At 48.1% G+C, this 519,050-nt stretch overlaps 12 protein-coding genes across 27 annotated transcripts; 3 read left to right on the top strand and 9 right to left on the bottom strand.

Annotated features, from left to right (window-relative positions):
• The first annotated feature begins 13,068 nt into the window (after positions 1-13,068).
• LOC119816931 (peptidyl-prolyl cis-trans isomerase A-like) lies at positions 13,069-13,796 on the top strand. The gene has a single exon (XM_038334013.1). The coding sequence runs from the start codon at positions 13,101-13,103 to the stop codon at positions 13,593-13,595; it is 495 nt and encodes a 164-aa protein (XP_038189941.1). The 5' UTR covers positions 13,069-13,100; the 3' UTR covers positions 13,596-13,796.
• Positions 13,797-83,537: 69,741 nt separating this feature from the next.
• Positions 83,538-112,328, bottom strand: Klf17 (Kruppel like factor 17). The gene is made up of 5 exons (XM_038333603.1): positions 112,085-112,328; positions 107,823-107,950; positions 89,711-89,849; positions 87,119-87,932; positions 83,538-86,202 (listed from the first exon to the last, which is right to left on the bottom strand). The coding sequence occupies exons 2-5, from the start codon at positions 107,873-107,875 to the stop codon at positions 85,940-85,942; spliced, it is 1,269 nt and encodes a 422-aa protein (XP_038189531.1). The 5' UTR covers positions 107,876-107,950; positions 112,085-112,328; the 3' UTR covers positions 83,538-85,939.
• A 5,775-nt stretch (positions 112,329-118,103) lies between these two features.
• Positions 118,104-118,409, top strand: LOC119817910 (60S ribosomal protein L31-like). Its single transcript, XM_038335367.1, has one exon. The coding sequence runs from the start codon at positions 118,104-118,106 to the stop codon at positions 118,407-118,409; it is 306 nt and encodes a 101-aa protein (XP_038191295.1).
• Positions 118,410-154,130: 35,721 nt separating this feature from the next.
• Positions 154,131-191,462, top strand: Slc6a9 (solute carrier family 6 member 9). 3 transcript variants are annotated; one of them, XM_038333181.1, is made up of 15 exons: positions 154,131-154,274; positions 162,667-162,775; positions 175,632-175,788; positions 176,362-176,493; positions 176,873-177,143; positions 185,410-185,542; positions 185,735-185,869; positions 185,962-186,065; positions 186,437-186,674; positions 186,811-186,945; positions 187,064-187,163; positions 187,260-187,360; positions 189,941-190,111; positions 190,215-190,364; positions 191,191-191,462. In XM_038333181.1, exons 2-15 carry the CDS (start codon positions 162,746-162,748, stop codon positions 191,368-191,370), a joined length of 2,037 nt encoding a protein of 678 aa, XP_038189109.1. In that variant the 5' UTR covers positions 154,131-154,274; positions 162,667-162,745; the 3' UTR covers positions 191,371-191,462. The 3 variants fall into 3 exon arrangements, with proteins under 3 accessions (XP_038189109.1, XP_038189112.1, XP_038189110.1); XM_038333182.1 differs by lacking the exon at positions 154,131-154,274 and adding an exon at positions 155,026-155,218; XM_038333184.1 differs by lacking the exon at positions 191,191-191,462 and having other exon boundaries at positions 190,215-190,948.
• Positions 191,463-191,779: 317 nt separating this feature from the next.
• On the bottom strand, positions 191,780-194,677 carry Ccdc24 (coiled-coil domain containing 24). Its single transcript, XM_038333185.1, has 7 exons — positions 194,508-194,677; positions 194,283-194,399; positions 193,115-193,240; positions 192,626-192,680; positions 192,243-192,312; positions 192,060-192,138; positions 191,780-191,981 (listed from the first exon to the last, which is right to left on the bottom strand). The coding sequence occupies exons 1-7, from the start codon at positions 194,675-194,677 to the stop codon at positions 191,780-191,782; spliced, it is 819 nt and encodes a 272-aa protein (XP_038189113.1).
• A 1,006-nt stretch (positions 194,678-195,683) lies between these two features.
• On the bottom strand, positions 195,684-205,658 carry B4galt2 (beta-1,4-galactosyltransferase 2). 5 transcript variants are annotated; one of them, XM_038333969.1, is made up of 9 exons: positions 204,719-204,751; positions 204,347-204,509; positions 204,154-204,197; positions 203,689-204,044; positions 203,241-203,476; positions 199,604-199,794; positions 199,267-199,389; positions 199,051-199,155; positions 195,684-196,527 (listed from the first exon to the last, which is right to left on the bottom strand). In XM_038333969.1, the coding sequence occupies exons 2-9, from the start codon at positions 204,356-204,358 to the stop codon at positions 196,377-196,379; spliced, it is 1,218 nt and encodes a 405-aa protein (XP_038189897.1). In that variant the 5' UTR covers positions 204,359-204,509; positions 204,719-204,751; the 3' UTR covers positions 195,684-196,376. The 5 variants fall into 5 exon arrangements, with proteins under 5 accessions (XP_038189897.1, XP_038189896.1, XP_038189898.1 ...); XM_038333968.1 differs by lacking the exon at positions 204,719-204,751 and having other exon boundaries at positions 204,347-204,636; XM_038333971.1 differs by lacking the exon at positions 204,719-204,751 and having other exon boundaries at positions 196,409-196,527; positions 199,000-199,155; positions 204,347-204,639.
• A 1,121-nt stretch (positions 205,659-206,779) lies between these two features.
• Atp6v0b (ATPase H+ transporting V0 subunit b) lies at positions 206,780-209,779 on the bottom strand. The gene is made up of 8 exons (XM_038333974.1): positions 209,603-209,779; positions 209,085-209,133; positions 208,795-208,878; positions 208,592-208,669; positions 208,336-208,405; positions 208,193-208,244; positions 207,669-207,859; positions 206,780-207,090 (listed from the first exon to the last, which is right to left on the bottom strand). The coding sequence occupies exons 1-8, from the start codon at positions 209,667-209,669 to the stop codon at positions 207,064-207,066; spliced, it is 618 nt and encodes a 205-aa protein (XP_038189902.1). The 5' UTR covers positions 209,670-209,779; the 3' UTR covers positions 206,780-207,063.
• Positions 209,780-211,222: 1,443 nt separating this feature from the next.
• On the bottom strand, positions 211,223-214,503 carry Dph2 (diphthamide biosynthesis 2). The gene is made up of 6 exons (XM_038334009.1): positions 214,220-214,503; positions 213,867-213,979; positions 213,391-213,614; positions 212,507-213,190; positions 212,246-212,422; positions 211,223-212,166 (listed from the first exon to the last, which is right to left on the bottom strand). Exons 1-6 carry the CDS (start codon positions 214,364-214,366, stop codon positions 212,042-212,044), a joined length of 1,470 nt encoding a protein of 489 aa, XP_038189937.1. The 5' UTR covers positions 214,367-214,503; the 3' UTR covers positions 211,223-212,041.
• A 3,005-nt stretch (positions 214,504-217,508) lies between these two features.
• Positions 217,509-237,462, bottom strand: Ipo13 (importin 13). The gene is made up of 20 exons (XM_038333774.1): positions 236,725-237,462; positions 234,249-234,985; positions 228,355-228,495; positions 228,110-228,251; positions 227,841-228,007; positions 227,522-227,642; positions 227,289-227,436; positions 226,737-226,918; positions 226,637-226,663; positions 226,306-226,440; positions 226,001-226,144; positions 224,478-224,558; positions 223,865-224,002; positions 223,619-223,715; positions 220,737-220,789; positions 218,597-218,663; positions 218,455-218,513; positions 218,234-218,323; positions 217,760-217,941; positions 217,509-217,676 (listed from the first exon to the last, which is right to left on the bottom strand). The coding sequence occupies exons 1-20, from the start codon at positions 236,806-236,808 to the stop codon at positions 217,580-217,582; spliced, it is 2,892 nt and encodes a 963-aa protein (XP_038189702.1). The 5' UTR covers positions 236,809-237,462; the 3' UTR covers positions 217,509-217,579.
• A 10,497-nt stretch (positions 237,463-247,959) lies between these two features.
• Artn (artemin) lies at positions 247,960-249,070 on the bottom strand. Of its 3 annotated transcripts, none has more exons than XM_038335488.1 (3): positions 249,011-249,070; positions 248,539-248,698; positions 247,960-248,435 (listed from the first exon to the last, which is right to left on the bottom strand). In XM_038335488.1, exons 1-3 carry the CDS (start codon positions 249,068-249,070, stop codon positions 247,960-247,962), a joined length of 696 nt encoding a protein of 231 aa, XP_038191416.1. The 3 variants fall into 3 exon arrangements, with proteins under 3 accessions (XP_038191416.1, XP_038191417.1, XP_038191418.1); XM_038335489.1 differs by having other exon boundaries at positions 248,539-248,677; XM_038335490.1 differs by having other exon boundaries at positions 248,042-248,435; positions 248,535-248,677.
• A 4,230-nt stretch (positions 249,071-253,300) lies between these two features.
• On the bottom strand, positions 253,301-462,591 carry St3gal3 (ST3 beta-galactoside alpha-2,3-sialyltransferase 3). 5 transcript variants are annotated; one of them, XM_038332403.1, is made up of 12 exons: positions 462,575-462,591; positions 436,076-436,220; positions 378,090-378,137; positions 352,708-352,750; positions 335,223-335,315; positions 283,535-283,629; positions 279,313-279,376; positions 278,427-278,522; positions 277,981-278,167; positions 262,097-262,243; positions 261,778-261,924; positions 253,301-254,265 (listed from the first exon to the last, which is right to left on the bottom strand). In XM_038332403.1, exons 2-12 carry the CDS (start codon positions 436,206-436,208, stop codon positions 254,176-254,178), a joined length of 1,143 nt encoding a protein of 380 aa, XP_038188331.1. In that variant the 5' UTR covers positions 436,209-436,220; positions 462,575-462,591; the 3' UTR covers positions 253,301-254,175. The 5 variants fall into 5 exon arrangements, with proteins under 5 accessions (XP_038188331.1, XP_038188327.1, XP_038188328.1 ...); XM_038332399.1 differs by lacking the exon at positions 462,575-462,591 and adding an exon at positions 461,951-462,150; XM_038332400.1 differs by lacking the exon at positions 462,575-462,591 and adding an exon at positions 461,613-461,908.
• A 2,760-nt stretch (positions 462,592-465,351) lies between these two features.
• Kdm4a (lysine demethylase 4A) lies at positions 465,352-511,173 on the bottom strand. Of its 4 annotated transcripts, none has more exons than XM_038333749.1 (22): positions 511,037-511,173; positions 508,258-508,435; positions 506,306-506,481; positions 499,974-500,088; positions 498,541-498,734; positions 496,182-496,231; positions 495,010-495,113; positions 494,567-494,704; positions 493,734-493,978; positions 492,973-493,172; positions 490,893-491,263; positions 481,121-481,241; positions 476,485-476,666; positions 474,868-475,072; positions 474,356-474,432; positions 473,852-473,907; positions 471,953-472,061; positions 471,473-471,658; positions 468,062-468,232; positions 466,128-466,247; positions 465,761-465,853; positions 465,352-465,629 (listed from the first exon to the last, which is right to left on the bottom strand). In XM_038333749.1, exons 2-22 carry the CDS (start codon positions 508,393-508,395, stop codon positions 465,489-465,491), a joined length of 3,192 nt encoding a protein of 1,063 aa, XP_038189677.1. In that variant the 5' UTR covers positions 508,396-508,435; positions 511,037-511,173; the 3' UTR covers positions 465,352-465,488. The 4 variants fall into 4 exon arrangements, with proteins under 4 accessions (XP_038189677.1, XP_038189678.1, XP_038189676.1 ...); XM_038333750.1 differs by lacking the exon at positions 511,037-511,173 and adding an exon at positions 510,736-510,817; XM_038333748.1 differs by lacking the exon at positions 511,037-511,173 and adding an exon at positions 510,748-510,814.
• Between the last annotated feature and the right edge of the window lie 7,877 nt (positions 511,174-519,050).

The raw sequence follows: 519,050 nt of genomic DNA, 5'->3' as shown, positions 1-519,050 counted from the left end.
TGCTTCTCCAGCTTCCAAGAGAGTGAAAGTACATCTGTCTCTTCCTGTCTCTCCATCTGTCTCTCTCCCTCTCTGCCTCCCTCTTCCTGCCCGGCTTCTTTCCTTGAGCCCACAAATACATGTGCTTAGTTTGTTAATATTTAGGAGTAACCTGAGGCCCTTGTTTTGTTTTGACAAGGAAGTTTAAGTAGTAGTACTTCAACTTCCTTAACAATTGACAGACTATTCACTCGTTTTTGGGTTTTCAAGACAGGACAGCCAGGTCCTGAACTTGCTCTATAGACCAGGCTGGCCTCAAACTCACCTGCCTCTCCCTCCTGGAGTGCTGGGATTAACGGTGTGAGCTACCACCACCTGGAATAAATGAATTTTTAGAGCACATAAGATACTGAAAATTTAGACTCCTAAGTGCACCTTTAATCCCAGCCCTTAGGAGGCAGAGGCAGGCAGATCTCTGTGAGTTTGAGGCCAGCCTGGTCTACAAGAGCTAGTTCCAGGATAGCTAGGACTGTTACATGGAGAAACCCTGTCTCGAAAAACTAAAAAACAAAAAAAGAAAGAAAGAAAGAAAGAAAGAAAGAAAGAAAGAAAGAAAGAAAGAAAGGAAAGAAGGAAGGAAGGAAGGAAGGAAGGAAGGAAGGAAGGAAGAAAGAAAGAACCTAAATAAATGTGAACAAACCAAACTAAGCAGTGTATTAAAAGAGCAGCCCAACAAATCTAAAGAGGACATACTCCACCAATGCTAGGATGGGTCATCACTAAGACTCAAATCAGAACCTAACACAGGGGCCACAGCTGTAATCCTAGCACTGCAGAGGCTGAGTTCCAGGCAAACTGGGGCTACATGGTAAAACATACCACACACACACACACACACACACACACACACACACACACACGTGACCCAGGCTTGTAATCTGAGTTATTGGGAGCCTGAGGCAGAAGGTGTTCTAGCTGTGGTACCCAGCTCAAGACCAGCCCGGGCAGCATAGTGAGACCATGCCTCAAAATTTAGAACAGTGAAAAACGCGTGGGGATAAAGCAATAGTGTGTGCTGCCCAGTGTTGGCAAGGCCCTTGGCTCAATCCTCAGTAAAACAAAAATAAGTCAAAAATATTTAAGTGATGGAGGAGATGTCTTAGAAGTTAAATGTGCTTGCTATGAAACATTAGGATGTGGGTTCTAGACCCACAGAACAAATACATGTGCACCCACATACACAAATAAATTAAATAAGTATTTTTTAAATTAAAGAATATGTATTAGCCCTGTATATATATCTTGGTGACAGAACATTTGTCTAGGATGTGCATTGCTAACGGGGCTGGAAAGACGGCTCAGAGGTTAAGAGCTCTTTCAGAGGTCCTGAGTTCAATTCCCAGCAACCACATGGTGGCTCACAACCATCTGTAATGAGATCTGATGCCCTCTTCTGATGTCTAATACATGCCGGGTGTATACATAATAAATAAATAAAATCATTAAAAAATAAATAAATGGAAAATGGCAGTACAATCATTATAAAAAAAAAAGTTCCCAATAACATACACACACACATGCACACACGGCATGGATCAATGTATTATTGTATAAAGTATACATAAAAAATGACTGCCTTGATTTATTCAACTCCCAGTGATGACATAATAGAAAAAAAATCTCCCAAAAAACAAGACGGGGAACAGCTGTTGTCTGATATAAAACAGCAAGAAGGCAACAAGTCCTGAGAAAAGAGCACACGTCCTCCAGCTGGAGCTGGAGAGCAGGCAGGACTGGCCTCCGCCACCCCTACTGCTCAAAATGGCACCAGGTGCTCTGATAATTCCATCAGAGACGGGGGCTGTCAGAGGCAGGGGCATCACAGAGCAGGGAAGCTGAGGTTTGCAGGCGTTGCTTTCCCCGGTATAGAAAAGCCTAAGAAAATCAATCGACAAACTATTACCACTAATAAGAGAATTCAACAAGGTGACTACATACAAGATCAATGCACAAAAATCAATAGCTTTCCTATATACCAGCAATAGCCAATTAGAAAGTGTAATGGGAAATAAGATTCTATTCACAATAGCAACAAAAACTATTAAGGGCCTAAGAACAAACCTAAAAAGAGAATTTATGTCGGATCCTTAAGGATAGTTCAGTATTAGGAAACCCATCAATCTAATTAATCACACTGACAAAATAAAATTGAAAGCTACATAATTGTATTATGTAGCAGCAGAGAAAACACACACACACACACACACACACACACACACACAGAAAAAAATCACTGGGTAAAATGAGACCATGGGCTGAAGGAATTTTTTTCTTTCAGAACTTAAAAGGAGGCATCACATTCAATGGCTAAACATTAAAGCTGCCCACATTAACTATTTTTAAATGAAAAAGGAACAGTTATTATCCTTTGAGACTTATTTATGTAAAAATGCAATGGAGAAGAATTTGACAGTTGTCCCATCCTCTGGAAGGACCTATTCCAGAGTCTGCCAAAATCAGGAGTCCCTCTTCCCCACAAACAAGACTGCTGGATTTCATACCACAAAACAGGATGCAAATTAAAGCCTCACCAAAGACAAAGATGAATTCCAAGGGTCTTCCCTTGCTCTTCTCTTGAACAGAGTCCTGGGCAGCCTATGCCGGCCAGCAGCTCACTCGCCCTAGTTTCTGCTCCTCCCAACGTCACCTCACACACACCTGGGGTGACAGGTAGGTGCCACCACGGGAGGGTGCTGTGCAGTGCTGGGGTAGAACCCAAACCTTCATGCCTTCTAGGCAAGCATTCCTCCCACTGAGCCCCTTTCCGTTTCTTCTTTCTTGTTAAGATCATTACCAAGAAGCCAGGCGGTGGTGGCGCACGCCTTTAATCCCAGCACTCGGGAGGCAGAGGCAGGCGGATCTCTGTGAGTTCGAGGCCAGCCTGGTCTACAAGAGCTAGTTCCAGGACAGGCTCCAAAGCCACAGAGAAACTCTGTCTCGAGAAACCAAAAAAAAAAAAAAAAAAAAAAAAAAAAAAAAAAAAAAAAAAAAAAAAAGCTGCAGAGAAAACCTGTCTCGAAAAACCAAAAAAAGATCATCACCAAGAATTATCCAGACATTACTTACCCTGTACCCATCCTCAGACTGAAGAAAAATGCTTGTTTTTAATTGTCCCAATAATCAAAATCCATGAAACTGATTTTGTTCTTGTTGTGGTGGGATCTGGTGGATATCAGAAATGTAGCCTGGCGTCTGTGAGCAAAAACAGCTGCCAAACCAATGCGGACAGAACCCTGACACCTGCCTTTATTGTCTCGTGCTCAGAAACAGTACCTTATTTTAGATTCTGTGTACTAGGTTCGTTCCTGTCACAGGCACGCCTGGAGGCTTATCTCCTTGGTGATGCTAGGCCCTATCGCAGTGACAGTATTAGCCATCACAGAACCATTGGTCAATGGTTCTCAGTTTATGGGTGGAAGTAAGGAACTTTCGTGTTGCAGGGTGGGTGCTGTAGGTGATAATCTTGTAATGATAATACATATTCCAATGAGCTAGAGAAAACAGTTTTTAAACGTCTTCCAATATAAAAAATGATAAATGGCTTTTCCTAAGATGCCATCACAGTGCTCAGTTCTCCCGAGAAAGCTTCAGTACACTGGGATAAGGAGGCCCTCCCAGCAACTGTCTCCCCGTTTGCCTGTACCTACTTACTCAACCCCTTGCTGTACGGTGATGGGGTGACCCCATAGAGGATAAGGTCAATGCTCTCATTAAAGCAGAGGGTGTCAATGGCCAGCGTTTTTGGTTTGCTTGTTTGCAAAAGTCCTGGTCTATGTCACCATTGGAAGCCTCATCTGCAATGCGGGCACTGGTGGACCTGCTCCAGCTGCTGGAGTTGTGCAAGTAGACAGTCATGCCCTGTCCTCAGTGCTGCCCCAGCTGAGAAGCAGAAGCAAAAAGAAGAATCTGAGGAGTGTAATCATGATATAGGCTTTGGTCTTTTTTTTTTTTAACTAAATCTATATTGTTTGTTTGTTTATCAAGACAGGGCTTCTCTGTGTAGCTTTGGAGCCTGTCCTGTTCAATAGAAAGATGAACTCATTGGTCTGAAAAAGAAAGAAAAAATGTGTAAAAAAGTAGATGTCTAAGTTAATTGAAATGTTGTACAAAATACACAAATACAAAACATCACATACTCCAGAGATAGGCACACTTTTTCCGGATATGGTGGCACATATCTTTAATCCCAGATGTAGAGGCAGGTGGATCTCTATGAATTCAAGACCAGTGTCATCTATATAGCAAGTTCCAGCATAGGCAGCTCTCTATAGTGAGACCCTGTCTCATACACCAAACCAAACCTTCAGCAAACATTTAACAGTGGTGGTGGGCAGATAGCGTAGAAAGTCGAGCAGCGGAATGCTGATCGCTGTCGAAGCTGCGATAGGGCCAGGAGACGTATTATCCCATTCCCTCCAGGTCTGATATGTTTGCAGTTTTCCATAATAAAATTGTATGGCTTCCCCTATATGTCTTCCCATTCAAAGTCATTGAACTTTAAAGATCAAGTGTCAGATCAAATAAAATTTTATATAAATTACTTTCCCGGAGTTGCTTTCTTTGGTCTTGGAAGCCTTTTAACAGATAAAAGTTAAAATATTGTGGAAAAATAAAAGCCCGTTGTCACAGTCTGTTAATCCCACGTGCTTCCCATGAGAAGGGTAAATTGTTCTGAGACAGTTTTACGGGACCTGAGCCCCAACACAGATGCTTCCCCAAGGGCTCTCTCAACTGTTCTCACTCACAACACTTCAGACACCAGCATGGCGACTCTTTACGCAAACAGCCAGTTCTCCATCTCTCCAAACCCTAACCGGGTAACCTGCAACTCAGTCCCCGTGAACCACTTGGGGTTAGCACAGGTTCAACATGTGAAGTGCTCGGTGGGGGTCCCACCCGACTTCAGTCCCCCACTTCAGGTCACCCTCTGCGCTTGCAGTCACCCAGATCTAATCAAGGGTTCTCACGGTTCCCTCCTCGGGTTTAACAGCTGGTTTAAATGGATCATAAAACTCAGGGAAAAACTTTACCTCTGCCTATTGACTGGTTATAAAGGATACAAAGGGCAGGAGCGGCGGGCCTGAGGTCCCAGCACTCAGAAAGAAAAGACAGAGGATTAGGAGGAGTTTGGGTTGTCTTCAGCATCATTGTGAGTTCAAGGCCAGCCTGGGCTATCCGGAAGGAAAGAAGGAAGGAAGGAATGAAGGGAGGAAGGAAGGAAGGAAGGAAGAAAGAAAGAAGGAAGGAAGAGAGGGAGTGAGAAGGAAGGGAGGGAGGGAAGGAAAAAAGAAGGAAATATATATACATATATACATATATACATATATATATACATACATATACACATATACACATATACATACACACATATACACATATACACATACATATATACACACATACATACATATATACATATATGATCCCCTTCCATGCTGTCAAAGGTCCTGCCCACCCCACTGCAGCAAAACTTCAAAGTCTGGACCCTAGGCCCACATCTTAAAGCTCAAAAGGGCCTTCCAAACTCCTGAACCTGCTGGAGACTTTCAGAGAAATTTGGCCAGAAAAAGATTTTTCTGTAGTTCAGGGCGTTTCCCCAAAGGTGATGGACCAAGACTTCTGTTTTGTTTTTGTTGCATGATAGCTTTTTAAAGCTGGTATAGCAAAACGAATTGCGCTGATATCCAATCTGCCAAGGACCACTTTCCCTTTTCCGTTTCTCACTTAAGCACAATAGGCTCCTTCACTTGATATTGCCCCCTGATACACACCATAGGAGCTACAAAAAAGATTTCTCAGTAGGTTTTGTTGAGGATATGCCAAGAGTTTCAGACCGAGAAAAATGTTTTCTCTTGTCCACCACTAGATGGCGCTCGTTCCCAACTCCCACTTCTAGGGCCTTTATAGGGTCTGTGGGGGGAATTGGCTCTTCTGTTTGATTCTTGTGTTTTTGAATAGCTTCCCCAGGGGTTCAGATGAGAAGGATCCACTCTCAGAAAGGGGTGGTGGTGAAATGTGTGTTCAACATAAACACTTAATGGGACAACATGTCGCCTCGGATTTTCCCACTGAGGACTTGTCTTTGGAACTAAACTCACCTCTCCCGGGCTGTTCACAGACAGCTGTTAGCTTTTGGCTGTTACATTGCTGTTTCTTTAGATGTTGCCACCAAACACATTAAGGAAATGTCTCAAGAGAAAGGAGACTGCAGGGGCTGGAGAGATGGCTCAGTGGTTAAAAGCAGCTGCTCCTCTAAAGGACACAGATTCAATTGCCATTATCCACAAGGTAGCTCACAACTGTCTGTAACTCCGATATCTTACACTCTCACACAGATATACATACAGGCAAAACAACAATGCACATAAAAATAAATAAATTTGAAGGAGGAGGAGGATTGGCAAGGCTGCATTTTCTTATGTGTTTATTTGTTTAGCTACTTATTAATATGCTGTTGTTTTTTGGAGTCCTGGGACTCACTATGGAGAACAAGCTGGCCTCAAATTCACAGAAATCCACCTGCCTTTGCCTCCCTAGTACTGAGATCAGTTGCTGTGGGTATGGGCCACCCACAACCAACTAGATATTTTCTTTTTCTTTAATCCTTTCTTTTTTAAAAAAAATTTTTTTCTTTTCTTTTTCTTTCTTTCTTTCTTTCTTTTTTTTTTTTTTGACACAGGGTTTTATGTAGGCCAGGATGACCTCTAACTTACCTCGTAGCCAAGGATGACTTTCTGATCTTTCAGCCTCCAACTCCATAGAGCTGACATTCGAAGCACTTGGCAGCACAAAGACCGAGCTGTGCAGTGGATGTGGGGTGAGCAGCCTTTCCTCTGAGCAACACCTCAGCCCCCAACTCAGTCTTCTGGTATGGATCGCCGTGATCCCTTGTGGGGCAAAGCTTTTAGTGTAAGGGAGGGTGGCCCCTTCAGAATTGCACAGGACACACACAGACACCAAATTTTCAGCACAAAAGGAGATTTTTTTTTTTGGTTTTTCAAGACAGAGTTTCTCTGCAGCTTTAGAGCCTGTCCTGGAGCTAGCTCTTGTAGACCAGGCTGGTCTCAAACTCATAGAGATCCACCTGCCTGTGCCTCCCGAGTGCTGGGATTAAAGGCTTGCGCCACTATTGCCTGGCGAGATTTTTTTTTTTTTACTCTGGGGGTGGTGGTGGTGAAGGGCCTGCAAAGGCAGCAGCTGCAGCAGGCAGATGTTTTCTACAGGACTGAGGGAAAGTAAAGGGTGGGATGTCTGTGCTAGGGTGAACTGGTAAATTCTGATTGGACATGTTAGCCAAATTATGAAATTTTAAAATTTATTTATTTTTCTTTTTTAAGAAAAAGATTTATTTATTACGTATACAGTATTCTGTCTGCATGTCTGTCTGCAGACCAGATCTTATTACAAATGGTTGTGAGCCACCAGGTAGTTTCTGGGAACTGAACTCAGAACCTCTGGAGGAGCAGTCAGAGCTTTTAACCTCTGAGCTATCTCTCCAGCCCCCCAAATTTATTTATTTTCATTTTATGTGCACCGCTGTTTTGACTGCATGTATGTCTGTGAAGGGGTGATTTCCAGGAACTGAAATTACAACAATTGTGAGCCGCCATGTGGTTGCTGGGAAACCAACCCCAGGTCCTCTGGAAGAGCAGTCAGTGCTCTCTATCACTGAAACGTCTCTTCAGACCCCAAATAATGACTTTTGATAGCTGGATCTCGGGGTTCTGTCTCAGGAATGAGTCAGTGTCTAAAAGAGTCAATGAACGTTGGTGGCTAAATTTTTGTTTTGGTTTTTCAAGTCCTGGAACTAGCTCTTGTAGAACAGGCTGGTCTCAAACTCAAAGAGACCCACCTGTCTCCTGAGTACTGGAATTAAAGGCGTGCACCACCACCACCTGGCTAAGGCTTTGGGTTTTTGATCCAACCTGAGTATCTGGAGTGGCCGTGGAGTAAGTGTGTGTGTGTGGGGGGGGGGGGGGGGGGGCCTTAAAAGTAGACTTTGGTTTTAAATCTTTGCTTGGAGCCAGGCGGTGGTGGCGCACGCCTTTAATCCCAGCACTCGGGAGGCAGAGGCAGGCGGATCTCTGTGAGTTCGAGACCAGCCTGGTCTACAAGAGCTAGTTCCAGGACAGGCTCTAAAGCTGCAGAGAAACCCTGTCTCGAAAAAACAAACAACAAAACAAAACAAAAAAAAATCTTTGCTTGGAGGCATTTATTTTGTGACAGTCGACTAGTCGTACGCACCTCATTCCAAACTGGGCAACAGCAGTGGCAGCACAGGTGAGAGGCCAGTTCTCGACTCCCACTTTGTGGATCCACTGAGCAAACACTGGGGTGAGTGGAGAGCAACACTGGCATCCACAGAAACCTCTGTCTTGTGTTAAAATAACAACCGCAGACAAGGGAAAGTCTGAGTCGCTGAAATAACTGCAGGCGACAAGTGAGAGTCGGAGCAGCGAGCTTGGTGCCAGCGCCCTGGAGCCAGAGGCTCACACCTGCCTCAAAAACAATCAAAATGACGCCAAACAAACAAAATGGTAAACATGGTGCCGACCGCTTTTGCCTTTCCCTTTCTTCCCCTTGCTAAAAACTGTTAGATTATATTCATAAAGTTAGCCACCAAAAGCCAGGCGGTGGTGGCACATGCCTTTAATCTCAGCACTCGGAAGGGAGAGGCAGGCGGATCTCTGTGAGTTTGAGGACAGCCTGGTCTACAAGAGCTAGTTCCAGGACAAGCTCCAAAGTTACAGAGAAACCCTGTTTTGAAAAACAAAAACAAAACAAAACACCCCAAAACAAAACAAAACAAACATCAACAACAAAACAAAGCCTCTGTGAGCTTGAGTGGGTTCAAGGCCAATCTTTAAGGGTGGAAAGGTATTTTGTTTTGTTTTGAGATTTTCTTTTTCTGACTCCTTTGGTTTGGGCTCACAAGAGTCTGGTTCCCTTTCTTCTGGGCCTGTGGTAAGCAAGGCTTGGAGATACAGGGGGCAGAAAGGAATAGAGTTGCCCGTTAACTGTAATCAGGAGAGAGGGGGGGAGTGAGAAACAGATCGTCAGAGACAGAAGCACACCAAACACTCCCTCAAATACCCCCACCCCCACCCAGTGACCATCTTTCTTCAACAAGGCCAAGGGCAGCCTCTTTCAGCTACAAACTTACAAGGATTATTCCATTGGTGATGTTACACCCTCAGGCTCTCCTAATTGTGCCACCCTTTAGAGACCAGCTTTCACCTGTGAACCTTTTATTTGTTAGTCGTGGGGGTATGATGAGGCACCTGTGGGCTGGTCCATTGCATCAAGAACTTGATGCCCCCACACCCTCACCCAGAGACACTAGAGTAACCGTGCGTTCTGATCAGAGGTGTTTTCTGCTCATCCCTTCCACACCTCCCACAGCTCCATGGCCCAAGTCTTGCAAAGTCCCTTTTACAGTTATGCTTGTGAATAATGTCCATTGAAATGCAAAAAAGACCCAAAACACGTTTTATAGATACAGAATCCTATTAGTCATAGGTTTGTTTTGTTATCACACATAAAAGGGAAAGGGGAAATTTCCGGTTGTACTCAGTAACCACGGCTGCTGTGAAACTGCAGTGAGTCTGTAGTCCTTGTGGCTGGCTGCATTTTGGCAGAGGGAGGGCCGGTCCCTGCAGAGCTGAAGTCTAGGCAGAGGACCTGTGTGTCTCTTCCTCTGTAGCTTGTTTTTGTTTTCTCACGAAAGCATTGCACTCTTGTGGGCTCCAGAGGAGAAGCAGTTGTTTTTTTTTTTTTTTTTTTTTTTTTTTTTGCAGGTGTCTCCTGCAGGAATAACCAACAGCTCATCAGTGTAACAGAATGAGACCAACTAGCCAGTAACACACTAAACCCTTCTTCAACACATTAGGGAAAGCTGGCAGGTCTTGCAGCAAGGATGGCCCATCCCAAATCTCTGGGAAATATTCTGTCTTAGGCAGTGTGTCAGACAATACAGGGGGCTGGAGAGGGGCTTTGTTGCTTTATTAACATGTCGAGAATCTTGAACTTACGAAAAAAAGATATTTGCTTGCTGTTATGGCCAGGTGCAGTCTGTAGTAATCCCAGCACTGGGGAAGCAGAGGCAAGAAGATGGGCACAAGTTTGAAGCCAGTCAAATCGCCAGGCCAGTGGAGCTACACAGAGAGGCCCTGTCTCCAAAACCCGGAAAAAAAGTGAAAATTCATTTTAGAGATGAGTTATTATACCAAACAGACCATCATCTGCCTCTAGATGAAAAAAAAACCTCAGGACCTCATTTATCCTCCCAGATGCCTTAACAAAAGAAGGCGGGTGGGTGTCTTGAAGATCTGAATTTTGGTTTCTCAGAGTTCTGCAGGCAGGGTGGCCAGTCAAGGTGCTGGAAACAGCGCTGTCTCTCCCAGAGCGCTGTCTCTCCCAGAGCGCTCTCTGTGCAGATGGCCACCTTCTCCCCATGTGTGCACACCTCCTGCAATACCCACCCACACCCGCATTTCTTCTTCCAACAACACCAGACCTATTTCTTTCTTTTTAAATTTTTTTTAATCTTCTCATTCTTTTTGGTTTTTGTTTTTCGTGACAAGGTCTCACTCTATCTATCACTCGCGCTGTCTAGGAACTCCAGGAGTTCTCAATGTAGACCAGGCTGACTTCAGACTCACAGAGATCCACCTGCCTCTGCCTCTCATGGGCTGGGATTGAAGGTGTGGGCCACCAAGCCTGGCACCAGTCATTGTTTCTAAGTGGTAACTTCATTGAAGACCAGGCCTTCAAATACAGCTGTATACTTAACTACTGGGGACTGGGCTTGCAAGAGGATTTGGAAATGGGTACCATGTAACACTGTGGACAGGTACAATGTAGCACTTGCAGACGGGTACAGTGTAGCACTTGCAGACGGTACAATGTAGGCCTTGCAGATGGGTACAATATAACACTGCGGACAGGTACAATGTAGCACAGGAAGACATTCTTCAGAAGAGATTTAGTTACAATGTAGTACTCACACACCATGGGTTCCTTTTTGCCGCAGATTGTGTGTCTGTCCCTCGGCTTCTGCATACTCTGCTCAGAAGAGCTCAGACCTGCTGCCGGTCTTACCCCAAGTCCCTCAGCAGGACCAGGAGGAGTGGGGCATCCAGAACTACTTATGCATGCACACTCAGGCCGGACTTCTGGTTGCCCTGGGAGCCTTTCCTTAATAAAATACTTTCACGCCGTTAAAGGAAATGAAACCAGAGGCAGGTCTGAGGAATCTTCGCGCTGGAAGATCTAGCTATCTCAGTCTCGCTGGACAGCTCAGCTATGTGACTCTTCACTTGGGTCATTTTGTATAAAAGCTTGTGTTAGGGCTGGAGCAATGTTCAGTGGTTAAGGACACTTGCTGCTCCAGCAGAGGACCTGAGTTCAGTCTCAGTACCCACAATGAACAGCTTACAACCACCTGTAACTTCAGCTTTCGAGGATCCAATGCCCTCTTCTGACTTCTGAGGGCACCGCCATGTATATATCACATGCACACATATGCACCCACATCAAAGGATGAAAAATCTTCAGAGCTTGGTGAAGCTGGAGGCTGAGGCACTGTTAAGTTTAAGGCCAACCTGGGATAAATAGTGAGGCCCTGTCTCATAAAAACAAAACAAAAACAAAAACAAAAAACAAAACAACCAGAGTGAGCCTTGGATACGATGGCACACTTCTCCAATCCCAGCACTCAGAAGGTTGGGTAGTAGAATCACGAGTTTAGGTGAATCTAGTCAGAGTCTTAAGACTGCCTCAGAACCAAACAGACACAAGGACCCAGGTCCTACAGGAGTGGGGAGTTGGATACCCAGTTTGATTCTGGGCCCCTTGCTGGGAGATGTCAAGCTACTGTAGCCTTTCCCCCCTTCTAAATACTTCTTTGCCTACAGAACTGCAGTTTTCTCTGGGGTGTGTGGAGGGTCCCGTGTTGGAAGCATTAGAAGATTCCTCTCTTCTCTGTTTCACTATTTGTGCCCTCAGAGACCAGAGGCTTTGGATCATCAGAACTGGAGTTACAGGGGGCTTGGGAGGCAGCTGATGCGGTTGCTGGGAACCCAGCTCCAGTCCTCTGGGTTAGCAGTGTTCAGTATTCACTCCTTACCTCCGAGCCGTCTCTCTAGCCTCCTGGGCTCTTTTGACACAGGTGCCACTGTGGTTGGTGCTGTGTCAGTTTTCATCCAACTGTTTCTCTGGGACAGACATGGTGGCTAGACCATAGAATCGTGCACAGATATGGCAGATGGCAGAGTAGGATTGTTGTCCTCTGATGTCTCTAGTGGGGAAGGCTGCAATTACACAGTAGTGACCACTGGCAGCAGATCATGGGCCAGCCTGCTCCTCCTGCCCCAAACAGGCTGCCTCCTTCAGCTTCCCTGCATTCTGGGCCAAGTGTACGTTCAGCGCCTACCCCACGGTGAAGAAGAGGGTCTGACTGCTCTAGAGGTTGCCTGTAGCTTTGGTTTGAGGCATGGAGAGCTAGGTTGCCATTCTTGCTTGTTCTCAAAAGCTCTCACAAGGGTGTGTGTGACCACCCTTGAGTCCTTTCCATCCTCCATGGAAGGACAGTTTACTAAACACACTGGCACACGGAAAGAGGGCAGCAGGCAGGGCAGTAGCCACAGCGCTGTCTGCATGTGTGGCTTCTCCATCACTGCAGCGCTGAATGCATGTGTGGTTTCTCCATCACTACAGCACTGTCTGCAGCTGTGGCTTCTCCATCACTACAGCGCTGTCTGCAGCTGTGGCTTCTCCCATCTTCTCAGTGCTGGCTCAGCTGGTCCCAGCCGCCATGAGACAGAGGCAATCCTGAGGTGTGAGACCTAGAATAAATCTGCTATTTTGCAATTATAAGAGACCAAACAAATTGATTATATCAATAAATGCAGATGGGCTTAATTTATATATAAAAAAGTAAAAACAAATGCTTGAAGATGAATTGATCACAGATTCCATGCAATGCCCATCAAAATCCCAGCAAAAATTCTTCATAGAGGCTTTGCAGACGCCGCTGTCCCCTCTCGCCGCTTGCTGCAGCCATGGTCAACCCCACCGTGTTCTTCGACATCGCGGCCGATGGCGAGCCCTTGGGCCGCGTCTCCTTCGAGCTGTTTGCAGACAAAGTTCCAAAGACAGCAGAAAACTTTCGTGTTCTGAGCACTGGAGAGAAAGGATTTGGATATAAGGGTTCTTCCTTTCACAGGATTATTCCAGGATTCATGTGCCAGGGTGGTGACTTCACACGCCATAATGGCACTGGCGGCAGATCCATCTACGGAGAAAAATTTGAGGATGAGAACTTCATCCTGAAGCATACAGGTCCTGGCATCTTGTCCATGGCAAATGCTGGACCAAACACAAACGGTTCCCAGTTTTTTATCTGCACCACCAAGACTGAGTGGCTGGATGGCAAACATGTGGTCTTTGGGAAGGTGAAAGAAGGCATGAACATTGTGGAGGCCATGGAGCGTTTTGGGTCCAGGAATGGAAAGACCAGCAAGAAGATCACCATTTCCGACTGTGGACAACTCTAATTCTTTTGACTTGCGGGCTTCTTACCCACCAGACCATTCCTTCTGTAGCTCAGGAGAGCACCCCAGCCCCATCTGCTCGCAGTACCCTGTAATCTCTGCTCTCACTGAAGTTCTTTGGGTTCCATATTTTCCTCATTTCCCTTCAAGTCTAGCTGGATTGCAGAGTTAAGTTTATGATTATGAATAAAAACTAAGTAAGAACTGTAAAAAAAAAATTTCTTCATAGACCTCGAAAGAACAATACTCAACTTCATATGGAAAAACAAAAAACCAGGATAGCCAAAACAATAATGTGCAATAAAAGAACTTCTGGAGGCATCACCATCCTTGATTTCAAACTCTACTACAGAGCTACAGTACTGGAAACAGCCTGGTACTGGCATAAGAACAGACAGGAGGACCAATGGAACCGAATAGAAGACCCAGATACCAATCCACACATCTTCAAACATCTGATTTTTGACAAAGGAGCAAAAAATATCAAATGGAAAAAAGAAAGCATATTTAACAAGTGGTGCTGGCATAAGTGGATATCAACATGTAGAAGAATGAAAATAGACCATATCTATCACCATGCACAAAACTCAAGTCCAAATGGATCAAAGACCTCAACATAAAGCCAGCCACACTGAACCTCATAGAAGAGAAAGTGGGAAATACACTTGAATGCATTGGCACAGGGAACCACTTCCTAGATATAAGCCCAGTAGCACAGACACTGAGAGAAACAATTAATAAATGGGACCTCCTGAAACTGAAAAGCTTCTATAAAGCAAAGGACACAGTCAATAAGACAAAACGACAGCCTACAGAATGGGAAAAGACCTTCACTAATCCCACATCAGACAGAGGTCTGATCTCCAAAATATACAAAGAGCTCTAGAAATTGGACACCAAAAGAACACATAATCTAATCTGAAAAAAAAAATGGAGTACAGACCTAAACAGAAAACTCTCAACAGAGGAATCTAAAATGGCTGAAAGAAACTTAAGGAAATGTTCAACATCCTTAGTCATCAGAGAAATGCAAATCAAAACAACTCTGAGATTCCATCTTACACCTGTAAGAATGGCCAAGATCAAAAACACTGATGACAACTTATCCTGGAGAGGTTGTGGGGAAAAGGGAACACTCCTGCATTGCTGGTGGAAATGCAAGCTGGTACAACCCCTTTGGATGTCAGTGTGGCGATTTCTCAGAAAATTAGGAAACAACCTTCCTCAAGACCCAGTAATACCACTCTTGGGTATATATCCAAAGGATGCTCAATCGTGCCACAAGTACATGTGCTCAACTATGTTCATAGCAGCATTGTTTGTCATAGCCAAAACCTGGAAACAAACTAAATGCCCCTCTACTGAAGAATGAATAAGGAAAATGTGGTACATTTACACAATGGAGTACTACACAGAGAAAAAATAACGACATCTTGAATTTTGCAGGAAAATGGATGGAGCTAGAAAACATTATTTTGAGTGAGGGAACCCAGACACAGAAAATTCTCACTCACAGGTGGTTTTTAAACATAAAGCAAAGAAAGCCAGCCTACAAACCACAATCCCACAGAACTTAGACAACAGTGAGGACACTAAGAGAGACTAACATAGATCTAATCTACATGAGAAGCAGAAAAAGAGATCTCCTGAGTAAATTGGGAGCATGGGGACCTTGGGGGAGGGCTGAAAGGGGGAGGGAAGAAGCAGGAAGGGGAGCAGAGAAAAATGTAGAGCTCAATAAAAATCTATTTTAAGAAAAGCTTATTTACCACGAATGTGGCTCCAGTTATAGAATGTAAAAACAGTCTGACGTATGAAGATGTATAAATGTAACATATCACATAAAGGGACTCAAGGGCAAAAATCACCTGATCTTCTGAAGAGATAAAGGAAATTCTTATGACAAAATCTAATACATACTCCCAATTAAAAAGAAGAAAATAAATTGATCAAACACACAATGCAGAAACTTTAAAAAAAGTAAAAGGGGAGATTATGGAAGAAGTAAATTAATAAGTGTAAAAGTAGTAAGCATTGCAATTGTAAAATAGAGTTGAACTGGATCCAGCAATCGGGGGCAGAGACAGGAGAATAGCTTAGGTTACTGTGAGGTCAGTTCTGGTTCATGCAGTGAACTCCAGGTCACCAAAAACTACATAGTGAGATGCTGTCTCAAAATAAGTGAATAAATAGACATTAATCGATTTAAAAATCAGTTCTTTGAAAACCACCCAGGTCTTGCAGCCACAGCTCTGAGTGCAGAGTCTGAAACTCTACCAAAGGTACATTGCCTAGGCCACAGGAATCTCAAGATAGCGTACTGTAAGCAACGGGAGTGGCTTTGGGGTCAAACGCTACAAGAAAGGGTGTGGCAATTCAATCCATGAGGGCAAGTTCTTCCAGAAGATGGAGGAACAGAAGTAGCTGTGGGCACAGATGTTTTCTTATTTAGAGAGGTGGTGACGTCCCGGACAGCATGTGGATAAGATCACTGTTGAGACGACATCACGTGATGGCGCTGCACAGTGTGCTGGCCTTCTAACCCATTTCATCGTGTTTGCAATTCCCATGCCTCCCTTTTAGAATATACCGATGATTTTAAAATAAAATTACCAAGAATATAGAAGGACGATGTAGCACAATCAAGTAAGAAATTCCAACGTGGGAAATTGATGTGCACAAATGCACAACCGTTGAACACAAGAAGTCCACCCTGAACCAGGAGGAAATCTGAGACGCAAACTTTCCACCGTGGAAAATTTGCTAAAAGAAAAACTATCACAAGACACACAAACCGTAAACTTTGGCTTATCCAAATGAATGATTAGTATCAACAAAAGACATTCCTGGGGTTGAGGGTGTAGTGGTAGCCCTGAGTTAAATCCCCTAAATACAGGAAGAAGGAAAGAGGGAGGGAGAGGGAGGGATGGCAGCAAGAATTTTGAAGCTTCAAACTAACAGAGAGCCATGTAATTAGTCTAGATGTTCATTAAAAATGAGAGGCCAATGATTTTGGACACATAATGCATAAAAATTCAGTTCTGTGGCCATAAAAATAATGGGGGTTTGTGGGAGCTGATTCTCTATGCTAGTGAAGTTAAGATGCCATAAATTCAAATTAGAGTGTTACAACACTAGGGTGTCAAGTGTAATTCCCCAAGGAACACATTTTGGAGAAATAAACAAAGTATAGTGTGTGTGTGTGTGTATGTGTGTGTGTGTGTGTGTATGTGTGTGTATTCCAGATATCCATATATGGCAATAAAGCCTTTTGCCACAAAAAGCCAACTAAACACAAAAGAAAATAGGAGCATAGAAAGAGAAGCCATAGACTCATAGAAAATGTAACAAATGATAGAACTGCGATCGTTCTTGTCAGTAAATATCTAAGATGTGAATGGGTTAAATTCTTTAATCCAAAATCAGAAATTGACAGAATGGGTTTTATTTTTTTTTATTAAGTTTTAGTTTATGTTTATGGGTATTTTGCCAGCATGTCTGTACATGCCAGAGGACAAAGAGGGTGTTGGATACCCTGGGGTTGGAGTGATGAACCCACTATGTGGGTGCTGAGAATCCAAGCCAATGCCTCACGATAAGCAGCCAGCGCAATGGGGGAAAGAGACACCAAGACAGTGGTCTTCAGCCTTCCTAACGCTGTCTTCATCCTTTTCAAACAGATCCGTATGTTGTGGTGACCCCCCAACCATAAAATTGTTTTGTTTTTTTTTTCTTTTGGTTTTTCGAGACAGGGTTTCTCTACAGCTTTAGAGCCTGTCCTGGAGCTAGCTCTTGTAGACCAGGCTGGTCTCAAACTCACAGAGATCCGTCTGTCTCTGCCTCCCGAGTGCTGGGATTAAAGGCGTTTGCCACCACTGCCCGGCCTTAAAATTCTTTTTATTACTACTTCATAACTGTAATTTTGCTACTGTTATGAGTCGTAATATTTTTATTTTGTTTTTTGTTTTTCGAGACAGGGTTTCTCTGTAGCTTTTGGAACCTGTCCTGGTACAAGCTCTTGTTAGACCACGCTGGCCTTGAACTCATAGAGATCCGCCTCTGCCTCCGGAGTGCTGGGAATAAAGGCTGCGTCACCACCGCCCTGCTGAATTGTAATTTAATATCTGATATGCAACTCCAAATAGGTATAGAACCATTGGTTGCGAACCACTATGCCCCCTCCCGCATCTACCCCCATCCCAAATGCCTGATAGGTAGACCCTTGCTGAAACAGGCACCACCCAAAGGGTGTGGCCCAAAGCTAGGCCCTATAAAAGCCAATGCCAGCTCTCTTCTGTGAGTGGGTTTCTTTCTCCCAGTCCACCTTTAGCGTATCTGTCACTGTATCGCAGTGGGTACGGCCTGAGTTCTACATCCTGATTCTGCTTCGGTGAGTCTGGGCCTCGAATCTCCTTGGGAAGGGCTGTCACCTTGGGCTTGAAGTTCTGAGGCTGGGTAGGTCAGAAACGCTAGAAAGTCGGGGGCTCGGCTAATGGGTAAGGCAAAGCATTTGAAGAGGTCCTGTTATTTAGGGCTCATTGGCTGAGCATCACGGCCTGTCCAGGCGACAGTGGCGTGCCTCGCGACGACTGCCTTTCCTAGCTGTGGCCATTGCCAAACCCTTAAGCCGGATGCAAGGGCGTGTAAAATGCCAGGGCAGGCCGTTATTAGGATTAGAGTGTGTTTGCGTTCTCACGCGCCACAAGTCCCATGACCTGGAGACAGAGGCAGGCAGATCTCTGATCTCAGATTTCAAGACCAACCTGATCTACATATGGAGTTTCAGGCTAGCCAGCGCCTATCTCAAAATAGTAATAATAATTTAAAATAATAAAATAAAGTTGGGTATGGTGGCATACGCCCTTAATTCCAGCACTGGGGATCAAAACCAGCCTGATCCACACAAGAAATTCTGGGATAGGCAGGGATATGAAGAAAGGTAATATTTCAAAAAAATAAAATAAAATAAATAATAAAAATAATATTTTTTGCATGTGTGTGAGACAAGGCCTTTCTACATAGCCCTGGCTGTCCTGAAACTCACTATGACCAAACTGGAACCTACAGAAATCCACCTACCTCTGCCTCCCTTGTGCTGACATCAAAGGCCACTTTAACCATGCCCAGCCTATAAAATAATTGTTCCAATGGTCCTATGCGGGGGACCTGAACGATAGAGACCAGAGTGGGTACTGTTGCCCCAGAAATCCTCCTTGTTTTTGTTTGTTTACTTTTTCCTTTTATTCCATTTTTGGTTTTTCGGACAGGATTTGTCTGTAGCTTTGGAGCCTGTCCTGGAACTTTGTAGACCAGGCTGGCCTTGAAAACACAGAGATCTGCCTTCCTCTGAAACCTGAGTGCTAGGATTAAAGGCTTGTGGCACCACCACCCAGCAGGTACTCATTTGGATCTGGAAAGCTCCTCTTTGGAGGAAATAGCTATTGGCCTAGAGGAACTTCCGCCTAGCTGTCTGGGAAGAGGGAAGGTAAGCATGTATTAACGGGATAGCAAATACATTAAGATGCTCTTCTGGGACTATATTATAATTATTTTTTATCTTTTGATTTTAGTTTTATGTATATCTGTCCGTTTCAGAGTATGGGAATGAGAGTAACTGCCTCTGGCACCCGGAAGAGTGTGTTAGGTTTCTCTGTGTAGCCTTGGCTGTTCTGGAAATCAACTACCATAGACCAGGCTGACCTCAACTCAGAGATATGCCTGCTTCTGCCTCGCAGGTGCTGGAATTAAAGCAAGTGCACCATGCCCGGCTATTTTATTTATTATAGGGTTTCTCTGTAACTTTGGAGCCTGTCCTGGAACTCGTTCTGCAGACCAGGCTGGTCTCAAACTCAGACATCCACCTGCCTCTGCCTCCCATGTGCTGGGATTAAAGGCCTGTGTTGGGTTTTGAGACAAGGTTTCCCTGTGTAGCTCTGCTTGGCCTCATTCTAGACAAGAACTCCTCACTCCCCTTCCCCACCCCTCAGGCAGCCTCTGGTCTCCTGTGTGGCTCTGTAGAGGACCTCAAGGAAGCCAGATCTCACTGTTGTCTCTTTGAGACTGCTGTCTTGTCCTACACACAATGTCCTTGCTATCTACCCACTATACAGCATGCCTGAGCTTTTCCTTTCATTGCTGATGATCCCGCCTTCCAATTACCCATTCATCAGATGATGGACAGACTCCTAGATACAGTTCAAGTTTGGGTTACCATAATATGTACAAATGTGAACATAAAGGTACAAATAGCTTTTCAATTGTCTTGGGTATAGACCCAGAATTGGATTGCAGGGGTTGTACAGTGAGTCGATTTTGTGTTTGTTGTCTCGACTTCTACAGCTCTTGGTGCCATTTTCCATTTCTTGTGGTATGCGAGAATTCTGATTCTAGAGCTCAACAGTATCACTGCTTGGCTGGTGGGGTTTGTTTGAAAACCATCTCAATGGTCTCTCATTTTGTTTTTCTAGGTTGATATCAGGCATTTTTGTCGTGTATATTCAGTGAAAGGTTTTGGGGTCCTTGAACTCGTTGTGTATGGTGCTGGAGATTGAATCCAAAGCTGCGTGCTAGGGAAGGGCTCTCTCAATAAGGATTCTGTTCCATTCCCAGACCCCCACCCATCTTTGAAGTGCAGGGGCTTGAACGCAGGGCTCCATTTATGACACAGGCAGTGTTGTCTGGCCACTGGGCCACATTCTCCAACCTCTAGTTATTTATTATTATTACTATTATTTTGTTGGGTTTTTTTAAGACAGGGTTTTTCTGTGTAACCCTGGCAGTTCTGGAACTTACTATGTTAGCCAGGCTGGTCTCGAACTCAGATTTGCATGTCTCTGCCTCCCAAATGCTGGGACGAAAGGCATGGGACACCACCACCTGGCTATATTAATTTTCTTAACCCAATCTTTTATTTTTTCCCTTTTTATCTTTTTTTTCTTTTTATTCTTTTCTTCTCTTTTCAAGACTGAATTTCTATGTAGCTTTGGAGCCTGTCCTAAAGCTAGCTCTTGTAGACCAGGCTGGCCTTGAACTCTGACTCTGTCTCCCTATTAAAGGCATGGGTCATCACTGCCAGGTTTTTTTTTGTTTTTTGTTTTTTGTTTTTTTTTTTGTTTTTTTTTTTTTTTTGGTTTTTCGGGTTTTTGTTGTTGTTGTTTTTTTGGTTTTTCAAGACAGGGTTTCTCTGCAGCTTTAGAGCCTGTCCTGGAGCTAGCTCTTGTAGACCAGACTGGTCTCAAACTCACATAGATCCGCCTGCCTCTGCCTCCCGAGTGCTGGGATTAAAGGTGTTGCCACCACCGCCCGGCTTTTTTTTTGTTTTGTTTTTCAAGACATGTTTACTCTGTATATCTCTGACTGTCCTGGAACTCACTCTGTAGACCAGGCTAGCCTCAAACTCAGAGAGATCTGCCTGCCTCAGCCCCTCTGAGTGCTGAGATTAAAGGTGTGAATCACCATCACCCTGCTCATTTTATTATTTTGAAATTTTATTATTATTTTTGTTTTTCAAGACAGGATATCTTAGCCCTGGGTATCTGGAACTAGCTCTGTAGACCACGTTGGCCTCAAACTCAGGGATCCACTTTGCTTGGGTGTGTGCCACCACTGCCTGGCTATTTCTATATTCATCACTGCGAAATAAAATTTTTCTTTTACATTTGCTCAAAATACCTTATAAACAAGAGAACAAATGTCATAATGGAGACATTTCATACACTGAATGTAAGCTAATATAAAAAGAACATTTTAAAAAGGGCTTGCTTTTATTCTGAGGGACATTCTAAATAACCTTGGGCTGACTCTTGAATGATCTCTAGAAATTAGAGGTCGGAACTCTTTTTTTAAATTTTTTTTTAGTTTTATTCAAGGTTAGAGGTTGGAACTCTATACAAAATTCAGCTGCATTGCAGCAAAGTTCTTTTGGAAACTACTTGAAACTTTAAAAAAAAATTTTATTGATATTTGTTGAGCTCTACATTGTCTCTGCTCCCCTACCTGCCTCTCCCTTTCCCCCTTCAACTCTCCCCCAAGGTCCCCATGCTCCCAGTTTACTCAGGAGATAATCTCTTTTTATACTTTTACTTCCCATGTAGATTAGATATACTTAAGTCTCTCTTAGTGTTCGCATTGTTGTCTAAGTTCTCTGGGATTGTGGTTTGTAGGCTGACTTGCTTTGCTTTATGTTTAAAAACCACCCATGAGTGAGTACATGTGATAATTGTCTTTCTGTGTCTGGGTTACCTCACTCAAAACAATATTTTCTAGCTCCATCCATTTTCCTGCAAAATTCAAGATGTCGTTATTTTTTTCTGCTGTGTAGTACTCCATTGTATAAATGTACCACATTTTTCTTATTCATTCTTTGATCGAGGGACATTTAGATTGTTTCCAGGTTCTTGCTATGACAAACAAAGCTGCTATAAACATAGTTGAGCACATGTCCTTGTGTGGCACAATTGAGCATCCTTTGTATATATACCCAAAAGTGGTATTACTGGGTCTTGAAGAAGGTTGTTTCATAATTTCTGAGAAATCGCCACACTGACATGCAAAGGGATTGTACCAGCTTGCATTCCCACCAGCAATGCAGAAGTGTTCCCTTTTCCCCACAGCCTCTCCAGCATAAGTTGTCATCAGTGTTTTGGATCTAGGCCATTCTTACAGGTGTAAGATGGAATCTCAGATTTGTTTTGATTTGCATTTCTCTGATGACTAAGGATGACTAAGGATGTTGAGCATTTCCTTAAATGTCTTTCAGCCATTTTAGATTCCTCTGTTGAGAGTTCTCTCTTTAGGTCTATACTCCATTTTTTTTTCAAATTGGATTATGTGTTCTTTTGGTGTCCAATTTCTTGAGTTCTTTGTATATTTTGGAGATCAGACCTCTGTCTGATGTGGGATTAGTGAAGGTCTTTTCCCATTCTGTAGGCTGTCATTTTGTCTTGTTGTTGACTGTGTCCTTTGCTTTATAGAGGCTTTTCAGTTTCAGGAGGTCCCATTTAATTAATAACAATTAATGTTTCTCTCAGTGTCTACTTGAAACTTTTTAACAAGGTACGAATTGCCCCTCTGCTTTCCACTCCTTAGCATTATGTAGGCTGGTTATCTTAGGCTTTTCTTGGACATTGTTGAGATTATAAAACGTTTGTGGCTGAGCTCATAAATGGGTGACCCTGTCTTTGCCTCGCAGCACTCACAAATCTACCCACACTGCTGCTGCCAGCTGCTGTAGTTCACGTCACGACCATGTCTGCATACAGATGCTTCCCCATGAATATCTCTCTGCCGTGGCTCTAAATACAGCGCCCCCACGTGGCCGAATCCTGCCATGCTCACTGAAGTTGGTGTAAGGTGGCCCACTGCAGCTCCTGAGCCCAGCATTCTTTCTGTCATTCTCTCAACCTGTCAGAAGGACCTGGGGACTGGGGTGGGGCTAAGGATTTCAGGAATGAAGACCCAGGTCTGAGGTCACTATTTTGAGCCAGCTAGAGGCAGTAGTTAGAGTTTGGAGTTCTAAGAACAGTCTGGCCTGTTAGTCATTTTTCCCCAGTAAGACAGAAGCGTTTGAAAGTTTCATAAAAAGAAAAAGTGTCACTCAAATAATTTGCATGAAAACCTGTTTAGTTTTTGTTTCTTTCAGGGTCTTTTAGAGACAGGGCTTCACTAAATATTTACCTAGGAAGGAGGCCTCAAGCTCTATCTGTCTTCCTCAGGAATTCCTGCGCTGGGGACTCAGGAGAGGGTCACACCTTGCTAAAGCTATTGAGTTATAATCCAGAATGAGACTCAGAGGACCTGAGCTACTTCGTGATGTTTCTTTCCTGAGACAGACTCACCTCTTATTTTCTGCTTAAGGGAGAGTCAGGCTAGCTGCCCCTCCTGGTGTGTCCTGTCCTCCCCCACCTCTCTGGAATGCTGGGATTACAGTGAGACAGCCTGTCTGATACTGGTTCTACTTCGGACTTCCTCTCTGGATCAACAGGATAGCTAAGCAAACTCCACATCCCTCATCAAACAGGAAAAATGCTGCTATATGTAATACCTTTGCAGGAAGATTTAAGTTCTATGGATACAAAAAATGCTAGTAACTTAGTGTGAGTATTTGCTTTTCAGGCACTTGTGTAGCTTAACTGGACCCTTTGTGTCTAGTGCTGTGTGGGAATAGATGCTCTTCTCACCCATCCTGGAGTGCTGCAGGGCTGGAGTCATCCTGACTGCTGCAGACTTCTCCACACTAATTTAGTTCATGGAACTTCTGTCTGAAGGTGATCACCGTCAGGAAACTTGTACACACTGGCGTCCATCCAGCCTATCTGCCACTTCTTATGGTTCCTTCCGCGGAAGGAAGGGGTCATCAGGGAAGCCAAATGGTATAGGATGTAGAGGGCAGTTGGCCTTGCTGTCCTCCTGTCAGGAGGTACAGCTAAAGTACCCACTTGGACTGTTTCTTTCATCTCCCAAGTCCGTGCAGTTCCAATACAAGAGCATGTCCTGATTTGTCTCTGCATACCTCATGGTTGCCATGGCCCTGGGTCCGTGGCAGTTCTGTCTCCATGAAGGGCATCCAGATGCTCTTTGGAGCAGTAATTAGGTTAGGTATGTTTTTGGCCAAATACTGAAAACGAGGAATCTGCTCCAGCCCCTTCCTCACCCAGCCATATGGTGGGTGGCCCCATGCCTATTTCCATTCTGGGGAACAAACTGCCTTGCTAGGGAAGAGCATGAAGCTAGACACTGGAGAACCCTGGCCAGCCCAGACCCTATCTGTTTGTTTGTTGGTTTACTTATTTATTTTGGATTTTCGCATCGAGGTTTCCCTGTGTCAAGAACCTTGGCTATCCTGGGATACATTATAGACCAGGCTGGCTGGCATCAAACTCATAGAGATCTGCCTGCCATCTCCTAGCTTGCTGAGATTAAAGGCAAGTGACACCATGCCTGGCTATTCATTTTTGAAACACAATCTTTTTTGGATTTATTTGTTTCTTTCTCTGTAACCTGGCTGTCCTGGAATTTGCTCTGTAGACCAGGCTGGCCTCGAGCTCACAGAGATCCACCTGTCTCTGCCTCCCAAGTGCTGGAATGAAAGCCGTGCAACCACCACCGCCACCCGACTAGAATGAATTTTGATTTCAGCTGACTTTCCTCTATTACCTCTGCTCTCATCTTCTTCCCTTCTTCTCTGCCACCTTTGAGTTTATTGTATTCTGGGAATCACCTATTTATGTTGTGCATAAAGTCAGCTTGCGGGTTTGTCAAGTTCCAGTAAATGTTAAATGCATCTGTAGCTCTGCTTAGTGGCAGACGCCACTGCATGGAGCTGTTTTCTCCTTACAAACAGTAATGGCTGTGACTCCCACCTCCTGCGGTCATTGGTAGAAAAGTTTTAACCCCCTCGATTTGATTTTTTCGTTTCCACATATCTCTCTGAAACTGTCTGGCCTTTGCAGTTTCAGCTTAGACCTGCTGGGATTTGGGGACACTCTTGCTTCATTTAGCCTTCCACCATTGTTTGGAAGATGGCAGCAGCATAGGTGCATGCTCTAGAGGTGTCACTGTGTGTGTGCAGGCTGCAGTGGGCAGGTTGTCAGTTCCAGAGTCGGGGAGGGCATGTGAGAGGCAAGAGCACCTTTTGGAAAGAACCGGTGATTGGATGGGAATGACGTGCCGCTGGTGAGGACGAAGAATGGGGTCAGGACTGGGGTCCGAGCCGGGACTGATTGGCCTTCTCACTTTTCTTATTAGGTCCTCACGACTCAAAACCTAGTTCTACAAAGAGCTTGACTCCATCCTCTAAACATCTGAGTTTCTCTGAATCTTCTTGCCACATAAGGACCAGGCAAGAACACCAGCTCAGCTTCAGTCCTGCATACCACTCGCTCCCCCATAAAGGACAGCTGGCAGAAGCCAGCCTAGATCCATGACTTCCTGTGGTTCCACAGCAATGGCACCAAAACCTAGTATCCTCCGGATGATCCTTACCCACAAGCCAACTCACCCTGGGGAAACCCTTCCTGAGCCCCTTGCAGAGCCAAGTAAGACTTCTGCTATAACCCAGCAAGTTGGGTCTGCTGATCAGGCCACACCTGCAGCCACAGCCAGCTCTCAGGGGACAGATGTCATTGATGGCTCCAAGCCAGTATTCACTGACTGGACGACTACAGAAATCCCAGCAGGCAAAGTGACAGTCTCCAACGAGGGCAGCCAGATAAACACACTATGTGACAGAAGCCAGCCAGCTACTCTTGAAGAAGGCTGTGTGATGAGCTTCAGTGGCAATCAAACCCAACTGGAAGACTGTGCAATCACTTCCGGGGATGACCGAGCCTCCTGTTGTGGTCAGACGATGACCCCCAATGCTGACCAGACTAGCCATGGGCATCAGGAGATGGCCCTTAGTGGTGACCAGCCTCTCTGTAGGAGTCAGATGCCAAGCCCCAGTGGTGAGTTACTCACCTATGGGGCTCAGACAATGGCCCCTAATACAAACGAGACTTTCTTTGAGGGTCAGATGACTTCAACCAGTGATCCAGTGGATGGGATTGAGACGACATTCCCCATCGGTAGCCAGACTTTCTTTGGGGGTCAGATGACTGCAACCAACGACCTTACAAATGGGGTTCCGACAACATTCCCCATTGGTAGCCAGACTTTCTTTGGGGGTCAGATGACTGCAACCAACGACCTTACAAATGGGGTTCCGACAACATTCCCCAATGGTATCCAGACTTTCTTTGAGGGTCAGATGACTTCAACCAGTGATCCAGTGGATGGGATTGAGACAACATTCCCCATTGGTAGCCAGACTTTCTTTGGCCGTCAGATGACAACTCAAACCAATGATTTAATGGATGGGGTTCAGACAACTTTCCCCATTGGTAACAAGACTTTATTTGGGGGTCAGATGACTCCAACCAGTGACCTTAAAAATGATGTTCCAATGACATTCCCCAATGGTAGCCAGACTTTCTTTGGGGGTCAGATGACTCCAACCAACGACCTTACAAATGGGGTTCCGACAACATTCCCCAATGGTAGCCAGACTTTCTTTGGGGGTCAGATGACTCCAACCAACGACCTTAAAAATGATGTTCCGACGACATTCCCCAATGGTAGGCAGACTTTCTTTGGGGGTCAGATGACTGCAACCAACGACCTTACAAATGGGGTTCCGACAACATTCCCCAATGGTAGCCAGACTTTCTTTGGAGGTCAGATGACAACCCCCAGTGGTCACCAGACTTCCTATAGGAGTCCGATGATGCCCTTCGTGGGTAACCAGACTCTGTATAAAAGTCAGAAGATAACACCCAATGTTGACATGACCTTTTATGGAAACCATACTCTCTATGGGGCTCAGATGGCCATTCCAGATGGAGACCAGACCTTACATGGTTCGCAGATGACAAACCCCAATGGTGACCAGACCTACTATGACCCCCGGATAACAAACTTGAATGACCAGACCTACTATGGCCCTCAGATGTCATACTTGAACAGTGACCAGACCTACTATGACCCCTGGATAACAGACTTGTATGTTGACCACACCTACTATGACCCCCGGATAACAAACTTGAATGACCAGACTTACCATGACCCCCGGATAACAAACTTGAATGTTGACCAGACCTACTATGACCCCCAGACGTCAAACTTGAATGGTGACCAGACCTACTATGACCCCCGGATAACAGACTTGAATGGTGACCAGACCTACTATGACCCCCAGACGTCAAACTTGAATGGTGACCAGACCTTCTACTACCCTCAGATGACAAACCCCAGTGGTAGCCTGATCCATACAGAACAAGTGATGTCCCTTGTTGGTAGCCAGACGCCCTTTCAGGACAGATCCCCATATATTTCAAATTCTCCCTTGGCCCCAAAACAACTTCCAGAATGTTCTTCAAGTTTTTCTTTGGCTCCAAGAAATCATCCAGATGTGAAAGAGGACCTCAGCACTCCGGACCCTAAGTTGAAGAAGAAAAATAAGAAGCCCTACAAGTGCCAAACATGTGGACAGAAATTCCAAAAATCTTCCCACCTCCAAAGCCATATTCGCAAACACACTGGTGAGTGAGGGTCTGTGTGTACGGGGGAAGGGGAGTGGCTACAACTCTGTGCCTTTATATGGAGCTTTGATATTATTTGAGATTATTGTCACTTCCTGGAAGTCTGGGACCCCAGGAGACCCTGGGGAAGTTTGCCAAGTTTGAGGGTGGATAAAGAGGTTCTATAGGTAGCCCAGGTCCCAGTACACAAGACTGTGCCCCGGGCTCTGTGGTGTCCCTTGTACTACACGACGGGATGAGTGAGATATTAATTTGGTCCTTTGTAGAGGTTCGTGGTCTTGTTCTTTTTTATTTTTATTTTTTTATCCCTCAAGATATGAAGTCACACCATGCTGTCCACACTGGTTTTGAACAGCCTGGTTGAGGAAATGCTCCCAACCTGAGCCACCACGTCCCTAGGGCATGTGCCCTGCTCAGAGATTGCTCAGAGACTGTTGACTTGATCTCTGTAGGGACTGTCTCTGCTTGGACCTCCTCCTTTTCTGTTACTCCTTCATTAGCTGTCCTGCTCATTCCTTCCTTACCTCTTGCTGTTTTTCTTACTTCCTATCCTTCAAAGGTTTCCTCTTATCTTCCCAACTCAACTTTCTCTCCCGCAGTTTTTTGTTTGTTTGGTTGGTTGGTTGGTTTTTGGTTTTTAGAGTTGGTTTCTTATTTATTTTACATGTTTTTATTGATTTTATTGAGCTATACATTTTTCTTTTCTTTTTTTTAACTTTTTGTTTAATGTGCATTGGTGTGAAGTTGTCAGATCCCCTGCAGCTGGACCTTCAGACAGTTGTGAGCTGCCATGTGGGTGCTGGGAATTGAACCCAGGTCCTCTGGAAGAATAGTCAGTGCTCTTAACCACTGAGCCATCTCTCAGCCCCCAGTTATACATTTTTTTCTCTGCTCCCCTCCTTTTCAACTCTCTCCCGTGGTCCTCATGCTCCCAATTTACTCATGAGATCTTGGAGAGAAGGGTTTTCTCTGTAGTCTTAGTCCCTTCCTGGAACTTGCTCTGTAGACCAGACTAGCCTAAAATGCACAGGAATCCACCTGTCTGCATCCTGAGTACTGGGATTTAAGTTGTGTGCCGCCATCACCCCCAGGCAGCTATTCTTTTTCATATTTCAGTCTCTTCCTTCTTGGTTAGCCTTGTCCTTGATTACTGTCGGGTCCCCTGACCCTTCTTTCCCTGAGTGTAACAAACCTCTCTTTCTCTCTGCTTCAGGGGAGAAGCCCTACAAATGCCCGATGTCTAGATGCCAGTGGAAATTCACCCGCTCCGATGAGCTCAGCCGACACATGAAAAAGCACATTGGGGGGCAGTCCTTCAGATGTGCAGTGTGCAACAGGGACTATTCACGATCGGACAACCTAAGGCAGCATCAAAGAAGGCAGCACCCGGAACTGTTTACCCAGCAGTCCACCAGGAATCCTGTGACGCTGTTACAACATGTTCTACAAGGACCCACAGCACTAAAAAGTTAAAGTAATTTCTTCTGTGAAGACATTGTTTGAAACTTAAGTGCAGCCAAAAGGACTTTAAATTCAGCACTTAGGCAGAACAGCCCTAAGTTTGAGGTTAGCTTGGTGATGTAGTAAACCTTTCTTAGAAAAAAATACTTATTGTCTATGAATAGTAGTTTGCTTTAATTATTAAAATGTAGAAAATATACAACACATTATAATTTATGATGCTGTTGATTCTGTTTGTAGAGTTGATTCTCTTGCTTTTTTTTTTTTTTTTTTGTAGGCTCTGGAGAGCAGAGTCAAGGTTATCGTGTGTGTCTAGCTTGAGCTACTGGTTAGCTCCTGGGCTATGTTCCTATTCCTGAAAACTCTTACATAGGTCTTTCAGAAAAGCAAAATTCCTTCGCATGTACACTTCTCGTGGACATTCTGCCTGAGAGCATACAGTTGACATTTTTTACTCAGATAATGTGTGAACTTTGTTTTAATAAACAAAATTGCTAATAAAAAATTATCACCCAAGTAGCAAGCTAGGCATCGTTTCGTGTGTTCCTGTAACCCCAGCTCTATGGGGGCGGGGCTTAGAGACAAGAGAAGTGCTGGATGCCAGTCTAGCTTAAAGAAAAACCCGCTGCAGGTCCAGAGAGAGACATGGCCGCCAAGAAAAGTCCGATCATGATGGAGGACACCAGTGTCCCCCCAGGCACAGATTCACATCCACACACAAGGTTATCAAGTGGGCCAGACATGGTGGCCCCTGACTTCATGCCAGGCTGCTCACTTGCTCTCCATTCATTGTTCCAGCGGGTGTTGGGAACGGATGCTGCTTCTTTGGGCCTCTTTAATTTTATTTATTAGTGTTCTTTTGTATGTTTTTTGTTTGGTCTGGTTTTGTTGTCAGTTGATGGCATGGCATGGGTGGGAAGGACTCAGTTTTCTTTTAGGGGTGGCCCCTGGCAATCTGACCAGGCTACAGGGAATATATAGGCAACACAGAATGAACTTTATATTCTTTTATTTTTTCCTTGTTTTTGGGGGGGGCGGGGGTGGAGGGTGTCACAAGGGTGGGGGCGTGAACCTGGGAGGACTGAGAAGTGAATGTGATTGGGGTGCATTATGTGAAATTTCCAAATAAGGAAAGGTCTGCTTAAGGTCCTGTGTGATCTATTTTACGATTAATTTACCCCTCAATCCCAAACCTTTTCTCAGTGGACTGACAGGAAAACCAGTGAAGTTGAAACTCAAGTGGGGAACGGAACATAAGGGCTACCTGGTCACTGTAGACGGCCACGTGAACATGCAGCTTGCAATTATAGAATACATAGATGGTGCATTGTCTGGACATCTGGGTGAAGTTCTAATAAGCTGTAATAATGTCCTTTATATCCGAGGCATTGAAGAGGAGGAAGATAGATGGGGAAATGAGAGAATAGCTTCTCGAGGGTATATATATATATATATAACACAAAGATAAAGATTTGGGTGCTTTTACAAAAAAAAAAAGAAAGTAAAAAGAAAGAAACCAAATGAGGCAGAGAGGAGGAAGCCTCTCATTATCCCTGAATAAAATAAAAACAGGTCGAGGGTAGAGTGGGGATTAAATGTACAGGCCACCATCGCCTGGCATTTTTCTTTGTTTTTAATATCCTTTCCCCTGCAGTGATGTGGTACTGTGAGCATGTATTGTAGTAAAAGCATAACAACTGTATCTGTATACGGTAGTGGACTTTCCTTTGCCCTGTCTGAGAGTCTTGGTCAGGCCAGTCAGTTCTGCTCTCTGGGCTGGAGTACCTGGCTTCAGCCCAAATCGTAGCTCCTGCACACCTGGTTCCATCGTTCATCTTATGACAGTCATGGATGAGCACCTGCAGGCTGTCATCAGGCAAGAGGGTAGCAGAACTGATGGTGGTGGGTGTCTCGAATTGGACTCATGGATGGGCCAGGAGTAAAAGCTTGTACCGGTAACACAGCATTAGCAAGTGTTCTGGTGCTGCCCGAAAGAGAGCCTCATCTGCATCTTGGGGTGTTGTGAGTAGAAGAGCCCGACCCATAGTTAACTTGGTTTTGCTATTGTTAGACTAGTAGCAGCCGCCACAGCTCCCTTGGCTGACATGCTGTAGCCCCAGGACTGTATGCCTGGCAGCAGAGGCTCTTTTAGAGTCGATTTCCCCTGGGAACCTCTGAAGGAGGGGCAGGAGACTAGCAGTTAGTGTCTTCTCAAACAGGGTTGGAGAATTTTTAAATCCTGGGGCAACCTGGTCCAGGAATATTGCCTGCTGTCACCCTCAGTGGGCCTGTCCTTTTAAAGCAAAGATGGGTTGACTCCCCTCTGCCAATGGGAGGCTGAAGAATGCATCTTTCAGGTCCCAGACAGTGAACCCCTGTTTCCCTGGAAGAATCTGCCTCATGAGAATCAGAGGTGCCAGGTTTCTTCACAAGCAGGAGAGGTGAATTCCAGGGTGACTGGCAAGAGGATGCTCGTCTCTCCGAGCCAGGCAATGCGGAATGCAATATCCCTTTTGGTTCCCAGGGTCATCAGATATGAACATGGACAGGGGTAGCTGAACTGCTTGATTGAATAATTACAGGATCTTAGTGTTGGGCTAATCCTGGGGTCTTGCTTTTTGCTCATCCCTCTGAGAATCTTTGCTACCAATCTGAGAGATAGCCCAGCTGTATCTTTTGAGTTCATCTAGGAGATACACGTTTGACAGAAGGTAAGATATCAAGAGATACCTTACCAAGGTATCTCTTCCCCATACTCGACCATCTGACTCAACTTTCCCCACTCCTACCATATACCCTTTTTCTTTTCTTTCTTTTCTTTTCTTTTTTTAAAAAGACTTACTTATGTTCTGCCTGCATGTACACCGGAAGAGGGCACCAGATCTCATTACAGTTGGTTGTGAGCCACCATGTGGTTTCTGGGAATAGAACGCATGACCCTTGGAAGAGCAGCCAGTGCTCTTAACCTCTGAGCCATCTTTACAGCCCCTTCCCTTTCTTTCTTTCTTTCTTTCTTTCTTTCTTTCTTTCTTTCTTTCTTTATGTTTTTTTGAGACAGGGTTTCTCTGTAGCTTTTGAGCCTGTCTTGGAACTAGCTCTTGTAGGCCAGGCTGGCCTCGAACTCACAGAGATCCGCCTGCCTCTGCCTCCCGAGGGCTGGGATAAAAGGTATGGCCCACCACTGCCCGGTCCCTTTTTCATTTTATTCAGGAACAGTGAAAGGCTTTCTCTTCTCTGCCTCATTTGGCTTTTATTTTATTTGGAGAAAGAACACTGGAGATTGTACTTCGTTTTTCCCCTTACTTAACTGCATGGCACTAAGTCCAAGGCTGCTGTCCTGGAAGGCTATCTTTACACCAGATTGTCTAATCCTCGCTGATGGGATTTTATAAATGGTCATTTTTTAATTTAGTGTATGTGCGTTGGTGTTTGCCTGCATGAGTGAGTGAAAGCACCAGATTCCCTGGAACGGCCATGCGGGTGCTGGGAACCACACCCTATTCTCTGAAAGAGTAGTCAGTGCTCTTAACCACTAAGCCACCTCTCCAGTTCCAAAATGTTAATTTTTTTATACTCACAATATTTCATGCTTTAAAGAGAAGAAAATAGTGCCACGTGGTCCCCCACAGATACAACTACGATGGTTCTCTAATGACTGTGGGTTGGTCAAGATTCTCAACTCAAAAGTTGCATATGGCAACCATGGTATTTGAGATCTACAGTCTGCCCCCTTGAGGTGTGAGTGAAAAATACTTTTCAAAGCACCCCAAAACAATGGGTGAAAAAGATCACATGGGACCTTAAACCTTTTCCTGTTTGGGAATTTCACATAATGCACCCCAATCACATTCACTTCTCAGTCCTCCCAGGTTCATACCCCCACCCTTGTGACGCCCTTCCACCCCCCCAAAAAAAAGACAAGGAAAAAATAAAATACTAAGTAACTCTGTGTTGCCTATATATTCCCTGTAGCCTGGTCAGATTGCCAGGGGCCACCCCTAAAAGAAAACTGAGTCCTTCCCACCCATGCCATGCCATCAACTGACAACAAAACCAGACCAAACAAAAAACATACAAAAGAACACTAATAAATAAAATTAAAGAGGCCCAAAGAAGCAGCATCCGTTCCCAACACCCGCTGGAACAATGAATGGAGAGCAAGTGAGCAGCCTGGCATGAAGTCAGGGGCCACCATGTCTGGCCCACTTGATAACCTTGTGTGTGGATGTGAATCTGTGCCTGGGGGGACACTGGTGTCCTCCATCATGATCGGACTTTTCTTGGCGGCCATGTCTCTCTCTGGACCTGCAGCGGGTTTTTCTTTAAGCTAGACTGGCATCCAGCACTTCTCTTGTCTCTAAGCCCCGCCCCCATAGAGCTGGGGTTACAGGAACACACGAAACGATGCCTAGCTTGCTACTTGGGTGATAATTTTTTATTAGCAATTTTGTTTATTAAAACAAAGTTCACACATTATCTGAGTAAAAAATGTCAACTGTATGCTCTCAGGCAGAATGTCCACGAGAAGTGTACATGCGAAGGAATTTTGCTTTTCTGAAAGACCTATGTAAGAGTTTTCAGGAATAGCAACATAGCCCAGGAGCTAACCAGTAGCTCAAGCTAGACACACACGATAACCTTAACTCTGCTCTCCAGAGCCTACAAAAAAAGCAACAGAATCAACTCCACAAATAGAATCAACAGCATCATAAATTATAATGTGTTGTATATTTTCTACATTTTAATAATTAAAGCAAACTACTATTCATAGACAATAAGTATTTTTTTCTAAGAAAGGTTTATTTACTACATCACCAAGCTAACCTCAAACTTAGGGCTGTTCTGCCTAAGTGCTGAATTTAAAGTCCTTGTGCCGGCACCACTGATCTCAAACAATGACTTCACAGAAGAAATTTACTTTAACTTTTTAGTGCTGTGGGTCCTTGTAGAACATGTTGTAACAGCGTCACAGGATTCCTGGTGGACTGCTGGGTAAACAGTTCCGGGTGGTGCTTTCTTTGATGCTGCCTTAGGTTGTCCGATCGTGAATAGACCCTGTTGCACACTGCACATCTGAAGGACTGCCCCCCAATGTGCTTTTTCATGTGTCGGCTGAGCTCATCTGAGCGGGTGAATTTCCACTGGCATCTAGACATCGGGCATTTGTAGGGCTTTTCCCCTGAAGCAGAGAGAAAGAGAGGTTTGTTACACTCAGGGAAAGAAGGGTCAGGGGACCCGACAGTAATCAAGGACAAGGCTAACCAAGAAGGAAGAGACTGAAATATGAAAATGAATAGCTGCCTGGGGGTGATGGTGGCACACAACTTAAATCCCAGTACTCAGGATGCAGACAGGTGGATTCCTGTGCATTTTAGGCTAGTCTGGTCTACAGAGCAAGTTCCAGGAAGGGACTAAGGCTACAGAGAAAACCCTTCTCTCCAAGATCTCATGAGTAAATTGGGAGCATGAGGACCACGGGAGACAGTTGAAAAGGAGGGGGGCAGAGAAAAAAATATATAACTGGGGGCTGAGAGATGGCTCAGTGGTTAAGAGCACTGACTATTCTTCCAGAGGACCTGGGTTCAATTCCCAGCACCCACATGGTGGCTCACAACTGTCTGAAGGTCCAGCTGCAGGGGATCTGACAACTTCACACCAATGCACATTGAACAAAAAGTTAAAAAAAAGAAAAGAAAAGAAAAATGTATAGCTCAATAAAATCAATAAAAACATGTAAAATAAATAAGAAACCAACTCTAAAAACCAAAAACCAACCAAACAAACAAACAAACAAAAAACTGCGGGAGAGAAAGTTGAGTTGGGAAGATAAGAGGAAACCTTTGAAGGATAGGAAGTAAGAAAAACAGCAAGAGGTAAGGAAGGAACGAGCAAGACAGCTAATGAAGGAGTAACGGGGAAGGAGGAGGTGCAAGCAGAGACAGTCCCTACAGAGATGGAGTCAACAGTCTCTGAGCAGGGCACATGCTAATAGCCCTAGAAACATGGTGCCTCAGGTTGGGAGCGTTTCCTCAACCAGGCTGTTCAAAACCAGTGTGGACAGCATGGTGTGACCTCATATCTCGGGGGGATAAAAAAAATACAAGCCTACAAATATCTCACTCATCCTGTTGTGTAGTACAAGGGACGCCACAGAGCCTGGGGCCCAGTCTTCTGGCCTGGAACCTGAGCTACCAATAAAACCTCTTTATCCACCCTCAAACTTGGCAAGCTTCCCCAGGGTCTCCTGGGGTCCCAGACTTCCAGGAAGTGACAATAATCTCAAATAATATCAAAGCTCTATATAAAAGCACAGAATTGTAGCCACTCCCCTGCCCCCATACACACAGACCCTCACCCACCAGTGTGTTTGCGAATATGGCTTCGGAGTTGGGAAGATTTTTGGAATTTCTGTCCACATGTTTGGCACTTGTAGGGCTTCTTATTTTTCTTCTTCAACTTAGGGTCTGGAGTGCTGAGGTCCTCTTTCACATCTGGGTGATTTCTTGGAGCCAAAGAAAAACTTGAAGAACATTCTGGAAGTTGTTTTGGGGCCAAGGGAAAATTTGAAATATATGGGGATCTGTCCTGAAAGAGCGTCTGGCTACCAACAAGGGACATCACCTGTTCTGTATTGATCAGGCTACCACTGGGGTTTGTCATCTGAGGGTAGTAGAAGGACTCGTTACCGTCCAAGTTTGACATCTGGGTGTCATAGTAGGTCTGGTCACCATTCAAGTCTGTTATCCGGGAGTCATAGTAGGTCTGGTCACCGTTCAAGTATGACATCTGAGGGTCATAGTAGGTCTGGTCATTCAAGGTTGTTATCCAAGCATCATAGACTGTCTTGTCACCGTTCAAGTTTGTTATCTGGGGGTCATAGTAGGTCTGGTCACCATTGGGGTTTGTCATCTGCAAGCCATGTAAGGTCTGGTCTCCATCTGGAATGGCCATCTGAGCCCCATCGAGAGTAAGGTTTCCATAAAAGGTCATGTCAACACTGGGTGTTATCTTCTGACTTTTATACAGAGTCTGGTTACCCACGCAGGGCATCATCAGACTCCTATATGAAGTCTGGTGACCACTGGGGGTTGTCATCTGACCTCCAAAGAAAGTCTGGCTACCATTGGGGAATGATGTCGGAACCCCATTTGTAAGGTCGTTGGTTGCAGTCATCTGACCCCCAAAGAAAGTCTGCCTACCACTGGGGAATGTCGTCGGAACATCATTTTTAAGGTCGTTGGTTGGAGTCATCTGACCCCCAAAGAAAGTCTGCCTACCATTGGGGAATGTTGTCGGAACCCCATTTTTAAGGTCGTTGGTTGCAGTCATCTGACCCCCAAAGAAAGTCTGGCTACCATTGGGGAATGTTGTCGGAACCCCATTTGTAAGGTCGTTGGTTGGAGTCATCTGACCCCCAAAGAAAGTCTGGCTACCATTGGGGAATGTTGTCGGAACCCCATTTGTAAGGTCGTTGGTTGCAGTCATCTGACCCCCAAAGAAAGTCTGGCTACCATTGGGGAATGTCGTCGGAACATCATTTTTAAGGTCACTGGTTGGAGTCATCTGACCCCCAAATAAAGTCTTGTTACCAATGGGGAAAGTTGTCTGAACCCCATCCATTAAATCATTGGTTTGAGTTGTCATCTGACCGCCAAAGAAAGTCTGGCTACCAATGGGGATTGTCGTCTCAATCCCATCCACTGGATCACTGGTTGAAGTCATCTGACCCCCAAAGAAAGTCTCGTTTGTATTAGGGGCCATTGTCTGAGCCCCATAGGTGAGTAACTCACCACTGGGGCTTGGCATCTGACTCCTACAGAGAGGCTGGTCACCACTAAGGGCCATCTCCTGATGCCCATGGCTAGTCTGGTCAGCATTGGGGGTCATCGTCTGACCACAACAGGAGGCTCGGTCACCCCCGGAAGTGACTGCACAGTCTTCCAGTTGGGTTTGATCGCCACTGAAGCTCATCACACAGCCTTCTTCAAGAGTAGCTGGCTGGCTTCTGTCACATAGTGTGTTTATCTGGCTGCCCTCGTTGGAGACTGTCACTTTGCCTGCTGGGATTTCTGTAGTCGTCCAGTCAGTGAATACTGGCTTGGAGCCATCAATGACATCTGTCCCCTGAGAGCTGGCTGTGGCTGCAGGTGTGGCCTGATCAGCAGACCCAACTTGCTGGGTTATAGCAGAAGTCTTACTTGGCTCTGCAAGGGGCTCAGGAAGGGTTTCCCCAGGGTGAGTTGGCTTGTGGGTAAGGATCATCCGGAGGATACTAGGTTTTGGTGCCATTGCTGTGGAACCACAGGAAGTCATGGATCTAGGCTGGCTTCTGCCAGCTGTCCTTTATGGGGGAGCGAGTGGTATGCAGGACTGAAGCTGAGCTGGTGTTCTTGCCTGGTCCTTATGTGGCAAGAAGATTCAGAGAAACTCAGATGTTTAGAGGATGGAGTCAAGCTCTTTGTAGACCTAGGTTTTGAGTCGTGAGGACCTAATAAGAAAAGTGAGAAGGCCAATCAGTCCCGGCTCGGACCCCAGTCCTGACCCCATTCTTCGTCCTCACCAGCGGCACGTCAGTCCATCCAATCACCGGTTCTTTCCAGAAGGTGCTCTTGCCTCTCAAATGCCCTCCCCGACTCTGGAACTGACAACCTGCCCACTGCAGCCTGCACACACACAGTGACACCACTAGAGCATGAACCTATGCTGCTCCCATCTTCCAAACAATGGTGGAAGGCTAAATGAAGCAAGAGTGTCCCCAAATCCCAGCAGGTCTAAGCTGAAACTTGCAAAGGCCAGACAGTTTCAGAGAGATATGTGGAAACGACAAAATCAAATCGAGGGGGTTAAAACTTTTCTACCAATGACCGCAGGAGGTGGGAGTCACAGCCATTACTGTTTGTAAGGAGAAAACAGCTCCATGCAGTGGCGTCTGCCACTAAGCAGAGCTACAGATGCATTTAACATTTACTGGAACTTGACAAACCCGCAAGCTGACTTTATGCACAACATAAATAGGTGATTCCCAGAATACAATAAACTCAAAGGTGGCAGAGAAGAAGGGAAGAAGATGAGACCAGAGGTAATAGAGGAAAGTCAGCTGAAATCAAAATTCATTCTAGTCGGGTGGCGGTGGTGGTGCACGCCTTTCATTCCAGCACTTGTGAGGCAGAGATAGGTGGATCTTTGTGAGCGAGGCCAGCCTGGTCTACAGAGCAAATTCCAGGACAGCCAGGTTACAGAGAAAGAAACAAATAAATCCAAAAAAGATTGTGTTTCAAAAATGAATAGCCAGGCATGGTGTCACTTGCCTTTAATCTCAGCAAGCTAGGAGATGGCAGGCAGATCTCTGTGAGTTTGAGGCCAGCCAGCCTGGTCTACAATGTATCCCAGGATAGCCAAGGTTCTTGACACAGGGAAACCTCGATGCGAAAATCCAAAATAAATAAGTAAACCAACAAACAAACAGATAGGGTCTGGGCTGGCCAGGGTTCTCCAGTGTCTAGCTTCATGCTCTTCCCTAGTAAGGCAGTTTGTTCCCCGGAATGGAAATAGGAATGTGGCCGCCCACCATATGGCTGGGTGAGGAAGGGGCTGGAGCAGATTCCTCATTTTCAGTATTTGGCCAAAAACATACCTAACCTAATTACTGCTCCAAAGAGCATCTGGATGCCCTTCATGGAGACAGAACTGCCACGGACCCAGGGCCATGGCAACCATGAGGTATGCAGAGACAAATCAGGACATGCTCTTGTATTGGAACTGCACGGACTTGGGAGATGAAAGAAAGAGTCCAAGTGGGTACTTTAGCTGTGCCTCCTGACAGGAGGACAGCAAGGCCAACTGCCCTCTACATCCTATACCATTTGGCTTCCCTGATGACCCCTTCCTTCCGCGGAAGGAACCATAAGAAGTGGCAGATAGGCTGGATGGACGCCAGTGTGTACAAGTTTCCTGACGGTGATCACCTTCAGACAGAAGTTCCATGAACTAAATTAGTGTGGAGAAGTCTGCAGCAGTCAGGATGACTCCAGCCCTGCAGCACTCCAGGATGGGTGAGAAGAGCATCTATTCCCACACAGCACTAGACACAAAGGGTCCAGTTAAGCTACACAAGTGCCTGAAAAGCAAATACTCACACTAAGTTACTAGCATTTTTTTGTATCCATAGAACTTAAATCTTCCTGCAAAGGTATTACATATAGCAGCATTTTTCCTGTTCGATGAGGGATGTGGAGTTTGCTTAGCTATCCTGTTGATCCAGAGAGGAAGTCCGAAGTAGAACCAGTATCAGACAGGGTGTCTCACTGTAATCCCAGCATTCCAGAGAGGTGGGGGAGGACAGGACACACCAGGAGGGGCAGCTAGCCTGACTCTCCCTTAAGCAGAAAATAAGAGGTGAGTCTGTCTCAGGAAAGAAACATCACGAAGTAGCTCAGGTCCTCTGAGTCTCATTCTGGATTATAACTCAATAGCTTTAGCAAGGTGTGACCCTCTCCTGAGTCCCCAGCGCAGGAATTCCTGAGGAAGGCAGAAAGAGCTTGAGGCCTCCTTCCTAGGTAAATATTTAGTGAAGCCCTGTCGCTAAAAGACCCTGAAAGAAACAAAAACTAAACAGGTTTTCATGCAAATTATTTGAGTGACACTTTTTCTTTTTATGAAACTTTCAAACGCTTCTGTCTTACTGGGGAAAAATGACTAACAGGCCAGACTGTTCTTAGAACTCCAAACTCTAACTGCTGCCTCTAGCTGGCTCAAAATAGTGACCTCAGACCTGGGTCTTCATTCCTGAAATCCTTAGCCCCACCCCAGTCCCCAGGTCCTTCTGACAGGTTGAGAGAATGACAGAAAGAATGCTGGGCTCAGGAGCTGCAGTGGGCCACCTTACACCAACTTCAGTGAGCATGGCAGGATTCGGCCACGTGGGGGCGCTGTATTTAGAGCCACGGCAGAGAGATATTCATGGGGAAGCATCTGTATGCAGACATGGTCGTGACGTGAACTACAGCAGCTGGCAGCAGCAGTGTGGGTATATTTGTGAGTGCTGCGAGGCAAAGACAGGGTCACCCATTTATGAGCTCAGCCACAAACGTTTTATAATCTCAACAATGTCCAAGAAAAGCCTAAGATAACCAGCCTACATAATGCTAAGGAGTGGGGCAATTCGTACCTTGTTAAAAAGTTTCAAGTAGACACTGAGAGAAACATTAATTGTTATTAATTAAATGGGACCTCCTGAAACTGAAAAGCTTCTATAAAGCAAAGGTCACAGTCAACTACAAGACAAAATGACAGCCTACAGAATGGGAAAAGACCTTCACTAATCCCACATCAGACAGAGGTCTGATCTCCAAAATATACAAAGAACTCAAGAAATTGGACACCAAAAGAACACATAATCCAATTTGAAAAAAAATGGAGTATTGACCTAAAGAGAAAACTCTCAACAGAGGAATCTAAAATGGCTGAAAGACATTTAAGGAAATGCTCAACATCCTTAGTCATCCTTAGTCATCAGAGAAATGCAAATCAAAACAAATCTGAGATTCCATCTTACACTTGTAAGAATGGCCAAGATCCAAAACACTGATGACAACTTATGCTGGAGAGGCTGTGGGGAAAAGGGAACACTTCTGCATTGCTGGTGGGAATGCAAGCTGGTACAATCCCTTTGCATGTCAGTGTGGCGATTTCTCAGAAATTATGAAACAACCTTCTTCAAGAAACAGTAATACCACTTTTGGGTATATATACAAATGATGCTCAATTGTGCCACACAAGGACATGTGCTCAACTATGTTTATAGCAGCTTTGTTTGTCATAGCCAGAACCTGGAAACAATCTAAATGTCCCTCGATCAAAGAATGAATAAGAAAAATGTGGTACATTTACACAATGGAGTACTACACAGCAGAAAAAAATAACGACATCTTGAATTTTGCAGGAAAATGGATGGAGCTAGAAAATATTATTTTGAGTGAAGTAACCCAGACACAGAAAGACAATTATCACATGTACTCACTCATGGGTGGTTTTTAAACATAAAGCAAAGAAAGCCAGCCTACAAACCACAATCCCAGAGAACTTAGACAACAATGCGGACACTAAGAGAGACTTAAGTATATCTAATCTACATGGGAAGTAAAAGTATAAAAGGAGAAGATCTCCTGAGTAAACTGGGAGCATGGGACCTTGGGGGAGAATTGAAGGGGGAAAGGGAGAGGCAGGTAGGGGAGCAGAGACAATGTAGAGCTCAACAAATATCAATAAAAAATTTTTTTTAAAGTTTCAAGTAGTTTCCAAAAGAACTTTGCTGCAATGCAGCTGAATTTTGTATAGAGTTCCAACCTCTAACCTTGAATAAGACTAAAAAAAAATTTAAAAAAAGAGTTCCGACCTCTAATTTCTAGAGATCATTCAAGAGTCAGCCCAAGGTTATTTAGAATGTCCCTCAGAATAAAAGCAAGCCATTTTTAAAATGTTCTTTTTATATTAGCTTACATTCAGTGTATGAAATGTCTCCATTATGACATTTGTTCTCTTGTTTATAAGGTATTTTGAGCAAATGTAAAAGAAAAATAAAACTTTATTTTGCAGTGATGAATATAGAAATAGCCAGGCAGTGGTGGCACACACCCAAGCAAAGTGGATCCCTGAGTTTGAGGCCAACGTGGTCTACAGAGCTAGTTCCAGTTACCCAGGGCTAAGATATCCTGTCTTGAAAAACAAAAATAATAATAAAATTTCAAAATAATAAAATGAGCAGGGTGATGGTGATTCACACCTTTAATCTCAACACTCAGAGGGGCTGAGGCAGGCAGATCTCTCTGAGTTTGAGGCTAGCCTGGTGTACAGAGTGAGTTCCAGGACAGTCAGAGATATACAGAGTAAGCATGTCTTGAAAAACAAAAAAAAAAAAAGCCGGGCGGTGGTGGCAACGCCTTTAATCCCAGCATTCGGGAGGCAGAGGCAGGCGGATCTATGTGAGTTTGAGACCAGTCTGGTCTACAAGAGCTAGCTCCAGGACAGGCTCTAAAGCTGCAGAGAAACCCTGTCTTGAAAAACCAAAAAAACAACAACAACAAAAACCCGAAAAACCAAAAAAAAAAAAAAAAAAAAAAAAAAACCTGGCAGTGATGACCCATGCCTTTAATAGGGAGACAGAGTCAGAGTTCAAGGCCAGCCTGGTCTACAAGAGCTAGCTTAAGGACAGGCTCCAAAGCTACATAGAAATTCAGTCTTGAAAAGAGAAGAAAAGAATAAAAACAAAAAAATATAAAAAGGGAAAAAGTGAAAGATTGGGTTAAAAAAATTAATATAGCCAGGTGGTGGTGTCCCATGCCTTTCGTCCCAGCATTTGGGAGGCAGAGACATGCAAATCTGAGTTCAAGACCAGCCTGGCCAACATAGTAAGTTCCAGAACTGCCAGGGTTACACAGAAAAACCCTGTCTTAAAAAAACCCAACAAAATAATAGTAATAATAATAAATAACTAGAGGTTGGAGAATGTGGCCCAGTGGCCAGACAACACTGCCTGTGTCATAAATGGAGCCCTGCGTTCAAGCCCCTGCACTTCAAAGATGGGTGGGGGTCTGTGAATGGAACAGAATCCTTACTGAGAGAGCCCTTCCCTAGCACGCAGCTCTGGATTCAATCTCCAGCACCATACACAAAGAGTTCAAGGACCCCAAAACCTTTCACTGAATATACACGACAAAAATGCCTGATATCAACCTAGAAAAACAAAATGAGAGACCATTGAGATGGTTTTCAAACAAACCCCACCAGCCAAGCAGTGATACTGTTGAGCTCTAGAATCAGAATTCTCGCATACCACAAGAAATGGAAAATGGCACCAAGAGCTGTAGAAGTCGAGACAACAAACACAAAATCGACTCACTGTACAGCCCCTGCAATCCAATTCTGGGTCTATACCCAAGACAATTGAAAAGCTATTTGTACCTTTATGTTCACATTTGTACATATTATGGTAACCCAAACTTGAACTGTATCTAGGAGTCTGTCCATCATCTGATGAATGGGTAATTGGAAGGCGGGATCATCAGCAATGAAAGGAAAAGCTCAGGCATGCTGTATAGTGGGTAGATAGCAAGGACATTGTGTGTAGGACAAGACAGCAGTCTCAAAGAGACAACAGTGAGATCTGGCTTCCTTGAGGTCCTCTACAGAGCCACACAGGAGACCAGAGGCTGCCTGAGGGGTGGGGGAGGGGAGTGAGGAGTTCTTATCTAGAATGAGGCCAAGCAGAGCTACACAGGGAAACCTTGTCTCAAAACCCAACACAGGCCTTTAATCCCAGCACATGGGAGGCAGAGGCAGGTGGATGTCTGAGTTTGAGACCAGCCTGGTCTGCAGAACGAGTTCCAGGACAGGCTCCAAAGTTACAGAGAAACCCTATAATAAATAAAATAGCCGGGCATGGTGCACTTGCTTTAATTCCAGCACCTGGGAGGCAGAAGCAGGCATATCTCTGAGTTGAGGTCAGCCTGGTCTATGGTAGTTGATTTCCAGAACAGCCAAGGCTACACAGAGAAACCTAACACACTCTTCTGGGTGCCAGAGACAGTTACTCTCATTCCCATACTCTGAAACAGACAGATATACATAAACTAAAATCAAAAGATAAAAAATAATTATAATATAGTCCCAGAAGACCATCTTAATGTATTTGCTATCCCGTTAATACATGCTTACCTTCCCTCTTCCCAGACAGCTAGGCGGAAGTTCCTCTAGGCCGATAGCTATTTCCTCCAAAGAGGAGCTTTCCAGATCCAAATGAGTACCTGCTGGGTGGTGGTGCCACAAGCCTTTAATCCCAGCACTCAGGTTTCAGAGGAAGGCAGATCTCTGTGTTTTCAAGGCCAGCCTGGTCTACAAAGTTCCAGGACAGGCTCCAAAGCTACAGACAAATCCTGTCCGAAAAACCAAAAATGGAATAAAAGGAAAAAGTAAACAAACAAAAACAAGGAGGATTTCTGGGGCAACAGTACCCACTCTGGTCTCTATCGTTCAGGTCCCCCGCATAGGACCATTGGAACAATTATTTTATAGGCTGGGCATGGTTAAAGTGGCCTTTGATGTCAGCACAAGGGAGGCAGAGGTAGGTGGATTTCTGTAGGTTCCAGGCTAGTTTGGTCATAGTGAGTTTCAGGACAGCCAGGGCTATGTAAAGAGACCTTGTCTCACACACATGCAAAAAATATTTTTATTATTTATTTTATTTTATTTTTTGAAATATTACCTTTCTTCATATCCCTGCCTATCCCAGAATTTCTTGTGTGGATCAGGCTGGTTTTGATCCCCAGTGCTGGAATTAAGGGCGTATGCCACCATACCCAACTTTATTATTTTAAATTATTATTACTATTTTGAGATAGGCGCTGGCTAGCCTGAAACTCCATATGTAGATCAGGTTGGTCTTGAAATCTGAGATGAGAGATCTGCCTGCCTCTGTCTCCAGGTCATGGGACTTGTGGCGGGTGAGAACGCAAACACACTCTAATCCTAATAACGGCCTGCCCTGGCATTTTACACGCTCTTGCATCCGGCTTAAGGGTTTGGCAATGGCCACAGCTAGGAAAGGCAGTCGTCGCGAGGCACGCCACTGTCGCCTGGACAGGCCGTGATGCTCAGCCAATGAGCCCTAAATAACAGGACCTCTTCAAATGCTTTGCCTTACCCATTAGCCGAGTCCCCGACTTTCTAGCGTTTCTGACCTACCCAGCCTCAGAACTTCCAGCCCAAGGTGACAGCCCTTCCCAAGGAGATTCGAGGCCCAGACTCACCGAAGCAGAATCAGGATGTAGAACTCAGGCTGTACCCACTGTGATACAGTGACATACGCTAAAGGTGGACTGGGAGAAAGAAACCCACTCACAGAAGAGAGCTGGCATTGGCTTTTATAGGGCCTAGCCTTGTGCCACACCCTTTGGGTGGTGCCTGTCTCAGCAAGGGTCTACCCATCAGGCATTTGGGATAGGGGTAGGTGCGGGAGGGGGCGTAGTGGTTCGCAACCAATGGTTCTTTACCTATTTGGAGTTGCATATCAGATATTAAATTACAATTCAGCCGGGTGGTGGTGAAGCAGCCTTTATTCCCAGCACTCCGGAGGCAGAGGCGGATCTCTATGAGTTCAAGGCCAGTGTGGTCTAACAAGAGCTAGTTCCAGGACAGGTTCCAAAAGCTACAGAGAAACCCTGTCTCGAAAAACAAAAAACAAAATAAAAAATATTACGACTCATGTCAGTAGCAAAATTACAGTTATGAAGTAGTAATAAAAAAATTTTATGGTTGGGGGGTCACCACAACTTACGGAACTGTTTGAAAAAGTTGAAGACAGCGTTAGGAAGGCTGAAGACCACTGTCTTGGCGTCTCTTCCCCCCATTGCGCTGGCTGCTTATCGTGAGGCATTGGCTTGGATTCTCAGCACCCACATAGTGGGTTCATCACTCCAACCCCAGGGTATCCAACACCCTCTTTGTCCTCTGGCATGTACAGACATGCTGGCAAAATACCCATAAACATAAACTAAAACTTAATAAAAAAAATAAAACCCATTCTATCAATTTCTGATTTTGGATTAAAGAATTTAACCCATTCACATCTTAGATATTTACTGACAAGAATGATCGCAATTCTATTATTTGTTACATTTTCTATGTGTCTATGGCTTCTCTTTCTATGCTCCTATTTTCTTTTGTGTTTAGTTGGCTTTTTGTGGCAAAAGACTTTATTGCCATATATGGATATCTGGAAATTACAGACACATACACACACACACACATACACACACACACTATACTTTGTTTATTTCTCCAAAATGTGTTCCTTGGGGAATTACACTTGACACCCTAGTGTTGTAACACTCTAATTTGAATTTATGGCATCTTAAGTTCACTAGCATAGAGAATCAGCTCCCACAAACCCCCATTATTTTTATGGCCACAGAACTGAATTTTTATGCATTATGTGTCCAAAATCATTGGCCTCTCATTTTTAATGAACATCTAGACTAATTACATGGCTCTCTGTTAGTTTGAAGCTTCAAAATTCTTGCTGCCATCCCTCCCTCTCCCTCCCTCTTTCCTTCTTCCTGTATTTAGGGGATTTAACTCAGGGCTACCACTACACCCTCAACCCCAGGAATGTCTTTTGTTGATACTAATCATTCATTTGGATAAGCCAAAGTTTACGGTTTGTGTGTCTTGTGATAGTTTTTCTTTTAGCAAATTTTCCACGGTGGAAAGTTTGCGTCTCAGATTTCCTCCTGGTTCAGGGTGGACGTCTTGTGTTCAACGGTTGTGCATTTGTGCACATCAATTTCCCACGTTGGAATTTCTTACTTGATTGTGCTACATCGTCCTTCTATATTCTTGGTAATTTTATTTTAAAATCATCGGTATATTCTAAAAGGGAGGCATGGGAATTGCAAACACGATGAAATGGGTTAGAAGGCCAGCACACTGTGCAGCGCCATCACGTGATGTCGTCTCAACAGTGATCTTATCCACATGCTGTCCGGGACGTCACCACCTCTCTAAATAAGAAAACATCTGTGCCCACAGCTACTTCTGTTCCACCATCTTCTGGAAGAACTTGCCCTCGTGGATTGAATTGCCACACCCTTTCTTGTAGCGTTTGACCCCACAGCCACTCCCGTTGCTTACAGTACGCTATCTTGAGATTCCTGTGGCCTAGGCAATGTACCTTTGGTAGAGTTTCAGACTCTGCACTCAGAGCTGTGGCTGCAAGACCTGGGTGGTTTTCAAAGAACTGATTTTTAAATCGATTAATGTCTATTTATTCACTTATTTTGAGACAGCATCTCACTATGTAGTTTTTGGTGACCTGGAGTTCACTGCATGAACCAGAACTGACCTCACAGTAACCTAAGCTATTCTCCTGTCTCTGCCCCCGATTGCTGGATCCAGTTCAACTCTATTTTACAATTGCAATGCTTACTACTTTTACACTTATTAATTTACTTCTTCCACAATCTCCCCTTTTACTTTTTTAAAAAAAAATTCTGAATTGTGTGTTTGATCAATTTCATTTCCTTTTTTTAAAATTGGGATTAGGTATTTGTTTTTTGTTTTTGTTTTTGTTTTGTTTTTATGAGACAGGGCCTCACTATTTATCCCAGGTTGGCCTTAAACTTAACAGTGCCTCAGCCTCCAGCTTCACCAAGCTCTGAAGATTTTTCATTCTTTGATGTGGGTGCATATGTGTGCATGTGATATATACATGGCGGTGCCCTCAGAAGTCAGAAGAGGGCATTGGATCCTTGGAAGCTGAGGTTACAGGTGGTTGTAAGTTGTTCATTGTGGGTACTGAGACTGAACTCAGGTCCTCTGCTGGAGCAGCAAGTGTCCTTAACCACTGAACATTGCTCCAGCCCTAACACAAGCTTTTATACAAAATGACCCAAGTGAAGAGTCACATAGCTAAGTTGTCCAGCGAGACTGAGATAGCTAGATCTTCCAGCGCGAAGATTCCTCAGACCTGCCTCTGGTTTCATTTCCTTTAACAGCGTGAAAGTATTTTATTAAGGAAAGGCTCCCAGGGCAACCAGAAGTCCGGCCTGAGTGTGCCTGTATAAGTAGTTCTGGATGCCCCACTCCTCCTGGTCCTGCTGAGGGACTTGGGGTAAGACCGGCAGCAGGTCTGAGCTCTTCTGAGCAGATTATGCAGAAGCCGAGGGACAGACACACAATCTGCGACAAAAAGGCAGGCGGATCTCTGTGAGTTCGAGACCAGCCTGGTCTACAAGAGCTAGTTCCAGGACAGGCTCCAAAGCCACAGAGAAACCCTGTCTCGAAAAACCAAAAAAAAAAAAAAAAAAAAAGGAACTCAGGGTGTGTGAGTACTACACTGTAACTAAATCTCTTCTGAAGAATGTCTTCCTGTGCTACGTTGTACCTGTCCACAAGTGTTACATTGTACCCGTCTGCAAGTGTTACATAATACCTGTCCTCAAGTGCTACATTGTAGCCTTCTGCAAGTGCTACACTGTACCCGTCTACAACTGTTACATTGTACCCATTCCCAAATCCTCTTGCAGGTCAGTCTACAGTAGTTAAGTATACAGTTGTATTTGGAGGCCTGGTCTTTAATGATGTTACCACTTAGAAACAATGACTGGTGTCAGGCTTGGTGGCCCACACCTTCAATCCCAGCCCATGAGAGGCAGAGGCAGGTGGATTTCTGTGAGTCTGAAGTCAGCCTGGTCTACATTGAGAACTCCTGGAGTTCCTAGACAGCACGAGTGATAGATAGAGACCTTGTCACGAAAAACAAAAACCAAAAAGAAAGAGATGATTAAAAAAAATTTAAAAAGAAAGAAATAGGTCTGGTGTTGTTGGAAGAAGAAATGCGGGTGTGGGTGGGTATTGCAGGGAGGCTGTGCACACATGGGGAGAAGGTGGCCGTTTGCACAGAGAGTGCTCTGGGAGAGACAGCGCTGTTTCCAGCACCTTGACTGGCCACCCTGCCTGCAGAACTCTGAGAAATCAAAATTCAGATCTTCAAGACACCCACCCGCCTTCTTTTGTTAAGGCATCTGGGAGGATAAATGAGGTCCTTAGGTTTTTTTTTTTTTTTCATCTAGAGGCAGATGATGGTCTGTTTGGTATAATAACTCATCTCTAAAATGAATTTTCACTTTTTTTCCGGGTTTTGGAGACAGGGCCTCTCTGTGTAGCTCCACTGGCCTGGCGATTTGACTGGCTTCAAACTTGTGCCCATCTTCTTGCCTCTGCTTCCCCAGTGCTGGGATTACTACAGACTGCACCTGGCCATAACAGCAAGCAAATATCTTTTTTTCGTAAGTTCAAGATCCTCGACATGTTAATAAAGCAACAAAGCCCCTCTCCAGCCCCATGTATTGTCTGTCACACTGTCTAAGACAGAATATTTCCCAGAGATTTGGGATGGGCCATCCTTGCTGCAAGACCTGCCAGCTTTCCCTAATGTGTTGAAGAAGGGTTTAGTGTGTTACTGGCTAGTTGGTCTCATTCTGTTACACTGATGAGCTGTTGGTTATTCCTGCAGGAGACACCTGCAAAAAAAAAAAAAAAAAAAAATCAACTGCTTCTCCTCTGGAGCCCACAAGAGTGCAATGCTTTCGTGAGGAAAACAAAAACAAGCTACAGAGGAAGAGACACACAGGTCCTCTGCCTAGACTTCAGCTCTGCAGGGACCGGCCCTCCCTCTGCCAAAATGCAGCCAGCCACAAGGACTACAGACTCACCGCAGTTTCACAGCAGCCGTGGTTACTGAGTACAACCAGAAATTTCCCCTTTCCCTTTTATGTGTGATAACAAAACAAACCTATGACTAATAGGATTCTGTATCTATAAAACGTGTTTTGGGTCTTTTTTGCATTTCAATGGACATTATTCACAAGCATAACTGTAAAAGGGACTTTGCAAGACTTGGGCCATGGAGCTGTGGGAGGTGTGGAAGGGATGAGCAGAAAACACCTCTGATCAGAACGCACGGTTACTCTAGTGTCTCTGGGTGAGGGTGTGGGGGCATCAAGTTCTTGATGCAATGGACCAGCCCACAGGTGCCTCATCATCCCCCCCACGACTAACAAATAAAAGGTTCACAGGTGAAAGCTGGTCTCTAAAGGGTGGCACAATTAGGAGAGCCTGAGGGTGTAACATCACCAACGGAATAATCCTTGTAAGTTTGTAGCTGAAAGAGGCTGCCCTTGGCCTTGTTGAAGAAAGATGGTCACTGGGTGGGGGTGGGGGTATTTGAGGGAGTGTTTGGTGTGCTTCTGTCTCTGACGATCTGTTTCTCACTCCCCTCCTCTCTCCTGATTACAGTTAACGGGCAGCTCTATTCCTTTCTGCCCCCTGTATCTCCAAGTCTTGCTTACCACAGGCCCAGAAGAAAGGGAACCAGACTCTTGTGAGCCCAAACCAAATGAGTCAGAAAAAGAAAATCTCAAAACAAAACAAAATACCTTTCCACCCTTAAAGATTGGCCTTGAACCCACTCAAGCTCACAGAGGCTTTGTTTTGTTGTTGATGTTTGTTTTGTTTTGTTTTGTTTTGGGGTGTTTTGTTTTGTTTTTGTTTTTCGAAACAGGGTTTCTCTGTAACTTTGGAGCTTGTCCTGGAACTATCTCTTGTAGACCAGGCTGTCCTCAAACTCACAGAGATCCGCCTGCCTCTGCCTCCCGAGTGCTGAGATTAAAGGCATGTGCCACCACTGCCCGGCTTTTGGTGGCTAACTTTATGAATATAATCTAACAGTTTTTAGCAAGGGGAAGAAAGGGAAAGGCAAAAGCGGTCGGCACCATGTTTACCATTTTGTTTGCTTGGCGTCATTTTGATTGTTTTTGAGGCAGGCATGAGCCTCTGGCTTCAGGGCGCTGGCACCAAGCTCGCTGCTCCGACTCTCACTTGTCGCCTGCAGTTATTTCAGCGACTCAGACTTTCCCTTGTCTGCGGTTGTTATTTTAACACAAGACAGAGGTTTCTGTGGATGCCAGTGTTGCTCTCCACTCACCCCAGTGTTTGCTCAGTGGATCCACAAAGTGGGAGTCGAGAACTGGCCTCTCACCTGTGCTGCCACTGCTGTTGCCCAGTCTGGAACAAGGTATGGACGACTAGTCAACTGTCACAAAATAAATGCCTCTAAGCAACTTTTAAAACCAAAGTCTACTGATAAGGCCTACCCCCCCCCCCACACACACACACACTTACTCCAAGGCCACGCCAGATACTCAGGTTGGATCAAAAACCCAAAGCCTTAGCCAGGTGGTGGTGGTGCATGCCTTTAATTCCAGAACTCAGGAGACAGGTGGGTCTCTTTGAGACCAGCCTGTTCTACAAGAGCTAGTTCCAGGACTTGAAAAACCAAAACAAAAATTTAGCCACCAACGTTCATTGACTCTTTTAGACACTGACTCATTCCTGAGACAGAACCCCAAGATCCAACTATCAAAAGTCATTATTTGGGGGCTGAAGAGACGTTTCAGTGATAGAGAGCACTGACTGCTCTTCCAGAGGACCTGGGGTTGGTTTCCCAGCAACCACATGGCGGCTCACAATTGTCGTAATTTCAGTTCCTGGAAATCACCCCCTCACAGACATACATGCAGGCAAAACAGCGGTGCACGTAAAATGAAAATAAATAAATTTGGGGGGCTGGAGAGATAGTTCAGAGGTTAAAAGCTCTGACTGCTCCTCCAGAGGTTCTGAGTTCAGTTCCCAGAAACTACCTGGTGGCTCACAACCATTTGTAATAAGATCTGGTCTGCAGACAGACATGCAGACAGAATACTGTATACGTAATAAATAAATCTTTTTCTTAAAAAAGAAAAATAAATAAATTTTAAAATTTCATAATTTGGCTAACATGTCCAATCAGAATTTACCAGTTCACCCTAGCACAGACATCCCACCCTTTACTTTCCCTCAGTCCTGTAGAAAACATCTGCCTGCTGCAGCTGCTGCCTTTGCAGGCCCTTCACCACCACCACCCCCAGAGTAAAATAAAAAAATCTCTTTTTGTGCCAAAAATTTGGTGTCTGTGTGTGTCCTGTGCAATTCTGAAGGGGCCACTCTCCCTTACACTAAAAGCTTTGCCCCACAAGGGATCACGGCGATCCATACCAGAAGACTGTGTTGGGGGCTGAGTTGTTGCTCAGAGGAAAGGCTGCTCACCCCACATCCACTACACAGCTGGGTCTTTCTGCTGCCAAGTGCTTCGAATGCCAGCTCTATGGAGTTGGAGGCTGAAAGATCAGAAAGTCATCCTTGGCTATGAGGTAAGTTAGAGGTCATCCTGGCCTACATGAAACCCTGTGTCAAAAAAAAAAAAAGAAAAAAAAAAAAAAAAGAAAGGATTGAAGAAAAAGAAAATATCTAGTTGGTTGTGGGTAGCCCATACCCACAGCAACTGATCTCAGTACTAGGGAGGCAAAGGCAGGTGGATTTCTGTGAATTTGAGGCCAGCTTGTTCTCCATAGTGAGTCCCAGGACTCCAAAAAACAACAGCATATTAATAAGTAGCTAAACAAATAAACACATAAGAAAATGCAGCCTTGCCAATCCTCCTCCTCCTTCAAATTTATTTATTTTTATGTGCATTGTTGTTTTGCCTGTATGTATATCTGTGTGAGAGTGTAAGATATCGGAGTTACAGACAGTTGTGAGCTACCTTGTGGATACTGGCAATTGAACTTGTGCCCTTTAGAGGAGCAGCCGCTTTTAACCACTGAGCCATCTCTCCAGCCCCTGCAGTCTCCTTTCTCTTGAAACATTCCCTTAATGTGTTTGGTGGCAGCATCTAAAGAAACAGCAATGTAACAGCCAAAAGCTAACAGCTGTCTGTGAACAGCCCGGGAGAGGTGAGTTTAGTTCCGAAGACAAGTCCTCAGTGGGAAAATCCGAGGCGACATGTTGTCCCATTAAGTGTTTATGTTGAACACACATTTCACCACCACCCCTTTCTGAGAGTGGATCCTTCTCATCTGAACCCCTGGGGAAGCTATTCAAAAACACAAGAATCAAACAGAAGAGCCAATTCCCCCCACAGACCCTATAAAGGCCCTAGAAGTGGGAGTTGGGAACGAGCGCCATCTAGTGGTGGACAAGAGAAAACATTTTTCTCGGTCTGAAACTCTTGGCATATCCTCAACAAAACCTACTGAGAAATCTTTTTGTAGCTCCTATGGTGTGTATCAGGGGGCAATATCAAGTGAAGGAGCCTATTGTGCTTAAGTGAGAAACGGAAAAGGGAAAGTGGTCCTTGGCAGATTGGATATCAGTGCAATTCGTTTCGCTATACCAGCTTTAAAAAGCTATCATGCAACAAAAACAAAACAGAAGTCTTGGTCCATCACCTTTGGGGAAACGCCCTGAACTACAGAAAAATCTTTTTCTGGCCAAATTTCTCTGAAAGTCTCCAGCAGGTTCAGGAGTTTGGAAGGCCCTTTTGAGCTTTAAGATGTGGGCCTAGGGTCCAGACTTTGAAGTTTTGCTGCAGTGGGGTGGGCAGTGGGGTGGGCAGGACCTTTGACAGCATGGAAGGGGATCATTTTCAGAGGACTCAGTTTTTGAGTTTAGACCATGATGTGTCTCCATCCGTGGATCACAAACAGCTTTCTTTGACTGGTCCTGTAGCTCAGTTAGGAAAGTGCTTGGCTAGGGTACAGGAGACCCTCAGTTCCATCCTGGCACTGCATCAACTGGGCGTGGCCAAAAAGGTTTGCCACCGCAGCCCCCAGAAGGAGGGCTACAAGTTTAATGTCATCCTTGGAAATACAGTTCAAAGCCAGCTTAGGCTGTGTGAGACTTTATCTCAAAAAAGGAAAAACTAAACTTTATGTACTTGGAGAAGATGAATTTTAGCAACATGCGCCAAGCTTTGTTGTGTCTGCTCTTTAGATTTCAGGTGGGCAGGAAATGCTCTGTGATGAGGGGCTGTGGGGTTTGAATGAGAAATGTCCCTCATAGCCTTAAGTTGCCAGCTGGTGACCCTGTTTGGAGAGATTTAGAAGACGTGGCCTTGTAGGAGGGAGGAGGTGTGTCTGTCACTCCCAGTTGTGAGAGCCTACGGCCTCGTCTACTCTCAGGCCACTGTCTCTACCTTGTGTTTCTGGTTGAGGATGGTATCTCTGTTTCCATCTCAGGCCACTGTTCCCACCTGCCGCCAGACTGCCCCAACAGGATGGGCCCTTCTCCTGTGACGCCATGAGCCCAAATAAACTCTTCCATGGCCTTCAAGATTGGCAGTAAATGCTTTCAATCCTCCAAGCCACCGTGCTGGCCCCCACCTGAAGTTTTTATTGTTTGCCCAGAATTATGGGTTATAACAACTTGGACAATTTCAAAGCACTTGTCCCACTAACGTTTTTCAAGATTTGATCATTGGATTTGTTTCATGTGGAGTGGTGGGGTACAGAGCTATTAACAGAGGAAGGTCTGACGACTCAGGAAGGATCCAGTACCCATCTGGACCTATCTGAACCTCTTTTAGATATTAATTTTTTCTTTCAAAGTGTGATGTTTTTGTTTATTTTTGTCAATTTGACATAAACTGGGGTCATCTGGAAAGAGGAAATGTCAATTAAGAAATTGTGTTCATAACACAGACCTGTAGGCAAGCCTGTGGGACATTTTCTGGACTGGTATGGGAGGGCCCAGTGCACTATGGGTAGTGCTACCTCACACACGCGGTCCTGGATTATATAAGGAAGCGGGTTGAGTAAGCCATGGGGAGCAAGCAACATTTCTCTGAGTCTCTGCTTCAGTACCTGCCCTCATTGAGTTAAAGGGAAAAAAAATAACAGGGGGCTGGAGAGACGGCTCAGCAGTGAAGAGAGCTTACTGTTCTTACAAAGGACCCAGGTTCATTTCCCAGCACCCACAGGGCAGCTCACAACCACCCGAAACTCCAGTTCGCAGTGATGGCCTGCTCTCTTCCAGACTCTGAGGGATCCTGCACACATGCGGAGCACATAAACCCATGCAGGCACATGCGCATGGGTCTAAAAATGACAAATATTTTTTAAAAACAATAATGGAGGGAGTGGAGAGGTGGAGCAGCAGTCGCTTCTGTAAAGGACCCAGGCACGTTTGACGTAAGCGCCCACGTGACAACTTGCAACTGTCTGTAACTCAGCTCCAGGGGATCTGACACCCTCCTCTAGCCTTCATGGACACCAGGCACTGATGTAGTGCACAGATATACACGCAAGCAGCACACCCACACATAAGTAGAGTAACAGAAAGGCTAGCATGTTAGGGGGCCTGCGGTGTAAACAGAAATGTGTATCTGGTTTCCTTCTCAGTCCCTTTGTCTCTGGGCTCAGGACATCTACAACCCATGGAATTTCTGACTGACAGGAGCATTAGGAGCTCATTTCATTTGTTTTTCTTTTTTAGATTTATTTATTTATTATAAATACAACATTCCTTCCCTGTATGCTTGCATGCCAGAAGAAGGCACCAGATCTCATTATAGATGGTTGTGAGCCACCATGTGGTGGCTGGGAATTGAACTCAGGACCTCTAGAAGAGCAGTCAGTGCTCTTAACGTCTCAGTCATCACTCCGGCCCCCTCATTTCATTATTTATAAAAAAACTTCTTCTTGTGGCTGGGTGATGGCTTGGAGGTAAAGAGTGCTGGCTGCTCTTCCAGAGGTCCTGAGTTCAATTCCCAGCAGCCACATGGTGGCTCACAGCCATCTATAATGAGGTCTCATGCTCTCTTTTGACATGCAAGCAAACATGTAGGCAAAACACTGTATACACCGTAAATAATTTTTTTTAAAAAGCTTCTTCTCATTAGGCTGTGTGTGTATATATATGTGTATATGTATATATTTCCTTCTTTCTTCCTTCCCTCCCTCCCTTCCTCCTCACTCCCTCTCTTCCTTCCTTCTTTCTTCCTTCCTTCCTTCCTTCTTTCCGTCCTTCCTTCCTCCCTTCCTTCCTTCCTTCCTTCCTTCTTTCTTTCTTTCCTTCCAGATAGCCCAGGCTGGCCTTGAACTCACAATGACGCTGAAGACAACCTGAACTCCTCCTAATCCTCTGTCTTTTCTTTCTGAGTGCTGGGACCTCAGGCCCGCCGCTCCTGCCCTTTGTATCCTTTATAACCAGTCAATAGGCAGAGGTAAAGTGTTTCCCTGAGTTTTATGATCCATTTAAACCAGCTATTAAACCCGAGGAGGGAACCGTGAGAACCCTTGATTAGATCTGGGTGACTGCAAGCGCAGAGGGTGACCTGAAGTGGGGGACTGAAGTCGGGTGGGACCCCCACCGAACACTTCACATGTCGAACCTGTGCTAACCCCAAGTGGTTCACGGGGACTGAGTTGCAGGGTACCCGGTTAGGGTTTGGAGAGATGGAGAACGGGCTGTTGGCGTAAAGAGTCGCCATGCTGGTGTCTGAAGTGTTGTGAGTGAGAACAGTTGAGAGAGCCCTTGGGGATCTGTCCTGTGTTGGGGCTCAGGTCCCGTAAAACTGTCTCAGAACAATTTACCCTTCTCATGGGAAGCACGTGGGATTAACAGACTGTGACAACGGGCTTTTATTTTTCCACAATATTTTAACTTTTATCTGTTAAAAGGCTTCCAAGACCAAAGAAAGCAACTCCGGGAAAGTAATTTATATAAAATTTTATTTGATCTGACACTTGATCTTTAAAGTTCAATGACTTTGAATGGGAAGACATATAGGGGAAGCCATACAATTTTATTATGGAAAACTGCAAACATATCAGACCTGGAGGGAATGGGATAATACGTCTCCTGGCCCTATCGCAGCTTCGACAGCGATCAGCATTCCGCTGCTCGACTTTCTACGCTATCTGCCCACCACCACTGTTAAATGTGTGCTGAAGGTTTGGTTTGGTGTATGAGACAGGGTCTCACTATAGAGAACTGCCTATGCTGGAACTCGCTATATAGATGACACTGGTCTTGAATTCATAGAGATCCACCTGCCTCTACATCTGGGATTAAAGATATGTGCCACAATATCTGGAAAAAGTGTGCCTCTCTCTGGAGTATGTGATGTTTTGTATTTGTGTATTTTGTACAACATTTCAATTAACTTAGACATCTACTTTTTTACACATTTTTTTTCTTTCTTTTTCAGACCAATGAGTTCATCTTTCTATTGAACAGGACAGGCTCCAAAACTACACAGAGAAGCCCTGTCTTGATAAACAAACAAACAATATAGATTTAGTTAAAAAAAAAAAAAAAGACCAAAGCCCATATCATGATTACACTCCTCAGATTCTTCTTTTTGCTTGTGCTTCTCAGCTGGGGCAGCACTGAGGACAGGGCATGACTGTCTACTTGCACAACTCCAGCAGCTGGAGCAGGTCCACCAGTGCCCGCATTGCAAATGAGGCTTCCAATGTTGACATAGGCCAGGACTTTTACAAACAAGCAAACCTAAAAGGCTGGCCATTGACACCGCTGCTTTAATGAGAGCATTGACTTTATCCTCTATGGAGTCACCCCATCACCGTACAGCAAGGGGTTGAGTAGGTGCAGGCAAACGGGGAGACAGTTGCTGGGAGGGCCTCCTTATCCCAGTGTACTGAAGCTTTCTCGGGAGAACTGAGCACTGTGATGGCATCTTAGGAAAAGCCATCTATCATTTTTTATATTGGAAGACATTTAAAAACTGTTTTCTCTAGCTCATTGGAATATGTATTATCACTACAAGATTATCACCTACAGCACCCACCCTGCAACACGAAAGTTCCTTACTTCCACCCATAAACTGAGAACCATTGACCAATGGTTCTGTGATGGCTAATACTGTCACTGCGATAGGGCCTAGCATCACCAAGGAGATTAGCCTCCAGGCGTGCCTGTGACAGGAAGGAACCCAGTACACAGAATCTAAAATAAGGTACTGTTTCTGAGCACGAGACAATAAAGGCAGGTGTCAGGGTTCTGTCCGCATTGGTTTGGCAGCTGTTTTTTGCTCACAGACGCCAGGCTACATTTCTGATATCCACCAGATCCCACCACAACAAGAACAAAATCAGTTTCATGGGTTTTGATTATTGGGACAATTAAAAACAAGCATTTTTCTTCAGTCTGAGGACGGGTACAGGGTAAGTAATGTCTGGATAATTCTTGGTGATGATCTTAACAAGAAAGAAGAAACAGAAAGGGGCTCAGTGGGAGGAATGCTTGCCTAGAAGGCATGAAGGTTTGGGTTCTACCCCAGCACTGCACAGCGCCCTCCCGTGGTGGCACCTACCTGTCACCCCAGGTGTGTGTGAGGTGACGCTGGGAGGAGCAGAAACTAGGGCGAGTGAGCTGCTGGCCGGCATAGGCTGCCCAGGACTCTGTTCAAGAGAAGAGCAAGGGAAGACCCTTGGAATTCATCTTTGTCTTTGGTGAGGCTTTAATTGCATCCTGTTTTGTGGTATGAAATCCAGCAGTCTTGTTTGTGGGGAAGAGGGACTCCTGATTTTGGCAGACTCTGGCATAGGTCCTTCCAGAGGATGGGACAACTGTCAAATTCTTCTCCATTGCATTTTTACATAAATAAGTCTCAAAGGATAATAACTGTTCCTTTTTCATTTAAAAATAGTTAATGTGGGCGGCTTTAATGTTTAGCCATTGAATGTGATGCCTCCTTTTAAGTTCTGAAAGAAAAAAAATTCCTTCAGCCCATGGTCTCATTTTACCCAGTGATTATTTTAACCAGAAATGTTTTTTTTTTCTGTGTGTGTGTGTGTGTGTGTGTGTGTGTTTTCTCTGCTGCTACATAATACAATTATGTAGCTTTCAATTTTATTTTATCAGTGTGATTAATTAGATTGATGGGTTTCCTAATACTGAACTATCCTTAAGGATCTGACATATATTCTCTTTTTAGGTTTGTTCTTAGGCCCTTAATAGTTTTTGTTGCTATTGTGAATAGAATCTTATTTCCCATTACACTTTCTAATTGGCTTTTGCTGGTATATAGGAAACCAACTACAGTGGTTCCCTAATGACTGTGGGTTGGTCAAGATTCTCAACTCAAAAGTTGCATATGGCAACCATGGTATTTGAGATCTACAGTCGGCCTCCTTGAGGTGTGAGTGAAAAATACTTTTCAAAGCACCCCAAAACAATGGGTGAAAAAGATCACATGGGACCTTAAACCTTTTCCTGTTTGGGAATTTCACATAATGCACCCCAATCACATTCACTTCTCAGTCCTCCCAGGTTCATACCCCCACCCTTGTGACGCCCTTCCACCCCCCCCAAAAAAAAACAAGGAGAAAAATAAAATACTAAGTAACTCTGTGTTGCCTATATATTCCCTGTAGCCTGGTCAGATTGCCAGGGGCCAGCCCCTAAAAGAAAACTGAGTCCTTCCCACCCATGCCATGCCATCAACTGACAACAAAACCAGACCAAACAAAAAACATACAAAAGAACACTAATAAATAAAATTAAAGAGGCCCAAAAAAGCAGCATCCGTTCCCAACACCCGCTGGAACAATGAATGGAGAGCAAGTGAGCAGCCTGGCATGAAGTCAGGGGCCACCATGTCTGGCCCACTTGATAACCTTGTGTGTGGATGTGAATCTGTGCCTGGGGGGACACTGGTGTCCTCCATCATGATCGGCCTTTTCTTGGCGGCCATGTCTCTCTCTGGACCTGCAGCGGGTTTTTCTTTAAGCTAGACTGGCATCCAGCACTTCTCTTGTCTCTAAGCCCCGCCCCCATAGAGCTGGGGTTACAGGAACACACAAGACGATGCCTGGCTTGCTACTTGGGTGATAATTTTTATTAGCAATTTTGTTTATTAAAACAAAGTTCACACATTATCTGAGTAAAATATGCCAACTTATTGTTTTTAGGCAGAATACAGTGCCCACAAAAATGTCCTTTTGTTTTTCTGAAAGACCCATGTAAGAATTTTCAGAATTAGCAGGACGGTGGTGACGCACACCTTTAATCACAGCACTCGGGAGGCAGAGGCAGGTGGATATTTGTGAGTTCAAGGCCAGCCTTGTCTACAACAGCTAGTTCTAGGACAGGCTCCAAAGCTATAGAGAAACCCATGGCCCAGTAGCTAAAGGTAGACACACATGATAACCTTGACTTTGGTCTCCAGAGCCTACAAAAAAGGCAAAAGATCAACTCCACAAATAGAATCATCAACATCAATTTTAAAGCATTGTATATTTCCCACATTTTAATAATTAAAGCAAACTATTATTCATTGATGATAATTATTTTCTCCTGAGAGAGGGTTACTACATCCCCAGGCTAGCTTTAAACTTAGAGCTGCGCCACCTCCTAAGTGCTGAATTTAAAGTCCTTGTGCCGGCACCACTGATCTCAAACAATGTCTAATCAGAAGAAATTTATTTTTTTAGTGCTGAGAGTCCTTGCAGAACATGTATTAACAGCTTCACACGCTTCCTGGTGGACTGATGGGTTACGATGCCGGGTGCTGCCTTTTTTGATGCTGCCTTAGGTTGTCTGATCGTGAATAGACCTTGTTCCACACTGCTCAACTAGAGGACTGCCTATCACAGTGCTTTCTCATGTGTTGGCTGAGCTCAATGAAGCGGGTGAATTTCCACTGGCATCCAGGCATGGGGCATTTGTAGGGCTTCTTCCCTGAAGCAGAGAGAAAGAGAGGTTTGTTACACTCAGGGAAAGAAGGGTCAGGGGACCCGACAGTAATCAAGGACAAGGCTAACCAAGAAGGAAGAGACTGAAATATGAAAATGAATAGCTGCCTGGGGGTGATGGCGGCACACAACTTAAATCCCAGTACTCAGGATGCAGACAGGTGGATTCCTGTACATTTTAGGCTAGTCTGGTCCCTTCCAGGAAGGGTCTAAGGCTACAGAGAAAACCCTTCTCTCCAAGATCTCATGAGTAAATTGGGAGCATGAGGACCACGGGAGAGAGTTAAAAGGATGGGGAGCAGAGAAAAATGTATAACTCAATAAAATCAATAAAAAACATTTTAAAAAAACAACTCTCAAAACCCAAAAAACAACCAACCAAACAAACAAACAAAAAAAATTGCAGGAGAGTTGAGTTGGAAAGACAAGAGAAAACCTTTGAAGGAGAAGAAGAAGAAAAACAGCAAAAGAGGTAAGGAAGGAATAAGCAAGAAAGCCAATGAAGGAGTAACAGAGAAGGAGGAGGTCCAAGCAGAGACAGTCCCTACAGAGATCAAGTCAACAGTCTCTGAGCAGGGCACATGCTAATAGCCCTAGGGACTTGGTGGCTCAGGTTGGGAGCGTTTTCTCAACCAGGCTGTTCAAAACCAGTGTGGACAGCATGGTGTGACTTCATATCTTGGGGGGGGATAAAAAAAAATACAAGCCTACAAATATCTCACTCATCCTGTTGTGTAGTACAAGGGACACCACAGAGCCCGGGGCCCAGTCTTCTGGCCTGGGACCTGAGCTACCTATAGAACCTCTTTATCCACCCTCAAACTTGGCAAGCTTCCCCAGCGTCTCCTGGGGTCCCAGACTTCCAGAAAGTGACAATAATCTCAAATAATATCAAAGCTCTATAAAAACACAGAGTTGTAGCCACTCCCCTGCCCCCATACACACAGACCCTCACCCACCAGTGTGTTTGCGCATATGGTTTCGGAGGTGGGAAGTTCTTAGAAATAGCTGTTCACATTGTTTGCACTTGTATGTCTTCCAATTGTTCCTCCTTGGCAACTTAGAGGCCCAAGTCCAGAGGTCCTCTGTCACGAATGAGAGATTTCTTGGTGCCAAAGGAAAGCTTGAAGAACATTCTGGAAGCTCTTCTTGTGCCGAGGGAGAATTTGAAATAGATGGGGATCTGTCCTGAAAGTGTAGCTGGCTACCAACAAGGGCAACAAGGGACATCACCTCTCCTGTATAATGGGTCAGGCCACCTCTGGGGTTTGGCATCTGAGGGTCAGAGAAGGTCTGGTCTCCATCTAGGGTGGCCATCTGAGCCTGGACAACACTGGGTGTTATCTTCTGACTTCTATACAGAGCCTGGTTACCCTCAAAGGGCATCATCTGAGTCCCATAGGAAGTCTGGTGACCACTGGAGGTTGTCATCTGACCCCCAAAGAAAGTCTGGTTACCAATGGGGAGTGTAGTCTCAACCCCATCCATTGAGTCATTGTTTGGAGTCATCTGACCCTCACAGAAAGTCTGGCTTGTATTAGGGGTCATTGTCTGAGCCCCATGGGTGAGTAACTCACCACTGGGGCTTGTCATCTGACTCCTACAAAGAGGCTGGTCACCACTGAGGAGAGTTCTCATCTCATCTCTGTAGACATTCTGGTCCCTATTGAGGACCATCTCCTGATGCCTATGACAAGTCTGGTCAGCATTGGGGGTCATCGTCTGACCACAACAGGAGGCTTGGTCACCCCCAGAAGTGATTGGACAGTCTTCCAGTTGGGTTTGATCGCCACTATAACTCATCGCTGTCTTTTATGGGGGAGCGAGTGGTATGCAGGACTGAAGCTGAGCTGGTGTTCTTGCCTGGTCCTTATGTGGCAAGAAGATTCAGAGAAACTCAGATGTTTAGAGGATGGAGTCAAGCTCTTTGTAGACCTAGGTTTTGAGTCGTGAGGACCTAATAAGAAAAGTGAGAAGGCCAATCAGTCCCGGCTCGGACCCCAGTCCTGACCCCATTCTTCATCCTCACCAGCGGCACGCCAGTCCGTCCAATCACCGGTTCTTTCCTAAAGGTGCTCTTGCCTCTCACATGCCCTCCCCGACTCTGGAACTGACAACCTGCCCACTGCAGCCTGCACACACACAGTGACACCTCTAGAGCATGAACCTATGCTGCTGCCATCTTCCAAACAATGGTGGAAGGCTAAATGAAGCAAGAGTGTCCCCAAATCCCAGCAGGTCTAAGCTGAAACTTGCAAAGGCCAGACAGTTTCAGAGAGATATGTGGAAACGACAAAATCAAATCGAGGGGGTTAAAACTTTTCTACCAATGACCGCAGGAGGTGGGAGTCACAGCCATTACTGTTTGTAAGGAGAAAACAGCTCCATGCAGTGGCGTCTGCCACTAAGCAGAGCTACAGATGCATTTAACATTTACTGGAACTTGACAAACCCGCAAGCTGACTTTATGCACAACATAAATAGGTGATTCCCAGAATACAATAAACTCAAAGGTGGCAGAGAAGAAGGGAAGAAAATGAGAGCAGAGGTAGTAGAGAAAAGTCAGCTGACATAAAAATTCATTCTAGTCGGGTGGCGGTGGTGGTGCACGCCTTTCATCCCAGCACTTGGGAGGCAGAGACAGGTGGATCTCTGTGAGCTCGAGGCCAGCCTGGTCTCCAAGAGCTAGTTCCAGGACAGGTTGCAATGCTACAGAGAAACCCTGTCTCAAAGAAACAAAAAAAGGGGGAAAAAACCCAACCAACCAATAAACAAAAAACCTCGAAGATGGATGAAACCAAAAAAAGGAAAACAAAACAAAAAAGCAAAAAAGAAGGAGGGATTTCTGGGGCAACAGTACCCACTCTGGTCTCTATCCTTCTGGTCCCCTGCACAGCACCATTGAAACAATTATTTTATAGGCCGGGTATGGTTAAAGTGCCCTTTGATGTCAGCACTAGGGAGGCAGAGGTAGGTGGATTTCTGTAGGTTCCAGGCTAGTTTGGTCATAGTGAGTTTCAGGACAGCCAGGGCTATGGAGAGAGACCCTGTTTCACACGCATGCAAATTATATATATATATAATTTATTTATTTATTTTTAAACAGTACCTGTTTACATAGTCCTGCCTATCCTGGAATTTCTTGTGTGGATCAGGCTGGCTTTGATCCCCAGTTTCGGAATTAAGGGTGTGTGCCACCATGACAGGTTTTGTTTTATTATTTTAAATTATTATTACTGAAATAATTGCTGAAACTCCGTATGTAGATCAGGTTGGTCTTGAAATCAGAGATGTAGGGGCTGCAAAAGATGGCTTTTCGGTTAAGAGCACTGACTGCTGGGTCAATTCCCATCACCCACATGGCAACTCATAAGTTTCTGTAAATCCAGTTCCAGGGTGATCTGACACCTTCACACCACTGCACTTAAAAAAAAAAATACATCACAAAAAATTCTTAAAGAAAGAAAAGCCAAAGGTAAGAAGTAGAGATCCTATTTCCCGTGCTGCACCGCGGCCTCTCTTTCTATTCTGGTCTCAGGCCAAATTAAAAAAACCACACCACACACAACCAGTCCCGAAAATGGCACAGAAATGGCATCAAAAAACCCTGGTCACAATCTCTCAAGGGGATCGACCCCAAGTTCCTGAGGAACATGCGCTTTGCCAAGAAGCACAACAAGAAAGGCCTGAAGAAGATGCAGGCAAATAATGCAAACGCCAGGAGCGCACGCGCAGAGGCCATCAAGGCCCTGGTGAAGCCCAAGGTGCCAAAGGGCCCCAGCCGCAAACTCACCCGTCTCGCTTTCATCGCTCACCCCAAGCTTGGGAAGCGGATTAGAAGCTACATGGCCAGGGGTCATAGGCTCCAAAAAAACAAAGCCCAAGGTTCAAGCCAAGGCAGAGGCCTCAGCTGCAGCTCAGACTCCCACAGGGGCCCAGGCCCCTGTGAAGGCCTCATAAAAAAGGTCTCAGTCTGCCGATGTGAAGAGATGGACTGGTATGGATATCTATACAGTATTTGCAGATGGTCAGGACTTTGTGCTGTTTTTTCAAATGAACTTGAGGCAAGTTCTGTTAAAAAAAAAAAATCCTTCCTCTAGGCAAATAATTGATTTAAAAATGAAAGGAAAGAGCCGGGCGGTGGTGGCGCACGCCTTTAATCCCAGCACTCGGGAAGCAGAGGCAGGCGGATCTCTGTGAGTTCGAGGCCAGCCTGGTCTACAAGAGCTAGGTCCAGGACAGGCTCCAAAAAAAGCTGCAGAGAAACCCTGTCTCGAAAAACCAAAAAAAAAAAAAATGAAAGGAAAGAGAGAGAGGAGAGAGAGAGAGAGAGAGAGAGAGAGAGAGAGAGAGAGAGAGAGAGAGAGAGAAAGAAAGAGAGAAAGAAACTAGAGATCTGCCTGTCTCTGTCTCCAGGTCATGGGACTTGAGGCGCGTGGGAAAGCGAACACAAGAGTGTTACTGATAACGGCCTGCCCTGGCATTTTACACGCCCTTGCATCCCGCTTAATGGTTTGGCAATGGCCACAGCTAGGAAAGGCAGTTGTGGCGAGGCACGCCACTGTCACCTGGACAGGCCGTGTTTGTCTAGTGGAAGACAGGCCGTGATGCTCAGCAAATGAGCCCTAAATAACAGGACCTCTTCAAATGCTTCTGCCTTACTACTCCCCATTAGCGGAGTCCCCGTCTTTCTAGCGTTTCTGACCTACTCAGCCTCAGAACTTCCAGCCCAAGGTGACAACCCTTCCCAAGGAGATTCGAGGCCCAGACTCACCGAAGCAGAATCAGGACGTAGAACTCAGGCCGTACCCACTGTGATACAGTGATAGATACGCTAAAGGTGGACTGGGAGAAAGAAACCCACTCACAGAAGAGAGCTGGCATTGGCTTTTATAGGGCCTAGTTTTCGGCCACACCCTTTAGGGGAGGAGCCTGGCTCAGCAAGGGTCTACCTATCAAGCTTTTGGGGTTGGGGGAGGGAAGGAAGTGTAGTTCTCAACCTATGGATCTGGATTCAGGAAGCAGAGGCCTGCGAATCTCTGTGAGTTAGAGAGCGAGTTTTAGGACAGCCAGATGTTACTCAGAGAAATCCTCTCTGGGGAAAAAAAAATAACAAAAAAAAAAAAAAAGAAAGAAAAAGAAAAACCCTTGGCCCTCCTGAGAAGCTATTTGGTGTCCTCCACTGCTGGGCTGCTGACCTTGCTTCTGAACAAATGGCCCTAAGACCAGTGGGGCCTATTTATATTATGACATAGCCCTACCTGGTGCTACTACCTGAGACTCCCTCCACGGGAAAGAACTGGACAGCTCAAACCCAGGGGTTGTGGAGGACACCAGAGGGAATGGTCATTCTCCCAGAGACAACAGGCAGGACTCTGGGGTTCACGAAACTTTCTGAGTTACTCAGACCAAGGTATGCTTATTTCTAGACTGACCAGCCTGGGATGTCCCAGCCAGATGTCAGGTTTGTGCTCAAGTCTATTCAAAACAGGGAGCCCTTTCCCAGGAAGGAATATAAATGAGAGACCAACTCCTTAGTGAACTCTGGGGAAACTGACTTCATGGAGATCGGCTTTATCTTATAGATACTTTTTCCAGGTTTCTAGAAGTGTTCTCCACCAAGACTGGAACTGCTCGAACAGGACCTTGAAAGCTCCTCTAGAAACTGGTCCCCTGATTTGGCCTCCCCCTAGAAATGAGGTCCGACAATGGCCTGGCTTTCATAGCCAAAATTTCTCAATTAATGGGCTAAAACTTTAGACAAATAGTGGAAATTTCATTGTGCCTATAGAGGTCAGAGTTCTGGGCAGCAGGTAGAAAAAAAAAATAAACAGAACATTAAAAGGAACTCAAAACTATCCTTAGAGTCCAGCTTCGGGCCTGTTGTATCCCATGTGGGGATGTGGGGCTCATTTACCTCCTGTGACACTGTGTTTGGAAGCCCTGCCCCACTGCTTCCCTGGCTCACTGATCAACCGCTGGAAGAACTCCCGAGCCATTTCTTCCTTGAGTCCCTGCAGACCCTCCAGTCCTCCACAAATGCTGTTCACTGGACTGTCAGAGGAACCCAGCTAACCTCTGAGACCACTCAGTTTCTGCTGTTTGACTCCGGGAACCCCATTTTGTTCGAGCTGGGGCACGGGAACAAACTTGGAAAAGACCCTCCGTGGTGACTCTCCGCACTCCTATGGCTGTGAAGAGAGCAGGTATTACTCCGTGGACCCATTACAACCAGGTCAAGAAAGCTGGAGCCACGGATGTCACTGTCACAGGGACTGTCTCCCAGACTATGGGCCCATTCGTGTTAAGGTTTCATTGGAACCCCAGACCCTTCCACTCCCTGTTCCTTTACCTCCTCCTGAATCTTGTGTTTTATCCCTGGGGTATATGTATAGTGGGTCATGGTCCAACCCCCACCACCCTCAGACCTGGACTGGAAACTGAGGAAGACAGAAACAGGGAAGGTATTAGCTAGTGTGACTGCAGACCAGATCCCATATTCATCTTGGCCTTTGCTTGCTGGTGCCCACTTTAAATGTCTGATTCTCACGGAGAGAGGAGAGAGTTTGTCTCTTGAAATAGAAATACAGACCTGGGCAGTGGTGGCTCATGCCTTTAATCTCAGCAGAGGAAGGCAGATCTCTCTGAGTTCAAGGCCAGCCTGGTCTACAAGAGCTAGTTCTAGGACAGGCTCAAAGCTAAAGAGAAACCTTGTCTCAAAAAAAACCAAAAAAAAAAAAAAAAAAAAAAAAAGGAGAAAGAAAGATTCTGACATTTGGGAAATAGGAAAAACCTAGGATTCAGACCCTATATATACCACAGGAAGGCACCCTGAGGATACAGTTAATGATTCCCAGCCAGAAATCAGCTGCAGTTGCTAATTAAGCTAGGACACCAGCTTCCTATATTACATAGGAATAGGAACTAACCAAACTATCAGCCCATGGATCATCAGAATGCAGTATGACTGGGGCCAGTCCAAATCAGCCTTAAAGACTTGGAAAGGACTGAAACTTTTAACCTAAACTCCCCCTTATTCTGATGTCTGCTATTCTGCTTTGCTGGTTAACTCGTTCAGACAGCAGCAATATTACCGAGCTCCTGAGACTACTTGGTGGGTATGGTGACTAAATGCGCCTCTTCTGATGCTTTCCAAACTAAGTAGACAGGTTGATCAGGACCTAGAGGTATTAAATGTTTTCAACAGTTAGATTCCCTTACAGAAATGGTCCTACAAAGGCAGAGAGGCTCAGACTTTCTTCTCAAGAGATAAGGTGATTGCGCTGGCTTTGGGAAAAACTTGTTTCTATACTAATTGATCATGAGTAATTAGAGAAAATCTTGCCATGGTAGAGGAAAGCCTCAAACAGAAAAAGAGACAAAAGCATAATTAGATGACTAGTACCAGTCTCTGTTCTTTTGGTCCCCCCGGTTCCACTCTCAGCACTGGCTGGGCCTTTCCTTCTCATTGTGATTGGATTCATGGCCGGGCCCTGGATCTTAAACTATATGGCCAATTATGTATCAGTTCAGGAAAGTTAATGGCCCTTAGCCCCATCTACACCTCTTTTTTTTTATTGATTTTTATTGAGCTCTACATTTTTTTCTGCTCCCCTCCCTGCCTCTCCCCTCCCCTTAAGCCCTCTCCCAAGGAGATCTTGTCTTTTTCTACTTCCCCCATCTCCACCTCTTTAAAGCAGGTTGAGTCCATGATTTGAGTCATTCACTAAGAGCAGTGTGGAATGTAACAGGGCCCAGGTCTGAGCAGGCTTCTCTGGTGGATACCCCACAACAGTTTCCATGGCTCTCTGCTAGTCTAACAAGCAGCATGAGTCCAGGGTGTAAACCCCAGGGTAGGGGGCTCTGCACTTACGAGCCCATGCTATCCTCGTATGGAGGATCCAAGTTGGATTCTCAGCACTGACATTGGGCAAATCATAACTACCTATAATTCCAGCTCTGGGGACCCAGCTCCCTATTCTGGACTTGGAGAATAACTGCATTCGCACATGCATATATCCATACAGAAACATAAATACTCTCACGATTGAAAATAAATAGCCAGGGCTGGGCAGTGGTAGCACACGCCTTTAATTGCCAGCAGAGGTGGTGGTGGGGGATCTCTGTGAGTTCAAGACCAGCCTGGTCTACAAGAGCTAGTTCCAGAGCAGGTTCCAAAGCTACAGAAAAACACTGTCTCAAAAAACCAAAAAAAGAAAAAGAAAAAGAAAACAAACAAAAACAAAACCTTACAACCTTAAATGGAAAACAGCCTAAAACAGATTGCCATGTGGAACTTAAGAGGTACAGGTTTAAAACTCAGAGAGGCAGGAAGCCTACTGAGAGTCATTACAGCCCTGAGAAGTGTCAAAGTGCAAAGGCCTTTTGGGAGGACTTTGGGGTGCCAGCAAACAGTCCCTTCCATAGTAAGTCTGGAGTGGCAGTCCTCAGAGCTGGGAGAAGCTGCAGGAGTGAAGTCACCATGGCAACCCAAATGCAGAGCCACTGAGGCTGAGGGGAATAGGTGTCCCAGCTTCTGCCCTAACTGCTTAAGTTCTATAGGAGGGCTTGAGACAGCTTCCCGTCCTGCCCAGGGAGCCCCAGCCCAGGGAGCCCCTGCTAAGGTTGTCCCTGGCAAGTCTTGAAAGACAGACAATCTTCCTTCTCTCAGGAGTGAGTCTGCTGGGGATCAGACCCAGGAGTCTTCATTCAGGCTCCCTCAAATCAGCAGGAGTGTCTGGGGTAGTGGCCCAGTCAGAGACGGGAGCTGGGCCCTGAAGTCTAGTTTCTCTTCTTTGCCAGTTGTATTCTAAAATAATTCTGCTACCATCTTGTGCTTAGAAGCCTGAGTTTACAGGGTGCCAGTCGGAATGGAATGGTACCAATTGAAGAGAAAGCTGGACCAATTCGGAAAGAACTGTCAAACTTGGTTGAGGAGGAGGATCCTGAGCCCATCAAAAGTTACTAAAAGACACCACAGGTATCTGTCTCTGCAGAAGTAGGGAAACTTGTAATACAGTTTCTGTCCTTTTGATGCAGCCACGGGACCTTTGCAGGTGGCTGGGGAATTTCTGTGAGCTGATGTTTTTTGTTTGGTTGGTTTTTTTTTGTTTTTGTTTTTTTTTTTTTTTTTTTTGGCTCTGCCTCCTGAGTCCTGGAATTAAAGGTATGTGCCACCACCACCCGGCTTTTTTCCTGCTGATGCTTTTTTTTAAAAAAAATTTTTGTTGGTTTGCTTCTTATCTGCAGCTGACTTGTCCTGGAGGCATGAGCCTCAGCGGTTCAGTGAGTTCTGAACGCTCTATTGGAGAGGGGGCCACCTATCCTTGACATTTTCATCCACTCTAACACCTTCAGAAATTCTGGTTTCTTATCTCTACCTGGAGCAAGTTGATCCTTAGGGAGATGTTTTGGTGTTGGGTAACAGAATGCAGGGATGGTTTGGGTTCACAAATAATAATAAGATGACTGCCCTGGGCGTGATGGCACATTCCTATAATGCCAGAATTCAGGAGCTGAGGCAGGAGGATCTCAAGTCTAGGCCAGCCTAGAGAGACCCTGTCTCAAAAATAAAACAAAACCAAGAAGAACCCTGAAACTAACTTATAATAATTATTATTATATGTAATGTACATGTGTTATTTATAGTCTTATGTAATTTGTTAATTAATAGTATTACTACTATGACTATTAACTAATTTCTGTGTATTTGAAGCATCAGACGAGTCTTGCCAAGTAAACAATGCCTTTTCAGGAGCTTATTGGATTCAAAAGCCAAGTGTCATCTCTAGTCAGTGTCCTGCCATGAGCTCAGATTGGAGGACTGAGGGGCCGGATGACCCATTGGTAAGCTCTGGGCATCATGGGATAAACCCCATTCAAAGGTTGGTCCTTCTGGTTAATCAGGTAGATGGGTTCTATGAAGATCCTCATACGGTTTGTGTGACAGTACCAATGGACCACCACCACTTGTCATTCAGTGGGGCAGAGAAGGCCAAACACTTGGAAGTCCATCTCTGGAACGAGATACCATGCTATACCTTCATCAGAGCGCACTTAGGAACTGCCCTGGATTCTGGGTGCCTTCTGGATATTAACTGCTCAACCATGTTGTTTGTGTTCCATGGAAGAAGCTCAGTCTAACTCTTGTTTTTAGTCTGTTTTCTTCTCAATTTGTTTTTATTTTTGTCTTTTTGAGACAGACAGTGTATCCCTGGCTGTCCTCCGACTTGCTCTGTAGACCAGGCTGGCTTCGAACTCACAGAGATCTGCCTCCCTTGGCCTCCTCAGTACTGGGATAAAAGGCATGTGCTACTACTGCCCAACTATTTTTTCCAGTTTTAAACTTTTTTTTTTATTGTACGTATATGGGTGTTCTGCCTGCATGTTTGTGCACCACATCTATGCAGATGCCGGAAGAGGGTGTTGGATCCCCTAGAACTGACGATCAGACAGTTGTGAACCACACCATATGGTTGCTGGGACTGGAGCTTGGGTCCTCTGGAAGAGCAACCAGTACTCTTAACCACTGCGCCCCCTCTCCAGACCCCTTATGCCTGGTTTTAATTTATTTTTGAAACCCAAGAGGTACCGGTAAGACTGGCTGGACTCTAATTCATCTTCAGACTCCCCGGGAGGGGACCCTGGTCAGTCCTCCAGTCTTTATCGGGCAGGGCCTGTTTTCTGGACCAAACGGAAGACTGTTGTTGACATAACTGAAGATGGAAGGTTTTGTTCTTAAAGATCGTAGCTGGGCAGCTGGTAGCCGCGCGGAGACTCTCGGAACACACGGGTTAACGGCACAGACCCAGAAAATAGACATAAAGCTTTATTAAAGGAGAAAGGGAGAGGGGAGAGGGGAGAGGGGAGAGGGGAGAGGGGAGAGAGGCAGAAGCGAAGCTGCCTCTCCGAAAGGAAGATGGAAAAGAGAGCGCGCTCAGGCCGGAAGCTGAAGATCAGCCTGCCTCAGCGGATGGGGAGGGAATGGGCGTGGCTTGTCTCTTAAAGGGACAGGGACCAAAACCATAACAGAAGGCCTTTTCCAGATTGTGATGTCAAACAGCTGGATTTACGTTGCTTGTAGGGGGACAGCGGAGGTACGTTGCAGTCTGTCTACAGCAGAGGTACATTGCAGTCTATCCTACAGAAACGTCAGTTGAGCACAAACCTCTGGATGGGGGCGTGTGGGAAGGGCACGCAATACCAGTTTTGGCAAAGCACATGTTCTCAGTGTGGCTCTCTATGACAGTCACAAGGCTTACTTTCCACTAGTGTTGCTGCGACATCGAAGCCCCCCATTATCACTGGTGAGTCTTTAGATGCAAGCACTCAGCTGCTGTGTGGAGACTGTTTTACAGGCCCTATGGGCAGTGACTTCTTTCGCTTCCCTAAGCAGTCGTTTATCTACAATTGCTTGTAGTTAGATGGGTTCTCAAGTCCTTCACCTGCTCTACTAAATCCCAAGTCCTTCACCTGCTCTACTAAACCCCCTAGCCTTGCTCTGGGCAATGGCTAGGGGGCGGAGACACAGTAGACGGCTGCAGTAAGGCGGGGGTCTTGGCAGCCAAGGTTTTGCTACTTCTTGGAGCCGGGCCTTAGCAAGTCCTTCCCCAAGAGAGCTCTAAACTCAATTACTCAGGGACAAGGCCTCAACAAAACTGAGAGGAACTCATGAAAGTCAGGGGAAAGATGTGGCCGTGGGGACCCTGACTGTGACTCTCCCCACAAGCCTTGCCAAGCTCATCCCGACTTCCCGGCTTTCAAAACTAAAGGGGGCTGGAGAAATGACTCAGGGTGAAGAGTACCGTTGCTCTGGAAGACCTGTGTTCCCAGCACCCACGTCACATCTCACCACTGTCTGCAACTCAACTTGCAAAGGATTGGATAGCCTTCTCTCATCTCCAGAGGCACCAGGCATATCTGTGGGGTACATACACGCAGACAAAAGCATTCAGGCCCAGAATATAAAAGTTTTTTAAAAAAATTCCTTAAAAGCAAATAAGAAGGGAGGGCATCTAGCGCCCCCTGCCACTCCAGCGAAGATGTAGGGCATTCATGGCTTCATCTGCTCCTGTCCCCGAGGGGACCCAGGCCTGAGCGGGCTGCAGTAGACAGTGACTCCCCAGTTCCTCCCGCTGGAAACATGCCTGGTGAAGAAGAGAAACCCCCCTCCCAGTAGCATCAGCTGCGGAAGACAGGAGCCTCAGGCGGGACAAAAGCCCCCTGCTGCAGCTCCAGGCTCCTGCGCTACCAGCAGGTGTAGAAGAGTCTCAAGGGAGAAGCACCTGGCATACATATCAGCAGCACACAATAAACACATTCATGTTTTTTTAAAAAAAGAGCATATACAGGTGTTGGTGAGATGACTTAGCAGTTAAAAGTGCTTCCTACCAAATCTGATGCCTGTGTGTGCATGTGTTCACAGAGAAATGGCTCAGGGATTAAGATTGCATATTGTTCTTGCAGAGAACCCATATTCAGTGCCCAACAGCCACTTTCTAAGGTTCACAATCCAGTAACTACAGTTCCAGGGAATCTGATGACCTCTGTGGACAAGTACACTCACACCACATGCACACACTATATACAGTATATATGCAATTAATTTTTTAAAAAGAAATTCTGCTTAGTTCTTATAAAAAGAATACATATGCATATGCTTTTTTTTTTTTTTTTTTTTTGGTTTTTCGAGACAAGGTTTCCCTGTAGTTTCTAGAGCCTGTCCTGGAACTAGCTCTTGTAGACCAGGCTGGCCTCAAACTCAGAGATCCGCCTGCCTCTGCCTCCCGAGTGCTGGGATTAAAGGCGTGCGCCTCCACCGCCCGGCCTGCATATGCTTTTGTAATCTTTTTGTACACTCTAAAGATGTCGTCTGTCTAAGGTGCCTTCTGATTGGTTTAATAAAGAGCTGAGAAATCCGTAGCTAAGCAGGAGAGAGTAGGCAGGACTTCCAGGAAGACAGGAACTCAGGGCTAGAATCTAGGCATGTAGGAGATACCAGCAAGACTGAAGAAGTTGGATTACAGCATGGAGAAGAGGTAGGGAGACGTGTGGCAGAACATAGATTAATATAAGCAAGTTAATTTAAGTTATAAGAGCTAATTGGAAACAAACCTAAGCTAAGGCCAAGCTTTTATAATTAATAAGAAATCTCTGTGTTATTATTTGGGGGCTGGCAGTCCCCAAAGAAAGTCTGACAAGAAAGTGTAACTACATGCTTTGATTCCACAAGGGCTAAAGGTGTTTCTCCTCTAGCCTTGGAAAGGACAATGCTCAGTCTGGGCTAACTCTTCTGCTCAGGGGAGCACGTCACTCTTTAGTCTCTTATCAATACATGGAGCAAGCAAAGCAGTGTGTTAGGAGAAAAGATCGGGGGCCTCGGAGAAATGCAGCTGCTCTTCCGAGGACCTGGGCTCAACTCCCAGCGACCACATGGCAACTCACAACTGCATCAGATTTCAGTCTCAGGGGACCTGATGCTTTCTTAGGCACACACATGATGCATGGATGTACACGCAGGCAAAACATCCATAACTTTAATAAAAATAGTTTTCAGGTTGTTTTGCTTTTTTGTTTTTGTTTTGATTTTCGAGACAAAATTTACTCACTCTGTAGACCAGGCTGGCCTCGCATTCAAACTGCCTCTGCTCCCGAGTGCTGGGATCAAAGGCCTGTGTCATCTCTACCTAGCATAAAAATAGTTGTGTTTGTTTGTTTGTTTTGTTTTGTTTTTTTAAAAAAAGCAAAGATCCTTGGCATGCTATGTTAGAGCCCAGCAGGACAGTCCATGCCAATAAAACTAGTAACTATGAGAGACAATGCCAGACTGTTCATGAATTTGCTGAGTGGCAAAAAGTTCCTCAAACACCACGGTAGGAGACATCGTGAACAAAATGCAAATTTTCTGGTTTCTATGAATACACAAACCAGTAAATGGGGGGAGAACACATAAAGGATGTGCATTCACTTGTAAGAGTTCTCATAGAATCCCCCCTTTTTCAAAAGGAAGTTCTTTGTGAGGGCCTTGAACCACTCTTGTTCTGAGACTGAATATTGACACCTTGTTTCAAGTTGTGTTGGTTTTTTGTTTGTTTTGTCAGCCCTGGCTATCCTGGAACTACCTGTGTAGACCAGGTTAGCTTCAAATTAAAGGCATTCGCCTGTTTCTGTCTCCCTTGTGCTAGGATTAAAGGTGTGCACTACATGCCTTGCTTTGCCAATACTTTTTTTTTTTTTTTTTTTTTTTTTTTTTGGTTTTTCGAGACAGGGTTTCTCTGTAGCTTTGGAGCCTGTCCTGGAACTAGCTCTTGTAGACCAGGCTGGTCTCGAACTCACAGAGATCCGCCTGTCTCTGCCTCCCGAGTGCTGGGATTAAAGGCGTGCGCCACCGCCGCCCGGCTTGCCAATACTTTTTTATCTGTCTAGGCTCTACTCCATCACCCGTCATCCAGAATTAATGACTACCCACTACTTTACATAAATAAATTGCCTTAGTTTTCCTTTTTGTATCACAGATGTATGTATTTAAAAATAACAGGACTGGGGGTGTGGCCTACCCCCAGCATGTGCAAGACACTGGGTTCAATTCCCAGCATGATAGAAATAAATTTAAAAATAAAAATAATTTCCAGGCACGCCAGTGGTGACATACACTTATACTCCCAGCACTGGGGCGGTAGAAGCAGGTGCATCTCTGTGAGTTCAAGGCCAGCCTGGTCTACAAGAGCTAGCTCCAGGATAGCCAGGGCTACACAGAGAAACCCTGTCTTGAAAAACCTAAAATAACAACAACAACAACAACAACAACAAAAACAGTAATTTCCAATTTGAACTTTATAAATATTATGCTCTATTATATATGGGCTTCTGGAACTTGCGTATGTTCCATCTCTAACATTCCTTCATGGTGTTGATAAGACCAATGTGCTCAATTCACTCACGGTGGCCAAAGTCCTAAGTAACTCAGTGAAGAACTAGCCCTGCATTTGGTGATACACGCCTATATCCCATACTTGGGAGGCAGAGGCAGTAGGACCAGGAGTTCAAAGACATGTATGAGGCCAGCCTGATCTACAGATCATGTCAAAAAAAAAGTAAAAAGGAAAGGAAATATTTATTTATGTTGGTTCAGAGTTTGCAGTTGCCAGCCCATAATGAGTTGGCCCCATTGTCTGTGAGCTTGCGGTTGTCATGGCAGCACTCAACAGAAGAAAGAGGAGAAGCTGGGGCAGTAAAGCCTTACCTTCAGAGGTCTTCCTTCCTTCTACTGGTCCCCAATGGTCCCTTCACTTCCCAGTGTCACCTCAGGTGGGAGACAAAGTTTCCAGCACATGAGGCCATTCAAGGACGTTCGAGATTCAAAACACAAAACAGTGGAAAACATCAGTAACAAGACACTCTACGGCAGGGGTAAGAGACCAGGGAAATTTTGTGCTTGGGTCTTACATCAAATGCAACAACTACTGAAAGAAAAGATGATAGTTCTCCCTCATTATCCACATCTAATCTGTTGGATCATGAATCTTTGGAAGAAAGGAGACTATCTTCCATTAACTTAAATGGTAACATATTCCCAACCCATCCTAAAACCCCCAATCATGTCCCTCACATTTTACTAAAACTCATAACAACCCATGAAGTATTTCACATTAAAGCCCCTAATTACATTTTATTTAAAACTTAATGGACTCGTTAACAGACATGGCAGTGTGCAGAGCGCTGTCTTGGGTGATAAGCACAATCCCTATCACGCGGTGACAAGTGTGCCCTGAGACATCGTCCGTCTGAATTCAGCCAAGAAAGAGCAAGAGGCAACCTGCTGTGAACTCAACAGGGCAAGTTTTTTGTTTTTGTTTTCAATATCTGTACACACATGCAGTGAATGGTTTGCCTGTGTGTCCACTATATGTAAGCCTGGTTCCCACAGAGGTCAGAAGAGGGCATCAGATGCCCTGTAACTGGAGCTAATAGGAGGTTATGAGCGGTCGTGTGGGTGCTGGGGATTGAACCTGGGTTCTCTGCAAGGGCAGAGGTGCTCCTAACCCCTGAGCCACTTCTCCAGCCCCATGAACAGGCAAAACTTGATACACAGAGAATTTAAAATCTAGGGGACTGGGTATAGTGACACACATTTGTAACCCCAGTACTCAGGAAGGAGTGAGCGGAGGGTCTGCTGAGGTGGTTTGGGTAAGGCTGGACGTGAGCAAGGCCTGGTAGAGAGGGCTGCAGAAATGGGACAGCTTGCTGGGCAGCACTACAGCTTCAAAGTCAGTGAATGAGGTGGGACTGGTGAATGTTCAGACGAGCAGAGACGTGGAGTAAGATAAGCTGTAGGCAGACACGGAGGAAATTATACAAAATGAGAGTCAGGCATGGTGGCACATGCTTTTAATCCTAGCACTCTGGAGGCAGAGGCAGGTGGCTCTCACTGAGTTCCGACCAGCCTGGTCTACACAAGTGAGACCCTGTCGGGAAAAAAAAAAAGGAGGCTGGCTGAAGAGATGGCTCAGCAATTGAGACCTCTTGTTGTTCTTGCAAAGGACTTGGCTCCATTCCCAGCACCCACATGGCTGCTCACAACTGTCTGTAGCTCTAGGTCCTGAGGATCTGACACCTTCTTCTGACCTGCATGAAGGAGATGCACACACACACACACACACACAGACACACACATGCAGGCAAAACACTCATACACAATTTAAAAATAAAATTAGTATAAAAAATCCAACCAGGTTGTGGTGGCGCATGCTTTTAATCCCAGCACTCAGGAGGCAGAGGCAGGCCAATCTCTGTGAGTTTGAGGCCAGCCTGGTCTACAGAACAAGTTCCAGGACAGGCTCCAAAGCTACAGAGAAAGCCTGCTTTGAATCCTCCTCCCCCAACCCCCGACCCATAAGACAAATCTCTGGAGCAAATCTAAACTTTGGGAATTGGTGCTTAGAGACAACAGGTTGATCAAGTAGCCAAAGCTCAAATCCACAAACTCCAAAAGATGGAGCTCAAGGTAAATAGAGCAGATCTGTCAGTGAATGAGCCTCAGGCAACACACCTGCCAACGAGTCCACAGGTGGGCTCCATCTAGGGGTCCTGGGGACTCTGGAAGCAGCAAGAATCCCTCCACAGGGCCTGGCATGTGAAGGGGCAGAATCCTGATAAGGATTCAGAAGCTTTGCCGTGAATCTGCCACATTGCTCATCACAGAAAACACACTTCACGATCTGCATAGTTATACAGACAGACATCACCTGCCTCCTCTCTGCCCAAGCTCCCAACCACCCTCCTCCACACAAGGCAACCAGAGTAGGGCTGTAATTGTAACCACACCCCTCAGGCTTAGGCCTTCTGCCTTTAGCCCAGGAGCTGCTAAGATCTACTTGACCACAGCTGTGGTCACTACACTGAAATCCCTGAGCACCCTGGACACACATAGGAATTTAAGAAATGTATACAAAAGAATAAAACTGAGGGAACTAAAGTCAGGCAATAGTGGCGCACGCCTTTAATCCCAGCACTCAGGAGACAGAGGCAGACGGATCTCTGTGAGTTTGAGTCTAACCTGATCTACAGAGCAAGTTCCAGAAGAGGCTCCAAAGCTACAGAGAAACCCTGTCTGAAAAACAAAAACAAAAATTAAGGGTGCTAATTGTGCAGGGCGAGGGTCCTGACATCCTTTCCTTCAAATGATTCTCTAGAACTCCTGACTCACAATCTGAGAATTTCCCCGCATCCTCAGTGACTTCCAGCTCCTTCAGGGTTTGCCTTGTGGGGACCCCAAGTTCTCTCGCATCTGCCTCTGAGTTTCTCACAGATGTTGAAAAAAATATCATGACTGTCCAGTAGCCACTTGTCCAGAACATGGCTGCACTGGGCACCAACACCCTCCTTCACTCACGCCCTTTAGGGTTTACTTCTATTAAGATCTACTATTGTCTATCTCAAGTCCTCTTCTTTTAGGTTACACAGCCCTGGCTGGCCTGGAGCAGGCCGGGCTCAGACTCAGAGATCACTGCTGGGATTAAAGATAAGCATGTGAGGTATGAGTCAAGGTCTAATCTTGAGCTCTTTGAACTCTCTGTGGGGATAATAACCTTGAACTCCTGACCCCCGCCTCTACCTTTCTCTAGGGTCACAGGTGTAGGTCACACGCTTACCTTCTCCTGTCTGCTTTATTCTTTTATCACCTGGTGCTGGTACCACCCAAGGTACATTTTCAAAAACGTTTACCTCTCATTGGCTCCAGCCCCCTTCTCCTATGGCCGTATCCCGCATTCTGTCATCTGAAACTCCCACCTCCTCAGCATCCTGACCCACATGGCCTTGGTTGCCTGCCCTACTCATTCACTCCTGACCTGCCATTTTAGCGCTTCCAGCCCATGGGTAGCTCTTCTGCCCCCGTCCCTCAGCCCCTTTAGAACGTCATAAGTCCTTCCTCTCGATTCCATGGTCAACAGTTTCTTCTGCTCATCCAAATACCTTGCAGGTTGCTTGTTCCCACTCACAATTTACCTGACAGTCTTCATCCTGAGCTGAGTAACCAGCTGCTTTCTCCAACCCACACGAGTAACTGACACCACAAGAAAATGTGCGGCAGGCTAGACTCATGTGCTACAGGCTAGACCCACATGCTACAAACCCACCAAGCTCAACCTTACTAAATATTCTGTGTTCAGCATCAACTCAAGACCTATTAGTGAATCGGTAGCTACCTCTGGAAACTGGCTTGTGGCAGCTTAGCACACATGCAGTTGGAGGATGAGGTAAAGATACTTGATATTCATGGCAGCACACTTAACAGGAAAACAAGTGTATTTGATCTACTCGAACTGGCCTACTCGCCTTGGGAGTGCGTGCCTGGATCTCAGTACTCAAGATGCTAAGGGAGGAGGGTTGTGAATTTGAGGCCAGCCTGGGTTACATAGTGAAACCCTGTCTCAAAAAATAATAAAAGTTGGGGGATTGGGATGTTGGCAGAGTACTTGTACTCACAAATTCCCAGCATTGACCGAAATAGACAAGGTACTGAAGGAACAGAACAAACTCCATTTTGAGAAAGAACTCCATTTTAGACAGGACCTAACTAGGGGGTGAATGTAGTCCAGCAAAGTCATAAACATTCCCAAGAAACTGTACCAGCCCTGGTCAAAGTGACCCACCAGGGTGTCCAAGCAATGTCTGCTTGCTTCAAATGTCCTTGTAGGTATCTAACCACTATTTTGAAATTGTTGGCTGAACAGCACAGACACTGAGAGAAACAATTAATAAATGGGACCTCCTGAAACTGAAAAGTTTCTGTAAAGCAAAGGACACAGTCAACAAGACAAAACGACAGCCTACAGAATGGGAAAAGATCTTCACTAACACCACATCAGACAGAGGTCTGATCTCTAAAATATACAAAGAACTCAAGAAATTGGACACCAGGCCGGGCGGTGGTGGCGCACGCCTTTAATCCCAGCTCGGGAGGCAGAGGCAGGCGGATCTCTGTGAGTTCGAGACCAGCCTGGTCTACAAGAGCTAGTTCCAGGACAGGCTCCAAAGCCACAGAGAAACCCTGTCTCGAAAAACCAAAAAAAAAAAAAAAAAAAAGAAATTGGACACCAAAAGAACACATTATCCAGTTAAGAAAAATGGAGTACAGACCTAAACAGAGAACTCTCAACAGAGGAATCTAAAATGGCTGAAAGACATTTAAGGAAATGTTCAACATCCTTAGTCATCAGAGAAATGCAAATCAAAACAACTCTGAGATTCCATCTTACACCTGTAAGAATGGCCAAGATCAAAAACACTGATGACAACTTATGCTGGAGAGGATGTGGGGTAAAGGGAACACTTCTGCATTGCTGGTGGGAATGCAAGATGGTACAGCCCCTTTGGATGTCAGTGTGGTGATTTCTCAGAAAATTAGGAAACAACCTTCTTCAAGACCCAGTAATACCACTTTTGGGTATATATCCAAAGGATGCTCAATCGTGCCACAAGGACATGTGCTAAACTATGTTCATAGCAACTTTGTTTGTCATAGCCAAAACCTGAAAACAACCTAAATGCCCCTAGATCGAAGAATGGATAAAAAAAAATGTGGTACATTTACACAATGGAGTACTACACAACAGAAAAAATGACAGCTTGAATTTTTCAGGAAAATGGATGGAACTAGAAAACATTATTTTGAATGAGGTTGTAAGACTTTAAGACAATTCTGAAGCCATTTCTGACAATTCTGAATCCTCTCAGCCTCGTGCCATAGTGCTTCCCCTCCTCCCTTGGGAACCAAGAACCTAAAAAGCTACACATGCTCGTATGTTCTCCAGAAATTGGGGCAAGATAACCTTTAAGATGTTGACTCAGTTTCTGAACAATTACCCATACATGTATGTTTTGATTCAGTCCCCTGGGAAACGGGGTCAAAATGACCTCTTACCTCATCTGATGTATCAACAGCTCTCCAGCCAATTTTTGGTAATAGTCCTTTTAAATAAGCCAATCATAATAGTCAAAGAACACCCCCCCCCCTTGCTTCTATGGCCTTCTCCTTTAAAAGTAGCCTGTACTAGCTAGTCGGGGTCTCTCTGCTTCCCGAATGCTGAGGGACCCTGTCATGACAGAATTAATAAAATCCTCATGCTTTTGCATCAGCTATTGTATGAGAGGTGGTCTCTGGGGGCGACTCCTCCTCAGTGTTTGGATGCTAGAGTTCAACAAGGAAACCCAGACATAGAAAGACAATTATCACATGTACTCACTCATAGGTGGTTTTTAAACATAAAGCAAAGCCAGCCTACAAACCACAATCCCAGAGAATTTTAGACAACAATGCAGACACTAAGAGAGACTTACATAGATCTAATCTACATGGGAAGTAGAAAGTATAAAAAGAGAAAATCTCCTGAGTAAATGGGAGCATGGGGACCTTGGGGAAGGATTGAAAGGAAGAGGGGAAAGGCAGGGAGGGGAGCAGAGAAAAATGTAGAACTCAATAAATATCAATAAAAAAAAGAAATTCTTGTCTGGAGAGTTGGCTCAGCAAGTAAGAGTATCAGCTGCTCTTCCAGAGGTTCTGAGTTCCATTCCCAGTAACCACATGGTGGCTCACAACCATCTATAGTGGGATCTGGGTGGCATAAAGTTGTACATGCAGAGAGAATACTCATATACATAAATCTTTAAAATACAAAGAAATTCTTGTCTGCTGACAGTCACTGCTTTTGAAATTCCCCTATGCCCCAACCAACAAAATCAAAACTTGTATACTTTTATCCAATCCTGAAATGCCCAGGCTTGTGCCACCGTGCCTTGCAGTTTTCCCTTTAAAATTCCCTTCCCCTGAAGACTCAGGGCCCTTCTCCCCCACCTGCTGGGAAAGTGTGTTGAAACTCAGTCCAGACTAGTCTGAAAAATCGATAAACTTCAGTAGGTTTGCATTGGATACTGGCTCTGTGGTGGTCTTGTTTGGGGGTCCTGTGACATAGGCGTAACATTGCATGATACAGGTATATAGTCCCAGTAGCTAGGTGGTAGAGGCAGAAGGATCAGAAGTTCAAGGCCATCCTCTATTGCATAGTAAGTTAGAGGCCAGTCTAAGATACAATGAGATTTTGTCTCAAAAAAAAATTTAAGTAAAAAAAAAATGTACAAAAAGCTCACTCTGGGTCTATCCATAAAAGATTTAAGTAAACCAGGTGTGGTGGTGCACACCTTTAATCCCAGCACTTGGGAGGCACAGGCAGGCAAGTCTCTGAGAGCTGGCAACTACAAGTGAGTTCCATCTAGTACTATATTTTGTGAGACCCTGACTCAAAACAAAGATAAACTGGGTGGTGGCATACGCCTTTAATCCCAGCACTCGGGACATAGAAGCAAGCAGATGGATCTCTGTGAGTTCGAGGCCAGCCTGGTCTACAAGAGCTAGTTCCAGGACAGGCTCCAAAGCTACAGAGAAACCCTGTATTGAAAAACAAACAAACAAAGATGGGGGCTGGAGAGATGGCTCACGGTTAAGAGCACCGACTGCTCTTCCAGATGTCCTGAGTTCAATTCCCAGCAACCACGTGGTAGCTCACAACCACCTATAATGAGATGAGATCTGGTGCCCTCTTCTGGCCTACAGGCAGAATACTGTATAAATAAATAAATCAAAAAAAAAAAAAAAAGAAAAAAGAAAATGAAAGCAAGCTGGGCCTGGCAGCACAAACCTGCTTCCTAGAAGACCGAGACAGGAAAATAGAAAGTGATTGAATTCATTCCTTGAATGGCTAGCCTGGGCAACAGAAGGAGGCCCTGCTTCAAATTTAAAAAGTAAAAACCAAGGATATAGCTTGGTGGTAGAGTACTTACCTACCTTGTCCAATGCCCTTAGTTCAATACCAGTATTGAAATTCAAAAAAACAAGCAAACAAAAAACTTATAACCACACCTCAAAATCATAATAATGCCAGCCAGGTGTGGTGGTCTATGCCTGTAATCCCAGCACTCAGGAGACCGAGGCAGGAGAATTACCTCAAGTTCAAACTGCATGGCCTTCATATCAAGTTCTAGACCAAGCTGGACTACATAGTAAGACCATACCTCCCAGCTGGGCGGTGGTGATGCATGCCTTTAATCCCAGCACTTAGGAGGCAAAGGCAGGAGGATGTCTATGAGTTCGAGGCCAGCCTGGTCTACAAGAAGCACGAAAGCTACAGAGAAACCCTGTCTCCAAAAACAAAACAAAACAAAACAAAACAAAACAAAAAATGCCTGTGTCTCCTCCTGCTCAAGTCAGGGTCTCACATAGCTCAGGCTGGCTTCAAATTTATAACCAAAGATGACCTTGGACATCTGATCTTTCTGCCTTCACTTCCTCAAGGGCTGTGATTACAGGATGTGCCACCTATCCTGCTCCAAATATGATATTGTCTCTACCATTGCTGTGACAAAACGCCATGGCCAAGGCAACTTATAAAAGAAAGTATTTAATTTGGGGCTCGCAATCCAGAGAGTTCACATCCACAGGGGCGGGAGAGGGAGCACACTGGGAATGTGTGAACTTTTGACACCTCCATGCCCAGCCGAGTGACACACACATCTCCTAGTCATTCCAGGAATTCCTCCAGCTGAGCACCAAACACTCAAACTCACGAGCCGGTGGGGGCCCCTCTCATTCAGATCATAGGGTGGGGGGAAGGATAGGTGGGGAGGCGTGACAAAACAATTCAGTCAAAAAATTTCCAAACTTTTTAAGAAATCTTCATATTAAAATTTATTGAACCTCAAGACAGTAAAAACAGTAAAACCATACAAAACCAATCACTGTTTTGCTTAGCAATGGATCCATATGTGATCAATGCAACACCACCAGCCTTACCAAGATCCAAGAGGGGTTACGTCTCTGGAGGATAAAAGGAGACTCTGTACATAAATGAATGCTTTGACTCAGGTGACTAAAAAGGGCAAATATGTGTTCTTTAAATTGCATCCATGGATACAAGCTTTCCACGGCAGATGTGGTTTGGTGTCCTGTGCTTGGCTAGCATTCCTGAAGCCCTGGTCTCTCCCCAGCACCACAACAGTGCCTTTGGCACACACCTGTAATCCTGGCGCTTGGAGAAAGAATACATTATCCTTGGTGACATAGTTCAGACCCAGTTTGGGGCTACGTAAGACCTGTTCCCACAATTCCATATATGGGCCTGCAGCATGGCTCAGTGGGTAATAAAGTTGCTTGCCACCAAGCCTGAAGACCCGAGTTTAGCCCCTGGAACCTCCAGGATAGGAGGGAAACTCTGGGGAGCTGTCACCTACCTCCGTTCATGCACTGTGATACACATCCAGGCAAAATTGTCAAAGGTAAAAGACAGTTTTCATACATGGTAGACATCACAATAGGGAACGAATCTGTCTCTCATCTCCTGAGTGCCGGGTTTCCAGGCACGTACCACCACTCCAGGCTAACACATCCGCTTCTAACAGCAGCTTCCGACATCCACGGGCAGAGGCCAGTTCTGGTCTTTGCTGCTCCTTAACATCAGAGTGGCCATGCCTAACTCTTCAGTGCTCAGGACGCTCAACCAAGGGTGTCTGGGAATGAGGCAAGGCTAAGCCTCCATGGTTAAAGTCTGGCTCAGACACTGAGGCCTGTTCTTCCTGGTACATCCTTTCTCTGTGCCCGCACACCCATGTGTTGTATTGTGGAGGCTTGTGAATTAGTGAGCCCAACATGGTCCCTTAAGTGTAAGATGGAGTCACCTGGCATAGGACTGGGTCTGGGTCTATCGAACACCTATGGAAGGTGCCAGCTCTTAGGGAAGAAACCCACTTTGGGAGCAGAGATATTTGGGGTTCTGGCTCTGCCACTGGGTGGCTTGGCCAAGCTCCTTATCTTTTTTTTCAACTTATTAAACCTTTATTGAGCTCCTACAAAGAGGATGACTTAAGGCCTAGCTCCTTTCTGTTAGCTTAATGCTCAGTAAAATGGCCAACTGAATCCAGAAGACAGCCAGGGTGAACCACCAGAACACTTATTGTTCCTCAGAACCAGAGGGGAAGGGAGGGGAGGCAGCCTGAAACTGGGTGGGCACTCACACCTGCAACTCAGCCTGGGTACCACAGTGAAACCCTTTCTCAAAAGCAAAACCAAACAAAGGCCAACAAGAAAGGCGCTTGCTGCCGAGACTGACAACATGAATTCAATCCCAGGGCCACACATGCTAGAAAATCACTGGCTCCCCAAAGTTGTCTCTGACCTCCACACGAGTACACACAATAAATATACTTTTTTAAAAAAAAAATACATAAATGAAAACCTGCAACCTGATACCTGGGCCAGGTAGAGAGGATGTATTATGGTGGGATTTGTCCTGAGCCTTCCCATTCCCCACACCAATTTATAAACAGCACAAACACTGCGTTTATTGGGGACATTCAACACTAAGGTTAGGAAGAGCAAGTGGAACGGAAGGAATGGACAGTGGCCCAAGGCAGACACGTTTTCATGATGGGCACTGCTTCATGGCCAGCCTTGAAGGGCGTGTCTGCAGGCTGCTCGGGAGGTCTCCCCAGACTGCTGTCGGGGACAAGCAATACTTGCAACAATTCATGGGGATAGAGAGAATCACTACCTGTCTCTCTGAAATCTCTTTCCGGGAGTTTCCCCCATGACTATCAGTGTCCTTGAGACTGATTTTGGCTTGGTTTTGGTGGCCCCATTGAAGGCCAGATGTCACGTCCTGTAGTGGAGCACTCCGGTTAAGACCTGGGAGGAGAAACTCTGGGCATATGGATGGTGAAGGCCAGCAGGAGCCTGATGCAGGGCACAGAATGTTTTCAGTACCTTCTAATACTAAGATGTCTTTTCCATGGTCTGGCCCTGGACACTGTGGAAGACCCAGGGAGAGAACACGGTTTCAGGGAACAGGCAGGCATGAGAGTGTTCCCTGCTGTTGACAGATAAGAGAAAAGCTTTCTAATTAAGTACAGTCTGTGGCTCCGTCTTCTCATCTGGCTAAATGGCAGAAGTCACTAATTCCTGAGAGGCACCAGATTTTGAGGAATCCACGATGGTGTCAAGAGTTTCATGTGAGCTTCCCCACCACTTCCTGTCTCCATCTGAACTTTCGTCTACCCCAGAGATGACCCAGTCTCGGGCAGCAGGGTCTTAGTTTAGAGAATCCAGGAAAAGGAGCTAAAGCCCCTGACCAGGAGCAAGAGGCCCACCGAGCTGTCCGTCCATCTGTTCGCTGTTGGCCTGAGGTGTCGGGAAGTCTGGCATGCGCTGATGAGTTTTTTGGTGTTGCTTGAGATGGTCGGATCTCATGAACTGTCGGCCGCACTCCAAGCATTTATGTGGTCGGTCTCTGGTGTGGATCCGTCTATGTCGCCCGAGCTCATCAGAGCGGAAGAAAGACCACGTGCAGCCTTCCCAGTCACACACGTACGGCTTCTCACCTAGGGAGGGGCGAGAGAGTTAAACCGAGCAGAAAAAAAAAAAAAAACACACTGGGAAGGAAGAGATCTAGTTCTGGGGCAAGAGGATTTAAAGTAGAGAGATCAAAAGGGAAGACAAAGGAGCCAGTGGGAGGCGGGACCACCAGATGGATTGGCGAGCTAGTGGGACCAGAAGGGCTTGATTCCAAGCTTGGAAGAGAAAGGGCCAGTCCCAATAAATCAGTGGTCCTGCATAAATCAAAAAGAAAAAAAAAAAGATGAAAGCCGGGCGGTGGTGGCGCACGCCTTTAATCCCAGCACTCGGGAGGCAGAGGCAGGCGGATCTCTGAGTTCGAGGCCAGCCTGGTCTACAAGAGCTAGTTCCAGGACAGGCTCTAGAAACTACACGGAAACCCTGTCTCGAAAAACCAAAAAAAAAAAAAAAAAAAAAAAAAAAAAAAAAAAAAAAAAAAAAAATCCAAAAAAAAGATGAACCAGACAATTGGCTCAGTTGTTGCATTTGCTGCTCTTGCAGGACCCAGGTTCAATTCCCAGCACCTACATGGTGGCTCACAACCATCTGCTTAACTCTAGTTCTGAGGGATCCAAGCTTCTTCTGGCCTCCATACCTGGAGGGACCAGGTATGCATACAGTATACAGACATTCATGAAGGCAAAAACACTCATTCACATAATAAATCAAAAAAAAAAAAGCCGGGCGGTAGTGGCACATGCCTTTAATCCCAGCACTTGGGAGGCAGAGGCAGGTGGATCTCTGAGAGTTCGAGGCCAGCCTGGTCTACAGAGCAAGTTTCAGGACAGGCTCTAAAGCTACAGAGAAACCCTGTCTCAAAAAACCAAAACCAAAACCAAACAAAAAATTTTCCGAAAGAGCAAAGATCCTTGCATCCCTTTCTCCACCCAACACCTCACTCACCTGTGTGTTTACGCTGATGACTCACGAGGTGAGAGCGCTTGGTGTAAGCTTTCCCGCAGTTTTCATATGGGCAGACATAAGGCCTTGAAGCTGGAGGTGGCCTCCCAGATGCCTCTCCTGAAGTACTGGGGCTCTCTGAACCCTGTGGACTAGGTGTGGGCTGCTCAGATACCAAAGGTCCTTCCTGGGAATTTGACTGTGTCACAAGCGAGTCCTGGGAATCTAAAGTCAGCAATGGCTGAAGCCTCGCTGAGGGCATCCCAAGATTGTAGGGATTTAAGTGCAGCATCCGATCCATCGAGGGAGCTATGGCACAGGCCCCGCTGGGAGCCATGCTTTGAACCAGCAATATTCCATTATTTAAAGAGCCTGTGGTAGCAGGTACTGTTGAAGGGACAGAATAAGGCACTACTGGGACGCCGCTGGAAGCTGAGCCTAGCAGGCCACTGTGAGGCATCAGATTCTCACTGAAGGCTATGTTCACTCCCACCAGAGTACCTGGACTCCCTAAGGACATCATGTGGGATCCCGTGTCAATCAGTCTGCCTGGTTGGTGGACAGACGGTGGCTGATGATACATCTGGGAAGGTGTAGGAGGCAGTGGGGAGGAGTACCTCACACCATGCTCAGGTAGGGACAGAATGACCTGTGACCCCCCTTCACCCTCACTCTGCCTGGACTCCTCAGCAGATAACATATACGGCCTTGACATATTGGATACATGTGGAGTGGCGGCTGGAGTGGGCGGCTGATGAACTCCGCCGTTCCCAGAAGGCACTGATAGATGCAGCGTTGGTGCCGGCTTCTCATTATCCTGTAAGAAAGAGTCGAGTGAACCAAAGTCCGCTTTGCTCTACTCCTCGGCTCCACACACCTCTCCTCCACACCCCGAGGCAGAGGCATGAACGGACCATGGCTTATGTCCACCTCAGGCTGGCTGGAACTCGCTGTGCAACCAGGGGTGTCGCCTACTTCTATCAATCCCCCTGCCTTGTTCTATTGCTAAGTGCTAAGTTTAGACATGAACCGCTACACCTGACTTACGAATGCTATACTCATCAAGGGATCTATTTGGTTTTAATGATGTGGCCCTTGTGATATCTGAATCCACCTGGGAGAGTTCATTATTTTATTGGAATTCTGTCTGGTTATGGAGCTTGCCAAATCTCCAGTGGCAACAGGGATTGTCAGGGGTCAGTTCTCAGCTCTTCTGAACTCCAGAATGGGTACAAGATTAAGACCTGAGCTGGGTAAGGTGTTTCAGTAACTAAAGCTTTGGCACAATCTGAATTCCAATCCACAGATTCCATGGAAAGTCAGGCTCAATAACAAATGCATCTAGAATCCCAATGATACACATACAAAATTCTAAAAACTAGGCCAGGTGGTGGTGGCACACACCTTTAATCCCAGCATTCAGGAGGCAGAGACAGGTGGATCTCTGTGGGTTCCAGATCAGTCTGGTCTACAAGAGCTAGTGCCAGGACAGGCTCCAAAGCTACAGAGAAACTTTGTCTCAAAGAAACAAACAAACAAAAACTAAAAACTATGTACAGAAAACCTTTCTTCCTGCATGTGGGTTCCAGAAATTGAATAGGATCAGACTTGGCAGCGCGCACCTTTACCTGCTGAGCTACCCCAGACCTTTATGCTCAGCAAATACTGGCTATGTCTAATTGTTAAGCACTGTTTTATTAATGGTGCACAGAATGAGTCATTTTTATGCATGTGAAGTTTTTGGTTTTGATGATTCAAATACTAATGACTCAATTCTTTCTTTCTTTCTTCTTTCTTTCTTTCTTTTTCTTTGGCTTTTCTATAGTTTTGGGACCTGTCCTGGAACTAGCTCTTGTAGACCAGACTGACTTCAAACTCAGAGATCCACCTGCCTCTACCTCCTGAGTGCTGGGATTAAAGGCGTGTCGCCACTGCCTGGCGACTCAATACATTTAAATAGAGATTTTAAAAGAATTCCATTGTTGGCACAAAAACTGAGACTAGAAATATAAAAATAAACCTGAAATTTAGGGTAAATATATAAAACTATATACGGAAGATACATGGAATCTGGGTTGACACCAATTTCTATGAGAACCACAAAGAAAATAGTTACAAATTAGACACGAAATTGGTGAGCTGGATGTGTTGACACATAGGTGGCAGAGGCAGGCAGATCTCTGTCTACATAGTGAGTTCCAGGATAGTAAATCAAGTGGTGGTGGCACACGCCTTTAATCTCAGCACTCGGGAGGCTGAAGCAGGCAGATATCTGAGTTCCAGGCCTCTATAGAGCGAGTTTCAAAACAGTAGAGGATACACAGAGAACCCATCTTTAGGCTGCCCCCCCAAAAAAATTAACTCAGGCCATAATCAATAGAGTCTGACAAATTGCTCTGATAAATGTTTTTCCCTCCCCACAAAGCTGAGCCGAACCCTCCTGCCTTCACCACCCAACACAGGCTCTAATGCTTGATTGAAAACATACTTTAATGACTAAACAGGCCTCCTTTTTGCTTCGGCCCTTTTCATTCCAACCTTCATTCGGTTCTCCACCACCACCCTGCAACACCCTAGGGTGGACCACAGACTCACCTTGGGAGGCTCGTGCGCAGCCTGCCACTCCTCTTCCTGCTCCATGTCGGCCTGGGCGCAACTTTGGACCAGAGGTGAGCCTAGCGAGACTGGTGCCGTCACAGGGAAGGGTCCTAACACCACTACGCCACAATCCCAGCTGCGGGTGGACCTTCTATAAGCCTCCAAGGCTGGGCGGAGCCAAGGCCACACCCACCCAGGACCCTCCCACTTAGCGCTCAGCCAATCACACAACTTTTTAGCAGGCCTGCCGCCTGCAAGGCGGGTGGGACCCTGGCAGGGAAATCTCTGACCTTTACTCATTTTCCCTCCCCTTTGGTTTTGCTTTTTTGTTTTTGTTTTGTTTTGTTTTGTTTTGTTTTGTGGCTTTTAGAGAGAGGGTTTCTCTGTAGCTTTGGGGCCTGTCCTGGAACTAGCTCTTGTAGACCAACCAGGCTGGTCTCGAACTCACAGAGATCCTCCTGCCTCTGCCTCCCAAGTGCTGGGATTAAAGGCGTGCGCCACCACCGCCCGCCTCTACCACTTTTTAAAGACATTATGTCCGCCCTTCCACACCTACATCCTCCAACCTACAGTCTGACCCAAAGGAGTGGTAGGGAAACCGCTATCCAAGACCTCAGAGTGGAGAAAGAGAAGGGGCTTGGTGGCAGGGGCAGGGCAAGTCACAGCCTCTGTTAACAGGAGGGATGCCACCTTGCCTCCAGATCAAAACAGTAAACTTTTATAGGGCGTGACCGATGGTTCTTGCTGAGGCTGGGCACCTCTGTCCTTTCTCCAGGCGAATTGAAGCTCAGGTGTCCCAGCATACAATTTGGGCATTCCACAGTTGCCCAATACACTGTGTGTGGACTCTGATTCTCTGTAACTCCATTCCAGGAGATCAGATGCCCTCTTCTGATTTCCTAGGGTACTGGGCATGAACGTGGTACACACACATATATGCAGGCAAAGCACTCAAGAATAAAAAATAAATGTAAAAATAATTTTTAAGGGAGAAATAAACCAGGCAGACCAATCTCTAAGTTCAAGGCTATTCTGGTCTATATATTGAGTTCCTGAATGGCGAGGGCTACAACTTTGAGACTCTGTCTGAAAAATAAAATAAGTTAGTAATAAACTTTCGAATCTGGCATAATGGTACACACTTGTAAACTGTCTGAAAAATAAAATAAGTTAGTAATAGACTTTCAAATCTGGCATAGTGATACACACCTATAAACCCAGTGTTTGGGAGGCAAAGATAGGAGGATCCTGAGTGTGGGGACTGTCTGGGCTACACAGCAAGACTCTGTCCCTTCAAAAATAAGCAAACCCAAGCAAGCCACAGCATAAAATTTAGGTGTTTCCACTGGACCTATGACAGATTGGATCAAAACAAAAAGGAGTGTGTGTGTGTGTGTGTGTGAGAGAGAGAGAGAGAGAGAGAGAGAGAGACAGAGAGACAGAGAGAGAGAGAGACAGAGAGAGAGAGAGAGAGAGAGAGAGAGAGAGAGAGAGAGAGTGCTCTTGGTCAGTATGAGACATTCTGATATAACAGCTGAACCAGTTAGTGCTTCACTGGGTTGATGGTGGGAACAAGCATTTCCCTGAGTTCCCTGGAAAGTGACTGATGCCTTTCTCTTTGTCGGAAATGCCATATATAAAGGCAGCACTCTATAGGGACAGGATGTTCTAAGATTGTCTATGCAGCATCCAGTTGAGGATTCCACACAAGGGTGGTTTGGTTAGAAGCCTAGAAAGCAGATCTGGGTGGAAAGGTAGATTTCAGCCAGGTGGTGGTGGCGCACGCCTTTAATCCCAGCACTCAGAAGGCAGAGGCAGGAGGATCTCTGTGAGTTAGAGGCCAGCCTGGTCTACAAGAGCGAGTTCCAGCACAGGCTCAAAAGCTACAGAGAAACCCTGTCTCAAAACAAAACAAAACAAAACAAAAAAGAAAGGTAGATTTCAGACTTGATGCCTCAAGGGTAAGAGATCACAGGGGATTCTAACAGGGAGGGAGAGGGCTCAGGACACACCCGGGACTGGGTTGGAGGATGATCAATGAGATGACCCAAAAAGCAGACAGGAAATGTAAAGTCAAGTTTTCCTTACTAGCCCTGCTCAGGTTTGTGTTTGTTTGTTATTGTAGCTGGGTTTTTTGTTTGTTTTTTGTTTGTTTTTTTTGAGTTAGGGTTTCTCTGTGTAGCTCTGGCTGTTCTGGAGCTTGCTCTACAGTACAGGCTGGACTTGAAATTGGAGATCTGCCTGCCTCCAAGTGCTGGGATTAAAGGCGTGAGCCACCATTACCCACCTTGTTGCTTTGTTTCTCTGTGCAGCTTTGGCTGTTCTGGAACTCTACTCTATAGACCAAGCCGGCCTCGAACTCACAGAAATCTGCCTGCCTCTGGCCCCCGAGTGCTGGGATTAAAGGCATGTGCTACCACTGCCAGTCCCACCCTGATTCAGATCAATGGATTTAATCCTCAGCTATATTAAGAAAAAAAATGCTAAATGCATAAACTCAAAGAACAGAAATTGCAAAAGAGTTCAGATCATGTGATGCCATTTATGAAAAGTCATTTATTTACTTATTTATTTAGTTTTATTTTGTTTTTATTGCTGTTTTTTTTTTGGTTTTTTTTTTTGGTTTTTCGAGACAGGGTTTCCCTGTAGTTTCTAGAGCCTGTCCTGGAACTAGCTCTCTAGCTCTTGTAGAACAGGCTGGCCTCGAACTCAGAGATCCGCCTGCCTCTGCCTCCCGAGTGCTGGGATTAAAGGCGTGCGCCACCGCCGCCCGGCCTTATTGCTGTTTTTTGAGACAAGGTCTTACCGTGTAGTCCTGGCTGTCCTAGAACTCACTCTGTAGACTGACCTTAAAATCACAGAGTTCTGCCTGCCTCTGTCTCTCAAGTGCTAGGACTAAAGGCCTGCACCACCATCTTGGCCTATGAAATGTTTTAAACCATGCAAAGAAATACTAGATTTTTATGGACGTATACAACAGATTTACTAAAGATATAAATTCACTCATGGGAGTGACAAGTGGCCCACCTAAGATGGCAATAAAAATATTGAAATTATGTTCACTTAAATAAAGTATGATTTTAACAATTTTGTTTGTTTTTTCTCTGTGTAACCCTGGAACTCACTCCGTAGACTAGGTTGACTTCAGAGATCTACCTGCCTCTGCCTCCTGAGGGCTGAGATGAAATGTGTACACCAACAGGCTATAACAATTCTTTTTTACACAAACACACACACCACACACACACACACACACACACACACACACACCCCGCAATTCAGAGTCTCACTATGTAACCCAAGGCTGACTCACAAAGATCCTCCTGTGGCATGGACCACCACATGTGGTTTGAATTACTTGTCTGATCAAATTACTTAAACCTTGTTTTTGTTGTTGCTGTTGTTAATGTTGTTTCAAAGGCTTAAGCCTTTTGTTTATGCCCCTCGGCAAGAAGGAAGGCCTTTGTGTTCCAGGCCGTAGTGACTCTGTCTCACTGATTAGGGAGAGAACTGAGAAACTATAGCCTGGGGATAAATAAGCTTTAAATTTTATTGTGGACACCTGAAATATTCTGTCTTCCTAGAGTGTTAAAATCAAGGCCCTTTGTTTCCATTGATTTATGGAAACTAAAGAGCACTTACATAAATCCAATTTTCCCCTAAACAAAACAAAGAAGCTAAATTTCTAATGCTTTAAATGGGATAAACAAAAGAAAACAAAAGCATTTCTTGTAGACAACGTTAGGAAGAAATGATTTTTGAGCCAGGGCTGCAGAGGCAGGTGGATCTCTGAGTTCGAGACCAGTCTGGTCTACAGATCTAATTCCAGAACAGCCAGGAGTAGACAGAAAAATCAAACAACAACAACAATAAAAAAGTGGTTTGGACTGGGCAGTGGTGGCGCACGCCTTTAATACCAGCACTTGGGAGGCAGAGGCAGAAGGATCTCTGTGAGTTCGAGGCCAGCCTGGTCTACAAGAGCTAGTTCCAGGACAAGCAGGGCTACACAGAGAAACCCTGTCTAGACAAACAATAACAACAAAATTTATTAACTGTACCCTGTGGCCCGAGTGTCCCTGCCTACCATTCCTGCGCACACTAAATAACCAATCAATTCATTATTTTCCAAAAAGAAAGAGGCAAAGTGTAAAAAGTGTGTGCAGTGTGGTGGCGCTTGTGTAAGACAGGAAGCAAAAGGCCTGTGCCTGCCCAATGTGGACGGCCGAAGAAGGGAGCAGAAGGTGGTGCCCCTGGGGGACCACACTGCGGGAGGATGGGGTGGAAGGAATATGGGGCTGGAGGTCTGGGAGAGGGATGAGAGGGAGAGCTTCTATGAACAGATTTCCTGTACCGTCCTGAATTCTTTTGCAAAAGTACCTGACTGTGAACATCTGGACTCCCAAGCTGTGGTGAAGCTTGGCCCTTTCAATCCTGGTCTTTCTTGGTTTGCTCCTCCCAGCCTGGGATGCTGTTTCCCCCTCCTCGGGCCCCTTCTATCTCCCTGGGTTTGCTTCCCGAGGCTAAACGTCTCTGGAGCCTCTTGCTCCTGCACGCTCATGACAGACTTGGTCTTGTCTCTTTTTCGGTGGTTTTCCCAGGAATTCCTTTTCCTTTGCTTCATATTTTTCCTGAAGATTGATGGGTTCTCTGTCAGGATCACAATTAAAAAACAAACAAAAACTTTGAAAAAAGAAAGAAAGAAAAATCAAGTTAGGGCTGGAGAGAAGGCTCAGCAGTAAAGAGCACTGGCTGACCGTGCAAGGGCACGAGCCCATTTCTCGGCCCCACTCTCCTTTCTTTCTCTTATTTTTTTGCTTGTTTGGTTTTTTCTTTGTGTGTGTGTGTGTGTGTGTGTGTGTAAAACAGTAATATGCATACAAGTGCCCTCAGAGGCCAGAAGAGGGACTCTATGTGAGTGTTGAGAACTAAACCTGAGTCCTCTGAAAGATCAGTGTTCTTTTTATTTTTTCTTTTATTTTTTTTTAAAAGATATCGTTTTTTCATTTTACACACCAATCCCAGTTCCCACTGCCTCCCCTCCTCCCATTCCCTCCACCTGTCTCTCTACCCCATCTCCTTCCACTCCTCAGAGAGGGTGAGACACATTGCTCTGAGGAGGGTCCAAGGCCCTCCCTACTATATCCAGGCTGAGCAAGGTATTCATTCGAGGAAATGGGTTCCCAAAAAGCCAGTACATGCAGTAGGGATAAATCCTGGTACCATTGCCAGTGGCCCTGCAGTCTGCCCCAGCCATACAACTGTCACCCACATTCAGAGGGTCTAGTTTGGTCCTATGCTGGTTCCTTTCCTCTCTGGCCAGAGTTGGTGAGCTCCCATTAGCTCAGGTAAACTGTTTCAGTGGATGAACCCATCATGGCCTTGACCTCTTTGCTCGTATTCTCATTCTTCCCACTCTTCAACTGGACTTTGGGAGCTCAGCCCAGTGCTCCACTGTGGGTTTCTGTCTCTGTTTCCATCAGTTGCTGGATGAAGGTTGTATGGTGATATTTTTTTTTCTTTTTTTGGTTTTTCGAGACAGGGTTTCTCTGCAGCTTTTTTAGAGCCTGTCCTGGAACTAGCTCTTGTAGACCAGGCTGGCCTCGAACTCACAGAGATCCGCCTGCCTCTGCCTCCCGAGTGCTGGGATTAAAGGCATGCGCCACCACTGCCCGGCTTGTTTGGTGATATTTAAGATAGTCATCAGTCTGACTACAGGTCAAGGCTAGTTTGGGCACCCTCTCCTCTATTGCTTAGGTTCTTAGCTGGGGTCATCCTTGTGGATTCCTGGGAATTTCTCTAGTGCCAGGTTTCTTGTTAACCCCATAATGGCTCCCTCAATCAAAATATCTCTTTCCTTGCTCACATCTCTGTCCTTCCTCCATCTTGACTATCGTGTTCCCTCAAGTTCTCCTCCCTCTTCCCCTTCTTCCCTCCTCTTCCCCTTCTCCTCCCATCCCCATGCTCCCAATTTTATCAGACAATCAATCTTGTCTATTTCCCCTTTGCAGGTGGATCTATGTATTTTTCTAGGGTTCACCTTGTTACTTAGCTTCTCTAGGATCATGAACTATAGGCTTAATATCCTTTGTTTTACAGTTAGTATCCACTTATGAGTGAGTTCATCTTTCTGGGTCTGGATTACCTCATTTAAGATGGTTTTTTTCTAGGTCCATCCATTTTCATGCAAAGTTCAAGATGTCATTGTTTTTACTGCTGAGTAGTACTCTAATATGTAAATGTACCAGAGACAAGGTTTCTCTGTAGCTTTGGAACCTGTCCTAGAACTAGCTCTGTAGACCAGGCTGGCCTCAAACTAACAGAGACCCACCTGCCTCTGCCTCCCAAGTACTGGGATTAAAGGTGTGTGCCACCACTGCCCAGCAAGATCAGTGTTCTTAACCACTGAGCCAGTACCATGGTCCCCACTTCTATTTTTCAGTGCAAAATTTGCACTGGAAATTATCTCATAACTACAGAGATTCTTTCAGTCACATCCCCTCATTTCTGTGGATGAACTAACATGAATCATACCATTTTTCCTTCCGATATTTTACAGTTGCTCACCTTGTGCATAGTGTTTCTAGACATGGGATAATAACCTTACACATAGCGTGTCTTCAGGGTGACCTCCAAGGGCACCAAACATGCACACAGTATATATATATATATATATATATATATATCCATGCAAGTGAAACACTTATACACATAAAAGTAATTATTAAGTAACCAGCTCTTCACCTGCTTGACTTTTCATCTTGGTGAGTATGAGGCTGCATCTTAGAGTTATTCTAACTTAACTTTTTCCAGGTACCACTGGGTTTGTTCATTCTGTAGTGTCAGATCTCTTTTTTCCCAGGTACCAATCCTCCCTCCCTGTGGTAGTTTGAACCATAATGGGCTCATATGCTAGAATGTTTAGTGCCCAGTTGTATAACTGTCTGGGAAGGATTAGGAGGTGTTGTAGATGGAATGGCGGGCTGTGTCCTGCCACCTAGCTAGCTTTACCCAAAATAATTACACGGAAACTGTATTCATTTAAACACTGCCTGGCCCATTAGTTTCAGCCTCTTATTGGCTAACTTCTCACATCTTGCTTTAACCCATATTTAGTAATCTATATAGCACCACGAGGTGGTCGCTTACCAGGAGAGATCTTAACCTGCATCTGTCTTGGAGAGAAGCATGGCGACTGCCTGAAGCATCTGCCTTCTCTCTCCCAGAATTCTGTTCTGTCTACTCCGCCTACCTAATTTTCTGCCCTATTAAAGGGGCCAAGGCAGTTTCTTTATTAACCAATAAAAGTAACACATAGACACTCCTCCATCAAGGTGTGACCTTGTTGGAGGATGCTTCACCCAGGATGGACTTTGTGGTTCAAAAGTGGGCTCCAGGCCCAGAGTTTCTCTCTCTCTGCCTGCAACTGTTGAATCATATGTAAGCTCTCAGCTACTTCTCCAGTACTGTGTCTGCCTACCTCCATGTGGGCCTGGAATTCACATCACCCTGCCCTAGAGTCTCAAGAGTCAGAGTCCAAGTTTGAGCCATGACACCAGAGGCAACTCTTAGTCATTCCCAGTCTTTTCCTCCTTTAGTGTGTTCACCGGTCCCTTCATTTGTCGGTGCTCGTTTGTGTTTTTAATTTTCGAGTTTCTCTTTCAAGAAGGTTTCTGTGTATGTCTGTTTGTTTCTTGTTTGTTTTGAAGTAGGGTCTCTCTACATAACCCTAACTGTCCTAGAACCCACAGAGGTCCATCTGCCTCTGTCTCCTGAGTGCTGGGATTAAAAGAGTGTATGCCCAGCCTGGTTCTCTAGAGGTTTGTTTATTTATTTTTACTTTATGTGTATGAGTGCCTACGTGTGTGTGCCTGGTACCGGCAGAGGTCGGAAGAGGGTCCCCACCACACGGGTGCTAGGAACCTGATTCAGGTCCCTCAGGAAGAGGAACATGTGCTCCTAACCCCCTAAGTCATCTCCAGTCATCTCTGGAAAGTGTCTCTAACCCGACTTCAAGAGGTTTTGTTTGATTTTGCAGCAGGGTCTCATGTAGCCCAGGCTGGCCTCAAGGATCTGCTGAAGATGACCTTGAACTCTTAATTTTCCTGCTTCTGTCTTTCAAGTTCAGGTACTTCCTGTGCCCACCATACCCAGCTTCTCTTTCGCACCCTCGGATGTTTGCAGACAATTCAGGGTGGTGGCTGTGCTGTCTTTTGGCAGCGTGGCTGTGGAAATGTTCATCGCCTGAGATATTTTGAGTCTCATTTTCTGGCTTTTTTTTTTTTTGCAGAAAATTTGTTTTAATTTCATCTTATTTCACCATTTATTTATTTATTTATTTTTAAAAACAGATTTTTTTCCATACATTCTCTCTCTCTCTCTCTCTCTCTCTCTCTCTCTCTCTCTCTCTCTCTCTTTCTCTCTCTCTCGGTTTTTTGAGACAGGGTTTCTCTGTGCCTCTTCGGCTGTTCTGGAACTCACTTTTAGATCAGGCTGGCCTCAAACTCACAGAGATCTGCCTGCCAGGCCTGGCTCAAAAATTATTTGTTACTAGCACTTTCTATGAGAAATGTTTTTGTTTTGTTTATCCCATTTAAATTATTAGAAATTTGCCAGGAAGTGGTGGCGCACGCCTTTAATCTCAGCACTCAGGAGGCAAAGGCAAGCAGATCTCTGTGAGTTTGAGGCCAGCCTGGTCTACAAGAGCTAGTTCCAGGACAGGCTCCAAAAACTACAGAGACACCCTGTCTCGAAAAAACAAAAAAAAAAAACAACAAAACAAACAAACAAACAAAAGGTATTAGAAATTTAGCTTCTTGGTTTCGTTTAAGACAAAATTGAATTTGTGCTAGAATTAAAGGCGTGTGCCACCACACCTGGCCATACAATATTTCATATTTCTAATCGCAGCCTCCTCCCCAACTCCTCCCAGGTCTTCCTGATTCCCCCATCCACCCAAATTCACACCCTTTCTTACTATCATTAGAAAATAAACAGGTATCTAAAAGAAAAAAGAATAAGACAAAATAAAAGCAATCAAACTTGAATAGAGCACAACAAACAGAAAAAAAATAAAAAATAACCAAAAACCACATATAGGCACAGAGACACACAACATTCACAGAAAAATTCCATAAAAACTCAAGACCTTTGGAATTATAACATAAAAACAAAGTTTTTTGTTTTGTTTTGTTTTTAAAAAATCAAAGACAATCATTATAAGACAAACAAACAAAATCTCTAAAAATACCACGTTTGTTGTGTTGGCCGTCTCCTGCTTGGCAGGGGGCCTGCTGAGTGTGATTTGTATACCCAGTGAGACTCTGTTGAAGAGAAGAATTTTTTTCTTTGTGAGCAATTGTCAGGTGGAGGTAGCTTCTGGGTTGGGTAGGGGGGCTTGTTTCCTCTTTCTCCTCTCAGCAGTAGGCACCATCTGACTTAGACCCATGCCTTCTGGGGCTCTTGGTTTCATCAGCTTTTGGAATAAGGGTGGTTTCCAAGATTTTTAGTTCAATGGTGCCCCCTTCTGTCCATATTGTAAAGTACAGCTTTTGACTGTCAGCTGAAAGGCTTGTTTGCTTTCTATTAACTTTTGAGTGGGGGAGGGGTGGAGACAGGGTTTCTCTGTAGCTTTGGAGCTTGTCCTGGAACTAGCTCTTGAAGACCAGGCTGACCTCAAACGCCCAGAGATCCGCCTGCCTCTGCCTCCTGAGTGCTGGGATTAAAGACTTGTATGCACCACCACTGCCCGGCTGATTGCTTTCTATTTAGACTACTTTTTTTAAACAATACAAAGACCCTGTGTGCTAGCCTCACCCTCATCTCTGTCTTGCCTTTACTCTGTCTTCCTTCTTTCACTACATTCTCCTGGTTTTGTTTTTGTTTTTTTAAGACATGGTCTTTTTTTCTTAGATTTATTATTTTTTATGTGTGTGTCTGCATCTGTGTATGGTGTGTACACCACATGTGTGTGGTTGCTGGTGGAGATCAGAAGAGACCATCAGATCCAGTAATAGGCATTTTGTGAGCTACCTCAAGTGGATGCTGGAACCAACTCCGGTCCTCAGAGCAGGACGCGCTCTGTACCTCTGAGCTGTCCCCCTAGCCTCTCTGGGTCCTTTCGATCTCTGCCTGTGCTGCTCTGACTTACCGGGATTCCTTTCATTAGAGGTGGCTTCTTCTCTCAAACTGGCTCAAGACAGGATTGCTCTTTGTAGCCCTGGCTGTCCTGGAGCTCACTCTGTAGACCAAGATCCACCTGCCTCTGCCTCCAGAGTTTCGAGATTAAAGATGTGCGCCACCACACGCAGCTAGATTTTTTTTTTTAAAAAAGCATAACTTCTCACTATGTAGCTTAGTTTGGTGCTACAAGGGTGGTTGAGGCAGGGGGCCAGTCTGGGCTATCTGGTGAATTTCAGACCAACCGGGGCTGCAGAATGAGACCTTGTACCCCAGCCCTCACATGGTAAGGACTGTGTGTTTTCAAGTCAGACTGTATCTGTTGCTTTTTTGTCCCTTACTGTAGCATGGAAGCAGCCATGAAACCTTCAGAGAAAAGTGAGCTTAACATTGCTCTAATAAATCTTTCTCTGCCTTTGTTTTTATGGGGCCGAGCATCGATCCAGGGTCATTGCACATTCTAGGCAAACTCTCGAGCCCTGAGCTACACATCCTCAGCCATTTCTCCACATCTGTAAAACATGTGCTTGGCCCATGGGGCATGAGTTGTTGACCCTTGTTCTGCACTGATATTTGGAATGTGAAAAGGTTCAGATTTGGGCAGTCATTATCATTCTCAGTAACACAGAAGTTCATATTGATTTCTTGGAGTTCTTTATATATGCAAAGTAAATACCCATTGCTGTGGCAGACAGAGATGGTACCCTGCTGCAGGGGTGCACCAAGCAGACGGTGTTCAGCTTCCAGTTATTTTAGGATCCTTCTCATCTGCAGACCTGGTCATCGATCCCATCAGTCCAGTATCTGATACAGGGTGCTGTTGAGAGACAGAGGCCTCCTGATCCACACCTGATTTATCACATTCAGCATTTGTTCCAGAAGTCCTTGTTGGTGACCGAGGAGTCCTGGGGTCTTTGCATTCCAGTCCGTCATCAGCCCAGGCTGCCTCCCTCCCCTTCCTTCATAGATGTGTATCCCAGCTAAATGCCCAACATGTCCAGTTCCCAATTCTGTCTCAGCTCCTGCTTCTGGAAGAGCCAGCCTGTGACTTGAACTTGGTAACAATGCAATTTTTTCTCAGAAGAAACCTCTTTGCCCTCATCTATTTCCCCTCCCCCTCTCTCTATCTCTCTGTGTCTCTCTCTGTCTCTCTCTCTGTCTCTCTATCTCTCTCCGTCTCTCTCTCTGTCTATCTCTCTCTCTCTGTCTCTCTCTTTTTCTTTCTCTCTCTCTCTTTCTGACAGAGTCTCCTGTAGCTGAGACTGGTCTCAAACTTACCATGTAGCCAAAGATAACATTGAACATTTTAAAGATGTATTTATTGTGTGTGTGTTTCACCTACGTGTTTATCTGTGCACCATGTGCATGCCTGGCACCTGCAGAAGTCAGAAGAGGGTTGGAAGTCCTGGAAATGGAATTACAGATGGTTGTGAGCCATCTGGGTGACAAGAACCAAACTTGTGTCCTCTGCAAGAGCAACGAGTGCTTTTAACCACTGAGCCATCTCCCTGGGTCCTCATTTTAATTTTTATCCAAATGTATGCTATGAACATGCAGGCTCCTTCAGAGGTCAAAAGAGCCTGTCGGCTCCTTAGAGCTAGAATTACAGATGGTTATGAGCCTTGTGACACGGGTGCTGGGAACTAAACTCGGGTCTGCTGGAGGAACAGTCCTGTGTTTTAAATTTCTTTGCTTTTTGAGACAGGATCTTGCTACATATCTCTGGCTGACCTAGAACTCTGTAGACCAGGCTGGCTTTTAGCTAACCGAGATTTGCCTGCCTCTGCCTCCTGAGTGTTAGGATAAAGGTATATGCTGCCATGGCCAGCTCTCTTCCTTGATTTTAAAAAAAAAAAACTTTTGTTTTTATCTTGTGTATATGGATCCTTTGTCTGTGCATGGCACGTGTGCAGTACTGGCAGCAGCCAGAAGAGGGCTAAGATTCTGCCTGGGACTGAAATTGCAGCCAATTGTTAGCCGCTATGTGGGTGCTGGGAATGGACCCTGGGTCCCTCTGGAAGAGCACCCAGTGCTCCTAACTGCTGAGCCAACTCTCCCCCGTCAGCACGCACTCTTAATGGCTGAGCGGTCTCTCTAGCCCTGACTTTGAACTTCTGATCATCCTGCCTCCACCTTCAGAATTCTGGGAACATAGGTGTGGGTCACCGTGACTGGCTTTATATGGTGCTAAGGGTTGAACCCAGGGCACTGTGCATTCAAGGCAAGCTCTCTACCAGTTGACTTTTATTACCAGCCACTACCACCCCTTTTTAACTTAACACCCAGTTAACCTGATACTGTTCCTGTCATACCTTGTGTCTCAGCTTCCAAGTGCTGGGAACATAGGTATACGCTGCCAAACAAACCCACCCCTCCTCACACCCACTTTTAATAAATAAATAAATAAATAGATAAATAAATAAATAAATAAATAATTTATTGATTTTGTAAGTGTGGAGGTCAGAGGACAACTTGCAGGAGTTGGCTTTCTCCTTCTATTATGTGGATCCTAGGGGTTGAAGTATCTTTACCCTGTGACCTATTTGGCCTTTAATTTTTTATTCTTTGGTTTGTTGTTTGTGTTTTATTTGTTTTGTTTGTTTGTTTGAGACATGGTTTCTCTGTAGCTTTGGAGCCTGTCCTGGTCTTATAGACCAGGCTGGCCTCGAACTCACACGAGATCCGCCTGACTCTGACTCCCAAGTGCTGGGATTAAAGGCATGTTCCTGGCCTAATGCCTTTTTTTCAATAGCTTAAACATGAAGGTTTAGAGATAAGGAGTTGCTCAGAGGTAAATACATGAAAACAGGGTCATGGACTTCTCTAAGAGAATACCCGCCCCTGCCCCCTTCTTCCCTCTCCTCCGACTTCTCTGGCTGCCTCTCACTGAGTTACCAGTCTGACCTTGAACTCATTACGTAGCCCAGACAAACCTTGAATTACCTTTCTTCAGCCTCAGTCCTTTGTGTACATGCATGCTTTTGTGTCTGGGGCAATATATATATATATATATGTGTGTGTGTGCACATGCATGTGTAGGCTAACAAGCAACCTCACATGTCATTACCAAGAAATGATCTACTTTGCTGTACTGAGAAAGGGACTGGGGCTTGCCAGTTAAGCTAGGCTGGCTGACCAGTGAGCCCCTGGAGTCCTCAGACTCAGCCTCCCAGGAGCTGGGGGTCTTCCACTGGGCAGGCCACCACCCCCAGCTTTTTACGTGGGTATGGGGGTCAGACTCAGGTCTCCGTGCTTGTGTGCATTACTGTCTGAGCTATCCCCCACCCCGTTCCTGTAACTAGATATTGATTTCCAATTTCCAAAACTGTGAGGGAATGGATGCCTACCACTCAATCCACCCGTTCTTCACTTTCAGCCTAGTGGCCTTAACCGATCCACTATTCCCTCCACATCCCCACCATCGTCAACCATGGCAAATGCTCTCACTGCCTTGGCAGGGGCTCAATGTGCATTCCTTGCTTGGTAAAACTGAAACCCCATCCTTTCTTCCTATCTATCTGGGCAGTGGCACAGGGAAGGGGGTGTCTCTGTGACCACCACAGCCAGGAGAGGTAGACCCATAGGCAGGTAGAAAGGCAGTTTGGTTGAGCACAACTCAGTAGCCAGTGTTGGTTCGCACCTTGGGAGTTCGACCCCAGGTAGTTTATTTTAAGAATATTTCAGCCGGGCGGTGGTGGCGCACGCCTTTAATCCCAGCACTCGGGAGGCAGAGGCAGGCGGATCTCTGTGAGTTCGAGGCCAGCCTGGTCTACAAGAGCTAGTTCCAGGACAGGCTCCAAAAAAGCTGCAGAGAAACCCTGTCTCGAAAAACCAAAAAAAGAAAAAAAAAAAAAAAAGAATATTTCAGAACAGCACGGTTTTGCTGAAACCTTTTCTGGTGATAATGAACTCAATCCCGCGTGCACAGTGAAGCAGGCATGAATCTCCTTGAGGAACAAAGAAAGCTAAGTAAGGATTGAACGTTACTACAGGGAAACTCCTTGTAGAGTGTGTGCGACACCATGCATAAAGATGGGTTCTACACGATTGAGGAAAGCAAACTTACGATAAGCATCCTGGCGAGGTCTGATGTCCGGTCACTCGGAGAGTGGAAAGTCACCAGGCTAGAGAATGTGTCCACTCCCTGCCTTCTGAGTAGACAACAGCACTGCCTGCATTCCTTCCCTTGAAGAACATTCCAGGTTCCTTCTAGTGCTATCTGTGAGCGCAAGGACCTCCCAGTGCCTCTTCCATCTATGTGTCTGTCTGTCTGTTCGTCTAGATCTGTCTAGCCTTCTGTCTAGCTGCCCATTTTTTTGTATCCTGAGGCCGACTCTTATGTACCCTGGGCTAGTTTCAAACTCACTCTGTAGCAAAGAATGACCTTTTTTATTATATGTTTGTTGAATTATTTTATGCATGCATGTAGCACAGCGTGTGTGGAGGTCAGAGGACAGTTTGGGGGAGTCGGGTCTCTCCTTCCACCCTGGGTGCCCTGGGACTGAGTTCAGGTTGTCAGATTCAGTAAGAAACACCTTTACCTGCTGAGCCAGCTCACAGGTTTTAGACTCCTGATTCTCCTGCCTCCATCTCTGGAAGACCAAGTTACAGACGTGCGCCACCATGGCTGTGTCAGAAACTCTGTTCTGCCCCATCTCCATCAGCGCTACAAAACACGGCTGAAAAAAGCTGCCCCCTTGGCTGAGAAACTTTAATGGTGCTTCCCTCAGTGGGCACTTAACTTCCTATCAATGACTCTACATTTTTTCTAGTCCATTTATTCTCCTCTCAGAGTTAATTATTCCGTATCTTTTCCTCCCTCATCTGTGTTCCACCCTGACTCTCCAATGATGATCTGCGTCTCCCTTCACTAACAGGCCGCTGGAGAGTACTTCCTTCCAAAGCGTTCCCTTCCCGTGTGCCAGTCACAGGCTGCAGCTGCACACAGGCCCTCAGTCACCGGCTCTCCAGCTACATGCCTCAGCCCTCCCCTGCAGTCCTCCCCAAACTCCAACACCACTGCGATTCACTCTCTAGGGGAGAAAGATGCTGTTTGGGGCGAAGGGGTGGGATGCAGAAGGCTCTGGGTTTAATCCTCAGCACAAGTATACAATAATTATAACTTTTTAAAATGCATGTATATGGGTTTATATGTATGCTGGGTGTGTGTGTGTGTGTGTGTGTGTGTGTGTGTGTGTGTGTGTGTATGTAGAGGCCAGAGGACAACCTTGGACATCATCCTTAGCGATGCCGTCTGCCTTCTTTGTGTCAGGATCTCTCGTGGGACAGTAGCTCAACATTTAGGCTAGACTGACTAGTCCAAAAATCCCGGGGATCCTCCCGTCTCTGCTTACTGGGAGTCACAAATGTAACTCCATGCCTGTCTTTTACACGGATGCTAGGAATTGAAGTCAGGTCCTCATATAGTAGCTGAGACAGGAAGATGGCAAATTCCAGCCAGGGCTACCACAGCCAAACCTTCTCTTATCATTTTTTTCCTTTAATAGTTGAGTATTATTACTTGAACATCACACAATGGTACAAAGATCAGAATCTGGGTGTGATGGCACCAGACTGGAACCCCAGCACTTGGGGTACTAAGGCTGGAAGATCACCGGTCTGAGGCTATGCTGGCCACACACAAGTCCCAGGCCAGCCTGGGCTAAATAATGAAACCTTATGTTTAAAAAAAAATAGTGTCAGCCAGCATGGTCTACAGAATGAGTTCCTGGACAGCCAGGGCTACACAGTGAAACCCTGTCTCAAAAGACGAAGAAGAAGAATGTGAGCTCCATGAGGGAAGGAATTTTTGCTTTTTTAGCTAATGTTTAACTCAGGTACCTAGAGGATTGCCTGGTGCATAGTAAATGTTCAATAAACATTTATTAAATGAACAATTGGTAACGTCAACTTGCCCATAAATATAAATAGCTCAACTTCTACCACAAAAGATATTTGTAAATATTTAGGTCATTTCTTGGCAAGGGAAGAAATGTTCAATTGATTATGTGCTCATAATTAATGTTTACAACAGGAAACCTTATCAGGCTATCATTAATCAAAAACTTCGCTCTCTGGTTTTGGCAACTTTATTTCATTTGTGTGTTTATTTGGGATTATTTTGGGTTTGAACAGTGTCTCAGGCAGCCAAGGATAACCTTGAACCTGAACTGGTTTACAGAGTGAGTTCCAGGACAGCAAGGGCTGCACAGGGAAACCCTGTCTCAGAAAGAAAAAAAACAATAATTATTTTGCTTTGACTTATAACTTACATATCTGTGTGTGGGAGAGAATGCATGGGTGCAAGTGCCTGCAGAGGTAGTGTTGGGGATCCGGAGCCCTGGAGCTGGAGTTTCAGGAGGTTTTGAGCTGCCCATTCTTGGTGTTGGAACTGAACTTGGTGTTGGCTCCTCTGCCAAAAGAGCAAGAGCTTTTCAGCCACCGACTCATTTCTTCAGTCCCTACCTTGAATTCTTGATCTTGCGGTCTCCACCTTCCTAGGGCTAGGGTTACAAAGACGCGCCCCCATGTCCAGCAAGTGTGTGGGTCCCTCTGTGCATCGAGAAGAGCAAATGTTAAGCTCATCTCTCCCACTGGTAGCACTGTGGGTGTGCCCGTCTGGTTTGAGATCTTATTTCCAAAGCACAGCACACACGCCATGCCAAACTGAAAAAGGCTCCTCCAGAGAGAAAATGCTGGCTAAGAGATTTCAGAGAGATCTAAAATGGCTGAGGGGGCCTTTGTCTGATCAGTTCTGTGTGTCTTTTGTGAGTCAAAAAATCAGGGCTGGAACAACAGTTCCCGCAAGCTATTCCTTCTGTTCGTAAGAAATGTTGTGGCCCTGCTAGATGGATTCCCCCGACAGCAGTGTCTCTCCTCTGGGAAGATTTTTTAATCTAGGCCACAAATAGATTGTTTCTGACCTGCTCCTGGTGAAGGACCACCGCCCTCTGCTGCCCCTTCCCCAGCCCCCCACGCCTGCCCACCCCACGCCTGCTGCTCTCCCCAGTGTCATTTCCAATACCTCCCCTCTTCCCACAAATAGCCACCGCCATTAAAGGGCTTTAATGTTTCATTCCAAATGGATTAGTTCCTGTGACCAATAGCCAATGTAATTATAATGAATGTCGTGTTAATCCTTGCGATATTTCCCTGAGTTCAATACATCACTGTATCTCAATCTTTCGCTCTTCGGCTGCTCAATTACCCTATTAGGCTGTTGGTAATCTTTTATTGGGACTTATTTCATCTGTGGTACATGAGCTTGCTTTGGGCTCCAAGGAATTGGCCTGGCTTGTGTGATGATGGGGATATTATTCTGGTTGTGCACCACTTCTAGTCTCTCCCCTAAGCCACATTACAAAATCCCAGAGAATCAGCTGGAACGGCAAGCTTTGGACATTAACTTTCCCAATAGATGATGCTGCCGGGTCCATTAAGAAAACGTATCTAACGTTTTAGAACAAGGTGGTGATGTCACACAGAATAATATTCTAGAAGTTACTGCCAAAAAAAAAAAAAAAACTTCTGCCACTAGCAGTATGCCTCCCTAACTAGAAATTTCAAACAGCCCTCCTGCTTAAAAACACATTGCTGCTAAGTTTTAACACATAAATATTCATATACTTTATTAGGGCCACAAGAAACTAAAAAAAATGTCTAAGAGCCTAAAACAGAACCCAAAAAGCTGAGATCGGTGTTTCCATGTAGAAGGCAGGTGACCATGGAGGAAATGTTAGTTAGTACAGGTCCCTGTGTGTGAGAACTGACCCCCACAGGCTGTGAGACCAAAGAAAGAGGCAGACAGATCTGAGGCCACACAGAGTGCGGTGCAGTGGTGGCGCTGGGGAAGGGGTGCTACCAGTTGGATCCCCACCATCTGAACCTGAAGGAGGAGCATTCATACACACTGCCAGGAGGAAAGTAAACTTACCTACATTGGAAGGTACCTGGTTTACCTGAAGCAGATACCAAAGAGTCCAACATGTTCCTCCAGCCAGGGTCTGGGTCAGCTGCATCTACCAGTCTAATGGTTTTGTCCAGTGATGATCTGCTGAAAAACTATTCAGGACAAACAACCGGAATTACTGTGGGGTATCATGACAGTTATCACCCAAGATGGCTGCACTCATGTCAAGTTGAATCCATAAAGGCCCAAAGAAGGCAGAAGCAGCTGGAGAGATGGCCCAGCCAATGAAGAGCCTGCTGTGCAAGTCTGAGGAGCTGACCACAGGTCTCCCTCAGCCATGTGAGAAGCTGGGTGTAACGGTGGGGGGGGAGGGCGGGTAGTGAGGAGAGATTGGGCATCCTGGGGGGTCACTGACCAGACAGTCTAACCAAATTGATGAGTGCCACTTTCAGGTTGAGGTTCTGCTTCAAAAATAAGGTGGAGGGTGCCGAAGAAATGGTTCAGAGGTTAGGAGCACTGGCTGCTCTTCCAGAGGTCCTGAGTTCAATTCCCAGCAACCACATGGTGGCTGACAACCATCTACAATGAGATCTGGTGCCCTCTTCTGGCCTGCAGACATACATGCAGTATAGAACACTGTATACATAATAAATAAATTAAATCTTTTTAAAAAATTAGGTGGAGAGTAATGGAGCAAGACACTTGACGTGTCTTGACACAGGGACACAGGTGCACATCATAGGACAAGGGGCAAAGGGGATTGAAGGTTGATGGCTCAAGATTTTCTCATAAACTATAAACCCGTTAGAAAAGTGTCCGATCCAGTGCCAGTGAGGTGGTGGGTCAGTAGGAAAAGGCACTGGGCCCAGAAGCCTATTGACCGAAGTTCAATGCCCAAAACCCAGGTACCAGTGGAAGGGGTGAATGAACTCTACAAAACTGTCTTTTGACCTGTACACATGCCCTGTGGCACCACACACACACGGGGGCGGGAGGGGGAGAGAGAGAGAGAGAGAGAGAGAGAGAGAGAGAGAGAGAGAGAGAGAGAGAGAGAGAGAGGGAGGTCTTGATAGAAGCCCAGCGTCCTTGGGCTGCAGCTTGGTGGTAGAGTTGCTATCTGATGTGTGTGAGGCCACACCACAACATTTAACAAAAGAAAAAATTCCAATACGTATTTTGTTTTTGTCTCATTTTGCTTTTCTCTTCTTTCTCTCTTGTTAGGTAAGGTCTCACCAGGTAGCCCAAGCTGGCCTAGAACTCAAGGCTCTCTTTGCCTTGGCTTCCTAAGTACTAGAGGTGACGGGTGTGTGCCACCATGCCCAGCTGCCAGCATAGTGTGAAAAAAATAAAAATGGTAGAAGAATAGCCCTCAGCAGACACCAAGCTTTGTTATAAAATGGGACAATTCGGGCTGGAGAGATGGCTTGTCAGTGAGGAACACAGGCTGCAGCCTGCAGTGGTGGTGCACACCTTTAATCCCAGCACTTAGGGGGCAGAGGCAGAAAGTGCCTTGTGAGTTCGAGGCCAGCCTGGTCTGCACAGAGAAACCCTGTCTCATAAAACAAACAAACCAAAACAAAACAAGAGCACTGGCTGTTTTTCCAGAGGACCTGGTTCAGTCTTAGCATCCACATGGCAGCTCATAGCGGTCTGTGACTTCAGTTCTAGGGATCCAACTGCCTCATCTGGCCTCAGACTTTCAAGTCTCTGAGACCTCAGCACAACTGACTCCATGGTGGAAGTACCATTCAGGCTATAAAAATCAGCATGTAGACAGCACCACCTGCCAAAACTAAAACAAAAGCCTAATCCATCAAAGTCCATAGTTCTGGGGAAGTCTCTGAAAATACTAGCCTTGCTTTTCGGCTTCTGTGGTTCTGCTTCTGGCCAACTGTTCTTGTTAACTAAAGCATGTCAACCCAGAACATGGTTTTGTGCTTAAAAGCTCACCCTGAGAAAGGCTGGGGCTACACTGGGACCCCAAACACCCAGTGTGGCCAGTGGCCAGCTAATAAAGACTTTCTATTGGCTTAAGTCTGTGTCCAAGCAGTCTTCTCTCACGAGTGCCCTGTAACACAGAGTCTCTCCACATACAGAGTAGATTTTCAAAGCTAATATATGGCTAGCAAGGTAGCTCCGAGGGAAAAATATCTGTAGCCACGCTGATGAGATGAGTTTAATCCCAGGACCTGCACGATGGAAGGAGAGACCAGACTCCCACCTGCTGCCCTTGGATGTTCACACACACATTGTGGCACGTGTTCACACACACACACACACACACACACACACACACATACACACATTGTGGCACGTGTTCACACACACACACACACATTGTGGCACATGTGTTCACACACACACATTGTGGCACATGTATTCACACACACACAATTTTTAGAGAATATGAATGCTGGGTAATTTCAATTTGTTGAATGTCACTAAAGGCATATTTGGCCAAGATTAGTAAAACGTATTTCAGAAATTTTCAGGAAGTCATTTTTTTATGTGTGAAATATGTTTTATGAATCTTGCCATTGCATCAGCTTTGGGACTAAGGACTCCAAGCCTGAGAGATTGATATTATCTCTGGGATGAAATATCCTGACTTCCCCAAGTTTAGTAAAATGCGCCTTCAGTGGCACTCAACAAATTATGTAGCCCTGGCTGTCCTAGGACCCACTCTGTAGACCAGACTGGCCTCGAACTCAGAAATCTGCCTGTCTCTGCCTCCCAAGTGCTGGGATCAAATGTTTACACCACCACCACCCAGCTATGAGTGCGTTTTCTTTAACTTTTTATCTCTTTTTCTTTTCTTTTTCTTTCTTTCTTTCTTTTCTTTTTTTTGTTTTTTCGAGATAGAGTTTCTTTGTAGCTTTGGTGTCTGTCCTGGAACTAGCTCTTGTAGACCAGGCTGGCCTCGAACTCCCACAGATACGCCTGCCTGTGCCTCCCGAGTGCTGGGATTAAAGGTATGCACCACCACTGCCCGGCTTCTTTAACTTTTTAATAACACTTATTTATTTATCCATTTACTCATTTAGGGGGCATCCATGCCCTAGTGTGGAGGTCAGAGGACAACGTGCTGGGGTCAGTTCTCTCCTTCCTTCCATGTCAGTGCCAAGGATCAAACTCAAATTGTCAGACTTGGCGGCAAGTGCCTTAATTATTGAGTCACCTCACCAGCCCTATTGCCTACTGTGGTAAAAAGAAAGCTTCTCGTGGGATCAGGAGACGGTTCAGTTGGCAAAACGCCTGCTACAAATGCATGAGGACCTGAATCCAGAGACGCAGCATCAGTGCAGAGCCAGGCCTGCAGGTGCAACCCCAGCTCTGGAAAGGCAGGGACAGGAGAGTCCCCGGTTCTTCTTGGCAACCCAGTCTAGCCACAGGGAGTTCCAGGTTCTGTGAGAGACTTAGTGTCAGAAAATAAGGTGGAGGGGTGGTGAGCTGCCTCGGTGGGTAAAGGCTCCAAGACTGTTTAATCCCAGGAACTCACACGCTGGAAGATGAGAACCAAATTCCAGAAAGTTGTCCTCTGACACCCCCCCCCCCACACACACACACACACGCACACACGCACGCACGCACGCACGCACACACACATGCACGCACGCTCACGGCCTTCTTGGGACACTAACTCTCCCTCCAGCTATCCATTTTACTGCACCTTTCTCTTGCAAAACTCCTTGGAAAACACTCTACCCCCCCCCAACTCCAAATGCTCCTCTGTGCTTTGTTGGACAGTCTGCAGGCCATTTCCTGAGAGCACCTGTCAGCAGCATCAATGACCTTCCTCATATCAAATAAAGCCCCCTTCTGGGTGGCGGAGGTACTGCAGTCCTGGTTCATGTCTTTGTAGCTGGGGGTGGGCCACCGTGCTGGAAGTAGGCTCCCGGGCCAGAGTCTCAGCAGTCGCCGCTCATAAGCAGCCTGCGTCACGGCCACCTCTGCCACCTCCATTTCCAGAAACTGCTCAAAATAGACCTTGTACTCCACGAAGATCTACTAAGGGTGCCCAGATGGCTGCAGCGGGTGGAAGGGACCAAAGAGGAGCAGGAAGCAACTGAAAGACAGCAGAGACGGGAGAAGAGCTAAGTAAGGCATGCACCCCACTTTTGTAGAACCCTATGCTGTCCAAACTGCAAACCTAGCAGAAGGACCTGACCAGACTCTCCCAGCAGGTGAGCAGCGTGCCTCTGAGGCTGGTATCCACAAGGCTTAGAAAGCCTGAACCAGACGACCCAAAACCCTGAGCTTTTCATCAGATTGCCACAGAAACTGACCAAATCAGTCCAGAGTAGAAGTCGAAAGAGTCTCTGCTCAGTGTCCAGAAAAGTGACAACCAATTATCTGTTGTTTCCCACCGTCGTCCCATTGAGCTAGCCATTCCGGTCTTCCAGATCCTGTCCTAGGATGGAGAGGTAGCACACGCCTTTAAACCAAGCACTCAGGAGAGAGTGGCAGGCGAACTCTGTGAGTTCCAGTCCAACCTGGTCTACAGAGCAAGTTCCAGGACATCTAGGGCTGTTACACAGAGAAACCCAAATAAATGAGTCACTTACCAAGTAAATGCTTAGACCTCAGTTCACTTGACCTTTGGCACAGTTGTTCACCCCTCCTCCCTCAAACACCTGTTCCTCTTGGCTCTGTTGCCCAGGCTGGAGCGAATGCCTCAGCTCAAATGATCCTGACACATTAGCCTCCTGAGTGACTGTGACTGCCATCAGTCTCCAGCCACCCGGTGCTACCTTTCCTCAATCTCTTCCTGCAGGGCTGTCCTTCCCAGCTTAGGCACCTCCTCCCCCTGACTCCTTGGCTCTCCTTTGTTCTATTTGCATTTACTTCCTTAGTGCTGGCACCCAATTCTGTGGTCTTGAACTTCTTCCCACTGCTGACTCAGCTGCTCCCTCCCCCAATTCCTCGATTTTTCTCCCCTGCCATCCCGTCTTTGTTTAGACATAAGGACTATGTCCAAATTGGCTCACCTGAAACTTCCGGCAATCCTCTTACCTTCATTGCCTTTCCCTCCAAGTGCTGGGAATACCATTACAGGCCACCACACCGATCTACCTGGATTCCTCGCCCCCAAGACTAGGTCTCAGGGAGCCTGGGCTGACTTTGAACTGGCTGCATAGCTGACCCTAGCTCGGACTCCACTTGGCACAGCCACACACGGCTTAGGTGGTGCTGGGGCTTCACGCAGGCCGAGCGGGCACTCTACCAGCCAGCTCTGCTCTCAGCCCCTCTAACTAAGCATCTAGTCAATATCTCCACAAATATATCCCCAAGGGTCCCCTTAGCCTCTCACACAAACCTGCTCTTGCCAGAGGAGAAAGAGAGAGAAGGAAGAACAGGAGGCCAAAAGTTGATGAGCTGAGACTGGGAAGATTTTTTCTGTCTTCAGTTTTTTTGATTTTGGATTTTTTTGTTTGTTTGTTTGTTTTGTTTGTTTGTTTAGTTGGTTGGTTGATTGGTTTTTGAGACAGGGTCTCTAAAACTGCTAAGTAAACCAGGCTGACCTTAAACTCATAGGGACCTGCCTGCCTCTGCACCCTGAATTCTGGGATTAACCATGTGATCCACACACAAAGCAAACTTTTTTTCTTTGGTTATTCAAGACAGGGTTTCTCCATAGCTATGGAGCCAGTCCTGGAACTCGCTCTATAGACCAGGCCTCCTCAAACTCAGAGATCCGCCTGCCTCTGCCTCCCAAGTGCTGGGATTAAAGGCATGTGCCACCACTGCCTGGCTATTTCTTTTTCTTTTAATTAATGGAGACTTTAAATACACAGAGTAGGCAACTGAGATTGAGAAGTTCAAGAAAGAAGTACAGATCAGGGAATCCAGAGCCCAGGAGGCTGTGGAGCCCTGCAGTTGCCTCTCGCCTACTCTCTAAGCCTGAGAACAGCCAGGGGCCACAGTACCCACTGTGGGAGAAACACTGGGGAATAAAGTTGGGGTGGGGGGAGTAACAGACCAGGAGGTGGTGGGCGCACACCTTTAAACCCAGCATAAGGAGACAGAGGCAGGCAGAGATCTGTGAGTTCAAGGCTGGCCTGGTCTAAAGAGTGAGTTCCGGGACTGCCAGAGTTACACAGAGAAACACAATCTCAAGAAGAAGAAGGGGTAGGGGGGAGAAGGGAGAGAGGAGGGAGGAAGAAGAACTGGAAAAAAGAGCAGACATTGGCTGAAGCAGGAAGGTACCAAAGAGCAGAGCAGAGGCTGGCCAGGCAGCTGGCACCTTTGAGGTTGCAGTGTGGCTTCTTGACCAGGTCATGAGATGTCTGCCCTCCTCCGCACACACAGCTAGGAGAAACCATAGACTCTTTCCCTCAGCATCCCCTGAAGTAAGGAGTAAGGAGGGATCCCACTGAGCCTCCTGTTCCCAGGGCCTCCTCTCTGAAGAAGTTCTTGTCTTTGCTAAGTTCCTTCACTCTCAGCCAACCAAATGTCCCTACTTACTGCTGGTGGCTGTGAGACCAGGTCTGCTTCAGCCTCTTAGTTCCAGGAGTTGACTGATTTGGTTTTGACTTCGGAAGTTATCAGTGAGATAACTGCACCTAGGAGAAGGAAATGGCTGAAGGAAACACAGGCAAGGACGGAGGTGGGCACAGTGAATGGTCCCACCCTCCTGAATGGGTCCAGGCTCTTACACGTGTTAGTTACCACAGGTGTAGGGGACGGGCTTTGTCACCTCCATTGCTCACAGGCCCCGGGCGCCCTCACCATGTGATGTCTTCATGGGACCCAGAAAGAAGACCTCATCGGAGTCTACCCTTTCTTTCCATCTCATACTTCATAGGCCCCCAACAGCGAGCCTAAGACATTTCACTCCTTGTAAATGTGTATAGGCTGTATGTGAGTGTGTTGTAGGTGAGTGTGTGAAAGTGTGTGTTATATGTGTGTGTGCTGTAGGTGAGTGTGTGTTATATGTGTGCACCATGGTGTATGCGTGTGCTATACGTGAGTATGTATGTTGTGAATGTGTGTTGTATTGTGTGAGTGAGTGTGTGAGTGTATGTGTGAGTGTGTTGTACGTGTGTGAGTGTGTGTTGTATGTGTGTGAGTGTGTGCTGTGTGTGTGTGAGTGTGTGCTGTATGTGTGTGAGTGTGTTGCTATATGTGAGTGTGTGTGTTGTATGTGTGCACCATGGTGTGTGTGTGTGTGCTGTATGTGAGTGTGTATGTTGTAAGTGTGTATTGTATGTGTGTGAGTGTGTGTGTGAGTGTGTGTGCCATATGTGTGCACCATGGTGCACATGCAGAGGTCCGAGAACAGCTTGCAGAGTGAGCTCTCTCTCTCCTTCCACCATGTGGTTCCAGGGATAGGACTTAGGTCTGCAGGTGTGGTGACAGGCACCTGAACCATTTCAGTGGATTGTTTCCCAAAAGTTTGAGTGGAAAGTGGAAATCTGTGACCTCGTGTTGGTGCCTCTCTGAAGTAAACAATTGTCAAAGCCCGGATTCTGACCTTGGAAAACATTGCCAGCAGAGCAGAGATTAAAACTTTGTGGTGCGTCCTCTTGTGAGTACGGAATGTTCCACCCCATAGTGAGGCAGTTTAGGAAAATCTACCCATCGCTGAGTGAACCATGCACCCTAGGAGAGCGAGATCAAGGCCAAAGGGGAGGGGAGGAAGAAGGCGGCTACTGAGAGAGAAGCCTCAATTCCTTCTACGCAAGTAACAGGGAGGACGGTCCAGGGCACTGGCAGGTAGGCAGCTGCTGCCCCGACTCACACAGTCAGTAGAGAGCTGTGCCCAGAAGCTGCACCACTCACGGCCAGAATAAAGTGACATAAGGGGCCTCCCGATGACACAGCCAGACAGTGGAGCACGCCCCAACACTCAGGAGGGAGAAGCAGGAATAACAGGAGTTCAAGGCCAACCTCGAGGAAACTTTGAGGACAGTCAGGGCTATATAAGACCCTATCTCAAAATAAAATTAAATAAACTGTAAGCCTGGTGTGGTGGTCCATGCCTGTCACCCCAGCTCTTAGGAGAAGAGGTATAAGGATGGCTATAATGACGTCAGGCATTTTCACATAATGAGTTCTAGCTGAGTGAGCTGGGTTCTCAGCCATAGCTAAGATGAGGACTAAACCTAAAGTGCCCATTAACAAAGGTAGAATACAGCTAGGCAGTGGTGGCACACATTTTTAATCCCAACACTCAGGGGCAGAGGCGGGTGGATCTCTATGAGTTCAAGGCCACAGTGGTTAAGAGCACTGCCTGCTCTTCCAAAGGTCCTGAGTTCAATTCCCAGCAACCACATGGTGGCTGACAACCAACTGTAATGAGATCTGGTGTTCTCTTGAAGAAGAGACCTGGTCAGTCATCCTCATCACCTTAGACCATGAAACCCAATATGGACAAGTTCAACAGAGCCGCCATATACGGGCTGCACATGCATGCTTCAGTACTGCCGGGCATAGATTTCATTCATTTCATTTCTGGTCTATAAAGCAAGTTTCAGGACTGTCAGGGCTATATATCCCAAGAAATCAAAAAAATCCCAACCAAAACAAAAGATTATCACACACTGGCAAGGACATGGAAAGAGGGATTCTGCTCTGCTGGTGGAGATATAAATCACAGTCATGACCGAAAACAAGATGGAGCTTCTTCATAGACAGAGCTACCACTTGATCCAGCAGCCCCGCCGGGGGGTATTTATATAAAAGCATTGCAAGCTGTGCATTGAAGATGTCTGCACCCCCATGTTTGTTGCAGTAACATACAGACTCAACCTAAGTGTCCCCCAGCTTATGAATGGAGGAAGAAGGTGTGTGTTACATACATCATGGGATACTGTTTTGATACAAAGGAATGGTGTTGTGGCATTTTATAGCAACTTGGGTGGGGAGTGTGGAATATTATTAAATGAAACAAATTAGTCTAGAAAGAAAAATACTATGTGTTCTCACTTATACGTGGAAGCTGAAGTTGATTTCAAAGTTGAGAGTAGTGGTTACCAGAGCCTGGGAAGGAAGGCGATGGAGAGAGGATGTTCAGGGGATGGAAGAATATGTTTGGACTAGGGGAGTAACTGTGTGTGTGTGTGTGTGTACATATCCATGTGTGTGTATACATATCCGTGTGTGTATACATATCCATGTGTGTGTATACATATCCATGTGTGTGTATACATATCCATGTGTGTATATACATATCCATGTGTGTGCATGCTTGTGGGGGTCCCTATAAGCATCATAAATGGTAGGGAAATGATGATCTGGGTGATATAAGAAGAAAAATTCAGCCGGGTGATGGTGGCGCACACCTTTAATCCCAGCACTCAGGAGACAGAGGTAGATAGATCTTTGTGAGTTTGAAGCCAGCCTGGTCTACAAGAGCTAGTTCCAGGACAACCAGGGCTACACAGAGAAACCCTGACTCAAAAACAAAACAAAACCCCAAAAAAGAAAAACTCAGTTCAGCCCAACTTAGTTGGTGCTGGTTCAGATTCTAGAGTCCGACACCAAGCCAGTTTATTTTAGACATATTTAAGTACAATGTAATTTTTGAAAAAAGTTTCCTGGTAACAATGATCTCAATTCCACAGGCACTATAAAGATTAAGGTGTGACTACTTCAAAACTCACTTGCATAGAGAATGTGACCTCGGCCATGAAGCTGGGTTCTATAGCTTAAGGGCCTAGGATCTGGTGTGGCTTCCGAGATAGCAGAGGTCAGCAGACTGTACTTGTGATATCCCCCCCCCCTAAGGACAGGCTCTGATGACTCAGAAACAAAGCTAAAGATAAAGGTCTAGGGAGGGAGAGTTTGGGATGAATATGCTAGGGAATTTGGGTGGGCTCTGGCTCTACAGATAGCGAAGGTCACCAGGCAATTAACAACGTCCACTTCTAGCCTCCTGGGCAGAAAACAGGTATTCATTCCCTTCACTGAAGAGATGACCCTTCGTGATTAGCGTTCCTGCACTCCCCGGTGCTGAGCTGCGCACTCGTACCTTCTCCATATGTTCATGTGTGTTTGCATGTTCATATGTGTGTGTGTGCATGTATCCTGGCACTGGGGTTACAGACATATGCCCCTGAAACATGGGTTCTGGGGATCTTAACTCAGTTCCTCATGCTTGTGCAGGGAGCACTTTAGAGCCAGGATTGTAGCTTCTAGTGTTCTACAGCACTGAAGGGTAGCTGTGGTCGACAACTGTAGGTTCCAAACTAGCCAGTAGGGGGGTTCGAGGTGTAGCTCGGTAATAAAACATATACTGAGGCTCTGGGTTCTATCCACTCCCTAATAAAACATAAACTGCTTTCCCAACTTGGGCCCGGCAGAATGGCTCCGGCAAAGAAAGGTGGCGAGAAGAAGAAGGGCCGTTCTACCATCAACCAGGTGGTGACCCGAGAATACACCATTAACATTCACAAGCGCATCCATGGCGTGATCCTCAAGAAACATGCCCCTAGGGCACTCAAAGAAATCCAAATTTACCATGAAGATGTGTGGATTGACACCAGGCTTAATAAAGCCGTCTGGGCCAAAGGAATAAGGAATGTTCCATACTGTATCAGGGCACGTTTGTCCAGAAAACATAATGAGGATGAGGTCTCACCAAACAATCTCTACACATTGGTAATTTAATGTACCTGTTACCACATTCAAAAATCTACAGTCAATGTGCATGAGAACTAACCAGCTGAATGGAGAACTGCCTCACACACACACACACACACACACACACACACACACACACACACACTGAGGCTCTTGGTTCTATCCCAGCACCCCTACTCCCTAAAGAAAAGAGATAAAAGAGGAAGAAAAAAGTTCCAATGCAAGGAAATGGTATCTGAAGTGACAGATGTGTGGGTGCCCAATCTAATCATTATGCGGGGGATACACGCATTGAAATGTCATACTGTACCCCATATATAAGTATAATTACTATGTGTCAATTAAAAATTTTAAGATATAAGTCAGGCGGTAATGGTGCATGCCTTTAATCCCAACACTTGGGAAGCAGAGGCAGGAGGATCTCTGTGAGTTTGAGACCAGCCTAATCTATAAAGCAAGTTCCAGGACAGCCAGGGCTACACAGAGAAACCCTGCCTTGAAAAATAAAAACAAACAAACAAGAAATCACAGCTTTGAAAAGTTTATTGTTTATTTACTATTGTTATGTTTGTGAGAGAGTATGGTATAGGGGTGAAAATCACAGACAACTTTCAGGAGTTGAAACTCTCACTCCATTGTGGATCTCAGGGATCAAGCTCAGGCCATGAGACCGACATTTGCAAGCACAAACACTGAGTCTCAGGCCTTTGTTTTTATTTTGGTTTGTTTTGTTTTTGAGACAGGCTTTCTCTATATAGTCCTGACTGTCCTGGACTAAGATTTACCCATGTTGAACCTGAGTGTAGTGTCAGACCAGTATACTCCCAGGAGACTGAGGCAGGAAGATCCTGAGTTTGGAACCACCCTAGACTGCATAGTGAGACTTGTTATTCTTTTGGTCCCCGCCCCTTTCCACGCCCACTCCCAGCGACCTCTGGTCTCTTGGAGTCATCCTGAATCTTTTCTCTTCCCTCTCTCTCTTCTCACTGTCCCCCTTTTGCGTGTGCACACACGCCCCCCCCTCTCTCTCCCCCTCTCCCCCTCTCTCCCTCTCTCCTTTAATAAAGCTTTATGTCTATTTTCTGTGTCTGTGCCGTTAACCCGCCGCTGCACCGCCTGCCTGTTCACCCGCCGCCCTGGTCACACGTTTCACGAGTCTCCGCGCAGCTACGCACAGCTGCCCAGCTACTAAAGTCTTTAAGAATAAAAAGACTTACCACCAAAACAAGGGATTATTATCCATGTTAGAATGTTATTCATTGTTAAACACAGTACAGTGTTCTATTCCACACTATACCCGTTCCGTGTGGTTCCTGCTTTTGAATCCTTCCCTCTCTCTATGTGTCTCAAATTGTCTCGGTTCTCTCTCTCTCTCTCTCTCTCTCTCTCTCTCTCTCTCTCTCTCTCTCTCTCTCTCTCTCTCTCTCTCTCTCTCACACACACACACACACACACACACACACTCTCACACACACACACACACTCACACACACATACACACTCTCTGTCTCTCTCTCACACACACTCTCACACACACACACAAACTCTCTCACACACACACACTGTCTCTCTCTGTCTCTCTGTCTCTCTCTCTCTGTCTCTCTCTCTCTCTCACACACACACACACACACTGCTTCCATCAGCTGTCTTTTCACACCTTCAAGTGTACACATGTAAGAACTGGGCACTGTTAGACTTCAGTACTACTGATGGTCTAGCCCCAGGAGTCAGTGTTGTGAAGTGATTAGGTCATGGAGGCTCTAACCTAACCCACAAATTAATTTATCCTTGGATTCTATCTTGATGGCATTATTGGGAGTGGTGGGAGCTGGAAGGCGGGAGCTGGTTGGAGTAAATAGGTCACTTGAGGGTGGCTTCCTGTCTGGTTGCCTGTGTTTCCTGTCCTCCATGAAGAGAGCAGCTTTGCTGCATCAGCTCCTTCTGTGATGTTCTGCTTTACCAGGTCCTAGAAACGGTGTAGTCAAGTGACCAAGACCATGAACCAAAATCAATCTTCTGGGATTGGAGAGATGGCTCAGTGGTTAAGAGCACTGCCTGCTCTTCCAGAGGTCCTGAGTTCAATTCCCAGCAACCACATGGTGGCTCACAACCACCTGTATTGGGATCTGGTGCCCTCTTCTGGCCTTCAGGCATACATGCAGACAGAACGCTGTATACATAATAAAAAGAGCCCTGGCTATTCTTCCAGACCTGGGTCCAATTCCCAGCAGCTCTCAACTGCCTGGAACTCTACCTCCAGGAGACCTGACACCCTCACACAGACATACATGCAGGCAAAATACCAATTAAAAAATAAAAATAAATAAGTTATCCAAAATAAATCTTTCCTCTTAGTTGTTTTTCTCTGATATTTTGTCAGAATGGCAGAAAAGCTAGCTATCATAAATATACACTTGAGTGTAATTTCTGGATATGCCATCCTAATGATGCAGGATAAAGGCTGACTTGATTCCATATTGATGGTTTGATGTTCCATTAATGTACAAGAGATCTCACTCACTAGTATTGTCTTCAGAACACAAGGTCCACTAGGCACCGTGGCACACACCTTTAATCCTAGCACTCAGGAGGCAAAGGCAGATGGATCTCTGAGTTTGAAGCCAGTCTGGTCCACAAAAACTAGTTCCAGGACAGGCTCCAAAGCTGTCTCGAAAAACCAAACAAACAAAAAAATCGAGCATTTTCATTCATTTGCCAACTGGACACAGCTCTTCTTCTAAGACTGTCTTTTGTCAACTTTCTGCTGAATTCAGTTACCCTTTTCTTACTGTTTTATGGGTGTTATTCGAATCCACTAGTTATGAAGGCTTTAATGATTACAATGTAAATACCTCCTCCTTTGTGTGTAGGATATATTTTTATTTTCTTTTTTTTTTAGATTTATTTATTTATTATGTACACAGTGTTCAGCTTCCATGTATGCCCTCAGGCCAGAAGAGGGCACCAGATCTCATTACAGATGGTTGTGAGCCATCATGTGGTTGCTGGGAATCGAACTCAGGATCTCCGGAAGAGCAGTCAGTGCTCTTAACCTCTGAGCCATCTCTCCAACCCCCTATCTTCTTATATATAATTATCAGAACCAATGTAACTACCAAGACTATTTTATTAATTTTATGAATGGTATTAGACAAACAATTATTTGGCAAATGGAATTATGATATGCAATAACTCTAGTGTTTTAATTTGCATTATTCAAGTTATTGCAAACATTTCTTAGTTTTAAACAAGGATTGGAGAGATGACTCAGAGGTTAAGAGCACTGGTTGCTCTTCTAGAGGTTCTGAGTTCAATTCCCAACAACCACATGGTGGCTCACGACCATCTGTAATGAGATCTGATGCCTCTTCTGGTGTGCAAGCAAATATGCAGACAGAACACTGTATACATAATGAATAAATAAATCTTTAGATAGATAGATAGATAGATAGATAGATAGATAGATTTGATTTTTGTTGATTGTTTCTTTCTTTTCTTTTTTCAGTTTTTGGAGACAGGGTTTCTCTGTAGCTATGGAGCCTGTCCTAGAACTTGCTCTGTAGACCAGGCTGGCCTTGAACACACAGAGATCCACCTACCTCTGCCTCCCAAGTGCTGGGATTAAAGGCATGCACCACCACCGTCTGGCTCGGGTTTGGTTTTGTTGGCTTAATTTTTTTCTAGATTTACTTATTTTATTTTATGTGAACGAATGTATGAGCTCTCCTGTGGCTGCCTGTCGCATTCCCTAGAACTGGGGTTACACATAGTTGTGAGCCACCTTGTGGGTGCTGAGGAGAATGGAACCCAAGTGTTCTGAACCCCTGAGTAGTATTTCCAGGCCCTACTGCTTTGTCTTTTGGCAGTGCTGGGAATTGAACCTAGGGACTTGAGCCCACGGCCACAGTACATGCTAGACAAGCGCTCTGCTACCGAGCTCCATCCTCAACGCTAAAGTTCTCCTTTAAGAAACCTTGCTAGCCGGGCGGTGGTGGCACACGCCTTTAATCCCAGCACTCGGGAGGCAGAGGCAGGCGGATCTCTGTGAGTTCGAGGCCAGCCTGGTCTACAAGAGCTAGTTCCAGGACAGGCTCTAAAAAAGCTACAGAGAAACCCTGTCTCGAAAAACCAAAAAAAGAAAAAAGAAAGAAGAAAAAAAAGAAACCTTGCTAACACATTTTCTCTGGTAACTTGAGTTCAATACCCAGGACTTGCCCCATGGTGGAAGGAAAGAACCAGCTCAGGGGACTGACATCTGACCTCTATATGCACACCCGTCACACACACACATCATGAACACACACACAGTAATAATAAATCATGTTTAGTAGCTGGTATTCAGTACTTGTCAAGCATATTCAAGTGCCTGATTTCTCTCCAGCACAAAGAAAATTATGTGGTAAATTTTTGTCTGCTTTTATTCTTTATTTGAAGGCTGGGACAAGTCTCTAATCCCAGAGTTTGGGAACTGGAGGAAGGATGGGGAGGGATTCAAGGTCATCCTTGGCCTGAACAACCGAGGCTACATGACAACTATCTCAAGAAAATAAGATTAAATCCATATTTGAAAATCCTTACCCGTTGCTTTTGTACATGCAATTAGCAGATTTGAAATGAGCACTGTGCTAACACTTTGCTCTGAAGCATTAAACACGTTCTTTAGTGACTAAGATGCCAGAAATGAGACTGGAGAAGACTTTTGGCTACAGAACCTTCTAAGGGCTCAGGCCAAGTCACAGATGGAGCAGCAGATGTGAAGCAAATACCAAGTCTGCTAGTCAACCGCGATGCACTGGCTGCCAGACGCCGCTTCATGAGGTACTTCGTAAAAACTTAACTATCCTTATATGGAAAATAGATTTGTATAGAAAATATCTAGAATGAGAATAAAATTTCTAGCTGAGAATGGTTGCTTTGAAGGATTGACACCAGGGGAAATTTTATCATTTTATTATTTTTTAGGTTTTATTTATTTCTATTTCATGAGTATTAGTGTTGCTTTTATGTATGTCTGTGCACCGTGTCTATGCAATACCCTTGGAGGCCAGAAGAAGGCTTCAGATCCCCAGAATTGGAGTCAGAACCAGGTGTGATTTATCGTGTGGGTGCTGAGAATAGAACCTGGGTCCTCTGGAAGCTCAGTCAGTGCTCTTAGCCACTCAGTCATTTCTCCAGCCCCTGGGGCAATTTTTAAGATATGCTGTTTTCTGTTTGATGGTTATAATCAGTGTGGGGAGCAAATACCCCGTGCATGCATGAGCAACACCATGTCAAGGGCACCAGTGCCTCAGGCTCATGGGTATGGCAAGGCTTTTCCCAGGTTGGGTAGGAGTAGGGATGTTAATCAATGGGTGACCCTTAGCTAAGAACAGTATATGCAAAAAGTACTGGCAGCCCCTACAGAGACCCCACTTCCTCCTTTGGCTGGGTATAGTAAAGGGGCTGAGTCTCCCCCTGCTGGTGCCTCTCAGGGTCTCAGCAGGACCACCCAACCCCAGCTTTTCTGTATGTGTGTGTTTTTTCTCATTCCCTGATGCCCAGGCAAGTCAATCCCAAAGCTGTGTGGATTTCAGCAAATTGACATAAGTCTTTAAAAAAAAAAAAAAAAGATTTGTATGTATGGTGTTTGTCTGTGTGATTGTAAATGTACCATGTGCAGACAGTGCCCTCGGGTCAGAAGAATGTTGCATCTCCTTAAACGAGAGTCACAGACAGGTGTGACTTGCCGGGTAGATGCTGTGCCAAGAACTGAGCCTGCCCCGTCCTTGATAGTCACTGAGTCTCTCCCACCCCAACATAACTCTTTTTTTCATTACTGTGTCTGTGTGTAAATGTTCGTGTGTGTGTGTGTGTGCAGGTGCCTATGTAGAGGCCAGAGAACAACTTTGCTCACACCATGTGAGCCCCCAAAATAAAACTTGAGTTGTCAGTCATGGCAGCGAGTACCTTACCAGCTGAGCCTTCTAGATGGTTCTGCCTTCTGTCTGAGTCTCTGGCAGTGTCTTCTGAGGTGCATGCTCCAGGCTAACCAAGCTGTGAGCTTCCAGAAGATTCTTCTGGCTTACCTTCCAACTATAGAAGTACAGGGGTTACAGATGCATGCCACCACACCCATCCGGCTATATTTTTATTATTTGATTTTATTTTGAGACAAGGTCTCTCTGCAGCCCTGGCTGTCCTGGTACTTGGTCTATGAGAAATTTTTATTTCATTTTGTGTGGGTGTGGTGTGGTATGTGTGTGTGATTTATACATCCAAGAACAGCTTGCGGCAGTCAGTCCTCTCATTCTGCCCTGTGAATTCCTGGCTCGGGTTGATAGCAAACACCCTCACCTGGTAAACCATCTTCAGACCCTCATTTGCTTTTTAAAATATGTATATAATTTTTTTTTTTGGTTTTTTGAGACAGAGTTTTTCTGTGTAGCCTTGGCTGTCCTGGAGCTTGCTGTGCAAACCAGGCTAGTCTCTAACTAACAGAAATCCACCTGCCTCTGTCTCCCGAGTGCTGGGAATAAAGGTGTGTGCCACCACCGCCTGGCTAAACAGGTTCTCTCTAATGCAGACCAGACCCATAGAAATCGTCCTGCCTCTGCCTCTTGAGTGCTGGGATTAAAGATGTACACCCCTACTTCTAGTTAATTATTTCTGGTTTCAAGAGTAAAGTGATAAACGACCCACCGTTAGGTACAGTTGTCTGTTTTCCTCTTTGCCAGTGTTTCTTTACGGCTGTGAGGCTATCTGGCCATATCTATCGATTACATCTATACATACACCATTGTGGTTATTGCCCGTGGGTTAACACTAATCAGTAGAGAAGATCTTTGGTTCTATAAAATTTTTGGTTTAAATTTTTTAACACTAATCAGTATAGAAGATCTTTGGTTCTATAAAATTTTTGGTTTAAATTTTTTAACTTTTGAGGTCTATTTATTTTTTTATTTTATATATGTGTCTTACCTGCATCTATGTCTGTGCACCACAAGCGTGCAGGGACTATGGAGTTATAGACAGTTGCTAGCCACCAGGTGGATGCTGGTACTCAAACCTGATCCTCAACTCTTGTCCTAATTAGCTTTTTTATTTATTTATTTATTTATTTATTTATTTATTTATTTATTTATTTATTTATTATGTATATATTGTGTATTCAGGCGTGTATGCCTGAAGGCCAGAAGATGGCACCAGACCTCATTACAGATGGTTGTGAGCCACCATGTGGTTGCTGGGAATTGAACTCAGGACCTCTGGAAGAGCAGTCAGTGCTCTTAACCGCTGAGCCATCTCTCCAGCCCAGGGACTATCTTGATTACTGATACAATAGGGCCCAGCCCACTGCAGGTGACACCATTCCTAGGCAGGTGGTCCTGGGCTGTATAAGGAAGCTATCGCATGATCTTGTGAGTGGTTGAGCTTGCAGACAGCCCTTCTCCCTGGTTTCTGCTTCAAGTTCCCTTTTGAATTTCTGCCCTGACTTCCTCCGTTGATGGACCGTGACCTGGAAGTGTAAGCCAAATAAACTCTTTCCTCTTCTAAGTTGCTTTCAGTGAGAGTGTTTTTATCTCAGCAACAAAAAGGAAACCAGAGCAATGGTATTTCCATGCCGACACCACAATGTCAAGTAAACATCGGAAAAAGACAGGGCTGTACCTGACGTGAACAAAAATCTAACATTGGTCCGGGTAACGGCAGCTGTCAGTGATGTATGTCACTCTGAATAACTACCAGCTGTATGATTTTTTTAACATTTTATTAGGGCATAATTTAAATACAATGAAACATATAAAACAATTGTAGCTACATTCATCTTTGTGTTGCCATCACCTGGATCCAGACTGGAACAATCCCAGCATTCTAGCAGGCTCTCTCCTGGCCTCTGCCAGTTACTGCCACCTGCTAGCTCACCCCATCTGGTGTGCACCACTGTGGACTAGTGGTACCAATTCTCAAACTCTGTTCACTGTAATCAACTCTGTGTAATCGTCTGTATCTTTGCTTCTTCCTTTCTTTTCTTTTGCTTTGTTTTAGGTTTTTTTTTTGAGACAGGGTTTCTCTGTGTAGCCCTAGCTGTACTGGAACTCTCTCTCTCTCTCTGTGTAGACCAGGCTGGCCTTGAACCTCATAGAGATCCTCCTGCCTCTGCCTCCTGAGTGCTGGGATTAAAGGCATGCACCACCACCACCCGGCCTTCAAACAATTTCTTTTTAAGGGCCCAGGAATAGAAGATCTCCTCTGACATGGAAGGAGCTTTCTCCTTGCCTTTTTAGTGCTAGATGGACCCAGAGTTTACATTCCAAATTATTAGTTACAGACAGGGTTATTCTGGGTATGTTAAATTTGTTGAAATGATTAATGAATTTTCCTTTTCCCTTCTTATTTTAACACACTTGTAATTTCCATTATCAGAATCCTTTAAAAATATTTGATTAAGCTGAAGTCTGTGCTATTATGTTGGGATTAGCAGTTAGATTAGGCCATCCCAAGTATCCTCCATCCGAGTATTAGAACATCTGTTCCCTTCTTTTGTCCAAACTGTGGATCCTGATGGATAAAGGTAATCTTTTATAAGGCAAGATAATATCGGGGTGTTTCCATGGTGGGGGCCTTTTATCTCTCCTGTAAAGATGCATTTAGGTTCTGTTTGCATGGGTTAAAAACAAAACAACAAACTTGTTAGTCACAGGACAGTCATGATGCCAATTTCAACAACAAGAAGACCAAGTTATGGTAGACAGTCAAACCGTACAAAACTGATGTCTAACGGTTTCTTTTCCATCACTTTCCACCTCTGGGGGATGAGTTCCTCTTCCCGTGGGTTCCTCGGGTGCCTTCCAAAGGTGTGAGTGATGAATACAGGCAGAAATACCAACAACTTTAACAGCGGGAGGAGTTCTGAGAATCACGATGTAAGGTCCTTTCCATCTAGGTTCAAGACGAGCAGTTCTGAAGCGGCTGGAACTGTCATCAGGTGGGTGGTACCCAACAGGTTGAGCGGCCTAGACCTGGGGGAGAATCTTATCCAAATTCATCACAATCCTTTTAAAGACTCAGAGACTGGAGTGGGGAAGTCTGATAACAGCCCACACAGTCCACAAGTACCCAAGGGGTCATGGGAGGTGACTGCCCATAGACCATTTCATATGGGGTGAACTTTTCTAGGTAGGGGGTACATCGGCCTCTAAGGTCATAAGGCAAGAGATCAACCCAGTTACCACCAGTTTCAAGAGTATATTTAGTTAAAATCTCCTTTAAAGTTATATTCACCCCCTCTACCTTTCCTGAGCTCTGAGAATGATATGTACAAGGAAGTTTCTAGTTTATGCCAAGAGCCTTAGAGAGCAATCAAGATAACTTGACCATGGACGCCAAACCCCAGAAATACGGGCAGACAAAAATCTGGAAATAATTTCCATTATTTATAATTTCTTAGCCATTATTATTAATTTCTTAGCCACTTGGGCCATTTCCATTCGGGATGGGAAGGCTCTGCCCAGCCAGTGACAAAGGCCAGCAGATATCTGTAGCCCTGTAATCCATTTCCCCAAATCCACAGGGTATAGCGCCTTGACTCCGTTGGCCTGGGTCTTGCATGTTCTCCTTTGCATTTACCTGGGCACAGGTCAGGCAGCAGTCTGAAATGCTCTCAGGTTTTTCTGGATGTCCAAGTAGCCAGACATGTGTGGGGGAAGATGAGTTCTATGATCATAGGGGACAGAGAATGGCGTGATGCAAGACAGTGAACCAGTTTAAACCAGTACCTTCAGGCAAGATCCACCATCTGCTGGGGCTCCCCCGAGTCCCCAAGTCAAAACTGACTTGATCTCTTCTGGATCATGCTCAGGAACATCTTCATCAAGGCAGAGTGGAGACAGTAGGGATAACAGATAGTTCCAGGACAGTCTGGGGTTTGGCAACTTGATCTGCAGTTGTTACCTTGAGTTTGAAGGCTTTTGTCTTTTTGGTATCTTGGTCAGCGAATAATGGCCAGTTCAGTTGGTAGCCACTCTAGCAACTGGAAAATTTCATATTTATTTATTTTAAAGATTGATTTATTTATTTTGTATACAGTGTTCTGCCCACATGTATCCCGGCAGGACAGAAGAGGGCACCAGATCTCATTACAGATGGTTGTGAGCCACCATGTGGTTGTCGGGAATTGAGCTCAGGACCTTTGGAAGAGCAGACAATGCTCTTAACCTCTGAGCCATCTCTCCAGCCCCCCCCCCCTTTGGTTTTTTAAGACAGGGTTTCTCTGCATAGTTCTGGCCATCCTGGAACTCACTCTGTAGACCAGGCTGGCCTCGAACTCACAAAAATCCACCTACCTCTACCTCTTGAGTGCTGGGATTTAAAGGCATGCACTACCACCACCCGGCTGTTGCAATGGCTTTTAAACAAGGGGGCTACCCAGAGGCTACAGGGTCTAGTCTCTTTGAGATGTAAGTTACCAGTCTTTTCCAGGGACCCAAGGTCTGAGTGAGGACTCCCTTGGCAATGCCCTTTCCTTCATGGACGTAAAGATGAAAGGGCTTGGAAATATCAGGGAGAGTTAATGGGAGCCATACAGGGCCTCCTTTATGTTCTTACAGGCCTGCTCACGTTCACCAGTCCATTCCCAAGGGGTGTTCCCCCCACCCCTAGCAGAGTACAAGGGATTGGTTTGGCAATTCCAGCAATCCCAGGTATCCAAAGATGGCTCCCAGCCATTCTCTAACTTGTTTCTTGATGGTTGGAGTGGGAATTTTCAGTAAGGCTACTATGTAGGCCTGGGACAACGATCTCTTCTCTTCTCTCAGCTCACATCCCAAGTAAGTAACCTGAGGTGAGCAAATTTGAGCTTTCTTTTTAGAAACTCTATAGCCCAACTGGGCTAGAGTTTCCAACAGGTGTCTGATGGCTCTCAAACAGTCCTCATCTTCAGCAGCCAATAATAAATCATCTGCATATTGACATCAGGTTGTCTCAGGGTACTCACTCTGGAAGAGACTTAAATCCTGATTGTGTGATGCATCGAAGATGGTAGGAGAATTTTTAAACCCTTGAGACAGTCTGGTCCAGGTTAGCTACCCTGATACCCACAGTTCAGGGTCAGCCCATGCAAATGCGAAGATGAGCTGACTGAATTTTCAGAGATGGGTGGAGAAGAATGCATCTTTTAAGTGCAATACAGTGCAAACTTTACACTCTGGTGGTAATAAACTAAGTAAATACAGGAACAGCTGGGTAAATAGAGGAATCTGAAACAGTTGGATGAATGCATTCTACCCTCTTGTCACTTCCCTCAAGTCTTGGACTGGTCTATAGTCTCGAGTCCCAGGTTTCAGATAGGCAGTAAAGGGGTGACTGGCAAGAAATAAGTATGCCTGCTTCAAGGAGGCAGCTGGTGTTACTCTTAGTCTCTTCCCTGGCTTCTGAACTGATGGGGTACTGCTTGACTCTGTGGGCATTGCCCCAGACGGCAGTTGCACGACGATAGGTGGCATCTGCTTCACCAAGCCAGGAGAACTGTCCTCTGCCCAAACTGTAGGAATTTCCTGGATCAGCAACTTTTCCCATTCTCCTTCCAGGGAATGGGTTGATTTTGGAGGAGCAGATATACCTCACTTATTGGGCAGGTTATACTTAAAATTTTAGCAGGGCCTCCTAATCTCAACCTAGGAGAGTCTCCCAAGAATGGTATAGTTGCCTGGAGCTTCTTCAAGAGGTCCTGCTCCAGGAAAGCGTAGGGACATTCAGGAGTAGCCATAAAAGAAAGAGTCACAGTTTCTTGTCCTAGGTTAACAGTCCAGTCAGTAGACTATTTGTATTCTTTGACATCCCCTGTTGCCCCCTGTGTTTCCATTGTTTGGTTGGTAAGGGGTCCCAGGGGCTCCTGTAATGCTGAGTGAGTAGCCCCTATGTCCACCAGAAATTTTACAGGTTGGCCCCCTATGGTGAGGCTTCCCATAGGCCACTTGGGTCCTAGTTCAAAGGAGCTTTAGCCTCATTAATCCCCATAGCTAATATTGGTTTGGGTTTGGGGGGTTTACCTGCATAGATAGTCCTTTTTCCCATTTGCATTAGGCACATTGGTCCTCCAGAACAGAGGGGGCTCAGTCTCTGCTACAGGCCCTAACCCAAAGCAAGATTTATACAATCTGATCCGGGTGGTTGCGTTTACTGAGGGTGACATTAATCACTGACCTGGGAGGCCAAGTCATTCCCAAGTGTGGGCCCTTCAGTTTCACAGAATGCTTGAACACAACTTTTGGTGATAAGATAATCACAATCCTTAACTATAGGGGAATAGAGTTTATCAAAATTTTTTAGGACACAGGTTAGAGGGCTGTTCAACTTGCTAGTCTAAGCAGCCATACTGTTCATTAGTCACCCCAAGTCCAAAATATGCCAATTAGCATGGCGAGTACAAAAGGGAGAAGAGGACAGTAAAAATGAAGCCAAAGATAAGACAAACAGGACATAGAACCAGACCAACAACCTCAGTTGGGTACTGTGACAGCTCGCTTTTCATCCTGGATGGGAGAATATTGGGGCCCTGTCAGACCCCCTCCACGTTCCAGATGGGAGTCCCACAAAACAGAAGCAGATTATTCCTTAGCAGGAGCCTCTATAAATGCTTGCTGCTTTTCTCAACACGAAAGTTCACCCCAATAGTTCTCAAACTAAAGCCAAGCCTCAAGGAGGCTCAAGGTACGTGCCTCCTGGGGCAACCCCTCAGCTCCCCCCATGAGTTCCAGAGCAAATGTCTGTGTTTATAATGTGGGTGGGTGGTCTGAATCTCGCTGCGCCCTCCAGAAAATGTTAATCTTGAGGACAAGAATAAGACCACTACCACAGTTTGAACCAAATTTGAAGCAGGCTTGTTTTTTTTATTGGTGTGCACCCAAGAGCCGGCCAGCAAGTTCTCCTAAGTTGGGTTAAAGAGAGCAGCCCCAAATCCATATCTGGGGCCCCTTTTAAAGTCACGAGTAGTTTTACAGAAGAGAAACAACAGGGCAATAAGAAAATAATAAAAAAAAAAACTTTTAGAAAATCATGTGGTCACCATGTGATTAGGGAGGATTCACGGAGGGTTGAGGAGGATCAGGGAGGGCAAAGAAGGTTTAAGGAGGGTCAGGGTATTCTCAAAAACAAATCAAGGTCATGGGGTGGGGAAGATCAAGTTCCAGGAAATAGAGAGCAACTCAAATCTTACAGTAAATAGAAACGTATTTTTTTTTAACAATCCAGTGTGAGGACCCTCAGTTTTGAATCCATTCCATCTTGACTACAAGAGAGTTCAGATCCATTCTTGCTCCTCAAGGACGAATAACAAGATGGTTGACCAAGGGTGTGGCTACTGCGTGCCTTACTCTTCAATGCCAAGTCAATAGGATGTTTTGACAGAGGGCATGGTTACCAGGTTTTGAGATGTAAGGTGGTAATTAAGCTTGCTTGTTCTTGTGCCCTCCCCTTTTGGGTTGGGGGATATAAGGACTGAGAGTAGGAAACTTGGGGGGTGGCTTTTTTGCTTTTTGCTACACTGGAAGCCCTCCAGACTCTATCTTCTGTCTCTTGTCTATTTCTTTTCTCAATACACACTCCCTTTCTTTGGAATATGTGGACCCCTTGGGCCAGACCCAGTGATTCAACATAATGGTTCCTGCCTTCAAAATGAAGTTGTAATGGTCTGTCCTGTTCCTTTATGAGACAAACCCTGCCCACTACCCTCCCCAACCGCCAGACAGTCTGAGCTCCTTTCCTTTGCTGTCTCTCTCCCAAAGAGGTAGCTGCTGTGGTGGCTCCTTTCCTCTCCCTCCTCTTCCTTCCTCTCTTTTTCTGGTCTTCCCTCCCCCCCTCCCTCCCTCCCTCCCTCCCTCCCTCCCTCTCTCTCTCTCTCTCTCTCTCTCTCTCTCTCTCTCTCTCTCTCTCTCTCTCTCTCTGCCTCTCTCTCTGCCTCTCTCTGGTCTTCCCCCTTCTCCCCTTTCCCTTCCATAACCTACTAAATAAATATCCAACCTCACTCTGTATGGCATGCCTATCCATCTCGGTCTCTCACCTGCCATGTGGCTCCCTGCCTGGGACTGGCTGCCTTCGTGACCCGGCCATGGTCTCAGGACCTACTGCCCACTGCTGCCGCTGGGGGACCTGCAGCATTTCCGCCACTGCCGCTGCTCAGGCAACTGCAACATTTTACTTTTACCCTTACAGAAGTCGGGCAGGTTCCTCACATGTGAGGTTGGCTCATGCTTTGCTGTTAACATTTTGTTCTCCCCCCCCCCCCTTATCTTTTCGTTTGTAGTTTTGTCATTGTTGTGAGATAGAGTGTCTGTGACCCAGACTGGCCTTGGCCTTGGCTTCAGCCATAACTGAGGTTAACCTTGAATTTGTGACCCTTCTGCTGGCACTCCTGGGAGCTGAGATCCCAGGTATTTCCCACTACGGCTGGTTTTATGCACAGCTGAGTGTGACATCTTGTTTGTGAATTTGACACATGTGGGAAGCAGGATCTTCATCTGAGGATTGCTTCTCTCAGAATGTCATGTGGGCACATCTGTGGGGCATTTTCTTAATGCTAGTTATGTGAGAGGTCCCAGCCCACTGTGGTCTGGTCTGTGTAAGAATGGCAGCTGTACTGGGTATGGTGGTCTACGTGTTTAATCCCAGCACTCAGGAAGCAGAGGCAGGTGGGGCTCTGTGGGCTTGAGGCCAGCCTGAGCTACATATCAAGTTCCAGGCCAGCCAGGGCTACATACTGTTACCTAGTCTCAACCCTCACAACTGCCCCCAAGGGGAGGGGTGTGTGTGTGTGTGTGTGTGTGTGTGTGTGTGTGTGTGTGTGTGCCAGCAAGAGGAAGAAAGCCAGAATGCAGTGTCCTTCACGATTTTATTCAGCCTCTAGTCTCCAGGTTCCTATTTTGAAACCTTTCTTCCCCCAATTGTTTTTGGTCCTGAATTTTCTCACAGCAACAGAAAGCCAAACTAAAATGTTCTTTCAACAGAACCACACCCAGCCCTGCCTTTTCTTTTCTAAAGTCATGTAATAATGCATCAGAATATATTTGACCTGTGCTAGACTGCTCACCTAGTACTACAAAAATAATTTAATTAAGATTTTTGAAAGAAGACTAGAGAGATGGCTCAGCAGTTACAAGCGCTGGCTGCTCTCCCAGAAGATCCAGGTTCCATTCTCAGCACCTACACGGTGGCTCACAGCCATCTGTAACACCAGTTTCAGGGGATCTGAAGCCCCCTTTGGCCTCTTGAGGGCACCACGTATGAAAGTGGTGTACAGACATATATGCAGGCAAAATACCAATGCACATAAAATCAGTGTGAAATAAATAAATAAGAGTTGAGACCTCTCATCCGGTGAAGGCTCCTGTCCAGGCCTCATGATGACTTGAGCTTGCTCCCGGAGTGGAAAGAGAGCTGACTCCTGCAGACTGTCCTCCAACCTCCACACACAAGCACACATCAAGGAAATAAATAAATAGAATGGTTTGTAAAATTGTCATTGTGCTACTGACGGACATTTGAGTTGTTCCAGAGTGCCCTGTCCTGAGGAAGGTGACTCTGATCTCCTGTCTTCTAATAGAAGGCAGCATTTGGGAAAGTGTACTATTTCCCCTAACAGTGACATTTTTGGCTTGCAATAACGAGGTGGCAAAGGCCTTGCATAAATATTTTTGCCATCTCACGTGCGATTTCTTACAGCTCCAGTCCAGTGTGCCCTCTGGGTTCGTGCCCGATTTTGTAAGTTTTCTTATTAACCCTTCAGGGAATGGAACAATTTTGATTTTGTGTCTTGTCCCAGAATTGCTTGATCCAAAGGTTTTTTTCTCTTATTACAATTTTTTTTTCTTTCAGCGATAGAGTCTCATATATCCCAGGCTGGCCTCAAACTCAAGACATAGTTCAGGATGACTGACCACCTGATCCTCTTGCCTCGACCTCCCAGGCGCTGGGATTGCAGGCCTTCGCTGCCTGCCCTGGCTGATCCTGGGTTTCTGCAGGGGAGTCATGGTAAGGGACACAGTCTAGTACCGGCAGGGAAGGAAGGAAAGAGAGTTCAGATTTGTAAGGGTCTGAAGACAGAACGTTCTCATTTTTAAATTTGGAGGCTTGTGTATATATAGATAGATGCAGTCTATAAAATAAGAGATGTCTGACTTGAACAGTTAAGCTTGGCAAATAAAATATTTTCTCCAACTTCTGTTTTACATTAGAGTTCTAAAAATACTGAATAAAAAATTTTGAGGTGCTGGACTCCATGGTTAAAAGCACTTGCTTCTCTTGCAGAGGACCTGTGTTTGGTTCCTAGCACCCAGATGGTGGCTCACTATCTGTAACCCCTGTATCTCCAGTTCCAGGGGATCCAAGACCCTCTTCTGATCTGCAGACTCCTGGCACGCGTATGAGCACAAATACACATGCAGGCAAAACACATATATAAAAACAAACACACAATTTGTTTTTAAAGTTTGAATCAGGTGCGGTGCACGCGCCAGTGGTGCCAGCACTCAGGAGGATGGTGGCAAGCTTGAAGCTAGCCTGGTCTAATAGCAGGTTTCAGGCCAGCCAGAGCTCTGTAGCTGTGTAGCAAGGCCTTGTATAGGGGGCGGGTATGTAACTCGGTGATTAAGCACATGCCTAGCACATGTGAAACCCTCGGTGTTCCCCCCCACACATTAACTAATTACTCAAATTATTTCTCTTCAGGGAAAAAAAGAACAACTCCACTAAATGATGGGAAACTTGGGGAGTTCTGTGTGAAGGAGTGTTGGCGAAGAACTAACTATGGGCCCTCTCAGAAAAGACACCCTGGTCTATGGAAGCTGCCCATTGCAATGGTGCAAATACTTCTCCTGTGATTCAGCTGCTGATGGGACTGGAAATCAGTAAAATCACTTTGTAAAACCATTTGGAGCTGACTATCCGGGAAACAGATATGAAAGGATAGGAAGCAAATTCTACTCCTAGGTATGTGTGCCAAAAGACACACATTATTGACAATATTAAAACCTGAAAATCTTAGCTTGGCTCTTGTGGTAAGGCCTTTAATCCCAGCACTTGGAAGGCAGAAACATCACTGAGTTTGAGGTCAGCCTGGTCTACAGAGCAAGCTGCAGGACAGCCAGGGCTATACGGAGAAATCCTGTCCAGAAAACAAAAACAAACAAACAAAAATCCTAAAGCAAAACAATACAAGAAATCCTGAAAAACTAGAATGCACACATGGCAACATAGTCATGCAATAGAGAACTGTACCACGGTGAAAACGGGCAAGCTGCTACACATAACAGGACCAGGCTCATGAGAACATGCGCATGCACTGTCTAACCACACTACATGAAGCTCAAAAGTCAAGTTAAACTCCCCTAGCTTGCGGTTACCTGGGGAGGACCGGAAGGTATGATGGAAGTGCACAAGAGAGCATTTTCTAGTTGGTCACCACTAGCATCAGAACGTTGCACCCTCCAGAAGCCTGCAGAGGCACCCATTTCCATAGCCTTCGGGGCTAGAGCCATCTAGCTTGTGATCTGAAGGCCCGTGAGAAGGCAGTCGTATGTGAGCCAGAAGAAAGTCGTCACCGGAAGCCAGCCCTCCCACACCTTGGTCCTGGATGTCGCTGCCTCCCACTAAGAAACGTGTCTCTTGCTGCTGTGCTGTATTACAGCTTCCCCAGCAGACAAAGCCCAGGTTTACACAGATGTGTTCGAGTGGTAATTATGTGTAACTTATGAGTAATACACTCTTCTGCATGAATTATTTACCTCAATAAAGTTCATTAAATTAATATGTTCATGTACTATTTGTACACAAAAGCAAAAAAAAAAACCCATCATTATCAGACTCCACTTTTCAACATGTCTAATCTGTAGACAAATCTTAGTGGGATTCATAAATTAAACACATTACACCTCGGCCAAATACACAAATTTTCCCAGAGAAATTTAGGTGCATAGGAAAAGCTATTCACTTCCGCACTTAGGAGACGCCGTCCAGATGAAGCCAAAATACACAGTATTAATCAAGCAGTTATAAATCTAATCATATTAAAGAGAGGCTTGGTCTCCAAATGTACATTCTAAGACAAATAATTTCCCACTGAGGAAGAACCTTGAGTTATCTTCTCTCACACCCAGCCAACTCTCTTCCCTCCAGTGACCTCAGTCAATCCCCAAACTGCTACGTACCACCTAAATTCTGGACGCTTCCATGAGGGGGCACTACAGTCCCACTTCTAACAGGAATCGGGCGCAGGATGACTTTGCGGCGTCCTCTTTTTATCTAACCTACCACCACAATTCTAGAGCATTGTGCCTCGCCCAAGGAAGAGTTCATGGCATAAGGAAGGAAGTAGGATTCAGCTGTCCCCCAACCCCCATGACCCTGGGCTCCACAGCAGGACCCCCACAACCTGACCTGATGCAGGTCTGCTCTCCCTTAAAATGACTGACCCATGGCCAATGTGTTGTTAGTGACATTGATTTCATCACGATAGCTCGTTAACAATTTGGGAAAAGTCAAAGCGTTCAGTTGCCCTTGGGTCATCATCCAAAGAGTGATTATCCATTTATCTTGTGACCCCCACCGCCCATCTAAGCCGAGTTGTTTTGGTGCTGCCATTGCCCCCTCTCCTCCCCTTCTTCCTCCCACCCTTGGTCCCAGGACCAACCTGACTGCTTCCACACCCCCCACCTCTCTCAACTCCCCCCACTCCACCCCACCCTCACCCCACATGGTTAATATCTAAAGTCAACACAAGCTTCTTGTTTGTCCAGTGAGGAGAGTCGCAGGAACAGCTTAATGATATTAGCACAACTTGAGCTTAGGAAAACAAAACCGGGTGACTCTTTGTATTGAAAACAGTTCTGTACCTGATCCTTGCTCGCAAACACAATAGTTCCTCTTGTTATGCACATTAACATCAACCTGGCCCAATAGCTAAACAGAACCGCTGCCCTGGCTCTGTCACTTACTGGCTAGGTACGGAGTCCTCATTTCCTTAGGAGCGGGGAACACAATAGCACATCCCTCATTCCAAAAGCCTGAGACCTGGCCAGGGATGGAGCTGCACACCTGTTGCCCTGGTTCTTATGAGGCAGGAGGATCCCACACTAGAGATCAGCCTGGGCTAGAAAACAAGATTCTGCCAAATATTTATGTAATCAGGACTTTAGAAAATATTTACATATAAATAAGATATTAGGCACATAGGATTCAAGTCTAAATTCAAAATTAATTTACATTTGGGCTGGCAAGACACCTTAGCAGATATAAGTTTTTCTGCTCCAAGGCGCCCTGTGACTTCCACACATGCACCATGGTGCATAAATGGATTCAGTTTTTCAAAATTGTTTTGTGCTTCATATACAATTCACATACATAGATTGGGGTGTGTAATTTTATGTAATATTTTTAGTGCCTGCATTTTTGGCTTTTGCTTGTTTAGGTTTGGTTTGGTTTTTTGAGACAGGGTTTCTCTGTGTCCTGGCTGTTCTGGAACTCACTCTGTAGACCAGGCTGGCCTCGAACTCAGAGATCCTCCTGCCTCTGCCTCTGCCTCTCCAGTGCTGGGATTAAACGCACGTGCCACCACCACTGGTTCAGTCTGTGTTTTTATACAATGCAGGACTTCCTGCCCAGGGTGGCAGCACCCACAGTGAGCTGGACCCTCCCACATCGGTCATTAATAAAGAAGATGTTCCACGGCCATCCCTTTAGGCAGATCTGATGGAGGCATATTTCCTCAACTGAGTTTCATTTTCCCAGAAAACTCTAGCTTGCGTTGACAAAACACTAGACAGGACGGTCACACGAGACTATAAACCCACCACTTGGGTTGAAGGCAAGAAAATCAGGTGGTGTGGCACACACCTTAAAGAGAAACCTTTTATTGGAAAAAAACAAAGCAAACAAATAAACAAAAAGAATAAGAAATTATATCCATACGCCGACACCAGATAAGATGACTTGGATGGTGAACTCTGTGCCACATTAGCTGCCGTGACTCTGGGTTATAAGTGACAGACCTGAGTGATGCTGTGCTGTTGGTGACCGTCTGGAGGGCGCTGGGACCGTGGGAGATGTAGGCTGGATGAGAAGGGTCCAGGTTAATCAAACTGGAGTGACAATCATTTGGAATCACAACAGGTGATATGTAAAAGTGTGTTGAGAACTCTTTTGAATGATAGGTTCAGAGCTAGACAAGATTTAGAGAAAACCAGGTTTTCTGTGACAGTGGTGTGCTGGTCACTGCCTAACCATTATCTCAGAGGGAGGGAGGGAGGGAGGGAGGGAGGGAGGGAGGGAGGGAGGGAGGGAGGAAGGAAGGAAGGAAGGAAGGGGGTCTGATTTGTAGCATTTCCACATTTTGTGATGTCAATATTTCTACTGAGATGTCAAGCTGCTAAAAGAAATTCACAGTGAGACAGGAAGGTCTGGGAAAGAGGGTCTTGGAGGAGGGAACTAAGAGGTTTGGTGGTGGTGGTGGTGGTGGTGGTGGTGGTGGTGGTGGTGGTGGTGGTGGTGGGTTTTTTGTTTTGTTTTGTTTTTTTCTTTTTGAGACAGGGTTTCTCTACATGGTTCTGGCTGTCCTGGAACTCTCTATGTAGACCAGGGATCCACACACGTGTACTTCTCAAGTTGTGGAATTAAAGGTGTACACCATCATGCTGGTCTAGGGACCGAGTTTTGAACACATCAACATTCCCAGGCTTGGAGGATGAGCAGAAGCCAGGAAAGGAGTGTGAGAAGTCTGTGGGGGTGGGAGGTGGGGGATGGGGGTGGTGGGTGAGGGGCGGGGGGTGGGGTTGGGGGCCCTCAGAGACCTCCTTGTTAAGAACGCTAGAAAGGGGAGGGAGTGATCAGCAGGACTAGGTGTTTCTGAGATCACCCTAGTTTGGAAGGTGGTACCCCATAACCTTGATGAATCGGATGCTATGTCACCCAAGTTCCCCACATATTGCCAGCTCAACTGTCTCTAATGGAAGCAGCCTCCTCCTCCAATCTGGTGGAAACCTTGGCACCTGAGAGCTATGGGCTTTCCCACGAAGCAAGCCTAACCAATCCAGGCTGGTACTACGGGCAGTGAAGCAGGAAAGGGCTCATTGTGTTTTCTCTGATGTCACCAACAGCCTTTCACAGCGGAGGAAGCCTGTCTGAAGCACCAAAACAGCTGGAAGGAGGAGAGAAGGTACAAGCCCCTATGTCCAGGTCCACACACATTTGTTCCAGGTAGGAGCCAGCAAAAGTGTGCGCCACACGGCAGGTGCTTCATGGATCACCCCAATAACCTCAGGAAGGTATGACCCAGGGATAAAGAAACTTGCCTGTGGCCACAGGGTAGGAAGCCAGGGCTTCTCTCATCCTAGATGGATAAGTCTTTATTGTGGGGGCCTGTCCTGAGCATTGCGGGATGGTGGGCAGCACCCAAATTACTTCCTGTTAGATGTCCACACACTCTACCCCCAGGGTTCTACAACTGAAAATGTGTCTAGTTACAGGCAAGCATCCCTGGGGTGAGGGCTCAAACTGTCCCAGTTAAAACTTTCTGCTGCCCCCCAAATTCTTTTCGAATTGCTGTCATTGCATCATTGGGATAATCTTGTATTAGCTACAATTCCGAACCACCCAATCTGTGTCAAATACAAATGAGCCGAGGTTCCTCAAACTCTGGGTCAGTCACACACGTTGCTATTTAAAGTCTGTGTTGCCTAATACCCACAATGCCTGCAAGTCTGTGTCCCATGTCCTATCCCCAACCACGGTCCTTTCATGGAGACCCATGTGACTCATTACCTAATGCCTTCCATGGCCACCAACAGCTTTGCAGGCAGAGGCACAGGCCTGTTGGGGAGAGACAGGAAGAAAGAAACACAGCTGTGCACACTCAGAGGCAGGGAGAGGCAAGGCAGGAAACTCCCAAGGCCACTACTGGTGTTGGTGCTAAATGGGTTGCCGCGGACCCACCAAGCCTGCTAAACTCTGTTAGTGCCTTCAAGGCCCATCCCCCTACCTGTGGATTATATCTGGGGATGGGGAAACTAGATCGGGAGGGTAAGGAGCTTAGACCCAACGTGACAGCTAATCACCCACACAAGGCCTCTGCCTAGGTCACCAAGCCCTGCGCATCCCCACCCCCACCCCCTCAGTAAAGCCAGACATCACCAGGCCCACAGCCCAGGTGGGCAGAGGACAGGGTCCAGACCCTCCCCAAATCCTTTCTCCTTCCCATTGTGAGGAGGAGATAAGAGATGTCCACTAACAGAGTGTCGGCAGGGCCTCTGAGGGTGCAGGGACTGAGAACTCAAGTAAAGCCACCCCACCACCAAAGACACAACTCCTCCCTAACTTGAGAGATGATGTCGTAGGGACAATGATCCCTCCTCTTCTGGGCACTCCAGTTTGCTCAGGCCCTAAGAGTGAGCAAGAGAATCAGGCTGTGTTTGGGGGGAGGCAATACAAGACTTTGAAGCGCCCACCCCAGCTTGCCTGGCATGGTTGCCATGACGATGCCCCAGATACTCCAGAGGCAGCTGCTGGCCCTTGAAGTGGGGATGTCTGAGGCAGTGGATCTTCACACCGAGGCGGGTAGGGGTGAGAGGTCAGTGGTGTCTGGGAACATTCCTGCTGGGAAGATGGCTGGGGCTGAGTTCTCCCTCCCTTCAGTTCCAGATTCAAGCCCCTGTCACTGCCCCTCCCTCTCCCTCTCCCTCTAGTCCACTCTCCAGCTGCTCCCGGAGCTGGCCAGCGTCAGAGTCAAGCCCCTCTGAGGGCGACTGTGGCCCAGATGGGCAGATGCAGGTGAGGGAAACAGATGACCTCAGGAAGTTCTGATGCAGAGGACGGTGTGAAGGCTCCAAACGAAGTTCTAGAAGAATAAAAGGCCGGCAAAACATCACTGTTAAGAGGCGCACGTTTATTGGCCATAAACATGACATTTAGCTTCACTGGGGCTGGGGAGTAAGGACCAGAAGGTAGGGGCTCAGATGGAGATCCAGCTATAAAGGCCATGGTAAAAGTCAGGGAAGGTAAGGATCTAAAATGTTACTTATTTTTGTTTTATGTGTATGTGTATGGGTATTTATTTGCATATATGTCTGTGTACCATGTGCGTGAAATGCCTGATGAGGCCAGAAGAGGGCGCCAGATTCACTACAACTGAAATTACAGACACTTCTTTGTGACCATCTGGCGTGCTGGGAACAGAACCAGGGTCCTCTGCAAAACAAGTGCTCTTAACTGCTGAGCCACCAGACACAGATGAACTACTTTTCAGTGTGTGTATTTAACAGAGGTTAAGGTCATCCTTCCATTTTACATTTGCATTGATCCACAGATGTCCTCTCATTCCCTGAGGTTGGGTTTTCCTCTCCGTAAAATGGAGAGTAACAGCGTCTAGTTCACAGAGTCCATCTCAGGAGCAAACAAGGAAATGAATGTGAGGCTCTTAACAGGGCGAGTCTCCATACATAATGCATCTTTAAAAGGCGGGGCTTAGAAACAGAAGAGAGAGAATTAAGCAAGCTCGCTAGGAGCTGTGCAGATCTTGGCAGGCCAGACTGCAGCCATATCTGTCCTGGAGACAGTAGCCATGGAGAGCGCAATTCTCTTCCTCCTCAAGGAGGAAAACAGCGAACTGGACCATGTGGGGAGAAGGTGACAGCACACACATTCCGGAAGGGAGAGGGAACTCTGCCAAGCGCGCTGGGAACAAGCTAAAAATTTGGAACTCGTCTGCCTTGTAATGTAAGCAATAATTCTTGCATTAAGGAAAGCAAGGCCCAAGGATCGGGCCAACCTGGGCTACAAACCAAAACTCTCAAACACTAATTAATTAAATAAAAGAGAAATAACGAAAAAATAATTCGTTTATTTTATTTATTTTATGTATACGGGTGTTTTGCCTGTGTGTGTTTGTGCACCACATGGGTGCCTGCCCGGCGAAGGGAAGGCCAGAAGAGGGTGTCAGGTCCCCTGGGAGTAAAGTTACAGAGAGTTGTAAGCCCCCAGGTGGGTGTTGGGAATCAAACCTGGGTTCTCTGGAAAAGCATCAAGTGCTCTTAAAGGCTGAACCATCTCTCCAGTGCTGCCCCAACCCCCCATAATTCTTTAGTACTGCTCTTATAATAACAAAGTTTTAGGGCCAAACAACAAATAAATAAAATAAGGGTTTTTGTTGTTAGAGGTTATTTGTGGTGGTGGGTGTCATGTCCCAGACAAGTGATATACTCCTGAGCCCAAGATGTTTTTGGTTTGGTTTGGTTTTTCGAGACAGGGTTTTGTTTTGGTTTTTTTTTTTTTTTTCTTTGTGTAGCCCTGGCTGTCCTGGAACTCACTCTCTCTCCTGGCTTTAAGATTTGTTTTTAATTGCATGTATATGTGTGTGTGCCTGTGCCAGGCAATGTCCACATGTCAGTGCGGGTGCCCTCGGAGTCCAGAAGATGGCGTGAGATCCCCTGAACCGCATGTGACCGTGAGCGGCCTTACATGGGTGCTGAACCAAACCGGGCCCTCCAGGAGAGAAGTAAGCGCACCTTGCCGCTGAGCCATCTCTCCAGCCTTTTTCTTCGTTTTCTTCACCATTTTGAGGCAGGGTCTCTTGCAGCACAGATTGACCTAGAGTTCACTATGAAGCCAAGGACAACCTTGAACTTCTGATCCACCTCTACCTTACAAGGGCTTGGGTTACAGGCACAGGCTCTAATGCCAGGCCCTTGTTTTGTTTTTAAAGTAATTACCTAAGCCCTTCATGGTGGTTCACGCCTGTAATTCGAGTACTTGGAAGGCTGAGGGAGGAGGATTGCCATGAGGTTGAAGCCAGCCTGCACTCTACGGTTTTTGTTTGGTTTTGGTTTGCCAAGACAGGGTTTCTTCGGGTAGCTCTGGCTGTCCTGGAATCTGCTCTGTAGACCAAGCTGGCCTTGAACTCACAGAGATCCACCTGCCTCTGCCTCCCAAGAGCTGAGTTTAAAGGCCCAACTCTACCTGCACTTTAAGAATAATTAAAAATCCAAGGAGTTTTATTTAAGTAGGCTTTATCTATCCTTTCTTGATTTATTCAGAATTAAAATGGAAAGTTAAAATTCAAATTCATTCAAAATAACATCAACATTATAAACTGTTAACAAAAAAATGTCTATCTAGCTATCTGCTATGTTACGCCGTTGTAGGGATTGAACTCAGCTATGTATGTGAGTCTTCTATTGCGTCCATTGTCCTTCTATTATTTATTTGTATGCGGAGCATGTATGTATCAGGATATGCTGGTTAGTATTGTCAACTTGGCACAAACTGAGTCACTGGGAAGAGGACAGAGCCCCATTAAGGAATAGTCTTCATCAGATTGGCAGGTAGACAAGTCTGTGAGGCATCTTCTTAATTAATGATTGACGTGGGAGGGCCTAGCCCACTGTGGGTGATACCACCCCTCGGAAGGTGGTCCTAAGTTGGATACGATATCTGAGGGCCTATGAGATGGCTCAGCAGGTAAGGATGCTTGCCACCACCCCTGAGAGGACCTGAGTTCCGTTCCTGGGGCCACATGGTAGAAAGAGAGTAGAGACTTTGGAAGGTTGTCCGCAGTCACGATTCATGGCCATAAACACAATGCTGGGAAGTACTTCAATGTATAGAGAGAGCAGCGTCATATACAAAACACCGAGACCTGTGGTTTCCCGGGCACAGGCTTGTGTCTCCAGTTCCCAGTACCAGATGTGAATATCTCCCTGTGGAGTGGGCCTGAAGTCCAATCAGAAAGTTGGTTCTGGGGCTGGAGAGATGCCTCAGCAGTTAAGAGCACTGGCTGTTCTTCCTGGGGACCCAGGTTCAATTCCCAGCACCCACGTGGCAGCTCACACCTGTCTGTGATGCAGCTCCGAGTGATGTGATGCCCTCACACAGACATAAAGGCACACAAAATAAAAATGGATAAATCATTTAAGAAGTCAGTTCTATGTATAACCACTCACGCCATATTGCACTAGCTGGCACGTGTTGCCCAGCACGCCATCTGAAGCCGCAGCTGACAAGGACTCGGCCACAGTTCTCTCCAGCAGCCTTACACTTCCTTCTGGTACTACAAAAGCTAGCCACAGAGAGGGGGTTTTGGCTCAGTCCTAGCATTATTTCTTTAAGTCTTGCAACCAAAGCATGTGACAATTTTAGCAATAGGCTTCCCCCTCCCCCGGCCCCCAGACAGGGATTCTCTGTGTAGCCTTGGGTGTCTTGAAACTTGCTCTGTAGACCAGACTGGCCTCAAACTCACATAGATCTGTCTGCCTCTTCTTCCCCAATGCTGGGATTAAAGGTGTGCGCCACCAATGCTCGGTTCAGACTGCTTTCTTTCTTTCTTTCTTTTTTTCTTTCTTTCTTTCTTTCTTTCTTTCTTTCTTTCTTTCTTCCTTCCTTCCTTTCTTTCTTTTTTTTCTTTGTTTTTGTTTTGTTTTGTGATTTGTTTTTTGTTTGTTTGTTTGAGATAGGGTTTCTCCGTATTACTTTGGAACCTGCCCTGGAACTCATTCTGTAGACCAGGCTGGCCTCGAACTCACAAGAGATCTGCCTGCCTCTGCCTCCTCAGTGCTGGGATTAAAGGCATGCGCTGCCACCACCTGGTGCCTGCTTTCTTATAGTATCCAGGACCACCAGCCAGGGGTGGTACAACCCACAGTGAGCTGGGCTGTCACACATCCATCATCAGGAAAATGTATCACAGGTTTGTCCCCAGGCCAAACCAGTGGGGGCATTTTCTCTACCCTGGCTTGTGTCATGGTGTCAAAGCACTAACTGGGACAGGATATTTTATTTCTTCCACCTTGTTCTCTTACTCCCGCCTCTGAATCTTCCTGGGTTCTAAGGTTTGGGATCCCCACAAAGAGCTCTTTAGCAGAAATCTAACTTGTACTGTCTTTCCTGCATACCCTGTCAGCTGTAAGATCAGCAAGCCAGCCTCTCTATCTAGCTACTCTTACATAAGCAAATCCACAAATTCTACTACCCATAGCAGCGGCCATGCAAGCTCAGACAACTTGGTGACACCCTTGTCCCTTATGTGTTACTGTCAAGGCCTGAACATTTTGTTTTAATCACTTAACCCTTTTTAGGCTATCTCTATACTCACACACTGGACTGACCTCTTTCACCAAGCAGGCATGCTATCCCATGCCATACCACATGGAGGAAAATAACCTCACGGGGATTTCCCTCCCAGACTGCCCCTTTGGGACAACTGACACAGCACACTATCCTACACCATATAGGGAAAGGCAGTCATATCAGGATCCCCACCCCCATCTCTGCATGCCCTCGTCTCTGCTCTACCCCCAGACTGTTCAGCCTCAGTTCCGTGCCCTGCTACCCCTAGCCGGGACCATGCCATCACTCCTCCCAAACTTACCTCTGGTTCAGTCAGTCCCTGTTTGGGCACCACTGTATTGTACCACACTGTTCCTGGAGAAATGCCAAGAACCATCTACTCATCCCCAATAGAGAACCCATGACAGAACAAAATAAGGATATCACCAAATCCAACCTGTGAAACCTTCCTGATAGGAGTATGGGTGAGGGGTTCCTCCTAGGATCAGAAATGACTGAATGACCGCATCACAAAGCCCACCCCAGCACCAGTGATGTGGTCATGAACGCTCCAAACCTGGAGCTCGCTGCACTGCCTGCAGGCTGCTCAACAGGGTGGACAGTGTCTAGACTGCTCAACAGTATCTCTTTGATGAAGGATGTCTTCCTGGCAGCTCAGCTGGTCTGAGAGTATCTCTCAGAAGTCCTTACTGCTTATACAAATTTGGGAAGGGAAGAACCTCGTCAGTCAGGTCAGTTTCAGGGACTTCCTGAACCTTTTGAGTTGTTTACGTCCTGAATTTAAGGAGTTTCCCTGAGGATTTCACCACCTCCCCCTCAGAGCAGTGGTTCTCAACCTTCCTAATGCTGCAACCCTTTAATACAGCGCCTCATGCTGTGGTAGCCCCCAGCCATAAAATTATTTTCATTGCCACTTTGTAATTGTAATTTTGCTACTGCTATGAAGCTGAATGTAAATGGTTTTGCAGACAGAAGTTTGTTAAAGGGGTCGTGACCCACAGGTTGAGAACCACTGCTTTAGACTACCCTGTGTCTTAATATGTTCTGCTTCATCTCAGAGGAAATGGCTACATGACAAGTACCAGCTAACTGTGGCTATTCTTTCATGTTCCAGGAAAGCTGGAGATGGTAGCTTCCTAAAGATTGATGGCAATGAAGACTTTTCATATCTTCTTACTTTAATCAGTCTATCCTTGTGCAGTGGAAATTATGAGCTCAAGGTTAGTGTGGATAACATGCAAGACTCTGCCTCCAGAAAAGCATCCATTGATCTGCCTTGTACTTTGAACAGCTTTTACATAAGCTTGATTTTGTAAGAGGCATTAAATCACTTGATAAATACTGTATGACCGATTTATACAGCGCGCGCGCTCTCTTTCTCTCTCTTTCACACTTTGTTTACACAAAATTTCCCAGGTAGCCCAGGTCGGCCTGACATTCACTGTGAAGCTGAGGATACACTGATCTCCCTACTTCCACCTCCCAAGTGTTGGGATCACAGCCATATGCCATCAAGCTCACCACTCCACCCCACCCCCGTTTTGAGGCAGGGTCTCACAGTGTAGCCCAGGCTGGCCTAGGTCAGGCTTGAATAGAACTCATAGAAATCCTCCCGCCTCAGCCTTCCAAATGTTAGAATTACAGGCATGACTTACCATGCCTGGCCTGCAGAGCTTCTAAACATTGACACATGTCATTATACAATATCAAAAACTTGCCAGGTGGTAGTGGCACACACCTTTAATCCCAGCACTTGGGAGGCAGAAGCAGACAGATCTTTGTGAGTTCAAAGCCAGTCTGGTCTACAAGAGCTAGATCCAGGACAGCTAGGGCTATTACACAGAGAAACCCTGTCTCAAAAACAAAACAAATACAAACAATATCAAAAACTCAGCAGACATGCCCATTCATGAACCTTGCCACCAGTCTCATTGGGCTTGAGAAGCTTCAAATTGGTAGCAGTGGGTAAGACTTTTCCAATTCCAATTTTTACTTGGAAGCTCGGATTTCATCTTTGGCAACCAACACTAATACCTCATTTCATGAGCCGACATACTCATTTTGTTCATTTTAGAGAAACAGCATGACCAATACCCCGTCCGAGAATCACAGCTCATCATGCTGGGAGAATCCAGCTCATGAGCTTCCAGCCATTAGGCCCTGAGCACATCTCAGGGTCTGTCCCCCTTCACTGAGATCCCCACTCTGGTAGGCGGGCACTCTGCTTCCCTGTGGGTCAGCAGCCCACAACTTCCTGTAAATAAAGCAAACTTTCCATTTTATCATACACAAATATTAAAAAGGCACGGACTCAAGGGCTAAGAGTTAATACAGTCAATCACTGAGCCGGGTGTAGAAGCACATACCTCTCATCCCAACACTTGGGAGGTTGAGAGAGGACTACGATCCTGGTTCATAAAGCATGTTAGTTGGGGCTGGAGAGATGGCTCAATGATTGAGAGTACACAAGAGTGTAGAGGACTGTGGTGTGATTCCCAGTACCCTCATGGTGGCTCCCAACCACCTGTAACTCCAGGTCCAGGGATCTGATGCCGTCTTTCGATGACGCAGTCATCAGGCATGCGCACACATTCAGGCAAAACACTTCCACACATTAAAATCAAATAAAAGTTAAACAAAAGCCGGGCAATGGTGGTGCACGCCTTTAATCCCAGCACTCGGGAGGCAGAGGCAGGCGGATCTCTGTGAGTTCGAGGTCAGCCTGGTCTACAGAGCTACTTCCAGGACAGGCTCCAAAGCCACAGAGAAACCCCGTCTCGGGGAAAAAAAAAAAAAGTTAAACCTTAGAATTTTTTTTTAAAAAAAAAATCCCTTCCCTTCTTTTGAAAAAACAAAACAATTCAATGCCTAGTGGCAGAGGAAAATCCAAAGCCTCCCAGGTCAGTCGCCAAGGGCCTGGACCCCTGCGTCCGGCCAGGCCTTTCACCGTGACTCTTGGGTCCCAAGTGAAAATATCAGCAGGTGAAAGCGACAGGTAACACTTTATTCTTGTTAGCAAATCGCTCTTGCCTGTGGACACCCTGAGAGGATCTTTGTGCCTACAGGAATCTGTGACTGTCTCTTAAAGAACTACAATAGCTAAGCCAGACATGGAGGCACAGACCTGTAATCCCAGCACCGAGATTTTCTATCTCCACACGGTAAGTCCAAACTGAGACAGATAGTTCCATGTGAGTTTGAGGCCAGCCTGGGCTACATAGCCAGCTCCAGCCTCAGCCTGGATTATAAAAGAATCACAATAGCCATATTTACTTTTACTTTTATTTTAAAATAATTATTTTAGACGTGTGTATGATAGGTATGTATCTGTGAGGGCATGTGCACGTCAGTGTGTGTTGTGTGTGTATGTATGGTGTGTGCAGGTCAGAGAACAATCTTGGGTATTGATCCCACCCCTTCCACCTTGGTTGAGGCAGGATCTCCTGTCTGCCACAGCACTTCGTGCTGCAGGTTGGGGGCCTGCAGGCTTCTGTGGTTGTCTGTCTCTGGCTCACCATAGCCGTGCTGGGACTACAGTCTCCACCACGACTTCATGCTTTTCCATCGGTTCTGAATTCATGGCCAGGCCTGTGCAGCCGGCACTTTCACCTGCAGAGCCAGCTCTCCAACCCATTTACTGTTCTCCTTTTCTTTTTAAATGACTCTTTCATTAAAAACTTTTTTTTGAAAAGATATCACCCCAAGGCGTGTAAAATGCTTTCACAAATATCTCACGAAAAAAAAAATGAAGACCAGCTCCGTCTGTGGTACTATTTGCTTTACTTCCTCAGAAAAAATAAAAGCAGGGGGAGGAGGGAGTACGAACTCAGCCCCAGGGGAATGTATCAGGCATGTGAAGCCATTCATCTTGCGTGGCATGGTGAGCAGACTCAGTCCTGGGACTGAAAAGCCAAGCGGTGCTGGGAACTCTGGGCCCTCCGTCACCTCCTCTCCTCCCACAATCCCCACTAGCTACAGAATGTCTACATCCCACAGTCAAGTGCTCTCTCTCTCTCTGTCTCTCTCTCTCTGTCTCTCTCTCTGTCTCTCTGTCTGTTTCTGTCTCTGTCTCTCTCTCTCTCTCTCTCTCTCTCTCTCTCTCTCTCTCACACACACACACACACACACACACACCACACACTGCCATGGCTCCTCTCACACAACGTAACAAATTGAACCAGGTATATGTTACAGCCTCACAGTCACATAAAAGCCACAGAAAAGGTCTCACCAGTTAACCTCACAGTGCCTGATCCAATTCTTACTGTTTCGTAGTCACAGCCAGAGAACCTCAATGGCCAGGCTCATTCATGACACTCAGATAACCAGTATGGCCCACATGTTAAACGTCTACTGCCTCGAGTCACCGTGTACAGCAGCCCTAAGCAGTCTGAGCCTACTGGTGAAAGCAGACTTTGGAGACGTGCCAGCCTGGGCTCAAGTTCAATCTTCACCACTGACTAATTGCATAATCATTTAACCTGCATATCCTTAGTTCTAGAAAATGGAGATTACTCTTACCTTATAAAATAACAGAAAATAACCTGATAAATGACAGTAGATTGACCCAGCATGACCCGAGGAGTCACTGTAAATGCCATGTGTGGCTCTTGTCACCAGAGGGCACCAGGGTTCCAAGGTGTCTGTGAACACATCCCAGGAAGTTTGGGGATCTGTAGAGAGGAGGTGTAGTGGTGTAGTGAGGCTGCGAAGGTCCGGCTAGAGCCCCAGTGTGTTTCTGGATATGCAGGGCAAACTCTGGGGGAAGATCCTGATGTGGGAGGGAGCATGCACCATGCCCATACACCAGGCTCCCGTCTGTCACCCTCACACTGGACAAATCCTGTCATCACCAGGCTTCAGTCACTGCTCCAAGCACAGAGGAAGCCTGAGGACACGGGGCTCCAAGTCTCTCTGGGGGTGCTAGAGGACCTCGGATGCTAATGCTGGGAAGCAGGCTTCTGAGCACCAATCCACACGCCTCACAGAGACTCCCTCACTTCCCTTTCCTGGGTGGTGCCAGAACCTCCTGACCCCGGCTGTCTTCCCTGGTACTCAGCCAGCCCCAGCTGGCCTCTTCCCCTCATCCAGCTTGCTCCACACCTGCTCCCTGGGGCCAGGCCCTGGTAAGAGGGTTATCAGACATATGCGGGGAACAGATAAGACACCCCCAAAACCCCACAGGTCTTATCCGGCCCTGCCTTCCCAGCTGTTTGAACTTGTAGGAAGCCGTCAGCAGAAGGAACCCCACCCACCTACGCCACAGGCCACTGTGTCTCCAGCCCCCAAGGGCGTTCTTCCCAGTGCCATCACTCCCTGTGATGTCATCACCGCTAGTGTAGCTGTGTCCTTCATTCAAATCCAGGAGAGTTATGCAGAAAGGAGTCAGGAAAGTGGGATCAGAAAGAAGCCCTCCCCCAGGCACCAGGTCAGCAGCTGGACTGGGAGCAGGGGGTGGTGTCACAGAAGCCTCCCCCCAGGGTGGAGAGCTATTTTGGTGTTGGCTGCTTCGCATATGGCCACTCCTCTTCCTGTCCTCCCAATCCAAAGAGGCTCTGGATTCAGTGGGAGCAGGGACAGAGGGAGGGCTTTATCCCACCACAGGGACGCACTGGGTATCAGCCTCAGGTCTGGAGCCAGCCCTGTCCTTCCATCACATCTCTTGAAACAGCACCGAGGAGGGAGGGGTCCTCGGAATGGCCAGTCAGATGGACAGGGCACCACAGACTGATGGTCACACACGGAACATTGTGGGTAGGGCTCCCCGTGACACAACAGCACCACTGCAGGCCGACAGCCACTCATGCCCTCGGGCACACGTGGACTCCAGAGGGACTCGCGTACCGAACCGCACACCAACACGCCAACAAAGATACACAAGTACCCCATGTGTGGAGGTGGGAGCCCCTCCTTTCTCAGGGCCGTATTCCTGGTGGGTGACAGAATTCCCAGCGCACAGTGGATGCTCAAAAATATTTGGTTGAGTGTCCCTGCATCAAAAATATTTGGTTGAGTGTCCCTGCATTTTGCAGACCTTGTGACCAGGGTTGGGTGGGCCTGAGGAAAGGCCGTTCTTCCTGGAGTCCCTCTCCAGTACCTAGGCCGGAGCAGGAGAGAGGTGTCATGGCATCTGTCATGGCTACTTCTCAGCCCACACCAGTCCACAGGGCCACCCTTCCCCTTCTCTTTTTTAGTGAACTAGGAAGTTGGCGCTCTGCAGGTAGGATGCTGAGAACATTGGATGGCATAGTTGCTCCGCGTCATGACCACAGGTCCTCTACAGTGTTGCTGGGAATGCTGGCTTCCCTGGCACTGTAAAGCTCTGTTAAGCGTATTTAAGAATTGACGGCCCTAGAAATTTGGATGGCTACCTGGATGGATGGGGCCCAAATCCACGCTTCCTGATTTTATGCCTAATTTCGTTCAGGGCCACTGAGGTCCAGGATGAATTGACTTAAGATGGCAAGGGTGAGGGTGATACGAGCTGACCCAGGGAGCCCCAGAGAAACTCATGGATCGAAGCAGCTGTTCTGAATTGGGTCAGGGCAGGGAGGAGTCATGTAATGACAGTTGTTTCAAGTTCAAGAGAGGATGAACCTGAGAGCAAGGCCAAGGCCAGGTCCTCCTCACAAAGCTTCCCAGGCCATGAGGCTGCAACTCTAAGGAGGGAAGGACCGCTGATCAAGCCACACTCAAATTTAAGGTAAAGCCCACCTTGAATTTCACAGCTGGGTGCTCAGCACCCCTCCATTGAGGAGCCTCTAAAAGTGGCTCAAGTCTGATACCCTCTTCCTGTACCTATGCTGACTGACTAAGTCCTCTGAGACTTAATTCTGCTGGCTTGTTGGTGAAAACAAACAGGGCACCCAGACAGCACTGGGGGACCTGATGCGAGGCCCAACCCTCCCAGGAAATAACTCTGTGTATAACTAAGGTTCCTGAGACACACCTAAACCCACAGCGGGTGTGGCCCAGCACTGCCTGCCCACTTGCTGTCCTGCCCTCAGGTAGCAGGCTGTTGCGATGTGACCCCATCCTTCCTTCCTCCTGTCTATCCTCAGATCTGACCTCTCCTCTCTCCCACTGAATGGCCATGTCTTTTCTTCCTGTGGGCCAGCTGCCCAGGGTGGGGACCTCCCTGCCAGGCATGAAGGCCATCCCAACTCTGACCTGGGCTAGGCCTGGACCTGTCCCCCCTGGGACCTCATTCTGATTGGAAAAAAACAGACACTCTAGTTCCTGTCTCATGGAGACAGCTATTGACCAGGAAGTCTCTCAAACTCCACCTCAAGACCCACGGGGAGCAACCGTGTGGCTGTCTGAAGCTTTTTATGAATCAGATGGGTAACATACGCACATCCATTAATCTTGTTTACAGATATACTTTCTGCTGGGTCACTGTTAACCTAGCAAAAGCCTCACGGTCAGCATCCCCAATTTCTCCAATTGCCCCTAAGATAATATTTACCTCAGCTGCATTGCGTTGCTCCTGAAATCCCAAACTCTCTGGTCGTACCAACTCTGCCCACCTCCTTCTCCAAACCCTCTTCAAACCTCCCTCAGCCTCAGCCCTAGTCTGGTGTGTACCCTGAGTATCCAGCTCTTAGTATCCCTGCTTCAGCTGCCCTTCAATGGGCTCCTTAGAGAGACCTACTTTCATTGGGCCATTAACCAGAGAAGCAGAGGCAGAGACAAGAGGATTGTCAGGAGTTCAGGGCAGGCTGGGAGCACATAGAAAATTCCATGCCAGTCAGAGCTACATACATAGTGGTTCACTGTCCAAAAAACACACACAAAGCTCCCAACTGGTACATGCCTTTAATCCCAGCACTGGGGAGGCAGAGGCAGGTGGATCTCTGAGTTGGAGTCCAACTTGATCTACAGAGCGAGTTCCAGGACAGCCAGTGCTATATAGTGAGACCCTGTCTCAAGAAAAAAAAAATAAAAATTAAATTTTTTTCTTAGACCCCTCTCATAATTTTTTCTTAGAACCCTTTTAGGTTCATTTCATCTCTCCCTCCACCTGGTGGCTTCTCTTAACAGCCTCCAATCTGTTTGTCTTGGAATGGAGCCCTTTTTGGATAATCTAGAAAGGAAGCAGGGTAGAAGAGACCATAAGCAATTTGTAGGGGAATAACTCCTGGAAGGAAAGTTGAGAAGTGCTTGGATACTATCTGCCCAGACCCAGGACTTGAGGGCGCATGCACACACACAACTGCTCAGCTTGCTGCAAGACCCACAGCTACTTTTTCAGAGGCTTCTGCACAAGCATAGTCAAAGGCCACAGACACAACAGATTGCTTAGATAGAGCTGTGTGTGTTCCTTCCCTGCTCTAAACCCGACTTTAAACCCCACACAGGCTGTATCTGCTATGTTCAAGGGCAAACTCAAAAGGGACATTAAGCGTCTTCCCAGGTCTGATCAGATCTACAGTATGAACAGATCGTGAGTTCCACGACAATAGAGAGCAGCATGTACGAGCAGGTCCTGGCAAAGGGCGGCGGATGCAATGCGTACTAGAAAGAGGCAGAAGTGAAGGGGTCTTCTGGCTGGACACCCGCCGTCCCTGTCGGTGATTATAAATTAACACGGTGGATTCTCAACACCACTTAGTCTTGTGCAACGCTGACATGGATGCACCTGCTTTTTGGAGCCTGAACGTCAATAAACAAACAAACGTTTCCTGCCTGGACAATGAGGAGAACTCGGCGCAGAGTGGAATCCGGAGCATGTCCCTTCAGCTGAGCACAGGCCCCAGGTCCTCTGGCAGTCGGTACTGTCTGCTTTGATGGAAAGTTAGTGGTTCGCTCAAGGTAAGGAAACGTGGAAGCCCATTCCCGACACCAGGCCCCACTGCCAGTCTAGAGCAACGGGTTTCACGTGGGCATGCATTTCTTTAACCCATCCTCTCCATTTTGCCGAGGAGGAAACTGGGGCTCAGCAAAGCGCCTTTCGGCAGATACTGCAATCCAGGTTCTGTCTCCCCACCGAGGAAACAACGCCAGTAGCACTACCACCTGGGGAGGGCTGATCAAATCAGCGTTGGAAAGTTCCGGGAGAAAGGGCTCCCCGGCCTTGCAATTCCAAGGAGTGGGTCCCAGGCCTTACTCAGCTGTGCCCAGTCTCTAGCGGCACTACTCCAAAGGGAACGGAATTTGTTCTTGACTTCTCTCTAGGGGGAACGCAGGCGCAGAAAGCCAGGGGCCTGGCGGGCTAAATGCAGCCCCAGCCCCCCAAAGCGCCCCAGGCCTTTTGGCTTCGTTCCAAGCCTAGCCCGAAGGGGAGGACATCTGCTTCCTCCAAGGGTCCCAACTGAAGGGCAGAGAGTCTGGGGAGAAGAAGAGGACTCCTTCGCCGAGCCCCACTTCCAGGGGTTCGCGAGGATCAATCATCTGAAAGCTAGAGCCACTTGTAATTTTATTCTCTGGTAGGAGGAGCCAGAGTAGTCGGCACGCGGGAGGGAGGAGATGGGACCAGGGCGGGGGAGGGCGGCCAGGGGAGCCGCTCAGGGAGGGGAGGGACTTGGCTAGGTTTCTCAAGCCTTCTTCACTCTCCAAACTTTCACCAAACTCTTAGCCCCCGCCTCCCCGAAACCAAAACACAACAAGCTCTGGAGGAGCCGCAAGCAACGCGGCGGGGCGGGTGGACTGGCGGCTGCAGAGAGCCTCGGGAGGCTGATGCAACTTTCCCTTTAAGAAAGCCACCTGGGCGCACCGCGGTGCGGACCCAGCAAGCCTGGGCCGGGGGCTGCAGTATGGTAAGAGAGCTGGGGGAAGGGGGCTTTGCGGCCCGCGCCTTGGTCTGTCCTGTGATGGTTCTGGGCGTTTCTGTGAGTCTGGGAGGCTGAGCCCTAGGACCAGCGTGTGGATGTGTGTGCGGTGCGTGGATGCGACAGCGTATGTATGCTTGCGGGCATCTGTGGCTGAGTGTGAGTGCTAGCTGGCACCGGGATGTCGGTCTTGCCGCGAAGGTCGGGGTAGGTGCGCGAGTCTGTGTGTCATCGCTGTCACCAAGGAGCTAAAGCAGACGGGAGGGGGGGTGCTTTCGGAATGGGGGGGGAAGAGCTGCGTGCCGACGCCGGCTTGGTCGGGGGCGGCTGGCGCGGGGCTGTGCGCGCAGCGCCGGAACCGGAGCGTGTCTTCGGTCCGTCTGGGGCGCCAGTGGGTCTGCGGCGGGGAACCGGCGGCGGGGTCCCTGCCCCGCGTGCAGCCTCTCGCTCCACCTCCTCTCCCAGCCGTCCTGGCTACCTATCTAGCCGCCCCAGCCGGCGGCCTCCCTAATCTGCCCGCCCACTCGCCCGCCGGGTGCTGGTTCCCGCGCGTCCGTGGTTCCTGGGAAGCAGCGAGGAAGAGCCCCAGCGCCCTCCGGCTCTCTTTTGTCCACGACTCGCGTGGCTGCGGCAGTGGGAAGAGACTGCGGGCGGGGAGTGGTTTGGGGGGGCTGCTACTCGGGTGGGGGGCAAATCCGCACACTGCCACTCTGGGCGCGCCTGGGGCGAGTGCGGACGGCCACAGGTGAGGCCTGGGTTCCCGCAGCCCCAGGGCTCCCGCCCCCAGCCTGCGCCCCGCAGCAGCGGAGCCACGCACGGGCGGGAGTGGAGGCCGGCGAGCCGGGAGGGGGCTCGCCCGCAGCCCCGGGAGGGGCCGAGGACGGGCGGGGGCGGGGCAAGGGGGCGGGGACCTCGGCACCCCGGTACTTTTCCACCGCGGGGGGCGGGGCGGCCTCTTCCACGCCAGCTGAGACGCACACGTGGTGGCTGATGTAACGCCCGCCCCCCAACACACCTTGCACCCTGATTAAAGCGGATCGGTCTCATTTCGAGGAAGTGGGCACTCCGGGCGGTTCCGCGGCTCCAAAAGCGACCGCGCCCCAGGCTGCCCGCCTGCCCGGGGCCTTAGAGTCGTGGCCCAGCCGCTACTTAAAGGGGCCGCACCCCCTCTCGGGCCTGCTTTCCTCAGGCCACGCCCCTCGCGAATCACTCTTAAAGGAGCTGCAAACCCACCCAGCGCTCTGACAGCTCCCTCACAAAGCCGGTTCTATTTTTTTTTTTCATTTTTTCTTTTTTGGTTTTTCGAGACAGGGTTTCTTTATGTAGCCCTGGCTGTTCTGGAACTTGCTCTGTAGGCCAGGCTGGCCTTGAATTCAGAGATCTGCCTGCCTCGGCCTCAATGGCGAGTGCCAACGTTACCTGTTCCATTTCTTAATTGAAGCAAGTCTGACACTGTGATCGCTAGAAGATAAGATAAAGGATAAAGAGCAAAGAGTGGGCAAAAAAAAAAAAAAAGAACTTAGAGACATCCTAGATGTGAGAGTCAAAAGACGGTGGGAGTAGTGGGAGACAGGACGGGCTCTAGGGACTAGAGGAGACCGCTGAACGTGCCCAAGCGGTTTCAGAGACCTCAGAGAAAATGCCTGTTACTCGTCTTAAGTTCAGCCCAACTGCATGCAGAAGAATCGCACCTCTGCCTAGCAGAGCTCTCCAGTTGGAGGGGGGCTCACTTGGACACAAGCAAGCATGCTGCTCTTGTGACGGGCATGCTAGTCAGTACCCTGCATTCATGAGGGTTACTGTGGAAAGGCTGACAGCAGCAGCAGGTGGGGCAAGGTTTCATGAAGGCAGAGGCATGGGGACAACTGGGGACCGAGCCCACAGCGGCTCCTGAGAAGGCTGAAGAGTGTCATGTTAAGCAGATGGCAGCAAGTGGCTGGCTTGGGGGTCTCAGGCAGGATGCTTCATGCATCCAACAGTGTCCTGCCACTTCTTCCATGTGACTGAATAGGGACTATGCCTCCTCCATCCAAACTGTGAAGTAGTTGAGGTCAGGGAGACCTGTTACCTTCGATTACTAGTGAGGACTTGGTTCAGATGGACCCCTAAAATTGGTCTGCCTAGGGGCTGGAAAGATGGTTCAGTGGGTAAGAACACAGTCTGGGCCTGGAGAGATGGTTAAGAGCACTGGCTGCTCTTCCAACCTGAGCCTAGTTTCCAGAACCCATGTCAGGAGGCCTACAATCACTTGAAACTCCATCTCCAGGGAATGTGATATCCTTCATAGACACACATATCCTGTCTCTACTCCACCACCCATGTGGGTGTACTTACACACACACACACACACACACACACACACACACACATAAAAATTAAAAATAATCCTGGCAGTGGTGGCACTTGCCTTTAATCCCAGCACTTAGAAGGCAGAGGCAGGTATATCTCTGTGTTCGAGGCCAGCCAGGGCTACACAAAGAAACCTTGTCTGGAAAAACAAAACAAAAAACCCTTGTATGCTTCTATACTGCTCTTGCAGAGAACTCAAAGGTTTCCAGCACCCACGTTGTGGGGCTCACAGCCACCTGTAATCGCAGCTCCAGGGGATCCGACTCCTTCCCTGTTCTCGTGCCTATACTCACACACGTGCACATAATTAAGAATAAAAATGAACATTTTGTAATTGGTCCACCTGCCTGCTTCCTGGTCACCATGAAACCAGGAGCTTTCACATGGGCACATTGATGAGTAGATCTTTGGCTATAGCCTCTGAAACCATATGCAGAAACAGACCCTACCCTCCTTTAAAAAAAAAAAAAGTCCATTCAACAATCCCATTTGGAGAAGAGGAAAGTCCCAAGTAGCAAAGGGCTCTGTATCAGCCTTGCTCACTCACAGACAACCCAGTTAGTGTGTCTCCATTAGACCTCTCCCTTCTCCGAGCCTGCAGTATTGCCAGCGTTCTCGTCCCTGGGACCAGGACTAAGTAAGACCCTTTATTTTCTCTCAGCACCCGCAGGGAGTCAGTTCATCACCAAGTTCCGTTGTGTTTCTAACTTTCTCTCTCATCGCTGCCCTTTTGCTTGCACGGGCATCAATTTCGTGATCCACGCCCCTTCCTCACTGCCCCGGCTCATCTCATTCCTAGCTGATGACTTCTCTTCCATAAGAGCGTCAGTGTTTTCTGTACACTATGTTGAGCGATTCGTATGTTCTCTCTCTCTCTTTTTAATACTTCATTTCATGTGTAAGTGTGCATACCTAGTATGTGTATATCCACCACCTGTGTACAGTGCCCAGGGACGTGAGAAGAAGGCATCAGATCCCTGGGACTAGAGTCACAGATGGTTGTGAGCCACCTAGAACTGGGAATCGAACTCAGGACTTTTGAAAGAGCAGCCAGTGCTCTTAACCACTGAGCCAACTCTCCAGCCCTTTGGTTTATTTTTGTTGTTGCTGGGTTTTTTTTGTTTGTTTTTTTGTTTTGTTTTGTTTTTTCAAGACAGGGTTTCTCTGTAGCTTTGGAGCCTGTCCTGGAACTCACTCTGTAGACCAGGCTGGCCGCCAACTCACAGAGATCTGCCTGCCTCTGCCTACCGAGTGCTGGGATTGAAGGCATGTGCCACTACCACCCGGCTTTTGTTTCTGTTTTTGTTTTTTTGTTGTTAGATTGTTTGGGGAGGATTTGTTTGTTTTTTGTGTGTGTGTGTGTGGGCTATTTTTTTTCTTTGTTTGTTTCAGGACATGTTTTCTCTATATCCCTGTTTGTCCTGGAACTCATTCTGTAGATCAGGCTGGCTTCCACCTCACAGAGATCTGCCTGCCTCTGCCTCCTAAGTGCTGGGGTTAAAGGTCTGTGCTACCACACCCAGCTGCCCTTTCTGTTTTGTTTTGAATTAGGGTCTTCCCATGTTGCCCAGGCTCGTCTCATCCTTGTGGGTGCAGATGATCCTACCTTCTGAGCTGCCTGAGTACCCGAGGCTACAGGCAAGCAACTACATCCAAAGAGTGGAGCTTTCGCGGTGCCCCTTCCAGCAATCCATTCTTCTCCTGCTTGATCTAATGCTTAACAGCCTTTAATAGCCATCTCCGGGCTAAGATGGACATCCAGACCCCAAAGGTCCTTGCCCTGCTCATCTATTCATTTTGCCTTTCTCTTTGGTGACCAGAACTTTGCCAGTTTCATTTTCTCCGGTCACCTCTAACCTCTTCTTACGTTCCTTACCTTTGCCAATTGTCCTTTTACCCAGAGAAACCGTCCAGACTGTCACCTGCTATAGAGTGCATATAGAGAGCTTTTCTCCAGCACACTGTTTATCTCCATCTATAATTATTTAGTTTGACATCCACCCCTCAGTCCCTCCCCCACCCCATTCCTCCTGCCCCCCACCCCACAACCGTCTAGGATACAGGAAGGCAGAGAGACCTTTGTGTTCTTGGTTCCTAGCATAGGTCTGGCCTAGAGCAAACCTGCAATAACTATTTGTGAAACAAATGAAGGTAATTGTAGCCAACCTTAAAATACCTGGTAAAGAGTTCAGGCCATAGCCTGTTGGCAGTGGAAAACCCTAGGAGGAGAGTGAACCTTTAGGGTCTAGGGAAGATGAATGGACGGGAAGAGAGGAAAATATGGAGAACTTGTAATAGACACAGAAATTGGGCAGAGACCCCCTGGGCTTATCAAGGGGCTTATAACTAGCCACACCCTCCAGCTTGAGAAAAGTCAGCCACGAAGAAGTCGGATAACACTCAGGTTCGTAAGTAGTAAGTAGTGACTACTCGAGGCCAAATCTAACTCTATCAGATCCCAGAGCTGAAGTCTTCACTGTACGCCACAGTGACCGTGGCCTGCTGCTTGTTAGCGTTGCTCCGTGTATGGGTTGGAATGGGTCTGGGGTCTCGGTATTTCAGGTCTGTGGATCTAGATGAGGGCCTGGCATCCCGTGGGTACTTAATTTTTTCTCCTAGTGCCATGGATCCAACCCAGAGCCCCCAGCATGCTAGTCAAGCACCACCACTGACCTGTGCCTCTAGTGGTCCATTGGTTCCTTCTGAGTGGATGGATAGAGGCATTGCCCAGAATGGTAAAGGCAGGAGAAGCCACCAAGCTTCACACCACCTTGTTTTGGTGCAGATGCTAAGCAGTCTTGTCCTTACTAGAGCATAAGCTACTGGAGGCTGCTGCTGCAGTCTGTACTCAGAACTCCAGTGACTGCCCGGGTGTGATCAGAGATGTCTGTTGGAAAAGCTGGCCCAAGCCTTCCAGGCTAGATATCGGCCTCTCGGCAAACCGCCAGGGAAGCTTCAGTATGTCCTGGTGAGGCTACTCTGTAGGTGCAGACCTAGGATTGCTCTTAGTGTGCGGAGCTGCCCAGGGACCTGGCCTCCAGCCCGGAAGGTGGCTTAGAGTAGTATCATCTGCCATCCTTTTTGTTGTTACTGGTCCTTGACAGAAAAGAGGCAACTTTGGGAAGTCAGACCTTCCTGTGGAAGGGTTTGGTGACTAAAGAGGACGAAGGTATGATTGCCTTCCGAAGGGCACAGTCCTCTTGTGACTGCTATCAAAAGACCAAATCCACGAGCAGGGCTTCTTTAAGAGAGCACCTTCGAGAGGCAGATGCCAGCCCTAGCCACTGACCACCTACTTCCCTCTTCATCCCTGCCCAGAGAAGGGGAAACCAAGTGCCTGGGGCAAAGGCACTAATGAATCAAGGACTGATTTGAATAAGTAAACGGTGGCCTATCTTTCCTCCAGACTTTGCCTTCCTGTGGGTGAGAGGTGGCCCTTGGTTGGTGGCTGCTGGTGACACAAATGATTCTGAATAGACTTTGAAGTGGAAATTATCAGGAGCAGAGCCAAATCTTCCCTGGGACCGGGCTCCGCGAAGATTGGACCACATGGTCTGCCTAACCCCAGGTTCCCCCCCAATGACTAAGCTCTTCAAGGCCCTCTAGAGATTGCTCCCTCCCGAGATCTGTTCTGGCCACATCGAGCACTGATGTGTGCATGAGCTTTGCCATTTCCCCCTCCTCTTCAGCTCACTTGCCCACCACATGGCTCTAAGTTTCCTATACAATCCCTGGGTGACAAGAACCTCTTTCCAGGACCCCTGTCTCCTCAGTGCCCCTTCATTATAACTCAGCCTATACTCGCTAGCTGGCCAGTGTGCTAGGGCCTGAGCCCAAAGGGATAAAGAAGCCTTCAAGAAACCACTGACTTGGGGTCACAAGGCTCAGAACCAAATATGTGTGACCTGAGATGATAAGGGCACTAGGACAAGTTTGTACAAAGCAGACAGAAGAAGCTGTCGCTCATTCTGCTGGCGCAGTGTTGGGAAGGGCTACTACAGAGAGGAGGTGACATCTAGGCCCAGTCCTAAAGGACTTGCAGAATTTTACTCGGTACAACTAGAAGACCGTGTGGTAAAAGCAGGAGGTGTGACGACGTCTGGTGTGTCCTGCATGATCAGTGATAACAGCACCAAGCCCAGCCACCCCGGAGCCCAAGATGAGTGGCGCTAGGGTTGGTGGCGGGGTTGAGGGGAACACGGGGACTTGTGGTTGCCTGGCTGGGGAGTGCCCACCGATCCAAACTGACACCCCTCCCCTCCTGGGGAAAGGTTGCAGCCATTCACACAGATGATGAAGGACTTGGACCCCATCCCAGCTCTGTGTTCATTTTTTATCTTTTATAGGATTGGGCATCTGGAGAGTCAAAAATAGACCTTTGCCCATTGGGACAGGAAGCCTAGAGAATAAGGGATCTGGGGGGAGGGTTGAGAAGGCAGCTAGAAAGGGCTGGATCCCAGGGTCACTCAGAAGGGAGCAGGATGCAGAATGGCCTGGCAGAGGGAGTGGGTACAGAGAAAGGGAAGTTAGGTTCCTCTGACTGGTGGTGTGGGCTCCGTATCACAAGAATGTCATGTTGGAATCCAGTCTCTGCTCATTCCTCAATATCCGCAGTGTCCCTCCTCTCACAGATACCCACAGGCTCCATACTGGGACACTGTGAGTCCCTAGCTCGCAGACATCCTGAGGCCAGGCTCTCTCTCCTGCCATGTTCACTCTGGGGCTCGGTGCCAGATCATACTCCTTCCCCCTTCCCTGCCTTCTGCCTGAGAATGGTTTGGGTTGTGAAACCATCTCCATCCTCACAAAGGTTTACAAGGAGACTCCCTCCCGCTTCTGCTGTTCAGACTGATTCCTTCCTTCAGAGACCCTGCAGTGCTGTCAGTCTCTGGTGCCGGGACCTGAATAGTCCTTTCTTTGAGTCTGACAGGGCATTAGCAACCTTTCTGATAAACTTCCCACTCCCTATAGTCCTTCTCACCCCCCCCCCCAAAGAAAAAAATGTAAAACCTCTTACCTGTTCCTTGTTCTGGGGAGCCCAGGGAGCCTGTCTGGTCTAGAGCCTGACCTCACTCTGTTCTCCACAGCTCTTGAGGCCTGTTGTCTGAAGGGCACTGAGTCTGCAGGCGTGATCCAGGTCTCCGGGTCCACCAACCCACCGCCACCATGGTAGGAAAAGGTGCCAAAGGGATGTTGGTAAGTACAGGGGCCAGACTTTATGGAGGAAGGGGTGTCCTAAACATTACCCTGTGAGGTCTCCTGCTAGTTGCTTGTCTTGACAGGGGGGGGGGGGGGAAGGCAGCTAAGAGGTTCCACAGGGCCAGGGTTGGCACTACCATGGGTCCCATGTGCCAGGGCCGCCTCAGGTTTGAGCAGGTAACCCCCTTACCCAGCAGGTTAGATAGCACCAGGCCCTAAGCCTACAAGTGGGCTGGTTCTACCATAGGCCAGCAAAGGCCTGCCAAGGATCAGAGCGCATCTGTGCCATCCTGGTCAGAAGAGGTACTGTAGAGTGGTCATGGGTTGTCCTGTTGAGAGAACTGTAGGACACTTGTGAATATATCCCATGCCAGCCCAGTGCGGGGCATGCACAGACCTGTTCAATTTTGCCAGCTTCTCTGCGGCCTTCATACTGCAGGAAGTAATAAATGCCTTGCTAGGCTTTTCCGATAACTCCATTCCTCTATGGCCCTAGCCACAGCCCTTCCTTTGCTCTTAGAGCTCAGGAAAGGTGCGGGTGAGGCCCTTCGATAAACAAAAGCCTAGGTTAAGTCCCTCCCCACCCCTACCTTTTTGAGATAGAGTCTCACTGTACAGCTCTGGGTGTTGATGTGAGACTCCCTATGTAGATGTGATCTGCCTGCTTCTGCCTCCCAAATGCTGGGCGCAAAGGCTCAGATCTTTTCTCCAGCCCTGCCCAGAACCCCCAGCTCCCAGTCCCTGACTCAGTTCCTCATGCCCACTCCAAAGTAAACCCCTTCTTTCAGATCGGGTATGAGCATGTATAGCCATGGTTGGCCCTGGGTCACGTTCTTGAGGAGAAAGTGAGGAGGATGGAGCAGGTTGGCACTGGATGCAGGCCCAATCCTGAGTGCTAGGTTGTGTGTTTGCCCCTGAGATCTTGTGTCAGGGAGGAGCCAAAGTGGGCTGTTATTGTGGTGGAAGCCAGAGACAAAAGATAACCCCTCCTTCACTAACCCCCACCCATCTGTGCCTTCTACTGCTTTCTTTATCCAGTCAAAGGCTGGTTGGCTTGAGGTCTCTGCTGAGCCCTCTCCAAATTAATTCTGTCTCCCACCAAAGATTTCTGTGATTCACGGGCCCTGGTCCGGGGGAACAGATTGTGAGCAGCCTTTCTCTAAACACCAGCCCTTTGACCCCCCCCTCGGGCCTGTTCTAGAGTCACCTGCTCCTGTTGGGGTGGGCTTGAACGGTAAAGCTTTTCGCAGTGTACCTGAGCTGATCTGAAACCAGGGTTCTCAGGGATATACGCAGATGGGAGAGATTGTACTCCCAGCACACTGGTTAAGGTGGATTCTGTGAAGACCCGAGAGGACCTGACCTTTCCTCTGCGACGTCTTTGATTGAATGTGGTGTCTGGTTCTACCCCTTCCTGCTCTGGAGACGCCGAGTTACATGAAGCCCTCCGAACATGGCTGTTCCTTTTCTCTGGTGTGACTCTGGAAAGGCTAAACAGGCTGGAGAGAAGGGGGACCCAGGCGGGCAGGACAGTGAAGTGTGAATCACGAGGTCTCATAATCCCTGCCCCAGCTGAGCTTCCAGGACTCTGTTCTCTGCTGGCCAGCCAGGCCAGTCAGTCTGTGGGCGGGAATGCTGTCTTGGGACTCCCATTCCCAGCACTCGGATGTGCCTAAAGATAGCCGACGCTTGCTTTCTTCAGTGTCCTCTGCCCTTTAGCTTTTACCCATTGCTGTGTTTGAGGCTTGTAGCATCTGTCCCATGGGCACCCCCTGTAGATGTTCTGAAATTAATTTCTGCCTCTCCATTCCGTTCTGCTGATGACCTTGGGCTGCTCTATTCTTGAGTCTGTTTGGAGCAGATGCTGCCTCCTTCAGTGTTTGTCTCTAGGATACAGCCTCGGAGGTGTCCTGGGCAGCCGGCCCCTGCTAAACCCCAGTTCTACTCTCTGACACAGGAGCTAAGTCTCTACCTCTTGGGTGTTTGTCTCCTAAGACCAAGTAGATAAGCTGGGGAAATTCCTTGCAGACATGCTCCTTAGGGTGCCCAGAAAGGTCAGAAGAAAGGGTGATGAGGGGTGTGTATGTAAGCTGATGGCCCTTGGATCTTTCTAGTTCTCTGTGGTGGTATTGCTTTCTTGGTGTCCTGCCGTGTAGAGTTGACAGGTGATTCCCTACCACGGGATCCTTGTTTCTGTCATCCTTTGTCCCAGGTATGACTGAGGGTGAGGACCTGGGCTATTCGGGTGTCTTCGCTGTCAGTAAACACTCTGTGTTATCCTCTATACTTCTTCCTGGCCTCTGGAACAGGTGTCCCGTGGAAGAAGCAAGTCACTTTCCAGCACGTGCCCAGGCCCACATGCTTGCTGCATGTGCCCTTCTCCCCACTCTCAGCCCAGATGGTCTCTGCCAGGCCAGCTCAGCTGCCTTCCTCACGGCTCAGTGGTTCCTAGGACAGGGCCGCAAGAGAACCCAGCTGGCCAGGGTGCCTCGAAGCAGGGGAGCAGCTGGGATGCTTGGGGCCATTGGGGTTGGATGAGGTGGTCCTTCCATGAAGACCTAGAGTCTCTGTACACATGTGGGGCAGGGCTCGGTCTCCAAGGACAGGAACTGGAGGAGGACAGCCTAAAATAGGCAATGTGGGCACCCCTGCCGCCACAGTTTGAGTCCTCCCTACCCCCCCCGTCTCACACTAAGTTTCCATGTTGGCCTTCTCAGTCCCTACCTATGTGTTGAGTCTTACTTCTTCCCATGTGTGACACACTGGTTGCCTCTGCCACTGGGAAGCCTCCTAACGAATAATACCAGAGTCAGTTGACACCAGGGTCTTTGGTGCCAGAGCTTCTAACTCCCAGAAGGCTCTGCGAGTGCCACAGGCCACCTGGGGCTGCCCCACCCTGACCTGTTCCATTGTATTTTGGCATGAGGATTTTGAATACCTCCTGCCTGCAGCATCTACACAGGGCCTGGCACACAGTGGATACTGGCTCACCAAACCTAGTCTTGGCATTTAGCAAGTGCTCAACTAGTACAGGCCTGGCACACAGTGGTAGATCACCAAGCAGAAGGCTTGGCACATATTGGACACTCCCTTGGTAAAGGGCCTGACAGAGTTGACAGGGTAGGGTATAAGTCTCAACATGTAGCCAATGCCTAGCTAGTATAGACTTAGTACATGTTGGGCATACCCCTTATCGCAGGGTCCTGCTACCCAGTGGGTACTCATGGAGCATGGTGCCAGGTGCACAGTGGGTACTTAACCATGTCTACCATGTCTAGTCCTTGCCTAGAACAGGGTTTGGCATACACAGATTTTTTTTACCTAGCGCAAGACCTCCTACCCCACAATAGTTGACTCAGCAGGGACTGACACAGAGCTATGAGCATTGGACGCAGCACATAGTAGGCATTCTTCTGATAGAGCACTTTCCTAGTACACATCTGGCAAATGATATATCTTTAGATATAGCAATATGTGTGTGTGTGTGTGTGTGTGTGTGTGTATAAGCTATTGCAGGTCCTACCATACAATGAGTGCTTTCCTAACGCCCTGCACATAGTGAGTTCTTTCTTAGTACACATCTGGATCACAGTGTATTTTCAGCAGTGTGCTTAGCACTCGGTAGGTACTCGACTGTCACAGGCCATGGCACACAGTGACTGCTTCCACAGCAAAGGGTTTGACACATGCAGCGACTTTCTTAGCTCAGAAACTACACGTGCTATAGGGGAGTGCCCTGCTGGCCAGGCCAGGCTAGGCAACAACCTGCCACTGGGCCCAGATGTGCAAGAGCTATTCCTGTAAAATGGAATATTGAGATCCTGAGGGAAAAGGACTTGCCCTCCCTATGCCTGTCCCTCTCTCTTTCCTCTCCTCTTCCCTGTAGCCCACCTACTTAGGCCTACAGCCTCGCCTCCTCTCACACAGCTTCTGCTAGCTGTCCCCACACCCAGCATGCCTTAATCCAACTCAGCAGGACCTTCTCTGCAGAGCCACAGAGGACAACAAGGCCCCTAGACTCCTTGCCCCTCTGGAAGGATGCCCACTCTTATTAAGAAAAGTCAGAGGCTGGGGCTGGGGGAGTCGGCTTCCTTAAGTGGGGATGGAGCAGCTGGATCCCACTAATGAGGCCTCATTACAGCCAGGGCCCAGCTGGGCTGCTGCCTCCTGTCCCCATGGCCAGAGCCAGGGAAAGCCATCCAGCCAGGGCTGCCTGTTCTGGGCACCCAGCCCAGTGCAGGGCAGCCAGAGCCCAGAGCCCACCCTGGGTGGAAGTGAGCAGCATTTGGGCATCATGGGTGACTGGGTCTTCCTGGAGTCAATGACCCAGCCAGGACCTTGGCCCTCAATCTTTGCATGCAGGAAGTAAGGGAGTGTCTAGGGACCCATACTCCACGACACAGACCCAGTGAGCAGCTGAGTCAGTGGGGTCTGAGGCCGCTTAGGAGACTTACTCAAGCGAGGCCTCTCCAAAGTGGAGAGGAGAGTGTACTGACATCATGAGGTCCTGAGAGGCTAATGTTAGTAGGCCTGATGTGGTTAGGCAGAGCCTGGCTTATAGTAAGGACCTACTATGTATCTATCTGTTATTACTAACACTAGCTGGCTTCAGTGAGTGTCCATGCTACCCCATTTTAGAGAAGCAGAAACTGAAACCAGACAATTGAGCAAGTCACTTAAGGTTATATTTGGTGAGAGAATGACCATCTGGGCCTTGAACCTAGGCCTACTTGATTTGGTTTTTCAAGACAGGGTTTCTCTGTGTAGCTTTGGAGCTTGTCCTGGATCTCTCTTTGTAGCCCAGGCTGGCCCCGAACTCACAGAGATCCGCCTGCCTCTGCCTCCCGAGTGCTGGGGATTAAAGGTGTGCGCCACCACCGCCTGGCAGGTCTGCCTGATTTTTTGTTTTGTTTTGTTTTGTTTTAGATTTTATTTTTTATTTTTACATTTTTTTATATTTTATTTTTTAAATCATGGTGGGGGGGCATTATGTGCGTGAGAGTGCAGGAGTCTGTGGAGGCCGGACGAGAGTGTTAGATCCCCTGGAACTAGAGTTATAGGTACTTGTGAGTTATCTGATGCAGGTGCTGGGAACCAAACCCGGGCCCTCTGGCAGAGCAGTCTGCACTCTCAGCCACTGAGCCCTCCCTCCAGTCCCAGACCCTGTGCCATTTTCTTCCCCTAAACAATATTCCCCCATGAGGCCACACTTATAAACTTCCAGGAGAGCTGTCCTTACGCCAGAATTCATTCGTGCCCCTGTTTGTCAGGTGTTTGCTAAGACCCCACTGTGTGCCAGGCCTTTGCCGTCTTAGTAGGTCTCTGGTACTTACCTTTCTCAGTCTCCTGGCGTGTGGCGTCTGGGTACCAGCTAGGAACTGACCGATGAGTGTGGTCTCAGAGAAGAGCAATTGGATGGGTCACTTGACAGACTGACACACAGATCTCGCTCAGAACTGGATGTGGCACACAGTAGGCATCTTCTCTCACATAGAACATACAGGTCGGGTGTAGCCTGACATCCACCATGGCAGAATTGCCCAGCCTGCTCCTCAGATGCCAGGCAATGCAGCTCAAATCCCCACCTTATTCCACACCTGCCTCCCTTTGTGTGGACTCTGCAGTGACCACTTTCTTGGGCAGTGCTGGGTTCGTTCTTTCTCTCTTTCTTTCTTTCTTTCTTTCTTTCTTTCTTTCTTTCTTTCTTTCTTTCTTTTTTTTTTTTTTTTTTTTTTTTTGTATTTCGAGACAGGGTTTTTCTGTAGCTTTGGAGCCTGTCCTGGAACTAGCTCTTGTAGATTAAAGGCATGCACCACCATAGCCCTGCTAGTGCTGTTGTTTTTTTTTTTTTTTAGACAGGTATGGCACAGTCACTAGGCCATAGTCACATTCTTCTGTGAGGACACCCCTATCATTTTGGTTTGGGAAATCTAGAGTTCACCAGAAAGGGGTGCAGCCGTGGGACCCAGAATCTCTCAGTCTACGCCACTTGTACACTCTAAATACTGTTTGCTGCAGACTGTGCCCTCCACCTTCCTGTCCCCCCAGCATCTGCAGTGCCTATAGGAACAAAACTCATCACTCAGCTGTAGCCACCAACCATTCCAGGAGCCCACAAGCGCCCAGCCTGCAGGCTCAGCTCTGAAGCCAGTTCTTTGAAGAAATGAGCCATCCTGTTGCTCTGCCCTATGCTCGTGTGTGGTGTGTGTGTGTGTGTGTCCCTGTCCGTCCGTCTGTCCGTCCATCCATCCGTCCCTGTGCATGTGCATATGTGTCTGCATGTGTTCTAGTAACTTGCTGAAAACAAGGGAACAACACAACCCTATGCCTCATTCTCCAGCTCTGGAGCACCCGCGCTGGACTGCATAGGGACTGGCCGGAGGGGGAGGGCCAGCGAGCTGGGGGGGGTAGGCAGAGCTTCGAGAGGAGATGAGGTGAAAGTAATTGCCGCTGCCCAGCCGGCAGTGGGAGAGGCAGGGGATGTGTCGTCAGTGTCGCGCTGGAGCTGGCAGAGGTGTGAATGAGCAGTGGAGACACGCGTGCCGCAAGTGCTTGTCCCAGGATGGCTGCAGCTCACGGACCTGTGGCCACCCCTTCCCCAGAACAGGTCAGTCACCTTCCAGAAGGTCAAGGCCCCCTCCCTGATGCCAGGCAGGTTTGGTGGCTAGGCTGGTGGTGGAGCAGGGGACTGAATGGTCTGTGCCAGGAGGGGCAGGCACAGCCAGTGAGTGAGACAGACACCAGCCAAAGTGACCCAGAAAGTTGAGACTGCAAGGGAGTGCAGGAAGAGGTAGCTGCATGGTGGGGGTGAGAGGGAGGCGAGTGGGGGTGTTGGGGCTCCCCAAGCCCAAGGACCTGCTGAGAATCTGCTCTAAGTCTCAAAGCTGCATTGTCCCAGCTCCCGGGGAGACGGGCCGGAGGTGCCCAGGAATTGTACTGATCAATACAGCCTCATTGTCTGTGCCACGGCAGTTACTCCTATGGGGAGAGAGAGTGTTGGGGGGGTGCAGGGAGTGTGGTACATGGGCTCAGTAGTGAGAGTTGGGGGAAGGGGACATGCAGAAGTCTTTGCTGGGAGGAGAGAGACCCTTTGGAGCATTTGCCAATGTCCAGGGCAAGTGCCTGCACGGGGTGGGAGTGTGGATCTTCAGCCTGGGAAGCTGAGACTGAGCAAGGACGGTGTGCACAGTACAGCTGATGGCAGTGAGGGTGAGGGGACCGGGAAGGCTATCCCTCTTCCCTGTAGGACATCCTGACTTGACCTTCTGAAGGCAAGAGAAGGAATGTCCTCTGAGTCTGGGCTGATTTTGGAGGAAGCATTATGTAGGCTGTTCTCAAACTTCAGAACTGGTTAGAGCCAAGGAACCAGGGCCACTTCCCAGAGTGCCGTCCTGCTGCCAACTGATGAGGCAGAGGCCACCCCCAGCTTCCTCGGCGCAGTCTTCCAGGCTGCCAGACTTCTCCAGGAAGGAAGGTGAGGGCATGGGCAAGGCCCACCCAGCATCCTCCATCACTCCCCAGGCCCTGGAGCAGAGCCTGGCATGCCTAGGGTGCCAGTCTTCTGTCTGCTGATTGCAAAATCAGCAGGTCACTCTCTGTCAGTCAGGGTTCTGTAATGAGCCAGTACCAGGTCTATCCCTGACTCTCTTATCTGCCATATGAAGGCCTGAACGCTGCAGGCACCTAGAAAGGGTCCTGGGAGGAACCCAGCATTGTTCTGAGTGTCCCTTGAAGCCGAAGGTACTCAGAACCCAGGAGACCATGCAGAATGGGCCAGGTTCTACCATGTCTGTCCCCTCTGACTGTCTCACACCTAGATGACAGGGGCCTGTGGTTGGGTGCCTCTGGTCCTACTTGCACAGGTGCTTCTTGAGAACCACTCTGTTCCCTGAGGCCAGGAGAGCAGAGGGGTTCCTGTGGGGAGGGTCTCCTGAGACAGCTTGGACTATAATAGCTGCCCTGCCTTGGTTCCCCGCTGGGGCTCCAAGCAAGTTGCTTGCGATCTGATTTGGTTCCAAGTCAGTCTGAGATGTGAGGTCTTGCCTGCTCTCCTCCATTGAGTTTGTTTTGGACAGACTTCATCCCATGAGCAAACTCTGGGGCCAGAGAGTCCTGTACAAGAAGCCTGCTGGGTCCCAGCGGGGCCAGTCTGCCAGGGCAGCTACAGAGTTCTTCCATAGCCATGGAGGGCAGGCAGAGGGAGTTCACAATTCACAAAAATATCCACTGAATACTGGCCTGGGAGGGTGGGAGTCCCCAGCCAGAGAAGGGGCGAAGTTCGGGTTCCGGGGCTGGGCTTCTATGTCCATATGAGGAAGAAATGAGGGGCTCCTGCCTTGTGTTGGCCAGAGTTACATCAGAGCTGGGCTTGCCTGCTATTCCCTGATGCTATTCTAGATTTGCACACAAGATTTTTTGTTTGTTTGTTTGTTTTTGGCCAGGTGTGGTGGCTCACATCTATATTCCTAACACTCAAGAGACCAAGGCAAGTTCACTGTGAGTTTGAGGCTAACCTGGGATACAGAGTGAACGCTTAAAAAAAAAGCAATCTAGAAAGCTGATGGGCACTAATGGGAGGTGGGAAAACAGTCAGAAATAGTTGCATCGGGGCCTGGGAGATGGCTCAGTGCACAAAAGTACTTGCTGCACGAGTCTGACTTGAGTTTGGTCCCTGGATCCCACAGTGGAAGAGGAGAACCAACTCCTGAAAGTTCTCTGGCCTCTACATACACGCTGTGGCAGATACACACTTGCACACTTGCACACACACACACACACACATACGCATACTCACATAGTAATAAAATTTTTAAAAAGTTTTTTCGTTGTTGTTTTGTTTTAAAGTCAGAGCTGGGCTACAGGGAAGGAAGTGCTGAGGAACATTGGTAGACCGGAGGAAGCTGATTGGGTTCTGGACCACTATGCTACAGCCGCTGCCAAGTCTATCCTCTGGTTCCCTAGATAGGGATGCTGAGATACCCATGTCAGAAGGGACTGGCCCTGGGCAGCTAGAAAGCAGATTCTAGAATACCTGGTTTCTAATCTCACACTTCTCGTCTTGGCCAAGCCCAGGGCAGAGAGATCCTGATTCCGATAAACTCTTCCAGGCAAATAAGCAGGGCAGAGGTCTACGTAAGGATTTACGTAAGCCACGTGGCTCAGCGAGGCTCAGCCAGCCAGGTGCGGACAGCGTGGACAGGGGTTGTCCATCTAAGGAAGATCACAGGCCCGGTGTGAGGATGACTACATACTTAGCGTTCGTGGCAGCTCTGAGAGTGTGTGTGCACGTGCACACGCATGTGTGTATATGTAGTGGCAGTCAGATTTCCCCACTCCGCTGTGGGAAGAGAGCTCTCCGGCCTGCCCACTGCCCAGCATGAGAAAGCTTAGGTGTCCGGGTGGTATCCTTTTCTGAAGAACCACCCCCCTCGGGGCATGGCAGTGGTCTCTCAGAGAGCTGCCAGCAGGGGTGACAGGACACAGCCAGGAGAGTCAGAGGAACTGGTGTGCCACATCATCACAAGGGCATCTGCTCCGATGGTCTCATTCCCCAGAGCTATGAGCAGGTGAGAGAGGAGGGGCATGGGGGGCAGCCAGGGTGACATGTGGTGGGCAGGACAAGGCTGGAACTCAGCCCATCCAAGTTCTTAGGCAGCCAGGCAGCCAGTCTGGATCAAATCGTAAGCACAAAGGGGTTTTTTTTTTGTAGGCATTTCAAGGCCAATGGAATGGTTAATATTAGTGACAAAGCAGGTCACGGAAACAAGGGTCTTAAAATCGGGAAAATGATGCGAGGAGGATAAGAAATTCTGCGACATGGAAAACGTGGATCCGGGCTTACCCTGTCGTAAAGGGCTTGCGGAGCATTCGTGACGCCCTAGTTCAATCCACAGTAAATGAGCATGCACACACACACACACACACACACACACACACACACACGGGGTTGGGGTGCAGCTTTCCTGAAGCGACTGGTTGAGACATGGAGGGTTCTTGGAGGAGAGCTGGACAGAGGATAGACTTGGAACACTTGAGAAGCCTCTGCAGAAGGGCGGGCTTCCTCTCTCAGTTGAAGACCTAGACCATATAGCTGTCTTGAGTTAAGATCTACCCAGAATGGAGGTCCGGGGCCAGTAGTGAATGTGGTACTCCTCATCAGCACCCATGCCACTGGGTAGGCAAGGGAAGAGCACCCTGTCTTCAGGCAGCCCCGGTTTCAGCAGTACCTAGGGACAGGCCCCAGTCTGGCTCCTATCCTGGGGCATCAGCTTCCCTCGCTGTGTGCTTGACTGAATCAGTTAGCACATGGCTCACTGGAATATGGGCTCAGTGGTGTTTGTCTTGTTAGCTAAACCCTAGCTTTGGAGGATTGACTGGAGGAGCCTGTGGTACACGGCCAGGAGCTTTATCACACACACACACACACACACACACACACACACACACACACACACACACACACACACACACATACACACACACACACACACCCTGTCCCTCTTTTGTCCGCCTATGCCCAGGAAAGAGTAGAATTTAGGGATTCATATACGGCCCTGCTGTATTTGGTTGGAGAGACCAGGGGGTCTGATCCTCATGACCCTGGGCCAGGAGAGAGACTCTGAAGTTTTTTTGGAGAGATGGGTGTCTTTCAGGGTCCTTGCTTTTTTCTTGACCCTGGGGCCATCTTGGACCCTCAGTTGTCCCGTTTATAGCTGGAACTGCTGCCCTGTGACCCCACCCATGGACTCTGGAGCTGCCACAGTTCTGCATTGTGCTCCTAAGTAAACAAGCCTGGGACAGAATAAAAGTGCTATTGTCAGGCCGACAGATAGGAGCCCTATGTGGCCGATGTTTGGGTGCAGACAAATCACCCCGGGGCAGGCCCCATCCCCTTAAAACATGACCTCCTGGCCTTGCCATATAGCTACACCTGCCCCAAAGAAAGAACCCCAGAGGTGGTGATGTGAGATTCTGAAGGGTGTGTCCCACAGGGCATCTGAAGCTGGCACCACCGTTTCCCATAGCATAGTGTGCCTCCCAGCCAGCCTTGCCTGGACCCCTTTTCGTTCTCACATACTCTTAGGACTTTGAGGAAGTCCATCTTGTGACCACACTAAAGTCGCATATTGGATAATGTGTGGTCTTGTTTGTTTTGTTTTTCGAGACAGTGTTTCCCTGTGTGTAACAGCCTCGGCTGTCCTGGAACCCTTTGTAGACCAGGCTAGCCTCGAACTCACAGAGATCCACTTGCCTCTGCCCTAGTACTGGTGTGTGCCACTACACCTGGCAATGTGTGCTCTTAGTTCATTAATGTCTCCTGGCGCTGGTCTGTTTCCAGCTGGGTTACCAAAGCCTGGCATGTAGTAGCAGACCTGTAAATCTTGACAGTTTGTGGATGGATGAATGAGTGAGTGCGGATGCCTTCAGCCTGCTGGTTTTCTCTGGTGCTCTGGGAAGGAGTCTTCCTCCCTGATTCCTGATGCTATGCCTTATAGCCTCCTTTGCGGATGTGAAGGGTGGTATGTCTGAACTGAACTGGATACAAGGGACAGTCATCCCCGCCAAGAGTGCTTGTCCACCACGCAGGGTGCTGCCTAGATCTGCACTCCTCATAGGCCTTTTCAAAAGGCGCTGGGGCCCTAGTGAAGCCATTCAGGTTTGCCTGCCAATGTCAGGGTCTGATAGTGTGTCACAGTAGCCAGAATGGCTGCTCAACTTGAAGATGTCACTTTCACACGGTTAGCCGGGGCATCATGCTGCTGTCGCTTGGCCATGCTACTCCAACCGTGATCCATGTGTCCTTTAGAGGAACTCCTGTCCTCTCAGCAACATAGGTCATGTCTGGGAAGCTGTTGTTGGTGTACAAGCATTCTGTGTGTATCTCTCTGCTAGTGACTCCCAGGGTACTTATATTTCCTCGATGACTCTCTCAGTCCCTGCCAACTCTGTCTTCCAGTGGTTGATTCCCACAGGAGGGGGTTGGGAGAAGAGGGCCACGCTGAGTGACTTGTGGAGGTGGCTCTGTATCTGAAGTCGGTACTCCTCATGGATTGTCCTCAGTGGGTCCTGGGCAGCCTCACCCGGGTACTTCCCACAGGCAGGCATGGTACCCATCACCTGCAGGCCACCCTCTTGTGAGACCCTTCTCTGGAGCTACCTGTTTCCTCTAGCGGAGCCTGTCCGCATCCTGGCATGGTGCCTGTAACTCCAGTCTCTTATCCTAATGTATAGCCCAGCGTCAGCAGCTCAAGTCAGCTTCCCCAAGGCCCTCTCTGAGCTCCACAGTGTCCTGTCCAGGTCTGGAAAGCCTACCAGCACCACCCCCTCTCCTACCCAGCCCTGCTCACCCTGTGCCCCCAGGAAGAAGCCTTTACTAGGGAGAGTCTAGCCGACTATCCATGGGCAGCGTGCTTAGCCTGGCGATGTGGTAGGCAGCGGGTGGGGGGTAGCTCTCTGGACACAGGCCTCTTTGTGCCCAGCTTGACTTGGCTGCTTGGTATGAGGCTCAGCTGCTCCTAGGTCCTTAGCCTGAGAGGAAAGGCAAGGTTTTAGAGGGGTTAGGGGGCTCTTGGCTCAGGCTCCCTCCGCGGTATCCCCTTTCTTACTGGTAACAGTTTCTCAGGTGGGCTGGTATACCTGGCATAGAGAGTGCTGAGGGCTAGGCACCATCTGGCAGCTGTGCCTCTCTCTCTTCTGCCAGGCCTGCCTTCAACTCCTGCCAGCAGAAAGGAAGCCCCAGGGTATGTGGCAGTGTGACATGGTGGTCCAAAGAAAAGCCACTGGGGGAGACTCAGAGGGTCAGACATGGGGGCACAAATGCCTTCCTGATGGTAGCTTCTTTCTGTCCCCACAGAATGGTGCTGTGCCCAGTGAGGCCACCAAGAAGGACCAGAACCTCACGCGGGGCAACTGGGGCAACCAGATTGAGTTTGTGCTGACGAGCGTGGGCTACGCCGTGGGCCTGGGCAATGTCTGGCGCTTCCCATACCTCTGCTACCGCAACGGGGGAGGTACCCAGTGGGCACAGGGCAGGGACCACCCACTTGGGTAGAGCCCACCCATCAGGGCTTGGGCCATTGTCTCCCTGGCACAGACATCACTCCAGGAAGAAGCTGACCTCTAGCCCTGGTCTTTGGCCATCCCTGGCTTAGGCACATTTGCCTAAAATGCAGGCCACCCTCAGACCCTGACAGCCTGATTCTGCCAGCCTGCTCTTTAAAGTCTAGGAGAAGTAGAGGAAAAGACTCGAATTTCCTGGGCTCCTTGTCTTAGTTCCCGATGTTTCAACAGCATTCCCCCCACCCTCCAGATGGTGCAGAGATGCTTTAGGATCCCAGTGATTGTGAAATCAATTGGTTAAATCATCAAATCCTACCCCAGCATGGCAGTTTGGGGGCTGGATTTTCACCAGAGCAGACTTTCCGGGAGTCTGTCAAGTTCAAAGCCAGGCTGTGGGGATTGTACCTTAGCTCTCCTGTCTCAGTACTAGTGAAGCTCAGAGGTTTTATTGTGGGTTCTGAGAAGGACACTTGGGGAGGTGTTCCCCAAGCCCACCCTGAGCCTGGCCTCTCCCTGCATGCCAGGCGCCTTCATGTTCCCCTACTTCATCATGCTGATCTTCTGCGGGATCCCTCTCTTCTTCATGGAACTCTCCTTCGGCCAGTTTGCAAGCCAGGGCTGCCTGGGGGTCTGGAGGATCAGCCCCATGTTCAAAGGTGAGGCCTTGGTGGGGGGTGTGTACATGCACATGTGTGCATGTGCTTGTGTATGTGTGCGCACATGTACACCACACACACACAACACACACGCGCGCGCGGCCAGCTTGTCCATCTGTACAAACACGAATATCCCCTGTGGGGCATCAGTACTGACCTAATCCTGACATCAATGGCCAAGGCCGTGGCTACACACTGGGATTCACATTTATTTGACCCCCTCCTGCGGTGTATATACACAAAACTCCTTCCCCCCCCCCCCCCCCCCGCCGAGGCCCGAACCCTCCCTTCTGTGACTCTCTATCAATGACTGACTGCCCATCTTTTACCTCGATAAGCCAGGCTCCTCCTCCAATGCTTCCTGCGCTTTCCCCTCCAGGCGTGGGCTACGGCATGATGGTGGTGTCCACGTACATCGGCATCTACTACAATGTGGTCATCTGTATTGCCTTCTACTACTTCTTCTCGTCCATGACGCACGTGCTGCCCTGGGCTTACTGCAATAACCCCTGGAACACGCCTGACTGTGCCGGGGTGCTGGATGCTTCCAACCTCACCAACGGCTCCCGACCCACTGCCCTGTCCGGCAACCTCTCTCACCTGCTCAACTACACCCTGCAAAGAACCAGCCCCAGCGAGGAGTACTGGAGGTGAGGCTCCCGGTAGACACTGGATCCGAGGGACCTGATGGCAGCCCTCAGCTCTCCCTGTCCCCGTCAGGCAGCCATGCCTGGATCATCTGCACACAGTGCTTACTGCCCAGGGCATAGAGTTGGGTAAAATGGCAGACATATAGAGGGTCATGGGAGACTTGAAGGTGATCTGGGAATTCTTTCAGAGTAGCAGTGCAGGAGGGCTCTGGAAATCTTAGGCCAGTCAGGGCAAGGGGGCCGGCATGCTAGAGAGAACGGCACTAGTGAGGCTCCCAAAGGACCAGCGGTTATTCTCAAAGCTGAGGGGAGCCTGCTCCATTGAGACTAACATGGATGGAGGGCTCTTGTGGGCTTTGAGGTGGCCTTGAAGGAGCACTGTGTTCCTAGAGAACTAACACGAATTAAGCTTCTACTTCGTATTGTAGAACACAAGGAACTGTGGACGTGCACTAGGTCAGGGATGCCATGGCAGCCAGACCCACTCTGTTCAGAGGTGGCAGAGAGACTAGTGGCTCTGGGCCTGTGAAGGGAGGTTGCTGCTGGAGGTGTCGGGATCACCTTGTCCCGGCTGGCAGAGAGAGGGCACAGTTGGGTCTTCCTCCTACGTCTTACTGGAGAGTCCTGGGGCAGAGGATTTTTGGATGTGGGAGGTAGGCCTCTTCTATTCGTTATATAGACTTCTGTAGCATCTGCTCTAAAGGCCCTGTGTGCCCGTGACAGGCGTAACATGGTCCTGAGCCTCTGCCCCAAGAAATTCAGTCTGTGGGTGATGGTGACTTCCATGAGATGGGGACAAGAAGAGGTGATCATAGCTCAAGAAATGGGAAAGAGAAAAGTAAAGGAATTAGGAGGGTGTGAGTAGCTGAGCAGAGGCCAGAAGGAGGCAAATGGAAGCAGAGATTGGGAACAAGGGGAGCTGAGAAAAGAGACAAGGAGGGCGGGCGGGCCTCACATGGCATCAGCTTCTATGGAAGCCTAAAAGCTTGAAGCTTTCTCTGCTGTGTGCTGGAGGCCAAAGGCGAGGTGTACAAGGCCCCAGGCCTGCTGAAGTTGTAGCAGGGCCTCTAAGTCCAGTCCTGAAAGCGCAGACTCCAAAGAAGCAGTCGTGGGACAGGCCGGTTTCGGAGAGGACACCGGAAAGAGAGCAAGACAGAGCTCACACCCAATCAGAGGACTCTGGGTAACTGTCCATCAGGGGTGCAATGTGTACAAGACAGAAGACGAACTTCTCTGGAGCTCCTAAAAGCACAAACCCTGCCTACCCTCCTCACCCCAAGCAGATGCTACAGCGTTGCAGGCTTCAGGGACAAAGCTCTGGAGACGTTAGCCAGCGAAACCAGCGGGGAAATCGCTCAGAGAATCTGCCTAGGGAAGCGTACTGAGGGAACAGCTGGGCTCTGCTCCCCAGCTGGGGCTCTGCCAGGCTAAGCGGCTCAGTTTCTAACCCTAGTGGCTCCCTGCTGCCACCTCCTGGAAAGCCTGGAAAGACACTTCCCCCCTGCTTTAATGGTGATTGAACACCACTCCACACCCACCCTCGTGCATGCAAGGCAAGTGCCTCACCCTTGAGCTACATCCCCTTCTCTTACTTTATTTTGAGACAAGGTCTCACTAAGTTGCCCAGGTTGGTCTTGAACGTGTGGTCCTCCTGCCCAGACGCTAGAGAGGCTGGGATCATGGGCCAGCATCAACAGGTCTGTCTTGAAAATGACCCTTAATAGAGCAGTGGCTGGAAAGAGTGGGTATATGTTCAGTGGCAGAACATTTGGCTATCATGCCGGAGGTCCAGTGTTGGATTCCCCAGTCCCAGAGGAGGCTAGGACTGCCCAGGCCTCACCGATGAAAGGAGAGCAGGGAAGTGTTGCCACTTTCTGTATACCAGCACACTATCTCTGATAAGTTTTCCTAGCTCCGTTTTCCGTTTTCAGATTTAGAGACTGACATCCCAAGTAAGGATCCAGATTGCTCTGGAGGTGACTGGGCTATGTCCCAGGCCCGCCCTAGCTCTGCTCATGTCCGGTCCTAGGCCAGTGGTGTTCTGCCAGTCTTCTTAGTTCCTTTGAAAGGTGGCATGATGTAGTTACTGTTTTATTATTGAGATCAGCAGGCCAACAGAAAGATGAGAAAGGCTGGGGTGTGGACCAATAGCGGAGCTTGCCTCGCACTTGTGAAGTCCTTGATTTGATCCCTAGCACCTAAACGACAGACAGACAGACAGACAGGTGCCTTTAATGCGAGAGAATCTGGAGGGGCAGGATTCTAAGCCACTCCTCCTCTCCCTCCAGTCCCCAGACTCCTTCCAGCCCCTAAACTCATGACCAGGCTTTCTCAGCTCCAGAGCCTTCGTGGCAGCCAACACCTGGCACAGAGTGGACTCTGATCCCAGCTCCACCTCACCCACCCCAGTGTCTCATGCCAGTGTCATAGTCATACTGACATCTCCAGGCCTGGCTCTGCCACTGGCCCATTGTATGTCCATGGGAGGTCAGCGAACCTCTCCAAGTTGGATTGCTCACCCCTGGAATCTGGGTGGCTATAATTCTTCCCTCCCTGTTGCAGAGGTGAAATGTGCTATCAGGGCCTAAATCCCAGAGGTCAGTAGCAAGTGCTCAAGTGTGCCCGTGAAGCCTGGAAGAGGAGGCTCTCTTCTCAAACCAGTTACCGTCTACTCGTGGAAATAAGATCTCTGTGTAGCTAGAGTTTGGGACTTTATTTATTTTCATACTTTTGAGACAGGGTTTTATATAGCCCTAGCTGGCCTGAATGCCCTATGTAGAACCAGGCTAGCTTTGAACTGACAGAGAGCCTCCTGCCTCTGTCCCCCAAATGCTGAGATTAAAGGCATGTTTGTTTGTTTGTTTGTTTTTGAGACAGGGTCTCACTGATACCTAGAGAAGAACTGAGTGTGGTGATACACCTGTCATCCCAGCAGCTGGGAGGCTGAAGCAGGAGAATCATAATTTTAAAACCAACCTATGATACCTAGTGGACCTAGTCTCAAAAAAGAAAAAAAGCAGCGGGAAAAGGCAGAATAATTCCTGAGAGGTCATATGCCAGAAGCCAGCTTATAAATAAGTCACATTCCAGAATGCTCTGAGGTTAATTGTTTGATCTCAAAAGCACATGGTCCAAAGCAAAACAAAGAACTAAATACAGTACAACCTAAAATAAAGCTAGAATTCATTGCTTGGTTCCCAGGCTACCCATCTAAGCTCTGCACTCCTGATACAATAATACTATACTTGTGCAATAAAAAATAGCATCAAATACTGCCATTTTAGCATGTGTAATTAGGCAAAGTTTCTTTATTTTCTAAATCCTTAAATGAAAGAGGGTTTCTTGACTTGAATGTTGGCACTTGCAAAAAAGTGACTCAGTAGGAGCAGACGGAGTCTGTGGTTATTCTGAAGGACCCACCTTGCCGGCACTGGTGTCTTGCATAGGAACACCCAGGCAGGCCTGACCTGGGCTGCCAGAAGTCCTAGTCCATTGCCTTCAGCTATGAATGGCCTTGTTTGTCTAGCTCAATGGGCCAACAAAATTGTTTTCTGTGTGTGCTATGTATGAAGGGGGAGAAGGCAGGGAATCAGTCAAAGGGGACCTGGAGCCTCTGAGTCTCATGGCTCCTGAACTTTGTCTGTTGATTCCTGTATGGCTGAGCCAGAAGAGGGTAATGCCAGCTTTGGATACTGGTGTAGACAGTTGGGAGAATTGGGCAAAGGGAACGGGAGTTAGACAGCACCCTCTGCAGGTCAGGCAGTGAAGGGTGGCCTGGGAGGAAATTAGGAAACTAAAGGAGGCAGTGGAAGTCTCCTTTGGGTGGTCAGGCAAGCCGGCCAAGTTCCAGCCCTGACAGCATTGTTCTATGAAGACCAGGAATCATACCCTATCCCAAGACATTCAAAGTGTCTGCATGAGGTTGAGAGCTGCTGTGGGCACAGCTGAGGATGCTGGGACCCCCAGGGAGACAGCCTCCGGTGAGAGCTGCGCTGAGTCTCCAGCAGCAGAAGGGAGTCTGCGTTTGACCTATGTTGTGATGAGAAAGTGGAGACTCAAGATGTCTTTGTTGCTTCCTTCTCACCTCTAGCCTAGATCCTTCATCCGGGCTCCCTCCTTTCTGCCTCCCAGCCCGTTTGCCAGTGTTCATTTACTCAAGATCAAATAATTGAGTATCTCTCAGTGCCAGGCACTGGAGATGTACGGCCGTGAACAAAGTGAACAAAAGCTTCCATCTTCAGAGGACAGAGGACAAAAGCCATTAAAAGGCTCAGTTGGTAGAGTGCTTTCCTTGCATGCGTGGAGGCTTTGGCTTGACCCTCAACACCACATAAAACCTGGCAAGGTGTCATACACCTGTAATACCAGCATTCAAGAGGAGGAAGCAGTAGGATCATAAGTTCAAGGTCATCCTCAACTACAGAGTGAGTTCAAGACCAGCCTGAGTGACATGAGACCTTGTCTTATAAAAAGCAAACAAACTATTGATAGCAAAATAAACAGAATGAGAGAAGGATGTGTATGCTGTTGAGGAACATAAGAGTGGGGTAAGGCATGCTGGACTGGGGTGAAAGCTGCATTTTAAGCTATATAAAGCTATATAATCAAGAAGATCAGTTTGAGAAGTGGTCATCTGAATAAAGACTAGAGGAAGTGGGGATTACATGGACAAGCCCAGCTATATCCTGAGCAGGGATGTAGTGTGAAACACGGCATCTTGCTCACATGTGTAAAAGGTGTCAAGGTGGCACATGGCCTTATGTACACAGATCTCTGGTGGTTGTCGGGGAGAGAGAAGCCATGTCATTCAGAGACAGTAACATTTACAAAGGCCCTGGGGTAGGGGGCAGGCTAACATGTTTGCGAAAAACCAAGTCCAGTGCAGCTAAATATAGACAGAAATTTCTGGCCTGCCTGGTCCTGCAGATATTCAGTTCCAAAGAAACGCACAGAGGCTTATATTAATTATAAACTGTTTGACCTATTGCTCAGGCTTATTACTATCTCTTACAACTTAAATTTACCCATAATTCTTGTCTATGTTTAGCCACGTGACTTGGTACCTTTTCTCAGTGAGGCATTCTCATCTTGCTTCCTCTGCATCTTGCTGGTGACTGACTCTCTGCCTTTCTCCTCTTCCCAGAATTCTCTTAGTCTACTCATCCTATCTATACTTCCTGCCTGGCTACTGGCCAGTCAGCATTTTATTAAACTAAGTGACAAATCTTTACAGTGTATGAGAGCATTATCCCACAGCATTTCCCCTTTTTCTTTTCAAAACAAGAACTCTGAATCTAATCTCCTTTGTTTAGCTTTCCTGACCATTATCCATAGCAACTTGTAACCAACACACTAAACAAAGACAAACATCCATAATCCATTTTTTGGGGGAATGTGGGTGTAGTTTTCTAGGCTACTTCCTGCTGAGAACCCAAAGAAAATTTAGGGTTATGGTCAAGTCCTGACTGGAGTGTCCTGTGAGGCTGGATCATATCAGCCAGCAGTGTTGAGGCTACTCTGGCTGTAGAACTCAGAAGAAACTGTAGCAGAGCTCTGAGACATTTGGTTATCTGTGCCATCTGCTCCTATCAGAGATTTTTCAAGGGATCTTCCTCAACCAAACCTGATTTTTCTTAACCCAGAATGAATCCAAAACCTCTTATTTCCTGTGGAAATAAAAGCAGAACCTCTCTCCCAAAGTAACATATCTTTTGACTTAAAATTTGAAGTCAAGATATTTTTAAAATAGACAGGTTGGTTTAATCCAGCAGCATTTATAATCAAATGTCTTATAGCAACTGTTGCTCCTTCCTCAGCAATCAAACAATCCAAAGATAACATAATAAACTCTCCACACTCTCTCTATATTTTCCATCTTTATGTGGCTTTCTTTTTACTCTCTTTTATTTTTGTTTTTTTAATTTTTGGTACTTTTGAGACAGGGTTTCTCTGTGTATTTTTGGCTGCCCTGGAACTCAATCTGTAGACCAGGCTGGCCTTGAACTCACAGAGATCCACCTGTCTCTGCCTCCTAAGTGCTGGGATTAAAGGTGTGTGCCACCACACCTGACTACTCTATTTCTTTTAAGAACTTTATCTTTTTTCTTTTCTCTCCCAAGCCTATGTATATTTTTGAACACACTGTAAACCATTTAGGGAGTTTTTTTCATCTGAATCTGTCTTTACTGTTTACCTTTTTCTGACCACATGAGTCTTTAATCTGCTAAATGATATGCCTTGGATTAAAGCTGTAGCTTTGGCAGCTGGCTCCACCCCATTCCTTAGATTTTTGAGAGTCTAGCTTCATGGCAGAGGTCCTGGCAAGGGCCAGATTTATTGCTACAACTCTGTGGAGTTTCTAGGTCTATGCTACCACCAAGAAGCCGGATGCCAGCTGCTCATGAACGCCACTTAAGTGTTTAGTGGCAGGGCCTCTTAAAAGAGCTGTGAGGTTTTTGCCACTGATGCTGAATCAGGAAGCCTCTCGTAAAGGAGCTGCACCTCTTCTTGCTGCCAGCAGAGTACCAGAGAAAAGACAGTTATCAAGAAGATGTGCTTGACTCTGTTCTTGTCTGTCTAGAATCTTTTTATTTTTTTATTTTTTTAAAAAAAAGCTTTCTCAGGCTTTATGTGGAAATTCTTGCCAAACATTTGGGTGCCGTTTGTAGAAGGAAATTTCTGTCTCACCCAGTCCCACAGCCATTCAGTTTCAAATAAACAGATGCATACATTAATTATCAACTGTTTGGCTTATTGCTCAGGCTTATTACTAACAAACTCTTACAGCTTAAATTCACTCATAATTCTTTTTTTTTAATATTTATTTATTATGTATACAATATTCTGTGTGTATGCCTGCAGGCCAGAAGAGGGCAGCAGACCCCATTACAGATGGTTGTGAGCCACCATGTGGTTGCTGGGAATTGAACTCAGGACCTTTGGAAGAGCAGGCAATGCTCTTAACCTCTGAGCCATCTCTCCAGCCCTCACTCATAATTCTTGTCTATGTTTAGCCACAAGACTTGGTACCTTTTCTCAGTGAGGCATTCTCATCTTGCTTTCTTTGCATCTTTCTGGTGACTGACTCTCTGCCTTTCCTCTTCACAGAATTTTATACTTCCTATACTTCCTGCCTGGCCATTTAGCATTTTATTAAACTAATATGAGTGACAAATCTTTACAGTGTACAAGAGTATTATCCCACAGGAGCTAAATCTGTGAGCAAAGTGGGGGAAGGGAAATCAGAGAAATGGCAGAGCCAGGGACAGCGGATCCTGTAGGGCCTATAGCCAGTGTCGGGGGTTACTGTAGCCAGTGCAAGGCTTGGAGCCATAGAGGGTCTTGATCGTTCTAAAACAGACCAGAGCCTCAAAGCTCTCCCATTGCCCTCAGGAGGAAATGGAAATTCTTCAGTTTCACTTTCACTGCTTCTTACAATGAGGGCCTCTTCCTGATCATCGGCTCCTTCCCGTCCATCACCCTTCTGTTTCCCCTGTCTTCTCTTTCTGATGTATTCCCGTCTTTCTGAGCTAACCAACATGCCCAGGCTCGTCCTGCTAGCTCCTGGCCCCCTGCCCTGTCACAGGCCTGCCCTTCCCACCATCCCTTTCACCCACATCCTCACACCGTAATTCCAGCCTCATCTTTCCAGGGAAGCCTTCATCCTGGCTTTCCTTTCAGCTGAGACACCACCACCATCCATACCCTACACCCTTCCTGTGTCCTTCCTACCCATAGCAGCCCTGCTTGCTCTCCTCCACCCTCTTCCCCGAGGACCAGGAAGAAGCCTGTCCAATTGACCCAAAGAACGCAGCCTGCCTGGCATAGGGCTGCAGGTGGAGTTACACCCACAAGGGGAGGAGTTAGGGTGATATCATCACCCTGTCAGCTCTGCTCCTGAGAGCTGGAGCAGACTACTATGGTATAGCTCTCTGAAGGCTTTCAGGAGGAGGTGCTTCTGATAGGATGAATGGGCACTCCTGTAGTGTGGAATGCACACAAAAGGACCTGGGATGGGCTCAAGCAGATACTGGGCGGGCATCAACCCCTGTCAGAGGAGAAGAGACTAGCTCAAACTTGACTTGGTCTCTCAAAGCCCTTGAGGGTCCCAGGATGGACTGCAGGGCAGAGGGCTGGGGTCCCAAAGCACCTCCTATTCTCCCACAACAAGGCTTCTGGGACCTGGCAGCATGAGGTATAGATCATGAGTCTTGGTTGCTGGGTAGCAGAGGCTGGCCCTCAGTGACAGTCACCTTCCCCTCCCCAGGCTGTATGTGCTGAAACTGTCTGATGACATTGGAAACTTTGGGGAGGTTCGGCTTCCCCTCCTAGGCTGCCTCGGCGTTTCCTGGGTGGTCGTCTTCCTCTGCCTCATCCGAGGAGTCAAGTCTTCAGGGAAAGCAAGTACCCTCCCCAGGCAGGGTTTGTTCCCACCCTGCCTCTCCTTCCTGGGCTGATGGGAGTCTAAGGGAGGGGTAACAAAGAGCCACAGGAGAGGAAGGACCAAAGCCAATAGTGGCTGGGGTCAGAGAGGTAACAGGAGGGTTGGAAAGGGTTCTAGAGGGATCCATGGAACCTGTGTCTTGTCTCAGGTGGTGTACTTCACGGCCACGTTCCCCTATGTGGTGCTGACCATTCTGTTCGTTCGTGGAGTGACCCTGGAAGGAGCCTTCATGGGTATCATGTACTACCTGACCCCACAGTGGGACAAGATTCTGGAGGCCAAGGTGGGACGTGGAGGATTGTCCCAAAGGGACCAGGTAGGGACAATTGCTCCCCGGCCTCTGACCGCAGTGGCTCACTGCTGGCCTCTCCGCAGGTGTGGGGGGATGCTGCCTCGCAGATCTTCTATTCCCTAGGCTGCGCGTGGGGCGGTCTCATCACCATGGCCTCCTACAATAAGTTCCACAACAACTGCTACCGGTAAGTGTTCCCCTGCCAGCCTGGACACTGCCGGTTTTCTGTCCTCTCCACAGCCTGACCCTGGATCCACAGGACTACCAGACTCCCGCGCGGTCTGCTGCCTACTGGGGACCTCCTGTACTCATGACCTTGAGAATCTCGTGTCTCAAGTGGGTCATGAGAATAGACAGCAAAGGACTGGCCAGAGAGGGGGATGGGTGGACAAGGGGTCAGGACCCCTGAACTCGCTTTAAAAAGACCCAAATTGATAGGAAAAGGAGTTAGAGACACTTGTGTTTCTAGACTATCCTATCTCCATGTCTTCTTTTGGCCCAAACTGAGGAAAGGGAAGCAAGCTGGGTCTCCTAAACTGTCCTGTTTTTCTCCCTCAGGGACAGTGTCATCATCAGTATCACCAACTGTGCTACCAGTGTCTATGCTGGCTTCGTCATCTTCTCTATCCTAGGCTTCATGGCCAATCATCTGGGTGTGGATGTGTCCCGAGTGGCAGACCATGGCCCTGGGCTAGCTTTTGTAGCTTACCCTGAGGCCCTCACGCTGCTTCCCATCTCCCCACTGTGGTCCCTACTCTTTTTCTTCATGCTCATCTTGCTGGGACTGGGAACTCAGGTATGACACACATGCATGCATGCATATATGTGTATGTGTGTGTGCATGCGTGTGTAAGTGTGCATGTATCGTGGAAGCTTGGGCAGGAGGAACTGGGGCTGAGGGCAGGTCCCTATTCTGATGGCTGTGCCTGTAGTTCTGCCTCCTAGAGACCCTAGTCACTGCCATTGTGGATGAGGTGGGGAATGAGTGGATTCTGCAGAAAAAGACCTATGTGACCTTGGGAGTGGCTGTAGCTGGCTTCTTGCTGGGCATCCCCCTTACCAGCCAGGTAAGAATGGAGCCGTGGGGGGTGGGGGTAAGGCGGGGTTGCACTTGCCAGGGCACTTGCAGAATGTGTGGGTAGCTTTGTCTGGGGCACCCTGGCTCATCTGTGCGCTGGCTCACAGGCAGGCATCTACTGGCTGCTGCTGATGGACAATTATGCAGCCAGCTTCTCCTTGGTCATCATCTCCTGCATCATGTGTGTATCCATCATGTACATCTATGGTAAGTGTCCACCTGTCCATGGCCTCGAGGGTCCCAGCCTCTGACTGGCCCCACTCTGTCCTGCTGGGCTGCTGACCTCTCCCCCCATCTCTCCAGGGCACCGAAACTACTTCCAGGACATCCAGATGATGCTGGGGTTTCCGCCACCTCTCTTCTTCCAGATCTGTTGGCGCTTTGTCTCTCCGGCTATCATTTTTGTAAGTTCTCGGGGGTCCTCCCTACTCCTGCTGCCCCTTGGCCAAGTGTCCTCTTGGGAACCAAACCAGCCAGAGCTCTCCTTTGGGCATGAGAGGGCTGGACAGTCAGACGTGTGCACACTCAGAGGTGCCAGGCCCTGCCTTCACCTAGGAAGGGGATATGGAGCCCTTTGACTGACTGAAGCCAGTACTCAAGCTCAGAACTGCGACAGCTTCAGGGGCATAGTCTCACTCCTGGCATTGCTGCCCAGCTGCCTCTAAGGGGCCTCAGGAGTCGCTGATATTGGTGTGGCTTCTGTCTACCTTACTGTTCTTATCCTAGGCCCTCATGGAGACGGCTCCCAAGCAGGGAGATAGATGGCAGATACATGGGAATGTGGCAGCATCCCTGGGCCTCCCAGGACCTGTTGGTGCAGGGCTAGGAGTTAGGTCAGCTCTGAGCCGCCAAGGCTGGGAATTTGCCTGGCTTTGGAGAGAGCATCCCCATTTCCAGGAACATCCATCAGAGCGCTGCACTGGTAGTCAGGCTTCCTTCCTTCGCCCTGTTCACGTTAACTCCTGCTGTATCTCTTTGGTTATCATTGCTGTCTTTACCCTCCAGATATGGAAACTGAGGCACACGGATATTAAATAGGCCACTGCCACACACTTTACTTAATGAGGGCAAGAACCCTGATGCAGACCAAACCAACCATGCTATGGGAGGGATGGCCTGGGGGCTAAAACTTGACTCATTTTGCTGCTTGTTTGAGGTGAGAGGAGGAGGGGCTGACAGCACCGTAGTCACTATATAAGAGGGTCAGAGTGCCCACTCAGTCACTGTGTCAGAGGGCTCACTTGGTGGCAAGGCACTGCCCAGAGGTACCTGTGGCCTCCACAATTCCTCGGAATCATGGAGAGCTAGGTATCAGACTTCCACACTGGCTCATGTTTCTAAAAAGAGGCCCCTGGAGGACTGAGGCCTCTACCACATGGGGTGTAGGATGTTCCTGAGCTTGGCACAGGCTACAGTTTTGGCCATAGGCCCAGCACTGAAACAGGAGGAGCGGAAGTCTCCTTTCAAGGCTGAGAGGCCAGAGCCGCTAAAGGCACTGCCTAGCACCATGCCCTCCCTCGGTGGGTGTGGCATTGGCCCAGGCCCCACCCCTTCCATTACTTGGGGTCACCTACCAAGGGCCTTGGCCTGGCTCTTGTGGGACCTCTAGGACTAGATTGGGGTGAAGTCGGTAGAGCCTGGAGAGCCAGGCTGGAGGTACCTTGGGGACAGGAATCCAGGCTGTGCAGACATATTTATGTTCTCTTTGGGGCTTCATGTGCCCGTGAGACTCTTGACAAACCTTAGCCTTCCCTGAGTCCAATGAAGGAATTCATCCCCGCGTACATCAGGCTGGTCAAGCCAGGTGTGGTGGCACTCGCTCACCTTTAACCCTAGCCCCAGGGAGGCAAGAGGCAGAGGCAGGCTGATACCTGAATTTAAGGCCAGGCTTGTCTACACAGAGAGTTTTAAGCTAGCCAGGGTGACAAAGTGAGACCCTGTCTCAAAAATAAATAAAATAGAACAAAACAAAATAAACACACACACCAGGCTCTGCTGGGTCAGGAAACTTGTGCCCTCCCAGGAAGGACGCTCTAGGTTCAGTGTGGGCAAGGTCAGAGGGACTCGCGCTCCGGGATGTCTCAAAACTAGGAGGCATGTTGAGTCCTTCTGCAGGACCTTTTGGGTGTGGCCTGTGAGCCACCTGGCCAAGTCTGTTTCTTTTAGATCCTTTGTTTGCGGTGGCCATGGACCTCACTTCTTGTCTCACTCACCTCTGTCCTGTCTCCTACCTGACACTCAGTGTTTTAGCCTCTGGGCACTCTCGAGGCTGAATGTGGCGGTTACCACAGCCTTCACGAGACAGGACCTGGCCTGGCCTGCTCCTCAACCCCTTCCTCAATCCCCCGCATCTCCTGATACAAATCAGCTCAAATAGATAATCGAGACAGTGCAGGGCACCTTAGATCCGGAGTTGACGCCATCCTAGGCACTCGCAGGACTATGGGAAATAGGAAGTAGGGCAGCTCTAAGGAATGCAGAAGGGAAATGCCATGGAGAAGCCTTTTAGGAGGCAGAAAATCCAGAAAGGCTACCTGAAAGAGGTGGCCTGGGCTCAGGGCGTGACAGGAATGCTAAGGACAGGTCTGCAGAATGGACGGAGGAGGTAGGAGATGTTGGGTGTGCTGAGGCAGGGATGCCATGAGGTGGCCAGCAAGATAACAGGTCGTCTGGCAGAGTTGAAGCCTAAGGCCAGGAATTTGTCCTTATCACAATAGACGGTACAGAGCCGAGAGACAAAATGGCTGCTTTCCAAAGGTGGTGGCAGCTTACTTGTTCTCTGACAAAAACCCCTCTCTTCCTTTTATGGCACCTACATGCCCCAATCACTCCCGGGGCGGTGGGTTCCTCCTGCTTCTTTGGACCAGGTGTTGACAAGTTGCCTACGCTCTGACCAGAACTGAAGGGGCAGGGTTACTGCTGGGAGGGGCTCTGTCCACCTCACACCGTCCCCACCTCTCTGTCCCCAACTCTCCGCTCTGCAGTTCATTCTAATCTTCACGGTGATCCAATACCGGCCAATCACCTACAACCACTACCAGTACCCGGGCTGGGCTGTGGCCATTGGTTTCCTCATGGCCTTGTCGTCTGTCATCTGCATCCCCCTGTATGCGCTCTTCCAGCTCTGCCGCACAGAGGGGGACACACTTCTTCAGGTGAGGGGTGCAGAGGGCTGGGCAGCCAGGCCAGGTGGAAACACTTCTGAGCCTAAGAGGTCTTCTCTTCTGACTCTCTTTTTGCTACGCCCCCTGCCTGCAGCGTTTGAAAAATGCCACAAAGCCAAGCAGAGACTGGGGCCCTGCCCTCCTGGAGCATCGGACTGGGCGCTATGCCCCCACCACAGCCCCCTCTCCTGAAGATGGGTTTGAGGTCCAGCCACTGCACCCGGACAAGGCCCAGATCCCCATGGTGGGCAGTAATGGCTCCAGCCGCCTCCAGGACTCCCGGATATGAGCACAGTTGTTGCAAGGGGAGAGGCCCCACCCAACCCTTGCTCCCGCCACAGAGACTGGGGAGGCAGTGGACAGGTGTGACACGAGTCAGCTGCTGTCACCTTGGCCACCACTGCTAGTGCAGACGTTTGTGCTCATGTCCCCAGTGTTTACACGTCCTTTGGATGCCAAGACAGCAGTCGGGGGTGGGAAAGCCGTGGGAGGATTGCTGTAGGGGTGGGGGTGTCCAAAGCACTTTGGAAGAGGTCTCAGGCCAGGTCCCCAGCGGCCTGCCAGGCTTCACACGGCCTCTGATACCCTCATACTCCGCCCTGAGCTGTTTGACCAGGGGATAAGAGGTTCTGGCTCCACACCCCACTTGTTGCCCTCCAGCCTCATGACCAGTGTTCCTGACCGCAGCCTCTGCCCAGGCAAACCTGTATCTTCTTGCTTGGAACAAGGCAAGGGGCTACAGGCTCACAGTGTTACTTAGACTGTATCACCCAGCCCTGTTTGTGTAATTATTTTTGTAAAAATGGTATCATCTGTGGTTGCCCCCTTCCCTGGCCCCAGCCTTGGATCCAGTCTGTCTTCCAGGCCTGCCTACACCTCACTTGGCTGCTCCAGGGCCTCTGCCCTTTGGCCCAGCCATGGTTGTCAGGCCCAGCCAGCCGAGGCTGTGACCAAGCAGCCTGCCCAAAGCACTTATGGAGGGAAAGAGAGGGGACTTCTCTAGGAAGTTTGAGCCTGGAGCCTTGGGGAAGGGGACCCTGCACGACATTCCCTTGTCCACCCTCCACCAGGTTGAAGGCCCAGTCTTCCCAGATGTGCTACCCCGTTTAATGTGCCAAATGGCCCCAGTTCACGTGCCCACCGCCCCTCTGCAGTCAGAGCTCCGTCTCCCGATCCCTGCAGTGTTCATTTGTCCATCCTGTGCTCTCTGCAGTGACAGCCCTGGCCAAGCCACCTCTAATCCTCTGTAGCAATAACGGTGTGCCGCCCGCCACTGCCCATTGTGCACCACTAGGGTTTTAAAGTCCATAGATTTTAATGAAATTTCTATTCCTGTCTCTGAGCTGCTGCTGTGCTTTGTCCGGGTCCCTTGGGGACAAAAAGTCAGGCTGGGATGGGACCTCTGTTTGCCAAGCCTCTGTGGAGGCCTGCATAGAGGAGAAGGGCCAAAGGCTTTGATGGTTAGAACAGGTGTCCTGCCACTCGGTCCTAGATACTAGTGACCTGGGAAGGGAAGGGGCTGGGACCAGACTAACACACAGCTCTGCGGGGACTGAGTGAGCTCATCCAAGAAGGAAGCAGAAGCTGGTAGAGCTATGGCAGCTGGAGGGAACAGCAGATGGGCAAGTTACAGCAGAAGCCTCTTTTGTGACCAGCCCTTCAGGTTGGAGCCTGGGATGCTGCACTGGACACTGATGTGGAAGTTGGCTCTTCCCAATAGCTGTACCGAAGCTGCCGTCTCCAGCGGTGGGTGACTGCCTGACCTTGAGGGTGGGGGCAGCGCTCTGAAGGAGGTGTAGGCATGTAGCCATGGAGACAAGGAAAGGGTCTGCAGCCCGGAATGGACCTCAAGGGCTTCTGCCTGCACGGGATAGGCAGCTGTGAGATGACCATGACCTGACCCTTCACACGACCCCGCCCACTCTGTGTTTTGGTGTACCTGTGCTTGGCAGAGACACAGGAAAGCCCCATAGAGACCTGTAGCTCCTGTTCCATGGCCTTCTTCTGTTCCTTTATCTCTGAGCAAGGGCACAGCTGAGACAGTGCCTGACTTTTCTAGAGAACATACAGTATGGGGAAAGGTGGGGGCAGGGTATTCTGGGGGCTTGCTTGGGGTCCTTACCTGCCAGGGTGGGCTCTAGGGTGGCCTTGGAGGGCTGGCAAGCCTGCATCTGCTCCGTTTCCAGACAGTGCTGTGGAGAAAGCTGGTTCAGGGACCCCTCCTAAAGGTAGGGCTCAGGGGCAAGACCATGCAGCTTTGCATTCTGGCCCTCATGAGTGCATAGCCCGTGGAGAAGGCCACGCTTAGCAGGATGATAGCTGCACATCCAGTCCCTTAAGGAGATAGGAGGCAAGAGACCCTGGGCTGTCCAGTGGGTTAGTCTAAAACTGCTGCCCATGGCCTCTGAAACATGAGAGACGGGTGTAGGACTCACACACCTTGACATACACATAGGTCCACAGAACACAACAGAGAACCTGGGGAAGGCTCAGGGCTGTGCTCACCTGCAGGTCAGAGATCTCTTTCTGCAGCATGTGACATTCCTTCTCCAGGAGGCTCCTAGACAGGAGCATGAACAGCCAGAACCAGTGAGCAGGACCTCCCAGCTGGACCCATCACATGGTCCCAACCTCCAGAACTACCAGGAGCCACATTGTTCTGTGGATACTGCCTGGCCATAGCCTTCCAGCACCCACCATTTCCAGTCACCTCACTATTTTCACCCCCGTGGGCACCATCCTCTTCTGTACCCTGGCACTGAGCCTCTGGCTCATCCTGCTTCCATTAGCCCCACATCACAGCCTTCTTGTGCTTAGGGCCCTGGCGCGCTTGCACGCACACACACGCGCGCGCGCGCACACACACACACACACACACACACACACACAGTCTACCTACCTGCACACTCCCTTCCAGGCAGTCCCAGCCCCTTAAGGTCCACCCCTGTCTTCTTGCTCCCAATCTACATGCACTCAAGTGTCCCTAGGCCTCACCTCAGGTGTCTGACAACCTGGTCAATGTTAGACACATTCAGTTGGTCCTTGATGAAACTGAGGTCCCTGTGACAGCTGCTGACAGATGAAGTTAACATCACCCCCTCCGTGTGGCTCATTCTAGTCCTTCAGGGAACAAATGCCATTTCTAGATAATTTTGTTTTCCTTGTACAGGCAACATAATAGAGTACAAACAATAGTTCCAGAGCCTAGGCTTCCACATGGGTTCTGCCACCTTCACCATGTGACCTCAGGGAAGTCGTTTATCTTTCTGAGCTTCCTTTTTTCATCTAAAAACTGGGGACAATGCTCAGCTTATAGGATTGTAGGGAGATTTAAACAAGAGCTTGGAGCCAGGTGATGATGGTGCATGCCCTTAGTCCCAGCGCTAGGGAGGCAGAGACAGATGAATCTCTGTGAGTTTGAGGCCAGCCTGGTCTACAAAGCAAGTTTCAGGACAGGCTCCAAAGCTACAGAGAAACCCTGTCTCAAACCACCCCCACAAAAGAAACTGGTGCAGTCTACCTACTTACGAACATGAGCCCATTCACTTATTGCATTCTGTCCCTAGCTGAAAATGTCATTTGTCCCCTCCTTTCAGCTCTTTATGTACCCCAGTCCAGTCCTTAATCTTGTTCACTAAGCATGAGAAGAACTGCTCACCGGACATGGCCCCCGTCCTCTGTCTAAAAAAACTCCTCTCCCCTTTATTTGCTTGGAAAACCGCTCCTCATACTCTAGAACCAGATTGAAGCAGCCATTTCTCCTAACAAGCTTTGCCTGCTCACTGGACATGGGCAGTGAGCCCATGCTGGGCAGGTGTCCCCTCAGCACCTCAGCCCTCATGTGCCAATCAATACCTGTCACAAGTGGCTAAGTGGTTATAAAAACGTGTCCAAGTGGGAGTGTGGTGGAGCACGTTAGTAATCCCAGCACTCTGGAGGCAGAGGCGGGCGGATCTCTGTGAGTTCGAGGCCAGCCTGGTCTACAAGAGCTAGTTCCAGGACAGGCTCCAAAGCTACAGAGAAATCCTGTCTTTGGCAGGAGGGGGAGGGGGAGAAGAAGTGTCCAGCCCCAGAATGAGAACTCTTCCACAGATCAGACGGACCAATTGGCTGGACCTTCTGCCTGGCAGGGGCAGAGCCTCCCTCTTTACCATCACTTTACCTGGGCTCGACGGTTCTCATCCGGGATAGTTCCTGTTGTGTTGAGTCACACCTGGGCTCCTCCAAGGCAAAGCGAAGGACCCTGGGACTATACTGGGCCCACACCTGAGTCTGGTCCCTGAAAACGTGTGCATGAAGAGACCTCCTTTCAGGAAACCACAGGAAAAGGCCACAATGGCTCTTTGTCAGGGGCTGCCCATCTGATGTCCGGGCCAGAGACTCCCACCTGCCCTCACAGACAGCCTTAAGGCGGAGGCCTTGGAGCAACTGTCGGAGTTCTTGGCGCATGATATCCCTCAGGAGGGGTGGTGGTGCAAGAAGGGAGGGAGAGTCAGACATAGGGTGGGATCCCGAGGCTTGAGAAGACCGAGACTCTTGAAGCAGTGCCTTTAGCATCGCCACCTGCAAGGAGAGCTGGGGCACCTTGCCACTGGGGCAGAGGGGATGGGTGTGTGTTTGGGGGATTGTCAAGGATGGGGGAGTCAAACGGGAGAGAAAGGGCAGCCAGTGAAAACAAGGTGTTAGGGGGTCACCAAATAGGGCTAAGGACCTGGTGGAGGCAGGAAATCACGTGAACTGTAGGACAGGCCTGGAATGTGACCTACCCCCACCCACCGGACTCCCACCTCCTCTCGCAACTCCAGGCTCAGGTCCACCGCTGCCTCCCCCAGAATCCTCTTCACTTCAGGCCGCTCCGGGAGTGGAACATGTTCCTCCACCAGCTCCCACAGGGCTGGGGAGTCCCAGGACATGGCCTGAGTACGTCGCGGCCCCCTGGTCAGACCTATGAGACGGACTGACCGCAGGTCAAGAGTGCTAGATTTCCTGGGAGACCGCTGGTTGCTCCGGGCCAGAACCACGCCCACAGAGCCCCTCCCACAGACATCGAGGCCCCGTCTTGTTCTGCCTAAGTCCCCGCACTGGAATTGCTTGGCCTACTTGGGGCCGACCCTCCTGGGTCCGGGATCCTGACCACCTCTGGGGAAAACCAGGCTGTGGCAGCCGGGCCTGAGCCCCTTCCCTCCCAAGAGGCGGTCACCTGGGAAACCACCGAGCCCCAGGATCGCCCTCGAGAGAGGCCCCGCCCTACCCACGATAGCAGAGCCACATGCTAGTCAGCTAGCGCTTGAGCTTACCCCTGGACATCTTTCTACCTCGGAGGAAATAGAACTGAGAAATTAGGTCCCGCTGGGTTCGTTATTTCCTTACTCCTACAAGCCTAAAGGCAGCATCAAGATAAACTTTCTCCCTAGAATAGTGGCGGTATAGGGGCTTGGATGTTTATTAAGTCCCAAGATGGCCCTGGACAGGTCACCTCCCACAACACAAACTGGCTTCCGGGAACCAGATCCCATTCGCAAACAGACATGGAGCTTCTCCATTAACGTTTTTTACTAAAGCACCCACACAAGTTTCTGTGCAACATATAAACATGAGCAGGCCCTGGGGCTTCTGCCTCCTCACTAAGGGAGGGAGGCCAGAACCATTGACTGATCCAAGCCCCACCTGTCCCCCATGCAAAGGCCAATCCCATGTCCCAGGAAACACAGCACCCCTTCTGGTCCCCTCCTGGGGGCACTCCTCAGTAGGTGGCTTACCAAAGCTTGCCCCCTACAATGTTGAATGAAAAAGGTTTCCCCTCCCCTGGAAGCATGAGGGATCTCCAGATCTGAGAATTCCCCCAGGAAGAGACGCTGCCCCCTAGTCAAACCTCCCACCTTTCTAGGCCCTAGGGGACTCAAGGGAGTGGGAAACTGAGGCACGGAGAGGTGGAGTGACCTAGCCCAGGCCACTCCGCGAGGCAGTGCAGGGGCTGGCCCAACCCTAACAGTGAGGAGGTTGGGGGTCGGGGGGGGCATGTAGGACAGGAAGGATTGACCTCAGAGAGGTCCAGAAGAGGGGCTTGTCCAGAAGCCCCTCAAAGTGGGTTCTGAAACTTCAAGGTGCAGCTGGCTGTCTATTAAGACCCTCAGAAAACAGCTCTCAGTCTGTCTTGGGGACACCCCCAGAGCTGCTGTCAGCCAGGCTGTAGGTCAGTCCTCTGGCAGGTGACCCTCCACATCAGAAGGGCATGGAGGGCCTTTGTCCATTACAGTCAGCCTTGATTGAGCCATGACATGGGTCGCCCAATGTCCACTGTGATGTTGGTGAAGAGTGGTTGCCGAGACACTTCCAAGACGCGGTACCGCACTGATCCAATGCCATCCCACTTCATGCTCATCTTTGTGTTCTGGATCTTACTAAACCTAGAAAGGGAGATGAGTTCCGATCAAGGCTAACAGTCTCTGCTCAATCTTGATCTCTGGGGCCACGGCACAGGCCATTCTCTCCCTTGAGGGACAACTTGACAGAAGGCCACTGCTCTGACATCTGCTCTCCAAATGAAGACCTCACTCCCTTTGGTGGGAAAGCGGAACAACATTCTCATAGGTCTCCATTCAGACCTTGACCATATATATAATGTCTATTACTATGGGGGCATGTGTGTGGAGGGAACTTGGGCCTTTCCTTCCCCCTTTACGTGGTTCTGGGGGACTCCAGATTACCCAGGAAGCACCTTTCCTGGCTGAGTTATCTTGCTGGCTTGACTATAGTATCTGAGGCCTCCCCATGCACCCCGCGGCAGTACACATCCCATGTGCGACAGGCCATCTTTACTCTCCTAAGCCCTGCTCTGTCTCTCTTCCGCAGTCCACCAGTCGCTCCTCCACCTGCTCCTCTACGCCAGACTGCACTCTGAGCACCAGGGACACAGGCATGGACGGGACATGCAAGGGCCTTCCTCTCACAGCAGGCAGGCTTGCTTCACTAAGGGAGGCAGACACTGGGCAAAGGAAACACCAGAGAGCTAAGGGTACAAGGTGACTCTCTTGGGAGAAGTATGTGACACTAAAGCTGAAAGCAGGGGAGGAGGAAGAGCATTTTACACAGAGGCCAGAGCACACAACAAAGAGAACACGGATTAGGCCTAGCTTGTCGGTTAGAGCGTGTATGGGCAGGACTCTGTAAGTCATAATAAGCACTTCATATCCTGTGGCAAGAAGACACCAAGGGATTCTTAACCCAGTTTTGGGAGAAAGGTGGGATGGACTATGGGAAGGCAAAGAGGCAGGAAAACCTTTGTAGTTGTCAGGGCAAGATCACAGCGACCAGACTCTGGTAAACGTGGAGAAGGAGTAAAGCAGACGGACTCAAGTGCTTTGGGGGTGGCACTGACACGCTCTGCTGATGAACTGAGCATGTAGGGTGGGGAAGGAATCCTGGAGCACTCTTGAGTTTCAGAGCCACCATTCAGACTTCCTTAGTGCAGAAATTTCATGTTGTCTGGCCACAGCCATACCCAAGCAGGCATCACTAATTGATGACCAGCTAATTCTGCAATGAGACCAAAGCTCCTGGCATTTATCTGCCTGTCATCTCTTCTCTGCTGACCATGGATGGTTTCATCTGAACCACATGCTTTTCTATTGGCTCCCTGGACTCCTTGGCAGAGGGGGGGAGTGTCTCATGCTTCTGCCAAATTCCAGCCCCAAGTCAGTCCATAATCCATCTCTCCATTCCTATAGTCTTGAGTTTAGAGCAAAAAAGTCGGGGGATACAGAAGTCCCAATGGTCCTTCCCCTGCCATGTCCCCTAGTTTTATGAATTCCTTTCATAAATTCAGGCCTGATCAATTCTCCCTAGGTCTACCCAACAGCTAGACCATTCCTTCACCTTCCTTGAACTCAAAAAATAAGCCTTCCAAATAAATTCAATGGTGTCTCTCCCTGTTCAGGAACTTTCCAGGACTCTCAGATCCTGCTGGGAAAAAAGTTAAACCTCTCCGGGTACCCAGCTACACAGCACTGACGCCCCTACTGTGGCTGCCGCCTTCAGCCGTGTAACAACCAAATGGCTTTAAGGTTTCGGTATATGCCACACATGCTTACACTCAACTCTTACAAAGACAAGTCCCTACACCCACTCCGGCCTTCTCCATCAGCCAGGCAAACAGCGCGGGTGAATATACACCCAAGGGAATGTGAAGCAGATTTCAGTGAATGAGGACCTTTTCAAGCCCCAATTAGAGTCCCACTATCTCACGCCTTTCCCTGGCTTCCGTGACCTGTGGCGTAACTATTTTCCTTGCCTAGCGTGACCCTTGTAAGGGAGAGTAGGACAGGGGCCAGACGTGACTCTAGAAGGTTCGGCAGCACTCAGAGATTGTCTGGAAGCTCAAGGAGTCTTGGCCTATACTTCACATGCCTGTCAGACTTTCCTTGTCACTCAGGGACATCTAATGTGGAGATTTCAACCCCAGCAGGAGTCGGCTGCTGGGAGTGGTTGACACTATCTCAACTCTCCCTCTGCTCGACTTATGCACCTTTGTTGGGTTCCTAGGGTCTATGGCCAGCACCCGTCATCTGTCTTCTTATCTGCTCTGACAGGGCCAAGTATAAGCAGGGTCATTCAAGGTACATAAATGAGCTATTTGAGGGCGCTAATGGAAATGCAGTCTCTTCAATGACAACCCAAGCTGGAATTTAACTTCTAGTCACCTCCAGGAACCAACCCAGGAAGGCCAGGAGTCACCTTTAGTGGTCAAGGGTCAGGAGCATTGGGGTCATCTCTAAGGATCAGTTGCCTCTATCAGGCAGGCACTTCTCATGGGCCAAGGATGCTCAGAGCTTCCTCTATGGGGTTAGAGATCAAAGGCATTTGGGATACTGGGAAGTTACCTCTAGGGATCAAGGGATCAGGGGCCTTGGGGTCAGGGGTGCTGGGGTCACCTCTGAGGGTTGGGCTCGTTATGTTTGTCCCGGTCGTGCTTGATCATGCGGTAGCGGCCTATCCGGACATCTGGGCGTGAGATCTTCATCCCAGTCAGGGAGATCCTAGAAGGGGCAACGGGCAGACTGAACAGGCACCAGGAAAGGTAAGCAGCCCCGCCCAGCCTGTGACTCCTCACTCCCTGACCTGGTCTCCTCTGTCCTGTCCCTACTTACCTGTTGAAGATGTCGTCATCCTCACCGCCCCAGCCCCAATACTCGTTGGGAAAGCCGTTGATCCTCAGAAACTGGGCCTTACTCAGGCCCGACACACCTCCAAAGTAGCTAGCATAGGGCAGTCTATGACATGGGAGAGCAGATGTTAGGGTCACAGGGGAGTCAAGATGCAGAATCACAGATGGTGAGTGGGGAGAACGCATAACTAGGACCCAGGGAAGAGCTACATTACATAGAAGGATCTGAACTGGGGCCAGAGGCTAGGAGGACATGAAGCTGGGACTATGGGCCTGGGTGCAAGTGGGGGTGGGTAGGTCTGAGTCTTGCTAAGTCTCACCGGAAGCCAAACTTGTCCATGGCAATGGCAAAGTGGCGGGGCTGGTCACCACAACGGTACAGATTGCGGTCATCCATAGGGACCAGGTCCACATCACTGAAGATGAAGCAGTCATAGGTAGCATCCTCCTTCAGTGCCTCTAGGAAGCCTACGTTGAGCAGCTTGGCCCGGTTGAAGGTCTCCTCACCATGCTGGTGGGTAGGTGGGTGGATGGACACAGATCAGCTCTGGGTCTGTGACCAGCAGGTACCTGCCACTCAGTTTCCAGCATGATCCCAGGGACCCACATAATTGTCCCCCACCCTCACGACTCCCTCAGACTCTTAGGCTGATCCCCTATTCAGAGACCTTTTACAGTTTGGCTCCAATTTGGAATTGTCATATTCTGTGGCCCAACCATATTATAGTCCTTAGGCACCACAGAACATGGTGGACTTTTCTGTTACGAAACACTGGGGTTGGTTAGCACTTCCCCCTGTCTAGAATGCCTTGCTTTAGTGGTCAAATCCATGCCTGCAAAGGCTGACTTCTGCTCCGACCTCCAGGCCCCAGTACAATTCCCCTCCTCTCTGGGCTTCGTTTATGCTGGTGTCGACTGAACCACTCTGCAGAGTGTTTATCTCATCCACTCATTCAAACACGCCCCATGACTTTCTCCTTTGTGCCAGAGGCGAGTCTACAGATGAGAAGCTTCGGTCTACCTCCCCTACTGAGCTTACCGTCACATGAGACATAATGTGCCGCCCTAAATGACCAGCGCTGGCCCATTTCAATTCACTTCCAACTCCCTGAGACAACATGGGACTGTGCTGGATGATCTTGTGTTCCCAAGAGAAAAAGACAAGCAATGCACTACAGGCAGTTACACCTCTGTGAGCGGGGGACCCCAAGATATAGGACTGCTGGGTCCCTGGCCATACAGGCCCAGGCAACTCTGGACAGAGAGGGGTGGATTTGACAAGAACTGGCCCCTGGGCATCTGCTACAACCCATGCTTACGACAGAAGCCTCTGGAGCTGGCATCTGTGAGTGGGTGCCTCAGGAGGAAAGGAGAAGCAGTGGCCTCTCCCGGCCCCGGACAAACTTGCTAGGTAGGAGCCGCTCCTTGAAGACCAGGCCACCTGCTCATCGCCTTCCTGTTCTTTCCACATCTCCTCTCCCAGCCCTACTAGGACGCTTTTCTCCTAGCTTATCAGTGTTCTCCCAGCCTCTCTCACCAGCTAGGCGCCCTCGGTCTTCCCCACACGGCTTATAAACACACTCAGTTCTCTCTCGAGGGAGGAAAACACCTCCCGCTCGCCACCCCCCTACCCTTTGCCTTCTCTTCTCAGCAGAGATGTTTTTTAAGTGTTGTCTCCAATTAGTTATTTTGTCAAATCTGATTCTTCCTTCAGCCCACTGCAATCTGCTTCCGCCCCCACCATGCCCCTGAAATGGCTCTCACTGGGCCCACCTTGTTGCTAAATCCACTGGACGGACGCACTTGGTCCACATCCCTCTCCCTCCCCCGCACTACCTCACAGCTGCCATGCTTCCTTCCCGACACTGACTGCTGGGCTTCCGGGACATCCACTCGCCAGGCTCTCCTGACATTCTCTGGTCCGTCTTCTGGGCCTCCGTAGCTGCCTTCCTTTCCCCATCTAACCCTTGATGATGCCCTGCCCACCCCACCCCCTAACATTCCACGCTCTGTAGGCATGGCAGAGGTGGGTTTTAAGAATCTTCTAGCTGGTGAGATGGCTCAGCGGGTACAGTAATTCCTGAATAAGTCTGGTGACCTGGGTTTGATCCCCAGTACCTTCACAAAGTTATCCTCTGACCTCCAAAAGTGTTCTATGGTTATGTACATGTGTGTGTGCACGCGCACGAGCACACACATGCACACACACACACACACACACTAAAACTAAACCATCTCTACATTATGGGCTAGTGGTAGTTCAGTCAGTAAGGCATTTGTTGCACACACCTGACAAATGAATTTGATCTACAAAACCTTAAGCCCCAAATCTATGGCGGGGGGAGAGCGGAAAGGAGAGAACTAACCCACAAAGTTGTCCTCTGACCTCCACATAGGTGCCATGGCTTGATTATATTATACACACAAATATTATGCAATTAAAAAAAAACGAGTCGGGCACATGCCTTTAATCCCAGCACTCAGGAGGCAGAGACAGGCAGATCTCCGTGAGTTCAAGGCCAGCCTGGTCTACAAAGTGAGTTCCAGGACAGCCAGGACTGTAACACAGAGAAACCCCATGTTGAAAAACAAAAGCAAAGAAAAGAGGGGGGCAGTGGTGGCTAACGCCTTTAATCCCGGGATTCAGGAGGCAGAGCCTGGTCTACATGAGTTGAGTTAGAGGACAGCCAGGGTACATAAGTGAAAAACAAAACAAAGTCTACCTTCTAGTGTTTCCATGTCCAATCTCCCTCACAGACCCCCCTCCTAGGAACAGACACACATTCTGACTGTCTGCAGAATGTCCCTCCTCTTCCTCCCTGCAGGCTCTCAACACTCCAGGCAAGGCAGCATCCCCAGTCACTCTCCTCCAGATATGACCTAGCTCCCATGGGATGTTCTCCCATCCCACTCACAGGTGTGACTATGAACACAGCAAAGACTAAATCCCTTGCTTTGTTTTGACATCTCTTTCTACTGTTTTACAGTGACGTCTCCCTTTCACTGGACAGACTGCCCCGCCCATTAGCACTTCCACCATCTTTTCTGGCGACTGTAATCGCTTCCTAATTGGTCACACTGCTTCTAGGCCTCTCCTCCCTCTATTCTTCACACGAAATCACAGCAACATACACAGGTTACCCCCACTACAAATGTTGCCCCACCAGTTCAGGCTAGAAGTCACTGCTAAACGTACCTCTCAAGTTCTTGATGCGCACCCCCCCCCCCAAACTAGCCCTCTAGCTAACCTTTGCTACCCAGCCTGTATGTTAGACTCCACCCCTCATCCACTAGTTCCGAAACACAAGAGATGAGTTCTCTTGCTAAGCCCTGGGCTTCCAGGCCCCTCTTCCTAGAAGCTTCACCTTCTCCTGCTATTACCTGCTCATCTCTGACAACTGCATGGCTGAACCAGGCTTCTCTGTGTTCCCACCGGCCTCACTTCAATTCCAACCATATACCTTCCTCCTTATCAGGTCCTCTCTGAGTCTCAATGCCACTACTAGCCAGAGCCTAGACACTATACTTAAGGTTTTGGACTTCACGTGTTTTTCAGGGTCCCAACTCTCCCTCTCTTCAAGGCTCTTGACACTGCCTCCTAGTTGGTGTAGGCCTCTGCCACCTTGGTTTTGACATCTCTTTTTCTTTCTACTTTACAGTGATATCCCAAAGCTATGTACACACCACAAGAGTACAAGCCAGCATTTATATGTTCACATTCCCTTCCACACACACAAACTTCCTGCATTTACTGACAGACATGTACCCCCAAATCCATGTAGACTCACACAACCATCAACAGGCAAGGACCCAGACTTTTCCAGCCTTGTGTGTGCACCAACAGGCACATGTTCTGCCCCCCCCCCGCCACCCCCCGTATGCCTGAGCAGGCACATCCACAGACGCATGAGAGTTTCTTGATGGCTAGTGCTCAGCCAAGGACCACAGTGCACGCACCTGGTTGATGACATAGATACCGTAGCGGAGCCGCTGCCGCCTCAACATGGGGTGCAGATAGTGGAGCCAATAGCGTAGGTGGTGCTCCCGGTGTCTAAAGGGGATGATGACTGCCACCGTTTGGGCTGGGGTGCAGTCAGGTGGTGTATAGCGGCCTCCCAGGAGCACGCCTGGGTTCTCCCTCTGCACCCGCTCCAGAGGCATGGGTGAGGTGAACTCGATGACCACTCGGCCCACTGCAGGCAGGACAGTGTCAAGAGTCAGGGCCTTTGCCAGAATCCAGGGACACTAGCCACCTGGGAGTGGGCAACAGAGCCCCTGGAATAGCCCTCCATCAATAGATCTGGAGCCTCGGTGCCCCCATGGTTCAGCGCTCCAGCTCCCTAGGCACATTGGTAGGGTCCTCTTCCCACCCCTACAACAGGTAGGCCCTACTCTACAGGCTCACCAAGACCAGGTGGCACGTCAGGACAGGGTGGAATGACAGGAGCTGTGGGGCCAGGTCGGGCACTGGGCACTTCAGGAAGCCCAGAACTAGCGGCAGTGGCATTGGGCCGAGAGCAGTTGGTGCTGCTGCTGGCTGCAGGGTAGAGGGCATGGGCTGGGCTTCGGGTACTGAAGCGGCTGAAAAAGGCCAGGTGCTGGGCGTAGACGTCAAAGTAGAGGATGACAGCCACAAGGAAGTGCAGCAGGCAGAGAAGGAGCACAGCCTTGCAGACCCGCTCCAGCGTCCCCCCCAGCAGTCTGCTCATCCCGCAGGTGGCCAATGGCCTGCCCAGTGGGCCCAAGCATCTGGCTGCCAGCCTGAACAGGGGGGAGAGAAACAGATCCCACAGGTCAGGGCAGGACAGGTAATGCTACCCACCTGCTTCCTACTTGGCGGCTCATTCACAGACCCCCTATCCTCACTTACCTTCCGTAAACACCTTGAAACTCATGGACTTGTTTGTATTCTACCTGCGAACACACCGACAGCCACTGGCAAGTCGTTTTCTGCCATCCTAGACACACCCCAGCACTAAGTCACCCAGACATACACGTCAACCCTCACTGTACACCTCTACACACGCGTACGCACAGCAGCAAGCACAGGTGAGCTGGATTACCCGGGATTGCATCTCAGCACTGCGGCTCCACCTGCGCCCCAGAGGCCAGAGACAGACTCCTCAACCCAGGATACATGGCTTAGGGAATGGATCACTCCTGAGTGCCTATCACGTAGAATGTTCCTACTTCACACTATGGTTTCACTTAGTCCTCCCGAGGGGCCTGGTGGGGAAATTATTCAGACCCATGGCATGTTGAGGCATTCAGGGGCCAACAGCAAGCAGGCCTGACCAACCAGGACCAGGCTGAGAAGGGCCTTCAGCATCCAGGGGACCCCAAATGGAGAGGATGTTTAAAAAGATCCTCCCCCCTGGAACAAGGGTGAAGGAGGGTGAAGGTACCATGCAGTGCTAGCCACAAATAGCCCTCACCTAAATCTTAGGCTGGCTCTGGAGCCTGAGCAGCAAAGCTAGTTCTGATTCCTGAAATGGAGTATGCTTGGCCCTGGAGGAGCAAAGTTCCTAGGATGGCAGAGGTGGATGGGGTGGAGGTGGTGGTGGTGGGGTGTCTGTCTTGCTTGGGTCAGAACTCTGTTGTAGTTTCGAAAGGTCAACAAACTTCTGGCACCACTCCTGAGCAGCAGGATATCTCAAACACAGAGTCACAGACACCTTTAGTATCAGCAGTAGGCACCCACACTCTAAGGGACACACAGAGACCCACATATAGAGCCAGATACACTTGGGGTGACAGTAACATACAAGCCACATTTATCAACAAACCGCGGCTCCCAGACAAGCTTAGCCATACACCATACACCCAGACCCACGTGCAAGTATTCCCACCTCTCCCTCCAGGGCAGGGGCTCTGGGTCGGGCTAACCACCAGTCTGAGGGGTGCGTCTGGGCGGGGCTGGGAGGCTGAACACGTGGCACCCCGGGACGGGGGAGGCAGCAGAGGACAGGTGGGTGTGGAGCCCTGGGGAGGGGTGCATGCAGTGGGAGATGTGGATGTGGGGCCGGGGGCCGAGCGCCTCCGCCAGACACAAGGCCGGGGCGAGCGAGGACAATGAGGGAGGCCGGCTGGGGGCGGACGCAGGAGCCCAGGCGGCTAGCGGGATGGGGGTAGGGTGGGGTGCAGGCAGGCCAGGGGCAGCGCCAGCGCCTCGCTCACCGGGTCCTGGGCTGGGATCTGGGGCGGCGCGCGGGTGTCTCCCTAATGGGGCTGGGTCTGGAATGTCGGGGCCCTGGGTTGGGGGCCGCGCGCGCCCTCCTCCTCTCACCCAGCGCTCGGGGCTCAGCAGGGGGCGCCGCTCCAGCTCGGGTAGGGATACCGGCTCCGGCAGCTGCGGACGGCTCCGTCCCCCATGGCCCGGCCCCACCGCCCGGTCAGCGGTCCCTGCGGCCCCCAGGCCACCTCCCGCCGCCGCCGCCGCGGGCCATGGAGCCGAGCCGCCCCGGGAGGCAGGGCGGGGCCGGGCAGACCCACGGACCGTCGGACCGTCGGACCACTGCGCTGCCGCCTCCCTCCCGCGCTACGGCTCCTCGGAGGGGCAGGCCAGGCCGGCGCGCCCGCGCGCGCGCCCCCGCGGCCCCCGCCTCCAGCGCGCCCGCACGCGCCGCGCTCCGCTCCACCGCCCGCCCCTGCCGTTGGCCCTGCGCGGCCCTGCCTGCGGGGAGACGCTCATGCGGATGCCCGAGACCCAGGAGAGGCGCGGGAATCCATCAGGTTCCTCCATCCGCTTGCCTTAGAGATGGAAAGAGGCCAGAAGCCGGCTGGCTAGGCCCTTCTGGTCGTTGAAACGGGGTCTGGCTTGTGGGCCACCTGGGGTCAGGGCCTTTCCAACTCTTTCCCCGGCGCGTGATTCAAGGTCAGCCAACCAGGGCTGCCTGCTGGGTAAGACCCTTAAAGGTGTTAACTAAAAATGACTTCTGGGGTAAGAGCAGGATAACTAAGATTAGGGAAACAATCTAGAATTTGATAGGATAGGTATGGGCGGAGTTGAACAGGACCCTAAGAATTAAGACCATTGAAGAGGTTCTTAAAGATTTAGGTGTTCATACAAAACTATCGAAGCAAAAATCTTTGGATTCCAGGAAGAGAAGGTGTAGGAAGTCTCAGGAGTAGGAAAACTGAGAGAGCTAATTGGCTATAGTCAGCTTGCATCTAGTGCATACGGCTCCAAGGGCCTAGGGCTAGGAAGATCCTAGAACCCAGACTTTAAGGAAGAGGCTCCCTGCTATAAGCAGTCTAACACCCTGTCCTTGCCACCCAGCACCTTCCACAGCAGAGACGGTGCCGATAGAATATTAACAAGAGTTTACGGTGAGTGTACAGGCCCTACCCTTCCTCTGTGAAAGGTGTTCGCAAAGGGCCAGCACCTTCCACAGCAGAGACGGTGCCGATAGAATATTAACAAGAGTTTACGGTGAGTGTACAGGCCCTACCCTTCCTCTGTGAAAGGTGTCGCAAAGGGCCAACAGACGCCTCAATGACCGGGACAAATACCAAGTTTATTTCACAGACACTAGGAAGATGGGCTGGATGGGGGGTAAGGGACACAGGTGCACAGCTGTACACAGTCACCATCAGCAGCCCACTCCCCACACTGGGGTTCAGTCTGGACTGCAATGCCTCCAAAGTCAACTGGCAGCAATAGGTGAGTGCAGGAGGGCCCTGAACACCAAGCCCAGGAAAGGCTAAGGGACACAGCTCCAGCTGCCCCAGGAAAACCAGCAATAAATAACAGTGGGGCACGGCCCCACCCTCACATCATCTAGTCACCCATCTTCACTCTGGAGGTCTGCAAAAGAAGAACAGGGACAAATCAGGCAGGGACAGTGAGTGGACAGACAGACCACAGATGGATGACCATACAAGACAAACACGCTGATAGACAGACATGGACAGCAACAAAGGAGATCAGCGTACAACAAGAAAAGCATGGACAGTGCCAGTGTCCCCAGTGTCAACCTAGCCAAGCAGCCAAAGTCATGTTTAGACCTTCAGGCTGGTGGTCTTTTTGCCACAAACCCACACACTGACAAAATACAGAATCCAGACGTGCGAGTCTACTGACAGGCATGACGTACATATGCACACAGACCCTGAGAGAGGGAAGCGTGTCAAGACTGTCACAGACGTCCCTCACAGGCTGTATCACAAAGAGGACATTCCCAGAGGCAGCAGAGAGGAAACGGGTGCAAACAGGGACTAACGGAGATATATATGCATATACAGCAGCAGACAAAGGGAAACAAGAGATGGGAAGGGGTCTCACAGTTACGGTGGAGAAGGGAGGAGTCTATTCCTCTCAAAGCAGGGTAAGGCTAAGCTGAGGACAAGGACAAAGAGGCCAGTTCCCTAGGGGGGATTCAGCACCTGAAGGATTGCGACGATGACCCCAAAGAGGCCAATGGCACTGCCAAAGATCTCCACGATGAGAATCTTTACAAAGAGGCTGGGGTTCTGTGCATCAGCTAGGGCGGCCCCACTGCCCACGATGCCCACGCAGACTCCACAAAAGAGGTTGGAAAGACCAACTGTGAGGCCGGCCCCAAACATGGAGTAGCCTGGAGGATAAAAAACAGCTCAAGTGAGGCCAAGACAAGCACAGGAGATGATGAAGGATCCAAAATGGGCTAATGGGGCCAATCCCACCCCAACTCTGTAAAGCAGGCTCAAGCAGCTGAGAATATAAAAAGGAGTCTGAAGCTGGGCAGTCAGAGCTAGGAGCAAGTGTGTAGCGCCCAGACACCTACGTCTGTGTGTATGCATGTGGGTGGGGGTGCAGGGCCGTCTCACTCTAGTTCTGTAGTGCTGGCTGACTTCTTAGCTCAATGCCCGCCACTTAAAGGCCCATACCACCACGCCTGGCAAGACTGAACTTTGGGCTACCCACTCACCTGCATGGTAGTTTCGATGGCCAATGGCCTTGGGGTCAGTAGCACTGAAAGGCTGAGGAGGACAGGTCATCAGAAGCCATCCCTTAAGGCACCTACCTTCTCCAATCTTTAGGCAAAGCATAAACCACTGGGTTTTCCTTTACCTCAGCCATGTTGCTAATGACAATCGCCATGATGATGCCATAGATGGCCACAGCTTCACAGAAGATAATGCTGGAAATAGCAATGGTAAAGGTTGGGGGAGGGGTGGAGAAAAGAGAGGAGAAGGAAATCAGCCATTTGTCAGAAAATCCCCAGCCAGCTCTCCTTGACTCACGATGAGGCTGGTCACAAGCCAGTATGTCAGCAGACCTCCATCGCAGCTGGCTGGCTTTGACAACCAAAGCCTCTTCTACTCACCTAACCAAGTTCTTGGTCTTGATTCTGGGGGCCTTCACCCCACCCCCAATGATGGAAGAGCCGGTAATATAGATGCCCCTGGTAGAAGGACAAACTGATTAAAGGTGCTCAAATAGTCACACTGTCCCCAGGATGATTAAGAATCCAATGACACCACCCACCACAACTTAGAACTTCCCACTAATCCCACTGCCGACACTTACCAGGCTGCTCCAACCACAGACAGCGAAATTGCTAGGCCAATGCCCAGATTCGACCACATGAAGGGAGAAGTTTCTGTCAGGAACCTGGTGTGGGAATAGGGAAGAAAGCCAGTCGACTGTGGTCAGGTAAGGGCAGGGCTGGGGGAGAGTACATGAAACTCAGCTCCCACCCAGCCCCAGCCCCCCCAGTCCTGATATTTCCCATAGGCCCTTGTGTCTGAAGAGTTGAGCTAGGGCTCAGACTACAGAAAAAGAAGGGGCTCCTAGGAGAATCCCCGCCATGCCCTTACCATGCCACATCAAAGCGGAAGCCCAGGTCAAAAATGGTGTAGCAGATTCCTGCAGCAATGAGAAAAGGAGTTAAGGGTTGCTCTTTTGAGACACATTCCCCAACCCAACTGCCCGACACATCTAAGAAGACAAGCGTCCCGGAGCGAAACAGAACCTCCGCCCAGGCCTCCATTTTTGTTTCTTCCTGCCACTCCTTAGGTAACCCGTCTCAATGACACCAAGCCCCTCCGCGGTCAAGCGCAGCATCCAGGCCGCGCCAGATCCCGCCGGCCCAGTCGCTGTTTACCCAACAAGCTGTGAAGGGGGAAGGCAGGGAGCGAAAAGAGGAAGCAGGACGCCCAAGTCTGCGTTCGCAGACGAGAGGGGGCCGGCGGACGCGACCCTGGAAGGGCCGGTGTGGCTCTCGCTACCCCGGGTCGGCCCCCTACGTTGCAGTAGGGCACCGCGCTGGGCCGGCTCCGGCTGCCACCTGCCCCCGCCCCAGCCTGTCAGCTCAGCCAGCCCGGGTCCCGCTCACCCACGACGATCATGCAGGCCCAGAAGGCCACAAAGATCCCGGTGTAGAGCAGCGCCAGCCCCGTCATGGCAGCAGCGACGGCAGGGGTCGGATCGGTGGGACCTGAGAGAACACCGCGACCACCGTCCACCCCGCAGTCTGTTGACCCGCCCCGCAGGTCCACCTGACCGACGCATGTGACGCGCCGGCTCCACGTGACCTCCGCGCACAGCGGCTGGCTGGCTGCGGTCGGGCCGCGGTAGACGTCGAGCCGCTGAGCACTGTGGTAGTTGTAGTCTCACCCGGCGCTCTGCGCGCCAGGTGCGGCTCTACGCTCGCGCGGCTTGTTCCCTAACCTGCCCACTGGACTCCCGGTTTATTCTCCAATCACAGCAGATCCTTCCGGTCTTTTCTAGTCCTACCTAGTTCTAGGAAGGCTCTGGACTGTTCCCTCTGCTTGAAGGAGGCTTTCGTGGCCTTCGCACTGCCTAGCTAACACCTGGTGGTCATCAGAGGTCATTCTTATAGGTTGCCTTTCCTAACCCAGAGGCAGGATGGAGTACAAGCTGTGAGCTCCCTTGACGTCCAGGTGGTGCTTTCAAAGACATGTCATTCTCCTGCTCAAATGTCCCGTGGTTCCTATTTCACTGGGAACAGAAGAGAAAATCCTTAGTCTTCTATGGTACGCAAAGCTATGCTCCCAGACCCCTAACGCATTCTGCGGCATCTAGACTCCTAGCTATTTCTATCAGTGATACCCCTCCCTCTTGCATTTGTTCACCCTGTTTCTAGGTATTCGTGTGCCCCACTCTAGCTTCCAGTCCTTGCTCACCTTCCAGGCCTTTCCTACCCATTCTGTGTAACATTCCAACCCCTAACTCCCTTAAACAACCCTTTCTCTTTCACAGTTTTGTTTTCCCATAATTCTTATCACCACTTGATGTACTACGTTCTGTTTTGTTTCTGTCTGTCCATCCTCCCCAGGAGGTGGAAGCACCATGGTTGGTTGTACTCACTGTGTTTCTAGCACCTGGTATACAGGTGGGTCCTCAGAACGTGGTAGAATACATGTGTGATGCTCACTTTAACCTAGTTCCCACGTCAGTTTACAGCTCTGCCTTTATCCTTAGCCTGGACACTACGTGATCTGGACAGTGCCAATTTAAGAGTCCTGGGGAATGTGGACAATGAGTAGGTAAGTTTTGTTTTCTTCTGGGATTCAATAACCACAGACAAACACACACCCCAGTGATGGGGAATTAAACCCTAGGACCTACAATAGACAAGCACTCTACCAAGCTACACCTCCAGCCCCAGCAGCAACACTTTGGTTGAAGCACCCACCATGTTGACTGGTCTGTTTAGGCCCAAATGTGCCTTTCACTTCTTTTATTCTGACTATTTTTTTTTTCTCTTCAAGATCCAGCTCAGGACTCCCCTATATGGGACACCTCTTGAGTCTGCTATGAGGTCCAGTTGTCCCCGGGGCTCCCTTCTTCACATACAATTCTATTTCATGGGGTCACTATTTCTTCTCAACCACACTCTGAGGACAGGAACCTGATCATATATGTAACTCCTGTACCCACCCACAGCAACGGTGCAGAACCGAGATGTATTTGGTGAATAAAGAAGCAAGAGGAGAAGGATTCAGTTTATTTCAGTTTTCTTGGTGTCTCCCAGAGACGAGTCTGAGTCAGCATAGCCAGCACTGTCCTGCAGAGTTCGTGCTGCGACAGAACTGTCCCACACTGCCATGCGAGTGCCTGAACTGTGATCAGTGGAGCTGAGAAACAGGTTCCATCCACTTTAGACTGCAGGAGTCATGTGTCTCATGAATACTGTCTTGGACAGTATGAGTCTAGACCAGCGGTTCTCAATTAGAAGCAGTTACATGGTATCTGGAGATCATTTGGGTTGTCATACCTGGGGGGAGATGCTTTTGCTGAAGCTAAACACCCCACCATTTACAGAATAGCCTCCGCAGTAGAACTACTCTGCCTAGAAAGCCAGCCGTGCTGAGGGGGAAGAATCCTGGTGTGGATCATCCAACTCCTGCCCTCAACCGTGCTGAGGGGGAAGAATCCTGGTGTGGATCATCCAACTCCTGCCCTCAGCCGTGCTGAGCGGGAAGAATCCTGGTGTGGAACATCCAACTCCTGCCCCTGAACAAGGGCAGAACTATACTGCACACCAGGAACTGGAGTCAACCACAATCCCAGGCTGCTGACAGATGGGCCCAGAAAAGGCCTGAACCTTGTTTCCCCACCATGCAGATGTTTATTGCACCGAGGTATACCGAGCCAGTGCCAGGACAGGGTAGATAGGCCCTCAGGGAGAAGCTACTGGCACTCCCTCTGTCCAGGTTCCTTCAAGTATCATTGTAGAGGAGGAGACGCTGATTCAGGGAGCACAAGTCCCAGCCGATTTGTCACGCTATGACGCTGGCCTCGCATGGCATCAGCTGCATCCCTCATCCTCATAGGCAATGGCAATACCCCGTCTTCCGTGGACGGCTTCTTTCACTGGTGTCTGGCCCAGGCGGGGCTCCAGCCCCTTCCAGCTCCGGGAACTGAGGAACGAAGCTGTAGAGGGAATGAGAACAAGCTGTGTGGGCTGGACCTGGACAGGACCCTAGCAGGGGGCAGGCATTTGCGTGCTTACCTGCAGGGCTGCTCTCAGCCAGCTCCAGCTGTGGCCTTTGAGCTAGGGCAGAGCACCCAGTGTCATGTGACAATTTCCACGAAGGTGGTGCTCGGAGCTCCCCAGAAATGAGGGATACATCTGGGGTGTCCCACAGCTCTGACTCAGGTGGTGGGAGTGGCACATGGAAGGGGGAACCTGAGAAGAAAGGAGAGAGGATAGCTATCCCGGTCCTTGTCCCGTGTCCCCCGCCTCCCCCGTGCGCGCACGCTAGCCACTCACCGGGCAACAGCTCCGCATAATGTGTGAGGTGGGGAGCCAGGCCTGGGGGTGGCCAGGCAGGGTTACAGGCAGCCTCCAGTTCACATGGTGTCAATACAGGCCGCAAGAAGCCACCTGAAGGTTGGGGGGCTAGGGCTCCCAGAGGACAGGCCAAAAGCACAAAGACGTCCACCTCAGGGAAGTTGGCAAGCTTGGCAGCTGTGGGCCTCCCCAGGGCCAGTACATAGCTCCGTTTCCCAGCAGCCTCAGTCAGCTTCCGCAAGTGTGCCAGGGCCTCGCGGTGCTGAGCTACACCTAATGTGCCCGCCAGCAGCCCTACTACACGGGCGTCTCTGGCCCGCTCTACAAGATACAGTCTTCGAGCTCTTAGCCGCCCAGCCTGGGCACCCTGGTCCTGTGTCTGTCCTGTGTCTGGACAGCAGGAGATGAAAGGCCGTCCTGGTGTCCACCCCAAGAGCAGTCTGCTCAGATCTGGATCAAGGATAGGGTCAGAGCTAGCTTGAGAGCCCCCCACATAGAAGGCACCGTATTCTTCCAGACACCTTCCTGGGCTCAGGGGGAAGCGTCGTCCAAAACGTTCAAGGGGTTCAAGCTGTGAACTTGGGGACCCTGCAGGCAGGGGCAGAGCTGGAGTGGAGATGAGCAGATCTTGATACTTTGGGCGCAGGAGCGCGGCCAAAGCCTCTGAAAGAGAAGGAGGTGGCATCAGAGTTGAAGTCCCACACAGCAGAAGATGCCTCATCCCCAGGTGACTAAATGTGACCCTAAAGTACAAGCGAGGCCAAGCTGCTATCAAGAGCTCTATGGGAGCGTGTTTCATAGGGGAAATTAAGGCATGCAGCCATGGATCTACCCCTCCTTCCCTCACAGGTATAATTTCTCACCTAGGGCATGGGCACAAGCTGGCTCACTCAGCAGTACCACCGGGGCTGTGGGATCTGGGTTCTGGGCTTCAAAGGCCTTTGCACAGAGCTCTAAGGCAACAGAGCGCTGACCAAGGACGAAGGTGATGGGCAGCAAACGGGCAGGGGGGCTTAAGCAGGCAGGACCAAAGTGGACAAGGGCTTGCGCTCCAGCCTGCTCAGCACCCAGCACATCCACACAGCAGCTGCAGGGGAGAGAGAGAGAGCGCGCGCTGGTGAGAGGCCTCCCTACCTGGAAAGGGCTGTCATCAATGGGAAATGTGGCCAGTGATAAAATGGTAACATGTTAGGAATTCACTGTCACTGAGGGGCGCCGGCACCAGGAGCTTCTCATCATCATTCAAGCACAGTCACTGGAGGCAGATCCTGTCAGCAAGAAAACCCCACCGGGCCTAGATCTTCAGACCCGACCACTGACTCCCAGCACGAGTTCACACCTGCCGTAAGCCGTGTCTCCCAAAATGAACATCTTCGATCCCGTGACTTCCTCCAGCCGTGTAGCCACTGCTGCAGCGTCTCCCAGTAACTGGTCAGGGAACTGTAAGGCCACCTGTAAGCACAAATCATAAAGTCAGCAACGGTTCACTCCTCCACCAAGAGCGCCTGAAAAAGAGACACTCAAGTTTCAAAGCCCCTACTTCCAGAGGGACACTCGGCCCCACGGAGGGACGGGTGGTCCGTTCGACTCGGGCGAACTCCGATTTCCTCAACCCACATAGCTTCCAAAATCCCAATCCCGGCAAGACATCCCCAGAGGCGAGCCAACCTCGCTTTCTAAGTTGGCCCTCACCCGCTGACACCCTAAGTCGCAGACAAATTTCGTGACTCGCTCCAGCTCATACACTCGGTCGAGGTCTTCGGGAGGGGTGAGTAGTCCTGGGACTCCCGCCTCCCGCTGTAGGGCCGCCTCCGCGGGGCTGCTGAACGTAGACTCCATGGGGCACAGGTTGAGTGGGGCGAGATGCAGTTGCGCCTCTCGAAGTCACAGCAGTTTTGTTTGTGGCTTGGGACCAACCTGTCCGGGAGCCCCAGGATTCACGTCCTACGCTTCCAAACTCCCGGTTCTCCACTACACATGGTCCTACTGAGATCACTTCCGGGTTCAAGGAATGCGCACAGAGAACCAATCACCAGCCTCGTACTCAGGACCAATCGGAAGTGCCGCGAAGCCTTGTGGGCGTTGTAGTTCCACAGGTTATAGCTCCTTCCCGGATACTTTCAGGTCAGCCTGCTGGTGCCCTGTGCTTCCTAAACACTAATTCAGTGTGAGCAGGTCCTATCCGCTGGTCACATTAAGTATCTCATGTGCAATGAAATTTGCTTTTAACATTTGTATGTCTACATGTACATATGGGGAGAGCAAGGGTTCTTGAAGATCCAACTCAGGTCTTCAGATTTGGCTGCAAGCTTCCTAATCCTCCAAGCCATTCTCACAGACCCCATAATTTGAGACAGGGTCTTGCTGTGTAAACGAAGCTGGGTCTCTCTATTCTGCATAATTTCCAAATAGGTGCCCACTGCTTGGGTTTGAATATTTGTGGGTGGGCACTTACTGCTAGGCATTTTAGGAATCAATATCTTTATGCCCTTTACCTTGTCTGCCGAAGGACTGTCCCAAGGGTCAAATTATAACTATACCCGCTATCTTTAAATCTGTCAATCAAACACAGAGCCCTTTGCTAAATTAATCAGACACTACATTCTTAGGAGCAAGAATCATCCCGATTTAGAGATAAAGAAATAGATCTGAAGTAACTAACAAGAAACAGTAGGTCAGTGGGACAATCAGCATCAAAACCAGAAACTGGGCTGTAGACGCCATGTTTATTCTCCCCCCACCTCCTTGGACCTGAACCCGGGCCTTGTGCATGCTAGGCAAGAGGGCTGCTGCTGAGCTACATCCCCTGCCCTAGACTCTACACTCACCTACCTTACACACACTTTATTTTGAGGAGGGAGGGTAGGGGACAAGGGCTCTTAACATGTAGTGGGATAAGAGGACTGAAAACATGTGGGCCATCTCTGCATCCTCCAGATGAGAAATCAGAACTGTAAGGATGGGGCTGGGGAGGGGGTTGGAGAAATGGCTCAGTGGCTAAGAGCATTTGTTGTTCTTGCAGAGTACTAGGTTCATTCACCAGTACCCACATGGTGGCTCATAACCGTGTTACTCCAGTTCTAGGTGAACCCTCTTCTAATACCTGCAGGTAGCTACATTCATGTGGTGCAGACATATATTCAGGCACATATACACCTATGTTGGAGGAGGGGAGGCCACTTGTTGGTTCCTGATCACCTGGCTAGCTTAGACTCAAAATAACACAGAAACCAAATTAATTAAATCACTGCTTGGCCCATTAGTTCTAACTTCTTATTGGCTAAAATTTAACCCATTTCTATTAATCTGTGTATCGCAATTGGCTGTAGCTTACCAGCTAAAGTTCCAGTGTCTGTCTCCAGCGGGGCTACATGGTATCTCTCATTCTGCCTTCTTCCTCCCAGCATTCAGTTTAGTTCTCCCTGCCTAACTCTGTTCTACCCTATCAGGCCAAGCCAGTTTCTTTATTCATTAACCAATATAAGCAATACCTAAGATTTTCAAAAACTGGAACTGAGGACTGGGATGATAAAGGAGATAGCGTTTGAGACAGATGCTAGCTGGCTCAGGAAGACAAGGAATGAAAAAGAAAAGGGCAGAATCAATACAAAACCTAGGAAAAGAGCAGAGAAGTAGGCTGCGGTTCTCCCACCAAATGAACTCAGATATCACAGATGGGAGTGGGGAGAACTTAGCTCTGCTCTTCAGGTTTTACTGACAAGTCTGGGGCAGGCCAGACAGAACTTTAGCTCAGAAAGTAGAGGAAGCCCAGCTGCTGAGCGCTGTCCATGGTCCTGATAAGCCTGCACTTGCAGTCCTGAGAGGGCAGAGTTGGGTTCACAAGCAATACTAGGTTAGGTAACAGTTCTCTCTGTAAGGACTGAAAGGCCTTCCAGCTGCACACCCCCACCAACACACACACACTTTGCACAGCCCCCTTGACCATGTATAAGTTCAGGTGTTCTAAAACATCTTATCAGGCTGAAGGTGATCACGAGTCATAACCCAGTGCTCTATCCTCTTGCAATGTACTCAAACTATGTTAGTCTAAAATAAAAATATACGTAAATAAATGTAAATAGAAATAAAAGTCTGGAAATAAATCTCCACTCCATTTCTTCCCACACTCCACGTGGATCCTGAAGGCCCATATTTTCTCATCAGAAATGTAACTTTCTCCACTGTGTACAGTAGCTATGAAAGGGGTCAGACTTAGTGTGGGGTAGAACCAGGGACCTAGTACTCAGCATTGCTGATTAAATGTGTACATGAATCTAACAGGAGTGTGTATGGGTTGCTGATGCTGATATAGCCTCTCACCCTGGGAGAAAGGGCAGTATTTGGTTCCAGGCTAAGCAACTTAGACAAGTGCCCACTCTGGGAGCTAGGTGTCCTCACCCTAGGAGCTAGGTGTCCTCACCCTAGGAGCTAGGTGTCCCCACCCTAGGAGCTAGGTGTCCCCACCCTAGGAGCTAGGTGTCCTCACCCTAGGAGCTAGGTGTCCTCACCACTCTTTTTTGTTTTTTTTTGTTTGTTTGGTTTTTGAGACAGATCTCACTTTTTACCTCTGGCTATCCTGGAATTCATTCTATAGACAGACTCTATAGACAGACTGGCCTTGAACTTAGAGATCAGCCCTGCCTCTGCCTCTCCAAGTGCTGGAATTAAAGGGTGTGAACCCAACCTATGTCCCTACTATTGTTTTGGGTTTGTTTTTTTTTTTTTTTTTTTTTTTTTTTTTCCGAAACAAGGTTTCTCTGTAGCTTTGGTGCCTGTCCTGGAACTAGCCCTTGTAGACCAGGTTGGCCTCAAACTCGTCTGCCTGCCTCTGCCTCCCAAATGCTGGGATTAAAGGCGTGAGCCACCACCGCCCGGCCGTCCCTATTATTGTTAATCAAGGCCTGGGTCTAAGCATCCTTTGATTCTTCCATCAGGCCTGGGTCCAGTTAGGTGAAGGTGGAAGAAGAAAGGACACAGGCAGTAGTGAGGGTGCAGCTTTACTCTTTGGGAATAGGAAGGGGTAAGAAGGGGTGAGTGGGACACAGGTGTCCCTCAGTAGTCAGCTGTGTAGTCTGTGCCATGTAGTCCCCGGCACAGCAGTGTAAATTCCTTCACCATCTCCTTCACCCGCCTCTTGTTCACTCGCTCACTGGAGGAGGGAAGGGAGAGCACGTTAGCATTGTCCACCATCACCTCCAGACCCAAGCTCAGGCCCATACCAGCTCTGCTCACCGAAGGATCTGCTGGCTGAAAGTGTCCTTCTGCTCGGGGCTGAGACGGGCAGATGGGAAACCAGGTGGCTGGAGTGCCTCCTTGATCCACACGCTCAGGAGGCTAAAGCAGTGTTTGTTCAGGGCAAACAGGATATCGGCAAAGCAGTCCATGAGGCTGCGGGAGGCCTGGCCCCCAATGGCCTAAGAAAGAGGGGTTCTCAGTGCATAGCCTTTCTCCCCTATAGCAAGGAGTCTTAGGCATATTGCAGGCTCCCTGGGATCTTTAAGTAGGCACTGTCTTCTGAGAGCCAGATCCTCACAGATCATAACAGACCCTCACAGCAACCCCAACAACATTCAGATATTTAATCGCGGGAGAGACAGAATCAGAGAGCTTAGGAAACCAAAGACCCGGCCCCCCACCCCAACAATACCAGCTGCTTCAGTGGTGAAGGTCTCCCCACCTACCAGCCCACCACTAACTCCAGCTCACCTCCAGAACAGCTACGAGCAGCACACGGCCATCTTCCTGCACCACTTTCCCCACAGACTCTATTTCCCCACACCGAGGCAGGAGCTCAGTCTGCAGAAGATGAGAGGCCTGTGAACCCCATCTCCTTCCCACCTCTCCCTGAGGACAAGATCTGGACACCACACCTCCTCCCCCCCCCCAGTCCTAGGGGCACAGGGGCCAGGGGTTAGCATTGGACTCACAAAGAAGCCACAGGAGGCCTTGACAGTAGGTGCCTCAGGGAACTTGAGGGCCAGCACAGCTGTGGGAGAGGTGGAGGTAAATCAGATGGGGCCTAGAGATGCAGGGGAGCCCAAGCCCAACTCTCCACTTGGCCCCACTTACCGCACTGGAACACAGCTTTGACATCCAATCGCTCACACAGGAACAAATCTGGCTTCCGCTTCAAAGCCTGCAGAAGGTGGAGCTGGTAAGCCCAGCTCCAGGCAGCTCAAAGGATCACCCCCGCCACTCACCTGCCACCCGAGCTCCTAACTTCACACATCACATGTACTGGATGCCACCCAGACATCTCTGGGAACTCACATTACCCCAGAGTTCAGTCAAATGAGAAGCTGCCCCGGGGATGCATAATATACATGTAGGTGTACCCGAATGCCCGGGGATGGGAGAAGCTGTGGGTGGGGACCATTAATGTAGAGTATTTAGATCCCAAATCAATCCCTAATCAAAAACCTTCCCCTTTCCCCTCCCAAAGGCCCCAGGTGGCCAGTAGTGACTGTCTTTTGAATCACAGGAAGTGGAGGATCCTTGGCTTTGTGAGCAGGGTAGCAATAAGAAGAGATAACAATTGGACATGAAGCCCCAGTCCAGCACAGCCCCAACCCCAATTCCTCTCATTCTCCAAGCTCTTCCTCAAGAAGAGGAAAAGTAGAAGATCTAGATCCCTCCACCCTCCTCTCCTCCAGGATACTCTGTCCAGGCCTGCTCAACCATCCCCACCCTAGGAGCCAGTGCTGCCATGGGGTAGCAGATGGAGGGATGGGGCAGATGGCCTGCCCCAAGTGCTACCAGACACGGTTGGCACATCCTCGAGTCACAGAAGACGTTCGGCACAGCTCCAGCAGTCCTTAAACACTGCTGTTCTCCAGTGAAGTTCCCAGCGCACACCACAGAGACCTTTCCAACCCCCATACACCCTCTGCCCCCGTGTTTATCCAAGTGCAAACACCCCTACATGTACCCCGACTTGAAATGCCCTCCTTACACACCCTCACATCCACTAGTCTGCACTTATAACACTCTCACTACAGTTACACACCCAACCCCGCACATCCCCAAAATCCATACGCTCACAGCCCTCTCCCATGTACACCATCCCAACACACCCACAAATACACTCAAGCAGCCTCCTTTGCCAAAGTACACCCTCACAGATCCCCACACACATACCCACCCAGGGGCAGCACACTCCTCGTATCCCCGTGAAACTGTAGGCTCCAGGGGAGCAAGAGCCACACCTACTGTATGTGTCAGTCTGTCAGAGTACAGCTTTACCTCAAACTCAGCAAATGGGAGGAGCAAGCGAAGCGCCCCATTTACTCCAATCCACGGGATCCTCTAACATAGAACCCATCACACTACCTCCATCCACCCATAGCCTGGCACACATCTGCCGTGCCATGCTCATTCAGTGTTGGCATGGTAACAACTCACGACATTATTTCCATTAAAAGCTCACTTCACCAGCGCACACACACACACACACAGCCAACACATATTCATGTTCAGTGTCCATCAATGGTCTAACATCACACATCAACACACATATAGTGGAGAGGCCACCCTCCTCACATGTCACGTCAGTTTCACATGTCTCAATGTTCAGCATGACATGCGTCCTGCTTACAGCACATGACCTCTGCTCCCTTCCATACCCAAACTCCAAACATACAAAATAAGGTCAACACACTTAAGCACGCCCCAGGCACAAACACACCCTAGTGAGGTCTCACAGTAGAGCCCGCACCCCACTACCAGCAGCCCCACATTCTCTCCACCAAATGGGACTCTGGACTGCACATTCGCCTTGAGCTCTGCTCTTCGGAGCTGCTCCCAGCCACCTCCTGGGAGCACTGGGAGCACTGAGGCATGCAGTCCCCGGCGGGAGCACGGGGACAGGAAGCCCAGGCCCTGAACTTCAGTCCTACCCTTGATGTTTCTGGGTAAGGCAGCCACACAGGAACTGCTGGGTACAGTCACCACCCCCTCCTCTCCCAGTCCCTCCCTTCAGGACCAGCCTCTCTCTGGTCTTTGTAGGTGACTGAGCTAGTTGAGGCAAAGGGGCACTAAAGGGGGATGCTGGGTTGTCAACTTCCACGGAAACAGATGAAGAAACTCTATTCAACTGAACAGAAAAAAAAATTTGTCAACAGAAAGCTAAAAATAGGCTTAAATTGAATTTCAACATAAGAGAAAGAGAAAGAGAGAGAACAGAACGTGAATGAATAAAACTAAAACACACCTGTGCCAGGAGTTGCATAAATGAATCAACAATATCAGGATGGTCCCTGGGCCCTAAAATATAATAAAGATGGAACTTAAGAAAAAATTATACAAACAGCAACTCAACCTCATATAGTTATGTGTGACTGAGAGCCTGCAGGAGACAGCGTGGGGGCACATGAGCAGCAGGAAGCAAGATAAAGAAACAAAACATACAAAAACCATGAACTGGGAGAAGCCCAACAGAAAGAGACGGCAAAGTGAAGGACGGGCCTGCCCCAGCTCCCCCAGGGGCCTTCCACCTACTTCCCAGTCCCCCCAGCAATCCCTCGGTGCTCAGACACGTCTAGATTCCACAGAGCTGAGGAGACACGCTGCGGCTCTGATGGTCTGGGGTAGCCCTACACTGCTTCTCGACATATACTTCCCCAGCACAGCCATCTTAGGGGAGGGCAGAGCTGGCTGGGGGTTGGTCCATGGCAGCTCATTTTGAGGCTTGGCTAAAGGCCCTGGGAAGTCCAGGGCATGAGAGCCAGAGTAAGTGTCTCCTTCAGTCTGATGGTCTTAGAGCTCTTGGTCGGGCCAAGGGAAGCATTTTGTTCAGTTTGCTTCAACTAAAGAACTCTTATTTGGGTAAGGCAGGGAGGGCCCTGGGTGCTATGAGGCTGGTCAGACATCATTGGTAGGGCCAGGGGGTAAACTGCATCATAAGGCCACGACTTTGCTCCGTCCCAGCAAATTTTCTCAACATGGGAAACAGTCAAACTCAGGGCTGAGGACAGCTCCCAGTGTCTGGACATACCAAGAAAAGGAAGAAGCAGTCATTGTGCTATCCCAAGACCCACTGGGAAGGCAGAGCTTGAGGAAGCCCGAAACTGGGACAACAAAACAGGTATGGGGACCATGCTGCCCAACAAGACAACCAACAACCCCGACAGGTAATGATGCTGGCCATCCCTGCCTCAGCTTTGATAGGCACGAGCCTGCAGCTCTTGCCTGAGACACCACTGAGTAGCTGTGTGATCTTGTGTAAGCCACAGATGTTATTTCCCCACCTGGAATACGTAACCTCTCCCTCACTTCCTTCTGCAGGCTACCAGGAGCTACTACTTAAGGCTGATCCTCTCATCTCTGAAACCTGAACTGCTTGGGTCCTGGAAAGGTCCAATGGGCTATATGCCTGGGTCCCACTGTAGAAGAGTGTTCAGTGTGTAGTTCCCTTCCTGCAGTTCTGGAAAGGTCCAATGGGCTATATGCCTGGGTCCCACTGTAGAAGAGTGTTCAGTGTGTAGTTCCCTTCCTGCTTGGGCCAGAAAGTGTGGAAGGAAGGTTGTGGGGGCAAGGAATCCTCCTTGATTCAACAGTGTCTGAGCTTGGCCTCATTCTGGACACAGGGGATATAGCAGAGATGCAATCCTGCCCCCCAGGGGGCTCAGTCTAGGCAGAGAGACAGACATTTGGAGGTTACTTATTTCTTGGCCAGTGCTCATTTGCAGCGTCAGTGTGGTGCAGGGTGGCACATAGCTACAAGGACCCAGCTGTGCCTCAGAGTCACTTGTCTGAGGAGTAATGCCTGCCTCCTAACTAAGGCATGAGAGAGTAAGCGCTCACCCAGCAAGGTGAGCACTTTTCAATTGGTGGGGCAAGGCACGTGGGTGTGGCTGGACTGCTCCCTTCCCTTCATGAGAGAACATTTAGAGATACACCCGAGTTTGGTCATATGGGACTGTGACAATAACCTGAGGGCAAGGGTCAGAATTTGAGAACATGAGTTCCCTTCATGAGAGAACATTTAGAGATACACCCAAGTTTGGTCATATGGGACTGTGACAATAACCTGAGGGCAAGGGTCAGAATTTGAGGGTTTTAGGCCAGAGAGGAAATGAGGCCATATTATTATTGTGTGCTGCATGTTGGATGCACTGGAGATGGGGCAGGTGTTTATGGAGTTAATTCAGGTGAGGCTGAGCCTAAATTGAGGAGGGGCTCATGGAAGGTGAGGAGGAGTGGACCCATTGAGGGTTGAACAGATTCAAGATCACTAGGACTCATCCAGAAAAGGGGTACAAGCAGCGGAAGAGGTGGAGTTGAGGACAGTCACACCAGGTTTCTTCCTACTCTGGTCTGCTCCATGGTCCACAAAGAACCAGACACTAACAAATATGAGCTAGGAGTACCCTGTGCTCTGGATGGACCTCTAGTCGGCCTGAAAGCTCAAATCCAGGCCAGGCTTAGGGGGCTGAGGAATAGCATTGCTTCTGTACCAGGGCAGAACCTGGATCAGAGAGGAAACCAGTTTCCAACTCTCTCAGGTAGAGGGCTACAGAAAGAGGGATTTGGACCACCGTCAAAGGGACTTTGGGCTCAGAAAGGACTAAACTTTGACATGGGAAAAGGAATCAACACTCTCGAGTACTTCATATACAGAAGCCCAAGCCAGGCCCTAGGAACTAGAATGCCTGAAAGGATATGGAAAGGAGGCTCAGTGGAGGCAAGTGACTTGCCCAAGGTCACACAACTAGCTTGGTGGTGATGAGCTTAGATTCTAGGTCTCCCTGGTTTCACAGCCCATGCTCCTCCAACTTCTCATTATATCCCGAAGGCAATGAGCCAGACTAGCGCCCCAAGTCCCTCAGAGTCTGAGCCCAGCTTCCCCAGGACCAAGGCTGGCCTGGAGCACAGGCAGGTTGTAAAGATACCATTCACCATCTTATCCACCTCAAGCCCAGAGAACCAACTACTTATAGGTAACAATTGTGCGGTGCTTCATCCCCCATTTCCCATCAAGTCCCACGTGCGACCAGGGAATGGAGAACAGAGTTGGGTAGCTTTGGCTCCCCGGTGGAGGAAGCAGAGGCAGTGGCAGTGGCGGCGGCAGCAGTCACCCTGGTTGGCACTTACCTTGCTGGAAGAGCGTGAGTGTGACGGAGGTGGCCAGCAGGAAGAGGGCCTCGATTGGGGGAAAGTGGGCAGGCTCATGAGCAAAGATGTGGACCAGCTACAACAAAGCAGGGAGGGCTGGTCAGCTGAGGGTCGCCTCACCAGGGCAGATCAACACCCCTGGAACACAGGCGGGGACCCCAGCCATGGCAGCCATCTGAGTAGGGTGATATCCGGAGCACCAACTGCCCAAACCAGAAGACCTACCTGCCGAGTGAGGTCGAGAGCAGAGGCCTGGGGGATGGTGCTGTACATCCGACCCAGCATCTCACAGAGCTGTGGCACCATGGGGGCAAAGTCATCGAGCAGCGTCTTCACAGACTTCTCGAAGATGGCGCACACTGCCTGAGGAAGAAAGAAAAGAGACCCTCGCCAGCAGGTCATGGGAGGGAGGCCTAAGAAAGGACCCTTACCCAGAAGTCTGGTCAAGCCCTACAAACCAAGCAAGGCAAACAATCTACTCCTCAACCTGAAAAGAAGGGGCAAAAGACTCTCTACAGAGGAGCACAGGCTTGAACTTTGTCACTTAACTCCTGTTACTTACATCGCTACTCTTTCCTTTCAGAGGATAGTAAGAACAACTGAAATCTCAACTCAAAAGGAAAAGGCAGAGCCAGGCCTCTGGTGCTTCAGTGGGCACCTGCTACTTGGCCCCAAGGTCGCTCTCGTTTCACCCAGCACTTCTGTGAGTCTGGGGTGGCGGCAGGGGTAGGGGTGCCTTCCCAAAAGACGTTTCTTCTTGTGTCAGTGTTGCAGCAGATCCTTTACTCTGGCACTTTCGACCAAAATTGGCCCAGGAACAGAGGGGGTCAGGGCTCACCTCGACCACCTGGGCGTCGTTCAGCCACTTGCTCAGCACCTTCTGGATGAGCTGGAAGACTTGTTGTAGTACTACCACCACCTAAGGACACAGGGAGGAGGGAGGCACCACTGCTGCCGCCTACCCGAGGACCTGGCTGGAGGCAAAGGGCTCAACCCATCACCCTCGACTGCACATTGGAGATGGTGGGGCAAGAAATGGTGTGCTTAACCCCCCAGCAATGAAGGAGAATATTTTGAACTGTAGGTCATTTCAGAGGAAGACTCAGAACTGCAAAGCAGAAACGTCCTAAGCTCTTGATAAAATTGAAATAGCTTTGCAAACATAACAAAACAAAACTCACTCTCTGTTCATTTCTGCTCAGAAAAAAACAAAGTAATGGGCTAGCCCCTGAGGAGGAAGAGATGCTGTCTCACCCAAATAGGCGTGGGGCAGGGAGCCCCAAGGGATGCGTAGATACGGGCAGCTTATGGCAGAGCAGAGAGCAGGCTGAGGTCCTGGGAGATAGGGAAGGCAGGATGATGACTGCCACAGAAGAAAAGGGGGCCCTGTGGGATGATGGGGGCCCAGGCTTGGCCTGGAGCCCATATGGAAACTGAAGCTAAGGTGTGGAGCTGAGCAGAGGTCAGGTGTCCCCGGCTCCTTTTTTCCAGGAGAAGGCCTAGGGCATACAAGACCAATGACCAAAGCAGCCCCTGGTATGTGTATAGAACTTTACAGTTTGCCAGCCTCTCTCACTAAAGCCCCCTCTGCTCCTGCAATGAGCAAATGTAGACCCCTTTGAGAGGGAAACTGAGACTTGTCACAGATCAGACAGCTTGTAAGAGGTCACCTGAAGGGCTGGAGATGTAGCTTGGTACCAGAGTGTTTGTCTAGCATGCACAGAGTACAGAGCCCTATGTTCAATCTCTGACAGCACAAAAGCAAAACCATCCAATCACAAACACCTTTGAGCCCAGCACATGGGAGGCAGAGGCAGAGGCAGGAGGATCTCTGACTCAAGGCCAGTCTTGTTTACATAGCAAGTTCCAGCCCACCAGGGCTACTTAGTGAGACGCTGTCTCAAAAGAAAAACAAAAACAAAAAAGCAAAGAGGTCATCCCAAACCCACAGCGCTCATCACCCTGTTTCTGTGCATCTCCTCTCAACGGTGGGCAACCGCGGCAACCCGAGTGCCTGCAGGAGACAGTGAACACTAAAGTAGGAGGCCCTAAGGAGACGGGGTTGAACACGAGCTCATAATACAGCTCAAAGGGACCAAAGGATAAGGTCAGTGTCCCTCACAGTGGGGTAAATAAACCTCAATGCCATCACCCCAGCTGAGCTGAGGACAAGAAAAACATCATCTACAGGACAGGGGATGCAATGACTTGGCTACATATAAAGTGGAAGGTCAAAGGACCAAATGCATAACCTCTGCAGGGTCAGGAAGCAACGCCAACATTATCTACAGGATTGGAGAGTGATAGATAGACAATCCCACGAGGAAAGGAGGAGGGAATGGCAAAGACAAAGTCACCTACTGGGTTGGGTCCCTGTGGCACTGGCAGTTTCCGGAGCTCAGGGCCTTCGTGATCATCCTCATGATGACTGACATCCAGTGTGGTGAAGAGATTGGAAAGAAGCCCCAAGATGTGGACAATGGCCAGCTTGTTGGAGGGATTAGGCTATGGGGAGAATCAAATCAAGCTCTAGACCTCCGAGCCCCAGCTTAGGGGCCAGATCACTCACCACCAGCCCTGAATGCCAATTCCAACATCTCCACCCCAATGTGCACAGAGAAGCCCCCGAGTCCCAGTGCTGCCCCAGGTCCCCAGAGCTCACTCACTATCTCTTCTGCCAGCTTCTCCAGTTGTTGGATGTAGGGGGAGATGAGTGAGTGCAGGTTCTTAAGGATCTCTTCCACCTGCAGGGCTGACAGCAGGAAGCCCAGTGCCTGCATTAGCCACATGCACTGGCTTGTCTGTGGGGCAGAAAACAGGGATGGTCCATCCTGACCACATCTGCTTGTGAGTAGAAAGGAGAATGAGCCTCTTGGGGAGGATTATAAGAACAAAGACTAAGAGATAAGTCGGGAAGAGAAGGTCAAAAGCAGGATTTTGGGGTAAGCAATTCCCCACCAAATATCCAAGGAGCCCTCTAGAAAGCTTGAACCGTACCTTGTGGATCTGCTTCATCAGCACATCCTGGGGGCAGAGAATAACATATCAGTGTGGAGCAGGGCACTCTGAGGCCTGCACCACCTGGGGCACCACATACCTGGGAGACAGCTACAATATTGGCAGCATAGGGCGGCAGGTCATATTTGCACTCCCGGCAGATCTTTTTGAGGGTAGACACAGAAGAGACAGACAGCTCAGGATTGCCTAGGGCATGCAGCACAAGGGGCAGAACATTGTTGATCATGACGGGGTGGTCAGCCAACCATTCAGACAGAGCTCCTGGATGAAAAGGCAAAGAGAAGGCTCTCTGAGGCAGGCAAGGCTTTCGGAATGGTTGAGCTACAGCCTCAGTATATCCAGAGTGCTCAGAGGGTCATGTAGGCATAAAGGCATTGACCTCAAACATGAGCCTCAATGCTGAAAAGCAGAAAGGATCACTCAGCGGAGGCCTAGCACTGCTGCTCCACTAATAACAGCAAACTAGCAGCACTGAGATGCAGCTCAATGCACTGCAGAAAAGACTTGCCAGGACAGTTAGCGGGCAGCAGTGCTGACTGTGTGGGGAAGGACCCAGCAGGCCAGCCATGCTTAGTTAGGGATGGGTGCTGTAGCTCTAAGAATGTGGTTATGGATGAATGCCAGGTCTCACCAATGGTGAACATGACAGTATCTGCCAGCTGCACATTGCTGATGCTGATCCGTGGGATGAGGCCAATGAGCCCAGGCACCACATCAGAATAGTTGACATCGATGGTCTCTGCGATGGATTGGAAGCCATAAAGCAGGGCCTCTGTGTGCTGGGGAAAGAAGGTACCACTGGCTTGACTTAGGAGGAGGTGTAACAAGTTACAGAGGGCAGAGGGAATCGGGTTTGGGAGGTACCTGCCAGGAGTAGGACTCCTCTGAGCTCGTGAGCAAACGGCCCAACTTGTCATAGAGGTTGCTAAGCAGCTCAGCCCCCAGCATCTCATAGACATACATGAGCGTGTCTGAGATGTCCACCCTGAAAAGGAGATGAAGGCCTTTTATACTGCTTGGATCTTTAGCATAATCCAGGAACCTACCCATGGATCCTTATATCCCTGCAAAATTGCCTAAAGACTATAGGAGCCCCCAGAAGTCAGTAAGCCTGGCTGATTGCCTCTTCCCTTATTTCATTATTTAAGACTGTTTAGAGCGAGGGTTGGCCTGCTAGCATCACCTGTAAATTCGGAACTGCTCCTTTTCATCTGAGGACCAGAATCCGTATTCCTCGTCGGGAGGGAACTGGGCCTTGTGCAAAAGCACATCCACCAATTGGAAGTAGACTGGCCGGTACACCTGCTGGTACACAGCCTGCTTCTCTGCCTCAAAGGACAGAATGTCATCCTGAGAGAGCCAGGAAAGACAGTTAGCCACTTTCCCAGCAACTTCAGAAGCATGATCCAGCTTCATGAAGGCTCAGTCCAACTGACAGTCACACAGACATACCTGCAGCGTGTACCAGAAGGTGAGAGTGAGGGAGCTGGTGGTCTCATTGACAGGATAGTGGCCAGGAATGCCCGTGCAGAACATGATCATGTTGACGAGTGCCAGGAAGCTCTGCCAGTGCTCTACTTGGTCTAGCAAGGCCCTGGGATGGGGAAGAGTTGGCTCATTGTACCTCCTCAATGAGGGTCCATAACTTTAACCTTCATTGGGCCCTGCCATCCCACCAGCAGTGCCCCGCTCCCTACCGAGAGTGATTCTCGCCCAGTGCCACAGCAATGCGACAGATGCCATGGGAGGTCTCCATGTCCCCATTTTGAACTGCCTGTCGCAGTTGTTCCTGCAGTCCCAGAACCAGCGGAATGAGTCTCAGGAGTGTGTTCACATACCTAGAGACATGAGTAAGGTGACCCATCAGAGTCGTCTGCCCAACCCCACCAGCTTTGAGAGAAAGGCACAATTTCCCAGCCTTCCACCAAAGTCTTCCTACCAAAAAGAGGCCAAGGCCCCTTTGATGCTGCTCATGCTGAGAACATTAGGTCAGAGATCTTTGGGAAAGCTCTGGGCAGGAGGCACAAGAAAGTCCGAGATGCAGATTGAAGTACTTTCTGCAGTAGGACTGGAAGCTGATGCTGGGATGGGTTAACGCTTCCTTGGAGGGAATCAGGATAAAGAGAATGTGTTTCGCATGAGAGTGACATGAATTCTGGAGGCTCAGGGGGCAGACTGTTATAGGTTGAAATGTACATCTCCTACAAAGATATGTTGAAGGGTTGGGGAGATAGTTCGTATCATACAATCACAAGGACATAAATTTGATCCCCATAACCTATGCCAAAAAGTTGGGCGTATTTGTGCTGCCAGTACTGGGGAGACAGACATGAGGGTTTCAGAGCCTTGGTGGCCTGACAGCCTAGCCCATTTGGTAAGCTCCGGCCAGTGAGAGGTCCTGTCTCAAAACACAAGGTCCACAGCTCCTTAGAACAACACCAAGGCTGTTGTGCACATACACAAACACATGATGTTGGCAACCTAGCCCCCCAGTACCTGAAAGCATGGTCCTACTTGGAAAAAGCATTGTTGCAAATAGATTGTTGTGCTCCTAATCCAGTATGACTTGTGTCCTTATAAGACAGCCATGTGATGAGAGACATCATGGGACAATGCCAAGGGAAGAGAAAGGCAAGCACTGGAGCTGGCAGCTGCAAGCCAAGGACTGCAAAAGCTGCCAGCCAACCACCAGGCAGGAGGCAGCAGGGAAGAAGTCTTCGGCAGGTTCCAGAGGAAGCACAGTCCTGCTGACACCTTGCTGGCAGCTGCCAGCCAACCGCCAGGCAGGAGGCGGCAGGGAAGAAGTCTTCAGCAGGTTCCAGAAGAAGCACAGTCCTGCTGACACCTTGCTTTCAGACTTTAGCCGCCACAACTGTCAAGCCATTTCTGTCATTCAAGCCGTCCATTTGTGGCACTTGGTTATTGTGAATCCAAAAAGGAACAGTCAGTGTCAGGAGACACTGGACAAGGGTGGTCATGTCAGAACACCAATAAAGAGGACTTTGGAATGTCACAGGGCATCAGTTCCCACTAGCTGCCGCCAAGTCACAGCTCCTGTGTCTGGTGGCACCAGGATTGGAGTGAACAGATGATGAACTTAGAGCTAACAGGTACAATGGACAGTATGTAATAACTGGCTGATTACAAAAGATAGCTCTCCAAATAAGTACAGCTTGGAGTTACTGAGACATAGAGAAGGCACAGGACGCCTTAACAAGAGGTGAAGTCCTGCGTTAGACAAGATGTGCAAGTAGAAGAGCTTAGAAAGAACAGGACGTAAAACCCCGATGCCCAGTAGAGAGGGGCCAAGCAAGACACAGATTTGGGAGTCTCCAGCTGGTAACTAAAGATACACGAGTCAGTAAGAGTTGATCAGGAAGAAAGTGCAGAGAGAAATATAATATCCAGGTCAGAGTCCTGGAGCACAGACAGGACAGGAAGTGAGAGCCAGGACACAAGGGGAAGGGGGATGGGGACAACAGTAACTCCATCCACTCTGTGGGGACAGGATAAAGCAGAGGAAGCCATCTTCTAAGAGAAGGTCAGGTACTTGGGACCTCTCTGATGTCAACCAGTAGTAATTTATATATGACAGAAAGGAGGACTGAAGGTCCATGTTATCTGGATTTGGCCTAAGCAAGTTGCTAGGCAACACTATCTGGACCTTAGTGAGAAGATGAGAGGACATAAGGGGGCACCCAGACCAGGAATGTTGACTTCCTTTTCTACACCCCCATTCTAGATTCTGCTAGTAAAAGCCATCCACCCCAGTTCAGAGACAGCCCCAGGGGGTATCGTCTGGAGACAGCTGGGATAGCTTCAGTCTCAGGATCCTGACACAGGCTGCACCATCAGACAATGGGTACCTTCAGGCCAGGCTCTAGCACAGAGTCAGGGTCAGGGCCAAGGCTATGACCCATAAGCTCCCTAGTGGCTGAGATGGAGGCTGTCTTCACAGCATCTCTGCTGTATCCTCTACCTGCCAGTTCATGCAGACAGAAGGTAGGCAGTGAAGGCTCTTAGTAGGTTTTATCTGAGCCTCAGATAGGATAGAGCAAGGACAGCACAGCCTAGAAGGGCTCAGAGTACTGCTCAAGGTCAAACAGGAACTTAGACACAGACTAGACTGAGACAGTCTTAAACTGCTACAAATCTGCTTCCCTTTCCGAGCCCAAACACAATTTCCTGTGAAGGATCTATAACAATCTGGGTTTGTATCCCCAGACCTCATGACGAGAGCCCAACACCCCATCCAGTTCACTTCTCTGTCCCTACCCCATTCTCTATGAGAAGGTATTCCACTATTAAAAATGTGCTTCAAGCTGGGCAGTGGTGGCGCACGCCTTTAATCCCAGCACTCGGGAGGCAGAGGCAGGTGGCTTTCTGAGTTCAAGGCCAGCCTGGTCTATAAGAGCTAGTTCCAGGACAGTGACGGCTACACAGAGAAACCCTGTCTTGAAAAATAAACAAACAAAAATGTATTTCAGGGGGAAAATTCAAAGGAGAGAACCAGAAAGCAGGAGCAAGTGTAGAGGAACAGAAAAAAAGATGAAACCAGTGCAAGCTGGGCTAGAGGGAAGGCTAATATTGGAACACCCAGGGAAGGCAGAGTCCGGATTACCCAGGAATCGGTCACCCAAGGTGACTTTCTTAACCTAAATATAACAAACTAGCCTGGACAGAGCAGGTCTCCAGGGCCAACTCCTGGTTTGTTGTAGCCCACCCATAGTGAATTCGCCTGCGTAGATTTTCTACCACACAAGGCTGGAGACCTCTGAGCAAACAGAACAAGTCTGAGGCCTCAGAGGTATCTAGACTTGTTAGGGGAGTCTTTAGGACCACAGTGAAGGTTGTATCCAAGAGGCCTGGCTCTAGACGGTCAGCTCCTGCAGCTGGAGCAGAGCTGTTGGGGATGTCTTGGCTGCTGCTCACACTGAGCTCAGCCCAGACCTACAATTAGAGCTCTGGGAACAGAGCTGAGAAAATGGGAAGAGTTGCTAAGCAACCAAGGGGCTGCAACCAATGGGTGCCCAGGAGGCTATAGGTTCTCTCACTGGCCCCTTGCTTGCTCATTTGTTCAGAAGAGAAGGAGCATCAATTACTTGCTAAAGCTCTTGAGACTGTCTGGGTGGGTAAACTTAGATGTATCCAAGGATAACCTCCATCACCCTGGTCCTTGCCCTGATAAATTTCCTCAGCCGCCACCTAAGCCCATTCAGCACTTGAGCCTCATGCTGTCACAAGAGCTGACTAGAGACTTGGTATCCACGTTATGCTAGGGACCCAGGGGTATCTTACTAACTGTCCCTGCAAAGATAACAGCAAATATTAGCACACACATGCAATATTATGGAGTACATGGGAACCACACTAAACATCTCATGCTCTCTTATTTAACCTTTAAACCAAAATGTTTTGGGCCAACACTTATTTTCTTTTCTCTTTAGTGGCGGGATTGAGCCTCGAGGCTTATGCATGTTCGGCAAGCACTCTACTACTGAGCCCTTGCTCTATCTACAGACTTTAGAACTTTAAAGGGCAGTGCTTCACAACATTACCTATGTATGCACATGTGTACTTGTGTGGGAGCTCCAGCCCACTGCTTCTAACAGTGTCTACTTCTTACCACCAATTCTAAAAGCAAACAGCTTTAATCGGTTTAGCAGTAGCTTTCTGTTTCTCTTAAAAAAGCAAACAAGGCTACCATTAAGCCTAATCATGGTAGATGGACAAAAACATCATACATGCAACTCCTAATTTACACCATGTGGTGTATGCATAGCATATATGTACTAATGGGTGCTGCTGATCTCCTCCCCGGAGTAAAAGCCACAAAAGAGCTGCCGCCTCTCAAGGAATTGGAATACTCTTTACTGAATACCCAGGGCTGGCCCTGTGCACATTACAATGCCCCAGCACTACAACTTCTCCTTAGGTCTGGTATGACCGCCTCCTTTTATGCTCAGAAGTGGTTTTACCCAAGGTCTTACATTAGTAAACGAACTCTGAAATTCAAACTCAGACACGGCTGTTGCTAAAGCTTGAGCCACTCCCCCACGCAGCTTTTAGTGGTGTTCCCCTCCATGTCTACCCAGGAATTCCAAAACCCTATCTTTGAAGCATTGAGCTCAGGTTTTCAGTCTTGTTCTTTCCAGCCCTACTTACACCCAAAAGAATCTCAACAAACCATTTTCTCCGTTAAAATCCTTTAGTAACTTTAAACCAGTCCCAGGATTTAAAAAAAAAAAAAAATCTCAAGCTTGGCTGACAAGGTCCTGCAGGATTTGAACCTATCCTCCTACAAGTCTGGCCTTTCAATCCAGCTCTCTGATACCTACTGATACAAGCCACCACTAATTCTTTCGCATCTTTCACTTTGCTTGGGTGCTTCCAAATGTCTGGGATGTTCTCCCCAAATCCATCAACTGCATCTGACTACATCCGAGTACAGCTTGGTTTATCACCGCCTCTGGGCAGGCTTCCGTACACCCAGACTGAGCTAAGTGCCCCCTGGGTTCCTAGAGCAACTTCTCCCTCCCTCCGTTCGTACTGAACGGTAGTTACCCACTCATGTGCTCACCAGCCCAGGAGCAGCTGACATGAGTTAAAGCCTTCACCTGTGTGTTCCAAGTGCTCAGCACAGGGCCCAACACAGCAAGGCCCTGATGGATGTTTGACAAACGCAAACTTCACTCCTTTCACCCTCTTTCTGGTCTTTAAATGTGCTGTGGCACCGTCCACTCTGGCTGGGGTTTTGTGCCTGTTGTGGTACTCAGGAGGCAGAAGGAGGCGGATCTCTCCGAGTTCGAGGCCAGCCTGGTCTACAGAGCAAGTGCCAGGACAGGCTCCAAAGCTCCAGAGAAACCCTATCTCGAAAAACAAACAAAAACAAAAAACCCAACGGTAACAACAACAAAGCCCACCCCCACTACAGTAGAGAAGCCCAAGCTTGGTCTCAAGAATCCTCGGGTACTTCTCTTGGGAGTGAGAGAAAATTGAAGTTGCAGTCGAGGCGATGTGCCTGCCCAGGGGCTGCAGGGAGCAGAAGAGCAGAATGGAAGCATGGGAAGGCAGGAGAGTGGCATGAGATGATGTTGGTGTGTGCCTGGCTGTGCAGGCATCTCCAGGAGTTAGACCCACGATTCTCAACTTTAAACACTGGTCAGAAGGGAAAGAGTAGACCCTCATTTTCAGGAGGTCACTCTGGCTGTCGGGACGACAAAGGGGACAACACGAGGGGAAAAGCAGGAGACTGGTAAGAGAGCGCTGCTATAATCTGGGAATGATGACAGCTGGGGCTGGGGTGGCAGCAGAAGCTGAAAATAATAGACGTGCAATATGATCGGGAGCAGAACAGCCAGGACTGAGTGACTGGCTGAGGGGAAGACAGGAGGCAAATATTTTAGCAGTCTACCAGATAATTAGTTGTTTAATGTCTGCCTCGCTTTCTCAACCATGAGGACAGGGACTGTGTCTCGCTTGCATCCTTGTTTCTGTCTCCAGTATAGGATCAAGAGGATGACAGACACTCCATTAACGTTCGCTGGACAGATGGGACCGTCCTTCTCTGGGAAGCCAGAGCCAAACTCACCTTTGGGCATCAGGCTGGGAGATGGCATTGACGATGGCCTCCACGCTGCTGTCAAAGAGCTCGGAGTCCTGCAGAGCAGCGAAGGCAGCCTGGATGAGCGCCTCACAGTCCTGCAGGGGGACTTCCAGCTGCACCCAGCTGGAGAAGCACTTGAGCACCTTCTGACGCACACAGCTGGGCGAGCTGGGCTGTTGGAGTAGTTGCTCTAGCAGCTGAAAGACAGGCGCACACTCCACAGACAGGCTGGTCCGCACCATCCCTTTGCGGTACTGGGGCAAGCGGATGGTCTGGTATTCCTCGGGTAGTACCGTCAGCAGCTCTAGCAGAGCCAGACAACGGCCCTGGCTATCCACCGGAGAGTCCTCAGCCTGGAAGAGTCGAACCATATCGGCCACGGCACACGGCCAAGCGTCAGGCATCATGCTGAGAGCCAGGGAGGCCAGTGCCACACACAACCGTGTCAGCACAATTTTGGAGCCACTGGCAAAACGGGTAATCTGGGTGAAGAGCTGTGCCTTTAGGCTTTCATACTGGTCAGTGGGGATGTCACTCCAATAGCGAGAGATCTTGATGTGCAGGGCACTGGCCCCAAAGTACTGGATCTCGGGCACCTTGTCCGGCTGTAGGAGCTGCCAGCTGAAATGCCAGGCCTGTGGAGAGACCTGGGCCTGCATCAGCCACTTCTGAGCCAGGTTCTTGTTCTCAATATTGGGGTCGTAGTAGAGCTGGTGCAGCGCCTGCAGGACAGCACAGGACTGAGCAGGTGCTGGCTACTCTGGACCTTGCCAGAGCCCAGAACAGAGGGTGTGACTTGGTTCTGCAAGATGCTGCCTCTCCCTGACTGAGGGGAGAGGGAGTGAGCAGGAAGGGAGAGCTCGGGTTCAGCTGACCTCTTGAGAGCCTGAATCTGTCCCATGTTCTATCTTCATCTTACAGTACAAATGGGTTCTGAGAGGGGTTCTCCACGGGAAAGCAGAAAAAGTGGGGGCTGGGCTCTTCCCATAGGGAGGTATGTGAGGGCAAGGCCTAGGAGGAAGGAATGACTCCATAGGGGTAAATGTAAGCTTGAGACAAGTATAGAATAGCCTGAGGGGGTCCTGAGATACAGCTGCTCTCAATGACTCCAACAAGCAAATTCTACTTGCTCCCCAGGATCATCCCGAGGTCACTCCGGAGGAGGCCAGCACTAAAGTCAGTGTGCAATCTGAGAAGGGCTGCTTCAGGCCAGGGAGCCCTGGAATAGAGATTCACTGGAAGGGAGGGCAGGGTGAGAGCATCTTCACAAAACACATGTAAGCCTCCAATCAGATGATGCAGAGAAGCCTTGGCCAGAAGCAGCCCAAGCAAGTGCCTACCCAGGAGCTGTCAGGAGCAGAATCCCCAGAGCCCCAACTCCAATGGGACCTCATGTAGTAAGAAAACAATGGCTCATCTCCCTGGTAGCATATGGAACCATGTGCCACCATGCCAACACTGCCCAGCCCCAAGGGCTAGGTTTCCTAAATGGACTCCGTCCATTAACCACATCTATAACCCCTGAAAGCCAGTGATGGCTACTGCCCCTTGTTGAGCCATCAGGGATGCAAAAGGAGACACAAAACAGAAACAGAAGGGATGCATTCTCAACATTTGTTAGGGGAAACAGGGCTCAGGAATAACAAATGAGTTTCTACAAGTGCCCCTTGTTGTCCACCAAGGTATCCCTAGCTCTCTGTTCATTCTAGGTGTGTGTGTGTGTGTGCGCGCCCGTGCGCGCGCGCGTGCATGCGTGCGAGCATGCATTCCTGCATGCCAGGCTGCTGGGAGAAGCATAGAATCAAAAAAGATGGCCCGGGCAATGGAGAAGTCTGGGAGGAGGCAGGTAAGTTAAGGAAGGGCCTATTAAGTTGCCAGCAGAGCCAAGCCCCTTGGATCCGGCACAAAGCAAGAGAGCCAGACACTCCTGCCTGCCCAGGATTGGTTTGACTTCCATTCAATAAGTAAAAGACCCTTTTCTGAAGATGAATGAAAACATAATCCAGGTGCTTTTAGTTCCAGATATTTTTGGGAGCCTTTGACTGAACAAAGTGAGTCAGGTCCGGGATGGTTCAGCATCAGTGTGGTTTCTAAAAGGGGGAGGGGATGGCTGAGTAGCAGGTGTTGTGAATTCCTGGCTTCCTCCAGCACTGCTCCTGCCTTTCTCCTGGAGCTGGACAGGAGCCAATTTGGCTATAGGTCTAAGCCATCAGCACCCTGAAGGGAACAACCTAAGACCCTAGAGTATCTGTCCGAAAGCGGACTGTGTCTACAGAAAGCCAAAAATAGACCATTAGGCACTGCAACACTGCTATCCAAGCCTGCCGAGAGACGGTAAATACCAGGTGCTCTAGGGGCATCATCCCAGCGGGCACTGAGCCCAGGCCTGAGCTCTGGCATTAGTGTCAGTCCCCAGAACTTCTGCTCTGTCACTGGCGTGCCCACCCCGAGGCCCTCATACCTTCTCCACGTTCTCCACAGTGAAGTCCAAGGCTGGTGCTGCTCCAGCCCCTGCAGCCCCCAGCTGCTCCTCCCGCCGCTCCATCTTTGCTCCCTGCCTGGCAGGGAGGTAGACCCTGATCTGTCTTTTGCCCCAGCCCTTTGGCTGTTGGCCCCCTGCTAGACCCCGGCTTGAATACCCAGAAAGTGGTGGGATGAGGGGATGCCCAGGGCGGGCATGGCTGCCGAGGCCTCCCCACCTCGTTTGGGGTTTGGGGGGCTTGCAGAGGTCAAAAGATGTGCTCTTCTGAGGGGACCCACTGAGGTGGCTCCCAAAAGGGAGGCGTCAGTGAGGCGCTCCCAGGCAAGGGTCCTAGCGGGAGGTCACGGCTCTGTCCCTTGAATCAGAAGTCATAGGGGAGGGAGGCCTAAGGGAAAAACCGAGGCCCTGGCCCGTGAGGGGTCACAGGGTCAACGGCCTGTACCCACAACACCCTAGTCTGGGTGAGCTCCTAGATGCTATGAGGTCAAGGGGCTGGGAGATCACCCGGGAGAGAACCCTTCGCGGGATACAGAGGCGTCCAAGGAAGTGCGGGGTTGCAGTTTCGCGAGTCTGGGGCAGAGTCGGTGGAGTTGAGGGGCTGAGCTAGGACCTCTCCGTTGGTCTGGCCCACGATCCGTTCGCCTCCCGGGTCTGGCCCCGCTATGGTCGCTGCCTCCGCCCCAGTGACTGACAGACAGGCCGGCTCGGCCGGGACGGGGCGGAGACCTCAGCAAGACGCGGGCTGTCCCGAGCGCCTGACCCCAGTAGCACTAACTCAGGCCCCCACCCACCCCTGTCCTGGCCCGGCACGGCCAAGCACATCCAGGCACGGCCCAGCGGAACTACGCGGAAACTCATTCCGGGTCTTTGGCTCTGTCCTCGTGCCAGCCTGCGCGCCCCCGAACAGGCGACGGAACGGCGCACCGCCAGGGGCCCCTACCCGAAGCAAGGACCCACCTCTATGCACCCTGGGAAATGTAGTTTTGTTGGGCAGGAAGGCGGTGCTTGACGAGGGAGGCTCAGAGCACGTGGGTTGAGGTCCTGAAGAACCCTAACCTATTCCGGCCTACCAAGAAGGACCGTCTTGCTCAGTTACAGTGCCCAGGAGTGCAACTCCTGCGAAGACTTAGGACCTGTAGAAGGAGTTGGAAGCCAGAGCTGGAGAATAGAGGGGAGAGGGTCAAGTTCTACCGGTGCTCACTGCAAGGACATGGTCCGTCCCAGGGTACTGGTTGTGTTGGTGAACCATCAGCACCCTCCAGTGAAGAGAAGAGATAGGGGTTACTTGGTTTCCCACAGTTTAAAAAAAAAAAAAGGTGTTGCAGATCTTCAACCAGGAAATCACATACCACAGCGTGTGTGTTTGTGTGCTTGAAGGGCAAGGGGGAGCTCATAAGGTTTTCATTATATGTTGTTATGCCTCGATCTGCGAAGTCCCCCCAAAACCAACAAGGAGACCGAGTCCCATATATAAAAGCAAAGAACCTTTATTTTATGCAAGTTTTCAAACTCTGTCTCTTTGCATGTCCAGTGTATTGGGATAAATGGAGAGTTCTGAGCTCAGTTAAGAGTTGGGTGTTTATAGTAGTAAAGGTGGGGGTGAGGGATTTCTGAGGTTCAGGACCCCTGATTGGCCGACATTTGTCTAGGGGTGTCCTGGTGAGTGTGCTGGCAGGTGATCCTTTCTACAATGGTTGGAACGTTAGGCATTTCCTTTGGATAGTCTGTTCTTGGGTGGTGCTCAGATAATCTCAATTTGTGGTGCTTTCTGCAACCAGGTGTTGCTTCAGGGTAAACTACTGAGACTCAGGCCTCCATTAAACTTATCGATGGCTGAGTCCTACACTGGCAGGTGATAATGGTTGGAAGTAAAGAACTTCCTTTGGGTGATCTGTTTCTATTTAGCTTATCATGGCTGGCTCCTACAATATATCATGTGAGTAAGAGTAGCTTATAGTTTTACTCTGGGTTCTGCTCTCTCCACTCCTCAGTGGTGGGTTAGTTTGCTTTGAGATGGAGTCTCTCGGTGGGCATGGTGGCGCACGCCTTTAATCCCAATACTCAGACAGAGACAGGCAAATCTCTAGAGTTTGAGGCCAGCTTGGTCTACAGAGCAAGTTCCTGGACAGCTAGGTCCACACAGGAAACCCCTGTCTCTGAAGGAAAAAAAAAAGGGGGGGGGGGTCTTTGGCATCCCAGGCCAGCTTCTAATTGCCTAGGAAGTGAAGGATGCCTTTGACCTGAGCCTCCTACCTCCATCTGCAGGGTGCAGGGATTACTTGAGTGTGCCACCAAGCTGAGTGTATGAAGTGCTGTGGATAGCACCCAAGCACCCTATCAACATCCTTGTTTGGTTTTGAGACAAAATCTCACTACGTAGCCCAGGTTTGAGGTAGGTATTTTTATTATTTCCGTTTAGATTTGATTGAAAAACTTATGTATCTTTCTAGCCATGAGGTCATAGCTTCTTTTGGAGATGAGTAAGAAACTGAGATATTTATCTAGTGAAGCACAAGCTGAAATAATTCATGAATAAGGCCTGGCCCGTTTTCTTCCTGTTTGCAGTTAAGGACTCATTCACCTTACCATCTCCTCTTCCTGTTAAGGTACCTAGACAATTGATTGCAGGTTTGGAGACCAATGAGGATAAGTCCCTTCCTCATAATATGCCCTGGGCTCCACCTCCTATGTCCCACAACACTGGGAAGTGTCACAAATGTCCCCTCCTTAAGATTTAAAATGCTGGGCCTGGAGAGATATCTCTGCATTTAAGAGCACTGACTGCTCTTCCAGAGGAGCCAGGTTCAATTCCTAATACCCACATAGGTATGAATAGGGTTGGAGATATGAATAGAGTTGGAGATGGCTCAGTGATTAAAAGCACTGGCTTCTCTTAGGACCTGGATTCAATTCCCAGCACTCACATAGTGGCTCACAAGTATCTGTGGCTTTGGTTTCAGGGGATCTGACACCTTCCTCTCGTCTCCACTTGTACAAGGCACACTATGGTGCACAGCCACTCAAGCAAAACATCCATACACATAAAATAAAAAATTAGGTAAAATGTCATATGGAAAAGTGAAGGTATCGGGGCTTTGTTGAGTTCCATTAGAGGAAAGCTACCTCCTCCTGGTCAAAAGATTGGAATCTGGCTTCTCTTCTGGTTCTGGGTAGAGGCATGACATTTTGATCTGACTCAGCAGGTAAAGGCACTTCCTGAGGATTTGAGTTCAGTCCTGGGAATCCACATAGTGGAAGAAGATAACGGATTCCAAAAACTTTTCCTTGGCTCTCCATGTGTGTACATGTGCCCCCCAACACAGACACATAATGAATGAATAAATGAACGGAACTTTCAGAAAGTTGATCTAATTGGACCTGTCAGTCAGCTGGCTAGGAGACCGCCCCTGACGAAGCTGTTTCACCTGAAGACAAGCTAACAAGAGGTGGGAGGAATAATTACTCCTTAATGGGATAAGGTCCTGAGCCCCCCTGGAAGCTTCTCTCACAGCAGCGGCTTGTAGATCTTGTCAATTTGGCATTTGTGCCCAGGTTTACCTAGATGCATCTGAGAAAGGAGACTCAGTTGAGGAACTGTCTCGGTCAGATCTTCCTGTGGGTGTGCCTGCCCAGCTGGCCTGTTTGAGTTAGACTCTGAAAGTCTAACTCCGTGTGTGTCTCGTTTTCAGATAGTGGCCAAAAGCCTAAGCATGCTGTCTCTGAGGCTCTGGACATCCTCACTGTTTCTCTGAAGACACCCCACCTTGCTTTGGCTGCTTGCCAACCTTCTTGCCTAACTCAAAAGGCATAACTCGGTCTCCTCCTCTTCGGCTCCTTCCTCCGAGCAGTGGTCAAGATTGTCAGCTTCTCTCCCATTGCTGTTCTCTCCGACTCTAATGAAAAAAGGCCCCAAGCTTCCTTCTGTGTCTGTTTTAAAATTATTTTCTTAAGGCTGGGCGGTGGTGGCCCATGCCTGTAATCCCAGCACTCAGGAGGCGGAGGCAGGCAGATCTCTGTGAGTTCAAGGCCAGCCTGGTCTATAGGGTGAATTCCAGGACAGCCAAAGATGTTACACAAAGAAACCCTATCGTGAAAAACCAAAAAGATTTATTTATTTATTTATTACATATACAATGTTAGAAGAGGACATGGGATCTTATTATAGACAGTTGTGAGCCAACATGTGGTTGCTGGGAATTGAACTCAGGACCTTTGGAAGAGCAGTCAATACTCTTAACCTCTGAGCTATTTCTCCAGCCCATAACTTATCAATGAGAATAAAAACTCAAAAAAAGAAGCTCCTGATTCCCCCTTAACATTCCCATTATGTTACACAGCCAATAATCCATCAGAAGGATACCGTCTCAATTCACTTTTGGTAATAATCCATCAGAAGGATACTGTTTCGGCTTTACTGTTACTATGACAAACACCTTGGCTTATACATTCTGATCATAGTCCATTGTAGAGGGAGGGCGAGGCCAGGAGCAGGAAGCTAGAGGCAGAAACTGAAGAAGAAACCACAGAAGAACACTGCTTCCAGATTCAATTTCCAAAGTTCACTGGCTGCTAATGCAACCGAGGATCATTTGCCCTGGGGTGGTACCACCCACGTCAGTCATTAGTTAATAAAATGCCCCACAGACATGGCCACAGGACAATTTGATAGAGGTAAACGTGGACACAAATGTCAAATTGACAAAAGCCAAGCAGGACACAAACCTTAACCGAAGCCGCTGGAAACCCTTCGGTGCTCCCAGGGGGCAAGGTTGGTGGTATAACATTTAAAGCTTTGTGAGGTATCTCCAGCCCTTGTCTTAATCTGTATTCTCCCCAGGTTTACAAGATTTCTGATCCTCTCGATGGTATGCTAGCCTATCTCATACTTCCCTGCTGGAAGACTCTGTGTTGGGAAGAAGTCAAATCAGTAAGGAGAGAGAAGCTGTGCAGAAAGCTGAAATTGAGTTTAATATAGTTAAACTTTTAAAAAAAATGTTTTAGGCTGGATATGGTGGCACACACCTTTAATCCCAGCTGTCAGGAGGCAGAAGCAGGTGTATCTCTTTTAACCTGAGGCCAGCCTAGTCTACATAGTAAATTCCAGGACAGCCAGCTATGTAGAGAGGCCCTGACTCAAGAAACAAAAGTAAGTAAAAATAAAAGAAAAATGGTGTTTGATTAGCATATATGTTATATATAATGGACTTCATTGTGACATTTACGTACATTCATAATGTTATAAATAATCTATTTTAATCATATTCATCTCTCTTCTCCTCCCACTGATATCCTTTCTTTTCCCAACTAATTCCCTTTCTATTTTCATAGTGTATTGGTGTGTGTGTCTGTCTGTCTGTCTGTCTGTCTGTCTGTCTGTCTGTCCCAGTGTATTCTGGTAGGGTTGGTTCCAGGAGCATGGACACCTTATCACTGAAGAGCATGTCCCTCCCTTCCCCACAAACCAATCATTACTGTTTATAGATTCTCACAGGGAGATGGAGCTGCACGAGCAAGACCGTGACCTATGACAGGATATTGATGGACTCAGTCTTGTGCAGATGATCGTAGCTGCTGACTTACATCCTTTGCTCCCCCTTTTCTGCTAGTTCCCCGAGCCTTGGAGGGTATGATGCAGATGACCTACTTACGGCTGAGCTTCCAACATTCACTTAGACTCATCACTGACCCATTGTAAGTCCCTGTAGTTACTGCTGCCCAGAAGCTTCTCTGACCAAAACCAACAGCAGTACTAATTCGGGGGCATAAATATAGTTACTTAGAAGGCAATTTGCTGGGCACATCATGTCAATTTAGCAAAAGAACAGACAGATGTGGCTTCCCCTTTATGGCCTATGACTTTCTGGCCATGAATTTTTCACTAGTGTTTACAATACCAGATATGAATTCTCCCTTGTGGCAGTGGACCTCAGGGTTAATCAGGAAGTGAGTGGTTACCCCCATACCAAGTTTGCCACTATTTCACAGTGGGTACATCTTGCCTGACAGGTCAGTAGTGCAGCATGCGGGGCTCACAACTAAGGAAGACTGTTGATGATAATTCTCTTCCAGCAACCTTCAGAGAATTGTTGGTACTAACCAGGGAGGAGGCTTTCTTCCTCCATGTCCTACACCAGAATGCAAGGTGTCTTCAGTAATAGTTTTAGCATCCCGTTTTAGTGAGCCGTCAACAGAAGCAGCAATTGTTCTAGGGCCAGTGGATAAGCTCAAGAGGTCAAGGATGTTGCTAAGTTTCTGTCCTGTGCCCTCAGGTAGAGGTTGCTGAGGAGGGGCTACCGCAGTGGTGGGGAAGCTGGAAGAAGGGCAGGTTATCAGTGTGAAGCATGGAGGGGTGACCAAAGATGGAGAGCGGAGCTGAAGACATCAGGGAGGTTTGCGAAGCTTGAACAATGAATCATTATTAGATCATAGGCTTAGGGCTCAGAAGGGTTGAGGATGAGGATACAATGTGAGCGTGGAGGTGGGGACTGTACCCTGAGTGTGTATAGTGCTGGGGGGCGGTGGGTTCAGTTTCAGAGCCCTAGGGCCACAGAAATGCAGAGAGAGGAAGGGGGATGCAAACATGGTCAGAAAGAGCAGCTGGAGTAGGGGAAGGAGAGAGGAGGGGATGGGATCTAGTCAAGGTAAGTTTTCTAGGAAGCGCCCATTGAAGTCCCTGAGACCTCGGGAAAGTCTCTTGGAGAGAAGTCAGAGCAGACATCCCCACCCCTATACCCTATAAAAAGATCTTTTTATAACGTGATTCTATCCAAGTCAGTGTAACTACAGAGGAGGAGACATGAAACAGGAAGGTTGAAGTGTGGCGTGGATTATAAATAATTGACTAAGTCCTGATATTGGAGCCCCAGAACAGTCACAGCGAGCAATCCAGCTACAGGAGAGACCTAGAATAAATAGGGCATCACATGGGGACCAAGGACTCCCTGGGACCTCTAAATGAGCTTCAGAAGGTGTCCCCTGTCCCCCTTACGTGTACTGATCGAATTTACATATCAGTCACCTTTTCAGCATTGATGTGGGGAAGACAGCTCATAGCTTTCACAGGGTCTTCTTAGAAGGCTCTACTTCCAAAGAAGGTTGGGACCCTTCTAAGAACCACAAAGGTACAATCGTGGGACTCAGTCTCAAATCTTTTTTCTCAACTTTCTTTCCACCCTCTCCTTTTCCAGACCAGACCCCAGTCAATCCCCAAACACTACACCACAGGCATCTATGGGCCAGGGATAAGTTACAGCTCCTTTGCTGAGAGTCACTGGCAAGGACTATCCGCCAGAGCGGGTAGCTGTGTGTGTGTGTGTGTTGGGGGTGGGGGATGGGGAGTGGAACCGAGAACCATGCATTCCAGATGAAATGACCCTAGAGGAAGGTTTGAGGTGTTCCCTAGGGGTAGAAAAATATGTCAAAGCTGCTTGTAATTTTCTGATCTGTACGCTTTCAGAGGAGACACTGCTAGCAGGTTCCAGGAAGACCATTCACTGGGAAGTACACTCCTATAAATGTAAAATAGAGACCAGAATCGGAATGCACGCCTCCAGAAGTCCCAGTGTGCTGCCTTGGCTGGTCATGTGACTGGTTACCTCGCCTAGCTAGTAATAAATCAGGTGCAGCCCTGCGGTCTGTTTCTTTGAAGAGAAAGAATCATTTTCAAGAATGATTTGGCAGCTGGACTTGGAAAGGAATGCTGACTTTTTTGAGGGAATGAATCTGTCTCCGAGAGAATGTTAGCCAGTAAGCAGAACACAGCTTCAAGCTGGAGGTGGACCCTATTCCCTCAAGGATTGGCAGCCTGGAGCATATCAAGAGGTAGCGCTTAGCCAAGCATGGCTGATCATGCCTGTTACCCTTGGGAGGCTGAGGCAGGAGGACTGCTACAAGTATGAAGCAAGATTGAGGTAGAGTAAGAACTTAGCTCAAAAAAGAAACAACCCCCCCCCCCCAAAAAAAAAAAAGAAAAAGAAAAGCAACAGAGCTCGCGCTTGGCTTGGGCTGAGATCTGGCCCTGTCACTGTGAGCATTTTCTTGAATGACCCAGAGTAGCGGTGCCCACCGAAGGCTTTAGGCACTAGGCTTCAAAGTCTCATTAGCAGGGTTCTCCCTAACCCAAATCCCCTTAGAACTGGCGGAATGTCCCCAAGCTCTTCAGCCAGCCCCTTGTGAATGATAAGGTGCTGTTGCTCTTTATTTTGGTGTGTGTGTGTGTGTCTATCTATCTATCATCTATCTATCTATCTATCTATCTATCTATCTATCTATCTATCTATCTATTATATATATATGTATGTATATATTGAGGAATTTCAATCAGTTTGGAAAGGGGCTAAGGGCATGTCTGTGGTTGTAAACCTCCAGTTTGGAGAGCATCTAGACCTGTGGCAGAGACCACAGAAGAGAGCACAGGCCTGGATTGCCTCATGGGCCCAGAACAGGCCCAGCCCTCTAAACTCTGGCTGCTGCTTTGTAGTCTGGGCAAAGGGCTCCTGTGGCAAAGCCGGCAGGCTTGCAGGCAGATATGAAGGACTCTGCAGACATTGTTAGACAGCTGGGTTCCTACCTTCAACCTGATCCTGCTTGTAGTTCTCATATACAGCCGGCTGCAGCTGCAGTGCCAATGGCTCTCCCAATCTCTTCTACCCAGGCCATCCTGCTCAGCTTCAGACAAGCACGTCTCTGCCTCCCAACAACTCCTGTGTTGTAACAATCCCTCAGACCTGGCATCTTTTCCGGATATCCCCATCTTGGAGGTCCGGGAGCTGGTGCTTTGGCAGAAACATGAGGAGTGAGGGCCTGAATTTGCTCCTCAGTACCTACGTTAAAGCTTAGTGCAGAGTCTGAACAAGCTGGCTCCATGAGTAAAGGTACCTGCCACCAAGCCTGATGATCTTAGTTTGATCCCTGATGGGGAATCTTTGTCAACCAATTATCTTTAAGAGGTGGGGACCAAGTTAGGGTGTGGCTTTCTGGGACCTGAAGAAAATCAGCTGGCGGCCCAGGTGCGCAAGCTCTCTGTGTGGTTCTCTCGCAGCACAGCTGAGCTTGGACTTCTCGTTCCTGTTTCGTGAGTTTTCCCCTTTATAATAAATAAAAATATAATTGTTTTATCTTTTAGCTGGCCTGGTTATTTCCCGAATTGATCCCCATGACTCCACAGTAGAAGGAGCGAGCTGACTTCCATAAGTTCTTCCCTGACTTCTAAAGGTGTGCACGTTCACACACACATACACACAGAAAAGATAAAATGCAATGACATTTTAAAAAAAATTACATATCTGTAATTCCAGAGCTGGGGAGGTAGGAACAGGAGGACCTCTGGGTTTTCTGGCTAGCTATTTTAGCCAAATTGGCCAGCTTAGAGTTCAAAGAGAGACTGTCTCAAAAGTTAAGGCAGAAAGCAGCTGAGGAAGGAAGACACAGGTTGACGACCGCTGGCCTTCACTCATACACGCATGCCCATCCACACAAAAATAGAACATATCCTGTCTTGTTTTAAAGAAGAAAAATCACACTGGCCTCTTCAATATAAATGCCTAGGACCAGGAAAAGAGTCTTTTTTTTCTTCCTTCCTCCTTTCCTTTTCTCTTTCACACAGGGTTTCACGTAGCCCATGATGGGCTGGAACTTGCTGTGTAGCTGAGGGTGACTGAATTTATCCTCCTGCTTCCATACCTCAGGTGCTGGATTACAGGTGTGCACCATCACACCTGATTTAAAACAGTTTCAAAAGCTACACAGAAAAGCTCAGATGATTGCATTGGCCTTTAGGAGATGACCCGAGGGCAGCGTGAAAGGCCAGGGACAATACTGACTTCCTTTCCAGGAGAAAAGGTGTCACTCTTAGCTTCCAGTTGTTTTTCATACCATTAGCCATACTGAATTTAAATGATTGATGTTATTGCTTGTTTATTGTCTGTCTGTCCTGGGTAGAGTTTAAGGACAGCTTATGTTCCTTTCACCTCTCTCTCTCTCTCTCTCTCTCTCTCTCTCTCTGTCTGTCTGTCTCTGAGACAGACTGTCATGTAGCCCAGGCTAGCCTGGAACTCAATATGTAGCTGAGGATGCCCTTGACTTTGATCCTTGAGTCCTGGTATTACAGGCGTGTGCCACTACTCCCTGCTTGTCCTTGAACCAAGGGCTTCAAGAACACGAGGCAGGCACTCTGCCACCTGAAGTACATCTGCATACTGGCTTCTGCATCCTTAGTGCCTGCATAGTAGCTGACCTCTCACTGCTGATGTTTATTGGGCGAATAAATGAATACGCTTGTTCGTCACCCCAAACTCACTGCTCTGCTGAGACCCTCAGGGCTTTCCCGCCTTTCTATCTTCAGGAGGCTCTGTGCTTTCCTCCCAGGAACAAGCACCCTGGTTCCCTTCTCCCATCCTTAGCTCTTCAGATGTTCTCTCGCCCTGGGCTCCTTCAGGACTTGACTACCTGTCAGTAGAAGCAGCGTGTGTGCCTGTCAGGGAGCCTTTGAGACAGGTCCTTGCATGGTAAGACACCGACATTGATGGGGTGGGACAAAGCCTCAAAGGTCACAAGGCAGCCTTTCTCCACAAAGGCTATATAGTTTATTTTCCCACAGGTAACCCAGGCCCCAGCTACTGAGGACTGTGCATCTTCGTCACCCAGCTGTGCCTCCCATCTCAGCGTCACCCGATGAGGAAAGCAGTAGATGATCCAGGTTAACACTGTGATGGCCCGAGTCAGTATGAACTATGGAAGTGGAGAGGTGGGGGGCACATCTTCATCCAGCCTCTTCTACCCATCTCCCGTATCCAGGAAAAGATCTGACAAACCAGCAAAGTAAATAAATAATTTAGAAACAATAAATAGGGCTTCGGCTTCCACAAGTGAACACACCGCTGGCTTCAGCACAGGCTCTTCCAGCAACGCGACTACAATGTATCCTCTCAAAATTCTTTCCCCAGGACCTGGGGCCATTTCTGAATTCTCCCAGAGGAGTTCTCCATAGCTGAGGTTTCTGGTGTCTGTAGAGCTGGGATCCATGAGCACCTTGGAGCTGTTGGTCAGTGGTTAGTTAGGTCATCTCCTCTGGCTCGATGTATGTCACTCACCGGCCTGGGGCCTGAGCTTTACAGCCTCCTTTTCCGACTGAGGTTACTGGCTAGCGAGGCCGGGTGGGGCTGTTCCAGGCAGGGCAACACAAGGGTTCAGTGTGCAAAGGCTTGGAGATCATCCTCAGCCCAGACAGCCGCAAGCAGTGGCGGAGAGGTGGTCCACGGTCCTCCAGGTGCTGTTCACGTCCATGAAGGAGACAGCCTCATAGCGAGTGGGCCGGCAACAAGGCTGGCTGATTGGCCGGGACCCAGGGGGCGATCGCAGGGCCCCGGCGCCCAGTAAGCTGGCCAGGCTGAGGTCGTGCGGGGAGCGCGCTCGGCGGCACGACCCGCTGCAGAAGCGGAAACGTACCAGCTCGTCGGAGCTGTGGCCCAGGCCGAGCGCGCTCACCGGCACCAGCTGCGAGCGCAGGCGGCAGCCGCGCGCATCCGTGGCCCGCGCGCGGCTGCTCCGGGTCTCTGCACGCGCGGCGCGTACCCCGCGGAGCGCAGCGGGAGGAGATTGGAGCGCGGGACCTGGCGGCGGGGGTGCCGGCTGGGGAGACTGTGGCGGTGGTGGCAGGGCTCTTTCGCTGCACAAGTGAGCAGTGCGTCCCCCTGGAATGAGACTGAGTCACTTTCGGGGGGTGGGGGTGGGGGAGGGTCTAGGACTAGCCTCGCCCTGTCCCACCCTGTCCCACCCTGTCGCGCTCTCACCTACCAGGCAGGTGGCCGGTGGGGGGCGCCATGACCGGCGAGGGACCATCGCTAGCGGAGGGGCTGAGGGACATGGGGTCCAGGGAGGCCTCTGTGACGCTGCTCAGTAGGACAAGAACAGCTAGGGTTGGCCACAAAGCTGGCTGCAGAGAGAAAAGAGGAGACTCAGGGAAGAACAGGGCACTCTGGAAGGCTGTCTTGTCTGTAGCCCAGATCAAAGACCGCTCCAGTTGGGTTCCTATCTGGGCTGCTGAGTGTAAGGAAGGCTTAAGTTTAATAGGCATTTGGCTGCTTCTGGGAGCCCAGGGGAGGAATCACCTGAGGGCACTAATCAGGCAGAGAAATCCTGTTCCTTTCCTCCTATGGCTGGCTCCTCCCTCTTGATAGTTTCCCTTTACTAACTGACCCCCTGCCCAGCTATATTCTACTCTTTTTCCCAATTAAAGTCAGCTGGGAAATGCTAGGGACTGGCTCACCTGCCACCTAGGCCGGAGGCAGAGGGACAATGCAGTAGAGTCTCCAAGTCCTAGTTCCATCTCTGTCAACACCAGGAGCTCCCATCAGCCTTCGTGGGCCTGTTTCCCCACCTTCTTTTTGGGACAGCTGCAAATTGAAGGAGGGGTTAGTAATCTTTTGGGGTGTTAGTTCAGTATCCACTTCAGTATCTCAAAGCTACCCCGAAGCTTAGGTAACTAGAGGCAGCCCAGAAGCAGTAGCGGCATGGAGATGCGGAGATGCAATTGGTGCTTTGAGGATTTCCTCCTTCACGGTTCCACAAGTTCCATGGCTCCCTTTTCCAGATTGGCAAACAAGGCTCGGCTGAGCTCAGAGACTGGCTAACGGGGAGACTCACACAGCTGTGGTCCTGTCTTCTAGGACCCTTCTGTGCTGTACTTCAGGGCTGAAGGTACCAGAGAGGCTGGGGAAAGCAGTAACTGGACACCCTTAGCACCCTTAGCTCCGCACTCCGCGTTCTCTGCAAACACCCAGGGAGGAAGCAGAGCTCTGGAGAATTAGAGTGCCAACCGGCTGGTCACTATGTGTTGTCTGTTGACTGGGAGCCTAGGCCTCCTGCAATTTCTGTTCTGGACTTAGAGTCACCTGAGTTCTCTCTTAGACCCACAGATGTCCCCCAAGAGCCTGCCTGTTATCTGGGGGGGGGGGGGGAGTGATGGGCCTTCTGAAAACACAGTGCCTGGACCATGGTTTCCTGTGGCCACCAGGGGGCAGAGTTTGCCAAGCCTGCCGACTAAAGGGGCAAGGGAAGGAGGACTTTTCCATATCCTCTGCACGTTCAGTTCTGAGCCATTCCCAGGAGGACCAGCCAGCCCTCCACATCAGCCTGGTCTCAGAGGACTGGACCACTCTGAGAGCTAGCCATCTGGGCCATCAGCCTTCTGTGCTTGGCATCTTAGCCTTGCTCCTACGAGTTTCCCCCATGAACTATCCTTCCTGACCCTAGTCGTCTTTGCGAGGCGACCCCCTGGGGCCCCGAGGACCTTTAATAGTCCTCATTAGCTAGTCTCCTCATGGGTCCCAGATGTTATCTTCCGTCCTTCTGCTAGCACACAGAATACATGGGGCCGACCGCAGGACACATACCTTCCAGGCCTTTATCCAGGAAGTGGTCCTCCAGGACTAGTTGTGTACCTGTTGGCTAACTAGACTCAGATCCCTAGAGACCAGGCTAGTGACTATTTTCCCAGATGGAGGGAAAGTCAGACAAGGCAGCCTTAGGGGTATCTGCGCTAGAGGGAGCCCAGGAGCAAGTCCCTCGAGGGCAGCTCAGACCAGTCTCCTTCCTTACCTTCTGGGATATTTGGTTCTCCAACCCTTGCCAATCCTATCCACCAGCCCTATACTCACCAAGGGGGTCCTTCTAGGTACCTTTCCTGGGACCAGTGCTGGGCTTTCCCCCGAAGCTCAAATGTATCATGCCCAGAATTGTGCACCTGGCAGCGCCTCTTTTAGCCAAAAGTGGGGCCTTGGCAGCCGGTCTGTGCCCTGTGGCGGCAGCGGGAGCCTCATATTACAGCCAGCCAGGAGGGCTAACACAATCCAACAGAATAGCGACAAGAGGGACTGGAGGGACTGGGAGGGGCAGAGAGCTGCGCTGAGAGCCTAGAAAGAGAGAGGCTGAGAGAAAGGGGGAGGAAGAAGACCTTTCTGGCCCCTTTTCTGCCCTAGGAGCGTCCATCAGGGAATGGGCAAAAAGATTGGCTTACCTCGGGTGTAATGCTCCGAGACCCAGTGGAAGCGAAGGCTGCGGCCCGAGGGACTTGTTGCTGGCAGAGCCCGCGGGCCGCATCTGGGGGCCGAGCCCAACTCCATCCCTCAGCAGCCTCCTGCCCGCCGCCGTCCGGTGTCAAATTCCAGCCCCAGCGTCACCAGATCCCGGGGTGGGGCCCAGAGCGCCCCCGCCCCGCCCCACCTTTCAGGGCTCACCTGGCCGCTCCACCCTTCGGATCCTGTCCCCACTAGCTGGGCTCGGTCCCCTTGGGTGGAGGCTAGATATTGGGAGAAGACCCCAGGAGGCAGAGTAGAGATCACGGGCGGCAGCGAGGAGCTGAAACTGGGAATTCGAAGTTGGTAGACACGCAAAGTAGGGAACTGGGAGGCCTGGCCGAGGGCGGGAGAGAGAGACCTGGCCGAGGGCGGGAGAGAGAGACGGAGGGAGGCGAAGGAGGGGCAGCCTGGAGGAGCGTTTCAGCTTGGGTCGTGCAGCCACAGGGGTGCTGGCTAGCTACTCTGCAGCGTCAACTGGTGGCTCCGGGACCTTCAGAAACTTCAGCCGCTTCGGAACGGCAGGGCTCTGCGTTGGGCTCCCACCGTCCAGCGATAGTCGTCTGTTTCACCACTCAGTTTCAGGGGCTCGGAGCTCAAAAGAACTCATGCACACTGTCTTAATGAAAGCAATGATTGTGTGTGTGGGGGGGGGACAGGGGTGAAGAATCGGAGAGTGACAGAGTATTGAACTGCGTTTTGAGGTGTGATAAGGCAACTTGACAGGTGTCTGCTGACTGTTTGATGTCTATGATTAGAAAGGTCTTACTAACCAGCTTGGAGCTCATGAAGATGCTAGGAACAAATGACCCGGTCTGAGTGTGGCCAGACACCCACTTTCATTGAATGACTGCACCAGGGAGAGTATGGTTTTGAGACAACGAAGACAGAAGAGGGGGTCCAGGCTGCTGGGGACGGAAAGATGAATCCTGAGCAGGTTGTGGGGAACTAGGAGCTGCAGGGACCCAATCTCCAACCCCCTTTTTCCCGCCTGATTGTACAAAGTGAGGCGGTCAAACCGACAAAAGTGCACTTTTAGCTTTGGCCTGGGTGACCACAGAATGGACTCTAGGAGCTGACGCTCCCTGGGGGAGGGTCAGGTGTGTGTGCAGAGGGGCGGGTATGAATTCAGTGTTGGGCATGTTGAACTAGAAGGGTCTGTGGACTCTCCTGCTGGAAATGCCCTGAAAGTAGCTGAATTTGTAGCCAGGAGCTAAATGAAGGCAGTTGGGCTAGCGATGGCAATTTGGTATTTGTTGACTAATACATGCATACCTGGATGCTGGGAGTAAGGAGGAGTACCCAGGGAATGTGGATGGACTAGATGTACCCTGGCTATGCATGTATCAGCATCCCTGTGGACCTTTAAGAGCGACCTACCACATCGGGCCCCATCCCAGATCAGATCTGAATCCTGATGTGGGTAGGTGCAAATTTCCAGGTTTCCTTTACCTGTGACTCTGGTACACAGCCAGGGTTCATAACCACAGGTTTTGAGAGAGTGGTTTTGTGCAGAGCTCGAGGCTGAAGTCCGACTGCAGAGATAGCGCTGCTGCTACTGCCTGGGAGGCCTTTCCCTAGGCTCCACAGGACCGCATGGGATGGGAGGATGCATGCTGAACAGCGTGCTCTCTTTTCTCGTGTATCTGGCTGCTGAATTGGTCTTTTCAGCCAGGACTACTACAGACAGGCATGTAGCTTAGGCTCCATGTGGAAGCATTACGGTCCTTGGGACAGCCAGGTCTCTCTGTAGTGAGGCTTACCGGTGGGAAGGCCAAGGCATGCCTGGGCCCTGGGATTGGTTGAGATAGGACAGGTAAGGGGACAGTTGTTCCACTTCCTGCCACAGTGGCCAGTGTCTGGCAGGAAGCTGCCTCCAGAGTTGCAGGTCAGGGTGTACGTTTGAGCATTCTCAGACCTGCTTGGGGTCGCTTCAAGATGGGTCAGACTCCAGAGTTCTAAGGGGGTGAAATGGGAAACGGATGTCCCTTTTAAAGTTCCCAGACGTGCCTAGGGCTGGACTGGGGGCTTTCCTGCTTTCTGTAGAGAAGATGGGAAGTGCTAATATGGAGTGGGCCACATCCATTTCAAAGTGGAGCCATGACAGCAGCGGAGGTCTGTGGGCCTCTCTGTGCCCTGTGGACCTCTTCTGCTGGTCTTTATTTATTTTATATATGTGTTTGAGTGTATGTATACCACAGGAACCTCGGAGGTCAGAAGAGGGTGTTAGATCCCCTGGAACTGGAATTATGGGTGATTGTGAGTGCTGGGATGTGGGTGGTGGGAACTGAACCTAGGTCCTCTGCAAGAGCCAGAAGCACTCTTAACCACTGAACTGGAGGCCTCAAAGATCCCTCACCTGAATGGAAAGGGAAAGGAACTCAGGAGTCTGTGGGTTAGAGAGAAGACCCTTGAATTCAGTTCTGTTGTTAAGGCCTATGTTTCTGTTTCTTTCAGAAAAGTCAGAGAAAACAACACAAGGCTAGATTCAGGGGATAGCTTTATTGCTTCCATGAGGGCTGCCTGGGAGGACTGCCTCAGCCTGGGTAAGGTCCTTGAGCCTCACTCCCCTCCAGTCCTGGGGAGGACCCATGGAGTCTCATCAAGAAACCCAGCCCATCTGACAGTTGGCCAGTCCAGGAAGAAACATGCTCCCACGGATCAGGGACAGCTAGGGAGAGGTGCTATTCCTCTCAGGCTGGGCCTTGCCTCCTGAGTTCTCTCTGCTCTTGTCCAAGAGCTGTCCTGTTGGCTTTAAAGGGATGGCTCTGGGGTTCCCCTGTGGGACATCGGGGGGCTGGTGAGAGGGAGTACTCCATCTTCTCCCCAAGGAAGGCCAAAGCGTGTCATGAGCTGGAGATGGCTAACGGAAGATACCACCTCCCTGTGGCCCTGAAGCATGGTCTGACACTTCCATCCTTCAGGGAGTTCACCGGGATCACTGGCTGGTGGGCCCTCTAGTGGCCCTCTTTCTGCACAGCAAGTGGACAAAAGGTGACATCTTATTGAAAAATAAATTATCCCTCCCCTCCCTGCACCCAAATTCACGAAATGATAATACACCAAACACTGACTGGAGAAATGATTCTGGCAGCGCTCTCGCTACCAAATGTCCCACCTCCTGCATGCTGGGCCTGCTGGCCACAGCCAGGACCTCCTGGCCCTCTGGCTTCACGGACCCAGGCTGCGAGGCAGAGTGCTGGTCTCTGAAGCTGGCCTGCAGCAGGCACAGCTCTGGTTGCCTTGCCAAGGCCTCACTGGCCCTTGGGCCTCTTGGCACTGTCCTTCTCTGGGTCAGAAGACTGGTGGCAGCTGCTTGTTCCTAGCGTGAGCCTCGATGGCCCGGTGTTGGGCCCGCTCAGATGCCGCTGGTTAAGTCAGTGATGACGCGGGCTTTCACTAGCTTCCGGAGAAACTCTTTCTCTCGCTGGATGTTGTGTGTCCAGGACTAGAAGGAGAGAGATGGAGAAGTTATGAAGTGGGTAGCAGGACACAGCCTTGCTTAACCCTGGGCTGGTGCCCTCTCTTCCAGTCAGCAACCTCTGAGACCCTGTGACTGGGAATACACGGGCACACATTTGTCCTGTCTTCCTGCAAGACCACAACAACCCGGTAATGAATGCTACAACTCTTCCCCTGACAAGCAAGCCTGGCGACCCATCGTCACCCCAGAGGAACTCTGCCCTGGCTTCTTCCAAGTCTTGAGTAGTCTTGGCTTCCCAGTCCCTTCAGTGCTCAGAATTGCATTCCTCCAGACAGCAGCCCACAGCTCCTTGGCAGCACTCAGGTTCTAGACACCCTGAGGGCAAGGAGGTGAGTCACTGGACCGCACAGCAAGGGGCTTGGGCTGCTTCTCTGATGCAATCCATTCTCCAGGCCTTAGACAGCTAATGAAAGCCTTCCTTCCTTGTACAGGAACCAGGGAGCCTAAGGAGCACACCTCATTTTTCTTTTAAAAATGTTATCCTTGTCTAATCTAAATATTAAAATCGTATTTGTTTATGATTGATGGTGGCAGCGCACACCTTTAAGCACTTTGGAGGCAGAGGCGGGAGGATTTCTGAGTTTGAGACCAGCCTGGTCTACAGAGCAAGTTCCAGGACAGCCAGGGCTACACAGAGGAATCCTGTCAAGAAAAAAAGTTCTTTTAATGTATTGTTTACTCTATGTGTGTGCATGTGTATATGATGTGTGTGCCTTTGAATGTGATCCTGGGCATACCAAGGTGTGTTATTGTTGTTTGCTTTCTTTTTTTTATTATTTTTTTTTATTAAAAATTTCTGCCTCCTCCCCGCCTCCTCCCAGCCTCCCATTTCCCTCCCTCTGCCCCCACTCTCCTCCCCCTCCCTCTCGGGTCGGAAGAGCAGTAAGGGTTCCCTGCCCTGTGGGAAGTCCACGGTCCTCCCCACTCCATCCAGGTCTAGGAAGGTGAGCATCCAAACAGGCTAGACCCCTCCAAAGCCAGTACATGCAGTAGGATCAAAACCCAGTGCCATTGTCCTTGGCTTCTCAGCAGCCCTCATTGTCCACCATGTTCAGGGAGTCCGGTTTTATCCCATGCTTTTTCAGTCCCAGTCCAGCTGGCCTTGGTGAGCTCCCATTAGATCAGCCCCACCATCTCAGTGGGTGGGTGCACCCCTCGTGGTCCTGACTTCCTTGCTCATGTTCTCCCTCCTTCTGCTCCTCATTTGGACCTTGGGAGCTGTTGTTTGCTTTCTTGTTTTGTTTTTTTTTGAGACAGGATTTCTCTGTGTAGCTTTGAAGCCTGCCTTAGAACTCACTCTGGAGACCAGGCTGGCCTCGAACTCACAGAGATCCGCCTGCCTCTGCCTCCCGAGTGCTGGGATTAAAGGCGTGCGCCACCACCGCCCGGCTGGTTAGTGCTTTTACCCACCCCACTGAGCCATCTTACCTGGCCTGGATTTTTGAGACCGAGTCTCACTTAGCAGCTTGGGTTAGTCTGAAACTCAGTATGTAGCCTAGGCTGGTCTCAAACTCATGATCTTTGTACTCCAGCTCCCCACGTGCTGGATTACAGGTGCAAACCACTATACCCATCTGCTTTACTGTCTGAAGCAATATCTCACTATATAACTCATGCTGGCCTTGAGCCTTTTATCTTTTTGCCCCCACCTCCCAAGGCCATTCTACCAGATTGGCACCCAATGGCTAACATCACTTCCCCATCATACTTGATTCCCCCATCTTAACAAATTAAACAAACAAAAGTGTTATATACTTAAAACTGTATCCTTGGTAAGTGAGATGATACCACCTCCCAGGGCTTATGGGATTGGATTCCCTCTGATTCTCAGAAATCTTCCCCAGGAAGCTTCGATGACTAAGCCTCTCAAAGACGGAAAGGGGCCTGATGGAACGAATGAAGGGATGAGTGTCATTAGCCTCATGGCGTGGCCACAGCTGGCCTCTGCTGCGTGTCAGCACTGGGTCACTTCTGAGTCTGCGCTCACACCATTATTATTGGATTCAAAGAACTAGGGGCTGTCCGGCCCTTAGTCTGATCCTGACAACACTCTCCAACCTTCCAGATCTCTGAATTAAAACTCAGAGTCATTGACCAGGGTCCCAGTCATCCTCTGCTCCCGAGCTCCCTCGAAGCCTCTGCTGTGAACCACAAACTGGCTGCCCTGAAGCCTCCACATCCCCAAGTAGTGATGGCTGCCTCCCTTACAATCAAAGCCCAGTGCCTGAGGTGGGCCATCTCCCTCAGCCTTCCTCCTCTTTCTACCATCTGTCCCCTCAAACTCCTGGAGAAACAGAGGCCTGGGCTCTCATCACTCCACCCTGCTAGAGCCTCTGCAAGCTGCTCTCCTTGTCTCGGAGCGCTGGGCAACTCATGTCCATTCTTTGAAGATTCAGTCGTCTTTCCAGAAGTTTCTATGGACAGGGATGGTTAGACACACAGTAGGCACTCCTTGCCGTGATATTTATTCAATGAAATTAGATTGAATTTCTTTCTAATCGTGTGTGTGTGTGCGTGTGCACACACATGCTCATAGAGGGGAGGATGTCCTGGTCTACCACTCTCTACCTTATTCTCTGAGGACAGGGTCTCTCACGGATCCTGGAGCTAAGATGGTGCTCAGAAAACCCCAGTGACCTTCTGGGACTTGTGCAACCATGCCTCACTACTTCGTTTTTAGAATTAAAGATTTTGTTTTTATTCTTTTGGTTTTTCAAGTCAGGGTTTCTCTGTGTAGCCCTGGCTGTCCTGGAACTTGCTCTGTAGACCAGGCTGGCCTTGAAATCAGAGATCCTCCCACCTCTGATTCCAAAGTGCTTAAAGGTGTGTACCACCACCACCAATCATAAATAAGTACAATTTTAATATTTAGTTTAGACAAAGATAACATTTTTCTCCTGAGAGCTGGGACTAAAGGCATGTGCCACCACCACCTGCCCATTCCTGCCCCCCAGTTGAGGACCCAACCCAGTGCCACTGAGCTTAATCCCCAACCCATTTTAGGCTGTCCTTCAACTCTGTAGACCAGGCTGGCCTCAAACTCACAGAGATCTGCCTGTCTCTGTCTCCCAAGTGCTGGCATTAAAGGCGTGTGCCACCACGACTGGCTTTATTTTAAATGATTTGTTTATTCTTATTCTGTTGTGGTGGTTTGGAAAAAAAAAAAAGCTCCCATAGGGAGGGACACTATTAGGAGGTGTGGCCTTGTTGGAGGAAGTGTGTCACTGAGGGGGTGGGCTTTGAGGTCTCCTATGTTCAAGCTAAGCACGCTGTGGCACTAAATTCACTTCCTGTTGCCTTCGGATCAAGATGTAGAACTCTCAGCTCCTTCTCCATCACCGTGTCTGCCTATATGCTGCCATGTCCCACCATGATGATAATGGACTGAACCTCTGAACTGTAAATCAGCCCCAGTTAAATGCTTTCCTTTCTAAGAGCTGCAGTAGCTGGTCATGGTGTCTCTTCACAGCAGTAGAAGCCCTAACTCAGACATGTGCACTTGTGCCTTGTCTGCATCTATGTCAGCATAAGGCTGCTGGATCCCCTGGAACTGGAGTTACAGACAGTTGTTAACCACCGTGTGGGTGCTGGGAATTGAACCCAGGTCCTCTGGAAGAGCCGCCAGTGCTCTTAACCTCTGAGCCATCTCTCCAGCTCCCAGAATTAAAGATTTTATTTTCATCACTACTTAATACAAATAGCACCATCACACATGTAAAGATTTGTAACTTGTTAGAGCCCATGGGTTTTCGGAATACAAAACAGAAATTCCAAACAAATTTACTTTGACTAATCTTCAGAATTTCTCCCTTGGCTTTGAAACTGAAAATTCTGAAATGAAGCATGGACCGCTCCTTGGCTGCCTATCCTGATCTTACCAACTTTCACATTTGATGGGTGTTAATGCTGAAGCTTTACAAGCTGACGACATGTGATCTGGGCTACAAATCGCGGGGAAACATCAAACACGAGGGCCTGTCTCACAAGAGGAACTCCATCAAAAAGGCTTTCATCCTCGTGGAACCTATGGCTAAAGAGACTTGACAGACTGGGGCAGAACATTTCTAGAGAATGAGAAGAATTTGTTTATAAGCTATGGGGGAAACACTCGCTGCTCTCTGACTTTCACCGTGCTCCCTCATCTCTAGTAAAAGAATGGAAATGAGGATAGAGGAATGCAGAGAATTCTTGGGGGGCATCGTTTGCGATTTGCAGACAATCACGTGACGAGACCGAGGAGATGAGGCGGAGTGCCCTTGTAGGGAATAACAAGAGCCTGCTAGAAGAAGTCGAACTATTTTCCACGGGTGGTTAGACTTTGCGTGACTCCTTTACCTTGGGAAAAAATCAAACTACACAGAAGGGTGAGTCTTGAGCTCTTTGAAGTTTTGCCCCAGGAAAATGATGGAACACTGTACCAGGGTCTAGAGACAATGAGGAGAGACGATACTAGGAAGACCTCTAGACGCCGAAGAGCAAGTATGTCAGCTGTGAAGACAACACTGTCCCTGGAAGATTCCAGATGAGGCGGGGGTGGGGTGAGACGGGGTGAGGGGCTATGGTTCTCATTTAGGCTACACTTACAGCTTGCAGACTCTGCCCGATATAACTGTATGGAACCCCAGTCTACTGAAAGAATAGAACTTTCAGAGGAGAACGGAAGAGGCGGCTGGGGCTGCGAAAGGCACTTGCTGCTCAAGCCTGACAATCTTGGGAGTCACATACAGGTCCATGCCTGATTTCTGACATTCTGACTTTTTGGGATTTGAACTCCGATCCTCATGCTTATGCAGCAGGGGCTCTTATCCTCTGAGCCATTTTCCCAGGGAGAAATTAGCAAAGCAAAAGCAAAACAACAAAAAACAGGCTTAGAAGAATGGCAGAAGGAGGATTCAAGCAAAACAGGCATTCATAAAACTGTTTCACCCCACACCTTCCCCTCCCTCTAGAAGAAGTTTCGAGAGCACCCACTAGGAGTCACTGAGAGTTAACACATCAGTAGAGAATTGGATAGTCCACAATACTAAGAAATTATTAACTTTTTGAGGTGTGATATCAAAATAGTTCTTATCTTTTAGAGTTACTGACTTTATGGCCATAATGCTGTATCTAAACGCTGTTTCCCCGGAGTCACCGGGGTGGGGAGCAAGTGAGGAAGTACAGAGGAATCGGGAGTTCCGTACTCTTCACCGGCTTATGCTTATAAAAATGCTGGACCACTGGCTCTCCTAATGAAAAAGTAGGCATGGGGCTGGAGTGATGGCTTAGTGGTTAAGAACACATACTGCTCCCGCAGAGGACATGAGTTCAATTCCCAGCAATGGTTGTCAGTGGTTCCCAACCACCTGTAACTTCAGCTCTAGGAGATCAGACGCCCTCTTCTGGCCTTGCTGGAAACTTGCACTCATGTGCGCATTCTCTCTCTCTCTCTCTCTCTCTCTCTCTCTCTCTCTCTCTCTCTCTCTCTCACACACACACACACACACACACACACACATACACACATACATATACATAAACATAATTGCAACTAAATCTTGGGGGGGAGTAAAGGAAAAGAAAGAGAAGGCACAAAAGTTTGTTCTGGATGTAGCTCTTAGACCAGGCAGTGCCCACTCAGGTGCTCTTTCCTAACCCCTCCTTCCATGCAGGTAAGTTAGGAGCCTCCTGTGGGCTGAAGCAGGACACAATCAGACTTCTGTCCACTGACTGCAGTCCACATTTTCAGCAGGGCAGGGTCTCCTCTGATAGTTCTGTTTCTTTTAAATAAGATTTTTAAAAAAGATTTATGCTTTTTAGGCTGGGCATGGTGGCACATGCCTTTAATCCCAGCACTTGGGAGGCAGAGGCAGGCCAGTCTCTGAGTTCAAGGTCAGCCTGGTCTAGAGAATGAGTTCCAGAACAGCTGGGGCTACATAGAGAAACCATATCTCAAAAAAAGATTCATTTTTAAAATGTCTGTGTGTGTCTGTGTGTGCCCATACACATGCTACTTCTGTTTGCATGTACATGCTATGTGTGTTCTGGGAATGAAGCTGCTGATCTGTTTCTCTCCAGCCATATAGCTGCGTCTGTTTCTTCTACTGAGACAGGGTCTCACTGTAGCCCTGGCTGGTCTAGAACTCATGCTGTAGCCCTGGCTGGCCTAGAACTCACAGAGACCCACCTGCCCCTTTCCCTGTAGAAATTATAGGCATGTATGTGTCACCTTGTCACCACGCCTAGCCTGATGCCGACTATTAAGAGTTAGAGCAAAGCAGGGGGATGAGAAAAAGAGAGAGAAGGGTGAGTGAAGAAGAAACGCTGGAAATCACGGGACCCTAAGCAGGAAGAAGCGGTCAATATAAAAAAGGTTCTGAGCGCTCAGGAAAACGAACTCATTTGTCTCATGAGCCCTGATGGCCTGAGTTCGATTCCCCGAACCCATGGTGGGAGGAGAGAACGGACTCTAAAAAGTCGTCTTCTGACTTCCACACATGCATCATGGTACAATGCACCCCTCCAACAATAATAAATAAAAGAAAAAAACGTGACATCTTTCCATTCGATTTAGCTTTCTGAGATACTTTACTGGTAACTCTGAGGGAAGTGAAGTCAGGTATAGGGCTGAATGGGAGTGAAGAGCTCAAAGGGGTACTCCAGAAGGGGGTGCCCCAAGTCCCCTGTGTGCCTTCAGATTTCTCACTGGAGGAGGGAGGGTGGCCAGGAGCTTTCAAAGTATAAGGCTCAGGAGCCCTGTGGTGAGGGCTGGGAGGTACAGGTAAGAAAGCTGCGGAGCAGCAAAGGGAGCTGCAGTGTGGACTTCCATGGGTGAGCAATTTTCCCAGCCACCCCATCCTCCTGATGTCAGGCTTCAGACATGGCTCAGTGAGAGGCTGCAGCAGAAGCTGACGTATGACAAGGGTTCATTGCCCCTCCCCCCCACCCTGCAGTTCCTCGTTGAGGGGTGCAGAGGCCTGGAGATCTAGAGCTACCTGTCCAGATGGGCTGTCTGAGTGCACATGGCTGAGTTCTGTGGTTGATGCAGCAAAGAGTGGAGTGGAGGGGATATGGGAGTCTTCCTGGGAGCAAGAGGCATTGTTTACCTGAGGGCTGTGTGAAGGACAAGGAATCTTCCCAGGGAAGACAGGGTCTGTGGAAGAGGATGAGCCTGGCAGGCCGCAACAGGAGAGAATGATGGTCAGGTGTATGGAGGAGGGCGGGAGGGCCCACGGAGAGTGTCAGGGAAGAAAGCTGAAGAAAGGGCTCTGGGCTCAGGGGAAGGCTAGGGAAGAAGATGCACACGTGGCCAGCAGCCTGCATGCAAGCTAGACCACAGTGGCTGCTTAGCCGAGGGTGGTTCTTCCGGGAACACCAGGCAACAGCAGTTGCTGGTTCCCCTTTACCATCTATTTGTCCAGATGCTGGAATCCATCCTGGGTGCTGGAAGCCTTCCTTGGCTCCCCCCAAAAAACTGCCCTCTAGCTCAGCTCTCACCTCTTTGATGGCTGCCATGCGCACAGTTTCATAGTAGTGCAGGGGTGCATTGGGTGTGTTCATGTCGTAGCCGAAGCCCGCAACTGCCACTTCATCACAGCCATGTAGTGCCATGGTCACTGCCACACTGCCAAGGGTTGGGATGTTCTGGCAGAGGAGAGAGGAGAGGAAGCATGTAGAGGTCTGCGGAGGGTGGATGGGGCTGACGGCTCCAGAACTCATCAGCCCATTTCCAAGCATGGGCCTCCTTCCCCACCAGCTTCCCTCTGGAGGCTCCTCTGCCTAGTCCTCCTCTGCCCGCCCTTCCCAGGAGTCTCACCCCCCTGCCCATGAGGCCGTTGTTGAAGGGCAGTCCAATGAGAGTGAAGGCAGCCTCCTGGATGAAGTATGGGTTGAGGATGCGAATCTCAGGGGGCTCCTTGGGCACTCGAGTGGCCACAGACTTCCAGAAACCATCGGATGCGCTCTGTAGGCACAGACACAGTGTAAGAAGACATGAACTAGGCACCTGGGGATGGGTCCAGATGAATGGGGAGGACCCACATGTATGCAGAGAAATGAGCAATGAGGAGAGGGGCCATGAGTGGAAGGGTATAAACCAGCTCACACAGGAAGGCTCTGGTATGTGAGGGCTCATGGGATGTGTGCCAGGCATAGGTATGTGAGTGACGGAGGCCACGAGAGCTTGGAGGCGGAAGACAAATTGTGGGATGCTGTTAGGAGTCCTGCTCTGTCCCGAGTGCAGGGGCAGGGTGTCCTTGGGCCACAAAGAAGGCCCGCAGGCCTGGCTGTCCCACCTCCCCACTAGGGGCTGGAGCCCACCAGAAGCCTGCCCTCATTTGCCTATCTGCTCTGCTGGAGCTGACTCCTTTTCCTTCTTCTGTCTTTCCTGGTTCTCAGTCAACTGTGCTAAAGTGGACCTGGAAAATAAAGACATTTCATGAGCTGTCATAGGACAGCGGACCGACACTCAGAGCTCAGTCCTGCCCGACCAGAACTGGGTGCTCAGCTCTGTTGTGTGTAGAATGGTTCATTCTCTCTCACAGAGCTTGGTCCCAAATGAGGAGGCATCGCCTCTGGAAACTATCCCAATGTCTGACCCTGGGCCACGGGGCCTCTCCTCTTTAGCCTCTCCCTTCTTGCTGTCCAGCCTCACAAAAACCTCAGATCCCCTAGCCTTTCCTGGTCTAGACCCCAAGTTGGTCATCTCAGCTACTCTTTCACAAGCTCCCCTTTCTCTACCCTTACAACAAGGGCTCTGTAGTGTGCTGGAGGAAGCTGTCAGTCAAGCAGCATCAGAATGGTTACCATGACCTCCAAAGCAGCAAGTTTATTACTTGCTAAGGAGGCATGAAAAAAAATCAAATATACTTAGAGTAGAAGAATTGAGCACACCAAGAGGAAACATTTACTGGGTACAAGAAAAGAGGCCCAGGGGGCCAGCGAGAGGGCTCTGTGGGTAAAGGTGCTTGCCGCCCAGCCTGGCTACTTGAGTTTGATCCCAGAACCCACATGGTGGAAGGAGAGAACCAATTTGTCCTTTGACCTCCACACGCGTGCCCACACATATACACGCGTGTTACACACACACACAAAATAAACAAGTATATGTTAATATCTTTACCTGCTGATTCATCTCACTGGCCCCGAAAAGATTTTCGACCCCCTAGCACTGGGGATCAAATCCAGAGCCTCAAGCATGCTAGCAAATGCTCTATGACCAAGCCGTATCCCTGGCCCAACTTCACAAATATTCTTAGGCATGTACTTCAGAACACACATAGAGAGTACACAAACAGAGTTTAAAATAAACAAAACTTAAAACAGCACAAGCAAATTTAAGAGGGAGACGAAAATGTGGAGAAACGTTTGTCACAAATAATAAAGAGGTTCTTGTTTTAAAATCTCATGAGAAGGACCAGGCATGGTGATAATATTATTGTAATGCAGCAACTGTGAGACTGAGGCAGAAGGATGGCCTAGGCCTCAAGGGTGATCAGCCTACAGCAAGACCCTGTCGCAACAACACCCTTGCTCCAACAGACAAACAAACCCCAAAATTATGAAAAATAAATCAGCAAGATCTCCTAGAAATGGGCAAAGGACGTAAGAGAAGGTTACGTGTCAACCCAGGGCCATCCTCATGCGAGTCAAGCATGCAGCCAATTACCACACCCCCAGGCTGCAAGGCTGTTTATTACACTCGTACTTATGAATGCGAAAAGCCAGAAACATCCCAAAAGTTTACAAAAGTGGTTCGGCCAAGTGATATCGGATACAGGCCCAGAAAAGAAACGGCAGACACTGGAATTACATCTTCTGAGAATCTGGCCGCAGAAATATCATTTATTTGACATCTATGTTGTCCACATCTTTTCCTCCCCCTTGTTCCTTTCCTCTACTGTCCATCCATCTTTCAAACCAGAAACCCGGGAAGTACCCTTCAGATTCCCCTCCATCCTCACCCATCCTTTTCCGGCCTCCTACTTCTTACATCTTATCCCATAGACCCATGTCTCTCTCCCAAAGCCACTACTGCCACCTCGGGTCCCCGTCTTGTTATCGTCCATAACTGGCCCATGCTATGCCTGCTAAACACTCGAGAGCCCCATAGAGTGAAGGGAACATACGTGCCACATGAAAATGATTGCTGAATTCCAGTTGCTTATTTAACACATGTGGAATTGAGTACCCAGAACGGCTGCCCTCGCTTCCCAAGCTATGCTACCCTGCCAGAATGATATTCCCAAATACAAACCAGCTTATATCACATGTGGCTGCCTGAGTTTATGCCCTAAGCCCTCTGAACCACCGCTAGCTAATTCCTCCACGCTCCCGCTGCTGCTTGTCTCGAATACCCACACGCACCCACATGATGCGTCCTCTCTACACCTGACTGTTGCTCATCTTTTCTGATCCCTGCACCCCAAGGAAGAAGTACTGACTAGCCTGTGAATGATGATAAAACACCCAGTAAGAGCCCAGCTTCTGGGATTCAGCTTCAGAGCTGTCCAAGGGGGACTCTGAGCAAGGGACAGATTCCTAATGGACAAACCAGGGACACTCAACATTTACGATGTGGGTCACTGTGAGAATTATACAGGGCCGGACTCCTCTCTGATTCATTTCTATAGTCCGGGACCCAGCCCAGCTGGGCATGGTTACTAAAGGCGATATGACATCTTTCCAAAGCTCCTCCATTGGCCTCAGGAGCAGAGCAGCCCCAGGTACAGGTAGCCAGTACCTCCTCAGTCCTGCTATTGCTCCAGCCACGCTCTCCTTGTCGTCCAACAACCCATCCCCAGGCTTCTGCCTGTGCCTGTTCTCATATACCTCAAGAAGAGAAAGAAAACACAGGTTCCTCACCCCCAGGAGCTGCAGGGGTATGGGGAATGGGCACAGCAGTGTGTGTGTGTGTGGGGGGTAAAGGCTCCATTACTTATTTCTCCTTTCATTTACTTCACAGAGCAAAACATGTTCTAAGTCACACAACCTTTGAGGCTGTGCCTAGATTGAAACCTAGTGTCTTGGTCCTAATACCAGGTGCCTTTCTGCCAGGCCATTACAGCTTATCAGTGCTGTTCACATCTGGAGTCTGCAGCACAGGGTAGGGATACCTCCCTTGCCTTCCAAGAGCTCTGACGTGAGTCAGGGGTCACTCAGTGCCCCATGACCCACTCTACACAGGGAACATGTCAGGGTCTATATATCATCATTCTCAGCCTTCCCATGTTTTAAAGGTCTAACTAGAGAGAATTAGCTTATTGCAAATCCTTCTAAGAATCAGAAAAGAAGTGCCAGTGGGGGAGGGCGGGCCAGCCTCGCTTCTCTGGGCTAAACTTCTAAAAGGAGAAGTGACTACCCTGACGAGGACAAGAGCGCCCCCTTTCCCAGTACGAAGTGAGTAGCCTCTTACACACACAATACACACATGCACTCATGCTGATGTGCACAAATGAGTAGTCACTTACACACAAAATATACGCACGCACATATGCTGATCTGCACAAATACTATAGTAGCCTCTACACACACAATATACACATGCACTCATACTGATGTGCACAAATATGTGAGCAACTCTTCGGGACTTCCTACTTCTGCACAGCAGAGGGTAAGCTGAGGCAGGGCCTGTGTCCTAGGCGCAGGTGGTGTGCAAGCTCTGATGTCTGTATTGCCTTGGAGCAGCCAGAAGTGGTGAAGGATAGTTTGGGGACCCCGGGGGAGAATCCCATGCTTAGGTCCCAAGTCCTAGGAAGCCCCACATTAGAGGACAAGGCAGTGGCACGGTCAATGCTTCAGCATTTCTTCTGCTGCTTCTTCTCAGTCACTGTCCTGTTGTAAAGCCTCCTTGAGAATTCAGGGAAAAGCAGAATATTAAGAACAAGGTGTGAAGCCAGGTAGTGGTGGTGCACGCCTTTAATTCCAGCACCCAGGAAGCAGAGGCAGATGGAACCCGGTGAGTTCGAGGACAGCCTGGTCTATAGAGTCAGTTCCAGAACAACCAGGGCTACAAAGAGAAAAACAAAAAAAAACAAGTGTAATGTGAGCCTTTTCTTTCCCCAGCTATAAAAATATGTATTGCGGCTGGAGAAATAGCTCAGTGGTTAAGAATGTCAGCTGCTCTAGAGGACCCAGGTTCAATTCCCAGCACACACATGGCATTTCACAACTGTTTGTAGCTCCAGCCTCAGAGATCTGACACCCTCTTCTGGCCTTTTTGGGTACCAGGCATAGATATGGTACACAGACATACATGCAGGCAAAACACCCATATACATATGCATCTCAGCCAATCTCCTAACATCAACATGCAATCAAGCAAACACTCTTCTCAGACATGTACACGGGACAGGCTTCCCAGGGTAGAAACCAAGGCTTATATCCCAGTCCCACATCTCTGTGACCTGGGGCACATCACGTCATCTGTTTAAGCCTCAGGTTCCTCTTGCATAAAACAGGGATGACAAGACCGACTTCCCAGAAAGCTGAAGGGATTAAAGGGGATGCTGCTTTGGTAGCATCTGGCAGTGTCTGGTATACAGAAAGAACTCAATAAATCTTTCCTATTATGACTGGGTGCTGTAGAAGCCAAGAGATTGAAACAGAGGGTGTGGCTGGAGGTATCAGCTGCCACAGAAAGGCCAGCACGCATGCACACATGCACACCTGCACAGGTCCACACCTGCACCCACTCAGACATGGGACTGTGGAGCCAGCTTTCCCCGCTGGCTCCTGCAGGTAGGCAGTGGGTGCCGGAGGCCTGCCTGCTGCTGGGGGCACTGTGAAGTCCACCCCTGGCACGAAGGCTGCTTCCGGCTCACTTTTCCCACCCACAGGACACAACCCAGAAGCCAGTCAGTGCCACCACACCTCTCCTTGAGGACAGCTGCATTCCCTGTCACTCCCTCCTCCAGGAATGTCCCTGCCTCAGTCAAGTCTGGGCTGGCTCCTGTGTGGGGAGCTGCCAGGCTCCTGTTGATGCAACCTGCTCTGCTCTTCTCAGAACGGCCAGAAGACCTGGGAAGAAAATAAGGAAGTGTTCCCCCAGCCAGGGTCTGCTACTAAGATATTTTTAGTCCCTGGGGAGGATTTCTTTGGGGGAGTCTGAGGACAGTGACATTTGACAATCTACAGCCACTGTGACAGGGCAAATGTGCCCACAGCTACAGCTTCAGGCTAGGCCACCAGCTTTCCTGGGGTCTTAGTATCAGCTACTATCTCACCGTGCCTCAGTTCCCTGCACGGGTCTGGTCCTGACCTTCTCAGGTTTAAAATCCTCAGTGGCTCCCACCACCCTCTGAGACAGCTGTATCAACAGTTCAAACTGTGGCTCTAAGGTTCAACCCAAATGCTCAGCTGCTTGCTCTGTGCCCTGAGGCAGCTTGCTACCCTTTCGAAGTCTCATTATCTCCAACTACAGGGTAAGTATACCCATTCCGGCCTTATGGTGGTTTGTTGTTTTGACAATTAGAAGCCACACATACAAAATGTTCGGCTTAAAGCCAGCTCCTGTTAGCTTCTGCTATTCTAAGTCTTTAAGATAGTAAGTCCAGAGACTAGAGAGATGGCTGGATTGCTTCCTCCTTTGCCAGAGGGGAATAGCTCCGTGGTGAAGCACTTGCCTAGTGTGATCAAGGCCCTGGGCATGCTCTCCAGCACTGTGACAGTGAGAAAGTTACAAGTCTACCAGGCTATTAAATAAAACAAAGTCTACATTTCCTTTAAAATATGTCAAGGAGCCAGGCAGTGGTGGCACACACCTTTAATCCCAGCACCCAGGAGGCAGAGGCAGGTGGATCTCTGTGAGTGTGAGGTCAACCTGGTCTGCAGATCGAGTTCCAGGACAGCCAGAGCAACACAGAGAGAAACGCTGTCTTAAAAGACAAGAACAAAAACAAACAAAAGAAGAAAGTGTCAGGCTGGAGAGATGGCTCAGTGGTTAAGAGCATTGCCTGCTCTTCCAAAGGTCCTGAGTTCAATTCCCAGCAACCACATGGTGGCTCACAACCATCTGTAATGAGGTCTGGTGCCCTCTTCTGGCCTTCAGGCACACACACACAGACAGAATATTGTATACATAATAAAAATAAATAAATATATACAAAAAGGAGAAAGTGTCATGGAGGGCAGAGTTGGAAACTGCAATTCAGACCTTGAGATTTATGCTGTCCAGGATACTCTAGGGAAAGCTGGCCGAAGTCCTCCTTCTGCCCAGCCCTCTCCCGCATGCTAAGGCCCACTTCTGTTTGTGGTCTCCTCACTCTGTATATCCAAACTCTGCTTGCAGATCCTGCAAACAGCTTTCCAGGGGTTGAAGGGTAGGCTCAGAGCAACATTCTAACCTCAAGGATGGAAGTGGCCTTGGCCCTGTTAGGGCAGAAGATATGGAGGTCTCCAGGACATGATAATGGGGGTAGATGAGCCTGAGGTGGGCACTTTGCTCTTGGTCTTCCATATTTTTTTTTACTCCATCTCACTGGATGTGGCCAGAAGGGCAGCAACTTTCTGACACCATACAGCTGAATGGAATGCTGTTGTTGTTTTGAGATAGGGTTTCTCTATATAGCCCTGGCTGTCCTGGAACTCACTCTATAGACCAGTCTGGCTTTGACTCACAGAGATCCTCCTCCTCTACCTCCCATGTGCTGGAACTAAGGGCACATGCCACCACTGCCTGGTAGAATGGGAAGGTTTGTAATTTGCTAAATAACACACATCTTGCCAATATCATTCTCTGTGCCCACAACTTCGCCCATCTGGCCAGCCCCTACGTGAGACTGGAGACTGAAAAACAGACAGTTAGAACCTGGAACTTATATTAAGTACCCAAGGGGCAGAGAGATGAAACAGTTGGACCCTTCTTACCAGGGTAGCATCTGTTGCCAGGCCTGGTTGCTTTCCCTGACTCAGCTTCTCTTGGCCCTGAGGCCGGGCACTCTCTCCAGTGGGCTCAATCTAACGTCTCAGGAGGCAGTGGGCTTTGCAGATGAGCATCACGTGTCAAGGACTGCCACGTTCACTGTCCCACTGAGTCTCTACAGCTGTGTGAGAGGTGGCTGTCGCAGAGGAAGAGGACAGCTTAGCTCCTAACACTGAACCTAGTTCTCTGTCCACCAGCCTTCCTCACACGCAAAGAACAGGAGAGCGCCCGTGATGGCGGGTCCAGAAGTCCGCACCCACTGTAGGCTGGCTATGCTGCTGCTGTGTGCTCCGTTCGGCAGTGACAACCATAATCTGTGTAACTAATCCCTTGGGTCATATTCGGGTTTGGCTACTATAAATACCACTATGATAAAAATCTTGTATGCAAGTTTTTCTTTTCTCTTGGCACTATGTACCACTTCCTTTCCCAAACCCATGCCCTCACTGGCATGACCTGAGAGCACCTGTCTGCCCACTCCTGCCAGTGTACTGTGTTCAATATATTTTCTGAAAATGCGATAGGTGACAAATGACACTCTGCTGCCTGCACGCGCACGTCTCCAACGGCGAGGGAGGCCACATGCATCTCCGCTGTAGTTTTCCTCCTCCCTTCCCCCGCTCTGCCATCCATGTGCCCTCCCCTCTCTTAGCTGCTGCGCTCTGATGGCTTCCTTGACAGCCCTCAGAGCAATAAACCTTTGCTTGTCATATTTTCTAAACACTTTCAAAATACAATATTTTAGTTTGGTTTAAATTGATATTGCCAAGTTTCTTCTAGCACTTCTGTGCCTTAAAAGTTTGTCCCTTCCTGGCAAGCACGGGGGCCATGGGGGCTCAAACTTGTAATCCAAGCACTTGACAGATAGATGCAGGGAATTTTTTTTTTTAAAAAAGTCTGGTGTCCTATTTTCTTCAAAATTTCCAGCTAAATATGGTGTTTCACACCTTCAATCTCAGATTCTGGGAGGCTTAGCTGGGCAGACTGTTGCCAGTTCAAGTCCAGCCAGGGCCACAGAGTTTGGGGTGAGCCTGGGTAGCATAGTGAGACCGGTATATATCCTTTAGTATTTTTTTCAATATTTTGCTTTTTAGTCGGCTTGGGGTTTATTTCCATGTGAAGAGAGGGTCAAAGAAGCTATGTGAAAGCTGTATTTGGGAAAAGCCAAGAACAAGGAGAAGAGTCAGCGTGGGGCAGCCATGGAGCACCGACAACCCAGGCAGGGAGCCAGAGGCTGCTCGGTTCGCATGTCCTTTATCAAGGAATCTTCTTGGAACTAGAGAAGAAAATCAAACATAGTAAAGAGGATCCTCAGGAGAAGCAAGAGATCAAGAGGATACAAGGGTTCAGAACCAGAACAATCATCTCCTGGGGCAGGGATAGTAAGAGGAGAGATCCAGATGGAGAGCCCCACGTTCTGGTTAAAATCCCAACCCCTCAGAAGCTACCAGCCTCAGTTTCCTTGTTTGTTCCTTTAACTACATCAGCTGTGCTCTAACCTGCTCAGGGGCCTGGTCTCGCAATAGACAAGACCTTTACTGCTTCCAGGGGCTGGCGAGAGGAATTCTAACAGCGCTGGGTGGCGCAGGCTGAACGCAGTCATGTGAAGCAGGACACACATTTGATGTTGCCAGGATGGAACGTATGTGCTGGGGATGAGAAACTGGCAAAGACAGGGAGGCTCTGGGGAGTCAGGGTTTGAATTGGATCCTGTAGGCCAGTGGTTCTTAAGCTTGAGTTAACACCTGGGGGACTCATTCAAACAGACCACTGCCTACCTCCACGTTTCTCATTCAGAAGGTCTAAGGTGGGCCCGACCCCGAACGGCCAGATTCTGGGTGATACTGACGATGCCGGTATAAGATCTCACACTTAAATGTTGGTAGCCATTAAGCAAGAGAACAAGCCAGCCATCGGGATGCTCCAGCATTGGTTCTGAAGGCACACGTGGTGAGCAGAAGCAGAGAGCTAGGAAGCTGCTGAAATTGCCAGAGCAAGCCATATATAGAAAGGCAGCTTATGGATCTGGACAATGAATGATGGGATACACAGGCAAAGACAGGAAAGAATCAAGGTTTCCAGGGGCTTTGGTCGATGGCTTGTGAAAACCAGGGACTGTCCTTAGACGACTGCACTGCCTGCTGGTGAGAGCTCCCTTTACAGGGAGGGAGGGATGGAGCCTCTGCATTTAGAATCAGTCTAATGGAGGGGTGGGTCTGGATGCCAGGCTGGAGGGGCTGTGAAGCCAGAAGGGTTGGCTCTTCCAGCTACCTGAGACAGAAGGTAAGACAATGGGAAGACTTAAATTGCTTTATTACATTTATTGATATATTCATGTAGCATGCATGCGTGTGTGCATGCGTGGAGCTCAGAAATGGAACCCAGCCATGAGACACCACAGGCCACAGCCTCACCACGGTATGTATTAGGGGAGCAGAGGACTCCCTTGTGGGAGGCAGTTTTCTCTCCTCACACCACGTGGTGTCAGGGAGCAACCTCAGGTCGGCAGGTTTGGGGGCAGCTGCCCTTGCATGCTGATTTTGAAGGGGAGAAAGACCCGGACAAACAGACAGACGTGAGAAGAGGCTTGGAAAAGAGGAGAGAAGGAGACGGGACAGAAGACCACCTCAGGAGATGAGGGGAGGGTCTCCTGGCTCAAGAGAAAACAGACCCTGGTCAAGATGGCTAGGGATGGTGGGAAAAGAGAACAGAGGCAGGTGTGGATTTTATTGTGGTTTTTGAGGGAGAATGTTCCCCATAGGCCCAGGTGTTTGAATACTCGGTCTCCAGCTGGTGGAGCTGTTTGGGCAGGCTTAAGAGGCATGGCCTTGCTGGAGGAGGTGCATCACTGGGGGTGAGCTTTAAGGTTTTAAAAGCCTCAAAACATCTTTAATATACTCTCTGCTTCCTGCTTGCGGTTAGAGGGACGAGTTCTCAGCTGTTCTTGATGCCATGGCTGCTATCTACTGTCACGATTTCCTGCCGCGGTGGAACCAGAAGCCCCAATAAGCCCTTCCTTCTATGAATTGCCACAGTTAATGGTGTTTCAACACGGAAGCAGGAAAGACACGTGTGGACTGGAGGCTGGGAAGTTCACTGATGGTGGCTTTTATTTACCCTGCATGCTGAATGGGAGATTTCTCCTCGTGACATTACAGGTCCAGAAAAACTGAAGGTGGCGAGACAGAGCATCGGAAAGATTGACAACTAGGGACAGGATGCTGGCATCACGAGTTACAACCGTGGTTGCAGTTTCTCTCTCTCTGGTGCCATTTAGTCCCTGGCACTGGACTGGCTGGCGGCAGAGAAAGGGTGTAGCAGAGGTGGCAAGTAAGCAGGATGACGATGGCAGCCCAGGCTGGGCCTGGCTTTGGTGACTGATCTGACTTTGAATGAACAGACCAATGAGTAAACAACAAAAGTCACAATGACACAGCTTTGACTCACAATTTGGTGCTACCACTAACAGCACCTGCCTCAGCCAGATACCCAACAGCTGGCTTGCAAGGCAGGCATCACTGAGGCCGGTTACGTGCAAGAACTCAGTAAACAGGGGTCTCCTAGGTGATGGCAGGATGGGGCTGACAGGGAGGATTCTAAGCAGGTGGTCAGGCCCGTCAAGGGGATTCCTGAGGCAATCAGAGGTGGGGTTTAACAGCTAATTCTATCTACTCCTCAACTAGTTGTGTTACCTCAACCAAGTACTCCATTGTTTCGGTGCCTTGGTTTTCTGGTCTCTACATTGAGGATGGTAACAGTACCTGTCTGATAGGGTTATCAGGAGAACCGAATTAAGGGATTCAAGGAAGGGGGGGGGGCACGGGACTGAGGAGCTTTGATGATGATGATGGTGATGGTGATGATGATGATGATGGTGGTGGTGACGTTGATGGGAAAAGGGAGAGAAGGAAAAGAGGCAACAGGGCGCAGAAGGTAATGATGAAGAGCAGAAGCCAGCGATGAGCAGTCTGGCGCCTGAGCATTGAAACCTGCAGCAGAGCAAGCAATGCAAACCGGCATGGGGGAGGGAGGAGGAACAATGCCTGCGGCAACAGCATGGATGCTGATGATGGCCTTGCAAAGAAAACACCGTTGCCACAGGCTCCCGACAGAGGTCTGTGACCTCTTGTTCTCCAGCCGGGCCATGTGGAAGCCCGGCCCTGTGTCCCCCAGAGGTAAAGCGCTACCCATCCAGCTTCCCCCCTACACCCCCAAGCAAAGTTCTCTCAGGTCGGAACGGAGTGGAGGCTCAAGTATAGATAACATCCAATCCCCAACCTGGGCCCTGTCCAGCGAGGCCTCATATTCGGGACCTGGCAGCCGGGTCTGCCCTGCAGAGCTTCCAGATAATTCTGTTGTCTGCTCTGCTGTTGCTCTACAGCGGATTCCCCTCCTCGGGACCTGGCCTCAGACTCCTCTTTCCCATCACTACCTAGGCCAGACCCCACAGCCTAGACAGAAAAAGGCTTCACTTCCTAGGGCAAGGGGGCTCCTCTCACAGCACCCCACCAGTGAAAATCAGCCACGAAGGAAGCTGGAGTCGGGTCTCAGCACTCTGGAGGACGAGGCGAGAAGACTGCCCCAGTTTGAGCCCGGCCAGGGCTAGGGTGAACCTCGTCTCAGGAAAACAAACACTAGGAACTGCCTGCGGCTGAGGCCTTACCGCACCTTTTGTGCTAGGTTTTGTCTCTATTTCACCTTAATTTTTAAAAACATCAGCTGAGCACAGTGATTCCTGTCTACAATCCCAACACTTGGGAGGGAGAGGCACAAGGACTGTCCTGAATTCAAGGCAAGCTTGGGCTACAAAGTGAGTTCTAGGCCAGCCTATCTAAAACAAACAAACAAACAGAGGCCACCTCTTGAGCATGAATGTGGGACCTGGGTTGGACTCTGAAATTCTGCCCTCCCTCCTTCCCTGGGGAAAGAATGCAGCACTGTATGGTCAAGCCTGTGGTAACAATCCAAGAGCTACCTCAGGCCTTATTCTTTCCCTTCCCTCTGTATACTGGGACCACAGTCGCACTGGCCTGGTGCACACAGGGGGCTTCTCAGTAGATGTCAGCTTCCCAATATCATTGGGAAGATGGCCAGTAAGGAAGGGAAGGCCCCTCAAGGGCTTCGTAACCCTGGGCCACTGGCATTCTGAGGCACCACTGGGAAGGATGGCAGAAGTCTGAGGGACCAAATGAGGTGTTCTGTCCTTCACACATCCTATCCTCTCCAGTCTTCATCTAGGGCCTGGATAACGACAGGCGATGGTATCTGGGACACTGGGCCTCATGTGCCACCACATCAATGGCTATGTACACTTTCCTTACAGCCTTAGACTGCAGCAAGTGGAGAATGGCCTCCTGGGGTCTCCACAAGAAGCTTCCTTTTGCTTGGCAAACCTGACTTGCTCCTAGCTCTTCCTTCCCCTTCCAGTCAGGCGGTGTCTCTCAGGAGGCCTTCTCTTGGCCTTCCTGCCTGCCCCAGCTGCTGTAGAAGGCACCTTCTGCACTGCACAATAATTCTAGTTTGGGGACTGTGCCTCCCATTGGACTTCTGGTGTAGAACAGAACTGACTTTGTCTTTTGAAGTCCTAGGGGCTGGCTCAGGGCTTGCACCTCACTAATGCCTGGCAAACAGCTTAGTGCACAGGGAGGCTGCAGTCTGCCTGTTAGAAGAGCTTTTACTGATCCGCGCCTCCATTGCAGACTTATCCCTGACTGCTTCTCCCTCTCCTGGGTTCCACTCTGCCTCTTAGCCCTTACTTCCCTACTCAGTATCCAGCAGCACTCTGCTGGACATATGCTGTCTGCTGGGACATTAGACATTCTCGCTGGCTCGATCAAGGCTCCTGGGACCAGGAAGGAAAAGGTCTTTTGATGACCAGTTTGGAGCTATCTGTGCCACTGTTAGAGAACCAAATGGTTACATGCGGGGAAGGGCAGAGCCATCAATCATCTTTCTTTCCCACATCTTCCCTGCTTCCAGTGTTCATCAGGACTCCTGGGTACCGGAAAGGTATGTACCATAAGCAACACAGCAGCAGGCAGCCAATGGTCTGAATCTCCTACCTGCTCTAGTCCTGCCCAGCCAGCCCTGGCCCTGGCCCAGAGTTATCTCCTGCCAGAATTTTGCAGGTGAAACTCTAGACAGGAATAGAGCTTGCCAGCACCCAGAGGCTGAGCAGCTAGAACTATCACTGCATGAGTAGGCCAAGCCTGTGGCTGAGCCCCAGAGGGAGGACAGAGAAAGGCAACCTGGTTTATATCTACCCTACCTGGGTCTTAGGCGCCAGGGAAGTGATGTGTAGCTTACAGATGTCCCAGGAGGGCACCAACCTCAGGCTTCGGGGAGGGGCATTCAAGAACCTCTGGAGGTTCAGCTTGTGTGGAGGTTTGAATGAGATTGACCCCTCCCCCATAAACTCATAGATTTGAATGATGGTAAGGGAGCCGGCACTATTAGAAAACTATTAGAAAGGATTAGCCGGTGTAGCCTTGTAAGAGGAAGTTTGTCACTGGGGGTGGGCTTTGGGGTTTCAAAAGCCCAAGGTAGGCCCAGTAGCCCTCTCTTTTCCTGCTGCCTGCCGATCTGGGTGTAGAACTCTCAGCTACTTCTCCAGCACCATGTCTGCCTGCATGCCGCCATGCCTCCCACAGTGATGATAATGGACTAAACCTCTCAAACTGTAAACCGGCCCCAATTAAATGCTTTCTTGTATAAGAGTTGCCGTGGCCACAGTGCCCCTTCCCAGCAAACAGAACACTGAGTACGACACGGGATGCTGAGAAAGGCATGGATATTACTGGTGTTACTAGTGGAGCTTTCCCTGACTGTGGCACACAGAAAGCCCACGGGACTTCAGGAGACTCCTTGGCACCTTCCCTCTCCCTATCACACTCAGAAGGTGTCCTCCCCGACACAGGACAGGACATCCAGGACAGGGCTGAGTGAGGGCCTGATCACACCTCACACACACCTGATCACATGGCCCCACACACTGTGTCAGGATCGTGGTGACCTTCTGGCTGCCAAGGCCAGGCCACCAGACCAAGGAGTGAGCTCCTCAGTCTTCCTGGGAGCGGCTCCCTCACTTCAGCTGACTCTCCTTCCCACCTTGGGGAGATAGGAAGAGCTTTGACTCCACCGTCCTTGGTGCTCTTGGAAGCAGAGATGACCATATGCTACTGGCTGCTGCGCCCCTCTGGTCTGCTGCTGTCTCCAAGGAATCTGGACTTCCCCACTTTTCCACACTGCCCCTTAGGGAAGCAGGAACTGGTTTGAGCTAATCCCAGATCATGTGTGATGACTGGGCACCATGGGGGGGAAACCCTATGGGATCAGGGCCCTATCCTCTGGCTCTCCTGCCCTGAGAAAGTCATGCAAGCTTTGCCAGGTGTCTATGGGCCAGGAGCATGTGGGCCGATGAGCAGAGACCATAGATGAGGAAGGTTCACAACGGTATTCCCATTTCTGCCTCTGAAGTGCTTGCCTCTTTCCTTGAGGCAAACAGAAAAGTTGTATAGACTCTGAAAAGAAAGGGATCCTCTCCCAGCCCCATTCCTCCCTAGTTGGTAGTCAGGAAGCTTGTTTGAAGTCAAAGCAATCACCTGCTTCTCTGCCCTTTCCTTCTATTTGGCGATCCGGGATGCACCCAGTATAGCCAGCTGCCTCACTCAGCCTGGCTCTGAGATGGGCTCCCTTCCCCACTGCGCCACCTACCTGAGCTTCTGGACCTCACTTCTGTCTTCTCTCTTGCTTGCTACCTACTTGACACTGCCTGCACTTGGCCTTGCTTGGAAGGGGCTGTGGAGTCAAACCAAATTACACTGAGACCCTCACAGGCAGGCTAATCTGTTCTCACCCTTAACTTCTAAATCAAAAGGAACAACAGCTCCTTACTGAAGTCAGAAGGAAATCTGTCAACAGTCTCCAGGAAGAGGCTTGGGCCCTGGGAGATGAAGAGCCTAAGCCTGCACATCCCTCCCCTAGTGGCTGATGATGACCGGAGGGAAGGAGACAAGGGTCGGGGGTGGGAGACAGACTCAGACAAGTTGGCAGGTGTCCCCACAGGCCCAGAACTGGGAAACAGAGGTCTAGGAGGGGCCCTAGTAGGTGGCCTACTAATGGGCAATCTGACCCTACCCTACCATAGACACTCCCTGAATACACGGGCCCAGACCCTGGCCACCTTCGAGTAGTTAGCACAGATTCTGACTAGACCCACGGACCAGACTTAGTGGCAGGCTGGAGACCAACCTACAATCTAGCAGTGAAAATACGAGGTAGAAAATGGTCTGGATTCATGAATGTGGGAGCTGGTGCCTTTGAACTAAGGTCCACTGTCCCTGCAGAATGGCCCTGGGGTCCCTAGAAGGCTTTCTTTCCCTGTTGAAAAGGAGTTAAGCCTTAAGAGCAATCAGGATGGCCTCATGGAAGGGAAGTGGTGCCAGGGAGGCAGCTACAGACCAGAGTAGGAGCCTGTGAAAGCTGGGAGTCACACAGGGGCTGGCCCATAGGGCCCAGAGGTTTGCTTCCCTGGCATCTGAGACAGCACCAGCCCCTCCCTGGCTGTCTAGACAGGTAGCAGAGAGCGGGCACTTCAGCTCCAGGAACTCACGAGGCGCCCTGCCACTGATTGGCCTCTGTCCTGTGCTGGATTTGCTGTCTTTAGCTTTGGGTCATTTTGAAGTTTCCTCTTTGTTCTTTGTGGGGTCCAGTGGGAGGGACTGCGTGGAAGACTGGGAGGCTGGGGGCAGGAGAAGGGGAACATGTAGTCAGGAGCTCACCACTCTCTCCTTGTAGACGATGTACTTCAGCCACTTGAAGTCCTGCCATTTGAAGCCAGCAAGAACAAAGAGAGAGTCTCGTTCATACTGCTCAGGCCGCTGCATGGCACCCTCGGGGTAGGTGATGCGCAGGGTGGTCTTGCTGCCCACGTCCCTCTCAAAGCCCTTCACGGGTGCTGAGTTCAGTCTGCAAAGAGCCAAAGCAGTCAGAGCTGGCCTTAGGCCTGTGTTTGGGGAGGTACCCCGAACTCCAAGCACCCCAGGTATAGAGAAGGGATCCAGGTCACCTACTCGTTCGTTTAAAACCCACCAACCCAACAGCTTCTTGAGGCTTCTGTTAACCCGCAGGTTAGGTGACCAGATGGTCAGATAGTTCTCAGTGCACAGGGCTCAGGATTTGGTTCACAACATGCATGTGCCCAGGGTGTTGTTCAAGGGAAGCTCACCTGACCACAATGTCATAGTCGTCAATCCGTGACCCCAGAGACTTGTTGGCAAGGACCCCTCCATTGCCTACAATGATGCAGCGGCGGCAGTGGAGGCTGAGGGGAGAGAGCAGAGACCTGTGAGGGTGGTCCCCCAGCTTTGCTTCCCTTTGTCTCTTTGCCCTCAATTCTCCTGTGACTTTGGCCAGATCCTCGCAGCACTTCTGGAAGGAGGCCAGTGCCGTACCTCGGAAAGCTGGACCCTGGGACACCTGACATCGCTGGTGCCTGACACTTCTAAGAAAAACGTGGCAGAGCCATGAGGACTGGCTCGTTAAGCAAGGAGGGAGCTCTGCAAAGACTGTGTTCTGGGCAGAGGTTCCCTATGGGTTAATGAGGCTTGGTGGCCTTAGAGGAGAGGGGACAGTGAGGGAAGCTTGAAGATCTCTCAGAAGAGCGAGACGAAGAGGGAAATGAAACTGAGCGCCTCGGGACTTAAGACTGGGCTTAACTTCAATTCAAGCCTCTAGACTCCGGTAGCCACTGACAGTCTTGCTCACTTGGCCTCTTGTCTCTACCCTGATCTGAGGCTTTCCCCTCCAGGGTCTATGGGCTTCAGAGCTGTCATTACCTGAGTCTTAAGCTCTGTTCCCTGTTGGATGCCTTTATCAACACCCCCATCATCTTCAGTTCTTAGTCCCAAACCACTGAGGTCTGAGCACTGAGGAGCCTTGCAGAGTGATGGGCTCGGCAGATCCTCATCCAGAGAGCTGTCCTACTTATACACTCCACCCACAGTGTGTGCATGGGGAGGTACGGGGGAGAACCTGTCCAGTCCAGCACAGATCAGCTAGGGCACGGCACTTCCACCCATGCCAGAGAGCCCGGGGGAAGGGGGTGGGCTCACCTGTCCAAGGCAGGGGTCAGGCGGTACTCTTTGGTGACTGACAAGATGGCTTTGATCAGATTGTCTGTGGACAGAGGAGGAAGGTTACCGTTAGCGGGTCACTTAAATTCCCAGAAAATATCTGCTAGCAATCTTCCCGGACGGCCCAGGACTGGGGATAGAGCCGAGGTGGGGGTGGGTAGAGGGAGCTGCAGAAACAAGTCTGGGCCAGACCACCACTTTGACGTTTCCCTTGATGGAGACAGAGGTTGGGAAGAAGGCAAATCTAGCTCTGCCAGGAGCCAGGCTCTCACCCCAGCTTGTACCTTCTTCCCATGATCCGTCACCTTCCTCGGAGACTCATCTGGTTTCCCCATAGCTAGACCCTAGGACATGTTAGCCCTGGGCCAGGGCCTTGTTTGGAATAGGAGTCTCTAGTAAGAGACAGATCATTAAAGTCTTATCACTGTGTCTCATGGAGCAGAGTCCAGGGAACAAATCAGACAACCAATGGCTGGAGAGTTCACTCTAGTATATCATACAGCCCTTCTCGCGTTCCCCCACTCTGTACCACCCATCCTGATCCTGCTCTTTGCCAGGCTGCCTCTTCTTCCTCACCCATCACACCCTGCAGTGAGGCATCTGCCTGTCAGGACTCCATGAATTACTTTCAGCCAGGAGCCTGAGACTTCTGTTCTCTGAGCCTGAACCACTATTCAGATCTCATCTTCGCTGGGCATGGTGGTGCATGCCTTTAATCCTAGCGCCTGGGAGGCAGAGGCAGGCGGATCTTTATGAGTTTGAGACCAGCCTGGTCTACAAAGCAAGTTCCAGGATAGCCAGGGCTACACAGAAAAACCCAGTCTCAAAAACCAAAACAAAAACAAAACCAGATCTCATCTTCTTGACCTTTGGATGACCGCTCTCCTTTAAACTCTGGTGCAGTAAGAACTTTATACTATAATGGAGAAGAAGCAGTTGGCTCCATCAGATTCTGGTTCCGCTGCATAAGACCCTGTGACCTGCCACAAATGGCTGCCTTCCTTTGGGCTCTTGTTTCCTTGCCTCTGAAATACAACGGCAGTCCCTACTTGGCTGAGTTGTTGGGTATATGCAACATACATAAAGGTCTATAGATGAGCAGTTTGGTACTGCCACAGAAGAAGGCATCTTTGTAATAAAATAAGGGCCCTGTGCGTCCAGACAGAACCCTGTGGCTAGCCTCCAAGGGCACAGCACTGAAATGTTCACACAGGGAGAATCTTCACTGCAGAACTGTTTGCCACTGCAAAATGCTAGAGGCAGCTGAAGTAGCCACCGAAGGAAAATTACATGTGAAACACGGACTACTTACTATGCAGCAGTAAAACAACAACAGCAACAGCAAAACACACACAAGAAATCAATGACGTACAGCTATATGTACCATACAGATAAAGGCAAAATACATGCAAAATATCATTTTAAAGAATGAACACATATACACACATATATGATACATGAAAATCACAAACACACACAGATCCATACAACTTTTTTTTTTTTTGAGACAAGGTCTAAAGTCCTGGGCTGGCCTAAAACTCAAAGAGATCAACCTGCCTCCCCCCACCCCAACCCCAGTACTGGGATTTAGGGTATTCATCACCAGGCCCCATAAAGAAAAACTGACTTATGTTTAACAGATATGTAAATATGTAGCAAAAATAAAAACCAAGGCAAAGAAACACTAAACGTCCACATTGGAACAAGGATAGTGGCGCTGGGGAGGGGCAGTGGGCGGGAGAGCAACCGGAAGCTCTCTCAAGCTTCAGCTTTATTTCTTTTCTTTTTCTACATGTAGGTGTTTTGTCTTCATGCATGTCTGTACATCCCCTGTGTGTCTGATCCCCATGGAGGCCAGAATAGGGCATGGGATGCCGTGGGACTGGAGTTACAGACAGCTGTGGGCTGCCCTGTGGGTGCTGGGAATTGAACCTGGGTCCTCTGGAAGAGCAGCCAGTGCTCATAACCATGGAGCCATCTCTACAGTACCAGCATGCTTTATTTTATAAAATAGGAAGAAAGCACATGCTGCCTATTATATTATTTTACTTATTTTATTAATTTTGAGACAGGGTCTCATGAATCCAGCTGCAACCTTGATTTGTAGCTGAAAGTGACCTTGAATTTGTGATCCTGCTGTCCTTCACCTCGCGGGCAGGCGCTAGGACTGCAAGCATGAGCAGCCACGCTAATTTTATGTGGTCCTGGGGTCAAACTTATGCACGCCAGGCAAACACTCAGCTGATATATTCAGCTGGACCATTAGCCCTTCATTATATTATTCTAACATTTTTTTGTATGTCTGAGACATTTCATGTAGTGAGGACTCCAAAATAAAAAAAAAATAAAACTTTTTGTCTTTTTGTTTTATTTGGTTTTGCTGTTCTGGGGAATTGAACCCAGAGCCTTGCTTATGCTATGTAAGCATTCTACTGCTGAGTTACACTGGGGTCCCCCACATAACTCTTTAAAAAGGGGGTAAACTGGGAATGGTGGCACACATGCTTTTCCTCCCAGCATGCAGGAGGCAGAGGCAGGTGGATTTCTGTAAGTTCTTGGCCAGCTAAAGCTACATGGTGAGACTGTGTCTCAAACACACACACACACACACACACACACACACACACAACTTTAGCAACAGCGAGAGGTCATATGAATGACTGGAAAGTAACCTTTCGTCCCACAGAGGGACTGGTGGGCATGGGCAGGCTTTCCACAAGCTCCATGGGAGTGGGCTGAGGAGCAAGTCTTCAATGATGTTCTACACTAAGTGCTTCCAGATGAATCTTAAAGTGGGGGCACCTCTCATTCTCTTCTTGTCTCACCTCCAAATTTACCTCCAAGGAAGACCTAGCCACTATTAGTTGATCAAGGACAAGGACAAAGATGGGGCTTTGTTTTCTGTGATGGGACCTTTTATAGAAGGGCACAGCAGAGGAGCTGCTTTCTTCTCGTTGGCTGGGGACTCTAGCGGCCTTCGCTGGTCTTTGGAGCTACACAGTCAATCCTGAGTGAGGATACAGGAGGAAGGAGTCGTCTGCCTGGATACAAGTACCAAGAAAGGGAGGTCTTCACACAGCTTAAACTAACCCATTGGATGTGCTTATTGGAGGCTTGAGGTCAGAGCCCCAGTTCAACAGCATTTTTGCTGGCTTTTCTTTTCTTTCCAGGGAGGGCTGGGCTAGCAGAGAAAGGGTTACATCTCCTGGCCAAATGCTAGCACCCTTTAACAGCCCTTTTCATAACTGACCATAAGCTTATACCACTGCACGGTTTCTCTCTAGCGACAGGGAGACCAAAGCACAATCACAGGCAGAGGGAAGTGTAGGGATCCACACCCTACCTGATCCTCCCACTAAGCCATGGAACAGTCAGGCACTCAACAAAGAAGCAGGGCTGTGTGGAGGGAGTCCCTAAGGTGAAGGGAGACTGAACAGAGAGAGGAAGGTTAGCCTGGGGCAGAGAGAGCCTAAGTCAGCAGAAAAGACACTGGGCGGGGATGACAGGAGCCTGGTGGGATTATGAGTGTCATCTGTCTGTCATTTCCAGGAACCTTCCATGTAGCCGCAGCACTATGACAACGTCTCTAGAGTATCTCTTCCGCAGTCTCATGGCACCAGATCTGGTCTTGCTCTAGGCACCTGCTCCTTCACTAGATGAGAGCAAGACCAAAGGGGCTATGTGCACGTCACTGTAGCAGACCCAGCTCTGGCCAGTGCAGAACAATCCAGCAGGGAACTGTTTTGGTTTTCTGAGACGGAGTCTCGTTATGTAGTCCTGGCTTGGAACTCACTCTGTAGACCAGGCAAGCTTCAAACTCAGAGACTGGCCTGCCTCTGCTTCTGTGATTGAAGGTATGCACTGCACCACAGTCTCAGTCTCTCTGTCTCTCTATCTCTGTCTGTCTGTCTGTCTCTCTCTCTCTCACACACACACACGCTTATTTGTATGTGTACACAGGTGTACACTCACTTACAAATGGGTACCATGGAGTCAGAGAACAATTTATCATGATTGGTTCTCCCTTCCACCATGTGGATCCCAGACATTGGACTTTACTGGGCAGCCAACGCCTTCACCCGCTGAGCCATCTCAGCAGCCCCAGTGTAGAACTTCTAAAGACACAGCCCTGTCTGTCTTGAAGGATAGGGAAGTGGCGTGGGAAAGTGGAGTGTTTAATGTTTAAGGGTTCCCAACATACCTTGACCTTTGATTCCAAAAGGTGGCACAAACTCCCGGATCCGAGCCCACTTGCGAAAGGAGTCATCCAGGAACATGGGTGCTGGCTTGGAGAACCTGGAAAACAGAAAAAAAAAAAAAAAAAAGCAATAGGCTACAGTGCTGGTTGACTCTCAGGACACAGCCTTGGTGATGGGAAGCCACCCTCCACATTCCAGTACGCCCGCCCTCCCTCCCCAACCTTTTAACTGGGTAGTTGCTGATTTTATTGAGTAGAACTTGAGTCTGAGAGAGCAGGCCTGGTTAGTCTTTATTTGGCTGTGGGAGCGGCCGGACAAGCCCTGCTCAGCGAGGATTAATGGCTGAGCGCTGGAAGCTCTCTGGAAGGTTATCCAGGCATCCATCTCCACTCGCTGCCCGCTCTGTTCCTCCGATCTGGGAACATGGGGATAAGACGGTGCCAGCGGAGCACAAAAGTCTCCAAAGATCCAGCCGGTACGGGGAGACAGAATGCTGGAGAGGATTCTGGGAGTCAGACCACCCAGGGCGAGGAGGAAGGCAAATTCACAGTGTCACAGCAAAGTGGGAAAGCATGGAAGAGAGAATTCTGCTAGAAAAGAGAAAGAAAGGGCAGAGTTCCTGTGATTCGGGTGCAGGGCTGAGAGGAGAGGTCAGACCAGCTAGAACTGCGGTATACTTGCGGGCGGACCCTAAGTTCCTATGGAGGTGCGGAAGCGACTAATAAGAGTTTAAGGGGACTCACTTGGGCCCACAGGAAAGATGGAAGGAAAGGAGAAAGACAGAGGGGAGGGGAGCGAGGGAAAAGGAAAGGAGAGAGGGAAGGAGAAGAGATGCTGAGTTGGGAGGAGGGAATGGCAAAATATTCCTCTTCTCAGGCAGGACAGGCTGGAGGGTTGGGAATGGATGTACAGGTCACCAGAACTGTAAGGGGAAGGCAGCGGACAGAGGAGGAATCAAGCTCTTTGGAAACACCTAGAGGACACTTCATGTGGAAGCAAGCACCCTGGGTTAAGACCCTGTGCAGGCTGCCAGTCTTGGAGGCAGTCAGCACACTGAGCTGGGAATCCCGCTGTGGACCCTCCTGAGCAAGAGTGATCACGTGAGGACTTTGCACCTTTGCCTCCTACTCAACCCCAGTTAGCTCAGTGCATAGCGGGAGGCTATAGGAAAGCAGCCCACCCTGGAACTCCTCTCTGCACTACCGCCCAGAAGCTACACCGTTCCCCCCTCACATACCTTAAACATCCATTTCTCAGCCCCACCATCACTAACTCCATTCCCCCATCCTCCCAGGAGGACTAAGCTAAACAACCCCTCAGAGGCCGAATGTCAGAGACACGGGCATGAACTTGAGAGGAATGGGAAACAGTCCTGCTCCCTCCCTGTGGTTATAAAGATGGCCACACTCACAGCCAGGACAGTCTGAGATTAACACTCTCCTTCAGACTTGTGGGTTCCAGCGGTAGAGTCAGCACACTTTCCTTTGTTCAATTTCTCATGTATAGAATTCAAATAAATTGATAGCACATTTGAGGCTTTACTGGAGGGGAGCACTGTGGCCAAGGTCTATGAGAAACAGCAATGGGAACAAGGTCTCTGGATGCACACGCATGGAGAACTGCCCCCTCTGTCTCACATCAGGCCTTACGGAAGGTTTGTAACGTTCCAGAGTCAAGCTTGGATGGGATTTTATCTAATTCCCAGTATGTACGGGATGTCATATGCTAATAAAATCTCAGATCTGGTCTAGTGACCTACATATATTTCCTCCCCTTCTCTTCCTTTTCCCTTTGGTACCCCAGATCATTAGAAGGTTCTTATAATTTCTACTCTTAAGAACACCAATTTGGGGGCTGAAGAGAAGGCTTAGTGGTTAAGAGCTTGCTGCTTTTCCAGAGGACCCAAGTTCAGTTTCCAGCACCCATACCAGGTGGCTCACAACCACCTGTAACCCCAGCTCCAGGGCATCTCATGCCCTCTCCTGGCCATCACTGGCACCCCGCATGCACGACATGCACACATACAAATAAAAATAACACCTTTTAAAGAATAACATAGGCTCCCACTTGTGTAGACTGGCCTTGATTTTTAGAGACCCTCCGCCTCCCAAGTGCTGGGATTAAGGCGTGCACCACCACATCTAACAAGACCCTAGCTTAGTTTTTAAAAAAAAAACATTGTTTACCTATGTGATTTACTTTTGCATTTCATTTTGCCTATGAATGCTGTAGATCAGTAATGAAGGAGTAGCTTTGTGTGTGAGGGTGTGTGTATACAAACACATGCATACATTTGTGGGGTCAGAGGTTGACACTGGGTGTCCTCCTCCATAGCTCTCCACCCATGAACCTGGAGATACTGGCTAGGCAGTGAGCCCTAGGGATCCACCCATCTGCCTTCCCAGTTCAGGGATGACGGACAGGCACAATGGGATGACAGGCACGATGGGATGACAGTCACGATGGGATGACAGTCACGATGGGATGACAGTCACGATGGGATGACAGTCACGATGGGATGACAGTCACGATGGGATGACAGTCACGATGGGATGACAGTCACGATGGGATGACAGTCACGATGGGATGACAGTCACGATGGGAGGACAGGCACAATGGGAGGACAGGCACAATGGGAGGACAGGCACAATGGGAGGACAGTCACCATGGGAGGACAGTCATAATGGGATGACAGGCACGATGGGATACAGTCAGGATGGGAGGACAGTCACGATGGGATGACAGTCAGGATGGGAGGACGACAGTCACCATGGGATGACAATCACGATGGGAGGACAGTCAGGATGGGAGGACAGTTACCATGGGAGGACAGTCAGGATGGGATGACAGGCACAAAGGGATATAGACACAAATGGGATACAGTCAGAATGGGAGGACAGTCACGATGGGATGACAGGCATGCTGTTTCAGCTTTTTTAAGTGTGTTCAGGGGACACAAAGTCAGATACTCAGACCTGCACAAGTACTTTACCAACTGACCCATCTCCTCAGCCTCTCATTCTCTCAGAATGGCTTTTCTGTGGGACCTGTACTATGTGCTAATTTTGGGAAACATGTAGGCAAGCACACATGCACCCCAATCCTGCACCACAGACACAGTGACCCCCTTTGGCACATATCAAAACTGATGCCCCCTTGCACATATGATTTTGTAGACTACTTTCTCCTAATTCATAGAGACCGGGTCCAACAACAAAACCTGGAAGCTGTTGATCATGTGACCCATTTCAGTCCCTAAAAGTGAAATGGAAAAGAAGGCGCAAATGAAAAGGTGACCAAGAAAAGCAGGAGTTGCCAAATTAACAAAGTCAAAAAAAAAAGTTCACAGGTCAGACTGTGGAAAATGCATTAAATGGGCCAGATAAGGCCTCATAAAAACCGTCCCTTTGGAGCACGTGACCTACTCCTTTCCTACTTTACGATGCTTCCAAACACTTGACACTCCGCCTCATTCTTTTATTGGGCCTTCGTGTTTTAGAAGCTCGCTCTGTAGCCTCTTTTTATATCTCTTCAAAGAACGAGCCAGCTTCCTCTAGTGTTTCTGCTGCTGGGTGGCTGCAGCGCTCTACAAACAGTGCTGCTCCCCTTACAGTGTATACTCTTAAACTTTCCCCTTGCAATGCTGCGGGTGCAAACTCGGTCTTTGTGCCTGGCAGACAAGCGCTCTCCTATAAGCTATATCCTCAGCTCTAATTTCCCTCCCTTTTTTAAAGACAGGGTTTCTCTGTGTAGTCCCAGCTGTTCTGGAACTCACTCTGTAGACCAGGCTGGCTTCAAACCCAGAGATCTGCCTGCCTCTGCCTCCTGAGAGCTGGGATGAAAGGTGGGTACCACCACCACCCGGCTAATTTCTCTTTTCTTAAAAAAAAATTTATTTCACATTTACTTAGGTATTTACTGTGTGCCTGGATATGTGTGAAAGCCAGAGAAAAACTTGTAGGATATGTTCTCTCCTTCCACCATGTGGAAGTCTTCAGGCTTGGTGGCGGGTGCCTTTAGCACAGAGCAATCTCACTGGGCCATCTTCCCCCACCCCTTATTTTTTAATTAATTCTTTGAGAATTTTTACAAATTCACCTCTTCCCAGCTCCTCCCAAGTTTAACTCCCCCTCCAAGTTCCCCACCTAGCCAACCTTGTTAACTTTTTTTTTTAAACCCATCAAGTAAAGGTTGTGCTGCCCACAGACTGCTGGATGTGAGGCCTTCCAATGGAGCATGGTCTACCTACCAGGAGCAATGTCTTTAAAGAAAACTGACTCTCCTCCTGGGAGTCACCAGCTACCAAGAGCTCCTCGGCTAGAAGTGGGGCATCATGCCACCTCCCCTCTCCATGCTGGGCTTCTGTCAGACCTGTGCACGCTGCCACACCGCTGTGAGTTTGAGTTCGTATGTGCACATGTCCTGCTGTGCCTGACAAACCGTTTCCTTGTGGTCACCCGCTGTCTCTGGCTCTCATATTCTTCCCGGCCCCTCAGTGGTTCCTGAGTCTGGGGGAAGGGAGAGGGATACAGGCATCCACTAATGGATGAGCACTTTACACTCTTTAATCTTTGTTCTTTTTGAGGCAGGGTCTCACGTAGCCAAGACGAGCCTCAAATTCCTGATCTTACAGCTTCCACTTCTTGAGTGCTGGGGTTAGAAGCATGACCCACCACACCAAGTTCCCAAACCTAGGGTTTTTTTTAATTTTTTTTAAAATAAAACATTATTCCTCCTCTGCCCTTTCCTCTAATTCCTCCCAAGTACCCTACTAGCTCTCTCTCAAAATTAAAGCCAGCTAAAGCCTCTTTTTCTTTGCTATTGTTACACACACACACACACACACACACACACGCCTAAATAAATACAACCTGCTCAGTTTGTTTAGTGTTGCCTGCATGTATGTGATTTCAGGGTTAACCACTTGGTATTAGATAGCCAATCAGGGGGCTCATCCTTGAGGAAGACTATCTCTGCATTTCTTAGTTTGCCTGTAGTTTTCTTCCAGGTCTATTTTTAAAGTATGTCATTAAGAAAAACTTCATGCATATAAAAGTAGGAAAAACTCAGAGTAACAAGAGCAGTAGCAATCAGCGCGGTGATCTTCCCACAGACTGATCGGGACAGATCACCTTGACTTGGCAGTTATCTGCCATCTCCTTTTATTCTGTTTTAGTCTGAAAACCCCCAGAAATGATGCCATTTCATCATAAAATAGTTTGCCTTAATTTCCTTCCCACATATATCAGTTGGTTGAGACAGTGCGTCATATAGCCTTCAGTGGTCTTGAATTCTTTTTGAAAAACATATTTATTTAGTTATGAATCTTATGTATATGGATGTTTTGTCTGCACACCAGAAGAGGGCATCCTGATGTCACTGGACCACAGTTACAGATGGTTGTGAGCCACTGTGTGGGTACTAGGAGTTGAACCCAGGACCTCTAGAAGAGCAGCTGGTGCTCCTAACTTGAACTCTTGATCCTTTATCCTCCATTTCCCAAATGCATCACTACCCTTACTATACCAGCATTAATTAAAAGCATTATTTGCTGGGTGTGGTGGCACATGTATCCCAGCACTCAGGAAGCAGAGCAGGTGGATCTCTGTGAATAGGAAGCCAGCCTGGCCTACAGAGTGAGTTCCAGGACAGCCAAAGATACATAGAGAAACCCTGTCTCAAACAAACAAACAAACAAACAAACAAACAAACAAAATGTTTATTATTTTTGAGACAGGGTTTCTCTGTGTAACAGTTATAGCTGTCCTGAAACTCTGTAGATCAAGCTGGCCTTGAACTCACGGGTCTGCCTGCCTCTGCCTCCTGAGTGCTGGGGTTCCAGGTGGGCATCTACATGCTCGCTGCTGCTAGTTCAATAGTTGGTTTGTTCAGACTGGGATGGAAGCACAGTCCACACCCTGTGCTGATCTCTTGATCTCTTAAATCCATAGTTTGCTCCTTTCTCTCCACCTCCACTTCTATTTGTGGAGAAGGAGAATGTGTTGTTTGTCCTATAGACATATATTTTCTTTATAGGTCATACAATATGTCCTATAGACATATTCTTTTCCTAATTGCATCCTGATATTGTTAGGCGTGTTTTGTTGTCATCTGTGATTAGAGCTGGAGGCTTCATCATTCAGGGTCTGTCCTCTAGGACGAGGACCTCTGGGACACACAGATGTTCCCTGGGACACACAGATGCTCCCTGGGACACACAGATGCTCCCTGGGACACACAGATGTTCCCTGGGACACACAGATGCTCCCTGGGACACACAGATGATGCTCCCGGTGGCATTGAGAGCTGGCACAGCTTTGCACACGGTGCCTTTGGCAGTCTGGGTCAGTGCCTAGACCTGCTCCTTCTTTCGATGCAGGGACGTAGAGCTTTTCATTAACATCTCTCAGCACTCATCAACTCTTTGGTCATCCCCAGGAACGGGGCATACAGGAAAGGCGAAGAAAACGCCTGATTTTCCCCTTCATTTACCAATTTTCAGGGCAATGAGATGGCCCTTTAGTGCTTTTCAGAGCTGGTGAATGAGATTATTTCCCTCTTTAAATCATTTTATTATATTTTATAATGCCAATTCATTATTACGGTAATTATTACTCTCTTGGATGCTCAGAACCAGCCGTCTTTGGCCTCTAGAGCCCTTTTTCGGTTTGGCTCCTGAACTGTTGGGTACACCTTTTCCCAAGTGGTTGAGTGTGCTCTGAAAAAGATCTGGCTCTCTCACGTGAAAAGATGCCCCAGATTTATTCAGTCCATTTCTGGGACCCACCTGGACTCTGTCATTTGCCCAGTGCTAGAAATGAGTCAGAGAGACCCCACAGCAGTGCCAGGATGCCCCTGTGCCTGAAGGCTGCCCACCGTCCCCAGGCCTTTTTAGGTGGACCAAACTAGGAAACAGATTTTTGAACAACAACAACAACAACAAAATAACTTGTACCGATATTCTCAATTCAAATTTAGGTTTACAAGAAAATGTGGTTCTCTTCTACTTCAATGATTTTACTTACACACAACTCACAGTGCACAAAATTCATTTTTATTGATCTCATTTGATTTTATACTGTGCTTCTCTTATTAATTTCCTTTTGAGATGGGATCTCAATATGTAGTCCAGTCATGGACTGCACTATGTATACATATACACACATATATACACATACATATATACACATACACATACACACACACATGTACATATACACATATACATACACATGCTTTTTTGAGACAGGGTTTCACTATACAGCTCTGAACTTACTATGTAGTCCTGAAACTCACTCTGTAGACCAGGTTGGCCTCAAGCTCACAGAGATCCTCCTGCCTCTGCCTCCTGAGTGCTGGGATTAAAGACGTATGTATGTCACCACTGCCTGGCCTGGTTCTTTTTTTTTTTTTTAAATTACCTATATGCTTGTGTGTCTCTGTGTGGGTATATGCATTGAGTGCAGGAAGCCAGAGTGCTGGATCCCCTGGACCTGGAGTTACAGGTGACTGTGAGCCACTCAATGTGGGAGCTGGAATCTGAACTCAGGTCTTCTGCAAGAGCGATGCGTGTTCTTAACCAATGAGCCGTCTCTCCAGTCCAGGCCTCTCTGCTGTTAAGTCAGCTCCTTTCTAGTAACATCAACAGACTGAGTTGCTTTATCCTAACACACACACACACACACACACACACACACACACACACACACACACACACACTTTCAGAATAGCACCAGCATCATTACTCATGCTAAATTAAAATTAAATTACATTCATTTAATTATTGCATATGTGTCAGAGGACAACGTGCGGAAGTCGACTCTCTCCTTCCACCATGTGGGTCCTGGGGATCGAGCACAGGTCTGCAGTTGGCCGCAAGCACCTTCATCTACTGAGCCACTTCTCGGGCCCTACTCACTCTAAAACTCGCTCTAACCCTAGCAACAATTTCAGCTTCACTTGCGATGCTCCTTGCCTTAGGGAAAGCTGTATTTAGCACGGCAAGCGCAGAAAATGGCTTTGCTTTTGCCACTTGAAATAATTACTAGGAGTTGAATTCCTGAGTTGGGTTTTGTTCTCCTTTTGTTTTATAGGGATTCCATTCCCGCATTTCAGTTGACTTTTTATCTTTTGATATCATAAAACTTTATAGAGTTCCCAAATTAAATTCATAAAACATTCAGAGAAGCCAGCTTTCCCCTGTGCCCATTTCTGATCATCACTTCTGTTCCCTCAGGGTTGTTTCCTCCTCCTTCCTCCTCCTCTTCATCCTTCTTTTCCTTCTCCATCTCCCTCCCCTTCTCTTCCTCCTCCTTCAAACTTGAAAGCCTCTTGCCTCAGCTTCTTAAATAAGGTAACATATTATACACATTTCGACTATTGATTTGTTTGTTTGTTTGCTTTTTGTTTGTCGAGAAAGGGTTTCTCTGTCCTGGAATTCTCAGATATCTTCCTGACTGCCTCCAGAGTGCTGGAATTAAAGGTGTGGGCAGCCACTGCCAAACCTGACTATTGTTTTTTTTTTTTTAAATAAATAGTATATCCCAGTATCATCCTATAACATATGCTGGACAATACTCCTTGAAGTTACATACCACGTATTATGCAGTCAGTCTCTTTGTTTCTGGTGTTTTATGAAACACATTCCGACAACAGAGGCTATCAATAGCTTCATACGTTTTTTTTCTTTTCTTTTCTTTTAGAGACGTCATCTTACTGTATCCAGGCTAGTTTGTGACTCTCCTGTTTCTGACTCCTGGGCGCTGAGATTACAGGTGTTTGCCAGCACACCTGGCCCCATATGTCTTTTCTGTTTGCCAATAAAGGGATCCCAGGAGTGTGCCTGCTGAATCAAAAGCAAACTGTGTCTGTGTCCTGCTGCTCCAAATTGCCAAACTGTTCTTCACAGAGACTGCGACATTTTGTGACACCCACTGGCAATATATAAAGTTCCACTCCCCAAACTGTTGCACCGAAAGAGGACATTGTTAAAACTTCAGTTTTGCCACTCTGGTACAAAGAATCGGTATCTCACTGTCATTGTATTTATTATCTGCTTTGGGGTTTTTACAATTTTACCACTTTATATGTCTGAGTGTTTGCCTGCATGTATGTTTATGCACCACACGCATGCTTGATGCTCACAGAGGCCAGAAGATGGTGTTGGATCCCCCGGGGAATGCAGTTACAGACGGTTGTGAGCTGCTATGTGGGTGCTGGGAAGAACCTGGGTCCTCTGGAAGAACAGCCAGTGCTCTTAACCACTGAGCAATCTTTTTAGTCCTTTTTATTTTTATTTATTTATTTATTTATTTATGGCACCGGGTTTTGCTATGTAGTTTATGGGACTCGTTATATAGCCCAGTCTGGTCATGTACTCACAGGAGTCTTCCTGCCTCATGAATGTTGGGATTATAGATACATGCCACCACACCTCATTGCCATTTTAGCCTTACTTTCTCCCTCCCTTTCAACTAAAATGTTAATTATGTATCAATGTATTTATTATTATGTATTAATATATAGTTAATATATAATTATGTATTAATGTATTTATTTATTATTCTGCATGCACACATGCATCATGTGCACCTGTGTGGAATCCAAGAAACAGCTGTGGTGTGGGTTCTCTGCTTCCACCTCCATATGGGTTCTGAGGTTGCCAGGTTTGCTGACGAGGACCTTCGCCACTGAACCATGACTACTTTTTCCTCCTCCTCCTTTTTTTGAGACAGAGTGTCTCTGTGTAACAGCTTTGGCTATCCTGAAACTCGCTTTGTAGACCAGGCTGGCCTTGAACTCATGGAGATCTGCCTACCTCTGCCTCCCAAGTGCTGGAATTAAAGGTGTGCGTTACCACTGCTCAGCTAGGCATGACTTTTAAATTTAGCCTCTAGGGTGCTGGGATTATAGTTCTAAACCGCCCCACCCAGTTGCATGTTGTTATGAATGAGCTCGCTCTTGATTTCATATGTGAAAAGGTCATTTGTGGTTTTCTGTGAACTCTGTTTAAACCTCTTGGTGTTTCTACAGGCATTAGTCTTTTCCTTTTTTTAAGTCATGAAGCTTTTTACATATTAAGTATATAAACCCTCTGAGATAAAATTACATTTCCTCCAGTTCATTTGTTTACTTGGCTTGTGGCATTTCCTTGCTTTCTTTTCTCCTTCTTTTTTATTTGCTAGTTGTTTTTTCTTTTCTTTTTCTTTTTTTTTTTTAAAGACATGCAGTCAAGAGTCTGTCAACCCTTTTATTGCTTCTGGATTTTTTAAAAAATTATTTATTTATTATTTATTTATTATGTATACACTGTTCTGCCTGCAAAAATAGAAGATGGCACCAGATCTCATTACAGATGGGTGTGAGCATCATGTGGTTGCTGGGAATTGAACTCAGGGCTTCCAGAAGAGCAGTTAGTGCTCTTAACCTCTGAGCCATCGCTCCAGTTCTGCTTCTGGATTTTGGGTCTTAGGACTGTCTTCCTCATTCCTAGTGATAGGGAAACCTCTCTATGATTCTTTCTACACACTTTGTTATTCCTTTTCACATTTAAAAGTGATCCATCTTGGCTGCTGTAAAGAGTGGATCCAGTCTATTTATTTCCAAGTCTCTCAACAGATCCTGTCTTTTTTAGGATTGTGCTATGGCTCTTCATTCTTTCTTAGGTGCTGCATATGTATGTGTCTGTGTGTATGTCCATGTATGTGTGCACGCGCTCATCCTGGTTTCCCCTTTCTGTACCACTGACTTTGGCTGTACAGATTCAAGGACAGTACACAGTGATCTCTCATTCAGCTTGTGCTAGTTCAGTCTCTAGTCTTCTTTCCTTAGCCTTACACGGGCTCTCCTGGTTAGAGTATCAGAATGGGAACAGGACGTGGGACACTTTACATTGTTGTGTGTTCTCCCGTAGAACTCCCAGAAGAGAAGGTGGATGCTGGAAGTTACAGTAATCACAGCTAACACTCTAACGTTCATACCACTAACGTTCATCACCACTAACAACAACATCACCACCACCACCACCAATACCACCACAACCACCACTACCAATACCACCACCACCATCACCACCATCACCACCATCACCACCACCACCACCACCACCACCAGAAATGCCACCACCAGCATCACCACCTAAATCTACTTTTACCAGGCTTTCAATAAATCACCTAAAGTCTGCCACATGCATCGAGGATTCAGCATCTGCATCACCTTGCATGGGAATCCAGTCTTAGCTCATTTTTAGAAACACCAATGTCCAATAATCGTTTTAGTCACCCTTGCTTCTATTCTGCAGCTCTACTCCACATCAGCCTGAGTTTTTCAGCCACAGCCTGGAATCTCCAGCGCTCTCTGCACACACGTTCCTACCTTTCCATTGTCTCTTCTCTCCTGTGTTGTCACCCCTGGACCTTTTGGTCTCCAGACACATTTCTGGTCTATTCTCTCCCTGGCCAGAGCCCACAGCCACCTCTTCAGGGCCTCTCTTGTTCAGGACCACACACCTCTCTCTCTGCTTCCTTTGTCTTTTTGTCCCACTCATAAGGCAAAAACCTAACCAGAGATTAATTTAATCCCACACCTTTGTATCTTTTATTATGTTATGGGACCAGCAAGGAATTTCAGCCAGAACTTTCCCCCTTCATCCAGAACACCTGGATGAACACACACGTACCCACATGAACACAGAAACACATGAACACATACACATGTATACCCAGATGTGTACATACACATTAACACATCTACAAACAGATGAACACACACACACACACACACACACACACACACACACACACACACAAATATTTGGATAAGCGTCTACACACAGATGAGCACATATACACAATGAGCAGACGCCACCACCAATTCATAGATTTGAACCTCAACTTTGCTCAGCAGCTTTTCCAAACATGCTCCACAAACTCTGACCTTCCCAGCTTCCGTGGGCAGAACCTCTCTCATTTCAGGGAAAACACCTAAGACCATCAAATGAGAACTTCATCAGGTCTTGCTCCCCAGACCCTGCCAGTCCCTTTACCTATCTGTAAACCTGGTTTCCTTATCCAGTCCCTCTTTTCAACAGCATGACTTCATGCTGTGGATTCTCTTCCTGTCCTACAGGTCTTTCTCATGGAAACAAAATCAATCAACCTTTCTATTTAAAATGATTTCTAAAAAAAATGTTTTAAAATTATATTTGTGGGCTGGAGAGATGGCTCAGTGATTAAGAATACCAGCTGCTTTTTCAGAGGACCCAGGTTCAGTTCCCAGCACCCACGTGGCAGCTCCTGACCATCTGTAACTGCAGTCCCAGGGGATTTGATGCTCTTTTCTGGCCTTGGTGGGCACCAAGCATGCATATGGCACACAGATACACATGCAAACAACACCCATACATATAAAAATATATTTAAAAATAAATATTTCTTGTATTTATATGTTTTGTATGTGGACATGTGTGTGTGTGTGTGTGTGTGTGTGTGTGGTCAGAGAACAGCTTGTGGGAGCCAGTTCTCCCCTTCTACCATGTGAGTCTTGGAGATCGAACTCAGGTCACTGGATTTGCCAGCAATCACCTTTACCCACTGCGTCATTTAGATGGCCCCCAACAAACTTGCTGAGGATGTTACCCCCTTTAGCCACAGACATCTTATCCCTAGAACTTTCAGAAAGAGCAGAGGAAATTCTGTCCGCCTTCATCCCATCTGTACTAGAGTCCCCTGAGGCCACTGCTCTCCTGGTCACCCTGTATCCGTGGCTCCCTGGCCATACTGATCCTCGTGCGTTTTTACCCACATTATCTCTCTGCTTTTAACACATGGCCCTCCTTTAGTCTCCAAACCTTTCTTCTCTGTTTAATTGGAATATCTGGTATTTCCTCTAGGAAACCTTCCTGCCTCACCAGGTGGGCCTGTCCTCTTCTCGCTGGCACTTTGCTGGGCACCTGTGAGGTGGCACAGAGCCTGGGAGGCCTTGGAAGCTGAGCCAGGGGACACAAACAGGAAATGTGGGGGCGGTTGATAATGAAGGCGGTGTGTATGTGTGCTGACAACTCTGGAGGTAGCCTGTGGGAGCATCTCACAGAACCCCAAGAACAGTACCCAAGGGCTCTACCAGTACCCCAGTAGGGGACCCAGCCAATGGTAGCTTTTCAGGTCACAGATGACGGAGGAATGACTGGTCAGAGTATTAGGAGTGTGGGGTGCCTGACCAGTTTGCCCTGGCCTAGTGGGTAACAGGGCAGGATGACGCAAGAGCTAACAAACAGGCCCCAGCCCGCCGGCCCTGTCAGAGCCCCATCTGGAGGCAGCCTCAGGATCGGGTTCCAGCAGGGTGTGTGAGTGCGTGAGAAGGGGAAGGCGGAAGTTGCAGAGACCTGCCTGTTCTTTTTCCTTAGATCCAAAAGCTTAGCGCTTTGGGGGCCATGGGGCCCTAGAAGGGTACTAACTGAAGGTCAATCTGACCCGAGTGCCTCTAGAAGGCAGGAGCCAGGAGGATGCCCTGCTGTTGGGCTTATACACCAAGATAGGACCATGGTGAGGCATCAAGATCAGCCTGACAGCCGGGAAAGAGAACACGGGACCCTCCCAAGGGATCTTCTGGCAGTATGCCGGGGGATACAGTGAAGGGAGGAGATACTTTCTTTTTTCTTTTTTTTTTTTTTTTTTTTTTTTTTTTTGGTTTTTCGAGACAGGGTTTCTCTGCAGCTTTTTTAGAGCCTGTCTTGGAACTAGCTCTTGTAGACCAGGCTGGCCTCGAACTCACAGAGATCTGCCTGCCTCTGCCTCCCGAGTGCTGGGATTAAAGGCGTGCGCCACCACCGCCCGGCTGGAGGAGATACTTTCATAAAAATATGTTTATTCAGTGTGTGTGTGTGTGTCCACACATCAGTATCACAGCCCACTTGTGGAGGGCAGAGAACAACCTATAGGAGTCCGTTCTCCCCTCCCACCGTGATCCTGGGATTAGAACTCAGGGAACCAGGATTGGTGGCAAGCACCTTTGCCTGCTGAGCTATATCACCAGCTCAATCAGAAGTACTTTCTAAGACTGAGATCGTCTATCTCGTGCCTAGAGGCTAACGGGGAACTTGACTGGGTGATATTATCATGAATGATGGGTTATGTGTGGGCACTGGCAAACCCCGTGTATATCTTCCTTCTTGCCACTCCCCGCCCCCTTGATTCCACATAGCGAAGCTGTCTTTGTATGTGAGCTTGCTGGATTTGCTGGATTAGAACACCAATCCATGCCAGCTCTGTGTGTGTCTGCTGGGTGGCCAGCCTTTTAGCCGCTTCTTCTATACATAAGATGTAAAGCACAGAAAACACAAGAAGGCAGAGCCTTGCACTGAGGGCTTGGACCAGACATCACAGCACATTTGTCTGATAGACTCAGCTACAGGTGTCTCCCCACCCCTAGCCTGAAAATGAGTCTCATCCAGTAGGGGAAAAGCCAGGCCCCACAGAACCGCTGTCCAAGGACCCACAGTGAGAAGGATGGGTACACGAAACAGAGGAATCTAATTGCTGCAACTCTGCCATAAAGACATACCCAGGGATACGTCTAAGCAAGAAAGATAAATGCTTTCTAAATGCTTTTTCGGCCTTATGCCTTGCTGCCTTCTCCCATGAGAAAACAAGAGTCTAAGAAGAAAGGATGCTAAATCCTTTGACTAGGCAGGCATATACCCTTGAAAGGCAAGCTCAGAGGTAAAGAGACAGATAGCACGTGCCAACCCGCCAAGTACGATTCCACACAAAACTCCTTTCTCCACAGCTTATTCAGGACTAGCCGGAGCGGCAGAATGCATCTTTGCCTAGCGACTGCTTGCCCGCTTGATCTTGGCTGTTGGCCTAGTGCTAAATGAGAGCACAAAGGTAAGTTAGTCCTGGTCCTGCTTTCAGAAGCTAATGGGAGAGACAAGGAAACAATCTTTGGACACAAAGGTTATAGACCACACTGGGCACACAGGAGGGAGAGATTTCTTGAAGGGAGATGATGACTAAACTGGGTTGGGCTTTGAGTGACAAGTCATCAGGAACCTGGCAAAGAATGCAGGGGAGGGCACTGGAGCAGCAGGGTAGCATAGACAAAGCCCCCGAGGGAGGGAAACCATAGCAACCACCCCTTCAAGGTGAGGCTGGGCAGAATGAAGCATTCCTCCCCTCCCCCCAGGGACCCTGCCCCTCTGGTCCCACCTAGGTAGGCAGAGTAGCACAAAAGGAAGGAAGAATGAGCAAGGAATTTTCTGACTGGGCGCAGCAAAGTTGTGGAGGGGCACACACTGCGTGGGGAAAGGGAAGGCGGGGCGCTCGTCAGCTTTTCATCCCGGGTGGTCCTAGTTGAGTCCAGGTACGTGCACCCTTCTCTCTCACATGCACATGTACACGCATGCGCGCACGCGCAAACACACACACACACACACACACACACACACACACACACACACGCACGAGACAGTTCGGCAGTTAAGGGCGCTTGCTGCTCTTGCAGCACCCTGGTAGTAGCTCACAAACATGCATTACTCTGGCTCCAGGGGATTAGACTCCCTCTTTGGACCTCCAAGAGCACCAGGTACACATGTAATATACATGCAGTCAAAACATATACATAAGATAAAATGAAGTTGAAAAATTTTATTTAAAAAAGGCTAGGCATTTGGGCACTGGGGGAGGTGGGAGGTTTACTTTTCTCTACAAAGATCACAAATCCTAGAAGAGGGGTTGGACAAACTATAGCCTCTAGGCCAGCTGTCTGTTCCCATAAATAAAGTTTTATTGGAACACGGCCACACCCATTCATTTATACAATGGTCTGTGGCTGTTTTCATGTTCCAATGGCAGAGCTAAACAATTGTGGCAGAGACTATCTAGCCCAAATACAACCTAAATTTACCAAAGCTAATTATAGTTGCTGTCTGGCCTTTTTGGGGAAAAAAAAAAAGCTGGCCAATGCAGGCTTAGAAGTCCTGGAGCCATCATGCAGCTACGTGGACAGAGCTGTCATCTGCAGGATGCCCGGAAGAAAGCAGAAACAAACTGCAGGTTTAAGTGGGCCGGGAAGGTCAGCAGCCAACCAGGCGTAGTCATCCAAACGGACTGGACGCGTTTTCTTTGTGCTTGGAAGTCTGGTGTGGGATCCCATCAGCTATGACTGTTAGCTGGAAGACGAGTTTCAGCCCTCCAGTCTGGTGTGTATGTTTACAATCTAGCTCCTTCGGTCTCTCTAGTCTCCAGACACCGTCTTCCCTTCCTTCCCCTTGGCTCTGGCTTATTTTCTAATTATATAATTATAGTTTCTAGAACCCACCGGGCTTTGAACACCTCATGGCCCTGTCACTGTTCCCTTGCCCAGAAGTCTCCTCCTGTCTCATGCCCACGAACTCCTCCTCACTTTCCGAGGCCTGCCTGGAGCATGTCTACCTCTCAGACACCTTCCTTAAGCCACACGTGGCTGACCAAACCCTTCTGGTCCACCATAGTTTTTGTCTGTTTTTCTTTTCTTTTTCTTTTTTTTTTGTTTTTTGAAACAGCGTTTCTCCGTGTAGCCCTGGCTGTCCTGGAACTCGCTCTGTAGACCAGGCTGGCTTCGAATTCACAGAGATCCACCTGCCTCTGCCTCCCAAGTGCTAGGACTAAAGGTGTGTGCCACCATGCCCAGCTCACACTTGGCTTTCTAATATGGATTCTGGGGGTTGAACTCAGGCCTTCATGCCTTATGAGCAAGTCCTAAGCTATCTCTCCAGCCCCTCACGAACATTTTGGTCCCCCTGTTTCAAAGAGCTGGGCTTCAGTGATGTCTCCATTGTTCAGAACCCCCACCCCCACCCCCACCCCAGGTCTGAAATGCTGCTAGTGACTGCCCTTTGCCTGGAGAGGGGCTGTGGCCACATCTGTGTCCAGACGGGCTGGAGCCATAGCCTGACATGTATGACAGGCAAGGAAGCCTGTGCTGAAGGAGGAGAGGAGTCTGCGCCAGAGGCCCTGGAGGGGCAGTGTCTGAGCTCCTGCTGACAGGCTCGCTGGGACTCTGACAACAGCCTGTACCTACTAGTATGGAGGAGGAGGGAGGTAAGGCGAGACAGTGGTGGGGAGTTGCAGGGCAGGAGAGAGAGCAGGGGAGCTCTTCTGACCCAGGAAGAATCCGAGTGAGGGCCAGACGGTCTATGCAGATCAGAGGACCCACAGCCCAAGGCGTGGTCCCACTGGTCCCTAGAACCCACCACCTGTCTCTCCAATATACTTAGTGTGTTATCCCTGGGCATTGTGCTAGTCACTGGGACTGTGACTTCAGGGGTTTGGGGGCTAGGCAGCCGGGTAGACAGGCAGCTGTGCAGTACAATAAGCAGCCAGTTAACAGTAAACAGCTCCCGGATTCTTGCTGTGCTCCCGCTCCTATGCGGAGAGCTCCACATGCATTATCTTATTTGATCAATGCCGTGACTTCCTGGGTCAGCACTATTTGTAACCACAGTCTTACTCATTGTGTTGCGTGTGGGAATACACGAAAGTCACTAGCCCCCTAAGGACACACTGCTGGGGTTGCGGAGGGAACAGAACCAGAGCGGCAGGAGTTGAGGGCACAGAGAAGGAAGAGAGTGAAGAGGGACCTGTGACCACTTCTAAAGAGTAGAGATGGGGGGGGGGTGGCAAAGTGGAAGCTGCAGGAGAGAGGAGCCAAGGGGACGCTCAGCAGACAGACTCTCCCTGGGGGCTGGGGGAGTGTGGACCGCAGGGACCCGTGAAAGGTAAAGATCTACAACAGTCCCAGGACACGGCAGCCAGGGACAAGGAAAGGGTCTCTGAGTAGCGCTGAGCAGTCCCAGGAGGCTGGGACCACTAAGCCATGGCAGCACCGAGGTTGGCACTTGTGTGTGGCCGACGCAGATATGCTACGCTGCCCAGAAAGCACATACAGGAAAAGCGATTGGATGGGTTCAGCCCAACATGGTGATTGCTGTGAGGCCAGGAGAGCGATGGGCTCAAGCAATCGGCTGAGCACGGAGGACTGTAGGCCTGGGTGCTGGCAGTCACGGTGAGGAAGGCCAGCCCAACACTGCTGGTCCAGTCCTTGGTCCAGTCCTAAGCCAGGAATAGTTCATCTTCACTTTTTCAGGGCTACTTGCCCAGATCCTCGGATACTACAGAAGAATGCCTCTTCTACAAACAAAGCCCCCTCCGGCCGGCCGGGTAGCGTTCCTCCGAGTCACCCTTGACTCATCTTCTTCTGGCTGATTCTCATCCAGCTCGTCAGCAAGTCCTATGAGTATTATCTCTAAACACGTTCTGAGCTGGTCCCCTCACCTTCCCCATCTACTAACCACCCCGTGTCGCTTCACGACTGCAGTGGTGGGTGGCCAGCTTCCACCCTTGCCCCGCTTTCACACAGGCTCCAGCTGCCCACGGGAGGCACCCATTCCTCTGACATGAGCCTTATCACTGCCAACCACAGGCCATGGAGTGATGTGGGATGACCTTCTGTATATATATGCTGTTTTTATTGGCTGTTGGTTCCACCCAGCTCGGCTTTACAACATGGCAGAGGTCCGTTTACCACCAGCTCTGGAAGGCATGTATACCATCCTAACACTTGTTTACAGGGTACAAGAGCATTATCCCATAGCACGGAGTAGAAGCCGCATCTGCTCTCCTGTCTCTGATCATCCTTCCTTGCTGACCCCATGTACTGACGGCCTCCAGCTACCTTCAGACAGACAAACACACCCAGTGTCTGGACTTTTCTCAGGGCTGGCTCTGGTGTGCACCTCTGAGAATGGTCCTGTTGAATTCTACCATCTCAGTGGGCTTCCCATTCACTCTCTAATGCATCTTGTGCTGTCCTCCTAAGCACAGGTTACTATATAAAACTGGCTCACTGCCTTTCCTCTCCCATGGCTCCTTGCTTGCTATTATAAGGGGACCCACACTCTATTTGAACTGTGCACTGCCATGTCCCCTGGCACCAAGGACTGTGCCTGGCATAGCAGATAAGATCTGGCAGATGAGGTCCTTCGCCCAAATCTACAAATCCACCTGTATCTGCTGTACATCCTTCTCCAGCCCTCTTGACAAAACAGATCCAGTCCATTCTCCAAGATCAAGCTGTCCACACATGATGCCTTGGCATCCCATTCAGAGAGTCTGCAATGGCCTGTAGACCTCAGTTTCCTCTCAGACCTAATCTCCTACTAGTTCCTGGTACTATGACCGCATCCCTTGCTGCTTTAGGACCTCAGCTTGAACTCTTCTTCTCTTGGCCTGGAATATTTTTCCTCCACATACACACTGACTTCACCTTTGCCCTCCTTCCGATCTTTATTCAGATCTTACCATCATTCAGACCTCACGAAGCCAACCCTGGGCAGCCTGCTCACCACGGAACCTGTCCGCTCCTGTCACCCAGCCACACGCCTTTTCCTTCTCCGTCTAGTATTTACCTTGCGCTTGTGTGTGAGGTGACTTACTCACTAGCCCTCTCCTGCCTGTGTTTCTTCTGGCAGAGCAGAGACTTCAGAGAGTAGGACCATGAGATGGGGCGATCCTGACTCAGCCTGCTCTGCACACAGGGAGACAACATGACTACAGAAGCCACGTGGAGTGACCCCTGGACAAGGAGTGCCGATTCAGTGAGGGCTGGAGGAACTGAGTGACAGGTAATGGTCCAGGGCATGGCGGGAGTGGGGGACTTGGCTCAGCTGACACTGATATCAGCTAAGGTGACTGTTTTCAATTCTGGCCTCCAGAACCATGCAAGAGGTACAGGCCCGGAGATAGGCGTACAGCACTTACCATCTACTCTGCAACCTCTTACTGGCTAAGGAAGGATGTGGGGAAAGGCTGGGGAGTGTGAGTGGTCAAGTAAGATTCCAGACGCCCAGCCTCCCATGCTGCACTGGTGGCTGCTAAGGACACACTTAACCAGTCACACCCTGAGCATCTTATCCAGACAGCCATGGGTCACTGGGTTTACCAAATATGAGCAATCCATATACCCTACACCTACCCAACCCACTCTCCAGTGACAAGCATATGATGTCCACTGCCCTCGAGTCTTGAGGGAGGTCTTTGGGGGAGAGGGGAAGCTGTGCCACTTACGCTAACTAAAGAGGGTGGGAGCTCCTGTCCCAGGAGACGAGATTACATCACGCTCTGTGCCCATGACGCTGGGTTACATCACACTCTATGACACTGCCCTAGGGGAGTCATGCATTAGTGCAGGCTGTTCCTGGGATTTCCCTGCAGGTTCCCTTGGGGACTGTGCTCCTGGGAAAGGGATTGTACTCTGGCTGCCTTCTAGGGCTCAGGGGCTCCAGCTCTGTGGCTGACTTTGGGTAGGCGCTACAGTGACAGAGTCGCTTCTCTCATAACACCTGCTCCCTCACCAAATGGAATGGGAGAAGCCAGCGACAGCCTTAGGGAGAGGTGTTCTACAGGCGGGGCTCCTGCCACCTCAGCCCCTCCTCAGCCTCTACATATGTCTGTCTCGCTCTGAAAGGCCTATTTTTGTGTGTTCGCTTTGTTTTTGAGACAGAGTTTAATTATGTAGCTCTCTGGTTGTCCTGTCCTGGAACTTGCTCTGTAGACCAGGTTAGCCTTGAACTCACAGAGATCCACCTGCCTCTGCCTCCCAAATGCTGGGATTAAAGGCGTGCGCCACCACCGCCCAGCTTTGGGAGGGGGGGTTATTTTTTGAACTCATGAGAAACTAACTGATCATTTCCCCTTTCTCCTGCACGGGATAGGATTCGGGATCCCGAGTAAGCTAAGCAAGTGCTCTACCATGGAGCTACACACCTTTACCTTCAATACCACATCTCTAGAACCTAGAACAGTGCTTAGCATATTGGAGATCCTGTGCAGGGGACAAGGGTCTGTCACAGTCCAAACTACAGGGCTACAGTGTTTGACTTCCTTGTCCACACCCGTCTTTAGCACCCCCATTTCCTGCTGCTATCTGCACCCATGTCATCCAGCCAGGACTAGACATTTACTCTGGGTCCCCAACCCCTGTACTGCCAATCCTGGCAGGGACAGATGTCATGGGGATGAGCAAGTCCCAGCCCACCTTGCCTCCTCTTTGGAAGCCTTAGTACTGGTTATTTGAGAATTCCTTGTCCTTGGTGCCCACAGTGTCTTATGATGGCACGTGAGACTCTCCCACATTATAGCTAAGTCTCCAATTCTGATTCATATTTGTTCTTGCTCTTTCTTTCCCTCTCTCTTCCTCCCTTCCTTTCTCCCTCCCACCTCTTCCCTCCCTCTTTCTCATTCTGCAATTGACCTTTCTGAAAGCCTCGAGCCTTTATGACCACAAACCAGCAATGACTCATGCGTTTTGTAAAGCCCATCACCCCTTTCTTACTAGGCGTGTCTCTCCTGGTAGTAGGATCTGTCAATATTGAAAGGGGCGGGGCTCCAGCAGCAGTTATCAGTCTCAAAGCTTTGTGTGGAGCCTCCCTCTCCAAAAAGTGGGAAACAGGAGAGAAGTTCCCTTCTGAACACAGACACTTGGAATTAGAAGGCAGATATGTGTGGCCCGTTTACTCCAGTGACCTGCTGGTCCCAGCTACACACAGCTAGATGCAGCTGTCCTCAATACTTGGGGTGACCCACCATCTTCCAGTGTCCTCTTCTGCTGGCTCACTGCAGCTCTCACCCCCTTAAAATCCAAATCTGTGATTGTCACCATTGCCTGGCCTTCGACCTTAGCTTCCTTGCTTTTCTCTCCTTCCTGTGAATGGGAAGCTGGCTGACGTCACCTACCCTCTCTACACACCTGCACACTGCTTGGGCTCACTCCGATGCTGTCTGTAGTCACGTAACGTTTGAGCCCAGACATTCTCTAGTGCCCTGGACGGCCCACCAGACTTTCTGTCCGTACTTCAGCAGACGGCCCATTGCACTGAGGTGCTGCAACAGTGGGAACAGACTGTCCACCGGCTCCGTAGTACTGCTCACCCCATCTCTACTGCACCCCCACGGACACCTCAGCTGTCCATGCTTGTAACCACAGGGTCGACTTCTGTGCCCTCACGTTTGCACTTGCTCCCCCCCCCCCCCAAAAAAAACCCAGCAGTCCTTGTGGCATCTTTTTCCTCATTTTTTTTTTTTTACTTTTCTCCCACACTTCCTGTTACAGAACATTCCAGTTTTATGTCTATGCCCCTGTTTCTGAGCTGTCTTCGCTTGAGCATGTGCTCCGTGAAGGCAGGAATGTCTGTCAGCTTCCCTCGTGGCTGGCTCACAGAACTTGACAATCATCACGCGCTAAATGCCTGATGAATGAATGAATGTGATAGGGGCTGACCGTACTGCCTTCCTCCCCCCGCCGCTGTAGAGATGATAGAGGATAAGGCGTAGGAAGTCTTGGCACGCCACATTGCTCAATAACTGGCAGTTCCTCTCATCTCCCTTCCTCCCCTCCCAGTTTTGGTATCAGCCTTGCCCTTCTCACGCAGGGAGTGCCAGGTCAGAGGCAGACTTGACAGCAGCCCCGTAGGACTCCCTCAGCCTCGGGCCCGGCTCTGTCTGCTCCACACACTGCTTTCTCTGGCTAGGTGTGAGCCATTTTGCTCCAGCTCAGGAGTCTGGAGGCTTCAGAGTGACTGAGAACACCTCACTAAGCCTTGTCCTCACGGCAGAGCTTTGGATCAGATACCCGGGCACAGCTACATCTCCTACAGACTCATCCACAAGAGCGCAGGCTAATGTCGCATTCTCTAAGGCTCCTGCAGTGTCAATGTCTGGCTGCATGTCCCCTGCCCCTTTCTCCAGGATTCTTGATTGGGTTCTTTTTAATGTTTATTCATCATGAGACAAGATCTCACATTTTGCAGGCTGGCCTCGGACTCACTATATAAGCTCGTGTGCGTTGGTGTGTGCACTTATGAAGATCAGAGGGGGACATCAGGCATCCCGCTCTATCATCCTCAGAGTCCCAGCAATGCTGCCATCTCTGCTCCAGAACACACGTGTGGCTGCGTCTGGCTTTTGACATGGCTGCTGGGATCTGAACTCAGATCCTCACGCTTGAGCAAGCAAGCACACATGCACTTGCCCACAGAGCCACCACTCCTGTCCTGGCCTTGAATTTCTGATCTTCCTTCCTCCACCTCCCGGTGTTTTACCTATGCCCAGTTTCCACGCCTCATTTTGTTTTGATAATCTCTTCATTTATTTATTTTTAGACAGGGTCTCACTATGTAGCTCTGGTTGGGCTGGAACTTGCTATGTAGATCAGGGCAGCCTTCAACTCCCAGAGATCCACCTGCCTTTACCTCCTGAGTGCTGGGATCAAAGGCCTGCGCCACCAAACCTGTCCTTCCAAGCAGAGCTCTGTGCATACCAGGCAAGCATCCTATCACTGAACAACATCCCCAGGCCCTTGATCAGGGTTCTTCTGGGACCCCTGGGTTAGTGTCATATACTTTAGACACTTTGTTCCAACGAAGGCAAGAAGACACCATCCACTACAGAAGGCTACTGCCCCTGCATGTAGGAAGAGTCTTGAGAACTAAGTATCCTGGGTCAGTTCCTAACCTGCTGTGATACACGCTGCATGGCTGGAGCTTTCTGGAACAGATACCAACCCTGAGCATCTTTCTCCTCACTAGGAACAGACTCTGCATTATGTTAATACAGGAATCCCAATAGAAAGGACAGTTATTCTGGCCACGACTTCTGGTATGGGGCTGCTCCTAGGATCTTCACCCTAGGCTGGGTGCTGGAGGGAACCTGCTCAGGTGCATGGACGGCATCATTAGAGACTAGGGGTCTCTACTCGGCCTGCTTGCTGCTTTCTGCTCTCTGAGCTGCCTAAGAAAGCTTCCCCATCCTCCACAAATACCTCACTCTTCTACGTCTCTGATCTGATCACACGGATGAGGCCCAAAGTGCTGTCTAGGTGTGGTCTGTGCCCACAAATTCCATCATACATGCCGAGTAGCTTTAATCACCAACTGGACACAGCCTGGAGTGTCTGGGAAGAGAATCTCAATGAAGTATTGTCTGTGTCGGTTTGGGCTGTGGGCAAGTCCGCGGGGGACTGTTTTAATTAAGTTAATTGATATTATGGGAAGACCCAGCCCACTGTGGGTGGCACTCTTTCCAAGTCAGTGAGGAAACCAAGCTGAGCATATGCAAATGACAAGGGGCACGCAGCATTCTTTCCCTCTCTGCCCTTGACCACGGATGGATGTGACCACCAGCTCCCTCAAGTCCCTGCAGCCCCGACTCCCCACATGATGGACTGGAACCTGGAGCTGAGAATTAACCCTTTCTCCCCTAGTTTGCTTTTGGCAAGGGCATCTGATCACAGCAATGAAAGGAAACTAAGAGGCAGGGTGACATAAGGCACGCTTGGACTGTCGGTCATTAGGAAGGGCATCCTGTTTGGCTGCCCCACCCCTTGTGGAAGCACAGGATCTATCGGTGGGGTTCCTTCAAGGGACCAGTAACAAATGGAACTGACTCAGGAGAGGTTCACCAAGATGAAAAAGGTTCCTGTGGATGCCTTGTGAGGGTAGAGACTTGAAGTCATGTGATCACCAGCTTCAAATCTCTGGACAAATGGTGCAAGTGCAGAAGAGAGGCTAAATTTGTTCTGTGTGACTCTGAAAGGCACAGGGAGGACCACAGGGGAAGTTATAGTCCTGAGGAGTTTGGTTTTTCAGAGTTGAACTCTCCAGTGCCGGAGTGTCTCGAACGGCTGCTCCTGCTGGTCCAGGGTTTCCAGTTTGGGGAAGGGCGATTTGCTAGGGACTCTCCATGATTCTGGCCACAGGACTCTGGCTTTACCAAGCTCAGAAGAGCGGCATATACCATGCTCTCCCTGGGCTCACTCTGGGTTCACTCTGGGCTGACAACAGCCCCAGCTTCCAGCCTGGTCTGGGTGAAACACAGCTTCGTGGGTCACTGGTGCTGGGGTCCAGGAACTTTCTCGCAGGGCTGTCCACAGATTGGATTAGCTGTTTTCTTTTTTTAAAGGAAAACCCTGAAAGGGGGGAGATAGGGGAAGACTATTTCCATCCTGAATGTCTACCCCAAAGCCTGGTGCTTTGCCAGGATTTAGGCATGGTATACACAAGGCTGTTAAAAATAACCCCTTGACTGAACAGAAGGCGTGGGAGAGGGGATGGCTAAGCAACATTGCTGGAGGGTGGGAGAGCCGGGCGAGGAGAGGAAACTTGTACCCAGAGACCCTGGGAAGGGTTTTATTCCAGAAGAGTTATGCGGGCTCAGAGGGACTAAGGGTCAGGGAAACTCTGCTCCCAACTGCGTCTTGCCAGGAAGAATGCCCCTTAGTGCCTGGCAGGACATAAATGAGCTGCTGGGTCTAAAGGGTTCTCCCAGGATAGAGTCTGCCATTTTTCAGCCCTGAATGCCAGCCTAGGAGACCAAGGTCAGAGAAGACAAGCTGCAGGAAGCTTCAAGAAAGGTTAATAAAGGTCAGTCAAAGACAGAGGCCACAAAAAGGCCTGCTGGATGCAGCTACTGGAGATGCTGGTGACTTGTATCTGAAGACTCCAGACTTCTCTTTCCACAAGTAGACATATAACACAAGTGGAATTACCTTAGAGATCTTGTTCCCATAGCTCACTTTAAAAACTTTTAACTGTAAATTAAGGATGATGTCCGTCAATACAGTTGGACACCATCATTTTTCATGAATACATGCTATTCATCATATGGATAGATAGACTGCTTGACTCATTTTTGGCCAAGAGAATTCAGTTTTTAGGTTTTTTCTAATGCTTTTACTGTTATTATAAACATACTGCAAAAGGCACATTACAGTGATAAATGTACACATAGGATTTCCCCCTTATGCTAATATTTAGAAGTAGATTATTGACGCTAATAAAATCCACATTTCATATTCTATTATATACTGCCTATGTTGCCTCTTACCATTTTAGAGAGGGCAAAATTATGTTTTCTCCTAATTTAATCTCTCCGGCCTTTCTGTGTTCCCCCCACTACTCTCTTGCTACACTTAAACAATTTTTAAATTTTTGTTATTTTTTTAAAGGATGTGGATGGAGAAGCCTATAGAGACCAGAGGAATTGGATCCCTCTGTAGCTGGGGCCCTAGATAGTTGTGAATCTCCCAATTGGAGTGCTGCAACCAGAATTTGGGTCCTTTACAAAACAGTACACGTTCTTAACCTCTGAGCCATCTCTGCAGCCTTGCCCCGTGATTTATAGAACCAGAACAGTTTAATTATGGGGACAAAGACTTCTACTTCTTTCTTCCCATTGTTCTTAGCACGCGGCAAACCAACGTCCCTTGCACCACACCGTCAGAGCACTTCCTGTAAATATCGCTGCTTTAGTCTGTGGATCTGATCGAAAACAATCAGTCAATGAATGTTGACTTAGAATTAAGACAGGATTTCCAGCAATTTCTGAAACGCCCCTAAACATATTTCTGCTATTATGTACTACTTTATGTAAAGTGGCATTCTTAGCACTGATGATCACAAAATCAAGATATTGTTCAATTCTGAAAAATGCAGTGTGGCACATCCATCTCACTAGTATGCAAATTAATTTTAATCTCTAATAAGTGACAAAATTATATGTATAGCAGAGAATTATTCTAAAACAAATTTATGATTTATTATCAGCAAATGTTGATTTATAGACCTATTTTTTTTGTTTTGTGTTTGTTTTTCAAGACAGGGTTTCTCTGTGTAGCTTTGGCTGTCCTGGAACTCACTCAGTAGACCAGACTGGCCTTAAGCTCACAGAGATCTGCCTGCCTCTGCCTCCTGAGTGCTGGGATTAAAAACCTATTTTTTCTTTAAGCAGATCAAATGAAGATTTATTAAGAGAGGTGAGAAGGAATTCCCAAGGGTGGGAGGGGCAACAGGGAAGAGTACCTTTTCCATAAACTACACGTGGGGATTACAACAAAGCTTCTCAGGTGAAAAGGAGTCACGTGTGGATTTTTTTGCTTTTGTTTTTGTTTTGTTTTTTGAGACAGGATTTCTCTGTGGAACAGTCCTGACTGTCTTGGAACTCGCTTTGTAGACCAGGCTGGCCTCAAATTCTGTGAGATCCACTCACCTCTGCCTCCCGAGTGCTGGGATCAAAGACCTGTGCCACCACCGCCTGGCTAGGAGTGGAAAATTTTTAAGAAGTTTTGGACAACAGCAGCCCTTTCAAAGAGTAAACCTGACCACAGCTTTCTTTTGTCTCTTGCCTCAACTATGTCAATAGTCCTCTAAAAAAAAAAGGGTGTGTTTGCGCACATGCAGGCACAGGCACAGGCAGAGGTCAGAGGACAACTTGTGGGAGTGGGTCCTCTCCTTCCACCATGGGGGTCCCAGGGACCGAATCCCAGTTGTGAGGTTTAACTGCGAGCATATCTGGCTACTGAGCCTTCCAGCTGATCCAGCCGCTTGTGTCTTTGAGAATAAATTCTAAAATCTTTCTCAGTGGCCTGTAAGCTCTCCCAGGATCTGGCCCTGGGTAGCCTTTCCCAGGATGCAATGCCACACCCCAAACATGCCCAGCTGTTTGCAGTCCTAAGAACATCTTGTGTGTATGTGTTTTCAGCTTGCACGTCCTCTCTTCTAGAACATGTGCCCTGCAGCCTTCAACGGCCCAAGTCCTGTGTAATCTTAAGATGCGGCTGAACGATTACCTCCTCCAGAAGTCCTCTTACCGCTTCCCCGTCAAGGACAGCTTCCTTCAGCGGGGAGGAGAGGCAGGCTGAGCTGTGGGTGGGAAGACAGCTATGGTTTGGAAGAGGTCAGGAGAACAGAAGAGACACAGCTCAGCTCTGGATGTGTGTGGCCTCGGGTTCTGTGAGTGGCTCAAGAGCAGCAGAGGTTGAGTCTGGAAAAAGCCTTCTTTGGCCCCTGGGTTTAACCGGGTGTCTCTCGTGTTCCTGGCACCCTGCACCTGCACCGTCACAGAGTCTACACTGTGCCATTTTGTTCTTATGCCTGGCTCCACTTCTGGGATGAAGTTTGGGGTTGGGTTATTCCCTTCCATTGTGCCCAGCATGGTGCCTAGGGCATGGAGATGCTTCTGAAATAAGGATTGCGAGCCGAGAGGGAAGGTGAGGGACAAGGCCAATGCTGACCAGTCTGGTGATAAGACAGTTACAGCAGACCGGACATGGGCAAGGGCCGCCCTCTTCCCACGTCAGGAGTGGCATCAGCACTCATCTTTGGAAACAGCGCTGCTCATAGTGATGCTGCTCTCAGCAGGGAGAAACTGGGGGAGTCATTCCTTCAGAGGATGGCCGCGCGCACATCTCCACGGGAACGTCAAGCTCAGCGACTCCTGGAGGAGCTCAGCAGCTGCCTCCGAGGTGCTTTCCTTTGGGTTAGCAACTGGCTTCACGATCTCGCAGGTACCCGAAACTGGGGTTCTGGGTCCTGCCTCCCTCTCATGCAAACCTACACCAGCCACCTGCTGTGTCCTTCCCTGACATCCCACAAACCCATCCTTGTCCTGATCACCGCTTCCCAGGGCCTCCTTGCCCAGGCTCACCTCCTGCAATCCTTTCTCTCCATTTCAGGCAGCGGTCTTTGAAAAGCAGCCGTCTGATGCTGTCCCCCGCCCCCCCTTGCTTTCCAACCTTGGCTGACTTTCATAGCACAGTGCAAGTGTTTAAGTCTGGTGGCCACCTGGGACTAACACTCCACGCAGGCCAAATTACTACCACATGTGTCTCCCTCCCTTCGTGTGCGTCCTTTTCCTAGACTCTTTGTCTGGAGAGTTTGCTTACTTTATTGTGTTTTAATTTTCTTTTATTTTTAAAGTTTCTGTGTGTGGGGGTGTTTTGCCTTGAACTCAGAGATCCACCTGCCTCTGCTTTCCGAGTGCTGGGATTAAAGGCGTGCGCCACCACTTTTTAAACTTCTAGTTCATTTTATTATGTGCCGTGCTCGGGATTGAACCTAGAGCCCTGCTAGGAACAGGCTAGGCACTTGCATCGTTTATAAAAGCCAGGGGTTAGTCTGCAGCATGGAGGCTGGATAACACCCGGTCCCATCACAGGGGAGGGAGGGAGTTCCCGTCACACCACACTCACCAGCACTTGTTATTTCTGTCTTTTTGGTCGCAGCCATTCTAGCCGGCGTCTCACAGTGGTTTTCTTTCTTTTTTTTTTTTGGGGGGGGGTTTTTTTGAGACAGGGTTTCCCCTGTAGTTTCTAGAGTCTGTCCTGGAACTAGCTCTTGTAGACCAGGCTGGCCTCGAACTCAGAGATCCGCCTGTCTCTGCCTCCCGAGTGCTGGGATTAAAGGCGTGCACCACCACCGCCCGGCCTCACAGTGGTTTTCATTTGTGCTTCCCCAGTGATCTGTGATGTTCAATGCTTTCTCCTATAAATACATCTGTTGGCTATTTGTGTTTTTGTTGTTGCTGCTGTTTGGGGGTCTTCTGTTTGCGTGCTGCTTGTTTGAAACAGGGTCTTACTGTGTATCCCGGTTTGTCCTCAAACCCACAATCCTCCGGCCTTAGCCTCCTGAGAGTTGGGATTAAAGATCTGCGGCCTACTTGACTCATTGGTTACTTGTATAACACACCTTTGTCTGCCTTTGGAGATGGGGTCTTAAGTATCAAAAGCTAACTTTGATCCTCTTGCCTCCCCTCCCTGGTGCTGGCTTGATAGGCCCGCACCAGTGTCTCTAGCTTGTATACTTGTGAAAAGTGTTTACTTAGGGGCTGGTGAGAGGCTTAGCAGGTAAAACTGTTTGCTGACCTGAGTTTGATTCCCGGAACCCACATGGTGGGAGGAGAGGACCGACTCCTACAAGTTGTCCCCTGACCTCAACAAACTTGCTGTGGAATAAGTGCATGCAATAGATAAAGTACATAACTTTTAAGGAAGTGTCCATATGGGTTAGTCACTCATTTTAAAAACAAATTTTCCCTGTCGAGTTGAATGAGATCGTCGTAAGTTCTGGAAATTAATTTTCTGTTGACATAGTTTGCAAATGTTTTCTCTCATTCTGCAGGCTGTCTCTGCACTCTGTTGGCTGCTTGCTGTTCGGAAACCTTTGGCTTTGCTGTAATTCTGTTGGTCGGTCATCTGCATTTGTTCCTATGCCTTTAGGATCACATCCAAAACATTTTTAATGAAACCAATGTTCTGAAGTATTTCTCCTGGTTTCTAGTAATTTCATTGTCTTGGGTTTATGCTTAAGCCTCGGATCCATTTTGAATTCATCTTTTATATGGTGAGAAACATCAACATGGGTTAAAACAAAAAACAAAACCAGGTTTCCCAGCACATAACTCAGAGGTTCCTCTAACGGATGCGCTGGCTGGCTGCCCTGCTCAAAATCAGCTTGTATAAGTATGTGGAATTGTTTCCACACTGTATAATCTGTCCCACTGACCTGTGGATTGTTTTTAATGCTAATACCATACTGTTTGGGTGGCTACAGCTTGTACTTTTCGTTGGTTTTTGAGATAAGGTCTGACTACATAGCCCAGGCTGGCTTCAAACTCACAGAAATCTACTTGGCTCTACTCTCCCAAGTGCTGGGATTAGAAGCATGCACCACCAAGCCCAACCAGCTTGTTGGTCTGTTTCTGACTTTTTCTTCAGGTCTCCCACTATATTATTCAAAACTTGAATGCTGAAAACATGTTCACTTAATTGTAACCTGTGAATCTGATGATTTTCTTCTCTCTTTTTAATTTTTCCCCTCGTTCTGTTACTTCCTCTTTCCTTTTTTTTAAAAAGATTTATTTACTTATTGTGTATACCGTGTTCTTTCTGTATGTCTGCCTGCAGGCCAGAAGAGGGCACCAGATCTCACTGTAGATGGTTGTAGGCCATCATGTGGTTGCTGGGAATTGAACTCAGGACCTCTGGAAGAGGTCCTCTTAACCGCCGAGCCATCTCTCCAGCCTGCTTCCTCTTTCCTTATCTGGTTGGACCCATTCTGTTACTGAGGCCTTCAATTTTTTTTAAATTTTATTTATTGACTTTACTAACTCCCAATATTAGTTTTTTCTTTTTCATGTTTCTTTAAGATCCTGTCTCTTTGTGAAATTCCTCTCATGTCATGCACTGCCTTTGTGATGATCAGGCTGGGTGCCTGACAATGCCCGAGAGGTACAGGGGCTAAGCTGGACTAACAGATCCATAAGGAGTCCTTATCAGTGTACAAAGGATTAACAGGTGACTTTGCAGGGCCCTTGGGGTCTAATTTGCCTAGGAGTAGGCCAGCTGAGCTGCTAACAGGCTGTGCTGTGCAGTTGTCTCTTAGGGGCCTTCTGGGGAGTGGGGAGTTGAGTCACTCAGGATAGGCTGCCTGGCTGCCTGCCCTGGGCTGAGGGTAAATGGATGGAACTGGCCAGGGTCAGGGACCCGCAGGTAAGGAAACTGGCTGCTTCCCCAAGGCCCAGGTCAAGTTGCTAAGAATTGATGGCCTGTCTGCTTTTTAAAGAGGTTGAGGATGGGCAGGTGGCACTTCCTGGTTACTTTTGGAACTATAGGAGGGTGGCTGAAGACACACGAGTGCTGTGGGAAGGGGTGCAGGCCTGCCGACCATGCTGATCCGGTGAGCTGCTCAGCTAATTCCTAGGCTTAGGGAGGGAGGATGGATGGGCAGAGACATTTGGTTGGCTCACGCGCTGGACCAGCTGAACACCTGCTCTGCTGGTCTAAGGACGATTGGTGGGAGGAGTCTCACCACAGCACTGTCCTATCAGAGTCTGAGATTTAGAGGACACAGTGTGGGCTGGGTTCACTCTCTGTGGCCAACAGTGGAAACCCTGGAGTTCCCCAAACCACTTATTCATTTGTTCTCACCAGATTCTAACTTTCTAGCCCAGGCTTCCATGAGCCCACCCTGTAGCTGAGCTGGCCTTGACCTCACCATTCTCTTACCTCAGTTACCAAGGAGCTGGGGTGATGTGCTTGAGCCCCAGCCCCTACCTCCGAACTGGCCTTTGGATCACAAAGGCATCAGATGCTTCAGGAGTTCACATGGGCACCTGGCTAGTCTCCAGATTCCCACCAGCAGTGAGCAGGGCTCTAACCTTTCCTAGGAAGGCCCTGCAGACAGCTCAGTCAGACGTCCTCGGCAAAGCATGATCAGCCCACTGTCCCTGCCACCACCACCACACCACTCGCTGGGAGGTGACAACTCCAGAGCTCTGCAAAGGCCTCGGTAATAGAGCTGACCTCGGTTCCTTGGGTTGAGGAGCAGGGTGAAGAGTCACCACGGACTGGGGCAGGATCTCATTCTGGGAGCCACAGATCTGGATGGCGGCTGAATTCTGGCCCCTACAGAAGCTGAGGTGGAGGAGGTTCTCACCTATGACCAGGCCATACTCTTGCAAAAGAGCTTCCAGAATTAAGCCCACATGCGGTGCAGACGCACACCCCATGGGCAACACCGACTTGATGAGCTACAGTTTTCCTGACAATCCCTGCCTGTTCCCCTTCTGTGCTTCCTCAGCTTCTTTTTTCGGGGAGGGGGGGACTTTCAGAAAGGGTCTTGCTATGCAGCACTAGCTGGCTTTGAACTCCTGGCAATCCTCCTGTCTCAGCCTCCTAAGTGCCGAGATTACAGACGTGAGTTACCACATCTGACTCTATTTTTCATTCTTTGTGATCCTTGAATTGCAGAAGCAGAAACGGCTCACCCTCAATCTGAAGCTTCCCGTGGCTTGTTCAGAAGAAATGTCAGCAGTCTTTGGTTTGGGCTTTTTTTTTTTTGGGCGAGGGTGCCAAGAGCAGCTCAGAGGAATCTCTTCAGATGCACTTGTGTTCTATAGCCCTGATCTGCACCAAGTCACCCACAAGCTGGTTTTTCTGAGGCCCCAAAGCCATTATCCTCTGGTTCCTAACATAGCCTGCAGAGCTACTGTGTATCAGCTTCTAGCCTGGGCAGGGATGAGGTCTCTCCAGGGTCCCCCTCACTTGGTAGTCATTCCAGGGCCAGGGTGGGGTACTCAGCTGAGTCCCCACCTTTTTAGTCTTACATGAATGTTGTCAGAACCCTGAAATCCAATTTTGGTTTACTTCCCCCAGACGTTGCAGAACATCTGTCTTGGCTAGATTTTTCAAAATTATATCCCCAGTGTCCAGTGCAGCTCCTGGCACTCAATGAAAAATGCACTCTATGAAAAATGCACTCTGGGCTGTTAAAACGGTACGTGGGGTAAAGGTGCTTAGAGCCAAGCCTCATGAACTGAGCTTGATCCCAGAGACCCACACAGGGGAAGGAGTGACCTGTCTCCTTCAAGTTCCCACCTGAGTTCCACATGTGCTCCTCCACTAAATAAATAACATCTAAAAATATGTTTGAGTCATTGAGCAAGGTCATTAAACTTCCTGCTTCAGGGAAGAACGACCTAGAACATCATGCGTTCTCAGTCACATTAGCCTCTCCCCACTGTTGATGCGGGTGGTGCTGGTGGACAAGCTGGGCACTGTGGTGCAGTGGCCTGGACGTGGCAGAGGGCACAGCAGGTCATTACGATGCTCACTCTTACCTGCCCCACCACGCCCAAGCCAGGTGTGAGGAGCACGGGACAGGACAGAAAAGGGGAACGGGAGGTGACCCAGATCAGTCACTAAGTGCTGATACAAGGTAAATTAGAGACGAAAGTTGGACAAGAACGAGTGAGGACCCAGGAAGGAACTTCAAAACGTTACAGAAAGAAACGTACAAACAGCTATGGAAGTCCTAGGATGAGAAAAGCATCACCGACCAGGTGACATATGAGGTAGGGTTGTAAAGGCGGAGGACACTTTTCGGTAGCATGTGTGTGGACCGTGTACCAAGCTGAGTGCTGGCTTCACCATCCCCCCCCCCCCAATTCCCACATCCGAGGGGAGCGGTCTGCAGCAAGCGGTTCTGCCAGAAGAGACTATAGGCCTTGGTGCCAGCAACACTGGAGCTGCTTGTTAAGGTACAGCAGCGGCTCTTAGGGCCAAGACTGGGAGGCATTCCCTGCTGAGGAATGGCATGCACAGTGAGCAGGTACAAAAGAGGGGTTTTCAGGGCAGTGCCTGGAGGTTAGGTACCTGGAGACATCATTCTCTGGGGCTCTGACAGCTGTCAGGTGGTCAAAAGACTTAAAAACACCTAAATTATAAGTTAGCAGTTGCATCCTGTGTGGCTGAAGATGCCAACAGCCACCTTCCTGCCATGTACGGCATTCCTGTATCAACAAATGCCAATCACCGGGTTTGTATGTACAGTCTACACAAGTCCCGGCAACTCCTGGCCAGAAGATATTACGGGAAGGTATATGTAGAGTGGAGGCAGGCAGGGGTAAGGACAGGGCAGCAACAGCACTTCCTACCCCTGACTGCGGGCCAGGCCCCAGGCCCCAGATAATGGTCATCAGTGATGGCCAACTGCCCAGGCCCATAGGGACGGTTGTTCCCACTCTTGCAGGAGGCTGCAGCTCAGCTTGACTTAGACACCTGCACAGGGTCACAGGGTCACAGGGTAAGAGGTGAAGCTGGATCGAAACCCAGGTTTGCCTCACTCCAAACCCTTTTTCCCCTTGTGTGGACTGAGAACACCACGCCCCCAGCTGCATTCAGGCTTTGCTAGACCGGCATAATGAACTACTATGAGCCTGGCCAGGGTACTGGCGTGGTTCTACTCACAAAGGTCAGTGACCCCCATAGTGAGGTCATGGGGCAAAGATGTCCTTTCCCCATTCCAACCGGTTTTATTACGGTGCCAAAAGACGTCGATCTGAGCGTGTCCAGACCACCTTGCTCAGCTACAGAGCCCCCTGCCCTGTGAACCCAAGTCTACGCTTGGAGAAGGTCTGAGAGGTAGTTAATCCAGTCATGGTTTTATTTAGGGGGTGGAGGGTAGGTGTGGGCATTCTCCCACTGGAGATAATGTAGTATCTTTAATTGTTATAAGGTCCCCAGGTGGCCCGTTGAATCTCCGCCCTCCAAGCCCTGCCTCCAAAGGCTGCCTCGTGGCTAAACAAAATGTCCACTGCTCACATGAGGCTGGCTCTGGGATGCTGTGGCCAGGACTCGCTGGTCTTGTCTTCCCCTGGTAAATTTCTCCTGTGTTGAGTACCTGTGTGAGGACAGGGCCAGAGATGACACGACCAGGCTTACCCTCTCCCTCCTCCTGTGCAGACAGCTCTGCTCGAGTGCCTGCAGACCCTGAACCCAAGCTCTCCCGGACAATCTGAGACCGAGACTGCAAACAATGAGTTTCTGTGAGGCTGCTAGAAACAGAGCTGGTAGGAGCCTGACCTCCCTGATACTCCTTCCCCACGCCCTAGTGCTGGGCATGGGTGGCATCCTGTGCTCTGTTCTGCTGCCTCCTGTGTCTTCTTCTTTCTCCCCGAGTAAGACGGGTGACAAGCAGAGCTGGCAGAGCCACCAGAGGCAGCCACGATGACCAAGATCTCTATTTCTTTTCCTCCGGGAACCCCAAGAGCTAATGGTACCTCCTCCAACTGGTAGTCATTCTCCTTCCTCCAGGGCAGGGGAAAACGGAGACAACTTCCCTGGCCATCAGGGCCACTGTGTGTGACAATCTCCGAGACAAGTTCAAGGGCATGGAGAGGTGCCGGCCAGAAGCACTCGGAGGCAGGGGGTGGGAATACACGCTGAACAAAGTCCTACATTTAAACCTGGCTGAGCCTGATGGTGTACTGGGAATGAGAAGAGGATGGAGACACTTGATCAGAGGCTCTGTGTCCACAGTTACCTCACAGGCAAGAGATCAGGGTCAGCGGCCACGTCAAGCACTAACGAGCCCTAATCAGGCCCCATGGAGATGGCTTCTGAGTCCAAGCCCCAAGCACATGCCTTACCCACTTAGAGTTCCTGCCCAATTTGGGCATCTGCTTCTTGGGGTGAAGCTCTGCAGCTGGCCCTGGGCCCAGATGTTCTATCTGGAGGGCTGAGTGTTGACATCTGTCTTTCAGCTATGTCAAGTCTGGTTGAAGGAAACCCTAGCTGGGCCCTCAGAACAGGGGTGGGAAAGAGGGGGATGGGTCTGTTCTAACACGAGGCACACAGACACTGTGAGCTGATAGGCGTGACACAATGCTGTCAGGGGTCAGGAGTCAGACACGTGTCTTTCCTACCAGAGGCGGCCCCTCTTACTACCTTTTTTTTTTTTTTTTCCTTTTGATAAAGTTCTCAGACTGTAGCCCAGGTTGGCCTAGCATTCATTATATAGCCCAGGCTGGCCTTGTACTTTTAGCAATCATCCTGCCTCGGTCTCCCAAGTACTAGAATTACAGATGTGAAGTCACTAAGCTCAGCTCCCTTACTTGCTGAGACCCAGACTCTATATTATCAGGCAGAGCGGAGCGGAGAATTTCCAGGAGAGGCAGGCACAGCAACAGACTTGCCCCCACCGGGAGAACTAGGGCCTAAGCCAGGCTTCTCTCTCCTAGCTCTGGTCACTTATGGAGGACAGTCACACAGGGACTTCCTTCTCTGGGGGCAGATGAGCAGGGAAAGTGTGACGAGTCCTGAAGGTGCAGTCAGGCAGCCTGCTCTCCACCCTAAGGACTTGTGTAAGGGGTGGGACTGAGATTTGAGTCCTCCCTCTGCAAGGAGCCCCAGTAGTGGCACAGTTTGGGGGCAGGCAAACACACTCACTCGCTTTCAGCAGCTTTTGCTCCTCATGAGCTACAGCGCTCCCCACGTGGGGATCTTGTACCTGAACCAAAACAAGCAAAGCTGCTAATCTGACAAGATCAGTCTTCAAATACCACAGGAATGCTTGCTTGTACCAGGGGCTGAGCTGCTAAGCTAAGCAGCCCTCCCCCTTCTACTGAAGCCCCAACCTCTCCTTACTCTGGCTTAAGGATTGCTGGCCTTTCCAGGGGAACCAAGCTGTGCTAAGTGTCTCTGTGCACAACCTTCCTGAGCCCTGGTGCAGGCAGTGCTGCTGGGAAGGCAGGTTCTGAATGATGAGGCATACCAGCCCCACCCTTGTCCAAAGCCTGCGCTCTTCCCAGCAGGGTCCAGGACATCTCAAGGCCTGAGAAGGACCAACTGCTTTTGCTTTTCACACTTCACTTCTGTCCCAGAATGATAACTGTACAAATTACAACAAAAAAGAACCACTAGGGAAATTAAAGACCCGTGGAAAATGTAAACCCTATTTCAAAATTATTAGATTCATCAGCATAAACTCACTGTAATTGCTATGAAAGTTTCCAAAACTTTAGTCTGTTTGTAGAAAATTGTTATGCAGACTGGTTCATATGGCTTTTCATCCTGCAATACACCACAGACTCCGGAATGGCAGATACCCAGTCAGGAGCATTCTGCTGAGGCTGCTGCCTGTCTTACCTTAGGGTGGAAGTTATAGGAAGTTACCTGGAGAACCTGAGGCCCTGCCCTGGGGCAGGAGAAAAGATGCTCAGACACAAGACTGAGGCCTAGCACACAAATTCACGACCGGACGGAGCACACAGTGGGTCAACAGTAAGCAAAGCAGTGTGGGCCTCTAGGCCTCTAAAAAAAAAACAATGAACCAAACAAAAAACTCAACTCTGGCCATCCACTAAAGCCTCACCTGTGAAGGTTGGAAGACAGAGCAAGGAGGAAAGAGAAGGGCATGTAGCTTTGGGGTACTGGTGAGGTGAGTTCCCTGACTGCTAACGGAGGGCAAGCAAGCTACTACAGGGTAAAGTTAACTGAAAACCAGAAAGTGGATTGGTTTCCAGAGGCTGTCAGAACACTGGCTGCTGAAGAATATCCTGGGAACCGGGGAAAGTGGATGGCCAAGAAGCCAACCAGACACAGGTGGCAGTTCAAGCCAAAGTCCAGCTCAAGCGCAGGCATTGGCTGTTGGTCCTTTAAACAGTTTCCTGTGCTCTGCAGAGGAGTCTGGACTCTGTGTGGCCCTGCTCTTTTCAGAGGGACACCCAGCACCCAAGGTCTTTGCTGAAGAGGGAAACGGATCAAAAACACTTAACACGTCCTCCAAACAAAAACAATTTGCATCCCCCACAAAAGTGCAAGGTTCAGAGCCCAGAAAAGAAAGGGATAGGATGGGGCTGTTGAACTTGGCCCCAACTCTGGGCTACTGTAACTGTGGGCAAGTTGCAGCTTTCCCATCTATAAAATGGACCTAAGAGCGCTTCCAGTGGGGCTGCTGTACAGAGGTGGAGGCCAAGAATGGTATTCAGCATTGTGGCCAGCTTGCAGTGGGGGCCCTAACAACTACGACTTTCCATGTGTATGGCTGGCTGATTGCAGTAGGGGTGTGCCCCTGGCATCTAAAAAACTAAATGGAATCTTGTAGAAGGAACCAAGGGGTGAACAATGAAGAATGAAGAAGCCATGGAGGGACAGAAGAAACCAGAACACAGCAGAGCAACAACAGAATGAAGGTCCCAGGTTCCCCAGCGGTGGGAGGGGCTGACTTCAGAGAAGAGATTTCATAGCGTTGGGAAGGGCTGGAACTCAGGGGCTGCTTAGAAATTCACGTGGGGAGTGAGACGCTAGGCTTTCTGCTCAGGTGAAAGTGGACTGCAATGTCATTTCCTGAAATCTGTGATGCCATCTGACTCAGTGTATTTGAAATCTGGGGAATATTGGGTTTGCGATGATTGAGTCATCCAAGTGGAGCTGCCCCTCAGGAAGTAAGCTGAGCCGGGATTAGAGAGCTGTTGGCTAAATACCCTAGCTGATGCAATGGGGTGATGAGAGAGGAGAGCCATGCCAACAGGACCAGAGGGTGCCTTCAGGAAAGACTGGGGACTCCTCAGGGTCAGAGGACATGGGGAGTGGGTGACGACAAGTCAGAGCTTCTAGGCCACGGTGAAAAGAGCAGGCCGGCTGCCTCTGCATTTGTCAGGGAGGGTTTTGGGGTAATCTGGACAACAGCATTTAAAGATGGCGTGAGGACAGAGGCTGGACAACACAGATCCAGGACTAGCAGGATGGGACAAATGGGAAGTCCTTATCACGCTCCTGGCAGGGAGGGGTGGGGTGGGGGGCGGTGGAGGAGGCTGGGCATTTTCCTGGAAGCATAGTGAATTCTACTCAATGGGAAAGAAGACTGGTTTCTGTGATTTATAGTATGGGATGGATAGAGTCTATGCCACTTAGTCTTACCACACCTCCTTGGAGTTGTAGAGATAAAAGTCCCAGGATCCTTCTCTGGAGGGGCAGAGAGGAACGTGCTTTGGAATGTGGGGATACCAGCTACTCAGCTACCCTGGCTAGGAGCCCACAAGCTTTCAAAGCCCCCAGGGCAGTGCAACAGACGTCCTACACCTTGTCACGCAAGGATCCTAAAGCAGGCAACAGGGACTATGTTGCCTCCAGACTTCCCGCCTCAGAGAGCTCTGCATGGTCTGGATGGCCACCCTTGTACTCTAGGGAATACAGCCAGCTTGGACCAAGGCTTTGCAGTCCAAGAACCACAGTTCCGAGCCTACCTAAAGCAGAGTGTGCCCTGTAGAGCTGCATAGCAGAGTGTAGCTCCACCACTGCCTCAGCAGCCGTCGGCAGCATCTGGCTAACATCTGTGCCCTGACCGCTAGCATCCGTCCACAGCTGTGATAGGAAGTAGGATGCAGTAGTTAGACACGCAGGCTCTGCAGCCAGAATACTTGGATTCTAAACCCAGGTTCAACCAGAAATGATGGTTCATGCCTGTAAATACTGGCACTTGAGAGGCTAAGGCAAGAGGACTGTCATGAGTTCAAGGCCTGCCTAGGTCATGCAGTGAAGTTGAGGATTACAGAATGAGTTGTTTAAAACACACACACACACACACACACACAGAGAGAGAGAGAGAGAGAGAGGAGAGAGAGAGAGGAGAGAGAGAGAGAGAGAGAGAGAGACGAGAGAGACGGAGAGGAGAGGAGAGAGGGAGAGAGAGGAGAAGAGGAGAGAAGAGAAACAGACAGGCAGACCAACAAACAGCTTTTCATGACCCTTCCGGAGGAAGGAAGGTTCAGGCCTTCCTTCTTACTTCCTTTCCTTCTTCTTTCCTAGGTCTTCGTCTCTTTCTTTCCTTCTTCCCTCCCTCCCTCCCTCCCTCCCTCCCTCCCTCCCTCCCTCCCTCCCTTCCTCCTTCCTTCCTTCGTTTCTTTCTTTTTCGAGACAGGGTTTCTTTGTAGCTTTGAGGTCTGTCCTGGAACTAGCTCTTGTAGACCAGCCTGGCCTCAAAGTCACAGAGATCAGTCTGCCTCTGCCTCCCAAGTGCTGGGATTAAAGGTGTGCACCACCACCTCTGGCTGCTTTTATCCTTATCTGTGTGACTTCGGAAAAATTCCTTGACTTCTCTGTGTCTCCATTTCTTCATATCAAAACTGGACCAATAATAAATGCATCTCATAAAGTTGTCAAGAAGATTAAAACAGAGAAATAAAAAATTCTCAGCACAGGGCTATTGGCGGCTGTGGCTTTCACACTTTGCCTGGGGATGACACTCAATACTAAGTGGCCAAACTGGCCACCATATAAAAGACATGGTACTCAGGCTGGAGAAATGGTTTGGTGGTTAAGGAGCACATATGCTCTTGCAGAGGACCTGAGTTTGATTCCCAATACCTACATCAAGCAGCTAGCAACTGCCTGGACCTTCAGAAGGCTGATTCCCCTCTGGCTTCCTCAGGCGAATATACAGACACACAAATATAAGTAATTCATTTTTAAAAGGTATGATACTCAATGAACTTAATCATTTCTTCTATCATATGCAAAAGAGCTACTCATAGGCTAAAAGATGACTCAGCGGTTAAGAGCACTAGTTGCTCTTCCAGAGGACCAGGGTTCACGACCCAACACCTACTCGACAGCTCACAACTGTTTGTAATTCAAGTTCCAGTGGATTCAACTCCCTCACACAGACATACATGCAGGCCAAATACAACCACACATAAAAATTAAATGAATAAATAAATAGAAATAGTTATTCACATGTATAAATAAAGGATTTCCAAGAATATGGAATTTCAACTATGGTTCTCAGTGACACATTCAAATGAATTAAAATTTTTTCTTACAGAGGTTCTCAATCTTTCTAATGCTGCAACCCTCTAATACAGTTTCTCATATTGTGGTGACTGCCAACTTTAAGATTATTTCGTTGCTGCTTCAGAACTGTAATTTTGCTACTGTTATGAATTTTACTGTAAATAGCTGATATGCAACCCCAAAGGGTTGAAAACCTCTGTGTGAAAACACTTAAAGTATTTATTGTGATCTACTCTGAGATGTGTATTTCCCACATAGTAAAACAACCAGAACAAAAACCCCAAACTCATCTAAATATAATGGAAATCATTGGTAAACAGAACTCATTTGCTAAATGTTCAACTTACTGGAAAGACCTAACATTTATATTAGCCCCAGGAGACGTCATTGGATCTCACTGTCTTAACTAACACGGGCAGCGATGCTCAGACTTCTCAAAGTTCACACAGCCTATTACGTGAGAAAGCCACAAGGACTTGAGGACACCGACCAACGCAGTGTGCACTGCAAGATGCCGGGGTCACTTTCTTTCTGCAGCTGTCCACTAAGAGAATGCAAGAGAGCACTGTGCCAGAGAGGGCAGAGGATCCCAAGGAAACAGGGCTTTCTAAACACAGTAGGACTGGACGTGCACACAAACTTAGACTATGGCAGCATGCACAGGGCCTGCATGGGTCTAGGCCAGATGGGGGCCCAGCACCGAGAGGGGCAGTGGGAACAAGCTCCCACCCCTATCCAGAAACTAACTGTCTCCAATTGACAACTGCTCACGAAGGGAAAATCAGTTTTCTCCAAAAGAGTCTCCCGGGGATACAAATCACTCTTAAGGGAAGGCTGCATTCCTAGCAGTAGATTGCCAACACAAAATAGACTCAATGGCATTTTTGAAGGTTTTTTTATTTTTATCTTACAGGTCTTTTGTGTATGTATTATGTTTCTGGTTCTGTGTTTTTATGGGATTTCTGTGTGTGTGCAAACATATGTACCTCGGTGTCTACATGTTTCTTGTCCCTTTTCTTTGGCTCTTTTTCTTCTTTTTGCTTGCTTTCTTTATTTGTTTTGCCCTACTCGAGTTTGGTTTTATATTATTTTTTAGATGTCTGTTATCTAGTAAGAGAAAGAAAGGGCATGGATCTGGGTGGGAGGGGAGGCAGACAAGATCTGGCAGGAGTTGGGGAGGGGAAATCATAATCAGAACATATTACATGAAAAAAATAAGGAAAAATGAGATGATGCTAGACAGTTGGCATATCCTGTATTTCAGCCTGATTCCTGGATGGAAGCTGGGCTAACCTGATACACAGAAGAGAGCAGAACTAGGCTTGACTGTGGCTATACCACACATGACACATCCATTCCTCTCCTCTGGTGCCCGGGCAACATATCCACAAAGAACACAATGGCAGTTGAGGCCAGTGTGGTCCACATAGAGAGCTCTAAGGCAGCCGGAACTACATAGAGAGACCCAAGACAGACAGACAGACAGATAGACAGACAGACAATAGCAAAAAAGAACAACGGCAGCTAGGCTGAGAGCTATCTGCAACAGAAGGAGAACATATAATGCAGTAAGTACCGGCCAGGATGCAGAGCTGCTCTCTGCGAAGGCAGAGGCCACCTCCACAGAGACAGTGCTGGAAAAGAAAAGCGCAGGGGTATCTCTAGGAAATGTCTGGAGTGCATTGCCAGGATCAAAAATGCCTTTATGAAAATTATAGGCTACAAAATAGCACTATTGCTAGCTAAGAAGGTTCCCTTGGCCCAGCCATGACAAACATCTGGTGTCTTTGGGTTTTCAAGCTTCCTTTGGGTCATAGAGGAGTTTGAAGGCGGAATGGTAAAGACTAAGATGTTGATTCAGACTGTTTCCTGTGCTCCCACCAGCACCCAATGCTAGTGCTTGAGGCGGCGGCGGTGGCTTGCGAGTCAGCGCCGAGCAAGCCTGCAGCAGGCTCTTCAAAGGAGAAGGAATCCAGGGCATTTTTCATTTACAGACTGTTTGTCTGCTTTCAGCAAGTCCATTTTCAAATTATCTTTATTCTAAAAGCTGCCACCAATGGCCCTGCACTACTAAGCCTTTGAAGTTGTCTTTGCATTTTCAACACGAGAATTTCATCAGCAGGAGGGTGGGTGGCTTTCCTGCTTGGCTTCTTCCCTTTTATTATCTAGAGCACGGACATTTCAGGTATCTTATTTCTGTGCTTACTATTGAATCTGCCTCACTGGTGAAAATGTCACATTGTTGTGTTTCAGGGATTTTGTTTTAGAATATGTTGTGTGTTTATGGTCAGGCATGTAAACACCAATGTTCCATTTCATATCACTTTGGTTTCTGGGGTTTGCATGCATATATAAGCAGGTGTACTGATATTTTTCTCTATTTGCCAGTATACTCATATAAAAACTAGGGTCCTGGAGAGTGAAGGTTGATATGACTTGTTATTTAGGTGTTCTGCACATATTTATGTATTTTCATTTGTATAGACTTATTGGAGGTATGCCTGTGTCAGTGAATAAAGGCACAGTTTGATGTATATGTTTTTTATTTATTTATATTTAAAACCAATTTACTCTGATAAAAATGAATTACATTGATAAAACCAATCAACTTCTGTGAAGTTGCTTTTTTTGAAATTTTTGTAAAATAAAACTGTTTCTTTGCCTTTTAAAAAATACTGACGCTATAATACAAACCAAGCCTTACATTTGTACAGTGTTCTTGGTCAAAGTATCAAGAAATATTAGTTACTCACATAGAAAGAAACCTAAGCTCCAACTTCATTCCTAACACCAAAACCCAGAATTGATAGATTAATAATTTAATTAGAAATTATAAAATTAAAGATAACAGAAGAAAACAAAAGGAAGGTATGGTGGTTAATTTTCTTTTCTCCTTTTGAGAGATTCTCACTACTTAGCCCTGACTGTTCTGGAACTCACTCTGTAGCTCAGGCTGGCCTCAAACTTCCGGAGAGCTACCTGCCTCTGCCTGCGCTAGGATTAAAGGCACAGGCCAGCACATGACATGATGGTCACTCTAGGGGATTCAGGATCACTGTGGAAACAAATCTCAGGGCATCTCTTTCTCTGTCTCTCTCTGTGTGTATAGGTGTGTGTGGGGGGCGGAGTTATCTAGACTCGGTTAACTGAGACATGCAGACTGCTCTGAATGAGTGATATAATTCCAGGGACCGTGGTCTAGGACTGGACAGCAAGGAGAAAGCGGGCTGAGGCTAACATTCATCTCTCTGCTTCCTGACAGTAGATGCAATGTGACCAGCAGCTCACACTCCTGCGGCCACGCCTCCCCGCCACGCCTCCCCGCCACGCAGGTTGCACCCTCTCCAACTGTAAAGCAGAATAAACCCTCTATCCTCCAGTTGCCTTTCTCAGGTCTTTTGTCACAGAAACAGGACAGGTAACTAAAACAGAAAGTGTCACTAGGTACCAACACACATGCCGGCAAACTTTAAGAGGCACTACAGAAGACAACTTGCAGGTAACTTCCAAAATTAAAAATGCTTACAATGTTTGATCTGGAAATAGTACTTTACATAATCTTGAATGTGTGAGAAGTGATGTACAAAAAAGGTTATTCATAAGAGTGAAGTTTGGAAACTGTCCATCAGAAAGGAACTGCTTAATTGAAATATGGAACATCTACCCGGTGCAATGCTATGTAAAGAAAAGATGAGAGGAATCGGGAAGGGGGCTCATGCCTGCCATCCCGGTACACTGGATGAGTTCAAGGCCAGCCTCAGCTACATATGAGTTCTATGTCAGCCATACTACATGAGACCCTGTTTCAAAACAAACAGACAGATAGACAGACAGAATGAGGGGACATTTGCTTCTCGCTATCATGGAATACAGGGACAAGATTTATCTTCCAAACTCAATAACTAGAAAAATAAATAAGACAATGGTCTTCAGGAAGAAATATAGTAAGCCCCATAGGGCCTAGGACACTGCGTGGGGACAGTGCCTTCAGTGAGGATGGGAATCTAAACAGAGCTTGAAGATCTTTCTGAGGTGAGCAAACACATCAACATTTAGGAAGGTCAGAGAGTCTGTGTCTCACAGGACAGACTGCTTTAGATAAGAGAGCAGCGCAGAAAGCTCTAAAGATCTGCAAGGGCACCTCCCAAATCTTTGGTGAAGTACTGATCTGGGCACACAGGAAAGGAGATGCCAGGGCTAAGAGAACCACTGGGAGGAAGCAAGTAAGCAAGAAAACAAACAAACACCTGCTGCTCACACCAGACTAGGAGCTGCTTCTGCTCATATAAGGCAGAGCGGAATGCATCAACAAGAGTGGACTTACTTTCTAACACAGGGGTCTTTGGGCAGTGTTCTCAGAAGGCTACTACATCTGAAGGATAAATGGCTCTAGAGAAGATGGCTCAAGATCTGCCTAACACTGTTCAAGCAAGCCAACAGGGCCCCTACTATTTCCAAGCAACTTAATTATTAAATGCACCAAAATCCAGCAACTTTTAAAGGAATACAACAAGATCTAGCACAGGATAAAAGCCTATTATGTCCAATAAAAACTGTCAGGTAAAGAACCAGAAAAGTATACATTAATAGAAACTGTTCCAGAATTAGCAGAGAGGAATGTTAAAGCAGCTTGCCTTGGTTACTTTTCTATTGTGATAAGACACCCTGACCAAGGCAACTTACAGAAGAAAGAGTTCAGTTATGGTTTATAGTTTCAGAGAGTTGGGATCCATGACTGCCAGGGCAGAGAGCACGGCAGCAAGCAAGCCCTGTGCCGACGCAGTGGTTGAGTACTGGCATCAAGCAGGAGGCTGAGAGGGACAGCTAAGTGGGAATGGCATGGTGTTTTGAAACCCAAAGCTCACCTCCAGTGACACACCTCCTCTAATGAAGCCAAGCCTCTGAATCCTTCCCAAACAGCTCCACAAACTGGGTGCCACCTCCAGTGACACACCTCCTCTAATGAAGCCACGCCTCCTAATCCTTCCCAAACTGCGTGCCAAGCATTTAAAAATGAGCCTAAGGGAGCCATTCTTATTCAGGTCATCACACAGCTACTACAAAAATGCTCATTAAGCAGAAAAAAACATAGATGTGGGGCTGGAGAGATGGTTCAGCGGTTAAGAGAATAGGCTGTTCTTGCAGAGGTCATGAGTTCAATTCCCAGCACACACAAGGCAGTTCATACTGTCTATAACTCCTGTTGCAGAACTTCTGACATCCTCACACAGCCATAAATGCAGGCAAAATACCAATGAACACAAAATAAAAAATAATTGCTTTAGGCAATTATGAACAATGACCTTGGGTGCACAGATTCCTGAGTCCCTGACTTTCATATCTGGCTGTGCACCCAGAAGAAGGACTGCTGGATCTCATGCTAATGCTAGTCTAATGATGTTGGGAATGACCACACTGGTTCCCATAGCAGCTGCACCACCCTACCTCCCCAACAGTGCACAGGGTTCTAATTTCTCTGCACCTTACAAGCTCTCACTGTCTTCTGGTTTTTGGACAGTAGCTCTGGGTATAAGATGGCTTCTTGCTGTGTTTCTGCTTTGCATTTCTCTAATTAGTCATGCTGAGCATCTTTTCATATATTTCTTGGCATTTGTGTATCTTCCTTTGAGAGGAGCCTATATAAGTTCTTTGTCTATTTTAAAACCAAGTAGCTCTTTTTTTGTTGAAGAATTTTAAGAGTTCTTTGTGTGGGTCAAGAAGAAATAAGTGAAACAATACTGTGACTTTATGATAGATGGATAAATAGATGTAAAATGCATGAGAAAACAGCACAAAGAATGGAAAAATATTGCAAAAAGTTGTTATATTCTATACAAATGTTATTTAAAAGTAATTATAAATTAAAAAATACCTTATAAAATGCAAAATATCTATTAAAAACAAAACTAAACAATACAGTTATTAAGTCAACAGTGAGGGTAAAATGAAATCACTGTATATAATTAATCCAAAATAAGGCATGAAAAGAAAGAAACAAATAGGAACTAATGGTAATATAGTAGATTTAACCATAATCATATTGATGACTTCCATATAAATGGCATATAATTTTAGAAATATTCCACTAAAAGGCAGACGTTATCATACTGTATTAAAAAGCAAGGCTCAACTATGTGCTGTATACAAGAAACCGTCTTAAATATGAAGACATAAAGACACTAGCATATTGAAAGCAAGGATGGACTGTTTGTTACCTCAACATGCACACAAGAGCTCAAGAGCAAAAAAAATACTCCTTTATATATGTATACACACACACACACACACACACACACACGGCAAATGAGTTAGTAAAGCTAATTTTAATCAAGTGGAGTAGCTGCCATGATTGACATTATACAAGAAAACTTACAAGGATAATTACTAGTGAAAAGGAAACATTTCAACATTTCAAAATATCAACAGAATCTAGACATCCGGAAAGGCGCTATGATAACCACAGTGTATAAGAACCAAATAACAGCTTCAAACTGAAAGAAGCAAAAACTGATGAATGACGATTTCAACTCCTGTCAGAATTAAGTGGCGAGAAAGCCAGTAAAGACCATGCTCATTTGTGGAGTCCCCAATAAAAGCAAATAGTCTCTTCTCAAGAACATCCACCAAGACGGGCCAGATTTTGCCCCATAACTCAGACCTCAATCATTTAAAGTGTCAAAACCATAAAAAATACATTTTGATTATATACACCCTCAGACAACTAGAACCAAATAACACTTTTAAAGATCTCATGTGTCAAAAAAAAAGTCATTAAGGGAAGTTAGAAAAAACACATATCTGTACTTTAGTTTTTTTTAGGTCTCTGCCCCTGCCTGGTTCCTAAAAACTTCAAGATAACAACACTAGGGGGAAATTTTCCCCTTGTTTGAAAATTTGTCTTTAATTCTTTGACATTTCATACGTATATATAATGTACTATGGTCATTTCGCCCCAGATCACTCTCCCTCATCCCTCTCCCACTCTTGATGAACCCTTCTTCCCTGAAAGTTCTCCTATTCTCATGCCTTTGGGGGCCTTCTGCTCCAGTACTGGGGATCTGCTCCAATACAGGAGCCTTCTGCACCAATACTGGGGGGGTCTTCTGCTCCAATACGGGAGCCTTCTGCTCCAATAATGGGGTCATCTGCTCTAATATTGGGGTCTTCTGCTATTAAATCAGGGGTCTTCTGCTCTAATGTTTGGTCTTTGGTGCTCATTCCTGACCCAGAGCTCCTAAGACTTTGTAATTTTCTGAGTGACAGGAACATCTGACATAGAACTCCAAGTTCCTTGGAATTTTGGGGGTGACAAGGACATCTTTTACTCTAATGAGAAGACTGTCGGTGGATACCTGGAGAGCCTCTGAATGGGGGCTGACTTCAGTGGACCAATCACGTGAGCAGAGGACAGAAAGTTTCCATCATATCTACTCTGCGTCCTCCAGGGATGGGTGAGCTGATCAAACTGTTAAAATGTAATAATCATATTATTTAACATCATACTGAAGAGTCCACTTAATACAGCAAGGCAAGAAAAAAAAGAAAGACTAAGCAGCACCAGGCCAGCAGGTAAAAGTGCTCACTACAAAGTGTGAGAGCACAGATTCCACTCCCAGAACCCACATAAAAGTAGAAGGGTAATTTTCTGTCTGGCAGACCTGTCCACTGGCGAGAGTGGGATGTTGGTTTCCCACTATTAGTGTGTGGGGTTTGATGTGCAATTTAAGCTTTAGTTGGCAAGGGGGAGGGGAGGGGAGGGGAGAGGAAGAACTGTGGGTGGAATATAAAATGAATAAAAAAGAAATAAATTTTTAAAAAAAGAAGAGGAAGGAGAGAATCTACTTGGGAGTTTTCCTCTGACCGCGAGATGCATGCTGTGGCATGCCCCACCTCACACACGTGCCACGATAAACAGTAAGTGGAATAAAAAGGAGAGGCGACGGGACCTGAGAGGATGAAATAAAACCGTCCTTAGTAACAGAAGACAGGTCTGTCCAGTCAAGTGCCACATTAGCACAAGGGCAGGCAGACAAAAATCAGCAAAATAGCAACGCACATGTCAGTGATGTTCAATAAGTCAATAAAATCAAGGTACTTTAGTGCATGCGTGTGCATGGATGTGTATGTGTATGTATGCACATGTCAGAGTTGCCAACACTATTTTGGAACCAGCAAACACCTATATGCAAATAAGGAAATCCCAAGCTCTTACATGCCACCATATACAAATCAAAACTTTAAACGGGTCAGAGGTTTAAATTCGAGAGCTAAACCCATAACAATTCTAGAAGAAAACAAGAAAAAAAAACTTTCTGGCCCTGTGTTTGAGAATATTTCTTAGATACAACACCCAAAGTTTAATACATAAAAGAAAAAAGGGTAATGAGTTGGAATCCATCAATATTAAAAATTCCTGCCCTGTAAAGACATGGAGAGAATAACAATCCTCCACCACACACACACACACACACACACACACACACACCAGGCCCAGAGAAGGACGTTAAGTAGCTGGGACCATCAGCTACAGCTGGTGGGACACAAAACTGGTACAACCACACTGAAAGACAGCTTGGCAGTTTCTTACACACGAAGCCGTACATAAGCCACTGGATCCAGCCACTGCACTCCTAGGCCTCACTATGAAAGGTGAACATAGGTATCCAGACAAAGCCCATACTCTGTGTTTTAATGGCTCTCTCCCTCCCCTTAAGCCACACCCCAGTGCCCTGGCGGCTTTCTTTATAACTGCCTCACACTGGAATTACCTTATGCTTCTGTGTGAACAGAAGCCGCACATCTCTATTATGGAATACTTCTCAGTAGCCACAGGAGCAGACAACCAGTGTATACAACAGATGCGTGGACTGTGAATACATTACACCAAACTTGAGATGCTCCCTCAGAAAGCTGCACACTCTGATTCCATGCCTAAGACATTCTAGAAACACTACAGAAAAGATAGAAAGTAGGCCAGTGCTTGCCAGAGGCTGAGGGTGAGAGAGAGGCTCTCCAGGAAGTAGTGTGGGGAATCCGGGGGAGATGTGTTACCGATTACCATGCTCACATGGTTGCATTTGTCAAAGTTCAGAACGACATCAAAGGGCAAATTTTATTGTACATAAACTTCAACAAATATTTTTTTATCAAAATTATGTCTACATAATTATGTTATATAATAATTTTAAAAATGATACGGGTTTTAGCACTTGGGAGGCAAAGGCAGGTGGATCTCTGTGAAGTCAAGGCCAGCCTGATCTATACAGCAAGCTCCAGGCTAGCCAGGGCTACACAGTAAGATCTTGTTTCAAAAACAAAACAAAACAAACAAACAAAAACCAAAGATATGGGTGCTGAGCATATAGTTTAGGGGCAGACATTGGTTTTAGTTCTCAGAATCCCCTAAAGAAATAAAAACATATGAAAAAAAGATGGACTTTATTGTATTATAGTAATATAATAATCTGTAACATAGCTTTTAGGAGTAAAAAGTGAACTACAGAACAATAAAACGTATTTCCATGTGTGATAAAAGTGACTGTCTCTGGGGAAGGGATGGAGAGCCACACCCTACCACCACCCACATACACACACACACACACACACACACACACACACACAGAGGCATGCACGCATGCAGATTTGTATTACTTTCAATTAGAATAACAGAAGAAACCTATGTCCAGGTCAAGGGAAACTCACAAGCGTCTAGGCTAGGGGATGGAGTTGTGCAGCTTGTGTAAGACAGAATACAGTGCCTCACGCTCTGGAGGATTCAGTTACAGCCAGAGGACGCCAGCAGTGGGGTCAGCTCAGAAGACAGAGCCCGCACTGAGAACCAATCTGAGCACCAGCAAGAGTAGCCCCTGCTTTCCACAGGCAGCTGGGTCGTACTGCTCACAGTAGGTGAGAGATGCACATCCCACTCAAGATCCTGCATCTGCTTTGCTACCAGCTGCTTCTCAGCATCCCTCAGTGAAAACAAACTGTCTGTCCTGAGCCTGGGCTCCTAAAGATGGGAGGCAAGTCCTCCCCTCAGAGAGCAGGGCTGCCCCCAGCACTCCGGTGGGCTGAGTGCCACATCTCGGTGTCCAGAAGCCCTTTCTTCAGCTCCCACCATTTTTTATAGAACAAAATGACACTGAATCTCTAACACTTAGAAACAAGGCAGAACAATTTCAGCTCTTCAGCCCTCATTCCACATCAAGGCCTGATAAAGGCATTAGGTAAACGGAACCGACTACACCCAGCACATATTCTTTTGGCAAGTCTGAAATCAGAGAGATCAGGCACCCCAGATGCAAAACAGATGCAAGACAGAGAGGGAAGGTGCTAACATCCAGACAGCTTCAGGAAGCATTCGTCATTCCTGCTTTATTTGAATATGTCTTCCTGAGGCCAGCAGTAGGACCCAGCTTGGTTTAACCAAGGACCCCAGGACCACGTGTGTCAATGCTTTGACCCCTGGCTTCCAGGGCCAGCCATGCAGATTGGACCCCCTCTCTCTCCTCTAAAGATGCTACTGCAAGGCCAGGCACAACTCTTAGAGGCTGGATGGGAGTAGAACGTGGCAAAAGCAGAGTGGGTGGGGTGGGACCGGTGAAAGCAGAGTCCTTCCCCTGGCACCACTGGACAGAGGAGGGGGCTTACAGCAAACGTATTTCCTCAGGAGGAGGCCAAGTCCCCTCAGATGTTTCAAAGGGCTGAGCCACAGCCCACACTGTCCAGGCATCGTGGGACTGAAGCACTTACCTGGGGAAGATGGCAGTCATCAGGGCTGAAGCGTAGCCGGGCTTGCAAGCTCCCTCTGAAAAGTTTGCGTACTTGGTGGCTAGCTCGGCAGGCCTGTGGGAGAGAAGGAAGGTCAGAGCTTGCTGGGCCCAGAGCAGCGGGTAGATTATCAATTCACCAGGAGCCGCAGGGACTGAAATGGAATTCAGCGCTCTTCCCGAAGATAGGTACTCAGGCTCTTTCCACGTCAGGGTTTAGAAATGAAACCCACCAAGTTCCTAAGAGAATTAGACAGCCCAGTAGAAAAGGTCCCTCGATGGCCTCCACAAAAGGAGCCCTCTCGGTTGTACAGATCCTCTGTAGTAGGCCTGACCACCAATGAGGCAGTGCCTACTCGACTACAAAGGCTTTGACACATCCGGAGGCACGGGCCCTCGCACCTTCCTGGCATGTCCCGATGCGCCCAGTCTCCTCTGCCTTTATCCCCTCCACCCCCACCCACTATGATCCACCCAGTGGGGACCATTCACGGTGGCCTGAACAGAGACACAGCAAAAGTGTGCTCCTGAGCCACCGAAGAATCCCCTGGCTGATTTTCAGTTGAGCGTGCTCACCTATTCATTTTGAAATTCTCCTGGTCCTCCTCGTGGAGACCACCAGGCCCTTCCAAACCAGACTCAGACGTGGGCTTCGCAGGAGTGATTCCCCGACCCACAGCCAGCTGCCCCTCTCTGCTCTGGCAGCCTCCCTACCCACCATTTTGATCCTGCCCTCACCCCAGCAGCACTGCCCCACCACAGGAGAGCTGTCTCCCACTAAAGCATGAATTCTCGAGATCAGACCTCTGCCCACACTTTGCACAGAGATGGGCATGCAGAGACCCCTGTACTTTTTTATTGAGAACCAAAATGATGCCAACAGCCTCCCTTTGCTATGATCTGCAGACAAGACAATCTCAGGAAGCTACGGGGTAGATGCAAGCCCTGCCTGAGGGCTGTGTCCGGGCCTGGTCTTGGCCGTGAGACTATATCATCCTACAGCATCGGGTTTCCACATCCCGATGTGTTCAGTGTGGTGCTGGAGTCACAGCCCTCTACCACAGTTGTGCCTCCAAGCAGTCTGAAAAACATCAGGACATCGTCAGTCAATGACCCCGTAGACACCAGAACTGTAGGCCCATCAGCCGTGTCCCAGCCAGTTTTGATTTCCAACCTTGTTTCCCCACCCCCACCCCCACATACACTGGGCAATTCTCCGGTGTCTAGCTGCTTCCCTGGGTGTGGCTCAGCAGCAAGCTGGCCCTCAGCATGGCCCCTGCAGGGACTGGAGTGTGGGTGTGTGTGTCTCTGCTGGACAGCCAGGAATGTTTGCTGCATCATCTGCTGGGTGTCAAGTCCAATTCACCCATGGAGGTCTAGTCCAGGGCCTTATGTAAGGGACTGCTTGATAAGTGTACACAGAATCTTAGAAATCTACATTTGTAAGCCTTCCCTACCAATGAGATGCAAATGCAAAGTGAGGGGCTGAAACTTTATTTGATAAACAAAACAAACTTAAAGGTTTGAACAGGAGAAAAAAAAAAAAACCTGTATTTTCCTATGTAAACAACTGTCTTTTGAAAATGAAATACAGGCGTCCGTGCAATTACGGAGCTTACTGGAAGCGTGGGGACGAAGTACGGTGACTAATAGTTCCTCCTCTCAGCAGCCCTGGGAATGGGTGCCGCGTGCACTAACAGACTCTTGGGGCTCAGAAAGATGAAGAGCTGGACCCATGACCATGCAGCTGCGTCTGCCCGCGTCGGGCGTACCGACGTGACACTATCGGCACCATGTCACAGAAGCTGGCCTGGAGCCCAGCACCAGTAGGAGCAGTTCCCGCGGCCGGATATGGGTAGAAATGAGGGTCAAGAAGGCCTCACCCCACTCTTTGAAAGTATGTACACAGCACTTTGGCCTTCATGCCATGTCTCCAAAACCCTTACCCTCAGGGTTGTCCAACTTGTACCAAGTGTCTGTGGGCTTTCTGAATTCCAGAACGTTTACAAAGAAGCTGGACGGCAGATGGCGGCTGCCATTCATGACACAGCGCATTGTAGAATGATCGGCAGATGAACCTCTGGCCGCATCTTCCCTCTCCCCAGTTCAGGCTCTCAGCTCGTGGAAGGCGACTGAAGGAGGGCTACCGGACCTAGGCTCCTAGGCTAGGGTCATCCATGGCAGAGGGGAGAGCCTGCTGGCCAGATGAAGGGCAGAGAAGTGGGAAACAGGCAGGGCAGGCAGGAGTCTGCTTTTCCTAGGTGTGCAAGGTGGTCCAGTATCAGGGGTGATGAAAGCTAGCCAATTCATTTAGAAAGCCAGCCTGGGCATAGTGGGGCATGTCAATTAATACCAAATCAAAATGCCTTAGAAATGGCCTCCCAAATGTCCCAGTGAGAGAAGAATAGGAGGAGTGTTGAGGGGTCTGAGTCATCTGGCAGGCTGGGACCTCTGGGGCAGACAGCGGTCAAACCCACTAAGATTAATGGTCGCCGGCTCCCTCAGGCCAGAACAGTTAGTTTCTCTAGGCACCCACTCCAAATGCCAGGGGGTCCCCAGATGTCTGATCAAATCATTCTGCCCTTGTTCTGCAGCTGGCATTTCACTGTGGAAGATGGGGCGTTTCATCCACTAAGAGTGCCCATTGTGCTGCGAACGTGACTAACCAGCCCCTGGGGTGAGGAGTGCAAACCGCACGCTCTTCAGGCGAAGACCAGATGCTGGAAGCTCAAATGAAAACCCAACGTCCACTCCCCCACTTCACTCAGAAGGGCCGAGTTTAGGGAACCAGGCCAAGTCTTGGGCAGTGAATGGACGGAAGGTTACATCTGGAATCAGAGGCTGCCAAAGAGGCCGCCGACAAGTGGGTAAAGGAATGGAAAAAATCCCACCCGTAGCCTCTTATGCAGTGGGAATTCGGATCCCTGGGATCTGGTGAGGAGTGGAGGGCTGGCCATCTTCTCAAACACCGTACAAGTGCGGTGAGACACAGAAGGTGACAGAGGCAGGTAGACCTCTCATCCAGGTGCTAAGCACCGGGCTCATGTCTGCATTCGATCACAAGGGAGAGTTGCCGTGCTGACTAATGTCTGCAGAAGTCAACATCTGGGGGTCTTCACGGACAACATACACACATAAGGAAAGTAAGGTGGCAGAGGCAGACTGAGCACCTGGCTCACGTCTGGATTCCATGGCAAGGGAGAATTGATACTTTTGGACAGACATGTGCCTTGGGAAGATCAACATCTGGGAGACAGCCAGAAGCACCAGGATGGAGCAGTAGGTGGAGACAAAAAACTGAAACTAACGGGAGACACGCAAGGTGGCTCAGGCCTAGAATCCCAGCTCCCAGGAGGCTAAGGCAGGAGGACTGGCACAAGTTTGATGCCAGTCTGAGTGACAGACTGAGAGCCTGTCTCCAACAACAACAACAAAGACACCCAGGAGAGAGAGTGTGATGTCCCACAGGGGTCAGTGGTGTCAAACAGGGTAGGCTGGTCAGGCGAGACCTGGGCTGGAGCACTGACTCGGGCAACGTGCAGGCCACTGCTCGCTTCCCTGGAAGCTGCTTCACTAGTGGGCGTGGGTAGGAGTATGGATACAGGCGGTGGGAGTGGTGGACACTCAGCTCAGATTCCACTGGGTTTAAGAGGAAACAAGGGGTGACTAGGGCCAGATGGGAGGCTATTTTGAGGAGTTTGCTATAAAGGGAGATAGAAATGGCCAGAAGGAAGGCTGAGGTAAGGGTGGCGTTCACACACTGACCAGAAGGAGAAAAACTCCCGATGCTTCAGAGATGGGGCAGTTGCAGAGATGATGTTCTTGGGAGACTGGGAGAGGGGAGATTGACCCTGACCGACCCTGACCCACCAAACCAACTCCTCCCGCTTGTGGTCCTCACACGCCTCAGGGCACACTTTCATCCTGGTACTCACTTGTTTTCAAACTCTGTTTCTGTCCCACCCCCTTCCCTTCCCTGCTCTCATTCACTCACTCAAGAATCCAAGGGCGATGGAGTCGCTGCTTGGATTCGTATCCTGGCTGTGTCATTCTGCAAGCTGTATGATTTGGAGGCATGTTACCAAACTGTAAGATTTTTTTTTTAAATTAGGAACATGTATGCATGTGTGGAGTATGTACGCATAAGTGCGAGTGCCTGCAGAGACCGAGGCGTGAGCAGGTGTTCACCGAAACAGCTTTCTGTCCTGATTTGGGAAGAGAAAGAGGCTGGAAGAGGACAGTAGAGTGGAGGGAGTGGATACAATAAAGGTAAATTATACACATGTAAGAAAAATCACAGTGGAAACTCATTATTCTGTACAATCAACATATGTCTGTAAAAAGTAGGAGAAACTCCCTGTCCCGGATCATTTAACACGGGACGTGTGTTACAGAGTACGTAAATAAGTATCGAGCCATTGCACCAAGGGCGATTAGTCCTTGACTTGCAATGCAAATGGGTGCACGTGCGAGGGAGACAGAGGTGACGGCTGGGGCAAAAAGCTCGAGGGTTACTCTCAAGGACTCTACAGATCAGTGATGGATGTTCTGTAACCAACAGACCAATTTCTAGAACCATCTTACAGAGGACTGGACACTAGTCACGAGAGAAGCCTGAGTGTGTAACACGTAACCCACTATCTGACTGCTCAGGCAGAGCCAAGCCCCTAGCTGGGGTGGTGGAGCCCCTCAGCACGGCATGTTCCACCACTGCCTCCTCAGTTCCTCTTCCTTCCTGAAGACCAGCGTCCCAGTGACTAGAGCTGTTTCTGGGACAACCGTGCGACGGGGAAATGGCAGCAGTGGCTTTGCTTGGCTTTTGTCATCTTATTTGATTATTAGACATTTCCATTTGAATTTTCCCACTAAAACAGCCTTCACGTAAGAAAATAACTCAACGCCATCATAGCTCCCCTTAGGCACCCAGATGAATCTTCTCTTTAAGGGTAGCCTGCCTGTCTGTCTGTCTCTCTCTGGTGTTAGGGGTGGAGTCCAGAGACCCTGGGTGCTTGGTGAGTACTCTACCAGAGAGGGACAGCACAGTCCCTGTCTTTCCCACTGTTGTCCCTCTAACCTTGTGACTCTAGTAACAAGGCCCTCTGCAGGGAGTGAGGCGTGCTGGCTGTCCTGGGCTGTCCTCAGTCTCTTCCTGTAGACACAGGTGGCAGGTGTCAATCCATCCCACCCTGGCTGTCACTGTGCAGACATGGATCTCTCTGCAGCTTTTGTCTGCGCTCCTGTTTAACTGGGGATTTTGAAGCTGACATTACTGCAGTTTAACCTCATGTGGGGGCTTGGCCATTGTCTTCATCCTGGACGGGGAGGATGCTCCCCAGAGGACCCCCCCCTCCCGTGTTGGCCTGTGCACTACAGACATTTCTCCCAGGAGCTCCGGCGGGGGCCTGCTGCGACGGCTCCAGCTCGGTTTTGTTTCTACACTTCAATTCTTTAAAAACATAAACACACCCTCTTTCTGGGTGGTAGTGAAACGAGCAAGGGAATTAGCACACGGAGCGTGAGCCAAGTGCCCGGCAGCAGATCTGTGATCTAATCTAGCTTTGTGGAAGCCTCGAAAGCAGCCCTGCCAGAAGACGCGGCTAGAAGATGTGCTGTTCTCTGTTCACGCTCAAAATGTCAAGCGATGAGCCGAACACAGCCAGAAAACCCATTTCTACTCATATTTTCCTTGGGGTTCCGGGTGACAGGGGCATTTGTGGCCATGGTTAGCAGAGCAGTGACAAACTGAGAGAGTTACTGGAAGCCAGGACAGCAGGAAGGACAACACTGAGCAGTGATGTCACCAGATGAAGCAAATGGTCCTACGGCTTCTGTAAAACAGGCTCCAAAAGGGCAGAGAACCAGAGTCACCACACAGCCACCCATTTCCCGCCACAGGGTGGGGATCTTTGCACGAACGCCATATCTGACAACATGGACCAGAAAGGTTCTTGAAGCCAAACAGAGAGAGGAGGGTCTGCGTGGTGACTAGATAGTAACCTAACACATCCAGCATTTCCACCCACCACCCAGATACTTGGCAAAAACACCCATCCAATCTCAACGGCCCCAGCAACTGGTTTGTTCCAGCAGCTGGGGCTTTGCATGCAGCCCCACTCCAAGGTGTGTGTGTGTGTGTGTGTGTGTGTGTGTGTGTGTGTGTGTGTGTCTCCCTGTGTGGAGGTCAGAGGAGAACTTGCAGGAACCAGTGCCCTCCTTCAGTGTCAGTCCTAGGCACTGAACTCAGGTCATTAGGCTTAGTGACAAGGGCCTTTACCTGCTGAACCACTTCCCTAGCCCAGCTGTTTTCATTAATTTTTTTTTAAAAGATTAGTTTATTTTATTTGTATGAGTGTTTTGCCTACACGCATATCTGTGCATGTGTGTGTCTGGTGCTCCTGGAGGTCAGAAAAGGGTGTCGGATCTTCGGAACTGAAGTTACAGACAGACGGTTGTGCCAGTGTTGATGGGACCCGAACCTGAGTCCTCTGCAAGAACCCCTGAGCTGCCTCCTGACTACACATCCCTAGATTTCTTTGGCAGAAAGAGCATGGACTTGAACACGTGTTCAAGTCTGTTGCCGTGCCTGTCTCTCCTGGAAATTCTCCGCTCTGCTCTGCCTTGAGAATACAGAGTCTGGGTCTCAGCAAGCAAGAGAGCTGAGCTTAGTGGTTCATATCTGTAGTTCTAGCCCTTGGGAGACTGAGGCAGGCTGATTGCTAAAAGTACAAGTCCAGCCTGGGCATTGGCGTCCCATGAGAGCTGTAAATGTGGCCGAGCACATTCGTAGATGACAGCGTCTGCTGCCACGTGGAAAGGCTGGACACCGGCGCATCTTAAAGAGGGACTAGCCTTCAAGTGACAAGCTCTCCTGCGTGGTTTCTGTGGTTCTTAGAGGAGGAGGAGGAGGGCTGGCGGGTAGGATAGAGCATGCTGAGGAAGCAGCTTGGTGGACGGTAGGACAGAGGAGGCTGAGGAAGCAGCCTGCCAGTCAGCCCCTGCTGTAGTACCAATCAACTTCTGCCTTCCCTACTTCTAGCTCCTCCTGGATGGTCAGAGTTATAATAATTTGGAGGAAAATAATGGTTCCTTCCACTTTTGTTACCTGAATTCTCCTCTCTAAGCCACTTGCCATTTTCAAACTTCTACTTGAGAGACCAACATTTGTATACACAGGCTTGTCATCTCTGGGAACCTCAGCATCTATGTGAGCACCAGAGAAGGGCTAAGTCTCAACAGAAGCTCACAGAAAAGACTTGTGTCTGATTTCCTTACATAGGATCAGGCAGGTCCTTTTCATTTCCAGACAGCACAATCCCTAGGTCCACTAGGTCCAGGCTTCTCAAAGCAGGCGTATTTATTGGAGTAATAAATATACTTGAGAGGACCAGAGAGATGGCTCAGCAGTTAAAAGCACCGGTTGCTCATTTGGAGGACCCAGGTTTGATTCCTAGCACCCACGTGAAGGCTCACGCTCACCTGTAACTCCAGTACCAGGGGATGCAACGCTGTCTTCTGACCTCTTCCGGTACCAGGCATGAATGCGGTGCACATATGTTCATGCAAGCAAACACTCATACACTTAAATAAATAAACTTGATGGAGAAGTCTACATCAGAACAGCATATCTGTACTATGGAATAGAGCACGGAACTTTGAAGATAAAATGAGGGCTCTTAAAGGCCACTCTGCTTGTAGGGGGCCCTTAGTGGGTGTGCTCATCCCCTTTCCACCCAAGGTTCTCTGGAGAATTGCTTCAGAAGTACAACACTCTTGGCTGATGCTTCCATGTTGGATCCTGCCCTCAAAACGTGTATAACCCAGAAGCAAGAAGATAAGTCAAAAACAAAACAAAACAAAACCGAAAAACCTTAAAGGATCAGCACAGGCAGAGACGTGTACAGGGTGCGGGGAGGTGAGGCAATTATCCTAGGGACTTGGGAGGGCAGAAGAGTGAGGGACGCTGTGAACAGATCATGGTTCTGCTGCTAGGACAGTAGTCTGCATGGGAGGACTCATAAGCAGAGCGATACACGCATCAGCCCGGGAGAGAAGCGAGCAGGCTTGCTGTAAGGGGTAGCGTCGGTTTCGAAGAGATGGGAACTATGGGCAGCAGACAGTAGACGGTGAAGGAATGCAGTCGGCAACCACTGAGCAATTGCAGCGGCTTGAGTTTGATTTCTTTCTTTTCCATTATTGTTGACTCTTTAATCACTCCATGTGACTGGCGGATATCATCATCGTTTTATAAAGAAGAAAATATGGACATTCAACTGGGCAGGAGCAGGAGGATGATGGGAATAAAAGGCTGCGGTGATGTGGAGTGTGCCCTGCTGGGTGCCAGTCTTGCTTTGGCCCAGTGTTTCCTCACTATGCCCTGACTCTTTCCCTTTGGAATGGTAATGTATATTTGGTGCCACTGTACTTGGAAGTATGTAACTTGATTTTTTTTTTTTTTAATTTACAAAGGGTTACAATTAAGAGATTGCTTTAGACTCAGGAGAAACATTGAACTTTGGATATTTTTTTTTTTCCCAGACAGGGTTTCCTCTGTAGCTTTGGAGCCTGTCCTGGAACTAGCTCTTGTAGACCAGGCTGGCCTCGAACTCACAGAGATCCACCTGCCTCTGCCTCCTGAGTGCTGGGATTAAAGGCGTGGGCCACCACCACCCGGCTTTGAGCTTTGGACTTTTAAACAGTGCTGAGGTGAAAAGACTTTAGGGACTTCTGAAGTTGCACTAAATGCATTCTGTGTTGTGTTATAGCCAGGAGCCCATGGGGCCCCAGGAGTGGAATGTGATGGTTTAAATGGGATAGCTCCCATAGGCTCATGTTTAAATACTTGTTCTCCCGCTGGTGGAACTGTTTGGGAAGGATTAGGTGTGGCCTGGTGGAGGAGGTATGTCACTGAGGCTGGGCTCTGAAGTTTCAGAGACTCCAGCCATGCCTGCTTATGGATGAGGATGCGTGTTCTCAGCTGTTCCTGGAGCCGTGCCTTTGCTTTGCAGCCATGCACGCTAACCCTCTGCAGCTGGAGCTCATTAAATTCTTTCTGTTAAAAGGCGCCATGGTCATGGTGTTTTATCACAGCATAGAAAGGGGCAAATTCGAAGGTCTTCTGATTCCAAAGCCCTGGATTCATACACACACATTTGTTGATGGGAATGAACGAACCAGGGCCCCTGTATTGTAAGCATATGCTCTCCTGCTAACCCACACCCCAACCTGATTATTAAAAATTAATGCACTTTTTAAATTGTTTGTTTTTTTGAGACAGGGTTTCTCGGTGTGGCCATGGCTATTCTGGAACTCACTGTGCAGACCAAGCTGGCCTCGAACTCAGAGATCTGTCTGTCTCTGTCTCCTGTGTGCTGGGATTAAAGGTGTGTGCCATCACCGCCCAGTTATGCGCTTTATTTTTATGAATAATTTTAGACTTTCAGAAAAGCCAAGCAAATAGAGCCCCACCCTCCTTCCCCCATTAGTGATATCTTGTATTAACGTAGTACATTTCACTTTTTGCGTTAAGAGGTTCTATGGCAGTGGCTCAGCCTTCCTAACACCGCCACTCTTTAATACACTTCCTCATGCTGTGGTGACCACAGCCATAAAATTATTTCATTGTTACTTCATAACTAATTTTGCTACTGTCATGCACAGTAATGTAAATACCTGAAATAAAACCCCCAAGGGGGTCACGACCCACAGGTTGAGAACTTCTGTTCTCTGGGTTTTTGGCAAATACAGACTTATTTCTCTCTTCCCTCCCACTTTGGGTCACCGGGGCCCTTTTAGTACCTATAGTTTGGCCTTTTCTGGAATGTCACAAAGGTAGAAGCATACAGTATGCAGGCTTTCAGCCTGGCTTCTTTATCCAGAGTCACGGCAGGAGCCTCCTCATCTGTGAGGGCTGATGCCCCTTTCTTTTTCATGCTGAAAACCATTCCACTGTCTGGATGTGGCAGCTGTTCATCTTGCTTCTGGTTTGTCACAATCACGGGTATCACCTCTAGAAATACTCATGAGCAGTTTTTGTGTGCATGGAAGTTTCCAATTGACTCGGGTAACGACTGTGATGATATATTTCATTTCTACTTTAATAAATAAAGCTTGCCTGAAGATTAGAGAGTAAAAGAGCTGCCCTGATCAGCCTTACAGACCAGGCAATGGTGACAGACACCTTTAATCCCAGTGGTCACACTAGTTTGCAATAGAAACCAGGTGGTAGCGGTGCACACCTTTAATCCCAGCCCTAGAGAAGAATATAAGACAGGAGGAGACAGCTCTCAGACAGTCTCATTCTGAGATTCTGGGAGGCAGGATCACCATTTCAGACTGAGGTAGAGGTAAGAGCCAGTGGCTGGCTGTTTTGCTTTTCTGACCTTCAGGTTGAACCCCAATATCTGTCTCTAGGTTTTTATTAGTCATGCTACAATCTACCCTGGAGGATGGTGGTCAGCACATCTGGTTATACCATATTTGGCTGTAGGAAGTCCTGCAAAATATTGCCAACATGGCCAGAATGTTCTGCAGCATCAATAGTACTAAGTAAGACTTCCTGACCCACCTCCTTGCCAGCACTGAAAATTGTCAGGGTTTGTTTTTATTTAATTTTGGCCACTCTGACAGGTGTGTGAGTCTCTCATTGTTTGAATATCACCCCCACTGGAGACATACAGTGTGAGTACCTTTTTATATACTGACATATTTATTTGATATCTGTATATCTTTTTTTTTAAAGATTTGTTTTGTTTATATGAGTGTGTGCGTAGGTGTGCACACATACAGGTGCCTGGCCTGTGGAGTCCAGAAGAGCTTGTCAGAGCCCCAGGCACTGGAGTTGTGAGTGGTTGTGAGGTACCTGGCACAGGTGCTGGGAACCAAAGTCTGGTTCTCTATGAGAGCAGCAAACACTCTTAACTGCTGGGCGCTCTCTCCAGGCCCCATCTGCATATCTTTTTCACAAAGCATCCGTTCTCTGTTCTTTTTAAAATGGGCTGGGGGTTTTCTTACCGCTGTGTTGTTGAGAGTGAGGGGAAAAGTAAGAAGAGTGGCTGGGCAGGGGAGGGCAGATGCGGGTCTGAGCGGATACAATGCTGTGCACATGCCTAGATCACTTGCTCCACCCCTGCTGTGTTCTCATTTGTTACAAGCATTTAAACACCATCTATTTCATGCAGTTATCTGTCAGCTCACTCCCCCATGCATCGGATAGTTACTGGGCACTCACTAAACAACAGGTGCTAGGGAACAGGAGTGGAGAGAACAAAAAGCCCTGTGCTCTCCAAGGGGGGTGGAGGCAGACAAGAACAAGTAGGCACCACGTGTGGACCATCCAACAGTGATGAGCAAGATGTGCGGACCATCCAACAGTGATGAGCAAGATGTGCGGACCATCCAACAGTGATGAGCAAGATGTGTGGACCATCCAACAGTGATGAGCAAGATGTGTGGACCATCCAACAGTGATGAGCAAGATGTGTGGACCATCCAACAGTGATGAGCAAGATGTGTGGACCATCCAACAGTGATGAGCAAGATGTGTGGACCATCCAACAGTGATGAGCAAGATGTGTGGACCATCCAACAGTGATAAGCAAGATGTGTGGACCATCTAACAGTGATGAGAAATATGTGTGGCTCATCCAACAGTGATGAGCAAGATGTGTGGCCCATCCAACAGTGATGAGCACTCCATAGAAAAATGACACAGTGGAGAGTCAGGAGGCCAGGAGTCAGGCCTATTGGCACAGGTCTACACACCCAAATACTCAGGGGGCAGAGGTAGCATGAGCCCAAATTTAAACCCTAGTGAGTGAGACAGTGTCTCACTATGAAAAGTAAAATAAAGGCTGGGGTCACAGTCCATCCACAGATCGCTTGCCCAGCATTGGCAAAGCCCTAAGCTCGGCTCCCTGCACTGTAGGGGAAAAGAGAGGGGATGGCGGTTAGGAAATGGGCAGGGGCCAGGAGTGGGTAAATGGGTGAGGAAGTGAGCAGTCTCTACTGCTATCAAAGGAAGGCACATATGCCAAGAGTCCGAGGCAGGAAGGGGCCTGGGATACTAGAAGCGCCCAAGTACAGAACCTAGTATGGAATAATAAACCTTAAGGCAAGCAGTAAGAAGCCAGGGTCTACTCCAGACCCGAGAGCCTTGTAACATCAGAGTCACACTCTAGGAGAGCCGAGGGGCCACTAGAAGGTCCTGATCACAGGCGTTCAGATCACATCTACCTTGCTTTTTAATGGGATCATGGTTGCTTCTATGTGGAGGTCAAGGCTCTGGTTCGGCTTCTAAATGTTCCTTACAGGTCATGTGTTGAAGGCCTGCTCCCGGTGATGGCACTTGAGGTAGGGCTTAGTGGAAGGATGTTCAATCCACTGGGGCATGTTCTTGAAGGGGATGCTGGGATCCTAGCCCCTTCCTCCCTGCTGTCCAATTGCTACAAGGTGACATCTCTGTTTCACTGTGTGGGCTGCCAGGAGGTTCTGCCCCATCCCAGGCCCAAAGGGACATGGCCATGACCAGAAACCTCGAAAACCATGAGCAAGAACAAACATTTCCTCCATTCAAGTTCATCCGAAGCTGACTAGTGCATTCTGGGAAGCAAGTATATGAGCAGGGAGCAGCTGGGAGAGCCGACAGGGTTCAATGGCAGGCTGATCCTGTCAAGCAATAAGGTAGAGAGTGATGGGGCAGGACACCCAGCATCTCCCTCTGGTTTACAAACACAGCACATGCAACGCGGCACATACACCCCAGACGGAGAGAGGAAGGGAGGGGCAAAAAGGAATGTCCCCAGACCTTTAAATGTTTGCTACCTGGCTTATCTCCTAGCTTACTGTCTTCATTTGTGTCTCTGCTGCTAACCACTTCTATTAAGATGTAAAGTCTGACTATTGTAACTTTGATTTCAAGAAGCTCATTTATGATTTTTTAAAAGTTTATTTATTGAGTGGTCATGGTAGGTGCGTGTGTGCTACGGTCTGTGTGTGGAAGTCAGAGGACAACTTACAGGAATCGACTCTCTCCTTTGACCGTGCTGGTTGGAAAGACTGAACTCAGGTAGGCGGGCTCAGCTGCAAGTACCCTTCCTGGCTGAGACATTTTGCTGGCCTGATTTATTATTTATTTATTTACTTATTGGTACTCTTTTAAAATTTATTTTTTTTAAAAAAAACCTATTTTTTCTCATTTTACATACCAATCCCAGTTCCCATTCCATTCTTCTTCCCCCCAAACCTCCCATCCACTACTTGGAGAGGGTAAGGCTTCCCATGGGAAGTCACCAAAGTCTAGCACATTGTTTTGAGGATAAAGGCCCTCCCCTCTATATCTAGGCTAAGCAAGGTATCCTTCCAATGAGAATGGATTCCAAAAAGCCAGTATAAGCAGTAGGGATAAATCCTGGTCACACTGCCAGTGGCCCCACAGTCTGCCCCAGTCATGCAACAGTCACCATATTCAGAGGGCCTAGTTTGGTCCTATGATGGTTCCCCACTGTCAGGCGGGAGTCAGTGAGCTTCCATTAGCTCAAGTAAGATGTTTAAGTGGGTATCCCCATCGTGGTATTAACCCTTTTGCTTGTATTATCGCTCTTCCCTCTCTTTGACTAGACTTTGGGAGCCCAGCCTAGTTTTCTGCTATGGATCTCTCCATCTGCTGCCATCAGTTGCTGGATGAAGGTTCTATGATGACATTTAAGATAGTCACCCAATCTGACTACAGGGCAAGGCCAGTTCAGGCACCCTTTCCACAACTGCTTAGGGTCTTATGGGATACAGATCTAAATAGCAAATTCTCAACAGAAGAATCTAAAATGGCTGAAAGACACTTAAGGAAATGTTCAACATCCTTAGCCATCAGGGAAATGCATATCAAAATGACTCTGAGATACCATCTTATACCTGTCAGAATGGCTAAGATCAAAAACACCAATGATTGATAGATTATTCTGGAGAGGATGTGGAGTAAGGGGAACAGTCCTCCATTGTTGGGGGTGTTTAACCTCTCTGGAAATCGGTATGGTGGTTTCTCAGAAAACTGGGAATCAGTCTACCTCAAGACCCAGGATACCACTCTTGGGCATATACCCAAAGATGTTCAATTATACCACAAGGACATTTGCTCAACCATATTTATAGCAGCATTATATGTAATAGCCAGAATCTGGAAACAACCTAGATATCTCTCAACTGAAGAACAAATAAAGAAAATGTAGTACGTTTACACAATGGAGTACTACTCAGTGGTAAAAAAGACAGTGACATCTTGAAATTTACAGGCAAATTGATGGAACTAGAAAAAAAACATCCTGAGTGAGGTAACCCAGACCCAGAAAGACAAATACAGTTTGTATTCACTCATAAATGGATACTGGATGTAAAGCAAATGATAACAAGACTATAATCCACAACCCCAGAGAAACTAGGTAACAAGGAGAACCCTAAGAGAAACATACATGGATCCCCCTGGGAAGGGGAAATAGACAAGATCACCTGAGAAAATTGGGAGTGTGGGGGTTGGGGGAAGGGGGGAGGGAAGGAGAAGAGGAGGGTAGAAGGGAAGAAGAAAGAAGAACTTAAGGAACAGGGATGGTCAAGATGGGGGAAGGACAGAGAGGGACAGCAAGGAAAGAGAACTCTTGTTTGAGGGAGCCATTATGGGGCTAGCAAGAAACCTGCACTACAGAATCCTCTTTATTTTTTTAAATCGAAGGTTCTATATTACAGTTCTTAATCCTATGTAGTTCAGTCTTGTGTGGTACACAGAATTGTTTTATGACCGACCAGTCATTCCAACTTGAGAAATCTGCCAGTTGTCCCCTCCCATGGCCTGCTGTTTGTCACGGTTCCTGCCAATGACGGTTTGTCGTTCCCTTGTGCATTATTCTCTAACTGTGAACTTCTCCTTTCTTTGAACGGCTACTTGCCAGGAGTTCACATGCTTTTCTAGAGAAGGTTTGAGTGTGCTCCTGCCAGGTGCTTGGCAGCACTTGCCAGATCTGGGGATTTTACACGTGGCTGTAGGAGCTCCTAGCTTACCCGAGGATGAGACTCTGGGAGTCAACAGCAAGTGTTTTTGTCTGCAGACTTTTTAGCCTAATCCGCTCAGAGCTAGGGTAAGCACCTGATAATCCTGGCCTGGAGGTTCAGGGTTAAGTCTAGTTTATTCTTACACAGAGCCCTCTGTGGTTACAGTTTAGCATGGAAAGGGTTAAAAGGTGGCAAATATGGAGACATTAACAGGTTATGACTGGAAGCTCTAAAATCTAACCAGAGACTTTGAAGAGTAGGGCGTGTGGATAAGTGGAGAATGATAGAGAAGGCAGTATTTAAAGAGAAAGCAGGAGACATCTTACAGAACATAGACATTTTTATACTCAAGAAGCTAGATTAACCCGAGTTAAGATGAACAAAGAAATACTTGCATTTGCATATTTACAACAGATTATACAAGGCTTTCTTTCATTCTCTATAAACCACAACGATGTAACTGAATAGTCCAAATTTTTCATAAGGAAAAAATTGGGGCTCAGAAAGCTTGAATAGGATGTTTAAGGTAACATAACGCGAAGTAGCAGAGGCAGGTTCTAGCCCACCCCTCACAGTGTGGCAGGAAGGTTCTAGCCTGCCCCTCACAGTGTGGCAGGAGGTTCTGGCCTGCCCCTCACAGTGTGGCAGGAAGGCTGTAGCCTGTTCCTCACAGTGTGGCAAGAAGGTTCTATCCTGCCCCTCACAGTGTAAGTTAAATACAGGGCAAAGTCAATTTCTTGGCCAAAGTCCAAATTTTCTCATCAATCCATGGAATTGGCCTGGTATGCAGCAGCAAGTTCCACAGAGATCTATCCCATACTGCTCAACTGTCAAGACAGTGGGGTGGGTGCTGCCTCCTCCTCCACTGCCAAAGATAGCTTAAACACTGCCATAGGCACGTCCACGGTAACATCTCCTTTGTGCATCTGTACGATCCGACTTGGTAATTACTGCCTCTTTGCCTGTCTGGAGGCATTTCACTTGCTTATGGCTTATACTCGATTTGCTTTGATTTTCTGTGCACAGCCCTGAACGGAGACATTTCCAAGAGGAAAGCCTGTGACTCTTTAGCCCAATCAAGACCACACCCCAGATGTTAATATGGGCCTAACATCTCTTGGCCTGCCTTGTAAAAAGACATCCGACAAGTCTTCCCTGGAAGCTGCCTCTGTGACATCTGAAAGCTGGGAGAGCCACAGTGCCTGAACACATGGCTCGAGGTACCAGAGCCAAGACTCTAGATTCCAGGAGAAGGGGCCAGCGGCCAGACAGCTCCACGGGAAAGCTTCACATGGATGATTTAATATAGGTGTGGCTATTACCATCTGAAGCAGCTGTATATAAGACCTTATGCAAAAGGGCAAGGAAGGAGATGCAGTTCTGATCTTCCATGACATTATTATATCCCAGGGACACAGGAGCCCACGATGGCTGACAACAGAAGGGACTAAGTATCAACCATGTGAGTGATGCTGTACAGGGAATAAACGAACAGAATGGACAAAGGTCCAACTTCTAGTGTGGTGATCACATGGGTTTGTGTTCATCCACCCACCCACCCACTCCACTTCTTCTTAGGCACCCATTTCCTATCCATCTATCCAAGCACTCAGGGTTTCACCTATGCAGCTTTGGCACGAGAGAGACCAGGAAAGAATGCCGGAGTACTCACAGGCCCCCAAGTAAACCACTTCAATTAAATCCTTCTAACAACTTATGAAGTATGGATACTGTCTTCATCTTACAGACAAAATGGGCTCAAAGTAGCTGAGACACTTGCCCAAGATCACAAGTTCAGTAAGTGGCAAGCTGGGATTTGAACCAAGCTTTGCCTGGCTCTGAGCCTGTGACCTTAATAAATAAATCATCATCACGTTTATAGGATCGCCAGACACTGGAAGACAACAGGGGTAAGAAATTCAAAGGAAACACAGAAGACAATTTGGTGTAGGGAGTAAGCAGTCCTGGGGTTTTCCAGGCGGCATAACAGGGACAGGCAGTGCTGGGCACAGGTACCAATCCTCTGAGAAGCAGACAGGGAGGTCTGCCTGTGAGAGGAAAGACAGCTCAACGGGCAGAAGTGGGAAGCAAGCACAGGTCTGCCGGGTGGGAGGGCATCTTTGCCAGTTTCTCCATCACGCCCATTCTGTGGGAGAAGCTATTCCAGGGCCCTACGGCCACGCAAACCCCTGCAGTGGCCTTTTGTAATACGCCACCTGTGGCAGCCTAACACAGGACCTCAGTTTGTACCTACCATCCCGTCCTGCCTAGGCCCTGTAGACGGGAACATGCTTGAAGATTCTGCTTGCAATCTGAGGACAGAGACCCCAGGGAGTCCCCCCAAAACCAAAGGGGTAAAGGGATGGCCCTTTCAAGCTAGACCTCGGCTCTTACAGATGTCTGCCAAGAGTCAAACATTTCCCCATTCTACTTACAGTTTAGAGTCCAGCTTCAGAAGGAAACCCAGCCGATCGTACTCTGAAAAGGAAGAGCAGAAGATGTCACCGAGGGCAAGCCATTGCTACCACCAATGGTCTGCTACCAAGTGGTCGCATTCCCAGAACTACGCCATGAGGTCAAACAATGCTTGGGGAAAACATACACAATTCAAATGCTTCAAAGCACAGAAACACATATGCCATAGCCAAATTCAGTCACGTAACACGGACTGAACACTTATTTTGTCTGAAGAGCCAGGTTTGGAAGAGCCAGCTGTTTTCGAGGTCTTTGTGGCCATCCAGTCCTGTGCTAATTTCAAATTGCTTTCTGGGATAAACATGGTGCTTGAAACTGAAATTTGGTAAATCAGAGACTGGACTCTGAAGAACAAGGCCTGAAGTCACCGCAGGTTCCTCGAAGCTCCGAGCACAGAATCTGGTCAATGAGCTGGTCTCCTCGTGAGCATCTGCTGTCAAGCTGACACAATGCACAGCTAACTCAGGGCATCTCATTTGGGGGCTGTCTCAATCAGAATGCCCTATGGCCAGGTTCCTGAAGCATTTCCCGAATTACTGACTGATACAGGGGGGTCCAGCCCACTGTGGGTGGTGCCATACATAGGCTGGTGTGCCTAAACGTATAAAAGAAAGCTAACTGAACAATAAGCGGGAGCAAGTCAAGCAGCATGCCTCCATGGTTTCTGTTTCAGACTTCTGCCTTGGCTTTGATGATAGATTTTAACCTGTAAGACCAAACAGAACCTTCCTCCAAACCCAACTTGTTGGTGATATGGTTTTTCTTGCTTGCTTGTTTTCTTTTTTGGTTTTATGAGATAGAGTTCTTCTGTGTAGCCCTGGCTGTCCTGGAACTTGATCTGTAGACCAGGCTGGCCTTGAACTCATAGAGATCTGCCTGCCTCTGCCTCCCAAGTGCTGAGATTAAATGCATGTGGTGTGCCACCACCCCTGGTCTCAAGCTGGCTTTAGTCAATGTTTTTCACAGCAACAGAAAGCGAACTAACTGGAGTGAAGATGGAGTCAGCCACGAGATCCTCAGACCCACGCAGCAACTCTCAGCGTGGAAACCACAAGACTGTGGGGTCCAAGACCATAAAAAGGAGACTTAAGAACAAATATTGGCCAGATTTTTATAATACACCGAAGCCCCTAGCATTTTAGTATTTTACCATGTTTTAAAGTGAGATTAAAGCACTCTGTAATAGTTTAAATGTGAATGTACCCATTGGCTCTGCATTTGAATGTTTGGTCCCTCGTTGGTATCACTGTCTGGGAAGGTTTAGGAGGCGTGGCCTTGTCGGAGGAACGGCATAGCTGGGGGTAGGCTTTGGGATTTCAAAGCCCTATCCCATTCCGGGTTTGCCCTCTCTGCTTCCTGATTAAGGTTCAGTAGGCAAGCCCTCAGCTTCCATCTCTAGCTGCTCACTGCTGCCCTGCCCATCGATGACAGGCTCTGCTCTTCCCTCTATTAGCTGCCTGGGTCATGGTGTTCCGGCACAGCAATTGAAAAGGAACTAGTACACAGTTTTAAACATCATGTAGACACGGGCTTCCAGAAAGGACTCTGGGGGTGGAGGAAAACATACAGAAATAAAGTGCAGCTGAGGGGACTATGCCACCAGCAAATGTCCCTGGGCCCTGTGTGCTTGCTGCGGATTTCAGATCTGTCTCCAAGATTTTCCACAGCTCAAATGAAATACAAAGCATGGATTTCATGGCTCAGAGTTTCCATACAATAAAGTGGGAGAACTCTGGCTATTATACTTCAAGGGTGTTTTCTGTGGCCTCAAAAACATTTTTTTTTTTTGCACAAGGAAAACGATGTAAGTGCCATGGAGTTGTTGCTTCTACCGCCGCTCAATGACGGCCGGGTGCATCTATGTCAAAGTCAGCTGGCCTGCTGCTGACAGCTCACTCTGAGGCTGAAACAGAATATCAAGACCAAAACTCAAAGCAGAAGAGGCTGAGCAACAAGGCTTTCAAGGAACTCAACTTTTAATAAGCAATCAAGAGAGAGAATCATGCACATCAAAAAGAACCACAGAGAACAGAGCGGTGGCGGCGCACACCTTTAGTCCCAGCACTCAGGAGAGAGAGGCAGGTGGATCTCTGAGCTGGAGGCCAGCCTGGTCTACAGAGAAGGTTCCAGGATGGACAGGATTACACAGAGAAACCCTGTCTTGAAAAACAAAAAACAACAAGAGCAAAAAGTACCACAGAATCATCCTGTGAGGCAGTTAAGACAGGCACCTGGCTGTTACAGTCAGAGGGCTATGACAGGAGGGGCATGGTGTGTGTGTGTGTGTGTGTGTCCTGCTCTATCACTCCCCACTTTATTCCCTTGAGACATGGTCTCTGATTGAACCTGGAGCTAGGCTACTGGTCAGCAAGTGCCAGCAATCCTCCTGTCTCTGCTCCCACAGAGCGGGGCTATGGGTACGCATGGACACACCGGGCTTTTTATGTGGGTGGTGGGGATTTGAACTCAGGTCCTCATGCTTGCTCAGAAAGTGTGCTTCCTTATCCTCAACCTGAGGGAAGACATCTTCTCAACACTGAAAGCAACAACAAGGTCACAAAACGAAACAGAAGGCTTGTCTCCCAGAATTCCCTCGGGTAAGTGAAGCGTTCCTCAGACCATTCTAGGTTTTCTCTGATTCGAAGTCACAGGACTTTACTTCATATGTTAGGAACTTACAAAAACCAGCAAGAAAAAACAAAAAGGCTTTGATTCTAAAAACTAAAGATACAATGAAAAAAAAGAAAGAAAAAAGATACAATGAAAAAGAGTTGCTTTCAAAGTTGAATATTCTTTCAACACTTGTATTCTGGCATTCTAGGGAAAAGAAACATCACCAGCCTGCCTGATTCTTGTCGTCTGTCCCTGCGTGGTGGCTGCCTTAGGGCAGCCTTCACACTGCTGTTCTCCATAACTAAGGGCACACAGTGTACCACACCCCAGTGGACTCCTTCCAGAAGTCGGAGGAGGCCTTCCCTCTTGCGGGGAACCCAAGTGTCAGGTGCCAAGCAAGAACACAACACAGATGAGGGAAGGGGAGAACGCAACACCCTTCAGAGCCTACAATTCATACCAATTATTCTAAGTGTTTCCAAAACTAAACCCAAGCTGGGCATAGGGGCACACAGCTACAATCCTGATTACTCAGGAAGGTTGTAAAGCTTAAAGGCAGCCTGGACAATTTGGCAAGACCAAATCTCTAAATAAAACTTTAAAGGGGGCTGGCTGGGGATGGAGCTCAGTGGTAGAGTGCTTGCTTAGTATGCCCAAGGCTCTGATTTCAATTCTTTTTAATTGTTTCTTTTTGAGACAGGGTTTCTCTGTGTAGTCCAGGCTGACCTGGAACTCACTCTGTAGACCAGGCTAGTGTTGAACTTAGAGATCCATTTCAGCCTCCTGAGTGCTGGGATTACAGGCGTGCACCACCACTGCTTGGTTGACTTCAATTCTTAATGGAGGAAGTGGGGCAGAATGCTATTGAGACCATGAAAAACCACTATCACCCCTGTGTTAGTACTTTTCTTCTTGTTGAGAGAAAACACATGACAAAAGCAACATAAAGAAGTAAGGTTTATTCTGGGTCACAGTTCAGGGCACATGATTAGCTATTTGGTTGCTGTTTTAGTTTTCTGTGGTACTGAGGAGAAAGGACCCAGAGCCTTGCCCATGCTAAGCAAACTGAACTTGTACCCCCAACCCAACAGGATAGTTTCGGGTTTAAACTGAGGGAATGGCCGACTGTAGAACCACGCAGACCAGTGGGCCCCCCATGGGCTGGCTTCACTTTGCCCACGGGAGCTTTCAACATGGCTTTTCAACACAGCCTCCAGCAACAGGTAGGTGGTGCCTTGAGCCTTGCCATGGAAAGGGACTACAATTCACCCCTCTGTTCCTGGTTTGGAAACCCCTAGTGAGGGGTACACACACACACACACACACACACACACACACACACACACACACACACGGTTTACCAGAAGGAATGTACCATCCTGAGCAAAGGCCCCTTGGAACGGTAGGAACCACCTCTGGCGATGTTCGCAGTAGCCAGCTCTCTGAGAAGCAGCGGGCCACAGGCCCCATTCTTGCTCCTCATTCATCTTCCCTGACAGCCTCCTACAAGGATCATGCTCACAGTGCTCCCTGAGCTCCCTGCTCTCACCACCTGGCTTTCCCCCTCCGCCTCTGCCTGGATCCGCCTGCTCTGCTCTGGGAGGCCTTGTTTTGCCTGAAGCTCTCCAGGGGCCCGGTTTCTGCTCAGGCCACCTGCCTGGAGAAAGAAGGGATGCATCACCCTGGCTTCACAGCCTTTCTTGATTTGGGGTTTGTGGAGGGTCCTGGATCTGAGGGTATTAATCAAACTTGGAAGAAGAAGAAAAAAAAAACTTGGATGTTACTTATTCAAATATTTTTCTTCCTTCTTCTCTTTTTCAATTACAGATGAGGCTGCCGGAAGTCCCACGCCTCAATAATGCTCTGCTCACTGTTTTCCTAGTAATTTCTCACTCCATTTCATTTTGAATAGTCTCTATTGATACATCTCCTAGTTCCCTTCTCTCTCTTTTTCTACTGTATCTAACGGGTCGGTGAGCCAGCTAGTATATTTTTTCATCTCAGACACCATTCTTTTTATATCTAGTTCCCTTACATTTCCCAAGCCTTCCCATAAAGTTCCCAAGCTTTCTCTGCATTATGAACATATGGAAAATGTTACAATGTTTTGGCCTACTAATGCTAATATTCACATCATCTCTAGGCTTGCTTTCACTGGTTCCCTGCCCCCCTTCTCTGGGATTTCATTTTCATCCTTCTTTGAATTACCCAGCAGCATCTGGTTGGTGGCTAGCCATACGGGTTTTTACCTTGTTAGAACATGGTACAGGGGGAGACCGTAATCGTTTTGAGGTAGAATTACATTCTTAGAAACAGCTCAATCACTTCAAGAAGGCTTGCTTGTAAGTTCCGTAGGTTAGAGTTGGAGGCAAGAGCAGCCTGTAGCTGAGGGCTAATTCTGCATCATCACTAATGCTGCCCCATCACGAGGCACCATCTTTTACAGTACGTTATGGGATGCTCTGTGCTTTATGAACTTGCTCCTCTATTTCCGACCCCAAATAACCTCTAGATATTATCCTACATGCCTCTTTCCAGGGTTCTTTCCTAGTTCCTGTAACTTCCACATCCACATTTATCAGTCAAGCATCCAGGGGAACTCACTGCACACCTCCAGAGTTCTCTGTGCACAGCTCTCTCCCCTTGGGCCATCTGCCTTGCACCCCTGATCAGTGCTTCCTACTGCGGCGTCAAATAGTCATTAGAGATGACAAGTGAGGATGCTTCACACAAATCATCTTTATCACCCTCACACATGCCCAGCATCCGGTCCTCACCTTCACGAGTGGTACCACAGACTTGAAACCCAAGAGGAATCCTCGAGTCTTGCTTTTCCCTTATTTCCCCCAGTTCATCCGTTGTGCCTTTCTTCTTATTTCACAAACGATGCCATTCTCATCCCTTGCCCTTTAAAGGATTCCTTCTGCGTCCGCCTCTAAAGGCCGTATCACGTGGCTTCTTTTCTGTGCTTTTCTATGATGGGCGGCAGCTCGTCTTCTCGCCTGAATTATGGCGGCTGCTTCCACGGGTCTCCCTACCTCTCCTCGCAGCTCCTCTGCACTGTAAGCAGAGCTGTCTTTCTAGACGATAAACAAACTTGAGACACAAGCTGCTTTTAGGCCATTGCGTAGACTCTCTTGTTGCTGGGATAAATGCCAATCTCTTGGTTTGCAAATCCTTCAGGACCTGGTCCCTAGTGGCCCATCCTACTCTGTCATTTTGTTGCCTGTACCATCTCTCCCTCCACATTTTATGATCTGGCCAGGAGGAACTATTTCATAGTCCTTATCATCTCCAAATTCTTGTACACGTTTCCCCCTTCATTTTGAATATTCCCACCCCTTTCCCATTATTCTCTCTTTCCATGTGGACTCACTATGCTGCCCACACTGCCCCCAAACTCCTAGACTCAAGTGATCCTCCTGCCTCAGCAGCCCAAGTAGAAGGGGATATAGGCACACACCACCCATGCCCAGCTCATCTTCCGTTCCTCAACACAGACCCTGCTCCCTGAACCGGCACCGTTGCTCTTGCTCATTTTCCCCTCTGTAGAATATGCTGCCACCTCTTAACCTATCTTCTGTTTTGAGTCAGGATCTATGTAGTCCAGGCTGGCCTTGAACTCGAGATCTTCCTGCCTCAGCCTCCTGAGCATTTGGGTTGCAGGTATAAGCCTCCAGGCTTGGTGTCCAACCTGTCTTCTTATCCACGTCCAGATGAGCAGTCTTTCTGCCTGAGAGCAATTACAAGGGTATCCTCCGTAATGCCCTCATTTCCCTCACTACATATAAACGCCGTCCCCCAGCCCTGCAAGCACAGCCCGCACCAAAGCTCAACTTAACAGGTAACCTTGTATAGAAAGGAACTCTGTGGTGGGGCCTTTCCCTACCTTTCAAGCCCCATCTTCTCCCCTGTGCTGAGTTCTGACTTCTTGGCGTCCTTTCATTCAATATTCCCAGGAGAGGAGTAAGAGGTGGGGGGTTAGGCAGGGTCCCCATGTAGTCTAGGCTGGCCCTGAGCCCACAGCCCTCCTGTCTCAACCTCTCCAGGGCTGGGATTACAGGCACGCACTGCCACACTCAGCTGCCAGTTCCTGAGGAACTGGGAGTTCTTTCAATGTCGTTTCTGTTATTGTTTTATTAAAAGTGAATGTTTCTTGCCTGGAAAAGCATCCTAGCCTTTTGATTTGACGATTTTCTGCATTCTTCAAAACTGGTTCAAATTCTCTCTTTCTCTCTCTCTCAATTAATTTTTTTCAGCTGATCAGTTTCCCCTCCCTCCTCTCCTCCAAGTCCCTTCGCCTACCCCCCCCCATCCATTCCTCCTCCTCTCTTCAGAACAGGGCAGGCCTCCATGTAGGTCTGCCAGTTGTGCATATCAAGTCGCAATAAGACTAGGCTGGATGCGGCAACCCAGTAGGAACAAGGGGTCCCAAAAGTAGGTAGCAGAACAGAGACAGCCCCTGCTGTCACTGTTAGGTGCCCCAGAAAAAGACCAAGCTACACAACTGTAACATATGTGCAGAGGTCAAGGCCTGCTCTTATCGGGTATTCTTCCCCTCCTAGGCTGTGTCTCCCTTGCACTCTGAGGTGTAACTCTTCCTCTGCAGCCTGTAATCTCAGACCATCTGAGCGGACAACCTCCTCTGATAGTCAAGGAGCACTGTGAAGGAGCACGGTGAAGAAGAACCGTGAAAGAGCACGGTGAAGGAGCATGGTGAAGGAGCACGGTGAAGAACCATGAAGGAGCACAGTGAAGGAGCACCGTGAAGGCTTCTCCTGTTTTCTCACAACTGCACTGTGCTGGCTAGTTTTGTCAACCTGACATAGACATGGTCTGCAGACATATACTCAATTGAGGAACGCCTCTGCCTCCGTTGAAGTGCCTGCAGCAAGTCTGTGGGCTGCATTCCTGATTCTGAGTTGATGCTGGAAGGTCCTGCTCACTGGAAGTTGGGCCACCCCTGGGTAGGTAGCCAAGCAAGCCAGCATTGCTCCGCGGCCTCCACTTCAGTTCCTGCCTCTGGGCTCCCGCCCTGAAACCACTGACGGACTATAAGCTGTAAGCGCTTTCGGTCCCCAGATTGCTTGTCCTGGTGTCTCCCTGCAGCATCAGAAAGCAGGTGAAGACATACATACACTGCAGTGCTTGTTGTGCTGAAGGATGCTGGGAGGTGCTGGCTTCTCTGACCTCAGCCGAGAGCTGAGCACCACTGTGCTCTCCACCCAGCCTGCAGACCTTATTGCCTTTGGGCCATTGTCTGCTCGCAGGCTTCATGAGCAAACCAATGGTTCTGTGCTCTTTAGAAACCAGTCTCTTGGTTTCCTTCAGGGAACTGTTCTTCTACCGCAGGCAAGTGTCAGGATCGTCGGCAGCACGTGTGCCCACAGTGCAGGCACCCGACGAGTTAGACTTGCTGGATTCTATTTCCCCCTTAAGTTACTGCCATGCAGGAGAAAATCCATGCTGAGGAACTAGACCATGTGTTCCTGCAACCTAGATCCCCAGAGTCGCCCTTCACATTCCTGGGGACCGAGTGTTTGGCTTTAGTTTTTTTATTCTATGGGTACCTGGGCCCTGCCGGTAAATTCCCTTCCTTAAAGATTGGCTCAAATCAGTTGCTGCTGCTCATACTTAAACGTTGCTAACTTCCATGAACAGGGCACGGACACGGACACACCACACACACACACACACACACACACACACAAAGGCAGAGCTCACCCCTGCATCTCTGTCACCTAACAAGGGGTCTGGTGTGGAGTTGGGGCGCCATAAATGCACTGAATGAGTGCTGTGACCAGGGGACCCAAGAACTAGCCTGGGACCTCGATTCTGTCCTTTCCTATGGTGGTGAGAGGGTGGTGTTAGTGGTGGCAGTAGAGGCAGGCACAGTCTGCAGCCTCCCTGGGTCAATTATCTTTCACAATAGTGACTGCCGTGTTCTGACGTGTCCTGACTCCCAGGTCACCATGGTGATGACATTGCAGACTCCTGCCCAACGAGGATTTCCCAAGACTCTTTTTAGGCATAACTGTCTACTTCTCTGTTTAATTCCTCTGTGTTGCCATTTTTCAAGTTCTGATTTTTGGTGGGGAGGTGATGGCACACACTTTAATCCCAGCACTGAGGAGGCAGAGGCAAGCAGATCTCTGTGAGTTCGAGGTCAGTCTGGACTACACAGTGAGTTCCAGAACAGCCAGAGCTATACAGAGAAACCCTGTCTCAAAAAAATAAAAGAAACAAACAAAACCAAAGACCAAACAAGTTCTGATATTTTGCTTTGGGGGTTCCCCCTGAGAACTGTGACTCCTCAGCAGATGGCTCCGAAAGGCCTGAACTTTGACCTCCTCCACAAAGACCTCCCGGCTCACAGAGCTTCACACTTTACACAAATGTGTTCTTGGAATTGAGCGCCCATGGCTGCCACAAAGGAAATGCTATGCTGAGCACACCAATGCTTCAGGGACAATTCGCCTCTGGGGCAGCCTGCAGGAAGGTCCAGCTCTCACCACCCTGAGCACAAATCTGCACTGTCAGAAGATTCTGGGGCTCCTGAGTCCCCCAGACACCACTGCAGCAAGGCAGGTGCTGCACACTGAAGGAGAGACATTTAGTCTCTTGGTGGCTCAGGCCTCCTGCCTCAGCCTGGCAAGAAAGTGCAGAGTAACGCAATCGCTAAACAAGGAGCACACATGTGTCCTGGGCCTTCCTCCCGGCAGGAAGTGGCCTGGGGGGTGCAACACACTGCCCTTCTCCAGCACCTGCACCGGGTCAGCAAAGTGCTTTTTCAGACGCTGGAAGCCTTTGAAGTAAACAGCCAACTCTTCCACAGATCCTACAAAGGGATTAAGAGTGCCTTCTGAGTCACATAGGAGTCATACAGAGCACTGGGGTAAAAACCCTACAGAATTCATACAAATTCCCAGAAGGTTCAGAAATTGGATCTAAACAAAAGCAGGCCATGAGCAAACTGTGTGTATGCATCAAATAAGGAATGTTTCCCTTTACTGAGCAATAACGGAACTACTGGGGCACACACAATTGGTCTGCTGCTATTATACTAGGAAACACATGTGCTACTGAGAAATCAGACGTGGGAATTCAGGAGGTTTGAACAGAGCAGTCAACTGAAGGGCCCACACCTAGCCAGTGGAGAATATTCTTCCAAGCATGCAGCAGCCATTTCTGAAAGTGACAGACGAGGAGGCCCAAAGTTGGGTCAGCCCCCAATCCTTGTTCAATTAAAAGTTAAATTCTGGGAGGCTGCTTTCTCCTGGCCATGACTTTTCCTGGGAAAGCACTCACGGACCACTGCTAATCAAACACTCAGCTCCTTGAAGCGGCTTGCTTGCTCTCGTTCCTGAGGAGCTGTCTGCCAGACTCTGAGTTTCCAGAAGCCCAAAGTTTGTCCATTTCTCTTTCAGGTAAAAACAGTGCCCCGGGAGAGTGGGCCATTTGGCTGGTGACAAGCCCGTGAGGGCCCTTTCCTCAAGACAACTGCCGCGCACCGCGCCCCCGTCTGTGCTCTATGAGCTAGAATCCAGTTCACAAGGCAAGGGGCTGGAGGTTGAGGAAACACACACAGAGACAGACCAACACATGGACCTCCAATCGCTGGTACAAAAGCCCTTCTTTAATAGCACCATGGAGGCTTAAATACCCTGCAGTCAATGGCCAACAGGTGAAAATCCCATCCTCTGATCCTCTAGGCTAGGCACAGCTTCTAGTAACTTTAATTAGAAGGCTCTAGACAGGGAAGAGCAGCTGAAGGCCAGGACTCAATTGGTCCCAACAGACAACCTCTGTCTTCAGTGCTCAGCAAGGGTGGCAGGCGCACTTCCTATTTTAGCAATGAATACTAAAAGGACATGGGCTCCAGGGGAAAATCTAACAGATGTCAGAACTGCTGGGCAGGGGGTAGCTCAGTGGTAGACGAGCCTAACATTCCGGAGGCCCTGGCTTCCATCTGCAGTGGTACAAACAAACTGTGTCGTCAAGAACTGGTTCTGGCTTTTAAAAATTTAAAATTTAAAAATTTAAAATCTCTCTGGATATGACAGTGCACGTGTGCCTTTAATTCTCTCGCTGGGGAGGTAGAGACAAGCAAACCTCTGTAAGTTTGAGCCGGCCTGATGCACGCAGAAGTTCCAGGCCAGTCAGATTTACGTGGCAAGACCTCATCTCAAAACAAAACATACATCCCCCCACAAAGGAAAAACCAAAAACCGTTCCAGTGTGTGTGTCCATGAAGACTAGGTCCGGGAGACAAGTGCAGGGTACCACGGCTGCTAGGTTTCAGAAAAGGCAAAAGATCGACCGTGGCTGGGCAGTGGTGGCACACGCCTTTAATAAATCCCAGCACTGAGGAGGTAGAGGCAGGTAGATCTCTGTGAGTTCGAAGCCAGCCTGGTCTACATAGTGAGTTCCAGGAGAGCAAAGACCACACAGAGAAACCCTGTCTTAAAAAAAAAAAAATCTGCAGTGATACATTTTAATAAAAATATCTCTTCCCTTCTAAGAGACCTGAACTTTTGCTGGATATCACAGCTGAGCTAATAATACACATCGCAGTCACTTAAGACTTGGCCTGTGGGACTAGAGACGGCTTAGTGGCTAAGAGCACGACTGTTCTTCCAGAGGACCCAGGCAGGTTCAATTCTCAGCACTTACATGGTGGCTCACAACTGTTTGTAACTCCAGGTGTAGGGGACCCGACACCCTCACAAAGACATACATGTAGGCAAAATACCAATGCACATAAAATAAGTAAATTATTATTAAAAAGAAGATTTGACCTGCTGTCCTGCTGTGTACTCAGCCTGTTTAACCTGCCTTTAAGAGAACCATGTCACAACCAACCCTACCTCGCTTGAGTTCCATGTAATTAACTTTTAAAAAATATTACTTTATTTAATGACATGCATATGTCTATGTATGGGGGGGACAAAGGGGTGTCAGATCCCCCAGAGCTGGAGTTACAGGCAGTTGTGAGCTGCCTGATGTGGGTGCTGGAAATTGAACTCTGAATCTCTGCAAGAAAAGTAAGTACTCCTAGCCACTGAGCCATCTCTCTAGCCCCCCTCACCCATGTAATTAGCTTTTACACCTAAGCTAATGCAGAGTTTCAATCTTTTTTTTGCTATAATAGTAATGGTAAATATTCTCTCAATGTCCTATGCATAAACCCCAACTCCTTTCTTCTTTATCTTAGAATGGAATGCAGATATTCTCACTCTGCCTAAATTCTGAAACGGGAACAGCCAGGAGGTGGGTGTAGTTTGAGCTCTGTTGCAGTGGGAAGCGTTTCTACCCATGTTGAGAGACTTGAGTCCAGGAGGTGTAGTCAGAGACTACTCGTTCGTTCCTGGCCGCCCAGACCCAAATAATTACACAGAAACTTCATTAATTACAATGCTGCCTGGCCTTTAGCTCAGGTTTCTTATTAACTAACCCTTATATCTTAAATTAATCCATTTCTATTAATCTGTGTATCGCCACAAGGATGTGGCTTACCTGAAAGGCTTCAGGCATCTGTCTCCTTCAGCAGCTACATGGCGTCTTCCCAACTCTGCCTACTCTTTCTCTTTATCCCTTCCATCCTGCCATATTCTGCCCTGCCATAGGCCAAAGCAGCTTTATTCACTAACCAATAAAAGCAACAGATATACACAAGGACATCCCACATTATCTCCTCTTTTCCATCTAAATAAAAGGTTTTAACTTTCCTTAATTTGCCAAATGTAAATGGACTAAATACTGTAACTATAATTCTTGCTTGATAACTGTTTTGTATATGTAATTTTACTATGTTAAAGTTAAAACCTTTTTATTTAGACAGAAAAGGGGAGATGGTGTGGGATTCCCCTCTGTATATTATGAATATGTTTTATTACCATTGGTTAATAAAGAAGCTGCTTTGGTATATGCAGGGCAAGAGAGAACTAGGTAGGAAAACTAAACTGAATGCAGGGAAAAGAAGGCAGAGTCAGGGAGATGTCATATAGCTGCTGAAGGAGGCAGACGCCATGTAGCAGCTCAAAAAACAAGAGGTAATAAGCCATGAGCCTTGTGGTAAAATATAAATGAGTAGAAATGGGTTAATTTAAGATGTAAGAGCTAGCTAGGAATATGCCTGAGTCATTAGCCAAAGCAGCTTTATTCATTAACCAATAAAAGCAATGTGTACACAGAAGGACCTCCCACATCAAGGAAGTTCCACTCCCCATTAGCCTATCCTGACTGTACTACACTAGAGCCTAGCCCTGCTGCGGATGAGCCAGTCCCATCAGGAGACCTCGTCTCCCCCATAACCAGCATACACACATCCAGTTGGGACTGGATTTTTAGCTTTTAAAAAGCCAAGTTATTTTCCTGGGTCAGTTAATTTAGTCTAGATCAGTGGGATACTCTGTTTTATAAAACTTCTTTCCTATTTAAGTTTGCTGCAAAACTCCATTCTAGGCAACAGGAAGCCTTCCTGAAAGTCCCTGAAAGTGGGGGTGACAGCAAAGCCTCAGCCTCAACTACTGAGCATCAAATGAAATTCCAGTTAATGGCACTGACGCTGGTTGAAATGACAATGTCCCCCACAGTCTCAGGCGTTTGAATACTTAGTCCTTATTGTTGGAGCTCTTTGGGAGACATGTCACTGGAGGTGGCAGTGAGTTTGAAGGCTTATGCCATTCCAAGTTCAATATCTGTTTCCTGCTGTGGTCCCAAATGTGAGAGCCCTCAGCTTGTGCTCCGGTCACCAGGCCTCCACTCTGCCATCATGTGAGGCTAACCCTTTGGAATCATAGCTCAAAGAAACCCTCCTTCTTTAAATGTTTCAATTGCAGCAACAACAAAGTGACTAACACAGGGCCTACCTGCTAAGCCGTGTCAGTCTGAGTAAGCCCTTCCTTTTCCCATTCTACAGAGCCACCACCCATTCCCATCAGCTGACATGGAATCAGTACTGATTAAGTGACCCCTACTGATAACAACTGTATCTCCCATCTAGAGCAGTGTAGGGGAACATTAATGAGGTACATAAAGTTCAGTATTCTATGGGAATATAAAGCCACTGGCTCTATCAGAAAATCACAATTCTCCACATATAAATTTGAGACAAGGTCTCACTGTGTAGTCCAGATTGGCCTGGAACTGGCTAAGTAGTCCAAACTGACCTTGAACTCACAGAGATCTACCTGTCTCTGCCTCCTGAGTACCAGGATTAAAGGCATGTACCATACACCCGGCCATCTTCAAATTTTAAGTCACAAACACATTTAGGCAAACCGGTCCATCAAGCAGGCAAACTACGCACACATGAGAAGTGACTCCACCCATCTTCTGTCTCATGGTCATTGGCTCCCATCACTCAGTCATGATGAATTCCCAAGAGCAAAGAGTGCAGCAGTAAATGGAGGAACGATCTTACCCAAAATAGATCTTTCACTTCCAAAGAAGCAACACTGTACAGTCTCCCATAAAAGCTACATTAAACATAAACACTCTGTGTCAAGGCTTGGGTGGGGGACGCAGAGGGCAACAGGTCCAAATGGCTGTCAAAAATGCAGGGTAAGAGAACAGACTGAGGGGAGCTACTGCCTACTGACTCTCTCTCTCTCTCTCTCCACACACACACACACACACACACACACACACACACACACACACTTTGTACTCTGGTCTCTCTTAATGCTGCCACTGACACCTTCAATTTAACCCTTAAACTCCATGAAGCATGAATCCTCTTCATTTCCAGAGGAGGCTGGATGAGGGAGGATACAATATGCCTGAGATTCCTAACCACTAAGTGGACTGGCAGGGAAGCTGCTGAGCCAGCCCGGGCCCAACTCTGAGGCTGCGTGTTCCTTCCTCAGTCCATGTGGGCTCTCCAAGAACCCATGAAGAGCAGACCCTCATCTCAGGCCAGCAGCACAGGAGCAACTGTGTCCCGTTCCCTCTATTCCCTGTCCCTAGGGTGATGTCCAAAGATCTGGCCATGCCACACACGAATCATGGGAGTCAGAGGGGGCTGCTGAGAGGGGCTGGTCAAAGTGCAAATGACTCCCACATCATCTCTAGACGGAGAAATAAACCACAACGTGGGGTCAATTTATCAACGACAAACTAAAATAGGAAAGCAGCTTTAGAAAACAGAGAATCCCACTGACCTAGACTAAATTAACTGACCCGGGAAAATAACTTAAGATATTCACAAACTAAAATCCAGTCCCAACTGGATGTGTGTAGGCTGGTATGGGGGAGACGAGGTCTCCTGACAGGACAGAGTCCCCTGTGGCTGACTGACTCATTCACAGCAGGGCTAGGCTGTGGTACTGTCAGGAGGGGCTAATGGGGAGTGGGACCTCCCTGTACTCAAGTCTCTCAACATAGGCAGAAATGAATCCCACTGCAGCGGAGATCTCACGACACCCACCTCCCCTCTGTCCCAAGAAAACCAGGGCCAAATTCAACCCTGCTAGTAACACCAAGTGAGCCTATGCCCCCTGCAAGGCCACCTTCATTCAGTTACAGGGACTCTGAGCGACAGCATGACAGAGGAGCAGCTGACCCAGGACAGAGGAAAATGACTCACTCTGTAGTCTGTACCTTAATCTTCATGGAGCCTAGGACAGGGTAGCAATCCTGACTACTCTGGGGTGAGTGTGAGTGTCCACCAAGGTTCATATAAAGGAAGCTGACCCCAGTACAGCGGTAGGAAGAGGCAGGGCTGTTACAGGGTGGCTAGGCCACCAGGGCTCTCCCCTCACTAACAGGATGACTGTCCTTACAACACAGGCTTCGGGGATCCTGTCTGCACCTTCTGTTATGTGAAGACACACAATGGGGAAGGCCTCTTTGGCGAACGAGCTGTCACCAGACCCTGAATGTGTTGGCTCCTTGATCCTGGACTCTCCGGCCTTCAGAACTTCAAGGAATAAATGCCTTATTTATAACTTGCACAGCGTAAGGTATTTTTGTTATAAAGATGAATGGACAAAGTTGAGCAACAAAATAAGAGTTCCCTTTTCAGACAGACAAAAATAATATGTTTTTTAGTCATAAAAATAATAATACACACTCAATCTAAAAACTAAATCAGGGCTGGGGACATGGCTAAGTGACTAAAAGCCTTGCCAAACAAACGTGGTGTCTTGAGCTCAATTCTCTGGCCCCATGGCAGAAGGAGAGCGCCAACTCCTGAAAGTTGTCTTCTGAACTACACACACACACACACACACGCACACAGATGCACGTGCACGCATGCGCACACACACACACACTTACACACACAATAATAAAGGAATCATTTGACATATCTTTTCTTCTTCTTTTTTTTTTTTTGGATTTTCAAGACAGGGTTTCTCTGTAGTTTTTGGTGCCTGTCCTGAAACTAGCTCTTGTAAACCAGGCTGGCCCCAGACTCATAGAGATCCGTCTCCCGAGTGCTGGAATTAAGGTGTGTGCCACTATGTCCAGCTCTAAATCTTCATTTTAAACAACATTATTCTCCTGCAAGGTCATATCATTATTTATTAGGTGGGAATTATTTATTGTCTCTAGTGTTTTTCTTAAAATATTAAAATATTTCTAATTTTTTTAGGGTGTGGGGGGTGCATGTGTCACAGCAGTTAGGATAATGACAGGGGATAACTTTTGGGGAGAGTATGTCCTTTCCTACTTGAAACTGGGGATAAAATTCAGGTTGTCAGATGTGGTGGCAAACACCCTTTTCACTGAACCATCTTTTTGGCTTCCTATGTTCAATTTTCCAAGTCACCAAATCAATTTTATTATGGTAGATTAAGCCAATTAAGACAAAAGGCCAGTTTAAAGAGCAGTCTATGAAGCTACAAGAACATTTGTGTCTGATGTGGGTTTTGTAATAGTTAAGAATGGAGGAGATGGGTGTGGTGGTGCATACCTTTAATCCCAGCACTCAGGAGGCAGAGGCAGGAGTTCGAGGCCAGCCTGGTCTACAAAGTGAGTTCCAGGACAGGCAAAGTTGTTATACAGAGAAACCCTATCTTGGAAAAAAAAGAAAGAAAGAACGGGGGCATGGTAGGATTTCTCTTTGTGTCTGTCTCTTGTGTGTATGTTTGTGTTCATGTGTAGATGCACTAATACTTACATACATGTACCTGATTTTTTAAAATACATATTTATCAGGAACTTATTACATGCTAAGAGCTGTTCTACCAAATGCACAAGGTCCTTTGTTAAATGCCACCCACAGTATAGTAGGGGAGACTGACAGAACGTAAATGGGGATAGCCAATTTGAATGGCTGAGTGCTCAGGATGAATGGAGGCACAGCTTTCTAGAGAAGGAATGGGTGTCTGAAGAGACTGCCCTGGGTGAAGTGACTGTCCCGTAGGGTGACACTGGAAAATGCAGACAGTCATGCCATGCACAGGAGGAGACCTGGAATCTTCAAAGAGCAAGAGCTCCATGGCTGGCGAGCAGCAAGGGGCACAGATGCTGGAGAAATCACGGAGGGAAGTTAGACTTTGTAAGTCGGTGAGGACTGCAGTCAGCGTGCTCCGTGAGAGCTTACAGTGCTAATGAGACAGCATCCTGTTTCCGGTTCCAGAAGACTGCCCCAGCTGCTCTGAGAAAGGCAACCGGGAGGCAACAAATCTGCAGACAGCCTAGGGAAACGGTTACTGGTCCAGGGCAGAGGAGCCAGGACCTTGGACAGTGGTGCAAGGAAGAAGTGGCAGAACGAGGGAGGCGTTCTTAAGTGGGGGCGGTATCCTGCCTGGAGGAGGACAATGAAAGCTCTGGGCTGTGGCTTAAGAGAACCAGGGAGGCTGGTGGGAAGGAAAGGTGAGAGAGGAAGTGGTTTACAGACGTTTTCTAAGTGATTCGCTGAGTTTATCCATAAATACTCTGGTGTGGGGGAGTTAAAACCTTTTTAATGTCTTTGTACATTACCTATGTTTAACATCACAGCTAACGTTTTTGTCTTGGCCTTGGGTACTGTAGCTAACTAAACTCAGTTACAGTTCTAGGAGTCTGGATTTCACATATTCTCTGGGATTTTCTATGTGTGATCAAAGGGCAGTTTAACTTCTTTCTTGCTAACCTACATCCCAAAAGGTCCTTTCTTCCCACTCCACCACCACCTGGAACTTTTAGGCGTGGACCCTGACTGCAGGCACGTAGGCTGCAGCTCCCTGCAGGTGCCCTACATTAGGATAGAGACATTCAGCCGGGCGGTGGTGGCGCACACCTTTGATCCCAGCACTGGAAGGCAGAGGCAGATGGATCTCTGTGAGTTCCAGGCCAGTCTGATCTACAGAGCACATTCCAAGACAGGCTCCAAAGCTACACAAGAGAAATCCTGTCTTGAAAAACCAAAAACAACAACAACTAAATCATAGAGACATTCCTTTCTTTTGATTAGTTCTTTGAGAATTTCATACAATGAATTTTGACTGTATTCACGCTCCCTTAAAAAGAACTCCTTTCTGACTGCCAAGCTGATTCTTCACAAATAGAGGTTGAATTTTCAAACACTCTTTAACTGATGGTGTCAAGTAGTTGGTTTACTTCCTTATCTAAAAAAAAAAATCCTTTTGAGATAACATCTTATGTGTCTTAGGTTGATCTCAAACTTGCTATGAAGCCAAGGATGACTGAACTGATCTCTGCCGCCAGCTCCCGAGCGCTGGGATAACAGGCGTGTACCATTAGGTCTAGTTTATGCAGCCCACGGCCTCAGGATTCTAAGCAAGCACTTTAAGACAGCCATGCCTCTCAGCCTGAACGTTTGTTTGCTTGATTGGTTTGGGGTTTTTATTGATTGATTGATTAATTGATTGATTGTTTCTGAGACAGGGATTTTCTGTGTCACAACCCTGGCTGTCTTGGAACTCACTTTATAGACCAGGCTGGCCTCAAACTTACAGAGATCCACTTTCCTCTGTCTCCTGAGTACTGGGATTAAAGGCATACGCCACCACCACCCTCCCAATCAGACACGATTTCTAGATAATTAATACGGGAGATTACATGGACTGATTTTGAACTCTATTTGTCCACCGGGTTTAGGAGGTTTTAGGCAGTCTTTCTCCTAATGTTTGTCTGGCTAGCACTCTCTGTCCAGCGCCTGATGCCCAGCTGCTAAATTCTCTAGTGTTCTCAAACAAGCCCCCAGGAGCTGTTAACTTAGCTGATTGCTTCTTTCACTTTCTTTCTTTCATTCCTTTTCTTTTCTTTCTTCTTTTTTATTTTATTTATTTTTTTTTTTTGATGATTTTTTGAGACAGGGTTTCTCTGTGTATCCCTGGCTGTCCTGGAACTCACTCTGTAGCCCGGGCTGGCCTTGAACTCAGAGATCTATCCACCTGCCTCTGCCTCCCAAGTCCTGGGATTAAAGGCGTGTGCTACCATTGCCTGACCAGATCGGATTGTTTTGGCAGTTCCCACCCGCCCCAATACACTGACTCCTCTGTACCCCCATTTTGTTATTTTGAACTTAAGAACGCGGTTACCGTATTTATTTATTCAATTACTACTCTTGCTGAGACGTTCCCCTTCCTATTACTTTCAGCAGCGGTATCTGCCCTGACTTTGCGGGCACTTTTATCCTAGTCAGTCTTTGGTAGGATGTCTGTACGGTCCCAGCCTTGGCAATTGTTGGTTGCCTTTTCCCATGCAAGCTGAGATTTCTCTGGTTCTTTATAAGATGATTAATTTTGGCTCATATCCTGGGTATTTTAATATTGTGTTATGAAACCTGAGGTCCTGTCTGAAGTCAGTGGAGGGTGTTATTTTTGTTTTAGGAGACAATCGAGCAGGCTGGGTTTGGGCAGCAAGTCCTGACCAGCTTTCTGTGGGTTGTGGTTTCACTGCCGGCTCCACTTTCAAGCCTTCGCAGACTCGTCTTCTGCATGTGCCACCCAGTGTCCAGCTGACACCCCAAGAGGTTCTCTGTCCATCAAAGCCTTTGTTCGGAGCTGCTTTCCCAAGCACCTCATTCCTTGCTGGTTTCTGCCCTGTGCACTCTAGTTCCTTGGGCCTCTGTTCTTGATCCTTTGGCCAAAACGCCAGGGCCTCAGTTACCAAAGTCTATGATGAATTCTACACTGCCGTACCCAGATCTGGGACAACCCGTAGGAAAGCAGAAAAACAAACAAACAAACAAAACAAATCCCCAACTCCATCCTCTTGAGACCTCTGCTTCTCTACCGCCCTCACCGCTTCCACTGTCATTACCTCCACCACCTCCGTGGGGCTGCTCAGGGCTGGACACAAGGGGAACAAAGAAGAAAACACAACCGTGGGATTCCCCCTCTGCGTGAGCCTGAGGAGCACCCCCCTCACCCTCCGCCAGGCACAGCCAGAAGCCATTTCCTAGAATGGTTTGCTCAGAGTCCACGGTTGGGTTGTGGGCTTCCAAGATGTGGGACACGGAGGGAAAACTGGAAGCTCACTGTCAGCCTGGTAATACATTAAGTTCTGGTGTTCTTCCCAACCTGTCGGCTATGACTAATGTCCCAGCATCCTCAAATAGCTACGGAGTGCATTCTGTCCAAGCCATTAGCAGCACTCAGTGACAAGAGACATGGGGAGTGCATCTACTCCTTATCTAAGATGGAATCTTGCTTTCCTATGTTTAATTACTCCGGCTAAAGAACGGACATAAACTAGGGATTAAACCCAAAGCTGTTTTGCTAAGATACTAAAGCTTTTCTGGCAATGGGGTATGCCCAATGCTACAGAAAGTCCTTCCACATAAAACAGTCAAGTAGCCGCTGAGGAAAGCCTGCCCAGCTCTCCCGGCTTTCAGGAGTTGATGCAAAGCAGAAGTCTGCTGGCCAGTGTTCCTCGAGAGCATGGCTAAGGCAGAACTACCTGAGAAGTCTAGCAGGTGAAGTCAGGAAAACGGAATGCTGGGTGAAGTGAGAACGGGTCGGAATCTAGATCTGAGTTTGTATTTGCTAAGCCCTCTGGGAAGATGTCATAACAAAACTCATTGTTTTGTATGCTCATTAAAAAGAAGCTGGGGCTGGAGAGGTGGCTTAGCAGCGAAGAACATGTACTGCTTCCAGAAAACCTGCATTCAGTTCCCAGCACCCAAGCCGGATGGCTCACAACTGCCTGAGTCTGCAGTTCCAGGAGAGCTGACGGATCAGACGCCTCAGCCATGATGGGCGCCAGCATGCATGTGCAAAGACCTACCCAAGTACACACAATTTAATATTTATTTTACATCTTAAAAAATAAAGCTGACTTTTGGCCTGTGTTGTTTAGTTTTATGTCAACTTGACACAAGCCATAGTCATCTGGGGTGAGGAACTCTGAATTGAGAAAATGCCTCTATAAGATTGGCTTGTAGGGCACTGTCTGTCGGGCATTTTCTTAGTTAATGCCTGATATGGGAGGGCCCAGAGCACTGTAGGAGGTGCGAACTCTCGCACGCGCCGCGCCGGTCCTGAGTTTTCTAAGAAGGCAGGCTGAGCAAGCCAGCAGGTAGCACTCCCATTCTGTGTGCCCTCCACACACTGCCCAGGCTTGTTTCATATCCTACCTCCACGTTCCTTGCCTGTTTGAGTTCCTGCCCTGACTTCCTTCAATGATGGACTATGGCTGGATGTGTGAGCCAAATAAACCGTTTTCTCTCCTAGTTGCTTTTGGTCATGGTGTTTATCACAGTAATAGAAACCTTAGCTAAGAAAAAACTACACCTTCTGGTCCACAGCTATCTGCAAATTAAGCTTCAAATACACTTTAGAACTCAGGGAGAGATGGAGGGGAGGGACAAAAATCCCCTTGAAAATTAATGCAAATAGAAAAAAAAAACAGAACAATTTGAACAAGAAGATGGGCACTGGAACCAGAATGCCTGCACCCAAAGTCCAGCTCGGACATTTACTTGCTGTTGATGTCGGATAAGGTGCTTCCCTTCTCTGTATGTCAATTCTTAAGCTGAGAAAGCAGGGAGGGGTGATAACTGCATCTATCTAACTTGGCTCAAGTGGAAGGGCTGAGAACTGTCTGACACACAGTGACGTCCCATAAATATTAACTGTCCCCTCCTCCTCCTGTTTCCAGGCAAGTGCTGCTTGTGGCTTGCCTGGGTTATGGCTTTTGCATGTAGAGTATGTAAGATCTTAATGTACAGTGTGATGAGTTATTGTGCGAGGGTATAGTCCCCTAACCCCGACTCAGGTCACTGGAGAGAACATTCCAGTTCTGAGATGCTCCCACCACTGCCCCGGCTATTATAGAATTCAATCTCGTATTTCTCCTAACTGCTCTAACACTGAACTGTGCATCTAAACAAATATGGTTTCATTTTGCTTTTGAAGTTCATACAAATGAAAACCAGTGTGTATTCTCTATTGTCTGCCTGCCTTTATTAAGACTCACCCACGCTATTGCTGGGCATGTAACTCAGTGGTAGCTCACTTGCCTAGCGCACACTTGGCCTGGCACACACAAAGTCCCAGGCTTAATTCCTAGCCACACAAAAATGAAATAAAGCACATAAAACATTTCTTGTGTCTTGGAGCAGGGCTTGGCAGCACAACACCAGCACTTGGAAGGCTGGGTGAGGCAAGGGAACCCCTGTGAGCTGGAAGCCAACCTGGACTACGCAGGGGGTCCCAGCCAGCTAGAAGTGGGGGTACCTAGGAAAGCCAGATGTGGCAGCACAGGTCTGTAACCCAGAGGCAGAGGCAGGGGGATTGCCACAAGTTGAAAACAGCCTGATTTACAAACAGAGTTTCCACAGAAGCCAGGATTCTTTCTCTACAGCGAGGATTCCACAGCAAGATCATGTCTCAAGAAATAAAAATTTAAATTTAAAAAGGCAAAATAAAAACAGACTTACTGGGCCGGGCGGTGGTGGCGCACGCCTTTAATCCCAGCACTTGGGAGGCAGAGGCAGGCGGATCTCTGTGAGTTCGAGACCAGCCTGGTCTACAAGAACTAGTTCCAGGACAGGCTCCAAAGCCACAGAGAAACCCTGTCTCGAAAAACCAAAAAAAAAAAAAAAAAAAAAAAAAAAAAAAAAACTTACTTAACTATGCTGTCAAATCTATGTATAACTTGTTCATTTTCTTCTGTTTCACACCAATATGACATTTGCATATTCATGGTTGTTCCATATGTGGGTTGTTTTGGGGTCTTACAAGTCTGAATATTGTCTGGGACTGGGAGAGCCACCTCCCTGACCTGAGGCTGGGTCAAAGGGCAGTGTGCTGATTAGTGTGTCTTGCACTGTAAACACAGCAAGGGAGGAAGTGTGCCTGCTTGTGATGGTCACAAGCACACAGGCAGGTATGGCACGTCCCTCCAGAAGACGTACGCATGAACATATATCTGAGTAGATAATAGCATCCATCCCTATAACGAAGGTGTCGAGAGGCGGCATTGCCAGGATATGTGTGGTTCACTTACTTCCATACCATCATCGTCTTTTTTTGGGGTGATTATAAAAACTTGACTTCCCACTCAGTGGAGACTTGCCTCTGCTCCATCGTGGCCCTGTCAACACTGGGACTTGTCACGCTATCTTGTTTTGTTGTTCCATGAATGGGTAGTGATGTCTCAGTGTGATTCCAATGTCCACTTTCCTGGATACTAATGTACTTGAAAACCTATCCCTAGGTTTATTGGCCTCTTTTGGAAATGCTTTTTCAAGTCTTCTGCTCATTTCTGTACTGGGTCCTTCATTCTTTTTGTTTTATTTAGTTTTGTATTGCTTTGTTTTGTTTTTTTGAGACAGGGTTTCTCTCTGAAGCCTTGGCTGTCCTGGAAATCACTTTGTACACCAGGCTGGCCTTGAACTCACAGAGATCCACCTGCCTCTGCCTCCTAAGTGCTGGGGTTAAAGGCGTGCCCCAGCACCACTAGGCAGGATTGTTCATTCTTAGTGAATTTTATAGTTCTTTGTTCAAGAACTACAAAATCCTTTGCTAATTAGTTACGATGCAAATTGATTTTTCAAGCTGCTTTGGCAGTGCCTTAATGGAGTCTTTTGATAATAAAAATCCTTAGTTGTACTGTATTAAGTTGATCAAGCTTTTCTTATACTATACAGATGCGGTTTGGGGTTGTTTAAGAGCTCTCCCTTGTCTTTCCACAGTGCTGGAGTGACTTTTCACATACCTCAGCATTTTGGTGGAGGCACCTCATGCACAAATGGCATGGGAACAAACAGCTTGAGACTGTGGCACAGTTAGCAAAGGCGGAGTGTGGGCTCTTGGGCTGGGCGGGGATGGATGGGCTCTGAACAGGTGACTGTGTTTCAGGACAACTGGGAAGTCAGAGCTGGTGTGACAGATAAATGACTGAGGGACCCAGAAAGCTCTGGCACAGCGCTGACACAGAACAGGCCTTCCCATGGTGGCAAAGTGGTGGCAACATCTTTCCTTTGGTCCCTCTCTACCACAACTGCCTGAGCCTTGTGAACACGAATGAATCATGGGTGAGGTCAGCGAATGAGACTGACCACCCTCCAAAGACCAGCCAGGCCTCCCTGCTACTCAGGGTGGCACCCCAGGATAAAGTGGACTATCTTTACCTAGTCACACGGGATGAAGTGGACTATCTTTACCTAGTCACACGGGATGAAGTGGACCATCTTTACATAGTCACACGGATGAAATGGACCATCTTTACATAGTCACACGGATGAAGTGGACCATCTTTACATAGTCACACGGGATGAAGTGGATCATCTTACCTAGTCACACGGGATGAAGTGGATCATCTTTACGTAGTCACACGGGATGAAATGGACCATCTTTACATAGTCACACGGATGAAGTGGACCATCTTTACATAGTCACACGGATGAAGTGGACCATCTTTACATAGTCACACGGGATAAAGTGGACCATCTTTACAGAGTCACACAGGGATGTCCTTTCCCTGGTGCAAAGTTGTTCTGAGCTCCCCCAGGGAGGGGAGGAGGAAGCTGAGGAATCTAAGCAGCTGTCCTTTGTGCTCTGCCAACAGTACTGAGGTATGGGGTAGGGGAGACTGCTTCAGACAGAGACAGCCACTTCCTGACCTTAGTGAGTCTTGGTCAAAATAGCGAGCGCCAAATAGCATGTCCTGCACTGTAAACACAGGAAGGGAGGGAATGGCTGCCTGCGCCTGGCACAGGCAGGTGCAGCCCCTCCCCCTCCTGGGGCTCTCTTCCTGAGCCCAGGGGTGTGTAAGTGACCGTGCACAGGAGGGCATGTCCTCAGGAAGCTGCGCCAGCAGCAGCCTGGCATTCTGCAGGTGAGATTTGATGCTTAATTGTGCTCACTGTCAGTGGTCTCCCAAAGTCCTCTGCCCTACTCTGAGACAGGGCAGGCTCTCAGAGACCAGACGACCTCTCACTTGGAACGGGACACTTCTGTGAGGGACACCAGCTGCAACTTTCCAGGCAGATCTTTGTTTTTTAAAGACAGGGTCTCACTATGTAGCCCTGGCTGGCCCGGTACTCCTCATGTCCACCAGGCTAGCCTCAAACTCATGGAGACCTACCTGCCTCTACCTGTGCCCCCTCCGCCCCCCCGTGCCCAGCTCAGTGTCCACTTGTAAAACAAATGGGAATGTGTTTCACACTGCGTCCCTCTTCTGCTCCCTCCGTGGTGAAGCCCCTGGAGACTTTCTCATAATTCTGCAGCCCTCTTTCCCTCCCTCATATCCCCAACTCATGAGGCTTCACTACAAACATAGCCAATACTAAGGGCTGGGAAGACGATAGAGGTGGAAGAATTGGTACCTGTGCCTAGGGTTTGTCCAGCGGAGTCAAGGGAAAGAAGCAATGAATCTGCAACACAAGAGGACAAGTTCATGTCTTTCTTCTTTCGTCAGTGCCCGCTGGCTCCACCCACACCCTGCAGCGGGCTAAAAGCACTAGCCCCTCCACTCTGCCACTCCCTCCCTTATAGTTCTGTTTGCTTACTATCCCCCTCCCCCAATAAAACCCTGAAAGTAGCCTGTAATTACTGATAGCATATGCTGGAATGACAAAGTGAAGATGCCAAAGAAAGGGAAGATATTACAATGGCGGGGAAGATGTTAGTGCACAAAACACATGTCACCAGGGCCTTTGCACACACAGCAGGCAGAATCAAGGTGAATGTGAGCTCTGAAGCAGCCAAAGCAAAGGAAGAGAACAGTTCCGGGATTCAGCGCCCACAATGCATTCTTCTTCCATTCAATCACACGGCTGGGAAATGTTTGCTGGGCCTCTATGGTTCGAGGATAGTATGATACAGAAGTCAGCAATAACAAAAACAAAACGTGGTCTCCATTCTCGTGGGTCTCCTTGTCTTTCATCTTGGAAAGAGTTGTTATCGGAGAACAAATTACTTAGCAACACACTGACAAAATTAAAAGCAAGAAGAGAGACTGCTGTTTGTTTTAGGGCCAGAGGGTGCTGGACAGGAGGGCTTCCCTGGAGAAGAAGCTGGCCCTTGGGCTGAGAGTTGAAGGATGTTGAGGGTCTAAGGCAACAAAAATGGAAATCCCAAGCAGAGAGATGGCCTCATGTAGAGAGAGACCTACAGGAAGAGGGAACCACATGTTTCAGAGCAACTCGAAGACCCAAATCTACGTAAACACTGTACTTTCCTGTGAGTCTTAGAGAGGGGACTAACACTGATATTAGTTCTCCTTCGACATTTCCTGAGTTCGTAGCTGGGAATCTTGTGTGGCTGCCTCTGAACATATGACCCAACCTCAAATGATGCTATAAGGCCATGCACAGGTCAGCAATTACACAGTGAGGGAAACCAAGATGAGGTGTGGGCCACACACAACCCAGACTCAAGAGATCAGATCCAAAGGCTCACTTACTGCAGGGTGCTGGCTGAACACATACTGGACATGGGTGTACAGCCCCAGCCCACTCTACAGTATCTTCCAGATCTCATGGACATGGGTGTACAGACACAGCCCACTCTACAGTATCTTCCAGATCTCATGGACATGGGTACAGCCCCAGCCCACTCTACAGTATCTTCCAGATCTCAGTACACACGGAAACTCAGCTCAGTCATCATAACTCTAAAGAACTGCAACCGGCCCTAGCATAGTAACTCAGTTAAAGCAGCCGTGACAGCTGCTCATTCAAGGCTATGTCATGAGCGCCACACCTGACACTAAGAACCACTGCGGAATTACAGCTGGACAACAAACCCTTCAGGCAGTCCTTCAGAGAGATGTTCGCTCAGAACTGTGGGAGAGAGAGCTGGGGAAGCGGCTCCCAAGAGGATCCAGAGGCAAGCATCCTGCATGGTCAGGCGAGGGCAGATCATGTGCCCTGAAATCCACCAAGAGAAAGGTGGGGCTTCCTGCTCTTTAGAGAAACGTAGGTGCACCAGCAGGCCCCTTGATGAACAGCTGGCCATCCCATCTGCATAAGCCACGTCTAACTCAGGAGTGCTACCCCTTCATTGACATGTTTTGTGTCTGTTTCCTCTCAGGGAGGTATTATCCTCCTTCTAAAGCTGCAGCCTGGGTGAGGAGGAGAGGTCTCACTGGTCTGGAGAAGGGAAGATCCCCCAAGGAGTTGGCTGCCCAAGACAGCTCAAGAGCTGGGCAGATGGCTCAGTAATTAAAACACTTGCTGTTCAAGTGTGAGGAGTGGTGTGTTGAACCCCTGTGAAAATGTGGGGTGGGTGTGATGTCTGCCATGATCCCAGAACTCAGGAGGCAGGGCAAGCTGGGTAGCTAGACTAGCTGATTCAGTGAGCTCAGAGCTCAGCACTGTCTCAGAAGATAAAGTGGAGATCAAGTGACACCCGATGTCAACCTCTGGCCTGCACACACATACATACACACACACACATGCATGCACGCACACATACATACACCACACATACATGCACACATGGACATATATGCACATCACACACAAGCTCATACACACACATATACACACATACACATGCACACATGCACACATACACACACGTACATACACACACATAGAAAAAATAAAATTTTAAGTACCTAATTTTCACTGCAGTTGACATATTTTTCCAATTATAATTTACTTTCTTTGTACTCATAGCAATCCTGATTTAATCTTTTTTAAAAATTTTTTGATCCAAACATTAAAAAAAAAAAAACAGGACCTTAACTAAATATCTAGAGAACAATAACTATTGATGGCTCCTGCCTCTGGTGGTAGACTCCACAAAACATCCGCAGTGAACATATGTTATTTGTATCAAGGGAGGTGGTGGGGGGTTGGGTACTGGTGCTCACTGGAGTCCATACTACTTGGCCTGAGGTGGGAGAGAGCACTGCCTGAGACCAGAAATGGTGTGTGTGTGTGTGTGTGTGTGTGTGTGTGTGTGTGTGTGTGTGTGTGACAGAAAGAGGGAGTGTGGGAGAAGAAAAATTTAGAAATAATTCCTCCAGCGCAAACTTGCTGGTGTCGAAGCCAAGGCATAGCAGATTCCTGACCTCTTCCATTGTTTGTGCTGAGGGTTATTCAGCTTTTCACTTACTGGGATTGTCCTGCAAGCTCAGACCAGCTACATCAACCCCTCGGGTGAAGCATCCCTCCCCCACCTTCTTCCTTCCTTTCACACACAGTTTATCCCTTGGTCTTGGGGATGGAACCCAGGGCTTTGCACAAGCTCGGCAATGCTCCCGCACTAAACTGCACCCCCAGGCCCCTTCTCAAGCACCAGTGCTCGGTAAGAGCAGTCTCTGCCTTGCAGGCCAGGAAGGTGGATGAGCTGGAGGAAGCATGTGATCAGGATCTTGGGAGGGAAGCCCCGAGCAGGTGGCTGTCTCCTGGGGAAGCAGTCACTGCAATAGCCACTACGCTCCGGGAGCACGTGGAAGTTCAGATGACGCGAGCGAGAGGAAGTGAGTGACATATTCATGCTTTGTGTAAGTTCGAATGAATTTTGTTTTGAATACTAAAGGCACAGCCCAGAAACGGTTCGGCGATTCATTATTTGTGTTTATTCTAAAGGATGTGAGATTATTTTAGTTATAAACCACGGTGACAGCTCACGGGAAAACTTAGCATTCGACAGAGCGAGAGATCTGCTTTGCGAGCAATGGAGCAAGAATCCAGACTTCTCCCTCTGCAGCTAACAAATATGTCATTTTCACTTGAGCGGTCCAGGCCCCAGCTGTTCCTGGCTCCTAGGCCGGGGGCGGCCATGTGGCGTGTTGCACAAGTGACCTAACAGAATCACAGACCAAAGCGTGACAGAACTCGCTGCACAATGAGGAAAGCTAGAATTTACAGGGAGCTTTTTATTACGGTCAGATGTTTCCTGTGTCTGGTTTCTGAGGCAGAATGGAGAGAATATAGAAGGCATGAGGAGGATGCAGCTGGTGGTCTTAGTTTCGGCCGGGCTTCGCAAGCCCGCACTCTGGGGTCCGCCTGCCTGTTACCCTATACATTCCGCACATCCACATCTTCTGCTATCCGGCCCCTGCAAGCTTCAGGGATGTAAGATGGGGAGAAAACAGACTGCGTCCAAGCAAACAGGTAAAATAACTAACATGTTCCTGTGACAAGGACAGGAAAAAGGACGACATGGGAGATTTCACTGCTCCGTAATGCGGAAATATTAACCACTGCACGCCAGCCATAGTAAGAACACCCACGAGCAGACAACAGTAAGACCAGGAGTGTCCTTACTCTCAAGAAATCCACACATACGTCGGGGGTGGTGGTGGGAAATACCATTTAAATAAATGACCGGAGTCACTTCTGACAGCGGCCGTTGATGTAGAGGATACTAAGCAGTGTTAAAAGGCCAAGGATGGACAAACAGACATGATCCATAGCGTGTTTGCAGCATGTGGGCTGAGACCTAAAGACAAGAACCAGGGCAGGAAAGGCTACAAGGGAGTCCCGGGGGAGGGAGGGAAAGGCTGGAGCCTCCCTGCATTTAAGGAAGAAAGGAGGGCCAGCTGCTGGGGCAGAGAAAGCAGAAAGGTGGGGCATGTTGGAGGAAGGAAAAGGCCTCGTGGAGAAATGTCTGTGTCCCATTCAAGAGCAGAAAAGAAGCCTTTTAGAAAAAAATTTTCAAATGTTCTAGGTTTTTTATTTTTTTTTTTTATTTTATTTTTTTTCCTGAGACAGGGTTTTTCTGTGTAGCCCTGGCTACCCTGGAACTCGCTCTGTAGACCAGGCTGGCCTCGAACTCAAAGAGATCCACCTGCCTCTGACTCTGGGATTAAAGGTATGTGCTGCCACCACCTGGCTTCAAGTATATTTTTTTCAGATTTATTTATTTTTATTTAATGTGCATGAATGTTGTGCCTCCATGTGTACCACACAGGTCCCCATTGCCCATGGAGAAGACAACAGACGCCTTGGATACTGGAGTTACAGATGGTTGTGAGCCAACATGTGGGAGCTGGGAACTGAACCTGGGTCCTCTGCAAGAGAGGCAAGTGTTCTTAACTGCGGAGCACACTCTCCAGCCCATGTATGGGTGTTTGACTTCATACAAGTCCATGCACCATCTGTGTGCCTGGTGCCCATGGAGGCCAGAAAAGAATGTTGGATCCCCTGGAGACACAGATGGTTGTGAACCAGCATGTGGGTGTTGGGGATCCAAGCCAAGTCCTCTAGTAAAGCAGCCAGTGCCCTTAACCACCAAGACAACTCTCCAGGCACCAAGAAGTCTTTTAAAACCAAGAAAGTAGGCTAAGCAGGACAGAGGGGAATGTGCCAGTGGCAGAGTGCCTCGCTAGCACACATAAGGACCTGAGCTCAATCTCGACATCATCAAAAACAAAACAAATGAAAGTTTACACACACACACACACACACACACACACACACAAATAGGTGAGAAAAGAGCTCTGGTTTGTATTCTCAAATATAAACTTTGGCTCCTTTATAGGAACCGAGTTGATTGTCCGGCCAACAGAGTAGAAGGGAGATCAGGGGAGGGAAACTGAGGCAGGGAGGTGGACACAGAGGAGGCACAACATTACAGATGAGATGGGATAGTGTCTGAACCAACTGTGATGTTTGGGGGAAGAGGTGGTAAGGGAAGGTGCAAGAGGCTCTTAAAGGGCAAGCTTCAGGGCTTGCAGCTAACAGAACAGGAATGAGAAATAGGACAAGAGGACCATGTGCACAGCCTGAGCTTGTGCAAACTGATGCTGACTTCACTGGGATGGACAGGGGCCTGCTGATGGACCACTAAGGTGGCCTGCTTACATGAAGCCAGCCACGCACTGATGGTCCATCAGTGAGGCAGATGGGAACTGCCTTCTGGAGACGGGCACTGAGGAGTACACAATATCGGGGAGCTAGTAGCCATCACAGAAAAGAAGAGGGGAGGCTGGGGAGAGGAGCACAGGCCAGGCTAGAGGCGTGGTCCTGCAGTCCAGGCTCATGGAAGTGCCAGTGAAGAGCCACATGACGCTCTCAACAGCAGGGCCACAACATATTCAAAGGACAATTTAGGCGATGGGTCTAAGCTGGAGACACCAATCTGGCTTTTCAAAGAACCTTCAACCTGGCTGGGGATGGATGCTGTTAGTGGCCTAGTAGGAGAAATGATACCTTTTCTTTTTATTGTTATTTGTTTCTTTTTTGAGACAGGGTTTCACATATCCCAGGCTGACTTTGAACTCAGTATGTACTAGAGGATGACCTTGAACTTCTGATCCTTCTGTCTCCCAGGGCTGAGATTACAGATGTTTTTCATTGTGCCTGGTTTTATGGAGTGATGGGAATCGAACCCAAGGCTATGCGCACACTAGGCAAGCACTTTCCCAACTGAGCTACAGCCCCAACCAGAGATAATAACACAGCCACCCATTTCTTTTCCAGTTTCCCCTACTCCCTCAACTTCTTCCTCTCAACCTCATCCCACCCCACTCCACCCCCAGAAAACAAACAAACTTGAATAAACAGAATCACTGAAGAAACAGCGGGGGAAATGTGTGCGGAGAGAGAGCCAGAAGAGACGAAGACTACGGCGAGAAGGGCGTCCTAATATGGTGTGCAGGTGGCGGCCCGACTAGAAAGATGGAAGGGAGGGGGTCCTGACTTCACTGGGGTCAGGTTCTGCCTGACGTTCTGGGCCAGTTTTAAACTCAGAGTGGAAGCTGCAGAAGCAGTAAGCTTCTCCGAGAAGGTTCCCTTAGATTTTATTAATTGAATGTAGCAAGCGTATGCTCCAGAGCCTTTACCAAGTTCAAGAAACTATACAAAGGCCGGCGGAAGGACTTACTGGATAAAATGTTTGCCGAGCAGGTGTGAGAACTGGAGTTCGAATGCCCAGAACCCAGGTAAAATCCCAGGAGGCAGAGACAAGCCGGCTAGCTAGACTAGCCAAAACTGGCAACCCGGTGAGTAGAAAACCATTGAAGAAAACACCTGACACAACTTAGAGCTTCCACACGCATGTGTACATACATGCACCTACCTACATGTAAACAACCATACGCAAATGGACGCACACAATGCTCTCTCTCTCTCTCTGTCTCTGTCTCTCTCTCTGTGTGTCTCTCTGTCTGTCTGTCTGTCTGTCTCTCTCTCTCTCTGTCTCTCTCTCTCACACACACACACACACACACGGGGGGGGGGGGTTCAGAGAGATCAAACATAGTCCCTGATAACAAAGAATGTCTGGACTATTCTGGGATCACAGAGTCAACTACCAGTGTTACAAGTCTTGACCATCATGGTAGGAGCTCAGGTCTAGGGGTTTTCACTGGGAGCAATTAGGAAGCTGTGGAGGGACGGGCACCTGAGGTAATCAGGTAATCAGGTCACAGTGACAGGGTAGGAATGAGTAAGCAAACGCACTGAGGCATGGGAAGTGAGGCGTGAGGCGGGTGAGGTTCAGAAGGGTATGATCATCCCTAATTAATATCTCAGAGTCTCTTTCAGGAGGCAAGAATGCATGTTACTAAGGGAAGCAGTCAATACAATGATTAAAGTTTTTCTGTTTTTTTTTAAGGCTTTAACACACCAAAGACTATTTTTAAAAAGTGAGTCACCATGAAATTGAGGGGAAAAACCTGCTATGTCATACCACAAGACAAAAGGCACTTGGCGAAAGACTGGGGCAGGACAGTCCCTGGGGCATCAGCACACACAGGGAGAGCAGGAAGTCTGGGAGGAGCTGGCTCTACCAACCGCTGCCCTCAGAGGCTGGGTCCCCGGGGGTGGCACTGTGTACACACCTGGCGTGTGAAGAAGCAGCTGGAAGGAAGATGAATGCAGGCACGCGCTGAAATGGAGAGTGACACACTAGAAGTGAGCTGTGGGCCTTGAGGGGCGTGGGAAAGGTCAGTGAGGCTGCCCTGGGAGAAACGGATGAAGGAAACGCAGACTGGTACAGCCTCGAGCCAGTTAGGGTCCAGTGCAAGTGGGAGATGACGGAGCAATCCTTACACTGAGTCTCAAATGAAAGTCAGCCAAGAGCATGGGCTGGGGATGACGGAACTGTTTCTGCTGTTGATAGGGCCCAGCCTGGGCACAAAGGAAGGTCTGGACGGGTCACCGAGGGAACAGAGAGCAGAGCAGGGACCTGAAGCTGTCTGATGGCACGACACGGCCCGCAAGGTGTCAACTCTGAGGCAGACTATCAAGTCTGTCTAGGCTCTGTCCCCCTCCCTCCGCCCCACTCACTATGGCTAGGAGCTGATTCCTCCTGGGTAAGGAGGATAAGGTTTCTTCACCTGAAACCCTGAGACACAACAGTTCTAGCTCTTGTCCCTTGCTATGTGAGCATACATGTTACTGTATGTGCATGTATGTGCACATGCTTGTGGTGGCCAGAAGACAACCTTGCGTGACACTCCAGGGATCAGCCTATTTCTACCTCTCTTTCCCCTCCTTTTATACACACCCTAGGGATCAAATTCAAGTCCCTCATGCTTGTTAGTGAAATCCTTTACTGACAGAGCTCCCTCTCCAGTCTGTGGCAGTGTTTCAGATTTTACAACATCTGTATGCTGCACAAAGCAAACATGACTAGCAGCCCACCACTATGAGGCTTGGAGGCAACATTGTTGCAAGGAAGTATTTCTGCCATGAATTTTTACACTAAATGGGGGGGACTATAAATATACTCACATTACTTTAAACCAGATTTGTAGACAAAGGACTTTTTATACTTATCTCATGCAAAAAAAATGCTTTAAAAATTATTAAGGGTGGTAGTGACAGCTCTTTGAGTAAAGGCTCTTGCTACCAAGCCTAATGACCTGAGTTCAATCCCCAGGGCATGCATGTGGAAGAAGTGACTTCTGAAAGCTGTCTTCTGACCACTCCCTGCCCCCCCACATGTACATATACATGCATGTTCTCACACACGCATGAGAGCATGTAAATACACGAGCATGAGTACAAGCAAGCATCACACACATGTACAGAAAATAAATACAATGTAATTTTTTTAAAGCAGAAGTTTTAAGGCTCATACTGTGATGGAGGGACCGTCTATGAAGGGCTTTGTTGGAACCTGCTGGTGAGGCACATCAGGCACCCGGCATGGAGGAGACCTCAGTGTACATGGGGGCTGATGACAATTTAGTCATCACCTTCATCATCATCATCATCATTATCATCATCATCATCACAAGGTGGTCTTGCTGACACAACAGGACAGTGATACACAGAGAAGCAGAGAGAAGGGAGGGATGGGGGGAAAGGAAGGCAGGGAAGTAGGCCAGGGTGTGGCTCTGAAGCCTGTTAGGAGTCTGGATTTCATCAACTGGAAGAGGCAGAGAAAGGCACTATAGATTTTTTTGTTTTGTTTTAGTAAGCTGATGATGTCAAGACCTTTGCTTCAAAAAAACCACAGTAATGGTGGTGTGAGACAGAACGTACGCAGGCAGGCAGGCATGTTAGGAGGACAGAACGCACGCTCGCACGCATGCAGGCATGTTAGGAGGACCTAACATACGCTCGCACGCATGCAGGCATGTTAGGAGGACCTAACATACGCTCGCACGCATGCAGGCATGTTAGGAGGTTAGGGATGTGAGCATCTAGCATGGTGCTGGGGTGGAGGGTATGCTGCAGAGGATGAGATGGCAAAGGGAAAATGGGAGGATCCGATCAGATGTGGGGAGGTGAGGATCTATACAATTGGTTATTGATAAAATCTGAGTGGGCATCAGCCAGGGAAACTAAAAGGGAAGGAATCAATCACCCAGTTAAAAATGGGCTTCAGTCGGGAACTGGAAATCTTTCTCTACAAATGGCCAGTAAATTTTTAAGGCTTTGTTGGCTACATCAAGTCTCTGTGACATATCCCATGATTTTGCTTATTTTCTCACTTCTTTGGTTTTCCGCTTAAAGCCCTTAACACATCAAGCCATTTTTAAGTGAGGCCACACGAAAGCAGGCTATGGACTGCATCTGGCATGGAAAAGAATGTTTGCAGCCTCCAATTAATACGCACTTCCTCCTAAAGAGCTCCAAAATGACGAGGGAAAAAAGCAGAAGTACACAAAATCAAAGAACAGGAGAGGAGACGCCAGCACCAAAATTTAGAAGCTAGGGATCAAGTGGAAAGAAGGATTCAGCAAACTTCCCCCATACTGGGAAGCACTGGGTACCACGGAAGAGCAAGTAAAGATGTAAACAAGACACCAGCTTATAACTAGGAACTGAGCATCACAGGGCATCAGAAGAAAGTTTCACACATAAAGACAGGAGACTGAAACAAGTGAGAACCAAAATGGAACCACCACAAATACATAGGGAGATAAAAAGCTTATAAAGCAAAACATTGAATATCAATGTAGAAATTTTACTCATGAGTCAAGTAGGAAATACCACTTGAAATGGCACATTTAGGGAATGGAGAGATGGTTCCATTTTTGAAAGCATACACCAGCTTTGAGGACCTAAGTTCAATTACCAACACCCACATGGGGTGACTCACAACTGCCTATAATTACAGCTCGAGGGGGATCTACTGCCCTCTTCTGGCCTTTGTAAATACCTGCACACACACACACACACACACACACACACACAAACACACAAAAATAGAATGAATCTTTTAAAAATATAATACCAGGAATAAAAAAAAAGGTTGGAAACAAGTTGAGGAAAACTCTCAGAGTATAGAGCTAAAGGCCAGAAACAGGAAATGAGATTTTTTTTTTTTAAATTAGAAAGTATGGTTGGGGGCTGGAGAGATGGCTCAGAGGTTAAGAGCACTGATTGCTCTTCCAGAGGACCTGAGTTCAATTCCCAGCAACCACATGGTGGCGCACAGCCATCTATAGTGAGATCTGGTGCCCTCTTCTGGCATGCAAGCATACATGGAAAGAATGTTGTATACATAATAAATAAATAAATCTTTTTTAAAAAAAAAGAAAGTATGATTAGAAAATGAGAATGCCTTACTGAAAAAAGGGTACCAAGCCAAATGGCTAAACATGGGTACAAATTATGGGTTAATTTAAGTTGTAAAAGCTAGTTAGTAATAAGTCTGAGCAATAGGCCAACCAGTCCATAATAGGAAGGAAGGAAGGAAGGAAGGAAGGAAGGAAGGAAGAAAGGAAGGAAGGAAGGAAGAAAGGCTGGGAGGTGGTGGCACATGCCTTTAATCCTAGCACTTGGGAGGCAGAAGCAGGAGAATCTCTGTAAGTTCAAAACCAGCCTGGTCTACAGAACAAGCTCCAGGACAGTTAGGGTTATGCAGGGAAACCCTGTCTTGAAAAGCCAAAAAAAAGTAAAAATAAAAAGTATGACATCTAGAATGAGAGCAAATAAGAAAAATGTAGAAAGGAAAAAAATTAATTTTTAATTCAATAAAAATTTCCTAGGTTAAAGGGCCTGAGGTTTTGAGATTTGTCTATTTTTGTTTGTTTTAGCTTCAAAGGGTCTTTGGCATTGAGGAGATGGCTTGGTTAGTAAAGTGCCTACCACACAAGCTTGAAGAGCTGAGTTCGGACCCCAAGCATGCATGTAAAAGTGGGCTGGGGTATGTCTAACAGCACAGGCCACTGCCCACCATTAGATGGTAAGCCACCACTCATTCTAGATGCAGGACACAGAGAAGTCTACCTGAACCGACCAGGAAACTCTCTCCATGCTGGGTGATGTACACAGGTCCAGGAGGTGCCATACAGGTTGCTAGGGATGGAGGGGAGAAGGAACCAATGGTCTTATCTGGCACTGGACCCTGCATGGCTACATTATGAAATCTTCCTGGGAAGATGCACCTACCGGTGTGATTGTGGCACAATAGGATATGCAGCTAACCAAACACTTTCTGATTAGATCTGAGGCCCCTGCCACAGGGTTTTCTATGGCTGCTGTTTTGCTAATCCATCATGCTATCAAGCTACCTTCTAAATATTTATGTTTATATTCATGGATCTGTGCTGCTCTCAACTTTGGCCAGAGAAACTTCTCTTTGCAGTGGGTTAGTGCTAATGCAGAGACACATACCTCATCAAAGTGCTGTATATATATATCTCAGCTGTGTCACTGTGTATGCATCAAGCTAGGCCTGTCAGTGATATAGGATTCTCCTCTGTGTGTTATGAATATGCTTTATTTTCACTGGTTAATAAAGAAGCTATTTTGATTTATGGCAGGACAAAATATAGCAAGGCAAGAAATCCAACCAAAGATAGAGGAGGAAAGAAGGTGGACTCAGGTAGACGTCATGTAGCTGCCGAAGGAGAAAGATGACAGAACCTGACTGGTAAGCCACAGCTTCATGGCGATACACAGATTAATAGAAATGGGTTAATTTAAGATGTAAGAGCTAGCTAGAAATGGGTCTGAGCTATCAGCCAAACAGTGTTGTAATAAATACAGTTTCTGTGTGTATTCAGAAAACAAAAGTTCAGTCTCCATGTACATAATGGTGGCCAAACATTTGGCAAGAATTTCCAAATAAAGCCTAAGAAAGGTTTTAAAAAGTGGGGGGGCTTCTAGAACCTCAAAAATAGGAGTAAATTGTGACTTCTTGGTCGCCATATTTTTTCAAATAGGCACTGTTTGCTGGTGGCTAGCAGGGGTGCTGTTGCTTTAAGAGATGACCTCCTGGTTCATGCTAGTGGCAGAAATGGTGCTGGCTCTTTGGGGAGGTCCTACTAAGAAACACTTACATGGAGTTTGTGAGCCGAGTGCTACAAGTATCTTAGTGGTGACATAGACCCCCTCTGTGCCTGGGGCTGGGGTCAAGGACATGACTTGCAGAGCTGAGGGTAAATATACCTCCGCCACACTGAAAGTCTGAAAGTGGCGGGGTCAGCATCCAAGGCAGCAGCAACCACACCACTTACCATTAAAATAAAAAACAAACAAACAAAAAAACCTCCTTGTCAGAAAAGGATTTCAGATGCACAATAGGACAGATTCAGACAAAAAAAAAGACCTCTAAACGAGATACAGTGTGTTTTAAAAAAAAAAAAATGTAAGTAGTCTTGGAAGAGAGAGGAGAGTATATACATTTATAAAAAAATAGTTTTAAGAAATAAAACAAAGTCTTTAAAGAGACAGTAAAAGTAATACTAAAAAAAGCAATGTAAAAATGGAAAATACACAGAGAGTCTGGATTATGTAAATTATTGTGTTTTCTTCAAATTTTTTGACTATTAATGAGTTAACTGCAGAAAGACATTTGATTGCTAAGCTAAACCAATATAAAGGTATCTTGACTTCAAAATCTGATCCTAAGGATATGTTACTTGGAAAAGATTCTGTTTTTGTGTCCACAGAAGATGAGAACCTGTGGATTCCTTCCAGGCTAATGTGGTTTTATGGAACAAGACGCCCTGAAAGGTCTCCATGAACCCTAAAAATACTCCTCCAACAAACATCAGGAAGCAGTTTGGAGAAAACTCTGCCCAAATTCCCAAAGTGATTGTTTATAAATGTTTGTTTTCATTTAAAGGGAAATATGATATACAGATGAATACTTTGCATTGGTATTAATCTTGGTTTATTGATACAAATTTAAGGTCGATTTTTGTTACACTGTTTATATGTATTTCTGCTCTTGTTTAAGGAATCATATTTATGCATCTCGCTTAAAAACATAATGTATAGATAAGAAATACAGATTAATATATATTCATCTATAATAATCAAACTTTAGTCATGTTAGTTAGGTTTTCGAGATATGCAGAGATATATTTCAGTTAGATAATCTTCAACACTCAATGACTTACAGAATATGGCATTTAAAAAGTTTTAAGAACTTAGACTTTTCTTGACAGTGAGATATGCCTGCTTCTGGCAGCACCAATTACTTCAGAGAGGTTGATGGGCATTGAAGAAACTCGTTATGGAATTTGCCTTCAATGCGACAAGGCTAGCCATTTGGGCAATAAACTGCTCTTGCTGGGAATGCTTGATGGTACACTGTATGAACTCAACATGTAGGACCCACAGAAAAGTGACTGCAGAACTTTCCAAAAGATTAAATAGTCCTTCAGGGTTCCTGCTTCATAGAAGAAACTGCCAGAGATTCTGCAGGACACAGAAGAACAGATCTTCAATTTCCTGTTTCATGAAAAGTCTGCTGGATACTATGGACCTGTAGGCCGAAGATGGATGCCCCAATGTTACAGAAGAACTTTGGGTGACTGTCTAGGCAGTGACTTAAGCATGGCTTCTTGGTAGCTGCATTTTCTTGGGTGGCCTCTGTATGCTGGCAGAGAGCAGAGGCACAGATCCTTTAAGAAAGACTGGGCTTTCTAGGGCTGGGAGCGCTGAAAGCTCTTTCAAGAGGTCCTGCCACCAAACACTTAAATTAGGAATTCATGAGCAGTGGGAAGAATGCAGTTCGACGGCAGCACGGACCTAGAAACTTCCCAGAGATGGGGTGGTAAACGTGCCTCTACCATGAGACTAGACTCTCAGGGAACCAAGCAGGAGAGCCAGCACCGATACGCCATGATCAGATCACACAGCCAATTTCTGTTCATGCAAACAGAAAAAGTTACAGATACACAGTAAGAAGATTCAGACAAATATATGTAGGATTGGGAGAAGAAAAAAGGTCAAGAAAGTCCTTAAAAAAGAATAGAGTAATAAAAAATATAAGCCACATAAAGGCGGAAAACACACAGAAAGTCTGGATTAAATATATTATTGTTTTGTCTTTAAAGTTTTGGGCTGCTAAAAGACCTTGGATTATGAAAACTGCTATATTAAACCAACCTATATATTTTAAAATTATCTTGACTTCAAAATTTAAGTCAAAATATATGTTACTTTGGGGGAGAGGTTATACTTTTATTTCCACAGGAAATGAGAGGTTCTGGATTCATTCTGGGTTAAGAAAAATCAGGTTTGATCGAGGAAGACCTCCTGAAAATCCTGGCTACAAACATAAAGAAATAAACCTAAAAGAAATACAAGACATGTGATGCATATTTACCTGCTCAAACACATAACAAAAAAAAATCATCTTTGGCTGACTTGTGTACAATGCACAGTCTATACTTGTATTAATACAGACATGTCTGCTACCTTTAAAAGTTTATGTATTGTCAGAGCAAGGAGACTAGCCATCAATAAAAACAGATGGCCTGGTGATACAGCATCTTAAAATGCTTCTGTTGCAGTTTCCTCAGAGTTCTACAGGCAAAAAAAAAGCTTCAAGTCTGCTGGTTAAGATGATCCAGCCTCACAGCCTACTCCAGCCAAAGACTTAACCATTATCCTAAATTTTTTCAAGATGCCTCAAAGATTACCAGCGCCCCTAAATCACAAGGAAGTAGTCTAGAAAACTACACACAGATTCCCAAAAAATAGATTATGGATATTTATTATCATTTAAGGGGGGTTGGCTGCAAGCTGTTATTGGTAATAAGAAAAAAGCTAAACAAAAAGACTAGATTCAAGGATCTCTTTCTAAAAAGAAAAGGGGGATATAGAAATAGGATAAAAGGACAGATTATTGAATCTACTTTAATCCAAAAAAAAACAGTTATTAATCTCAGGATATTTTACATTGTATGGATTTTAATTAAGTTATTTCTGTTATGCTGTATGTATGTTTCCACTTGTTTGGGGTATTGTGCTTATACAGCTCATTTTAAAATGCAACGCATAATTAAGAATACAGATTAATAGTCATCTAAAATAGCCAAATTTATAGTCATGTTAGGTATGTTTTCAAGGTCATGAATAGATATATATTTATGACAATGAGACCTGTCTGCTCCTGGTACCACCAATCTACTTCAGAGAAGATGTTGGGTATTGAAAAAACTCCACATGGTGTTTGCTTTCTTTATGGCAAAAGCTAGCCATGTGGGCAAAGAAACTGCCCTTGCCTCAGTTGCTGACAGTTACTGTCCAAACTGGACCAGCGGGACACAAAAAAGGCGACTGCTGAAATTTGTCAAGACTAGGTAGGACAGTCCTTCAAAATTCCCTGCTTCAACGGCAAGTCTGCCAGATATGGTAGACCTGTAGGCCAGAGTTGGATGCCCCAGAGTTACGGCGGAACTCTGAGCGACTGTCGAGGCAGCCTGATGTCCCTGTAATTAGGGAACATTTCACCCTTCTGTGGTCTTTGATGGAGTTGAAGACTAGAGAGTTATAGTTTTCCTTAGTTATAATAGACAGTAAATTAGATATAAAACTTTAAACTTAGCAATGTAAAATAAATAATAGAGTACTTTCTCTAATTTTGTCAAATACAAATGGACTGGACATTGTAACTGTAATTCTTACTTGATAACTGTTTTTACTGTACACAATTTTACTATGTTAAAGTTAAAACTTTCCTTTTTATGTAGACAAAAAGGGGGAAATGCTGCAAAACAATCTTTTTGTACATTATGAATATTTATTACTTTCATTTGCTAATAAAAATCTGATTGGCCAATAGATGGGCAGGAAGAGATTGAGTGTGAGAGCCAAACTAAGAATTCTGGGAAGAGGAAGGGCAAAGTCAGAGTCGGCACAGGTAGGGAAGCAAGATGAGAATGCTGTACTGAGAAAAGGTACCAAACCATGTGGCTAAACATAGATAAGAATTATGGGTTAATTTAAGTAAAAGTTAGTTAGTAACAAGCCTGAGCTATCAGCCAAGCATTTATAATTCATATTCAGCCTTTGAATCAGTTTTTTTGGGACTTGGCAGTTGGGACAGGAAACATCCATTTACACCATAATATTTGCAGCAGTATTATTTCTAATGATCAAAAATAAAGAAAACTAAAGATCCATTAATGCATGTGTGAATAAGTAAAATGTGGTCATTAACCTATTAAAAATATCACAGCCACAAAAAGAAATGAAGTACTAATGTGTACTATAATATGGATGAGTTCTAAAATACGATGCTAATTGAAAAAAGCCAGCGGCAAAAGTTGTATGATTCCGTTTATTATATACACAGTGCTAGAACAGGCAAGTATCTGTGGTTAGGGAACCACCGAAGGAAAATAGGTCACGTTACACACACACACACACACACACACACACACACACACACACACACACACACTCTACCAATCTGGCATACAACTTCTTATGGAAGATTATAATATAAATTGTTTCCATTTAAAAACTGTTCTGTCAGTGGTTGAGATGATATCTGTCTTAACTGTTAGAAAACTATATTTATTTTATATTTATCTATACCTTAATATCTTCAAAGTAGACATTTGGCAACACAAACTAAAAAGTACATTTTGCCCATTGATAGTGAATACTTTATATTGAAAAAGATTATCAAAACATATTTCTTTTGAGGTTTATATAAAAATACCTTAACAAACAGTACGTGTTTCTTATTTTGAGACCAAATTTTGGACAACTACATGCACATGGTAAGTAAGCATCACATACCATAAATAAAAATCAGAGCATGCAGTAGCCCACCAAATTCTTTATTACATTTCCTCATTTATTTGGGGGTGCCTGTGCTAGGGCACACATGTAGAGGTCAGATGACAACTTTCAGGAGTCCGGCTCCTCCTCTACCACATGGTCCTGGGAATTGAACTCAGGCTGCCAGGCTCGGTAGCACCTTTACCCGCTGGTTCACGTTGGTACTCAAGTCCACCAGGTTTCCTGTTATGAAAGTACAGTTATTCTGAGGTTTTTCTGTCTAAGTACGGATACGTCACATGTGTGGGTGGTGGGTGCCCACAGAGGCCCAAGATGTTGTCAGATTCCCTGGAGTTGGAGTTACAGGAGGTTGTGAGCACTTGACATGGGTCTCGGGTCCTCTCCAAGAGGAAAAACTGCTCTCGACCACTGAGCCACCTCTCAACCCCTCAAGTCCATCAGGTTTCTTACTGTTCCTTTGTAGTTCCTGCCACTCATTCCCAGTCCACTTGGGTTTTTTGTTTGTTTTTGTTTTTTTTGAGACAAGGTTTCTCTATATAGTTTTGTCCTAGAATTCACTCTGTAGACCTTGAATTCAGAGATCTGCCTACCTCTGCTCCCAAGTGCTGGGATTAAGGGCTTGCACCACAATGCCTGGCCACCAAATTCTCTGTAACAAGAGATCTGTTTTCTGTTTAATTTCACATAAAGGAAATAATATGATTTTTATTGCTGGGCAATATTCTATTCTATTCCAATTTTCTTATCTACTTATGGACCTTGAGATGATTCTAATAGTGTTGTATTAGAAATAAAACTTCTGTGAAGTCAATTTTCCAAGGTTCTGTAGGAGCATATGGTCTAATTTTCTTTGGATAAATATCAGTGAAGGGAAAGTATGCACGATGTGACATGTATACTCTTGCCATATTAAGAACATGAAAAAAATACTTTCTAAAGGAGTTGTATAACATTTTTTTTGGTTCTGATCCCTTCCAGAGATGTGAGTTTCGATGCTAACACACGCACGTCAACAATGCATGGTCAGTCTTTTTCATTTTAACCCTTCAATCAAACATGGGATTTTAGTTTACATTGCTATATTATCGAAGACTAAAAAAGTTAATCTATTGTAAAGCAAAGGATAACCAGGCTACAATCCACAACCCCAGAGAAGCTGAGTAGCAAAGAAGACCCTAAGAGGAATGCATGGATTTTCCCGGGAAGCAGAAATATATGAGATCTCCTGGGTAAACTGGAGGCAGGGTCGGGGTGGGATGGAGGGGAGGGGATGAGGGATGGGAACATGGGGTTGATGGAGTAGGGGGCAGCATGGAGGGGAGAGTAATAAAAGAGATATCTTGATAGAGGGGGCCATTTGGGGGTTAGGGAGAAACCTAGTGCCAGGGAACTCTAAGCCAAAGATGACCCCAGCTAAGACTCCTAGCAATAGTGGAGAGGGTGCCTGAACTGTCCCCCCCCACCCCGTAATCAGATTGGTGACTACTCTATTTGTCATCAGAGAGCCTTCCTCCAGTAACTGACAGAAGCAGATGTAGAGCACAGCCAAGCACTGGGCTTCAGCTAGGAGTCCAGTTGAAGAAAGGGAGGAGGGACTGTATGAGCGGGATGGGTGGGGGTGTGGATGTGGGAGTCAAGAACATGACGGGAGAGGGGGGTGCACAGAGAGGGCTGACCTGAGCTAGTGGGAACTCACAGACTCCGGACCAACAGGGATCCTGCATGGGGACGACCTAGGCCCTCTGCATATGGGTGACAGTTGTGTAGCTTGGTCTGTTTGTGCGTCCCCTAGCAGTGGGATAAGGACCTGCCCCTGGCACATGAGCTGGCTTTTTGGAACCTATTCACCATGTTGGGATGCCCAGCCTTGATGCAAGGGGAGGAGCCTGGTCCTGCCTTAACTTTGTTTCTTCCCATGGGAGGCCAGCCCCTTTCTGAATGGAGGAGCCGGTGGGAGGGGGCAGGGTAGACAGGAGGTAGAGGGGGAGGGAATGGGAAGAGTGGAGGGAAGGAAAACTGCGATTCGCATGTAAAATGAATGAAAAAAAATTAATAAAAACGTTGTGGTGGTGTTTGCATAATTCTGTGACTATATTAAAACAGTTGAACATTCAGCTTTAAAGAAGTAAACTCTATGGTCTATAAATTGTATTTCAAGAAAGCTATTATCAGTTGTACCCGGTGGCCCAGACCTGTAATCCCAGGTACTCAGGAAGCTTCCATGTTCAAGGCCTCCCGAGGCTACAGAGCACACTCAAGGTCAACCTGGACAACTTTACTCTGTCTTAAAATAAAACAGCTTTTAACAAAAAGGTTGGGGGATATAGCTCAGTGGTATTGCTTACCTAGCAAGCATGAGACCCTAGGTTCGATCCTTAGTATATACACAAATAATAACAAAAAAAAAACGAAACCCAGGCCCAGCCTCAGAGAGACCTTGATCGGGTTGGGTCATGGAGGCAACAGTGGACAAATCTCTTTGCCCACCCCTTATTTGTAGATCTTTATTGTCTGGATTAAGGGAAGGAAGTAAGGAAAAAAAGAAAAGTACAGTCATTATTAAGGATCACACTGGGGAGGGGGCTGGAAGAAGGGCTCAGCAGGTATTGCGCTTGCTGCTCTTATAGATGCCTGGAGTTGGGTTCCCAGCACCCATGTAAGGGGGCTCACAACCACCTCTAACTCCAGCTCCAGGGGATCCAATGCCCTCTTCTGACCTCTGTGAGCAGGCAGCTTCATTCACATGTACAACACCCACCCCCACTGCATCCCTACACATAAGTAAAAATAAAATTAATTTTAAGAAATAGGGCTAGGCTATAAGGGAACGTCCCTTAATGTTTGAACCAGAACTCTCACTAACTCAATAAACTAAACATCTACGAGAATTCTCACTAACTCAATAACTAAACTCCTGCGTCCCAAGATGTTGTAAGCTGGGGGTTCACAGATGTATCAAGTTTAGCCCACAGAATGTTTGGGAAATTCTGAATTTGTTAACATTTATAAGTCAGAATATTTCACAAAAAAAAATCCTATTTCTAACTTTTTGGGGGTAGGGGTTCTGACAACAGGGAAGGAGGCTGGCTTTACCCCGCAAGGATTAATGCATTATCCTTATGGACTGGTGCCGGGGTAGTCACAGGGCAGGTCAGCTGGTTCTTACTCTAAAACTAGGGAAGGAGACAAGCGACAAGAAGCTGGCAGAAGCAAGAATGGAGGAGGTGGCAGGTCAGCACCCTTGGCGCTACCCTGAGAGCCAACGCCATGGGCTGGCAGTGACTCTGCCTCTCCTCTCCTGCACAGCGTCTCAGCCTTCTCCCTGGAGAGTGACCACAGACCCAAACACTCATTTGTGTCTGGTGCCAGTTTCCTAGTGGAGACCGGAGACTCTGAGCATCACAGAAGATCCTTTTTACGATACAGTATTCTCCCCTCATCCACAATTTCACTTTCTGTGGTTTCAGCTGCCCACAGTCAACTGTGACTTGAAATTGTTTGATGGAAAATTCCAGACATAACTATCTCTTGAGTTTTAAGCTTCTATGTTTCCAACTAGTGTGATGAAATCGCTGGCATCTTGTTCCATCTGGGTGCTCTCCTGCCGGGGACACGAATTACTTCTTCACAGAAAGGGTTCTCACTGCATACACTACCGTCCCTAGAGGAGCTCAGGAGCCATGCATCCTGGTTTTCAGACCAATTGCTGCAGCACTGTGTAGTGCCTGTGCCCCACATGCAGAAGCAGCGATGCAGGAAATTCTAATAGTGTATTGCCATAATTATTGTTTTACATAGCTAATTATTATTGCTAATCTCTTACTGTGCCTAATTTGTAAATTTTTATCCCAGGTATGTATCTGTAGGAAAAGCCAGTACATATAGGGTTTCATAAAACTTCCTGAAAGCAGCTGCAGCTGCGGGCATCCATCGGTACCCTCCAACTTAACTCCCATAGATCTCCACTGAGATCTCCACTGAGAACCATGCCTGTCACCCAAGACATGCCCCTCAGGGACCTGAGTGACAGAGGAATGAGCAAATGAGCAAAGACAAGGCAGGAGCTAGGGAATCTTTTTAATTTATTACGTACACAGTGTTCTGCCTGCGTGTATCCCTGCAGGTCAGAAGAGGGCGCCAGATCTCATTACAGATGGCTGTGAGCCACCATATGGTTGCTGGGAATTGAACTCAGGACCTCTGGAAGAGCAATAAGCGCTCTTAACCTCTGAGCCATCTCTCCAGCCTCGGGAAACTTTAAGAAACAAAAATCCTAGCCCAGCACTTGGGAGGCAGAATAGGGCAGATCTCTGAAAGTGTGAAGCCAGCTCCGGTCTACAGAGAGAGTTTTAGGAAAGCCAAAGCTACACAAAGAAACCCTGTCTCAAAAAAAAAAAAAAAAATCCTACCGCACAGGTTTACACTGTAAATGAAAGGACACAATTCTACACTGTCACAACACTTAACAGCTGCTGCCTCAGAATCTCCGCAGCTCTGAGGGTGACGGTTGCATCCTCCACACAGGCGTTAGTCATTCCTTCTCCTGGGGCTTGCGTGGACCTAAGCCTTCTGTCTAGTCCCTCACTTAGCTCATATTCAACAAGACAAAAGTCCTGAATATTCCAGAAGGAACCGAGTGGGGGATTCACTAAACACCTGCACATGCTGGAGGTGCCGGACTTCTGGAAACAGCCCAACACTTTCCACAACACAGGACATAAAACTGTCCATTTTTTTCATCTGCGCAGTGAAATAAGAACAAAGTTGTCACAACCCCCACTCTCCAAGGACTGGATGTCCCCTGCACAGTCCACAACAGCCCCGACATCTTTCCTATCTCCTTTTCCTCATATACAAATTCTAAAAGAGCTCCGACCCCTGAACGTGGCTAGTTTGCCTCTTCATAGTCTCTCTCTGACGTAGGGACAGCGCACTCACTTCTTGTTACAGCCTCTTTTCAGAGTCCAGGACAATTCGTTTGGAGCACACCCCACATGTGTGGCTTTCTCGGCTAATCCTTGGTGGTTAGATGCAGCTTGGAAACACCGTGCGTCTCATGCGCCTGTCTCCAGGAGGCTCACCATGATAGGATGTCCCACCACTGCCAGTGATGTAAATCTGAGCATCTGCTAGCTACTGAACCGCGGAACATTTCATCCCCTGGAGACTAGTAAGTTGACTACTAGGTGATTCGTGTAAGAGTTAATAAGACAGTTTTCTTAGCGTGAAAGTGGCGCTCTCCTATGGAGAATAACCTTATTTTTTTTTTTTTTTAGAACCAACCTGAGATGATCTACAGAATATCAAAAACTGCAACTTCTTTACATTCTGTAAAGAAAAATATTAGCTGGACTTAGTGGCTTATACCTTAATTCCAGCATTAGGGAGGTGGGGGCTAGGAGGATCAAACCTCAGAGTCATCCTCAGCTTGGTAGTGAGGTAGAGGCTAGCCTGGCCTAAATGAGACATCAAAGAAAGAGGAGATGAGATGAGCACAGAAACACACACACGCACACATGCACATGCAAATGTGCGCGTGTGCGCCATGCGCGCGCACACACACACATACACACGCACGTACGCACGTACGCACGCACACATGTGAGGGGAGGGGGCAAACAGACGGACATTTACCCATCTTCCCACCAATGGAGGTAGAACAAATGTGGACAATGTTAATCCAGATGTCTGCCTAGTATGCAGAAGGCCCTAGGTTCCCCTCTGCACCCCAAAAAGAAAAGGTTAAAAGCTAATCTGAAGAACTGATAGTGACATTCATCCTGAAAGTCAGAGAGCTCTGGCTCTCAGGGCACTAGAACAAAAACCACAGTGACAAGCACCTCCTCGAGGACAGGAAAATGATGCCCACGACCACTGCTAAAACGGGGGTGTCCGCCTGTCTAAGAAATTCATTTTCTTGACGTTACAGTTATTGTCCTAACTTTAACAACCATGGCCAAGTTCTCCATAGGACAGGAAAGGCCACACATACACAAAAGACTGAGGACTGAAGTGCTCTACCAGGGTCAAAACAAACAACAACAATAAAATCCGACTGGGGACGCAGCTTGAGGACCGATCTCCCGGAATGCACGGTGCCTCAAGTTTGATCCCTAGAACTACGTAAACCAGGCATAGTGGTAAACACCTGTAATCAGGAGGTAGAGATAGGAGGATCAGAAGTCTAAGGTCATTCTCAACTACATAACAAGTTTGAGGACAACATGGGACACATGAGAACCTATGTTTAAAACATACACACACACACACACACACACACAGAGAGAGAGAGAGAGAGAGAGAGAGAGAGAGAGAGAGCAGACAATTTTGAGTTCTGATCTAATTTTTAGATCCTAGGTCAAAAGTAGTTTCAAGAGGCTGAGGAGATGGCTCAGCAGCTAAGGTCACCGGCTGCTCTTCGAGAGGACCTGGGTTTGATTCCCAGTGCCCTCAAGGCAGCTCATAATGGCTCTGTATCTCCAGTTCTAGGAAATCTGATGCCGTCTTCTGGCCTCCATGGGCACTGGACTCACACGTGGTGCAGAGACCCACGTGCAGGCAAACATCCATATACACAAATGAAAGTAGCTTACCTTATGGTACATTTTTAGGTCACCCGTAGGTCTCACTACTTAAGTATAAAGATTCTAAGAATCAAGCTCATAGCACACGGGAAAGGTCTCTTAATTCACGTTTCTAACCAGCCAGCTATCTCTAGCAGACATACTGAGTATAAAATACACTCACAGTTTTTACTGGTGTGCCAATAAAGGATTAAGTTTATTGCCCAAATGGAAAGATCTAGAAGAAAGAGGCGGGTGGACGTGTTGAGGAGGGGGATCCATGACTGGAGAGGGAATTCCAGCGGCTTGGAGACTTTAACTGAAAGAGGTGCAGCAGCGAAACCTCGCCCTCAGGACCCTCACTCCCGGAGGAAAATGGAGCTGCAAAGACAGCCGGAGGGCCAGAGCGAAGAGCTGTGTACCCGCTGAGATCTCCAGCTTGGAGCCTGGCTTTCCCCAGTTACTATTCTCTGCATTTGGCAAAGGGCCTATCAGCGGTGGGGATTCTGAAATGTCTGCTAAGTTGAGTAATTTCTTCCTTTGAAGCAACAGGAAGCCGGGCAAGATTTCTTCAGACGGGTTTTGTTTCTAGTCCTGAGAGTCAGTCATATCTGTCCAAGCCCTTTGCATCCCGGCTCTCATCTCCGGGGCAGCTACTCTGTGGCCTTGGACCAGGGCACACCCCCTCTTTACTGTGTCCCTGTGTCACAGGATGTCAAGTCACGAGATGCCGAGACTTCTCTCCCTCATCCCCCCATCCCACCCCTGTATCAGACTCCGAAATCTCTCCTGCTGCTCTTCCACAGAACCCGGGTTAGTTTCTAGCACCCACATGGTGGCTAGCAACTGCCTGTAACTCCAATTTCAGGGGATCCGATGCCCTCTTCTGGCCTCTGTGGGCACCTGGCATGTACACAGTGCACAAACATACACGTGAATAAAATAGTCATACACCTAAAATAAAGATAAATACTTTTTAAAATCTGTTGCATTAGTGTTAATTTTCTCACAGAGAGGCCTGAGCTGTTTAGGTCTTTCTCTCCCTCTCCCCACCCCACTATCTCTATTTCCTCCCCAATTCTCCCTGTTATTACCTTCTTTTTTTTTTTAAAGGGGTTTTACATAGCAGCCCATGCTGGTTTAGAACTTGCTATGTAGTTGAGAATGACCGTACACTCCTAATCCTCTTGCCTCCACCTCCCCCGTGCAGGAACTTCAGGTATCCACCACCATGCCCACTTTGTCAAGGTTCCAGGAATTGAACCTAGGGTCTGGGCTAGGCAAGCACACCACCAGCTAAGCTGCTTGGCCAGCCTTTCCATTTTCCTGACTCTTAATGGGGAGTATTCTGTGTGGTTCCCCAAACTATGCTTCCAAGGCCTCCACATGGATTTCCATTACAAACATCTTTTGGGTTTAGTGCCTCTAAGTTGTGGTTTATTCACTCCCAGGGCGGGAAGTTCAAGCCTCAGGCCCGTTGTGACACAAGGCTGGTCGTGTGCTCACACTTGCTTCTTCGCCTATGAAGGAAGGGAGTGAGCACTCGCTGGACTTCCTGTGACTTCAGTCTGTCGTATGCATGCAAATGAGAGAGGAATGGAAAGAGCTACGGCTGCTTGCGTCTCTACCACCCATCTAAACACTGCCCAGGCCCCATCCTGCTCCTTGATGACTGCCTTCAGCTTAAGACAGCAAGATCATAGAAATAGAAATAGAAACGAAATAACAGAACGCACGAAAGTCTCAGTCCAGAGCCTCCCTAGCGGGACCTGAATAAATGTTAGGCCCCTTTTCTTTGTCTTCGTGCACCAAGTTCAGCACTCAAGGGTGGTGCTCTGCAGCATCCCTGTCTTATCTTCAATTGTGAATAGAAACTTTACAAAATCTACCCATAGGAAGTTTGGATGAATGAGTGTGTAGTGCATGCTTGTGTATGTTTCTCTGTGTGTGCATGTGAGCAAACACACGTGCATGTGTGTTGTAGAAGCAAGAAGTGGACCTTGAGTGTCTTCCTCTAGCACACCCACCTTGGGTTTTGTTTGTATTTCTTGGCACAGGTCTCTCATGGAACCTAGAGGTCGCCTAGACTGGCGGGCCAGAGAGCTCTAGGAACCTTTCTGTCTCTGGCCAGCAGCACTGGGATTTGGGCCACAGCCACCCTGCTGGCTTTTATGTGGGTCTTCATACCTACATGGCAGGCACTCTGCCCACTGAGCTGTCCCACCCCCACCCCCGCTTATCTGCTTGAATCCACAGATTCTCTTCTGCAGACTGAAGCTCTCCGCTAGTGCCAGTACACAGAGCAGTTCTGGTATGAGCAAAGGCTGAACTTTATTCACTTAACAAACAATTTTGCAAGCTGGGTGTGGCACCACACACTTGGGAGGCAGAGGTAGACAGATCTCTGCTGAGTTGGAGGCCAGCCTGGTCTACAGAGCAAGTTCTAGGACAGCCAGGGCTACAGTGAGACTCTACCTTAAAAAAAAAAAAGTACAGGTGTGTATCCATGTTCCTGTGTGTGGGCACATGTGTGTACTGGTGTCTACGCATGTGTAGGCCCTAAGCTGACATGGAGTCTCTTCTTCAATTGCTGTTTTAGTTAGGGTTTCTATTGCTGTGGCAAAACAGTGACCAAAAGCAACTTGGAGAGGAAAGGGCTTACTTCAGCTTATAGCCCCACATCAGAGTCCATCGCTGAGGGAAGTCCCAGCAAGAACTCAAGCAGGGCAGGAACCTAGAGGCAGAAGCTGATGCTGCAGCGATGGAGGGGAGCTGCTTACTGGCCTGTTCCTCATGGCTTGTTCTGCCTGCTTTCTTTAGCACCCAGGACCTCTAGGCCAGGTGTGGCCCCACCTACAGTGAGCTGGGTTCCCCCCACCACATACAGGGGGGCTCGAGAGATGGCTCATTGGTTAAGAACACTGGCTGCTCTTCCAGAAGACCTGAGTTCAATTCCCAGCCACAACATAGTGGCTCACAACCATTTACAATGAGATCTGGTGCCCTCTTCTGGCCTGCAGGCATACATGCAAGCAGAACACTACATAATAAATAAAAGAAAAAAGAAAAAGAAAATGCACTCCAGGTTTACCCACAAGACAATCTGGTAGATTTCTTTTCTCAGCTGAAGTTTCTCTTCCCAGATGACTGCAGCCTGTGTCAGGTTGGCATAATCTTACCCGCAACCCCTCTTTTTTTTTTTTTTTAATGAGTCAGGGTCTCTCGCAGAACCCAGAGCTCATGGATTCCAGCTAGTCTAGCTCTCCATCCATGCCCTGGGGATCCTGTCTTGGCCTCCCAAGTGCTGGGATTACAAGCAGCTTCCACGCCTGGCTGGCTTTTATGTGAGCTCTGGGATCTGGACGCCCAGCTTCACATTCTGATGAACCATCTCCCCAGCCTAGTAAACGCCGAGTTTTTAAGAACTGATCCATATATACAAATTTTCAGAACTTTCTGGCATGAAATTGGTCACAATATTCTTGCTGCCTCTGAAAGCCTGCAGCTTTTGTGGCGTTCACTTGTTTGTTCCCAGCTGCTCCCTCTCCCCCAGCTCCTGTCATCGGTCCTGCCAGGGAATTTCTCAGTTTTATCTCTCTCTCTGGACAGACCGCCTTCCTTTGGTGGTCTTCCGGCTAGGATGATCCGCACGCTTCCCACACTCCCCCTTAGTTTCTGTTGTTCCCCCTTGGGGTTTAAGGTGCTGCGTGGTTTTCTTTAATTTTAAAATAAGAGGCCTCTATGTACTTTTGTGTATCTCTGTGTGTGGCATGTCCAGGTGCCCGAGGAGGCAGAAGATGCGGATGCCCTGAACTGGAGCGCCAGGCTGTTGTGAGTCATCTGGGGGATGTGGATGCCGGGAACTGAATTCACTCAGTCTCTCTGGAAGAGCAGCAAGTGTTCTTAATCATTAAGCCATCTTTCCAGTCCTTAAATTTTTTTTGATATTTATTTTTATTTTATGTGTATGGGTGTTTTGCCTGCAGCTGTATGTGTGCCCATGTGTGCAGTGCCCATAAAGGCCAGAGGAGGGCGTCAGATTTTCCGAAACACAGATGACTGTGAGCTGCCATGTGGACACTGGGAGTCCTCAGAAACTGGAGTTCTGAGGAAGAACAGTCAACGGCTGAGACGGTATCTTCTTATGTAGCCTAGGTGGGCCTCAACTTTGTAACTCTCCTGCCTCAGTCTTTGAAGTAATAGGATACAGGTCTGCAACACCATGTCTGTCCATTTTCTAACTTGAAATTGATGTTTAAATGACTGATTTTTTCTTCTAACAGATGCAATTAACTCTATGCATTTTCCCTTAAGATTGTTATTATTATCTTTATGTAAATTATAGCATGAAACATCCTCAATATTATTTAGTTGAAAGTATCTTCTAATTTACATGCTATATTCCCTTGGTCCAATGATGAGACTTTTGCTGATTAATTGCAAACACACAGGGAGGGCAGGCAAGTTATTTTTCCATATGGGAATTCCACCTGGGGTGAGAAACTTACTTGATACCAATTCTGGGAAACCTACTTCATGGAGTGGCGGCAGCCTCCCTTTCATTTACTGAGGAAGGTCTAGCCCTTTGATGTGACATCATAGCCTTTGTGACCTGACTCACTGCCCGGTCACCCCGAGTGCCTGCAGCCATCCATCCTCCGTGACAGCTACTCTCGTCCTCTGGAGGCTTAGTGCCTTGGCTCACATCTACCCCTGCTCTCCATCCTTCTAGTCTGTGTGGGTTACTCTTGTACTGCTGTGACCCCATCGTAGCAGCACATGGGGAAGTTCACGTCATGACAGACAAGCATAGGCAGAGGCTGTCCAACGTGACCACGCAGCAGATGGCAGAAAGACCTTCAAAGCCCCCCACCCCCACCCGGGGGAGCTATTTCCACCACCTAGGTCCCTTCTCCCTAAGTTTCCAGAACCCCCCAAGACAGCACCACCAGCTGGGGACCAACACTCCCTCCCGACTTGCTCACTCTGTCAGTCACAATGCTGGTGGGCTCCTCCTTTGTGCAAAGCCATCTGCATTTCTCCAGCGCTTAAAATCCTCCCATTGGCTGCTCCCTCCTAACGCAGACACTGGAGTAGGCTACTGAACAATAGTTACGCCATCATGACAGTATCCCTAAGAACACTTGGAGCGCTAAAACTATCGTGGGTGAAAGTGGTTTCTGGACCAGCCCTAAATTCCTGTACAATGTGACCCTGAGCTAACGGTGAACTGATTTCTTTCCACTTCTGTAAATGGCATTTGCTTTCTGTATAGTCACGATTGTGTGTCGATTGTGCTGCTTTGCTCTTAAAAGCTCAAACCAACTAGAGGTCGGGGCTGCTTCAATTCAGACAGTCCTACCGGCGTGGTTAAGGAAGATTCCATTCAACTTACTCTTGGGAGTTCTTCTCTTCGGGTACCTCATAAGAACACAAACAGCAACCCCTACAAGCCAGGTCCTGCCACCTCAATCCCGCTCCTCCCTGTCTATGGCCTTTCCTACACCCCTCCCCAAACTGTGTTTGTTTTAAAATATCAAGTAAAAGTGACTGCAGACATTCTATGAAGCTGATAAGCACTTAGGTGGTTTAAAAATTTACCTTTCTTTTTCCTACGGTAGTTCCCTCAAAAGTAGAGCAAACTCTAATGTAATTTTGGTTCTAAAAATTAGGTCAAAACCAATTTTGATCTCAAAAATGACTGTCCTAGTCACGCGGGCTGATAGAGTAACTTGTTTAGTAAGTGATTAAATGGATGTGGGATGAATTTTGCTGAGAAAATAAGGGAACGTGGTCCCCGATTTTCAGTTCTAGGCACTAGGATCCTAGCACTCGGCAGGTGGCAAGAGAACCAGAGAATCAGGAGTTCAAGGTCATCCTTGGCTTCAAAGCACACCTGAGACCAGCCTGGGCTAAATGAGCCCATGTCTTTGAACAACAAAGAAAATTCTAAATTAATTAGTTAATTAATTTTAGGCACTGAAGTAGAAATTAGAAAATCACACACACACACACACACACACACACACACACACTCACCACCACCACAGTTCCTCACAGGTCGCTCACAAGATAGCACTGGGGTTTCAGAAGTTTTCTAACATTCAGCTCACCTGGAGCGTTTTCCCCAGGTCCCTGATGGCCCACCCACCTGGCACAGCACAGCTTTCTCAAAGGCTTCTCCCAGCTGGCTTCTTCTTCAGCTCTGAAACCCCGATTCTCACCCAGTCCTGTCCCCCACTTTCTCCCTGTGAACTTCAGCCATGGATCTGCAAGACACCTCAGGTCCAGGCACCTCTCTCCTGCACTCACACCCACTGAGATGGAACGACCTAAATAAGCTGCCCGGGGAAGTAATCCTCCCTGACTGACAGTGTCAGTAATTGATATCTCTGCTGGGCTTCTCCAGCCCCAGAGCTCCGTGGGTGGCAGTCACCTGAATACAATGACAGTAAGGAGCTGTCAAGGCTACTTGCAGGAACATTTCCTCCTCATCCAAGATCCCTCAACTATCATGTCATCTGTTAGAGTTGAGGGATAGACACTAGCTGATTCTCATAGTTTCCTGACAAGTTAGGGGCTTCTCAATCTAAACACCACACACACACACACACACACACACGCACACGTACACGCACACACACACACAGTCACATTCTTGTGAGCACACACACAAGTACACTTGAGACACACACACAGTCGCATTCTTGTGAGCACACACACGAGAACACTTGAGACACACACACTCACATTCTCTCGTAAGCACACACGGGCACACTTACACACACATACACACACACCATGAATTTTGCCTCCCTAGAGCAAAGAATCTTTAGATTCTGAGTTTTCTTTTTCTCCTTCCCTCTGGTAACATTTAGTTTTCCCCAGCCTTTAATTTCACTTCTAATCCCCCCCTCATCTTTTTAAATGGCCCCGGGTAAAGAAGACGATGAAGGTATGCTGGTAGTGACTTAAGCTTACAACTTTAAGGAATCTAAAAGGTAATTTTAAAAGTAGCTTTGGTTTGCCAATAGTGATAAAAATCAAGCGACCCTCTAGCTATGAACCAGGCGGAACTGCAGCAGTGAGGGTCATGTGATCTTCCTGTCCCCCTCCCTCTGCTGGGTGGAACCATGAGAAACACCCACATAAAAGCTGGGCACCACACAGCCTGTGTCTATAATCCCTGCGCTGAGGAGGCAGGCAGAAGAATCCCCAGCGCTCCAAGGCCTCCACTCTAGCCGAAGTGTCAAGCTCTGGGTTCAGTGAGGGACCCTGACTCAAAAACCGAAGGGGAGAACAATTGAGGAAGATACTTGCTATCGACCTGTGGCCTGGACACACATGTGCACAGCGCATACATTCGAGTGTATGTGTGCTCACCCTTGATTCCGTCTACTGCCACAGGTTTTGATACCAGCCATACAAACTTATGCTACAGTTTGGAAATGCTCTGTCCCCCATAGGTTCCTGTGCTACAAGCTGGATTCCTAAGGCAGCAGTCCTGAGAAGTGGGTGGGGGACATTTCAAGAGACAGGGCCTACTGGAGGGCAGATAGCTTTAGGAGTACTATCTTCTCGAGAGATTAATGCTTGCCATAGAAGACATTTTGTAAAAATGTGAATTTGGGAGCCAGTCATGTTGGTACACACCCTTGATCCCAGCACTCAGGAGGCAGAGCCAGGCAGACCTCTGTGAGTTGAGGCCAGCCTGATCTGTTTATCAAATTCAAAGTCAGTCCTCACTAAGTAGCCATGGATGATCTTGAATTTCTGCCCTTCCTGCCTCCATCTCCCACCACGCCTGATTTGCCTGGTGTTGGGGACCAAATCCAGGACTTTAAGCATGTGAGGTGGTCGCTCTATCCCGAGCTGCATCCAACCCTGAAAACTGTCACCCCACATCAGGTATTCTGTCACGGCCACACAAATGGATTAGACACCGTGTTACCTTTTCCCCTTTCAGGTGACTTGGACACCAGAACAGAACCATAGCACGCCACACAGCGCTCCCCTAGAGAAATAAGCTACTGTGGCCACAGTCACCAGAAATCCCCCGACTGCCAGCACTCATGACTGAAGGGCACTGCTCCTCCCTGGAGCAGCCTGTGACCTGTGAGTAGCGGGAAATGAGGAACTGCAAAAGCACACTCCCTACCTCCACTCAAAAGGACCAGCTCAACTCTCTCCACTGAGACAGAACCACAGACGGACTCCTTGTGTGAGCATTGCTTGAGTTCTCCCCTCCCTTCCTGGGTTCCCAGGGGCTGCTCCTACAGCCTCGCCAACTTTTATCTCAGAGTTTGCTTCCTGCATGCAATGCCAGGTTGCCCAACTGCCTCAGCCTAAGCACCAAAACCATATCTCCCCATCAAAAACACACAGGGGAGGCACAATGGGATGGGAGCTTTAAGACTGAGACTGTGAAATCCAGAACTTATTCACGCACACACACATACACACACACAATTAAAAGACTATTTTAGAGATGATATATGAGGTCATAAATACTTTTTGAGCCCTTCTGAGAAAAGCAGCTTTGAAATGGTTCTGAGTAAATATCACCACCTTGCTTGAAATAAAACAAAAACAATTATTAAATATGTAAGAAAGAGTCACAAATCAAAAATCCAGCAGTGGTGAACGCCTTTAATCCCAGCACTTGGGAGGCAAAGGCAGGTGGATCTCTGTGAGTTCGAGGCCAGCCTAGTCTACACTGGGAGTTCCAGGACAGTCGGGGCTAAATAGAGAGACCATGCCTCAACAAACAAACAAACAAACAAACAAACACACACACACTTAGAATCTATTACCCATCTCTTCTGGTAATTGATATTTTAATTATGAGAAGTTATTAAAAAAAACGATAGGGGGCACGACATGTTTTAAGACAGCAGGACTTGGTCAAAAGAAACACCCTGCATAACCCAGTGCTGCTGCAATCAAAGGGCTCTGCTGCCCCCTTGTGGCGCAGGCCGACTGCTACTCAGCAACGCTCCAGTACAAAGCTGAACTACCATATAAAGGCACTTGGCCACCAGAAACACATCAGCGGGAGGCCACTCTGATTGGCTCTAAGTGGAACAGATTTAATAACTTGAAAACATGATTTTGTCGCTCCTCTGTGCCAACTACTGCTCATAATAAAAAAGCTCATAATAATGATGTGTTAGAGCCCAGAGGAAAAGGTTTTAGAACTATTTTACAACAAAGGAATATAATAGCCAGTTGCACCCACTTCGAATGATGACAAACAGAGAGCATTGTTAGCCCCACACAGAATTCCCGATGCTCGGGTCTAGCACCTGAAGATACATTCTAGAAACCCTTTCCTACCAGTGCATAGGGGCCCTCTGGCTCCAGCTGCAGACACACTAAATGGGAGCCGTAATTCATTAACTCGTTCCCTGCTGACAAATACTTAATATCTTCCAAACATTGCTACTAAAGCAAACAGTGGTGGGCTAGAGAGATGGCTCAGATGTTAAGAGCCCTGGCCAACTCTACTGTTCTTGTAGAGGACACAGGTCTGGTTGCCAACACCCACGTGAAGGCTCACAACTGTCTGTCACTCCAGTTCCAGGGGAGCCGACAGCCTCTTCTGGTCTCAGGGAAGCAGGCACACACATGGTGCACAGACAGACATAGAGGCAAGACACCTACACACACAAAAGAAAAAAGAGAAAAATAGTACGAACAAACAAACACAAAGAAAATTCTGCAGTGGGTAAGGTAACCGTGGGAATCCCTGTACATGAATTCTGGGGAGTAGGAATGCTGGATCACACAGCATGGCACATACATATATATACACATACACACACACAAATACACATAAACACACACATAGACACACACAAATACACATAAACACACATATAGACACACTCAAATACACATAAGCACACACATACACACACAAATACACATAAACACACACATAGACACACACAAATACACACAAACACACACATAGACACACAAATATACATAAACACACACACACACCCTCAGCGCCAGCTTTTGGCATTCCTTCTCCCTCTAGCCCTCGCTCTCCCCAGCACATTCTCACCTTTTCCTGTCTCACAGCCCCCAGCTTTCTTCCTGGAAGGCAATCAAAGTTATTATTTCTAGATTTCATGCTCACAGCTATTTTATACACACATATGCAAATCTAGATGTGCTATGTGCTTACGTATATATAAACACGAACATATGTACAATTTCCCACCCTTCTCTGAATAAGCGGCGGCATTGACACTCAAATTAGAACAGCGTGAAGAAGATGCTGCAGGCAGCCACCTTCAAGATCCCACTGTGGCTTCACACACTTTTCAAGTTATATTTGGGCTCTTTGCCAGACCACTGCTGTGGGCTCACAGGGAAAGATCAGACTAGAAATACTGGCTCCCACCAAAGCCTACTGTGCCCGAGGGTCTCACAGAGTTCATCTGGACAGAGATGGGGGTTGCTGGAGAGATGGCTCAGCAGTTAAGAACACTGGCTGTTCTTCCAGAGGACCCAAGTTCAGTTCCCAGCGTGGCGTGTGTACACGTGTGTCTGCGTGCATACACAGACAGTGGGTGACAACCATCTGTAACTCCAGTTCCAAGAGATTCAACACCCTCAGACACCAGGAATACATACAGTGCACAGACATACAGGCAGATTGCCCATATCCATAAAATAAAATCAAATTTAAAAATGATAAAAATTAAAGCCATATTTCATACTGAGTTTTAAGAGTTGTGTTTTCTGGTAAAAATTCTTCACCATTCGAGAAGCTAATGACTGCTTACTTACAAGTTTCTTCTCTTCTTTTTCAAAGTGTTATGGATCCAACCTGGGAGGGCCTTGTGCATCTAGGCAAGTAAGCTACTACTGCGCTATGCAGCCAGCCTGGATGTTTTGTTTTGATGCATATCTAGTTTGTGTACATATTCATGTGTAAATGGGTACATGTGCATGTACGTGCAAAGGCGTGTGCAGCCAGAGGCCAACCTCAGGTGTCATCCACACCCTTTGAGACAGGCTCTTTCACTAGCCCGGAGCTCACTGGTTCGGCAACACTGGCCAGTGAGCTCCAGGGGCTCCTGTTTCTACTCCCCACAACTAGGACTATACGCACCCACCAAATATCCTGGTACTTTTTACTTGCATTCTGAGGACCTGAATTCTGGTCATCATGCTTACGAGGCAAGAACTTTACCAGCAGAGCCATCTTCCCAGCCCTGACTGACCGATCCTTTTCTACAGCGGTGTCACCACAACACCAGCTGTGGTGTCTTCTGCTTTCGATCCTAACACTGAGGAGGCTCAGGCAAGCCCAGTGCCATGAATGCCAGGTCAGCCCGAGCTGGCTTGGAGTGAGACCCTGTCTCCAAAACAAAGCAAACAACAACAACAAAATGAAACAAAACCAGGTTGACAGATAACCCAACTTACAATGGGGCTATGTCCCGTCAATCCACAGTTAATCGGAAAAGGTATTTAAATTGAAATGCATGCGGTGGAAGACCTGGAGAACAGGGCTCAGTGGTTAAGATCACACAGAGGACTCAAGTTCAGTTCCCAGCACCCATGTCAGGCAACTCATAACTCTCTGTAATTCCAGCTCCAGTGAATCCCACATGTCTGGCCTCCATGGGTACCTGCTCTTACATGCACACACATGCACACGCATACACACACACACACACACACACACGGTCTGGTGGTGCCTGATTTTAATCCCAGCATTTGTGAAGCACAGGCAAGTGGATCTCTGGCTCAAATCCAGCCTAATCTACAGAGTGAGTTATTAAACCAATCAGGGATACACAGTGAGACCCTGTCCCCCCCCCCACACACACACATACCCCCAAAAAAGGCTTACAACTGCCCGTAACTTCAGGTCCAGGGAGACCTAACACCTCTGCCCCTGTGGGTACCTGTTGTGGTGGTTTGAATGAGAATAGCCCCATAAATTTGAACCCTTGGTCCCCAGCTGGTGGAACTGACTGGGAAGGATTAGGAGGTGTGGCCTTGTTGGAGGAGAAGTGTCACTGGGGTGGACTCTGAGGTCCCAAAAATCCACACCATTTCTAGTCCGTCTCCCTCTCTGCCTCTCCCTTCCCCCTCCCTCTCTTGCGATTATAGATCATGTATAAGCTCTCGGGCACTACTCCAGTGCCAAGCCTGCCTGCCTGCCTGCCTGCCTGCCTGCCTGCTTGCTGCTATGCTCCCTGCCATGACATCACAGACTATAATATAATAGCCTCTGAAACTGTGAACCCCAAATAAACACTTTCTTTCCTGAGCTGCCTTGGCTGTGGCGCTTTGTCACAGCATCAAAGTGACTAAGACAGCTCCTAAGCTCGCGTGCACATCATCCACACGCAGACACACGCAGCGTTAACAATCATTTAAAACTTGAGCCGGGTGGTGGCACACACCTTTAATTCCAGCACTCGGGAGGCAGAGGCAAGATCTCTGTGAGTTTGTGGCCAGCGTGATCTACAGAGTGAGTTCTAAGACAGCCGGAGCTACACAGTAAAATCCCATCTCAAAACAAGCAAACAAAGTGAACAAACAAGCAAAAACTGTGACGCGATGCCCCTCCCCTCCGGCGTCAAACACAGCCACCCTTAGGCTATCTTATTAAACACGCACGACACTCACACTGCCCACTACAGTTCAGCAAAACCATCTCACGCAATAATCTGTGCGATAATGGGCTGAACATTTGGTGCAATGCTTTGGACACAGTACCGCAGGTGAGAAGCAGGGGACTGAGTGCGGACTTTTAGTTTGATTTTGATGGATGTGCACATGTGTGTGTGTGTCCACCTTGGTTTATAGGCATCATACATGTGCAGGAGCCCTCAGGGGACAGACTGCATGGTGCCACTTTGCTCCACTGTAAAGTTAAAAGGCAAACTGTAAATTCGATGGTTGTCATTTGTCTTTTGTTTGGAACCTATTCGGATTACTATGCCATAAGCAAACTTCTGAAAGTCAGCCAACCAACAGACCCCCCCCCCCCCAGCTCATGGAATCCACAAGGAAAGGTAAGCCAAGCCCAATGTGTCACAGTTTTTAATGATTCCAGAAAAATAGCAGTATTAAAACTTGTCGGGCTTTCTAATCTTTTTTAAAATTTTGTTTGGAGCCAAGTGGTGGTGACATACACCTCTAATCCAAGCACTCAGGAGGAAAAGGCGAGTGGACTTCAGTGAGTTCAAGGCCAGGCTGGTCTACAGAGAAAGTTCCAGGACAGCCAGAACTATACAGAGAAACCCTGTCTCCCAGTAATACCACTTTTAGGTATATACCCAAAGGATGCTCAATCGTACCACAAGGACATGTGCTCAACTATGTTCATAGCAGCATTGTTTGTCATAGCCAGAACCTGGAAACAACCTAAATGCCCCTTGACTGAAGAATGGATAAGGAAAATGTGGTACATTTACACAGCAGAAAAATAATGACATCTTGAAATTTGCGGGCAAATGGATGGATCTAGAAAACACCATACTGAGTGAGGTAACCCAGACCCAGAAAGACAAATATCATATGTACTCACTCTGAAGTGGCTTTTAGACATAAAGCAAAGAAAAAACAGCCTACAATTCACAATCCCAGAGAACCTAGACAACAAAGAGAACCCTAAGAGAGACATACATGGATCTAATCTATATGGGAAGTAGAAAAAGACAAGATCTCCTGAGTAAATTGGGAGCATGGGAATCATGGGAGAGGGCAGAAGGGAAGGGGAAAGGAAGAGAGAACAACGAAGAAAAATATGCAGCTCAATAAAAACAATTTTTAAAAAAGAAACCCTATCTCGAAAAACAAAACAAAAAAATTGTTTAGTAAGTTTGATGGTCAAACTTCCTGATGACTGTCAAGAGTCTTAGTGTGAGAGTCAACACTTACACGCTAATTTTTTATATACTAACTCAGCTAATCACAAAAAATTCATTAAATATCACCATAAACCCAATTTTATGAAAAAACTGTGTTTCACAAAAGAAGGTGAGACCTTACTTTATATTTTTGCAAATTTCTCCAGTTTTCATCTTAGTCTGATTTGAACGTGCGGTGTTTCCCACAGACTCCCAGGTGTGAACACCTGGTCCTTCATTGCTGTGCTGTGTGGGGAAGCTGGGGCACCTTTAGGAGGCTGGGGTGAAGGCTGGCTAGACGAAGTGGACTTCTGGAGAGTGGGCCTCACCGGTTACAACCCAGCACACACTCAGCTTCCTGACCCATACATATGAAGAAATCCGACCAGAAACTCTGCTAAATCACCTCCGTCCCGTATGGTATTTCCAGCTTTTGTCAAACAACAAGTGACTGATACAGAAAACTGGAACAGAAAAGAGACTTCATCACTTTGCACCCTGATCTCGCAGGGGAACTTGGCAGCAACATCTAAACATAGATTCTACATGATCTTTTTTGTTTTGGTTTTTCAAGACAGGGTTTCTCCATGTAACATCTCTGGTTGTCCCAGAACTTTCTCTGTAGACCAGGCTTGCCTCTGTGGCCAGAACTCACAGAGATCTTCCTGCCTCTGCCTCCCAAGTGCTGGGATTGAAGGTGTGTGACCACCGCCGGCTATGGAGCTAATTTTTTCCAAGCACGCATGCAGACTACAAGTGCTTGCAGGGTCATGAAGGCTGGCCCCAAGCCTGGTGAGTCCAGGCAACGGTTAGCAGGGTCCGATTTCTTGCGTGGAACTCTGGAGTGGGCTGTGCAGGTGAGGCCTAAGATGTGAGATCCCAGGAGACTGCCCATGTGAGGAACGTGGGACACTCGCTAAGGAGAGCTGCAGGCAGTGGGTGGAGCCATCCCAAGGGGCCCATGGGAACAAAGCAGCCCTGCCGCAGACTCCTACCACCACCTGAGACCAAACTGGTCCCAGCTATTGTGCTTTCCCTACCAGGCTGAACTGTAGGCCCCAGACCCGAGAGCTGTAGGAACAGGGCTATCCAAATCCATTGGTGCTCAGATGTGGCGAGCCCCAGTGCCAGATACGGTGCTATCAACTGCCCTACTGAGGCCCAGTCTTCTTCGGTCCAGTCCCCCACTGCTGTCTCTACCCTGTCCTTCCGAATGGGAATGTTTACTCTGTGCCTTGTGTACTGAAAGTATTGGCACTGAATTTTGTTGTTTTTCATTTTCCCGGGGCTCAAAGCTAACTAACACTTTGCCCTGAGTGTCAGAAGGGACTCTGGACCTTGGACCAGTGTCTATGGGGACTTCTGAAGTGAAGTTGATGGCACTTTGCACTGGAGCTGGGGAACCAGGTGAGGAATGTTACGGCTGAACCATGCAAGGTCCCTACCCGTGGTCTCGAGTTGGTGGTACTGTTTGGGGAGATGATAGAACATTCAGGAGGTGGGGAAGCAGTAGGTTGCTGGGAAAAGGTCTCATTTCCAGCCCCAGCTCTCTGCTTCCTGAGCAGTGAGGAGGAGGAGAGGAAGTCAGGCCACCAGCCCCAGCTGCTCCAAGTCACCTCAGCCACCAAGACTTCCCCCACCATGGACTGTATCCCTTTAAACTGAGAGCCAAACAATGCCCCCACCCCACCCCTGCCCTGCAGGTTGTTTTTGTCAAGTGCTCTGTCACAAAGACAGGGACAGTAATAAAGGGGACTGTGTCCTGCTGTGTTTGTGTATTCAATCTTACAAATCTCTATTGTGAATGAAGCATACATAATCAACCTCTCATAGAAAAACAAAAAAACCAAGAAGGATTACAGTTAATCATTGCTATTACCACAGGCCTTTCTGTCCCTGTATTTTGCTTGTTTTGTTTCCTTGTTTGTGGAGCCAAAGGATCCTATAGGTCAGGACAGCACTCTGTTCCTTGATGGATGATCATGTTAGCCCAGGGGAAACATTACATCCACATGGCCAGGGATGGTCTTGGATGCTAATCAAAACTAAAACCTAATTTAAGAATGCAATTTTGGACAGCTCTCAGAGGGCGGTGTCCTAGGATCCATGTCATTAAACCTACGGATATTCATCCGCTGTGGATAGCTCTTTCAGCTGTGGGTGGTTTCGTCGCTTTCTAGGGGAGGGGAATGGGAAGAGGGTGTTCCTCACGGTTATGACCATCTTCCCACACCTCCCAGTGACCATACCACATAGCCACACTCGCTACTATTACTAGGGGCGGAAGCAGAAGGTTGCTTAGACAACCGAGCTGCCGGCTTGCGGCACCTGCTGTGATGTAATGTTTCCCCTGGGCTAACATGATCATCCATCAAGGAACAGAGTGCTGTCCTGACCTACAGGATCCTTTGGCTCCACAAACAAGGAAACAAAACAAGCAAAATACAGGGACAGAAAGGCCTGTGGTAATAGCAATGAAGGGGTTAATGTCCCCTTACAAGAGGGGGGTAGGTCCCCAGACTCTCTCACCTGACAATCTGTCTTCCACTCCTCATTCTGTCCTCCCTGCTAACTTGGAGGATGCTAGACTACAGAGGTGACCTATCTGAAGTGAATTTGCGTTTTCAGGTCTCCCCAGGAAGTCACACAAGAGCAGCAGAGACAGGTTCTCCAGCATTCTAATCGCATGGAAGCTATGTTTTGTTGCTGTAACATAGCCAGTGGCTTCCTTTTGGACGCAGGTTTACCTCATTCACCTCATTCATTTCTGAGAACAGGTCACCCTTACTTGACCCTAGATAACCCAGATAACCATCGTTTGCCTATGAGTCATTTCTCCAAGACAGCAGCTAGCTCAGCTTGCAATGCAAGGAGCACACAAGCAGTCTGAAGACAGAACACCTCAGGGTCTGTGGGGCGCCGTGACGTTTCCGCTCTTTATCACACCACATTTGGGTAAAATGATCACATCCAACAGTCATCACTAATGAACTTCAATCTGTTTCACCAAGAATGTCAAGTAAAGTTGGCTTTTTAACAAAAGCTGAACGGCCTACACTGTTTGGTGCCCTGCTCTGATCTACTCTGTGGGGCGAGCGATCTTCCCCACTATCGCTCTGTGGTATCAGTGTGGAACGCAGAGCAACAGGCAGGAGGCTTCTTACTAATACGAAAACGCCAAAGGAACACCGCGCTGCCCTCAGAAACAACACGGATGCTCGGCTCCCTGCCTCACGTGTCAACACAGCCCACTGTTCAGTCCCTCAGAAACAACATGGATGTACAGCATCCCAACATGGATGTACACGTGTCAACACAGCCCACTGTTCAGTCCAGGTACTGGGAGCTTTCCTTCTATACTACTTTTCTGCACCGACTTTCCTGCTTCTCCCTCACCCCTCTTATTACACAAGAGGGCAAAAGAGCCCCTAAAGGTGTAGTTACAGGCCCTTCTGAATGGTCTGAGTTCTAGAGGTGTAGTTACAGGCCCTTCTGAATGGTCTGAGTTCTAGAGGTGTAGTTACAGGCCCTTCTGAATGGTCTGAGTTCTAGAGGTGTAGTTACAGGCCCTTCTGACCAGTTTGAGTTCTAGAGGTGTAGTTACAGGCCCTTCTGAATGGTCTGAGTTCTAGAGGTGTAGTTACAGGCCCTTCTGACCAGTCTGAGTTCTAGAGGTGTAGTTACAGGCCCTTCTGAATGGTCTGAGTTCAGGGCATGGAACTTGGATTCTCCGCAAGGGCACCAAACACTCCTGACCACTGAACCATCTCTCCAGACCCTTCGATAGGTCTTTAAGTTATGTACTTTACATGCATTAATTTCTAATTAACCTGCTTATTTAACTTAACAAGGGTATCAATTATCTGTATACACTACTACCAGACAATGCAAGAAAGACGTTCAACTCCTGACATTCTCCCTGTCCAGATCTTATCAGCAGTTGGCAACATAACGCCCTCCTTAGTTTGTGATGATGCCCGGCACTGCCTGGATGGTGGAGTGAAGGTCCGCTTAGATTTACACCTGTGCTTACCGCTTTCTTTGCCCATTTCTTCCTGCAATCCCTCCTAGCAGTTCAAACTCCGTCAGCCCTTTATTGGTAGCAAACGCCCTCCAGCGTGGCTCTCGTTCTTAAAAGATGGTTTCCCTGCCCATACAGTGCACATGCGCGGGCGACATCCTAATGTCTTTAATGATAAAACAGTTTGTCCTCGGCTGGATTGTAGCGCTCCTGAGATGCCAACTCTAACCAAGCGGCATCCTTCGGGGGTAATTTTTTTTACTCCCTGGCTGTTTTGCAGACAGCACCACCAAATTACAATTCCCATACAACAAACTGCCCCTCTAGAAGGTGTACAAGTTGGTATGGGTGCTTTGACAGTCGTGTGTGACATCACAAGCTAAGGAGCGCACACCAACCCTGTGCTCTCAGGCCCCACTCATTCATGAGACCCTGATCTGCTTTCGGTCACAAAAATCACTTTGTATTTCATAGAATTCCGCATAAATATGATTACATGCCATGACCCTAATATCCGGCTTCTTTCACTCAGAATAATTATTGGAGATTCGTGTAAGCGACTGCAAGCAGGCATCAACTGTCTGCTCCTCTGAATCCTGAGTGGCATGCCCACTGTGTATACATGCCACAATTTACTGCTCAGGCTGTTTCCAGCTTGGGGCTAATGTAATAAAAGTTGCTAAGGCCACTCGGCATGGGATTGGGCATGGACATATGCTTTCATTTCTCTTGGTGTGGTATGGCTGGAGGGATGCTGGCTGAATGCTAATGTTTCCGAAGTGGCTGTGGCATTTCACGTCCCCACCGGTTGTCTCATCGCCGCCGTGGTTGCTGGCGTGTTGCTAACCTGATAGAGTCTTTTAATTTTCGACATTCTAAAGGTTTATTAGAGCAGTCTATTACCATGGCTTTAATTTGCATTTCTCCTAATTACTAATATGGTGAGCAGCTTTTCAAATGATTACCTGCCATCTGTAGGTCTACTTTAGTGAGGCGCCTATTTGTACCTTCACCCAGTTTTAATTGGCCCTTTGTCTTCCTGTCCTGGGTTGTAAGACTTTCGTAAGTGTTCAAGAATACACAACATTAAAGTAGAAGGCAGGCTGTGGACAGAAGGACAGACAGGCTGTGGACAAAGGGACAGACAGGGCATGGAGAGAAGGACAGACAGGGAGGAGAAAGAGAGTAATGGGGGGGGGTAGCAAAAATCTACCTACTATGTGGAACTCTGTGTGTGTTTGTGTGTGTGTATGTGTGTGTGAGTGAGTGTGTGTGTGTGAGAGTGTGAACAGAGAAATAATGGGGCTGGAGAGTGGTTAAGAGCACTGGCTGTTCTTCCAAAGGACCCAGGTTCAATTCCCAGCACCCAGACAGCTCACAAGTGTCTGTAACTCCAGATCCAGGGACCCAACACTTTCTTCTGGCCGCCACAGGCACTGTGCAGACAGGCTGCATATGCATACACATAAAATAACCTTTTTTTAAAAAAAAAGTAAGTAAAGGGGCTGGAGAGATGGCTCAGAGGTTAAGAGCATTGCCTGCTCTTCCAAAGGTCCTGAGTTCAGTTCCCAGCAACCACATGGTGGCTCACAACCATCTGTAAAGGAGTCTGGTGCCCTCTTCTGGCCTGCAGGCATACAGACAGAATATTGTTTACATAATAAAATAAATAAATATTAAAAAAAAAGTAAGTAAAAATGTGTAATGGTTTATTTGTTGAGACAGTACCTCCATGTAGCCCAGGTTGGCATGGAACTCACTATGTAGCCAAGGATGACCCTGAGCATCTGACCCTCTGCCTTCATTTTCAAAGTGTTAGGGTTACAGATGTAATCCACCATGCTCGCCCAAAAGCAAGCAGACATTTTGAGATAACTTCTGTCTATGTATCCTAGGCTGGCTTTGGGATCTTTCTTCTTCAGCCCCTGAAGCTGCAGCGCCATATTCTGCTAAATAAAGTACAATATACTGAGTCTTCCTTCCTTCCTTCTTTTTTTTTTTTTTTTTTTTTTTTTTTTTTTTTGATCCACCTGCCTCTGCCTCCGAGAGCTGGGATTAAAAGGGATTAAAAATATGCACCACCACTGCCTGGTCTGAGTATTTCTTATCTCATTTAAGAAACCATTCCAAGGCCACTTGGGTACCCTGACCCCTGCACCTCTCGGTTCCACTGTCCTTCTCCTGACTCGGGGGAATCATCCATTTCCAGTCAATGTTGTAGCTGGCAAGAGGTAAAGGTCAACGTTTGGATTTCTTCTGCAACCATTAAGTGAACAAACTGTACTGTCTGTCCCTACTGAATGGCTCTGGCCACACACGTGTAGATCTATTTCTGGCCTCTATTGTCCCATTGATCTGTATGTGTACTTTATAGAACATTTCCAGGCAACGTGAACCCTCCTCACGTGCTTCTGTCTGAAAACATCTTTACTACCCAAGGGTCTCTGCACTTCCACGTGAATTTTAAAATCCATTTTCAATGTCTACCAAAAAATAAGAGAGGAAATCTCATTAAGAGAAAAATCTCATAAAAATAAAAGGTTGAGGAATCTCAACCTTTCTCAGATTTTGACTGAAAACGATGTTGAATTTTAAAACAAATCGGGGCGGTTCAGTGTCTGAGCGATCCCACGGCCTCTGACCCTCAGCAAGGGATGGTTCTCCGCCTCAATATTTCCCCCATCCTCACCGCAGCGTCTCGTGGTACCTGCTGCTCATCGTGGTTGATATGGCTGTCCTAGATGTCATGGAAAGTACAGACACACAGAAACAACTGCCCCACCGTCCTCAGTGAGTGCCACACCCCCACTGTCTAGAGTGACATAAATTAGGTCACGGTGTCTTTCCTTCTTCCCCACCTGCAAAGGCAGCATCCTGTTATATTGACAGTTTGGATTCCTTTAAGTCACATTTGCTTTTGGAGGTGGGATTTTTCCCAATCAGTTCTACTGAAGAATTTACATACGGTAAGTTGTATTAAAGCATACAACATAAAGAGCGTTGACAGGTAACATATTCACAGAGTTCTCACCACAACCTGTAACTCATTCCCATCTGGCTCAAAAACTCCGTGTGTCCTTGTGCAATCTGCCCTCTCCCGTCACTTTTCCTGCAGAGGACGCTGACCGGCTTCTCAGTTACAACTAGCTTCCTTTTTTTAATGAATGGAGCCATGCTACAGGTACTCCTTTGAAGGTTACTTTTAATTAATTAATGTGTATGTGTAGGGGGGGGTGTTCTGGTGGGGGAGGGGCATGCACCTGTCACAAGTATAGCTGTCAAAGGATAACTTTCGGGTGCTGACTCTCTACTTCCACCACGTGGGTCCTGGCAGCAAGTGCCTTTACCCACTGAGCCATCTTGCTAGCCAGCAAAGTGTATTCTTTTATACCTAGTTTCTTTAGCTCAGAAGGAGTTTGATAGTCACTCACGGTATTGCATGCATCAATTGGTGCTGGTGTATCTTTGTACGCATGCGTACAAACATGCTCACCGTGTGTACATGTGTGGAAGTCAGAGACTGACACTGGGTGGCCTCCTCTAGAACTCCCTACCTAATACTTTGAGACAGGGTCTCTCACGGAAGCTGTAACTGACCAGACATTACACCTGGGGGGCAGAGGCTCTCTGTGAGTGTGAGGTCATCCTGGTCTACATAGAGAGTTCCAGGCCAGTTGGGGCTATAAAATGAAATCCTGTCTCAAAACAACAAGAAACACACACACACACACACACAACCTGGAACCTGCCTTTTGGTTAGACTAGTCTTTCTGGCCAGCAAGCTCCTGAGATCCAACTATCTCTGCCTCTCCAGGGCTGGGATCACAGGTGTGGGCTACGGCCAGTGCTTAACATGGGTGCCGGGCAGGTGTGGGCTACGGCCAGTGCTTAACATGGGTACCAGGCAGGTGTGGGCTACGGCCAGTGTTTAACATGGGTGCCGGGCAGGTGTGGGCTATGGCCAGTGTTTAACACGGGTGCCGGGCAGGTGTGGGCTATGGCCAGTGTTTAACACAGGTGCCGGGCAGGTCTGGGCTATGGCCAGTGTTTAACACGGGTGCCGGGCAGGTGTGGGCTATGGCCAGTCTTTAACATGGGTGCTAGGGATTCAAACTCAAATCCTCACACTTTCACAAGCATGAGCCGTCGCTCCAGGCCTTCAATCTGCTTCTTCTATACTGCTGCCCGGTACTCCATTATGTGATCATGTCACTTTCTGCTTAAGATAGGGTCTTGTGTGGCTTGGGCTGGCCTTGAGCTTGCTACATAGTATTGAATGATCTTGACCCCTGATCCTCCACCTCAACGTCGCAAGTGCTGGGACCACAGGCATGTGACGCCTGTGTACCCAGATGGTAATGGCACGCTTTGTCTATCTATCCACCTGCTGATAGACATCTGGGCTGTGTTGTAGTTTGAGACATTGAGAATAAACTGTTGGCAGCATTCCAGTACAGGTTTCTGTATGAACGCGGGCTTACATAATTTTTCTCACATATATACTTAAATAAGTATATATATTGGCTGGGTAGTGGTGGCACACGCCTTTAATCCCAGCACTCGGGAGGCAGAATTGTATGCCATTCTCATGGTACTAATGGGTTTTACAGAACCCCCCTCATAATAGTTACTGTATACAGAAGGAGATGTTTTACACATTGAAACTTTGCAACCTGGGCTACAAAGTGAGTTCCAGGATAGCCAAAGCTACACAGAGAAACCCTGTCTTGACAAACAAAACAAAATAAACAAACAAAAAAAGGATATATCATTTGGCAACCATATGTTTATCTTGCTGAAAAAACTCCAACTAGCTTCCAAAGTTCTTATGCCACCTCCATTTACGACCGGCCACAGGACGCTCTGCGGTGGCACATCCTTGCCACCACCTCACCATGTTTCTTAACGGACTGCGCCGGTGCGCGTCTAATACCCCTGGTTTCTCGTGTGCCTAGTGACCAAGGCTGAGAACAACCTTATGTCCTCAAGTCCCTCAGAGATCCTCTTCCATGAAGCATCTCTCCAAGTCTTTCATTTGTTTTTATTTAGCTGCTTATCATCTCACTGTTAAATGGTGAAAACCTTTTATTTTACACACAAATCTACAAAAGAATTGAAATTTTACCACTGGATAGTCTATACACAAGTACTGAGTATTTTCCCATTCTGAGTTTTACCTTTTTGTTTTTTCCTGAGACAGGGTTTCTCTGTGTAGCCAGCCCTAGTTGTCCTGGAACTTACTCTGTAGACCAGGCTGACCTCAAACTCACAGAGATCCACCTGCCTCTGTCCCCAAGTGCTGGGATTAAAGGTGTGTGCCACCACCGCCTGGATATGCCAGGAGAGTTTTACCTTCCTATTCTCTAAATTACATCTTTTGAATAGCAGTCAATTTTAATTTTGGTTAAAAAAAGTTACCTAAATTTTTTCTTTTCTTTCTTTCCTTTTTTTTTTTTTTGTTCTATCAACTGAACCCACACAGTTTAGCGTGGGCTATGCAATCGTCCCAACACTGACCCAGAGCCCCACCCCAAGTTCAACAGTTTTGAATCTTTCAACTCATGCTTCTTTTCTTTTCTTCTTTCTTTTTCTTTCTTTCTTTTTTTTTGAGATGCGCACCACCATGCAGATTCAGCTCACACTTCAGTCTCTGTACACGTACCTTTTGTGGGTTTGTGATTCTGTTTTTGAGACTCTGTAGCCCATGCTGGCCTTAAACTCATGGTTGGGCTTCCCCAAGGTGCTGAAACCGCTGCCGTGAGCCGCAACACCTGATGGTGTTCTTTTGGTTTACAAAGCGAAACTCTTATTCTCGTTCTTCTATCAGTTCAAACAGGGCTTTCTTTTTACATCCTGTCCAGGTCTTAGGTCTGTAGCTTTTTGCTTCAAAGTGCTGTGTATCCCTATGACATCACCCTGATCCTTGCCCACTCACCTCCACCCTCAGGGTGGAGATTCACTCATCCCCCAGCTGCTTGGTCCACTCTGCATGCCTCTGATGAGCTGCGCAGCGTATAAAAGGGAAAGGGGGACTTGCCAGGTGAAATGGCATTCATACATATGCTTATGCCAGTCCTGTCACATGGCTCTCCAGAACCGTGCCATCTTCCCGCTGCCAGCCGAGAATACAGGTTATAGCGGTTTCTCATTCTGACCATTAGACATCATCCAGCTTTCCAATTCTTGCCAAAGAGGTAGAAAGCGGTATTTTGTTTTAACTTGAACATTTCATACCCATGCCTAGCCTAAAGGGTTTCTTAATTCTTTAAAATGCCTATTCCAACTCTTTGCCCATTTCCTATGGTGATATTGAGGACCCCCCCCCCAGCCCTTTCTATCTCTGGGCAGGGTCACACAGCCCAGTCTGGCCTTGAACTCCGACCTTCTAACTTTGCTGCCAACCTTCCTTGATATTGGGATTTGGGGTGTGCACTGCCACACTGGCTTCCATGCAGTTCTGGGGGTCAGAGCAGGGCTTCCTGCACACTAAGCAAGCCCTCTCCCAAGTGTGCTGCAACCCATCAGGGTATCTGCACCATCGCTCACCAATTTCAACACTGACGCTTCCCTTCCTGGCATACCATCTGCATGTTAACTGTGTCTGTGGGACCCTTAAAACACGAAGTCTTTACATTTGATTTAAGATAGTTCGACATTTTCTCCCCATGAGTTTCTGTGATTACTGTTTGTCCTTTGTTTCTGTTTTGTTTTCATGGTCTTGTGTAGCCCAGACTGGCCTGAAACTGGCTCTGCAGCTAAGGACGATCCTTCTTCCTGCACCTTCCAAGGGCTGAGACCACAGTGCGCGCCAGGCCCAGCTAGGATATCTGCATTTAAGGCTTTGTTCCTGTCCTTCCCTAGACATTCTGCTGCAACTGTCAGCGTGATTGCAACTAGAAGTTTCGGAGGGATTAATAAAGAGTGGGGAAGATGGGTGGGTGGCACCATTTCAGGCTGGGGGACTGGACAGAGGAGGGCAGAGGAGAAAGAAGCGGGCACCGTTGTTTCCTGATTGCCCTGCTGTCAGCGTTCCACGCCTGCCCAGCCGCTGATCCTCTCTCTCCCTGAAGCTCTCAAGCGTCCTTCACAGTGAAGGGAACAACAACCAGCTCCGCCCCAAGGCAGCCCTTTACTTCCTTCTGTGTGACTGTTCTCTTCTCAAGGATTTCTTTATAATTGCGGGTTTGTGTGGGAACGTGCATGAGTGCAGGTGCCCAGGGAGGACATGCAAGTGCGACTGGCTCCCTCGGAGTCGCAGGCACACATATGTGGGTCCGCTGCAAGAGGCAGTGCGTGCTGCCAACTGCAGCAGTCTCCTTCCCTGACTCTGAAAGCTTGAGGCTCCTTTAAAGTCTGCCTTTGTGTGTGGGTTTCCCAGAAGCAGTTCTCCTGAGCTCTTTCACTGAGATGTGTGCCCTGCTGTTCATAGCGCCAGCGTCACACTCACTAAATCTCTGTAGCAGGGTGTCTGTCTCCACTCTCTAATTTTCAAATTGTTCTCTTTTTTTCCCTTCCTGTGTTAGCATCATCACTAATGCCTTTCGCTGTCTGACACTAAAAATGCCTTCATATGAGAGGCAACAGCCCCTCCCTGCTACAGAGAGAGGTCAACCTGGATATGCATTGTTTCAAAGACACAGGAGAAGCTCCTGCAAGCCCAGAAGGGAGAGAACAATGGCAAAGGTCAGCCGTCTAGACAGGAGGGCTGGAGCGTGGCTTTAGAACCTGAGAAGACTGTGGATGACTAAGGCCGCCAACAGCAAAGGAAGGAGATAAGAGAACTATCAGAATTTCTGTCACTCACACAACAAAGCTGGGTGATTGTGGGGTATGGCCCAGCTGATAGAGTGCCCGCCTTGCATGCCTAAAGTCCTGTGTTCAATCCCCAGCAGCTAATGAAAGTGAGTGGTGACACACACCTGTAACCTAGGCAACGCAGGGGGTGGCGCAGAAGGGTCAGTGGCTCAAAGCCATCCTCCACTCTAAAGAGTTTGAGGCCAGTCTGGGCCACATGAGACCTTGTCTCAAGAGGGAGAAAGTTGTGATTCGAGAAGCACACTGACAGGTTTTCCTAATGGTCCAAAACTGACCCAAAAATACAAGTTCCTTCTTCATGACACAAAGTCCCCCACATGGCTTCACTTTTATTCATAATTACACATTACCTACTTAGTGGAACTCTACAGAAAAAAAAAATACTGAACTATAAAAATCGGATATAAGTAAAACCAGAAGGAGCCTGGAGCGCCCTGCAAAATGAAGTCAGTATCTCCTGAGCAGTCGGTTGACAGGACGCGCGGCAATGGACCACTGCGCTCAGACAGCTCCTCTCCGCCCACATTCTGACCCTTGCTCTGGAATCAGCATGCTTCCAGTACTGCCGCAAACTGGGCATAGTGAGAAATCACAGTTATTCTTGCTTAAGTTTCAGCTTTGAGTCAGTACAGCCATGAATTTGTTGGCTGTAGGCTGCTTAGAACTCTACAGTTAGTCCCACTGCACACTGACTACAGCTAGTCCCACTGCACACTGACTACAGTTAGTCCACTGCACACACTGACCACAGTTAGTCCCACTGCACACTGACCACAGTTAGTCCACTGCACACACTGACCACAGTTAGTCCCACTGCACACACTGACTATAGTTTGTCCACTGCACACACTGACTACAGTTAGACCCAGCATACACTGACTACAGTTAGTCCCACTGCACACATTGACTACAGTTAGTCCCAGCACACACTAACTACAGTTAGTCCACTGCACACTGACTACAGGTAAAACCAGTGCACACACTGACTACAGTTAGTCCACTGCACACACTGACTACAGTTAGTCCACAGCACACTGACTACAAGTAAGACCCAGTGCACACTGACTGGCCTTCAGTTGGCTGTGGGGTACTGCTAAGGGGTGTGCAGAAGGAAAGACAGCTCCAGACCTAAGGACTCTGTGTATTACACAGGTGGGGGTCAGACCCCTAGAGACCAAGTGCTGAATGCAGACCTGTCCCCACTCAGCACCAACTCACTTAAAACTCAGTTTTCCCATGGAAAGAGATGGCGTGCCTTTAATCCTACTATTTTGGAGGCAGAAGCAGGTGGATCTCTGTGGGGTTGAGGCCAGCCTCATCTACATAACCAGTGCCAGGCCAGTCAAGGCTGCATCTTGAGATCCTGTCTCTGAACAAACAAAAATCCCAAGCCCTGGTTTTCCCATCTATAAAACTGGTTAAGAATGGTCAAGTGAGGCATTAAGAACGTGCTAAGCCACGTGCATCTCAACTTTCAAATGTGGAAGTACTACCAAACTACACCTAACAGGGCCAAAACAAGCATGCAAGCTGGCGTGGTGGCACAGACACTGGTTAGCTCCTAACTACAGAGATGGAGGCAGAAGATAAGGAAATCTAGATCACTCAGCTACAAATCAACTTTGAGGCCATCCTGGGCTAAGTAAGACCTGTTCTCTCTCTCTCTCTCTCTCTCTCTCTCTCTCTCTCTCTCTCTCTCTCTCTCTCTCTCTCTCTCTCACACACACACACACACACACAAAGTAAGAAATGTAAGCTTAGCTCAAAGAACATGAATCTTCAACATATTTTAGTAGGGACTGGAGAGATGGGTCGGTGGTGAAGAGAACTTGTGGCTCTCCTACAGGACTCGAGTTTGATTCCCAGCACCCACGTGGGAACTCATAGCCATCCGCAACTCTAATTCCAGGGAATCTGACACCCTCTGCTGACCTCTGTGGGCAACAGGCACATAAGTGGTATGCATGGAGGCAAAATGCCCATAAACATAAAATAAATTAATAATAAATCTAAAATTTAAAAAACTTACACAAGTTCTTAGAATATATTAAAATATAAGTTTAAGTGTGGTAGTATGAGCCTACAATTCCAGCACTTGGGAGGCTGAGGTGGGAGAATTTGAGGCCCAAGAGCTGTGAATAACAGGCCACATGGTGAGGCTGTAATTAAATAAATAAATAAATAAATAAATAAATAAATAAATAAACAAACAGAGATCAACAATTAAAAAAATCTCTATCATGGTTGCTGAATTTTGGGGACAGATACAGGGGCCTCCTAGGAATAGGACTTCTAATATGCAAATATGTCCGGAAGGCTATGGTGCAGGGCCACTTTTGCTGGCTACAAGCCAAGTCTCCTGAACCAAAGATAGCACACAGCTCAAAGTATTTATGCCTGACACGAAACCAGAGATGTACTTATGTGTTTATACAAAGCCAAAAACAACACAGTGACTCCTGGAGGCAAACCAACAAAGCCAGTGATCAGGGGAAAGGTGATCTGGGGAACTCGGGCCCATGGCAACAGTGGCATGGTTCGTGTCAAATTCCTACAACGGCCACTGAGCACAGAATCTGTGGGAGGCTGCACCCCTCCCGGATATAAACCAGTGAAAAACGGATATTGGTGCATTTGTAAAACCCCAAAAAAACATAAAAACAAAAACAAAAGCAAAACCCTCCATCACATATAATGAAAATATGTTCTTTGTTATTTGTTTTAACTTTGCTTAAAATTTTACAATTTCTTTCCTATAAAAATTTAATAGACAAGAGTAGCATCTTCCATTTTCCTTTTATGATTCCTGGCCTGATGTCATGGCAATGAACTCTTTCCAGCCGTAATATTACACTCTTTATAACCTTGATATGGAACTGATTTTGGTGTGAGATATGAGAAGGATTTAACTTGCACTTTTCTGACTAAATTAGGCAACGGACTGAAAACAAAGCAGGATAACCCATCACCGCCCTCAGACCTCAGTCCCTGTCTCTCAGGACCGCACTTCTGGGTACAAGCTCCTGCGCTACAGGTCACAGGTCCACCTTCTTCCTACGCTGGAGGCGCCGTTCCATTACTGTGCCTCAGAACAGACTCAGATGTCTAGAAGAGCAAGTTTCTTGCCTTATATTATTATTACTACTCTCAATTTTAAAAAAGTTAGGGTCTGGAGAACTGGCTCAGCAGTTAAGAGCACTTGCTGCTCTTGTAGGGAACCTGGGTTCAACTCCCAGTACCCACTTGATGGCTTACAACCATCTGTAATTGCAGTTCCAGGAGATCTAATGCCATCTTATGACCTCCTGTGAAGACCAGGCACACATGTGGTGCACTTATACATGCAGACAAAACCTTCATACATATAAAATAATAATGCTAATAAATCTTTAACAAAGAATTACATTTCTTTATCTTGTGTGCATGTCTAGGCACGCACAAACATGCCACTGTGCACACGTGGAGGTCAGAGCACAGCCTGCAGGAGTCTGTTCTCTCCTTCTATCATATGGGTGCTGGGGATCAAACTTGGTCAGGGCTTTGCAGCAAACACCTTAACTCACTGAGCCTTCTTGTCGGCCCCAACTCTTTCTTCTAAAATAAAGATTTTATCGAAATAGATTTAATTTTTAAAAAATACTTAAAAATAAAATTCACACTCACCTAGACAGGTCTTCTGATGTTTGGCAAATATATACACTTGTGTGGGCATGACCTCAAACGAGATGGGCAGCGTTTTATCATCAGGGAAAATCCCTTCAAGTTCCCACGGTCCTCCGCACAAATCAATCACTGACATAAATCTCTATAGCCAAGGACTAGTCTAGCTCTTTCTAGAATTTAATCTAAATGGAATCACATGATCTGTACTCTTTCCTACCTGTTTCTGGCACGCAGAGCATGGCCATGGGATTCACGCAGGTTGTCTCATGCAACAGTAGCCTGTTCCCGGTTCACTGCTACGTGACGCTCCCCTGTGCACTACAGCACACTGTTTCACTCGTCCCTAACAGAAACTGGGGGTGTTTTCAGTATCCGCTATTGTTAATAAACCTGCCACAGACATTTGCCTCCAAATCTTTGTGCAGACAGAGGTTTTCATGCCTCTTGAGTAAATGGTTACAGACACACAGATGTGCATGCTTAACTTCTTACAATGTGTTTCTAAGCTTGAGGTGACCCACACTTTAAAAACTGTTGCTGGGAGCTCTGTTGGTCTTGAAAGAGTGGCCCACAGTAGGTCTTGCTCTTGTGTGAGACTTTGACACCTAGGGCATGGCCTGGCAGTGCCCGTGCTGCATACCCGGCGTTGAGAGTTCTCCACTGCAAGAGTGGGGACTCCCGATATCCCAGCACTGCTTTTCCTCGTCACTCCCCACTGCCACCTCTCTCTGTCATCCTGGGGCAGAGCTGCAGGTGGGAGGCCTCAGTGTTTCTGCCCAGGGAGCAACAGCTCGGACTCACTGGATTCCTCCCATAGATGTCCAATACCCCTGGATGGGCCATCCCGCAAACTCCCCCTGTTCCGGATGTCCCAGTGCCGCTCCAGGTATCTCTGAGTAGCAGAAGCCAACACTACCCATCCCACTCGGACCTCTGAACAGAGCGGGTGGTGCACTGGCAGGAAGCTGGGCAGCTGGGGAGCTCGCTCAGTGTGTTCCTTCTCAGTGGCTGAAATCTACACCTGTGTCCTTTCTGGACACAGCCCTTTTGTTATTTTGCCCACGGAACCATTATTTATAACGCTACAGCTACTTCTGTCACCACTTACTCTGTTGTCACGGGGAAGTGAATATCTAAGCCACGGCAGAAATGCCACCCTCCACTTCCCTTTCTGAAAAGATTAACTGGATTACCTGTGTGTGTCTATCTGTGTGCACGTACGTGTATGTGTATAAGGGTACTTGCAGAGGCCAGAGGGGTGTTGGATCTGCTAGAGCTGGAGTTACAGGTGGGTGAGAGCCACCCAGTGTGGGCGCTGAGAACTGAACTCAGTTTTGAGACAAGATCACAGTAAGTTGCCGAGACTAGCCTTGAAATCACCATGTGGCTCAGCGGATCTTGAGCTTTTGATCTTTTTCTTTTAATGGGGTGTTTTTTTTTATGTATACAATATTCTGTCTGTGTGTATGCCTGAAGGCCAGAAGAGGGCACCAGACCTCATTACAGATGGTTGTGAGCCACCATGTGGTTGCTGGGAATTGAACTCAGGACCTTTGGAAGAGCAGGCAATGCTCTTAACCACTGAGCCCCTTAATGGGGTGTTTTGAGACACGGTTTCTCTGTGTAGCTCTGGCTGCCCTGGAGACCAGGCTAGCCTCAAACCTGGAGACTGGCCTGCCTCTGCCTCCCCAGTGCTGGGACTGAAGGTGAGTCCCATACCCAGTGAACTTCTGATCTTTTAGTGACAGCCTCCTGAGTAGCTATGATTAAGGACCTGGACCACCAGGCTCAGCTTATCTGCTTCTGAAACAGTGTCCTTGGCATAGAGCCCAGCCCGCGTCAGCTTCTGGCTGTGGGGTTTGTAAGTGTGTGCACAACATCATGTTCCCACGCTATTTTTCATCTGAAATAACTTCGTTAAAAGATTTGGGTTTTTTTTGTTTTGGTTTGGTTTTTTGTTTGTTTTGTTTTGTTTTTTTGCTTTTCTGAGTCAGTGACTCAACTGTGTAGCCCTGACTAGCCTGGCTCACTATTTAGACCAGGCTGACCTCAAACTCACAGAGACTGCCTGCCTCTGCCTCCTGGTGCTGGGATTAAAGGCCTATGCCACCACACCTGGCTTTTAAATTATTTTTAATGGTTTGTGTGTGCATGTGTGTGTGTGTGTGCATGCATGTGTGCATGTGTGTGTGTATATTTGTGTGAAACAGGTATTCATGGATACCAAAGCATCTGATTTCTCAAAGCTAGAGTTGGGTCACCTGACTTGGGTCCTCTGCAAGAGCAGCAACCTCTTTTAACCACTGAGCCATCTCTTTAGCCCTCTCTATGGCACTGTATAAAACAGGTTGATAACCAGGCTAATCTCAAACTACTCTTTGAAGGTAAGCATCTGACCCAGGCCTCTGGTATATGCGTTTATCCAGAAGCGGCCCAGGGCTAAGTAGATTGCACCCCTTTACAATAAGCCTTATAATTGCTAGAACTGCAAAACTTCTATCTGGAAGACACTCACACCTTTAATCCCAGCACGTGGAAGGCATAGGTAGGCAGCTCTCTGTGAGTTTGAGGCTAGTCCAGTCTACATCATGAGTTCTAGTCCAGCTAGAGCTACATAGTGAGACCCTACACACACACACACACACACACACACACACACACACACACACACGCACACGCACACGCACACGCACGCACGCACGCACGCACACACCCCAACCTCCAACAAGGCAACCATTAGGGCCTGCCTCTTTTGCTGAGTGAAGGTCTCTCTCTGCCTTGGTGTCCCACCCAGGCTTGCTCCTCTTCCTCTCATACTACAACACAGAGATTCCACAGTGAGACAAACTCAACATCCTATTCCAAGTCAAATCTCTAAGAAGCTTAAGAGAGAGAATGTCAGGAACATTGTGATTACTGGTTCATCAGCTCACAACACAAAACACAGCTGCTGGTGACTAAGAATGAGCCACCCAGGCCCACAGACAGCACACTGGCTGTGAGCCGCTGCCACCGCAACCTAACCAACACCTCCATGTTGCCTCCTCAATCTCCCTCCCCCACCTTTTTTTTCTTTTTTGAGCCAGAGTTTCACTAGGTGACATAAGCTGTTCTGGACTCTCTATGTAGACCAGGCTGGCCTCGAACTCACAGAAATCTGCATGCCTCTGCCTCCCGATTACTGTACCACGTGGGCCGCCAGGTCCAGGTTCTGTCTCTTTTGGAGGTTTTAGCCCTGTCTTCTTTCTCATTCCCTCCTTTGCCTTTTAATACCTCTTTGAGAGCCCTTTCTCTCTCTCTCTCTTTTTATCAAGTAGAATACAGAACTAAATCCTCTTCAAAATTTGTTATAGTTTTCAATATGAAATGGGTCTTAAAGATGGAAAATCAGAGTTCAATTCCAGCTCAGCTGTGTGACCCTGGTACATTAATTAAGCGGCTGGGGTTTGTCCAACTGGAAAATAAAAATTAAAGACATCTTCACAGACTGATATTAAGAATTAAATTAGGTGAAATAAAATGTATCTATTGTCTGGCTGAGTGCCTGCTATTATGGGTCTTCCATAATGCTAATTCCTTTCTACTTCTCTAGGAAAATATTATTTGATCCTTAGTTATGACTTCAGTGGGGACTTTTCCACTGACATGCAGCCACTGCTCAGAATTCTATACTGTCTGATACAGAGGTTCCTTACCTGGGAGCACCCAATCTTAATTCTAAAAATAAATCAAGGCAGAAAAATTTGAATAACTTCTTGAAACACAAAATAGTGATAATTATAAGCTAAGCCTTTAAAAAGAAAAAAAAAATCCTATAGCCCAGGATGACCTTGAACTCACTATGTGGCCACGAATGACCCTGAACTTCTGATCCTGACTTCACCTTCTGAGCACTCAGATTACAGGTGGGAGCCACCAGAACTAGTTTTACTGGTACTGGGCATTGTGCACGCTAGGAAGGCACTCCACCAGCTGAGCCCAGTCCCAGCCCAAGCTAAACATTTAAGAGGCACGAACAATATATACAAAGCCATAAAGATTTAGTAAGGTATTTTAAATTTCACCTTAAAATTACCCAAGTAGTTTGGAGCATGTGAGAAAAATCTGGTCTGTTTCACTGCCATGGCTGTTGCGTTAGGGCCTCAGGACAGTGGTGGCCAGGTGCCAGCTGCATCTTCCACCTCCTTTTAACTTTGCCCCAGGGACTAACCCTACTCTCTAGACCAGTTAGTTACATGCTCACATCCAGGAGCTGTCCATAAAAATAAAATTGGTTTTGAGAAGAATCCAACTAGGCTTGGTTTCCTAAACCAGGCTAAGATTAAACAAAACGGCCAAAGAAGAGCCACGGGGGTTCCCCTTGTGGTGCTTCAAGCTGTTGCCAAGAACGAAATGTGCTTTGATGGGTGTCAAGTACGGTCATTCTCTCAACTGCATGCCTGTAACACAGAGGACATGGGGAACAGAAACCAGACCAGTCAGGCCGTGAGGGGGACACTACATCACATCTGAGACCAGATGGAGGGAAGGGGCTGGGAGTTGCTGGGTCACTGGTATTCGAGTTAGACGTAAGTTCAATACCAAAGGGCTGAAAAGATGAAGGAGACAGTGTCCCGGAGGAAATGAAACAAAAACAACACCAAACTGAAAACGCAAGGAAAAAGGAAAGATGAAAGTTCTGAAGACAGACAAATAAACCAACTTAAATACCAAACCCCAAGGCAGTAACCGAGAAGTAAGGGTGGGGTGCATCTGACTAATTAAAAGACAAGAGCCTTCGGGAACTTGAAATCTGGGTACAGTCTGAGGTTTGAACCCAAGAAGAGCACATTCTCACCGAGCACGTAAAGGAAACTGAGACACGCCACAGCATGCAGATTGAAGGGGGGGGGAGCATCAAAGCTCTCAGCCTGCAGCGACTGGAGGGTGGGAGGTGTCTACGCCTACTCCCCACAGGCGTGGCAGCTACGCGTAAGCTACAGGCTTGGCGGGAACGACAGTGGCCATACTTACTGGAGTCTTCCCATTGGAGCAGGTGCAGCTTCCAAGCAGAATAATACAAAAATCCCAGGACTAGGAAGAGGCAGAGGGCTAGCAGCAGATTGCGCACAAATACCAAGAGTCCCATCTTCACATGATTTACCATGTCCTACATGACCTAAGAGCAAAAACAAAAAAAGCCATTAAGATATAAAGCTATTATCATCCTTATGCGTGAAGAAACTTCAGAGACGGTTTCCACGTGAACGGCAACCACTGACTCGCGGCAAGGCACCTGTCTCAAGGAGCCCTCTCTGGATTGCGCAGCACCAAGTCATCCATGACCTTGCTCATGCCAACAGCCAATCAAATCATTTTTGTAAAAGTGTACTTTTTTTGGTTTCTGGTTTTCGTTGGTGTTTTTGAAACAGGTTTCTCTGTGTAACAACCACGGCTGTCCTGGAACTTTTATAGACCAGGCTGGCCTCAAACTCACAGAGATCCACCTGCCTGTGCCTCCCCAGTGCTGATGTTAAAGACGTGCACCACCATGACTGCCTTGTAAAAGTTTATTTTTATTCCATGTGTATTGAGTGTTTCGTCAGTGTGTGTGTGTGTGTGTGTGTGTGTGTGTACCGTGTGTGTCTAGTGCCTGCAGAGGCCACAAGAGGACATCAGATTCCCTGAAAATGGAGGTACAGATGGTTGTGAGCGTCCATGTGAATACTGGGAACTGAACCTGGGTCCTCTGAAATAGCAGCAAGTGTTCTTAATGACCAAGCCAACTCTCTAGCCTCTCAATTCTTAAAAAAAGATTTTTAAAAGCTGTATGTTTATCTATGGGTGTACCGACATGCCTGTATGTACATCACATGCATTCAGGTGCCAGGGATCCCCTGTAACTGGAATTACAGGCAATTGCAAGCAGCCCAATGTGGAGGGGGTGCTGAAAACCCAACCTGAATCCTCTAGAAAAACAATACATGTTCTTAACCACTGAGCCCTCTCTCTAGCCCTTTGTAAATTATGCATATCCTCCTGCGTGTGGTGGGGCATATTCAATTATGAGTGCAGGTGCCTCCGGAGTCCAGCAGAGGGCCTCAGCTCCCCCAGAGCTGAGTTACAGGTGGTTGTGAGCCACTCGAGGGGGGTGCTGGGAACTCAAGTTCTGGAAGAGCAGTAAAGCACTTTTAACCACTGCACTATCTCTCCAGCCCTCAAGTAAATTATGTCATATGCCTTCCCATCATGACCTTAGTCCCTGCCATTACTATGTTCCCCCAAATGAGTTTATACTCTCTGCATCCATTCTGTACACAGCACCATTGCTTGGTTCTCTTTTATATCGTTCAAAACAAGGCTCTCTCTACACAGCCTAGGCTGACCTAGAACTTGCCAGTGTAGCCCAGATTGGACCCAAGGCTATGATCTTTCTGTCTCAGCCTCTGAGTGCTGGCTGAGACTTCCAGCGTGTGCCACCATGCCCAGCTCTAACATAAAATCTGAAAACGTTGCTGCCATGCTCAAACTCCTTTGAATTTATTTTCTTCTGCTGCTAAATCAAGGTAGGGGCAGACTAAACAGTTTATAGTAAAATACATTCATTATCTCAGAGTCCTGAAGGCCAACACACTATTACTGAGTAGCTCAGCCAGGTCCTTAGTGTACAGTTACGTGAGACCGAGCCAGTGTGCCAGAGGCTGCACACTTCCAAGAAGCTCCAGAAAAGAACCCCAGTCCATGCTCACTCCAGCTGCTACGTGATTCTCACCCCTGCAGCTGGCTCCCTTGCAGGATCAGTCTTTGCTTCTGTAGTCTTTCTCTAACTTTCTCCATAGCCCCATGAGTGGTGGAGGCTAAGCCTCTCTCACTCTCTGATTTGCCCTTCTTTAGAGCCCGCTTCTGCTTTCAGCTGGAGAAATCCTTCACTTTCCAGGACTCCTGTGATTATACTGGACCCATCTACTTAATCCAGGCTAATTGTCCTCTTTAAATGGCCATAATCTTCATTTTATCTAGAAAGAGCCTTTGCCAAGTCAGGTGACATATTCACAGGCTCCAACATTCAGGGTGCTGGCAGCTTCAGAGACCACTCTGCCTCAAGGATCTCTTGTTCCACTCTAAATTCTTCTGAAGTCTGCTCTATAGCGTAAGTCCCTGCCATTTTTCAGGCGGCCCCTGATTCTCTGAGCTTCATCAGTGCCCGGTACATTAGCCATTCTCTGAATGCCACCTCATTTCCCTTCCCAAGGCCTGCCTGGAACTCATTTTCCACCCCCTTTGCTGTATAGTACACCCTTTGATACAAACTTGATTGTAACCACCATCCAAGAAGACTTCCCTGAGTCAGATCCCACACCCCTGTCTCAATCACTTAACCCAGTGACCAAACAACATGAAAAGACACTGTGTAAACATTAGTAACGGGATATGGCTCAGAGGATAAGGTGCCTGCGGCTGAGCTTAATGGCCTGAGTTCATTCCATGCAACCCCTACGGTAGAAGGACAGAGCTGTCCTCTGACCTCCATGTGTGCTATGGCAAGCCCGTCCAATCCCAACATACATAGTATAGAAATAAGCACAGGAATGGCTGGGTAGTGGTGGTGCACACTTTTAATTCAAGCACTCAGGAGGCAGAGGCAGATGGATCTCTGAGTTCGAGGCCACCCTGGTCTACAAAGCGAGTTCCAAGACAGCCAGAGTTGCACAAAGAAACCCTGCCTTGAAAAAAAAACAAACAAAAAGATATAAGTGTAATAAAAATTTAAGTATTAATAACAAAGAGATAAAAAGTTAATTTGCGGATGATGGAATAGCCCACTTATGAGAGCTTTTCCCTCATGACTGAGAAAGACACAAGAATAAATGGGAAATTCAATAAGGTAGGTGATTATAAGATTAATTTACAAAAAAGTTAAGACCATCTTTAAAAACATGCCAAAGATAAACGATTAGAAAATGTAAGATAAGGGGCTGGAGAGATGCTCAGTGGGTAAGAGCACTGCCTGCTCTTCCAGAGGACCCAGGTTCAGTTTCCAGCACCCACATGGCAGCTCACAATTGTCTGATACCTTCACAACAAAGCACATAAAATAAAGCTAAATAAATTGTTTTAACAAAAAGAAAGAAAGAAACTGAAGTTGTCCGGGGAGTGGCCAAACTTTGCTTTGTCTATATCTTCTCAACACAACAGCGGGTGAGAGGACCTTGCAACATATAATGCAACAGTGGACACCAGCAGTTTTCTGATCAAGCTGTGCTCTGCCAGCCTGGGGATAGCATCAGATCCCATGGGCGGAGAGCATGGGCTCACAGACCCATGCCAGGTGCCAATCACAAGCCCCAGCTGGGGTTCCCAGTACTTCTGACCCAGGGGCTACAAACCAGAGTTCTCCAGACTGCCTGCCTAGGTTCCATTCATTTGCTGGGCTGGCTCACAAATCCCAAAGAAACCCTTGTATTTAGCAACTGAATACAAGACATTATAAAGGATAAAGAAAAAGAGACATAGCCGGGCGGTGGTGGCGCACGCCTTTAATCCCAGCACTCGGGAGGCAGAGGCAGGCGGATCTCTGTGAGTTCGAGACCAGCCTGGTCTACAAGAGCTAGTTCCAGGACAGGCTCCAAAAAGCCACAGAGAAACCCTGTCTCGAAAAACCAAAAAAAAGAAAAAAAAGAAAAAGAGACATGGTAGGTGACATAAAGGAAAAGGGACAGAGGGCTTCCACGGCCTCTGCAGCTGGCACCCCAGGAATCTTGACCTGTTTAACTGCAACCTTTCGTGTTTTGTGGAGCCTCTGGTATGTGGACAAAAATTTACACCATGGCCATTGGAATCCAACTTCAAATCCCTGAAAAGCTTGGGGAGTGAGACTAAAGGTCCCAACCCTTTACTGCAACCTCAGTCTCATCAGAAAAAGCATAGTTTGGATGAGACTAGCCACACCCCCCCACAAGCTACCATGTTTGAATATGTGGTCCACAGTGGAACTGTTAGGGAAGGACTAGGAGGTGTGGCCTTGAGAGAGGCAATGTATCACTGGGGGTGGGCTTTAAGGTTTCAAAAGATCCAAGTCATTCCCAGTGTCCCTCTCTCTGCCTCGGGGTTGGGTCTCAAGGTGTAAGCTCTCCTTTACTGCTCCAGAGTCATGCCAGCCTGCCCGATGCCATGATTCCTGCCATGATGGTAATGGACTAAGCCTCTGAAACCATAAGCCTAAAATTAAATGTTTTCTTTTATAGATTGTCTTGGTCATGTTTTTTTTTCATAGCAGCAGAAAAGGAACTAAGAGAACCAGTCTCCATCCTACAGCCATAGAGCAGATGCCACAGGCACACATCAAGAGATCACTTCAGATATTCTAAAGATTTTAGGAGTTATATTGCCAGGAGACAGAGGTGAAGACCAATTATACGTGTCACAATATCTCCAATGAAAATTTACCTTCTCTTACATAATTATAATCCAAGCTTTAATTATTAACAGACATGGGACAAGACAAACATAGTGGGACCACAAGTGGATTCTAGAAATGAGCCCCTTCAGACAGATACACAGACATATAGGCATGAGTTTATCGCTATACCCATAAGTACATTTATTCAATGCTAAGCACATCCATATAAAGACCTGAGAGGCACCATTATCGCTATGCTAGCTGCCCCTAGGGAACAGGAAGGGGCCTTGGGAGGCCTCTGCTTTTGCTTATACACTTTAGAATTGTATTTGTAATGAGTCACAGTATTGTCTCCATAAAGAAATCTACAATGTTTCTACTCAGCTCTGCTACAAACAGAAAGGAGTCCTGTACAGGGGACCTGCGTGATGCCAGTGTGGTGGGGCTGCAGGCTGCCAAGCCTGGCGACCTGAGTTCAAGTCCAAAGAGTCATACCTATGGTAGAAGGAAAGAACCAGACTTTCGCAAGTTGTCCTCTAACCTCCACGTCTGTGCCGTGGCATATACACACATAGAGATTACTTAAAAGCAGCCCTATGCAGGAATGCCCATCAGCCACACAGATTCTAAAGATAAAATTAACACCAGTTCAAATGCCCTATTTGCAAGGAAACCACAAATCTCGGGTTCTTTGCAGCATGTCTTCTGGGCCTTGACAGGAAGCACACTGAACAGGCGGAAGGAGGTGTGATGACAGGATGCTGTAAGCTGTGTGGGTAGGGTTTAAAAGAGCCGCTGGGAGACTAGCAAGGGCAGGGGAGCAGACAGAAAGGTGTCCAGGCAGCTGTGAGCGCTGGCGGCGGGAGAAGACAGGCACTCGATGGAAGCAGTGGGGTGCAGGGCACAGCGCTCACAGGGACAGTGGCCAGCAGCAGTGGGGTGACAAGAACATTCTAACCTCTTGCTCACCCTTGGATCTGCTGTTCTGCCAGTTTTGTCAACTCTCAAATGGAAGCCAGAGGGCAAGGAAGTGAGGTGGTGCAGTTCACCAAGGCCAGCCACTGCACACGGAGAAAGGGTGAACAGTGGACCCCGGAGGGCAGGGGAGTAAGGTGCAGAACAGGATGCACTGGCCAGAGAGGAGGAAGCAAATGATGCAGAACAACACGGACCGGTGCCTAGGGCGCACAGCTGGGTGGAAATGACCTACAGAGAGACACGTATGCATATGTACAGCTTCATCCTGGCAACAACAAACTGGGGTGCCCACAATTTAAAAGTTAAGCGGATCTGAGGCTGGAGAGATAGCTCATGGTTAAGAGCACTTGCTGTTCTTACAGAGGACCTGAGTTTGACTCCTAGAACCCACAGGGCAGCTAAGAACTGCCTGTAACTCCAGTTCTCAGGGGAGCCACGCTTCTCTTCTGGTCCCCAAGGGTTCTTGTATACACATGGTGCATATAAACTCACATAGGGATACACACACATAAATAAATCTTTAGAAATTAGATTTGGAGGGGGTATATTTCAGGGTCTATTTATTCATATATCACCTTCAGTCTTATAAAAACCAACAGGCAAAGTTTTCAAAGTGAAACACACCAGAGACGTTTTAGATCTTGTCCTGTGTGGGCCTTCCCCTGAAGCCATCTTGTTTTTCAAGACACGGTCTCTCACTGAGCCTAGAGCTCATCGGCCAGCTAGGCTGGCTGGTCAGCGGGTCCCAGAGCTGGGATTAAAACCACCCAGCGTCTCATGTGGGTGACGGAGGTCAAGTTCGGGTTCTCAGGCTTACACAGCAGCCCCTTACCAACCGAGCCACCTCTGGGCCCCAGAGACTTGGCTTCTAGTGCACAATGGGCTCTGTATCTTAACTGAGAACTTAAGAGCGAAAGATGTCAGGAATAATCGATCCACCTACCACGTGCACGTGATTCTTAGAGAGGGCAGAAGCTATGGCACGGACGTTGCTCAGTGCAGCCAGTCGGTGACCACAGCCTTAGGCTCGGGCAGACACAGGACAGGCCACGAGTCCATCTAACAAATTTACCCATCTACCTAACAAAGAGCCCACGAGCAGCATTGCTACATACACAGCAAGGAACAGGGAGGCCCCGGGCTCCACTCCCAGGACCGCAGAAACAGACAGAAACCCATATATAGATGCTCCGCGTCCTCACCGCCATAGGCCCTTTCAGGGGCTGAGCTGGGCAGGACCTGTGAGCACACACATGAATGTGCACGCGTGCTCTCTGCACCTGCACTGGCCTTTACACACTGAGAACAATCAGTTCTCCCTGATACTCCCAATCCTAATACAAACCAAGTGATTAACCCTTGCTTTTCCCTTTCCAGCGTTCGGTCATTCAGAAATCCTCCCGCCACTGGCTTCAACACAGTCACTTTCTGTTGCCCCCTTGACCCCACTGTGGACTTCGGCCTCTCCCTGACCTTTGACCTTGCTCAGCCCCTAAAGCATGTGATTCATCTAATGAAAGTATTCAGAAAAGAAGGGAGGAAAAGAACTCATCTGTCTTAGGCATTCTCATTCTGCAGTCAACCCCAAAGGGCTGGTTTATTTTACCGTCATTATGCTGACCATTGACAGCTGCTAAGTCATCTGATTCACAGACTCCTCTGACTTTCCCTCCAAAGGCCTCGTCCACGGGATTGACCACCACAGGTGATGTAGAACAACGCCATTACCATTTTCACAAGAGCAGCTGTGACCTTCAAGCTCGGGCTGATTTGAGTGACATTTCTTCACAGAAGTGGGTAGGGAGGATCACTGTGCCCTCGCCTGAGAGTCCAGCCTCTCCCTCTGACGAGGCCCTCTCAGCCGTGTGAGTCTACACACACTGCAAGCGGTAACGAGGTACGGAGGAAGCAGAAGGGTTACTGAAGCAGGAGACTCAATCTATGCAGCCACGGAGAGGTTGCTATTCCATGCTTGGAGGGAGACGTTTTGGTGGTGTGGCTGTTCCAGGGTTACCCATACTCCCGGAAGTAATCTCTCACTCTTGCTCTGTAAGTAAGCCTATCAAACTCATCGGCTCACCAAGCTGGGCTCAGGTGGAACCGTACATTGGTCTGTTGTCAGTGCCTTACCAGGGATGAGCAGATACTTGCTCACCTCTGGAAACGTTCACAGGACGGGAGTGCCTCAGAAACCCTGGAAACAATGCTCGACACTCCCAACACACCGCTAATCACAGGCCAATCAAGCTCTACGAATTTTACCTTCTAGTCACACCTGGAGCCCTCCACCCATCCTATCGGCTAGACTGTTATAACATGTTGTCCCGGGCCTCCCATAATCTCTGGTTCCGTAGAAGACTCATAGAAACCGATAACTTCCGTCCGCACCCTCCCAACCCTCGCGCTCAGTAGCCAGTGTAATACAATTGACTCTAGGAGCAGACTTCTCACCACCCTTGGGTTATTTCCCAAGCACTAAGTCAGGCTCACCCACCTCCCATGGCACCGCCATCTTCCCGCACACCTTCCACAAGCCTTCTGTTCCCACCAGCGAACTTCTGTCAGTGTTCAGAGCTCACCATTCCCGCCCAAGGTCAGGCTGAAGCCTTCGTTGCCCACTTGTTCTGAGTCAGGGCCCCACTGTATATCCTAGGCTGCTCTCTGGTGTAGCATCTTTTTTTAAAGATTTATTTTTATCTATACCTGTGTGTGTAAGAATGCCACATGTGTGGGACAGTGCCGGCCAGAAGAGGACACTGAATCCCTTAGAGCAGTTTAGAGATGGCCGAGGACCCCCTGATGTGGACGCTAGGAACCAAACTCCAGCCATGGCAGAAACCATTGGATCACACCCCTTCCTCCAGCCAATTCCTGCTTGCCCTTCATCCTCAACTTAAAGCACAAGGAAATGCTACCTGCCTCACGCCTTAGCGAAGGCTTTCTGCCGGATTCTCCCACAGCACCTGTGCAGCCCGTCCCCTTTCCTATTATATTGGTAAATATAATAACCTAGCACTTAGATTCTGGCTCACGCAGGCAGGGAAAATTGCTGTTATGTTTACCATTGTGCCCTGGTATATGTTCAAACACTTATCTGTTGACTACCTGATGACTCAATAGGTTACAGCATGCTTTAAAAGGGCTGTTCATGCCACAGAAAACTATATGGCCTTAATCAGCCACAGGAAGAAATTTACACAGATCTGAATCTACTGAAAGAAACTACACCCAAACCGTTTCTAAAACAACCTACAGTTGATTACTTTCCGAACTAAACCAGAAACAACTGGAATGGAGGTGTCAGTACTGCTGACCCTCAGACTCAGCCACAGGATAGGGCGCTACCATGCAAACCCACAAGCACTTCCAGGACATCTTCCTGTAAAGGCATCAGAAGCAAACCAGGTCTTCATTTATCAGTCGTTGTTGTTGTTGCTGTGTCCTCCTCCTCCTCCTCCTCCTCCTCCTCCTCCTCCTCCTCCTCCTTGTTCTTAGTTTCTTGAGACCAAGTTTCTTTGTGTAACCTGAAACTCGTTCACGTAGGTCAGGCTGGCCTCAAACTCATGAAGATTGGCCTGCCTCTGCCTCCAGAGAACTGGGATTAAAGGCGTGTGCCACCACTACCTGGTCCTTTATCAGTTCCTTTCATTTAAAAAAATGATTTTTGCTGAGCATACCCAAGCTATTCAGAATTCCTACTTGGCTGAGCAGATTTAAACAGTTAGTATATACAAAATCTATGACATTATTCTACTCAGAACAGTTGTGTTCTTTTTCATCGCAACTAATAAAATAATTAATAGTGCTGATATTCACGTATTACTTACTATGGATCAGCCACAACTCTAAGAGTTTTATTTATTAGTTCTGCCTCTCGAGTCTATGAAGTTATCATTTACAGCTCATAGTGAAGAAACCCAAGCACAAAGCAGTCCGAGATCACAGTCCAGTATACAGCAGAGCCAGACTCAAATTGAGATGATCTGGCTCCATTCATCCTTGTACCACCTCTTTAAGAAAGAGTCTGGGAAGCAACTAACCAGCAGAACATGAGGCTCTGGGTTCAAATCCCCAACACCAAAGAGACAAACAGAGAAACAGGGACATACTCAGAAAAGCTGCATCGGAACAGTAAGAGCCAGGGGGTGGCGCATGCCTCTAATCTCAGTCCTCAGGCAGCAGGGCTGAAGGACAGCCTGAAAAGCAAGGACCAGGCCAGCCAGGGCTACATAGTGAGACTCTGTCTCAAACAAATAGAGAAACAGTAACAGCAAAGAACTGGTACATACAGGAGCTACATAAACACAGGATAACAAAAGTAGAAAGAATAGGGAAAGTCAAGAAAATTGAGGAACATATGGGAGATATATATATCAGGGAACCAGCAAAGGTCATTAACAAGATGAGCCTGGAGATGTAACAAGAGCTCAAGGTGCAGCGCCAGGACAGAGGGGCTCCCACGCATGCGTGTAGCTCCAGGAGAGAGGGGCTGCTACCCATGTGTGCAGCTCCAGGCCAGAGGGGTTCCCAGGCATGAGTGCAGCTCCAGGACAGAGGGGCTCCCACGCATGCGTGCAGCTCCAGGACACTGGGGTTCCCACGCATGTGTGCAGCTCCAGGACAGAGGGGCTCCCAGGCATGCATGCGGCTCCAGGACAGAGGGGTTCCCTGGCATGCGTGCAGCTTTAGGAAAGAGAGGTTCCCAGGCATGTGTGCAGCTCCAGGACAGAGGGACTCCCAGGAATGTGTGCGGCTTCAGGACAGAGGGGCTTCCATGCATGTGTGCAATGCTGAGTTCCATCCCCAGCAAACAGTCAGTTCCACCTAAAAGAGGGCTACAGAAAACAAACACCAGGGGCAGAAGGCAAAGAAAGAGCACCTAGGGAAAGAAAACTACATGTGATTAGCTTTATGCTGTTATGACCAAACCCCCAAGGAAAGCAAAGCGAGAGAAGGTTTAGTGCTGCTCACAGTTTGAGAGGCATCAGTCCAAGGCTACTGGACTGCCCAACTCCGGGCTCGCAGTGGGGCAGGATGGCGTGGCACAGGAGAGTGGAGTGGAGCAGAGGTGATTCACTCTGTGGCAGCACAGTGGGAAGACAGCGGTAACCGGAGCCACACTTCCTCCACCTAGGCCACACCTTTCTCAGTTCCACATCACAATAGACTACTCAGATCCTGAGTCCAACAATGGATAAGGTCAACTATGGAGTGCCATCTGTGGGGGGTGTGACGCCTAATCCTGGCTGGAACACACCTTCAAGGTGCTTTACTAAATCACTAGGCCTTTCTCAGTCCAATCAAGGTGGCAATCGAGATTAACTATCATAGGTGGTAAAACAATAAAGTCGGACCAAAGGACTGGGGGCAACACCATAAAAGATAAGGAGAAATATATGAAAGAAAATGTGGCCCCTCATGAAAATACACTAAGGATCATAAAGGCTGTGATCGATTTAGGGGGGAAAAAAGAAAGAAAGAATAAGATAAGATGAGAAAAAATAGAGGCTTTAAAGGATTTCCTGAAAAAATCAAAACCAGCAGAAGTCCAGGAGAGCAATGTTGTCTGTTCAAGCAACAGCCAAACGGGACAGAGAAAGATGAGAAAGTGGATAGTTACAAAGTCGCTGGGGGACCGGGCTCCTCTGGACTGCAAAGGCAGCCAGAACAGGCTGGAGATGAACAAAGAAATCCTTCATATGTATCAGTGTTTTGTCTGCATATATGTCTGTGCACCGTGTGCATGCCCAGTGCCCGTGGAGGTCAGAAGTGGGTACTGGATCCTCCGGGACCAGAGTTACAGATGGTTATGAGCCACCATATGTGTGTGTACCAGCAGCAGCCAGTGCTCTTAACTCCTGAGTGATCTTTTCAGGCCCCACCATCCTATCCCACCCCACCTCCACCTCAACAAAGGGAATTTAAACACCAGGGTACACTGAGGACCCAGCTACCCGCTGTGATGGTTATAAATTTACTGCCTAATAGTTCTTAAATAGGGTTCATTTTTTACACTTTTCTGTACTAATTATTCTTTAATAATAAAAAAAAAAACTACCTCTGTGTGTGTGTGCATGTGTGTGTGTGCAGGTGTCTGCATGTGTATGTGTGTGTGTAGGTGTGTGTATGTGCAGGTGTATGCATGCGTGTGCAGGTGTGTGTGCATGTATGTGTGTGCATGTGCAGGTGTGTATGGACACAAGACAGAGAACAAATGCAGCGCTAGAGGACAACCCAAGTGAGTCAGCTCTCTTCCTCCACCCCAGGACTGAACTCCGGGAATCAGGCTTGTCTTCAAGGCCCTTACCTGCTGAGCTATCTAGCTGGCCTCACTCTTTACTTTCTAAAAACACCCTCACTTGAGATAACTCTTCGTGTATCATGTTCTTTACCCATTCAGGGAAAGTAATCCGGGGGCTGAGAGGTGCTCAGCAGTCAGGAGCGCTGGCTGCACAATCAGAACTTCAGTTTCAACCCCCACATAACAAGCCAGGCATTCCCCAAATGCCTCTAACTCCAGTTCTAGGAGGATGGGCATGTCAGTGCGCATCTTTAATCTCGCTACTCAGGAGGTGGAGGGAGGGAGGTCTCTTGAGTTTGAGGCCAGCCTGATCTACATAGGAAATTCCAGGACAGTTAGAGCTACATAGTGAGACCCTGTCTCAAAAATAAAACCAAACCGGGCGGTGGTGGCACACGCCTTTAATCCCAGCACTCGGGAGGCAGAGGCAGGCGGATCTCTGAGTTCGAGGCCAGCCTGCTCTACAAGAGCTAGTTCCAGGACAGGCTCTAAAAAAGCTGCAGAGAAACCCTGTCTCGAAAAACCAAAAAAAAAAAAAAAAAAAAAAAAACCAAAAGAACTCCAGTTCCTTGGGATCTAAGGCCCTCTTCTGGTCTCCACAGGCATGGATGTGGTATACATACAAGTGTGCATGCACGCACACACACCCACACACACACCCACACACACACACACACACACACACACACACACACACACACACTGGGGGCTGGAAAGATGGTTCAGAGGTTAATAGGACCCAAATTCTGTTCCCAACACCCATGGCAAGCATTTACAACCTCCTGTAACTCCAGTTCCAGGAGACAGGACGTCTCTGGACTCCACAGTATCTGCATATGCATAAATGGACACACACATACATATGAGTTTTTTTTTAAAAAAAACTGAGATTTTTAAAAAAAATATGTGATTTAGTGACTTCTTAAAACACTTGCAAAGTGCTGGCCTTGGTGGCACAGGGCAGGCAGATCTCTGGGTTTGAGACCAGCCTGGAATATAGATCAAATTCTAGGACAGCAAGGGCTACATAGAGAAACCCTGTCTTAAACAGCAACAAAGGAATACTCACAAAGCACACAGAGTTGTACAAAGACCACCCTAGTCACGTTTAGAATGCACCCATTCATGTGGAAAAGGTGTCCCTTAGTGACACTATCCTACGGAATCTGTGTTCCAACACTAATCTACTCTCCATCTCTATGGATGTGCCTGCCTATTCTGGAATCTTATAAAAATGTCACCATGCAATGCGTAGGTATCTGTGGCTGGCCTCTACTAATCAGCAGTGAGTCTGAGGTTCCTGCTTGCTGTGGCGCACACCAAGACTTCACTGCTTTTTATTGTCAAATAATACTTCTTTATCCAGAGGAACCATATCTTATTTACCCATCAATCAGTGGGTAGATACTTGAATTCTTTCTTCTTTTGGTTTGAGTAATTCTACCATAAACACTCATCCACAAATTCTCATACAGTCATAGGCTTCTCGCTGCTCTTGGAGATATTCTTTGCGGCGACAGTGGGTAAAGATGCCTCAGAATGATGTGTGTGGGGGCCAAACATTAGCTGTGTTTAGCTGAGAAAACATCAGCGTTCTGCAAAGTGCCCATCCCTTGTTGCTCCCAGCAGCAGGGTAGGGTTTTTTGTTTTGTTGTTGTTGTTGTTTTCTAGAGTTACTCTGTACAGAAGCTGCCTGTCTTGGAACTCGCTCTGTAGGCCAGGCTGGCCTCAGAGAGTTCTAATTTTTTTTTCCCCCTGTAGTTTCTAGCACCTGTCCTGGAACTAGCTCTTGTAGACCAGGCTGGTCTCGAACTCACAGAGATCCGCCTGCCTCTGCCTCCCGAGTGCTGGGATTAAAGGCGTGCGCCACCACGGCCCGGTGAGTTCTAATTTCTTGACAAGTGCCCCCACACAGTCTTTGACAACAGGCTTAACACAGGAGCTGGAAGGATGGCTCCGCAATAAAGAGCTCTGGCTGTTCTTCCACAGGTCTCAGGTTCAATTTCTAGCACCCACATGGTGGCTCACAACCATGTTTAACTCCAGTTCCTGGAACCTGATGCCCTCTTCTGACCCACAATGTCAGCAGCCACACATGCTATGCACATACATACATTACATACATACATGCAGGCGTGTACTCACGTGTACTTGGAAAAATAAAAATAAAGAAATAAATCTTTAAAAAAAAAAGTAGGGCACAGGCCGGTGAGATGGTCTACTGGGTAAAAGCATTTAATGAGTAAGCCTGACAACCTGAATTAGATCCCTCGTCCTGCAGTGGAAGAGAACCAATTCTCAAGGGTTGACCTCTGACTTCCACACAGGCATCATGGCTATGTCCACGGGCATCCACACGCACACTGTACATACACATGCTGCAATAATAAATACAATTTCAATTGCTCATTCTTGCTAGAAGGAGCTTAGGAAAAGCTAAGATCAGTGGCTTATAGTGGCACGCACGCGCGTGCGCGCGCGCACACACACATATATAATTATATAGTAATATATAATAATAATTTATATTTCTTTACTTGTTTGTCTCAATGTTGTTCAGAGGAAAAAGTTGGAGACATAAGTTTTATTTGGAACTTTGATATCTACGAGAACAAGGAGAATTCTGAGTGCAGATGAAAAAAGTATACTTCAGTATTTGAGAAACTGGCCCTGTCTACTGGGCAGCCTGAAAGAGGGGTGGCAGCTGGTGTGGAAAGGAAGGCTGAGAGATGGCAGGATGCCCAGAAAACTGGAAACCAAACTGGAACTCAAAAGCAGCTGCTGGTGATACATAAACAAAGGGGCATGGCTGTGCCCCTAAGGAGTGCGGGCCAGCTCACTGGGATGCAGAACATGTCACCCAGCCTGGAAACACAGATGCAAAGAAGAAGCACTTAGAATCAAAGCTGGGTTGTCTCTACTGAGGAAGACACTAGGGACTTTAAAGAAAACGTAATGTTGCGTTTCTTTGAAAAACCCAACTGAAGCAATGTGACATCTTCAGACTTAATGATGGGTTCCATTATTCTACGACGTTTTTCCCTTTATTCATCCAGGTTTCCCCTTTTCCGACTACTTGTCTGTGTGTGGGCATAAGCACGTGGATGCAGGTGCCAGCAGAGGTCAGAAGCATCAGATAGACCCCCTGGAGCAGTGATGGAGGGTCGTGAAACACCTGATGCAGTGCTGGGACCTGAACCTGGGTCCTCTGGAAGAACGGCCTTAAGAGGTCTGCTCTTACGTGTGCTGAACAGTATCTGGTTAGAATGTGAGACAAGCCGGTAGGTAGGTGGTGACACACACTTTTAATCCCCAGCACTTGGGAACAGAAGCAGACAGATTTCTGTGAGTTCAAAGCCAGCCTGGTCTACAGAGTGAGTTTGAGGACAGCCTGTAGAAACTCTGTCTCTAAAAGAAAAAAAAAAGAAAAGGAAAGAAATATAAGCTAATTGCACCTTGCTGCTCTTTCTCGGAGACTGCGTGTTTAGGCCTATGCAGTAGCTCCATATTGTTTACCTACTCATCTCTAAAAACAAATAAAGAAACATTAATATCCAGTACTCAGGAGGTAGAGGCAGGTGGATCTCTGTGAGTTCAAGTCCAGCCTCATCTATATAATGAACTCCAGGTCCAGCCTCATCTATATAATGAATTCCAGGTCAGGCAGGGCTATACAGAGATCCTGTCTCAAAACAAGCACAGACAGAGTGAGGTGAACAAACCCACTGTGTCCAGGGCTGAGAACAGCCCCGGTGGACTGTGCTATCTTATCAGAGCAAACAAAGCCATTATTTACCTGCCCAGGGATAACTGCTACCAACCACAAGATAAGTAAGGCTCAGACACTATGGGGTGGTCGTAATTAATGGATGTTTATGAGGTTCTGGAGTACTTCAGAGAGGCGGTGCCTAAGCTAAACAGAGCCTGGGAAGCCGATACTGAAGTCCTGCTGAGGAATGCGAGCTTTATCCCACTGGCAAGGAGAAACTGCTGTGGGATTCTGTGGAGAAACATGCAGACCTGTGTCAGAAAGACGACTCAAACCACAACATGGAGGAGACAGGACAGAACTGTGCCAAGACCATCTTCAGGCCACATGCCTTCAAAGGGTGACATCTCTAGGAGTTCTAAGTGACCAGTATACCAAAAGAAGACACCACAACTCTCTAATCTTTCATTCACTGCCACTGGTTCCTCAGTGCAGGAAGACGGTGGGGACATGCTCACTTCCTAATGTACAGGCTCTTGTCGTTCTAAATGGCACCGATGTGGACGTGGCCACGCTCCTAACAATCAGATTCAGATTCACAGAGCAGGGTCATCAATCACAATGCATACAGAGAGAGAGAGAGAGAGAGAGAGAGAGAGAGAGAGAGAGAGAGAGAGAGAGAGAGAGAGAGAGAGACAGACAGACAGACAGACTTCGTCAGCCACGGTCCTGCTAAGCCCTCACAGGACTTCTGGAGCTTAACCACAGTGCTTTCCTCCCAGAGGAATACTGGTTTTCCTAGTTTTCAGATCGTGGTGCCTACCCGATGTGCCAAAAGTACACACATCTGCCAAAGCACCTGTCTCAACAAAGGCTGGAGATTAGCTTTTCCGAGGAAGACAGGCTGAGTACATGAAGAAGATTCAGTTTAATCAGTGTTATGATTCTTCTTACTTTGTTAGCAGAAGTACATAAAAGCATCCTATAAACCCTCTCATACTCATATACACAAACTACACACACCACACACACACACATAAACACACATAGATATACAAACATAAGCAGTTCTCCAAGTGTGTTCCAAGGACCTGTGATCCAAGAACTTGTGGGGGACTCTACTCCCATAATCTTTCTAAGACATTCCTCCTCGTTCACACTCACTTAAGGGACTAAGGGTCTGACAGAGTCGTGGGGCTACACAACATGGCATGTGGAATGGCTGCTCTCAGGCTCTCACAGCTGCTGGAAACCACGCCTGTGTATTCCTGTGAGCTAGTTTTCTCAGTAGCTAATAACTTTTTAAAAGTGATTTATTGATGTGTGTATGAAAGAGAGAGAGAGAGAGAGACAGAGACAGAGACAGAGAGAGGTGGAGGTGACAGAGATAGGTGAGCTACCCCACCAGCTCTCTACTAGCTTTCAATGCATTCAATACACCTAGTATAGTAAAGTAATCGACAAAACCTACAAAGATGAACATTCTATGGGAGTATTTAATATTTTTAACTGTAAAAGAAATCCTAAAGCCAAAATGTCTCAGAAACACTTAGTTACAGGGTTTCCCAACGAGCCTGACTTTCTAAACACAGGGTGCAATAAGGCTGGGAGCTAATTCCTGGGTAAAGCCTGCCTCGCAAACACTATAATCCCGGCACTGGGCAGGAGGAGGGGGAAGACAGGAGGATCCTAGTGGATTTCTAGGGCTCACCAGAGAGTCAGCCTAGACTAACTGGTCAACTCCAGGTTCTAATAGACATCTATCTCATAAAAAACACACACACAAAACAAGACAATGGCTTCTGAGGAACAATTAAAGCTGGTCTTTGGCTTCTATATGCACACAGCATGCGCACAAGCACACACACACACATACACACAATACATTTTGGACGGAGAGACAGCTCAGTGGGTAAAGCATTCATCATACAAGCATAAAGACCCAAGTTCAAATCCCCTGAACCTATGTCAAAGTGACCCAGGGCTTCTATAAGATGGGAAGAGGAAGCAAGAGAATCCCCAAAAGTTCACAGGTCAGCTAGCTTGGCATAAGGGTCAACAGACATCCTGTCCAACAAGATGAAAGGTGAGGACTGACATCCACAGGCCTGCACGCACACACATGAACACATATATACACACAATCACACATCACAAGATTTAAAAGGAAAAAAAGGCTTCTTGGGCATGGTGGTGCACCCTTTTGGTCCCAGCACTCAGGAGGCAGATTCAGGAAGACCTCTGTGAGTTCCAGGTCAGCCTGGTCTTCATAGTGAGTTCCAGGCCAGCCAGGGCCACACGGAGAGACCCTGTACGGAAGCAAACACTCTCTTATCACTATTTTGAAGGAGACTCTGACGGGAAGGAAAGAGAAACTGATACAGACACAAATACTGACAGGGCCACCAGAATGAAATACGCTAAGCTCTGCAGAGTTCAGCGGAGCAGCTTGTGTCAAACTAGGATGGCTAGAGAGGAAGCTGACAGAAAAAAAAAAAAAATCTGAACTAAGCCCTATTACCATCGTTATGAAAAATGCCACCATAAGTCAGCAGTGGAATAAAATCTCAAGGGGAAGAAGTCAGGAGACAACCAAGGAGAAGCAAACACACAAGTGGCTCAGCACATCATATTATCACCAGCGGCAGGACGTGTGGGGTACCCTTGTGCCGCTTCCGCACGAGGTCTGGGAACAGAATTGGTTAGCGTTTAGAACACTGTTTTAATTGGTATAATATTCGTATCAATTCTCCCTTCTTAATGTAAGAATGATTCCCTTATGCCTAACACTGTCAGACAAGCAGCATCAATCACCTTCAAAGATGTAAAAAGCCATGGAGCAGACGGCGGTTATCTTTAGAGAGCGGATTTAAGGCTAATGAACATTACCATGGCTGGAAGCCATATACTAACTGTTAGCAACAGTAAAATCACTGTTTTTATTGCAAGAGGTCCGTTATGGGACTGTGGGCGTGGCTCTGTGGTAAAGGGCTCACCAGATAAACAGAAAGACCTAAGTTTGATTCCACAGGACCCACATAAACAAGTGTGTATTAGTGCACGTTTGGAATCCCAGCGGTAGGGAGACAGGAGGATTGCGTGGGTTAGCTGGCTAGTCAGCTTAGCTTTGTCACAGAGCCCCAGGTCAGGGGGACCGTGTCTCAAAAAATCACTGTGGACAGCTCCTGAGGAACAGCACCTGGTCTCCCCGTGCACATACATGTTTATACGCACAAGACAGACAGACAAGCAGACACACACAGATCCCTTCCCTATCTACCAGCACAGGCCCAGGCTTTTACATCTGCTCCAGCCGGTCATCACAACACCCTTGGAAGTTAAGATATTTTATCTCCAATTCTCAAATCTGAAAGTCAGGAAGACCAATAGGTCAGTCGATAGTCAGAAACTATGGAGCTGATGAAATCTCTCTGGTCTGCTCTTATCTGCACTTCCCTGCAGACACACCTGTCATCTGACAGGATCGGCCTCCAGCATCCTTCCTCCACTCTCACCTCACGGAATCTCATCTATAAATATTTCATGACTCCTGTAGTAGGCGTGGGATGTAAACCTCAGAGCTTCCTAAGTCACCAGAGCCACCCTTTTTCCTCCTCCCCACAGCGGTCGCGAAAGGCAAAGCTGATAATGTCATTTCCTATGGTCCAATCCTTCCCTGGGCCCCTAATCCTCTTCAGGATGAAGCTTTAACTCACAAGGCCCTAGCTCAATCTTCTTGACTGACTTCTGCATCTCTTCCACTCATGGCCTGAAGACGGTCCGCACTTCTACCACACAAGCGGCCTCAAGATACAACCACGTTCTTGGGTCTCTAGGCCTGGGCATATGTGGCTTCCTGTGGAAAAAAGCCCTTTAAACTCACATCTACCCAATGACTGATGGTTAATTAAGACTTCATATTAGGTATTAATTTCTCTAGAAAACCATTATTTGATATTCCCAATCTGACACCTGGTCCCTTTAAGACATCCACAAAACCTTGAGTGTCAGCCCTTGTTCCAAGGTGGTGGTCAGTCTTCCATCTCTGCTGGTTCCACATTCGATCAACCACAGATGAAAATTATTAAAATAAATAAATAAATAAATGTCTGGGAACAGGAGAGGTGGTTGAGTAGACAGAAGTGATTTGCCATGCAAGCCTGAGGACCTAATTTCCACTCCTAGAACCCACATAAAAGTGGAGGAAGAGAATCAACCCACAAACTCATTCTCTGACCTCCATAGGTATGCTACAGCACACCCCCACACAAATAATAATATACATAAAAATTTTTTTTAAATACTATATTTCTTGAAGAGCACCCGAATTCAGTTTCCAGCATCCGCACCAGGGAGCTCAAAAACCCTTTGAAACTCCACTTCGTTGGCTCCGATACCCCTCATCTCTGCATGTACTTGCACTCACACGCACACACAAACATACCATACACAGACATGCACACATATATAATCAAAATTTTGTAAGCATATTATGTTTGATGGGCAAGTGGTATATGCCTGCTTAGCACCCAGGAAGTAGAAGCAGAAGGGTGAGAAGTTCAAGTCACCCTCAGCTATGTAATGAATTCCAGGACATCCTAAGCCAGAGACTCTATGTCAACACAACACAAAACAAAACAAAACAAAAGAATGTGTTGAGTCAGGCATAGTAGTTCCTAATATCTTCACTCAGGAGACAGAGATAGGAAAATTACCACAAGTTTGAGACCTTCCGGGACTACAGTGAAGACCAAGTCAACCAACAACAAAAAAAAAAAAAAAAAAAAAAAAAAAAACGAATTAAAAAAAGAGTCTGTAACGAACATACAAGGACATTTTTCTTGCCTTTGTTCCCTAAACAACAGAGCACAAGAAGTATTTACAAGGCATTTACATTGTACCATGGGCTATAGTCACAGGTGTTTCAAAGTATAAAGAGACTGTGTGGGGTCATATGCAAACTCTAGACTATCTTATGTAAGAGAACTGCACAACCTCAGATCTGGGTATCCTCAGGGAGCCTAGGAAACAGCTACCCATGGGTACTGAGAGTTGACAGTACCATAACTGCTGGTTTTTCTCAATGAACTGGGGATGCAGCTTTCTAATCTGTAATGCTACAATGTTGGAGACTGGTGCAGAGCTGCTAAATACCATCTAAGTGTGAAAGTAGCCAGATATGGTGGCGCGCCTTTAACCCCAGCACTTGGGAGACAGAGGCTGGAGGATCTCTCTGAGTCTGAGACCCTGTTTCAAAAAGGACAAGATAAGATACTGGGCGGGGATGTGGTTCAGAGGCACAGGTCTCATCCAGCGTGTACAAGTCTCTGGGATCAAACTCCAGCACAGGAAGTTAAAAAACAAAACAAAACAAAAAACTTGTTGAATATTAGACAGCTAGTTAGTGACGGTGCCAAGACTCAACCCAGAAAGATAGCTTTTCTATCTCCTGAATCAGCTCCAACCAGCACTTTAGCTTCTCTATTAGCAGAGGAATCCAAGCACCAAGATTGAAACCTCATTTAAATCCAATTAAACCAATTAAATGCATCTCAAATTATTATACTCTTGACTTTACTTATTTCGAATTCTGAGACAGGGTCTTACTTATGTAGCCCAGGCTGCCCCTTGAATCTAAGACTCCTGCCTTTGCCTCCCCGCTCCCTGACTTCTTAATCAAAAAACTTAAATATGATTTAGACTACTTATTCTTCTCTTTAAATAAATAAAATAGCATTCTGAGGTATCCAAAACTTAAAAAGGTAAATTAGCCTGATGCAGTAGCATGCATCTGTACTGTTTTTAAACAGAGCTTCATGTATTCCAGGCTAGCTTCCGACTCTGCAGCCAAGGATGACCTGGAACTGCAACCTCCTACCTCTACAAATGCTAGATTAGAGACATGCTTCAACACACTCAGTTCATACAGTGCTGGGCACTGAACCTGGAGCTCCGTGCACCCCAGGCACACTTACTAAATTATATCTCACCTGTTAATCATTGTGGGGGGAGGGGTTGAGACAGAGTTTCTCTGTAGCTTTGAAGCCTGTCCTGGAACAACTCAGAGTGCTGGGATTAAAGGTGTGTGCCACCACCACCCGGCTGCTGTTAAGTATTTTTGAGACAGGTTTTTATAAGGCTAGCTTCACACTCTCCAATCTCCTGTCTCTGTTCCTGAGTGCTAAGTACAGGTGCGTGCTACTGTACCAGGATAATGCAACTGTTCTTAGTTTTGGATGCATCAAAATGCTAGAGCACTTGAACATTGCGAACAGGAGGATCAGGAGTTCAAAGTCATCCTCAGCTACAATAGAGGATTCCAGGCCAGCCAAAACTACATGAGACTCTGTCCTAAGACAAAACAACAGTAATACTTTAGGGGATGGCTGCGCCGCAATTGGAGTGTGAGTTATTGTATTCCGGCCTTGGCTTATGAGTATTTACACAGGATGTGATGGAGTTTGGGTCCTGGACCCGCCCTTCTGTTTCTCGCTGACGTCTGTAAACTTGCTCTAGTGCCCATCTAACTTACTAGCTCTAATCTCCAATGGTCTGAGCTCCGATACCCACAGGTTATGCAGAAGTCAGTCCTAAGTGCCAAAATAGTTTGGGCATTTTGCATTAGTCATAAGTGAAGTCTGCTATTCCTGACCCTGCTTTAAAGTCAGGCAAGGCCATGTGCCACACTTTGACGGATGAAATACGAGTAAAAGTGGCAGGACTGAAGCTGTAAAAGCTGGTACCCACTCGACCACCCACTGGTTTCCAATCTTCTCCACCCTGAGCTAGTGTGACCAACAGACAGTTCTCTGTATACTTGTGACAAATGGACAGCAAGAACAGGGAGTCAACTTTGGTTTTGTTAAGTCACCAAGATATGGAGACTTCCTTTACTCTAAACTGTTCAAACCAACACCCCACATCTCTCAAGAAAGTATCTTCTCCTACAGCCAACTTTACCTTTTTTACCACAAATATTTTGATTGCACAAAGGACGCTTTTGTAGCTATCCCACTTCAAGGCTATTTTCTTTCCTTTTCTTTTAGGGTGGAAGCAGGGGACAAGATCTCATAGCCTAGGCTGGTCTCAAAATCCACAAACGGCTGAAGAATAGCTTCGACTTTTTTTTTAACTTTTGTCTCATTTTGTTTACCCACCAAACAGCACCCATGTGGCAGCCAGAGGACATTTGTAGGAGTCAGTTCTTCTTTTCTAACATGTGGGTGTTCTAGGAATCAAACTCAGGCCATGAGGCTTGGCAGCAAATGCCTTTACCAACTCAGACATCTGGACGGGCCCCGTCTTCATCATCTGATCTTCCTGCTTCCACCTTCAGAATGCTGGGGTTATAGGCATGTACTACAACACCCTGTTTACCAAGTGCTGGGGATGGAACTCAGAACCTCCCAAACCAGCACCCTACCAACTGAGTCACCCCCAGCCGTCCCACCTCTGCCTGTTTTTCTTTTAGTTAGAACAGTTTTTAAGTATACTGCAAGACCAGTAATTACAATGGACAGGAGCAGCAGACAGTAACTATAGTATCGCCTGCATCAAAATACTATTTTCTACACAAAATACATATGCCAAGTACCTACTATGTAAAAACACTGTGCCGGATAACAGAGAAGACAACCCATGCCTTTAAAAAGTGCATCTTATGCTACGAGTGGAGGAGACAGGCAAGCAATTACGGCTAAAGGGCAAACTTGGAAGCCTGGAATCAGGTGACCCCATCGCTAAGCCCAGCACTGCAGAGGTGAGGTGACAGGAAGACTGAGTTCAAGGTCATCCTCAGTTATACACAGAGTTTGAGGATGACTTGGGCTGCACGAGGTCTTGTTTAAAAAGGAAAAAAGTGAGTTGGGTGGTGGTGGCGCATGCCTTTAATAGCAGCACTCAGGAGGCAGACACAGGCAGATCTTTGAGAGTTTGAGGCCAGCCTGGGCTACAAAAGTAAGTTCTAGGACAGCCAGGGCTACACAGAGAAATCCTGTCTCAAAAAGCTTAGAAAGAGAGAGAGAGAGTTCAAGACTAGCCTGCATCAGACAAGATCTTGTCTCACATACACACACACACACTACAAATACAAAAGGCAGAGCCTCCAGAATTAGAGAGAGATAGCACATTTAGAAGGGGGAAGAGGACAAAACAGCTTTAGAGAGGAAGTTCCCTGTCAAACTGCCATAAAACACCAGCCAGGGGCAATGACTGAGAAGGAAGGGGGTTATTTAAGACTGAAAGAGCCAAAAGTGCAAATACACTGGAGCTCAAACAACAAAACCCAAAGCCAAGCGGCTCTACCGACCTAGAAAATGTGATCTATCAAAGGGTATGGCAATAAGCTGCTGATACCAGGCTGCCCAGGGCCTAACCCAACAGCAAGGAGCTGCTGAAAGCAGGGGTGGCATGCCCATGGGTAATGGTGAGAGAGGATTACCCGGGAGAAAGGAAAACGTGATCAGGGGGCTTCTGGGGCAATTCCCAGGAACAGCAGGCCCCAAACCAGTGTGATGACTCTAAGAGTTGATGGCAGAGCAGTGTGGTGGCAGCCCTAGGACCTGTCACCAACTGCACGATGCCAATAAATGAAGGCAAGAAGCCACTCTGACTACAGCTCTGTGGTGACTGAGGCGAACTGTAATAGTGCCAATACAACCTAACTGCCACTTACTGAGTTGCTGAGATGTCCAGGTCCATATGGCCATCTATTTATCCTCGGCTCCTCACAGGACGAAGGTGCCTCTTCAGCCTGCCTTCTGATTCTGTTTCTGTTTAAGAGCGGGTCACTAGCAGCCTAGGCTGGCCTCAAGCTCACTATGTAGGCAGGGAGGACTTTGAACTTCTAATCCTCCTGTCTCCATCTCCAAAGTATTATGATTATAGGAAAGAGTACCACCATACCTGGTTATATGTGGTTTTGACGATCCAATCCAGGGCTCCTTGCATACTAGATAAGGACTCTAGCAACTGAACTACATCCCCAGCCCCCAGCTTGCCTTTTGTAGAACCTCGTCTCTGCTTCCTTTTCTATGAAAAACCCCTGGGAGCATCCACATGCACTCCTGAGTGCCCCTACACTTTCCCCATCCCCACTTTTCCTCGGCTTACTTCTTCTCCAGGCAGCCTTTCCACTCCCTGTGGCTCAGCTCAAAACTTCAGTTCCCCCATAAAGCCTTTCTTAACGCACTCACCTTCCCTCTGGATTTCTCACAGCACCTACCGTCTTGGAATTCTCGAGAGCACACCATAAACTATCATTTGTGTGTGCTTCATTCACACAACTATCCTACATAGGGCATGAGAACATGTTCCAGATTCTAATTTAATTGTTGGAGTTTCCCTCCAGTCAATGCCTTGCACAAAACATGTATTCAGTAGACACTTGACTGTATGGGCACCAATTAGTCTCTAAGAACACGCTTGCCTTGTTTTATCCTTAATAACTTACTTGTCATGAGACACAGACTTCAGACTTGTGAAATGGAGAAATTGGCACCACTTTGTATTTCAAAATGTCCATTACCTTAGATTCTGGGAAACTCCCGTTTGGTTACAAGGTTCTGCTCCAGTTTTTAATCCTCAATCTTCTTTTTCTTTTTCTGTCTCCTGAGACTGGGCCTTGCTATGTGGCTCTTGTTGACCAGGTATTATTTTAGTAGCCCAGCATTGTTTCAGCTTCTGGGTGCTAGCTATTACATGTGTGTACCTAACGTTCCGGGCTACCACTCGTCTGAGTCTTTAGTTGAAAGTTCACGGACACAACTGAAATCGTCATGACGTCTACGGTGCTACATAGCGGGAACTTAATTCGTGGGCTTTTTATCTTCATGGTACACTACCTATCGTACCAATAACTCAAAGGGCCTCACAGAAACGTGTTAAGTACTCTTTACTTTCTGGGATAACAGCTGTCTCCCGCCACCGGGTCACTCCCTTGGCTAATTACAGTGACTCAGTTTTACCGTTTTCACTTCCTCCCCATACGCGAGAAAAACAAACGAAAATAAGGTTTATTGAGGAATCATAAAAATGAGTGCTGTTGTAAAAAGAAGTCTAAACACATCAGTGGGACATCCTTATAACCAAATCTGTCAACCTCGCCAAGATTTTCTCTCGCAAACAAGATCACCGAGAAGACAATGGGAAACACTCCAGGAGGAAAGGTAGCGAGAAGACGTACTTTGACAAACTGACCCGGTCACTCCGAGGATTTGGCCCCGGGGAAGGCTATGATGACAACCGCTACTCTTGCTGACTCCCGCTAGGTTTTCCCAGGACTTTCCTGCGTTCGTCCCACAGCGGGTACCGGGTGACCGCGTCCCTCCTCAGCGCCCAGACTCGCGCGCTCCGGGGCGCAGCACGCAGGTGACCGCTGCGCGCTCGGCCCCGCTTGCACGGCCCTCCTCAGGCCTGGCCCCCTCCCTGGCCCGGGCTTCGGTCCCCAGTGCAGATCGGGCCGCTGACCGGGGGAGGGGCGAGGCGGCCGAGAACTGCGTCGGGGTGCGGGGCAGGCCTTACCGCAGCGGAGAGGGAGGCCGGGGTCGGGCGGCGCCGGGGCGCACGCGGAGCGGGGAGGTGGCTGCAGCCCGAATAGCGGGGACAGCCGAGGGGACCCCGGCGGGTGCCCAGGACGCGGCGGGCTGCACGGGCGCCGCCATGGTGAGGACGCAGCGGCGGGACCACCAATCCCGCGGTCCGCCTCGGCGGCCGCGCCGGGGGTCGGGCATCGGCAACCAATGGGCGCACCGGAACCGGGCGGGGCACCGGGCAGACCAATGCGGGGCTTCGCCGCAGGGGTGGGCGGGCCCGGACCCGGGAGACCCAATGGAAGTCGGAGGCCGAGTCCGCCCCACATCGCGGGCTGCGGGAGTTGGGATTGGGGAGAAGCGCGGCGTGGAGCTGCCGATCGTGCGGCAGCCCCGCTGCGGCCAGGTCCCCTCTCGTTCCCAGAAGAAGTCTCCTATCCCTACCCCACCGCTCTATTGTCAGACTGGGACGCTGGAAGACCCAGCCCCCCGTGGGCTTGTTTTCTAGGTGCCAGTGGTCGTGATCTGACCCCCAGAAGCCTCTGAAGGCCCTCTCCAATCCTGTGAGGGTAAGAGGCATAATGTCGCAGATGGGCCACAAGGCCAAACCACATACCCAGCAGTTCAGGAGGTCGCTCCTCATCACACTGCAGAGCGCATGAACCACCTAAGGCAGAATTTAATTCAGAATTTCCCCGAAGAGGAGGTGGGGACTTAACCTGCCACTCTTGGATGCCAACCCAAACATTGCACCCTACTCTACATAAGGCGGTCCTTTTGCTTTGGCAAAAAGCTGCCGTGAAGCGCATGCAACCTTTGGCTGTGGTCATTCATGAGCCCAGACTTGACTGTGCAGGCTAGAAGTGTCTAGCGAAGAACCAAATTTAAAAGCTCAAGGCCCAGAACAAAAAGAACCCACAGGACAGTTTCGTGAGATTTGGGAAAGTCCCATCACTGGAGCTGGAGTTTTCTTACAGCTATTCCACCGGCCAAGTGTTTTTAAATGGCTGACTTAGCCAAGCATGGTAGAGATGGTGTGTACTTTACTCTGTACCATTCAAGACCAGCCTGGACAACGTGGTGGGCTCCTGTGTTTTTGTTCTTTTACTATGCATGTACGTTCTGGTGCCTGTGGAGGCCAGAAGAGGACTTTAGATCCCCTAGAACTGGAGTTATGGGCAGATGCCAGTCACCAAGTGGGTAGTTGGGAACTGAACCTGTCAGAGCAAGTGCTCTTAATGGCTAAGCCATCTCTCCATCCAGTGGTGGGTCCATCTTTGGGGGAGAGTGGAAAGGGCTGTGGATGGATGTTTGCCTAATATAAAGACAAATTCAATCTTCAGTTCCCACAGAGCTGGGATTACACCAAGCACCCAATTAGCAGGTCCTTCAGCATCATAGGAACTATGGGTGTCTGAAAAAGCTGTGTTCGTCCCTCGTGAAGACTTATGCTTCTGGGTCCCACTTACCATTCCAGGAGAGCTTAGCCCTGCCTGGTTTCCCCAGCCATACCCCCCTGAGAATCTGAGTGAAGAACAGAGGTCAGCCTCCTTTCCTTGGCTCTGCGGAGTTAACTTCGAAAAGCATTTTTCCAACTCTGTTCTTCCCTTTCTCCATAACCAATACCAAGCAGTAGCCACCTCCCAGGTTCCAGGGACACAAAGAAACACTGCGTAGGCACATGGTCAGCTGCAGGAGCACAAAGTAAGGCCAGCTGGAGCAGCTACACTGTGCAGAAGTCCTGCAACTGTTCCACCTAGCAGCTGTCCAACAGCTCAGGCTCACCTAGTCACCCGGCCAACTACACTCCCCAGCTCGGGCTCACCTAGTCACCTTTCCAACTACACTCCCCAGCTCGGGCTCACCTAGTCACCCATCCAACTACACTCCCCAGCTCGGGCTCACCTAGTCACCCATCCAACTACACTCCCCCACTCGGGCTCACCTAGTCACCTGTCCAACTACACTCCCCAGCTCTGGCTCACCTAGTCACCCGGCCAACTACACTCCCCAGCTCGGGCTCACCTAGTTACCCGGCCAACTACACTCCCCAGCTACAGAAGCATCTGCACCCCACAGGGAAAAATCAGTCTCCAGCTTTTCAAGTACTTAAAGCATACACTCCCGGTCTACACGAACGGCAGTGAGGGAGGCCACCAGATGGGGTTCCTGAGAAGACAGCTGCCTAACAGTTTCCATTACCTCCTCCAGGAGCAGCAGGAAGAGGCACCGGTAGCTACAGGTCCTGGATGCCTAATACAGAAGGACCATACCCACCTGTGTGAACAGCTTCCCAGGCCCTGCTCCACAGCCTGACCCTGGGCCACTTGGGCTCTGTGGGGCAGACCACAGTGCATCCTCTGTTCAATACATTTTATTGCTAAGGACAAGGTAATGCACCAGTTTTCAAAATAATTTGGTTTATAGAGTTCATACGTAACAAAAAAGGGGAAGTATTATAAATCTGACTCCTGTATACAGAGCAAGGTATGAAGCCCTCCAATACTGGGCCCAGGCAAACAAATTCAAGAGGAGCAAAAACCTGTTTAACCCCTTCAATGTTGCCCTCTAGTCCCCCCCCCCCACCCTCAATCAGTCCCCCCCACCCATGACCAAGGGCAAAGCTACACCTGCCCCAGGCCTCCAGTGGCCCCAGTTCATCCTAACCCCATAGCCCCTGCATAACTGTAATTTCCTCTGGACAAAAATCACCCACCAGGCTCTGCCTGTTTCCATCATTAAAATTCTCCCTTCAAGGTAGTCCCCACCCACACCCTCTAATACTGTGCCACGGGGGCTCCGTGCCTAAAGTTTGTGGGCACATAGTAGGTAACCTCTGAGTTCTACTTCAAGGGCAGACAAAGAGGTGGCAGTCAGCTCCTTAGCGCCTCAATCCTGCAGCTTCGCCGGCACTCTCCTGAAACCAGTCCAAGCAGGGACAGATGGTACCCACGCTAGCCACCCCCCAGGCCCTGACTCAGCTCAGCTGAGGGCACAATTTCACATTTTGTTTGCCCTGCAGAGGCAAAGAAGAAAGTGAAGGCTAGGGGCTGCTGTCAGAAGCTGGTCCAGACCAAGCACACAAGCATTCGCACACACATACACTCACACATGCACGCACGCGAGCGCACACACACACATAAATACAAAAGGGGATCAGGGCAAGCACCAGCACCTCTGCCTTACTGATGCAGGTGGGCGGAAGGAAGCTACATTCTGGGCCAGGAACAGGGCAATTGGCCCAGCAGGCACAGCTGACCCGTTTGGACTGGGGGGCCGATGCAGTCACAGCATTCCAGTGTCGGCCCCCCAGCGGGAGAGCAGCACTGTTGCCAAGTGTCCCGAAAGGCTTGTCTTCATGACAGAATCCAATGAGGTGGAGTGAGAAGGTGATGGGGTTGTATATTTCATTCCTTTTCTTTGTACAGCTTTACTTTTTGAGACTTCTGAGTTCCAAGTATCTGCTGTGCTGTGGAACCCTCGAGTGCTCTCGCCTTGATGGCTGGGAACCTCTCAGACCCAGGAAGCATCTACTCCATGATGGCCCGGTACAGCGCTGGCTCGATGTAATCTTCCCGGTACCTCGAGTTGATGACCCGTTGCCTTTTCTTTTCTTGCTTTACTTCCTTCTCCGTGAAGATCTCATTGAAGCGCATGTCCGAAGCTACCGACTACAAGAGAAAAGGTAAGTAAATGATCACTTTGTGACCACTCGGACCCATAACCACCAAAAGGACGTGCTTCTGCCTTGTTCTTGTTCCCGCTGAGACAGGAGCTAAGGGCACAGGAAGCACACACTCACCAGTCTAGACTTGACTCTCTTGGGAAGCTCTTCATCCAGTGTGTATACATCATCTCTCTTAACCACAAGTTGTGAGCCATCCTCAAACTCCACCTGCCAAGCAAACAAAGGCCTTCAGCTAGGGTACCGGAGCCTTTCTGGATCTCTGTGCACAGTGGCAATCTCCTATAGCTAGAGGAAGGAACGTGGTAGAAAGGACGGCCATGTCTGAAAGCCCGGTGGACGCAAGGCAGAGCTCCAGATCTGTGAGGACTGTTAGGACCTGCAAGTTCCCACGAGCAAAGACAAGCCGCCTGCCCAAGAGGAAAAGCTGAATTAATAAAGTACCCTCCCACATTCAAGCTCCCACTCAAGAACCTTTGGCTACCTGGTACATCTGGATGGGGTGGGAGGCCACAAACTTGGCCCCATAGACTTGGCCGTCTGTCCATCTCACTTGAACCACTTGGCCTTCGGCAGGAGGCCCCAGCTGGAGACAGTCCTGACTCTGAAGAAAGAGCAGACGGGAGTGAGAGTGGCTCCACCTGATCACAGTGGCGAGCCACTCTGGCTCAGGGAGGAAGGGCCAGGACAGGCTCCTGCTCAGGGGCCCCAGGAAAGGCAGCTTGTCTAGGTAGAAAGTGGCAATAAGTCACAGGGTTGGCCTCATTTCATCTGCCCAATCCCTGCTGCTTCTAGGTGAGCAAAAACAAAGAACAACACCAAACGGGTATAATAAACTTAGTAAACACAGCAAGCACACAGAAGAGGTGTGGGCTCTAGAACCCACGGTCCCTGTGTCCTCCCAGCGGTGCTTCTGAAGCTTCCCCAGGATCTGCTATGGAGGAGCGCTTGGACTGGATTGTATGGGAGTGCGTTCTAGGAAACAGTCTTGAGATAGACTCATCTAGCTGAGTGTGGTGATGCACAGCCAGCGGACGGGCAGAGGAGCCTGAGTAGTCCAGTTTTGGTTAAGCAGTGTAGCCTGGTATAAAACAACAACAACAAAAAAAAAAAAAAAAAAAAAAACAATGCCTTGGGATGTAGTTCTGGCCCTCATGCCATCACCAAAAGAAAAAAGAAAAAAAGAAAAAGAAAGAAAAAGAAATAAACAGAAAGAACAAACCACTAGCCTTTTTATCGTGTTGACATTCCCAGCAAAATCTATGATGCGTATAAAAAGCAGGCCATGTGTGCATATCAAAGCGAAGACATGAAGCTTTCATAGATTCTACTGCATTTGTTACCAGTGGGCATACAAAATTTAAAGGGGTAAAAAGGCCAGGTCTCAGAGCAGTGATGAAACGGTGGTTTGAATGAGAATGGCCCCCTGGGCCCACATTTATTGCATGGTCTTGGTTGGTGAACTGCTTGGGCAGGATTAGGAGATGCAGCCTAGAAGGAGAAGGTGTATTACTCTGGGAGAGGGCTCCTAGGTTTCAAGACTCTTAGCCATGGGGTGTGGGTGCGTGTGTGTGTGTGTGCGTGTGTGTGTGTGTGTGTGTGTGTCGCCCTGTGTCGTGTGTGCAGATCAAACAGTGAACTCTCAGTTGTTCTTGCTGCCATGCCTTTGCATCGTGGAATCTGAAAATATAAGCCCCAAATTAAGTGCCTTCTTTTATAAGTTGCCTTGGTCATGGTGTTTTGTCATAGCAATAGGACACTAATTAATAATCTGTTTGGCAATGAAGCTGCTGATGTAGTCTAAATGTGTGGAGGGAGACCCAAATTGTCCAGAGGGATGGCTTTGCTCTTCTGTGCTGCGTGCTTAGGCTCAACACGTGAAAAGGAAGGGCAAAAGCTGAGGAATCTGAGCCGAGCTCAGCACTGAATACTGAGCCAGGAAACACAGGCCCAGTTCCAGGTAGGGCTCTAGTGTCTCGGGTGTGAGAAGTTTCTGGGTAGCTCCGAAACCCTCACCTAAGAAGAGCCCAGAGAAAACAACATACACATCCCAATAACGCATGGCAGAAGAGAAGGCTGGATCATTCTTTTGAAAAAATCACAGATATTATGCAATGAAGCTGTATCACACATAACTGGTTTGCTTCCGGAGTGCGGGCTCACATCCTATACTAGATGCCATCAGGGATAATTTAGTCTGAGATATACACATACTTCAAAGAACTGCAGAAAACGCTGATTCCCATGAACTTCTAGGGGAAGGAAGCAACGCACCCTAGCACTTAAACCCTTCCTTGAAAAGGAACCCGGGAATGAATGCTTCATCTATTTAGGAACCAAAGGGGATGGGGAAGAGACCACAGTCAGGCAGCTAGAAACACTGAGACATCCCAGCCCCCAACTGCTCCCAGACATTACCACTATGTCCTCGGGATAAAGGTTGTCACTGAAGGAGCCATCATCAAAGTTGACTTCATAGAAGGTCTCGGTGGTGAGTCTGACCACCTCGCACTGGTAGAAGCGCCCGTTCTTGTGCTTGCTGATGACCTTCTGGCCGGCCGTGATGCTCAGCAAGGCCCCCTTAGCACGCTGGAAGAAACAGCCTGGGTTACTCACAGACTGCACTGACAAGTCTGATAGGCTCCCCTTCATGGGCACAGCGGGGAAGGGGGTTAAGTGGGGGAAAGCAGGGCTGAGAGGAAGTTGAAACAGGCCTTTCCACCATTCCAGCCAGGGCCATGTTTCCTCTGTAAACTCTGTTCACCTGAGCCCCAAGTCAACTGGTTTCTAGATAATACTGTCTTTTTCTTGGGTTGTTCTGTTCTGGAATCTGGAACAATCTCCTGCCTTAGCTTCCAAAGCACTAAGATTACAGGCTTGCTCACCGTGCCTACATACCATGGTAAATCTTATCCAAAACTCTAGGAACTAACCTTCAGGATTTCCCTGAAACTAGCCAAATCATACATACTAATGTATACAGTCCAGGAATGTGTTGTAGCATCTGGGCAGAGACTTTATAGGAAGTTGGTGGCCCTGGGCCCTAGACTCGTGAGCAACACTCCCCAATGCCCTGGGCACTAGTTCTCCCCTCACGAGAAGGGCACAAGGACTGAACTTTCCAGAGGCCCTCCACTCCAAACAAACTGCCCCATTATTAGGGGGCATCACAAGTATCATCCTTCACAACCCCTTTGGTTGATGTGATGTGTGATGTCCCTAATGTGATTGCTCAAACCCTACCCAGACACTACTCAAACACGCCTCTTCACTATTCCTTGAACAAGTACTACCCATGCTCCTAGCTAGGGCCTTTGCACTGCTAGTCCTTCCACCCAAGATGCTATCCTGTACACTCGCCAGCACCCTGGCTCTTAACACCCAGAGTCTGCTCACTGCTGCCGCTCCTCACAAGCCACTCTCCCGCATCTCTGACCTGCACTAATTTTACCCACTGCTCCGTCTGTGCTCTGACATACTGTGTCGTCACTAGTTTCCCGTGGCTCTTTCAAAACGACCGTATGTACCTCATGATGCTACATGAGGACTGGGTAGATTTCTAGCCGAGCCTGGGTTGTGGCAAATGCTTAACGCACACTGGAAGAGTGGATTATAAAAAACACAACATGAATTCCCTCATGGTCCAAGCAGTCTACAAGTATAGGAACTACAGACTAAAATTAATCATAAATCTGCCACCTGGTTCCATGAACAGGCTCAGGCTTCCCAGCCACCAACTGGAGCTTGATGCTATCTCAGGCTTTATTCCAACACAGCCTCAGCCTCGAGTTAAAGAGCACTCCACCATCTCCACTGAGGTCTTGGCACACCTTCATGAGAAAAGCACCATGGGGCTAACCTCCTGGAATCTCAGTAACCAGACAAGTAGGAGGACTGCCACAGGCTTGCGGTTAGAGCTGACACACAGCGAGCTGGAAGCACCAAGGGGCTACGGCATGAAACCCAGAACAACTCTACCAGGGATGCTTTTCCTCAAACCTCAGAGGGCATGAAGAGCCCCCCACCCCACCCCACCGTGGACTGGCTCTGTTCTGACTCACCATGCCACACTGTGAAGAGCCTGTGTCCTCCCCAACTGTACTCTGGCTTCCGGGGCGGGGAGGGTGGGGTTGTCCCTTGGGACTCTAAGTGACTCAGAAGCAGCATGATCTGCTCTTCATGCTGGGGATCACCAGAGCCCAGTTTCCAAAGAACCTGGGTTGGACTAGCCTCCGAAAGCTGCTGTGATACTCACCCCATCCCAGGCGGCCTACTAGCTGCTCAACTCGACACGCTACAGACCTCAAAATTGATCTCCTCTTTTCACCCCTCTGTAACAACAGCCTTGCTCCCCCCTCGATCACGGTCTGACACCTTCACCAAATGAACATCCTTCCGAGGTCTCAGAGGAGTAACTCAGGCACCTGCAGCCACCCCTCTCTCCTCCCTCCCTTCCTGTTCCCCACCCCTTCACAGCAATCACCCAGCTGTCAACTCCACAGGTTGTGCGTGGGCTCTCAGGGTAAGATGTGTTCAAAGGTCTGCTTCTGTGTTCGCTTCAGACCACCCTTGCTCCTCGGCTGACTGGCTCCCCTGCCTCCTTCAATTCTCCGTCCTCTCCTCCAACAACTACTACTAGTGTAACTTTGAGAGCATACTCAGCTGGCGAGGTGGCTCAGCACAGGAAAGCACTTATGATCCAAGTCTGAATGAAGATAGAAGTCAGTGCTAGAACTCATAGTTAAAGTCAGAGGGCAGTGATGGCACATGCATTTAATTCCAGCCCTTGGGAGGCAGAGATCTGTGAGGCAGAGAACTCTGGTCTACAGAGTGAGTTCCGGGACAGAACAGGCTATATAGAGAGACCCTGTCTCAGAAAAACAAAATGAAACAAGACAAAACAAAAGCCAGCCACTGTGACACACAGCAGTCCTATTTCAAGAGGAGGGGTGGAGCCAGGAGAGTCACATGGAAGCTTGGTGGCCAGCTAGCCTGGAGTACACAGTACAGCAGACAGGAGAGGCCTCAACAAGGTGGAAGGTAAAAACCGACTGCCACAGCTGCCCTGACTTCCATGGGCACAGCAATGCGTGTGCACACCTGCACACAAGTGACTCACAATCAGGGCATTCTGGAAGGCCTCTTCATTCAAAAGAAACTTAAATGTGGCAGTCCAGGATTTTCACCCGTGGGCACTGTTCACTTCCCATGACTACCTGCTGGGTTTCCAGAACCAGTCCCAAATGTTCATTCTTTTTTTTTTTTTTAACAAACTTATTTATTTTACACCCCAGCTGCAGTTTCTCCTCCCTCCTCTCCTCCTAGTCCTCTGCCCCCCCATCCACGCCCCCACCGACTGTCCAGTCTCAAGACTTACTCTAGCCCTGAAGCCATGAATATGCTACTTCCTCGACCTCCTCGTGCCCACCCGTGCCCCGTCAGGATTCCTAGAGCTCATGCCCCACATCTCCTGCACATGTCAGCACTGAGAGAACGTGGCAGAAAATGTGCAATTGTCAGAGCCCTCTCTCACCAGGTACAGAGCTGCTGTGACATCCCTCGCCCTGGGGTGAGGAAAGGGTGCTCAGACTAACAATGTAAGCAACTGCACACCAACCTCACCTGGGAAAAGCACACAAGGAAACAGACCAGCCGAAGCAACAAACCGCAGTTAGTTGAGTGCCACTGGACTGTGAAGGCCAAGGCAAGCAGTACGGACAGACAGGGCCGTCTCGTATTTGCTAACCCACTAGCATTTTCCGTCGAGGATGCGTGATGATACCACAAACTGGCCACAGTCAAGAGGACTCTACCACGGTGCCTTCTCACCTCCAAATTGGGGATCTTGTGCCGAAAGCAGGTGATGAAGACGACAAAAGGCCAGTCATCGGGCTGCATCATCACGCCGGCAGCCTGGGCGCAGCTCACGTGGAAGGCGGTGGGGCAGCGGCCGTGCGAACACTGCACACAGCAGCCGGCATTCCTTTTCCTCCGCTTCTTACAGAAGACGCACTTCTGCAGAGGGGAGAGCACATGTGCCGTGGACGGCAGCCTGCCTCTCCTTGTTTCCCCTCCCAAATGCACAAGACCAAATGACCAGGAGTCAACCCTTCCCACAACATGAGGGCGCCCGGGGCCTGCTCCAGACCGAATCTAAGTCCCCACTAAGTAATTTAGCCATAGGGTGAGAATCAAACTGACCAAAACAAAGGGGAAAAGGAGGCCACGAGTCAAGTAGAAATGCATTCACCCCTCCCAAACTCATCAGCGGGGGAACTGTGCAAATCCCATAAGGCCCTCCCTGCTTACCAGCTTGAAGCGAGGCAGAGGGATTTTGCTCACATCCACTGGACTTCTCTCAGCGATGTTGACAAACCTTGCTTCTAGAATTGCCACAGCACATGAAACATGGACCCATCTGCCAAAAAAAGAAGGGCTCAGTCACCTCTTTCCACTGGCGGGGGGCCTGCTGACAGAACTTCCTCCATCACCCAGTAAGGCCACTCGGTCAGCCAGGTTCCAAGACTCAGGAGGCAAAGTGCCATTTACCAAATCAAGTACTGCACACACACTGCCCATGGCCAGTGCAGGATCAACCCTCTAATCTATGGCAAATACGCAGAAGCATAGATGACTATGTGATGGGTTCAAGGGAGCAAAAAATAGAGAGTACACTCAGAGCTTTTCCCACCCAGACACCTTTTGAGAAACAGACATGTCTCAAGTGGAGAAAACAAAGATCGTGGAATCTCTTTATATCAGACTGTGCTGGGTCTGATATTCCATCGACAGTGTGTGTAGAATGCACAAGGCCCTGGGTTCAGGCCCATTTAGCTCCAACCATATGAAAACCTGCAACAACCATGGAAACAATAGTGTGCACTATTGGCAGGGCTATTGTTGGGAATATGAACAGGACTGTTTTTGTGGCCTTAGAGGGCAGGGCAGGGATTAAAGGCTTGGCAAAGGTAAGAGGTTCAAGCAGAGTCATTTCCACTCTAAATAAGGAATATTACCAGCCAGCTCTACCCTGCCTGAATCACAACGACCACTGCTAACAGCAGCATGCCTTTAAAGGGTACGGCACAGCCAAGCAGTCATCTGTTGCAAGCAGCAAGATACAAGCCCTGCAAAGTGGGCGGGAGGCTGGACCACCGTGGCATTTTACTCAGAGGCAGGCCATTCACCACCAGCTGCTGTGAACCCATGTGGGCAACTCCCTAGACAGAAGCCCCTCAGGAGCAAACCCTCAGAGAAGGTAAATCTGAGATGGAGCACAAAGATACGACTCCACGAGAATCGGCTGTATGACTGCTGAGACGCCCAGAAACATCTGTAGATTCAACAGGGCGGCCTGCCTAAGCTCTCCCCAGTGTCTAACTGTTCCCTTGAGTGCATCTGCCTGTCCTCCAAACACCAAGTCTGGATGGGGAGAGCTCGCTCTTTGGGAAAGTGCTTGGTACATGTCTGCAATCTCAGTCCATGGGAGGCTGAGGCAGGAGGATCACCAGTTAGACATCAACAAGGATTACACAGTATATTTCAGGAGACCCTGTGATTTACAACCATTTATAACTATAGTCCCAGGAGATCTTCTGGCTTCTGTGGAAACCTGTGCATATGATATACATGCAGGCAAAACATCCATACTCATAAAATTATGTTTTTAAAAGGGGGAAGAAAAGCTGGGCATAGTGGCACATGCCTTTAATCCCAACACTCGGGAGGCAGAGGCAGGTGGATCTCTGTGAGTTCGAGACCAGCCTGGTCTACAGAGCTAGTTCCAAGACAGCCAGGGCTACACAGAGAAACCTTGTCTCAAAAAAAATCAAAAAAATGACAAAGAGGAAGAAAAGAAAGAAAAGAACAAAGAAAGAAAGGGGGGAGAGGGGAGGGAAGAAAGAAGGAAAGGTAGGCAGGCTGCCTGGTTAGCCAGTCAACTGTAACAAGGTCAGTGTCCTGGCTTCAAGGCCACAAAATGTCTGTGTCATTCACACAGGGCCATTATCTGTCAGCATTTGTGGCCAGTGCCTCTCAAAGAAGGATGCCACTTATGTCTCTGCCCCTGATGGGAAAATGAAGTTAGCCAGGCAGTCTAGGGCTGCTTGCTAGAATGAGCCTTGTAGATGCTCACTCAGGAGCAGCTCCCGCCCTCACGGCACCGTGCATGCTGCTTCAGAACTGGGCATCACGAACCTCAGAACTCACCTGTCATCATTGGCTCTCTGCAGGGCCCCTCCACGCAATGAGCACAAACAGCAGTCCTGCCCAGAAAGGAGAAGGAAAACGGTTACCAGCAATTCATTCCCATACAATGTGCCCCCCTGACACTTCCTGCAGACACCTCTTAAACTGTATGAGAAAGCAATGCAATGGCAGGTGGACCTTCGGATGCATGCCCTGTAGTCAGGGCTCCCCTGTAAGAGACGGGCCATAATACATAACTATAACTGTATAACGAATCATTTGAGCCCCATTCTGAGACTTCAAACCTAGAGCTGATTTCTTCAAAGGGAGTGATGGCTCCTCCACAGGGCAGCTATCTGGTCTTCCCCCTCCAGAGCCAACAGCTTCCAGATCCACTCTGACATCACGAAGTACCAAATCCTAAGCTAACTGCTGTAGACATAAATTATGTCCAGCATGGAAAGAGGCTGGCCCTGAAGCCACCCCAGTCTTCTGGAGAAGATGGGAAGGGTAGGGGATACTCACTTCCTCCAGAGCATTGGCCGAACACCGAGAACACATCCATTCTTCAGAAGCCTTTGTGGGGGGTACCCCATAGCAACCTAATAAACAACACCAGGAAGAGTAAATGAAACCCAATCCAGAGGCTGGGGTCAGAACAGGGAAGAGCAATACTCTTCCTTAGATACCATTCCCAAAGATAGTAAACCATACAGAAATTCCCACAATCTGAGCCAGAGCCCCCAGGGCTCAATCATACAACATGGTCCAGAACCTAGGAGAGTCAAGAGACTGATTCACTAGCGCATCTCCCTAGTAGGTAGCCAGGGACTAACCCAAGGGACTCCAAAGTTGACAGGCATTTGGGATGGATGCTGGAGCCACAAGGAAACTTATTCATCCACCAGTCACCAACTTCCCAAGAATTCATAAGCATCCTTCGCTGTAGGCCACTGGGAAGGCCAACAGGTGACAACAACTTCCAACAGGCAGGCCATGCTGCTGGGACAGGAGGAGGAGAGGTGAGAGGTACTCACTGGCATGCACCCGGACACTGCACTTCTTGCAGGACACTAGCATGCTGGTGCCATCCTCCTCCAGGTAAGGGGTAGAAAGGTTGATGTCTGTGCTGCAGCCAGTTGTGGTAAAGCACATTTCTGGGATCAATGGCTTGGTCCTCTGAGTCTGAGCAGCTGCTTCCGAAGCTTTCCCACAGGTCTGAGTAAAGCTTCCAAACTCCACCTAAGTGAAAGGCAGAGAACATGCACCGCACAGTGAGCACACGTCTGTGCTCCTAGCCCTCCACCTGCTCCATCAGCACAAAGCTGGGCCTCTTACTGCTATGCCTGCAGCTATAGCTCCCGGGTGCACAGCCATTATCCTGAAGCTACTAATTGAAGTTACCTCTAATGACTCAAATTCAATTTCTCACAGCAGCATCAAACAAAGGCCCCTGGGGGACAACTGAGAAGAGGGAGCAAGTAAGAGGCACCTGGGATTTCAGTCTTCCCAAACCAAGTGATAATAAAATGCACTGAGACATTAGCAGCAAGGCACTGCCTGTCCCCGGGTGCTGCACATGGTGGCCCCACTGTGCGCACTGGGAGACAGCACCCAGAGCACATGTTCTTAATGGGCCAGCACTGATTACCTCTGAGGGCCATGTCAGCAGGTCACCTGAACTACAGCACTGTCACATGGCTGGATCCCCACCTGTGATTCCTGGCTTGGGGCCTCTCTAGGAAGAACATTATGTTACACGCTGCCCTTGGCAAACTATACGCAGAGCAAACATCCTCTGGCTCTGCCGCTGGATGGCACCATTATCCCCATTCCAAGAACAGAGCCTGGAAACATCACCCTCTGAGCCTGTGCCACTCAAGACTCTGCCCCCACCTAAGGAGATCTGCTGACAGTAACAATCAGGCCAGTCACGTCCCTCACAAAGGCACAAACAGTTCTTTCGCTGTGGCTTTCTGTTCACACAAAGACGTAGTGGGTTGTTGATCCAGTATGTGGGTCTAGGTTCCATCCTTCTGCAAGCATGAGCCTGGGGCCTTGCCAAGCTCAGGGCAGCTGTGCCCCTTGAGCTGCTAACCTACTGCCACCCTGTGTGTAGGACCATCTAGGCAGTCCCTGCTGTTGTGAATTCCGCCTGTCCTTCTAGAGCCTGGCCCAAGTGGCCCATGATGGTGAGGTCATCAGTGCCCGGCATGGGAAGGGCCACAGCTGAGCCCAGCCCTTGGTGCGTTAGACCCTCTGCCAAACAGCACTGACTGTGGCAGTGAGGGAGGAAGACAATGGCAGGAGAACCTGACTCTTCACCCGACGTTGACTTCAAATGGGGAAGAAACTGCAGTCTTGGACCCCAACTGATCAGGACTGCACAGCGTCAGGCAGAAAGAGCCCCAGACCAGGAGGATAAGAAACATTAGGCTCTGCAAGAATCGAGGCTCATGCCATGTGCAAGGATCACCAATCGAGGCACCCTTAAGGGTAAGCTCCCATGGATGGGTTATCTGCCAAAGCACAGACATGGAGAGGACGCGGGGGCGGGGCTCTAAAGAGAGCAGTGGCCCAGCTCTGCACCCATAATTAAACCCAGCTTCCTGACGGCTGGCCCGGGATGCCTGCTGGCAGCAGGGCAGGCTCACCTGGTGGTATGTCTGGAAGATCATACAGACAGCACAGTGGGGAGCCTGCTGGGCCATGAGCTCATTGAACTCCTTTTCAGCCTCAAAGTTCGGGGGTCGGTTCTGCCACAGCTGGCTCAGAGGTTTGGCCCAAGCCTCTGTCTCCTCAGCCTCTTCCTCAGGGGTCAGCTGTTCAGAAGTCTCTAGAGGAAGAAAAAGGAACACGAGTTACAGCAGCCCTGTACATGGGAGGTCGGCCTAGAGTGGACAGGCTCAGCCAGGGCTCCTGATCCCATGGCAGAACTAAACTCAAGGTTCTAGAGAAGAGAGATAAAAGGCAAGGGCAGAGCTGTTACCAAAAGACTCCTTTAAGGCCTGAATGACTTGGCTGGGGTGAGGGGGTAGGGGATGCTGTTTGTACTGCTCTTTCTGGTCAGACTGACTCAAGGTCTCTATTCTTCCTCATGTTTCAGGCACTCGGCCCACTCTGTTCCCCATAACAGCTGTCACATTCAACCCTGCCCTCTCTGGGGGCAGCAGAATGAAGCACCAGTCTGCCAAGAACTACACCATTTGCTGCCTCCCAAATGCCAGCATGTTTACGTCCTTTCCCCTCAGGGCTTTCCCTTCAGCTGTGCTGGAGAAACAGGGAGAGAAAACAAAACTGGTAAAGCCTCAAAGATGTTACATCATGGCCTTGGTCAGGACTTTCCAGCTCACTCTGGAAAGTCCAAGGTAGGGGGTCTCCCTGGCTGGGGAAGGACTCCCCACTATCTCAGAGGATGAATCTTCTTCCTGGCCATAAAATCATGTCACCTTTCAACCAGGAGCTTATGAACGAAGAGCCTACAGGCATAATCCAACCCAAATAAACATTGCTATTGCATTTTCAGAGAAGGGGGGTGGGGGAGAGAAATGATGATCCCAGAGACCATTATAAAGCCTGAATCTGTAACGTGCTGGCCCAAAGTCTCCTCATCCCTCTTTAGCGTGTTCCACAACCCAGATACTCATAACCATAGTGCAAGAAAAATCCTTCTCTGTATACATCTTCCCATAAGAGTAAGACTCTCTACAGATGGAACACAATGGAAATCTCACCAAGCAAGATGGAAGCAATAAGGTGTAAAGCCCACTAGTTTCTGGAACACACGAGGCTAAGGAGCAGGGAGAGAGCCCCAGCGATTCTGAATGCTGGGAGGAGGAAAGGTCTCTGGAGGAGGCAGCAGCAAATATCAGAAGAGACTGCTCCAAGGAGCAGGTGTGGAGGCTCAAGTCTATAGGGACGGCTGCCTGATGTGGGGATGAGAAGCCTGTGGCTGTGTCCCTGGCCAAGTCCTCGGTGTCTGACAGCAGCTTGGCTCTGACACCGCACCCATCAGGTACTGCCACAAGGCCACTGCATGCATGACTGTGTGTACGTGTAATCCACTGCAGTCACCTGAGCTAAGACAAAAGCCCTCCTCTCCCCAGAGACCCTGCGATCTCGGCACAGCAGCCCAGAGCGAGCTGTGCGGGCACACCTATACCAGGGCACACCTGTACCAGTGCACACTTGTACCAGGGCACACTGTACCAGTGCACACTGTACCAGGGTGCACCTGTACCAGGGCACACTGTACCAGGGCGCACCTGTACCAGGGCGCACCTGTACCAGGGCACACTGTACCAGGGCACACCTGTACCAGGGCACACTGTACCAGGGCACATCTGTACCAAGGCGCACCTGTACCAGTGCACCTGTACCAGTGCTCAATTGCTCGCTTCAGGGCACTCCAGCACAGGGCACATACACCAGTGCCTCTCCCACCTCACAGTCGTGTTTCACCTAAGGGATCTGGCAGCCGCCATTGTGGACAGCCCCAGTGAAGGGCCAATGTAGCATAAGGAGGTCAATGCAAGCAGGGCATATCAGCCCCCAAGAGGGCCCATGGTTCAGACTGGAGCCAGAGTGCCTGACCCAAACAGGAGGGACCAAGATGGTATGGAAGAGACAGAAATAGCTCATAGCTCATAGCCCGTCTTCACATATGGACATCTGTTCTACTTACAAAGCCCAAAGGGCCCAGGTCACTGCATAAGTGAACACTGAATGCCAAGGGAAACGTTCACTGTGCTAAGTGAAAACTGCAGGAGTCAAGATTTTAACAGTTTACATTTGTAAAGCTTCACAGAGCCTTATCGTCAAAACGTGTGCATTTCACTGAAAATGTACTTCAAATAAAAATGCTTTTGTAAAAAAGTAGGGAGAAATGGGCATGGTGGTAGAAGCTCATAATTCCATCACTGATGAGGCGGAGGCAGGAGAATCATGAATTCAAACCCAGTTTGGCTACATAGCCAAACCTGTTTCTAAAAAGGAAGAAATGGTGGAATGAAGCTATATTAGACAAACAAGACTAAGAATTCTAAGTATAACACATAACCTTTGTTTGACTTATATTAATTACAAAGGGAAAAACCCTACTGGGTACATTCTTAGGTCAAGCCAGGAAAGGAAGGTAAAGCTGGACTAAGGCTATTAGGGAACCACCGCCCTGGACGTAAAACAAGATTAACAGCAGTGTGTTTATTTGGGGCAATCTGTAGGAGATGCTGTTGGTGTACTAATGTAGGGTGATCTGGCTGGGACTGGTAAGCAGGCCTGTAATCCCAGTTCTCTGGGGGCTGAGGCAGCAGGACCAAAGTCTAGAAAAGGTGGTGAGACCTTGTCTTAAAATAGAAAGTGAAAAGAGGGGGTCAGAGGGGTCAGTTAAGAGCACTGGCTGATCTTCCAAATGACCTAGGTTCACTGCCAGCCTCCACATGGCAGCTCACACTCTCTACAACTCTAGTACCAGGAGATCCCACGTCCTCTTCTTTGGAGCACCCTATGAATGTGGTATAGACATACATACAAGCAGAATACTCATAAACACAAATAATTTCTTTTAAGTAAAAAGAGTCTAGGGACACAGGACAGTGTCAGGTGCTTGTCGAACATGGGTGAGGTTCTGTCTTAGTTCCTAAAAAGGTTTTCTTTCTTTTTTTAAATGAAACAGTCAGGCATGGTAGCTCATGCCTTTAATCCCAACACTCAGGAGGCAGACGCAAAAAGATCTCTGAATTTGAGGCTAGCCTGATCTACAGAGCCAGTTCCAGGACAGCCAAGCCTACATAACAAAACTCTGTCTTGAAAAACAACAAAAAAGGAAACAGTGAAGTAACCAGATAAACACATTGTGTCCACGTGAAACTGAAGCTGCCTTGGGGACCTTTCCTTTACACCCTGTGGATATATACACTGTGAAGTGACCAGATAAACACATTCTATCTATGTGAGACTAAAGCTACTTTGGGAATCTTTTTTTACACTGTGTAGATATATGTCACTGTGACTGGTTAGTAAATAAGCTGACTGGCCCACAGCTGGACAGAGGTTAGGTGGGACTTAGACAAAAAACAGTACAGGGAAGAAGGTGGTAGGAGTCGCAGAAAGAAGCAAGATGAACATGTCATGCTGAAAATAGGTACTGCCAAGTGGCAGAACGTAGATAAGAAATACGATTAATTTAAGTTGTAAGAGCTAGTTAGTAACTAGCCTGAGCTATTGGTCACACATTTGTAATTAATATCAAGTTTCCGCATGGTTATCTGGGAGCAGGCTGGCAGGACAGAAAACCCCACCTACACTGCTTGAGCAGGGTATACCTATAACCCCAGCACCTGAAAAGTGAAAAGCAAGAGGATCACGAGCTCAGAGCCAGCCTGAGTTACTTTACACCCTGCTTCCATAATGTACTAGCAGAAAGAAAACATACAAACTCACAGCAAATGTTCTGATAACAATTAACAATTAGCATGCAGGGACCACACTGACTCTCCACCCTTCATTTTGTCATAACTGAACACTGCTCATCAGAAAAAGTAGAGAGAGATTCTAACAGTTACATTATTTCAAAAAGAAACACTCAGACATGAGTTATGTGAGTGCATGTACGCAGTAGTCACATGACCCCCTTTGGAAGACAGGCATAAGGATCTTTTGCCTCTTAAAAACTCTGTTTTTCCAGTTTTCTACAGTGTATTTTGTTGTTGTTTTGCTTGTTTTTGCTTTTTGTTTCTTTCTGGAGACAGTTTCATTGTGTAACCCTGGCTGTCCTGGAACTCGCTCTGTAGACTAGGCTGGCCACAAATTCACAGAGATCTGCCTGCCTCTGGTTCCCTGCTGCTGAGATTAAAGGTGTGCACCACCACCCAGCTAACCTGTGTCATTTTAAAACACCTAGGGAAGAAATCAAGCAACAGACAGAAGCTCTCAATGGGGCTGGAGCACACAAGCTCAGGGGCACTGCTGGGACCCCAGTCAGGGTTTGTCCAGCCTTCTGATCCCTGGACCTCTAGGCTGTCCCCACGCCCAGGCTGTTCATAAGATGAGCTATGCCACACATGGAGGAGGGAAAGAGGAGCAGGGGGCGCAGCACTAGAGCAGCACTGTGCAAGCAGCGCCTCTGCATCCACAAGGTGCAGATGCCAGTACCGCTGGGGCCCACCAGCATCCCCTCTCTGCTCCTGGCAGCCGAGATGGCCACTCCCTGCTGTTGTCAAGATGAGTTTCAGAGCCACGCTTCCCATTTTCGCTTGCATAGGTTTTTAGTTCCCCTTTCTGCCTCCTTACCGTCATCACTGCCACACTCCTGCAGCACCAGCGGGTGATGGCGCGGGAGCTTGCTTAAGGGCTGGCGGCGACCCTTGGTCTTCTTATTCTCCTCCAGGGAAAGCATGTACTCATCAGCAACCTGAGCAAACAAGGGACATGAGCTCGGTGATGAAACCGGGGAGTTATGATGACACACCTGTAAATCTTACCGCTCGGGAGGCTGAAGTGTGAGGACAGAGACTAAGGCAGCCTGGGCTACAGATGCAGTTCAGCAGCTCAAAAACGGGAGGGAGGGGGGAGGGAGGGAGGGAGGAACAGAGGGAGGGAGGGAGAGAGAGAGGGAGGGAGGGAGGGAGAGAGGGAGGAAGAGAAAGAGAAATAGGGAGAAAGGGAAGGGAAGGGGAGAGGAGGGATATAGGGAAGAAACATATAAAACTGAACGAACACACACACACACACACACACACACACACAGTCTTAGGGCTGGGGAGATGGCTCAATAGTCAAAAGCACTGGCTGATTTTCCAGAGGATCTGGATTCTATTTCTGACACCTACACGGCAGCTCACAGCCATCCTAAGCTCCAGTTCCAGGGAATTCAACACCCTCTTCTGTACTCTCAAGCACTGTATACATGTGGTGCCCAGACACATAGAGAGGCCAAACACTCACATGTGTAAAATAAAATAAATTTTAAAGCAATTAAAAACACACAGCCTGCCGGGCGGTGGTGGCGCACGCCTTTAATCCCAGCACTCGGGAGGCAGAGACAGGCGGATCTGCCAGTCTACAAGAGCTAGCTCCAGGACAGGCTCTAGAAACTACAGGGAAACCCTGTCTCGAAAAACAAAACAAAACAAAACAAAACAAAAAAACAAAAAAACAAAACAAAACAAAAAAAAAAAAAAAAAAAAACCACAGCCAGGCGGTTTAATCCCAGTACTTGGGAGGCAGAGACAGGTGGATCTCTGTGAGTTCAAGGCCAGCCTGGTCTACAGAGCGAGTTCCCTGACAGCCAGAGGTACATGAAGAAATCCTGTCTCAAACAAAACAAAACAAACAAACAAAGCATAAGCCAGAGTGTCAGGTCAACTAGTCTGTACTCATGTATTCTAGAATTCTAGGGCACAAGTCTGTTTATGTCTTGCTTCCTGGCCTTCTCAGAAGATGCCTGAACTAGAGGACAAGCAAGGACCCACACACACACTTGAAGGTCCCTCCTATGAAACATCCGAGGCCATGAGATGATGGACGAGCCAAAGTGCCCTTTCCTTGGGAGGTGAGCATGTGTTACAGTGCATGTACTGAACAGCAGGGTCATCCACACTGAGAACCTAGAAGACAACAGGATGGGCACTCCTGCGCCATTGCAAGGACAGCGGTCCACTCAAGCTCCACCCTCCACCCTGCTGAGATCTGCACTCTGGGGCCACTGCTGCTAACACCCGAATGAGGTGAGTTTCCTCTACTCCAGGAAAGAGCACCAGCCAAAGCAGAGCATGTCTGCCCTCTGGCCTAGATGCCAAGGGAAGGTTGATTTGATACCACGTTTGCATCATGCCCGAGCAAACATAATTGGGTCTAAGATGTACAGGACTGACGATTACTCCATGCGTTTCTTTTTAATCAACATACTTAAAAGTTGGTTGTACTGACATTATGAGACACGGGCTTGGCAAAACCATTAAGCGAGGAAATGAGGCCTAGCAGTCGGCCACTTTCCAACACTTACTAAACTAATGCCTCAGATCTACAAAGAGGTGGGGGCACTGCCGGGTCACTTTAGAGGCGTCCTGAGTCCATGGAATACAGAGCATTTCAGAGCTTAACAAAAGCACATGGGATCTCAAAAGAAAACAATTCTGAAGGCAGAACAGAGCCCATTCCTGCAAATACAAGTTTCTCAACAGGAGAGTGTCGTGAGACCATTCACTCGACAGCTGCTGACTGGGCACCTTCCACGAGCAAAGGCCTCTCGGGAACGGAGGAGGTAACAGGGCAGGATCTAGTCTCCCGAGTGGAAGGTGCATAGAACATACAGGAAGGAGGCAAAGAGTAGGATGTTTAGCAGGCATGACCTCCGACACAATCCATCTTCCAAATGGACGCAAACTACACAGTGCGCCCAAAGCAGCGGTTCTCCAGTGTAAAATGGGCACCGTGGTGCAGAGCACGCACAGGCCAGACTTAACCCCATGTCACAGAGCAGCACATGAGGAAGGCCCTCGACAGCTGACACTAGGGTGAGCAGGAAGGGCACTGGGTACCGTCTCCTCCACCCAAACAGCCTTCCCTTTGGTCCACATGCTTCTTTGGGGGGTTCTGTGTGTTCTGTTTAGTTTGAGATAAACTCATGTATCCCAGGCTGGCATTAAACTCCTATGTAGCTGAGGATAACCCTGAATTCCTGCTCTTCCTACCTGCAGCTCCTAAGTGTTGGGATTACACAGGTACGTTCCACTGTATGCATTTAAGCAGGGCTAGAGGGAGAATCGTGGGCATACTCTACCAACTGAGTCACGTCCCTGTCCTATGATTCACAACTTTCAAATGCGTGAGATTTCACCATCTTTTAATATTTATTTTGTTTTATGTATATAAGTGTTTGCAGCACTTGAGACTGCACCACGTGCCCACCCGATACCCAGGTCAGGAGAGAGCATCAGAGCCTCTGGAACTGGAGTTACTGATGATTGTGAGCCACAATGTGGCTGCTAGGAAATGAGCCTGGTTCTCTACAAAGCAGCCAGTGCTCTTAACCACTAAGCCATCCCTCCAGCACCAGATTTCACATTTTTGGAGAAATTCTAGTTTAATTTCTTAAAACACTATTTTTCTGTGAATGACATAATTCTGTACATTTTTAAATTGCCTATAAAGGTAAAAAATCATTATAAATTAAATTTATAATTCATCATAAAATTCACAATATTCTGCTACTTCCTACTTTGAGCACATCTCAGTGACAGGCATGTGGCAGAGACTAGGGAGAAATGCAATGAGAATAAAGAAACCAGACAGAGTAAAGAATCTAGACTGGGGGATGGAGAGATGGCTCAGAGGTTAAGAGCATTGGCCGCTCTTCCAGAAGTTCTGAGTTTAATTCCCAGCAACCACATGGTGGCCCATAACTGTCTATAATGAGATCTGGTGCCCTCTTCTGGTCTGCAGGAATAAACATCTTTTTTTAAAATAAGAAGCTAGAATGGATTAGCACGGTAAAAGGCAGCTAAGATGGCTCACCTGGATAAAGACAATGACAACAGTTAAACATACAGTGTGCCACAACACAGATCTAGGAGCCTTACTCATTAATCATGGGACGTGTGGCATTAAGAAATGCAGACCAGAGTTAGAAGAGAAGTCAGCCAGAAACTGTGCACCTAAGACTCCTCAGCATAGGTTCAAAATTAAGACCATGGCTGTGTTTTGTGGCACGTACTTGTCATCCTACTTGGGAGACTGAGGCAGAAGGATCAATAAAGCCACAAGATAGAGGTCAGCCTGGATGATACAGTGAGACTCACATCTCAAATGAAAACCCAAACCACAGAGCTACAATCATGGGAGCGGCTGCGAACGCTGGTGGAAGGCCAACCAACCGAGGAGCAGGCTTAGGCAGTAGGATAAAGAGAAGGCAGCACAGGAAGGCAACGCAGCCGCAGACAGAGCCGCGAAGGCTCCACGGGAGACGTACTGCAAACAAGTCCCACAGAGCTCGGACGGCTGACAAGAGCAGAGGGAACCCAGAACACGTGACCACTGACCGGGATGTCTAGACTTGCGGCCTATTAACCCCGGCTGACTGTAGGAACAGGGAAGAATCTTGCCTCAGCCCACCTTGGAGAGGAACAAGAGAAATAACATTAGCCCGAGAAGGGAGTGGCCTCTGTGATCTTAGTGGGTCATCTAAGCATGTCTACAGCCAGAGGGAAAGGAAGCAGGTAAATGGAGATAGTGAGACCTGTGGCTGCTGGGTGGTGATGACACACACCATTAATCCCAGCAAGGAGGCAGAGGCAGGCGAGTTCAAGACCAGCCTGGTCTACACAGCGAGTTCCAGGACAGTCAGGGCTACACAGAGAAACCCTGTCTCAAAAAAAAAAGATATGTAGCAGACAGAGTGTCCACAGCCTAACCTATGAACACGCTATGTTAATATGACAAAGGAGAATTAAGACTGATAATCAGATGACTGTAGAGTCGGCAGATTATCCTAGATTATCTAGGCAGGACCAATATAATCACTAAGGCACATACAGCAACAGCACCAAAGAGGGTCAGGAACCTTGTGCAGAACATTCCAGGCCCCTGCCTGCAATAAACCTGGGTACCAGAGTCTAGAAATTTCTTTTCTTTTCTTTTCTTTTTCCAAGGCAGGGCTTCTGTAGACCAGGATGGCCTTGAACTGACTGAGATCCACCTGCCTTTACCTCCCAAGTGTTGAAATTAAAGGCTGCACCACCACTCAGCTTAGAAATTTGTCTCCTCCTCTAACACGTGGCACACAGAGTTGTAGGCACATACTTCCCCAGCTCCTGGAGTGGTGCATGTCCTCTGAGGACCTCCCAGTGACTCCCTGCATGCCCGCATGCCCAGCCGACATTCCTCAGCCTACCTCACAAACATGGTGCATGACATGCCCCCATCTCACTCACAATCCCTAAAAACCCTTCAGTTTTCTCTGAATCTGTCTTTCACAGATGATGCCCTTGCCACTCCAGGAAATCGAGCCAAAGTCTGAGCTGTCTGAGCTGTGCTACATGTTGAGTCATCCTGTCTCCCTGTCAGGGTTCCCACGTTCCCGAAACTCAGGTGCACGTCTGGCCCCACCCTGTCACCATGGTCAGCTCCACTCTCACCACCTCTCAAACCCAGGTTCCCAACATGCTTTTTTTCAAGGGTGGGGCAGGGGTTGGTTTTTCGAGATGGGGTTTCTCTGTATAGCTGTGACCATCCTAGAACTCACTCTATAGACTAGGCTGGCCTCGAACTCAGAGAGATCCACCTGCCTCTGCCTCCCGAGTGCTGGCATGCACCACCACTGAGAATGTTTTTTCTTTAAATCCTTTCTCCTCCTTTCATGGAGTAGGATAGGTAAATGTAAGCTGGGTTTAGTGGCACATTCCTTTAATCTCAGCACTAGGGAGGCAGAGGTAGGTGGATCTCTGTGAGTTCAATGACAGCCTGATCTACATAGTGAGTTCCAGGCTAGCCAGCGATACATGGTGAGACCCAAAAGAAAAGAGAAATACTAAAGGAAGAAAAGAAGGAAGGGGGGGAGGGAAGTAGGGAGGGAGGGAGGGAGGAGTTCCATGGCATCTGGCTTGAAAGCGGTAAAAGCAGGATGAAGCAGGCCAGGCAGGTGCGTGAGGTCGGATCTGCATGACAGGCACCCTCATGCTCCATCTTTGTACACCTCTGGGTAGATCATGGAGTTCCAGTCTCCAGGCACAGCCTGCAGACCCATCATGCCTGACCTTGGAGTAAGCTATCAGCACCATGAAGAGAACAGAACTCTCCTCTCCCAGACTCTTGCTCCAGTCTCGTTCTGTCTACCTGGTGTATTCCTCCAAACTTCAAGGTTGAACTGAAAGTCTCCTTTACATGCTGAACTCCTTCAGCCCTGCTAGGCTGTCAGCTCTTCCAATGGGAGCTACAGCGCTCACCATCACCAGGTGCTGGAACCATATGCTCCTCTCTGTCCACATTCAGCTCTCAAGAGTGCTGGAGGTCCTGGAGGGCAGTCCTGGCCCACAGAACACAGGCCCAAATGACACAAAGGCTAAATGAGCAAGAGGGTCAGACAAGGCCAGCACACACTGACAGAGCAGAGTAAGGAATTAGTACGACCGAGAATCCACAAAGAAATGAAAAGGAAGTTGAAAGCACTCAGGCTTTTCAGCAGGACTGAGAGGCTCCTAAAGAGAAGCCTCCCTACCCTGTGGATTACGATGGCAAAGACATCTTGGCTTCTGTCCATGCCATGGATGCTCAGTATGCATCAGTGAGTTGCAATCTGCCTTCTGCAGGGGGAATACATGCTAGTCTGCAACCTCACCGTATGGGAGCTTGGGCAATGCTTTGTTCCTTCCAGGGCCTGCAGACATCCAGGCCAGCCTATTCCTGGGTCATCCATCTATTTGAAAGTAAAAGAGGAGCAGGACTATTTGCCCACATGTTAAAAAAAAAAAAGTAACTTTGTTCAGTCATATTAACTGATAACAAAATGGCATCTAACCCAATTTCTTTTAATCCATCACTTAATTGCTATCAAATATAGGAAGAAAAAAAAGATGGCTAGTATTTATTGGCTAGCTACAGGCTCTCCAAAAATAAAAATAAAAATGACACTAAAAACCTCCAGTAAAATTTACAGTAATAGGCTGAATGATGTTCATAAAATATTTAGTATCCATTATATCTTTGATATTTGCTAGCTACTCTTTGGACAGTGATTACCAGGAAGTCAGAAATCTGCAAGCAGAGGACAGATGAGATGAACCGCTGTGCCACAGCAGGGCAGACTGGCACCCAAGGGCTTGTGAGGAAGAATAACAAGGCGGCAGCTGCATGGGTTAGATGATTCCAAGCTGAAAAGCGTTCTCTTGTGGGTGCTGCAGTGGGGGTACAGAGAGCAGTGGTGGGTGCTGCACTGGGGGTACAGAGAGCAGTGGTGGGTGCTGCAGTGGGGTTAGAGAGCAGTGGTGGGTGCTGCATTAAGGGTTACAAAGAGCAGTGGTGGGTGCTGCATTGGGGGTACAGAGTGCAGTGGGGGTGCTGCACTGGGGGTACAGAGAGCAGTGGTGGGTGCTGCATTAGGGGTACAGAGAGCAGTGGTGGGTGCTGCACTGGGGGTACAGAGAGCAGTGGGGGTGCTGCATTGGAGGTACAGAGAGCAGTGGTGGGTGCTGCATTAAGGGATACAGAGAGCAGTGGTCAAAACCACAAGGAAACATGGCGGTTATTAATTCATTAGCCTGCAATCACTATGAGATGCATGCAGGAAGTCTACAGAAAATGAGTCCTGACACTCAGAGGAAGTGGAGAGAATTATCTGGGTACTGGAAGACAAGAGGAGGGAGGGCCGTGAAATGGTTCAGCGGGTAGGGGCGCTATCCAGCTAGCCAGACAACCTGTGAGTTTGGAGCTGGGGATCCACACAGTAGAAGAAGAAAGAGAACCAAGTCCCTTCTGTTGTGCGCTCACCTCCGCTTGTGTGCCACAGCACACACATGCCCACAATACATACAAGTAACCCACAAAATCAATAACTGAAAAAAAAATGTGATGTTTTTGTCTTGCGAGATGGGGCTGCTATGTAACCAGGCTCACAGCCAAAACAAAACAAAAAAAAATTAAATAAAAATCAGAGTGTTCCTTTAAAAAAAAAAAAAAAAGACAAGAAGCATGGGAGATGGTGACAGCTGTGGTCCCAGCACTTAGCAGGCCAGGGCTAGAGGATCTTGAGAGAATGGCTACAGTGAGCTCTGGCCAGTCTAAGCAATTTAGTGAGAACCTTAGTGAGATTTGTCCTAGTTTTAAAAAGAAGGGGTGACGTATATGAGGCTGAAGCAGCAGTCAGGGCAAAGAGAAGTTCAAGGCCTGCCTGGGCTACATCAAATAGCAGGATCCAAGGGCCAGTGAGAAGACTCGTCAGGTAAAAGCGCTGGCCACACAAACCTGAGTTCCAGCCCTATAATCTGCAGGCATCTGTAATCACAACACTCCTAAAGCAAGATGGGAGGCAGCAACACAACTACCCAGAAGTCATCAGGTCACGTGGCCTGAAGCACACAGAGCAGCAAGAGAACCTACCCAAAAGCGTGGAAGTCGAGAACAGACTCCTCAAAGTTGTGCTCTGACCCCCACACAAGTCAGTATGCAGTTACTCACACATCACATATATACATACACATGCAACACTCTCCCCCCAAATAAATCCTGAGAAAAAATTTACAATCCTATCAGAAAGAACAAAGCAGTAGAGATGACTTCGAAGCCAAGAGCATGACCGCTGCTAGGGTGAACCAAATTCAGTCCCCAGCTCCAGGCCAGGCTGCTCACTCCCCTGTGCCCAGCTCCAGGACAACCCAACACCTCCGACCTCTCACTTGTACAAAAACCCACAAAGATCACACACATACACACAATTTAAAATAAATTATTTTTTTTAAAAGGATAAGGGGCAAAAGGCAACACTAGGGAAACCTGGACCATATATGGAAGATCAAAAACCATGGCCCACATGCAACGGTGACAGCAAAGTCAGGGAGCATTCCTCCTATTTTTCAAAGATATCCAGCCCAAGAAGTTACTCAACATGAAGAAGAGAAAGCCAGGTGGTCTCTGTGAGTTCAAGGTCAGCCAAGGCTGCCCAGTGAGCTTCCTCTGACACACACGTACAGGGGAGGAGCGCGGTCACTCGGGTGTCCTTTCACCACAACACACACGCGGAGGTCAGAAACAGCTTCAGCAGGTAGACCTCTCCTTCTGCTATGTGGGCTCAAAAGCAGAATTCAGGCCATCAGTCCTGGTGGCAGGCACCTTTACCTATTAGCCAATCTCACCAGCCCCTTTTTATTGTTTTTGTAAGATGGGGTCTAATATAGCCCAAGCTGGTCCCAAATGCCATCTCGCAGCTAAGGATGACCATGAAAGGCCTGCTCCTACCTCCACTTCCCCGTGCTGGGGCTACAGGTAAAGCTCACCACCATTTACCCTGACTGTAATCTGGACCACGGCAGCTGTGAGGCCCAGCCTGCCACCCTTGACTCCGCTGTTATCTGGACCATACCAGCCGTGAGGCCAGAGAATGGGGCTCTCTGGGAGAGGTGAATCAGCTGCAGTCAATAGGAATCCTCTCAGCATGGCTGACCTGCCAGGAGCCACAATATACAAAAGGAAGAAAACACAGCTTCTGGTAACAGTGGGTACTAGAAGGAGGCCCGAACAAACACATCCACATATGGCTTTGGGAATTCGTCCTGGTCTCCAAAAGGCAGATCTAGCAATGATTCCACGGAGTAATGAAAACGCCTAAAAAGAAAATGCCCTTGGATATCAGGGTGAGAAAGGCCACTGTGGTGGTCTGAGAAAAATGCCCCCCATAGTTTGAAGGCTTGGTCAACAGGGAGTGGAGATATTTGAAAGGATTAGGGGGTGGACCTGGAGGAAGTATGTCACTGGAAGGAGGCTTTGAGGTTCCATGTTAAACCCAGTTGTCTCCCTGTCTGCCTGCAGATCAGGATGAAGTTCAACTACTTTTCCAACACCATATCTGCCACACTTCCTGTCGTGATAAAGGATCAAATCTCTGGAACTGTAAGAAAGTCCCAATTAAATGCGTTCTTTCATAAGTATTTAAAAGAGTTCCCTTGGTCATGATGTCTCTTCACAGCACTAAACAGTGACTAAGATGCCACCTAGTCTCAAACCCCAAACATCTGGGCTGCAACCATGCCATTCAGACCTTCCTGCTCTAGGCAAGGAGTTAGAGGAAGGGCTGCAAGCTCATCAGCACATCCGACCAAGCTTAGGATTTGCACTGCGCTGTCCCTGATGCTGCGGCTGAGATGGGGTCCTCCGGATCAGCAGTCACACACAGCACAGAGAGAAAGGAAGACAGGGAACATCACCTGGCATTCTGACACAATCAATTCAGGCAGCAGATGCAAGACCGGACAGAGGGAGCCTCTCACACACCTGCAGCACCTGCACCCTCACAGGCCCCTCCTCCATGGGATGCCTTGCAGGGCAGTGGCCTCCCACACCACTGCAGAGCCTGTACCTCTGCCAGCTCCTGCTCACTGATGCTTCGTGGGGCGCTGCGCTTCTTCTTCACACTCGGCTCTCCTGTGGCCGTCCGGCCATCCCCTCTGGCATAGCTGTGCACAGTGAGAACTCCTGTTTTCTCTTGGCCTTGGCAAGAGACAGACTCGCTGGTTTCAGAATCTGAAGAAACTGAATCCTGAGATGAACTGGAGCCCAAGCTGGAAGAGGATTTCTTTTTAGAGCCCGCGAAGACAATGCGTCCTCCCATGGAGGCAGGATTCACAGAGAGGTCCAGCGCGGCTGCTTCAGGCTCGTCCTCCTCATCCTCCTCTTCCAGTTTGACATTCTTCAGCTCTTCAAATTTGACTTCAGTGGGGTCAGAGTAATCTGAAACACAGGTGCACATCAGGCAGAGCCAGCGTCCTTGTTGAAAGCAGGACAGCAAAGTCTAACACCCGACCAGTCACCGTGAGGTCGGGGGCTTAAACCCAAGTCCTGGCAGTAAGTTATTACAACTCACACATGATAGGGCTATGAGCAAGGGCTGCTGCTGTTCCTCACCAGGCCTGAGGGCACAGCAGAAGCCTACTGCAAAAGTGCAAAGAAATCTGCTGAGAGCCAGCCATGTTCCAAAGCACAGGTCACACAGCATAGTGACACAGTGCTCTCTAGCCAGACATACCTCACCATAGTAAGCACATTCTTCCAAGCCCACGAGAAGCTTGTCCTAAGAAATCCAGACTCGGAGCCGATCTGAGTTACCTGCTCCAAACCCACCATGTGGGTCCTCCAGTTCCACACGAGCAAACACCCCAGTGGCAGGCAGTCTGATTGGGTAAATACACTGCAGTCTTCCAGCATGTAGTTATATTTAATTAAGACTTTTAAGCTGGGCATGGTGGTGCTTGCCTAGAATCTTAGCATCTAAGAGGCAGGAGAGGGTCAGGGTACAGAGCAAGAAAATGACTAAAAACAAACTGAGCCTGGCAGCACATGCCTAGAACCCCAACACTCAGAAGTTCAAAGTGAGGCTGGGCTACACAGTGAGGCCTTGCTTCAAACACCAATAAGCCAAGTATGGCAGTACATGCCTTTAATACCAGCAAGACAGTCAGACCTTGTGGGCTACATGGAGAGTTCCAGGACAGCCAGGGATACATAGAGCCTACCTCAAAATATTAAAAATAGAAAAGAATAAACCCTGTCTCGAAAAACCAAAAAAAAAAAAAAAAATAGAAAAGAACAACTAAGAGCCAGTGAGATAGCACAGCAGGTAAAAGCACAAGCCCCACGAACCTAGGTTCAATCTGGGAACTGACATAGGGTGAAAGGGGAACACGTTCCACCAAGATTTCCTCTGTGGTGCACATGTACCACACACACACACACACACACACACACACACACACGGATAGACAGGCTAGCTGATATACACGCAAAGCACATGTAATAATAAACAAACCTTTGCAAACCTTTGTTATTGTTCTTCCCCCCCCCCCCCCCCCCATTTTTTGAGACAGAGTCTCACTGTGTAGTCCTGGCTGGCCTGGAACTCGATATGTAAACTAGGCTGGCCTCAAACTCTCAAGAGATCCACCTGCCCCTGCCACTCAACTGCTACAATTACTTGGCCCCATAACTAAAGTTTTAAAAAATAGAAATAAAACGGAGCATGCCTACGGTATCCCACCTCTCTTATCCAGCCTGGCCATACACTGCATCCATCCTTCCAACCCAGTATCAAATCCGGAGGAAAGCACCAAGGGCTCCCAGAGACAGAGCTTCCCATCACTAGGGCTGGCCTGCCTCTTCCTCACGGAGATGCCCTTGCCACGCCTGCCCACCTCATATTGCTAAAATCACCTTCACGGAAGCCTTTGGTCTCTGCTGTTTCCTTGAGCCTTGTCCTCTGTGTCTGGCTACCCTACATGCCCCTAAGCAAAATGCTTCTCACATTCCAATACAAGCCTGCTCACAACCTGACGCTCACAGACCTGACTCTCACGTTTCGCTGACCCTGCAACTCAATACAACACTGACCCTCCAACAGACAGGTGTCAGTTAGGGCTGTGGACAAACCAGCACTATCAGCTCACCTGGAAAAGGAAGGCCATCCTCAACTTGCCGCACGGAGCTGTGGGTGGGTCTCACTGGGGCGAGGGTGGCCTGGCACTCCGACAGCTCATACTGTCCAGAACTCAGCTCTTCCTTGGGGAAGAGCTCACTCTGGCTCACCTCCTGTGGTATTTCAAGACAGACTCGGTGTCGCTTTGTCCCTATTCGGTGCTTGGCCAGGCTGTAAGGAGAAGGCAAACCTTCTAGAGCCCATATGTTCACCCATTCCCCGCTAGTGCAGTCACACATGCCAACACACAACCCAAAGCAAATGGGCGCTCCCCTCCCAGCCTGTCCACCCTCTGGAGAGGGCAGATACTACTGCCCACTTTGGACATCTATTATGAGGACCGAGATGGGGCAGAATACCTGGTGGGCTTCCTGGCCTAGACCAGGCAGCCCCACAATGTCCCTCCCATCTTTCCCATAAGTGCACAATCCTCTGGCTCAGACCCTGATAAGAGATGCCACTCCTTATTCCCAAGCTGGTGACTCTAGCTCCTACCACCAGGTTTCTTTCAAAAGACACTCAGGTGACGCTGGGGAAAACTGCCTCTGGGCACAGCTCAGGCTCACTACCCTCATCCCTTAGCAAACAGCACAAGGAAGCTCTGGGGTCATCAGCGCTATGGCTTCCAAAGCCTTTTCAAGACCTGCCTGTATGCACTGCAAACAGCACAGAACACTCAAACTGTGGTGGCCGCCTCCTTCTCCCACGCCCACCCACAAGCCTGCCCAGTACCTTCTCTTTGCATCTCCGTCCTCTCCCTGCTCGACCCCTTCCATGTCCTCCTCTGGGCACTCCTCATCCCCAGTTCGTGGGGGCAGTCCACTGTCCTTCAGAAACTCGGCAGCTTCTGGAGTGGGCAGAGTATGGTCGATGATGGTGCTGTCCTTCCCAGCTTTCCAGAGTTTGTAGCGCTCGGGCTGGAACCTCCGCACAAACACGTCCATGGAGATCTTCACCATATCCTTCCTGCAGGAGCACTGCCCAAAGAGAGCAACAGTGAGGCCTCCTGTGGGCGCTTCCTCTCCTTCCTGCCTCCACCCTTATGCAGATTAAAGCATTAGGAGGTTTGAAACCACACTGCTGGGGGCGGGGTAGGACCAAATACATTTTTTTTTTTCTGATTTTTCAAGACAGGGTTTCGCTGCAGCTTTGGAGCCTGGCCTGGAAACTAGCTCTTGTAGACCAGACTGGCCTTGAATTCACAGAGATCCACCTGCCTCTGCTTCCCAAGTGCTAGGATTAAAGGCGTGCGCCACTACCACCTGGCTAATTTTTTTTAATTAAAGAGAAAAAAAAGCCACAAATGGTGATATACACACATATATAAACAATACACAGGAGACTGAGGCAAAGAGTTTGAAGCTAGCCTGGGCTACAATGGGAGTTTCAGGGCTAAAGAGTGAAACAAACAAAAAAAGCCTTTATGGACACACAATGCTGACACTCCCACATATTCCCAGCAACCGTTCCAGATGCCAACAGTTCAAAAAAAAATGTTTTGAGAAGAATTTCCTCAATCAGACATTTTTGCCCATGGTGTTACAGAAGAAGTCAAGAAGGCTTACCAGCACAGCTTGCTTGCCGTACTCAATCCACCGACGGGTAGCAAAATTGGTAGACTCGGCACAGTTGAAGCCATGGTTGAAGCCAGCATGGTAACCGTAAGGGAAAGTGATCATAAACTCGCCAGCTTCTTGGGTCACCTGAACAAAAGCAGATTTGAAGCAGCCACCACACGTGGCAGAGGCCAGAATTGGGCTCCTGAGTGTTTCTTTGCCACCACTAAGCCAATCAACCAAGGATAAGTCAACACTGCCAGGTCTTGAACAGCACGCATGCAAAGAGCCTAAACAACCATTCCTCCCAACTAATGCCGCGTGTGGAAGCTGCCGCCCTCAGCAGCAGGCCAGCGCACGGGAACAGGACTGAGCGAAACTCCACCCAACAAAGATGGGAGGGTGCTTCTGGGCCAGCCCATGGCCCTCTCTGAAGAGCACAGGCGGCTCACCTTGTCGAAGGGAATGCCGTACTTCTTCAGCATTAACGGGGAAATCAGGGTCATCTTGTGCCGCAGAAAGGCCTCACAGCTCTGAGCGCTTCCCGGGAAAAAGCCTGTTGGAGAGGAAGGTGGGTGTGAGTTAAGAGGAGGCTCTGCCCAAGCTCAGGATCCTGAAGTCACTGCATCTGCAGATCTCAGGAATGATAAGGACAGCCATCAGAGTGAGCGTGGAGGGGCTGGAGCGCTGGCTCAGCAGTTAAGAGCATTCACTGCTCTTAAAGAACAGTTAGGTTCCCAGCACCCACGGGAGACAGCTCACAAACATCTCTAACTCCAGCTCCGAGGACCCCAGCACCCTCTTCTGGCCTCCACAAATAGTACTCAAACAGATGCCCAGCACACTCAAGCATGGAAATTAAAATTATAGTGAACAAACAAAAACAAAAAATTGGGGGTGGGGGTTGTGACTGTGTAGCCAAGGACTCGCGGAGATCAGTTTGCCTCTACTGGGATTAAAGGCATGAACCACCACACCTGGCCAAAAAAAAAAGGAAGCAAGAAAAAAAAGTGGTGCTAATGTGGTGGGCCCCGCCCTCCCAGGTGGAGGTTACCTGGGTGATCAGACTCTGGCAGCTCAGATACTCAAGCCACCTTAGTTCACACAGAGCTGAGAGCTATTCCGAGCTTCTCCAGGCCGGAGACTGAGACTGTGCCCCCAGTCTCCTGAAGATAGCACATCACATCTATAGTTTGATTACTCAGGATCTCTCTCTCTCTGTGTGTCTGTCTCTGTCTCTCTCCCCTCCCTCCCTCCCTCCCTCCCTCCCTCCCTCTCTCTCTCTCATACACACACACCTACACCTAAACACAACACTGTACTCAACTTGGGCTTTCACACTGGGAACTTGGGGAGGAGAATCTGACCAAGTCACCTCCTGGCTGAGGTTGGGGAAGATGAAGGCAGAGCGAGTAGGAAAAGGACCGAGTACTCCTCAGACCGACTGGGAAAGGCTCAGGCTGGCCTATTCCACTAAGGTAGATCTGGCAGCTGAGCTCACACACCCCACCCCACCTGCAGGCCTGTAAAAGGTCACAGGTCATCTGACCACAGAGAAGGGAGGCTTCAGGGCAGGGAGCTAGACTGGAGAAGGCTGATCCTGTATCTGGAGGGGATGCAGTACCTTTGGCAAGGCGTTCCAGGCGTTTCCCATGCTCAGGTGGAACAGAATACCTGCAATCACATGACAACATCAGACACCAGCAGAAGACAAGGGAAGGAGGTGAGGGACTTGCTCTCACTCACAAACACCCTGAAGGAAACACAAGATCCTGAGGGTTCCCGGTCCAAAGAAACAACAAATGTTTGAGGTGAGGGGTATGCCAAACACCCAACCTGACTACTATACATTGTATACATGTACTGAAATATGCTACTATGACCATAAATATGTACCATCACTATGTGCCAGCTGGAAATAGTTTTTTTTCTAGGGTTGGGAGTTGAGACAGGGTCTCACTATGCAGCCCTGTCTTGCCTGGAACTCAATATGTAGACCACGCTAGCCTCAAATTCAGAGACCTGCCAGTCTCTGCCTCCCTAGTGCTGGATTAAAGGTGTGTTCCACCAAACTGGGCTTACAATGTATTTCCTAAGAACACCTTGAGCAAAGCAAAAACTAGAAAGAGGGAGACAGGAAGATGAAGAATTCAAGGCCAGCCTGACTATATTGGGAAGGGAAACTTAAAAAACAACCTATGAAATGAAGTATTCGGTTTAAGACAAAGGAGTAGAGAGCTACACAAAGTAAGGATTCATTTCTTCTGTATTCACTCACTCAGCAAGACACGCACTGAGTAAGAGCTCCCAGGACACTAAGTCTCTCCTTAAGGTCCTCCTATAATAAAGCTGTTGCCTGCATGTTGGGGAGGAGGCATTACATTACTGTGAGGGTTTCCACAATGCTCCTGGAAAAGCCCAATGGACAGGCTGGAGGAGTGGGAAACATGGCAACCAAGGATTTGGCACCTTGAGATTTGGCCCCATACTGCAGATGAACCAATTTTTCTACCATAAAAGCTGTACTGATTAGCCAATGGTTAGTTACTCCTCCATGTAATATGGTGCCCAGACATCCCAAGAGGTGAGCTTTATGGAACAACTAAGGAAATAAAAACACCTGAGACTATTTAAAACTTGTACGGAACTGCTGGACTTTCTATTCTGTCACCTTGTTTTAACCTTCACACTGTGTACCGAAGCACGGACACAGCTATGGTCCTGGCACTGGAAGGCTGCACTGGCCGAGGACTGGCTCCTGGACACAGCGCCAATGGACTTCTATGCACACGAGGCCTCTGTCAATCCAAGAGCTCGGCGCGTGCAGGTCCAGCCTGTGTCCCCCATCCCCGCTGCTATGCCAACCTCCTCCATTCCACCCAGCTCTGCCCTCCTTCTTTCCAGGTCTTGGCCTTGGTCTCGTATTCCAAAGCCTTCTCTGTTCCCAGCCCGCCTGTGTGTCCTCCTGGGACCTTCCTGGGGCTCTTCCTTCACCGCCCTGTCACGTCTCTGCTTCGGTGTGTCCTGCCTAGCCTACCTGCGGGCTGAGGACCTCCCACAAGCAGCACCGCTGTCACTGGCCGAGCCCCCACTAAAACGCTGAGTGAGAGACACGCCAGCACACAGAGGACACGGAGCCAGTTAGTGTCCCCCTAATATGCTCAGCCACAGCTTCGTTTGCTCATGCGAAGGGTAAATTTAACAAATTCCCCAGGAACTGGACACGGTGGTACATGCCTTGGATCCCAGTCCTTGGAAGGCAGAAACAGGTGGATCTTTTGAGTTCGAGGCCAGACTGATCTACAGAGTTCCAGGACAACCATGGCTATGGTTACATAAAGAAACTGACTCAAAAAGCAAAAAAAAAAAAAAAAAAAAAAAAAATTCTAAAAAGCCTCAGGTCAATGAGGAGAAGGAATCAGAAAATAGCAGCAAGCTTGAAGAGCCCCATGACTCCACACGGATCTAAGCACTGTTTCCTAAACCCTCTATTCAGCCAGCGTGGAGGCACGTGCCTATTAATACCAGCAATTTGGGAAGCTAAGGCAAGAGAAATCCAAGTCTAAGGCCAACCTGGGCTACAGGGTTGAGACCCTGTCTTAAACGATAAAGAACAACAAAAGTATAACTTGCTACTCAAAGGCATTTTGGGCTCCCAAAGTACCTCCAAAGTATAACTCAATGCAGAATGCCAGCTCCACCTCAAAGCTGGTACCCAGAATCTACACTTCCCATGTATATGAAAAGCCAGCAGGCGGGGCTGGAGAGATAGACGGCTCAGCGGTTAAGAGCATTGGCTGCTCTTTCAGAAGACCCTGGTTCAATTTCCAGCACCCACATGGCAGCTCACAACTGTAACTCCAGTTCCAACACCCATGGCAAAACACCAATGCACATAAAATAAATAAATAAATATTATTAAAAAAGAAAAGTCAGCAGGCCTGTGCTAACGGAAAGGGGCCCTAACTACAGGCTGACTTTACCAAGACTTGGGCTCTCCGAAATGCAGGTAGTTGATGCTGTACAAATCCATGTCTTCCGTATGCCAGGCGAACGATGTCTTCCACATGCCAAAGTACAGGTATGGGGTGTTCACGCCCTCAATGGTAATGCCACTCTCCTTTTCCACCAGGTCCAGGATGGTCTTCAGCCGGCCAATATTCCACTCATCAACATGCTGCCAAGGACACATATTTAAATGTGGGGGCCTCAGGTGAGCTGTTACTGCTGGCTAAAATGTGGCACATCAAAACCACCACATCCAAAGTAAATAAACAGCCAGGCATGGAAGTGCACACCTTTAATCCCTGCATTCAAGAGGCAGAGGCAGAGGGATCTCTATGAGTTTAAGACCAGCCTGGTCTACATAGCAAGTTCTAGGCAGTCAGGTATACATAGTTAAACCCTGTCTCAAAAAAAAAGGTGGGGTGGGTGGTGAACAGATGGATAGATGGAAGGTTTGTAGGTAAAATTAGAAAATAAAAAACAGAAGTTGAAAAAATATGAAGTAAAATTTAAAGATAGTTAAGGGCCAGCAAAAAGGTCATCAAACCTGACGGCCTGAGGTCAACGCTCAGAAGCCACAATGTGGGAGAAAACTGAGCGACTCTCAAAGTCGCCCATGACCACATCCTTTCCCTACATCCTATGGGCATCTCGGAGCCCCTCTTCTAAGCCAGTTCTGGATTGCTGCGCCCTGCAGCCATCACCTTCGCCGCTCTCCACCCCCCACGTGTCCTTCCATGTGGACCTTGGCACCCACTTTCCTCTGGACCTGTCCCTTCACCACCCCGTCACCTTCCACAAGTGACTCCCCACCATCCACACTGACATCAACAAACTTAGTATTAAAGTCGATCTGAGATAATCCCTGAAAAGCATTATAGGCTTTTTTATTCTCCCAAAGACAGACCCAAACAGTCCCCCTTCTACCATAGTAAGGCAATTTGTTAGCCCAAAAAAGCTCTACACACCAAGCCAGGAAAAGCCGTTAAAACAGCTCCTGTCAGAGAATCTCACCGGAGAGCTCGGAGATCCAAATATACTTCTCCTTTTCCGTCCCCACCCTTGCATTTGATTAGTCAGAGCTTCTTCCTGCAGAAACCACACTGCTCCCTCTCCCAAAGCCTTATTTTCTATGATCTACCCCCCTTTCAAGAACTCATCAGCTACCACCCACAGACTATGCACAAGCCTTGAAAAGGACACCACAGCACCCAATTCACATGCAGAGTGCGAGACTGCAAAATTCAGTCAGTCACATGCAGAACTGCAAGGAGGATCAGAGGACAGCAAGACAGTAGAGGAGCATTAGCTTGTTCATCAGCCCTTTCACCAGCAGCTAAGCACCTACTGTGTGCCAGTCAAGGTACCTACTGTGTGCCGGGCAAACACTATAGGGTTCTTCGCGTCTCACCTTTTCATAGAGAGTACCATTCACATCTGCACCGTAGATGGGAGGATTGAATGTGAGGTTTTTCCAGTATTTACGCTCAAGTTCTTCAAATTCACTATATCGTGGGGTACAGTACCTTCCAAAAATAAAATAAAGATGTTAATCACTTACAGATGTGGAGGTTAGAATGAGGATACCCCCCCCCAGCCCATATTTGAATACTTGGGCCCATTTGGTAGAACTGGGAAGGATTATAAAATATGGCCTTACTGGAAGAGGTGTGTCCCTGGGGAACAGCTTGGGAGCCTCCAAAGCGTCTGTCCACCCCGCAGTGTGCTCTCTGACCTCTCTTGCCATCTGAAATGTTCATTCCCAGCTGTCCCTGCCACACGCCTTCGCTCTGCCATCCTGAACTCTAACCCTCTGAAACCATAAGCCCAATTAAACACCTCTTTTATAAGATGTCTGGTCACAGTGCTTTATCACAGTGACAGAAAGTTAACCAGGACAGTGGAAGGATGAGGTTATCAGGTATTATGAACTGTAAGATACAAGCCACTAGTCCAGGGTCATTTCAAAAGACTAGTACACACGGCTAGGAACATGTCTCAGTTGGTCTCAGTATTTGCCTAGCACACACAAAGCTCTGCTTAAAACGAGGCATGGTGGTACATGCCTGCAACCTCAGGACTTGAGAAGTGGATGCGAAGAATCAGAACAAGGTCATCCTGTTACATGAGACACTGTCTCTCTCTCTCTCTCTCTCTCTCTCTCTCTCTCTCTCTCTCTCTCTCTCTCTCTCTCTCTCTCTCACACACACACACACACACACACACACACACACAAACACACACACAAACAGGGCTGAGACGGCTCAGCAGTTAAAGACATGTACTACTACTGCTGGGTGGTGGTGGTGGCGCACACCTTTAATCCCAGCACCCGGGAGGCAAAGGCAGGCAGATCTCCGTGAGCTCAAGTTCGAGACCAGCCTGGTCTACAGAGCTAGTTCCAGGACAGGCTCCAAAGCTACAGAGAAACCTTGTCTCGAAAAACCAAAATAGAAAAGAAAAACCAAAAAGCAGTCGCCGAGGCAGGCGAGATGAGCAGTTAAGAGTGCTGGCTGCTTCTCCCTCGGCTCCCAGCACCGCGGTGGCCACAGCCCTCTCTAACTCCGCTTCCATGGAATCTGACGCCCTCTTCTGGCCTCGGCTACTACTTGGTAAACAAGCAAACATGCCTGCAAACACCCTTATACATAAAATATTAAGTTTAAAATTTAAAATCATATTTCTCCCTTGAACCTCTCCCTCTGAAGAGTTTTCTCCCCGCTTTTCTTTAATAGATCTGTATTTGTTCTGCTTTATAAAGCAAAGCAAACAATCTTGGCCTTCTAAGCCCTAATGCGGCCCCATTTGCACACTCAGGAGATCAGATAGAATCACCACGTTGAGTCAGAGCCAGCCTGGGTTACCTGGGTTACAGTGAACTCCAGGCGGATCTAACACACAGCATTTCCCTCTGGAGGCCCTGGACAGGAGGAAGCTGGGGGGAAGGTCAGAGGCACAGATGTAGACCCACTCTCCCTTAGGAACACAATATCCTCACCTCTCTGGAGAGGGTGCTGCACCCTGCAGATTCTGGAGTGACGTGGGAGGACGAGCTACAAACACAAAAACCAAAGACAAAACTCCAGCCACACCCACACACCAACCAAGCCCTCCGGGCTAGAGCGAGCACCAGTGTGGCCGCACCAACGGCAAGGAAGCTGCTCCTAACAGCTCACTGTCGCGGCTGTCTTCCCAGCATCCTCTGGGAGTCTAACCCGCAACAGACAACCAGGAGATAACCAGGGCACTGAAAACAGTACTCAAGAAAAATTACTTACCAACGACAGAAATAAGGGACAAAAAGCTTTTAACATATTAGGGTAAAGGGTGGGAACGTAGCTCAGTGGTGAAAGCTTGCGTGAGGCCTTAGCAAAACACACAAAAAGCAGATTTTAAAAAAAAGGGGATGAAGGTGATAAGCTGGGTAATTTAACATAAAATTACATGAAGGAAAAAAAACGAAGAAAAAAAAAACTATCATGTGTTGACAAGCAGAGATGACAGTAGGTTGGAGACATGGCTCAGCAATTAAGAGCACTGGATACTCTTCTAGAGGGCCCAGATGGGATTCCCAGCACCTACATGGTGGCTCAACACCCTCTGCAGCTCTAGTCCCAATGTCCTCTTCTGGCCTCCACAGGTACCAGACATGCATTTGGTGCACATATATACATCACGCAACACATCCATACACACATACAAGCTTTTGTTTTAAAAAGAGAGAGAGAGAGAGATGACAGAGAGGAGCATTAAGCCTGGATGGGCACCGTGTGGAGAGCAAGCTGGGAAGCTCGGCCCAGGGCACAGCTGAGAGTAGACATGAAGGACGGCTCAGACTTTCGTCCTCAGCACGGCACACTTTTTCAATGGACTTCTGCATAAATTCGCTCCCTGGCCAAAAGCTAGCCAGTGACATAGATGTTTTAAGAGTTATCAACAAACCCATAAGATCTCAATTAGAACTGTGACAGATAAAAACAAAAACACAAAGAGGAGTGAGGGAGGCTACGATAAGGTGTCCTGACTGTGCCCAGGTGTGAAGACGGAAAACTCAAGACCTAAAATCGGGCTTGCTTGGCAGAGGTGCAGCTCCAGCTGCCAGGCTGAAATCAAGATGTGTGGACCAGCAAGACTCGAAGAATGAAGAAAGGGAAAGGAAGGGATTCCCCGTGGGTCCTCAGGGTTGAGAAGCAACGTGGCGAGTGAGCAGCTCAAGAGCAGCGATTGGGGGAACAGAGTGTGATGCTGGAAACAACGCCTCTCGTCTCCGTGAGTGAGACTTAGAGCCGAATCCTAGTAAGAGGCAAGAGAAAGAAAGACTGCAAACAACAGAGTAAGCAGACCTGGGAAGAGAAGACAGCGAAAGCAATCGAGGAGGCTAGCAAAAAGGAACCAGCTTGGCAGTTTTCACTCCTCTCTTGTGAGCACCCGCACAGTGGGGAGACAGCACTGACCACACAAGACAGACACAAGGGGAGCAAGCAGGCAGCATGGACAGACACAGGAAAAGGTCCTTCTGCCTCACCTCTGACTTCCTGCTCTACAGCTGTGCAATTTTCCAGAGTCAAACCCGTGCCATGCTGCTGAGGCTGGGGCTGCAGACTGTGTGCCTCTGTCTAAGAGGCCCTGGTTCCATCATCAGCACCAACAAAAATGTTTTTAATTAAAAAAAAGCAAAAACAGCCAGGCAGTGGTGGTGCACACCTTTAATTCCAGCACTCGGGAGGCAGAGGCAGGAGGATCTCTGTGAGCTCGAGACCAGCCTGGTCTACAAGAGCTACCTCCAGGTTCGGCAACAAAGCAACACAGAGAAACCTTGCCTCGAAAAATCAAAATAAATAAATTAATTAAAAGCAAAACGAAGAAAAAAAAAAGGGGGGGGGCTGAAGAGTTGCCTCAGCAGTTAAGAGCATTGACTACTTGTCCAGGGGACTTGGGTTCAGTTCCTAGCACACACATGGCAGCTTACAACTGTCTGTAACTCCAAGATCTGACACCCTCATACAGACATACATGGAAGCAATACACCAATTCATATAAAACAAAAATAAACCAATTTAAATAAATAAACAGGCAAACCCCTACTGTAACTGGGGCAGAGATGACTCAGAAGCCGAGAGCACTCACTGATCTCGCTGGGGCCTTGAGGTCGGCTCCCAGCACCCACACTGAGTAGCCTCCAACTGCCTGATTCTCCAGTTCCACAGGATGTGTCTGACACCCTGTTTTGCAGGATACCTACATGCTAGTGTGGATACAGAAACACACAAACAAATAAAAACAACTCTTTTGTTTTTTAGACTTGGGAGACAAGTCTTGTTGGCTTAAACTTTCTCTATAGACCAGTGTGACCTCAAACCCCGAGATCTGCCCGCGTCTGCCTCCCAAGTGGCATGGTTAAAGTCGTGCACACCATGCTGGTAAACTAAAATAAGTCTTTTGGATTTTTTTGGGTTTTTTGAGACCAGGCTGGCTTCACTCTACCTCCTGAGTGCTGGCATTGAAGGCGTGAATTACCACACTTGGCTTAAATAAAATCTTAAAAAAAAAAATTACTGGTACTGGAGAAATGGTTCAGTGATGAAGATCACTTGTTGCTCCAGCAGAGGGTCCAGGGTCAGTTCCCAGCACCTGAATGGCGCTCACAACTATCTGTAACTCCAGTTCCAGGGAATCGAACAGCCTCTTCTGGCTTCCATACACACGAGGCATGCAAGTGGTACATGGACATACATGTAAACAAAATACATACACACTAGAATAATTTTTTTTTAAAAAAAGCCTTATATTGGTGATGAGAAAACAGAGGGCTTTATATAAGAACAAGGGCCAGCAAGATGCTCTACCAGGTAAAGGGGCTACCTCTAGATTCGGTGGCCTGAGTTTGATCTCTGGGACCCATTTGGCAGAGAGAGAGTAGTGACTCCCACAGTTGTTCTTCTGATTTCCACACAAGTGCCAGGGCATGAACGCTCACACAGTCCCACAATAAGTACATCATTTAAAATAACTTTTTAAAGAACAAGGACAACAGGGTGGTGGTGGCTCACACCTTCAATCCTAGCACTCAGAAGGCAGAGACAGGTGGATCTCTGTGAGTTTTAGGCCAGCCTGGTCTACAGAGAGAATTCCAGGACATCCAGGGCTATATAGTGAAACCCTGTCTAAAAAAAGAAAGAAGAGAAAAAAGAAGAAACAATGGACAAGTTTAACCTGTAATCTCAGCACCTGGAAGTAAAGGCGGAAGGCTGAGGAGGTTATCCTCAGCTACAAGATGAACTAGAAGCTAGCCTGTCTCAAAAAAAAAAAAAAAAAAAAAATTAAAGTAATTAAATAAAAAGTTTAAAAAGTAAAGAATGCAGAGAGGTTTAGACTGTAACATAGCACCTTGAGGAGAAAATCCTTCCATAAAAGGAGCAAAAAGGCCAATAAATAAATGCCAGACGGTGGTGTCACACACCCTTAATCCCAGAGATGGGAAGGTGGATCTCCGAGTTCAAGGTCAGCCTGGTCTACTTACAGAGTGAGTTCCAGCACAGTCAGGACTAAACGGAGAAACCATCTCAAAAGAAAGAGAAAGAAAGGAAGGAAGGAAGGAAGGAAGAAAGAAAGAAAGAAAGAAAGAAAGAAAGAAAGAAAGAAAGAAAGAAAAAAGCAGAAAGAGAAACTGATGCCTGACCCAAAGGAAGCATTCCTCAGTAATACGGCAGCACCCTTGCGCAGCTATGACGAAGAATCCTGGGGCAAGAGAGACAGCTAAGCAGGTCAAAGTACTTTTTTTTTTTTTTTTGGTTTTTCGAGACAGGGTTTCCCTGTAGTTTCTAGAGCCTGTCCTGGAGCTAGCTCTTGTAGACCAGGCTGGCCTCAAACTCAGAGATCCGCCTGCCTCTCAAAGTACTTTTTGACACGCCTGATGATCTGAGTTCGACTCCCATAACCCATGTAAAGGTGGATGGAGAGAAGTGACTCCTCCTGAAAGTTGTGCTCTGGCCTTTGTATGCACGTGTGGCATGCCTAGTCCCACATGTACTTGCCCATAAATACAGTAAATACAGACAGATGTGAAGGTGTGCCTTTAATCCTAGGGCACAGAGGCAACAGCAGGAGAATCTTTTTGAGTTCAAAGTCAGCCTGTTTTACATATCCAGCTCCAGGCTAGTCACGGCTACACACTAATACCCTACCTCAAATTAAATAAAGTTACCATGTGGTGTTAGGACACACCTTTAATCCCAGCAGTTGGGAGGCAAAGGCAAGTGGATTTCAGTTGAGTTCAAGCCAGCACGGTCACAAAGCGAGTTCTAGGACAGCCAGAATAGTCCACAGATAAGCCCTGCTCCCAAAGGCATATGAGAGAGATGAGATGAGAGAGAGAGGGAATGGAGGGGGAGAGAGAGAGAGAGAGAGAGAGAGAGGGAGAGGGGGGGAAGAGGAGAGAGAGAGAGAGAGAAGAGAGAGAGAGAGAGAGAGGAAGGAAGGAAGGAAGGAAGGAAGGAAGGAAGGAAGGAAGGAAGAAAGAAAGAAAGAAAGAAAGAAAGAAAGAAAGAAAGATTTTTCTAAAAAGAAGCATTTCTAGGCTAGATGTTAAGACGGGGGAAAGTATTCTACTTACTGGGCCTAAAGAGCATGCCTCTAAGTGCTGTGCTTGGAGGATGAGGCAGCCTGAGCGACACAGCAAAACATGTCTCAAAAGCAAAGCAGAAAATGAAAAACAAAACAAAAGCATAAGGTGCTGCCACTCACTTATCACTATTGGCGATCTTTCGGAACTCACGAACAGTCATGGCTTTTTTCTGTATGTTGTACTGAGTGAAGAGTCCAGACTGACCAGTCACCAGCTGCTGGATGGGTGCAGGGATGACGAGGTCATCAATATCGTCATACGATGTTCGTGGCTTCCACTCCTTAGGAGGAACGACCTATAGGGAACACAGAGACGGAGGCAGATGAGAACCTAGCAAGCCAGAATCCAGTATGTAAGCCACCATCCAAACCAGCCATCCATTTTACCAGAAAGTAACTCTGACATAATTACCTATGTTTCTCCAAATCCAGGAAGTCACACTGTCAAGCTAACACTGACCACCCTATAATCTAGAACATTAATAATCTAAGCAGAATATTATATTACATTATATACATATAGTATATCATGAAGCATATAATATTTTGCTTATGATATGTATTATGTCATATATAACATATCAATGTATCTCATTATATAAGCAAAACATTACTTGTAAACTTATGCACCTTATCAGGTTGAAGAGTTGATTCCTGAACAGCCCAGGGCTCTTTAGCAACAAAGCCACTGAAGCAGGTGTGCTGGCCAATGCCTGCCAGCATAGTACTCCAGGCTGTCTCCTGTCTGAGACCAGCATAACTACCTAGTCCACACTAAACTAGACTATGCTACCAGGAAGACCCTGTCTCAGCCAAGAAAACGGTAATTAACGTGACTTTCATGAAAAAAAAAAAGTGGATATGCATCATAAAATCTAAACAGCTTTTACCAAAAAGTCAAATAAGCATGTGCATGTATTAACCCTCCCCCGCAGAGGTGTTGAAGGCCACACTGTGGGCCCTGAAGGTCTTAAGTGCTGTGTGACCCTTACAGGAGCCAGTCCCACTTGAGTCAAGCTTTCAGGAGTCTCAGAGAAGACACCGTGGTCCAAGGCCAGTCCTCAGCTTTGTAACTAAGTCCTTGGTTTTTGTGCATATATTTTTCTCCTTTTTTTTCATACCGAAAAGTAAGGGCTGGAAAAACAGCCTGAGGGACTGGATGTGGTGGCCCAACACCTTTAATCTCCACATTTGGAGGCAGAAGCCAAAAGGTCTTTGAGCTTCAGGACAGTCAGGACTACACAGAGAGACAGCTCAGAGGTACAGGGTGCTAGACTGAACCTTCAGTACCATGAAAAGCAAAAGCCAAAAGCAAACACACACACAGGAGAGAATTTAAACCTGGAACAAAACGTCTTCACTGAGTTCAGACTTTAGCATCAGTTTCTGGAGGGTTCGTCCAGAAATACAATCTCTTTCCTGTGGGGGACTCAGAAAACTTTGGAGGGCTGATTTATGGGGGTAGTGAGGATGGCCCTAACTCAGTGCATAGGGAGAAAAGCAGTACAAACCAGAAATCAGTTCTAAACTACAAAGACCAGAAGACTCATGGGGTCTGGCCAGTATGTTCTCAAGTCCCCATGGGAAACCAAATTCTATTAAGAGCACAATGAAAATGCAATGAGAGAAGACAGGAGGTGTAACAAGCAGTGGCAGGTAAAATCCTGTGCAGCCCCCAGCCCACACAAGAGGCCTGAAGCCCGAGGTCAAGCCTGGAGACACTGGCTGTGGATTTACTCTCCTGCCTCATCACCCTAAGAGTGCACTGTGCACACTGATTTTAGCAAGGATTAGCTACACCCTAACTCTCAGTACAACTCAGTTCTGGCCTTCATTTAGGAAAAAAAATAAAGATAGATAGATAGATAGATAGATAGATAGATAGATAGATAGATAGATGTGTGTGTGTGTGTGTGTGCCGCCATTTCATCTTTACTTGGGGAGGGGAAGGGACAGCATTAATTCAATGCAGAGAGAGAGAAGAGTGCAAACCAGAAGCTAATTTCCAACTACAAAGACCAGCAATGCTCTTGTAATGGCTGCCTAAGCAGATGAGGTGCACTGCTCCTTACCTTGGCTAGCCCAGCCCGATGAGCTCCTTGGGATTCAATATAAGCAATGTATCTGCTGAAGTTCCGGAACTCTTCCATGGTGGGGTAAAAGGTCATTATCCGAGCGCTGGGGTTCAAAGTTTCCGATTCGGAAGCCATTTTCTCCTCTTTTGGGGGTTGATTTGTTTGGATAAAAAAGCTGAAGTAGTTAAAGGAACAAAATTAAACAACAAGGAAACCGCCTCTAGCACAGTTATTTAAATGAACTAGAAGCAGGGGTACAACCCTTTCTGATTAAAAGGAACCCAAGGAAGCCATAAAGTGAGCCTGTAATACCAGCACTAGGGAGGAGGCAAGATCAAGGGTCTGGAAGTCACCTCTACAATAAGCACACTCTGTCAAGCCCCCCCCAAAAAAACTAAATAAATAAAAACCTGATATGCCAGGTGATAGTGGTGCACCCCTTTAATCCCAAAACTCAGGAGGCAGAGGCAGGTAGAGTTCTGAGTTTGGGGCCAGCCTGGTCTACAAAGTGAGTTCTAGGATAGCCTGGGCTACCCAGAGAAACCCTGTCTCAGAAAACCAAAACAAACAAAACCTTGATGTATCAAAACTGCATATATACAGATCTCACTTGATATGCAGACACTGTCTCAGCTAAAAAAAGAAACTGTTATTCAGTTACTGGTCCTATATAAAAAACACAGCTGACCTACCTACCTTTTAATTCTACTCTGACTGCTTCAAGTTACTCCCTCATCTATGTAGCTCTGGCTGTCCTGGAACTCAATAGGTAGACCAGGTTGGCCTCAAACTCAGAGATCCACTAACTCTGCCTCCCAAATGCTGGGATTAATCGTCTGTGCCACCACCCAGAAATAATCCCTTCATTAAACTACAACACGATCTAAAAAAGCCTCTGTGGGTTCTTTCCTAGGGCACAGCTTCACAACAGGATTTTAAGTTTCTGAAAAGTAACTGGGCTGCAGGTTACAAAGTTTCGGAGTTAAATACTTTGATGTTAAGAGTATGCTATGGGTTTAGAACACTGCATGCCTTTAATCCCAGCACTGTGAAGGCAGAGGCAGGTTTGAGGTTACACAGAGAAACCCTGACTTGAAGTGAAAGGAAAAAAAAAAACATATGCATACAATGCTACAGTGAAATTGTTCTCCGGATATCTAAACAGCTTCAGCGGTACTCAATAAAGTCAAGCTTGGCTCAACTGCACTGGAAGCAGGATTCCCGGGACAAAATTTGAATAGGCAATAAGTGGGCAATACAGAGCAAACTTCCTAACCATAGAGAGAAAATACATCTTTTTGAATGAAGACCTCAAATAAATAGGTGGGCAGACCCTACTCCCATTGTTGGCAATACAACAATATCACCACAACTGGAAAAGACAGTGCACATTAAAAGGAGCCAGTTGAGAAACAAAACTAGTAAGTCCTTTACTGGACCTCCTCACCCACAGCCCAAGAGTTCTGCTTCGTCAAAGCCACTGCCACTCCTACTATATGGGAGGAAACTGCCTATAACCTTCCAGCAACCTAGTATAGATTTGGGAGGCAGGCTGGAGTAAAACTATCCGAGATAGCAGAAAAGACAACGCCATGGTAACTCAGGTATTTTTTCATGAACTTTGCATAACAGGCACACTGTTATCCCTGTTTTACATACCAGGAAATGTGCTCACAGTCCTGTGCCCCCACCCCAGGCACCTTTCACCACCGTCTGCTACCTCAGCCCTAATACCTACCTGAACTAAATCCTTTGCCAATAGAATATTCAAGTGTGCAGGAACCTGAAGCCTATTCAACCTGGGGGACTTTTTCCTCTAAAAGAAAAACTTCAAAAATTCTACTTTTGAATTTTTTACAAAAATATAAATACCAGACTGGGGCCCCTCCCCTGGGCTTCAAAGGGGGCCCTAATAGTGCTTCATTCATCTCTGACCCTGTTTATCTTTGTGTGCCCAGAACCCAGAACAATGCACGCCACAAAGTAGGTACTCAGTAACTGCTGAATAAACTCATTTCCTTCGCTCACTTCAACGGATCATCCCGTTTCTTTAACGCTACGGTTCCCTTCCGGCAATACACTCCCTAGGGGAAATCTGGTCCGGGACACCTTCCCACCCGCATTCAGTAACAAAGCAGAGTCCTGGGCTCTAGAGCGTCGGCTCCAGAGTGAAAACTCCGAGTACTGATCCGGTCCCTGCCACTTTTTAACTACATGACCTTGGCTGTGTGAGTTGGCTGGATGAATCTCAGTTTCTCCACCTGTAAAATGGGGATCCCAGACCCCTGCCTTGCAGGATCGATATGATTAACTCAGATGATGCAAGCGAAACCTAGACACTAGGCCCGGTACTTAAAACACTCCAGAAAGGCAGCTGTTGCTAACACTGACCTGAAACTCCCGCAATCTCCGCCCCCGCAGCCACCCCCGCGGCATCCCTCCCAAAGCAGCCCGGGTTCCCAGTGTCCCCCGCACCTCACCACTTACACACACTGCCCCTCCCGGCCCCACCGCCTAGGCGAGGGAGGCCCGGCCGCAGGAAGAAGAAAATAAGGCCCGGTGGGCCCGCCCCCCTCTCCCGACGTCCATTGGCCACTAGAGATTGGAAACGACCAATCACAGGATTCACTTTAGAAACTCCTTTTTCTATTGGTCAAGAGACATGCCGATCACCTAGCAGAAAAAGACCCACCCCGCCACCCTCCCCCACCGGAGATCACGATCGCGGTTGTGGCAGCATCAAACCCAGAGGGATCCAAAGCCCGATGGCTCTCACCAAAAGCCTAAAGCCCTGTCAGGGCTCAGGCTCGCCTTTTGCTGCCGCCACTCGCCGGTCCCACTGTCTTTCTTGAGGGCGAAAGACAAAGCTCCGCCTCCTTTAAAGTCGGACTCTGCGCAGCCTCACAGAGTCCCATAGTCAACCAATCCAAGGATGATTTTAAGCCCTCACCCAGCCAATAAGCGCTCACTACGGCTACTCACCGTCTGTGACTACGAGCCCGTTTAGCCTATAAGAGCCTGCTCGGGCTGTTGCCAGGAGAAAACGCTAAACCTCTCGGGACTGCGGCCACTGAGCTTCTGAGCTGGATCTGGAGTTGTCCAATCAGAAGCTGAGTCAGACCTCCATAGCTAATCAGGGTGGAAAGAGGCGAGTTCCCCGAAATGGGCCGGCCGGTAGGGGAAGGGCGCGCAGGTGGTTATAGGATGTTCCTGGCGAAAGGATTAGCCTGTTTTCTAGGAGTAATCCCTTTGCTTAAGATGTAAAGGCGATGGAGGATCTCCGGGAAAGTTTCTAAAGTCAAGGAGTTCCGAGAATGTGACCAGCCTGTCCGGGTTTGTCCAGGACTCTCAGTTCTGAAAGTCCTACGTTCTCAAAAGTCCTTTACCAGCTGGCAAGGTGGGGCAGTTAAGGAGCTGCTCCCGAAGAAGAAGCCCTAGGGGGTCATTAGGACAGGACCTGAAGGATGATATCCCTGGAGTTCTTAAAAAGCGGTTCCCCTTGAGCAAGGATTTGGAGTTATTAGCAGCTCTTGGGGCGAAAAGGGTGATTCTGGGTATCATTAGAGGCACTTTAGAAAGGGATCCCTAGAAGTCATTAGGAGCGGTTCCTGAGAAGTTGTGGACTGCCGAAAGGAGTTCCCAGATTGTCAAGGACGATAAGGAAGATGTTAACAGGATACTCTTATAGATCAGATAAGAAAAAGAACTCACGGAGGCATAAAACGTGAAGAGAATTCCCATAGCCCTGGGAAGAATTGTATTGTGAACTGTTTTAAAACTAACTCTCGAGCCAGGCGGAGGTGGTGTACGCCTTTAATCCCAGCATTTTGGAGGCCGAGTCAGGCGGATCTCTGTGACTTTGAGTCCAGTCTGGTTTACAAAAGAGCTAGTTTAGGACAGAAAGGTCTACACAGAGAAACGCATGGGGGGGGGGGGGCGACAAGACACATCTCTGTCCAGAGAGATGACTGAGAGAGGAAGAACACAAACCTTATGATCTGAAGTTAACCAAGGAAGGAGAGAACCAACATCCCCAATTCACAAGTTGCCACAACCCCCGCAAACACCCTAAATAAGTGATTAAAAAAAATTAAAACTATCTTTCATCCATGCCCGGATTTTCTTTTCCTTTTCTTTGTTTGTTTTTGGGACAGGGTTTCTCAGTGTAGCCCTGGCTGTCCTGGAACTTGCTCTGCAGACCAGGCCTTGAACTCACAGAGATCCGCCTGACTTGGCCTCCCATGTGCTGAGATTAAAGATGTGAACCGCCACCACCAAGCTCCATGCCTGGATTTTATATTTACATATACTCTTTTAATTCATTTTACATACCAACCACAGTTCACCCTCCCTCCCCTCAATCCCACCGCTATCCACTCCTCAGACAGGGTAAAGCCTCCCATGGGGGTCAACAAAGCCTAGCACATTCAGTAGAGGCAGGACCTAGTCCTCCCCCTCTCCTTGCATCAAGGCTGAGCAAGGCATCCCACCATAAGGAATAGGCCTCAAAAAGCCAGCTCATGCACTAGGGATAGATCCTGGTCCCACTGCCAGAGGTCCCAAACAGATCAGCATGCCTGGATTTTCAATGGGAAAAAATTCGGGAGAGTTGAGACAGCAAGAGTTATCAATGTTAACTAAAAATAGATATTACATAGAATGCCATGGGTCAATGAACTGGGCACAGATTTGATGAAAAGTTTGTTTTAAAAAAAAAAGCCAGGCAGTGGTGGTGCATGCCTTTAATCTCAGATTCAGGAGGCAGTGGCAGGCGGATCTATGTGAGTTTGAGACCAGCCTGGTCTACAGCCTGGTCTATGAGAGCTAGTTCCAGGACAGGCCTCAAAGCTACAGAGAAACCCTGTCTCGACCCCCCCCCCAAAAAAAAGGGAGTTTTAGGTCATTCTGGAATAATGAGTTCCAGGACAAACACAAATGGAGACACATAATAAGATCCTCTCTCAAGAGAGATATGGTGGGATTAAAGGTACATGCCTTTAATCCCAGCAGAGGCAGGCAGTTCTCTGTGAGTTCGAAGCCAGCCAGGTCTACAGAACTAGTTCCAGCTAAGGCTGTTGCACAGAGAAATCCTGTCTCAGAGAGAGACAGAGACAGTGAGAGACACAGAAACAGATACCTGGGCATAGTAGTACAACCCTGCCAATCTCAGCACTTGAAGGATAGAGAGAGGCAGGAGGATCAGAGGTTCATAGCCTGACACGATGGTGTTTGTCTCAGGTAGATCCATCCCTATGAGTCTACAAAAGGGAGTTCTAGAACAGCCAGAGCTACACAATAGAGAGACCCTGTCTCTATTTAAAGGGGAAAAAAGTTCAGGACCATCCTTTGCTACATAGCAAATTCCAGGCCAGTCCATCAGACTCTGTCTTGCCAGTCATGTTTTTCCATCCTAGCAAGGCAGGCGGATCTCTGTGAGTTCAAGGCCAGCCTCGTCTACAGAACAAGTTCCAAGATAGCCGGGGCTACACAGAGAAATCATGTCTCAAAAAAAAAAAAAAAACCCAAAAAACAAAAAAGACTCTGTTTTAAAGGAGAAGGAGGAGAAAAGAGACAGTAACTATCCCAAATACTTTAATTGAATCAAATATTTTTTAAATAATTTTAAAATTATATATATTTATTTAGGTTAGACATCGTGGTGCACACCTTTAACCCCAGCACTCAAAAGGCAGAGGCTGGCGAATCTCTGTGAATTCAAGGCCAGCCTGGTCTACAGAGCAAGCTTCAGGCCAGCCAGGATTAATTGTGAGGAGACCTTCTCTCCAAAATAATAATATGTTCATTTATTGGTTGGAGGATGACTTGCAAGAGTCAGTTGCCTCCTTCACCATATGAGTCCTGGGGATTGAACCTGGTTGTCCATCTTGGCAGCAACCACCTTAACCAGCTAAGCCATATGGCTAGCTCTTTTGTTGTTGCTCTTGTTGTTGTTATTTTCTTTTGTTTTTCGAGACAGGGTTTCTCTGTGTAGTTCTGACAGTCCTAGAACTCACTCTATCTGTAGACCAGGCTGGCCTTGAACTCACTGAGATCCACAGGTCTCTGCCTCCCAAGTGCTGGTGGGGTTTAAAGGTGTGTGTCACCACCGCCCAGCCTTGAATTCTTGAATATAAGATTCTCCGGCTCCCACTGCCTGGGGCTGGAGAGATGGTTTAGCGGTTAGGAGTGCATACTTCTTTGGAAGATAGACCCAAGAAGAGTTCAGTTCCCCCCCCCCCCCCGCATCTAGTGGCTCACAACTACCTGTAATTCCAGCTTGGGAGTGGGGGGCGCTATAGCTTCCACCAGCAACTACACTCTTACGCACATGTCCACATGCACAATGCATGCATGCGCACATATGCATAATTTAAAATGATAAATCTTAAAAACATAGTTTACTGAAATACCATGTCTTCATTTTGGAGCATTTTTAGCCTTTCAGGAAGAGCCGCCATCATTTCTATTTACAACTGCTCTGCGCTCCCTCCCCAGCTGAGGGAACCAGTCCCCGCGTAGATTCGCCTCTTCTGGATGTTTCCTGTAAATAGAGCCATACAGTGTGCGGCTGGTCCTTTGTGTCTGGCTTCTTTCACTGAGCATAATGTCTTTTGGAGAAGTCACCCATGTTGCACTTGCATCAGTGTTTCCTTCCTTTCTGCTGCTGAATAGCATCCCATTGTGGTATTGATTGACATCTGGATTGTCTCCACTTTGGGGCTGTTATGAATAGGGCTGCTATGAACATTTTTGCACAAGCCTTTGTGTGAATGTCTGTTTGCATTTCTCTTGGGTAGATAACTAGAGTGGAATAATTGCTGGGTTGTATAGGAAATTTGTGTTTATCTTTTGAAGAAACTGCAAAAACGGTTTTCAGAAATGTTCATTCCCATTAACAGCGTATGAGGATGCCCAGTCTGCACACCCTTGCCAACATTTGGTATTGTTTGACTTTCTGATTATAGCCATTCTAGTAGACTTGAAGTAGTAGCATGTTGTGGTCATGATTTGCGTTTTGCTGATGCATTTTGTGCTAATGAAGTAGAACATCTTTTATGTGCTTATTAGCTGTGTTCATATATACATGGGAGCATCATTCCGAGCTTTTGTCTGATATTAAATTGGGTTGTTTGAATTGTTATTACTGAGTTGCAAGAGTTCTTTGTATATTCTAGATTCAAATCCTTTATCAGATGCAGGCTTTATAAATATTGTCTCTGATTCTGTGGCTTGTCTTTGTCATCTTCTGTATGGTGTCTCTTGAAGCATGTGAGTTTTGGATATTCATGAAGTCTCAGTTCATCAGTTTATTTTAGGGCTTGTGCTTTGACGTTCACATGGACTTGGTTCCGATCTGCATCCAAAATACACCCAAGGAAGGGGCATTTCCCTTGACCTCTTCTGCACCCTGGTCCCCAGCATCTATAGCTTGAACAGGTCACTGCCATGGCCTTCAAGTGTCTGCTTCTGCCCTGGCCCCTTGCAATCTCCTCACCACAGAAGTCTGAGTGATTATTTCCTAGAAGCCAGACCATGTTTCTCCTCTTCAAGCCATTAAAAGACATCCCAGATCTTTTGGGAGAAAAGCCAAGTCTTTTAAGGACACTAAGACAACCCCATCCCTTCAATATCTTCTCCCCCAGCTGTCTCCTCCAGTTCTCTATTCCCTGGTGTGTGGTTTGCTCCCTCAGCTCTTTGATGAAATAAATGTCTGTGGTCCTCCCTGGCCACTATATGCTTGCTCTCTTTTCTGCTTTAGTCCTAACCCATTGGAGAGGCTGAGGCAAGAGGATCACAAGTTCAAGATCATTGACTACAGTGATTTTAAGGCCAATCTGAGTGACTTATTTACTTAATGGGACCCAATACCGACAGCAAAATTAAAAAGTGACGGGGGAGGGGTGCTTAGTCATTAAGAGCACATACATACAGTGAAGAAAACACTCATTTCATAAAATAAAATCTTTTTAAAAAGTGAATTGGCACCAAGATGTACCAGTAGGTACCAGTGTTTGTTGCCAGTCTGAAGACCTGAGTTCAATTACTGGGACCAAGATGGTAGGAGAGAACCAATTCCTACAAGCTCTTTCTGACCTTCACACAAGCCCAGTGGCATGCGTAAGAACACATAATTTTTTTTATTGATATTTATTGAGCTCTACATTTTTCTCTGCTCCCCTCCCTGCCTCTCCCCTTCCAACCTTCAATCCTCCCCCAAGGTCCCCATGCTCCCAATTTACTCAGGAGATCTTGTCTTTTTCTACTTTCTACTTCCCATGTAGATTATATCTATGTTAGTCTCTCTTAGTGTCCTCATTGTTGTCTAAGTTCTCTGGGATTGTGGTTTGTAGGCTGGCTTTCTTTGCTTTATGTTTAAAAACCACTTATGAGTGAGTACATGTGATAATTGTCTTTCTGTGTCTGGGTTACCTCACTCAAAATAATGTTTTCTAGCTCCATCCATTTTCCTGCAAAATTCAAGATGTCGTTATTTTTTTCTGCTGTGTAGTACTTCATTGTGTAAATGTACCACATTTTTCTTATCCATTCTTCAGTTGAGGGGCATTAAGGTTGTTTCCAGGTTCTGGTTATGACAAACAAAGCTGCTATGAACATAGTTGAGCACATGTCTTTGTGGTACAATTGAGCATCCTTTGGATATATACCCAAAAGTGATATTACTGGGTCTTGAGGAAGGTTGTTTCCTAATTTTCTGAGAAATTGCCACACTGACATCCAAAGGGGTTGTACCAGCTTGCATTCCCACCAGCAATGCAGAAGTGTTCCCTTTTCCCCACAACCTCTCCAGCATAAGTTATCATCAGTGTTTTTGATCTTGGTCATTCTTACAAGTGTAAGATGGAATCTCAGAGTTGTTTTGATTTGCATTTCTCTGATGACTAAGGATGTTGAACATTTCCTTAAGTTTCTTTCAGTCATTTTAGATTCTTCTGTTGAGGGTTCTCTGTTTAGGTCTGTACTCCATTTTTTTATTGGATAATGTGATCTTTTAGTGTCCAATTTCTTGAGTTCTTTATATATTTTGGAGAGCTGTCTGATGTGGGGTTAGTGAAGATCTTTTCCCATTCTGTAGGCTGTCGTTTTGTCTTGTTGACCGTGTCCTTTGCTTTACAGAAGCTTTTCAGTTTCAGGAGCTCCCATTTATTAATTGTTTCTCTCAGTGTCTGTGCTACTGAGGTTATATTTAGGAAGTGGTCTCCTGTGCCAATGCATTCAAGTGTACTTCCCACTTTCTCTTCTATAAGTGGCTGGCTTTATGTTGAGGTCTTTGATCCATTTGTACTTGAGTTTTGTGCATAGTGATAGATATGGATCTATTTTCATTCTTCTACATGTTGATACCCAGTTAGTTATGCCAGCACCACTTGTTAAATATGCTTCCTTTTTTCCATTTGATATATTTTGCTTCTTTATCAAAAATCAGGTGTTCGAAGATGTATGGGTTGATATCTGGGCCTTCTATTTGGTTCTATTGGTCCTCCTGTCTGTTCTTATGCCAGTACCAGGCTGTTTTCAGTACTGTAGCTCTATAGTAGAGTTTGAGGTCAGGGATTGTGATGCCTCCAGAAGTTCTTTTATTGTACAGGATTGTTTTGGCTATCCTGGGTTTTTTGCTTTTCCAAATGAAGTTGAGTACCATTCTTTTGAGGTCATTGAAGAATTTTGCTGGGATTTTGCTGGGCATTGTGTTGAATCTGTAAGAACACATAATTAATAAACAAATAAATAAATGTTATTTTAGCACACCTTTAAGTCCAGACAGCACTTGTGAGACTTAGGAGGCAGAGGTTAAATAGTGAGACCTTCTCTAAAAAAGAGGGGAAGTGGGGCATGGTGGTACACGCCTTTAATCCCAGCACTTGAGAGGTAAAGGCAGGCAGATAGAGGTCAAGATGCTCTACTTATCCAGTTCCAGGCAGGACTACATAGTGAGGCATTTTCTCAATTAGTTACTTAAATAATTAAAAATTAAAAGTTAATAAGTGAATACTGACTGAAGGAAACAGATGCAGATACACACAGCCAAACATGGGGAAGGTTGGGGAATCCTGTGGAAGACCAAGAGGAAGGATTGTAGGAGCCAGTGGGGTCATACACAAGAAAACCCACAGAATCAACTAACGTGGGCTCATAGGAGCTCACAGAGACTGAACCAACAACCAGAGAACCTGCATGGGACTGACCTAGGCACTCTGCATACATGTTACAGTGTGTAGTTTGGTCTTTTTGTGGGGCTCCTAACAGTGGGAGCAAGGTCTGTCTCCAATTCTGTTACCTGTTCTTGGGACCCTTTTCCTCATACTGGGTTGCCGCATTCAGCCTTCATAGGAGGGGAGGTGTCTAGTCTTACTGCAACTTGATATGCCATGTTGGGTTGATAGCCATGGAAGGCCTGATCTTTCCTGAAGGGAAATGGAGGAGGCATGGGGGAAAGACTTGGAGGAGAGGAGGAAGGAGAAACAACAGTATGTAAGTGTAAAAACATAGAAGAAAAAAAGTGAATGCTGGGGGTGGGGGCTCAGGCCTTTAATCCCAGCACTCAGGAGGCAAAGGCAGGCCGATCTCTGTGAGCCTGAGGCCAGTGAGTTCCAGACTAGCCAAGGCTGCTACACAGAAACCTTGTCTCAAAACAAACAAACAAACAAAAACAGACAGACAAAAAGAAAAAACAAGAAGGAGAAGGCTGTGGACGGAGCTCTATGGTAGAGCCCTTTGCCAGTGCATGGGAGGCCCGAGTTGAATACTGCTAGATAAATAACTACCCGTCG

Source organism: Arvicola amphibius, chromosome 6, assembly GCF_903992535.2.
Source record: "Arvicola amphibius chromosome 6, mArvAmp1.2, whole genome shotgun sequence".
In the NCBI taxonomy this organism is placed as follows: Eukaryota; Metazoa; Chordata; class Mammalia; order Rodentia; family Cricetidae; genus Arvicola; species Arvicola amphibius.
Note: the sequence above shows the minus strand (reverse complement) of the source record. Positions and strands in the feature narration are given on the sequence as shown.

What these genes read in the sequence shown, in the direction of transcription:
- LOC119816931 (XM_038334013.1), top strand. Translation starts at nt 13,101, where the DNA reads ATGGTCAACCCCACCGTGTTCTTCGACATCGCGGCCGATGGCGAGCCC.
- Klf17 (XM_038333603.1), bottom strand. Translation starts at nt 107,875, where the DNA reads ATGTTGGACTCTTTGGTATCTGCTTCAGGTAAACCAGGTACCTTCCAA. An exon ending in CCAGGTACCTTCCAATGTAG is followed by an intron (nt 89,850 to 107,822) that starts GTAAGTTTACTT and finishes GTCCACCCGCAG; the next exon opens with CTGGGATTGTGGCGTAGTGG. An exon ending in TCATCAGCGTAAACACACAG is followed by an intron (nt 86,203 to 87,118) that starts GTGAGTGAGGTG and finishes GCCCCTCCCTAG; the next exon opens with GTGAGAAGCCGTACGTGTGT.
- LOC119817910 (XM_038335367.1), top strand. Translation starts at nt 118,104, where the DNA reads ATGGCTCCGGCAAAGAAAGGTGGCGAGAAGAAGAAGGGCCGTTCTACC.
- Slc6a9 (XM_038333181.1), top strand. Translation starts at nt 162,746, where the DNA reads ATGGTAGGAAAAGGTGCCAAAGGGATGTTG. An exon ending in CCCAGCGAGGAGTACTGGAG is followed by an intron (nt 177,144 to 185,409) that starts GTGAGGCTCCCG and finishes TCCCCTCCCCAG; the next exon opens with GCTGTATGTGCTGAAACTGT. An exon ending in TTCCACAACAACTGCTACCG is followed by an intron (nt 186,066 to 186,436) that starts GTAAGTGTTCCC and finishes TTTCTCCCTCAG; the next exon opens with GGACAGTGTCATCATCAGTA.
- Ccdc24 (XM_038333185.1), bottom strand. Translation starts at nt 194,677, where the DNA reads ATGCTAAAGGCACTGCTTCAAGAGTCTCGGTCTTCTCAAGCCTCGGGA. An exon ending in CAGGTTGTCAGACACCTGAG is followed by an intron (nt 192,681 to 193,114) that starts GTGAGGCCTAGG and finishes GCTCCTGTCTAG; the next exon opens with GAGCCTCCTGGAGAAGGAAT. An exon ending in AAGAGATCTCTGACCTGCAG is followed by an intron (nt 192,313 to 192,625) that starts GTGAGCACAGCC and finishes CTTTCTCCACAG; the next exon opens with CACTGTCTGGAAACGGAGCA.
- B4galt2 (XM_038333969.1), bottom strand. An exon ending in ATGGACAAGTTTGGCTTCCG is followed by an intron (nt 199,390 to 199,603) that starts GTGAGACTTAGC and finishes CCCATGTCATAG; the next exon opens with ACTGCCCTATGCTAGCTACT. An exon ending in AACGAGCCCAACCCTCAGAG is followed by an intron (nt 196,528 to 199,050) that starts GTGACCCCAGCA and finishes CTCCCTTTCTAG; the next exon opens with GTTTAGTAAGATCCAGAACA.
- Atp6v0b (XM_038333974.1), bottom strand. Translation starts at nt 209,669, where the DNA reads ATGACGGGGCTGGCGCTGCTCTACACCGGGATCTTTGTGGCCTTCTGG. An exon ending in GGCCTGCATGATCGTCGTGG is followed by an intron (nt 209,134 to 209,602) that starts GTGAGCGGGACC and finishes TCATTGCTGCAG; the next exon opens with GAATCTGCTACACCATTTTT. An exon ending in TCTGTGGTTGGAGCAGCCTG is followed by an intron (nt 208,670 to 208,794) that starts GTAAGTGTCGGC and finishes TCCTTCTACCAG; the next exon opens with GGGCATCTATATTACCGGCT.
- Dph2 (XM_038334009.1), bottom strand. Translation starts at nt 214,366, where the DNA reads ATGGAGTCTACGTTCAGCAGCCCCGCGGAGGCGGCCCTACAGCGGGAG. An exon ending in GCGACTTAGGGTGTCAGCGG is followed by an intron (nt 213,980 to 214,219) that starts GTGAGGGCCAAC and finishes TTGTGCTTACAG; the next exon opens with GTGGCCTTACAGTTCCCTGA. An exon ending in TTATGCGGAGCTGTTGCCCG is followed by an intron (nt 212,423 to 212,506) that starts GTGAGTGGCTAG and finishes CTTTCTTCTCAG; the next exon opens with GTTCCCCCTTCCATGTGCCA.
- Ipo13 (XM_038333774.1), bottom strand. Translation starts at nt 236,808, where the DNA reads ATGGAGCGGCGGGAGGAGCAGCTGGGGGCTGCAGGGGCTGGAGCAGCA. An exon ending in AGGAGTCCTACTCCTGGCAG is followed by an intron (nt 227,437 to 227,521) that starts GTACCTCCCAAA and finishes TTCTTTCCCCAG; the next exon opens with CACACAGAGGCCCTGCTTTA. An exon ending in ACTCACGCTCTTCCAGCAAG is followed by an intron (nt 220,790 to 223,618) that starts GTAAGTGCCAAC and finishes ATTATATTTTAG; the next exon opens with GGCCCAGGGACCATCCTGAT.
- Artn (XM_038335488.1), bottom strand. Translation starts at nt 249,070, where the DNA reads ATGGAACTAGGACTTGGAGACTCTACTGCATTGTCCCTCTGCCTCCGG. An exon ending in GCCTCCGGCCTAGGTGGCAG is followed by an intron (nt 248,699 to 249,010) that starts GTGAGCCAGTCC and finishes TTCTTCCCTGAG; the next exon opens with TCTCCTCTTTTCTCTCTGCA. An exon ending in CCCCACCGGCCACCTGCCTG is followed by an intron (nt 248,436 to 248,538) that starts GTAGGTGAGAGC and finishes GTCTCATTCCAG; the next exon opens with GGGGACGCACTGCTCACTTG.
- St3gal3 (XM_038332403.1), bottom strand. Translation starts at nt 436,208, where the DNA reads ATGGTAAATCATGTGAAGATGGGACTCTTGGTATTTGTGCGCAATCTG. An exon ending in GACTATGACATTGTGGTCAG is followed by an intron (nt 278,168 to 278,426) that starts GTGAGCTTCCCT and finishes GGCTCTTTGCAG; the next exon opens with ACTGAACTCAGCACCCGTGA. An exon ending in GCATGGCAGCCATCAAAGAG is followed by an intron (nt 254,266 to 261,777) that starts GTGAGAGCTGAG and finishes CTCTCCTTCTAG; the next exon opens with TCCTGGACACACAACATCCA.
- Kdm4a (XM_038333749.1), bottom strand. Translation starts at nt 508,395, where the DNA reads ATGGCTTCCGAATCGGAAACTTTGAACCCCAGCGCTCGGATAATGACC. An exon ending in ACGGCATTCCCTTCGACAAG is followed by an intron (nt 494,705 to 495,009) that starts GTGAGCCGCCTG and finishes GCTTTTGTTCAG; the next exon opens with GTGACCCAAGAAGCTGGCGA. An exon ending in CTCTGCCTCGCTTCAAGCTG is followed by an intron (nt 471,659 to 471,952) that starts GTAAGCAGGGAG and finishes TCCCCTCTGCAG; the next exon opens with AAGTGCGTCTTCTGTAAGAA.